Consider the following 572022-nt stretch of genomic DNA (forward strand, 5'->3'; position numbering starts at 1 on the left):
TAAAAAAATGCGATGCAGTAGAATCGACAGTATTAGAATCCATTGTCCTTTAGTGAGGGTCACTATGGTTTCAGAATCCTTTTGTTTCAGTTGTATATACTGGACAACTGTACAGACCATGATGTAAATTTTTTATTTCCTACTGTGGGTCCAGGGTCAAAAGTTTAAAATCTGTACCGTGGGAGCTGTAAAGTAACGATCACTGTAACTTTCTTAAAAACAATCATGATTTTCTCCCTACTTCTTATCCTTCCCAACTTCCATACCCCGTGACGGCACCCCCTCCCCGCAAAAAGTAAGCCCTTTCATACACTTAGCTAGTTTGGGTGGTAGTGCATAGTTCCCCCTTCCTCTCAGGGTGACCTTTGACTCTGCCAGTTTCTTCACCCCTATATCCAGTGCAGCGCTCCCTACTGCTTCTCTTAGCCTAAGGTTATTCACCTTTGCAGAATCCTAGATTACCACTGCTGGAAACACCATCTGGGGCAGCTCTCCCTTTTCGAACGGAAAAAGGGAGGCCCCTAGAAGCCAAGTGCATTGCCCAGTATTGCACACCATTCACTCTTAAGGTAACATCTTTTGGCCCCTTTGGTGCTCTTTGCTTCACACCATTCATTTACCCCTTCCTTTCTATCCTGCCTGCTGTCCTTAATTGGTCTCGGGCCAGTTCACCCTAAGTGCTGCCACTTCCCTAACACACAGTTCTGACCCTGCTGTGCTCCTGCTAACATCCTTCACGGAGTCAACCTCTGCTGACAGGTACCCAGCTCCCTGGCTCTTAATCAAGGCAGGCAGGCCTGACTTAGCATCCCAAGTACACGAGTTCAGCAAGTCACTGCCTCCAGCAGGACTGGTTCCCTTGTGGTCTTCTGCCAGCCTTGCCCACCTGTGCCTTTGCCCAAGCTGCGACTTTCCCACCAAGGGCGCCTTCTCTGTCTTTCTCTTTCACCAGATTTTCTACCTGTGCCCGACTTGGGTCCTTCACAAAACAGCTAGAGGCAGCGTGAGATGAAGATAGATCTGGGTTCAGAGCCCCGTTCCTCCACTTCGTAGCTGTGTGAACTTGGTCAAATTGCTTCACCTCTCTGAGCTGCAGTTTCTGCATCAGCATTACTATGAGATCGTAAGGAGAACAGTGTTCTTCCCTTGTATCTGTAAGAGGCTATCATGACATTTACTATACATGTATTGTCTCTCTTCCCCTTCCCAGCACTACCTAACAGAACTCGTTGCAGGGATGGAAACATAACCATTGGTGGCTGCTGAGCACATGGAATGTGATTAATGTGCCTGAGGAACTGGATTTTTCATTTCCATGGCCACATGTGGCTGGCGGCTACCATATTGGATGGAGATCTCTAAACTGCCCATTCAGCAAGGGCAAAAGCCACATTGATCTTAATTCCCCAGCAAGGAGCATGTTGCCTGGCATAGGCTAGGTCCTGCCCAAATATCTGGGGAGTGATGACAGCCCCCATGTATTGTGTGCAACTTTGCAGCACGCACAGTGCTAAGAGCTGGGTTTAAATTATTTTGTATAGTGCTCCCCATGGCCCCTGAGGTGGGGTTGGAGATAGAGCTAGTACAGAGTGCTGGCAGATAACAGAGGTTCAATAAAAGCTTGTTGTTATTATTATGAAAAAATCCATGTGACCAATGTAACTAATTTTTTTTTTCTTTTTGAGAGAAAGTGGGGAAGGGCAGAGGGACAGGAAGAGAGAGAATCCCAAGCAGGCTCCATGCCCACCATAGAACCTGACGTGGGGCTCAATCTCGCAACCCTGAGGTCATGACCTGAGCCGAAATCAAGAGTCTAACACTTAACTGATTGTGTCACCCGGGTGCCCCAGTCAAACTGATTTTTATCTCTTCTTCTAGGCTCCCATAACAGTTCCTCTCACACATGCTCTGCTGTCACATGGCATACCCAACACCAGATGGCTGACTTTCCTCTTCTGTGGAGGTGGCCTGTCCCCACAACTGGGCTGGCCACATCTTGGGGCAAAGTCCATGGTATACTTGTCTGGATGTCCCTCAGCTTAGGGCTTGCCCTGCTTCATATTTAGTAATTGCCTCTCACCTTGTCCCAGCTGCTGTCAAGCCATGAGTGATTCTAGGCAGTAGTTCTCTCTGGAATATCCCCTCTGTTCTTCCAAAATCCGTACGTTGAAGTCCAAACCCCCTGTGCCTTGGAACGTGACTGTATTTAGAGATAAGGTCTTGAAAGAGGTAATGCAGTTAAAGTGAGGTCATTTGAGTGGGTCCTAATCCAATACGTCTGGTGTCCTTATAGGAAGAGGAGATTAAGACATGGACATGCAGAGGGAAGACCATGTGAGATGCGGGGAGAAGGCAGCCATCAGCAAGCCAGGGTAGGGGCCTTAGAAGAAACCAAACCTACTGACCCTTTCACCTCAGACAGCTATCCTCCAGAATTGCAAGAAAATAAATTTTGGTTCTTAAGGACACATGGTCTGTGGTAGGAAACTAAGAAACCCCCCACAGAAGGTGAATTAAAATGAAGAAAGATCACTTGTGTCACCTGAAAACATCTTCAAGGTGGACTCCTTCCCACAGGCCCACCTTGGGTATGGAAAGTGAGTCCCATGAAAGGAGAACAAGATGGAGACAAGCAGGTAAGATGGCCGCCTTCTCTTTAGACCGCTAAGACTAAACTCTACCTGTGTGATGCTTGACTGAAGCAAAAAAAGAACTTTCCATTGATCCAGCATACATGGCATCATGTAGGTGGGGAAATGTTATTTAAATGAATTTAGATTTTTTTTCTCATGAATGAGCAGATTGATACACCTCTCTGTCTCCCTTCCCTCCTGTGATCACAGTCATGTGGCATCAGGATACAAACCTAACAGCAAACTGCCCCTGAAGGAGAGCTTGAGAGCAGGAAGGGGACAGAACCTGAGACACAGCCCCAAGGAGCACCAGTATTTGAAGTGAGGAAGAGGAAAAAGAACTCCCTGTGGAGGAGAGGACAGGGAAGCAGGAGGACAACCTGCACGTCCTTAGGACAAGACGACCCACCCCAAAGGGAGGTGTGGTCAGCAGTGCTCCATGCTAATGAGAGATCACATGAGACATGCGGGTTGGGGGAGACAGCCATTGGATTTAGCAACAAGGTTACATTTGTGACTTTGGTGAAACTAGTTATGGGGGAAATGGAGTGTTCTTAAATTCAACCGGAAAAGAACGTGCAGTGTTTTGACAGGTGGAGAATAGAGGGTGAGGAGGGTTATCGAGACTCCAGAAGAGGGCGCTAGAGAGCATTCCTGGTAGAAACCGTGGGACCCAAGTCACAGGGTAAGACAAGGATCCGGCTCCAGGGGCTAGCGCGTCTGGCTAGGTTAGTATGCCCCACATTACAGTTATTTAATAAATACATTGGAACTTAGTGTTCTTAGAAGTTTACAAATATTTGCCCATTTAATAAATCCTTTTCTTTTTTTCCTTTGGCACTGCATGGAACTCTACGCTGCGGAAAGGCTACGTAACTTTAGTGCCTTTTGAGAAATGCCACAAACACAAGAGAACTGGAGAGGACTTAGTAGCCATCTCCGTTACCTCTCCTCAATGTGTCTTTTGGCAAATGGTATGAGTCATATCTTTCTCTGGGCTGACCACACATGGGGGGTGGGGGGTAGTTCTGACCTGGTTTCAAGTTCATTTTGCTTATAGGGCAAATGACAAACATCTTTTCTCATTTATGCCTACCATTGTGAAAATGCACAACATCCCAGTACCTTGAAGACCATAAGATGTAGATGTTTGTCTTTGGGGTGTATATCTTCAGGTCTTTGTGTCTTGTTATCACTCTCTGGGTGTTTGTAGTGTGATATCTGTGCAGGTTGTATCGTATCTGGACTTGATAGGCAAGGCTCTCGTTTCCTTGCCTGGTCCTTCTTTCTGTGTCGAAGCCTCTGGATATGCCTGGGAAGAGATGATTTGCTTTCTCAGGATCTTTTAACAACCTGCCTCTCTCTTAGTCTCTGGCTCTGTGTATGTCTGTTTTTCTCTCTCTTGCCAATGTATTTGCCTCGTTTTCTTTTTCTGTCCATTTTCCTATCCCACACACAATTCCTTCTTTCTCTCTTTCCCTTTTATGATTCACGTCTTAGCAAGTCATAATATCAACCTACATTTGTTTTAGGTATTCTAAAGAAATTACATCATATTTTGGCTTTACACCTTTGCTTAAGCTTAAATGGGATATTTTGTAATAGACGGTTGGACAACTGCATGACTCCCCCAAACAAAGTCTTCACTGGCAGGGCAGGATGCTGACAGAAGACGTGAAATAGTAGACATTGCATTTAAATTAGGAACAATCGGAACGACAGCTTTAAGGGCAAAGGGTAGAGCAAGGCTTGGCAGGGTGAAGGGAAGCTGTGGAAATGGCCATCCTGGAGAAGTTGCACTGGCAAACTCAGGGGAATACAGAAACATCATTCATTTTCTGCTTCTGCTCCTAGAAGAAGAAGAGGAAAAAAAAAGATCAGACACCTGATCTGGGGACACAGGAAAGGCAAAGAGAGGCAGGAACAGTATTCGATAGAAAGGAGTTATTGTCAGAAGAATAAATGCCATGAGCCTACGAGTGTGAACAGAGCACAGGAAGATGGGGTGATTTTGTTGGAGGTTTTGGAAATGGCAGATTAGGATGGATTTGCACATGAGAAGCAGTTCAGAGAAGCACTCCAGCTCTGCAGAGAAATTTCCATGATGAGGGGAGATGGGTAATAGCTTGGTTTGCCTGACATCAAGTCCAGGCCGAATGTGGACAAACTAGGCCGAAAGAGCATAGGGAGAAGCCTTCAGCCCGAGTGGATACAGAAAAGAGAGTAGGCATAGGAGAGCTCTTTCAAAAGACTGAGGATCTTGTTAAGCCAAGTTAAGCTTAACTCACTGATTAATCAGTGGATCCATGCATTTCTGGGCTGTGTCAACTTTGTACGGTAGAGTTCCTTCCCATGGGCAGGAAAGAGCTTGCCCCTATGTGGCAACCCCTGGGGGAGGGGGATGGCCCCAATGGCAGAGGGCTTTTTGGATGCCCGTCATCTGAGGCTGCCTGTGACCTCTCCCGTGCCAAATTCAGGGCCCTTTCTCGGCCTCTCCCCTGCCTGATCTCTAAACAAACATTAGTTAGCCACTGTTAATCCCTTCATCCTTCTTGAATCAATCCCCTCCCTTGACTTCTCATAACAGTGCCCTTTTAAAATTTCCTTTCAACCTCCCTGGCCATTCCTTCTCTCTTTCTTTTTTTTTTCCTTCTCTCTTTTTTTTTCCACCAAGAAATTCAATTCATCAAATGGTCAGTGCCTGCCTGCTTACCATGTGTTAGATTCTAGAGCAGGAGCTGGGAGTATAAAAGGGAATAAGCCACCAGCCCTACTTTCAAGGAGCTCAAGTTCAAAACCGCCAGGTAGAGTATAATACATTATAGTGAATGCAGAAGTAAAAGGATGCACATTGTCAAAAGCTAGCACAGAGGGACAAATGGCAGAGAGTGTGTTTACAGGGAGCGAGGAGATGGCCTGTCTGTGCCCAAGAGCGTGAATCCTGGCAGGGAGAAAGCGTGTAGAAAGCCATGGGTGTCTGGGATCTGTCAGAAGTCAGAATATTGCTACACACCAAGAACGAGGCCAGGGCAGTGATCAGGAATGTGGCTGGAAGAAAAGGCAGAGTCTCGTGCTGCCAAGACAAGGAATTTGTCCTTTATTCTATATCCACCAGGTGTGAGGAGAAAACGAGTTCAGTTTTGAACCTGTTGAGTTTAAGGTGCCTGTGAGACACGCAGATAGGGATGCTCATTTGCCAAGTGAGTGTAGGAGGCTGGAGCTCAGCCAAGATTTTCAATGAGAGAGAGAAATGTTTTTGAGCCATCGGTCTGTCAGGGGTGGCTAGTTCATAGGAGCGAGGAGATCACATGGGAAGAGGGAACTTGGCGTCAGATCTCAAAGTGTGGGCCTTGGGTCACCCATATCAAAACCCCAAAGGGACTTTCTAAAGATACTCCCTGGGTAGAACCCCAGGCCAGCTCACTCAGGAATCTCTGATGGGGGTGCCTGGAAATCTGCATTTTAAAACTACTCAAAACAGAGGTACTCAACAGCCACCAATATGGACACCCACTGGTGTGGTAAGCTAAGAAGCAAAAGGCTGACACTCGGAAGGGAGAGACCCAACCATTTAGGGGCGGTGTGGTTTCCTCTAGGGTTAGAGTTGCCAGCCCAGAGTCCTGACATCGCGGAGGTGAGCCACAGACTTCCAGGTTGAGAGAAGCGAGGTCTTTCTTCAGTACCTCTAGCCGGGCCTCCTGCTACTTGCCGCTAACAGCATCTTAATTAATATAAAGAAGAATTTAATTTTGTGATTTCCAGATAGTGTTTCATCATAGTCCACGTGTAGCTCTTTAAAAATATTTCAACAGCCTCGAAGTGTAATTTTTAAGAAACAAAAGCTCTTTGGCATACAATTCTGAGCATTTTCATTGTACGTGTGAGAGGAATTTGAATTTTTAAAGAATTTCTCTACAAATATGGCAGTATCTTCAGCTTGCATTCCATTTGCCCTAGGTGATACACTTAATCAACATTCAGAAACTGCTGATTTGCTTATCTTTTCTGTAAGAGACATATACTGTCTGCCTGATTTGAGCCAGTTTGGCTGGCTGAGCTGGATGTTTAAATAGAAGGCAGAACAACAGAGATTTAAAAATACATGCATATACATATATATATGCACATATATAATTATCATGTATAATAATTATTATAAATATATAAATATATAATATAAATATAACATGTATTTATATATTTAAATTCATACAAATTAAATATTTATATGGTTATATATCCATATATTTAAACTTATATAAATTAAAGATTTTATATAAATTATATATTATATAAAATATATAAATTAAATATAAAATAAATATATACTTATTGGGGCGCCTGGGTGGCTCAGTGGGTTAAAGCCTCTGCCTTTGGCTCAGGTCATGATATCAGGGTCCTGGAATCAAGCCCTGCATCAGGCTCTCTGCTCAGCAGGGAGCCTGCTTCCTCCTCTCTGTCTCTGCCTGCCTCTTTGCCTACTTGTGATCTCTGTCTGTCAAATAAATAAATAAAATATTTTTTAAAATAATAAAATAAATATATACTTCTATAAATATGTATATTATTTATATATATTTTTTGGATTTCCTTGTACTCTTTTGACATTATTTTGTTGATTCCAAACTTCCAAATGTTAAATCCTGTGGCAAGTAACCACTGAGAGGGTAAGGTGGTGAGCAAGGAAGGGCCAGAGTTCTTACATCAGGGAATAGGCTGGCATCGCCCAGAGCCTGAGTCTGAGCTTAGGGCAAAGCCAGGGCCGGCTGAGGATGAACATGGCATTAGCTATGAGATTGACCTCGCTCACCCTATTCATATTGCAGCCTATCGCCCCTCCCCCACTGTCCTCCACTGCACCTTGCTTCCCCTTACCTGGTGGTCTTAACTTTTTTGGTTTGTGAACTCATTTGGCAGTCTAGTGGAGCCTAGGGACCGCTTCTCACAACACTGTTTTTTTTTTTTTTTTTAAGATTTTTATTTATTTATTTGACAGAGAGATCACAAGTAGGCAGAGAGGCAGGCAGAGAGAGAGGAAGCAGGCTCCCTGCTGAGCAGAGAGCCCAATGCAGGGCTCGATCCCAGGACCCCAAGATCATGATCTGAGCCGAAGGCAGAGGCTTTAACCCACTGAGCCACTGAGCCACCCAGGCGCCCTGCAACACTGTTTTTAAATGCATTAAAAAATATACAAAGTTGCCAAAGAAACTACTGACACTGAGATACAGTTACCAAATATTTGTTTCTTTATTGATACATTAAATAACTAGATGGAACTGAAGGTCCAATAGCTACAAAGTAGTGAGGAGTAGAAACAATAGTTCAAGGTAAGGATATAATGTAAAAAAATACCTGTAACTTTCACTGGGAACAAACTCAGAGCCACTGCAATCCCTCAGGTGTCTGTTTGCCTGCAGTCAGATTCGAAGTTTAAGGTTAATGAGAATAAAGAAGTCATTTTTCTCCCACTCAAGTTTTGTGGCTGAACTCTAGCCACAAACTCCTTGTGGATACGGGGCTCTAAGATAGAACCCCTGTCCTTATCCTGTTCTGCTATTTCTGCATAGTATTTACATCTTCCAACATCATATATGATTTATTTATCTTTTAAGTTTGTTTTTTAAAATTGTCTGATTCTCCCAATTAAAATGCAATTTCCACAAAGTCAGGAGTCTTTGTCTATTTTATTCACTGATGTGTCCCGAGTATCTTAACAGTTCCCAGCATATACTGGAAGCTTCAAAAAACACTGGCCAATGAGTAAGACCAGAATGCACCAGCCTCTGAGTTGGGGCTGGGTGGCAAAGAGTTCTTTTGTCTTATTTTTCTTTTTCCTCTCTTCCTTCTGTTTTCCATCCTCTTGATTTCATCTGCATAATCTCTCTCCCCTTTCCTTTATTTCTTATTATCGTCTTTCTGTTTCTCACTCAAGAAATTCTTTTGACAGAGGGGCGCCTGGGTGGCTCAGTTGGTTAAGCATCTGACTCTTGATTTGGGCTCAGATGATAATCTCAGGGTTGTGAGACTGAGCCCCATATTAGGCTCAGTGCTCAGCCCTGAGTCTGCTTGAGATTCTCTCCCTTTATCTTCCTGTGCCCCTCCCCTGGCTCTAAATAAATAAATAAATTGATTAATTAAATAAAATCTTAGAAAAAGAAATAAAGAAATTCATTCAACAGGGATTTACTGAGAATACAACGATGAAAAGAGAGACCCAGACTGGGGCTCCTAGAGCTCATCACCCAACAGGCAATGGCTAAGAACATGGCCTTTGGAATTATGCCAACCCAAGTTCAATGTCTGCCTCTACATAGTACTTGTTCTCTGATCATGGGAAAATCTCTTAACCTCTTGGTGATTTAGTTCTTTTACACCATTTGGTCACTCATCATATTCATTAGAGGGCTTACTATGTGCTTAGCATTGTGCTAGTCACTTGCAATCTAATGGGGAGAGAGACAAGGCAACACACAATGGTATGACCAGTGCTCTGATGGACAAAGGACAAATGCTATAAGAGGGCAACTCCTGATGATATCTTCAATCCTATGAAATCTGGTCATAGTGCACTGCCATAATCAAGGACAGTTCTTTCTTTCTTTTTTTTTTTTTTTTTGCATTTCTGGAACACTAAGTGGAATTCAAGTTCATAGTGCATGACAAGCATTATTAAATCATCCTTTATTGTACCCAGACTTCATTTTCTTCTTCCAGGCACCCCAGGATTTGATTGTGCAGACTGACTTAAATTCTTACCTTGCCTTTGGAGTGGAAGGAAGGAGGTAGGGCAGAAATACCAGGACTGGAGCACCTGGTTGGCTCAGTGGTTGAGTGTCTGCCTTCAGCTCAGGTCATGATCCCTGGGTCCTGGGATGGAGCCCCGCATCGGGCTCCCTGCTCAGTGGGGAGTCTGCTTCTCCCTCTCCCATTCCCCCTGCTTGTATTCCCTCTCTCGCTCTCTCTTTCCATCAAATAAATAAATAATCTTTTTTAAAAAAAAACAAATATGAGGGCTGAAGATTTCAGGGTTCTCTTTGGCAGACAGCAGAGAAGAGAGGGCTGTGTAGTCCCCCTTTGCACTACATTTGCCCAGAAACAGGAGCACACAGTGGGGTGGAAATCCTGAAGGTAGTGGCATGTAAGCCACATACTGATAAATGAGGAGGGAAGGGGAGAGTTCAGGAAAAGGTCTGGAAAACAAGAGCTCTTAACATTTAACTGGGGGAAATTCAGTCTTCCTGGAGCATAGGGAGGAATAAGGAGGTTGACGAGAGGAAGAGTGACCGGGAAGGTGGACGGGAGAGGTCAGGGGGTCGGGGGGCCAAGTCACGCAAGTTCTTATAAACCTCATCAAAGAGTTGGGATATTTCAAGAGATAACGGGAAGTGAGGCAGTGACAGATCCAATCAAGGTTTTAGAAGCCCCTGTTGGCTGCAGAGTGTGAATACGCTGGAGGGCCTCAAGACTGGGAGACAGGGAGGCCTGGGTACGGGGATGGCAACAGTAAGAACGTCTGTCTGCAAGACGCATTCCAGAGTTGGAATCTATAGGACTTAATTACTCTAATTAGAGGGGCGAAGGAGAAGTGTTAGGAGTTTAAGTGTGCCCACCCCCCCCAAAAGAGACATGTTTGAGATCCTAACCCCCATTACCTCAAGACGACTTTATTTGGAAATTGGGCCATTATAAGATTTTTAAATTTATTATTTATTTATTTGACAGAGATCACAAGTAGGCAGAGAGGCAGGCAGAGGGAGAGAGAGAGAGAGGAGGAGGAAACAGGCTCCCCACTGAGCAGAGAGCCCAATGCGGGGCTAGATCCCAGGACCCTGGGATCATGACCTGAGGTGAGGGCAGAGGCTTTAACCCACTGAGCCACCCAGGCGTCCCAGAAATTAGGCCATTGTAGACGGAATTTGTTAAATTAAGATGAAGTTGTACTGGGGGCACCTGGGTGGTTCAGTCAGTTAAGCTGCTGGCTTAGGTCATGATCTCAGCATCCTGGGATCGAGTCTCATGTTGGGTTCCAAGCTCAGTGGGGATCTACTTATCTCCCTCTCCCTCCGCCCTTCCCCCTGCTCTCTCTCTTATAAATAAATAAATCTCTTAACAAAAGAAAAAAGAGAAGAATGTACCGGAGTCGGTGGGCCTTCATCCAACGTAAGTGGCATTTTTGAAAGAGGACAGCGTGTGAAGACAGAGACACAGGGAGAATGCCATGTGAAGACAGAATGGGAGAGTTGTGCCTACAAGCCAAGGAGGGCCAGAGAGGGCCACACAACCTCCGGAAGCTAGGAAGAGGCAAGGAAGCATTCAGGGGAGCGTGGCTCTGCAGACACCTTGATTTCAGACTTCTCACCTTCGGGACAGTGCGACAAGAAAGTTCTGGTGTTTAAGCCCGCTCATTTCATGGTACCTTGTCAGAGCAGCTAAGGAAGCGCACTGGTACAGTGAACATTTAGGCTACTCTGAACTAGAGCAAGAAGGGTTGGGGATGAAAAAACAATATAAAAGAAAAATTGAAAGGAAAACCAGAAAATTGATCTCAGTGAATCCAAAATGCCTAAAAACCCACAATGGATGCAGGCACTTGGCGTCCTCCTCGCCCCCAAGGTAGGCCGGCGGCTTTAGATGAGGCGATGCTTGTAAAATCGCTTCACACACATAAAGGGCTCCAAGTCAAGTTCAACCTTTGTCTTCGTTTTAATTAAATAAAAACACAAGGCCACGTGTCGGAGTAGCCCACACGCATAGTTTCCACCCACAGGCCTGGGATGTAATTTGTGGAGCCCAGGACAAAATGAAGATTTCTTCTTCAGAAATTAAGAGTTTCAAGACATTGACAGCCATGGATCAAGCTAAGCTCTAGTTGTGGTCCCGTGCTCTGGAGTCCGTGAAGCCCTGCCCTCGGCCGGGCGCCAGACCTGCGTGGTCTCAATGCTAACCTCCACCCAGGGCACGACAGGACTGGACGTGTGGAGAGAGGAGGAGCAAAGGCTTAGGGCTGGGAAAGAAGGAATGATCGTGGAGCACTGCGGGGAGCTTGCCCGGTCCCACCAGGGAGTAGGTGTTGGGCAACAGGGGATTAAAAAGTACGTCTCCGGTTAGATGGGCCTGGGTTGGGGAGGGTCTTTGGTACCAAGTCTATTTGCACAAGCAGAGGAGAAGCACGGAATATTTCTGAGCAGGAGTCCAAGAGGGGGGAGAGGGAGAAACAGGAAGGACTGGAAAACAAAAGCTGTAAGGTTTTAAGTCTGGGTAAGGACCCACCTTCTAAACCGTTACCGAAAGAAGATAGAACACTTCCCTCCAGTTCTGTCCGTGCGACCCCCGCCTGTGTGCGGAAGGAGTCCGTGGAGTGAAGGCGTATCCCTCCCACCCAGACTGGCACCCATTGGTCCCACATATTCACTTTTTGGTCTCCTTTGTCATAATTTGAGAAATGACAGAAAATGCCTATACTTTTTAGTATGTTTAATCTCTTTGTTAGTAAAATGTGTGATTCAGTGGCGAGGATTTGATCGTCTTTTTACTATGGTCTCAAATCACTGTAATCCTGTGAGCATTTTTTTTTTTTTTTCTAGATTGTGTCTAGGTCTTTTCATGCACCCCTAGGTCAACTTTTCCATCAGCCCACTACTGCCCTGCAGCCTCAGGAATACGGTTAGTGAGACCCATGGACGACATGCCAAAGTCACCTGTTTACACCTGCCATTATTTCTTCCTGGCCACAAAGCATGCGTAGCCGTCCACACTAATAATTCCCCTTTATCCCACATACCTGTGACCAAGCGGGAACCCGTCTATCCCACGCTGCTGCGTCAAGACCTCAGGCTTGCTAAACGGTTCCTCTTAGCTATAAAGTCAGAGTTGCTTTAGCTTAAAATGCCAGCAGGGACCACGAGGAGCCTCTGGGCTTCATGTCTGAATGAAACATTCAAACTTTTACTACTCCTCACTCTTACCACCATTACTAACAGTATTGGCATGGCTTTGGGAAACCGGAACAATCCAGGTCCTGTTAATTTGCTTTAATCCCCCTTTCTTTCACTCTCCCCAACTGTTTCCTATAACTCTTTTATCCTCCTTTAAAGCGAGAAAAACTGAAAAAATTATTGACAAACTTTCCATTCCCTTCAAGACAATGAAACCTCTGCAGTGCAAGTCATTAGGCAAGCACAAACTGACAAAAAAGACAGGGTTCCAGAAGAAAAATGATTCCTTAAACTCTTGAAGAAAAGAAATCAAACTAACTTAAGTTCTACGGGAAGCAGGAAAATTTGTAACGTCAGATCTTTTTTTCCCCCTTGCACCTATGTATTCGTTCTCATGGATAAGGTAGGTGGGTTAGGACTCTGTATTACATTTGTATCAATTAGTCAATATTAAGAAAGTGTGTAATAATTGTAATATAGTTAATATGTATTTATATATGTGTAATAATAAATATAATAGTATCGATTGATATTGGTTCTGGATTTTATATCTGGTAATTCATTAAACACACACACACACAATGCAGGAACACTATTGTAGTTAATTAAATAGAACACTTAAGTGGCACAAACTCCTGGAACAGAGAAATGCTCACAGTGACCTAACACAATGGAAATTGATTTCTCGCTCTTGAAAGAAGTCCAGAATGGGTGCTTAGCAGGCAGCCTTCCACGCGGTGATTCAGGGATCCATGCTTCCCCCTCCTGCGCATGGGACCTTGGAGTCCTTCCCTCTTGGTGGCAGACAGGTGGAGAGAATGGAAAAGCCCTCATGGGAGATTCTTATGGGCCAGGCAGGGAGTGGTATCCTGTCTTCCGTCCACAGTCCACGGGCCAAACTCAGTCATGTGGCCTCATCTAACTACAAAGGGAGGTTGGGGGAATGGGTCCATCTGAGCGTCCAACAGAAGAGAACGTTCTGGTAAATGCCACACCATCCCCACCCCTGAGGCAGAAAGCTAAGCTGTCAGGGGTCTGAGTTCTGCCCTGGGTCACTTTCAAACAGAGGTTCAGCCTCAAGAAATAATTAAAATGAGAAATTTCAATGGGAACCCTGGCTGCCTCATCCAACAAAGCTTCAGAGAAGAACTATAGTCTTAGTGCACCAATTTTCTAAGTCTTCTCTCGTCTGCCTCTTCTCATGTGTGTATCCCATATACACGGCTGCTCTACCTGCCCAAATCCTCACCTCCCAACTCTGAGCTCCCAGATTGCTTTGCAACTTAGATCACTCAGACTTTTTCCTCCCTTACACCCTAATTGTGCCTCATTTAACCCTCTGGGCTTCAACTTCCCCATCTGTGAAATGAGAAACTTACACCAGATGACCTTTGTGTATTGAACACTCAACAAATATTTATTAAGTGCCCACTGGGCTAGGCCAGCTCAAATATTCTCCCATGCTATGAAAAGGGCAAAATGCTTAAATCAGGGGACTTCTCCCGGTGTACCTGAAGTTTTATAAGAATGCATATCCCATGAGTTTAACAGCCCCTTCATGTGATTAGGAGATGCAGGTTTCTGATAAGAATAAAGTCCTTATTTTTCTGTCATTAGGAAATAGTCAACAAAATTCACTGTAACTTGTGTAAAACAGCTTATAGAACTGGAATTACAATTTCTTTTGGAAAAGGCATTGATGCACCTTGACCACCAAGTATTTTCAAACTTGATTGTATAGTGGCTAAAGACTAGAATTGCCCAGAAGTAAGACACTGGGTACATCCACCCATTCCATGGAACATGATGTAGTTATGCAAAATAATAAGTTTAAGTTCTATCCATTGACCTAGGGAGAGTGACCGTGACACATCAAATGAGAAGAACTAAGTCTGAGATTCAAGTGCATTGCATAACCCCATATTTACAAAAGAAATGTAACAATCCCTAACTATGCTGTGTATCTTTGTTTGGCCCAAGTGAAAGGACCAGGAGGCTGTATTCCCAGTCTCTCTCCACATCTATGACCACTGGGTTGGGAATGGAGACTATGGTAGAAATGTGGGAGGATTCACTTTTTCTTTACACATCTGTGAAGTTTTTTTGTTTGTTTGTTTTTTTAATTTCTTGCAATGATCACATAGTTTGCAACTAAAAGAATTTTAAGTATGATTTTAAAATATTGACAAAGGACATTTTCTAATGGCATCGGTGAATGGATGGTAATCCTCATGAAACACAGAAAGGAGAAGTAAAGAAGAAGAAGAAAGAAGAGAGAAGAGAAGAAGAAGAAGGATGTGTCTGTGTTTCTCCACACTGGAGGATTCTTCTCCCTGGGAAGATCTTTTCCAAAGCAGGGCAGGGCTTGTGTGTATATTAAGTTGCACTATTCCTCGTAGAAGTATACCCCAAGATTCTGATTCCATGCTTAGCAAGCTCTCTCCTCCTCAGAAATATAATTTATCAGTTCCATGTGTTTCAGAAGGTAGGTGTCCTGAGCCCAGATATTTGGGCCCTGGAAGGATATATCTCTCACTCTAAAGTAATACACTGGGGCCGTGGATAGGGAAAACAACAAAGCCAGTCTGTGGTTTGGTTAGAATGAATCAACTCGTTGGCTGCTGATAGCTCTTGGGTAAACTGATAAAACGGAGTTACCAAAACCACAAAGCTGAGACTTGGACCCCTGGCTCCACAAGACTCTACAGAGATACAATCCCTCTGAGATTGAAAGACCCATCTGGCCTCACCCATTATCATTCTGTGGCTTGTTTCTGACCTGTGTTATCACTCACTCCCTTGTCTATTCTTTCTGCAGTTCCCAGAGGTTGATGACCTTGTCTTTTAAGTCAAATTTAGCAGAGAATTTGGCCCAACATCTGCCTACAGTCTAGTGACAATAAAACCAACAAATCAACCGAAGGGTAATAGAGACATGGGTGGTTATTCTTCAGGAATTCCACCAAGTGAAGGTGGGTGATTGGCTGCCAGTCCCCATCAGTCACCAGGGATGAGGCAGCTTATGGGTTTAGATGATTGCAGGCGCCTAGGAAAGGTTTTAGCTATGAAGGCAGCTCTGCTGGGGTGCGTGGGCAGATGAGGGGGAAAGAAGGGGTTGCTTTTATGCTTCTCCATGAGATCACCTTAGAGAATGTATTTTTTGAGTTTTAAAAATCATTGAGTATCATTTGAAGCTTGGATAAGAGAATGTTAATAGAAAACAAGTCCAGATGGTAAAGGAAAAGAAGAGCAAATACAAATACTTGGGGTGACATTATCTGACCATGTGGGTCATTTGTCTGCAACCCACCTAAATCAAGGCCAGCTAGGTAAGATGTTCAAATCGGATCACAGTTTCTAAATACATAACTAGTTATCTACTATGTGAATAGCACAGACTAAAAGTTCACGAGGAAGAAAAACAGCATAAAACATCCCAGCAGGAATTCTATTATTAGTCATTAGTACATTTAGAAAGTATGTATTGAGCACCTACTCTGCGTCAGACACCATTAGAGTGTAGAGCGTCCTTTGGTGAGTAGCTCTGTCTCACAGCCTTGTAGTAAAAGACAAAAGAGAGACCAGGAGAAATGAACAAAGGAAAGCTTGAATTTTGAGCCAGATTCTAGGGATGGATTTGGCTGGGAAAGGCAGATAAGAAAAGGAAACCTATTCCACACCAGATGGGCCAGCATGATCATGGGGACGTTTACAAAGTGCCTTACAGTTTGCATGGCACTCTGTCGTCCATGCTACGGAGGTGAAAACGAGCAAAGCTTGCCCACTGCTGAGATCAGCCTGAAAGAGCAGAGGTAATCATGCCTCCTTGCCCCTCTGCCCTTTCCTCTTTCCTGATCAGGGTTCATGGTTTCATATTGACTTGCTAATCTAAAGCCTTTTAGAGAGGGATTTGTCAATACAGAGCTGGCAAAGGGTGTGTGTGTGTGTGTGTGTGTGTGTGTGTGTGTAGTGTTGCTTCTGTTAGTCATGCATGTGTGTGCACCTGCGCCCTATGTGTCCACTCACACGTGGCATAGGACACTTCCTACTGGCGGTGAGCAAGACATTCCACAGTTTATAATCCCCAACTAAATATCTCCTTGACTTTGAGAGACTTCCCTTTCTTAGCCTGCCTTACTCCTCATCCTTTGCTTCACCAAACCATATCCTACCTCCACCCTTTGGTTTTCAGATCAGCCCCAACCATCTTCATGCGCTCTTTTCCAGCTCTGAAAGCAACTGATGATGATTCACACCCCTCCTCATTTTTGCAGGGGTTCATGACAATGGGAGGAGGTGTACTACATCCCTTTGAAGATCTGATGAATACCTTGGGCCCTGAGCACATACACACAAAACACCTATGCCTAATTTCGAGAGATTTATATTCCCCTGGAAACACTGCTTTTCTAGATCCCATTTGTTGGCTGACAACTATAAACTTCGATGCATTAAAATATACTTCTATACTATTTTGCCTAACATATATCTTATCTTCATAATTAGAGTAACCTTGAAAATAAAGCAGTTTTAGATTTTTTTTTTCTTGGGGGGTATCCCTCACCGAACTAGGTAGAATGTAAATGGGGGTATTTAATTGAAGAAAGAAAAGGAATGGATAAACAAACTGTGGAACGACCATATAATGCAATATTACTCAGTGATAAAAATAAATGAGTTATCAAGCCACAAGGAGACATGAAGGGATATTAAATGCATATTAATAAATTAAAGAGGCTGGTATGAAAAGGCTGTGTGCTGTATAATTACAACTATGTGACATTCTGGAATAGGAACAGGCAAGACTATGGAGACATTAAAAAGATCAGTGGTTTCCAGGGATGCAAGGGGAGGGAGGGATGACCAGGTAGAGCAGAGGGGATTTTTAGGGCAGTGGAACTGTGCTGTCTGAGGCTGTGATCGTGGGTACATGTCATTTTACTGCTGTCGAGACCCGTAAAATGAACAACACAGAGTGTGAACCCTGGTGTGAACTGTGGGTTCTAGTTAATAATAACATATCAATACTGGCTTGTCGATGATAACAGATGTACCACGATAACCTAAGATGTCAATCACAGCGGAAGCTGCCAGGGTGGGCAGGGGTATATGGGAACTCTCTGTGTTTTCTACTCATTTCTCTGTGAACTTAAAACTACACTAAAAAATAAACTCTATTAATTAAAAAAAAAAGAGTTTTAGATTTCTGACTGCAGCCTCTAATGACTATTGGGATAAAGACTGTTCATCTCCCCCAAAGCAATGTACATATTTTAGTTTTCCAAAAGATGTGTCTATTGGTGTGAAACCTGCTGCTTGACATCGTGTCGACACAATACGCAGGATTTTTAAATGAACTAACTGAATGAGTAAGATATGTTCTCATGATACAGCCTCAGTCCAATCCTAATGTCAATGGAAGCCTCAACACTGAGCACACAAATTTCAACCTGAAAAAAAAAAATCCATTAAAGTATAATTAGTGAGTCTTAGACATAAGCGGAAAGGAGGCCTACAAAGACACTGTCGTCATTTAAAATAGTTCTCTCTTCTTGTTCTATCTTTATGTTCTCAACAGACAATTTGAGGAAAAGCCCTAACCACCTGGAACAAAAGGAGTATTTGGAGCCCCAGAAAATCAGTTCAGTGAGTAATGGGACAAAATTCAAATGGAGCCAAACTCAACTTTGAAGGAACATTGTTGGGGGTGGCTGACCCAGGTGACTCCCCCTCCCCCCAAACTGATGATTCCGAGGGCTGGCAAGGGTTTTGGTCACACGATTAGCCATTTGCTCCCAAATTCCCTTATATAACATTTTCTTGCCTGGTTGGTAAAAAGGCAGGAGTTGTTCCAAAGTCCTATTATTCTGTCAAATAGGTTGGGGTAAACATGTAGTGATTCAGCTTGTTGGGCAGGAAAGTGCTTCCTTGTGAAATGGGAAAAGGAAAGGTTTCCCTCTATCTGGAGCCATCTTGTCCTATCTCCAGCAAGCCCTTGAACTCTCCCTAACTCTTTCCCTTCTTGTTTGCTCTTTGGCTTTGAGGGGAAAGGAAAGAAAGAGAGACTATTAAAGGTCAGCAAATGAAGACTCAAAGGTGGTAAGTGGGCTTCCCTCAAGCCCCCCCACCCCGTGTCCATTCCCAGCTGAGAACCACACGGCACCCGAGCCTCCTAAAAAGGGCCCCCCCTGCCCTCACGAAGACTCCTTTGACCTCAATCACCGATCTGGCCGCACAAAGCATTCGTTTAATGCCATTTCTTACCTTTATCCATAATTATAAAAATAATGCTTTCCAGATAAAACAAAGAGGCTGCTGGTTAAATTCTTCTCCTCAGCACGCTCATGATATGCATTCAAAGTGCGTAGCCTGGGGGTCGCCATTGTGTACACACAATAAATCTTAGTTTATCTGGAATCCAGGCAGTCATGAAGCTTGGATGACAAGAATTTTTTTTTTTTTTTTTTTTTTTTAAACAGACAGAAGTCAGGGAGGGCAGTCATTGCTCAGACAATGAGATTCAAGCAAGTGCTGTTCAGAATCTATGAGCTCCGTGGGGGAGAAGATGGATGAAGCAGGCGCACTGAGAAAGAAGGCAAGCCAGAAGGGAAAGAAGGAAGGAGGAAGTGGGGAGAAGTGGGGAGAGAGCAGGACACAAAATGGGAGAAGCAGAGGGGGAGAAGGAGACTGTCAGCAGGGGAGGCGAACCGGGAAGCGCAGGGAGACCGAAGGGGCGGGGCCATGTTCACTGAGCCCCGAGCCAGCAAAACCAGGTATACGTGGTGCAGACCACATTATTAGCTGCCTACCATATGGCTTCCGAGGGACGTGAGAACGGAAAGGCAGAAAACAAAATGTTAGTCAGTTAACACTGAAAACAAAAAGATCTGGGTAAATTTTGAGAAGCGTGAGACTAGAAACCTGGTAGGCAGGAGACCAGTGTCTATACATCATACGTGATGTGTAGGACATATGATATAGAGCACATTTGTCCTCAAACCAAGGTGACGCGATTTCAAATAAGGTCGTTTCCGGCCAACCATAATTCATGCTCCTTATGGTGACCCAGAAACAGGACAGGAACCGAAAGGAAAGTTCTAAATTTTCAGAGAAAGGTGAATGATATTTGTGTTTTGAGGAGTGAATGCAGTTTGCATGTGAAGTGTACGTTGCTGTATTCTAGCTTCTGGAAAACTGTGGATCCACGCATGGAAGACAGATGAGGACAACGATCCAACAGCCTGAACGGGTGTGGGTAGGGGACCCCCGGCGGCGAGGTGTCCTAACCGGGGCAATCATAATTGTTCTCATCAGTAGCGCCAGGTGGAGACCAGGCCTTGCTGTGACTACTTCCTGTGTATTTCCTTACTCAATTTCCACAATATCTCTATGCAGTGTATTTTATCATTAGCCCAATTTTGCAGACTGAGGCTCAGCTGGAAGTAAATTATCTGAGCAAATCATTAGGAGAACCAGGATTCAGACCCAATCTGGCTCAGGAATCCACGTTCCCAGCGCGTATGTTATATTCTCTGTCACGGCTGCGCAAAGTCTTCGTTTATACCTCGCGGTCTTCCTCTTGCGTGTTTGTTTGCAAACTGACCCCCAGACCGAGAGAGCAGGCCGACACAGAAGAGGCAGAGCGCGCAGACTGCCAGGCGGCAGGTGTACTAAGCGGGGAAACTTACCTAGAGGCGGTCCCCGGCGACGCAAGCCAGTGGCTCTCAGCATCCTTAAGGGGCCTCACTCACATATTCAGAGCAGGCCTCAAGAACACCTTGAACACAGCTCCCACTACCGAACCACAGGCAGAAGGCGCATTCCACAGACAGGGGACGGGTGAGGTGCTCCAACTGCACACGGCCAACTCACGGATCCTGTGGAGGTCACGTCTTCTCGATGACCTTCTGCAGCACGATCGGTTGAAATCAGCAGGTGGGGTTGCTCAGGATATTTGAGGGAGGTCAGCTGCCCGAGGGCTTCCTTCCTGGACTGGCCGTGCCTCGTTCCTGACTCTGGTGGAGGAAGGCTGCGTCCTTCTTCGGCAGCCTCACCCGGGCCCTCCTCACTTCTCTACGGAGGCGTGAGGCTCCCTTGGTCCACTCCCATCCCCGGACACACACCACTTTCCGGTAAGTTGAATTTTGGATCTCCTTCTCATTTGGGTTCCCTCCTTGCCCTAAGATCAAGAACAAATCGTGGCTTTGTTCTCAGTGGGGCATCCACTGGCATATTTTAGGATTTCCTTGCCACAGAGCAAGAGTGGCCCCTATTTTTATTAAAGAGATGGTTCCGGTGCTCCCAGTGGTTTCTGGGGCCGGGAGCAGAACGCCTGAGCTCTGTGCTCTCGCATCAGGTCTCTCCTCCCCCTCCTCCCCTTTCTCTCTCTGCTGGTTCTTGACACATTCTTCTCTTTTGTTGTCCAGTATGCTTCTTTCTCATGGAGGCTCTCCAGATGACCTCTTCCCGTACTCCTTTTCCATCCTCTACTCCCCCAGCCTCTCATACTTCTTCCTCTAGACCCTCTCCTGGTGGCCCCGTGCTCTCAAGTTTTTGCCACCATCCTCACGTCCACGGTACCCGGTTCAGGGTCCCCGGCCAGATGAAGCTGGAGACAGTTTTACAAATCCAGCTCTCTGCTGGGTCTCATTGACCAGAAGCCACACAAGTCCTCTGAATCCTCTAGCTCCGGCTCTTCAACGTGGACCGGGTCCTATGGGATTTGGTATCCTCTCTCCCTGTTCCCTGATGCACTGTGTCCCCTGCTTTCTGCCCAGCTCCATCTTGAATGACCTCATCCCCTGCCTGCTGGTAAGTAGCCTTCTGGGTAGGAAATATTACCTGATCTGTAGCACGTGAGGCCTTTCTGGCATAAATACTCCCACCATAGCCAACTGCAAACGTATATGATGTCGTTGAACGTAGCGTTGAGAAGAGGTGGATAGTAGCCACAATTAGAGGATGTTTTCACCAGACATGTACGATAGGAAAAAAACTCAAGGGCACAGATGACCGTAAATTGAGGCAAAATAATCAGGGAGCGGTACATTTTAAAATATTTATTGTCTTCATTTTTAATATGATTTATTCAATCACAAACTTACATAATTTACTTTTTAGTAATTATAATTAAAATAATTTTGATGATTTACTATTTAATAATTCATGACCACATGTAACAGGCTGCTTGCAAGATGCCTGAACATTTAATGATTGGTCCTCATGAGCCCATTCAAACCAGCTCCAGGGCGTCCATGACCCCTTTCCCAGAGACCCCGCCTCTCCACCGACATCTGTTCAATGCTTATATTTCCTTTAAGAGTCAGCTCTGCTCATGTTGGGAATACACCCGTCTTCTGTCTCCATCATTGCTCTTACACGGCTCATGTGGCCATGATCGGTCTCTCCACCTGTCTCTCCCCTCCTTCTGCATGAGCTTCTTGAGGGCAGGGGCAGTGTCCCCTTCATCTTAATCCCAGTACAGTGCCTGGTACCTAGCTGACGCTCTGTGAATTATTGTTGAAAAAACGGATGATGTCTTTCCTGTTCGCCTCCTCCTTCCCTCACCCATCTCCCTTCCGATTCACTACGGGAAAGGCTATGGGCTGCATTACAGAACAGTGAACCAGGTCTCAATGAAACCAATGCCTGTGGGTTGCATTAGCTGACACAACAGACTAGAGCATTTGTAGCTATGCATAGTTTACTCATATATTGGAGGTAGGAAAGGGCATATTCTCCCAACCAGTCCCCAGACATGGAGTCCCCTTGTCCATGACTGCCATATTTGTGCTGTAGGATGCAAATTTACCACTTGTGGGAAAAGGATCATTTAAAACAGTTGTACATTGGATGTCCTTCGGCCCTCTATGCTCGGACCTAGTTTTTTCCGCTGAATGAGATGAACATCTTAAGTCATCATGCTGACTGACAGAAAACCAGAACAGTCCACCGGGAAGCATTCTCTGGTGGGCCTGAACAGAACAGCGAGTAAGCGTCTGTTTTGTAACAGGTGTATTAGCAGTGGGAATGGGTCAGTGGAAAAGGAATCTATAAATGTACTCATGGTGCTGGTGATGTTTTTTCAATTTTTCAAGTGAGCGCTTGTTGTTTTAATGACACAGACTCTAATTCCTCCGCATTTTTCGAGTTGCTTACATCTCGGGTAGCTGATTAACCGCCTAGGCTATTATCTCCGGATACCTAATTCACTGCACATCTGCAGAACTTAGCCCCAGCCTCACAGGGAAGGGGTAGCTGCGCGTTCTCTAGAATTGTTATTTTATGCTTCACTGGGATGACTTGTTTATATAACGGAATCTCTTTGTTTTCTAAGAAGATTCAGCAGTTCCATTAAGCAATAGCAGAAGCAGTAGTCACTTCTTCAGAACAGACTTCAATGTGAGCAAGATTTATATTTCACAAATAAATATTTAAAAGCAAATCATAACAGAGTGAAAACCAACACTATCACACATACCCAAACTACGCCAGCTAGTCTGGGCCCATGTCTCGTAGGAATTAAGTGTTTATAAAACCTATGTCGATTTTACTCTGTCTCTAAAGAGAAGTTCAGTGTCTTTAAGATTCTGCCTGCACACACATATCGGTCTGAAAAGCGACCACAAAAGCCCGAGGTCACACGAATTTCATCTGAGTGACCTTAGCCTTTTGGTTTTAATTTTTTGAATTTAATTTGAATTCGAGTAAGTAGAATTTGAAAGAACTGGACTCGACCTGAAAATATTGAGACTTCTTTAAAAAAATCTCCTTTTATAGGGAAACATTATTTCTTGCCTCTGCTGGGTATCAATGTGTATGTTACAGCGGATAATGGGTCACACCTGAGGTGAGCAGAAGTTTCCCAAGAGTCTGGGGTTCACGAGCAGAGGTGTGGTGTGGGTGATGGGGCTGAAGTTGTTCTCAGTAGACGTTTCAGAAAGAGAGCTGTGCCTCCTAATTAGTCTGAAAGCCAAATTATTCCCACTGGAGAAGGACAGAAAGGCATGCACAGGCTCTTCCCACGTCTTTGCAAGCAACATCTTGGGAGACCTGACTGTTCATTCTTGTCATTCTTGACAATTCTGGACTAGAGATGATCCCATGGCATGACTGGGGCTCTTGAAAAGGGAAACTGTGGAACGTATTTCTGTGAGGAAAATCTAGACACGGTCTATGGAGTCAATAACTAATTGTTAAAGCAAGGAAGGAAGGAAAAGAAGAACAAAAAGGAAAGGACTTTTTCACTCAGACAAGAGCCACAGGAGTAATTAACCCTAAAGATGGAAACAGCAAATGACCTTTGGTGAGGGATATTTTCTGAACGTTTCAAGCAGGATTTGACTGCTTGATGACGCTTCAGACGGCTTGGAAAAACCGCTCTTGTGAATGAGAACTACCCCCCACCCCCACTTAAAATGAGCAAAGCCTTAAATTAGACAGTGTCTCTGGCCAGGTGGAATATTTCAACCACGCACTTCCTGGCCTGCACCCTTTAGAGCAATTGTATTTCATAAATTTCAGGAACGTGCCTGGAGCTGGTGGGTGAGACACGGGAACGTCATAAATCTGGGCGCAGTGGCTTCTCGTTTCCAAATTCAAGGCTCTCAAGCGCTAGTCTTGGCACAACTAGAATTCATGCCACAGAGCAGTCTCCTGCAGGTGGAAGCTCAGTACCTTGGATTTATTTCTTGCCGCCATCCTTGAGAAGCGGTGGCGGAGAGGAATGCTCAAAGTGCTCTCCTTTGTCCGCACCCCGTAAAAAGCTACATGGAGACGCTGTCCAAGGCAAAGATACTTCAGTTGGAATGTTCCACGTTCTGCGGCCAATGCTGGGTTCCTCCTGAGCAGATATGCACGAGCACAGGGAGATGACATTGACCCCCTATCTTCAGGGTGAGGCCCTTGGAGACACGGCGAGGGAGGGAACGAACACCTTCCTTGCACTGTTGGCCTCATCTCAGTTGCTGGCAGACCAAATCGAACGTTTTTCCAGAACTTTCCCTCACCCCCATTTACAAAAGTAATACATGTTCATTCTGGATTTTTGGAAGTTCAGACAAGTATATGGAAGAAAATTTCCTTTGCTTTCGCCATGGGTCCACGCAAAAACATGTCTTTTGCCATGTATTGTCTTTTGTGGATTAGGCGTAAATAGAGTACTCTTTTTAGAGACTGGTTTCAAAATGACTAAAAGGACCTGAAAGGAGTGGAGGGGGGCTGTACCACTTCACCACATTCCCAACTCTCTTTTGGTGGGGGGAAAGATGGAGATCCTCGGTGTCCTGGCATTGATGAACATGGTACACGGTTAGCTTCCCGTGAAATACGACAGTCACTACCCCATTCAAAGCACTTCAGATGTCTGCAAACACTTGACGGGTCACTTGGTGCATCTTCTGAGGAGGAACCCATTCTGTTTAAGGACAATGAGTGGAGAAGAACATCTTGGGCAAGGCATGGACCTTTTATATCCAGTCCTCCAACATGCCATGTTCCAGAGATCTTCCAGGACTGGGTCAATGATGTCCTTGATGTTTGACTACCCTCCTTGGAGGCAGCATATCATGTCCTTCATGTGTCAGTCATTCCACAGTACCAGAGAAGGACCAACTGCATGCTGGCAAAGAAAACATGCTTCTGGTCAAGGGGCTGAGGAAAATCTATTGCCCACTGTATGGCTAATGGCTTCCTGAAAAGTGTCAGAGATGAAAGACAAAGTGTAGGATTCTTTAGGTTAGTCCAAATGTTTTGTTTTTTTATACTCTGCTTCTTAGGAATAAAAACATCCATCATAGACTTATGGACGATGGCCACTGAAACTGTCCTCAGACCTTGGACTGGGCTCCTGAATCCCACATAACTGTTTCTTCTCGTTATGTAACTGAAACTATCTGACCTTGTGTCAGGACCCCTAGAACTCACGGACTGTGGGTTTTCTAGATCTTTTTTAAAAAACTGTGTTAGATGTTAACAGTCACTAGGTTCAATGAGGACAGGTAGAAAGTACATCATTTTCGGCCAACAGCAGGCATGAATCAGAGTTGTGATACTTGGGACCCAGACTCCAACCCAGACAGGATGAATGAGGCGAAGGCAACACAGGAGCTTGCTCGATCCATCTCTTCTCTACTCTGCACAGCGATGTCTTTGCCGCCCGTCTGTTGGTGTGAATCTGGCTGTCATCTCTCTGTCTGGCCTCCTGTAGGTGGGCATTCCTTTTGGACTATTCCCGTGGCTCTGATGCTGCCTTCCTCCAGCGCCACCTTTGCTCCTGTCTTTCCTGGGTGAGGCACAATGACATTGAGAGAGTGTCAGCCCTTCCCTAAGAAGTCATCCCAGCAGGAAGAAAGAGCCTCTGGCTCCGTAGCTCTAGCTAGAGTTGAAGAGCTGGCTTCCCTTTGACCCTCAGCTCGCTTCCCCTTTTCACCCAAGTTTGTTGGGAAGGTCAGTAGTGCGGTACATTGAATTCAGAAATCTGGAGTCTGGATTGCTCTCAATGCAATGTCTGAGCTGTATGATTAAAAAAAAAAAAAGTTAGGCCAGGAGATGAGAAGCCCTAGTGCTAGTCTTGTCTTTGCCAAGAGTCACTGCATCTGACTGAGACGGAGTGTAACTGCTTGGTCAAGTGGGCACTCTGTGCCTGAATCACAGGGGCTGCCACTCTCAGATGGAAGAACAGATGTGGGAGTGACTGTTCAGGTGAGGAAATGGCCTGGGGGAAATCCGGAGCCTCTTCTAAAGTTCTGCAGCAAGGGAATGGCTGCCTCACAAGGAAGTGAGCTCCCCAGAGTGGGAGGAAATCAAGCAGAGACCAGTTGACTAGGTGCCCAGGATGCTATAAAGGTGGAAGACTTGACTAAGAGCCTATACTCTTTCATTGGTTTCCCAAGACAATTTTCCTGGCTTTTGCCAAAGGTAGTGACTCTTGGCACTGACCCGGAGTCCTCACCCGGACTCTGCATCCTGTGGTTTTGCCTCAAGTCTGGAGTGCTGAGCACAGGGCACTTTTCTTATCTACTCTCCACTCCTGGCGTCTATTCCTGAGCTCCTGACCTAGCGAAGGTTCCAGAGTGTTTTCTAAATGGTTAATGGCGTGCTGGCTTCTTTGATCTCAGTCGTGAGCCTAACTCCTGTCTCAAATCCAAAGTGGCTTGACTCAGTTACAAAACCTGTTGGGAGAAGGGAAGGGGTCCCCACGATACCGACAATGAACATCATTTGAATCTCAGTTTTATCATCCAGGTGTTTTGATGTAAGAGAATACAGATTCCAGGCAGACATTTCAGGCCTATGAGGGTAGCTTATGGAGCAGGACAGATGGAAAGACAGGACAGACACGAGAGAGCCCGTCAGCCAGCCAGCCAGATGGGGAGGCATCCAGCAAAGCTGCCAGTGGTCGAGAAGCCCCAAGGAGCTCTCAGCCCTTATCTTGGCAATTTCCCTCGTTTTGAGGTTGCCAGACTAAGCAGACAGAGAAACACGGTCACTCCGTGAGGGGACTGCCTCTTTGGAGATGTATTCATGGTTCATTTGACAAAGCAAAAACAGGGACTAACACACCCCAAACTGATTTTGTTGGTAAACATCACCCAACTGTTTTCTTATTAATTTACCTTGGCAATACCTCTCCATTATGTAATTATGTGGGATTTCAGACCCATATTTACTTCTATCCCCCACACACCTTATGTTACCTCTTCTTTCTACTACCATATTGAGAGAAAGGACACACTTTTTTTTTTTTTTTTTTTAGTTTCTGCAGAACCTCGAATAATCATATTGCCAGGTGAGACAGATGTCTACTCCGAAACCCTGGGTGACTGGAGAGTGCAGGGGTGAGACCAGGGTTGGGGTAAGAGGAGCTCATGACCAAAAAGGGAAGCAGCAGAATGGGGAACTCCTATTCATCAGGTAAGCAGTAAGCAGGCATGTCCTGCCCACAGGAAGTCTGGAAAATCTAGAAGATATCTGGAAGAGCTAGAAAAAGCAAAGTGGCAAGTACTTAGTATGAAAGAACATAGTTTCAAACAGTCGCATTGCTTCTTAGGGAGGACTGGACAGTTCTGGGCCACTATGGTGCTCTGATCAGGGAAAAGAGGGGAAGTTGAATCCTCTCCTGGGGGAAAGAGGAGAGCGTTAGAGACAGAATGGGGGAAATTCATGAACAGAAGCCAAACAGTTTTCTAGTATACTGCAGCTCTCTATAGAGCAGCGTTCTGACCTGAGCTGTAGGTACAGGGAGGACATCCAGGAGATTTTCTTCACCTGGATTCTGATTCATTTGCTTTGGGTAGGACTCTGAGAATGGTCCCAGAACCAGAAGCATCTGCATCACCAGGGAATTTGGAAGAAATGCCTATTCTCAGGCCCTAGTCCAGACCTGCTGAACCGGACACTTACCTCCCAGTGTTTTAGCAAGCTCTACCATGTGTGTGTGATGCCCTCCAAAGTTTGAGAACCACTGTGCTGGAGATGCAGGAAACTCGGGATGCTCCTTCTCTTAAAAGCAGCTCCCCTCCACTGTTCCTCGGAAATGCCATCCCAGTCCTGTCTCCCGCATCTAGGCTTGGAACCCGGGGGTCCCACCCTGCAGTGGAGCAGGGCGGGCACGGACGGACTCACTCAGGGGCCCTAGTCACCTAGGAGCTTTGCAGACAAGACGGTTTGACAGCAGGTAGAAGTCGAGTGTCCTCGAGAAGACAGCCCTTTTTCTCATTTGCACAAAGGCAGGGCTTAGTCCAACAGTGGGGCTACTTGCGAGACTCTCTTCTCCCCCTCTGCTTCCCAACCAGTCGTCCAGTCCTGCAGCTGCCCTACCTGCGGAACCTACCCGAATCCACCCGGATGTCTGCTGTCCCGACCCCCACAGTCAGGTGCCTCGACCCTACATCTTAGGTTGCTACAGTGACTCCCCTACCCCACCCCCGCCCCACACGGCCGCCGTGGGTCTCCCTTGCTTCAGTGTCCCCCAGCCCCATCGTCTGTCCTCCACACCGCCCGGCACCTGTCCCTCCCTCCCCTCTGCAGGCCCCCTCCCTCCCGTGCATGCTCGGCACCTGCCCGCACGCATGTGCTGACGCGCGGGGCACAAGAACCTTCGCCAGCTGGTTCATTGCGCGTGGGGTAAAGTCCACGCTGCCCAGCCTGGTGTCCGCTGGCCTCTCCCTCCCCCCAGCCTTATCTGTCACGAGCCTTCATCAACCCTCCTCCCCAGCCAAACTGGTCCACTGGCAAAACCCCGATAAGATAAGCAAGTAAAATTAGAGCCGGCGAACTCGGAACAGGTACAGGCAGCCACGCGGGGGTCAGGCGGGGACAGTTTCAGAAACTTCACACGCTCAGGGGTCTGGACGCTCTCGGGCCTTCGAGTTCAGTAACTCCATACTGGGGTCACGCGGAGAGGGGTCCGTCCGAAGGGCGCAAGGGCTCCACGGCGCTTTCTCTGTACCGTTTCCTTTCCGTATGGGCTTTGGGGAGACTTTGTGGTTATTTCAGCTAACTGATACGTTTTACAGAAAGACAGTCAAGTGCTTGGATGATGGGGACAAACCTCAATTTATCTCGGGTGCTCCTGCAGAAAGCCCGCCCCTTTACCTTCCTAACCCGAAGAGCGCTATTGCCATCTGGTGGCTGCTACCTGAAACACAGGCATTCATTCCTTCACGCCTGTCACCAACACCTACTGAGTGACAGGCAGGCTTTCTCCTGGCCACTGGGGCTACACTGTAGAAGCTGAGTCACATGCCCTCTGTTCTCAGAAGCTTACATCTAGAGTACAGATAGACAACTAGTCAGGCAACGTCAATGGAGAAAGCCTGGGATGGTATGGCAGCACACAAAAGCACAGCTCATCATCGTGGGTAGTCCTGGAGGGCTTCCTTGAGGAGGTGACATCTGAGTTTTGCAGACAAGATGGGGGTTGGGGACATGAGACTATAGAATGGCACAAGGCCTGTCATAACTCCAGTGGGCAGGGAAAAAACAGGCTGGGACCTCATCACACAAACCAGTGTGGATGAGGAGGGTGGGGGGAAGGTAGTACCAGTAAAGTCAGAGCTTGACAGAATATTCAAGGTACAAAACTGACTTCTTCAGGTGGAGCAAATATGTCTGATTCACATAGTCCATTTGGGGCGTGGGGAGTTGATTCAAGCAGGGCCACGTCTTAAGACAGTCTAGTTAGGCGGACTAGTCTAGTCTAGTTGGTTCTGGATGAGAATCTTACAGACACGGCTCCCACGGCTTCACAGAGCTGTGGGCAAGCTCCTGGCTGAGACTTCAGCACAGAACCGCAGCTGACAGCGAGTGCCATGGGACATGGGCTGGGGAGAGAGCCAGAGCACTGCCAGACAGCAGCATCCTCCCATCTTACAGGCTGCTTGCCCTTTGTCCCTGATCCTGAACTGACTATTGGGTTTGGCCTTTTTTGGGGGGGGGGAAGGGGGCTCAGTCATGCCACCTTCCACCCTGTTCTAGTAGCTGGCTTCCTCTGCAGAAATCGTTGGACTGAGAGCATACCCAAGATGGGACCTACCTGGGACAGGAATGCTATGTGTTCGCCAGACTTCTCTCTCTCCATTTCCAGCCTCCTCTGCAGGTAGGTGTGGCCACGTCTGAATTGTGGCCAAGGACATCAGGATAGCTGATAAACATGCCACTCCCAGGCCTGACCTGTAAAAACCTTCCTCACACCTTTTCTCTTCCCTTTTCCCCTTCACCAGCTGGTTGAGGATGACCCAGCAGAGGCATCTGCTGGGTAGTGGGTGGCGGGGCCCCAAAACGGAAGGAGCCTGAGTCCCCAGTCACTGAGCGGAAGGCTGTGTGAACGCCCACATTTGGACTGTCAGGTGAGTAAGCGATAGATTCCTCTAGGGTTAAGCCCTTGAGAGACGGGGGCTTCTTGTTACTATCCGTATTCTATCCATTCTCTTTCCCTTCCTGCCCCATCGGGATTCTGGTCTTGTCTCTGTACTGCTGTTTTGGGGCCTGGGATCCCACTACTGGCTCATGTATGTATTTCCTTGAAAGCACTGCTGCCAAAACTCCTGATTAACTTCCGCTTTGGGATCCCCATCATCAGGTCCCACGCATGTGTCCCCATGCCCTCTTTCCTCGGCGTGGGGACTTTGCAGTACTGACTTGCTGGGAATACCACGGCGGCCACGCATCAGACTCTGGATTCTGCTTGTTGGGTGGGAGGGCAGTTTGTCTCCACAAGGCCTGCCCCACCTCCAGTGATAGGAGGTGAGAAATGGCTGATCTGGGCACTGGCTTGCCTGAAAGCTCCAAGACTCGCCTTAAGGCAGTCAAGACATCTGCTGACTCCCCACGTTCACAGACGCAACACTGTGAGATCACCGACATGTAGCCACAATCAGCCACGCGGCATGCCCGGAGAGATCCGATGATAATTTTTGAAAGTACTAACATCTGAGGAGCTGAGATCATGGGTGACACAAATTGATAGAGAAGCGGAGATGTGAAGGACATAGAGAGGGTCATGTCTGATTAGCGGTATCAAGAGCAGCCTGTGGTCAAGGGCATCTCCCGCCTTCTGAAGAAAGGCACAGTCAAGGTCTGAACGGTAGCCCAGCTTCAGGGCCCCCACTGTGTGACTGGGGCGCCCGGTGACCTGTGGATGTTAGACTGTCATCTGATGAGCTCCACACTCATTTTAATAGTGAAAGCAGATGGGACAGTTGGCCTGAATAGCAGTCTGTCACTCTCCTGCTTGAAGCCTTTCCTTCAATGGCTCCCTGCTCCTTTTGGAAGGAGGGAGTACATTTTTCACAGGGCCCAGCCGATCTTAGGTGTTCTGACCGCTAGCTAGCCTCCTGCAGCTGCCAAAGACTTCCACTGGCACTTGCTGGGTGGGCCCCAGTCTTGCTGGCCTCTGCGATCTTCGGGCACACCCAGCACGGTGCCAGCACCTGGCACAGACTCAACAGAGAAACACTGATGGCTACGCTGAAAGGCACAGAGCCCTGAGAAACCACTGCAGTCGGGGTCGGGGGAGCAGAGAGCGGCGATTGGAGTGGATCCTGCTCTAGATACGAGCTCTAGGAGATGGAAGACTTGTAGCTTGTTTGCCTCACGAGGGTGTTCCCATCGCCCAATGCCGGCCACGTGCCAGTGTGTTCGTGGAGCCAGTGGAGTGAACGTAAGAACGGACGGGTGAGGCACCTGCATGGCTCCGTCGGATAAGCGGCTCTTGATTGTGGCTCAGGTCATGATCTCAGGGTCCTGGGATCGAGCCCCGCCTGGGACTTGGGGATCAGCGGGGAGGACTGCTTGAGGATTCTCTCTCTCCTTCTCCCTCTGCCCTTCCCATTGCTCGCTCTTTCTCTCAAATGAGTAAATAAATCTTAAAAAAAAAAAAAAGTGGGTAAAGGGAGTGGTGACCAGAATGAGCGAGACCTCACAGGTGGAAACAACAGCGCTGGGTCATGAACTGGCCAGTGGTGGCAGGGGGCAGGGGAGGGCGGGGGCGGGAGAGAAGGAAGAGTCAAGGATGAGCCCCCGTTTCCGACGTGGGAGCAGAGTGGGAGGAGGAGTGATTTACTGACATGGGGAGCACGGGAGGAGGGTGAAGAGTTTAACGGGGACGGAGGCTGGGACGACAAGTCTAGTTTTAGACATTTCGCGTCTGTTAGTGGGATATCTGGGAGCAGGGCACCACAGGCAGGGGATGAATGTCTGAGCCTGGGCCCCGAGAACGGGGCTGGGAGAACAGATTCGGGACTGAGCGGCTCACGGATGCTAATTAAAGCCGCGCGAGGGTCGGCGCTGGCAGTGTGACAGGCGGTGTGGTCGCACAAGGATACGGGAAGTGCGGTCCCTGCCCTCACAAGCCACACAAAGTCAAGATGCGACATAGATCTTACAACTGTCCGCGAACCCGTCCGTGTCTCCATAGCAACCTCGAGGAGAGGAGAGAGTTCTGTCCTCATCGCGGGAGGGGAAACCCGCACAGATGGCCGCTGTCCCCCACCCCCGCCTCCGGGTGCAGGAGGTGGTTTCACTTCACGCGGGTCCCCCCGTAGTGGCACCTGGAAATCCTGCTGCAGCCGGTGCAAACCTGCATCTTTTCCCACCTCACACCTCTCAGGCATGGGGCCGCAGAGATGACGGAGAAGGCTGCGTCAGCCCTGCCCAAGCCTCCTCCTCCCTGGTTCTGCCTCTCCACGCCCGCCGCTGGGCCACAGCCATTCTGGGGGTGGCCGTGATGACCCACGTTGCCAAATCCAAAGATGCTTCAGCAACCACCTCACTTGACCCTTCTGCAACATTCACGCCCTTGGCCATTTCCTGCTCCTTCCAACCGTCCTCCTGTGGCTTTGGTGAAAACATCCCCAGACCGCATATGAAGTGCTTGCCGTGCGTCATGAGCTCGGCTGAGCAGCCCCACAGGCACCCCGGTTTCCTCACGACCACCTTGCAAAGCGCGTACCGCTGTCCCCACTTCACAGACGACAGACTGAGGCACCGAGGGGTTCAGTAACTTTCCAAGCTAGAGAAGCCTTCAAGGAGCCGGGTCACTGGAAAACCAAGAGCTACATCCTCACGCAGGAACACGGGGTCCCTCTGCGGGGTTTCCTGCTCTCTCAGACCATCCCTCCTCAATTGCTTTTCAAGCTCCGTTTGGACACCATCAACCCCCGCTGCCATGCCCCTGCTTCTCCCAAAGTTGCTGTTCCTGGTGTTCCTCCCATGACCTGCTTTTAAACACCCAACCTGTTCTCTGTGGCCACGTCGTCCTTATGGCGGCACCCCCTCCACGTACAGATGGCTCTCGAAACAAAAAGCCTTGCCTGCTTCAGATTTCTCTCCTGACCCGGCTGCCTTCTAAGGACCTTCACTGGTGTGGCCACCAGGAGCTCGGCAGTCTCACCCCTGAAGCCACACTCATTCCCTGGTACTCATTCCTCTTCCCCAGTCCTTCTTGTGGTGCATGGCACGCGTGGTCTCAAGCAACGGAGCTAGAAATTGGGGCGTTATCCTCAACAACCCCTTCTTCTTCACTCCTATACTCCATCAATGACCAGCTAAGGTCGATCCTGCCTTCCCAGTGATCCCAAAGCACAGTCTTCTCTTCCCCATTTCCAGCTCTACGGCTTCATGCAGGCCAGTATCTCTTACCTAGATGGCCAAGCAGCCTCTTCGCTGGTCTCCCCATCTCTCTGACCCATCCGATCTGCCTCCTGAGGGAAGTTTCTAAAAACAAGTCTCATTGTGTTATTGCTCGACTTAGGTCCTCCTCTGGCTCCCCATGGATCCTAGAATAACATGTAAACTTTTTTTTTTTAAAGATTTTATTTATTTATTTGATAGAGAGAGATCACAAGTAGGCAGAGAGGCAGGCAGAGAGAGAGAGAGAGGAGGAAGCAGGCTCCCCGCAGAGCAGAGAGCCCGACGCGGGACTCGATCCGAGGACCCTGGGATCATGACCTGAGCCGAAGGCAGTGGCTTAACCCACTGAGCCACCCAGGCGCCCCACGTGTAAACTTTTTGGCATGGCCCGCAATGGTTTGCGTGACCTGGGCTCTGAGTACCTGCCCCTTCTCCCTACTTGCTGCGGCTTCCTATACCTCAGGGCAAGAGTGAGCTGTGTTCTCTCCGCTAAGCACATCTGTCCCATTCTCATCACTTAGTGACGTCACCTGTCCCGTCTAAAGATAACGTGTTGTCTGTGCAAATTTTTACCAATCTTCTCCCTCCTGTTTTTGCCCACCACCCCCACCCCCCACCCTGTACATACTTGTCACAGTATCTTTCACGCTGAGGACACTTACATATTTACATTTCTGCTTCCCTATCCTGGGAAGAGCGTTTGTTGGTGGTGAGACCTAGGTCTTCTACATTGGGATTCAATTCCTGGAGCCCAGGGCTTAGCAATTGTTCACTAAATGTTTGTTAAAAGAATGGATGAGCCCCCCTCCTCTGACCCCACATTCTCAGAAATTGGATGGAGAAGCTCTAAGATACTGGATGGAGTTGAAGAGCTTGTTTTCCCCTTCCAGAAGGGGCCCTCGTGTCATCTGCAAGGAGATAAAACAGCTCATAGGTGCACACCATCCCTGCATCTTCCTTAACTGTAGCAGCTCTGTGCCCCAGGGGGGAAACATAAAGATAAACTGTATCCCGACCATGGGCTGGCTTGGTGAACTATATGCATTTTTAAGCCAAAATGTGACTTTAGATTTAAGAGCGAAAACACTAGGTTTCAAGCCAGAAGATGGGGGCCTGAGCCTGGCCTCCAAGTTTCAGTCCTGTTACATCTCTGAGCTCCAGCCTGGGAATGAAAGGTCTTGCTTACCTACTCCTCCGGGCTGATCTAGGCTGAAATGAGGTTCTGTGTAAATGTTCTCTGAACTTCTATGGTGCTGGATAAGCCCCATTGTCCTTTCACTCAGGGCCCTACTGGGAAGGGAGAATGTCCCCTGTGCCTCAGACCGCCCTGAGACATCAGGCTTAGGGCAGGCCAGCTGGGAGCCTTCAGCAGAAAAGGAAGGCACCGCTCAGACATCTGCATAGGCAGTTTTTAAACACAGAGAACATGGAGGAAATACCACAGAATTTATGGAGTGAAAGCTTTAAAAAGAAACACAAGACTTAAGTCAAAACAGCTGACTCAACTCTGGGGGAGATGTCTGTCTGGATGTAGGAGAAAAAAGGGATGGACTTGGGGTGGGTTGAGAGAGAAGGAGCAAAGCTCTGTGGGGTGTCCCACCAGGTAGGGTAAGTGGGCACCTCGACACACAGCCTGACAGAAGGAGAACTGAAACTACCTCTGGGTCGGGGGGAAGCATCCACCAGCCTCTTGGGAATGCGTATCTTTGGGTGCCCCCCTCCCACTTCGAAGACTGTCGCTTGGGATGTCCTTCCCCAAGGCCATAGCGATATGTACAAGGATGTTCACGGCTGCCTCATTTGTAGTTGGGAATGATTGGAAACAATTCAAATGTCATTCGGCGAAGGACAGGCTGAATGAGTCAACACGTCTGTTCTGTGGGATCCGAGGAAGCCAGTGACGTACATCTATCTCTAGGTGTGACGCAGAAGGCTACGCATGCCATAGTAAGTGAAAAAGATGAGTGGCCGGAGGGCACGAGTATGATGATCTTGTTTTTATAAAAACTAAGAAGATACCTCCATTTGTATTTGCACAGAAAAGGATGTAAGGGGATATGTGCTAATTTGTTGACAGAGTTCATCTCTAGGAATTACAGAGAGAGTCCTAGATTTTTAAGAGAGGACTAGAAAGTTGATTTTTTAAAAATAGATATACCATTGAAAAGAAAATATTCAGAGAGTAAAGGCCTAATGTTTAATTATAATAAGCATCTTGGCGACAGTCTGTCCTTCACTATGGAAAACCCCCAAAATGTCCCTGCATTGCATCATAGATTTCAAAATTGTGATACATTCCTAATCACGTTACTCTCTGATAAAAATCCTTGCTATCATTCATCTCTGATCCTTCCACTCCATCTTGGCTAATTTACTATCTGGAATCACTGAGTTTTATCTCTGCTTTGATGCTAGTGTGGAAAGGGGGGGGTGCTGATCTCTCCCCAGCCTTCACAGCTCCCCCAAATCACAACTCACATAGGAAGGGCTCCAGAAATACCAGTCAGAGAAAGGAATGAATGAACTCAGTCACTTGGGGAGCTGGCAACCCCGCAAGGAAGTCAGACTGCTCTGAACTGGCCACTGGGATTCAGAGATGCTCTGGGAACAAGGCAGGACCCGTGCCAGGCTCAGGCTGGGGGGTGAGCAGTGTGTTCTAGATGAAGAGCCTGAAGAGGGAGACGAGAGAACCACGTTTTATCCCTACGGGATTTTGTGCCCGTCACTTTCCCCTTCTGGGTTTTTATTCCCTCTGTAAATGAGAGTTGGGTTCCGTCACATTTCTCAAAGCATGTTCCTAAGAACCACATCTGGTTGTGCTCATAAATGCCCCTTCACAAGAATTCTGTGGTCACAGAACGATGCCGTTCCCTGCATGCCACTCTCTGAGCTTCACAAGGCACATTAGCAAGTTCAAGCCTCTGAGAGGTGGTTCAGGAAATACGCTTACTTATTGATGCTTACACCAGCATTTTCTCATGTTTATTTCACCTTGGAATCTTAAAAAAAAATTTTTTTTTTCCTGAGCTTCTCTCTGATAGATACACCGGCCTTAGCAATATCTGAGGTCCTTCCAGCTCTCTGAATCCATGGCCACAGTGATGTGCTGCTTCTACACCTGCTAGCTCTGCCCCCAGGCCCCATACTGTGGCTCCTGTGATTGAAAGCACCATACTTCACAGGACCCTCGATGGAGCCTAGCTCTGTTTTGTTAGGGGAGGAATACAGAGGTCCCTTATATTCTCAGTGCAATCCTGATCAGATGGGACCGAGGAGATGTAGACTATGGAGAGGGGAGTGGACATCAAAAGGGGTGAGCTGGAGTGTGAGGTACATAGGTGCAGCTGTTGGTGGCACCTACATAGGGATGAAAAACAGGTAGGCACGGCACATGCTGGAGAGAAGAGAAGTACTGGGAAGGTACCGCATCCTTGTGTGCTTTGCTATCCTATTTGTGGCTGTGGCTTTCCTCTTCCTCTGGATTTAAATACTATTTGTATATTGTGCCTTCCATATTTGCATATAATCTTTTGATTAGGAAAATGGGCTTTGGAGTCCTACATTCCACGTCTGAGTTTCTTTTATAAGAGGGAGTTACTACAAAGCTTTGCATGACTGAGTGAGTTAACACATGTGAATGCTCTTAGAATAGCAACTGGCCCATAGTTGCTACTCCATAAATGGCATTGTTGTTATTCATTATTATTATTTATGTTTTCAGCCAAGATTCTTCTCCAACTTGATAGCTCCACTCAGATGTCTCCCAGACATTTCAGACTAAACAGGACCCAAACTGAATTCTTGATTCTTCCCACCAATATCCCATCTTCCTGAACTCAGTAACTGTCACCTCTACACATTGACCCACAGCTCGAGTCAGAAGCCTTGGAGTCAGACTTGTTTCCTCCCTCCCCTTCCCTATCATACCCCATCCACTGGGAAATTCTGTGGTCTACTACTAAATATCTTCCCCCCCATCTTTTATTTATTTATTTTTGAGAGAGAGAGATATCACAAGTAGGCAGAGTGGCAGGCAGAGGGAGAGGTAGAAGCAGGCTTCTGGCTGAGCAGGGAGCCTGACTCAGGGCTTGATCCCAGGACCCTGGGATCATGACCTGAGCCAGAGGCAGATGCTTAATCTGGGTGGGGGAGCCACCCAGGTGCCCCCTAAATATCTTTTAAATTCATCTACTTCTTTTTCCTTCCATGCCTGCTCTATCCAAGCTGGCTTATCTCGGGACAAATCAATGGTCTAAGTGTCCTCCTTGCTTTTCCTCTTGCTCTTTTCCAACAAATTCTCCATGTGCGGCCAGAATGCTTTTGCCAAATATAAATATGAGCATGTTAAAACTCTAAGAGGCACATAAAATGAAACCCACGCTTCTCACTGTGGCTTTGTGCTGTCTGGCCTCTATTGACCATCTCCACCTCTTAGGGAAGAGATGCCTCCCTGAGCTGGTCCACTCCACCGCAGCAGGACTGGCCTCATTCCAGTTCCCACCCCGGGAATTCTTTCCCACCTTAAAGCCTCTGTCTGTGTCACCCTGTTTCCCCAGAAGGCTTTGCCCATGGCTCTTCAATGGAGAAACCAAGCTTCAAGCTTTTCCTTTCCACAGAGATTTCCCCTGCAACACTCCCTTGGTGGGTCTCCCTAGTTGTTCTTAGACCTAGCCCCATGTTCATGGCCTTCAAAGCACTGCTCTCAACTTGCAATTACTTATTTATTTGTTGACATGTTTATTGTCCCTCTCTCCCCTGAGACATTTTCCCACAGCCTGGGTCAACTTCCATTTTTCAAATACTGTCAACTTAGCCCAGAGCCTGGTCCCCCATACATATTGAGTGAATGGATGAATATCGTGGTGAGTGAATGACTCACTTTCTGATACACCCTTCCCATTATTAAAAGTGTAATACGCTGACTAATAAGCAAAAAATGATTCAGTATACTTTAGTCAGATAAGCTCAGAGGTAGAACAAAGGACCCATGCCTATGAGCCTATGCACACACTTTTAGACATGGGAGAAATCCTCCAATTCAGGAAGAGAATGCAGACACAAGGCAGGATCTTTGGTCACTTCCAATGGCCAGTCACCAAGGACCCCTTGGGCCCCAGGAACCAATGAACATTGTGGGATGATGTCCTCAGGGTCACCAGCATTTTCTTTCTTTCTTTTTTTTAATAAACATATAATGTATTTTTTTTAATTTTTTAAATTTTTTAATAAACATATATTTTTATCCCCAGGGGTACAGGTCTGTGAATCGCCAGGTTTACACACTTCACAGCACTCACCATAGCACATACCCTCCCCAATGTCCATAACCCCACCCCCCTCTCCCAAACCCCCTCCCCCCAGCAACCCTCAGTTTGTTTTGTGAGATTAAGAGTCACTTATGGTTTGTCTCCCTCCCTATCCCATCTTGCTTCATTTATTCTTTTCCTACCCCCAAACCCCCTATGTTGCATCTCCACTTCCTCATATCAGGGAGATCATATGATAGTTGACTTTCTCCGATTGACTTATTTTGCTAAGCCTAATAGCCTCTAGTTCCATCCACATCATCGCAAATGGCAAGATTTCATTTCTTTTGATGGCTACATAGTATTCCATTGTGTATATACACCACATTTATCCATTCATCTGTTGATGGACATCTAGGTTCTTTCCATAGTTTGGCTATTGTGGACATTGCTGCTATAAACATTCGGGTGCGTGCCCGTGCCCCTTCAGATCCCTATGTTTGTATCTTTAGGGTAAATACCCAGTAGTGCAATTGCTGGGTCATAGGGTAGTTCTATTTTCAACATTTTGAGGAACCTCCCAGGTGTTTTCCAGAGTGGTTGCACCAGCTTGCATTACCACCAACAGTGTAGGAGGGTTCCCCTTTCTCCACATCCTCTCCAGCATCTGTCATTTCTTGACTTGTTAATTTTAGCCATTCTGACTGGTGTGAGGTGATATCTCATTGTGGTTTTGATTTGTATTTCCCTGATGGTGAGTGATGTGGAGCATTTTTTCATGTGTCTGTTGACCATCTGGATGCCTTCTTTGTAGAAATGTCTGTTCATGTCTTCTGCCCATTTCTTAATTGGATTATTTGTTCTTTGGGTGTTGAGTTTGCTAAGTCCGTTATAGATTTTGGACACTAGCCCTTTATCTGATATGTCATTTGTAAATATCTTCTCCCATTCTGTCAGTTGTCTTTTGGTTTTGTTAACTATTTTCTTTGCTGTGCAAAAGCTTTTGATCTTGATGAAGTCCCAATAGTTCACTTTTGCCTTTGCTTCCCTTGCCTTTGGCGATGTTCCCAGGAAGAAGTTGCTGCGGCTGAGGTCGAAGAGGTTGCTGCCTGTGTTCTCCTCAAGGATTTTGATGGATTCCTTCCTCACATTGAGGTCCTTCATCCATTTTGAGTCAATTTTCATGTGTGGTGTAAGGAAATGGTCCAATTTCATGTTTCTGCATGTGGCTGTCCAATTTTCCCAACACCACTTGTTGAAGAGACTGTCTTTTTTCCATTGGACATTCTTTCCTGCTTTGTCAAAGACTAGTTGACCATAGAGTCGAGGGTCCATTTCTGGGCTCTCTATTCTGTTCCATTGATCTATTTGTTTTTGTGCCAGTACCATGCTGTCTTGATGATGACAGCTTTGTAATAGAGCTTGAAGTCCGGAATTGTGATGCCACCAACTTTGGCTTTCTTTTTCAATATTCCTTTAGCTATTTGAGGTCTTTTCTGGTTCCATATAAATTTTAGGGTTATTTGTTCCATTTCTTTGAAAAAAATGGATGGTATTTTGATAGGAATTGCATTAAATATATAGATTGCTTTAGGTAGCATAGTCATTTTCACAATATTTGTTCTTCTAATCCAGGAGCATGGAACATTTTTCCATTTCTTTGTGTCTTCCTCAATTTCTTTCATGAGTACTTTATAGTCTTCTGAGTATAGATTCTTAGCCTCTTTGGTTAGGTTTATTCCTAGGTATCTTACGGTTTTGGGTGCAACTGTAAATGGGATTGACTCCCTAATTTCTCTTTCTTCTGTCTTGTTGTTGGTGTAGAGAAATGCAACTGATTTCTGTGCATTGATTTTATATCCTGACACTTTACTGAATTTCTATATGAGTTCTAGCAGTTTTGAAGTGGAGTCATTTGGGTTTTCCACATAAACTCTCATATCATCTGCGAAGAGTGAGAGTTTGACGACTTCTTTGCCGATTTGGATGCCTTTAATTTCCTTTTGTTGTCTGATTGCTGAGGCTAGGACTTCTAGTACTATGTTGAATAGAAGTGGTGATAATGGACATCCCTGCCAAGTTCCTGACCTTAGCAGAAAAGCTTTCAGTTTTTCTCCATTGAGAATGATATTTGCGGTGGGTTTTTCATAGATGGCTTTGATAATATTGAGGTATGTGCCCTCTATCCCTACACTTTGAAGAGTTTTGATCAGGAAGGGATGCTGTACTTTGTCAAATGCTTTTTCAGCATCTATTGAGAGTATCATATGGTTCTTGTTCTTTCTTTTATTAATGTATTGTATCACATTGATTGATTTGTGGATGTTGAACCAACCTTGCAGCCCTGGAATAAATCCCAGTTGGTCGTGGTGAATAATCCTTTTAATGTACTGTTGAATCCTATTGGCTAGTATTTTGGTGAGAATTTTCGCATCTGTGTTCATCAAGGATATTGGTCTGTAGTTCTCTTTCTTGGTGGGATCCTTGTCTGGTTTTGGGATCAAGGTGATGCTGGCTTCATAAAATGAGTTTGGAAGTTTTCATTCCATTTCTATTTTTTGGAACAGTTTCAGGAGAATAGGAATTAGTTCTTCTTTAAACGTTTGGTAGAATTCCCCGGGGAAGCCATCTGGCCCGGGGCTTTTGTTTGTTTGGAGATTTTTGATGACTGTTTCAATCTCCTTACTGGTTATGGGTCTGTTCAGGTTTTCTATTTCTTCCTGGTTCAGTTGTGGTAGTTTATATGTCTCTAGAAATGCATCCATTTCTTCCAGATTGTCAAATTTGTTTGTGTAGAGTTGCTCATAGTATGTTCTTATAATTGTTTGTATTTCTTTGGTGTTAGTTGTGATCTCTCCTCTTTCACTCATGATTTGATTTATTTGGGTCCTTTCTCTTTTATTTTTGATAAGTCTGGCCAGGGGTTTATCAATCTTATTCTTTCAAAGAACCAGCTCCTAGTTTCATTGATTTGTTCTATTGGTTTTTTTTGTTGTTGTTTGTTTGTTTGTTTCTATTTCATTGATTTCTGCTCTGATCTTTATTATTTCTCTTCTCCTGCTGGGTTTAGGGTTTCTTTCTTGTTCTTTCTCCAGCTCCTTTAGATGTAGGGTTAGGTTGTGTACTTGAGACCTTTCTTGTTTCTTGAAAAAGGCTTGTACCACTATATATTTTCCTCTCAGGACTGCCTTTGTTGTGTCCCACAGATTTTGAACCATTGTGTTTTCATTATCATTTGTTTCCATGAATTTTTTTCAATTATTCTTTAATTTCCTGGTTGACCCATTCATTCTTTAGAAGGATGCTGCTTAGTCTCCATGTATTTGGGTTTTTTCCAAATTTCCTCTTGTGATTGAGTTCTAGCTTCAGAGCATTGTGGTCTGAAAATATGCAGGGAATGATCCCAATCTTTTGATACCGGTTGAGACCTGATTTAGGACCCAGGATGTGATCTATTCTGGTGAATGTTCCATGTGCACCAGAGAAGAATGTGTATTCTGTTGCTTTGGGATGAAATGTTCTGAATATATTTATGATGTCCATCTGGCCCAGTGTGTCATTTAAGGCCTTTATTTCCTTGTTGATCTTTTGCTTGGATGATCTGTCCATTTCAGTGAAGGGAGTGTTAAAGTCCCCTACTATTATTGTATTATTGTTGATGTGTTTCTTTGATTTTGTTATTAATTGGTTTATATAGTTGGCTGCTCCCACGTTAGGGGCATAGATATTTAAAATTGTTAGATCTTCTTGTTGGACAGATCCTTTGAGTATGATATAGTGTCCTTTCTCATCTCTTATTATAGTCTTTGGCTTAAAATCTAATTGATCTGATCTAAGGATTGCCACCCATGCTTTCTTCTGATGTCCATAAGCATGGTAAATTGTTTTCTACCCCCTCACTTTAAATCTGGAGGTGTCTTCGGGTCTGAAATGAGTTTCTTGTAGGCAACATATAGATGGGTTTTGTTTTTTTATCCATTCTGATACCCTGTGTCTTTTGATTGGGGCATTTAGCCCATTAACATTCAGGGTAACCATTGAGAGATATGAATTTAGTGCCATTGTATTGCCTGTAAGGTGACTGTTACTGTATATTGTCTCTGTTCCTTTCTGATCTACTACTTTTAGGCTCTCTCTTTGCTTAGAGGCCCCTTTCAATATTTCCTGTAGAGTTGGTTTGGTGTTTGCAAATTCTTTCAGTTTTTGTTTGTCCAGAAGCTTTGTTTTTTTAAAAGATTTTATTTATTTATTTATTTGACAGAGAGAGAGAGAGAGAGAGATCACAAGTAGGCAGAGAGGCAGGCAGAGAGAGAGAGAGAGGAGGAAGCAGGCTCCCCGCTGAGCAGAGAGCCCGACGCGGGACTCGATCCCAGGACCCTGAGATCATGACCTGAGCCGAAGGCAGCGGCTTAACCCACTGAGCCACTCAGGCGCCCCTGTCCAGAAGCTTTTAATCTCTCCTATTTTCAATGATAGCCTAGCTGGATATAGTATTCTTGGCTGCATGTTTTTCTCATTTAGTGCTCTGAATATATCATGCCAGCTCTTTCTGGCCTGCCAGGTCTCTGTGGATAAGTCTGCCCTCAATCTAATATTTTTACCATTGTATGTTACAGACTTCTTTTCCCAGGCTGCTTTCAGGATTTTTCTTTTTAAAGATTTTATTTATTTATTTGACAGAGAGAGATCACAAGTAGGTAGAGAGGCAAGGCAGAGAGAGAGGAGGAAGCAGGCTTCCTACGGAGCAGAGAGCCCGATGTGGGGCTCGATCCCAGGACCCTGGGATCATGACCCGAGCCGAAGGCAGAGGCTTTAACCCACTGAGCCACCCAGGCGCCCGATGCTTTCAGGATTTTCTCTACAAGTCACTAAGACTTGTAAATTTTCCTATTAGGTGACAGGGTGTGGACCTATTCTTGTTGATTTTGAGGAGGGTTCTATGCACCTCCTGGATTTTGATACTTGTTCCCTTTGCCATATTAGGGAAATTCTCCCCAATAATTCTCTCCAGTATACCTTCTGCTCCCCTCTCTCTTTCTTCTTCTTCTGGAATCCCAATTATTCTAATGTCGTTTCATCTTATGATGTCACTTATCTCTCGAATTCTCCCCTCGTGGTCCAGTAGCTGTTTGTCCCTCTTTTGCTCAGCTTCTTTATTCTCTGTCATTTGGTCTTCTATATCACTAATTCTTTCTTCTGCCTCATTTATCCTAGCAGTGAGAGCCTCCTATTTTGATTGCACCTCATTAATAGTTTTTTTATTTCAACTTGGTTAATTTATTTCTTTTATTTCTCTAGAAAGGGCTTTTATATCTCCTGAGAGGGTTTCTCTAATATCTTCCATGCCTTTTTCAAGCCCAGCTAGAACCTTGAGAATTGTCATTCTGAACTCTATATCTGACATATTACCAATGTCTGTATTGATTAGGTCCTTAGCCTTCGGTACTGCCTCTTGTTCTTTTTTTTGTGGTGAATTTTTCCGCCTTGTCATTTTGACCAGATAAGAGTATATGGAGGAGCAAGTAAAATACTAAAAGGGTAGCAAAGACCCCAGGAAAATATGCTTTAACCAAATCAGAAGAGAGACCAAATCGTGGGGGGGGGGAAGGGGATACAAAGAGGTTCAGGAAAAAAAAGAAATAATTAAAAAAAGAAAACGAATAAAGAAAAAAAAAGGAAAAAAATATATATTAGATAAACTAGTTAAAAAACGTTAAAAAGGGTAAAAGTTAAAAAAATTCAGCAGAAGAAGAAAAAAAATAAAACAACAACAACAACAACAAATTAAATTAACTGCAAGACTGATGAATCATTAGGAGAAAGCCATGAGTTCAGTGCTTTGCTTTCTCCTCCTCTGGAATTCCACTGCTCTCCTTGGTATTGAACCTGCACTCCTTGGTAGGTGAACTTGGTCTTGGCTGGATTTCTTGTTGATCTTCTGGCGGAGGGGCCTGTTGTAGTGATTCTCAAGCATCTTTGCCCCAGGCGGAATTGCACCGCCCTTACCAGAGGCTGGGCTGAGTAATCTGCTTGGGTTTGCCTCCGGGAGCTCTTGTTCCCTGAACGCTTTCCCGTAGAGTTCCGGAGGACGGGAATGAAAATGGCGGCCTCCTGGTCTCCAGCCTGGAGAGCAGAGAGCTTGGGCCCCACTCCTCAGTGCGCCCTCAGAGAACAGCGCCCAATCACTCCCGTCTCCCTGGCCTCCGGATGCGCTCCGAGCTCACCCAGGCTGCGGCCGGTTCAAGGTAACCCCGAGCTGAAAGCTCACTCCTCGGCTCTGTCTCTGTAGCCGGCTTCCCTGTTCTTTTTTTTTTTTTTTAAGATTTTATTTATTTATTTGACAGAGAAATCACAAGTAGACAGATAGGCAGGCAGAGGGGGGGGGGGAAGCAGGTTCCCCGCTGAGCAGAGAGCCCGACGCGGGACTCGATCCCAGGACTCTGAGATCATGACCTGAGCCGAAGGCAGAGGCTTAACCCACTGAGCCACCCAGGCGCCCCACCGGCTTCCCTGTTCTAATACCTGTAAGCTCTGCGACACTCAGACACCCCCGATCCTTCTGTGACCCCGCGTGCGCTTCACCCCGGTTTAGCCTCTGGAGCGATGTCCCTAAGTGGAACAGACTTTTAAAAGTCCCGATTTTGGGGGCGCCTGGGTGGCTCAGTTGGTTGGACGACTGCCTTCGGCTCAGGTCATGATCCTGGAGTCCCAGGATCGAGTCCCATATCGGGCTCCCAGCTCCATGGGGAGTCTGCTTCTCCCTCTGATCTTCTCCTCGCTCATGTTCTCTCTCACTGTCTCTCTCTGAAATAAATAAATAAAATCTTTAAAAAAAAAAAAAAAAAAAGTCCCGATTTTGTGCTCTGTTGCTCCGCCGCTTGCCGGGAGCCGCCCCCCCGCCCCGGGGTCTATCTTCCGGTCACTTTGGATTCACTTCTCCGCCAGTCCTACCTTTCAGAAAGTGGTTGATTTTCTGTTTCTAGAATTGCTGTTCTTCTTCTCTTCGATCTCCCGTTGGATTTTTAGGTGTTTGCAATGTTTAGATAAGCTATCTAGCTGATCTCCTGCTAGCTGATGTGTCCTCAGCCTGCTACTTCTCCGCCATCTTGACTCCTCTCCAGCACTTTCAATCAGGCTGATATTTGATTCCATTTTTTTTCTGGGACATTCAGAGTCTCCAGACCCCATATCTTCACTGAATTATGAATTAATTTTTTGGAAGGGGAGTCTTTCTCCATAGACTGCTGGTCAGAGTAGAAATCTATGGTTGCAACCATTTAGCGTCTCAACAAACATGGGACCAGTCCTGCTGCTACTTGCCTGGGAAGTTAACATAAATGTTTATTGACAGTGCTGTCCTCCAGAAAATAGTTGCTGATTCATTGCCTTACACTGAAACCCTGTGTTTTTTCCTTTCTCTTCCTTCCTCTTTATAAGGAGACACTCTGACCGAGAGCACATTTTGGGGACCCACTTGATGTGATGTGGTCTTGGTTGCCTGATCCTTCTTCCATCTGTGGATCGTGGTCCCTGTGACAGCAGGGGGTCAGCCTCCCTCTTTCCTCCGGAAGATCACTCTTCTAGGGACTCAGCGACAATGGAAGTCTTGGGGTTTCTCAGACTAGAAGTGAATGGCCCCATGGTGGCAGCGGCCCTCTCAGCGGTCCTCTTGGCCCTCCTGAAGTGGTAAGTCAGCCTCCAAGTTCCCACGAACCCACCGTGACATTGTCAGCATCGGCCGCCCTGGAGCCTCGCTAGAGCCAGGGCGGGGGATGTGGGAGTGTTTTTCTTCTCTCCTAATCTAGAGGGAGTTGAGTATTAACACAGCTTCAGAATTAAAAGCAAACAGCCAGGTTAATCTTTTGCTAAACCGCATGAGATCGAGGTGTCAGGAAAGGCTGGTGATTCAGTGACTGAGAAAGCTACACATAATTAAGTTTGAAAGATGGAAAGAGAAACAAATTGGAAAGGTTTGGGGGGAAGCATTTCCTCGTGTGCGTCACATCTTCTCCCCTTGCTTTTCTGAGATCTGCTCCCCATGATGGGGATACTGTGGATTCAGCCTCTTAATTCATGGGACATTAAAAAACGGGAGGGACATAGGAACTGTCTGGCATCGTGGGCCACTTTGCAGGAGGACACGGGCAGGGATTTCTGTGGGTTTAGGGAAAAGTGGTGGAACTAATTTTCTAGTTTTCTGCTATTTGGTAGAAGGGAATGGATTCTGGTGATTGGAGTACACGAGCCCCTAAAAGGATCTCGGATTTGAACTGAGAGTAGCTTCCTGTTACCTGGTTAATTCCACAGGAGGCTTTCAAAGTCCAGCTCTGCCGAAGGCCTATGCCTGTCGAGGGAAAGGCGCACAATATGGGCCCATTTATGCATATGCCCCCAGCTGGTTTAACTCACTACAGTCACCCACTTGATCCAAAGCACCTGGATTTTCGTGGTTCCGGTTTTTGAGGAGAAAGTGGAAAAATTAATGGAGAACTTGAGTTTGAGCAGAATTTCAATTTATGTTTCCGGTGGTAATAAAGCCTCCCCTAGATTAATAACTGGGAAAGCACTTTGAAAAGCATCAAGCATTATGCAAATGCAAGGTATTATTCTTTTGGAATTTGCATAGCTGAAAATGGAATTCACGTTTGATGTTCTGTGATGATGAAATGACTTCTTGGAAATTGGCTCTGAAACTCAGCTTCAGTCCCAGTGCTGTTTTTGCTTTTTAACTGGTTTAATTATCTTTTGAACTTTTCTCAGTGCAGCTTATCTTGCCTTGAAACCAGCCACATGCAAAACCAGGAGCCACGAGTTGCTCCTCCCACCCCCACCTTCCCACTCATCCATCTCAAAGTATTCCTGTGCTCAGGGATGCCTATTCCTCAGTCTGGACACATTGTAGGTGCTTAGTAGATGGCAGCCACCATCATGTACGCTAACGCAGAGGAAGAGAAGTCTTTAGTGCTTCAGGTACATATATATATTTTTAAAAGATTCTATTTATTTATCTGACAGACAGAGATCACATGTAGGCAGAGACACAGGCAGAGAGAAAGGAGGGGAAGCAGGCTCCCCACTGAGCAGGGAGCCCGACACGGGGCTCCATCCCAGGACCCTGAGATCATGACCTAAGTCAAAGGCAGAGGCTTTAACCCACTGAGCCACCCAGGCGCCCCTCAGGTATATTTTAAATTTCTTCTTCATAGGATTATGAATCTATTTTCCCATCAATAGCTATGCTCTGACTGTGGTTCTCAAAGAGTGTCCCGTCTGAATCCTCCAGGCCGTTTCACAGCATTAATGTTGGTATTAGACACTTTTCTACACGTTTCTGTCTCTGTTGTGTGTGTTTTCTTCCCCCCGCCTCAGCTCCCGGCTCAGTGCCTGACTTATGGCATGGCCTCGATTAATGTTTGATGAACGAATGAATGAACTGCATACGTTAGTGTCCTTCTGGTCATGGAAAGGGGCATGTGTCCTGACTGATAAGCTGCTGAAACTGGATGTGTATCATTTGTGTAGATCAGGAAGTCGCGGACAATAGCACCGCACCATTCAGCAAGGCAGCTGTGCATCTGTGATCCACTCCTGGGGCCATATTAATAACCTCGACCAAAGACACAGAGATTAGATAAAAGCATCAAGCAGCCACGGTAAACAGGAAGTGAAAGCTGACTTCCGTTTGATATCTTAAAAATATTTGTTGATCTGTTAATTTATGCCAGGCCTGGAGTAGAGGCTTTCTAGTACAAGGTCATGAAACAGGGGGTCGGGATCGGATGCCCGAGGCAGGGGGAGACATGGAGGCTCTGGGGTAAGCATGGTGTCTGGAGGGAATCATGCTGAAGGAGAGCAGGCAGCAGAAGACAGTGGCTGCAGCCGTGACTCTAGAGTTCCAGGGTCTATCCCTTGATCCAGCTCAAGGTGACCATTCTTGGGCTCTCAAGCCTCCTCTTCTAGGTAAGGCTATAGGGATCCTCTTAGCAACGGACTCCGGCTTGAATGAGGTGGGCTCTCTCCTCCTGCTTCCTCTCCTGAGGGGTACTTGTGGAGAGAAAGCAGTGCTCAGGGAAAGCTGGAGGTAGACAGATCCCCATAGCCATCTTGCTCCCAAGAAGACACTGTGGAGGGTGGCTCGTCTTGATCATTCAAACTCCTTTGTCTTTCCTTTGAGAATCATCTTTGCCACTGGGTCAGATAAGAGTGTCAGGGAGAGCCTAAACTCTGAGAAAGTAGAATTAGGAGGATTGCGTCTTGCCTCGCGCATTGGCCTGTGAGTTCCTGCCAGGGAGGGATGAGGTCTCATGTCTCACTGCAGTTCCAGAAATCTCTGTCTATGGCACATATGTCCTTCTAGCATTTGGTTTAATGGCAGTAAAGGTAAGAAGTACACATTCATGAGCCCAGCACCCAGGACTTAGGGTTTGGCTCTTGCCTCTTCAGTGGCTTCCTCTCCCCCATAACCTGTTCTGAAAGTGGTCGTGTTGCTGCCTGTGTCCTTCCTTTGCCCTTCCATGCTTGGAATTCCCTTCCTCTTCTCTTTCCTTCAGGGCTCAGTTCAGGGGCATCTCCTCAGGGGAGCTTTTCCTCTTTGTCCAGAGCACTTAGGAGTCCCCACTCAGTGCTGTTTTTATCATATCTCCCATCACACTCCCCCCATACCCCAATGCCCAGCCTGTGGCACTGGTGCATTGCAAATGCTAGCTGAAGGCTAATTCCAGCCTCTGATCTCTGTTGGTATTTTTCTTGCTGGTTCTTCTCTTAGCCTTCCCAGATCACTACAGATCTTAACAGTTGTGCCCACACGAGTCACCCCTTTTCCTGAAAGCCTGTTGTGTTTTCAGTTTGTACCAACTCAGTGACCCCTTTTTAAATTGTTGCTGTAGGCCCAGACGCACTGTCAAACAGAGACCATGAGGTCTACTAATAAAGACTTCTTAATCATGAAGTGCATATGTGAATTTGAAAGAAGAAAGCAAAAGAGTCAATTGCATTCAAAAAGAGACCATTATAAAACAGGCACAGTATATTTCTATAGTTTTCCTCAAAGTGCATTTGACACAATTTTCAACAACACGTATTCAAATCAACAGTTGATGGGGTATCAGGGGATCAAGGCTGCCCCACTGGGGCTGGAGCGGACATGTAGAATGTATTAGCCAGAAGTACATGAAACACACACAAAGGTGATTAACTCACATGACAAGACATTTTCAGCTCATTTTTTTTCTGGGTAAAATTGTTTGAAAGTTTTACTTCTGGAAAAGATTTACTGTATAAGAAGTAAGTTGTATGAACTGAATATTGCTAGAGACAACTTTAACTTCTAGTGTATTTAAACTTTCAAGCACACCTAATACTTGGCAGCTGGATTCCTGATGGCAAAGATTGCTTTATTCTTTAAAAGAGCATAAGGAAGTGGCCCAAATATTAACACCGGTTTTTCTTCCTTGGTGGGATTACAACTGATTTCTATTTCTTTTTTTAGTCTTTTGACAGCTTCCATATTTCTTTCATGCATATGAGTTACTGAGCAAAAAATACAAAATAAAAAAAGAGAGAAACTTTACTAAAAAGAAGAGGAAATTGCTCTTCTCCAGTAGTGAAGAGGAAACCAGTTTTATGCTTTGGGCGTGGAAGTTTTCAGGATGATAATCTCATTATTTCTACCAATAGAGTAGAATGTACAGGGGAATTTGGAGTGATGGGAGAGCTTCTTGGCTAATTAGGCAGTGCAAAAAGTAAACTGTAATGGTTCCATTAAGTAGCTAAACAGTCGAAGAAGGTAAATGTATGAATACACTGGAAGGTGAGAAGGGCTGTCTTGGAAAGATGCAAAGGCTTTTAATGCCAGGCTGCATTTAAAGCTCAGGAGCCCAAGACTCAGAGGGTATGAATCAACTGGTTGTTAAAACAGGAATCAGGCTGCTTTAGGGTTCTGATCAAGGCTCATTCTAAGACCAGGTTAAGGTAAAATGTTACTGGTGATTTTTTTTTTTTAAGAATTTATTTATTTATTTGACAGAGGTCACAAGTAGGCAGAGAGGCAGGCAGAGAGAGAGAATGGAGGAAGCAGGCTTCCCGCTAAGCAGAGAACCTGAGCCGAAGGCAGAGGCCTTAACCCACTGAGCCACTCAGGTGCCCTGTTACTGGTGATTGTTAAGACTTACAACTATAATGAAAATTACTGGACCAGAAAGTATCATGGTATCTCTTGGTCCAAGAGAGCTTGCTTTACATACGGGAGGACTAGATTCTAATTCTAAGCCCAGACTCTATCCAGTAGTCTAGATAATCTAATCCTAGACCATATTCAGAAGAAACCATATCTCCCTGGGTGGCAAGGAAGACTTAATATCCACCAATCACTTGACATAATACATTGCACTAGCAGAATGGAGCAAAAAAAAAAAAAAAATCCCATATAATCATCCCAATAGATGCAGAAAAAGCATTTGATAAAATTCAACTTCCTGTTCTGTTAAAGATTTTCAATGGATTAGCTATAAAAGGAATATACCTCAGTATGATAAAGACTGTATATGACATGCCCACAGCTAACTTTATACTTGACAGTGAAAAGATGAAAACCTTTCTCTAGGATCAGAATAAGACAAGGATGCCCACTCTCACCACTCCTATTCATTATAAAGCCAGAAGTGTTAGCCAGAGCAATTAGGCAAGAAAAAGAAATAATAGGCACCCTAAGAGGAAAGAAAAAAGTAAAACTGTTTGTTCATAGATGACATGATCTTATGTATAGAAAATGCTAAAGACTCCGTCAAAAAGCTATGAGTTAATAAATGAATTCTGTACAGTTGCAGGATACAAAATGAAACATACAAAAATCAGCTGCATTGCTTTATACTGGCAACAAACTATATGAAAAGAGATTTAAAGAAAACAATCCCAGTTACAATAGCATCAAAAATAGTAAAATACTTAGGAATAAATTTATCCATGCAGGTAAAAGATCTGTACACTGAAAATTATGACATTGATTAAAGGAACTGAAAAAGATACAAATAAAAGGGAAGAGACCCAGTGATCATGGATTAGAAGAATTAATATTGTTAAAATGTCCCTACAACCCAGAGTAATCTATAGATTGAATGTAATCCTATCAAAATTCCAATAGCATTTTCCATAGAAATAGGAAAAAAAATCCCGACATTTTTATGCCACAAAAGCAATCTTGAGAAAGAAAAACAGAGCTAGAAGCATCATACTTCTGGATTTCAAATTATATGACAAAGCTGTAGGGTCAAAATGGTATGGTTCTGCATAAAAACAGACATATAGACCAACGAAATAGAAGAAAACATGCAGAAATAAACTCATGCTTATATGGTCAATTAATTTTTGACAAAGGAGCCAAAAACACACAATGGAAAAATGGATAGTGTCTTCAATAAACGATGTTGGGGAAACTAGATAAGAACATGCAATAGAATGAAACTGGACCCTTATCTTATACCACAGCAAAAAAATAGCTCAACATGGATTAATGACTTAAATGTAAGACCTGACACTGTAACATTCCTAAAAGAAAACAGAGGGTATAGCCTTTTGATAGTGGTCTTGGCAACGATTTTTTTTTATATGACACTAAAGGCACAAGCAACAAAAGCAAAAATAAACAAGTGAGACCACATCAAGCTAGAAAGCTTCTGCACAACAAGGAGAACACTCAGTAAAGGGAAAAGACAACCTACAGAATGGGTGAAAATATTTGCAAACCATATATTTGAACAGGGGTTAATATCCAACATATATAAGGAACTCACACAACTTAATAACAACAAAACAAAACAACCCAATCAAAAAATGGGCAAAGGAACACAATAGATGTTTTTTTTTCAAAGAAGACGTACTAATGGTTAAGAGGTATAGGAAAAAGTGATTAACATTACTAATTACCACAGAAATGCAAATCCAAGCCAAGAGCAGTCACCTCAACGCTTGTTAGAATGACCATCATGAAGAAGACAAAAGATAACAAGAGTTGGCGAGCACGTGGAGAAAAGGGAACTTTCAGGCACTGTTGGTGGAACACAGATTGGTGCAGCCACTATGGAAATAGGGAAGTCCCTCAAAAAATTAAAAACAGGGCCACCACATGATCCAGCACTCCCACTGCTGAGTACATATCCAAAGGAAATGAAATCAGCATCTTGAAGGGATATCTGCACTCACAAGTTTGTTGCAGCATTATTCACAATAGCCAAAGGATGGAAGCAACTTTAAGTGTTATTGACCCATGGATGGATAAATTGTGAACCAAATGGACAAGCTATATTATTCAGCTTTAAAAAAGAGGGAAACCCACCATTTGTAACAATGTGGATGAGCTTGGAGGGGATTATGTTACATGAAATAAGCCAGACACAGAAAGACAAATATGGCATGATCTCACATAGATGCGGAATCAAAAAGTTGCCTCATGTAAGTCGCGAGTAGAATGGTGTTTGCCTGGGGCTGGAGGGTGGGGGGGATGGGGAGATGTTGGTCAGAGAGTACAAACCTTCAGTTATAGGACAAACAAGCTCTAGAGACCTAATGGACAGCCGGGTAACTGCCGTTAGTAATAATGTTGAATACATGAAATTTCCTAAGAGGTTAATCTTAAGTGTTCTCACCACACACACACATACAAATGGTAACTATGTGAGGTGATGGAAGAGTTAGTTAGCTTTATTGTGGTAATCATTATACAGGTATACCTATCTCAAACACCAAGTTGTATACCTTAAATACATATAATTTTCATTTGTCAATCTTACATCAATACGCTTAAAAAAAACAACAAATACCATTGGGCTGGTTTCAAGGTGAGAAACCTTGAATTTGTCAGAGCAAGGAAGCCACATAGTATAATCAGGAGAGAGAAAGAGGTATAATCAGAGGGAGGGAGAGAGAGGTGTCTAGCTGCAGAATAAGGGTATTTGAAGATCAGTTTGGCTACCATTTTTCAAGTTCTGTTCCTAAAAATGTTTGGGGAATGAAGTAGGCAGTAACCTTCTTGGAGATTCATAGCCTGTCAAAGGTCCCCAAAGTTCTGCAGTCAAGAAATGTTTAACTTCACTTAACCCAGTTTTCCTGAGTTTACTGGATTAAGAAATGCTATGTATGGCTATGGTGAAGGGCGATCTCGACCAGCTAAGATATTCCCTTGCAAAGAGCGATCAGATGTGTTGGTGCTGGTCAGGCAGCTGCGTAGCCCGGTGGAAACAGAGGAGTAAAATATATGTGGAAGATCCCTCTACAAGCTTCGAGGCTACAGGGTTGATGATGTTTACTTCCGGCCACAGAGGGTATGGAGTCTAGTGGGTAAAGGAGGGCCAGTGTGCAGGCTGGCTCCGGTTCAACCTTGAAGTGAACGGAAAAACACAGTCCTCCAACGATGGCAGGAATGCTGTCCCGGGGGGTGGGGAGCATCCCTCCTCATCTGCTGGGAATGCCACTAAAGCACTTCCTGCATGGTGTGGGCGCTTGGCCCCCATGAGCACTGAGTGCCTTCTAGATCTGGACTCTATGCAGGGGCCAGTCTGTACAGGACCAGCCATAGCTGGTGAAAAGCAAGTCAGATAACACAAGTGGTCCACTAGGAACTGCTCGCTCTTCTGCCTGGACACCCTACTCATCCTCAGCAGTGGTTCCGGGGGAGAGGAGAGAAGGTCCCAGGAGCCAGGAAACACTCTGACAAAGCAGCTTTTCAGGGCCTCATTATGGCTTTGTGCACGACTCTCTTTTGCCTTCCAGCCCTCGCTCCTCAGACTTTATGGGTCGCCAGCCTGTCTGGGGTGGCTATGGGATGCGGAAGGGTCTGGGGCTGGGACTGGAAAGAGAAGGACGGATTGATGTGGCAGAGGAGAGAAGGGAGAAATTTCGGGTGAGAAAGTGTCACGGTTTCAGGGTTTGTACCATTTGGTGGAACAGAACATTAACGGTGTGAATAATGGACACATTTTAGAAATACATTTTAAAGGCCATGGATAATTTCCAGTGCCCCAGAACATCTACAGAAGGATGCATACTATTTCCCTTTTTGGTTTTTTGTGCTTTTTGTTTAGGATATGATGGGTCCTTTGGTTTAATAACTCAGTGATGGGCTTGGAGATAAAATTGAACCTGCTTAAGAAAACTAGGTCTGTGCTTCCTTGAGGACCATTTTCACAGAATATGATTTTTTTTATTTTCTCTCTTTTAAATAGTTATACACAATATCCCTAGCCTTCCCCTCACTTTATTGATTTTCCAGAACGAGAGTACGAGGCGTGACTATAAAGTAACGTGACTGATTATTTTAGCATACACACCAGAACTTATACAGCCAAATGAATTTTATGACCTTCAAAGGCATTTTCCTGATAGGCTGAACCTTTACTGCAGATATGCCGCTATCAGAAATCACATTCTAGGCACTTTTCTTTAGGAATGGCCCGTGGTGTCTGGAGGCCGTCTCTCGACAACCTCAAGGCAACTGGCTGTCATCTTTTTGAGAATGGATTGATTTTTTTAAAAAAACAGTCCAAATTTTGGCAAATAGGTGATTAGACTGGGCAGCGTTATTTTTGGCTCAAAATAAAATGTGATTATAAAACAATAAGGCTTCTTGTTCACTCAAGAGGAAGCCTGGGGTTTCTGGGGAGGGGCCCCCTCACGGGTCATATGCATTGTTCTTAGCTTTTTTGGTTTGTTTTGTTGTGAAGAAAACAACACCAATATTCTTAATACTTGAGGTCATACTTCTCTTATCTCACGAGAGTTCAGGCTTCTCATAGCATCTACTCTTTGGGCAGGGATAAAAGCAGAATCTCGTTCATTCTATAGACAAGGCAAATAATCGCATTTATGTTGGCGCCTTACTGTGATTCTTGAGTACATGCTTGGTGCTGCTTTCCCTGGGAGAACAGTGGCTCTTCCAGAAATAAAGTAACTGAACGACCCCTTCCCTCCACCTAGGCTGTCACTTGCCACTGGGGAAAGTGCCCTCTCTTTAGGAACCTGAGCAGCACGGCAGGGATTTCTACGCATAACATATTTCTACGTATAACGTATCTCTGAACGGAACGTTCCGAGTTCAAAGTTCTGGGGACGGAACTTTGGCGAGAGAAGGAGCAGTCAGGGCTGCTCCGCATTGGTGCTTCTGTTAGGAAGAGCCACCTCATTCCTGGTTTGCCAAAATATGTGATGTTGCATAGCTTCTCTGGGAACAGGCAGGGGTGGCGTGTGGGCTGGGTGGGGAGATCCCAGAGCCCTGGGCTGTCAGTTGCCTTCGGACCCCTGACAGAGTCCGGCATGGGGCCACGCTGCTGGGCCACCCTCCACTTCCATATGTCCTTACAAAGGTGTGTCTTGGTTTTCACCACAGCAGAAGCAATTCCTGAACATGGTCCCAGAAGGAGGATGGCCCTTTCTTTGCTCAAAGGTGTCTGGAAAAAAAGGGTCAGAGATGGCCTGAAAGCAAAGCCAACCTTGACGAATAGTGGCTTCAACCAAAACTGTTTTCTGAGCACCACACACAGACACCCTAGGGACAGCCAGTCCTGTGCACCAGAACCAGCCTCAGCCCCCACATGTCAACCGAAAGGTGCTCTCAGATCCTCCTCCGCATCTCCCCTGCCTGCACACAATACGCCCCTTCTTCTCTCCTACTCTTGCTCCCTCATCACAGTCCCTGCTCCTCCTCTCTCTGTGGACACCCCAGTTAGCCTTTCAGACCTTGCCAAATGCCACTCTTTTTGAAGGTGACCTTAACCAGCCAGGCCTCAGGAGCCCGGCCCACCTCGAACTTCCCTAGAGCCCCGCTGTGTCTATGGCCATCTCGGTATTTACTGTATTATCTTACTGTGTGGGCATGTGTCCTGTCTTCTTAGCCTGACTCCAAGCCCCTGAGCACAGGGCTGAACTTGAGCCAGTGAGCGCCTTGTGCATAGTAGCTGCTCAATAAACGTTAATGCTCGTCCCCATCCCTCAGGTCACTGAGATGCACATGTGGGCCTGTGAGCACCGGGCATGGCAGGATCAGTCTCCCTCCCACTCGCTTGCACGCTAGGGGCCCTGTGTTCCCAACACCTAGCAGAATGCCTAGCACGTGGCTCACTGAAAGTAAATAAATGACTTCTAAGTTCACACACTCATTGAATGCTGAAGGTTTTCAAGGCTGTGTGCTGCTTCTCCCTCATTGATGTGCAGTGGATCACATTCTCAGGAATGCAGACAGATAAACTATCACATGAGAAATTAAAAAGCAGGGCTTGGATGCAAAAAGGAAAGGATGGGACAGAAAGCAGGACACAGCCATTTAGAGGTGGCATAGGGGGATCTTACAGCTTTTGGGGCCTGACCAGGGTACCCTGACAATAGTGCAGGGGGACAGGAGGCATCCAGTCCCCCAAAAGAGAGGCATCAAAGGACAAACACCTCCTCTTCCCTGTTCTATTGAACACTAATCCCCACAGTTTAAAGCAATGCAAATATCCACTGTTTATATTATTTCCACATAGGTCCCATTGTCTAAATAACAATGCATATTTATGTAATGATTGATTGATTTTCCCATTTTAATCATTCCAAGACAATGATAGAAGCTCTGCCAGTGAGAACAGCTGATCAATGAGATAACCAGCATTAGCGTACCAAGTTATAATTCCACTCCAAAGCAAAGAAACTTGACATTTTTGTTAACCTGCATGATCTTATTGTCAATAACTGCCCGATTTACATCAGTCTCTTTGAAATGTTGAAAATATCTCTTGTACCCCCTTCCTACCTTCGCAAATCAGTAGGCATCTGGAGATGCCAGGCCATAAGCATTGTAAAGCACAGTCAGTTACACATTTCGGGGCTGGAACTCTATTTGTAAACAGAGAGTGACCAGAATGGGGAGCATCATCTCATGACAAAAAGGATGATAAAGGAAGGTAACTGGGGAATATTTGGAGAAATATGGTACCATGGGAATCAGCTAGGCCTTTACAGTTTAGGACAGATACACTTTTTCCACCAGAAAAAAGTCATTCCATCCTTGCTAGTTTCCTCATTAATAAGAAAGGGCTGACAGTCCCTGCCTCTCGACATATGACACCTTTCCACCTGGCCACCTAGGCCGGCTCTCACTCACCCTAATGTCCAGCCAATCTACATTCTTGCCAGTCTCGTTTCCTAAATGGTCCTTGAATTATTCTTTCCTCTTTCTCTCTTCTACTACTGCCATCCAGAATTTCAAGAGCATCTCTTGGCTGGAAATAGCCTCCCGACTGGCTTCCTTGCCTCCTGCCTGTGTCCCTCAACTTTGTCCTGCAACTCTGCAGCCAGAAGCACACCACAGGAGCTCACCACTGTCCTGCAGAAAACCCTTCCATGGCACCCGCCCCGCCTAGGGAATGAAGGCTCCAGGGCCTGCAGCCACCACCCCCGCTCTCTGACCTGGTCCCTTCCCCCTCTGCCTGTTCATTTCCCAGCGCTTCTCACCAGCCCCTCTCCTCTCTGGTGCTCACAGTTCCTTCCAGACACCATGCTGTTTACCACCCATATCCCTCTACTGGGGTGCCCTCTCCAGCTCGGGTCAGGTGGGAGCCTCTGCATTTCCTATGCTCCTGGCCCCACTGCATCTGGTCCCTTCTCTCGCTTTCCACTCATCTAAGGTGAGGTCCCCAACGGCAGGACTTGGCCTTACACACCTTCCATCTCAAGTGCCCAGCATTGTGCCTGGGCCACTTGATGCATTTCTATTGGGTAAACAAGCACTCAGACTTCTTGTTGAGCTAAGCCGAATTGAGAGAGAACATACATAGAATTCAGTGTGGCCTGGGCTTGGCATATGGGGACTCCCAGTACAAACTAGTTGTTCTTTGCTGCTGTGGATATTATCATAGGGAATTTCCATTCATTTTTGACCATGTACCACGGCAACGAGCTACCACTCTCGTTTATTATATAACAAAATGTCACCAACTTGAACCCTGGATCTTAATAAAAGATTCTGTCTTTACAATTCAGGCGAGCCTGGGCTGTGGGAGAATTTCATCTCTGCACTATTGATAAGGGAAGGGGTCCTAAACAAAATCATTGTGCAGAGGTGACTACGGCACCCATCTGGGGAATCCAAGGAACCTCAGGCACTTGAGCAGCGTGTCGGTTCTCCAACATGGTCTTTAAAAGCTCACCAAAACCCACTTCACTCTTGGCTGCCTTTCTGCGCTTGCGCAGTGGTCCAGAGCGTGAGCTTTGGAACCAGACTGCCTGGATTCAAAAGCCCTGGCTAGCCTTGCAAACTTAAGCAAGTTAGTAAGTTCTCTGCATCTCAGTGTCCCCATTTATAAGACAGGCACAGTAACTGTGCTTGCCTCCTGGCGTGTTTGCAAGGGTCAGTGAGTTAAGACAGAGAATAGACGGGCCGGGCCCAGTAATGTTCAATAAGTGATAGTGAGTTATTAAGGGATCGCTGCAGGCTTATACCCCATAATAATGATGTAGATCCAGGGGAGATGGCTCATGATTTTGTTTTCAATTTCAGTCAATTGATTAAATAATGTTAACACCCTTCCGAATTCTCCCATGCTCTTCAGGAGTGCACTGAAGTGAAAAAGTGAGGACAGCTATATTTCAAACAAGTGGCCTTGTTGTCAGTGACCCTGGACTTCCTTCACCAGGTTGCTTTTTGACCTCGAACAAGTAAGATGAGGTTGCAAAATACCTGTTGGGTTTAGCGACTAAGAAGTGTTAGGTGCTGTTGGAGATGGCCATGGACGGGGTAGTGGGGACAGGAGCCAGAAAATGCAGCAGGTTTAGAAGCAGCCGGGAAGGAAGGTGAGGGAGAAGAGATGGGAATAAGGTCGGAGATGTCAGCTGCCTTCCTGAGCTTTAGTTTCCAATGACAGAGTGGAGACAGAGTCATCCTGCTCTTGTCTCCTTAAAAGGGGAGTATGAGTACCTCATGATCGATAAATCTTATATCCACATATATTATTAGTCTGCCGATGCCAGTTTGTATCTCCTAGTTGTAGGTGTTTAAAAAGAGAAGAAGACCTATTTCTTGAAAAGTGCTTTATAAATCAAGCTTTAAACCCAATGTGCTTTCCAGAAACATGTAAAATTTTCCTATGACAAAATTTACATTTCTCCTTTGGTCTGAACAGTACCCGCACAATTCTCTTGGCTATTTCATCTTTGTCTCACTGGTTGACACCTGCCTCGCCCATGGGTTTGAGAACTGGAATGTAAATGAGGCATATCAAATCCGTACATAAATCCTGGGAAGTTTTCCTCTACTCTCTCCCATAGATCAGACCTTTTGTTTCCTGCACACTCCTGTCTAAGGCTTCACCTTCATTACCCCTTAAATATGACACTGTAATGTTTCCTTGCAGATTTTAATCCCTCTCATCTTAAAACACCCAGGTAAGCCAGCTAGCCAACCAACTAACCAACTCCCCATCTCTTCTTTGTCTGCGAGCTTCACTCAGCTACCACTACACTCATCCTTCTCTTTCCAGACACAAGGCTAGAAAGAGGACCCCACACTTGCTCACATTCTCATCTCCCATCCACCCGTCGGTCCCACTGAAATGACTCCCTCCGAGGCCACTCCTAAATGGAATGAACATTTCCGCATCCTTCTCTTTCTTTAGGGATTTGTAATATGTGACTCTGCCACATCCACTCTCTAGCAGGAAGTGGCCACGAGTAACCAAACAAAATAAGAAAAATAAAAACAAAGAATCAACAAACCAAACCTTAAAGCTACCGGACACCTGGATTTTTACTGTAAATGAACACAGTGACCTCTGAAAAAAAGAGCAGACATGGGTGGGGAAATTGGCAGCTGAGACCCTGAGATGGCGGGTCTCGGCGGGTCTCGGCCGTGGAGTGACAATCTGGCACCAACAGTACTAACGTGGGGTCATGAGCTCAGGGGAGGGGCTCTGGTTGGCCGGAACGGAGCCTGGAGATGTGCCTGGGAATTTCTGGTGAACAGGCATCGGAGGCCAGGGGCGGGCAGAGGACGGTGCTGGAACATACTCTAAGAAGAACAAATAGTGATTCAGGAGGTGAGGCGGGGAAGGGAGTGGCTGACCCATCGGGGACCCAACTCCAGGCTAGAAAAGCAGGACGGAAGGGAGGCACTGCTGAAGTCCAGAAGACCCGAAAGAAGCCTGGGTGGAGAAAACCGAGTGTGCCCACCCTATCCTGAAATATATTACAGCCAGGGGACATCCTTGTAAATTGCGAGCTGCAGGGCTTAGGGTAAATTTATTGTTCTTTGCTGGGCAGTAAATCTATGGGTGCTGTTATACCAAGACATGGCTATGGCTGAAGACAGAAATAGCTCCAGAACTGTTTTAAATACTCTCATGGGTGCTAAGGCCTCCTGTGTTATTAAGAATATATATATGTTTTAGGATTATCTCTTGCCCTTCAAGAAAGTAACCCTTGGTGCTGGCTGGTGGTTATAAGATGAAAGGGTGTAGCCCAGTATCACAAGGCCTGTGACACAGGGTGAGTTTCACTCGGGTTTTCAAAGACAAAGACAGACTTTAAACTCACTTCCGGGCCCCTCCCAGTCAGGCACTTGTATACACTGTTCACTACAAAGTTGCTGGCAGAGCTGAACAGGGACTCCTCTTGCCATCCGAAAGCAGCCACAAGATTTTGTTTCCTTTTTCCTGATAAACCCGGAATGCGGAGTAAAACAGCTAAATACAGATGAGTTCAAGTAATGATAAATACCAAAAGAGCCAGGGCGCCTGGGTGGCTCAGTCGGTTTAGCAGCAGCTGCTGGTTTTGGCTCAGGTCATGGTCTCGGTGTCCTGTGATCAGCCGCATGGGGCTCCCTGCTCAGCGGGGAGTCTGGTTCCTCGTTCCCTCTGCCCTTCCCTCACTTGCACACTCTCTGTCTCCCTCTCAAATAAGTGAATAAATCTTAACAACAACAACAACAAAAATCACAAAAGAGTCCCCATATCCCAGCCGGCAAACAACAAAGCCTAGCTTTCAGAATGAGCTGGGGGAAAAAATGTTTTTGAATTAGTGTCTTCTTTCATTAGGGTCAATTTCTTTCTATCTCCTTTTTTCCTGTGCCCCGAGTGGCCAGGAAGATCTGTCCCCACCCACACACACACATGGGTTACTCGCTTCAGGCTTTTTTCAGGACTGCTGACAGCTCTGATGGTCTTTGCCCTGAGTTGAGTAGTGTCCCCCCAAAATTCACATCCACCGGGGACCTCAGCATGTGGCCTTAGTTGGGAATACGGTCTTTGCAGATGCAAACAAGTTCAGGGGAGGTCACAGTGGATTCGAGTGGGCCCTAATCCATGAGTGAGTGTGCTTATAAGAAGAGGGACCCCGGAGGCAGACACAGCCAAAGTGAAGAAGATCTGAGGTCACAGACACACAGGTGACAATGGAGGCAGGCTTGGAGGGATGTGGCTGCAAGCCAAGGACTCGAGGGATTGCCAGCAACCCCAGAAACTAGGAAGAGCAAGGAAGGGTCCTTTTCTCGAGCCTCAGAGACCACGTCCCTCCTGACACCTGGATGTCAGACTCTAGCTTCCAGAGCAACTAGAGAACACAGTTCCGTGGTTGTAATCCCTCAGTCTGGGCGGCTTTGCTTTTCTCTTGCTCCTAGGAGACTCCTGTAGTCTCCTTTTTCTTACTGGCCTTGCTGAGCCAGAGCAGACCCATCAGTGGCCTGGCTGGAGGCTCAGGCCCCTCCGTCAGTCAGACCAAGGCCTGTGCCCCTGGGGCCAGGCTCTAAGCCTCAGTTTCCCCATCTCTGTGGTGGACATAAGAATGTGGTTGGAGAGGAAAGGGCACGGTGCTTGACACAATGCCTGATCCATAGCAAGAGCTTGGGAAATGTTTCCTGTCATTGACCATGTCTTTCTGACAGCTCTACATCCATTTTCATCCCCCTTAGCTAGAAACTTTCCCTATTTTATTCTTCAGTAAAAGCCAAGAAGGTCCTATGTATACGCTTGGTCAGGAGAGAGGGCATCTGGCCCAGTGCCTAGCACAGAGGAGGCACTAACTACTTAGTGGAATCAAGAACAGAGCAACCAAAGCTTGTTTCAATCTTAGGGAAGAACAGCTTGCAGACTTGACAAGGCTCAGTAACCAGCTTGAAAAACGCAAGGTGAAACTTTGGAAGAAGGATGCACTTCAATTAAATTGTCTCACACTGGGGCAAGGGCAATGTGGCAGCCAGTTCCCAATAGGACTCCTAATGATCTCTGTTCCCCCTGCCCCCGCCATTTTCACAGTCTTGCACAGTCCCGTCCCCTACTGTATCAGGGTCAGCCATGTGACCAATAAAATACAACCAAGGTGACGATCTATCACTTCCAAGATTAGGTTATAAAAGATTGCGGCTGCCATCTTGGGCTCTCCCTGCCTCCCTTAGACCACTTGCTCAGCGGGGAACAAGATGGCCCACAGACCAGCCCTACAGAGAGGCTCATGGGTGTTGCCCACCAATAGCTACATAAGTGAGTGTGGAAGCAGACTCCCCAGGCCCAGGCTAGCCTCAGACCACTGCTGCCTCAGTGGACAGCTTGACTGTAACCTAACGGGAGACCCAGAGCCAATACCACTGGGGGAGCCCTTGACCAGCACACAAACGCTGTGTGAGGTAATAAATGTGTGTTGCTTTAAGCCACTTTGGTTTTGGAGCAATTTGTTACACAGCAATAAATAGCCAGTACAAATGATGAGCTAAGAACGGCCAGGATAAGGCTGGTAGGAGACGGTAATTATACAAGAGACTATAAGGTATAGGAGGCAGGTAAGAGGCCTAACCCAGATGGGCTGGCTGTGGGGAAGGTCCCGCTGATTCTGTAGGTCTGCACCTCTGAACCAGGTCCCAGAGCCATAAGAGCCAGAACCAACCACACGGATAAGCAAAGGGCATCGGGACTCTTGGCGACCTTAGACTGGAGCTGTCATTGCCTTCTGACCTTTTCCATACAATTTCCAATTGGTCCTGTGGTTCTTCACCGTGGCTAGATGAGCAAAGGCCACAGGGTCAACTTGCTAAGAGTTAGGTCAATGCAGAGATTTGGGGACTACAGTAACAAACAAGATGCAATGGGATTGTAAACATTTTGAAACACTCACAATATCCCTTTGTTATCTCGATTGCCTAAGCATTTTAAGCCATCTGCAAAGCTGGGAGACAGAATTGGGTTTCCCTGGCCTGTTCTAGGCTATTGGGCAGGTCGCAGTTCAATAGGAAGATGGCAGTATTGGCTGGGTTCATGAGGACATAACCTCAAATCCAATTGGCAAATATATGTATATTTTTTAAAGATTTTATTTATTCATCTGAAAGACAGAGATCACAAGTAGGCAGAGAGGCAGGCAGAGAAAGAGGAGGAAGCAGGCTCCCCACTGAGCAGAGAGCCTGATACGGGGCTCCATCCCAGGACCCTGGGATCATGACCTAAGCCGGAGGCAGAGGCTTTAACCCACTGAGCCACCCAGGCACCCCTTATTGGCAAATATTTTTTTGAGTGCCTACTAGGCAAGATACGAAAGAACAGAACCATTCTGTGCACCAGTAACCCGTGCTTCTGTGTACCAACCTTGGTTACTTAGAGATACTGAAATTGGGCTGGCCAAAGAAACAGCTGGTCTACCCCGCATAGGCCAGGCTTCTCTTCGAGCTCACCAGTCCTTATTTCAAGTCTTGTGGCCCTGCTGACTCAGTGGCCAGTCTGATCAACTGATTTGATCCCAGGGGATAATGGCATCTGCCTATTCACAGGCGTCTCAGAGTCCTTAAGTCACTCTCTAGTAGACGGATTGGGCTGTAGGTGATCGGCTGCTCCATAAACATAAAAAGGAGAGACAGTAGAGGCTGCTAGCGAAGAGCACAGACTCCAGAACCAGACATCTCAGCTGCTGACTAGCTGTGTGACCTTAGGTGAATCACTTAATCATTCTGAGCCTCAGTTTTCACATCTGCAAGATGAAGAGGATCATCATAGCACCGCACGCACAGAGCACGGAGAGAAATAAGTGAGTTAACATGTGTGAAACACTTAGACCAGCTCCTGGCTTGCAGGAAACACTTTGTAATTATTCGCTACTATTATGCAGGGCACAGAGATGAGAGGAACCCCCTCTGTCCTTTCTGGGCTCTAATTTAATTGTCTGTTAGGGTTCACCCAAGGCAGAGGTCACTCTTTCACAACAACATCTAAAGGGTTCTTTAAGGACTTCATAAAAACAAAAGGATTAACTACAGATGACTAAACCCACATGATGGAAACAGAACTCGGTACAGTAAATAATGAACTTGGGATTGTATTCCTACAAACAATACACTGAGCTTTCCACTCTTCATTTGCAGTCCCTCCTCATTAGGGAGCCCTTGGCCAAGGAGATGGTCTCTATGTGTCAAAGACAGTCTGGGAGGGCTCCTGGAGGAGGCAGCCCTCTGGCAGAGACCTGGAGAATGATCAGGACTTTCCAAGTGGAGAAAGAGGGCAGACACACCAGGCAGGGAAGAGTGCTGGGACCAGGGTGAGGTAAGCAGGCATCTGGGACACAAGATTTAAGAAGGCGCTCACTCTCGGGCTTGCACATCCCTGAGAGTGAGTGCCTCCTTAAATGTCACACCCTAGATCCCTCGCTGTGTCACCTTAGTCTTGGCCCTGACGAAGAGTGTGGGGGAAAAGCCTGGAAGGATAAAACAAGTCGGCATAACCAGAAATGTTCCAAGTCGTGCAAGATTGCTAGAGTCTAAAGGCAGGGGAGAAGAGTCCACTTGGAGTGGCACTGAAGAGTCAGGCCAGGGCCAGATCATCCAAGGTCCTATGTGCCAAATAAAGGAGCTGAGTGTGTCTTGACAGGGAACCAATAGAGAATTCCAAACTGGGCCACAGCATGATCAGATTTGTGCGTTAGCAAGATTCTTCTGGCACTGGTGTGGATTGGTGTGGACTGGATTATTGGATGAAGGGAGAAACCAGAGGCTGGAAGGCCAGGTCAGGACACAAAGGAGGGGCCCATGCTCCAGGGAGACAATGAGAGTTGAAACAGGGCAGTGCCAGTTAGAAGAAAGGAGATCTTTCTTCCAAGATCTTCTGAAAGCAGAACTGACAGTACTTGGCAATTGATTACAGACAAAGATGGATGGAAAGAGTCAAAGACGACACTGAGGATACCAACTGGGGAGTTATTAGGTAAGATAAGAAGTACTTGGAAGGTTGTTAGTTACCAGGGCTTCCCCAAGTCCAAGGGAAATCCCCCCTTCCCCCATTGGTTTTCCATAGGATATACTCTGGGGGGCGGGGGTGCTGGGATGTCTTACTCACCCTCTGTATGGTATCTACACTCTGTAAGGATTGCCGAACTGGACTGGCAGCCTTCCGGACCCCATCCCCTCACCCTGCTCGGTGGCTTACAAGTAGCATTGGGGATGTCAATGTTCTTTTAAAAATGGCAGTGCAGCGGGGATCAGGCCAACAGTGTGTCCAGCCTGACCTTGGCCTGCATGACCTTGAGTCAGGGCTGCAGTATGGCTGCAAGCCAGGGCGGGGCCTGAGCTGGCCTGGGGCTCTGGGAGGTAGGGGAGGAGGGGGAGAGGCAAAAGGCAGTGAAGACCTGTGGGGGAGGCTGGGGAAGCTTGAGCTTCCTGTGAAGAGAGCCATTTTGAGGTCGGAAAGTTGGCCAGAGGGCAGGCTGAAGGGCAGCTGCGTTGAGGTGAACCCAGAGAGGCTGAAGCAGTTGAGCTGGGGGGAAGGGGGAGGTGTTCAGCAGCACCCCAGAAGCCAAGTCTGGGTAGGAGGAAGTGCTGAGGCCACAGGGCAGCGTTCGGAGGCAGATGCGCAGACTGACTTCCTCTGACCCGGGCTCAGCCACACACACTGACCCTGTGGTTAACGAAAGCCCCCAGATCCTTCTCTACAAAGCCCGTGAGGCCAGGCCTCACTCTTCTTGCTCTGAATGCATTTCGTCCCATTCTCATAAACATCAAGTGAGTAAAAAAGCCAGTCTGAGCTCTTTGAAATATTAATTAAAGACCCCACAGTTTCCTTATTTAACTGAGGGTTGCTACCTCATTTGGGATTATTAGCAAAGCAAGACAGCCTTTGTTGTGCTTGACAAAGTGATTAATTCAGACTCTAGGTGAATTTTTGGCTTTCTCAACATCTTTTGATGTGCTAAGATTCCCTAGTGAGGACAAACACCATCAATTACTTAAACAAGCCATTACCTTGAGAGCACAATTATCAGTGAGGCCCAGTCTACTAATTGGCAGATAGAGAGATAAAAATGAGCTCTGGGCTCTGGCCTGGACCCTTACCTGTCCACGAGGAACAAGAGTCCTTTCAGTTGTCTCCTGGTGATGCTTCCACTGACCTGGAGCCACCCAGTTCTTTTCCCACCTCTGCAAAAATACATCTCCGGTGACTTGTGTCTCCAGATCTAGAAGCGGCCTGTGTCACTCTCTGATGAGAACCTCATTCTTGGGGGCAAGAATGCAGAGCTCAGCAGTGGGGCAACTCGGAAGACGGGAGTCCCCAGGAGCAAAACTCTTTCTTGACGGGAGTTTGTAAGAAATTTGGGGAAGACTTGCTTTTTACCTCTCGGGAGCTATCTATCCTCCTGCTTCCGGGTGAAGCAGGATGAGGTCGGGGCTTTTGTAAGGTGCCACGTCTGGGCCTACGGTCCCCTCACACATAAGGAATTCAAGGCCCAAATAGAGGAGGCAGCATTTCCTTTTCAAATGTATAAACATATAAAGTTATATGTGAATTGCTCTGTATTTAAAATTGATACATTTAAATATGCCATAATAAATATAAATGTTTTCTTTAAACATACTTATTATGAATATTTTTTAAATGCATTAAGCCATTAGTCTTTTTTTCCCCTTCTCCATGCTGGAAGAGAGGGGTTTTTTTTTTGTTGTTTTAAAAGATTTTATTTATTTATTTGACAGAGAGAGAGAGAGCACAAGGAGGGGGAAAGGCTGAGGGAGAAGGAGAAGCAGGCTCCCCGCAGAGCAGAGGGAGCCCGGTGCGGGGCTCGATCCCAGGACTCTGGGACCATGACCTGAGCCAAAGGCAGTGGCTTAACCAGCTGCGCCACCCGGCGCCCCTAGAAGAGAGGTTTGATGGGAAGATGTCATGCCTGCACTTATAGAGGTCATTGCTTTTTTCCTCATGTGTGTGGGGGGAGGGAGGCTCAGACTAGTTAAATTCAGTCAAATAATCAACACTTTAAAAAAAATCCAGAAGTGCTTCATAAATAGCACTTAACTGATTTTATGACGTAATTCAATTGCTTTGCTCTATTTTTAAAAACAAAAGCTAGGTTGCCTGTGTTTTCACCTTGTGAAACTTCTCTGTGCTTCTCCTTAATTCTCGCTGGTGCAGAAGGGCAAGGCCCAGTCCCAGAATCTCTTCGTGGCCACCCGTGTGGTCTGGAGGAGAGCAGTGGAGCAGGGGCTGAGGCGGCTTCACTGTGCCGCCTCCCTTCCTGACCACCAATTCTGACTCCCTGCCCTTTGCTGCTTCTGCCCGAGGTGCCAGCTAATCCCTGCTGGTAGGTTTTCTTGGGGGCGGGATGGGCATCAGAAAGCCTGAGAAAGCAGGGCCCCCTCCATGCACCCCGTGCTCACCGGACCTGGTTCCCCAGTCCTTCCAAAGCAGCGCAGTCTTCCTGTGCCTTCCCCTGCCGTAGGCAGCTTTGACTCCTCTGTCCTCAGTTGAATGGTTTTCAGGAGACCCTCTTTGGAGGTCCTGTTGCCTGAAAACTAGCCATGAGGGGAAGTAATAAGCACAAGGACCGCTTGTCATTTGTTCTCAGCTTCGACAAATACCATCCAGTAGTCGGACGGAGGAAGTGCTAAGTTATCAAAATACAAAGTGCACATTTCAGCTGGCACGGATGCTTCTTCGCGGCAAGGATCATAACGTAAATGCGTAATTAACTGCTTGTCACAAGCCACTGAGAGTCTGTCCAGTCCACTGGGCTGTATGTGCCACGTCCCTGTGGCCTCCCTGGCACCGGGAGCCGGGTCTGCTATGAGACATACAGGGACTGCGTGTCGACCCAGTGATACTCTTCATTTGTGACATGTCGGTTCCCATTAGCCCTAACAGTGATAACGCGCTTCACCACGAGGACCTCTCCCCTTCGGGAGGGTAAACTACTATTATAGGGTAGAAGCAGACCAGCAATGGCAGAAGCAGACCAGCTCTCCTCCGTTCTGAGAAAGGGAAGGACAGGATGATGAGATTCATTCCCTCTAATTCTGCACGTGCGCCCTGGGAAAGATGCTTCAGCATCCTCTGGCCGTGCCGTTACGCCATCAGCTGAGCTGGGGCAACTGAGACAGAGCACATTAAAAAAATGTCACCTGCTTGGGCCATCCTCGAGAGCTGGGTCTTTCTACCAGTGGCCTGTGGAACAACACAGTCCTTCTAGGGGGTTCACAGACCTCAAAAGTTTTCCATGGTAAGGTGTTGATTTTTACCATTACTTTTTCTTTTTGGAAGTGGTAATGGTTTTCATTTATGGCCACAACATAGTTTCCTTTTAAATGAATGCATTTAAGTTTGTTTAAAGGAAATGGGGAAGCAAGTAATAGCAGAGGAGATTTGCAGATATGAAAAAATTGTAAAGATGTTCTACAAATGACTGAATTTAGAAGTTTAATGTCTTCATACCGATTGAGATTTATTGACTCAACCGACTCTCCTGCTCTGAAAAGATGGGATAAAAATGGAAAAGTTAGCTCTCTGTGCTGTAATAGTCATCAACTGGATGACTTATTCTTTGTTTAAAGAAAATTGTAGTGTCTTCTTTAAAATATTTATCTGTTGGCTGTTCAGGCAGTAGAGCCAGCAAAGCCTAGTTCAGTGATGGCCCAGACAGAGGCTGTGTGATATGAGCCTTGAGTTTGCCTCTGCCCCACCCCCAAGGAGCTGTACCACCCAGTTCTCTCTAAACAGGAAGCCCTGATGATCTCACTGTCCCCACAGAGACATTTCCCCTTTTCAGGCATACTCCAAAATAAAGTCAGGATATATACACACTATAAAGTGATGTGGCAACTAAATAATGACTCCCAAAGATGTCCAGGTCCAAATCCCTGGAAACTGTGAATGCCATTTAGATGGCAAAAGGGACTTTGAGGGTGTGATTAAGGCTCTCAAAGTGGGGAAGGTGTTCTGAATTCCCCTCATCGGCCCTAAATGTAATCACAAGGGCCCTTATGAGAGGGATACAGGAGGAATCAGAATCAGAGACATTAATGTGGTTACTGAAAGTAGAGATTAGAGAGATGTGGCCATAAGCCAAGGAGGCAAAGAACTGATACTCCTCTGGACAGAAAGAAACAGCCCTAGTGACATCTTAACTTTAGACTACCAAGATTGATTCTGGACTATGGACCTCCAGAACTGTAAGATAATACATTATTTTGTTTTAAACCATCAGCTTTGTGGTTGTTTGTTACAGCAACAATAGGAAACTAATACAGCTAGGAGAGCTTACTTTTAAAATTTCCTTCACTTTCTTTTTTTTAAATTAAATTATATTTTTTTGTGTGTGTTCCAAGATTCATTTTTTTCCCCCAAGATTCATTGTTTATGCACCACACCTAGTGCTTCATGCAATGTGTGCCCTCCTTAATACCTACCACCAGGATCACCCAACCCCCCACCACCCTCCCCTCCAAAACCCTGTTTGTTTCTCAGAGTCCATAGTCTCGCATGGTTCATCTCCCCCTCTGATTTCCCCCAACTCACTTCTCTCCTTCACCCAATGTCCTCCACGTTATTCCTTATGCTCTACAAGTAAGTGAAACCATATGATAATTAACTCTCTCTGCTTGACTTATTTCACTCAGCATGATCTCCTCCAGTCCCATCCATGTTGATACAAAAGTTGGGTATTCATCCTTTCTGGTGGAGGTAGAATACACTTTCTTTTTTAATTTTATTTTTAAAATTTAAATTCAATTAACATATAGTGTATTAGTCTCAGAAGCAGAGTCCGTGATTCCTTAGTCTCATATGATACCCAGTGCTTGTTTTATCACGTGCCCTCCTTAACTCCCATCACCCAGTTACCCCCTCCCCCATCACCTCCCCTCCAGCAACCCTCAGTTCATTTCCTATGATTAAGAGTCTCTAATGGTTTGTCTCACTCTCTGATTTGATCTTGTGTTATTTTTCTCTCCCTTCCCCTATGATCCTCTATTTTGCTTCTTAAATGCCACATAAGAATGAGATCATATGATAACTGTCATTCTCTGATTGACTTCTTCCACTTGGCATAATACCCTCTACTTCCATCTACGTCATTGCAAATGGCAAGATTTCTTTTTTCTTTTCTTTGCTGGCTGAGTAGTATTCCACTGTGTGTGTGTGTGTGTGTGTGTGTGTGTGTGTGTATCACATCTTCTTTATCCATTCATCTGTTCATGGACATCTGGGCTCTTTCCGTAGTTTGGCTATTGTGGACGTTGCTGCTATAAACATTGGGGTGCATGTGTCCCTTTGTACCTTTGGGGTAAATACCAGCAGTGCAATTGCTGGGTCATAGGATAGCTCTATTTTCAACTTGTTGAGGAACCTCCGTACTGTTTTCCAGAGTGGCTGCACCTGCTTGCATTCCCATCAACAGTGTAGGAGATTTCTCTGCAACCTCTCCAACATCTGTCATCCCCTGACCTGCTGATGATTTTAGCCATTCTGATTTGTGTGAGGTGGAAAAATTCCCTCACTTTCTAATAGGATTCACCATACTGATCTTTTTTGTAGATACCACTAGACATTTAAAATAATACTAATTACAGAGGAGTCAATTAAAAAGTTACAGGATCTATTTATGTTTTTGAATAGACATTCATGTGATTGAAGTATCAAAATAATATCATGAAGTATCACCAAGAAGTACAATGAAAAGTCTTTCTCCTCTTAGGATCCCTAGAGATCATTTTCCACTAAACGGAACCAGGACTTCTTGGGAAAATGGATAATCTAGGTCTAGGGCAAGAAATGTACAAGATGAACCTGGAGCATCTTGTCACTTCAGAAAGCAAGAAAGACGTTCTATCAAAAACACCCAGGAGCAAACTTATAAATGCTCCTACTAGCCAAAGATGAGACAATTTGATGAATAAAATGATGATTGCAATGGATCAAAGAGCATCAAATATTTTTTAAATCCATGAATTCATAAGGATACAAAATATCATGAGTTACTAATGAAAGATGTTACAGAATCAACTCATTATTTTGAAAACTAACAATAAAAGGAAAGACTTGAACATTGATCCTACTTTTCTTATATGAACAGTTCCTCAGAGTAATTGTAGCAGTAGAGGGTAAATTCAGAATTATTCCAGCTAATAAGTGCAGAAGGAATATCAGCATTTTGCAGCTTCTAATGAATTAATAGATCTAGGTGATAATCCTCACAGCAGCTAAGATCACAATAAAAGAGAAAAATAGACATTATCAATCTCCTGTAGAGCAGTCCTGCAGAAGAAAGAAGAAGCCTCTGGATCAGTGGTTTCCAAACTTGGAACACCACAATCACCTGAGGATCTTTTTAAAATTCCAGAGCCCCAGCGACACCCTAAATAATTAAGTCACCACGGGGGGTGGGGATGGGACACAAAATGAATATATTCTGAAGGTTCTCGGGGTGCAGACAAATTCAAGAACCAATGGTTTAGATCTAACTACCAGACTGGGACTGAAGAACATGTTGAACTACACCAGAGGAAGCAACCAGTGAAATTCAGACTATGGGAAAACCTTCAAGACACAACCTGTTCTGTTTATAAAAAATGCAAGAGGAAAAAAGGTGGGTGGGAAGAAGTTGAGGGAAATTTAGAGACTTGATAATTAAAAGGCCTCTGCCCCAATTACAACATATAGAATTTATTTAGGTCCTCATTTGATAATCATACTGTAAAATTATGAGACAATTGGGGAAATTTAAATGCCAACTATGGATAATATTGTGTCTTGATGACTTTCCAACTTTGCTGCATAGTATACTATTCAATATGCATAATGATTTATTCAATAATGCATAATGATTTATTTAAACAGCCCCAAACTGACAGATATCTAGGTTGTTTCCAGTCTTTCCATGTTGTAGAAATGCTGAAATGAATACCCCTCAACATACATATATGTTCAAGTATATGGGTAGAACAAATTCCTAGAAGTGAATTTGATGAGTCAAAGGGAAATGCATATGCTAGATACTAGCAAATCATCCTCCTATGGGCTTGTACCAGGATAGAAGCAGTGGAGATGGAGAGAAGTGGGCAGATATGATAAGAGTGTATGTAAAGTAAGAAAAACGAAAGAAAAGGCTAAATCAGGTCTAATATCAGTCAGCTTCAGGTAAGTTTCACATGGATAGCAACTGCCTCCAATCTCAGTGATTTACATCAACAAATACTTATTTCTTGCCCCCACGAAATGTCCACCATGGGCCACTTTCAACTCTGGTCCTCCTCATCTTCATAACAGGACCCAGGCTTCTGGAACAACTCTCACTTGGGAGACTAGTGGTCTCATGGCATAGGGGAAAATATCAAATGGCTCACCACGTGCTGCTCTTTTGAGTTCTGCTTGGATGTGGCACACATCGTGTCTGTTCGTGCTCAGTTGGCAAAAAAAATGTCATATAACCCAGCCTACTGTAAATGGGCTGGAGAGATGTATAACCCTCCACCTAACCCGGGTAGTCATATTTTAAACAATCACACACTCGACCATGTCTCAGATGTTTCTGGCTTGGGCAACTGGTGGATCGTGGTTGCAACAGTAACATAGAGATAACTGGGCAGGACGAAGTTTAGAGAGAAAACTGAATTCAGGTCTAGATATGTTAAGTTTAATGTGCCTAACAGACATTAAAAGGGTGCGCCAATTTGGCAGTTGGATAAAGAAGAGTTCGGTGGAGAGAATGGAACTAGACATGGAAATGTGGAAGTTAGTGTTGTATAGGGGTATATAAGCTGATGTGACTATTAGAAGGAAAGGAGCCAGCGAGGACACCAAGAAGCAGCTGCTGAGGTCGAAGGAGTGCCGACAGGGAGCATGAGGAAGAGAATGATTCAGGAAGAAGAAAGTGTTCATCTGTGCCAGATGCTGCTCAGAGGTCAAGTACAAAGACTGGCAAGGAAATCACTGATTGACCTGGTCAGGATCATGGGTGACCTTGACAAAGGCAGTCGCAGTGAAGTGGTGGGTACACAAAACGTGGTTGGAACAGCTGGAGAAGAGACTAGGGGTGTAGAAGGGAAGAGAACAAGTCTAGATAATGCTTTCCAAGGAAGTTACTAGCAAGGAAGGAAGAAAAACAAGGCAATAACTAGAATCGAAGGAATTTGCCTTTTTCCTCCAAGATGGAAGATACTGCAACACGTCTGTGTATGGATAGGAATGATCCAGTAGAAAAGGAAACAGGAACACAACAGAAAGAAGAAATTGTTGAGCATTCTGAGTAAAAGATAGGTAAGAAACAGAAGTGAGGGGGTTGGCTTTTACAAGGACAAAAGCTCTCTCATCATAATCGTCAGTTAATTAGTATCTGTTATTATTGTACTTTGGGTTTCTAATAAGCCTGCCTTTGTTCTCGGCGTAGTCACTGTGTGTTCTCATGTGGTGGCTTATCCGCAGCATCCCGGACTCGAGGACAAGAAGGAACAGGTTAGTGGAGTGAGTTGCTACCAGCACCTGTTCGAAATGTGGCCAACCTGGTTTCCACTCTCACTCAACTGTGGCAGCATCACCTTGGGTACATTCCCTGGCCTCTTTAAGATTTAATTTCCTAATCAGCAAGATGAAGATAATATTGATTTCTACCTTTACATGATTGTTGGAAGTCTCATGTAAGACAATGTATAAAAAGTTCTTAGCACGGTACCTGGTACATAGGAAACATCCAAAATTATTATAAATTATAATAATAGTAATGACTGTATAACTCTCTTTGCATGTCTGTATAAATGTATTTTTCTTCTGTTGTGACAAAGCTGTCATCAGTTTACGATTACAATGACTAGGCTTTTGTGGTTCTTACATTATTGGGGAAAGAACTGCACATCAGTCAGATACTTCAGTATTTGCTCAGTACTCCTTCATTCTTCTACCTCCAGAGGAGTGAAGATTAGAAGAAGTTCCCTTTTCTAGGTCTTTGGATTCAGATTATAATGAATTTTATTTACTATGTCTTGTGGATAAGGCTGGGCAGAATTGAAAACAATTGGAAGGTCTTATTTAAAGATATATTCCAATATATTCCAAGATATTCTAAAATATCTTCCTGAGTTTTGCTTGTGTGCACCTTACAGAATTTTTTTTTAAGATTTTATTTATTTGAGAGAGAGAAAGAGAGAGAGCATGAAAGGGGTGAGGGGCAGAGGGAGAAGCCAGCCCCGTGATGAGCAGAGGGCCTGATGTGGGACTTGATCCTGGGACTCCAGGATCATGACCTGAGCCTAAGGCAGTTGCTTAACCAACTGAGCCACCCAGGTGCCCCTACAGTACGTTTTATATTATATTATATTCAGAAGTTTCCTATTAGAATGTCATTAGACAACGAAAGCACTACATTTCAAAATGTGTAGGATGCAGGTAAAGAAGTCTTTGGGTATGTGTGTGGGGGAAGTACTTAGAGTAGGATTTACATCCCTAACTACATTTATTTTTTTAAAATACTGAAAAAAAGTGAGTTATATTGTTAACTTAAAAACTCAAACAAAAAAACAAAGAAACAAAGAACAACGAGTAAACCCAAAGAAAGTAGAAGAAATACCACAATAAAAAATGAGTATAAAATAATGAAATACAAAACAAACGAAAAACCTAGAAATGATCAAAAAAAGCAAAATTTGATGCTTTGAAAAGATGAATAAAATAAACAAGCTTATAGCAAGACTAATCTAGAAAAACTCCCTAAGGAAACTAGTAATAGAAGAAATGTCTTTAACCCAGTAAAGGATATCTGCAAAAACTCTGCAGCAAAACCTCACACTTGATTTTTTAGATACACTCCACAGTCAGGAGAATGAAAAGGATACTCTCTTTTATTGCTGCTTTTAAACATTGTACTAGAGGTCCTAACCAATGTAATAAGAGAAGACAATGAAAAATGAGAGAAAAGGATTAATAGAACTGATATTATTTGTATAAAATATGACAGTCAGCATAAGAAATCAGATATTCCACAGGTGAATCAGTAGAACAGAGAAAGTTTAGAAGGATCCTTGATGATAAGATTGGCATAAAAAACAAATGGTGAAATCATATGGTATTTGTCTTTCTCTGACATATGTGGAATTTAAGAAACGAAACAGATAAACATAGGGGATGGGAAGGAAAAAAATAAGACGAAAACAGAGAGGAAGAAAAACTATAAGAGATTCTTAACTATGCGAAACAAACTGAGGGTTGCTGGAGGGGTGGTGGGGGGCACTTGTAGTAATGAGCACCGGGTGTTATATGCAACTCATGAATCACTAAACTCTACCTCTGAAACTAATAATACACTATATGGTAATTTTTTAAAAGTCCAAATGGAGTTTCTACACATGAGCAATACCAATAACAAATACATGTAGATGGCAAAAAGATACTCTTCTGTGCATAAGATTAGAAAATGTTACTGAACAAAAGAGATAATGGAATTAATGGAGAGCTACAACACATTCACAGGATGAGAATACTCAATGTGGTGATAACGTTTGTACTCTAATTTATAAATTTAATGCAATTCCAAATCTCAACAAAATTTTTCATCAAACTAGACTAATTAATTCTAAAATATCAGAAAGTAAGATATTAAAAAGTATTACAGAATTATAATAGCTAAAATAGTGAGGGGTTTCCACAAGCCAGACAAAAGGATCAGAATAGACCCAAGCACCACTAGTACTAAGGTGTATGACAGAGGCGGCCAGTCAGCAGGGAAAGAGGAGCAGGACAGCAAACATACTGTCTCTTGGCCAACTGTTTCTAGTGGTATGCCTGGTTTTAGGGCAGGATTATTTTACCAGGATCCCAGGGACATACTTGTTTGATGAGCCCCCTCTCATTATAGAACCTGACTCAACACGTTACCCTCTGATGACAGATTTGGTGTCTCAAGTACTTGGAAAGGAGGGACTCTGAGTAGGAACATCAGATTCTTGTTCCTGGAAAAGGACACCGACTTTATAGATTAGTGAATGAACATTCTGCTTTGCAAGTTTTATCTTAGTAGATAATCTAACTAGTACTACTAATGGAGACATTGGATGAATGTACACCAGATGATTTCCAGCCCTGAAGTCAAGCTGAGAGCAAGGTCTTGAGGGAATGGGTTCCAGGAAAGGGGACTGAACATGAAGCTAAGGATGCTGAAACAGAGATGAGGTGCTGACAGGGCAACTGGAATGACCTCTTCTAGAAGCTTCGTATTTCCAAGGAACTCCTGGTGGGAGGCATGACTGAGGCAACCGCTATGCTTACGGTTTCTGTGGTATAAATGGGGCAAGGAGGGAGAAGAAAACAGAATTTAAAATCAACTAACAAGGCAATGGTGAGTTATTTTCTAAATAAAAACTATTTAGAATTCATTTGCTTATCTTCCTCTCCCGGTCCAAATGTGTGCTTGGAGTCAGCCTGCAGTCACCTATCAATGACTGCTCAGTTTCCAATTAATTATTTAACCAGTCAGTGGGCACAATTGTGCCTGCCACCTAGATAAGCCAGGGTAGGAACAGGGGGGAGGGGGCGGGGAGAATCATTTTGAAGTTGGGAAATATTTTTGAAATTAGAGGAAAAAGAGATGGTAAAATGTATTCTCTCTCGCTGTCTCTGTCTCTCTCTCTCTCTCTCTAATAATGAAAGAAATGCAGACATCAAGATATACTGACGTGTCTACAAAATTAGAAAAAAATTTCATGAGAGCCTTTGGTGAAATGGATACACACACAGTGAGACTTGTTGGGACAAACTTTCTGGGAAACTTTGTGTACCAGTGTTTGAATTCGGTGACCCATGGATTTCAGGTCTGGGAAAGCTCCATGGAGAAAGTGCTGGAAAGGCTTGATGCACAGAGATATTCATTACAGTAGCATAGTTTAAATTAGATAAAAATTCAAGATCACCCTGAATATTTAATAATAAGAATAGTTTAGTATATTAGGATATGTCCATAAGAGGAATATCATATAGCCATAGAAATAATATTCATAAAGAATTCATGACATGGAGATTTTTCTTTATATTAAATGAAAAAAGTAGAAATACAAAGAAATAGAAATAGAAAAACATGATAGAAAATAGAATTTCAAAAATAGAAAATATCCTCAGAGAAAAAACTGGAAAGAATTAGAGTAAAATGAAAGTAGGCCATATCTCCAATAGTTGGTAGTATTTTTTGCCCAAATTTCTGTCAAAGCTAGCCAACATCGCATTCTGTTCCTTTGTCTTAAGACCTTTTGGAAGCTACAATTTAAAGTCTTAGTTTCTAATAACATTTCCAATGTGGCCACAATTTTTAATGGAATTGATGGTTGTACGTGTTGCAAGTGTAGAGAACCATGACAAAGGGCTTTTCTTCTCCAAAGAACAGGACAGATGGGCTACCTGGCTTCACTGGAGGATCACAGTTTTTACCCCAGGAGATGTGTTCTTTCCAAAGGAATCTTTCAGCATTTCAAAAATATCAACAGCCTCTGAAACTCATCAAGGAGCAATTCTTTGATAGTGTTAGTGAGAACGTCATGGATGAACCAGGAGTTGGCTCTTTCCAGAAGCACACTGCAGAGAAACCACTTCCTTTATGGTTGCTTAAGATATACAATGAGGGAAATCTTGGAGGGCAGGCCATTATTTGATGGTCTTCTCTTGCTCCAAACCTCAATCAACTTGACTGTCTCTTTAATGAATGAGTCATCAAAATACCCCACAATTTATCACAAGTGGCTTCTTGGGCTAACCAGTGTATTGGCTGACCACTTCTGTTGAATCCACCAAGAAAGGGCTTTGTCTTGGGGAAAATGAAATGCTGGGGGAATTTCTGGGCTTTAAAAATGAAATCTTACTTTGAAATTGATCCACATGGTTCAATTTATTTAGAGACTGGCAGTGTAAGGCACACCATTGCCATTGCAGGGGTGTGTGTGCTGTACCAAGAAACAATGGCTTGAGCTTGAAATGAAACCAAACAATGCTATCTGAAGCTACTGCATATACTTTCTGATGTCATTTTCCAACATTAGTATCCTTAATGTAAACAATGATAGATGTCCATAATCATAATTAAGGGATATTTGCATTCATTCCCATCAAAGAGGGGCACCCAGTGGCTCAGTCGTTAAGCGTCTGCTTTCTGCTCAGGTCATGATCCCGGGGTCCTGGGATCGACCCACATCGGGCTCCCTGCTCAGCGGGGAGCCTGCTTCTCCCTCTCCCACTAACCCTGCTTGTGTTTCCTCTCTCGCTGTATGCCTCTCTCTGTCAAACAAATAAATAAAAAATCTTTTTAAAAAATTCCCATCAAAGAGAAGCTGTTCTAAATATCACAATATGGTGGCCACTCGGTCACTTATTACCTTTCACAATAGCCTCCCAGGCCACCTGCACTTTTCTGATGGCACAGGACTTAATGGCACAATTTGACATAAAAAAAGAAATATCCTCTGCAATGACAGTTTTTAACGTAGTAGGAGGACATTTTTAAAATCTTTTTTCAATGACTCTCTAAAACTCATTCAGGGGTATTCCTGGTGTTTTCCTTTCCTAGGGGTTGTCATAACAAAGTACAAAAAACTGGGCTTAAAAACACCAGAAATTTGTTTTCTCACTGTTCTGGAAGCTAGAAGTCTGAAATTATGCTTTTTGCAGGGCTGTGCTCCCTCTGAAACCTGTAGGGGGGACTCCTTCCTGGCTTCTTTCTAGCTTCTGCTGGTTTGTTGACCATCTTTGGTGTTCCCTGGCTTGTAGCTGTGTAACTCTGGTCTCTGCCTTTGCTGTCACATGAAATTTTCCCTGTGTCTCCATGTCTTCATGTGGCTATCCTTTTATGAGGACACCAGTCATGGGTTAGGGATCCACTCTACTTGAGTATGATCTCATCTTTTTTTTTTAAATTTATTTATTTGTCAGGGAGAGAGAGCTCGAGAGTACACAAGCAGGGAGAGCAGCAGGTGGAGGGAGAAGCGGGCTCCCTGTTGAACAAGGAGCAGGACTTGATCCCAGGACCCTCGGATCATGACCTGAGTCGAAGGCAGACGCTTAACCAACTAAGCCACCCAGGCATCCCAACCTTAACTAATCACATTAGCAACCACCCTATCTCTAAATAAGATCATATTCTGTGGGTTAGGGGTTAGGACTTCAACTGATCTTTTTGGGGGGTGACAGATTCAAACCATAACACCTGGGGTCTATGAGTTGTCCAAAGAGCCTTTTTTTTTTTTTTTTTGAGATAGACAGAGGGCAGTATGGGAACATTGGGATCAAAGAGTATGAAACAAGGGTGCAGAGAAGTAAGTGGGAGCAAGACAAATGGAACCCACTTTGCAATTCTGCCTGGAAGTCTCGTGGCAGTGATCTTTCCCCCTGATGATTTTGGTGCAAGGACTTTGGTTACTGATGACGAGTTGTGGCCACTTCCCAGCTGAAGATGCTCAAGTTCTATACTTGAGTATGGGTTGCAAAGTGAAGTTTATGGTTGTGTCCAGAACATTCTCTGCTGATGCCATATGTTTGAAAATGTCTGAATTTTGTGCAGAGACACACAAGCCATGTTTTTGTAAGTGGAGTTACATAATTAGGGCATGGACTTGCATTATAATTAGCACATGTAATTAGGCATAGACTTCTTGTCCTTTAATTAGACAATCAAGACATCTAATTACAAAATTAAGATGTAATTATGTGGCCCAAGATCTACATATTTCCTTCCATCCATTAGAGATCACATTTAGAAAAAAATAATTCACAAAAACTGATGAAGACATGAACCTGGAAACCAGATTCAAGGATGTTGAGGCAAGTCTTAAGTGGGCTGATAAGTTTTCTTTGGTCTTCCCTTTTAGGTGTGAGGGGAGTTATTTAAAATATCATATTCTACTTGAACAAATAATTGTACATACTATGCTATCGACCTTTGGTACACACACTAATGAAGAGGAATGTTGGCACGACTAATCTGTATAATTCACATGTGGCTTCAGAGGGTGATTTGCAATTACACTTCAACATGGACTTCCGTGTGATGTCCTAGGAATTCATTCAAACCCAGTAAAGCAGCCAGATGGTGGAAACCTCCTTCCCATTCTTGGTTCTCCCTTGTGAGTACTTTAGAAGTAGACCCATTGCTCAGAATAATGCAAATCAGCACTTGGGTTGGGTTGTCCTTTCCCTGAATATTTGAATATTTGATAAAAAGTTCTTATTTTAAGTGCTCCTTATTGGACTATATAGGTGGGCAAAGGGGAGGTCAAAGACTATAGCGAACATTCCATCTTTCTAATGATAAGTGAGTGATTTTTAGAGCAGCATTTTGTTCATCTAAATTCTAGTGCTCCTAGGAAGCTTGGCTGTAATGATACGCTCTATATTTTTCCTTGCTCCTAAATTGAGATTTGGCTGATCTCTGCATGATGCTAAACACCCAGTTTGACTCATTAATTTTTCTGAACTAACTGAACTTTTGACCTAATTGGCTGGCTGATTAGGGATTATAGCCATATGTCCAGGTTTTTCTAAGCCAGTTCCGACTTTAACTCTGTTATCCCTCTGTTCCCATAAACTGGTGAAATATCCTAGTAATTCCAATGTTTTGACAGCTACGCTGCACTTCTTAGACTGCTGCTTTCTCCTGGAAAGTGGCATCAGAATCTGTCTGGCCCACGTTTCCTGATTTTTGGTTAAGAAAATATGCTTCCCATATGGTTTTAGGCCATGAAAACAAAGACACGAAGAGGTTATAAGCAGTTGGCGATGAGGTCTTGTCTCCATGGTGTGATCTCTGCCTCCCTATTTCTGTGTTACTCTCTTAAGCCATGGAATGTGATGAGGGACAAATTATGTGCAGAGGTCAGTTTTGACCAGCAAAACACATAAATTTGCACAGGGAACTTATTTTTGTCATTGGGACTTTTTTTTTCCTTTGTCTTCTGATAATTGTTCATGGTTGATGTAGAAGCAAAGGAATTGAACTGGGGAGAGGTACATTTTTAAAAAACAACATATTGATGGTGGGGAAGGGGCATTTAGAAGACAGCCTCGCCAAGTTGTCTCCCACCTCTGAGATTTTAGGATTCCTCCATCTTCAGCCTGCCATGGGATCAGAAGGAATTTCCTTGGGTCCATTCTACTCTCGCCCTCTATGCCTCTATCGCTTTGGTCCTTAGACACTGTCAACCAGAAACCACTCCTTCCACTCTACCTTGAGGAGAACTCACTAATTCTGTTTCCCAATAGAGTCAACATATGAATGAAAACTTCAATTCCTTGGTTTTTAAGATTTGCTTTTCCCCTCAGGTATTCCACATCAGCGTTTTCAAGACTGGAGAAGCTGGGCATCAGACATCCCAAGCCATCTCCTTTTATTGGAAATTTGACATTTTTCCGCCAGGTAAGGGCAGCCTTCCATTGTCTTCCAGCATAAGATATGCTGGGCCCAGGGCAGCTTCTCCCATGGAGCACTGCGTCCATCTAGGTCACCCACACCTGGGTGGTCTATATGTGAAGGCACTGTGTGATGAGCCTTCCCCTCCTTGAATGAAGTCTCACATGATGACAATGTTCCATTGATTATCACTCATCAACATGTGTTGAGTCCTGCCATCTGTCCATTCCTCCATTTACCCCAAATCCAACTGACTGAGTATCTAAATGTGCCAGGCCCTGGGATGTGGAAGAAGTAGAGAGATTACTTATACCCTTAAGCGTGTGCATGAAATCATGGTGTTCAGCACTAGACGGGATGTATCCTAGTGCTAGATTAGGTGAGAGAGATGGTAGCTGTGGTGTCCTTCAGAAGAGAGGAAGATCTGTCAGGGCTAGAATCACCCTGGAGGACTTCCTGGAGATGGAGGTCTGGCAGGAGCAATAAACACAAGGGCAAAAATGCAATACCAGGTGAGGAAAAATAATATGTGTGTTTGGACTTAAATGAGAAATAGGGCACAGCTTGATGAGTAGCCTGGATTGACTAGAAGCCAAAGATGGGGGAGTGACAACCTGGGTGGCTGGCATTCTAGAAAGGCCTGTGTACTATCACTTGTGAGCAGGAGAGGGACCCTAAAGTGGAAAGTCATGCTGCAGGGGAGAAAACTCAGTTTTAAAAGTCTACGTGACGTGGTAAGGGCTTGGCTCAGGCGGTGAGGGTGAAAGAGAAGGATATTGGGGGCAAAGTTAACTCCTAGGATGAATTCGGTGTAGAGAATTCAAGGCAAATGAGCCAAAGCGTCTCTAAGTGTTGAGCCACGTTCACAGGGAGCATGGCCATGAGTTGACAGAAACAGAAGGTCTGGAGGGCAGCTGGTCTGGGGAGATACCTTTGGTTGGCCGGAAAGACAAGCAAGTGGAAAGGTCCTGTAGGCATCTGTAGATGGAGGCCCAAGACACTATCTTCTAAGAATATTTTTGTTTCCCTTCGCTGGGTTTTCTCAGAAGCCAGATGGTTTAATCTGCGAACTCATGGTGGTGCTGCCACCAGACCCTGCATCAGGAGCCGACAGATCCCACGTGTGAAGAACCGCTGAGCTGAACAGAGACAGGAAGGGCTAACTGGGCCAATCCTGGTCATATCTATTCGATGTCGTTCTAGGATTTCCCCACCACCCGCCTCAGAAAGGCTGGCCCTCAGCGCCGCCCAGATAACAGCATTCGCTATTTCTGTCCTTTTCCCTCTTCCTCGGTTTCTTTTCCTTTCTGTCTCTTTTCTCAGTCTGACATTCTCATTCCTCTTTATTGTTGCTGTTGCTCTCTTCCTAGTGTTTTAAATACCTTCTCCCCACCTCTGTCTCAGGGCTGGCGCGCTCACAACGCTAAACCCACAAACAGCGACCTCATTAAGGCTTCCGGTGAGTCCTTGAAGCAAGTGTGAAGAAACTTCTAAGTGTCAAAAGAGAACAACACGCTGGAGAGGAAATTCAAAATAAATAGATTTCACATATTTCTGGGAGGAGGGAATGATCAGTTGTATTCAGTTGAGTAATTTAGTACTAACATTCTGAGGAAAAATAGTAGAACTGTCGATACGAAGAGAACACTGTGCTCCTGCCTCTGGTAATTTCCACATATGCTCCTTTTCAGCTCGTCATCCTTGTATGTACAAACCTTGCCAAGATCCTTCTGGAACATAGTAATTTCAGCGACTATTTTTATATTCATAGAAGCTTTCCTTGATGTATGGCAAGCTTAGACTGTGAAAGTGGATGTAATAAGGATGGGATGTATTTCCATTAAGGACATCCACCTATTCTACCCGCTACCTCCCAACTCTCTCCTCTCCCCCACGCCTCGGTTGTGTCTCCTTTATACTGCATTCCCATGACACAGGGATCTAGCAATCGCCAGACCTTCACCCCTACAGTTCCTCCGTCAATATTTGCACACAAACCCCATCCCCACTACATGACCCCAACCCTGCTGCACAGTGGGTGTGGCATTTTCTGACATCTGTCTCCGGGTATACTTGTTTCCCATGACAAAATGTGTCTAATGTTTTGTCCCATGTGAAGCTACTCTAAGGTTCTTATGTTCTGACTCCATTGATTTTAGTCAAAAATTTCACTTGGATCATGATAATTCAGAATTTGTGATAATTCGGATAGATTCAGCAGGCGTTGACACACATAGTGGCTGTCAAAGGGGGCTTTGCCAAAATTAATAATAATATAAACCACACTGCAGAGGGGAATGTTAACATAGTTGAGAAAGCAAACAGTTTTCAAATATTTTAGCAGCAATTACACGCAAATACTTTAAGTAGAGATGATCTCCTTCCATCCATTAAACCAGAGTTGACCGAGCTTTTTCCTTGGCAATACGTTTTTTAAAGCTATTTGTTTATTCTAATACTTCAAAGTACTTGAAAGCAATAGAACTTGAATTCTTTTTTATTGTTTATGTAATTGTGTTCTCACGGTTCTGGACTTTTTCCTGAATAAATTTGAATACTTGAAATACTGTTTAATCTTATTCTTATGATAGTGATGTGTTTTCTGCAGGGTTTCTGGGAAAGCCAGATGGAGCTCAGAAAGCTATACGGACCTCTGTGTGGGTAAGAGGGACTCCACTTTTCTACCATTTATCTTGATTTCTGCATGTTCTGATAAGGAAGTAATAACCAGAATGGGGATGTTGCGTGCGTTTGGGTCTTTCGAGGACCCACAAAGCCAGGGCATAGCTGTACAGATGAGGCTCCTGGAGGAGGCCCCAGTGTTGCCCAAGGGGGCCCCAAGGGGGCCCCATGCTAGGCTGAAAGAACACCATTTCCCAGCCTTTAAGACCCTGACCAGTTAGGTCAGACCCTGGGTGCCTTGACCATCTCGCACTACTGCTGCAATTGGACACAGTGGCCCTCCATGCCTCAGTTTAGTTTGCCTTGAGAACCCATGACTGGTCTTTTCTCATGAACTTACCAAAACCTAACTTGGATCCATTTTGTTCAATTCTGTGGGTAAAACATGCTGTCAGCTGCATGACCATATAACCTGCCATCCAATACAGTACACTGTGTTGGCCGTGAAAGGGGGCAATATTAATAATTATCCCAGGCCAACAGTGGACATGATGACTGTCCTGGATATACTGGGACATCTGGTCACCCTAGTTCTCTTCCATGTAAAGTACTAGAGCCCTCCTTTTTTCTTGAATTTTCCCTTGTTATGTCTCAGATAATGCTCCTTCTTTAAAAAAAAATAATGAAATTCCAGAATCTGGTGAACAAACATATGTTAAGACCAATTATTTTATTCAAGATTTGACAGACTTGAGTCTCATTCTCAACGTGTGTCTTTCAACACTGGAGTCCTAATCATTTTTAGTCTGTTTCTGTATCGCTCCTCCTCAGCCATGGGGTGATTATTAGCAGCTTTTTTCCAGCCCTCCAGGTCTGTGACCACTGTGTTAGGTGCAGTAAACTTCTGTTGTGGTCCTAATGTACACGCTAATGGGGTCCAGTGGTTTGGGAACCCTTCTATCCATAAGATCCGTGATGCTTCTTCTCCCAGTGATGATTTTCAAAAGACTGACTTGTATTTTATGGAAAGGGCCCTACCTGGGAGTTTTGGCTGGGTAAAGTTTTTGCCAAGTTGTTGGCCAAAGTTTTGGCCAAGTTGTTCAGTTTGCTATATGATCCTGCAAAAGGGACGCCTGGTGGCTCAGTTGGTTGGACGACTGCCTTCGGCTCAGGGCGTGATCCTGGAGTCCCAGGATCGAGTCCCACATCAGGTTCCCAGCTCCATGGGGAGTCTGCTTCGCTCTCTGACCTTCTCCTTGCTCATGCTCTCTCTCACTGTCTCTCTCTCTCAAATAAATAAATAAAATCTTTAAAAAAAAAAATAAATTGTCATACTAGATGCTCTCTGAATTAGTTTGTTACTGCTGCAGAAAAAACTGACCTAAAATGCAGGGACTTAAACAATAAATTATTATTCATCACATGTCTAAGGAGTGGCTGGAATCGATTAATCTAAGCTACCCTTGGCTCAACTCAGCTGGGCTTGCTGGTGCATCTGCTGGTCCTCTGGGGAGCCAGCTCACTTAGGCTCAAGTGGGGCAACTCTGCTCTATGTATCTCTCATCCTTCTTGGAATATCAAGGAAACCAGGAAAGGCTCTTCTCAAGGTGAAGGCACGTATTCAAGAGAGCATACCTAAGAGCACAAGAACATTTTAAGTTTCTGCTGCATCATGTCTGATAACATCCTTTTGGCCAAACCAAGTTCTATGGCCACTCAAAGTCAAGGCAGGAAGCACACTCTGCCCGCAGTGAGGCCAAAGCAAGTCACTTGGCCAAGCCTGACACAGATGGGGCAGGGAGGTGTGTTCCTCTGATGGAAGGGCAGGGAGACGGTGCACATCTTTCAATAATAATTAACTCTATGTAATTCTCTAAGATATCTTTTAGCTTTGTCTTCACTTTTTTCTTACTTGCATAGCTTCTTGCTTTAAGTATGATAGATACTTAATAAAGGCTCAAAGGATTAACCCATTTACCTTTCTCTTACTCTTGTGCTGTTCTATTGCTTTTTCAAAGCTCTCATTCCAACAGCCTCTTCCCAACAGTCTCTTCCCAACAGTCTCAATCTGTGGTTGACTTGACACTGACCTTGGAGACTGTCCCATACATTACTGAGACATAGCAGTGACTCAGAATGACAGCAGCTTCCCTAGAATTAGGAAAAGGCCTCTCTAAGTTTGAATTCTAGGAATCCATCCCCTGGAGTACTCTTCTGGTACAGATTTTTCAGAGTAGAGCACTTGGGCATTTTAAAATAATTTTAAAATGTCAGATGAAGAGTTTAAAGGGCACTGTATTAACTTGTGGCTGGCGTGGTGTGCATGCCGGTGTGAGAGGTGGGGGGCAAAGAGAAAGAGGGGAGGAGGGAGAGAAAATTAGTCTCTTTGACAACAGGATGTCTAATCAACTCCACCAGCCCAACTTTAACTAACTTAACACCATTTATCCTTTCCATTTCAAGAAAAAGGGAATCGAAGAGAGTGATTTCTGATGAGGTTGTAGAGATAGAAACTGCATTATCATCTCCACTCTTTGTTCTCACCTCTGGTGAAAAGGGAAAATAAGAAAGGGGATGAAATAATTTCTTCCTATAGAACTGTCAACATTTTTCTCCTTTAGAAAAAAAGATGAGCCACAAAATGCTGACTTCTTTTTAAACATGTCCACTCCTGGATTTGGAGTCAAGATGGTGATGGGGCCAAGTCCTGCCTGAGCGCTGTAATCTTGATGAGAACTGGTGTGCTCACCTTTAAAAATGAAAGGGATGGGGACACCTGGGTGGCTCAGTTGGTTAAGCTGGTTGGGAATGTCAAGGAGGAACTATGTTCAGTAAAAAGCCTTTCTTTTACACAGTGATTTAGTTGAACTTATATTAATTTTTAGATCATTTTAATTTATTTTTTAAAAGATATTTATTTATTCATCAATTATTATTTTTGGGAGAGAAAGCGTGCATGCACAAACAGGGGAGTGGCAGGGGGAGCGGGAAAAGCAGGCTTGCTGCCAAGCAGGGAGCCCGATGAAATGCTGGGCTCAATCCCAGGACCCTGGGATGACATCCCGAGCCAAAGACAGATGCTTAATGGACGATGGAGCCACCCAGGCACCCCTACTTTTATTTATTTATTTTTAAAGATTTTATCTCTTTATTTGACACAGAGAGAGAGAGCGAGCACAAGCAGGGGGACAGGCAGAGGGGGAGAAGAAGCAGGCTCCCTGCAGAGCAGGGGAAGCACGATATGGGACTCTATCCCGGTACTCTGGGATCATGACCTGAGCTAAAGGCAGTGGCTTAACCAACTGAACCACTCAGGCGCCCCTACTTTTATTTTTTTAGAAAATATTACCAAGCCCAGATTGGTCCTCTTAAAAATTAAAATGATAGATCGACGCAGCATCTGACAAGGGAAGCCCCGCACTGTTGATACCATCTAGAGAGGCACTGCCTTGCTGGGTGTCGGGACAGTACTCCGTGCTGGGAGAAGCGCGCGCAGAGAGGACCTCCTCCCTGCTCTGGACCTGAAAGCCAAATATGGGGATCATGATGCTTTTTATCTGGTTGTTATCATAGCAACTCAGTCAGAGTCTGGGTCCCCAAACTGGAGATCGGCTCCTTATCCGTCCTCCCTCCCACTGCCTGCTATGGGGAAGATACTGCTCGAGAAGCTTTCTGCCAAGAAGGGTTGACAGCATCACTGTTTATTGTCACCGCCACCACCACCGAGAACAAAATGTCTTTACCAAGTATCTAATTATGTAGCCTGCTTTGCCACGCGCTGTGCAGATAAAACTACACATGTTGTCTCTGCCTTCTTTGAACTTGAATGTAAAGCAGATGGACTGGCACGCGTACCTCTCCAGTTTTTATTCACAATACTTGGTTTGAACTCTTTTGAATTGCACGGTAGGACCCCTGACAACATAATAGGACGAAAGTGAGGCTTTACAGCTTTAGACAACCTGCCGTCAGTTCACGATTACTGGTTAGCTCCTTCGGTCCGAGTGTGAGCCCCAGTTGGATTTATATTCCTTCCTAAACCCTAAAAGAACAGCATCACCATAACCATCAGACACTTGTGATTGGATAGAAACAGGATGGAGATGATTTTCCCCTCCACTTTGTAACTGGCTTTATAATCCAGGGGATGACAAGCCTTTATTAAACTCTTCCTATTAATTACTTTTAAGTACTTACGGCACCTAAGTTTAGCTCATTTGTGACCCCTGAAGTCTCCTATCCAAAGCTTCTTTACCCTTCTCTTAGATGTCTTTTTTTTTTTTTTAATTTGACAGAGAGATCACAAGTAGGCAGAGAGGCAAGCAGAGAGAGAGAGAGGAGGAAGCAGGCTCCCTGCTGAGCAGAGAGCCCGATGTGGGACTCGATCCCAGGACCCTGAGATCATGACCTGAGCCGAAGGCAGCGGCTTAACCCACTGAGCCACCCAGGCGCCCCTCTCTTAGATGTCTTTTAAGGGATGGTTCTGTAGCTGTTCTTTTTAGCTCCATCTCTATCTCTTCTTGCCCTTACTTTATTTTGACCCTTGATTTCTAGTATAAACTTTACTCCCTCTTGTTGAATTTGATTCTCGTGCTTCTTGGCCTCCATCCTTCTCCACCCCTCCATTTCATTACTGCCCCCTCATTCCTATATCCCTTTAACAAGCCAGATTTGTATAGTGATCTCATATACCCTCCTTGGAATAGTATGTTGTAAGTAGGTAAGCATGCATATTGTACACAATTCATAAAGTACAAACAAGTATTCAGCAGAAAGTGAAACTGACACCCTTCTTGGACCCTTAGCCACTCTTTCCCAGAAGAAACCTCTGCTATCAATTTCCTAACAGTCAGATGGATAATATATGCTAGATGCTGTTCTTTATCTTGCCTTGTTCATTAATGATATTTGTGAAATTGTCCCATTTCAGTACATTCATTCTTGTTAATAGCTATTCTCTTTTTTAAGATTTTATTTATTTATTTGACAGAGAAAGAGATAGCGAGAATAGGAACACAAGCAGGGGGAGAAGGAGAAGCAGACTTCCTGCTGAGCTGGGAGCCCAATGTGAGGCTCGATCCCAGGACTCTGGGATCATGACCTGAGCCGAAGGCAGACATTTAATGACTGAATCACCCAGGTGCCCCATAACTGCTATTCTGTTTTTTCAGGATTCCACTGTATGGATGTATCTGAATTCTAAAATTAAGTTTTCAATTGATGAACATATTTTGTTCTCATAAATAATATGGCAGTGAATATTCTTGTATATACATCATTGCTATCTTATGTAAGTATATCTGTAGGATAAATTCCTAAAACAAATTATGAGGTCAAAGATTATCTACACTTCTAATTTTATTTTAAATGGCTCTGTCTAGGAGTTATATCAATATACATTCTCATAAATATGTATATGAGAGCACCTCGTTCTCTCACGTGATTGCCATTAACATGCGGTGGTCATCATTTTAAGTCTTTACCACTTGACGGTAGTTTTGATTTGCACTTTTCTAATGATGAACAAGCTTGGATATCTTTCATATGTTTAAAATCCATTTTTTTTTGTTTATGTTTAAAAGCATTTTTTTCCTGAAGACTCCTCTGCCACTTTTCTATTGGACTAGTGATCTTTTCCCAATTTCCCAATTAGTTGTAGAAGCTCTTCACATATTAAAGAAAATAGCCCTTTACATCTAACATACATTGCAAATATTTTCTCCTATATATTGTTTAACTTCATTTATTGTGTATTTTTTCCAAACAGAAAACATTTGGTTTTTTAATGGTTGAATTCAATCAATTTTAATGGTCTCTACATTTTGGATCTTACTCAAAAAATATATGTTTTTAATTTCCAGTTTTCTGGTGTTTTTTATTTCATCTAAAAAATTTCAATATTTAATACCTCGAGAATCTACTTGAGAGTAAGGGTAGGAGGAAGCATTCACTCTTACTTTTTTCAGATGGTAGTGTTCCATCTGAAAAGTCATCCTTTTCCAACTGAAATGAACATCACTGTTATTATTTACTAGTGCCCATATCTACATATTTCTGACTTCTGTGCACTAATCCCTTTCCTAATTCCATGTCAGCGCTCCACCAAATAATCTCATGTGGATATCATGAATGCAGTACCTTCTGGTACCTACCAGCAGTAGAATGTTCTCAGAACATCTTTGCAAGCCTCAAAATCTGAAGCAATCTCTCAGGGATCCTTGAGTCCCCAGATTGAAAAAAAGAAAATCAATTTAGCAAACCAATAAGGCTTTGGTAGAAAAGACCTGGCACTCAGACACAAGGTTCATGCCCATGGGAGGTAGAGGTGTCTCATATGCTTCCAACTTGGAGGTTTTTAGCACCGTTTTTATTTAATTAGCCAGCGCCCATGAACTAACAGCACCTTGTCACCAGCAGTGAGGAACTTGAGAACTTTGGGATGCATATGGGAAAGCAACGAAAACAGGAAGGTCGTTTCAGTGTTTTTTCAGGAGAGCCAGCGCTTCGAACAGAGTAGGGCCTGGAACGTTCGCACGTGAGAGCTCCAAGCCAGTGAGCTCACGTGCTAGACACGTGCGGCTGCAGGATAGCGCTGAGATGGGTTGGCTTAAATGCAGGCGGATGGCTGCTGTCATCAACGTGCAGGACGTTTGCTGGCCGACCTGAAAAGACCTAGAACTCTGGGAATGAAAGGGCTCCGAAGGACTCAGTCTGCTACAGCCCCGCACCCCCTGGTTGTTCTCTAAGACAACACAAGACGCTTGAACACAGGGGACTTGAAAACGTGGCAGAGTATGGTGTGGGCTGGAACCCATGGCTGCTTTGTTCAAGAAAATACAAGCGTTCAGACTCATACCTGGGCAACTGATAGGGGGCGGAGGGGGCAATATTTGGGTCTCCTGACTTGGTAAAAGTTGAGTCTTTCAAGAAAGTGTGGAAAACAAAGCTTAGGATCACCATCTTCTAGTGATGTGAGTCTGAAACCAAAATTAATATGAGACCCGGTGGTCTGCAAGCCATAATTACTGAGAATCAGTCTGTGAGTTAAATATCTGTATTCTCGCAGGTCAAAAGAGATCCGTTGCTAACACTCAACTTGCAAGGGTCCATTTTTAAATGAATAATGACCCTGGTGTTGCATTTTAGGGTGGGGGTGCATTTTTTTTTAATAAAAATGAATATAATTGGCTGATTTTTTTTTCTTAGGAGGGCTTTAAGAGTAGGAAGAAAGTTGTCAGCAGGAAAATACATGATAATTACCACCCACTGAAGCATGTAGCCTAATAGGTAGAATTATCAAAGGAACAGTTGTCCTAAGATAAATAGGCAATCTAGACCCAAAAGGACAGGAAGATTCTATTAGCATCCCCCTTCTCTTGAATGAGGTTGCTTTTCACCTCTCCTATCCCTATCATAGTCTCTTGTTACATCTGAGTTACTATAAGGCTTCTATTCTTCCTTAAAAGATTACTCTTTTTCCCTAGTCTTCATCCAAAGACCCTTCTGATGTTTACTGATTTTTTCTGGACTTCGAGTCTCTTCTTTACTCACCATTTCTCACCACTTCCCTTCCCCCATTCTCATTCTATGACAACCCATCGGTGGGGGTTACTTCGCAGTTCAATGACTCCTACTGTCCAGGTGTTTGGGACCTACACTCCTAAAAATCAGGAGCCCATATGAATTCCCCTTTCTTGGGTAGAAAAACATCAAACAGAGCATGCCAACTTACAGGAGTAAACTGGGGTTCACATTCCAGCTCCAGCTCCCCTATCTGCCCCCCTGTTACCTTGATGGATTTAAGCCAATCTCTTCCCCTCTCAGAGCCCCAGATTTCTCAAAATAAAATGAGGGATGTAGACTCTATCAGTGACTTCGACACTTGAATTATGAGCCTTGGTGAATAATAACATTTTGCACGGTGATCCAGGACATGCACACTTCAAATAAAAGTCTTACAAAAGAACATCTTACTACTGTAAGATCCACATTGACCTATTCTATTCTATTATTTCCTGGAAAACAAAACAAAACAAAAAATACAAGCTCGTCACGACTCACTGAATCGGTTTCATAACCACTAGTAAGTCAAGATGAGCAATTCAAAAACCAAAGGGCCAGATGATACCTGAAACCCTTGGCAGCTCTAAATGAGGGAGCTGCAAACCAATGGCTCAACTCCAACAGTCATCACTGAAAATGTGATAAGCCCCTGTTTTTATGGTGGTTTTGGACTGTGAGACCCCTGGACAAAATCAGTGGCTGAAATAGAATATAAGCTGAAACCGTCCCTCCGCGGGGGGCGGGGGGAGGGCATCCTGCCCCTCACTCAGCACTTGCTGCCCAAGAATACCTTGCTGTTGCTTCTTTAAAATCACAAGTTCAGGCATTATGACAATTACTTCCCAGGCTTAACCCAGAATCTTTCAAGCAAAAAAGTGTTAACAGAATATATGGGCTGGCAATTTAAAACATCTGTCGGCACTATTTTTGCACCGAGGGTCAATATCTAAGTAGTTCATGGGAAAACTCTGTCTTGGTGAGGTATGGCTATCATTGTGTGCTTCCAAGGGATGGGGCAGCAGAGGGAATGACCCAGACATTCACTGGGGTGGCCAGATAAGGAAAACTGACCAGGCTGGGGTTGCTGATGGAGGAGGTTCCAGCCAATGAGCAAAGAACAGTGTTTAAAGGGTTAAGAAATTGGCAGCTCCCCATTCCAGCAAACATGGCCATTGTGAACAGTCCAGGAGAAGGGTGCCCAAAGAGGAGGTCAGTTGGACAAGAATCAGGCATCCAGAAAAGCAGAAATCAAGAAGACCTGTCAGTGGACATGAGGCCCCAACAACAGGGGTGCCGGGTCCTGAGATGGGCCTCTGGGAGGAGGAAAGCAGGGCATCAAGGGGGGAGAGGTCTGAGGACAAATCACACACAGGTGCTCAGTCCTTAAACTGGGAGCAGAATGTGAGGTCCAGGATGCAGAAACCAGACCCAGTCCCTGCTGCCAGCTGGGGACAAGAGATCCATCCTGGGGGCAGCAGATCAAGGTTGAGGACGGGATGTCTGGGGTTGTTCCACATCTGGGGAGGGGCTGGGACTGCAGGTGGGGGACAAGCACTTGGCTGGAAGAGTGCAGGGCTCAGAGGCAGGGAAAAGTCAGCCTCAGATTTTCAGTTTTACACTCCTTCATGTGCGTTCCCCAAATCTACCAGCATAGCGGGTTGAAGACGGAAGGGAGCTCACCCTTCATCAGTGACAACCACATAATGGCATCAGTGACTTCTTTATCCCTCAGGTGACAGCCCTGTACCAGTGTGCCCCTGAACAGTAGAACATCTCAAATTAAAACTGCATGAAAGCTCTATTTCCAACTAATATTTTCAAATAATAAATTCCATATTTAATTGAATTGTACCTGCAACAAATCCAAGTTGTTCAACCCAAAATGCAAAATAGAATTATGTAACCTAGTCATGAATCACTGTGGCATTTGCCAAGGCATTCTCCCATCTGGAAGCAGGTCCAGATAACACATGGCATTAGCAGACATCTTCTGTCGAGAACTCTTCTGCACAGATACTCTCAAAAATTGCACACGCTTACCCAATTCTTATGGCTCTCAACCCTAATTAATTGAGAATGCAAATAGCATCCCTATTCTGTCCAAAAATAAGAATGACACACTATGTTTGATTTCACGATGTAAAAAAAAAGTCATTTCTAAATTCAAAGGAGCAAATAATTCCCAATTCACACAGAGCTTAAAGTTCTTCTTTATCCCGATTTTGGGAGCAGAGAAACTTTTTTCAAGCTCCTGGAGCCCTTGAATGATTTAAAAAAAAAAAAAAAGGCAAACAGTTTTGAATCTTGCTACATAGGGCAGAAGGCAAAGGCATCTAAATGACTACACCAAATTAACTCTGGATATATAGAACTTTCAAACAAACAAATCACGTATCCTCTCACACGTTTGAAATTCTACTAGGTTTTGGGAATGATCAAATTTTATCTTTAAAATGGACCATTTAGGGGTGCCTGGGTGGCTCTGTCGGTTAAGAATCTTCCTTAGGTTCAGGTCATGATTCCAGAGTCCCAGGATCGAGCCCCACCTCAGACTCCCTGCTCAGCAAGGTGTCTGCTCTCTCTCTGCCTCAACCCCTCCCTTCTGCTCTCAAATAAATAAATAAAATCTCTTAAAAAATAATAAAATGGACCACATGGGGCCCCTGGGTGGCACGGTCCATTAAGCGACCAACTCCTGGTTTCGGCTCAGGTCATGATCTCATGTGGTGGGATTGAGCCCCACGTCAGGCTCCACGTTTGGCATGGTTGAGGGGGGCAGGGATTGCTTGAAGATTTTCTCCCCTTCCCCCACTCCCATGCTCTCTTTCTCTCTCTCTAGATAAATAAATAAAGTCTTTATTAAGAAAATAAAATAAAATGGACCATATTCTCCTTTCCTCCTCAAGACCCCTAAATCTTTTAGAGCTTGGGTCATTTACTATGTATTGCAATTATTCCTGGTCTGTCTTAAGTGGGAGACTTCTGCCGCTGGGCACACAAAGTAATTCCTAGCAAGGGGCGGCCAGGTTTTAGGATGCCTGCGTGCCTGGAGCATGATCATACGTAGCAACTTAATTACTAAAATAAGTTCCTTGATTATTGTTCGCATCTCAAGACCATGCTCCTCACAACTTCTCCCCCATCACACCCCCAGACTGTAAGAATTTTGCAACCTACTATATGAAATTTCCTACTCCGAGTGAGGCTCACAGTATACTGGCGTATTGACAAAGGCGTGACTCTCTGACACGCTGCCCAGGCTCCCCACATTAACCACTAAGGAGGCACTGTGAGCAAATGATGCTATCTTTGTCCCTGTTTCAAGAGGAAATTATAACCTCTGCCTGGGCCTTTGGCTGGTAGATGGCCCGTCGCCACGTGGTAGGTGGACGTGGTGAGTGTGGTCTTTTGTTGTGTTCCAACACCCACCAGCACCTCCTGGTACTACTAAGGCTACAGGGGAAGTGGGCATCTGGTTATTGATCAAGGTTACTGCCCTTCCCAACAGGACCCCTTGGGAAGGAAATCCAGGTCCCATCAGGGTCATCTCCTCCATCTTCTCCATCGCTAATGCAGTGCTCACTGTGTATGAACCGCCAGAGAGGCCACTGTTGAGTGGACCTTCCACTTTCCTTTGAGACGTGTCTGTAACTCTCCAAGTTCTCTTCTCAAATTCACCGCCAGACTATGGCTTGTCCCTTGTGACTCACGTGGCTACTCGATCCTTCTGAAGGACTCCAGCCTAAAGATTCTTAACGGCTTCCCTGAAGTTTTAGATGTCTCTGCTAGAGTTTGGGTTCCTCAGACCATTTTAGTTCTTTGTCCTCCTTAGCCCAGGATCCCACTAAGATGTTGTCTCCTGAAAGGACACTTAACAACCTGAGTCCTGCCCACCCCCATATCTATACTTGTTAACGAACAACAGGCTTCAGTGTCCAAGACCCCACAACCGACACCCACAGAATTAAGATTTCATCGTAGTAGATGGAATGGGCTTTCGTGCCTCCACATCGCATGGCTGTGGGATTAGTGGGTCCCCGACTCCTGGTCTGACCCAAGTGTTGAGGGCGGCGTGCATGGAGGACGTTTGGCTGGAGGGCTCTTCTTTTGTGGTAAAATACAATGTCAAATTTACCATCTTCATCCTTTTTAAGTGTGCAGTTCTGGGGCATTAAGTACATTGAGACTGCTGGGTAACCATCTCCAGGACCTTCTCCTCCGGAAAAAAACAAACTTTGTACCCATGAAACAAAGCCTTCCCCGACCTCCTTCCTGTAGCCTCTGGCAACCACCATTCTACTTTCTGGCTTTATGATTTCATCTGCTCCAGGAACCTCAAAGAAGCAGAATGATACCACAGTTGTCCTTTTGTGACGGACTAATTTCACTGAGCATAATGGCCTCAGGGTCCCCCCACGTTGTAGCAGGTGTCAGAATTTCCTTTCTTTTTAGGGCTGAATGATATTTTAAGTATAAACCGTGTTTTGTTTATCCATTCATCTGTCTGTGGACCCTTGGGCTGTTCCCACCTTTGGGCTATTGTGCACTGCGTGGCTATGAACGTGGGTGCGCGAGCAGCTCTTCGAGATCTCACTTCCAATTCTCGCATGGAGAGATCCAAAAGCAGAAACACTGGATCATGTGGTAATTCTCTTTTTCATTTTTGAGGCGATGCCCTACTGTTTTCCGTAGTGACTGCACCATTTTACATGTGGACAACATTCTGTAACAATGCTTTACTATTCCCTTGGACCGTGGCTATATGGCCATTACTTTTTGCCTCCCAACCTTGAGAGTGAACTCCAGGAGAAATGTAAACTTCCCCATGTGCTCTGGAACCCAACTGGTCAGTGTGAGCCACACATTTCTAACTGGAATGCGTGGCCCCAGTCATCCTGCCCCAGCTTCCTGTTGACTGTAAGCCAGCGGGCACATTCTTTACCAGACTAGCCCTGTTATCAACAAATGCCTGAGCTGCACCATAAATTTAGTTCGTTTTAATAAATTCCCAGTAGTCCCCCTCCGGGAGCCCCTTCTCTTCTTATCTCACTCTCTGCCAAACCCTTCACAATTTATGTGTTTACTTTTCGGTTCTGCTTTTAGCCCCTCCAAGCTTCCTCCTTCTCGCCAGGTCACTGTAGCCTTTGCATCTCACATAAATTTAGTCCTCGGTGTCTGGGATTCCTGTCGATGTCCACTCGCTTCTTCACGAGGCCACGTCTCCTCTCCTGGGCACTGGCCCTTCCCTATCTGGACTTCCCACCTCAAGGAACTTTTCAAGATCATGGCGTTGCTTTGTGACGATTTGCTGGAGGAGGCACGTGGAAGTCCCCCTCGGTCCTCGCGACCTCTGCACAGAGTGTGTGCTCACTGAGAGAACCCGAAGGCCTTCACATCGGGTCCCGGGAAGGAGAGATGGTGTGCCTGGGTGCATAAGCTCAGGAGGAAGTTATGGGGTTTTGGCTGGGATAGAGAAAGGGAGTGAGTACAGGCCAAGGGTGTGCTAGGCCAATGTGCTCTTTGGGACAGTGACAGAGAGCATGACCTTGGCAGTGCGGGAGAGGAGACAGACCAAAGCCACGGTGCTAAGGAAGTGGGTTCCTGGAAGGAAGTAGGTGCCCGGGGGTCATGGTGGGGGAGGAAAGGGATGGAATTTATAAACAAACAAACAATCCTTCTAATGGCCCAAGTGAGTGATGGCAGCGATTTGGCTCATCAGAAATACAAGGTCTAAATGCGAGGGAGAACTTTATCCAGGAAACATCCTGTAGCAGCAGAAGTGAACGACGGACTGGTCCATTCTAAGGAATAAGACACGACTTGACATTCATCCCTGAATGTGGGCTTGGAGTTCTGGAGACAAAAAGGTCCTCCCCCCCCATCCTGAGGAGGGGAGCAAGGCAGAGGGAAAGGCAGATCCATCTCTGCTGCGATCAGTGGGAGCTACGGATGAGATACGGGATCCCCGGTGACTTCAGGACAAAGCACCCCAGGCACGGAGCCGCATTAGGAAGGAGATGGGAGGTGTGAGTCCCAGAGTATGCTTGCAATCTCCAGTCTCTGGCCTTCTGGAGTCTCAGCCTTCAACATCCTTCAACAATCTAATGTGCTGTTTCCCACAGAGTGTCCTTTGGACCATTTCCACGGACAATAATAATCGTTACATGGAAAATAAAAAAGGGGGCGTTCCCCCCGGTCAAATGCGAGAAACACTGGGTTAGTCAAAGGAACACAGGTCTCTTGATCGTGGGGCTTCTCCGAACCCTTCCCGTACTGACGTGCTGGAACACCTCCAAGGGAGACGCTTAGCACGCAGGGTTTATTTGACCACAGAACCTTTTTTGTTTGTTTTCCAGAATGTCTCTTGGGACTAGAATATAGAGAGCAGGCTCTGAGAGAAAACACTGATCTAACAAATAGCATTTTACTCCCAACGTATTCCCCAGGAAACACAGCCATCGATGAGAGCTGCTCATTTCCCCACAGAGGATTATCAGTGTTGCGACCAGTAATTACTAATTACCGCCATTTCAAAATGTTCTCCCTCCGTCTGTCTCTATCTCTGTCTCCATCTCTGTCTCTGTCTCTCTGTGCGTGTGTGTTCATTCTGAGATGCCGTGGAAAATGGGGAACACACTGCCACGTGTTCTGCATGTTTATTTATTCCCTTTTATCCGCTTTCTCTCCCAACAGACAACCATTCCATTGTCCTTAACGTGCATTTTTTGGGCACGTGTTCCTGCAAACTGTGTATTCGTGTGTATTATCCTTAGCTTATCCCAATGGCTTTGTCCTCGTTCCCTGCTTTGGTTTTCTCACTGAGCGCTCTGCTTTAGGGACCGTCACGTCACGGGGCTCCCCCAGAGTGTGGGGCTCCACTCTTCCTGCCCATCCCTGTCCCCACTCCTCGGTGTGTGTGTGGGGGGAGGGAGACACGCCATGGCCTCCAGCAAACAGCGCTCCCATGGACCTCCTTTTATGCTTTATGGACTTGTGTGCACAGGCTACGGGCATGTATCTTGCTTTCATGACTGTAAGAGACACGTATCTTTTTGTTCCCTGGGGCTGCTTACGGAGTAAGTACCAGTTGGTAACTGTTTTCTGGTCTTCTGTTTGAGTCTTGTCCCTTCAGGATAGTATCCCCTGTGACCACCCCAACAACCCTGGGGGTTTTGGTTGAGCTGATTTCATTATCCTCCACTTATATGGAAACACAGGACAAAAATAGTACGTGGTTAGCAAGAGCTGAGTGCAGGGCTGTGCAGGTTCTCCTTTTTTTTTTTTTTTTTAAATTTTAAGTAGGCTCCCTGCCCAACATGGGGCTTGAACTCAGAACCCTGAGATTAAGAGCAGCGTGCTCCACGGACTGAGTCAGCCAGACGTCCCTGCTTCTCCTAGTCCCAAGCCTTTTCTGTTCCATGGTCCCCTAGTGTTGTTCCTCGGATGCTCCCAACACTCCCGTCTTAGGACATCGGCCCCAATGACAAGCCGCTTCATTACTTGTTTCCTGTGCAGCTCTCAGAACGCAAGCTCTGTGTGGACACGCAGTCTGTCTCCCGGGCGGGGCTATTCCCAGAGCCCACGATGGTGCCCGACACGTAAACGGGGCTCAGGAAGCATCTGCTGAGTGACCAGCACGTACCTTTTGGGATAAAACCTCAGCGGGAAGGTCTTGTGATTTTGCTGATTGGGATAATTAGTATTATTTCCTTGGGATATAACGAAAGGAATTGGGGGAAAGGTTCTCATATTAAATCAAGGTTTGGGGCCAACAGTCTATAACCTTTCTCCATCAGTGACCATGGCCGTCAGTTCAGTAGCGAGCCCGCAGAAGCACAGAACGATTCGCACGCGCCAGTCCGGCCTGGGATCCGCGGGATAAACAGATGAGGGAGGGACGACGCTCTCATGACACAAGAGCGGGGCTTCCCCTCACTCTGGTCATGCATCAGGTTCTTTGGGGGCTACTAACCCATGTCCCCCTCCCAAGGGGCACCCTCTCCCCTAGCCTAACCCTCGGGGGTCTGCCTACGGTGCCCAAGAGAGCACTGGATTGCCAGCCAGATCTGGGTTCTGGTCTGGGTTCTGGGTTCTGGTCTTAGCTTGGCTGTTTGCAGCCGTGGGACTAGAACAAGCGACTGAACCATTGTCCCCAACCTTCAAAAAAAAAAAAAAGACATGCACGTGCCTGCTACCTCCCAGGTCTACCATGAAAATCGAAGGAACCGTGAGTGCAGCCTGCCCGGGAGCGGTGATGATCCGTCCGCTCCTCAGGTCATTCTCTGAAAGGTCTTACACCAGCAGGTGCCCGCAGGGAGAGCGCCAGCTCCAGGAGCCGTCCCTAGCCGGGGCTGGGGCAAGCTTCCATCCCCCCTGCTGTAGGTCCTCAGGAAAGTCAGGCAGCTGTGTCTCTGGCCTTTTGTGGCTCCCAGGGAATTCCTGACCCTCCCCCCCTCCTGGCCGTGGCAAGTGTCCAGGTGGTGCCCACGGGTCATCTCACCTCTTGGGTCCTTCATTTTCCTCAAGCTATGCAATGGGGGAGGGGAGTTTGGGCTAGAAAGATCATCTTGGAGCTTCCTTGTCTCTCTAAAAACACTGTGATCCGGGCCTGCCCCCATCTCTCCCTCACTGTGCCTGAAAGCCTTCTGCCACTGAACTCTCTGATCTTTGCCTGCCCAGGACTGCGGGTGTGCCATCCCGGCACTGGGGCTCCTCCCCGACCCCATTGTCTTCTTTAGAACCGACTCTCCAGCATTTGCGGAGCCTCACTATTCATATTCTGCACCCACATGGCAGCCGGGGAGAGGAGATTTTGCTAGAGTCTCACACCAATATATGCCTTGCACGTCCTCTTTACACCCACCAGAATGCGCGCGCGCACACACACACACACACACACAGCCCCCTCCCGTGCCCGGGAACCGACATGCCTGGGCATCACTGTGTGGGCGCAAATATTCAGGGACAGCCAAATGACTATTTTAATGTTTCTTTGTCCCTGCAGTGCCATCTAACTATTTATTTAGTAGCTTGATGCTGTTTGCATCAACAACTTTGCCTTATAGGCTGTTCTTCACGTTTATGATTCTTACTGTGAAAAAAATTGCTTGCCTAACATCTGTTCTGAATTTGTTCTTTCTTTATTTTTATTTATCTATTCCCTGTTGAATTAAATTTGCACCAAGGACAGTAACTCCAATTGGACTCTTCGGTGTCCTTCAGGATTTCTGTACACTTCAATACGTCTCTTAATTACTCTTTTTTTTTTATTGTTATGAGCGAGACGTATATACCCATGCTCACACAGGCAGACTGGTTTGTGGCTTACCTCTGCCTGTCCCCCTCTGGGGAATAAGTTTTATTAACTGAATAAATTAAATGGGCGGGTATATTCAATAGAGTAGAGAGGTTTATCGTTGTAGGTTTGTTTCAGATAACTAACTGCCCCCCCCCCAACCCTACTGCCCAGCAGTTCCCTTTTCCCGACATAGCTCTGTTCTGGAGGAAGTGTGATGGTAGCTTGACAGAGTCACAGCTCACCAGGACTGGAAGGGCCACTTCATCTTACAGATGAAAAAGCTGAGGGTCAGGGGAGAGGCTAACTTCCTGCCCCAGAGCCAGAGACTCATGAAAGTAGAGGAAAGCTTGAACCCGCATCTCCTGGCTGCCAGCCTGGGGCTGTTCCTCGGCAGCGTGAGGCCTCCTGGTAGGACGCTGCCATCACCCAGACACCGCACCAGGACTGTGGACCTGGGCCCCTCAGGAGCAGGCATTGGCCTGTTTTCCGTGGGTGTGGCTGACACTGCTTGGGTGAGGGACCAGCAGGAGATGGCCTGCAGGCGGGGAGGGTCACAGGCGGGCCTGGCTCTCATGGACTCCCCTGGGGGGCGCTGTGGTTCTCCCGCCTCTTCCAAGCCGGCTTGTGTGAACTCTGCCAAGCCCTCCTTCACCCCCTACTGTCACTACTAGAAACCCACAGCAGGACCTACAACGCGTATTCCTGGCAGGAGCCAAGAAGGTCCGTAAGGAAGGGTGGGGAGACCTGCTTTTCCACTTGATACCTGGAAAATCTACTGGGTGTAGGGACTGTGACCCTAAGATTCAAGGGACCAGCCTAGAGTCACAACATTCTAACTCCATACGCAACACCATTTCAGCCATCACTTCTCAGCTCACCCTGGGAGCAGCGTGCCCTTCTCTCTGTTCCTTATGACATCTCCACACTCTTTTCGGGGTCTGGGTCCATTTCTTCCAATGGCAAAGAGACAGAGGGGACAGTCTCCCCCATGGCTGGAAGAATTCACTGCTGGCTTCAGCCCTGGCATTGTCCACTCAGCAGATGTTTTAGGCTTGGTTATGTGGGTAGCACTGAGCTGACGGCAGTGGGGAGATCATCCTGCCCTTCCATGAGAAAGAAAAAAAACCAAAAACAAACAAACAAACAAAAAAACCCAAAAAATCCTCACTCATTTCTTGTTTCCTGAAGAAATTTGGCATCTAATTTAGAAGAAAAACACAGACCTAGGCCAAGTTGTACAGAATGACAGGGAGTAAATGGCTGAATACATGATTAAGCAGACAACCTGAAGCCATGAACTGGGTAGACTCATGGGCCTCCTCCTCCAGAAGGAGGAAGTCCTTGAGTTTGGTCTTGAGGGATGAAAACAGGGAGATGTGGAGGAAGAAGGAAAAGAGTTTCCCCTGGTAAGAACAGTTAGAGAAAGACTTTGAGGTGGGAACGGTTGGAGCACGAGAAGTTGACCATCTGGACCGGGGGACAAAGACGGAGCCGCAGCCTGGTCCATGTCGCCCATGACCCTGGAGTTAGAGTGGAGGCTCTCTGCTGACTACGCTGTCAATGGCGGGCTAAGTCCTCCCCTAAAGGGGGATCTGAGTCACTCGTCTCCGTGTTACCATGTCATGGAACCTCTGATTCAAATGAAATCATTGGGCAAAGCCATTGGGCGGCAGTCGGGGGGTGATCTAAGAGTTCTACGTGCTCAGCGCCAACTTCCTCCCACCCCCTGGTGCCCAGGGGACAGTGTACAGCCGTAACTGAGATCACCAGCGCCAGCCACAAAGGGACACACACTGGTGAAGAAGCCAGCAGAGCGGCCCTCCGTGTGGACGCTGCTTCCATCACCAGAAATTCCATCATCAGAAATAGGAAGACCTGTGAGGTTTTGGAGGGAACGGGGACTATGGTGGCTTTTGGAATGTAGGAGAAAGGGAAACAAGGCTCTGAGGTTTCAAGCCTGGCTTCAAATGGGCCAGTCGCAGGAACGGGGAAGTCAGGAGCATACCAAGTGACTCCCCAGAATGAGAAAGGCAGATTCCGAACCATCCCTCCATTTACTCCTATGTAGGGATGTACAGTGGGAGGGGGAGCTCTGCTGGCCTCTCAGGGATGCAAGGGAAAAATAAGAATAAAGCTTTATCCTTAAAGAATCCATAGCAGTAAGGAGCCTATCGATAAATAAAACAGAATGAGATGTAAATAAATGGAAGAGTGGACCAGGCACTCTAGATGTCGCAAGGAGGGGTCTGAGAAGGGTCCAGAGAAGAGCGGACAGGTGACCCAACTTCAGAACGGGGTTTCCCAATAAGATGGAGACCAGAATATCACAGGGAAAATTGTGTGTGAAAAGAATGGGGCATGGGGATAAGCTGCAAATCTGGGGACCCACAAATGATCATTTGTTGAGCAACTGTATGTGGCTGTGGTTCCCAAACTACGTGCCTGAGGCAACCCAGGGTGCCACCCGTGAATTTACAGGGGCTTCCTGGGGTATTTTAAATATTCATGGGGAACACAGTGACATCTTTTGGACACTGTGAGAAGTACTTTCAATTTATGTGTCTTCCTTTTCCCAATGTCCACTGAGTTGTTAGGACATGAATAATTATTGAGTTGTTTGTGCTTAAAAAGGAGACTGTTGGGTACCTCCTTCGGCCTTGGGAGGCTACGTAAACCTCCTGAGTCAGTACCCGTGCCACGAATTGAGAAAGTTTGTGAACCTTGGTAGAAGAGGAATAAGGTAGGGAGAGAGGTTATGGGCTCCTGCAGGGCCCCTCATGACAGGCCAAGAAGCTGGACCTATTACTTCAAACAACAGAGAGCCATTAGAGGCTTATCAGGCATGTGACGACATAGTCAGCTTCTGCTTTCAAGGGTAGATTTGGTCTTGAGGGAGGAGCTGGTTTGGAGGAGTTGGTTTAAGGGCTACTGCAATGGTCCTCCCCAGAGAGACGGGGCCTCTACCCAGCGGCCTTAGAGGGTGGGACTGGGATACACACGCTCCATTAACATTACGGAGCCCCTACCACCTGCCCACAACTGTAGTCAGTGCTAAAGGCCGAAGATAAATAAAAGAAGGTTCCTTTGTTTAAAGCACTCACAATCACGTGGAAGGACAGCCAAGCACACATCTAACTACTGTTAGTGGAGATCCACTAACAGTCAACCAGGCAGGAAAATGAGAAAGAGAGATGCTGTTCCAGAAAAGCGGGGGGAACAGCATGTGCAAAGGTGTGGAGGTGAGGGGTGATGGAGGGTTTCAATGAATCAGGGTGACCATCCATCCGTCCTGGCTCTTGGCGTGATGGGGAATAGGGAGGGATGAGGCTGAAGAACAAGGCAGGGGCTACATTTTGCAGTCCGAGCTGAAGACTGCCCAAGACCTTGATGGTGACCAGCCATTGAAGGGTTTAAGATAAAGGAATGGTACAGTTAGATTTGCATTTTACAAGGACCCAGGTGCATAGCTGAGTCGGGACCCATGTGTAGACAAGCAGCAGGTTGGGAAGACAAGCCAGTGATTGTCTTGTCTGATGGAGACATATATCTCTGAGTGGGAGATCCAAAGTCCAGCCAGGAAGTGAGAGACCAGAGTAGGAAGAGGGCAGGAGGAAGACACGGAGCGGCCCCAGAGGGGGCAGGGGGGCCTTATAAAAGGCTGAGTCAGTCCATCAGGCTCTGTAGGGCTGAGGTCAGTATATGGCCCCCAGCACGCGTGCCGTGAGGCGTCCGCATGCAGGGGGGCCCACGCCTACTCCCAATGACTCCAAACTCCATGGGCCTGTGACTCTGTCACTGCTCCTCTAGGAAAGTGTCCCTGGCAGCTTGAGTCTACTCTGCCTCTCTGCTAACTCAAGCCTCCTGGGCTCTAATGACAGTTTGGATAGCAAGATGCCCCAGTGAGCTGAGCTGGGACAGACTCCCAGGCCTCCTAGGGCCATTCTTTCTCCCAGCACCATGGCCGCTGCCCAGCCCAGAAAGCCAATGACCTAGGACAACTGGCAGTGGACTTCTGCTTAGCCTTTCTCAGAACTTCCTGGAAAGTGAGAATCTAGGACTCATCACAGTGACCTCCTTCAGGCTCTGCACAAGCCCCCGCTGCGTGCCTACCTCTTCTATACCTACGGGAGGCCAGAGGTTAGGCTTAAGACCAGGCCAGCATCCCCCCACGTGTCAGGAAATCACACTGTCACCGAGGCAAGGATTTACCAGATGCTTAATGCTTAGCAGCTGCCAGAGAAGCCAAAGGCCCCCACCCATCCTTCAGACCCTCCATGGAAACCAAGAGTCTCTGGATGAGCGTCCAGGTTCCTTCTGCAGATGCGGGGGGCTGGGGGCCAGCAGATCATCTGTCCCCCCAGGGGCATGCCTCACCCAGCCTCTTCAGCCACTTGTAGGGGGTGCGGCCCACCTGCTGGGGCACGCAGGGAAGGGGGGCTCACATTTCTGATAGAGAGGTGATCATAATCAGTGTTTACCTAAAACTTTACTATGGGCAAAACATTCCCCTGTTTTTCATCCAACCCTCCTAGCACACCTCCTTGATTAAGAAACTGGTTCAGAAAGTTGTGGTTTGCTCAAGGTGACACAGCTGTGAAATCACAAGGCAGGGCCTTGAACCCAAGTCCAGACAGCTCTGTCACTGCCAACACCCACCTTGACTCTTAAAAAAGACACCATGGGGCCAATCCGGTGAGAAATCCTTTTTTTTCCCCCCTTTGGTCTTTTTCTTATTAGAAAAGTCACATGCACTCATTATAAAATACTGGGACATTAAAGAAATAAAAGACAGCATGACAAGTCAGAGTCCCCCAACATTTCCTGCTTCAGATACCAGCACCGTGGGCCAGTACAGCTTCCTCTAGACTTTTTCTAGGGATATTATTAACATGACCCAGCACCGTGCCTTACACAGAGTTTGGCTCAGTAAATGCTTGTTGGGTGAACTGATACAGTTGGATGGCCTAGTATTTATTTGCACAACTACATGTACTAGTTTACAACGTGCTTTTCTTTTTAGCTGCGTAACCTGCCCATCCTCTCATGGCGGGTCCTGTAGGTACCTCTGATGAACAGCCTGGAGAGCTGAGCTGCCCCTGACAGGTGCAGGCCTCCTGGCACAGGGCCAGGCAGTCCACAGGCTAATACCAGCAGGCTACCTCACCTGGGTGACCAGAAGGCAATTATCAGCTATCTTGATTGAACTGACTGGTCAGTTTTAAAAAAAAAATAAACAAAAACAAACACAAAACAGAAAATCTGCCAATTAAACAGTCAAACAAGTGGGTTTTCTTGTTTGTACAATATTTCATGATTGGCCTAAATTTTCTCTTCAACCAGTTGCTCTGGAGTTCAATACACAGATTCTTAAGTGCATAAATAAACATAAATGAACATAATGGCTAAGAACTTTTACCAAAAGGTGAAGAAAGAACTTACCTTTGTAACTGGGCTGGCGGGTGGGGGCTGGGGGTCTGGTCATGAAACAAGAAGTTAGTCTGTGTTTCCTCCTCGGAAAGACCCCGTCGGCGCAGCTGGTGGCTTGCTGGCTTCCTCTAGCACACCTACCTGCTCAGCGTTGAGCAGCTCCACAGATCAGGCAGCCCTGGAGTAGCGCGTCCTCGGCCAACTTCTTTCTCTTAGCCTCAGTGTCCTATTCTGAAAAGTGGGTATAGTAACTACCGCATCCACGTCCCGTAAGGATAAGACAACATCATGTGGGCAATGCACCTAGAACAAGGCCTGGCAGGTGGTAAGCGTGCAGTGAATGCTAACAGCTTTGGTTCGTGCAAAGGTCCTGAGGACGGCCCTCAACCCGGTCCAACACCTCACTGGCTCATTGCACTGATTTAGGGAGTGCCTTCACACCCTATAGAGAGGAGACTTAACATTCAAAGACCATGATGTAATTTCCTTTTTAATTCATAGGAATTAAAGGCTGCAAAGCCACACCAGACTATAGAGATTGTCATGTTTTGCTTCCATATTTCAGAGACAAGGAAGCTGGAGCCCAGAACTGGTGTCTGGGTGGGTGGCAACGCTGGCTGATCCCAGATCCAGCCTCCTGGGCTCGGGTGCATATTACTGGGCAGTAGGTGCCCATCTCAGGGAGCAGTAAGACACCCCCATACCTTCACACTCATGTACCAAACTGAGATCAGCCCCCTTGGGGAAGTACATTTTGGCAGGAGGCAGGAGGGTGTCAGGTATTCACAAAGCTAAGAAGGAAAGGGGGCACCATCTTGGTTAGGACTTCTGGCTAACTTCTTGGTTAGGACAAACGATAGAAACCCAACTCACATGACCTAAAGCACACACGCTATGACTGAAGTGTGGGGAATCCGGGAAGGGCAGCAGCAGGCAGAGTTTCGAACTGGACTTTGTACTTCCTTGACACCCCCTTTGTCTGAAATCTCTGCTCGTTCCTGTTTGCTCCTTCTGCGGACAGTTCCTACCATGTGGTAGAAAGATGGCGGCCAACTGCCCTGTTCCCCTTTATCCCCAATTTAGCAGCACTAGGAGAAAGCTGAAGCTTTCTCCCTGCAGTCTGCATGTATGGATCCAATGTAGGATTCTGACTGGCCCTGACTGGGTCATGTGTCCACCCCAGGACCAGTCAGTGTTGCCAAGGAGATGAGTCATTGTGATTGGCATGCCTGGGTGGCGAGTCCATCCATGACCAGACACTGGGGGTGGACTTGGTGGTGGAATGGCAAAGTGCTATCATCACCAGCTCCTCCAGTACCGCACGGAATAGGGGAGGCCGCCTCCTGAGGCGGCGCTGGGCAGACAGGAAGGCCAGAGCCCTCCCAGGTACCCAACAGGGGACCCCGAAAAACAATCTTCATTACATTTTTCTCTGTTCAAAATCTTTCCGGGAGCTCCTCAAACTAGAGATGAGTGTTTGTGTAAATATAAATTCACGAGATTACGCAATTTACATGTAAAATGGGGCCAGTTTTCTCACGAGGTTCATAAACAGTCTCTGAAGCAATTCTAAAGGAATTGTGACAAAATTGTTTTTAGCATTAGCAATATTACTAGAAAAAAGCACAAGGACTCCCAAGGTGCCCGCTTGGAAGGACAACTTCCATTTGAATATAGAAGCATTATTTTGTTGTTGTTTTTTTTTTTTTTTAAATCCAGATCACATGTAAAATTATTTTGGTAATAACTAAATCAATACAAATATATTGCCAGAATATGGGTGCACCCTAATGTAAATCCTTTTGTTTTAGGTCTAAGAATATAGGGAAATGAGAATGAATGTGAACTTCCGTTATTTAGAGCAGGATTTTTAGCTGTGGGTCCCCAGGCTGGTCACCCTCGGGACCTTGTTAAAAGGAACCGGATTCCACCCCAGAGACTCTGGTCAGGCAGGTCTAGGTGGGGCAGGCATTGTTTTCTGAGCGCTCCACAGACAGTTCTGACCAGCCACTGACGCTGAAAAATCACCCCCTTCAGAGAGAATTTCCCAGAGTGTGGGCCTTCGTTGTCTCCTGGCATCAGAATGTGGAGAGCCTGTTAAACATGCGGATTCTTGGCCCCGCCCAGGCCTACTTGGTCTGACTTGGGGAGGAGCAGAGCAGGGACTGTGTGTATATTAAGCTCCCAGGTGACTTAAAACATTTCAATGTTTTGAGAGAATTCTAGATTGATCGGAAGTTACAAAAAAGGTAGAGAGAGGTCCTGTGTACCCTTTACCCAGTTTCCCCCAGGGATGACCTCCCACATAACTGTAGGACATTATCAAACCAGGAAACTGACTGGTTTGATAAACTGGTACAACCCACAATACTTATTCAGATTTTATCAGGTTTACATGCACTTGTGTGTGTGTGTGTGTGTGTGTGTACATATCTATGTGGTTTTATGTGTGTGACCACTGCCAAAGCCAAGATACAGAACTGTCCCTTTACCCCCAAGGCTCTCTGGCGCCACTCTTTGGAGCCACATGGGTCCCTCCCCACTCCTATCCCTAACCTTGAGGCAACTACTAATTTCTTCTCCTTCTCTACAGTTTGGCAATTTCAGAAAGGTTATACAAGAAGAATCATATGTCACCTCTCTAGATTAGCTTTTCTCACTCCCATAATTCCCTTGTGATCCATCCAAATCATTGTATGTATCAACAGTTTGAGTTTTCGATTGCTGCATAGTATTCCGCTGTAGGGATATACCACTCTTAACCTTCCTTCTGTTGAAGAGCATTTGGGTTGTTTTCAGTTTTTGCCTATTATAAGAAAAGCTGCCATGAACATTCATGAATATGTTTTAGTGTGAACATAAATTTTCATTTATCTGGGATAAATGCCCAAGAGTGCTATTGCCAGGTCATATGGTAAATGCATGTTTAGTTTTACAAGAAACTTCCAAACTACTTTCTAGAGAGGCCGTACCATTTTACATCCACCTCAGCAAGGCATGACTAATCTGGTTTCTCCACATGTTCATCAGTATTTGATGTCCTTATTATTTTTTATTTTAGCCATTCTGATAGATATATATTGATGTCTCACTGTGGCTTTAATTTGCCTTTCCCTAATGACCAATGATATTGAACATGTTTTCATGTGCTTCCTTGGCATCTGTATAATCTCTTTGGTGAAATATTTTTCCTGTCTTTTTGCGCATTTTTGGGTAAGATTTTATTTATTTACTTACTTACTTAGAGCATGCACAAGCAGGGGAGGGGAAGAAGGAGAGAGAGAATCCCAAGCAGATTCCTCGCTGGGTGTGCAGCGCAACATCATCAGGTTCAGTCTCACTGACCCTGAGATCATGACCTGAGCTGTAATCAACAGTCAGATGCTTAACTGACCGAGCCACACAGGTGCCCCTGCCCATTTTCTACTGGATTATTGGTGGGTTGTTTGTTTTTTTTTAACTATTGAGTTTTAAGAGTTCTTCATATATTCTAGATGGAAGTTCTCTGTCAGATAGATGGTTTACACATACTTTCTCCTAGTCTGTCAGTTGTCTTTGCATCTAGAGAGCATTTTCAAAGAGCAAAAAATTTTTATTTTGATGAGGTTCAATTGATCAATTTTTGTCCTTTATGGATTGTACGTTTGTTGTCAAGTCTACAAACTCTTGCCTAGTCCTAGACCCCAAAGATTCTTCCCTTTGTCTTCCCCTAGAAGTTTTATGTTTTAAATTTAACTGTGTGATCCATTTTGAGTTGATTTTTGTAGGTGTGAGGTTTGTTTTTTTGCCAGCATACCTCCAAGTATTCCAGCATCACTTGCTGAAAGGCCATCCTTCCTCCATTGAGTTGCTTTCGTATTTTTGTCAAAAATCAGTTGATATTTGTGTGGGTCTATTTCTAGGTTCTCTATTCTGCTCCATTCATCTATGTGTCTATTTCTCTGCCAAGACCACACATTCTTGGCTACTGTAGCCAAGTCTCAGAATCTGGTAGACTGATTCCTCCCACTTTACTCTTTTTTTTTTTTTTCCAAAATGGATTTAGTTATTCTAAGTCCTTTGCCTTTCCATATAAATTTTATTTTATTTTTAAGATTTTATTTATTTATTTGACAGAGAGAGAGATCACAAGTAGGCAGAGAGGCAGGCGGGGGGGGGGGAAGCAGGTTCCCCGCTGAGCAGAGAGCCCAATGTGGGGCTCGATCCCAGGACCCTGAGATCATGACCTGACCTGAAGGCAGAGGCTTAACCCACTGAGCCACCCAGGCACCCCTCCATAAAAATTTTAGAATAAGCCTGTCTATGCCTACAGAAAATGTTTGCTGTGCTTTTGACAGGAATTGCACTGAACCTATGGATCCATTTTGAAAGACCTGACATCTTCACAGTGGGGTCTTCTAACCCGTGAAATGCTGTATCTATTTATTTAGGTGTCCTTTATTTCCTCTATATTATAAATGGCACTGTATTTTAATTTTGAATTCAACATGTTTATTGTTGGCATACAGAAATATTATTGATTTTATGTGTGTATGTGTTCATCTTGAATACAGAAACCTTGCTGAATTCACTTATTATTCAGTATTTATTTTTTTTTATTTCTTAGGATTTTCTATGTGGACAATGATGTCATCTGAGAGTTGGGACAATTTTGTTTATTCCTTTCCAATCTGTATGCTTTTTATTTATTTTTCTTGCCTTATTGCACTTGCTAAAAGTTCTAGTACTACATTGAATAACAGTAGAGAGGGTGGATGTCCTTGACTTGTTCCCAGTCTTAGGAATAAGCACTTTTTCATCATCGAGTGTGATGTCAGCTGCTTTTCTGTAGATTTTTTTTTAAGATTTTATTTATTTATTTATTTGATAGACAGAGATCACAAGTAGTAAGAGAAGCAGGCAGAGAGAGAGGAGGAAGCAGGCTCTCTGCTCAGCAGAGATCCCAGGACCTCTGAGGACCCTGGTGCGGGGCTCGATCCCAGGACCCTGAGACTATGACCTGAGCCGAAGGCAGAGACTTTAACCCACTGAGCCACCTAGGTGCCCCTTTCTGCAGATTTCTTGTAGATACTTTCTATTTTAAAGTTGAGGAATTTCCCCTCTTCATAAGAATTTTTAATGTGAATGAGTGCTGGATTTTGTCAGATGCTCTTTTCTGCATCAGCTGAATGATCACATAATTCTTTTTTATCCAATTTATATGTGGTTCATGTTGGTTTTTTTAAAAAAATAGTGAACCAGCTTGGGGCACCTGGGCCGCTCAGTTGGTTAAGCATGCAAATCTTGATTTTGGCTCTGGTCCTAATCTCAGGGCCATGAGATGGAGCCTGGTGTCAGGCTCAGTGGGGAGTCTGCTTGAGGTTCTCTTCCTCTCCTTCTGTCCCCCCCAACTCGTGCTTGTTTGCTCTAAATAAATAAATAAATAAGTAAACTCTTTTTTAAAAAAATATTGAACCAGTCATGTATACCTAGAATAAATATCACTTGGTTGTGGTGTCTAAGTCTTTCTATAGATTGCAGGCTTTGATTCATTGTTATTTTGTTGAAGATTTTTGAATCCAAGGTCATGAGAAATACTGATCTAGTATTCTTTTTTTGTACTGGTTTTTTTGCGGGGAGGGGCTTGGTATCAGGGTGATACTGGCTTCATAAATTGAGTTGGGAATTGTTCCTCTTTTATTTTCTAGAAGAGAGCATGTAAAAGTATTAATTATTCTTTAAATGTTTGGTAGAATGCTCCACTAAAACCAACTGAGTTGGGAGGTCTTTTTCAAGAAATTTAAAATTGTAGATTCAATTTCTTTTATGGTTATGGGATTATTCACATTGTTTATTTCATCTTGGGTGAGTTTTAGTAGTTTGTGGTTCTCAAGCAATTGGTTCATTTCTTCTAAGTTGTCAAATTTATTAAAGTTGTTACAGTAGTCCCTTATTTTTTTAATGGCTGTAGCATCTATAGTGATTCCCATTTCATTCCTGACATTGGTAATTTTTGTCTTGACTCTTTTTATCTTTGTCAATCTTGCTAGATGTTTACCAATTTTATTGATTTTTTCTCCAAGAGCCAATTTTTGTTTCATTAATTTTTTGTTTTCCTATTTTCAATTTTATTCATTTCTGCTTTTTAAAAAATTATTTCCTTCCTTCTATTTGATTTAGGTTTTTAGCTCTTCTTTTTCTAGATGCTTGATGCAGGAACTTATTCATTTAAGGTTTTTCTTTTTTTTCTAAGATAGTACTTAATGCTATAAATTTCTATTTCAACACTGTTAGCTACAAACACAAATTCCAATCTAATTATAGTATTTATAATTGAGTAATGTATTTGTTTTTTTTTTTCTATTTCTTGTTTCACTTGTCTTTCCTTCTTGTGGATTATTTGAACATTTTTTACAACTCCTTTATGACATTAAACATTTTTTTGTATATCACTTTGTACAGTGTTCTTAGTGGTTGAATAAATATACATATGTAAATTTTCAGTCTACTGGTATAGATGCTTTACCACTTTGAGTGATGTGAAGAAACTTTACTTCCATTTTGGTCCCTTTACCCTGCTTACTTCTTAACTATAATTATCTTAAGCATTATCTCTAAGTATACTGAACCCCACATCAGACGGTGTTACCATTTTTGCTTCAACTATCAATATGATTTGAGAAACTCATGAGAAGTCCAGTCTATTACTTTTTAGGCATTCTGCATTTATCTTTCCTTTCTGAAGTTCCAAGCTTTCTTCTGTTATTATTTCCCTTCTGTTTGGAGAATTTCCTTTAGCCATTCTTTTTTTTAAACTATTAATTATTTTTATTAACATAATGTATTATCTCCCCAGGGATACAGGTCTGTGAATCGTCAGGCTTACACATTTCACAGCACTCACCATATCACACACCCTCCCCAATGTCCATAACCCAACCACCTATCTCTATCCTCCCTCCCCGCAGCAACCCTCAGTTTGTTTTGTGAGATTAAGAGTCACTTATGGGGATGCCTGGGTGGCTCAGTTGGTTAAGCAGCTGCCTTCGGCTCAGGTCATGATCCCAGCGTCCTGGGATCGAGTCCCACATCGGGCTCGTTGCTCAGCAGGGAGCCTGCTTCTCCCTCTGCCTCTGCCTGCCTCTCTGTCTGCCTGTTATCGCTCTCTCTCCCTCTCTCTCTGACAAATAAATAAATAAAATCTTTAAAAAAAAAAAAAGAGTCACTTATGGTTTGTCACCCTCTCGGTCCTATCTTGTTTCAATTTTTCCTTCCCTACCCCTCAGACTCCCTGCCCTGCCTGTCAGATTCCTCATATCAGAGTGATCATATGAAAACTGTCTTTCTCTGATTGACTTATTATACTCAGCATAATACCCTCTAGTTCCATTCACCTTGTTGCAAATAGCAAGATTTCACTTCTTTTGATATCTTTAGCCGTTCTTTAAGGGTAGATCTGCTAGTGACAAATTCTGTTAGTATTCTGTCATCTGACAAAACTATTATTTCTTCTTCTTTCCTGAAATATACTTTTTCCCAGTATGGGACTTGTGATTGATAGTCTTTTTCTTTCAGCATTTGAGAAATATCCTACTTTCTTCTGGCCTCCATGGTTTCTGATGAGAAATCTGCTGTCCTTTGAATCAGTGTTCCCTATAAATAATCCATCCCTTCTCCTGGATGCTTTCAAGGTTTTTTTCTGTTCTTGGCTTTCAGAAGTTTAATTATGATATGTCTTGGTGTGGATTTCTTTGGGTTCCTCCTATAGGGGAGTCATTCAGCTTCTTTAATCTCTAAGTTTATGTTTTTTGCCAAATGGGAGAAGTTTTCAGCAGGTGGCTTTTAAGTACATTTTATATTAAAGAAGCTTTGCTCTACAGTGGGTTTTAGGGGTCCAAGAGCCCCCTCAAATTGTATACAAAATGCTGTGAATGTCTATGTTTCTTAGGAGAATGTCTGAAGCTTTCACTAGATTTTCAAGAGTTCCATGACACTCCCCTTCAATTTTATGAAAGTATTGGTTTATAGCCATATTGTGGTCTTCTTGATTAAAAACAATAAAAATTACTAAGTATCATTTCTTTCCTTCTACCACACCTGTTGAATTCCTGTTTCCCAAAGATGTCCCCTACAATTTTGGAAAATATTATCACTCAGGTAAATATTTTCTGAGTGCCTAATAAGTGACAGCTATATTTTTTTTTTCATTTTTTCCCTAGTCAGTGAGAAAAGAAAAGAGTTAAAAATATTTAAGGTCATTTTTAGCTTTTGAAAGGTTCTTAGTAACTAAAAATTCAGAGTAAAATTTGCTGTTTTTGTATCTTGTGGCTTTACCCTTTAAACTCTATTCCGTACTGCCCTAAGCTGGATATGATAGTGATCACGTTACATCCTAAAAGTATAATTTCATAGACTAAAGACATGAGATTATGCAGTGGATCCATTCATCATCACCACTTTGGTTTGCTTCATGTGGATGGTAGCCAAGCACTCCTGGTTCCCCCAAGCACACTTGTCCCTGGACAGTTGCACAAACAGATTCTTCTGCCTAGGATAGCTTCACTCCCTTTGCCACCCACTTTTCTGAACTAACTCCTGTTTATCTTTTGGAACTCAGTTTGAGAAGCACCACCTCTGGGAAGTTGGGTGTGCCTCAATGTTACCCCTGCTCGCCAGATGTCATGCTGTGTGCTGATTAGCTAACTTGCACTCACAACAGACTGCGTGACCCTTGAAAACTGTGACTGGGTCTTACTTGCTTTTGTGCCCCCCAGGATTTTGATGAATATAACCAGACCTGTACTCAAGTGCTACCCCCACTGAGAGTTCACTACCACCAGTTGACTGGCTGTTCCTTTCCTCCATTTCTTCATTAATGTCAGGAGCATCTGTTGAACTTTTTCATGCACGGGGGTGGCAACCAGATCTTCACCAGGAGGTTTGATTCTTCCTGAATTTTTGCAGCATTTATTAATTCACGTTAGACTTTCTCCAAAGGATCAATATATAAAAGATTTGGCCTTTCTTTTGCTAGAATGACTGTCTCCGCATTTAGGGACAATATGGACAATGCTGACCGCTGCCATTTTTACTTACTCCTGGACCTTACAAGTTCCTTAATATTGTGTTTACATTTACAGATCTATCTTTTCTAGGGCTATGAGCTCCTTGGGGGCAGGGACTCTGTCTTATTTATCTCAGAGTTTCCAAGACCTGGTGCAAGGTGGAATTCCAGAAATGTCTGTGGAATGAAACCTGATAATAGATCATCACAGCTATACTATTCCTCATGATTAGCACACACATTTCTACACCTTCCCCACATCTTTACCTCCAATTTGTCTTTTATCCTTCATTCTAAGCATGGTGAATTCTTTTTGGAAAGAAGAAATGAGTAGATAAATACAACACATTTTAAAGCCATCTTTTTATTCCCCCAGGTACTATCTTGGTCGCCGGATGTTCATTGTTATCTCTGAGCCAGACATGATTGAGCAGGTGTTGGTTGAGAAGTTTCATAACTTTACCAACAGAATGGTATGTAGTTTTCTCTCTGCGTATGGATGAATGGGGAATAATTTCAAAGATTCAAGGACTGCACATCACATCTAATAGGGATATGATTGGGTCTCTTATCAGGTTTAGATCAGTTTGACTCAAAACAGCTCTGCAATGAATTCAGGTTTTCAAAAGAGACATGCAGGACTGGTAGAAAAGAATGGCATTTGCATTTAAGAAACGCTTCAAGAAAGCTCAAGCTCAAGACAAGTTCTGGCTAATAAAAATGCTAAAACCGGAAGGGTTTTTTTTTAAAGCTTGTGCTCAAAGCTAGAGGAATCCAGAGGGCATAGGTCAAGTGACTGAGGAAAACAGAGGAAGGTTAATAAATATCAGAGGGAAAGCAAAATTCAAGCCTCTTGTGCTTACATCTTTCCCAGAGCGTATAAAAGTCTTAACGCCGGAAAGGGAGGAAAGCAGCATTACAAGGAAAATTTGTCCCCTTGTAGCAGGAGAAGCCTGTAAGAGGGCTCCCCGATGTCAGTTCAATGCAAACCACTAAGGAACGTGCAGATTCCAACTTTTTTAAAAAGTACATATCCTACTTTGTCTTTGACAAGAACTCCCCAAGAATGAGAGAGGTGACGGACAGGGGCAGATGTCAGGGCCATCCCTATTTTTCAAAGATGGGGAGGATCAGAATTCTACAGAGAAGACCAATAACCTTTATGTTGATTCCTGGAAAGGTTCTAAAGTGAATTAATAAGCACTTGCTCATAAGAATTCACAATCCTTTGGGGGGACAGAGGCAAATTAAACTCAACTTCCATTCTGACAGGAATAGGAGGTGATATGTTCACTTTTCTTGGTTATGTGGCAAACTTTCACATACGCAACCATATGCCAGGCACTGTCTAGGAGCTGATTTTATTTTACTTTATTTATTTTAAAGATTTTATTTATTTATTTATTTATTTATTTATTTATTTATTTATTTGACAGAGAGAGAGAAATCACAAGCAGGCAGAGAGGCAGGCAGAGAGAGGGGGGGAAGCAGGCTCCCTGCTGAGCAAAGAGCTCCATGCGGGGCTCCAATCCAGGACCTGAGATCATGACCTGAGCCGAAGACAGAGGCTTTAACCCACTGAGCCACCCAGGCGCCCCTTAGGAGCTGATTTTAAAGAGATAGAAGATGTGGGCTTGCCCTGAAAGAGCTCACAGTCTAGTGACAGCAGCAGATGGGCCAAGAGACCAGTATGATATGGTCTGGATCTGCAGTGTGCTGTACTAGAAATCTCTGTGCCATCCGAGATGGGGCCGGGGAAAGGTTTATTAGGTAGATCTCTGGGGCTGAATCTTAAAGACATCAGCATAGCTCCCCTGTGTTCTGTGCTGGTTGAGCCACCCAGAGTGGCTTTTTTCTCATTAAATTTCCTAAGAACTTAGGAGATTGGTACAATTACCGTCTCTACTTTCCAGACAGGGAAACTAAGACTCAGGGGGGTTAAGCGACACCCCTGGTCATGTAACTAACAGGAGGAAAAGCAGGGATTCACGTGTCACCTCCTGACTCAAGTCCTTACTGCCTCCACTATTAACAGCTGCCTCGGGTGACAGTTCTGATGTCACTGAGTAGTTGGTCGCTCACCCCAAATAAGCTCATCTTCCGGCCCCAGAGTGTCAGACACCACATGGCCACTAGAAGGAGGTGACAGCCTGGCCTGCCAACACTGCCACCTCAGGGTGGCTGAAGGAATTGCGGAAGTTTAACTTCTCTGCTGCCTCTGCATACTCCTCCCCAAACGTGATGTTGCTCCTCTGCTGTTCAGGGACCCCTGAAGTTCTCCTGTCCTGCCGGGAGCTTAGGGACAGAGTCTGATGTAGCACACAGCTCTGGCAGACTCAGTAAGCAATGCCGATTAAAGAAGCAGGGGACCCAGCACCTCACAGGGCCTGGACCCACAAGCTGCGTTCCAGCAGGCAGAGAAGCCACCCCCGATCCCGGGCAGTGACATGGGACATGGCAGCCGTATGACACCTGGGATGTCACCAGGGCACGAGACCCCAAGTGCTGACCTGGGAGAGGACTGTGCTCTACGAGACGTGCTGGGGCCCGGCATACGTTCAACATGCAAGTTCGAGCAGGGGCACAAAATAAAGTTGCCTCAGCTTCAGCCAGGTTCTCCTCCAAACCAGGTGTCTGTCTCATCTCCCAGATTAACTTTTTGCTATTTCCCAGACTATGATCCCCAGAATATGGTTCCATTTTCCTTCTTCCACTCCACACAGTGCCCTTGGGATAAAGTTCAAGCTCCCCAGACGAGACTGGAGGGTCTTTGTCATTTAGATCCCCTGCACATGCTCCGACCTCCCCAAGACAGGCTGTTCTTGCTGCAGCGGGACCGACCCCTCTGTTCTCTCTATAACCTGCTCTAGAGAGTCCTGCCCCTGTGCCTTTCCTCATGCTGCCTCACTCACTAAAACTGGAGGCATCACAACAGTGGGTCCGTTTACCAGCCATGTGAGCCGGAGATCATTTACCTTCTTCAAGCTTCTCATTCCTCCTTCGGAAAAGGAGCATCCGATCCACCTCACTAGGCTGCAGTGAGGCTAAATGAGATCACACAGACAAGCCCCACCTTCCACGAAGGCGAGAAGAGCACCCTGCTTGCATTAGCTGCTGTTGACAGGAAGATCCTCCACTTCTTCTATAGCCACTCAACCCTAGCCGTTCTTCATGGCTCTCCTCAAATGCTGCCTCCTCCAGGAAGCCTTCCCTACTTCAATCCACATTTACCTCTCCCCTTGTCTGAACCCTCACGGCAGGCATTTGTCTCACACACCACATCATCACTGACCTCATGGTGCCTTCTGCCATCTACAGTTCAATGAAGGTGTGCTGACGCGATGATTGGCCCCTTCAGGGTCTACGTCTTTTGAATACCTCATGGTCCAAACCCATGATGACTCTTCAGTACCTGATACATTCTTGTTCAAACCCAATTAAATCCCCATCAACTTTACATCCCCCTCAGAAGAACCATCCTCTGCTACCTGAACCCGGAGATTCGATACACACTTGCTCTTCTAGATCATTCATAAACACGTAAAAAGACCCATCAAAGATGAGATTTCTAGGAAACCCCCATGTTTATGGTTTTCCATCTGGGACTGTATTCACTTATCTTTAGCTTTGTTTATGGTCTTTCAGCCAATTCCATATTCATGACAAAACAATCCTTAGTGACTCAGTTTTTTAAAAACCATCTTTAGAGTGGGATTTTCTCACAGGTTTTTGAAAGTCAAATTAAACCGGGTTCTGTGGTTCCCTCTTATCCATATGCTTATTTATCTGTTCAAAGAACTCAAGGAGATTAGTGAGGCGTGCTCTCTTCATACCGACACCACGCTGCCTTCCCTCTAATAAGCCATGTTTACTTAAGTGTTCAGCAATTCAGCTTTATTATACATTCATTCAGTAAACATTAAACGCTTACTCCGTGCAAGCTTCCACCAAATGGTCCCTTGTGATACAGAAAATACCTCAGCATACTAGTTTGATACATTAAGTGAGAAGGAACTTAAATAACGCATGGCTTCATTTTTCGACTGTGAGAGCTCATCTCTGTTCGCAAATTCAGGCTTGACTTACGCGTGTCCCAGAACAGCCTGGTGTGGAACGGCTGTGATATGGGAAGCTGGGTTTGGCTCTAGAATTTGCTATGAGCTGTGAGCATCCCGTGAGGGGCTGACGGAGCGTAGGGGCCGGAGGTGGAGTGACACCACGGGGTACTCGCTGACACACATCCGTATGGAGCCAAGATTTGAATTCAAACTTGTTGAGTGAAACATTTCTTCCACCTTGAGAGGCCTGGGCTGAAGAGACCGGGGTCAGACCCGGGGTGGTGGTTCTGGTATCTCGCTTTTCCACTCACTGTTCCTTGAGGGCCTCACTTCCATGTGGGGTGCCGGCTGCGTCTTTGCCCCTTCTCCGGATGGGCTCCGTGGGCCGCTACCAGGGCCCTCAGCCCCTCCTGAAGCACCTTTCTGGGGCTGCAGCCACACTTCACCGTTAAACCCAGATCAATCTTCTCAGCATTTCTAGGATCTCAGTTGTCCCAGCACCTCAGGATCTGGGGGTTTAAATTTAGGTATTTTTATTAGCTCCCCTTTGTTACTGGGTACTCAATGAAGCCATGGGGCAGCTCTCTGTCTCTCTCTCTCTCTCTCTCTTTAAATATCTGTGGGGACTGGAGCTGGGCCCACATGACTCCACAGAATAGTCGTCATCAGCAGTGGGACTTCTTATTCCCGGCCTCCCCTCAGGGCCTGGAGTCAGGGAAGCTGCGGGAAGGTCGGTAAGAGGTAGGGTGGTCTGTGGCCTGCGTTAGATCGGCGCTGTTGGATGGGGGCATGAAGACGTGTGGTCAGTCACCAAACTGCTGCCAGGAACTGTGTGTTCTAGTCCCAAACGACAGCATGGAGCTTGGGTCGGGCCACGGGCCTGCCCCTCCCCGGTTCTGCCGCCTGCACGCGGAGTGGGGGCGGGCGGTGTGACAGTTACAGGTGTGGGACGTGCGCTGCAGCCCTCACGGCAACATGGGGGCGGGGGTGTCTGCCGTCCGGGCACGGGTCCAGCCACACCACTCACTCCCAAGAGTCGCGCCGGTAGCCACGTAATGGACTTGGTGAGTGGTTTTACCCAGAACCATGAAGACCCAAGTGCCTGGGTTGCCCCAGCCGCTGCCCCTCCCCACATGCACACGGGAATCATTGGTTTCGCTGTGAAACCACAAGCTTTGGCCGCTGGCAAAGATGACAGAACTTCGGAGGCAAATGAGTCACTAAGAACCTTAGGACCCCCCCGCATCTGCGGCAGCGCCCCGTTCCAAAGGACCCGGGGGCTCGTTGCACGGCTCATCAGCACAGAAAGCTCCGGCCAGGGCTGCAGGTGCAGCGGGCCACCAGGGCTGGGGCCTGGGGACCTGCCTGCTGTGCCCGCAGAGGTGGGGTGGCGGCGGGGGTGGGGGGGGAGTTGGAGGAGACGTGGCGGGTTTAGTCCCCGACACCTGCAGCTGGTACCTCCCCGCTGACAGCTTTTGGAGACTTGCTCCTCTAGAATTTCTGATCCCCTTTCCCTTAACTAGAATGTTGAGTAAATGAAAACGTTCAGGCTTTCAAATGCGAGCAGTAAGACTTACGCTGTGAGAATGTCAAACCTTGAGCGCTGTTTTCAGCTTCATGGGTTTAAGTTTTTATTCAAATTCCTGTTAGCTAACGCACGGTGTAATATTAGCTTCAGGTGGCCAATTTCATGATCCAGCACTTTCAAACGACACCCAGTGCTCGTCGCCAGCTCACTCCTGTTTTGTTTGGGGCTTTTTTTTTTTTTTTTTTAGCTAGTTTGATTGATTTATTTTAAAGATTTTATTTATTTATTTGACAGAGATCACAAGGAGGCGGAGAGGCAGGCAGAGAGAGAGAGGGGGAAGGAGGCTCCCTGCCGAGCAGAGAGCCCGATATGGGGCTTGATCCCAGGACCCTGGGATCATGACCTGAGCCGAACACAGAGGCTTTAACCCACTGAGCCACCCAGGCACCCCTGATTGATTGATTTTAGAGAGAGTGTGTGGGGGTGGGGAGGGGGAGGATGGTCAGAGGGAGAGGGAGAGAAGTAGATGGCCCTCTGAGTGCGGAGCCCAACGTGGGGCTCAATCCCATGCCCCAAGACCATGACCTGAGACCAAATCAAGAATCAGACGCCCAACCGACTGAGCCCCCCAGGCGCCCCGCAACACAACAAATGCACTCCTTAATCCCCATCAACTATTTCCCCCATCCCCCCACCCACTCCCTCTGACGGCCATCAGACTGTTCTCTATAGTTAACAATCTGATTCTTGGTTTGTCTCTTTTTCTCCCCTGTGATCACTTGTTTCTTTCTTTCTTTCTTTCTTTTACATTTAATTTATTTATTTGACAGAGAGAGATCACAAGTAGGCAGAGAGGCAAGCAGAGAGAGAGGAGGAAGCAGGCTCTCCACAGAGCAGAGAGCCCAATGCGGGGCTCAATCCTAGGGCCCTGGGATCATGACCTGAGCCAAAGGCAGAGGCTTTAACCCACTGAGCCACCCAGGCGCCCTATGTGATCGCTTGTTTCTTAAATTGCACATATGACTAAAATCAGATGGTATCTGTCTTTCTTTGACTGACCTATTTCACTTGGTAGCTTTGTCATTCTTAAGAAGGGGTCAATGCACATGATAGGTCCACAGCTCCGAGTAAGGCAGAAGTTCATACTTAACACCCAGACTGCCAAAATCAGAAACAGATGTGTGCAACCTTATTTGCCCGAGCCCTGTTTTGAACCAGGATGCCGTGCCTTTGAGGACACACTGTGCTATGTGCCAGAAACCTTCCAGCCTGAGCTAGGAGCACCTCATCCTGGGATGGGCTGCCTGTGGGAGGTCCCCAAGGGATACCCACGATGAGATGCCCACTCCCTGTAGGCCTCCCCTTTCACCTGCTTTTCTCAGGTCTGGACGTGGCTGGTCCTAAAAAAAGCCAGGCCCAGGGAATTGCATTTGATCTGTAAAAATGCACTTAGCTTCACGTTTCCAACTTGGTTAAGTGTGAACTTTAACATTTTTCAAGGCCCTGAGTACATCACGAAGCCTGAGGAAGGCAGGAATAGTGCTAAGTGGTATTGATTTGAATGCTCAAATTCTCTTCTCTCAGTGCCCTGAAGAACTTTCTAAAACTCCAAAATCTTGCTGAAAATGATTTCATATTTCATGTCTTACTAGACCCTTGCTTCAACAGGAAGCCATCTTTACATTTTTCAAAAAATAGAGAAGTAAAATCTTGTTCTTGTATTTGTACCTCCTTTCCTTAACTGTTGTGTCAGCGGAAGTAGAAATGAGTGTGTAAACCAGGAGATTAATATCCAGAATTTGGGGGAGAGAATAGTAAATAAGCTACAGAAGCAATTTTGGTGTCTCAGGGGTTATATTCCTGAACATCTCATGAAGTCAAGTCCCTGTGCCCAAGTCCTGACCCTCATGCTCCTCCTTTGCCCCAATTTCTCTCTCTCTTTTTTTTTAGATTTTATTTATTTGACAGACAGAGATCACAAGTGGGCAGAGGAGCAGGCAGAGAGAGAGGGGGAAGCAGGCTCCCTGCTGAGCAGAGAGCCTGATGTGGGGCTTGATCCCAGGACTCTGGGATCATGACCTGAGCCAAAGGCAGAGGCTTCAACCCACTGAGCCACCCAGGCGCCCCAACCCCAATCTCTTTTGATCTCGCCCTGTTTCTTCCCATCCTCCCCCACCTTCTTACAAGTCATGCCCCAGCAGTGTAGTGAAAGGCACGTGGCTTAAATTTAAAGAAATGAAATAAGATTCTGGATTTGCTGCCTTTTATTAGCTGAGTGACATGGACCAGTCCTTTCAATTTCTCTGGGCCTCTTTCCTCTTGCATCAAGTATGAGCCACAGACAAGCTAACTACCAGGTGTGTTTGGCTCCCAGTGCAGGGGACAGTCAGTGCCAATGGGTAATACATGGTCTCCTGCCAGCATCCCAGAGAGCCATTTTGAGCTTCGGATGCAAGGGTCCCTCTTCGGGCCCATCAGGAGAATTTCTTCTCCCAGCCAAGCATGACAGGTGCTGTATCCGGGGTACCTGTCTCTCCTTAACACCGCTTCTGGCAAGAAACTGCTGAGAGCTTTTGAAGGTATTCCTCAGAAGACTTAACAACCCCCCTGGACCCTCTTTCCAGTCAGGAAGAGCCCACACTGTGGGGCATGGGGCTCACAGAAGCACAGTTCCAAGCCTGTGGTTTCCTCCTCTTTGGTGGATAAAATTCTAGGAACCCTGTATCAGGCCAGGCCACCAGAGTCCACATTAGGACTCTATCCAAATTAGAAGAGGTCCCCTTCCTTCCACCAGCTGATGTCCGGTTGGCAGAAGGAGTCCTATCTGGGTTACGTCCCCTAAGCCAGCCCCCTAGACCTGTCCCAGTCTAAGGCAGAGTGAAGGAACAGAGAATGTCCCTTAGGATCATTTTCTACTGGCCAAGAGTCAATGGATGAAAACTCTCCAGTGGACAGAACACTTTTGCCACACCAAAGCACCAAATGTAAGCCCTGTTTGGTTGAAATATTTTTATAGCCAGAGAGCAATCATCATAGGTTGAAAGTAACGTTTTCAAGAATATCCAGGTGAGAACATTCTATCCAGGCTTATCCAGGTGAGAAAATTCTAGAACTTTTGTTGATTAATATAATATGGGACCGCACAAGAGGTTTCACAGACACAGGCAAGAGAGAGACCGGTGGTACCATAGAGGTTCCTCATCTGCACCAGGTTGTGCTAGAATTCAAAAGTTTGCAACGGTGGGTTCAGCATCTTGTGATCACGGCACGCTTTGGTGTTCCTATTTTTGTAGCCTACTTGACATCCTTTACACTGAAAGGGTTGGCAACACTGGCCTCGTGACCAGTGATCTACAACCATATTCCAGAGTCTTCAGAAGCGCCCCCCTCTGTTTGCCTGCAGCTCTGCGCGGCTGTTGGGAAATGGTTGACTGCCTGGCCAAGGCACCACAGAGATTATACGCATCTGAAGCCAACGTCCTTGCTGGTGCCAGGACGCAAAAAACGTTTTGTGTGTGTGTGTGTGTGTGTGTGTGGCTCCAACTTCACATTCCATTAGGCCTCCTCCACATTCTTCATCACGACATCGCAAAGAGGCAGCATTTTCCAGAAAGAGTTGTGTGGCTCCCTCAGACCAGTTGAGAACCACGGGTTTGAGCCACACTCAACCCCCAGCGTGGGATGCTCTCTTCATGGGAACACAGAATGACGAGGTGTTGGCTTTCCTTAATAACTTGTGCCTCGGGATTCTGTGATTCTTCAACGTTAAAGATTATGCTTAGCTGGTTTAAGAAGAAGCTGGACTCGATTTTAAGAGATCTTAATTGAAAAGAGAAACACATTCAACTGTCCGTGGGAAACTCAGGGGAGCCATGAGGCCACTACTGAACCACTGCTGCTTGCCAAGACAGTGTTTTCCTCATTTCTGGAGAATCACCCCAAGACGAATGAAAGGATGTGAAAAGCACTTCGTTAGCTTTGAGATCAACAGACACTGGTTGTAAACCACCCCATTCCCAGCCTCCAAATCAACTGTGAGCTCCTTCGAGGGCAAGGATTCCATTCTTTGTCCTGAGAGTTTCAGTGCTAGTTTCAGTGCTGGTCCACCCAGCACATAGTAGGTGCTCAGTAAAGGGCTGCAGCGTGGTAACTCTGTGACTGGCTGGATTGTAGCTGAGGGAGGGGGGATAACTCCCAGTTTTAGGGGGTTTAGGTTAGCGTAGGCTTTTTTGAAATTTTTTTGACTGTGTGAAAACACACTTCTACCTTGAAAACCAAATACTTATTCTTACTTTGTGAAACACTCCTCAGAGTATCTTCTACCCTGTTCTATTCCTTATTTCCCTCGACTTTCATAAAATGCTGTTGCCATCCACTATCTTGATTTCATGGCTGGTTGTGGCCTGGAGTCTGGAAACCCCCTGGCTGAGGGCTGATGGGAGGGACCTGCGCGGAGACTCAGGAGACAGGGCTGGGCGGACAGATGGGAGTCTAGAAAGCCCTGTTTCTCTGGCTCTTCCTTCCTGAGGCTCGTGGTCCCTTCCTGTCTCAATCCTCTCCGTCCCATCCCTCATCCTGTCAGCGGAGAGCCCCCTGGACGGAGCTCTCAAGGCATCAGTCAGTAAAGGGAGTCAGTTATTATGGGGAAACAGGGCTGGGGGAGGCTGGGGAAACAGTTATTATGGGGAAACAGGGCTGGGGGAGTCAGTGCTCCACAGGCACAGAATTTCAGTTGTGCAAGAGGAAAAGCGTTCTGTGGGCAGACAGTGGAGACGGTTGACAGCGTGAATACACTTCACGCCCCGGAGCTGTACGCTTAGAGACGGTTATGATGGTCAGTTTTACATTGCGTGTATTTTGCCACAGTCGGAAAGTATATATATCCTTGTGTGAAAACCAACATTCCTGCAGCGGTCCCCTGGAGATGGAGCCTCAGGATTAGAAGAGTCCTTAAGGGTCATTTAGACCAATCCTCCCCGGACGCTCAAGCCTCTGGCATAGAATTTCCCCCAAAGGGACTATAGTCACCAGGGATGGGGCCTCATCACTCACAACAGGTTATTTTATCTTGGGACAATTCTGACTCGCGACTGTTCAGAAGTTCTCCTTTGGATGAGCTGGAATTTTCCCTGTAGCTTCCATGATAGAAGCCATTTCCACCCCTCAGGGTCACTGAAACAACCTTAATCCCCTTTTCCACAGACTCTTGCACAGTTCAGTATTTTTTCAGTGCATCCTAAGCACCACCCTCTGATCTCCCAAGTCTCCACTTTCCAGCTTCACCTTCCAAAATCTGTCCAAGTCTCCCCTTACCACCCCACACTGCTCCTCTGAAGGGACCCGTTGGCCCCTCTCCCTCTTAGAGAGTCATCTGTTGAAACGAAATCATGACTCTGACCAATGCCCCGAAATTTCCCATCACGAAACGGAGAATTCGGCTGTAGGCCGAGAGGACAGCGCTGGCGTGGCAGGCTGGTGAGGGAGAGAGCTGAGGACAGCGCGGACATATTACGTGGAAGATTAGATTTGTCCTCTGGGTGCCAGACTAAAAAAGTCCCATGGATCCAACCCTTAGTTCTGAAGGACAGATGCGAGATCCAATCAACCACGACTCTTATCTCTAGTATATTCTGTTCCGTCAGAACCCTATAAAACCACCCAGCTCTCCTTGGAGCGAAATGCTTTATTACACGTAGCATGGCCCAGGACTGGGTGCTTGCCAATATGCAAATTCACACAATGTGCCACTTCCTCCTTTGACTCTGGAACCCAAACAAATGGGTCATGTTCCCCAAGTCCCGTAAAAGTACGATTCTGTACAGTGACCACGACACTCCTAAAGAATTTCCTTCTAAGTAGGAAGAGGGATTTCTTTGCAGAAAAATACCTCTGCAGCTTCATTCTACCATATAATTAAATCTCCCCTAGATACTGTGAAGTTACATTTTATAGCTTATTTTGAATGTTCATATTTTATCTGAAAATTATAATTTTCCTCTAAACACGAGTTTTTACCAGGCTTTTGAATTATGACAGCTGGCTTCATATTTCAGCTATACAACAGTGAAAAGACACAGTGAACGTGTCCATCACAAGAGGTACCTAGAGTGCTGGGTCTTCCAGTCCCCCTGCCTTCCTGTACCCCACTGCCCTGGGTCTGGGGGTGTGCCGACCAGCTTGAGGGACCCCAATTTTGATGACCCGGTTGGAGTAGCTGGTTTCAAGATGGAACAGGATGGGGAGAAGGGTGAGGCGTCCTCGTGTTTGGGCGCTTTCAGACTCAGCTCGAATCTCTCTCCTCAGAGCAGCCTTCCTGGCAAGCCGGTCCTGTCATTCTCTCACGGGCTCTATTTCTAACGCACATATTGGTTAGTGCAGAGGTCTCCGTTAGACGGTTAGACCGTCAGCTCCTTGAAGGCCAGGCAGTGCCTTCCCTATTAGACACTGTGTAGCCAACTCTTTGCACACGAGACACAACAAATGTTGGCTGAATGAGAAAAATGAAGGACTAGAAGAACCCAGAAACACAGGGATAGGAGTTCTCTTAGAAGCAGCTCTGTTGGGACATGCTTCTCAAAGATTCTCTTGTTTTTCCCTGACCCTCCCCGCCACACTTCCCACATTCTCTCCCCCTCCACACAGCGTGTCTCCAAAGACCCAGAGATATGAGTCTGTCATCTCCTGGCCCGGCCTAACCAATCCTGCCACACAAAACCCTTTGCCACCATGTTTAGACATGAAACTCAATCCTAGGAAAGACAAGCCCATCTCCATGAAGCCCACTGTTTGGGCCTCAGGGAACCCTCGCTGAAACCCAGGAAACTTCATAGACCTCGCTCCTTGTCCACAGAAGCTGCTGAGTTACTCTGCGGCATTGTAAGAGGGTAGACGTGGGTCCGAAGAGCCTCCCCAGCGGCTGCGCGCGCGCCCTCACCATGAATCTTTGGACCATTATCTTTGAGTCTTCACATGCTTCCCCTGCGTCTTTGCGCGAGAAATCGCCTAGTTTGTGGGTCCCTCGTGGACTTTAACCAGAGTCTTTCTCACTGACCTGTATTGTCACCAATGTGGCTTTCGCTCCCTCGTGTCCTAATCCTCTGCTTGTCTCTCTCAGGTGTCCGGTTTGGAATCCAAACCGGTGATGGACAGTGTCCTGTTTTTACGCAACAAAAGATGGGAAGAGGTCAGAAGTGTCCTGACTTCGGCTTTCAGTCCTGAAAAGCTGGATGAGGTAAGCTGCAGGGAATGCGGACTCGCCCCTTATGGTTTCTTCTCTCCAAACTGTGATGGAGAGCGGGTTCCAGGGCGCCCCTTGTCCACGCAGGAGATTAAAATGCCCTGCCCACAGGGGCCGTCAGACCTCCCTAGGACAAGAAAAGTCCAGGGGAGAGTGCTGGAGTGAGGTCCACTTCCCCAGGCCCCACATCTCCAGTCGCCATGAAGCAACTGAGTCTCCAAGCGTGTCTGGCACTCCTGCGAGGTCCTGGCACGGCCCCAGGCACACTGGGGCCACCCAGGAGAAAATGGGAGACGTGCCTCTCATCCTTCTAGGTCTGATGGATCGCCTGGGAATCTTGTCAAAATGCAGAGTCCGATTCAGCAGGTCTGGGGGTGGGGGATAGGGTGAGATCCTGCATCTCTGCCAAGCTCCCAGGTGAAGCATGTTTTACACGGGGAGGAAACAGAGCAGCTGGAAACAAGGGTGAGCTTCGGCTCCAGCCCGCAGTGGGGAAGAGATGGCTTCAGGTCGCAGGGGAGGGGCCCCGCTCTTTCCTTCCTGCCCTCGGTCCTGCCTCTGGGCCAAGATCTGTCACACCTGATCTTCACACCTGTTAGTCCAGCTTTGGTGTTTGGCCTAAATTCTGCAAGAATTTGGGGGATTGAGCCCGTGAGCCCTTCTGATGTGAAGTGCTCAGGGACTGACTCAGAGTCCCAAGTACCTGGGCAACTCCAGGGCAAGCGTCCTTCCAGAGCCGCTCCCCGTCTAGCTGTTCCAGAAAGCCTGGGCTCAGAGCCAGGGTCTCTCTTCAGCTCAGGAAGTGAAGTGAAGGCTACTCTTAACTCAAGATGTTCACCCATCCGGGCCCGTTTAAGACCTGCAAATCCCAGGAAGCCCCCCAGAAGAGGAGAGGTCCCGTGCTTCATAATTAATCCTGTCCAATAAAACACACTCAGAAACCAGTGATCCTGCCCACGGTCAGTGAGGTTTTGGTATTGGCGGCGGCGGGTGAGCTCAGTTTATAGGACCAGCGGAAACAAGCTCTAATCTGTGCCAGGCAGAACGCTGAGGGCTTCCCCTCTGCCCCACCACACCATCTCTACCACATCCCTGTGACGTCCATAGCATCAGGATCACCCTCATGGCACAGATAAGGAAACTGAGGCACAGAGGGACTAAGTAACGCGCTCCATGTCACACAGCTCGTAAGTGGCACAGCCGACATCCTAACCCATCTCCGCCGGGAGGGGAGGCCTCACTTCAGCTGGAGCCACAGGCCTGGCTCCTCGCTTCACTGGGTCACCTACGGAGACTTCAGGGGACCATCTGTTCCAAGGACGGGCCTGCTTCTTTAAAAATTGCAGAGCGGTAGGGAGACCACCCAAACAAGGTGGAGGGAAGTGTCACCTTTATTACCGCAGTCACTAAAATGTCGAGGTAACCGAAAGGAGGGGAGGGGAAGAGAAGTAGGTAAACCGAGGCTTGACATCGCTAGCTCCAACATGTTGCGTCAAAATTCTTGACTCATGAGTAAACAGTGACTTGTGGGTAGCCCCACAGACACAGAATCTCATCACTTGTCAAAAAGAAATTGAGGAAGGGTAGCTGGTTTTTTAAAGGGAAGCAAGAACGGGAAAAAGTTTTCTTGACAGATTTGAGCTATGTTTCTTTGGCAGGGGAGATAATAAAACTGGATATTTTTTCAAGGTCTAGATTTCTGTAGCACTTTATAGGGTATACTCCAGAAATGGAGAGAATGTCATTTCCCAGAGAAATTCAGTGCTCCTAGGATCCAAAGCATTTTCTCCTTTCTGAACCAGAAAAAGAAAATGCTTTGGATCCATTGCAAAAAAAAAAGAGTTCCTCCAAGTGGTTCATTGCACTAAGGTACTTAGTGGTGGGGGGGAGAGTTGTAGATGATGTGAGAGAGGCAGAAGGAGCAGGGGAGGGGGAAGGGGAAGTGGCAAGAAATGTCATAGACCAGATTCCCTGGGTCTTGCTTTAGGTCTACTTCCTTACTTAACATAGACTACCATAAACTTAACCCTATTGAAACATCTTTCCACTCAATATAGTTGAATTTGAATTCTTGGAGTTTCCATTAGCAAGGATACCATTCCTGTGGCAGCGATGGTCACCTTTCTCCCCACCTCTGGAGCATTTAGACTGGGTGAGTTTGAGGTTTTTGGGCAGCATCTAAGAGATGCATCAGGAAGTAGCTGACTGCAGATCAGGAGCTCAAGAGAGGAGGACAGGAAGATGGTGGCCAAAACCCAGACATGGCGAGATCACGCCCAGCGGGTGGTGGTGAGAGCCATATTCAAGTGAGGGACAGGGGAGAGACCTATAAATAAGACTCAGGAAGACCAGGCTGCAATAGAAGTCCAGGAGAATGGAAGGGAAATGTGTATCAAGGAGGAAGGAGCAGCCAAAGGTGTTAAACGTTGCTTGGGTAGAAAGGCGCGCCAGCCCAAAGAACTGTGTGACAAGAATAATATTTTCAAACCTTAAAGCAATGTCTGTGCATGTTGTGCACTACAGATCATGTCCCCTGGGATCTTCCTTCCTGCCCGGAATCGGTGGTTTGTGTTGCTTCAGAAGGAAGCAGGGGATGCCTTCCAGAACAAGGAGGTCCATGCTCAGCTTTGACCCACACGCATATCAGGCTTTCTCAAGCCCTTTTGAGACAGTGGTCTTGGAAGCCAAACATGCTTGGGAGAGCAAAGAGCTTTCCTCATTCCATAGGCAGCTTCCTGGGAATCTGAAGGGGAAGGCTTGGGACTCTGAGCACAGAGCGTCACTCTGCACCAAAGTGTAGACAGGGTGAAGGCTGTGACGGGGGGTAGTTGCTATCCTGAGGAAGATGGGTAGAGGGGAGGAGGAAGAGAGGGCAGGGTGAGCCAGTCTTAGTGCCCCTGACTACCTCCTCCCCCAGCCCAAGTGACCCTTTAGGTTTCTGGATGCTTCCTTAGTCTTTAACCTCCCACTGGCCTTTGCTCTCTAGGTCACTGGTTTTCAAACCCTGTGCAACCCAGGGCTACACCAGAATCACCTAGAATCCTTGTTAAAATACATAATTCTAAGACCTACAGAATGAGAACTTCTATGGGTGAAAAACCTAGATGTTTTACAAGTTTCCCGCTACAATTCTGGTAAGAGCCAGAGTGGAAAGCACTGGTGTGTCTTCCTCTTGGTCCCTTGCCTGACCATCAAATGCCAGGGGCTTCCCCAGACTTACAGGAGCTGGGCCCCCAGAACCCTGTCCACCCCCCCACTCTATTCTTCTCTGCAGCATGACTGTGGGCTAACAGCCCACCTACCCTACTCCTCTTTTCTCTATCGTTAACTGCATGGCGATAGGCACATAATGCGCACTCAGTGATGACCAGATGGGTGGACGGACGGATGGATGGATGGATGGATGGATGGGGAATCAAAGAACCAAGAAGCTCTCTACTGAAAGATATATGTTAAGGCTAAGATAAAAGAAAAAAAGGGAATGATTTTATCAAGGAAAAGTTAAATAAGGGCATGAGGCACATTGTTGACCTTCTCTTTGGAGAGTCATAGGTATATACATGCGGAATCAGAAAAAGCAGATCCCAGGGACATAGAGGAGACTGGGGCACACAGGGACCTGGAGGGGAGGAGGCAGAGACGACAAGAGAAGCTCGGACAACAGACCCGAGCCTGCTCTCCACTCAGTTATGGACACCGGAGTCCGTTCTCCCTGAAATAGCTTTGAAATGTCAATCTCTCCATTCCTTGCTGAATTTATTCTTGAAATAAACATTTGTTTTCCCTTGGAACATTCCGCAACTTGTTTCCATTAACACCTTGGCAGTCTGTGCCCTCTCCTGTGTCTGGAATATCCTGTGTCATTAATATCCAAACTGTCAAAATGGCACCGACTTTATCCGCCTGTTGGGCAGCCTTGGTCAGCAATGCTAGAAATTTACTTTAAAATCAGCATTAAATCACAAAGCCGTATTTTTATTTAAAATAAAACTGATCTTTTGGCTTCAGTTTAGGGATGACTTAGAAAGATACAGCCCTGGTGAAAATTTGGTTGCTGCACTCCTGATTCCAGAAAAAGAGGCTCCTGAAGTCGTAGTCTCATGACAGCCAAGCTACTGAGGTTTATATTACAGGACTGCTGAGCACCGCTGAGAAAACAATGGATTTTTTTTTTCTTAATTAGGAAATATTTTGCCCAGTTGACCTGCCAGAGAGTTCACCCCACACCCTAAGAGATTAATTTTTTAAAAAGGGGAACCAGTAGATTTATTGAGATTTTTAGAGTCTTATGCTAGATTCTCTACCAAAGACTACTAATGAGTAACCCTGGGGTGTGTAAAACTTTATTATGGATCAGAAAGCAAATAGATTTAATTTTAGGAAAGGAAACTGGAGTTAAATTAATTCTTCTCTGAGGGTAAAATATAAATAATGGGGATTCCCTGGGGACCCAGGTTAGCACTAATTTTATTTTTAAATTTTATCATTCATCTGAAAGAGGGAGCATACCATGCAATCTACACATCTGTAAATTCCTCTAAACTCTTCTGATTTTGTAAGTTTAAGTCAGTTAGAATAAGCTCCCAAGACTCTTCTAAGACTACATAAGTCAACACAGAAGTGGCAGCTAACTTTCAGTGTAACCAAGAATAAAATAATACATCCAAGAGGAATACATCAAAACTATGATAATGAACTTTAAAGAATTACTACCAAGGAAAAGGATTTAAAATCATTGAGGATTGAAAGGACTATAGTCATACAATTCCATAAAATACTGCCAACCATCATTTTTATTTAATTTACTTATTTGAGAGAGAGAGAGAAAGCATGAGCAGGAGGAGGGGCAGCGAGAGAGGGACAAGCAGACCCTGTTGAGTGGGGAACCTGACACGGGACTTAATCCCAGGACCCTGAGATCAGGACCTGAGCTAAAGTCAGACACTTAACCAACTGAGCCATCCAGGTGCCCCTGACAACCATCTTCTGAGAGATTTGCGATGTACCTTAGCATATTAATGGGTTGGGAGAGTTTGCAGTGAAGCAGTCTGTTTAACCTTGTTTGTTCTGGGCTCAAATAGGTTCTTAGTAGATGAAAACACGGGTCATTAACGTCAAAGCCGGCTAGTGGGAGAAATGAGGCCACAAGGCACTGTGACTTTGGTGGTAAAGTCCATGGGGGACACCATTTTTAAGTGCCTTTAGTTGTTGGGGGGGGGCAGGGGTAGGATCTACCCAATATGGTGGCTGGTGTCTTCTCAGTCCTCAAAGCACTGTAGAAGGGATGGGTATGTCCTCATTCACCCATGTCACTAAGCTGATGGTGACCCCCTGAGCAGATACAGGAGAGCTGGAAGCTTCACACAGGACAGCCGGAGCCTGGCTGGGTGCATCACTCAACAGGAAAAGAGCCAATCGTATCTCTGTGCATAGGGACTCCGTTAAAGAGAAACCAGACTGACAGGGAAGGCTGGTATCTCTCACAGTCGCCAAGAATCCAGCGCTCTGCCTAATTTTTCACTTTCATCCAGATGTTTCCTGTCAGGAAGGCACAGTCAATAATGTATGAATCTTAAAGGCGGCGGCAGATGTGGTTATTATTCCCTCTAGGGCTTTCCTGCCTTGGAGAAGACATATTACTCCAGAATGACTACAATTTTAAAAAATTTAAGTTGATATAGCCAGCTTATGAGTAAATGCATAGCTGCGATCATTTCAGGGCAAAAGTCTTCGCAGGATTACAGTCTACATCACAGTTTGGCTTGGCCTTTGCATTTTCACTGTGCGCTCTTCAGACGATCGTACACGAGGGCTTCTAGAACAGAACCCGCTTGTTGCAGCAAGCAGCTCTCTCTCGGCGGCAAGAGCCTCCAGCGGTCTATTTTTAATATTTGCTTTTATTTCTTAATCCTTCCAAACAGTAAAAATGGAAGTCATTACAACCAAGTGCGGCTGTGGTAATAAATACTGTGGCGTCCAAAAATACATTGTCTCTGCCTGACCAGTTGCCCATTTTCCAGGATGTCTGGGTATTTATCTAGCAGCAAGAGACCATTATCCTTCGACACAGTTGTATTCCACTGACACCTAACCTCCTAATTAAAATCGGTATAATGATGGACTGTTTAAATTCTGGTTAAAATGTTCCTTTTCCATTTGCATTTAAAAGAAAACACACTCCTCATCCCGGGTACCCCATCCTGGGTTATAATTTGGCTTTCCTTTGCCAGAATCATAGTGTCACTCTGACTTACCACTGCTTAAATCTAAACGAGCATCTAAATGTGCCTCCCAGCTTGGCTGTTGCCTGGCAACACCGGCAGCCTCCTCCTTGTTGGGGTGAGTTCTAATTGGCCACAACTCTTGACAGGAACCACTGACTTATTAGAAATGACACTTGATTATTCACCTAGATGGTTAGAGCTGATACTTATCAGTAGGAAATTCTGCATAAAAATAAGTCCTGGATGTTTTTAATATGGGGGGGGGTAGAAGGAAATAATAAGTTTTGTTAACCAGTATTAATTTTACATTTGTTAGCCCCCAGTTTAAAGCACTTTAAGGTATTGTTATTTTTTTTATTGTTTCTGAGGTCAACAATATGTTTAAATACCTTCTCCCATCCCCATTAGCTGACCCTTATTTATTCAGAAAACCCCCCTCTGACATCCATTCCAAAACAACCTAGCCTGCAGGTCTAAGAGTGCCAAATAGAATGAAACATTAAATTCATAAAATTCAATGAAGATTTATTAGTTCCTGTCTTTAAGGGGTTTATAATGTAGAAGGGCAACAAAGTGCATAAATCCTACATTATTACTGAGTAGTGGAAAACGGTGACAGAGTTCACGTCCACTTTCAAGGAGCAGAAGTAACTTTGGGGCATAGGGGATAGCGTTGGAAGTGAGTCCTGAAGATTTTACTGAGCTCTGACAGAGGCAGAAGGTGTACTGCAAGTGGCCCGAGTAACGGGAACAAACGCATCTGGACAAAAAGTACAAGATGTGTTCAGGGAATAGAGGAGTTAACAAATTGGCTGGAACACAGGGTACCTATAAAGGATTAGTGAAAGAAAACTGGAAAAGTAGGTTGAGGCACAGAGAGTACTGTGCTGGGGGAGTGTTTGGTGCGAGCTTCACTGGAGGCTGAGGAGCTATTAAGTACTTGAAAGTAAGGGAGTAAGGAAAGGGGTTTCAGGCACTTAGCCTGCAGGATGCGCCATTTCCCCTAGATCCTGCGACAGACACTTCCGGGGCAGATGAGGACAGCTTCAAGTCATAACTCTGGAGTCTCCACTTTCCATGGCCCCGGGGGTTGTGGGGGGACAGCTCCCCAGGCCCATATTTTCATCTCAGGATGGGGTCCTCTGCTCAGGCTCTTTTCTGAATCCCTCTTCATATGTAGACCAATGAGTCACCCTGCCTACACACCATCAAAGTGTGGGGGTCACCTCAGTTTAGAAGTATGAGATAATGCAGAAGGGACACTCTCTTTCCTGCTCCCTGCTCAGGAAATGTGTCTTCTCTAGCCTTCAGGCTGTTCTCCAAATTTCCACGGGGCTCCCAAGGTTTAATGGTGTTTGTTGATTTGTTTGTTTTCCAAGTCCATGACATCAGAGCTGTATTCAGTGAAATTATAACCTAGAAGTCAATTGACTGAGGAACAAAGAGAATGGATTCTGATTTCGGAGACAAAAGCAACAATCTAGGAGTCAGAGGATCTGAATTTCTAATTCTCATTTTTACTAAATTATTGAAACATAAAAATAACCAGATATAGGTCTTTGTGTAATTCTGAAGTCAATGCATCAAAGAGATACAAAAAGACTTTCTTACAAATGGGATGTATTGGAGCAAGCAGAAAGGCTCATGGATCCAACCCTTCACTGTGCCAGACTAGGAAGCTGCCTTCTCTTTCCATGGTCTCTAAGTAACTGTTTCAATCTGATGCTTAGGGACCTCATTCAAATCCTAGAATGTCCATGGAAAGGGAATTCATAGGGCAGTGCAATTAGCCCCTTGTTTGGGGGTAAGGACCCCAGTCCAGAGAGACTCAAATGACCAGAGGTAAAACGGGCACATGTGCCAGGTTTTTCACACAAAGCCCGCTCCCAGTAAACTGCATGACATTCAGGCTCAGACAGAAAGAGCTCTTCAATCAATTAATGTTCCTTCTATGTCAAGACCCTTAAGGAACATTCCGTCAATCTGTCATCACAGAGATATTTCTAGAGACCAACTGAACGTGTTGCACTGAGCTCATTCCTGATAGGACAACTACTGAAAACTTCAATAACACATGACAGCATACAGGAATTGCCACGAGAGGGTGACACTGAAAGTGTATTAGTTACCTATTGCTGTTTAACAAATTACCCCAAAACTTAGCAGCTTAAAACAACAAAACTTTATTAGCTCATGATGTCTGTGGGTTTGGCTGTGCCTCTGTTTCAGGGTCTCTGCATTTAGCCTGGGCTGTGATCTCATCTGAAGGCTTGGCTGGGGGAAGATCTGCTAAGCTTACTCACATGGTTATTGGCAGGATCCAATTCTTTTTTTTTTTTTAATTTAATTTAATTTATTTATTTGACAGACAGAAATCACAAGTAGGCAAAGAGGCAGGCAGATAGAGAGAGAGGAGGAAGCAGGCTCCCTGCTGAGCAGAGAGCCCGATGCAGGGCTTGATCCCAGGACCCTGGGATCACGACCTGAGCCGAAGGCAGAGGCTTTAACCCACTGAACCACCCAGGCACCCCGGCAGGAGCCAATTCTTAGTGGGCTTTGGAAAATAGGATAACAGGTTTGTCCTATGTCCTTCAGTCAGTGGGGATACATAGATAACAAGCATTTTCATTAGACCAGTCTGGTGACTGAGTATAGAATGTATTAAAAAGTGAAAAGAAAGAAGGCTAGGAAGCTCTTTGGAAACTGTTTTTTAGTCTGCCTATGTGTCCGGCACTATACAAGGTACTGAGACTACAAAAGATGTTTACGCTTCTTTGTTCTCAAGAAGCAGGATGACAGCCATATTCCAGATGACAGGTGGCAAAGTCTGAATTAGAGTCGTCGAAGGGGAGATAAAGATGAAGGGAAAGAGACAAGGAACTAATGATAACATGGTGAGTCAAGAACAGGTAGATCCATTGGGGTCTTGTTCATAAGGACTAAGAGGAAAGAAAATGGTGCCAGGCATCCAGAGCTGTCTGGGAGCATGGGGGTCCTCCAGAGGACATCTGGCATGCCTTCTCCCGCCAAGCCTTTTATATATTTCTAATCACTGTCACGACTCTTCAAAGAAGGTCTTATTACCCCATTTTGCAGATGAAGAAATAGATTCACTAAAGTTGAGCAATTCACCCAACGTCACACGACTAAAAAGTACCAAGGAGAGGAAATCTAATAACTGGCAGTGGCTTTGAATATTTGCTCTCGCCAGGGTCAGGTGTACTCAACAAGGTCAGCATCTTAGCCTCAGAGAAGGAAGCCCCACTGGCAAAATGCTGGGAATCACCTAAAAGGAGAGTAGAAAGCCTATAAGCAGGAGATTTCTTAGCTCTTCTTTGTCATTACCACATGAGTTGTCTCTCTTGACCACTCAGAAAGCTCTCTCCACCTTGTTAAATTAATTCTATTGCCCTCTGTCCCTGCTTGACTCAGAAATCCTCAGATACAGTCTGGAAAAAAAGGAAAGAAACAAAGATCCATTTTTTTTTTTTAACTGAGGGATTTAATAATAGTCAGTTCCAGGTAGAGAGCGGTAAAGAGCAAGGACTTCTTCCTTGACGAATTTCTTCCCCAGGCTGAGGGTGGTACTTTACCCTAGATGGTGACTGCTAGTTTCCAAATGGCTGGCCAGCTGTATGGTCAGCATCATCTAGAATAAAGCCAACCCATGTCAGAGGTGAAAGAAGCAAAATGGGGGACGCCTGGGTGGCGCAGTTGGTTGGACGACTGCCTTCGGCTCAGGGCGTGATCCTGGAGTCCCGGGATCGAGTCCCACATCGGGCTCCCAGCTCCATGGGGAGTCTGCTTCGCTCTCTGACCTTCTCCTCGCTCATTCTCTCTCACTGTCTCTCTCTCTCAAATAAATAAAAAAAATAAAATCTTTAAAAAAAAAAGAAGCAAAATGGGAACCCTTTTTCCCCAGGCGTGGCAGCTGGACTGTCCTCCCCAAGAAGAAATCATTCTTTTAAAATCTAATAGCATTAGTATTTTATCTGGTAAGTATCGTGTCCATGCCTTATGAAAAATATGGGGAAAAAAACAAAAATAAAAATTTCTCATTATCCTACAAAGATGAAATGTAATAATCAGATGAGAATCCTTTATTAAGATTTGATGATAGCATTGTGTGCTCATCTGTGCATGTGTGTTTGCACAGCCACCTATGCCTGCTTGTCTGCAGATCTAGGGGAGTAACTGCTGGGCTTGTGGATTGTAGGAAGATGATTGCAAGCCCATCAAAGAGAGCTTTTGTTTGTATGCAACTCGTGTGAGAGTGAATATTCCATAACTACTTGTGTATAATGCAAGGAAGAAAGCCCGAAATGATGCCCATTGGCCAACATACAGATCCGCTCTACGGTCTTACAATATTTTCTCTGCATTGCTTCTTAAAACATTTTTCATATTACATGCCCCATCTCATATCACATTAACCCAAATAAAAATGTCATTAACCATTCAGTGCGACAGAGAGCAGTCAGAGATGGTAGAAAATTACAATCATGCCAGTCAGCCACAAAGCATTCTAGTTACAAACATGTAGAGGAATCGAGGGTGGGTGGTGGTGGGTCCAGCCCCCCTTTGCACTGTCCAGCATACGACTGGACTGAGCACGGGTGGACCCCTCTTTATGCACATGGCATGCTTCTGAAGAGTTGAGCATAAATCCAATTTTATGTTGCATACCATTTCTGTTACATTAAGGGAGCTGTAAGTTTGATATTTAAAAAGACTTCCTTTCAAACAGCATTTTTCTTTTTTTACCATGTTCTGATTCCTCTGAAATAAACCGAAGAGAAATTTGGTATATGGGATTTTATGAAAATGGAGTTCACTTGTACCACTAAGTTTATTAAAATAATGGAAGAATATAGCCAGTGAAGGCAGTCGCAGAAAAGTGGGTGCGATAGCAGAGTTCTCCAAACACGTAGGTAGTCTAAGATTTTTTGAGAGTGATGGCCCAGAGGCCACTGAAAAGGACCCATTTACATGCACTTTTGGTGGATTATTAAATTGCGTGAATATTTAGAAAAGAATACAGCTGTCCTGAAGATTTCTGCCCCGGAGTTACCAAGAATAAATCAGGGTAGCCATTCTTATCCCTGTTCTGAGCGGACTCCAGGATAGGCACATGAGGTCAACTCCATTTCTGTTTCGGCAAATCATTAGACAAACTCTTCCCCAGCCAACTTACCCATCAGTTGGTGCCTGGCTGACTATTTACTTAGGTTCACGCACAAGTGGCGGAAGAACCAGAAACACTGATGATTGACCAATTCCGTAGCCCCCTAAAGTAACGACCTAAAGTAAAGTGAAGGGCCACGGGCTCTGTGTTTGCTCCTGGACACACAATGACAAACCAAATGAAGGCTTAGAAGGCACATTTACCAAATCTCAGAGGGCAAGAAGCAATAGCCAATGTTACGGAAGATGAGACCTGAACGCGTGAGTACGCCCCTTGCCCACCTATACTGAGCAGCACATGCACCCTCGTGCTCTAAGGCCTTGAAGCTAGATGAGCAGAACGTCCTTTTTCTTAGAATTTTCCTCTCCAGATACTTCTCCCAGAAGGCTTGGCCACAAGGGAGAATCTCAGATGTTCTGTCATCTCTCCACGGAGTGGGGCGGAGGGGGCAGTGTTCTGCTCTGAACGTCTGCTCCTTGACCTGCCTGTTGGTGTTGCCCAGGCCACGGTCCCCGCTCCAGGAACTCACACAGCCCTGAGCTTAGCCGACAGCTCACTCTTACTCAGCAGGAGTGTCCTTCTGCTTCTCAGGACCATCTTCTCCAGAGAGAGCTCCCACAGCAAACAGTTGGGCCCCTGGTGTCACAGTTCTGTCCTTACACTCCAGAACACATGGGGTGGCTTTCAGACCTCCAGGAAGGAGGGATCCAACAAAGCCATGTGTCCCTCCAACACCTGGCCAACAGCCACCCAGGCTGTCCCACTGTGCCAGGCTTCTCCAATCACCTGAATGTCTTAGGCGAGTTGAAAGATTGTTCTGCTCAGAACACATGGCAGGACAATTTTTTACACTATAAATGTAACATAAATATAAAGCTTTTCTAATGAACAGAATCTGAAGTGTCAAAAAGTCAACTGCATATGGCGATGATTTGTGGAAATAGACCTTGTAGCTTTTGCTGACCTGAACCTCACATTTGCCCGTCCCACATGTCTTCTCAAAAAGTCCATATACACCTGGGCTTGGGACTGGCATGCAGGGAAGGGACCCATTTATGATTTATGGGATCTTACCTGAAATATTGGTGTTCCATTGATGGAGCTGCCTTTTAGGAGTAATACTGACCAGACAGAGATAAGAATGGAGAAGTGTGCGCAGACCATGTTGTGTGAGGAGTGTCTAGGAGGTAAAGAAGACCAGCACTTGCTCTCTGGGTATCTGAAGCCCTACCGTGTGGAAGAAGTCTACTAAAAGCAGGGAGAGGTCGTCAGAAGGGACAAATTTTGCCTCAGTACAACATACCTTCTAATAAGTAGATTAACATTCTATAACTTTCCCTAAAGCCTCAAGATTTTCAAGGCAAAGACTGGGTCTTAAATAATCATTCAAATTCATATCCTCGTCAACAAATAATTACTGTGTGCTAGGCATTGCTCTGGGTTCTGGGAACATAAAAATGAACAAAAAGACAAAGAGACAAAAAGACAAAAATCTTCTCTGCCCTCAGGAAGTTACGGTCTAGTGTCAAATCGTAAAATCTGAACCTATTTACATTTCAAAAAAATGTTTTCCATAAGAAATGCTCAGAACAATGTGTTACAGCATGTTGCTTTAGCTATGGTGTTACTCTAGAAATGTGCACTCGTTAGAATAACACCATATTCTATGGTGGTGACTTGGCTTTGCGAACATACAGAGCCAAGTAAAATTGGAAAATATAAGATCATGTGAGTGGCCTTTAGGCTCCGCAAAGAATCCTACCTGCTTGAGCCAGACTGCTGGGGTCAGAGTGACGGCAGCCAAAAATGATTTCCAAATGAGATCCAAATTTGGTGAAGCTGGGCAATAACTACATGAATGTTCACGACACCATTCTCTGTGTGTGAGTGCATATGCTAGACATTTCCATTTCCAGAATGAAAATATTTAAATATTTAAAAAAAAAAGAAATTCAGCAATTTTCCCAGGTGGGCATGGAAGGTCCCTTGAAGTCAAGGGTTCCCTTACACATATGTATTCAAAGGTTTAAGCGGCTGAAGCAAAAATGGATAGCCATCCATCAGAAATGTGCTGAAAGTGATTTTTGTATTGGGTAAAAACTTGAAATGGACCACCTTACGTTCCTTTGGAGACTACGATTCTATATTCTAACAGAAAACCTAAAGTAAAATTGGAACCAAGCAAACATGGATTGGGGCTAATTCCAGAGAGAGTACATATGGATTGTGGTCTATTTACTCTCTAATGCTAACCAAATGTCATGAAACCGAGTACTGATTCTCATTTCTAAGCACTTAATGATCATTTTTGTAATTATTTCCCAGTATTTACTCTAAATCCCTTCGTCTTTTCGCTTCCCAAAGAACAGATTGCTTAAGCCAAAATAGACGTTTACAGCTATTGTATTTTACGATATTTGTGAATTTCAGACACTCCTCTTGATTCTTAGCTGCGTAAAAAAAGTTACCTTGAAAACAATGTCTGTTTTCCCAGGAAGCACCACACATGACCTCTTTATCTGCAGCTAATTTAGGTGGGCTCCCTGCATGGTGTCCTAATTACCCCTTTGTTATCTGCTATCAGATGACGCCCTTAATCAGCCAAGCCTGTGATCTGCTCCTGGCTCACTTAAAACGCTATGCGGAATCCGGCGACGCTTTCGACATCCAGAGGTAAGGGCGCTACATGGACACATGACAGATGAGGAATCGTGCATTTGGATTGCTGCTTCTTGTAACTCTACATAATTGCTGGACAATTACCTTGGGACCAGCAAACTATGGAAATGCTAGAAGCTCATAAAAAGCATGGGTGGACTGAATAATAAGAAGAAATGAAACCCGCGTAAGATGTGAAGAGAATGTGAACAAAGCCCTGGGTAGGTGTGTCGTGTTGACGGAGGCCTTGAGTGGGCAGCGGAGTGTGTGTGGACACGCCCTCTGACCTCTGCAGATGCAGGAGGGGTCAGAGCGACAGGGTGCGGGGGGAGGGGGGTGCCGGGAGGGAGGGGTGAGCTGGGAAAGTCCATGCATTTTTACCGCAAGAATTGCACACCTCAGCCTAGAAGCCAGGACTTAGCGGTGGACTCCAAATTGAAATGACTGATTATCTGGCTTCCCCTCCAGTTGTCCTGGGCTAAGTCATGGCTTCCAGCCTGGGAGGAACAGGGCGCGAGAGGCAGGTCAGCCAGAAGCTGACTCGTTCTTATTATCATTACTCATAAAGTAATAACATAAACCATCACCAGCATTCAAATTCTGCCGTGGTGTTTACAAAATCCTCTCACACTCTTTTCTCTCTGGTCATGGGCTGTGTGCCTTGGTTAAAGACCAACTATGAAAGCAAAGTAAATAACTAACTTAAAAACCCTTAACTCTTGGGGGGTTAGGATCAGACGCAATCACACTCAGTAGGCAAACTGTTTTCACTATAGCGGGGACATGTGTAATCAATTGTAGGAATGTTTTCAATCAAGCACTCAAAAGAAAAGAAGTCATCTGGAGATGTCATTTATTCCTTAACGATAAGCTGTTGGTGACAGAGCCTTGAAGAAAGGAACTCTTGTGTGTGCCCCCCACTCGTGTCGAGCCACAAAAATAAGAACTTTTCATTATAAAAGGAAATGCATACCCCGTTGGTAGCCTTTTTTTTTTTTTTTTAGAAATAACTTCACCTGACTGCTCCTGCGAGACAGCACAAAAAGATCATTCTGGCTTAAAATGGTCCTTTGAGGGCAGGTTTCCTAGAGCCGAAGAGGTTAACTTTGCTGGAGCTATTGCCACTTTTCCTCCTGTTTGTTTCTAAAGCGCAACGTGTGTTTTCTGTAATAACATACATATGTTCATGAAGCTGGTCCCAAAGTTTGTCTTCTATTTATTTGAGTGTGAAGCACCCTTGTTTTTGGTCTGTTACTCTTAGAAAAACCGTAAAATCATCAGGAGGGAGAGGGGGACAAAAATAATAAAACTAGATAACCAGGTTGTCGATTTGCTGATCCCAACCTGCTCTATACCAATGGACCCCTGAATCCTGGCTTTGGACAGACTCTGCACAGCTCTGGCTTCATGCCCGCGGGCTTTGGGTCAACTGTTTCCCTCCACAGGGAGGAAGGTTCGGAGCCTGCTTCTTGGACTTTGTAGCTGGCGGATTAGGCTGCCTGGAGCCGGAGAGTCAAGGAAGTGATGTTCTCCTCCTCTTCCCAGTGTTGGTTTGCGTCAGCTGTCCAGTATGTTTTCGCACGTCCTCCTGAATTCTGCTGCCATGCTCAAGGGATCCCACCCCTGAGCTCTGCAGGAAGCTGCTTCCCACTGTAGCAGGCAGACGATGGAGCCGGGCCTCTTGTGGGGGGTGGGGGGGACAGGGCTCGATGGCCAGGCCAATGGCAGAGTCCTTCCCAAACCCAAATGGCTCCCTCTCTCGCAGGTGCTACAGCTGCTACACCACAGATGTGGTTGCGAGTGTCGCCTTTGGGACCCAGGTGGACTCCCGAAGGGCCCCCGAGGACCCTTTTGTGACGCACTGCAGGCGTTTCTTTGCATACTCCATCCCCAGGCCTGTCCTGGTTTTAATCTGTAAGTACAGCTCTTGCCCAGGGGGGTGGGTGTAGGACTGAGGTCCGGCAAGCTGGCCAGACCCCACGGCCGCTCTCGGGGCTCAGCCCCCACCACGAGGAAGGGGCGCAGGAGGGGTCTCTGAGACTCGCCCTACAGGGTCCACCTGCAGAGACTTTAAGCTCCTGGAACCACCCAGGCTTCTGTTGTCACCGGCCGGGGCCACTCATTAGCAAGGCGGTAGTGCTGGCCTTTCTCGCCACCGCCGCCGCGAGAACCACCTCGTCCCCACTTCACAGATGAGAAAACTGAAAGCTTAGAAAGGCAGAGCCAAGATGGGAGCCCAGAGCCTTTCATTTTCTATGACATACCCCTCCCCTCTAGCAAAATCCTCTCCAGAAGTCTTCTCCGCTGGAAGCCCAGCGCCCGGCAAACTAGAAATCATACGTGAAGGGTGACTGGCAGGTTACCTAATGCCATAGGGACGGGTCAATTTATTTTATTTTTATTTCAAGAAGTGAGTTTTTGCCCTCTGGCCAATTCCGGCATCTTCTTGCTTTTATGGAAGTGTTGAAGCGTTGCTATTGCTGTTATTGATTATTGCCCGAACTTCTAACCTTCTGCCAGGCTGCTAAATTGTATCCATTCCTCAGTCAGTCCCTTTCCCATTTGTGAGTCCATTTCGGTGGAAGTCCCGGGCACCTCCATCAGCTCCGCGCTGAAATTGTACCGAGGGGTTGCCAAGGGGGTTCAGAGCAGCCTCCGCTCCACCCTTCACCCCAGCCACCCCCTGGGAGCTGCTTCCCCGGGTCCGCTCCACCTGCGGTGGCCCAGGGACCCGGGCACGTCCTCCCGTGGGCGGCTCCGCTGTCCTGGCACTGCTACGCCTCGTCCGTCGGCCACTCTGAGCCCACCTCCCTGCCGCACCACAGTGGTTCAGGCTCTGGCTCCTGAAAACAGGCAGAGTATTCTGAGAGCTCCGGGGGTCCAGAACTACACCCCCGATCCGGGCTCCCATGCAGTGCCTGTGCCCAGTGGGCCCCCGGTCCTTGCTGGGAAGCAGAGCTGACCCAAGCCACCCTGCAGCAGCTCAGCCCCTCAGCTGAGCGCCCCCCCCCCCACTCCATGAGGGGATGAGTGTCCCTGGACCGCGGAGCCCTGCCAAGGCTATAGCAGCAAGGGCACAGGTGGCACAGGCCTGGCACAGGAAGGGAGGATCCCGAGGGGCCAGCATTCTTGCCATCGACGGCTGTGGCAGCTCTTGGGGACCACTCAGGTGGTCCCTCAGGGGACAGTTACCCCTGGGGAAACAAAGGCAAATGTCCAGGAAGTTAAGAAAGTAGGTCTGCTTCCCGCCTTGCTCAGATGTGAAACATGCCCCAACATCTGCCCTTCCTTGATGGAACACGAAGACCTCAGGCCCTCCTACCTAGGACCCCAAAAACTCATTTCTAAGTGCGAGCTTGACGTCCCAGGGGCCAGATGGCAGCGCCAACTCAACTGAACAGACATGCACCAAGCGCTTGCAACGTGCGAGGGGCGGTCAGGAGTCGGGAGGTACAATCAGGCTCGAGCCCTGCAATAAAGCACATGGACCCCGAGGGGAGCCCTGCCTTCCAAAGGGGGGCTGGGGGGGAGGGGGTTCTGCTTCCCTGGCAACAGGCATCTGATAGCCCCGGGTTACTGCTGCCCTGTTTTCAGTGTTGCTTTTGTTTTTCTCTTTCAAGTATCATTTCCATCCATAATGGTCCCACTGGCCCGGATTTTGCCCAATAAGAACCGAGATGAACTGAATGGCTTTTTTAACAAACTCATTAGGAACGTGATTGCCTTGCGGGACCAGCAAGAAGCAGAAGAGGTAAGGGACCGTAATAGGACACAGCAGCTAAATGGAACGGGGCGTAATCTGGCACCACTCTCCCTTCCCTCTTGCCTCCCCACCCCGCACGCTGGCCTTTAGCCGCCTACCACTCAGGGCTTTCCAGGGCACTAGAAGGAAAGGAGAAGGGGTGGGGTGGTGGGGGGCAAACATGGACGAGAAGGGTGAGGGCAGAGGGGGAAGGATGGCGGAGAGAAGCCCGGAGCAAACTGTCCACATTCTGACATGGGTGCCCCCCCAAATGCACGGCCCCTCTCTCTCTCAAGCACCGGCAATAGCCACCTCAAAGAAGTTTCTAGATAAATGCGCCAACCTGGACTTTCCATCAGCATATTCGTTCTCCTGAACGTCGGCAAGATGGTGTTTTACAACGCGAAGAGCATCAGCAGTAGAGAGGGTCTGGGCAGCTGACAAGCAACTCCCACTTGCTTTCGGCATGGAGGACGTGGCTACACAGTCGGGGGCTGAGGGCTCCTGCGCATCCCCTGAGACCCAGAGACTTCTTTCCTCCCTACAGATTTGCACCGGGCCTGGTGCAGTGTAGAAATCCAAGAAATATTTGTTGTTTGAACTTGGCTGAGAACAGAAATAGGACTTTGCAGTGTTGGGAAAATAATTTCACTGTTGGATACACTCATGCATGTATAATGCTCTTCTTTAAGGGCCTCGTTGCATTCGAGAAAGTTGCTTCAAAAGGAAAAAACAGGCCTGAAATGTCTTCTCCGGAACTGATTCGCATGAGCGTGGCAGAGTTGCCTCAAAGACTGGCTCAGAGGGCTTAACGAGGGACGCGGAGATCCGGTGGCTGCACCACTGGCCCAGGATGAGATGGGGAGTGGGGGCGGGGCAGTTCGTGGGGGGAGGCACCAGCAGCAGCCTCGTCCCGCCTGGCTTCCCCCCAATACTGGGAAGCAAAGGTGTCCCAGTTCAGGAGGCAGAGGAAGGTGCACAGACGCTCACAGCCCCTTGGCCCACACACCATCATGAACTCTACTCGACGCCCTTGGACGTGTGGGACCCATCAGCTCCCTGGGGCTCCCTGGCCCAGCCCTGCCACCTAAAAGGACAGAACATTCTCTTCCCGGGTTCCTGCATCTCCACAATGACGAGGAAGCCTGGGGAAGGAGCGGTGAGGGAGCCGCGTTTTCAAACCTCAGCAGTGCTCTGATGGGCTTCCTGATGACAGTTTTGTCACACGCGCTCCCCTCCCCCTCCCCCAGCCTGAAACCCACAGGCTGTGGAATCAGGCTGCAGATCCTAAAACTGTTGCGCCCAACGGCTTACTGTGAGGTGAGGGGTTTATTAAAGATCCAATTACCAGCATTGCCTCAAGCTCTTCCTTTCATAAACTCAAGAGCTATTTGTTTCAAACAATGAGTTGATCTGAGAAAAACCTCCCAACCACAAATCCAGGACTGCCCGTGTCAAGACAGAGCTATATGGTTACTAAGAAAACTTGCTTTAAACCCATCTAAACTCTGTAGACATTCCATCAAGCAGATGTGTGTTTGCGCAGTGGAAAATGCAGCACAGATGTTAAAAGGTAAATATTTTTCTAAGCTCTAGCCGATGGGTGGATTAGACACCTACATCTATCAGGGTGCGTATTTTTCTTGGATAGAGCCATAAAGCAGCACTGTTTCAGTCCTAAATGGGCAGTGTTCACATAGCCTCCGTGATGCAGTGCAAATTAAAGAAACCCATCTACGCTAATGCTCTTCTCCAGCGTGCGGGCCCCAGAGAGCAGCCCTTTCCACTGACCTCTGGAGCAGGAGGGGAAGACGGATTTCTAACACGCCCAATGGCCCTCTCGCAGCCTGTCTGGGCAGGGAGAGGAAAGGGGGCCAGCCGCAGCTCCACCACTGGAAAAGGCCACCGGGGTCCCCCCCCCCCCGCCCTCCAGCAAAGTCGTGGGTAAGCCTTGGGGACTACTGCTTGGCGCCCTGAGGAGTTTAACCCTCCCTAGCTGTCAGTCCTGCCAATTCTCATCCAGGAGCCAAGGCAGTGGAAGATTCTTAGCTCCCCTATGGGCCATCCCCTGCCCTGTCCCGACTGCCCCACGGAACCAGGGCCTGCAGCGGGGCCTCAAGAGCCACCCAGATGTCGGCCAAGCATCAGGAGGGAGTCTGGGGAGAGCCAGCCCTTGACGATGCCACCCAGAAATCAGAATGACCAGGGCCCGGGGTGGCAAGCGGCAGCCACCGATGGTTCACCTGAGCAGGCCGGCAAGACACACAGTCCTTCGCCCCGGAAACGCAACGTCCTTGAGGCCCCGCGTCTTAGCTGGGAGGCCTGCTGGAATCTTGAGAGGCAGACGCCTTGCAAGGTCACAAAAGCGGGGAAGCAGGCAAGCTGCAAAGGGCCGGTGCTCCAAGGTTCCCGCCCCAGATCCCGTGCACTTGTAAGCAAAGCCAACGCGGTCTTTCTCAAATGCATTTTACTGCATCGCAGTGATTATTTATACAGACCTAACACATGCTCAGTGCCACACCTGTCCCGGGGTAGAGGGGTGGCCACAGGGTCCTGCCCTGGACATGTTTATACTCTTACAGAGGAAAAAAAGCAACAAGACGGGAAGTAACTACAACCTCACGAGAGGGAATTAAGTGCTGACGTGTGGGGCACAGATTATTCATGCGACAGAAAGTCAGAAGCCAATGAATGAGCAAACGCAGCACCAAGTCAAGTACTTTGAAATTATAGTATATTCCTGCTGGTGGTTCAGACGCCCTCCTTTTGCTGCTTTAGCCCCATAAACTTTGGAAAAGAGGAACATACTGGCTGTCACTCATCACATTAACAGGGTTTTCGAAGAAGGGACATGCCAAGGATACACTTCGTCCATACAGAAGGAATATGTAAACACTTGTATAGTTACAGTTAGTGGTAGTGAAAGACAAAGGGTATCTGTGCTGGTAAGGAAGGGAGGGGAAGACAGTAAGAAAGCTCTAAGCACTTAAATGGGAGAGAGGATCCCCCGGAGGAAAAGGGACCCAAGGATGAGACAAGCATCCCCAAGGCTGGTTCCCTCCCGTCCCCAGCTCTGTCACCTTCCTACTGCATGAGGAAAATGTATGGCCACCCCCCCATGAGCCCTGAACGGTGTGTAAGGGAACAAGGGAGCCTGTGCTTTGGTTTAAATCTGCATGATGTTTTCATTGTTTTATTGTTGGAAAACCAACCAGCCAACCAACAGTTCAAACATGTATAAAGTAAAAAAAAAAAAAATCGAAGCTTCCCCCCATCCTCCCCACCCCCCTAGGTTTTCCCTACCTCCTCTGGCTCCCTGTGAGCAACTGGGTATGGATGTTGCTAAACATTTTCTACACATGAACAAATACGTGTAATTGTATATATTGTACACATACCATTTTTACAGAAATGAGATTCCACTGTGCGTACTATTCTGCGACATCCTCTATTTTTTCCTTCCCAAAACGGCTTAACGCGCTTCCCAATCAGCCCAGTTAGAATGGCCTCATGCTTCTTCAGTGGCAGCATCACCGTCTGCGGCTTGCTGCACCGAAGTCTGAGACCCAGAGTGTATGGGAGGGATAGTCGGGGCTTCCAGGTTCTCGCCATTTCCGAGAACCCCACAGTGAGGGTGCTGGTTCCCATCAAGCTCGAGCTCCTTAGAAAAGCTACACCTGTGGGTCCAAGAAATCTCAGTCATGTGACTCGGAGGCCAGAATGTGCATTTTCTCCTTTTGTCCCGTAGAGGCGGAGAGATTTCCTCCAACTGATTCTGGATGCCCGACATTCCGCCCCCTCTGTGGGGGTGGACAGCTTTGATATGGTCAGACAAGTGTTCCCCTCCACCCACTGCGCCGCAGGTGCCCCCCGGCCACACCAGCCCGGCCGCCTGTCCAAGCCACTGACTGTGGACGAGGTCGTGGGCCAGGCCTTCATCTTCCTCATCGCTGGCTACGAGATCGTCACCAACACGCTTTCTTTTGCCACCTACCTCCTGGCCACCAACCCTGACTGCCAAGAGAAGCTTCTGACAGAGGTGGACAGCTTTAATGAGAAATATGTGAGTACAATCAGTCGTGCGAAATCCGCAGGACACGTGATTTTGTGTTGGTAGAAGTGAAACTTAATGCTATCGATAACTTCCTTGCAAAAACCACATTCTGGGTGGGAGGCTGGGGTACCAGGTGGTGGGTATTATAGAGGGCACAGCTTGCATGGAGCACTGGGTGTGGTGAAAAAATAATGAATACTGTTTTTCTGAAAATAAATAAATTGGAAATAAATAAATAAATAGGAAAAAAAAAACACATTCTGCGTTTATAAGATGAAATTGGGCTGTTGACTGTTCTCCACCTCTCTGGGTTAGCAAGTAAAAGGAAGTATTTAGAATAACAGAAAAAAAAAAAGAAAGGAAAAAAAAAAGAATGAAAAGAAGGTGTCTTGGGCATATACCTTCAGTATCTAGGGTGGTCCATGAAACCAGGCCCAGCGTAAAGTCTTTTTTTTTTTTTTTTAAAGATTTTATTTATTTGACCGAGAGAGGGAAATCACAAGTAGGCAGAGAGGCAGGCAGAGAGAGAGAGAGGGGAGGAAGCAGGCTCCCTGCAGAGCAGAGAGCCCGATGCGGGACTCGATCCCAGAACCCTGGGATCATGACCTGAGCCAAAGGCAGAGGCTTTAACCCACTGAGCGACCCAGGCGCTCCAGGAGGCGCAAAGTTTTAGCCATGAGTGAGGGTCAGAGGGCAGGGACTGGAACGAGGTGTGGTTTCTCAGTGCTCAGGCTGTGGGGTCAGCGCTCCCCCTGGGGCACAGGGGTGAGGCAGGAAAGGGACCGGACGGAGTCCTAACTAGCAGGAGCAGACAGAAGGATGGGCCAGGCCAAAGCGGGAATGAGGAGGAAGGCCGTAAATGGAGTGAGGTGAGATGGGGCTGGCCAGTCCCGAGTCCACATTCTGTATACTCCTTCTCAATGAGCCTCCTCTTTGGGGAGTTTGAAGGAAACTCTCAAGGGTGCTGAGCGAGGCAACTTTATGACCTCATATTTTTTTTTTTTAAAGATTTTATTTATTTATTTGACAGAGAGAGATCACAGTAGGCAGAGAGGCAGGCAGAGAGAGGGGAAGGGAAGCAGGCTCCCTGCTGAGCAGAGAGCCCGACGCGGGACTCGATCCCAGGACCCTGAGATCATGACCTGAGCCGAAGGCAGCGGCTTAACCCACTGAGCCACCCAGGCGCCCCATATTTTTCTGGATGCTTTTGTGTGTATTGCTTTGACTTACAAGTTGTTAAAATTGTTAAAATCTGAGCTTTGAAAGGGAAAACCACCCTAAGAGACTTTTCCTATTCCATTCTGATATAATCATCACAGTCACAATTTGGGGGAAGTGGCCTGTTCTTAGAATCCTTAGAAACTTTTTTTACATATTAAGCTGAAAACTGTTTTCCAGAAAATTCCATGTCTTCATCCCACTCGGGAAATAGATGCAAGGTCAGCCTTTCTCCACCAAGGCATTTTTCAAATATTTGAAAACGTCATGAACTGTGTTCCCAGTGGCCTCAACTCTGGGCTCATCACGAGCATAAAGTCCCCTTCACGTGCCACACTGTTGTGACATCTGCCAAACCAGGTCTCCCCCATCCACTGCGTAGACAATTGATTTTTTTTCCAGCCTAGATGCAAGAGTTTATATTTATCCTTATTATTGCTCAAGTCAGTCAAAATAATTTTGAATCTTGATTCTGCCATCTGTCATATTAGCAATTCTTCCAGCCCGGTGTCATCTGAGACTTGCTAAGCATGCCTCCTCTTCCATTCGAGTCATTGATTAAAATGTTGAACAGGACGGGGCTTCCCTCCAGGTTGACATCGATCCATTAATCAATACTCTTTGGGCATGGAGTCTCCGCAAGTCATGCATGCAAATAACCCCACTACCTACTCCCACCACCCGCCTTATCCTGTTTCATGGGTACTTGGGGTATCTGTCTGTCTGAGGGACCTGATGATGGAGGTACCTTACTGCAAGAGGACTAAGGGGAGCTGACGGACATATCTATCAGGATACATTTAATGACACATAACAAAACTCAACCCAAACTGATTTAAGCAAAAAAAATGGCAGGGAGGAGTACTTATTAGTACAGATCACTGAGCAGCCCAGGAACAGATGTGGCTTCAGGTAAATCTTTACCTAGGTCAAATATGTGCTCGTGTCCCAGTGTCTTCTTAGTTGTGCATCTTTAGTCATGGCCCCATTCTTGTGTGCTTTCCTCTCGAAGTCCAGGCAGCCCGCCAAGAATGTCTAGGACTACAGCAGGCTTCCTTGCTCATTACCGAGAGAGGAAAGAAGTGGTGGCCCCACATTCTCAGCCAGAGTCACCAGGTTCACTCTGGTCGGGATGCTTAGGTCGCTGCCCGCTCTGGAACCAACTATTGTGGCCCTGGGAATGGGGACGTAGAAGGGCTTAAGCCGGTCAGTCCCACCCCTGGAGTCGATCAGACCCATGTCATAGGACTGAGAACTCGGGACAGCACATGCCAGAGGGCGTTCTGGCTGTTACCCCACGAAGGCAGTAAAGGCAGTAGAGGGAATCCGCCCCCTGGTCTCAAACAAACTGGAACGCGGGTCGAACTGAAGACTTGTAAGCCTAGAGAGTGGTCGGCCGTGTGGGAGACATGATGGCAGGTGGAAGGGGACGAGAGCTCTAGGATCCTCGCCTTCAGGAAATTTAATCACCAATTGAAAAAAAAAAATAATGTCTATGAAAACAATACCTCCCTCCCAAATGACACCGTCCAGGGCAGCAGAAGGCAGCAAATAATCAAGCCAAGAATGTGTGGTGTCTTCTAGAGAGCTGGGGGCTCCAGGAGTCCGTCTCACCAGCTACATCATAATTGTATCTGGTTATGTTCCTCTACCACGAGGACATGGGGAGTTTCCACTGGCTTCCATTCAGAGGCCCTTACTCACACAGCCCCTTACCTCTGACATAGCCTTAACTGACCATGACCTCAGTGAGGGTGATACTGTGTCACTGAACCCTGGCCTCTTTCCAATCCCCCCCCCCCAAGCCCCGGGAGAACCACTTTCCCTGGGGCTGTGCGGAATGTCACCTGCACAGAGAACCCATGGAAAAATAAACAGATTCTGGCAGGTAAAGTTTCTCCAACTTTCATGTCCAGACAAGCATCCGGGAAGAGGGTTTAAAATGCAGATTCTGGGGGCGCCTGGGTGGCTCAGTGGATTAAGCCACTGCCTTCGGCTCAGGCCATGATCTTAGTGTCCTGGGATCAAGCCCCGCATTGGGCTCTCTGCTCAGCAGGGAGCCTGCTTCCCCTTCTCTCTCTGCCTGCTTGTGATCTCTCTCTCTGTCAAATAAATAAATAAAATCTTTAAAAAAAATAAAAATAATAAAAAATAAAATAAAATGAAGATTCTAGGATACTTTGCTCATAGGTTCTTATTCTGTAAATCTGGACCAGGGCTTAGGAACCTGCATTTTAAATAAACCTACTAGATGATTTTGATACAGGTGGTCCCTGGTTCCACTCTGAGAAGTCAGCCCTAGATTCTCAGGGTCTAGACTCCTCTTCTAAGAAGAAACAGGGTCCAAGCCCTGCCCTAGCCAAGAAATCATCCCCTTCCCACCCACTAAGCCAGGTCATTTTCTTTCTCCGGGTCATAGTTAGGACTGTCTCTGAGAAACGGGACTACATAGACGTCTTTTTAAAAAAACTTGTCTTGGCAGTCACAATTGTTTTAATAGTTAAGTGTTGCACATGGTACCCACTCAATGAGTATTTGTAGGTTCATTCTTTTTTTTCTCTCTTTCTTTACTATAATCAGAGTTCTGTTAATACGGGCCATCTGTCAGGACATGGAAATGCAGATTAGATGTTCACACATTCGATATTTTTCTGAAAATCTGCATGTACAGTATGACTTGTTATAATTTTCCTGTTGTTTTTCATGCAACAAATATTTCTTGAGTGCCAGTTAATGCCAGACTCGGGCTTCGGCCCCTACATGCAAAGACTCTCTGACCTAGCTCTTCCACGATGCCCCTGGAAAGGCCCACACACTCCATTCAATGGTTTCCCTTGTATTTGTCAGTGAGATCACTGGATTTCAGCTCCAGGGTTTCTCTCCTCTGAGCCATATCCTTTATTAGCAATGCCCTACGAGAATCCAATGAAAGCTATGTCCCTCTCCCCAAGAATAAGAGTGTGTATATGCACTGTATCCATCAGGATTCTTTCTGTTGATAGTGATAAAAAATTAAACTCAGATTAGCTAGGGAGTTTATTGACCCACATAACAGAAAACTCCAGAGAAGAGATCTACCTTCAGGTATGGCTTGATGCAGGGGCTCAAACTCTATCACTGGAATCCAGGTTGTTCTCTCTCCCCACCTTTCAGCTTCATTCACTCTGGGCATACTCCGTTCTCAGATAGGACCTGCCCTAATGGTCTCCAGACAGATGTGGAACCAGTATGTTGGACAGCCTGAACTAAGTGAAGTACAAACATGCAGATTTTCGTGTTTTCTCCAAGTATTTCTGCTAAATGTGTGCTGATGAATCTCCTTTTCCCTTCCTTGATGATACCTCCAATAGATCGCAAGGATTTCTGGTCAGTTTTAGGCATTAAAAAGTCCAGAGTAGTCTGGCCCAGTTTAAAACTTCAGTCTCAGCTCCAAATTAATGTCCTTCTTTCTCCTTAGCTTGGGCTGACCTGTGGCCCACGGAAGCTGCCCTGGGGAGGGCCAGTGGTGTTTTTTCACCCTCCTCCCTATCCTTGCCCTGCCCCTCCTGGGCCCCCTTCTCCTCTCAGGATTGGGGTCTCCTCATAGATCCCCCATTTGTACCAAACGGAGGCTTCTCTCAGTACCTCCCCTGCGGTGGCCTCTGGCATGGGGCCCCGCAAGAGTTGTTCAGGGCGCTCCTGGGACCTGCCCACTACACGGTTCCCTGACAGGGTCGGGCTGCCTGCTCCCACCTCATGCCTCTGGGTGCTGGGATCTCCTGGCAGCCAGCATCCCTCTTGAGCGGGATGCTGGCAAGATGGCTCGTTCTGAGCTTCCCTGCCTTCCACGGCATCCCCGTGGCCCACGGGAGACACACACTTTGGCCGCACCAACAGTGGCTGCTCCCTCTGCTCTCTCCCTCTGCCCTGACGTCTCTCTCCCTAGTTACTTTTCCTCTGCTCAGATAGGTTGGGGTGGGGGAGGGGGGACAAATGAGCAGGCCTGCTGTATCAGCAGGTGAATGAACTGGAGAATGGAAGGCCAGGCTCAGCCAGCGGCCCCCAGGCTCGATGGGTGTCCTATCCCAGACCCCATCCCTTGGCTTTGGCCCAGGAAGCACTATTCTCTAAGCGGATGACTCCTGGCTCTGACAAGTGTTCCTTAAAGCCCTCTAAGCTTTCCATAAGCCGGTGGGGGTGGGGGTGAGGGGGTAGCGCAGAGCTGGTTCAGGTGCAGCCGGAAGCAGTGAGCATCCCCTCTTCCAAGTCAGCGGAAGTCTCTTGCATCTCACTGACAGCGACTGGGCCACGTGCCCACCCCTCAACCAATCACTGGGATCAAGGGGATTAGGATGCTCTGATTGGTGTAGACCTGGGTCCCCTGTCCCATCCCTGGAGCTGGGACCTGGCGGTGGCCTCATCCAACCACTCAGACCTCACATGGGGGAGCGGTGGATCCCCGAACCCCTTTTCTTGGACATGGGGAGAATGGCTGCGGGTACAGGAACTTGGCCCAGTCAAGGACACAGACTCGGCGGTCCACAGGTTAGAGGCTCGCACTTTGAAATCTCTTGTTATACAAGCACACGCTCCTTTCCGCTGAACTTCCAGAGTCACGTCTGTAAGTCCAAGAGCACTTGGCGCTGCACGCTCTCTCGAGCTTTGGAATCATGTATCCTGCCTGTTCCTTACTTCTTACGAGTGGTGTGGCCACTTCCTACCGAGGGTCCCGTGGTTCCCACGGAGCTGGTCAATGCTTTCCAATCGGTGAGGAGGAAGTCCTGGCTGGCGGCTGGTCTCACTGCTTCCCTTGCCAGTCACACCGTGAGCTCATCCGTGGTGAACATCCACGAAGCAGGCACTGGGCTCTTAGCAGAACTAAACTTCTGGCAGGCATAAGGATTCTGGAAGGTCTTCCCTCAGCGGTGAAGGTGATCTTGGCCCACCTTTCACAGCTCACACGTTCTGTGTAATAATACTCCATTTCCCGCCACCTGTTCTGACCCAAGTGGCCTTAATGTCTTTCTCCTTTCGGGGTTCGGATTTCTGTTTCCACTTATAATACAGCTATAACCCACTTTATAACTCATGCCTCTAGGTTGCTTCGTTCCAGGGACACATGTGTTTGCTTCCAAATCATCTGGCTTTGGAATTGGGTCTGGCTTCCCTGCCTCTCATTCCACCACCAAAATCCAGCTTCAGCCTTGCTCTCTCAAGTCACACAATCTCTTGGAGAACTCTCTGCCCCCAGGACCCCTTCGTCATATTGAAGGGGAGGTCCCTTCACTAAACTCAGGCACTGAGGAGCAGGGAGAGGCCTGTACCACTCGGAAAACTGAGAAAGCGCACCAATTGTTTAATAAGGCCTTTGTAATGTAGATGCTTTGTTGTGTTCTCCAATATCTAATTTTGAAAAGGATGGGAGGGGAAAAAAAAAAAAACCCAGCTTCTTTCCATATAAATTGTTTTTGCTATAGCTTTAGCACTTTATGTGGAAATTATTGACTTTTGATCTGGCCAAACCATTCTCTTTTCTTCTCTTTGGTGCCGGACTGTGCCAGCCGGAATTTATGACCCATTTTCCTTCTGTTTAATTGTTGTTATAAATCTGCTGTGCAGAACCCAGTTGTAAATTTATCACAAATTGGGCTGGATTGATATACAGTCACTCTTTAGGATAATTTGAACACAGTTATGCCTTAGAAGGAAGGCCAAATTCTTAAAACTTCTCTTGAAGAGCTGCTTTGTAACCATTGTAAATATCTAATTAAAATACAACTTACTCTTTCTTTTTCTCTGAAGGATAAAAGCTTTCCATGCTGGGTATTTCGGCTGATTAGCTCATGCTGCTAATGTGAGCAAGGTTGGGGATTTGTTCCTTGAAACAGCCAGAGGATCTCAAAGGAAAGCATATTTTGTGGCCATACACACACACACACACACAAAAAGCCATTTTGCCCCCAACCAGCTGTTTCATAAATAATATACAACCTTTGTCACAGGAGGAGGGTTGGGTGAAAATATGTGAGTAGCTTAACACAAATTCAACCTCACTATGGAGAAGAAAAAAAATGTCTCCCAGTTTGGATGCTGCCCAGGGTGAAATTCAGGGTCATCTTCACACGGGGAGTAGGGCAGGGTTGACTTTAAGATTCAAGTGACAGACTCGAAATGGGTTTACCCACATCGGGCAGGTTTCTGTCCCCTCTGCCCTGGTCCTGCTGTCCGACACTTTAGGGGGAATAAACTTAGATATCCTCATCACCTCCCTGCCACCCGCCACATGGGGCTTTGTGGAGCATCTGAGCCCTTCCCTACAGATCCCACGGCAGCCCAGCAGAGCACAAAGCTGACAGGTACACGGAAAGAGGCAGGAACTCAGGACAGCCTACAGCCCTGAAGTCGAAGCAGAATCCAAAGACCAGAGCAGGGACCAGCACACTGTGAGCCGCCAGGTTCCAGAGCCTACGTCCCGCACCTGCCCGTGCTGGAGGCGGAAAGTCCTTATTCCTCCGGAGAAAGCACGGATACTCCCCCATAATTTACCTTTTGTTAAGAAGTGAAAATAGTTTCAAAAGCCTTCCAAAAGAGAACGATGCCACTCTCGCTTTACTGAGTGCGAGAGAAAGTGGCGTGGGAATCACCCAGTCTGACCGGGGCATATCTTGAGATGCGTGCTGCCTCTAATCCTAAAATTAGCTTGCTTCCTTCAACAGCTTTCCCCAGGGTGGGAAGCGAGGGGCAGCATCTGAGTCGATGTGAAGTCATTTTCCAGGCAGATGCAGAGAGCAACCCGAGCCTTCTCTCGGGAACCAAGGGCAGACTGGAGAGCTGACTCGCACCCACCAGTTCCCACCAGGCTGGATCTTTTGGGGAGGGAGTCCCCCTAGGCCAAATGGTGAGTTCGTGTATATGGCAGCTCTAGGAGTCCCTGGAGGAGAGTCCACGTGGAGGTACTGTGCTCAGTGAGAACCTCCTCGATGCTCTTCCCCTGGGGCCTGGAGCAAAATCCATCCTATTTTCACTACAGGCGCAGGAGCTGCAGCGGGGGGAACCTTGGAACGTGTCCAACTTGCCCACTTCCTGTCCTTTGTTCTGGAAGCGTCTGACCTATAGAACGGGCTTCTCTCACCCTTCCCTGGCATCCCTATAGCTAATATTAGAGCAGAGAAGTCTCGGCAGCCTACAAGAGGGGGTGCTGTGGGCGTGCACCTAGACCTCCATCCTGGAAGTCATCATTTGTGGCCACTGCCACGAATGGACCAGCTCTGGGGAGGAAAACCGCTCAAGACAACTCAACTCACAGGTCACAGGCGGACCCATTGCCCTGGATCAGGCGGCAGGCCCAGTGTGTAACTGCCCACGGGACAGTTAGGTACACGCGATGACCTCTGTCATCCGGGTCGCCTGCCCGCGTTTGCCCTGGGGACACCTGCAGGAAGGCAGGGACCCTGTGTGTTGCGCCTGAGGGCTGCCCAGTGTCAAGACCTTCCTGGGCCCCCACCCAGGGCTCCAAACACCTCCCCACTGCCTGGAGGTGCCCCCAGCCCATGCCCACGCACCCACCGAGGAACTTCACCCGCCCTGACTTTAAGCCACTCCCCTGGGCCTCAGCAGTGACCGCCGATCCCCAGGCCGCGCGCCAACCAGAACCCCGTGAAGCTCCGTTGCCCCTTCCTGTCTTTTCTCCCCTTGTCATCAGGCCCCTCTTGCGTCTCCTCTCCTCCCGCTCTACAAAGTTTGCAACACTAGTTAGTCTCCCCGCCCTCGTCCTTGTTCTGGCTCCAGTCCCCAGGTCAGGGAGACACGGAGCTTCCCTGCCTCACCTCCTGACCCACTGCCCCCAGGGGAGCCGCTGGCCACCCCCAAAGCCTGTAATTTTGCACAGTGACAGCCCAAATGAGGGCAGTAGGGGTGAGCCAGGGCGAGGCGGGTGGGAAGAGCAGAAAGGACTTGCCAATGTTTTTCTTACGCTGCCCAGCTTAGCACTTCGGCACTTTGAATTTCTAGCTGATAATACTCCGAACCCCCGCCGCCCCCCAGCCCCCACCCGAGTCCCCACAGAGCGAGTCTGTCTCGGCAGAAGGAGAGGCGACCTGCAAAGGAGAGGCTCCTCGGGGAACAGGCCACACCAATCAGCATATATTTGGTGCCTTTCATGTGGCAACTCCGAGTATTTTATATTCAATATCTGGGCCTCTGGAGGGGCCAAGCTTTGCTAAGCAAATAAGCTGGTGGGGCCGGCGCGCATCAATCCAGAAAAGCAAGAATTAAAAATAAACTTGGGAAAGCGGACTCCACAGGTGAGGCTCGGCGTTCTGTGAGGTCCTCTTGGCGCTGAGTGAGAGTCTCAACTGAGTGGCTTGTTTATTTAACTATTGCTCACGTTGTGGGCTCTTAAAACATCAAAGGGATGAGTTGTATTCCCAACAATTAGCTTTTGGAATAAAAGCATGAATACAGGCACTTTTTTTTTCCCCCACTTCCCTGGACTCTCTTGACCAAATCCACTTTGACCCCCAAGAAGCAGGAACCTCAGAATGGTATCCTCGGGTGCAAACTTAAAAGAGTCCGGCTCCTTTCCCCATCCGCCCATCACTAGGCTTAAAACTTCACCATTTGGAGGTCCTTCCTATGTTCCAACACAGTAGCCATTATTAAAATGCCCCTTCCTCTTGGGAAGAGGAATTGTAATCAAGTCCCTATGAGACTAGGCGCCCCAGGAGAGCGAGGACTTGTCTGCTTGGCACAATGGTACCTCCCAGAGCCACCAACAGTGCCTGGAACACAACAGGCTCGCGACAGGTGGGCACAGGAGGAATGAATGAACCAACAAATGTCACACCATTCGCCCCTTCTTTTCTAAGTGCAGATGAACTGAAAGCAAATTTAATTTGGGGAAGTGCAGGGGGTACACGGGAGATAACATGGCTATTTCACCCTAGAAGGGAGGACAGAGATGGGAGTCGAGAGAGACAAGGCCATGGCCAAGGGAGACACAGACAGATGGAGGCAGCACGCGGCCATCTACGATCCTGTCTTTGTGTTCCCGCAGGGCTCCCATAGAGCCTGGAACAGAGGGAGCCTGAGCTTTTAGCCTCCAAGGGGATCTTAAGAGCCATCTAGGGCATCCTGCTGCCCAGGACAGATAGCCAAGACACATTCATGCCACTCTGCTTGAATGCTCCCAGGCACAAGAAACTTACTACTTTATCCTTATATCGAGTTGAAACCTGCCTTGGTTCCTTGCCCACCCACTTGCCTAGTTGTGCTTTCTCAGTTCATGGCCTTTGTCTACTAGAGTCAGCAAATAGGCCACTTCCTCCTGGGGGCTACTTCCACACTTGCCAGAATCCAGTGACTGGGCATCCCACAGACGGAGAGATGGTGGGAAACTGGGGAATCAGTACAGGACAGGGACCTTTCTAAACTCTTTGCTTGTGGCCCAGACATTCAATTTACTCTGTTTTCTGGTAACGTCTGTGTTGCCTCGGGACTGTAAGCAGCATTACATTTTATTTGGCATTTTGCGTGTGTTGCATTTGGTTTTTGGTTTTGGGGTTGTTGTTTTTTTTAGAATTTTTGTTTTACAGTTGAATATGGGATGTGTGAAGATAGCAACCACACGAGCCCGTCAGCCCAAGCATATGAATATTCCAGATCAGAAGGGATGCTTGACTCCCCTATGAATTGCGATGGGTAGGGTTTATAAAGTTAAGCGCTTAGAATTCTGTCTTTAAAATTTAAATATTTAGATTGGGTCTCTGGGACGCAAAAGGCAATGCCTGTTTCTCACTCACTTAATTTGATTTTTTTTTTTCTTTTTCATGGCACAAGTTGTTTTTCAAAGCCTCGTTGCTTGAACGTTCCCTGTAGGAGGAATGTAATTAAAGTGCACTGGCCTCCCCCTGCTGGGACCGAACTGGGGCCAGAGCTGTAGGAAGCACAAAACAGACACCCCGCGAAAAGAATCCTTATTATAAAGATGAGAAGGGAACCAACTTCCCTCTGGTTATGAACAAGCAGCTTCAGAAAGCCACCCAGACTCTTTCTGCAATGGGCCTAGTCTCCAAGACATTTGAATTAGTAATTTCAGACCGGAAGGCGAGGATAAACTCCTCACCTCCTTAGCTGTAGGCAAGAACTCAACTTACTGAGAAGCTTGTCCAAGCGGCTGAGGAGGAGGGAGCTCCGGAGGGAGGATATTTCGTGGAAAAGCACAAACTTTTTCATGAAAATGGCATAACTAGTATCCTGGCCTCCTCAATCACTATTTTGGGGGTCCCGCTCCTCGAAAGCACTTCTCACCCCTCACAGGTGACAGGTGCCCCCTCTTGCTGGTTCACCTGCTTGGTTGCAGAATCCAGAAGTTCCCACGGTGGGAGGTTGGGGGGGCTCCCATCACATTCAGACTTTTCTCTGACCAAGGAGCACTGCCACCCAAAAGAGGAGACCCCAAGACCTGGGCACCTGCGGCGCACACGGAGGCACCGAGCTGCCACTCCCTGTCAATGTGACATGGGGGACGGGCACAATAATGTCTTTTCCTCAGTCTTCCTATCTGTGAAGTGGGGATAGTAACAGTACATAGCTTGGAAGGTTGTCCCGAGGATTAAGTGAATGAACCCAGGTACGATTCTGGGCACAGGGCCTTTGTACAGACACATTCTACTATCATCTCCCTTTCTGTGCCTCAGTTTCCTTATCTGTGAAAGGAAGGGACCGAATCAGACTTCTTTGCTGGCAGTAGTAATACTGTTGATGACTGAATGTTTATACGCTGTACAGAACTTGACTGCCACGGCTTAATGGAGCAGAACTCCACCATCTCCATTTAATGGGTGGGGAGACAGGGGCTGAGTCAGGGAGGGCTCTCCAGGGGAGCAGAACCAACTGGGGAAGAGGAGAGACAGAGAACAGAGAGAGAGAGGTCTTAAGGAAAGGACTCATTTGACTGTGGGGGTTGGCAAGTCCAAAATGTACAGGGCAGGCCAGCAGTCTGAAAACTCAGTCTGGATTCGATGCTGCAATCTCGAGATAGAATTGGTGCGTCTCCAGGAGACCTCAGTTCGTGCTCTCAAAGCCTTTAACTGATCGGCTGAGGCTCATTCACATCATCAAAGGTAATCTTGACTCAAGTCAACTGATTGATTGTACATGTCAGCCGCGTCTACAAAAAATCTTCAGAGCCACGCTGAGATTCGTGTCTGGTTAAATGTGGGTACTGTGGCCTGACCAACTTGGCTTCACCAACACAGAAGCATCAAGAAGGTGACTTTGCAAGGGTTACACACGAGGAAGGGGTCTGGTTTGGATTGGAACTCACATCTCCCGACAACTCAGTCTCCATGCTCAGCATTGTCTCCCGTGTTCAGTGACAATGAAGCAGTTGCTCAATCCTGGGGTGTCCTGCCTAAGGGCATGTATCCCCTATGGCTCTAGCACTTCTAGAAAGGGGGACTTCTGGGCCGCCTCTTGGGATGGAGGCTTGTAGCTGGGTCTGTACCACATTTCCATGGTGCGGAGAAGATGTCAGCTGTCCGAGCAGATGGGTGCACACACCGTCGTCCGGCACGTTGGGATGCACCGTCCTTGCCTGTCATCCTGGCTCTCTGCCCTAAGGATAAGCTTTCCTGGAAGGTCTTGGGTTTGCGGTGGCTCTCCCCCCTCCTTCTGGGACTTTTTCAAGGCCCATTCTCTGAGTCTATAAACGCTCTTTCTCCATGGCTCACACAGTGCAAGACAGAGAGTGTACGGGCAACTTCTTCGCTGCCCTTCCTCCCTGGACACCTGCACCCACAGCAGGAATATTCCAGAAACAAACATCATATCCTAGGGCTTCTTTCTCCCTCCACAGACAACATTCTTACAGCTTTTCTCCCATTATTGGTGAGGCTGACCCTGTCTCCTTTATTATAGAAAGTTCTCCAGCCATCCCTGGCTCTCTCTTCGGGTTCCGTGGCCCTGGAATTTTCCATTAGTTGCATTTCCCCGAGGTTCACATTCATTGTGTTCTTTGGTGAAAAGCCTGAAATGTGCATCTGAGACATTTGTCTTGCAGCCTAATTACCGACCTGGCCCTCTTCTGCTCTTGACTGTGCCACAGTAGCGAGCTCTGTCCTCCCTCCCCCTGGGTCTCCTTGGACACCAGACATGATGCTCTCCTGGTTGGGGCCAGCTGGTAACAGCTGCCGAATGCCATTTTCCTCATCCTGAGGGTGAAGCTGCTGCCTGCCCTCTATCTCAGAAGGATGCTCTTCTGCCCGACTCCTCCCTGATCGGCAGCTGCTCCCCCCTGAGGCTTACAAAGTGCTCCCTAAATTCCCTGAGTCTCTGAATGAAGTAGACTGAGGCCTGGATTATAGAGCAGATCCTAGGCCTTCTCTAGGAGGATCAGACTTCAGGCAACTAGAGACCTCCTAGCAGTTCCTTCTATGTTCCACACGGCCACTGGACTAGAGGGCTACATGCAAATCAAAGCCTAAGAGCCACCAGGGAAATTCCCTGTCCTTGAGAACTTACTAGAAACCACAGATGTCTGGGCCCCACCCCCAGCGATTCTAGGGGTGGGGCCCATGTGCTTCATGTTGGCATGCAGCAAGGCTGGGCCTTGTGCTTCTTTAAAAGAATGCGGGGCACCTGGGGGGTTCAGTGGGTTAAGCATCTGCCTTCAGCTCAGGTCATGATCTCCAGATCCTGGGATCGAGCCCCATGTCAGGCTCCCTGCTCAGCGGGAAGCCTGCTTCTCCCTCTCCCTCTGACCCTTCCCACCATTCATTCTCTCTGCCCCCACCAATAAATAAATAAATATATATATTTTATATTTTAAAAATAATAAAATAAAAGTCCCCAAGTGACCCTAACATGCCATCGGGCTGAAGAGCTAGGGCCATATTCCCATGAGGTGCTTCTGCGAACTTGGCTTTGACAATGCCTTGGGTTGCATCATTAAGGACAGGACTAACTTTATAAATACGCTGCATGATTACTGGATGTGATTTTACTTTTTCAAAAGTCAGTCCTTTGGTCCCAGGAAGGGGTGGGTTTTCTGTGACTGTGCGGCGGTTCAGCTCCAGCCCAGCCAGAGAGCCAAGAAACAAAGGCACCGCTGGCAGGGGCCATGAGGAACCTCAGCAGACTTGCCTCTTCGGAAGCAGCTCTTAGAAGTAAAATCCTTCCACCCAGAAGATCCCAAGCCTAAAGGTCCTCTTGGTGTGTCCCACCTACAAGGGCTGGGAGGGGCTGTTTTTCCTGCCTTCGGGACAAGACAAGGCTGTTTTTCCTGCCTTCGGGACAAGACAAGGCCTAACGAAGTTCCTAGGCCACAGGTTATCTCAGAATACAGGGAATGTGCTTCTGGCTGCCCAGGGCCTGCCTCTCTCATTCTGTCTCTCTTATCCTCTTGCCTTTCTCTTAAAAGCTCATTTAATGATTCCCCAGTCTGGGTGCCAATCAGTGACTTGTAGGCCAGAAAGCTGCTAATGATGTGGTCACCACCATCGTCATTGTAACAGTAAACATTTATGGAGCACCATAATTATTCATAATCATCTTATGTGTTAAATAAAGCTGACCTAACTCTGTAAAGAAATGGGCCCTACGAACCAAGATTATTACGTAAATTAGAAACCACTTAGAAACAGCAAAGGCAAGTGTCTTGGGCTCCATGACATGCATCCCATCTGGTAGTTTTGTTCCTGGACTTGAGTCCCTGTGAGTCACTCACACTATTTCTGGGGCTTCTGTCTTCCTGAACTCAGTCTTGAACCTGCAGCCAGGTGTAACTCTCCACTTTATATGTGAGCTACATTAAAGGTCTGCTTCAGAAACACCCTCCTTCGGATTTGTTTTTACCAAGGAGTGATTCTTTGGGATCAAGTATTCAATATCAAATCATATTGATAATAATCATGATGGCTAAGAAGTCAACAAATTACTATTTGTTGAGCACATGTTCTGGGCCTGGTCCCGGGCCAAGCCAGTCTAACAACCAATTCAGTATGTCTACATGGAGAAAATATTTCCTTCAAGATTAGGAAATTGAAACTGAGAGATTAAGGGAGTGGCTCAAGGTAGAAACAGAGCCTAGATGTGAACTCAGACCCTCTAGCTCTCTGTTCCTTGGTGCCGTCTTGGGAACGACCAGTAGGGTCTGTAGTAGATTCTTCTATGAGAGAAGATGCTTGTCCAAAGTGGGCAAGCACACATTCGGACACATTTATGACCACCACGTTTGCCCTGTGATAGCCAGCTCTCTCTCAGGATGTCGGGAATTTCCCAAAGTATTTCTCCTCCTCTCTTGGGGGGAGAGAGGACCCTCTCTTTGTCTTCTGCCACCAGGTACCTAAGGTCATTATCAGAATAAATGGCATTTTCTACTTAGATCTTTGGCTTTGAGGAATTAATAAATCGTAATAAGTCAAGATGTGTCAGACTTCCCCATAAAAATTAATTAATTTACTTGAACAACCAATAAACAGCTCAAACAACATAAAAATCTAGACCTAAAGAAAGAAAAAAAACCCTAAGCCAAGAAGTACATGGTTTCTTTTTGCTTAACATCTGATAAATTTACATTTTCCTCCTCTGCCCTTGGGCATCTTAAACTAAAATTCTATCGATATTTCCATGTAAAACAATTTTTTTCTATGGAAAATCCACCATATCAGAATCCCTCCATCCATTCTGTTTCTTGGGTTTCAGACAGACAGTTTCTCCCCTCGGGAATAATTCATATGTCAAACTTGTCATTTATCCTCGTATCTGGTAGCATTTTTCTCCCCGTTCCTCAAAATTTAGCTTAAAGCCCACTTAATAAGGTCTGTGGGTATCCTGATAGACACCTTTCTCTGGCTTCATGAGATTTCTGGTGAGACAGGCCGTAATCCAGCGAAACAAATCCTGTCCCATTGCTGGCATCTAACGGTGTCCGGTCACATGTCCAGACCTGCTCTTCTTTTCTAGGATGGGAAGAAAGGATGAAAACACCACCCATGCCTCCAAATCCTATTTCCTATATCAAACTTGACAGCCTTTGGAGCTGCAATGCTCTTTCCTTCTGATTCGTGCAGTCACTTCCATGTCAGTCAGGTGAAGTGTCCATCGGCTTAATCCCTCCCTGCTGGGGCTCCATCTTGAGAGAGTAATTTCCAGAAAGGAGCACCTCCTCCTAGTTGTCCGTGGCTGGCCAGTAGAGACCTACCTCTGCCTTCTCAGCTGGGAAAGCCAGTGACCAAGAAGCAACAAATTCCCCTGCCCCCACCTAGGGATCTGTCTTTCTCAGATATTTTCAGAAAATCAGGAGTCAGCAACCTTAGAAAGAATTCCACATCCTCTCCCCTCCCTCCCACTCCTCCCCCACCTCCCCCTTCTCTGTCTCTTTCTCCTCCTTGTGCTTCTCTTAGGCGAATAACACACTGTCCCTGCTGACCCTAGACAAGCCGGGCGGTTGGCACCCCGAGAGCAGCGACTTCCATCACACCCAAGCACACAGAAGGGGCTCAGTGCTGGATGAAGGAAGGAATGAAGGCTGAAGTCACAAGAAACTTAGAGATCATGCAATCTAATCCCTTTGTTTGACAGATGAAGAAACTGAGGCAAAGGGCTTTAGGAGACCGCCAGAGACCACGCTGTCGGGGTGCGGTTTCCTGACGCCGGCCCTAGGCCTACCGGCCTCTCTCCTACGACCAAGTGCAGCCTGGGGGCCTGGGCCCCTACGTTCCATCTTTGGAGCAGCAAGAGTCACCCTGGTGGTGCGAGAGCAAGCACGGTGTAGCGAATCCCACGCCCCCACCCCCGGCAGGACAGTGTCTGTATTTTCTCTTCTGGATGAACAAACTGTACAGACCTCACCTGCCTTCCTCCCGGTCATTCCTGCTGCAAACAGCCTGTCTTCCAAGCCCGGCCTGGCGTTCCTCAAAGATTGCTCAGGGCCGGCTGCTCCCTGTCCTCCTCTAAGCTTCAGCTCTGGGCGGTAATGTGCCCTTAGCGAGACTTGACGTCAAGTCCTCCCACCTTTCCAGAACAGACCCCCACATTTCTTCCCGACAATATTCCACAATTCAAAAAATTTTTTATAAAAACTAAAATAATAATAATAATAATAGTAACAGAAATAATAATAATAATGCTGGTGGTATACCAGAAGTCTCCAAGAGGGTGCTGATCATCAGAGAAAAAATTAAGCAAATCAGCCCGGAGATAAAGCATATCCATTATACTCTTGACATTGAATTAGTCGAGCGGTGGACATTTCTCTACGATGCTATGGAAAGGAAACCGCGGAAATTGCTTTCTTCCCTTTGTGTATAATCACCCAGAAATGTGAAGGCAAACAGAGATTAAAAACCAAATCATCTCCCTTCTCACTTGTGCAGTGAGGCTAACCTTCATACTGCACAGTGTTTACTGGTGGGAAGTGGCCACCTCCTAGATGAAGGGGGGGGGAATTTCTTTCCTGCTTTTTCACCGCTGACCTGCATTTCCTCTGAAAGGCATGAAAATGGAGGGAAAGCAGCCCCTGGCCACTCCCTGAGATTTTCTCGAGGATCTAGACAGACCATGAGTAATTCAGGGAGTCCCTCACAAAGACCCCGGCCCTGTGTGCCCGTGGCTACGGCATTCAGGCGAACCAAAGGTAATCAGCGCCACCAAAATGCAACACAAAACTCTTATCAGAAGATGCCATTTTTTTCTAAATGTCATATATACAATTTTTATTGGAGCGTGATGACAGATAGTGAATAACTTAACATAAATTTGCATAATACAATACAGCTGTTAATTTATGATCATATTAAAGCACAAAGTTTTGTAGTTTGGGCACTTAAAGTTGTAATCTTTGGAAACTTTCCCTCCCGTTTGTTCTTTATTTATTACTTACCTAGCTTTGCCAGATAAAATTCAGGTGGCTGGCTAAATTTAAATTTCTGATCAACCCTGAATCATTTCATAGTGTAAGTATGTCTCGTGCAATATTTGGTACATACTTATACTAAAACATGATTCCTTGTATAGTAGAAATTCACGGTTAACCAGAGGCTTCTATTTTTATTTGATTAATCTGGCAGCTCTATTCTTACTTCATAAATACCTTATCCCCTACTGGCTCCGTGCTCACGGAGGGAAGAGGGAATGTTGTGTAGAGAAGGGTGCTGGCCTCTGGGCCCTTGGTATCTTTATGCAAAGTCAAAGGGATCGGATTATAGAAGTACCAGTGCAAAGAGGGAAACTGAGGTAGACAGCATACCTGAGTTTTCCTGGCACCACTGGGAGTGTTACAAAGCTGGTTTTCAAATTTTTGACCACAGTGCATCATAAGAAATATATTTTATAAATCAATCCAGTCCAGACACACCTATGTAATTGAAACAAATGTTTTATGAAATAATATGTCTTATGTGTGCGATATACTCCATGTTCTATTCCATTCTATTTCCCTTTTTAAAATGCTGGTCTTAATCCCCTAAATTGAATTCACAGCTCCCTAAGACATCATAGCCCATATTTTGAAAGACAATGGGTTAGAAGGTTATAGCTCAGGAAAGTGAATGAAGAGATTTTTTTTTTTTAAGATTTTTATTTATTTATTATTTGACCAAGAGAGAGACAGCGAGAGAGAACACAAGCGGGGGGAGTGGGAGAGGGAGAAGCAGATTTCCCACCAAGCAGGGAGCCACAGGCAGGGCTTGATCCCAGGACCCTGGGATCATGACCTGAGCCCAAGGCAGACACTTAACAACTGAGCCACCCAGGTGCCCCAAGAGATTTTTTTAAAACCCACTACACAAATGAGGAACTGTGTCGGATCAGTTAAGAGACTCTCCAAGTCCATTTCACTAATTTGTAGCTAAACTAGGAATAAAATAAGTCCCCGAGCTCTCAAGCCTGTGTTTCTGGTTTCATTCTACTGCACTTTCTAGTGTCTACTTTCTTGATCTCCAAGTTACAACGCACATGCTGGGAGCCACGCTGTTTTTGTGTTATTTCACCTAAACATCTTACTTCTAAACCATTTTGTTATCACTTTGTATTCTTCTAAAATGCCCAAGATTTATATCATTGCTCATCTAATCTGATTATATCATTGCTTTGACATGGCAACATTTAAGCGCCTTCATCTTGGCACTTACCCTTTGATCTTCGGCATCTTCTTTTCCCTCTGCCCCCAGCCTTGGCTCGCGATGTCGGTGCCTCGGAAGGTCTTTACAGCGCACGCTCCACATGCTCCCCGTGGGACAGGCACTGCCAGAGATGTGAGGAAAACATAAGAATAATAACTTATTTGTTACTGTTTGTTCTCCCTGATCTACGAGTTGACAGGGTATCATCTCTTGTAAATATTCCCTTATTGGAGTTGAGACAACATTGGTTCAGAGAGGCTAAGTGTCTTTCTCAGGGTCACACAACAAACTCAGACTTGAAGAGACCAAGTGTTTCTGCTTTAGCTCCTATGCTCTGCCTTTGAGACAGGGAGGTCTGCTGAGCTGAGGAGGCTCGCAGACAACACAGGGCTCAGAACAGGGAGCCACAGCCCAGCTCTCCAGGGAGCGCACAAAGCAAGATGCTCAGAGCAGGACTCCCAGATAGCATTTTGCAGCTCCCATGGCCCTTTCCCCAATTTATCTTCTTCTGCCTTGAATAGAGCTGGGCTGATGGTGAAGGCTCCGGGTTGGATTTCCTGCCTCAAAGCCAGGCTGAACCCCTGAACCAGCTGCATGAGCCTAAACCTCAGTTTCCCCAACAGTTAAAAGGGGCTAATGAGCGTATCTGCTCCCGATTCTGCTGGGGCCGATTAAATGCAGCGACAAACAAGAAGCACCAACAAGGGCCCGGCGCTTGTGCTCTCCACAAGCTGGTTTTTATTCTGCTGCTGTTTCGATTCTTCCATTATCCCATTGTACAGCTATCATCCCAGAAGCCTCTGGGAGACGGGTGTCCCTTCACAGAACTCTGGTTCTCGGGATCCGTGCCCCTCCGCCAGCGGGCCCTCCCCGGCCACTCCAGGGTCTCCTTTCAGCCTGGAACCTTCCCTACCTCCTGCCCTTCCCACAAAACTCGCTCTTTTCCCATCCCAGTTCCCCAGGACACTCTTTCCCACTAGCGACCAACAAAATAATGGTCGAATTACCAAGACCTGAGGACCTGGAAGGATTTCGGTGATCGCTGGTCGATCCCGAAGGCCCTTTCCAGCTCGAGACCCATCATCCAGCAGTCTCACCAGGGACGAGGGGCTCAGCTCTTCCACATTTCACACACTGGACCAGACCATGAATCCACAAATCCATTTCCCTACAGCTTCCCCATCGCTTCCAACTCTGGGCCCCGCAGAGAACGACCCTTCAAAGCTGGAGACTACACCCTCTGGCTTCTGCAGATTTTCTCCGTGTGGCAGAGGTTCGAGTCCCCCAGCCCTCCGAGTGCTCCTCCGGTCTAACTGTGTCCTTCTAGGGGGTGACACAGCCAGAGTAGCGGCTGGGCCGGGGTGTGGGCAGACGGGAACGCCGTGGCGGCTTCTGTGATCGTGGTTTCCAGTGGCCAGGTGGGCCCGTTAATGACCTACCTGTTCTCTGGTAATCGTCCCTGAATGTGTCAAAATAGAGCTCAATTATAGTAACCCTGTAGAATAATAAGTCCTACAAGTTTCAAATACACTAGATAAGGTTCTTCTTTTCTCTGTGCTCCAAAAAAAATGAACTCCTTCAAGCATTCCGAAGCGTGGTGAACAATGTCCTAGTTTCCCTCTTTGAATCTTTCCTTCCGAGCACTTGGCTCCGCGGTGGCTTTGTATGTCTTCCCCTTGGACCAGAAGCTCCACAGAGAGGGACTCACCAGAGCAGCCCCAGGGCCCTCCCAGGGGCCCTAAGGAATGGGCAGACGGACCCCTGTTGTAGGCTCTGACCCCACCTCATGTCCTCCAGCCCCATCTCCTTTCCTGTCATGTGCCAGACAGGCGGGTGCCCGGGAACTGTGGTCCTGGGTTGGGGCTGCACCCACGAGCCTGTTCCCAACATGGTATCACGGCGGGGGCCCGTCCTCAGGTGTGACTGAGATGCCAAGTGGGCATTCCGGGAGCATCTTCGGGGAGAAACCAAGTCAGAGAGTGGGTCGGGCCTACAGAGGTGCAGTCGGTCTACACAGGCTGGCCAGCGGGGAGGAAGCCCAGGCTGATGACGGTGGGATGGGGGGCGGGGGGTACACAACTACGGCCGTGACAGCAGCACCACTCACCAAAGACTTACTGCCCGCCAGGCGTGGGCAAGTGCTGCCTTTTTTGCCGACTACAGCTTTTTGGTATAGTCTTAGAATCATCCCCATTCTACGGTGAGAAACTGAGGCTGACCGTGAAGCCGAGCACCGTCCACAGCTGGTGAGCGTGCTGCGGACCACTGTGCGACTCCCGCTCCCAAGGCAGAGGTGTGATGTGGAAACGGGGCAGACCCTGAACGAATGCCCCAGGTCCTCTGTACAGAGCTAGACTTTATAGAACCTTCTGGAAGCCCGGGGCGTGACACTGAGCCCCTGAGCGTGGCAGGGCTTCTCGAAGGGATAGCACAGGGTCCCCGGGGACACCAGGGTGCGGCTCAGCGCGAGAACCAGCATGAATCCAAACACTAGCGGCAGCTGCTCTACCGCGCCCTTTCCTCCCAGACCTGGAGTCTCGCTCCCGTCCCCCATGGGGACTGGAGTTTCATATCCGCACACCCTGTGCAAGAGGCCAGAACGGGTCGGGGCAGAGGGAACATGCTCTGGCCAGAGACCGGCCGACAGTCCGACACGTGGGGACAGAGACTGCACGTGGCTCTTTGACCGTGTTGTGCTGTTTCCAGCTCGCCTAGCCAGTATTCTTCCAGAAATGTTCAGGACCGAAGCCCCTTTCCTTGGCTGCATCCATGGTAAGCCTCACCCTGTGTTTCCCAGGATCATTTCCCATAAATCCATTTTCAGGGCCTCTGAGCCCAGAACAGTCAGCTGTGTAAACGATTGTAAGTGACCATTTCACTAGGAACATCATCAGAAAGAAAGGTAATGGGCAGGTACCTGCAGAGCTTGCTGAAGTGAATTCCAGACATTTCTGCTCTAACCCCCTATGACTGTTGCCCTCAGTTACCTTAAACACACACAAACACACACACACACACACACACATACACACACATACACACACACACACATCAGGAAGCTAAGTAATCTGGGGTCCTAAAGACCAGATTAGGCTGCCCAGGCCAGCCTGGCCTTGGCCTAGAAGATGGCTCGGGTCAGAGGTCAGTGACACCTTTGTAACAATCGTGTTTTCTCACCAGGCAGGTTTGACCGTTTTACAAAATTTAGTTCCCAAACTAGAAACCCAGCCCTACCTACCATTAGTCTCAGTTTGTGGAAATGACTCTCTTTCCTTAGATCACTGGGGAAAGATCACAGCATAGCCCAGGCTGAGCCAAAGGGAGCAGACATCAGAAGGATTTCTATGGAAGGTGATGGCTTGTTGTGGGGTTAACGAACCTTGAGAGGATCCCACAGGCCCTCCTCCTGCTGCCATTTAAGTCCACTTCCTCCTGCCCTTCCCTTAGAAAAAAAATGGAGAACAGCTGGGCGCTGTGCTATTTTCAGTAAACTTGCAAATATACTTACTGGTCTGGCCAGGACCCCCAGGGGCGGTCCCCACGGCCCAGGGACAGCCTTGGAGCAATTGCTCTTCGTAAAGAAGCCAGAGCCGGCTGGGGCCAGAGAGGGAAGAGTGGTAAGCCGCCTGGGACACGGAGCCCTGAGCCCCCTGCAGGTCTGCGGCAAAGACTATAGGGTAGAGCCGTGGTCTCCTCATGGGCCTGGTGCCCGATAATGCCCCAAAAGTTCAGGGGGACTAAAGGTCCAAGGCTCAGAAACATGACGAGGCAGAAAACTCTGTATCTAGCACCCTAAGAGCAAGGGCCGTAGAATTCTCTGAGGCTCCGTCTTCTTTCCCAGGGAGCCCCCCCACGCACACCCTCGTCCGTTGGGATGAGACGGGCCCTCACCAGCCCGAGCACTTGGCCAGGCACCCAGGAGGACTCGCGAGGTCCCTGCAGGGCTCCTCCCGGTTTTGCAGGGAGGGGCCCCCACTGCACACACCCCATCTCCCTGACTGGGGGTCCAGAACACTCGGGACTCTCAAGAGTCCTGTCCGCCCACACCCACCCTGAGTCCGCCCTCTTCCAGAATGCTCCAGGCCCAAGCCAGCCCATTTATGTGCTCCTGCCTCAGTTTCCATGCCCGCTTAGGAAGCATCTGCCTCCAACCGTCCCTCAGCTGCTGCTCAGCCGTGGGCACGGAGCAGTCACAGCGCACAGTGCACCCCTGTAGTCCTGCGCGGCTGAGGAGGAGAGAAAAGGCTTCCTTCCTCACTTTCCTTGGCTTGGCCTTGTCAGCCTTTAGAATCGGGCAGACTTGGCTTTTCCTCACACGCCACTGTTTCTGCCGGGCTCCATCCTCTCTCTGCCTCCTGACCTTGCCCACAAACTCCTCTGAGCCTCAGTTTTGTCATCTGTAAAATGGAAACTCAGTGAAATGATACATGTGACACTCGCCCTGTGCCTGACCCCCAGGATGGGTCAACAAATTCCCAACATAGCTGCGAACTTTCCCTTCTTACAAAGACATGGTTGATTCCACTCTCAGACCCTCCCGCCCCCACCCCAGGCCAGGCTTCCTTTCTCTTGTGCCCACCCCATCCCCCCATGACCTGGCACTGGCCCCTTCCCCTCAGTCGGGCGGGGCCTTGGCCCTGAGGAGAGACAGGGAGATCAGCCCCCCGGCCGCTGCTGGCAGCTGGGGGCTCCGGGGCTGTGCTTGGGCCCAGCACTCCTGTCCTCTTTCTGAACCGTCGGGGTGGGTCCAACACTCGTGGGCAGTACCTGGCAGCACCTCCACGGCAGACGCCGGCAGCCTGTGCTCCCAGTGAAGGCAGCAGCTCCAGAGCCTGGCGCTCAAGGCGGCGGCTGGTTTCCCAGATCTGTCTCTTGTGTGGCCGGATGCGACCCTCAGGTCCTTTAGGGGGTCTGGCCTCCTCGTGTCTGCTGGGAGGTCATCCCACCATCTCTGCTCCTGACCCCTGGGGGCCTCCTGCGCAGCCAGGCCCTTGCCCCTGGAGCCATCTGCTGTCACCCCCGGATGAACAGGAAACACAACGTGCAAACGTGCCCAGCGCCACTCAGCCGTGCCCACCTCCTTAGGGCTGCATCTCTGTCTCCAGGGGACCCCCGCTTCCCTCCCTGCCCACACCTCCTCCCCTGCCTGGTCCATGGCAGGACTTGTGGTCAAGTCCATATGGACTTGACCCCTGGCTGCCTGGACCTATGATCCTGCAAAAATCCGTCACCCTGCTGGGCTCAGGGCCTCCTGCCATGACACAGTCACCTCCTGCCCCTCTGAGGGTGCCAGTCTGCACCCCTCCCCCACCTTCAGGTCAGGCCCCCGTGAGAAGCCTTGCGGGGTTCAGGGAAACCGCGTCCCACCGCGGGCACCTGCGGGGAGCCGCAGACAAAAGAAACAAACGATGCCTTAGGATCCACGGCCACAGCGAACGGCCGTAATTAACACGTGCCACTGCCACGCTCCACGGGCCGCGACGAGGCGGGCGCGGCAGACGCCGTAAACCGCAGAGAGCACGCGCTCCTGTAAAACGGCAATAAACGGCGTCCCTGCGAAGGAGCTCGCTCAGTGCTGCTCCAAAACCTGGTTTAAGGCTTTTATTGTTTCTGTGTGAAGGAACATAAATGCTTTTTAAAAAAATTGCTTCGGCATAAGCCTCCCCTTCTCCAGGAAGCGTTTCTGATCCCATCTCCAAGCCCCCAGCCGGGGCAGGTTGGACGGCGCCCAGAGTGCCCCCTCCATGTCCCCACTCTGGGACCCCTGCCCTCCGAGGCTCAGAAGGGTCGGCAGGGCTCCTTCCCCTGGGGCCCTCACTGGCCCGGTGCCACCCCATCCCCCCACCGATGCCGGCACATAGCGGGCACAGGGGCCATGTTCCCAGACATCCCGGGAGTCCCAGACATGGCTGAGGGAACCCCTGTAGGACAGGTGAAGTTCTTCTTAGGAAAGATACTAGAAAGATCTTTAAAATAAATACATACATAAAAGCATAAAGACAGGAGCGCACCAGCGGAATCATTTTTCATAGAGAGGAGGGGAAGGAGGGGTGACGTCCCCTCATGCGGCCACAGTCACGGTCACCCTTTTGGGGTTTTGTCCGACATGAGCGGAATAGTCCAGTATCAGATAAAAGCAAACCAAACAAAAACAGTTAATAAAAGTTATGCGCAGAGCGGCGACTGGGCTGAAGCCCCCAGGGGCTCGTGCTCTGCAACTCTGGCCTCAGGAGCAGCGGGCGAAGCCCCTAACTAAAGCCTTTGTTGAATGCCCAGTGAAGGGGGCACAGGTCCAGCTTGCCCAGCAGCTGGGGGGATGGGAAGGGAGCCTTGGCCGGGAGCACTCAGCCTCCTATTCTATGAGAGATGGGGGGTGGGGGTCTCATTAGCAGGACAGTCTCCCGATGGCCCTCTCTCCCACCTGCAGCCCTAGGAGGCACCCGTGGGCAGGACAAGGATGCACAGAGTGACCATCCTCTCCCCCCACGTCCACTCCAGGGAGGTGAGCCCTCCACATCTCATAACGTGGGATGAGGGGAGCACCTACCGGGCCATTCCCGTTCCCAAAGGCCTGATAGGGACCACCTGCAGGCCGGCTGGCCCAGCACCCCTTCCCCTGAGGCCCGGCCCCCACCCAGCAGACCAGAGGCAGAGGCTTGGAAACAGAAATCGCTGTCGAGGCTCCAAGGCGTATGCTGTCTGTGATGTAGTGAGTTCCTTCCACTCTCAAATTTAATTGCAAAAAAAGGGGAGGGGTTTTCCCCAAGAACCTCATTCCTAAACATCCAAAGCGGGTCCTCCAGCTCCAGGGGCCCACACCACTATGGGCGGGAAGCTCACGTCAGCCAAGTAAAGCCGTGTTTACTTAGCTTTGCCACCAGAGAGGCCACTCTTGGCAAGGAATCCTCTTTACGAAAAGCTGCCACCTGCAGAGAAAGGGCAAGGGCTAAAACTGCACGGGGGTGAGGGTGGCGAGGCAGCCACCATCGAGGGTAAGGGGCTGCCCGGGGGACAGGCCCTGACTGAAGACCAGCCCTCCCCGTGGCCAGTCCTCCCCGTGCCCGGCCCCTTGGTCCTGGGCACCTCCATCTTCTCCGGGGCAAAGTGGGATCTTACAAGAGGACAGGAGGCGCTCTGCAAGGCTCTTGGCACAGGGAAGAGTTGAGGCAGGTCACCAAGAGCGTCTGCCCCATCTTCCACAATATACCTTCTAGCACCTTCCTCCCTCCTCCGGTCAAGGAGTCGGGAGGCCTCTCGCTGGCATCTCCCCCAAGGTGGCTCCACTGAATTCTTCTCACCGGCACAGCTATTTCCATCCCTGCTGGGACGACCCCACACCCATAGCTTACTATGGACTCACAAGGTCCCTGACCAGCATTTTTAGAAACAAGCAAATCCGATTCGAGCGCCCCACACCTCACAGCCCAAAGCAAGAGAATTACAACAGCTTCCTCAGAAAACCCTGGCCTTTGATGAGGAATCCTCACTACCACCTTTGAGCTGTGATTTGTCCCCATTTCACAGACGGGCAGACTGAATCTTGGTGAGCCTTGAGAACCTGGCCACTGTCTTCTAGTCAGATCTGCTGAATTCCACATCTCCGTTCTCCACTTTGCCATTCTGTCAACCGCGAAATTCAAAGTCTCAAGACTTGATTATAAAAAAGACATTATGTGACTCCCTGTGGTTTTTCTTTTCCAATTTTAACTTCAAAAATTTATTCATAATGAGGGCTGGATATATTTTAAAGTGTAGTTGGGTCAGGGGGATCATTTTTTGTAAGAGCAGCGAATGAGCATTTCTGTACGGGCACGGGCAGGGACACGGCCCCCCACCTCTCCGAGCTGTGTGTCCTCGTCCGTACCGTGGGGGCCGGGGGATTGAACTCATGGACCTTCTGAAGCTCCGAGTCTTTTTATGCTCCTGGACTAACCTCCCACTCACGTGCCTGCAGCCAGGGCCAGCCACTCTTGTTCCCCAAAGCCACCAGCAGACGTACTGCTCTTCCCTGTTAAAATCTGGTTATCAGACTCCACTCAGGCCTCTGGACAGCATCCGTGGGCAAACGAGACTTCTTTTCTTTTTTTTTTTTTTTTTTTTAGCTTGGGCCTAGCCCTCCCCACTTATATCCTGAGATGGGAAAAATGGACTGAGCAGGCAACAGGGAATTTAAAATGAGCTGGGGGAAAAAAAAAAAAAAATCCTGCCACAATAAATTGCATCACAGTGGAGATCTCTATCTAACCAGAAAATTCTCAGCCCAGACAATGGCTCATTTATTTCCAACAATATTCAATACAACAGAATTCCAGGCCGACAAAAGGATTTCTACAGGTTCTTGGAGTTGGTTGCAAAGGGATTTAACCTACATAGAAAAGAGAGCTGTTCAATTATAGATTCCCAGGCGTGAGGGAGACCTTTGTAAATAAATTGTAAGGGGGCCTGCAGTAAATGCGGCTGCTTCCCTGGGGGAGCAGCTCACCTACCGACAGCGAGAGGCCGAAGCACCGGCCCTGCCTGGAGGACGTTTGGGTAAATATTTGGGCAGAGATGGCTGCTGCTGGGACGGTGAGCAGAGCCGGCGAGCGGAGGAAATGGCCCTCTCTCCCAGAACCGCAGCTGATAGATTTCTATAAACATCCAGGCAGGCAGCCTCGAAAGACGCCCGAGCTTTCCAAACGCATTTCCCATTCCACGGTCAGTGAGAGGCGGCCAAGAGGACACAGGACACAGGAGGGCGGGGAGGGGTCTGGAAGCCGGCCTTCTAAATTTAACACGCAGCGCCTTTTAGGCCGAGCGGATAAAAAATAAATTCCAGTGCTTGGAGCTCTTATCTTTGTTTACCGTTTCCCCAAACAGTACGTGACCGGGGCTCGGACTCGGAGCCGGGGCGATGGAGAGGCCCCTGTGGCTCGGGGCTGCTGGGGGGCGGAGGTCTGGGGAAAGACGGCAAGCTGATCACTTTCCACCGTCCCGTGACATTTCCGCGGCCGGCAGGTGACCCAGGATCTGCTGGTGTCACGGGCTGTCCCCGGCTAGATGGGGTGGGGCTGGCTGGGGGTTGCTTGTGAGGCTTCCGACCGTCCTCGCTGTGGAAGGCACCACGGGGTCGCCCACGTCCGCCTCCTTTTGATGAGGGACCCATGAATAGCCTCCGGCGACCTTTTCAGATGCTCAGTGACAGCTTTTGACCATCTCCAGTGGCCATGGGGCCTTGCCGATTTCATTAAGTTCTAGTCACTGGAAAACCCTTCCCTATGTCGCGTCAGAACGGTCCTCCCTGGGCCTGGGTCCACCCCGCCAACTAGGGAGCAGCACGTGCTTTTCCTCTGTCACGAGTCTGCAGCTGGGTCTGGGGCGATGCGCTCATTTCTGCCCTTGGCTTTCTCGGGCCGGGGAGCGGGGGCCCGAATTCTTCCCGTGTGCCTCTGGAGGTGGCGTGCCAGCACCAGCGTACTCCCGCTCGCTCCGTCCCCTGTCCCTGTGCTCGGCAGTTAACCACCCCCCCCATGCTGGCTTTGGTCTCCCCTCCCCCACCCAGCTGAGCGAGGCGGTGTCCTTTCCTTGTCCCTAATCTCCATGGCTGTGTCCGTCACTCTGTCCGGAGTCCCTTCCTTTCTAGTCCCTCAGCCTCCTTTCCCTGGGCGGCCCTGTGTTTCCGTCCCCAGCACCTTGCTCTTCTTTCTGCCCCCATTCCAGGGGACTCGACCTGTCTGTGCCGCTGAGCGGGACCCCGTCTCCCTCTAGCCACACACCTCCCCACCCCCACCACCAAGCCTGCCAGAGTGGAGCTCTGCTAGACCAGCTGCCTCAGCAGCCTCCGCCTCGCCCAGACCGGTCCTCTTTCCAGCTCTGTTGACATAACTTCCCTTTCAACCCTTAGCCCACTCTGACCACTGTCCTGTCATCAGAGCTCCTCACCCCTGCCCGGACTATTGCAACAGTCTCCCCTCTTATCGTCCTACTGATCAGTTCTTACAACTGCCCTCGTCTATGTCATTGTCAGGGCACAAAATACCATTTTCAGTATGCCGTCAAACACACTGCTCTGCTCATCAAACCTTCAGTGGCTCCCTATTACCATAATAATAAATCTCGATAAACAAGTAAATCGTTTCCCCAACACATAGTGAGTCAAATGGATGGGATCAGGTCTTGTCTCCTCTCTTCCCCTGCCTCCCCACCCCCACACTCTGCTAAGGACACGTCACACTCGTGTCATAGACATACTCACTGTCTACATGGGGAGAGAGTGAGCAAAGAGAATTTCTCTGCAAATTAAATGCAACCCCCTCTCTCCCCAGTGCAGAGAAAGTGAGCTGGGTGATTTAACTCTCATTTCCTTAAGGGCTTTTCTTTTTTTTTTTTTTTTATTTATTTATTTATTTGAGAGAGAGAGACAGTGAGAGAGAGCATGAGCGAGGAGAAGGTCAGAGAGCGAAGCAGACTCCCCATGGAGCTGGGAGCCTGATGTGGGACTCGATCCCGGGACTCGATCCCGGGACTCCAGGATCACGCCCTGAGCCGAAGGCAGTCGTCCAACCAACTGAGCCACCCAGGCGCCCTCCTTAGGGGCTTTTCTTAAACATCATATACACTCGGCTGTTAATGGAGAGAATGGAATCCTAAATATTACATAACAGCAGATAATCCAACGGCTCGAATCTAGTTGATCTGGGAATTTTACACTTATGAGTGCTTATGTCTGATCATTGGGACAATTTTTAAAAACCAGGGGATTAGACGTGTCTTATTTGTCCCCTTTCCCCTCCGTGCCCACTGCAGGGATAAATAACTCCGCTGCCCCAACAGTAGTAAAGTGGTTGGGTTCAGCGCGTCTGAGGAGCAGGTGGACGGAAGTGGGGGGAGCCCCAGTGAGATGTAATAGAGGGAACGGGCGTGTGTTTAATGGGATTGCTGTTAAAATTTCAGGCAAGACGGACTGCCAATATGGAAAACTGTCCAAAATACCTACTAAACACTCCTTGTGACCCAGCAAATCCACTCCTAGATTTATATCCCATTGGTATATAGGTATATACATAGGTATATAGGTATATATATCCCATAGGTATATACCCCGCAGAAGTGTGGACACATGTCCGCCAAAAACATGCAAGAATGCCCAGCTTTATTTATAACAGCCCCAAACTGGGGCAACTCAAATGTCCACCCACCATCGAAAGGATGGACACAGAGCACAAGCCCCATCCAGAGTGGACACACGGCGGCACCCGCCTCACCGCGGGGGGGGGGGTAGCTCCCACACACAGCCCAGCGCAGGAGCAAGTGCAGGTGACACCCACATTGTGCATATTCTTTTCAGATGCAGAATTTTTAAAAAGGCACAGGAAATCTGTCCTGTTAGAAGACAGGACAGGTCACCCTTGGGGGTCACAGTGACTGGACGGGGTCACGGTGGGGCTTCAGAGTGCCGGCGATGTGCGGGTTCACAAGTGTGCCCGCTTTGTGAAAGGTCACTGAACTCTGAGCTTTGGTTCCCGTGATGTTTTGTTTGTGTGGTTATTCTTCCATAAAATGTACATAAGGGAGAGAGGAAGGGACCAAGGAAGGGAAGAGGGAGAGAGTAGAGAGAGAGGGAGGTCAAGGTTGTACGGCCTGATGGACGAGTCTTGGAATTTGAAAATCTGGGTTTAGTTCCAACTCTGCCACTTACCAGCTGTGCGACCTTGGATAAGCCACTAACCTCTCTGAATCTTTGCTTTTCTCGTCTGTCAAGTAGGCAACAAAAACTGCCCTACCTACCACACGGTGCAGGTGCGAAGACCCAAAGATAGAAGAGACGTAAAAACCCTCTGTGAGCAGTAAAACACTGCAGGGAACAAAGCTACTGCTGTCTTAGATCTCCGAGGACAGGAATTCCTGGGGAAAGTCAGTGACATCAAGATAGCTCCACCCAGGGCCATCGGTGGTAAGGGTTAGTGGTAGGGATGTGTGTGCATGTGTGTGCACGCATGAGTGTGTATGTGCGTGTGCACGTGTGTGTGCACACACAGGTGGGGTTATGTTCTTTCATTACAATCTCCTCCCCTAATCCCTTCGTGGCCCGGCCCTCAGAGATGCCTGCCCAACCCGTGGCCTGTCCCATCCCTCCGTGCCTCGTTGCTTTGGGCCCCCAAACCTGGACCAGCTCACGTGGGCCCATCGCCGGACCCTCAAAGCCAGCGAGTCGGAGCCTCTGGTTACAGAACTGGTCAGCGAGGAGCCCGGGTCCCCACTCAGGTCTCATCCGCAGGACTCAGTGCTCCCGTCTGGAGACCGGTCGCAAGGGGAGGGGCTTTTCCTCTGGGTTGGTGCTCAAAAGGGCAGAGCGAAGGTTGCTCCCCTTTCCACGGTTTGGTTTCATATTATGGTCTTATGTTCCCCAGAGAATGAGAGCGCGGGAAAATCTTTATTCTTGACATGGGCTGAGTCGCCCCTGGCTGCCCCAGGCCAGAGTGCCGGGTCTTCAGGGATTTCAAGCTCCCACCCTGCCTGGAGGGCAAGGACTGGCAGAACGGAGCCCACTTTCTGTACCACGGCATCAGGCGCCAAAGCCGGATTATCACTGTATTAGCAGCCCTCTTTGCTGCTGCTGTTGTGGCTGCGGGGGGAGGACAAACCTGAAGCCGCCCCCGCTTCTGTTTCCTTCAGCAGAATAAGAAAACGTTAATTTTTCTATTAGGTTCCCTCAATCTCCAGGAAAAATCTTTTAGAAAGCAATGACATTTCTGTTTTCTTTTTCTCCTTTATTCTCCACATCCTATCTGTACACACCCAGCGTGTGGTGTATGTGTAGGTGTGAGTGCCTCTGGGGAGGGGCGTGTGTGTGTGCATGTGCGTGTGTGTGTCTAGCTCTCAGAGAAAACGGCACACAAAAATCTAAATGTGGCAAGATGACAGTAATGGGTCAGGGAATAGTATTATTTCCTATTTAAAAGGATTTACCCATAGATTTTTCCAGGGAGTTCCCTTAACCATCAGGTTTATCCATCACATTTAAATATCATTTCACAGATCTAAGCTACATGATAAAAAGACTAAGAAACCAAGGACCTTTGAAATAAAATTAGAAGTTACTGCCCACTGAAAACCAAATATAGATGGAAAAAAATCTTCCAGAAAATTAAGGAACTTTGGCTTGAGACTGTAAACCATGTGGCAGTTTATGTTTTAATCTCTATTTTCAACAATATTTAGCAATCAAATATTTACTATTTAATCAGTATTTCCCACTATTGGATAATAATAAATATTTAACATCTATTTTCAAACTTCTAAGAGCACAGTTACTTCTTTTCTGAAACAAACCCCAGCTGAAATAAATTCTATCGGATTTTAAAATCGCTTTCTTCCTTAACATGTCCTTATAGAGTCATTTAATACATGCCACAGAAGGCCTGGTGATGAAATAAGTCCCCTGCCACTAAATACATTCAAACAGAAGGACTCTCTGCTCATTTGGGGCATTACGGTTTCCGGAGACCTGTCACCTTACAGTCACCTTCGCCCCGCCCTGTGAGCTGGGCACGACCTCAACTTACAGACCAGGTGTCCTGTTGATGTTGCCTTGGCAACTGGCTCCAGGCCCCGGCTGCTGGGCCACGGACCGAGGACAGAGACCCTGGCTGGCCCCGGTGACCACCCCGAGCTATGGCCAAGGTCGGGGAGAGAGGCTGCAGCAGCAACCCCGCTGGGTGGGACGCAAGACAGGTTGATTCTAATTCTGAGTAGTACGGGCTGTGCAACAGGAGTCAGGGAGAACCTTCGGGGATCCCTTTCTAACATTATCTTTGGGAAACAGATGCTTAAAGTGCTTCCTGGCTTGAAATGAAAGGATACTCTGCTCAGACGACCCCCCCCCACACACACACCACACTGAGTTCTCCTGACATTGCAGCCCTCCTCCAGCACAGAGGGTCTGAGCCCCCCGGGGCGACAGCACGGGAGGGGCTGGGCCAGAAGCTCAGCTCCCAGTCCCCTGCCCGCGAGGAGGCTGCTGCTATTTTAAACACGTTTAGCTCTTTGGTGCAGCTCCAAGTCTTTGCATGGGGTAACGCCACACACTACTGTTATTTACATCGCTATTTAGTGTTTCAGCTTTTTCTTTTTTTGAAGGAAAACTTTAACTAGACAAATTAGAAGACCACCTGGAAGAACTATGTCTCCCTCACCGAGCGTCCAGCAGAGAGTCCTCTGGGGCCTTTCATCCATTTCACCACCTTCCCCCACTTCGAGGCTTTAAAGAAAGAAAGAACCCAGATGTCCTATCATGTCATCTGTAAATATTTCCTTCTGTATTTCTAAAATACAAGAGCTCTTTTCTACAACAGGACCACCATACCATCATCACACTAAAAACAAATGAATTGTAATTTCCGAAGTGTACTGAATACCCAGTCAGGGTTCAATGTCCTGGGGTGGACTCATGGATTTTTTTTTTAGATTGGTTTATTTGAACCAGCATCCAAACAAGCCGTCCCACTTTTCACTGGCTTCTTCATATTCTTCCCAAAGACCTCAGTTTAGGCACTGCTTCCTTCTGGCAGCTTCCCTGATCCCGAATGCCTGGGAGGTCTGTCCTCTGTTGTCTCACACAGACAGTTCACCACTCCCTAACCCTCGCTGTTGCTTCACAGTCGGAGACAGACCACGAGGTCTAGGAGGGTGGAAAGGGTCCGCATGTGTGCCCTGTGCCAAGCAGAGTGCCTGGCCAGCTCTATGCACCAGCTCGGCACAGGGCCAACAACTACATAAGTAGAGGGATTGCTGAATGAATACGGACATGGTTTTTCCACTTCAAGTCTTATCTGTGTGTTTTTGGCTCCGAAGCCTTTCCTCTCTGGGTCTCATTTATCTCATCTCTATAATGAAGAATTTGGATTCACGATTCCTAAGTCTTTGGAGGGTATAATTTGTGATTCTGAGTAGGGGCCCAGCATGGCTGGGGAGTCCCCATTCGCCATACACTTGCTGCCCTCTGCTGGTGGGATGGAGGCAGGACCCCTTTATCCCTGCTTTTCCTGAAAGAACTACAAGGAGGCAGAGGTCCAGACAGGTGGACGGTCTGTCTGTGAGGTTGGGACTTGAATTTCATTGCCTCACCTGGGGTTGGTTAAAATGTGCAGGCATGAGCCTCCCTCCAACCCACCGGCCCACTCCTCCTGTGGGAGGGATCCCTGGGCTACAACGCAGAAGGACTAAGGCAGTGAGAGGTCTCACCCCAAGGCTCCTGTTATAACTGCTGGGGTGGGGCTTGAGGAGGGGGCTTCAAAAGAAGATCTGGTGGCCAGGCCCCACTTCAAACCAACAGACAACTCCTGCAGGGCAAGGCTCAACTATCCTTCTGTACTGAAAGCCGTCCCACTGCTTCTAATGTTCAGCCACATTGAGAACCACTGGACCAAGCTGAGAGCTACATGTGTATCCTGAGCCAAAAGTTTAGAGGCACAGCAGAAAGCTCATCCACGGGAAGAATAGGTGAAGACTCTGCCTTTGTAAGAGCAAACTCGTTTAGGCTGCTTCTAGAGTTTTCTTTCTCTGACAAAAGCTGATTGCTTCTAAATCACAAATTTTGTTTGGGGAACCAATAGCATTTACCGCTAGGGACGCTGCTTGCAGATGGTTTTCTTTTTCTTTTTGAGATTTAGTTCTACATTTTGGTGCGTGGTACTACCATTTCTTTTTCATTTATTTATTTATTTTTTAAACATTTTCTGCACTAGTTAAGTCTCCTTTGGTTGCAGGTAACAGAATTCAGCTGTTGTTAACTGAGGCCATGAACAAGAAAGTATTTTAAGAGCCCGGATCCACCGCCCACGGGGGCTACTGGCACACAGGCACCAGGAAACAGTCTCTCTCTGTCATTTGCCTCTGCTTCTCTCTGCACATTTAATTCATTCCTTCTTTCTCACAGCCAACTGGAATTTTCTTCTGCTCATTCATCCACAAGGAAGAACATGGTCCCCAACAGGTCACGACTCCCTTATGTTCAGTTCCCACCTGCTGGAGGCAAAACTCCTTTTTCTCTGCACTAGATTTAAATTTCCAGACAGGTGCCCTGCCATCAGAGGCTCACTCTGGGGCCAATCAACCATGGCCTGTACGGCCAACTCCGCAGTTGGAAACCATGGGGCCCCTCACTCAAAAGGCAGGGTAAAGTGCCATTAACGGTAGATACGAAGGTTCTCCCTTTTTCTCTTCTTCTTTAGCACGAATCCTACCATTCACCTTTATATCACGCAATGCCAGTTTTAAATGTAAATATCAGAGCATTTAATGTACATGCAGAATCAATGAAATTATGCAATCTGTATCTTGTGACTCACGGGCCAGAAAAAATAAGCACAAATCAAACTAAGCATTAGAAAGAAGAGAAGGGTGCCAGGCTCCCCCAAGGAGACACTCCCCCGTGCATGGGGTACTGCGTGGGCTGGGGAGCCAGACCTGCACGTGTGTTTGGGGTCCCTGCCCTGTCCTGCTAGCCACTAGTCCCAGGGAGGGCAGCCATGTGGCCAGCTGCAGGCCTGTGAAGGGCTCCCTGAGGGGGAGCAAGACCACTCGGGTCCCATCCACAGACAGCTGGGGGCCGCAGCCTGGACTTGCCCCGCAGTGCTGCCCTCTGTTGCTCTGGGAGGGGAGGTCAAAGGAAGCCAACCTCCAAGCTGGGGAGGGCTCTTGCATCAGCACTATCTGCTTGAAAGAAAGGAGGCAGTCTCCTACCAAGCAGGTGACCCCCTCTGGCTCCCTAGGGAATGGGGTGAGAGAGATTTGGGGAAACCCAGCAGAGCCACGAAAAAGCCTCCCTGACCCCATTCTAACCAATCCTCCCACGATATCCTGCTCCCTAGCTCCCATCCCAGGTGTCCCTCCTCCCCAGGGGGAGGGGAGGGTGACAGTGTCACCCCAGTGGGCATTGTCCAAGGGACTCTGGGGTCCCCCCAACACAGCATGCTGGGTCATGCTTCTCCACACCTTCGCCCTTGATCTAATCTGTATTTCCTGACCTTTCCTGATCTGACTGAAGAACAAAATCTCCTTGTCTTCATTTGTATTTTTCATCCTGGGCAAATTTATTTCTCCTTCTAGGCTCTACTTGTTCATATCCTTTGGCCATTTTCCTAACGAGTTTCTTTCCTTCCTGACTTAGAATAGCTCTTTGGGTTTTGTCACTACACATCTTTTACGTCACTGGAACTTTTTTTGCTTTTTCTGCGATTTCCCCGCTGCATCTTTTAACTCTGTGATGTGCCAGTTACCGCCCCCGTGGCCGCCCCTCACCCAAGGCTCAATCTTCTCATCTGAGAGATGGCAGAACGGCTGCCTCGAGGGTCTGCAGGGAGGATTAATCCAGCTGGTGTCTATGTGACGTGTAGCCTCCAAGCCCCCCTCCCTCCATAAATGCTCACAGCCGCACCTACTGCCGTGACGTTAGAGCCAGACTTCTCTGTAGGACATTCTGAGGTCCCCAAGGCCCAGGCTGGCCCGGCTGGTCCACGAGAACACACAGCACCACAGCCCAAGTCCAAGGCAGCACACGGGGCGCTGACCTAACACTGTGTGGCCCGCACTGACTGCATTTTGCCGAGTCTCCACTTACCACTCTCCATTCAGCGGGACCCTAAAGCTAATGGAGAAGCCAGAAAGCTGCAGGGCTCCGTGTAACTCACCTTTCTTCCTTTGTCACGACCCCCCACCAGCCGGCCCCTGACTACAGCAGCTTCCAAGAAGGCCTGCCCTACCTGGACATGGTGATCGCAGAGACTTTGCGGATTTACCCACCGGCTTTCAGGTATGCCTGCGCTGCCGCCCTTCCTCCTCCTACTCAGCACCCCCACACCCCAAAGCCCTTTCGAGGCATCACCGTCTAAGCCCGTCACTAGTCCTCAGTCTGTCACAAACTGCGTTATCGAGAATGCTGGACTTAGGCTCCTGGAGGGCAAGTCTGAGCCCTGGGCTTCTCTGGTTTCAGTGCCTTCCACAGAGTGACCGCGGCAGTAAATGTCTGGTTCATTTTCCTCTATGTGAACTACCTTCTCGAACTGTCACCGGTCTGTTCTTCACATGACCTTCCTCCCCAACCCAAGGTGGTCTCCTGGGCCCCCTTGGCTTGAATGGCGTCTGGAGGTCCCCCTGCTTGTGGGTCCGTTCATCCATTCTTCCATTCGGTAACTATTTATTGAGCTGAATGCTGTGCCAAGCACGGCGCAATCAGCCGCATACAAAACAGATAAAACCCCTGCCCTTGGAGTTGACGTTCCAGGGGGAACCTTCCAAGGCCTGAGAGGCCTCTCTTCACTCTCCAGCTACCCACCCCTGCCCCATCCTTGGAGTTCCAGCCGGACACTCGCTACCCCATGCAGTCTGCCCCTCCTCCCCCAGCATTTTCCAGAACACCGTACTTCCTATTATGTTCCTGGACACTTGTCACCTGCTCTACAACATCTCACCCATGGACATACGCTCACACCAACCTGTAAGTGCCTCGAGAGCAGGAATCTGGTCTTCTGCTTCTTCCCAACCCCCCCCCCAAATGAGGCACTCCATGGACCACAGGGTCTTAACCGGGGTCTTCATGCCCACAGGGTGGGAAACAGTGGCCAGATTTCAGGTTCTAGAAACAGAAGCGACACAAAGTATTTAACCTATTCTAAGTTCCACTCTGCATGTCTGTAAATTAATACACTCCATCATCCATACAGAAGTAGATTTGCCATTCTAAAAGAGAAAATGTGGATGCTTTGAAGGTATCTCATTATATTCCAAACCAAAAACATCACAGAGGGTGTGATCATAGATATTGTCCAAAGTGTTCGGACCCGGAGCAAACAGAATTCCAGAGACATGAGTGGAACCACATGGTCCTCAAGCACACCGGGTATCAGTCCCCTGCTCTCGGAGCAGCCAGGACCCCAGGCCCCGCCTTGCCACGCTCTCCTGGTGCGGACATGAAGACAAATTCTATGGGCCTTCCCTGATTTCCTTGGGAGCCGCAGAGCACACTGTCATCCAATCTTTGTTTTTTAGTGATTTACATCCAGCTTCCTTCCAAGGGAGAGTGGGCAGCTGGTGTCCACATTAAAGCGAAGCTCAAAGTAAGACATTCAGTGATGGAACAAAGGCCGTCCAGGGGGAAGAAGCCTTTACGGGACCCCAAAGATGGCTGATAACTGGGGTCACGTCCCCACCGCGGCTCCTCCCGGAGAGAAAAACCAGCAGAGACAAACCGCTGCATTCTCCAGCAGGAGAAAACTCTATATAGAGGTCAAAGCCAGATCCCTTCCTAGACCTAAACCCAATGAAGAACTCATCACGTAAGACCTTGTAGAGGGGAAGCATTGAGTGACGAAGTGAACAGGCTCTTCAACATGCAAGTGCCCTGATCGATTCTCCGAGGGACCCCTAGAAACTTCAGAAACCGTACCGCAAAAAGGCAGCCAGCAGAGGCACGGCTCCCGGGAAGCAGTCTCAGTTGAAGGCAGGACACAAACGAGGGAACTGGGATGAATTGATTGACTCCCTCCTCAACCCACATCGAGTGCCAGTGGTCCAAAACTGCAGAACAGACTGAGACAGAAAGTCGAAACAGTCTCACACCCCGACCTCTTGCTGGCTGTGTGACCTCAGGTAAGCACTGTGCTGCTCTGTGCTTCAGCTTCCAGGGCGTTCGGCGGGCACATAACGCCTGCTCGTCCCCCTACACGAGGGGAGAGAAACAGTGGGACAGAACGGCTGAAACGCCGTACACTCGAAGTCTCGCATCACGTAGGAGGGGAAGCAGAAAGGACTGTCCTTCCAGTCGAATGGCCAGCCTCCGGCCAACTCTGGTCCTGGCAAGACACGATTTCCTGGGCCTCACCCTCCTCCATACCCACTACACTGGAACTGTTAATCTTACCAGCTCTGCAGACTTCGGCTGTCAAACAACAGAAAGGAGAGAGAGAAGCCCTCACTCTTCTCAGCCAAACGAGAGGCCAATTCGCTTCAGCCCAGACAACAGATACGGGGACGAATACAGATAGAATGAGAATTTAATTTATTTATTTTATTCTACTTTATTATTTTCATCTCAGAAAAGTGTGTTGGCTTTTCCCAAGCCCTCACGCACCTGGACTGAGTACCATTATCCACCAAAAAAAAAAAAAAAAAAACCCTCAGAATGGCCCCTGGGTAAAACACACCAACTCTTGCTGAAGTGTTATCAGTGTGAATCCAGGATTCCAGGCGGTATAACTCAGCAGATTTTTCTGGCCTTGGATATGGCCTGGCCTAACCGGATGGGAGGCCCAACCGCATACAGAAGGAAAGGCCCTATTTTCTGGTTTCCAGGGGCCTTGGATCCAGGTCCAAGAAATTTCCAGTAAAGATGAAAAAGAAGATGACTTTGGAAAAGGACCCCTTTAGAACCAAGGCCGATTCGAGCACTGGTATTTCGCTACCAGATCCAAGCACGTATTAACTGCGTTGGTAACTCAGGATCTGAAAGGGGGCAGGGGGGTTTCCCCAGTCCTGGCCTCTCCTGTTACATTAAAGGCCCCTGACGGAGTGAGGAAGGCTGCTGGGAGCCTCGGGTTGCTCTTCATTTCTTTTATAAGCGAGAACAGAATATAATGGTAATTAGTATAATAATTTATCTCCTCTAAGATATTTAGGAAAGTCCAGTCTTTACAATCTGAAGTAAAAGCCAGCATAGATAATTTTTAATTTTTAAAGTGATTACCTGCATTACAAAAATAATAGTCTTATGCTATAAGAAAAAAACAACAACCAAAAACAAAACCCCTGAAACAATACAGAAAGATCTAAAGAAAAAGTTGGCATCTCTGATTCCCTGCTGCCCTCGACCCCAGTCCCATCCCTTAGAAGAAATCATGGTGGAAGTTCAAGTATTCTTCCAGAAATTGTGTATTTGTGTGCAAACATCTATAGTCTGGCTCTTAAAAACACAACATAAAAAGGATTGTGTCGTGGCATTTGGGAACCAGTCTGACCAGCAGTTTTGCCCTCAAGTAGAAGTTATCCATAGTGACGCAGACAAGGAAGGGAGCCAGAGGTTCAAACTCAAGTTTCCTTTAGGTAAGGCGAGGGGGCGGGTGAGGGCCATTTAAAGAGGCTTGCCCATAGACGGAAGATGAGGGAAAGTGTGGCCAGCGTGATAACCCTACAACCCCCGCCCCTGCAGGGAGAAGCCCTTCGGAGGTACCCCTGCTCCCCTAATCAGGCCTAAGAAAAGCTCTTCAGGCTTGATGATGACTGCATTTTCACTGAGGGCCAAAGGAGTCTACGAGCTTGGAGGCTGCAGGACCGTGGGCAGTGGAAGGTTGGGGGAGGGGGTTGTGTGGGAGAAGCCATCCTGGTCACCCTTGCAAGAGGGCTGGGCTTCCTTTCTCCCACCCCCTTTCCACACTTCAGGCTCAAACCCCATTTGCCCCAGTACGCTGCTGGCAAGCTTTCCTCGTTGCTGCTGTGCCTCAAGGCAGGGGTGACCGACCTGTCCCCACAGGTTCACGCGGGAGGCGGCGCGGGATTGTGAGGTGCAGGGGCAGCGCATCCCGGCGGGCGCCGTGGTGGAGGTGGCCGTGGGCGCCCTGCATCATGACCCCGAGTACTGGCCACACCCCGAGACCTTCAACCCCGAAAGGTGAGCTCAGTCCCTTCAAATGGGCGATGCGAGGGTAAAGCACTTAGAGGTGGCCAAGGGGAGACAAGGATTTAGTAAAGCTGTCCCCAGACAGTTGAAAAGCATGACCATTAAACACATGAGATACATAATTTCTAAAGGAAAGTAACTGTACCATTTTTAAAAGCCCTGTACAGAATATAGAGATTTCACATTTCAGCAGCCCTGCATGCAAGTAACAGGGCAATTTCTAACAGGCGGGGGTGGGGGGGGGCTCCGTCCCAGCCAAGAAACAGGACACACGACCAGATTTCAGTTGTGCACTGGAACGTAACAAAACATCATTTCCTTTTTTAAAAATTGGAGCTTGTTCCAAAACAAGAGCCATCAACAAATCTCTCCCCGATTTCATGAGACCCAGCTGTGCTCGCAAGGTAGCCCTAGATCCCTGCTCCTGTCCCCTGTGTGGATCTGGTCCTTTGTCTACATTTCATTTCTAGGCTCCCGGATTGAAAATGTCTGAGCAGGCATCCACACCCTTCTCGTCGGAATCAATGGATATCCCTTCCTTGGCCTGATCTGACAAAGGGGAGAGCCAGGCAGACAGACACTGTTTCCACCTTCAGGAATTTCAAATTCCCATGAAAAAGAGGCCCCAACCCTCCCACCCCACCTCAGGTTCAGGGCGGGGTGGGTGGGGGGTGGGCAGCAGGACCTAGATCAATTCATACCCCGCAGTACACAGGGGACCCCAGGCACCAGGGCTGCAGCCGAAGGGAGCGGGCTGTTATGAGACGGTGGTGGACACCCAGCTGTACTGTCCTGGAGCACAGGTGACAGATGCTATGTGACAGCAGGGAGGACAATTCCTGTAGTGGTTCACAGACAAAAAACCCCCAGTTGTTCCAGTTTCAACGCTTGAGGCAAGTGTGGGCAGAGGAGATGATGGCCCAGTGTGGCCTCCAAGGCTAAATCGGCAGGAGGTGGCCTGGAGGGCTGGTGCCCAGGGATTCTGCTTAGTGGGCTGGTGGCCGCTGGTGTCCTGCTGGGGCTTCTGGGGAATTTGGAGCCACAGGCTCAGGGGAGGGCTGTGGATTCCTGAGACTTTGATCCCAGTGGATCCCATGTGAGCCTTCAGATCCATTAACACAATCAGTTCTTGAGAGGGAGAGGGCCAAGAGGGCCTCCAGGGCTTTGAGGACGGAGGAGAGGGCAGGACGGAAGCTCAGGGAGCAGCAGCCACCAGCTCCAGGGCCCGAGGGAGGCGGCCACGGGAAAACAGGATTCTGTGGACCGTGGAGGGCCTCAGGCCCACGTGGGCTCAGATGAAGGGATCCCTCGGCCACTGCGAGAGGCTGACGAAGCCCGGGGAAGGGAAGCGGGTGTCCCGGGGCCTACCCTGACCGCCCGGCCCCCGCAGGTTCACGGCCGAGGCGCGGCGACGACAGCGTCCCTTCACATACCTGCCTTTCGGGGCGGGCCCGCGGAGCTGCCTCGGGGTGCGGCTGGGGCTGCTGGAGGTCAAGCTGACGCTGCTGCACGTCCTGCGCCAGTTCCGGTTCGAGGCCTGCGCGGAGACGCAGGTGAGCCGGCCGCCGCGGCGCTGGGGGAGGGGCTCTTGATCAGCGACAGGGGGGCTAATAATCACGCCCTCTCCCTGCTCCGGTTGAGGATTAAATGGGTCCGCCCGAATGCTCACGTACGCACCCTGGCCGAGTCTGCATTCCCATTACTACCACGGACCTTCTCTGTTACCCAGGCTGCGCCTCCGAGTCTGTAGCTCTTCCCTGTTCAACGAAGAGAACCCAGGGATCCCCCAGAATAGGTTGTATTATTTCCATTCTTCAGATGAGAAGCTAAAATAAAGCTCAGGTTAAGTCCCTTGCCTGAGGCCACGCACTTGGACTGCAGGCTCTGTGAGGGCAGGAACCAAGTCTGCCTTACTCACTGTGGCAGTCTCCAGCACCGGGCACCGCGCAGGTGCACACACGTGCACTGAATGGGTGTTGATGAGCAAATGAGTGATTAGCTGGGGAATGAAGAAACTGGCTCCAGCCAGATCTGGCTCGCCCCTACCTGCTCCCCCGCAAGCCACCCTCCTTCCTCTACCTCCAGCCGCCTCGTTGCAGTGTGGGCTGTTCCCTACACAGCGTGAAACTTGTGTCCCTCCACGGCTATTCAGAATCCCTCTGCACAGTCAGGAGCCTGTTTGGGGACAGATTCTAAGTACACAGTGATGAAGGGACAGCTGCCGGAGTCAGAGCGTGGCATTGCCTCTGACAAACAGAGAGTCTGGCTTCCAGGCTGGAGAGTGGGAGGGGCAAATTGGGAACACAGAGCCAAACCAACAGAAAGAAAAGCAGGCCCCCCAAATGCCTGAGGTGTTTGTGTGTGCAAGACTTCCTTTTGGGGTTTGTCTCATTAACCCTTGATCTTGACAGTACAGTAGTCATTGTCCCCAAGCACTGCTTGTGCTTGGCATTCCCCACCTCAAGAACCAGCCGTGAGTCCCCGAGCCTGCTGGATCTATGGAGAGCTCTTCTGAGGCCACTTTGTGTTCCCTGCCCCAACTTCCCACTGTGAGAGGGCTCTCCCCACTCATCCCTAGCTGGAATGCCACCACCCGCCCCCAGCCTAATCCCATCTTCCAAATCCTTTGGTGTTCCCTCAAATCTGGAAGTGGTCCCTGAGAAGTCCTGCTCTTATGGCTTCTCCCATTCCTAGGCCCACCTCAGGTGTCCATTCCTCCAGGAAGCCCTCTCTGACTTTGGTAGCCCCAACTGGTCTCCTTTTTGGAAGTCCAATGGAGTTCCCAGTTTGTCTAGACCAGTGTTAATACAGTAGCTCCCAGCCACCCTAACCTTTAATAATCATATTTAAAATTCAGCCCATTTGCTCAGTTGCCATCCGTGCTACTGGCTACCGGGCAGGATAGCACGGGTTTAGTTCATCTTGTTTCCTGGTCATGTAACTTGTCTCCCCTCTGAACCTTAACCCCCAAAGACATCTGAAAAGCCCGCCAAGGCCCCGACACTGAGGCCCGGTGATTCTTCTTTCCCTGAAAGCGTTCATTCACATTAGCCACTGAACCATCATTTTACACAGGGCTCCAGGAGACACCCTGCTTCTTGAGCAATTCTTTCGCTTTTTTTCCAAGTCCCCAGTCCACAATCAATCTGCCTTATAAGTTGGACATGAAAGCTCTCTGAATGGCAGCAAGGCAGACCACACAGCACACATGAGAAGGGGGTGAGGCTAGACCACAGCACACATGAGAAGGGGCACTACGAAGCCACTCTCCCAAAACCTCTTGTACAGAGAGGGGGCTGCTCAGTTACCGCTGGGGCACCGGGGAGTGAGAGGAGGGGAGGTGAGAGAGTTTGAGGTTTTGGTCCTCACTTTCTAGTCATGTGACCTTGGATGAGTCACCTGGTGTCTTTGAACCTCCATTTCTTCATTTGCAGAGTGAGCTGCTACCACGGCCTATGCAGGCTTCCTGGGAGGATAAACGCGGGACGGAGTACCTTACTCACCTGCGGTATTTCATCCACATGGGAAAGCGGGTCAGGTGCCAAGGTGCTGCTGGGGTGCCAGCGTCCATTGCCCCCGAGTTTTGCCGCCTTCTCAAGGCCGTGCTAGGAGGCTGCTTTGCCAGCTCAGCCCTGCTGTCCCTCATCGCCACAATCATTCTCCAGGCCCTGTTCCAAAGAAGCTTCCTTGCAGATACGGTTAGCTGTAACCGGTCTCTTCATCTCTTTCAGGTACCACTGCAGCTAGAATCCAGATCTGCCCTAGGGCCAAAGAATGGCGTCTACATCAAGGTTGTCTCCCGCTGACAGTGTTGTGATGGCACTCCCCGATTCAAAGTAGACCTTCCTGTGGAAATTCAGATTCTGGGGAAAACATCACTGAAGCAATTGAAAGGGTGCCTGATGTGCAAGTAGAAAAGAGGTATTTAGATAACATTTCCTAATGCTTAATAAATGATTATTGCACTTAGTTTTGACTTTGCTGATGATGTATGAACCACTGACCCACCTCTCTCCATCCGGGATTGCTGACAACAAAGCAAAAATGTAATTTTGGCAGAATGACTGAGAACTTGGGGTTTTGAAGGAAGTCCTGGCCGCAGGATGGGAGGGATCTGCAGGACAGAGGACTTGGGGCCACTAGGTAAGCTGCCTTTACAGCACCAGCTCCTGGGCCTCCAGCTTCTGGTGCACTTGGGGCATTTGACTTAAAAAAAAAACGAGAATTATCAGAAGCCCAGCTTTAACAGTGGCTCAAAAGCTTTCTTATGTTTTGATTTTTCCTAGGTAGGATAATACTAACTTTATAAGGTTTTAATGCACAGAAGAGTGAGAGAGACGGAAACATAGGCATTGGACCTTCTCTTCCTTTTGATCCAAGAAACAAAACACAGAAGTGAATTTATTAAAACTATCGTGTTGCTAAGAATTTGAAATTCAACAAGGAGCTCTCAAGTTGAACCCCACATCTGCCGTCAGCCACATGTGGTCGTGGCTGCTGGTCTTCCCACATCTCTGTGCCTCCATGTACTCATCTGTAAAACAGGGCTGCTGACCTAGATCAAAGCCCCCTCCCCTGTGCACCATCTGAGCAGCGAGAAGGGGCTGAGTATCCTGTAGGTAGCATTCCGAGCAGGAGTCCGTGAGCGTGGCTACCCAGACGCTGGCCCATGTGTAGGCTGTTTCAGAACTGGCACAAGAGGTTTCCATGTATCCGTGGATGTGGATCCTGCCTCTGTCATTGGGTCCTCTCCTACTCCAGCCCAGGAGACCCCATGCTTCCCCCAAAGTCCTTCCTTGGAGAGCCCTCTTCTCACTTTCAGGCTTCCCCAGAGGCAGGAAGGCAACCTCTTCCCCCGGCGTGGTCCCAGCCCTATATGCTGCCCGGCCAGCCCCTCACGCCGCGCTCTCTGCACCCTTGCCCTCTCCACTCCTCCTCTCTGGGCCCCAGCTCCTTCAAGATGTCTGGCCATGTATGGCCACACGTTCCACTTCCTGGTGACCCATCTGTCCTTCCTGACCGGCCTGCCCGTCTCCCAGCCCCTAACCCTCTATGGCCACCACACAGCGTCATCCTGCAGAAGAGCCCAGCTGAGCACCTGACTCCCTCCTCAGAGCACAGTCTGTGTGTGGCGCCCCCAGCGCGTCAGCTCCACTGGCTTCCCTCACCTTCTCTGTCCAGGTGCTTCTCATCTTCAGACACAGCAGTGGGGCCTCCTCATCTTCTAGAATTGCTGGACTCAGCCCTTCGACTGTTTCAACCCACAATCCCGAGCTCCCCTGAAATCCCACCACCCGTGTGCGACACCAGCTACCTCGGAGCAGGAGCTGGCACAGACTGGGCCCTCCATAGGACCCTTTAGCTGAATCCCAACCAGGTCCTCATGACAAGTCAGTCACACCCCCTTGCCCTGGGTCCCACCGTAAACAGGTCACATGGACCCTGTCCCTCCCTCAAATTTCAGGTCCAAGGTTGCTTTCTGAGAGGAGAGCAAATCCAGGGCCCCTGCAGTCTTCATAGCTCAACTGCCTTTTCTGGAGCATGTGACCACCACGCACACCAGGCTTCTCCAGCCATCCGTCCCACCCACACTTCCCGGTGACCATCCCTGCTGCCCACCACTCAGCTCCCAGCAGCGAGATGGTTAATGAGCATGGGGTCACTCACATTTAAGACTTGGCTGGCAAGTATCTGACTTCATGTTTCTCCCTGACCCCCTCTGGCCCTCCACCTACACTGGAGTAGGACCAGGACTCAGTCGAAAAGCAATGAGTAAGATTTCAGGATCAGGCAGGGTATGGAGGAAATATTTTGGGGGCTCTGAAAAAATCATACCATGTAAACCCGTTGACTAGCCTGGCAGGTGGGGAACATAGTACTGCTGTTGCTACATTTTTCTGGCCAAAGAATTCAGTTCTTCTGTGCCTTGACCTGTGTAATGTTCCAAGGTACTGTCTATCCCTGTTCCAAAGATGGAAAAATTCAACAGCCTTGGATCTGAGCACTCGAGGACAGAGTGACAGAAGTGGAGGCAGCAGGCGGAGTGGACACACTATATTAGGATGGTGGGGGATGGGCAGAAAAGGTGTAGGGGAAGAGGAGGAGCCCATTACCGAGGACTGAACTCAGAGACCAACAGGGATGGCCACATCATGACACGGAGCTGCCCTGCCCATCCCTCCTCTGAGAGCCAGCCAGCGCCCAGCAGGGACTCCCATCAACTGCTGTGTGTGCGAGGCAAAACGCACCCAGCCCTCTACATCCACGACACACTCTGCTCAGGAGTCAGTCTGGGTTTTGCAGAACTTGAAGTTCACAGCGGTTGGGGGAAAGAAAAAAAAATACAAGTATATAACTTCTGTAAATTGAATGGAGATGTAGGACCATGGGGCCATGTAGTTAGGGCTCCTCTTAGGATTGTGGAAGGAGCCCCATCGAGTGAGAGGTCCTGAACCTTCAGGTTCATCAGCTTTAGCGTTAAGTCCACACACAGCCCCCAAGACCAGTACTGGGGGCTGTTCTATCCCGATACCCAGAAAAGTGTCTGTATCCAGCAGGTGCTAGATAAATAGACGCTGAAGAATGAGCTTTGGTCGCTGCCCACTTCAGATAAATATTCTTTTATTTCCATGCTCCACTGTGACATTTGTAGCTCAGGTATTCAAATCTCACAGGAACAGAAAACCCACATTCGGAGGGTGTCCAGTGTGCTCAGATGTGGGAATGGGCCTTCGTGGGCAGAGCCCCGGGAGTCCTTGGGGGCGGCCACCCATCCCTGTCACCTTCCACTGAGTGATGCAGATCCCACAGGACAAAGGGAAGCTGACGGGGCCCCAGTGATGCCACACAGTAGCCACTTGCTCTAACACTGTGACGGATGGGCCAACTCCAAGGCCAGAAGCCCGGAAGGAGAGGTGCCTGGATTAGAACCAGAGCAACAGACAGTGACGGCCTCCTGCACTGATGGCTACTGCATCATTTTGACAAAAAATTAAACAAGATGCCACTGAGACCCTGAAAAACCCCATGACTCACTGCAGAAACTTAAATTTAAAATCAATCCATAAAATAGTATCTAGAAACTCTGTGCCTGGTGCCCATCGGCCACAGAGTCAACAGAGAGTGTAAATAATAAAACTTTAACAGACTAGTAAAAGGCAGTAACGGGCCCACCTATAGTCACTTCTGGTTAGTCTACTAATGATCTACTAATGACCCCAAAAGTGGCTTAAAACTGAAAACCGTTATCAGTGAGAGATTAAGAATATAACTTCATCAGGAAGTCAACATTAAATGAACAGTTCATTAAAAGTTTTTGTTTAAAAAAAAAAAAACACCTTCCCAAATAGCTACTCCAAGGAAGCCACACCTGAAAGGCATTAAAAACATCCTCGCAGGCTCATTGCCAGCCACCAAAGAAAGACGCCAAGGAGAAGAGGGCGGAGGCACCAGTCGTGGGCTTGGTGGAGCCGGTATACTGAATCACGTACTCCGGGTAGACCTGGTGCTTCTCGAAGACCACGAAGATGGACGGATCGGACATGCTGTTCACGCAGCTGTCGTAGAATACATTGCCAAGGCCCTCCTTGGCTGGGGGACGGACGAAGGAGGCATTGCCTCGGATGAACTCCCCCACCAGCACCCGGGCCAGGAACATCGTGTGGGACTTGGTGTCAGATTTGCTGTAGTGGTGGGAGTATGCGGCATCCCGGGCAAAGTAGCTCCCTGCAAGGACACACACGGGTTCAGCTGGGGGGGGCAGGGGCGGGAGGCAGCCCGCAGCCTGGAAGAGGGTGCTTGGGGGTCCTGTCAGCCAGGCGACACCCCTGCCTCCCTCTTCTCACATTTCTCTAGCCTCTTCCCTCGTGAAGGGCATCGGGAGTCTCACTAAACTCAGACAGAAAACTCAAGTTCTGACTCGGTCCCTCAAATCCTGAAGGTTCCCCTGGGCACATCACTACTTAGCCCCCAAACCTCAGCTCCCTCACCTCTAAAATGCAGCCATCACGCCAGCCTCATAGGGTAGATGTGGAAAGGGAGCAAGATCCCATACAGGGACAACTGTAGCCATTGACAGCCCCGCAAAGAGAATTCTGAAGCTCGTCGAATGGGACCTGCACTGAAGGCTGCCACATACACATTTGGAAATAGGACCCACCACCGGCTTCCATCCATCCTGTGCCCACAACTAAACCTGATTAAGGCTGATTGATGGAGTGACAGAGTCCAAAGAGGGCTGCGGACTACAGCATCACATCATATGAGATTTTCGACTTAGCAACCGTGTCATGGTTACAGCAAAGAACATCCTTGTTCTTAGGAGGCACTCAAGGGGGAAAGGGCATGACATATGCCACTTGCAAGTGGGTCTAAAGAAATAAAGCCAATGTGGCAAAAGGTTAAAGCTGATGAATCTAGGTAAAATTTATGTAGGGGGTTTTAAAATACTATTCTTGAGGCTTCCCTGTGAGTTTAAAATTATTTCCAAATAAAGCTTGAAAATAACACAGAAAAACAGCTAACTCTCATTCTAGCTGGGATGACGCATACACCGCCCTATTTGAAGTGTTCAGATTCCCATTCCAGGGATCACGCAGGCACAGTCAGGGCCGGACTCGGGGCTGGGAAGGTACCTGCTCCCCTCCCCCCACTCCTGCTCACCATGCCCACAGCTTCCACTCCACAGGGACACAAAGCCCAGCCTGAGCAGGGCTGCTCCTGCTAGAACCTTGGGTGAGGCTCCTGGCTGCACACAGAGGACAGTAAGGGTGCCAACAGCTGGGCACCCTCCCCTAGAGGGCCAGGGGTCCATAACTCACGGAGTTTGATCCCGCTCATCAACTCACACTGGTCCCCCCATGCCCTCTATCAATTTGCTTTAAAAGGGTTTCCCAAGAACAAATACTGTGAAAATGTCTAGCTACCTAAAGCAATCTACATATTTAATGCAATCTCTATCAAAATCCCATCTTTTTTTATTTTTCAAAGAAATGGAACAAATAATCCTAAAATTTACATGGAAGCAGAAAAGACCTCGAATAGCCAAAGGAATATTGAAAAAGAAAGCCAAAGTTGGTGGCATCACAATTCCAGACTTCAAGCTCTATTACAAAACTGTCATCATCAAGACAGCACGGTACTGGCAAAAAACAGACACATAGATCGATGGAACAGAATAGAGAGCCCAGAAATAAACCTTCAACTCTATGGTCAACTAATCTTTGACAAAGCAGGAAAGACTATCCAATGGAAAAAAGACAGTCTCTTCAACAAATGGTGTTGGGAAACTTGGACAGCCACATGCAGAAAAATGAAACTGGACCATTTCCTTACACCACACACAAAAATAGACTCCAAATGGATGAAAGACCTCAGTGTAAGAAAGGAATCCATCAAAATCCTTGAGGAGAACACAGGCAGCAACCTCTTCGACCTCAGCCGCAGCAACTTCTTCCTGGGAACATCGCCAAAGGCAAGGGAAGCAAGGGCAAAAGTGAACTATTGGGACTTCATCAAGATCAAAAGCTTTTGCACAGCAAAGAAAACAGTTAACAAAACCAAAAGACAACTGACAGAATGGGAGAAGATATTTGCAAACGACATATCAGATAAAGGACTAGTGTCCAAAATCTATAAAGAGCTTAGCAAACTCAACACCCAAAAAACAAATAATTCAATCAAGAAATGGCAGAGGACATGAATAGAGATTTCTACAAAGAAGACATCCAGATGGCCAACAGACACATGAAAAAATGCTCCACATCACTCAGCATTAGGGAAATACAAATCAAAACCACAATGAAATACCACCTCACACCAGTCAGAATGGCTTAAATGAACAAGTCAGGAAATGACAGATGCTGGCAAGGATGTGGAGAAAGGGGAACCCTCCTACACTGTTGGTGGGAATGCAAGCTGGTGCAACCACTCTGGAAAACAGCATGGAGGTTCCTCAAAAAGTTGAAAATAGAGCTACCCTAGGACCCAGCAATTGCACTACTGGGTATTTACCCTAAACATACAAACGTAGTGATCCTAAGGGGCACGTGCACCCGAATGTTTATAGGAGCAATGTCCACGATAGTCGAACTACGGAAAGAACCTAGATGTCCATCAACAAATGAATGGATAAAGAAGATGTCGTACTCACACACACACACACACACACACACACACACACACACACAGTGGAATACTATGCAGCCATTAAAAGAAATGAAATCTTGCCATTTGCAACAACATGGATGGAATTAGAGGGTATTAGGCTTAGCAAAATAAGTCAGTCGGAGAAAGACAACTATCATATGATCTCCCTGATATGAGGAAGTGGAGATGCAATGTAGGGGGTTTGAGGGGTAGGAAAAGAATAAATGAAACAAGATGGGATCGGGAGGGAGACAAACCAGAAGAGATTCTTAATCTTACAAACCAAACTGAGGGTTGCTGGGGTGGGGGGTCGGGAGAGGATGGTGGGGTTATGGACATTGGGGAGGGTGAGTGCTGTGAAGTGTGTAAACCTGGTGATTCACAGACCTGTACCCCTGGGACTAATAATACATTATATGTTTATAAAAAAATTTTTCTAAAAAATACAAAAAATAAATAAATAAATAAAAGGGTTTCCCAGGCCCTGGGAAGAAAGCCAGGTTCTGCCGGTGGGGCCACTTTTGCCCTTACCCTTGCCATAGGAAGTACCATGAAGACCACAGACCCGCCAGTCGAAGTTCTGCTGGCAGATGGCATCAACGAAATTCGCACTGGTGCCGTGGAAGAGCTGCCGCTCATCGACCACCTTCCCTCCATTTCTCTTCTGCATCTGGCCTTTTTGCCTAGAATCATGAGACAGGAGGCAGAGGGTGCTTGCTGCCAAATGTAGACCACTTGACCCAAGAAAACACATTTTATTAGAAGCGTCATGAGTCCAGGCCCGTGAGACCAGGGTGAACAGCACAACCTGGGTGCAAAGCCCACAGGAAGCCTTTGGCTCCACAGCTCAAGGCCTCTTCAGCTTCTTTAACTCCTGAAGCAGACCAGACCCACTTCTTCCCCACTACCTTGCTTCCTCCGGAGCTTAGCTAGGGAAGCTGGGAAGCTGGAGGATGCTGGTCAGTGGGGGGCCGTCCCTCTCCCCCGTTATCCCGATTTCATCACTGGTCCCAGAGTACAGATGACACTGCTCCAACTCCCTCTTCTGGGGACAGGTCAGCAGGACCCCAGGCCCGCCATGGTAACCTGCTGCAGATCTCCTCCCTACAAGGACAAGTCACTGAACACCCAAGAACATGCTAGTCCTCAAGCATAAAAATGAGGCGCAGATCCCCGGCTGTCAGGACACAGCTCTATCTCCCTCTGCGTGTGGGTGGCTTACACGGACCGGTCCCGCTGATCTTCCAGCGGGGAGGCAGAAGGCACCAGCACAAGTGCTGGTTGTCACTAGGGCAGCTTGAATTCCCTCAGCTCGAGGGATGTGCCAGCACTAAGCTATAAAGATGGAGAGATGAGGAGAAAAGCAGGGACACAGTCCCTGATGCCCCCAGTACTGGGCAAGCAGTGGCCGCCATCTCAGATTGTCCCTGAAACCCAGGACACGTCTGACAAGCAGCTAGCCTCCCGTGTATGTACTAGAGGGGATGGTCAGCAGCCCAGCAAGAGTGGGCCCTTCACGTACCACTGGTAGACTTCCCAGAGGGCCAGATTCTGGACTCGCTCAATCTTCTGGACAAAGTAAAAAGGCAGCGTACGGTTGAACAGGTTCCAGACCTTTTGATACTCGTCTGATGAAGAACTGAGGGTAATCTTCTGCAGGGAGCAAACATTTTTTTTTCTCTGTTATCCTCGAAGTGTATATAGATCAGTGCCTTCCCAAGGCTGCTTATAAAATGCTAGAACTGCAAGCAAGCCCAGACAGGGATCACTACTCTCCCTTGGCCAGAGGTGTAGTCTCTCCAGCTGTGGGCTGTTTGCGGTTTGTGGTCACTTCCCTTCTGTTCACTGTGGAACCCTCCTGAAGGACAGGCACGTGATACGTCGGCACCACTTTCGGTGTCCCCAGGACATCCCCGCTCCTCCTCTGTACCCACACAGACTACATAGTCTATAGGACCAGAGCTGGTGTTAATACGCATGGAATGCGCACGTTTGGCCGAGCGGGGCAGACCCCATTAAAGCAGGTGTGTATGGCAGGAGCCCTCCTCACCACAAGTGCCAGGGAAGATGTCAGGCCGGCAGACAATACACATCAACGCAGGAGCACAAGGAGATTTGCAGGGATGGTGCCTGGCTACTGCCTCCTCCCAGCAGAGCCCACCTCTCCCTTAGCACCCTGCTCTGGGAAATAGCACCCCCTAGGGGCCAGGAGGGGCCCTGACCGAGGGCAGCTGAAGTCTGCAGTGACGATCCATCAATTCCTGCACTTTCAGCCTGCAACTAACCCGCCGCCCTGTTCCTGCTCCTGGAGGCTTGGCCGGATGATAGCCTGTTAAGGGATCCCTGGGCGATCGCTCTGTACCACGGCCTTCCCCTACGGTGAGTGCAGTCTGAATGTCCATGCATCTCCTGCAACTGAAGTTGTGACTGGTTTCCTTGCTTCCATCCCATGGGAGGACACAAACTCCTCTGCCCCAAGTAGGGAACCAGCCTGCCCCTCCCCCCAGACCAGACTGTCAAGGGCTCCCATACCTGTCATGGTCTACAGCTCAACACCACAACCAAACGCTCCACAGCACTGCCTGACCTCCCTCCTGCTCCCCAGGGGCTATGCATGCCCTCCACCCTGCCCTGGGCTCCTTCCCTATGCAGCTACATCGACCTGTATGTTCTTCCCCTACTTCTGTCTGTACAAGCATCAGCCATCACTTAGGTGCTGACCCAGTGAAACCTTCCCTATTCCCCTTCATCTGGTCGCCTGGCCCTGTGACGCTGAGTACTATCGCTCAAGCTCGCCCAGCCCTTCGCACATGTGTCTGGGCTGCTGGGGTCTGTGTGCATACTGGGGTCTGTGTGCAACTCGATAAGAGGAAGACAGACACAGAGCTGTCAGCACAGTGCTCAGCAGGACGCCAGCGTCAGAGGGCAGTCTGAGGGCCTCACGTACACAAGGCGGTAATGGACAATGGCCTGAGTACTCCATAGAACTCAGTGTAGCTCTCATCAGCTGGAAGGCCCGACATGAGCCATGTGAACTGGTGTCCCTGTCTTCTGGTATCTGGCGCCTTCCTACAGCAACTCCCCTCAACATGTCCCTCATCACACTCAAATCCTCCCCTGGTTTTTTCTTTTCTTGCTTGGTAAAACTAATACTTATTGGCTAAACAGCTGTTAAGCTCTTATTTCTGCCCTTTGAGACATTTCCAGGTCATCATCCTTCATCCACAATACAGCCTTTCCCCTTGGGGCCCCAACCATCTTCCTGGTGGTCATCCAGCCTTAAAACCCTTAAGACCTGAACCTAAAACCATACACAGCTCCTGCCTCCTGCCCCAGCCTCGCCGGACGGCTCCCTTAGTGGTGGAGTCTGCTCACTCACTGTGTCTAAGAACACCCTCCTCCGTGGCCCGAGGCAGTGTGAGTCCCATACCTTAAAGCCAGGGTCTGGCAGGGCCGAGGGGTCCCAATGGTCTGGGATGCTCTTTGGGCCTTGAAACTTGACACTGCTACAAAATGTAAACAAAAACACTGAGATTTTGTTTAGTCTTACGCAGATCTACTACTGGTGGCTGCCACTCACAGGTACCAGCGGTCTGGGGTCTCAGCATACCATTTGGTAAGAGCAGGTAGAGGTGGGGAAGCCCCTAAGCACACTATCCATGACATGGGAGCACATCTATCTTTGCCCACGCGGCCAAACCCCAAAATGTCAGGCACGAGGGATCCATTTCTCACCTGTATCTCAACGCTTGCATGGAAGGCAGAGAGTAACTGATCAAAGGAGCACATACAAACTTTCATCCACAATTTAAAAATTCAAAGAGCTCTTTTTTCAAGCGGCCTCAATGAGGTGTAACTGGCATACAAAAACATTTTTTAAAAAACAGAAAATGTATGTCACAACTCATTTGGCAGGACTGCCTGGCTGGCTGTCGGTTGAGCATCCCCCTTGATTTCAGCTCAGGTCGGGAGACGGAGCCCTGTGTCAGGCTCCACACTCAGTAGGGAGTCTGCTTTCCCCCTGCTGCCCAACACTTGGGCTCACACTCTCTCTCAAATTAAAAAAAAAAAAAAAAATCCTCCTCTGACAGTAGAAAGTTGACTAAAACTGCTAGGAGGCTATTTGTGGTCTGTAAATATCCTATTTAAAGGGACTAAGCTTATTTCATACAGCTGCAATATTAGCATGTTTAATTACAGGTTTCACATAACATAAGCACCTTATCATCTTTCCAAAAAATAAAAATAAACAAAGACTGAGTTCTAAAAGACATGTGACCCAACAGGTCTAGGAACAGGAACTATGTCACTGTAATAGCAAATCCTTCTGATTCCGTTTCAGAATGATCTGTTCTTTCTACAATAGATCTACCTTCTGTTTCCACTGGCATGAAATGTGTACCTTCATCCTAAGCCTCAAAGAACTCCCACAAATAACTCTCCTAGGAAAACAGCACAGTTTAAAATAACTAACCAAGGTCCCATAAGCAAAAATTAGCCAGAAACAGACCGTGGAGACTGAAGATGCTGAAATTATGAGGCAAGATTATAAGATTATAACAGAACAATTATTTTTTTCTGTGTTTAAAGAAATAAAAGAAAAACTTTAAAAATATATGCAAGGAACTGAACTATAAAAAGATGTGGAGGGTTTTAAAAAGAACGAAAAGAACTTCTGGAAGGGAAAGACACTCCTTGCTAGGCGAAGTTCCAAGGACAGCCTTGTGAGCAAGGGAGACCGCCTGAGGAGAGGGAGTAAGCTGAACAAAAAAGGAAGGGCGGTTAGCCAGCAGGAGGAGATGAGAGATACGGAGGAGAAGCGGGGATAAGGAGAAGAGAGAGAGAAGGCCTGGATCTGGTCAGAACCCAACCAAAGCTCTGAAAAGAGAGGAGAGGAAAGGCTGACGGCTATTTTAAGGAGAACAAAGGAGAGGTCTAAAAAGCCCCAAGAATCTCCAAAAGGATAAATAAGAGCACATGCCCTGCCACACCAGCGTGAGAGCACGGAACAGCAAGACCAACACAATCTGAAAAGCAGTCAGAGGAAGAGAAGAGGGAGTCTGGAAAAGGAGCTCTGCTTAGACCAACAACCAATTTTGCAACAGCAGCAATGGAAACCAGGTGACAGTGGAATGAACTCTTCCGTGTTCCAGGAGAAAATCACCACACCCCAAAACGCTAGAGCCAGTGAAAATATCTTTCAAGACTGGTGGCAAAATGAAGATGTAGTTAGGCAAACAAAAATACAATTTTCCAACAGATCTTCATCTAAGAAAATTTGAAAAGACAAAGCAGTAAAACATAAGTAAATCTAATGAAACATTCATTGTATAAAGTAACAATACTCATGAAGTTAAAAAACAAGAGAGGAAATTAATGGAATAAGGTATTTGAAAGTTCTTACATTAGTCGATAGGAAGACAAAGATACTGACCAACTCATACCTAAGAACACGTTATAATTTCTAGTGTGGCCATTAAAAAAGTAAAGTAGGGGCGCCTGGGTGGCTCAGTGGGTTAAAGCCTCTGCCTTTGGCTCAGGTCATGATCCCAGAGTCCTGGGATTGAGCCCCATGTCCAGCTCCCAGCTCGGCTCGGCAAGGAGCCTGCTTCCTCCTCTCTCTCTCTCTCTCTCCTGCCTGCCTCTCTCTCTCTCTCTCTCTCTGCCTGCCACTCTACCTACTTGTGATCTTTGTCTGTCAAATAAATAAAATCTTTTAAAAAATAAAAATAAAGTAATATAGTACATAACTTCCAAACTAATAAGAGGGGAAAAAATGAAATGACCAAAAATATCCATAAGGCAGCAAGAAAAGAAAAAATAGGACTCAATCACATGAATAAAACATTTTTATGCAGGATATAAGGACAGTAAGGAACTAAACCAGAGAGCCGATGTGTAAATGCCATTTCAAACTTCACATCAAACTGTGGTATTAAAACTCTGGAATGTGGAGATCATATTCTGTGACCCTGTCATTCGTGTAAACAGAGAAGTTGTTTCTGAAAGCAACCCACTCTAGGAGTCCCAGCTGGCCAAAGAGGCGGGAGCAGACTTGCTTACTAGAGTTCCAACAGCTGGCAGCCGTCACTTGGGTTCTCAGGAAGAGCCACAGGCTTCACTGCGTGACTCTCAGGTTATGCACTAGGAAGATCCTGCCTGAATTGGGCATATCTTAGTCTGAATCTGACCAAAATGATCGCTTTTATTTCTGATGTGTGGTGTCTGTGGCCCTCTAAAGACCACGTAGTGATAACAAAAAACATCCAGTCTCAGAAAGGTGAAAGATTTTTCCAAACTGTATCTAAGGTAGGCTTTGATTAGGGGAAAAATAAAAAATAACTTCCAGAAGTAGAAGCGGCCACAGTTAACTAAACTCTAAATCCAGAAGCAATACACAGGAGAGATGGATCCATTTTACTAAAAAATAAACATTTCTGCCTGGGTACAATACTTTATAAACAAAGCTGGCAACTAAGAAATCAAGAGAAAAGGTTTGTGATTTGTATAAGAAACTGAGTGCTAATCTCCCCAGTAGCTAAAAGGCTCTTACCGTATCAAAAACAAACAAACAAACACCAAAAGGCTGACAAAAAATTGAACAAAAACACAAACTCCCCACAGAAAAAGAAAGGCAAATGGCTGTTAGAGTTAGCAAAAAAACTTTAAACTTCACTCATAAGAGAACGCAAATTAAAATACACTGAAACACCCTTTGCCACACAAGAAAACAGCAAAAGTCCAAGAGCTTGATGACTCACTGGTTGCCAAGGCCAAGGCAGTACCTCAAGCACCTCGAGGCCAAGTGTATAATGGTTCAACCCCATTAAGAGGAATTTGCATTTACCTTCCAGAACATTAACCTTCCTGAACATGAAACCTCACGTACACCAGATCATCCACCATAGTGTTACCCTTGTAACAACAAAAGATCTGAAACAATGCAAAAACATCCCTCCAAAGGGGACAGATTAAATAAATTAGGGTATGCACAAGTGATGGAGAGCCACGAAGACAGATTTCAGAAGACTTCAGTGTCCTGAAAGGGAAAAGAAAAGGTACAGAACAGTACATACAGAATGCTGCCTCTAGTTTGGTGCAAGAAAAGTGAAATCAGAAAATACTTTTCTCTATACACATTTGCTCATTTTTGCAGAAAGAAAGATAATAAAGATAAATCAGAAATGTATGCAAATGGCGACTCACTGTGGAAACGCTGGAGACAACAGGAAGACACTGACTACTGAGTATACCCTTTTCTTGGACTGATAATACCTTTTCTCTCTAGTTTGTATCAAACTCTTCTTTAAATGACCATGGTCCACAAATACAACTACTGAGGTCCATCTGCAAGACCCCAGAAGAGCCAGCAGAGAAAAACTATTTGGTTCACCATGAAACAGAAATAAGCCCGGTTTCTCTGGTTAAAGGAAGGTGCAGCTGGCTGAGGACAACACTGGCTGAAGTCCCAGCTTGGGCTGTGCCACAGCCCATGTACCAGGTGCTGTGGTACCTGCTGCCATCCAGCCACTCTCCTGCAGGTGGCCATGTGGATTGGAGAGAAAGAACCCTTCTCCCAGCTCTAATCCCAGGACATCTGCACCCAGCCTAAAACTACTGGTTCAGTGGGGGTCTGGGTAGAGCCAAGCTCTTAAATATGCCCCATCAGCTGCAGGAGGGCCCTCTCCTGCTCCTAAATGCTTAGAAGGCCCTAGTGGCTTCTGGAACTCAAAAGGGAACCCGCCCCGAGGAAGAAGAGACTAAGCGGCCGCTGAGAGACCAGCGGCTGCAGCCATTTTCAGGTTTTTGGTATCCCATGATATGCAAGTACATAAAACCATGAAACACATGGTTTTCTTATTGGTATATAATTCCATTATTTTTCTATCACTTCAACATCTTCAAACACTCAGATCTATGATTCAACTATTCAACTGAAAAATACAAACTGATGAGCCAGCTAACCGGCTTGCAGAGCACAATAAGCAGCCTGTAATTCTGAATCACAAATCTTCTACCCAAAAGATGACACTGTGGCCCCAAGCCTTTCCCAGCCTCTGGCACACGGACACCAGCAGTCACACTGCCACAGGTGATGGCACCGAAGCTGGCATTCACATGTGATGCGACTGGAGAACAAAAAGCCACGTGCTTTGTCAGAAGCCAATACCCCACCTCACTACCAATAACAAAATCAGACTCCAAAAACAAACAGAAAAACCCTAAGAGCTACTAAAAAGATCCCTTCCAAGTTAAAAAACAAAATATACAATCACTTGAAGATGGAGACAGACAGAAATTATGAGAAGTGAGATTATTACTCTTCCCTAACCATTCTCTAAATTAGTCTAAAGTCAGGAGTAAGTTTTTTGGTTTCTGGAAAAATCTGCACAAGAATACCCTACGAATCAGGAACACCACTCGCACACTTAGAGTTAAAATATCTAATTATATGGCATGCGCCTAGGTGGCTCAGTCGGTTAAGTGTCCTACTCTTGATTTCAGCTTAGGTCACGGTCTCAGGGTTGTGGGATCAAGCCCCACATTGGGCTCTGTGCTCAGCGCGGAGTCGACCTGAGATTCTCTCCCTCTGCCCTTCCCCACCTCTGCGTGCACCCATGCATGCGCGTGCATACACACTCTCTCTCTCTCTCAAATAAATCAATCTTTCTTTTAAAAAAATCTAATTATACAATTTTTTCCAGTGTCTTAGGTCTTTTTTTCCCTTTATTTCATGTTGTACTTCGTTTGGCACCTTAATGCTTTATTAACTAAAAGTTAATTAGTCTACCACACAATTAGAAAAATACTCTGACATATTTCTATACACCTGAATTTTATTTATCATCATATAATCCATGCTAATACTTCTCTCTCTGAAATGTGCTAAGTGTATCCTGGTTTTCCAGTTTCATGAATTCTCAGACCTTTTCTGGAACATGGATATTAATACCAGCACTATAGTATTAAGTGAAGGAAAGTACGAAGGTCCTGCCTGGGGGGCGGGCCTGGGCACTCAGAGACAGAGCACTGGCACATTCAGTGACACAAGCCAACACACCCTCTTACTGCATTATGCCAGCCCGGGGAGGCTTCCTGGACGTGCAGCAGAGCACGGCCCCCCAGTTCTCATGCCACCTACCAGGCTTGCTTCACCTTCACCTCCTGCGGGGACACGTATCTGGGTCGCCGGCAAACCTTTCTGACTGTGCCATAGACCAGGTTTTTCTGAACAAACACTGAAGAAGAAGAAAAAAAACACCAAATGCATATATATACACACACATAGAATGGCAATGTTTTATAAATACAAACTAAATGGTTTGGAAAACTAATCCTAATGTGTAAAGCCTAGAGTCAGTCTGTTAAAAAACAAGGCAATTTTCACATTTCAAATATTCATAAAAGAAAATAGGTATCCTTAGGAGACTGGGTTTAATGAACACATGAATGATGAGTAATTGACATATCAATTATACATGAGCACTTTTATATTGTTCCTTCCAATCTTGTTTAAACCATTATTTTGCTTAGCAATTTTTCCCAACTTGGATATTAAAAAAGCTTCAGCCCAGCCTGAGACCAAATTACCACATTTTGAGCCAGGGGGATTTAGAGTTAATACACTAATTTTACTCTTATAACTTTTTTTAATTTGACTAAACTGACTCCACAGCAGTATTTCTCAACCTTTTTAAACCTGTACCATCTTTAATAAACAAAATCCTTGCCCACCACCCACCCCCATGATCCTCAGGTTCATCCTGAGGGGATGAAGGAGACACTGATCTTCAAGTTGAAAAATCACAAACACCTATGAGCTAGATTACATGTCGCTTGCCACCAGGAAAACCCTGTCACATCTTACTTTCTGCACTTAAGAGTACAAAACCAGTTTTTTCTTTTTCATTTAAAAAACCATTTTAACATTAATTTGTAGGTGTCTGTAACTTATGTTACTGCATTTGAGCACACACTGTCTGGTCACTGAGGTGGAAGTCCCTCATGCTGTCGCCCAGGTGGTCATCAAGATCAGAACTCGCAGGGGTCCCCCACCTTCTAATCAGGAGCCCAGGCACCAGACATGGCTACCACAAGCCCTACTGTTGTCCACCCCTCACCTCCCATCAATACTTAGCACACTTACTTGGGTTTTTATTGGCCTCTTGACTGACATCATCGTAAGTCTCAAATGGTCTTTCACTGGTAAAACTACTCAAGACATGCAGAATAACTATATTTGAGACCCACTCCCTACCCTTCTGTGGATGGGAAAAAGTGAGTTTTTTCCTTTGTTACCCCTACAAGGAATACACTAGGCTAAGTCCCTAAACAAGCGTGACCTTGGGGATTCTGCCCATCTGATCGTAGCTAATAGATATCACAGTTCTCCCTCTGGAATCTGGGCACTGGCAGTGGCCTTGAGCAAAGCTTGTGACAAGAGTCCCTAAAATGACAGCACTAGTCTTCCTCAATCCTACAGAACCAATCATTGGACCTGTTGTGTGTGTTTCTTAACTGTACTTGTTTCCTAGTAATATTTCGTTCATAAACATGTCTGGCTGACTTGGGTCTGAGACTTGATTTCACAACACCTTGCTGTGAGACGGGAACCTAACTCCCCTCAAACTACTTCTGTTGCTGCTGTGATCCACCACCAACAAAACAAATTGTGCCTATCCACGTGAGACTGGGTCAGTGTGGCATGAACACACTTTTTCCTGCAGTTTACAGAAAACCGCATGTGTGTGCTCTTTTCCACCCTTACCCTGATTCTCGGTTCTGTCCCCTGGGGATTCCGCAGCCCAGGCTGAGAATGGTAAAGGTCGCATCTGACATTTCTGGCTCTGACATTTTCCAGATACTTAAAAGGAGAGTTTCAAACAGTTGCCAGCGGCCTTCAGATGGGTGCTAGTTGCAAGGACTTGATCCTCATGTAACTCACTGCCCCTTTCGTGCATTTGTATCAGACTGTGGACCAGAAACCAGACTTGACCTACGGCTGCTGGTCCCCAGCAGATGCTGAGGCCAGGTGAGCCGCTCTCCCTGCAGAGAACACACTTCTGTGTTCTCTGCAAGGGCACACACTGAGGGGCAGCGGTTCCACCCTCACCAAGAAAACAAGCACTACAAAACCACAGCGAGCAGGTTGCGTGGTTTTAGGATAATTCAGTGCACGCACTGATAATTCAGGATAATTCAGTGCACGCACTCTGCTGCCCTCCATATAGTAGAAGGTCCACAAAACAGAAAAAACAGCAAATTGTATTTAAAGGAAGTCCCAGTAAATTCCCTCAAAAGGTGCTGAACATTCAGAAGGACTCAGAATTTAAAAGGTAAGGCAACACTGAGTTAAATAGAGCTGGGCTGATAAAACCATGAGGAAATGTCTTAAGAGAAGCCACAGAAAAAACTAAAATGAAAAAAAAAATCCTCCAAAATCAGTCACTACATGAACTGGCCAAAGGGTATTTGGCCTGTTTCTGTCTGTCTGCAAAGGCAGCCAGGACGAGTCACTTAAAGTTCAGTGTCAGGACACTATGGGCGCAGGACAATCCGCTTCCAGTAACTTTTAAGGAAAGTGCACGTCTAGCATTGCTCAGTCTGCAGCCCACCTGAGCCGCAGGTGCTGAGAGGATGATGGGGAGCCACCAGGCCGGGGAGGACAGGGCCCAGCGCAGAGCAGAATGGCTGACACCAGCCAGGGACCAAGGTTAACCCTGGGACCACAGAGCCTCGTCCATGGCCTACAGGACCACCAGCACTGCACAAAAGCGGCCCCTGCCTGTTCTCCGCACTTCGGGCTCACGTCCTTCCTCAGGCTCCTCTCCCTTCACCTCCCTCTCCCCGGCAGCTGTTCCTCCACCTGCCCCGGGGCTGCCACCATCTGTCACAGGCCTGACTCCCCTTCCACATGGACAGCACTTCAGGAGCAGGGACCCCCTCTCCTTTTCTTTCCTGGCCCTCAGTGTATACATGGAACTTCTCCAGGGTAAAGGAGGGAAAGGCTGGGCCAACAGGTGGCCAAACCCTGCTGGGTGAAGGCAACAGGTCAAGACGTACCTTTGAAGTCTAACTCGTATTTGTGCTTTCCGGCCTGGAACTTCAGGACGGCTGCCTGGGCGTCAGAGCCCGGGGCACAGTACGCCAGGTAGGCCTTCTCCAAATCGCTGCTGCTGACAGTGGTCACGGGGTGCTCCAAGCCCTACAGGGAAAGCCAGACAGATACTCCATGAAGGCAAAAAGCTACGATGATGAAGAAAGCTGCTGGGCGCGATCCACACCACACTGCAGACATGCCTGCGGTGGGTATCTGTGTCATGGGGGAGGCAGGGAAGTGGGGATAGAGAAGCCAGCAAGCAGGGGTGTGGCAGGAGAGGGAGACACAGCATAGAAGCCAACACGAATGCCTCCTAAAAGCTGCCTGGGAAAATAGTAAATGCAGGTCCTGCTAAGCAGGTAAGTGGACGGCTGCGACAGAAGACAGCAGCTGTCAATTTACTCCTAATGGATGACACAACCATTTGAATGAGGGTGAACGTCAACACTGAATTCTTCGATCCACTTGGAGGGATGGGCTGAGCATGGCTGCCTCTTCTCTGCCCGTTCTTGCACCCTTCAGAGCTTAGTCCCTCTCTGTGTTCTTTCCTGAGCCCACGGAACCTCTCTATCAAAATGCATTACCCATTTTGATCCCACACCTTCTCTCCAATTACCTATAGGACATCTAAGATTTGGGGATGGACTGAGTTTGAATTTTGGCCCCTCTGAACTTCAGTGATCTCAACAGGACAGAAACAGGAACAAACTTAAGTCACGTCCCTAACACGAGACAAGAGTGCTGTCCCATCCTCAACAGGCTGGAAGAATCATTAAAAGAAGGCCTGCAGAGCACACAGCACAGTGCCTGGAACCAAATGCAAAGGTGCCACAGAAATATTGGGCCGGTTTCTAGATATGCCCGTCTGAAGTTTGAAGAGGAATCTGGTCTGGAGACAGAGGTGCAGAGATCACTTAAGGTGGCCACTAATGTCAGAAGAACATCAGGCATGGGCTGAACCCTGGGGACCCTCCCCACAAAATTCATGAAGGGGAGCAGAAAGAAACAGCCCATGAAGGAGACAGAGGAGGAACAAGGCATCCAGGAGACTGAGGAGGGAGTGGGCCAAGGCTGGAAATGCCACCAGATTTGGCACCTGGGCCCTTGACCATTTGCAGTGTCCACAGCACTGTGAGGGCTGTGCCTGGCAGTGTTCCACCTCCTGCCTTTGGCTCAGGTCATGATCCTGGAGTTGAATCCCGCTTTAGGCAGGGAGTCTTCTTCTCCCTCTGACCTTCCCCTTCTTGTGCTCCGCACGCTCTCTCTCTCCCTCTCTCATTCTCTCTCAAATAAATAAATAAAATCTTTTTTTAAAAAAGTGACTAGATGAACAAGTAACAGGAACAGAAGTCAGATCCTGGCAAGTAGGGGAATAAACGAGGGTCTTGCCTTTCAAGTAGAGATGGATGCATTGTTCAGGTACAAAAGGGTGAGGACAACAGTAGAGGTTTTATAGCAAGGTAAAGAGGATCACAGGAAAGGGGGAAAAAATGCAAAATGTCAATCGACATGAGAAGCCTACTGAGAATGATCCAAAGAGGATACAGGTCAGGTTAAGGCATCCTGGAGCCCAACACCTCAGGGACGTCAAGGTCAACATAGGAAAATTCAGTGGGCTAAGAACAGTAATACCTTTAAACCCAAGATTACGTTATGAATTGAATTGTGACACACTGTTTGCCAAAAAAGATAAGCTGAAGTCTTAAACCTAGTACCTCGAAACTTGACCTTATTTGGAAACACGGTTATTACCCTGTAATTAGTTAAGATGAGATCATGCTAGAATAGGATGGGCTCCTAAACCACACAACCTATGCCCTTATAAGAGAACGGTCACGTGCAGACTCAGGGAGAAGGCCACAGGACAACGAGGCAGAGCCTGGACTGAGGCACCGACAAGCCAGGGAAGCCACCAAAAGCTAGGAAGAGCAGGTATGATTCCTAACAAGTTTCAAAGGAACATGACCCTGCTGACACCTTGGTTTTGATTTCCAGCATCCAGCTGTGAGACAATACATCACTGTTGTTCTAAGCCACCCAGTCTGTGGTAGCCTCCAGAAATTAATATAGTGGAGGCAATGTGGACCTGAAATTGGGCTGTACATCCTGAAATCAGGCAGAAGAGAACCTAGTTTCCCTGAATCAAAAGGAAATGGTCCTAAACTGTCAATTCGCAGAAAAATAAGAAAGAAATCCACATACGCAGAGACTCCAGGAGTGTGTGGGTAAAAGAAGAGCTAGAATGGACAGGCCACCCTAGGAGAGGATCCAGCTGATAGTACCAAATGAGAGCACACAACCAAAAGCCACTGAACTCACACACGTGCATCTGTACCCCAGCACCGTGCAATATATCAATGATACCCAAATACAGGTCATTGCCAGAGATTTTCATGTCCTGAATGAGGTCATACACTCCGCCTATACTGCAAGAAAGTAGCTGCATAGAAAAGAATAAGGGAAAAGCCTAAGTAGGGGGTGTTTGGAGGAGAAAGGCCCCTACTCCCTGAAGTCATGACAATCCAGTTTGCAAAGTCACCTAAGGAAAAATACTTTCGCATAGGGTGTCACCAGGGTCTAATGTCATCCCACTCAGCTCCCCAAGAAAGCGGACAAATCACAAAACAAAAGGTGAGAGGTTGTTGCATTAGCTAAGTTTCTCACCTGCCACAGGGTCCCCCCTGATGCTACCAGGTAAGCTCCATTCAGGGAGCATGACCAGCCCCTCATTCTCTCCTGCTCCTCCACGCCAGGCACGGCCTCCCCGCTCCTGCTCCTGACCAAACCAAGAGCAATGGCGGGGAGCCTCCTTGAGCAAATCTGCATGGCAAGGAAGGTGGAAAAAGCCCCAGGATGCTCAAGAGGGGCAGGTAGGTGGGAAAGAGGGCAGACAGAACAGCCACCAAGGAAAGGCTGGCACTTGAGGACACAGAGGGGAAGCAGATGAAGGCTGAAGTGAGGCCCCTGATGATCGTGACCATGTCCAATAGGCCAGAGGACAGCAATTCCTCTGTCCTTCAGCCAGGCAATGTCTCTGCCCTGAGGACCTGCTAGGTATAGGTACTATTCTCCACACAGGGGCACACTGGAGGCACAAGACAGACCAACCTCCCTGTGCTCACGCAGCCCTCATTACAGTGTTCCCAGAGAAGACGACATTCCAGGTGCAGGTAAGAACAAGAAACTCAAGCTTTAATATAGCCTTTTATAACCTGGAAGAACATAAGTGTCTATCAGACCACAATCCCAAAATTCATTTTGGAAAGCTATCCATATAGATGTAATGACCTTCCTATCCTTGTACCTCTACAAGTGACCAGGGGACTCAATCTGATTCAGCCATGAACATCTTCAAATAACTGGCAGCAGCAGTTATTAGATCCAGATTCCAAATCAATACCTGAAATGAATCCATTTTCTTACACTTGCCCACATTCTGTGAAGTTGCTGCTACAGAGAAGGCAGAAGGCCACCTCTGAAAAGCCTTCCAGTATACTGTGCAGCTACCCACACTCTCCTATACACACAAGCACTTGCTCTGGAGTTACCTGTTCGACAGTTGGAGAGGCATCTCTCTACCCCATTTAACAAAACCAATGAAGAAATGTCAACTCATTAAAATCTATAGTCATTCAGTTCTCATGAAGTCAACAGATACCTAAACATTCAAAGACAGAACCTCCTACAAAGAACAACTAACTAGTTTTGCCCTAATTCCCCCAAAGCAAGAGTCATAGGGGGATATGGGCATCTTTGCCTCTGTTGAGGACTCTCCAGGACAACCCTCATGTTCATGTCTGGGAACGGCTCCTCCATCACTGACGCTTGGGGGAAAATACTTGCCCTCTTTCTGTGACACTTACTTGTTGTCCATATTCCTGCCAAGAACCAAACTCATCAGTCCAGTACCAAACCCAGTCAGTGGTGAGGATGAAGTGTGGAGGTTTAGTAACCGAGGAGGCCGTGGAGAGGCGGCGGGCGGGGGCCGCGCCAAACATCATGGACTCAAAGTCTAGACAATCAAAGTGAAAGTTGCTGGCTGACTCAGCACACAGGATCCTGCAAAAGAACATGAGAGGTAAATGGAATTCTCCACCAGCCAAATGAACACTCGGGTTCTACCTGTGGTCTTCTAGATGCTCAGCTGATAGATGTGAACTTAAAATATAACAGTGTCACACTGTAGGGCGGGGGGAAGGTTCCAAGTGGGAAGAGGGGAGGACAGTCAATTCTTATAAAAAAAAAAATGATAATGAAATTAATATTCTCTGAAAATAAAATTAGTCTCTGCAAGAATGATCAAGAAAAAAGGAGAATATTAGAAATACAGACGGTAAAAAATGAAAGATGCCATAGATATGAAAAGGGATATTATAAGCAACTTTACAACAATTAGTTTGACAACAAATAAAATGAACAAACTCCTGAAAAATATAATAAATTTACCAAAACTGACTCAAGAAAAATAGAAAACCTGACTGATCCTCTAACAATTATAAGAAACTGGGCAGTAGAAACTGACCCTTCAAATAAATAAAATCTTTAAAAAAATCTTCCCAGCTTTGCGCAGTGGCAGTATCGTAGCCAATGAGGTTTATCCGAGGCGCGATTATTGCTATTTAAAAAAATCTTCCCATAAATTAAACATTACACCTCGATATTCTTTAGACACACGGTTAATTATTCAGGAAAAAGCAATTCTAACAGTACATGAGTGTTTTCAGAGAACAGAAAAAGAAACCATCCCAATCTCATCTTTATGAGGTTAGATATTTCCTAAGATAAAAACCAGATCAAGATAATATCAAAAAATTATAGACCAATCTCACTCAAACATGGATGCAAAAATCTTAAATTAAGTACTGGCCATCCAAATTCAGCAGTGTGTGTGTGTGTGTGTGTGTGTGTGTCAGAGAGCGAGCGAGAGAGAACTGCATGCACAACTATGACTTAAGCCTAGAAATATGGAGGACTTACCAGAAAATCAATGTCATTAACTGCATTAGCAAATAAAGGAGAACAAAGCATGGACTCTTGATACAGAAAAAGCACTCAATAAAATTACATTTTTATACACAATTTTTTAAAAACCTCCTAGAGGTGTCTGGGTGGCTCAGTTAATTAAGTGTATGCTTCGGCTCACGTCATGATCTCAGGGTCCTGGGATCAAGACCTGAGCCAGGGAGTCTGCCCCTCCCTTTCCCTGTACTCTCTCTTTCTCTCTCTCAAATAAATAAGATCTTTTTTTAAAAGATTTTATTTATTTACTTGAGAGTGAGAGAATGGGCATGAGAGGGGAGACGGTCAGAGGGAGAAGCAGACTGCCTGCTGAGCAGGGAGCCCGATGTGGGACTCAATCCCAGGACTCCAGGATCATGACCTGAGTCGAAAGCAGTCACTTAACCAACTGAGTCACCCAGGCGCCCCTCAAATAAATAAAATCTTGAAAAAAAACAAAAAACCCTCTTAGCATACTAGGAATAAAATTAGGATTTGTTAGCAAGTCAAAGATTCCAAGTCAAAGATTCCAAATATTCAATCACGCTTAAGGTGAAACATTTAATAATTACTCCGCTTAAAATCAAGGGAAAGAAGAAGAAAAAAACAATATTCCAGCTAATCACCACTTACATTCAGCATGCACTGGAGGTCCTAGCCATTACAATCAGGCAATAAGGCAATAAAAAGAAGTAACATGCGTAAGTATAAAAAAGGAGGAAATTAAAACGCTATTCACAGGGGTTCCTGGGTGGCTCGGTCAGTTAAGCTTCTGCCTTTGGCTCAAGTCATGATCCCAGGGTGTAGGATGGAACCCCACACTGGACTTCTTGCTCATTAGGGAGTCAGCTTCTCCCTCTCCCTCGTAAAATCTTTTAAAAAAAATACTATTCACAGATACTAACTTCTAGATAGAATACAAAGACAACTTTGAATTACAGATAATTCAAATTATCAGTAGAGTCTTCTGAGTTCAGATATTTTAGTAAAGTTGCAAGATGTAATAGCTGACAAAAAAGTCAACTGCATTTCTGTGCATCAGCAGAGAGAGACAATTTTTTTTTTTTTACTGGGGATGCAATGTACAATGTACAAAAGTTAACAATGTTTTATGGTGTATATATATTTTTAAAGATTTATTTATTTATTTGACAGACAGAAATCACAAGTAGGCAGAGAGGCAGGCAGAGGTGGGGGTGGGGAAGCAGGCTGCCTGCCGAGCAGGGCTCCATCCCAGGATCCTGGAATCATGACCTGAGCTGAAGGCAGAGGCTTTAACCCACTGAGCCACCCAGGCACCCCGTTTTATGGTATATTTAAAAGTTGCTAAAAGAATAAATTCTACAAGTTCTCATTATATCATAAGGGAAAAAATTGTTTTTGTAACTGTATAAAGGGAGGGCGGTTAACTGAACTTATTGTGGGGGTCGTCATACAATGTATACATCTGTCAAGTCCTTGTGCTGCCCACCTTACACTTCTACACTGTTGTATGTCAATTCTATCTCAATACAACTGGAAAAAAAAAAGTAATTCTCTAACAAAAGATACCTAAGACCTTAATGGAGAAATTACAGAACTACTGAAAGACATTTTAAAATATTTAAATAAATCAGCTGCTATCATGTATATGAACAGAAAAATCTCAGCACCATTAGGTTGTCAGTTCTCCTAGGACTGACAACAGTCAATGTAATTTCAATTTCAAAAATTGCAACAGAGATAAACCAGTAAGATTTAGAAATTTCTAAGGAGGAGCAAAAGACCAAGAGCCCAGGGAGCTCAAAGACAGACAAGATGGGAGACTGGCTTATCAGATGCCAACACACACTCTAAAGCTCCACTAGGTAAGACAGTGTGACACACAGACAGACAGACCAATGGAAGAGAAGAGACCAGAAACAGACCTGGGTGTATTTGCTAATTCCGCACCTGTCACAGGTGGCCCTGGAAATACATGGAGAAGAGATGGCCTACTTAAACAAGTGATATTTGGTACATGGGTCTGAAAATAAGCTATAAAAGGTGTTAAGAGTTTGCCAAATTTGGCTCAATTTTGACAGGTTTAAAATAACTGCTGGCAATGGATGTTGGGGATGGCCGCACAACGATGTGAATGTAAAGCCACCACAGTGTACCTACCCTTAAAGATAGTTAGGATGGCAAATTCTGTTATGTGTATATTATCACAATTTTAATTTTTTTAAATAAGTATGTTTTTAAAAAAGCAATTTTGGCAAAACTGGTTAATTCATCTGTGTAAGAATGAAAGTGGACCCATACTTCACCATCTGCAGCAAAAGAGTAAACACAGTCCTTAAAACATTGAGACTTTTGGGGCACTTGGGTGGCTCAGTGGGTTAAAGCCTCTGCCTTTGGCTCAGGTCATGATCCCAGGGTCCTGCTCAGCAAGGAGCCTGCTTCCTCCTCTCTCTCTGCCTGCCTCTCTGCCTACTTGTGATCTCTGTCTGTCAAATAAATAAATAAATAAATATTTTTTTTTTAAAAAAATCGAGACTTTTTACAGAAAATTTAGAAACATTTCCTCATGGTCTTGGGATAAGGATTTCTTATGACTCAAAAAGTACAAAACCATAAAGATAAAGATGGTTAAATACTTCTCTATATTAAAAAATATCATAAGTTGACAGGAAGAGTTTATTTTCAAAGCATATTTAATATCCAGAACTAAATAAAAAACTAAACACACAAACTTCCCCTTCAACAAAACAAGCAAACTACAAGGAATGGCCCCCAAACAGGCAGAGACACTTTCTCTCATTAGGACCTGGAGAGAGGCAAGCCGAGATACCACTTTACATCCCCAGGCTGGGCAAAGTTCAGATGGCAAACAATACCAGACATTAGGGAGAGAGTCACCACAGACCGTGGATGGGGGTGGAAAGCAGCAGAATCACTTCGGCAAACAGTTTAGCATCACCTGGCAGAGCTGAAGACAGACCCAGCCTACCTGCCCCCACCCGTCCCCCGCAGTTTCATCTGCCCCCCAACCCGCGCGCATGTGCACCAGGAGACAGCGCACTGTGGCTGAGTCTTGAGAACAGAGCGCTGAAAGGCGCCAAACATGGCGGTAGAGCGGTTAAGTCTCCATTTAGATGGGGCTCAAGACCAGGCGAGACTAATCTGTGGTGACAGATGTCGGAACAATGGTGGCCCATGGGTGGACACTGACGCAAAGGGGACAGGAGAAGACTTTCTGGGGTGATGCAAACGATCTCTGTTTGGATTAGAGTCTCTGCTACATGAACGCGTGCATTTGTCAAGACTCAGCGGACTATGCAATTACTATCTGTGTACTTCCCTATGTGTAAATTCTGCCTCAGAAAAAGAGAGAGGGGGGCACATGTGAGTCAATTCATCTTCCAAAGGGGAACAATTTGTTTCACATACTTTACCAGCAGCAATTTGTGCGTAATTGCACTCTGAGCACAAATTTATTTTTCCCATTTAAAAAGCAGGCTTAAATTCTTTTCTTGGCAACATATTTTAGCAAGTTCAAGCCACAATATGAGAAGTATTTGAAAATAAGCCTCTCTGGGACTTGCCAATTGACTCTGAACTGACTAAGTGAAAATAGTGGGACACACTTAGAAAAATTTAAAAGTTAAAAGCCTAACAATCAACAGCAGTTCAGCTACAGGACTTTACACACAATGGCTAAAATTTCACAAATGAATGCCTCTTGCTCTTCCGTGGTAATCAGTGTGGATATATGTACGTGATCAATCCCAGCAGCAAATGATTCAAAACTTACTTGGTACCAACATCTCCTTTCCCCACGGCTCCTTCCTAAAGGAGAGAAAGGTGGGAAAGCAGAGGACCAAAACACAGAATGAACATTAACTTCTAACTTCCAGCCCAAAGCCTTTACCTCCGGTCCAGGTTGTTTACTTGGGGTGGGAGGGGAAGAGGGTGTGCGTGTGCATGTGCACGCACATGTGTGTGTGATACACGTACGCGGTATCAAATCTCAACTCTGCTGAGTCTCAACTCCCCACCCTGCACTCAACCAGGCACACAGTGGACACAAGTGACATATTTCATACCTGTCTTTCCTGGGATTGCTATATGCCTCTTCAATAAGCTCCATTTTGTCCAAATCCTTCCACTTGCCTCTGTCCAAGAACTGCCATCGATATGGCAAATGGAAGTGAACTTTATTGCACTTATCTAAAATAAGAATATAAGGAAGTAAGTCATCTTGGCAATATATACAAAGCATGACCTAGTCCTGTGGTTCTCAATGGGTGTGGTGCTGCCCACTGACCTGGGAACACTTTGGAGAACTGCAGGGGAGTCATTTTTAGAGCAGTCATACCTGAGCACCTAAATACTGAAATGCTGTGTGTTCTATTATACACACTTCCCTTTTATGCTTCCCCTTTTAACAGGACATTAGGTCAATTTTTAAAAACACGTATGTTAGTAGGTTACATCATGTGTGAATTTCATCTCGCCAGTAAAGAGCTGATAGTGAGAACGCCAATCAGACTGCAGGGGGCAGTATGACGACCCATTATCGCTATGCATGTAGCATGGGACAAGGAGCGGCCATAGCAAAAACAGAGCCAGGTTCATCGCCACTAGAAACCCATCCAACCCCTGACACATCTGACCACAGCTGAGTCAGCAGTGTGGCTCCAGCCCACTCTGATCTTCTGGCTGCTAACATACTCACCCCCTCAACACACCCCCACATCTCTGAAGATGTTTATACACACCACCCTGCCCCTGCCCAAATACACAGAATGGCCCAGCTCTACAGTTCCCAGCCAGTCACTTCCCCACATCTTCCCTGCTCTCTGAGACCTCTGTCACTCCAGCACATCCCGCCTGCCTCGTCTGGAATGCACCCAACACTTTCTCTACCTTCCAATATTCTATATGAGGTTCTGGTATATCCTCACAGAGGAAAGGCAGACTTGAAAGAAAAGCTGCAGGACGCTCTTTGCACTCTGACACGGACCTACCTCCAACATATACGCAACTGGGTAGAAAGATACATGACAAGGTACACATACCTCTATTTGGGTGAAACACAGAAAAGAAAAATTAGAGATACTCTGATTGAATACATACATACACGCATATTTTTCCTTGCTGAGGGGAAGTGGGTCACCAGGGACAAAGCTATGAGGAAAGATTCCTGTTGTTTCCTATGCCTTCAGAATTCTGAACCATAAGAATATATTCCAAAAAACTAAATGTCTAGTTAAGTGAAAAAAGATACAAAACAGTGTGCATAGAGCACCTATGTGAGAAGGAAACCGACCAGACATATATGCTTGTACAAGAATAAAATCTTTGGGAAGGACAGCCAAGAACTGGTAACAATAATTGTTTCTGGGGGCACCTGGGTGGCTCAGTGGGTTAAGCCGCTGCCTTCGGCTCGGGTCATGATCTCGGGGTCCTGGGATCGAGTCCCGCGTCGGGCTCTCTGCTCAGCAGGGAGCCTGCTTCCTCCTCTCTCTCTGTCTGCCTCTCTGCCTACTTGTAATCTCTCTCTGTCAAATAAATAAATAAAATCTTTTAAAAAAAAATAATTGTTTCTGGAGGGGATCTGGGTGCCAGAAAAAAAAGGTATGAGAGAAACATTTCCTACTGGCTGTCCTTCATGCATCTTTATCTTTCAAAACAATGACAATGAAACATGGCTAATTTGACACTGGAAAAAAAAATAAAATTTTCTAAAAGTCTATGTAGTGGCACCTGGTGGCTCAGTCAGTTAAGCATCTGACTCTTGATTTCAGCTCCGGTCATGATCTCAGGGTCATGAGATCAAGCCCAGTAGGGCTCCATGCTCAGCGGGGCATATGCTTGAAAGATTCTCTCCCTCTGTCCCTACCCCCGACTTTTGCACATGTACTTTGCTCTCTAAAATAGATAAATAAATCTTTAAAACAAACAAATAAATAATAATAATAATAATATTGTACACAGCCTTTCAGGCACATTTCAATGCCACTTCTCGCCCACAGACTCTACAAAAGTTACCTTGTGGGGGGAGGACCATAGAGGCAGGCGAGCAGGCTGTCTGGGATTGTCAAAAGCCAGGCCTGAGGCCAGGCAGACAGGACAGACAAGAACACCCAGCCAAGGAGACTCAAACGAGGAAATTCCCCAGTTCACCAAGTCTGGGTTAAGCCACTCTGGGGACTCAGGACATCATGACTTGTCCAGAGTTACAGCATGGACAGCTCACAACAAGCTAAGAGACCTCTTGGACTCTCTACCAGAGTATGTACGATAGAACGATAATGAAGGGCCCAATCTGAATAGATAAGGTCACAGGCATGGTCCAGAGATCATAACCAAATAAGATTTCTTGTTCCCTCCCTGAGGGCACTATGGAAATGATCAGGGTTAATGATCAGTGTTCAGTCACTGCACCTACAGACCCCAGCTCAAGTGAGTGCTGGACAGCCTGAACAAAGACACTCCCCTTAAGAAGGCGCCCTTCAGGGAAAGCACAGCACCCACTACCCTTCAGGCTGACGCCTCCTTGTGAAGGACACAGGGGCCAAAGCAAGGTGCTGTGGTCGAACAGCAGTCCTGGGGCCTCCAGTTCTTAATGTGAGCTCAACGTGGAGCCCACATCACTCACAAACCAGAAGGAGCCCAAGAAGAAAGGGTGCCATGCAGGCCACTACAGCCATGGTGGCAGGTGAGGGCAGAGTCTCAGGTAAAGAGGTCCCTTGTCTGCCATATCTTCCCTGGTCCTCTTAACCCCTTTCTCCATTTCCTTTCCCTCCTTCTAATGTTCCCTGCTTTGTTGAGTCTAAAGTCTAGAGTCTAGGCTTTCCAGAAGGTGGGTTGCAAAAACCACATCGATTTGGGAGACAAAATAACACATCCATATCTCCTTTCTCCCTACATCACTTTAAATGACAGTCTGGATGGGGCACCTGGGTGGCTCAGTGGGTTAAAGCCTCTGCCTTCAGCTCAGGTCATGATCCCAGGGTCCTGGGATAGAGCCCTGTATCGGGCTCTCTGCTCAGCAGGGAACCTGCTTCCCTTCCTCTCTCTCTCTGCCTGCCTCTGCCTACTTATGATCTCTGTCAAATAAATAAATAATCTTTTTAAAATAAATAAATAAATAAATAAATGACAGGCTGGAGAGAAGAACAAATCCAAAAATGCTGGAAAACAATAAGGAGTGCCATCAAAAAAACCACAGAAGCACACAGAATCAAACTGACAAGAGTTAAAGAGAGAAAAACACAGGTAAATATGCAGAAGAGAGCTGCTATGGAAATGGGGTCTGGAGTGGGGGTCCTTAACAAACTCAGAGTTACATGTAACAAAAAAGCAAGGACACCTGGTCAGTCACAATGAGAGTAACTGGGACCCACCCACTGGAGCAGGCACTTCCTCCATACCCTGCTTGAGCCTTGCAACCTTGTTCTTTGCCCCAAGGAACATGCGAGTGTGGCCAGAGGGCTGGAGAGAGAGAGAAGCCATCAAAGCCCCCACCCCACTCCGAGGATACATCCCAGCAGCCCGCACCACCAAGCAGCTCTTCCCCTCTAAGCCCGAATCAGAATCGGAATCACCAGCAGACCCCAGGATTCTCAAGGAGACAACCAAGAGTCACCCAACATGTGAGGAAAAATAACATAGACGGGAAGCTAATTCACACACAAAAATCAATACCTAAGGAATAATTATTAGAGTAAACAGATCAAGAGTAACAGCTAGACCTAAACATAAAAGTGAAACCCAAAACTTCTAGGAAAAAAAAAAAACCATAGAGCCATTTTGGGGGGCTTGGAACAGGCAAAGATTTTTAGGACACAAACAAACTATAAAAGAAAAAGATACTAATATGGTCACTGATATTGTAACTTTTATTCCTCAAGGCACCATAAAGAAAAGGAATATGAATGATACAGATAAGGAAAATATATTTTCAATACCTCTATCTGACAACGACTTCTATAAACAATACTCAAAACCCTCACAACTCAATAATGAGAGATCAACAATCCAATTTAGAAATTGGACAAAATAGTCACAAAACACCACATATTGTATAATTCCATTTACATGAAACATCCAAGCAAATCCATACAGAGAGGATATAAACCTGTGGTTGCCAGGAGCTGGAGGCAGGGAGAATGGGCAGAGCACCTCTTTGGGACTGAAGAAATGTTCTAATATTGACTTGATAATACCTGCATAATTCTGTAACTACACTAAAAAGCATTAAATGGGTGAATTGTATGGAATGTGAATTATACTTAATATCCCAATCAAGCAGTCATATAAAAAAATTAGCAAAAAATTTAACTAGATACTTCACAGAAGATATTCAAATGGCCAGTAAGTACATGAAAATAAACATTAAACATCATTATCATCAGGGAAAGGTAAATTAAAACCACAATAAGATATCATTACTCATTAATTACAATGGCTGAAGTTTAAAAGACTGACAATACCAAATGTTAACAAGAACACAGAGCAACGAACTTTCCTACGTTGCTTATGGGAAGGTATACCAACTTTGGAAGACAGTGGCAGTTTCTTATAAAAAGTTAAACACATACTTACATATTCCAGTAATTCCACATCAAGGCCTTCACTCAAGAGAAGTGAAAACAGATAACCACATGAAAACTTGTACATATTTGTAAAAGATTTATAAAAGCCAAAAACTTGAAACCCCTCAAATGTTCATCAAACATATGAATGGATAAACAAATTGTAGTCAGTCCATGCAACAGAATACTCCTTAGCAATAAAAAAGACCAAACTACTGATTTCCCAGCATGGACAAATCACAATAACATGCTAAGTGAGCAAAGACAGGGACAGAAAAATACATGCTGTATGATTCCATTTATATGAAATTCTAGAAAGGGAAATCCTACAATGACAAAAAGTACATAGGGGCTGCATGAGGTCAGAAAACTAGAGGGTGAGGATTAACTGTAATGGGACAAAGACACTTTCAGAATTAAGAAATTCTTCCATATATAAATTGTTATTACCAGAACTCAGTGTACACTGAAAATTTTTAAATATTTAAAATGTTACAGTGGGTAAATTATAGCTCAATAATATTGATTTTAAAAACATACATGTATATATGACACACATTATCTGTTTGAGCTAGCATTCTGTTTCCAGGAACCGAGCTATGGAAATACGCATGCGTACTCAGATGCTCAATGGACTATCATTCTCACTGGATACTACAGTTGCTTTTTAAAAATAAGATGCACTGGGGCACCTAGGTGGCTCAGTGGGTTCAAGCCTCTGCCTTCAGCTCAGGTCATGATTTCAGGGTCCTGGGATCGAGCCCCGCATCGGGCTCTCTGCTCAGCAGGGAGCCTGCTTCCCCCTCTCTCTGCCTGCCTCTCTGCCTGCTTGTGAACTCTGTGTCAATAAATAAAGTCTTTTAAAAAAAATAAAAACAAAAATAAGATGGACTTACATATACTAAGGTGGAAAAAATCTCCAAGACACAATGTTAAGTAAAGAAAGCATGTTAAGGAATACCTATCACATGTACCCATCCGTTAAAAAATATGCAAAGCAAGCATCATGACCACACAGCACATGTTTACCTTTGGGGAAGGCTGAAGGAGAGCTTCAGAATTTACTCTGTATTATTGGACTCTTTTACAAAGTGAAAGTAGTCCTGAATTGCTTGGGTACCTTTTAAAGACTGAAAATGAAACAAGAAGTTTGGTGTTTTGTTTTGTTTTTTTTAAGAGTCACCAAATTTTAAAAGTAAGCTTTCTTCAGTCAAAGCCCAGGCCAACAGTAAGAAGAAAACAAAGGTTTAGTAAAAATACAGACACACATGTACCCACAAGAAGTGCTACTTTTGATAAAAGAGGGACCACGGAGAGAAACGCCCAGCTTAAGTTCTTGTTCCCCAAGAGCACACAGGGACATATACTGAGGGAGGGCCTTCTGGGTTCCTGAAGGATTTCTAAGTCTACAGCAACCCTTTATGAGGGACACTCATATTTGTTCCCACTATATTGGGTATCTGCACTGGTCTGTGACCTCAAGCTAAGCTGATCAAGGGTCAACACTTGGCACTTCCTGCATGGACCAGTTATATTCCCAAAAACCCACCTATAGTCTTATTTCCAGAAATTCAATTGTTACCATCCTCAACTCCCCCAGAAATGCCCCCCAGCTCAGTTAAGAAGGCCCTAATCTTCTTCTCTTCTTCAGAGATTGGGGGAGAAGACCTTGAAGGGTGGCCTTAGAGCAGAACTCTTGAAACGAGAAGCCACTGTCCCGCCTGCAATGGATGAAAGGGATTCCTCTGACCTACCTTGAAAGCTACAACTTTTCCGGATATGGTACAAGCAGATCTGATCGCTCTCCTCTTGGTTAGAGGTGTTTGGAGACACAGAACCTGAGCTATCTCTTCTTTCTACAAAGAAATACCACAAAGACGTATCAGCATCCATCAGAGCTTCTGATATGATGGAGTCAGAGTAGTTCAAGATACAAAAGAGAGAAAAGAAAATTCATTCATTTCTCTGCAGAAGACAAAAGTGGGTGAGGCAATCTCACAAAATCCTATGACGATCAGGATGAACTTACCCTTAGACATGTAAATGGACCCTCCAGCTTTTTAGAGAGGAGCCAGGGAGCCTGAGGCCACACGGCTGCTAGCGAAATCAAGACACCACGGACGGGTCCTTTTTTCTCATCTCTGGCTGTGCTCCTAATCTTGAAACCTCCTTAAGTAACTTCACGTCAGTTGTAGGAATTTTAATATAAAACAGGCACGGAGGGGATTTCAAAGTTTACCTTTACTAGTAGTGCTCTAATGAGGCTTTACCACTGGTCCCCCACCACCATGTAAGTACGTAAAATTCATTCACAAACCTTCAGTATTCAGTATCACCTGTTATTTTGTTATTCATTTTCCTTTCCCTTTTTATAGACCCCTCAAGACACCCACAGGCTGGGCCTGAAAACCTATACCTTTGAGGCCTTTAAGGACACCAACTTTGCTCTCCAAGGGCAGACAGCCTTCCCTCCCTTCCTAAGGCCAAAATGGAACTGACGCTCATAAAGATCTATTTAAAACAAAACCTATCTACATCTAGCTTCCCACTACTGAAAGAAATTAACCCAAAATAACTGAAGAAAATGTAAAGAAAAAAAAAAACACATATAGCAAGGACAATTTTTAAATATAAAAAATCAGGTAAGATCATAGTGTTAAGTTTGTTTGCTGGTAGTCCTAGCACTCACCTGATATTTTAGCAGTGGTCTATTAAAAATCTTAGATAACAGGGTGCCTGGATGGGCTCAACCCTCAGTGGGTTGAGCCGCTGTCTTCAGCTCGGGTCATGGTCCCAGGGTCCTAGGATCAAGTCCCACATGGGGCTCTCTGCTCAGCAGGGAGCCTGCTTCTCCCACACCCCACCCTCTCTGCCTACCTGTGATCTCTGTCAAATAAATAAATAAAATCTTTTTTAAAAAATCCTAGATAGGGGCGCCTGGGTGGCTCAGTGGGTTAAGCCGCTGCCTTCGGCTCAGGTCATGATCCCAGGGTCCTGGGATCGAGCCCCACATCGGGCTCTCTGCTCAGCGGGGAGCCTGCTTCCTCCTCTCTCTCTGCCTGCCTCTCTGCCTGCTTGTGATCTCTCTCTGTCAAATAAATAAATAAAATAAAATCTTTAAAAAAAAAAAAATCCTAGATAACCCCTACTAAAGGTCTATTAAAATCCCACAGACAACACATGGTTTGGTTATGTATTCTGGTGGGGGGTAAGGGGAGTACTGTGTCCTAGTGTCCAAAGGATAACCAGGGCCCAGGCCAGTGCCTAGCACCTGGCAAGCACACAAATTCGTTAACTTAGAGAATGGATAACAGAACGGCCAGCCAACAGCTGATACTGTGAAATCCAAAGGACCCCAATGTGTCATAACCTCTCTAATGGACTACATTATTTATTTCCCACATAATAAGTGAAGAAATGCTTATTTAATAAGCAATCTCTGCTCAAAATTTCCCCATTTGCCTGTCACTAAACCTGATGTTAAGAAAAAAAAAAGTTCTTTATGTTTCTTGATGTTCTTTAAGAAAAAAAAAAAGTATTCTAGCACACTTGGTCATTCAACAAATGCTTAAGTGCCCACTGTGGGCCAGGCACTGTCTAGGTACTGGAGAGGAACAATGAACAAAGCAAATTTATGGGGACTAAATAATTCCCTTTATTCATGTCAAAAAGAGAGCTGAAATTAAAATAGGCTTTGTTCCTCTGCCTTTGGCTCAGGTCATGATCCCAGCATCATGGGATCAAGCCCCACATCAGGCTCTCTGCTCAGCAGGGAGCCTGCTTCCCTTCCTCTCTCTCTGCCTGCCTCTCTGCCTACTTGTGATCTGTCAAATAAATAAATAAAATCTTTTTAAAAAAATAAGATAAAATAAAATGGGCTTTGTTCACTGCAGATTAGACCTGTTAGGAATTCATTCACCTTCTAAATGAATTGGCATTTATCTAGAATATCTTGCTTGTTTGTGGCTATGATTTCAAGTCATCTTCAAAACACCCACTAGCTGGGAAGGAATCACCAACAGCACTTTACTAAAAGCAGCAGAGACTTGCCTGAGGTCACACATTCCATTAATGTGGAATCCAAGGGCCCCAGTCCAAAGTCCCCTTACCAGAAGTCCCCTGTGGGCCCAGGGTAGGAGGATGCCCTCTGCTGGTGGTGGAGCTCCGATTCTTGATGTCGTGAGCATTTCTGTAAATGGAAGGCAGCCTGCTCACCAGATCTGAGCTCATGCCCAACCTCTCCAGTTTTTCCAGATTCTCAGCATTAGAGATATCATGTGATCTCTTACAGCCACTGCCAAACTTGCATTCACCCTGTAAGAAATACTGGCAGATATGGAGTTTGATACACTGCTTTTGAAAGGAACAAGAGCCGTAGGGTCCATCTCCTTTGTTATAATGAAGGCAGATCTGTTGACAGAAAAGGAAAAAAACACCAGCTTAGGAAGGCCACACAGGACACTACCCCCACTCCCGACCAGTGCATGGTCACAAGAGGTTCCTCTAGAGACCTAGCCAAAGTTGTGATTCCATCATCCTCACAAGCCGCAGAGCTATGAGAACATCCCCCACTCTAGACGGATGACTGCTAATGGATGCCCTTGAATAAAATGAGAACTGGGTGGACAGCAGATTGTGCAGAATAAGCTCTTCCACTGGGAAAACCCAAAGAACTTCCAACTGATCAGAGCTGCTTCCTTCTCAGGAGACATTTCAGTGTAACTGATAGGGCAGCAAGCTAACAACTTATACTCCACTTACAACCTCCCCCCATTGACTCACCAACACTCCCTAAGCCAGGCCTCAGCACACCATCTTCTTTTTCTGAAATTCAGGGTCAAAGAGGCTGAGTGTTTAAAGCATCTTGGAGAAGGCCAAATATAACCCTTTCCTTTCTCAAGAGCTAACAGAAACAGAGAAGTTCACTGGCTTGCCCTAGGTCACACAGCTATCTACATTTGGTATGTACAATGTATATTGAATTGGTTATTGGTAAAGCTGGGACTTGAACTTGAATCAACTGCACCTTCTCTACATTCCAAATTTCCGAAGATAAGAACCAGGCCAAAGACTACCAAGGGTCTACCCAGGCAATTCACAGGCATTACACTGAACAAGAGATAGAAATGCAGCAGAGGGCTGCAGAACCCAGACTTAGATCAGTAGGGACTCCACTCTGGGGATGGAAGCCCCAAGGGAAAAGGCCAGAAAAAGCTATGCCCTAACCTTGATTTTGCCACGTACAAGATGCCTAACCTTAGGCAGGCCACTCACCAGCTCTGAGTTTCAGCTTTTTAATCCCTAAAATGGGAATACTGCCACCAAAAACACTGGGCTATCACAAGGATTAAATGGGAAACACACAAAGTGGCTAATACAAATGTCTTTGAACATAGCAGGTGCTGGATTCATGGCGGCAGTCCCCGACTGCTCATCTGATAAGGGGACCAGACTGCGAGCAGAAGGCCTGGCAGGAAAGCTGTACTGGGTCCAAATTTACGGTCACAGCTCCCAGTTGCTGGCACTGCGTTCTGAAGCAACCTGCACACCCAAGTACAAAGGAGGCTACACACTCCGACTGGTCACCTTCCGATTCATTTTTCATACTATTGACAAAACAATCTCTCCAAAAGATTAATGCCCATTCTCCAAACAGAGGCCCCCTCACTGCAACTCCTTCCCATGATACTGAAGGCTGCATGGATGAGTCTCTACTCACCCATTTCTCCTTCTCCCCTCTCCCACCCTAAATCCACGTTGTGCTGACCTACATATAGTCCCCAACCATGCCAGTTCCATCCTTTCTGTGGCCCCCTTCTTCCCAGACCTTCATCCTTCATGCAACCTTCAGCATTCAGAGCACACACCATCTACCCCAGGATGCCTCCCCAGGTGCCTAAACTGGGCCCCAGAGACCAGAGTGCTGACTTCCACTGCAGCATCTAGAACAGCACCTTGCAATCCATGCTGACTTATCTGTCTCACCCAGGAAATGGGCCTCCTGGAAGGGCAGAACAGGGTTTTTTCTCTCCTTATCACCAGTGCCTAACTCATAGTTGAAAGTCAATAAAGGTTAGATGAATTAAATCAATACTAATTTTCAAAAGGCAAAAGAAAAAAGTTAATACCTATTATGTGCTAATCATCACCAAGCCATGTAAAACCTTTCTCAAATGGGTGGTTTTAATTAAATAATATGGAAGCATTTTCATTGAAACAGGTCAACCTAATCTGCATAGCCTTACCCCACAAACATGTGCTGGCCACAGGACACCACTTGGACGTGCTGCACAGCTCAGCTGCTGCCCTCAGGAGCCGCCACCTTACTCACACAGAGCCCGTGCTCCCATGGGCTGCTCTCAGGCAACAGCGAGCTACTATAGTTCCGAACCTCCCTTTGGCTAGACAGAAGCTCCCTTGGAACTGTGCTACAGTGAGGGTCTCTTCCTACCCCAGCCTCTTCCTTTCCCCAATCCTGCCACATCACTGCCCAAAGGCTCCCCACCTTCTGTTCCGTCTCCACTAAATCTCTTGCACTTCGAATCCGATCTTGGTGTCTCTTCTCAGAGGACCCAAACTAGTACATAGTCATTGCACCAAGGTTTGCAAGATGCATAATGCATCTGAAGTGCATTATGAGACTTTACCTCAACTAAAGTTCAAAATTCCCTGGGAGTGACTGACTTAGTACAGACAGTATCATTTCCTCGCAGACCTCCTGGATCTGGCAATAACACATGGTTCCAAGTCCTGCTAGATGGGGAGGAGCTTGCTGAGTCTCTCATCCCCTCATCCCCATGTAAGAAACATCATGCGGCAGCCACTGGCCAAACAGACTTTCCCAACCTCAAAGAAGCCCTGCAAAGATGGTGCCAGCACAAATGTAACAGAAGGAAAGGAGTCTTCTAGACAGGGCAAGGTTGGCCCAAGGTCAGAGGTATAAAAATCAGCAGAGTCAGGAATGTAATTCAGGTCTCCTCCAAGCAGATCCCTGTGGTCACTATGAGGTCTCTTCTGCTATAATATTTCCTATCTTCAAACCTTCTGGCTTCTCCCCCATCACTTACACACATAGACATCCCCTCCCGGGAACTCACCTCTGGCAAAAGCCAGGGGTCATTCTGAAACAAAAGCTGGCAGAGCTCATTGTAGCTGAGATGGTCAACACCGTGAGTTCTCAGCACACTCAGGTTGTGATCTGTCGTCAAGCTGTGATTGTTTCTACAGTTCTTCCTGCAAAGAAGCAGAGCTGGTGTCACAGTTCAACTGAGCCTCCCCAAAATTCTTATGTTGAAGTTCTAACCCCCCAGTGACCGTATTTGGAGATAGTTTATAAAGAGGTAATCAATGAGGTGCCTGGGTGGCTCATTTCCTTAAGTGTCTGCCTTCAGCTCAGGTCATGATCTCGGTGTCCTGGGGTCCAGCCCCAAGTCAGGTTCCCTGCTCAGTGGGGAGTCTGCTTCTCCCTTTTCCTCTGCCCTTCCCACTGCTTGTACTCTCTCAAATAAATAAAATCACTTTAACAATTTAAAAAATAAAGAGGTAATTAAGTTAAAAAGAGGATGTGGGGGAAGAGGGCCTAATCCAATCTGACCAAAGTCTTTCTAAGAAGACAAAATGAAGACACAGACGCACACATGTGAGGACAGGAAGAAGACACCATCTGCAAGCCAAGGAGTGAGGCCTCAGAAAGAAATCAATCTGCCTTGATCTTAGATCTCCAGACTTGAGAATTGTGATAAGTTTCTGTCTAAGCCCCCAGTCTGTGGTACCTTGCTCAAGGTACAAGGTACAAGGTATGAGTTTGTGCTGCCCAAACTCATATAACTCATAAAATCAGTCTTTAAGATAATTTTTCAGGAATAGTTCTTGATATTGTTTAGCAGCGCCAGAGAAAAACCAGCATGTTTATACGATGAAAAACCACAGTGCTTGTTTACAAAGGAAGAGGTAGCACCTTTGAATTCTAGGACCAGGACAGCACCTCCTATCAGTGTCTGATAAGAAAGACAGGGCCATTCCCCAAAGAAGAGTCACAGCATGCCAGTCGGTGGGCACTTAGCAGACACTTAAACAATGGCTGAATAAATGAGTGTGGACACCTACGGCTAAAGGTATGTGTACACCCACTCATGCCTTGAGGCCCAGCCCTTTCCTCTGCTCCCCTCCTCCATTCTTAACATTCACAAGCAACATTCATTGCAAGCCAGGCACTGGCACCACACCCCAATGATCCAAAGTCTTCAAATGATCACCCAGGTCACCAGGACCTAGAATAGTCAGGCAAATATCATTAGCTTTACTCAAACATTGCCCAAGCTCTAATGTCATGTTAATAAACACACATTAATTAATAAGTTAATTAGCATTAATAAGTTAATACGTTTTTCAAAAGAAAGCCAAACTCCTGATAGACTTCCCCATCTCAGTGAAAGACAACTTCCCTCCTCCACTGCACACACTAACAACCGTGGAGTTGTGTGGACTCTTCCCCTTTCCTACTCTAGTGAAAGTGACAGAAAACAGAAAGGATTCTAAAATGGCAGGGCAAGTGCAAGATCAGCCATGCTCAGAAGATATCAGTGCAGACAGGACGGGCACCTCCTGAGTCTGAGAGAAGTGGAGAAGCAATCAAGGGACACTGCCTGGAAGGTGTCAAGCCTGGGCCAAATATCTGGGTTGCAGAACCAACCAAGGGGAGAAAATTAAAACATTCTAGGCAAACTTGATGCCATCAAAATGGTGAAGATGATGATGGTGACAACAGCTGCTAAAACTTGCTGAGCATCTATCACAAGCCAGGGATTACCTGAAGGTTTTATATGTCATTCAGTCCCCAACAAGCCCATGAGATGAGTGGTATTATCCTAACTTTGCTGATGAGGGAACTGAGGCTCGGGTATAAAGTCACTTGCCCAAGATCACGGAACTAGTAAGGAGCAGAGCAAGGGCTGAAACAAGGTAGTCTTGTCTTGGGGCTGTGCTCTTAAGCAACATGCTCACTGCCCCTAAGCACAGGATGGAAGTCAGGGACCTGGGACCCTCCCCAGCTGTCATCAATGATCAAAAACAAAAGCCATGATCTGTTTCTGAAACAGCTGATCCTGTGGTTCAGGAAGACAAAGCACAGTCATAGGGAAAGCATCAAAAGGGCAACCAACCACCCCCACTTTCCCGTATGTGACCCTAAAGCGGTCAGTGAAGGAAAGTCTAAGAAACCGTCCTGTGTGAACCACAAGGAAAATGGAACCAAGAAGACTGAGAAAGAAAGCTCAGAATCATCTACGCCAGTAGATATCAGACTTCCAGATTTCCAGAACAAATACAATCCGACCCCAAATTTTGGGAACTAGCTGGAGAACAGGGCTGCTGTCTTTATTTTACCAAATACAGACATTAACAAGAGCCACCAGTTAGAAATCACTCATTCCATCTAGCCACCATTTATCATGTCCACCTTCTTCTCCAGCTGCTGCTCCTCATTCTCCCCTGAGGTGACACTTCTCTGCCCGTTCTTGAGGGCCCAGTTTCCCTGAGGTCCCACCCTCAGCCTCCACCTCAGCTCTGACTTGCTCCTGGGGCTGCAGCGTCGGCGAACACCAACCAATAACTCCCAAACCTGCGCTTGGGACCCTGGCCGGGCTCCCAGGCTTCAGACTTGGCTGTCCCTGGGCACACTTCTCCTGCTCTCTCAGCCAATAAGAAAAGGAAAAATCAGCCTTCAGTCGATAACAATAATAATTTAAAAAAAAAAAAAAAAAAACCAGGGGGTGCCTGGGTGGCTCAGCAGGTTAAAGCCTCTGTCTTCGGCTCGGGTCGTGGTCCCAGGGTCCTGGGATCGAGCCCCGCATCGGGATCTCTGCTCAGCGGGGAGCCTGCTTCCCCCTCTCTCTCTCTCTCTGCCTGCCTGACTACTTGTGATTTCTGTCTGTCAAATGAATAAATAAAATCTTTAAAAAACAAAAACAAAACAACAACAACAACAAAACGAGTCATCTCTCTGTCAACAGTAAGAAAACAGCCACCACCTCTCACCCATCCTGTCACCACAGTCACACCAACTTCCCGTCTCTCAAATCTCTCACATACACATCCCTCCCGCTTAAGGCCTTAGCTAGCTAGGCCCTGGAATATTCTAATCTAGCAATTTCCCAGCAGCTGCTTGGGGGGGGGGCGCGTATTCCACCGGTGGACGGTCAGGAGACATCTTGTGGTCCAGGGGATGTGTGGGAAGGTAACTACCACGTCCAGACCCACCAACCCTCCACTGTCTGTCTTGTCCACCTGCTCCCACAACCAGATACCAGAGTGGCCAGAACGAGACTCCCAGAGACCGAGTCAGGTCCGCCGTTCGGGGTCCCTGAATGACCGCACGGACCATGCCCCGACCTCATGCTGACCAGCGGACCTGATGTGAGCAAGAAATAACTTAACCTACTGTGTTAAGGAGGGAAGAGAGGGAAGGAAGAATGGAAGAAAAGAGAGAGAAAGGAAGGAAGGGAGGGAGGAGAGGAGGGAAAAAAAAGGAAAGAAAAAAGGAGCCAATTCTCTACACAAGCGGACTGGCTTCGGGACAGGAGCACGCATTTTCTTCCAAGTGCGACAGAAGCCACCGCCACCCTGTAAGCAGGTGAACAAGAGCGGAGACGGGTTTGCGACTCCTTCGGCGGAGAGCCCCGGGCTGCGTGGCCCTCAGAGCTCGCTCTGGAGAGCGGGGCCTCGTGGAGCTCCAGGAGCCAGACGCGGCCGCTTTCCTCCGGGAGAGCCCCCAGCCCCGTCGCCCCCCGGGGTGTGCCACCGGGTACCGCGCTCCAAGTCACTCTCGGAGGCTGCAGGAGCCTCGGCGCCACCGTCCAGCCCGAGTCCCTCACAGGGCGCCCGGTATTCAGGAGGTGCTCAATAAACGTTCGCTGACGAGAATTAAGGCGGGGAGGCCGGGGAACGGCCACCTACGGCGTCCCCACACTTCAACGGGGCCCCAAGCGGGCTGGGAGGGCAGGACCCCCCCGGTCCCGGCCCCGCCGTCGGACTCCCGGAGCGGCGCTTACCCGGCCCTCGTGAACTTGCAGGCCCCGTAGACCAAGAACTTGCAGAGGTGCAGCTGCGCGCACAGCCCCACGCAGCCCGGCTTGGGGCTCGGGTGCGCGCGGCACAGGCGCAGCGCCGAGACGGCCAGCACGACGCGCTTGGTGGCCGGCGCGCCGCCCGCGCCCGCCCGCGTCGCCACCGCGAAGCGGCCGCGCTCCCGCAGCAGGCGCTCCAGCGCGTCGGCGCCGACGCCCTCCCGCAAGCGGCGCCGCAGCTCCTCCAGCTCCAAGGCGCCCCCGGCCGCGCACAGCACCTGGGTCACCTCGCCGAGGGCGGCGGCCTGGGTCATGGCCGCGGCGGCGGGGGCGTGCTGCCCGTCGGAGAGCGCCTGGCAGGACCCCGGCGGCGGCGGCGGCGGCCGACGCGGGCTGGGCGGGCGGCTCCCGCGGGGTGCAGACGCCAGCTGGAAGCGAAAGCGAAAGCTGCCCGGGGCCCGGGAAAATGAAACCCGCGCCGCCTCACCACGCCCCCCGGCCCGCAGCTGAGGGGGCTCGGCGGCGCCTTCCGGCCTCAGGGCCCCCAGCTGTGCGCGGCCGCCGGGCCCCGTGGCCGGCTCCTCCGCTCCGTCGGCAGCCGGGGACCCGAAGAGTGGGTCTCCGGGGCTTGACAGAGACGAGCAGGCACGTCCTTCGGGGCAGCGCCTCGCGGCTCGCGAAGCGTCTTCACCTAGTGGCCGGGGGCGGAGACACCCGGGCCGTGCGCAGCTCCCGCCGAAGCCCCAGGCGGTCGGAAATCGCGCGTCCGCCAGACCCCGGGACCTCTCCCCGCCGCGCGCTGGCGGAGCCGGCCGGGGCTTCCCCCACATCTGGGACGGAGCCGGGGTGCCCCGACGGCTTCCGTCGACGCGGGGAGGGGGTGCGGGGGCCACGGGCCGGGTCACCTCCCCACACACTCGCGCCCGTGACGGCAGTCGCTCCGAATTGCCCGCGGACTTCAGGCTACTTTTTCTCTTCAGGGCTTTAGAGCTTGAAAGGGTCTGTCTCTCCTAGAAAGCATATCCGTTTCTCCTCAGAGAATGGAATAACCAAGTGTTTAAGGAGCATACGGAGCCTAGGCGCACACTCGGGTTGTTGACAGAAATGTGAACTGTTTAGAGAGCCCTTTGGGAAAGGAGTCTGGGAATCGCTATGAAAATTTGTAAATGCGCATGACCTTTGACCCAGCGGTTTGTCTTCTGGGAATCTTCTAGAAGTAAAAGCAACATAGATGGGTTACGGAAGAAAATGTTTATGTGGGGCGAGGCATGGTGCAGGGAGCAACGTGGTTGGTCCTTTCTCGGACTGTCACACAGCTTTAACAAGCACGACCTAGAAGGACGTCCCTGACGTGTTAAGGAAAAAAAGAAAACGGTATAGAAACGTCTAAATCAGTAGCAAAAAGAGCATCCATTTGTGTGGGAAAGTGGCTATGTTTGAATGAGCAAGAAGGCTGAGGAGGGACACACACTGTGCCAAAATTTCCATTAACACTGGCAGTAAGAGGTACTAAGAAGTGGAAAAAGGATGAGGGGCAGAAAGAAAATTTAGGTTATGATGTTAAAATTCTATATGTTACTATAAAAACGTAAAAATCTCTTAAGTATAGTAACCTACAAATGAATTAGGGAATGGGATGAGGGGCAATTTTCTCTTGGCTTTTGATTGTGGATTTTTTAAAAATTGTGTAAAAAATTTTTCTTAAGATTTTATTTATTTCAGACATTGATGGAGAGCAGGATGGGGGGGAGGGGCAGGGGGAGAGGGAGAAGCAGGTTCCCCTGCTGAGCAGGGAGGCTGACAACAAAACAACAGGGGTTTCAATTCTAGGATCCCAGAATCACGACCTGAGGTGAAGGCAGCTACTTAGCTGACAGAGCAACCCAGGTGCCCCATAAAATTGTATAAAAGGTTTTTCTCAAAAATTTAACTCTTAATTTAAATTTTTAATTGTGGTTTTGATATTGTTTTGCAGTATAGTATTTCTTAAGAAAGGAAGGTTGACATCAGTGGAAAATGGAGTAAGGGCCTCAGAAAGTTTGCCCATCAGTGGCAGTGTGGCAGCAGTGAAAAAGTGGCAAAAATGGTTGGAATCTGTGTTTTCAGATATCTGGAAATTAACTAAAGTCTTGCAGCAACTCATTTACCATTGAGTCAAGAAAAACAGCTGAATCTAAGTGAAAACATCAAGCTTTGTAGCATTTTTTAAATATATTTTTTAAATTTTTTAAAATTTATTTTCAGCATAACAGTATTCATTCTTTTTGTACCACACCCAATGCTCCATGCAATCCGTGCCCTCTATAATACCCACCACCTTGTACCCCGACCTCCCACCCCCGCCCCTTCAAAACCCTCAGATTGTTTTTCAGAGTCCATAGTCTCTCATGGTTCACCTCCCCTTCCAATTTCCCTCAACTCCCTTCTCCTCTCTAACTCCCCGTGTCCTCCATGCTATTTGTTATGCTCCACAAATAAGTGAAACCATATGATAATTGACTCTCTCTGCTTGACTTATTTCACTCAGCATAATCTCTTCCAGTCCCGTCCATGTTGCTACAAAAGTTGGGTATTCGTCCTTTCTGATGGAGGCATAATACTCCATAGTGTATATGGACCACATCTTCCTTATCCATTCGTCCGTTGAAGGGCATCTTGGTTCTTTCCACAGTTTGGCGACCGTGGCCGTTGCTGCTATAAACATTGGGGTACAGATGGCCCTTCTTTTCACTACATCTGTATCTTTGGGGTAAATACCCAGTAGTGCAATTGCGGGGTCATAGGGAAGTTCTATCCCATTCAGCCATCTCTGACCAAAATGACTAGGAGGAGGAATGCCCAACAGAAGAAAAATACAGAGGATGGACCTTCTGCAACAGAGCTAACGGCTATCAACATAGACAATATCTCAGAAAGAGAATTCAGGCTAACAATTATCCAAGCAATAGCTAGGTTGGAGAAAGCCGTGGGTGACCAAACGGAATTGATTAGGGCCGAACTGAAAACGACCAGAGATCATGTTTTCAATATTAGGGAAGAGCTGAAAGCTACCGGGGTGAGCTTCACAATGCTCTCAATGAGTTCCAATCTAATCTAAATTCTCTCAAAGCTAGAGTAACTGAGAAGATAGAATTAGTGATCTGGAGGACAAACAGAGAGAAAGGATCAGGAGAAAGCCTGGAACAAACAACTTAGAAGCCAGGAAAACAGAATCAGGGAAATAAATGATGCCAAGAAACGTTCCAACATCAGAATTATTGGAATCCCTGAAGGGGAGGAGAAAGAAAGAAGTCTAGAAGATATAGTGGAACAAGTTCTTCATGAAAATTTTCCAAATCTCGTGAATGGAACCAGCGTTCATGTACTAGAGGCTTTGTAGCATTTTAACTTACCCTGGTCCTATCTCCTCCAGCTCCCTGGCAACCTTGAAAACTAACCACCGATGCTCCTGGTACCAGTACCAGAGAGGGCAGAACAGGGCCGTAGCTTTTTCAAAAATGTGTCTTGTGACTTGTCTACTTGGTTCCCTGGAAGGCCCTCCTGAAAAGACTCGTATTTGTTTGTTCTCCTGGGAACTAGCCCAGTCCCTATGACTTCTCCCCAGGGGTGTTTCAGTGTTTTAACACCACAGAATGGGGGACTGACACAATGGATAACAGTTGAGGCAAACAATAGGCTAACCAAAAGCTTAAAGGAATAGCTGAAGGATGAGATGTATGCTGGGGCTTTGAAATGCTCCAACATATTTCTAGGAATCTAGAAGTTTGCATGCACACCTCACTAAGTGCTTCTCCCAGCAGTCACAATAAATGTTCTTGCCCACATTTTCCCCACTCTCTCTGCCTCCTGGCCTTTGTTGGTGCCTCCCTGTGCGGCCGTGCAAGGTGTGCTGGCCTCCTGTTACTAGGGAAAACATCTTCCTTCATAATGGACATTTCCATGAGTACACATCTTACCACACCTGATTAAAACAAATCCCTCTTAAAACCCAGGTCATGGGGCGCCTGGGTGGCTCAGTGGTTTAAGCCTCTGCCTTCGGCTCAGGTCATGATCTCAGAGTCCTGGGATCAAGCCCCACATCAGGCTCTCTGCTCAGCAGGGAGCCTGCTTCCCCCTCTCTCTCTGCCTGCCTCTCTGCCTACTTGTGATCTCTCTCTGTCTATCAAGTAAATAAAAAAAAAAAAAAATTTAAAACCCAGGTCATGCAGGGTTTCAAGACAGAAGAAGAATTACAGGATTCTTATTAGACAACCAAGAGGAAATGCCCAGCCTGCGCTTGAACTGGTGAGTCTGGCACTCATAGAAGAGGTCAGAAGTAGGGCTGTGAACACAGGGATGGTTAAACCCACAGGACTAATAAGATCACCCATGAAGAGTATAAACCGAGAAGAGAATTGCAAGGATCTGCCCCTCTGATGAAGAAGACTCATAGGGCTGAGAAGGCTGAAAGGGAGCGGCCACTGAGGTAGGAGGAAAACTAGAATTAGGGAATCATGAAAGTCAAATATTTAAATATTTCACGAAAGAATGATCAACTACATTGAGGGCCATCAAGACTGAGTGAAAGAGGGTAGAGAAATGTGTTATTTATTGCTGTGCAACAAACCGCCCCAAAACTTAGTGGCTGAAAACGAGCGTTCATTTTTCATGGTTCTGTGAGTTGACTGAGCTCAGTTGGGTAGTTCTGCCTTACACAGCCTAACTAGTCATTCCTGGGGCTGCATCCAGCTGGGAGCTCAGCTGGGGCTAGAACATCCGAGAGAGCCCTCATCCCCCAGGGTCTCTGTGGCTGCTCGTCACTTGGTAGTCTGTCCTGAGCTTCACAGTGTGGTGGGTGGCAGAATGGTGAGAACAAAGACTGGCGGGGGTTGAAGCATGAATGGGCAGTGAGAACATGGAAACAGCCAAAGGAGATAGTATCTGCAGGAAGTTTTACTGTAAAAGGAAACAGAGGAGGTAGTGGTTAACAACTGACCTTCCCAGAGGGAGGAGGGGGACGTGGGGTCCAAAAAGCTTTTTGTCCATATTCTGTTCTACGAGGCAATCATAGCTAATGCATAGCTTCCTTCTGTATAACTTACCCAGTACGGAGATCGTTGCTGTTACGTGAATCATTGGTTGGGGCTGGGAGAGGGCCAGGTTGAGGACAATATCCTAGAAGAACCTGGCTCGGGCAACTGAAGATTGGTGAGGCCGTTCACCGAGAAGCCTGCTTGCTACTGAACGTGGGATTTGGGATCTGATACAGAAGTGTAAGGTGTCCACCAGGTGGAGTTGATCTGGAGTTTGGGAACCAAGCCTGGAGCTTGTGTTCTGTTGGTCCTGTTCGAGACCAGGCTCCTCTCTCTGTCGAGGAATCTTTATTTTTTTATTTTTAAGATTTTATTTATTTATTTGACACTGAGAGAGAGGGAGAGAGAGAGCGCGTGCACAAGCAGGGGAGAGGCAGAGGAAAGGGAGAAGCAGGCTCCCTGCAGAGCAAGGGAAGCCAGATGTGGGACTCGATCCCAGGACCCTAGGATCATGACCTGAGCCGAAGGCAGTGGCTTAATCCACTGAGCCACCCAGGCGCCCATCTGTCGAGGAATCTTTAGAGAGCAAAGTCTCTACTGGGTTCAGTGTACTTACACGTTAGTCTGTGGCCAAGCCAGTGGCGTTGCAATTGGTCTTCCAAGATGAGTCCGGCTGAGACCTGGAGCAACTCCCTTTCTGACCATCACACCGCCCAGAATAAAGCGGAGCCACAGCACCCGTGAAGCGTCCTGTTCAAAGCTCTGAAAATACCACTCTGTGGAATCAAGTAACTTTGGGCAAGCTCGTTTTCCTCTCCTTTTGATAGAAAAAAATCCTTTCATAATTTGGTACCACCCAATTAGTTTTGTAGTTTTACATATTAACCATTACTTAAAACCAATGCTGTATTTTCAGAGCAAGGTACACCTATATAAAAGCAATTACAATAAAATTTAAGTTTTAGGTTCTATGTGAGCTATATAATCTGTTTATCTCACTAAAGAAAAATCTATTGTCTTCTTTTTCTTACTGTAAAGAAACTTTAAACGTCATTTTTATAATACCACATTGGTCAGTTTCCATGGTTCTTTTTTATTTTATTTTATTTATTGAGAGAGTGAGCATGCCAATGCCAGTGTACGAGCAGGGCGAGGGGCACAAGGAATGGGAGAGAGAATCTCGGGCAGACTCCGTGCTGTGTACAGAGCCCGATTTGGGCTCAGTCTCACAACCCTAAGATCATGAACTGAGCCAAAATCAAGAGTCAGATGCTTAACCAACTGAGCCACCCAGGTGCCCCTCCAGAGTTTTTTTTTTTTTTTTTTTGAAGATTTTATTTATTTATTAGACAGAAAGAGAGAGATCACAAGTAGGCAGAGAGGCAGGCAGAGAGAGAGGAGGAAGCAGGCTCCCCACTGAGCAGAGAGCCCGATGCAGGGCTCCATCCCAGGACCCTGAGATCATGACCTGAGCCAAAGGCAGCAGCTTAACCCACTGAGCCACCCAGGCGCGCCCGCCTCCAGAGCTCTTACTAGTTGAAGCAGAATTCTACAGTTGTATGAAGTTCTTTTCTCATTGTTCCACATTTTTCTTTTATCCTACTACCTCCTCCACCTGCTCCCATCTAATCCCACTGCTAGAGAGAGAGGGAGAGAATCATGGTAATAAGGACTGTGTTTGTCTATGTGTTTATTCAGTGTAATTTTGGTGAGATTGGTGCTAAACTCTGGAAGGTGTCAAGGATAAAAGAACACACTGAGGCTGGGAGTTCAGACAGACGAAACGAGGAACAAGTACACACTGCAGAGTGAGAAGTACAGCAATGGAAGCAGAGACAAGGCAGAGAGCAGGAGAGGAGACACAAAGAACTCCCTGGTGACCTGTTCTGTGTCTGTCCCCAGACCTGCTTGGTGGCCATTACAGCACCCCAGGAACACAAGGGCCTGATTTCTGATGGGTGTGAATAGGTATGAGGTTGTAAGTAGTATGTTCTTGGGCAGCTAAGCCACACCCTGTGGCAGAACAAATTTGTCTCTTTTAATCACAAATTTAACAGGTTATTTGAATTAGGAAAAACAAAACAAAACATGAAACCTAAGTGTACAGACGTTCCCAGGCTCAATGATGTCCCCATTCTCATTCCCCAGGCCACCAGCCACCACTAACTTGATGGGCGTTATTCCAGACACAGATACTCTCAAGATCTTTAGGTAGGGCAGCTTGTAGAGTGAAGGAATAGAAGTACTATTTCTACAATTGAGAATCTTTTGTTCCAAGTTTTATTTGACTTAAAAAATGTATGGAATTTACACGTTACATTCTATTTTGGGGGCCTTCGTTTTTCCTTGTCAACTCTGGCATAGAAGGGATAGTGACTTTACAACATTCCAGAATTAGCACTTTAAAAGTTATAAAGGGTATTTCTGGGACCAAGGGAAGGAAGAGCCCAGGAAGGGGGAATGGAGAACCTGGAAATGAATGAAGGTGAGGACACGGATGGGAAGGGGTTTTGGGAGGTGGGGGTAGGAGAGAAGCCAGGCTCTGGAAGGCAAGCAGCAGGCCTTTTCTTCCCCCTTCCTTACCAGGGCCTGCTTACAGAGCTGAGGGGCTGAAAACGGCAGGCGAGGCCTCTGCATGGAAAGGGCAATGGTGGCAGCAGGAAGGGAGGCAGCTGTGCTCCCTGACAGGTGCCATGTTCCTGCCTGTGCAAGCCACACCCCAGGCACAGCTGGTCCTCGTACCCTTGGTATGTGGCTTTGGGAATTGCTGTTAGGTTCATGTATTTTCACAGTATGCCATGCCCCTTGTTTACAGCCTATCGTCCATTAGAAGGTGCAATCCTAGGAGATAATCTTTCATGTGTGCCTGTCCTTGAGATAACTAGACTCGAAGTTGAATGACAGAAAACTTCTGAAGATAGTATGTTCCAATCCAAAATAAGTACCTACAAAGAAATGTTTAGAACCCAAACCATTCCTAAGAACCTTCTATTCCTTTTTAATAGTTGAAAGTAAATAAAGTAATTAGAGAAAGACAAATTAAAAAAAATACCATAGCTTTTAGCTAGGCTTTTGATTAAAATCTCAATTTTACTTATTAGAGTGAACACAGACATATTTACGCTCTTTGGCCTCATGTTCATCCATAGGATGAATGGACAATACAGCACCCACATCATTGGGTTGACCTGAGGAAGGAATGAAAATCTGCCTTGTACGCAGGGAAGTACTCACACAGACTAAAGATAATCAGGGCTTCTGTTCAAACCTCTGTAGAGCACCCAATTCTTGTCAATCTAAAATGAGGGGTGGGTAACGCCACGTCAGACAGTGATGGGGTCTGTCTCAGTCCCACTGCTTGGTGCCAACTCAAAAATCAGGCTAGAAGTCTGAGGAGAGCAGGTCCTGAGAACTATGGCGGAGCATCCCACAGGTATCCAGTCAGTCTGTGGATTTTTACTATTTTTTAGTTCAGATTTAGGTCTCAATCAGCTGGGCCAAAAGGCAAGCCAGTTAAGGCGAAAGAGGAGGTGTAAACGTGCTTGGCGTGGCCCTCTGGTACGGTGACTGAGGGACGCCAGGGGTGTGCGCCCAGGACACCTGCGGCCTTGCCAGAATTAGGTACAGAAGAGCACAGGCCTCTGCTCCCTCAGGAGCCTTGGTTTCCAGGACCTTGTTTCCAGTCGGGGTCCTCGTCCAGAGGGGACGCTCAGCCTCTTGCTGCCCCCTTCCCAGGCCCTTCTTCTGCCCTCAAGTGCTGCCCCCAACCCCATACACTTCTTCCTTGGTCTGTGGCTTCTCTCTCACTTTACCACGTATCGTCCCAGACCCAGCTTTGGGGCCCCTCAAAAGCACATCTGAAACAGAGTCGGTCCTTCTCACTGAACCAGCACTTCTGCTCGCACCCACACTGAGGCAGCGGGTCACCAAGGCACAGCCCTCCCCCCATATTCACATCTGCCATAAGCTCCGTGAGGACTGGGGCTGGGTTTTGCTCATGCCTGCAGCCCTGGCACTAGAACAGCGCTTGGTATACTGCAGGTGCTCAATAAACACGTGCGGGGTGCCCGGGCTGGGGGCAATGAGTGCTCTTAAATGTCCGTCAGTAAACACCCACCCCCCCTGGCACGGCAGCATCCTATGTCAGTTCCTCTCTTTCAGCAACTGCTTCCCCAGCAATACTTCTCGTAGGACAGGGCACATTACTTTTCACATTTAAACCTTCAGAAATAGTAAGAAGCAGGGCGCCTGGGTGGCTCGGTGGGTTGAGCCGCTGCCTTCGGCTCGGGTCATGATCTCAGGGTCCTGGGATCGAGTCCCGCATCAGGCTCTCTGCTCAGCGGAAGGCCTGCTTCCTCCTCTCTCTCTCTGTCTGCCTCTCTGCCTGTTTGTGATCTCTGTCAAATAAATAAATAAAATCTTTAAAAAAAAAAAAAAAGAAATAGTAAGAAGCATAAGTTTGACACAGTTTTTCACATTCTCAAATCTCCTCTGAGTCAATAAGCAGAAAAAGGGAACGAAAAGTCAGAATTGGATATAGAATTCAGATTTTTTTTCTTTCAAAGACACATTTTATACAACTTTCAACATTTATACTTTCAAACAAAATGAGCAAAAAATACACCGAGTGCTAAAATAATCAAAACAGAAGTAATACAATTTTAATTTCAATATTTTAAAATACAGAAATTGGAAAGTAAGAGTACTAAATACAACTTTAAACAAGTCACTTGTCGTCTCCTATAATAACCAATGTAAGCTACTTAAAGACTTACAAATTTGAAACAGAAACAAAATAAATACTGTACACTTTCCCTGCCTGCAGGCAAAAGATGGGAAATACTGTTATGAATCAAAAAAAAAAAAATGCTCTTAAAGCTTCAGCATCCCATTTCCCAGCCACACCCCACTCTGTTGTCACACCGTGTGCTTCTGTATTCAAAGGACACACATGTGCACACATACGGACTGCCTATACAAACAGACAAGACACTACTCTGCAGACACCCCAAACAAGAAAGGGCAACAGTCACCTTGGACCATGGGCATAAAAATCAGTTAAGGAAAGTCAGTCAGGCTAGCAAAACATTACTACAAAACTAGTAAATACCATAGCCAACAACTGTCCCCTTTTCAAATTTCACAGATTTAAAACCCCTAAAACCAACACTACCCCTGCATCGCCACCCTCTACGCCCCCACCCCCACCCCCAAAAAAACCTGCTGAAGCACTGGCAAAGTTAGACATTTCACAGTAAATGTGAAAATTCATATTATATAATCTCTTAAAATGAACCTTTTCACCCTCTTTCCACAGCATGAAACTGTTATGGCTTAATTTATATTAAAAGTAGAAAAGTCTTTTCAGAAGGAAATACAGTCTGCAAAGATGCATATGTGTTTCCTGATCAGTGCTATTTCATACCTAACAACTGCATGACTTGCTTTTGCAGTCAGAAGCTGTTTTTGAAAAAACTGAGGTTATAGCTTTTGATTCAGTCTAACCATAAATGTAAGGCCCTTAGTTTGGTTTAGGTTTCTTTTGCAAGATAAAATAACCTTGGGGTTCACTTAGCAAGTTACACCTCAGGTCCCTGACTATAATGTAGAAGTTTGTATGTATGCTTTGTAAAAATAAAAGGTTACTTATGAATCTTAGAGGGAAGAAATGATTCTAGGCAAGGAATCAACTCCTCACTATATATCACACGTAATGCTGGTAACTGTTACCAACCAAAATCCACCAAAGAAATGTAAGAGTATGTCTGGGTTACTTTATTCCTGCAAAATATTCTATATTCCAGCACTTATGATCATTGTTTTGGTGAAAAGTCTTGGGGGAAAGAGCTGACATTTTGAAAAGGAAATGGCCAAAATAAAACTGGGTGGAGGCAAGGTTTATCTTTATGATCAAGTTCCCTTTAGGACTGTTTTCTGAAAAAAAGAAAAGTGAATTCAGAATGTCACAGGTCTTGCATAGGTAAACTACTTGGAGGTCAAGGGCTACGTGGTAGCCAGGGTTTAGTAGTGAAATAGTGCAGAGCAGATCAACTTGGAAGAAATCACTGAATACAGTTTCAAAAAGGTTGTAACAAAAAATTTAACTTTGCACTTACTAAGACAAAGCTTTAGGACACTAGAAAGGGCACCAAGGGTGAGTGGGAGAGTCTAAGGGGTAATGCAGGCAAGTGAGTATTATTTTCCCTACCCATTATAAAGGGAAAAAATACGATAAAAGAATAAAACCACAGTCATGATAAGCTAATTGCTTTGGAAATAGGCATTTGCTTCTTAATGCCCTTACTTTAAAATTTTTGTTTACATAAGGGTATCAAATATTTGACTTAGGGATGACGTTCAGTGAAAAACAAAAGGGTTTTTAGTAAGGCTACAGTATTATTAAAATTACATTACGTTCATCAGCAATGGAGTAAGTATATTATTTGTCCCCCTTTCTTTCCACCTGACTAGTAGACAGCGTGTGACCATCATCCACCCCCGGATGAGGACAGGATGCACAGTGTCACAACAGGAGCTAAGCAAGCAAGCGACCTGAGGTCTAGGGTACTCTGTGACCCCCGGTGAGTCACTGCCCTCCTGGCTCTCACTGGTCTCCTTTCCTTACTGGCAACACTCCTTTCCTAAGCTCACGATCTGAAGTTCAACCTTTTCAAGACTGCTTTAGATAAAAGCTTGGACATCTGAAAATGACTGATGATTTTTAGCTTCTCTTTTCGGAGGGAGCAATTAGCTTAATATTTAATGGGGGAAAATGAGCTTTTGAAAAATTTTCAGATTTATTCATCTCTTCATATAAAATTGCAAAATGCTTACATGCTGCAACAGTTACTCCTGCCAGCAGTCAAGTGGGCCGTACAATCACTCCTCACTCTTTGGGGAGTTGCCCTAGCACTACAGAGAGCATCTCCTGAAAAGGACAGAAAGAATCTTCTCCTTTGAAGATGCCAAGTCTCCTTTCCATTACTAGAGTGGCTGTGGTTTCTCCCTCTACCCAGCAAGCTGCTGTTAGCCAGCCCTGAGCTGTCTTTGTTGGTTCCCATCTTCTGACCACCTTCTATTTGTTCCCCTAGCTCCTTGGGTAGTTGCTACATTTTAACTGCATGACTTACTTGACCTCTATCTAGTGCCTGAAGAGTAGGCAGAGTCTGTGGAGCAGTACTGTCCTAATTCCTCTTTGAGCAAAACCTAAAACCATCTTTGAATTCCTGAAAATCATCTTACTGATTACGTGGGGATTACATTCTCACTCTTATCTATCAACTATCTCACTTCTTTTTCTTTCACTTCAAGCATGGATTCTGATTTTAATCCAACACCTTCTTAGAGATTCTTCAGATGTTTTAGGTAGCATGCTCTGGGCATATACTCTATATGAAACCGATTTTAGGAGTAACAGTTTTCACTTAAAAAGGATATAAATGTGCGTTGTCAGTTGTAATTTAAATAATGATAAATTCTCTGCAAGTATGAAGTGTCAATAATTAAGGAATGCTTTTCTGTGTTTTTCTTAACCACATTTTTATCCAAACTGCCAAATGAGAAAACCAAGACTCAGAAAGCATAAATGACTTATTTACAGTCACACAGCTGATCCGTGAATGACAGAACTTGAACAAGAACCCAGGTTCGTCCTCCCTTCCATGCTATACACCACACCCCTCTATTACCAACACTAAACTACTAACTTTTGAAAACATGTTTCTTAAATTTTAAAAATAAAAAAAATTGACTTCCACTTCTACAGTTGACTTTTTCAGTTGAAACTAATAAAGTTATGCTCTTTTTCTTACTACACAGGGCCTCTTCTGCTTAAAGTTTGCTTAGAAATGAAAGTAATACTGCTTATTTCTTGGAGAACATCTTCCAGAACAGAGCCTCCCACCCCAGCTTTACGGTCCCCCCAGTACTAAGTCTGGCCGGGCACACGGATGTTGGATAAGTACCTGTGGCCATCAGGCGAGTCAACATGGTAGGGCTCATTGACAAGGCAAGAATTAGGATTATTAAAAAACAGACCAGTATTGAAGCTAAGTATTTACAACGTGGGCACGATGGTCTTGTTTTTTCTGGGTTTCTAGGCTTTCAGTTGGAATTTTAAAATCTGTATGCTTATGAAATGCAGTGTATTTCTAGGGTGCTGAACTACTATCTTGTTGACATCATTCATCAATCCTGGAGAGCACAGTATGTGACACTATCACAGCACAGGGGATCCCAGGTTAATAGAAGTCACTTGCTTCAATCAATACAGAAAAAATCATTATCTACTACTACCATTAAAATTGCATCTGTTAAGTCACAACTGTTTTACCTATTTATCTGCACTTAACTAGCTGAATGCTACCACTGATGTCTCTTTGTCTAAGCTGCAGCTTCCGTGTGGTAGAGGGTTTATAAATGAGACTGAGGAAAACACGGAATCCAGCCACTTCCACAAGATAAAGGGAGGCATCACAGCCAGTAAGTATAGAACAAGCTTGACTAGGCAACTCACGGGCCAATAGGCTGAATTTTCACTAATTTGGAAAAAGATACATGAATTGTTTCAGTGGTTAGATTATCTTACTGAAAGCTTTTTTCACGTAGCCAGTTCATGGGCTAAACCTGCCCAAAATGAATCCACAGTACCTTAATACTTACACATTCTGGCTACTTAAAATTAGATGTACTGGCCTAAGTACACAGGGTGGAGACCGGTCACCATTTTAACTCATAAAAATAAACTGATTTTAATTTTTTATAGCTAAAGAAAAGAAGTCAGGTAATTAAAAATACTTAGAGCTATGAAAATGTAAAGAAAACAAAAGAACCTAAGAAGGAATTATAATTCTGATTTCTTAAACCAAAACAAAATCATGTGAACTCTAACACTAAAACAGTGTCTACAGAAAACCAAAACATTACATACTGGGAGATAGGAAAATCAGTCAAACCCCAAATTTTGACATCTTGAGATCCAGTGACCCAACAAATGACTGATTATACCCATCTCTTAACCAGTTTTGGCATAGTGTAGACAGAGTGACGCAGGCCCTTTACAGACATTTAGTGTTTCCATAAAAATTCTTTTTCCTGACACCTAGATAAGACCCAGAATCTGGTCCAGTCATCTGGACCAGAAACGTTAATCCATAAGCTATTTTGTATTTATTCCATGAGATACTGGAATGGAGACAGAATAAGAAATATTTCTCTTTGAAAATACACATTTAAATGCAACCATGAAAGATGATGGTAGAGATGTTTTTTCTTAGCGCTTCAAGTGATACTTAATACAGAAGGGCAAGTCCTGCTACCTTGCTGAGTAAAAGAGACAAATCCATAATATGGCCATATTACTTCTCCATAAAAATAAAATTTATCTTATTTGCCTCTATTTTCTTTGTAGAAAAAAATTTTTTTCTGTCAGAATTGGGAATATCTTCACCCCAGCCCCAGAAATCACTTATTTTTATGCCATGGGGAGGAAAAGGGAAAATATAAGCTATTACGAGCAACTGAAAACTGGCATTTAGTAAGAGCTATGCATAAAGGAGAGAAGTGATTCCTTAAAGCTCAACCAGATACTCGATATACACTGGTTAAGTTAGGACAGATGGAAGAAACTGCAAGAAGCACCCATTTTACTCCAAATCCATACCTTAGATATTTCTTTAGAAGGTTAAGAGAGAAGAAACTAAACACACACACACCCAAAAGATCTACTCCAACATGCTTGCTTCTATACAACTTAATATAGTATAGTCCTATTATATTACGGCTTATTATGCAGATTTGAATATACGAAGTCAAACCATATCTCATTATTTTCCAACAAGTTAGGTACACAGAATAAAAGCGTCATAAAATATAACCTCTGTGGCAGGTGCTCGTCCTGCCCTCCAACACCAGCAGTATGAAGAAGGCCCTTTGTAGTTACAAATGTATTTGAAAAACTATAAACATGACAATTTAACCAAACTTATAATCCTTTTCCCACAAGTAGGAAAAAGATATTAAAGCTGTTCTCTTTGGGACCCAGATATCATCAGCAAAAATGAAAATGCAAGAAGCCTATTTTTACAGAATTAGAAGAAAACTGCAATGTCAAACGAAATGAGAAACGTGGGATCTTTTATGTAATTCTTACACATTGGCTATGAAAGTGTTTCCCTGCAAAGAGAAGAGTCTTGTTGCGTCGTCACAAAATGATGGGGAGTGCAGAGGGAAGGTGGGATATAAGGTAATCAACCTGGATAACAGTATGCACCTTGGATGTTAGCAAAAGCGAAGCTAATAGCTTATAAAAAACACATGAAATATATAAAATAAAATGATTTTCATATACATCTTAATTTAAAATAATTAATGCATCAAATCCCTGTTTAAGACTTTAACCTGAATATCAAATTTAAGAGTCCAGACTAGTTACTGTTACTGTGGCTCTTCCCCACATGTAACATACACACTATCAAAAATAATTTAAAAACTTTCACATTCTTAAATCTAAATTAGTGAGATATTTCTCCAGAAATCTTCCAAATAAATAACTTTAAAAAAGAAAGAATTTAAAAGCTGTTAACTTTAAAAAAAAAATCTGTTAAATAAATTATTGATAATTCTTTACCCTACCACTGAAAATAAATCAAGACACTACCAACAACAAAATGAAATTCAAGCCCTGACAAGAGACCTTTTCCAGTTCAAGGTCTCTTTTTAAGGTTCTACCCTCCTTCTTCCTCTCCCCCACCAGGTCCAAACGGTTATTGCTGAGTGGGTGTGGCACAGTGAAAATGCAGCATCAGGTTCATTTTGTTCCTCCGGCAGTGTTCTCTACTGTACATGCAAACTGCTCCGGGCAGGGGCGCGGCGGGGAGCGCCAGGCTCCCGCGCCTCCGCCACTAGTCTGTCTCCAAAGGGAAGAGCGGCCGCCGCGGCGGCTCGTCACACGAAGAAACGGGCATGGCCATTTCTGTTCAACTTCAGGATCTTCCCAAGACGTTGTTTGGCGGTGGCCATTCCTTTTTTTGGACGTTTACCTGTGAGACAGCAACGACAGAGTGAGTACCAGCGAAGACCGTTCCTGACCGCACCGGGAAAGCTTCAGGGAGGGCTGTGCGGCGAGGCTTCGGGGTGGGCCCGAGGGCCAACGCCGCACTCCCAGAATTCTACTGTCCAAACCTCCCATCGCATTACTCCAGAGAGAAAAGCCAGTCTCCTGCACGTGACCAACCAGGCCGACCCACGGTCTGATCCCGCCTCTCTCGAACAGGGGCCCCGACCCCGTCTTGCATCAAACCGTTCTTGGGCCACAAAACTGACAGCAGCTGCAGAAACAGCCCACGAGCGGTTTCTCACCCTGTTACCGGGGCCACACGATCTCCTTGACCTTCACCGCGGTCTGCCCTGCCACCTTCCCCACCCAGCAGGGCTAACCCCTTACTATCCTCAATGGATCACCACCCGCTTCAGAAAGCTACGCCCAAGCCCCCGGGCTGACCTTCGGAGCCTGCGACCTGCGCACACCGCCCCGCCCCCGCCGCGCCCCCCAGAGCGCATCAGGCGGCAGGTGACCGGCAGCCCGATGGCGGGGCCACTACACCTCTCTGAACTGCCACCGCCACTGCCACCCAGGGCCAAAAGCACTCCGCCGACAGATGTGTCCACGTTACCTTTTGTTGCCTGGTTGCTGATAGGTGGTGGATTTGACGCGGGTCTCTTGGTGGGGTGAAGGGGCACGGAAAAGGAAGTTTCACCAACTGGCCTTTCTGGGCTTCCGCTGCCATTATTTATCCGGCACGCCCCTGAAATCAAGCTGGAATTCTGCGTATACTTCCCATTTTGAGGGCTTGCGCCACTGCTGTCCACAGAATTCCTACTTTGTACCTTCTGACTGATCTCTGATGAGCCTTCCTTTTTTATGCATTTCTGGCCTCTACTTAGATCCTAAAAAAAGGAAGGAAATAAGGCTGGATTTTTAGAGTTCCTTTACGGTAAGTGAGGTATTTAACCTCTCTATGCAATAGCAAGTCAAGGGAGAGAAGAAACAGACCACTGAGCTTTGGTTTTCTTAACATGTAGCAGCCACAGATGACCACCCCATCAGGAAGGTCGTGTTACCCCAAAACCTGAGAGCATGAAAGGACTCAAGTATGGAACTTCTGCATCATAACCTAAGTCCAGAAGGAAAAAAAAAAAAAATATATATATATATATATATATATATATATGTATATAAACTTTATATATACATATGTAAATGTGTGTATCTATATATTATATGTAATGTATATTATTTATTATAATACGGCATTCTGCACGTGCTTTGACATGCCATGGAAGGAACACATGGCTGGGACATGTGAACCTACCAGTTCCTCAGCACGTCACACTCCCGTGTATCTCTCACAGTGTGATGCACTATCTTTTTTAGAATCTAACTTCTGTTACGGTTCATCTCCACTGTATTTAAATTGTTTGCTAAGAAAAGCACCTAGGTGCTGAGCCCCAAGCCTGGTTTTCCTCTAACAATTCTTCCTTCAATCTCTTTAAGAGATCACTGAGAGAACCATCAGGAAAAAAACCAACAATGCTACTGATGGGTAGGTCTTGAAACCAATGGAAAGGGTCATGACTGGAAAGGAAAGGGAAATACAAACTTGAAAAGAGCAGACTGAAGATGTGATGTTTCATGAAACTAGCTGTGTGTGTGTGTGTGTATGTGTGTGTGTGATTAATTCCTGATTCTGCAATGGTCAAATAAACTTTAAAAACAGAATTATAGGCAAAAGAAATCTGACTTTCTCTAAGGTGATCTTGCTAATCATCTGTCCTCTACTTCTTTATTTTCAAAGACAATTATAAAAACAGCTATATTTAAATAATAGCTTACTTTTTTAAAAAAGACTTTATTTTTAAGTAATCTCTACACCCAATGTGGGGCTCAAACTTACACTCCTGTGATCAAGAATTGCATGCTCTACTGACTAAGCCAGCCAGGCAATAATAGCTTACTTCTAACACTGAATCCTATAATGCTAATAAGTTATAAACATTATGGGGGAGCCTGGGTGGCTCAGTGGGTTAAGCCTCTGCCTTCAGCTCAGGTAATGATCTCAGGGTCCTGCGATCGAGCCCTGCATCGGGCTCTCTGCTCATCAGGGAGCCTGTTTCCCCCCCTCTTTGCCTGACTCTCTGCCTACTTGTGATCTCTCCCTCTGTTGAACAAATAAATAAAATCTTTTTTTTTTTTAAGATTTTTATTTATTTATTTATTTGAGAGAGATCACAAGCAGGCAGAGAGGCAGGCAGAGAGAGAGGAGGAAGCAGGCTCCCTGCTGAGCAGAGAGCCCGATGCGGGGCTCCATCCCAGGACTCCGAGTTCATGACCTGAGCCTTAGCCTCCGAGTTCATGACCTTAGGCAGCGGCTTAACCCGCTGAGCCACCCAGGCACCCCAATAAATAAAATCTTTTAAAAAAAAGTTATAAACATTATGACTGCTAAGGCACTATAAAATTATACACTGAATAAGTGAATTACTAATAGTTAAAGGATTCCTTCCTTGACCTTTGATTCTGGAGCTAACTCTTCTATTAAAAGAACCTGTACTTACAAAACATTACCTTAAAAAATTAACTTGGCTCTTTTTGTCATTGTTAAATGTCTAAGTATTTAGAAAGTTTAGAAAGGCAGATGAAGAAAATAAAAACCATCCATCGGGGCACCTGAGAGGCTCAGGTGGTTAAGCGTCCATCTCTTGATCGTGGCGCTATCTCTGGGTCATGAGTTCAAGCCTGGGATCGGAGCCTACATCCCAGCATGGAGCCTACATAAACAAACACCTATGATTCCATTACTCAGTGTATGCTTGGGATTGGAGAAGTTAGGGGACTCTACTCTGCAGCATGAGAATTTTGATTCTTTGGCTGTCATTTTCCAAAGTCTGTAACCAAAGGTCCTATCACTTTTCTTGTTTGGTGCTACTGACAAAGCTGTGGCTTTTCAAAAAGCTATCTGAGGTTCATTTTGTTTGGTATAAGCATTTATATGCTGGGATCCCAAGACATCAAGTGTCTTGGAGCAAGGGCTCTTAATCTGGAGTCAATGGATGGTCTGAGTAACGGTGAGGCACAAACCTAAGAAAATGCTATGCAAAAATCAGTATTTATGGGGCCACCTGGGTGGCTCAGTGGGTTAAAGCCTCTGCCTTCGGCTCAGGTCATGATCCCAGGGTCCTGGGATCGAGCCCCGAGTTGGGCTCTCTGCTCTGGAGCCTGCTTCTTCCTCTCTCTCTCTCTCTACCTGCCTCTCTGCCCACTTGTGATCTCTGTCTGTCAAATAAATAAATAAAATCTTAAAAAACATTTTTCAAAAAAAAATCAGTATTTATGATGAACACTTTTCTGGAAAGAGAGTCAATATCTGTCATCAAATTCTCAAAGAAATTTGCTGTCTAAAAATGTTCAAGAAACAACATCAGAGATTAAAGAGAGATCCTCATGGTACTTTCTTCCCCCTTTCCTTCCAGCCGGACATAACCTAGAAGTGGTGGCTGCCAGTTTTCAACTTTCCTTAAATCAACTAAACTATGCTTTTCCAGATCACAGTCTACCCGTGAGCCCTGCATTAGTTGTTACATCAGAATTCCTAAAAACAGACAGCTGTTCAAATGTGCATTTACTCCTAAGTTATTTTTTAGCTTTCCAGATCTAATCGTTAATTACTGGTTGCAGTAAAAAAATAGAAAGCAGAAAAAGAGTTAATGATGATCCTAAATCTGCTTTTGATGTTTCAAGCCTTGCATATTACCTGAAGATGAAATCTGGAAGTTGTATCAAATTGTTTAATCCAGGAAGAACCTCTCAAGTCTTGATCTTCGGTCTTGACATGGTACCCTAAACAGGAGTTTTAATTAAATTTTCTCCACACAAACTTGATCATAACAAGCAAAATTCACGTAGTGTTTAAAACTAAGTCTATTCAGGTTGACTCTTTATTAAAAAAACGACTATGTTAACGCTCTATTTACTCATACACTTTCCACCACACTGCTTTCCCTCTCAAAAACAAAAGAGTCATCAGCTCACAATCTAACATGTTAATTCTTTCAACTCTCTCAAAGACTGTCTATATGACAGCTTTTGTGCCAGATGCTGGAAGATCCAGAGTCAAGTTCTATGGCCATCTGTTGTAGATGGAAAAGCCAAATGCAATATACTCTCTCTAAAACTGGTATATTTTTCCATATAGAATAAAGGCATATGTTTGCCTGAATTCTGCAGTATTTTCTCAGAAGCCTTCTTTTCAAGTGAGGACCAAAGAAATTACAGGGAGAAAGAATGGTGTGTACAGACAGACAGACCTTGACCTGAATTTGAGTTTATCCATAATGCCTGGATTTTTAGTCAAGTTATTTAATCTCTCTAAACCTCTGTTTCCTCTTACTCAATAAGTCAAGGTTTTGAGATCAGACAGTCCTCCATTCCAATTCCAACACCAGTGGATAATAGCTATCTACGTAAGTACAGGCAAGTTCAATTAACTTGACTAAGTCTTGTTTCTACCTGTAAAAGTCTTATTCCATACACCAAAATGTGGTTTTAAGAATTAAGTGAAATGGATGTCAGGTGGCTCGTATACAATCCACACAAGCAGGTGGGAATGAACACGATTTCTGCAGCAAGCATCTCTGCATCTTCCTCCCCATCCTCCTCAGACTTTCCGGCAACAAAATTTCCCCCAAAGGCACAGAGAAGAAAACACTACATGGCCATCACTGGTGTTATCACTGAGTCTTCTCTTTCCCAATAATTCTTTTTCAAGTAGGAGAGAGAATGTCCTCAACCAGAAACAGATCAAAACTTGTTTTCCCTCCCACAAAAGGAAAGAGGATTGATGGTTCAAGCCTAGCGGACCACGTAACATGTCTCCACACTCCTTCCACTCAGAACGGCTTACGAAAGGGAACAAGTACTAAGTGTCTTGCAACAGCAGTGGTAGGATTATGCCAGTGAACACGATTCTCCAGACATTAATTTACATTTTGAGTTCTTATAACTTGCATCTTTTATCTGTCAACTTTATGTATTTTTTTGGCCAATATGCTTAATGCCATTTCCAACTACTGATGTGCAATTAACAGTTCTTACTCATACTGTCTAACCTCAACTAGGATGGGGAGCTATGACGTTGGGGGTCCTATGTTACTTTTTAGAGACGGATCATTTATGTTTCTTACCACATTCCACTGGCTTATCACAGCGATACACCTGTCGAGCCTCCTGGTTACTGCTGTGGCAGCTGCCGGGATCCTGGAGACAGTCTCCTTCGCCATTGCAGTCTGTGCTTTGTATCTGCCTCTGTAAACACGCGGAGTAGTGCAACCCTGCCATCGACAACATCCCCTGAATAGCTTCTTCCTCTGTGCTCGTCGAGGTAGGACATTCCCTAAAGAAAAGGTAAACAGAAGGACAAGAGCTTTTTTCTTCTTCTGGCATCTTTGGTAAGAGTTAAAATGAAAAAAAAAAATGTTTTCATACTGCTTACATTACAATGTAGTAAGGCCACTAACCGTTGGTAAGCCTACCTTTTAATTGGAATTTCACTTCTAGAGGGCTTCTGGCCCTTCTGAAGGAAGTTCCTCATCACAGTAGAGTCCTCCTTGAAGTTTGATGTTATTTCTTGTTTTTTTTCATCACCTGAACTTTCAGACTCTTCAGTGGTAAAATTATTTTTCTGAGATAATAATTAAATGGAAGCAAATCTATATAAGAAATCTGATTAAGTCTCTACTAACTAAAAACACTGTATCAGTCCAGACAAAGTTAGAAATTTAATTATTATGTAATTATTTCTGTATTTCTATGACAGTTAAAACCTCTAGTAATTGGGGTATATAATTCCTTAGTAAAAAACATATAGTAGCAGTTGTCTTTAAAGTCAAATGAAATATATTCTAGGAGAAATGTGAGAAACGTAAAAACATCCACCCTTTCTAAAGCCAGACAAAAGCTATGTTTATCAGATGTCAACAGTCACATGACGGGTGTTTGTGTGTGTGTGTGTGTGTGTGTGTGTGTGCGCGCGCGCACTTTTGTGTGTGTGTAATTACCATTACAGGGAAGACCTTGTGCCCCAAAGGTCATGGAGACAGGCTTTGGGAAAAGCTGTCACTTATTCCCCTCCCTGCCCCCCGCAGGTGAAGGAAAGGTGGGGTCATCTTCCCATCAAGCAATGCGCAGGTCTCGGGGGTGTGGGCATACCAGTGCAGTGCAGTCAGGTCCAGAGTCTTCTGAATCAGAAATATCAGAATATTCTGATGATCGATTCCTGAGTTCCGGTTTCACACTTGTAAAAAACCCTGCGAAGACAAAGGAAGAGAGAAAAAGAGAAAGTCAGTGGAAGCTCATGAACAGGGTAGGACCTAAAGTCCGACCGGCTTCGGCGCGGGTCTCGACTGCCCCGGCTCTGTCCATTTCCACTGCTTTCCTCTTCTTCATTCCTTTCTTCCCCCGAAGACTTTTCTCCCAAATTGACCAAGATACAGACTGAACTGTACTCTTAAAACGTTTGTGGCATTTACTGAACAAGATGATACATTCCTCATTTGCGTGGAAATTTTCTATTTCTTTCCAGAAAAAAACCTCCAACACTGAAATTGGCTACAAGATGCTTTTCACTTTCCCTCTTGCATTTTTTCCTCCTAACAGAAAACAAAAAGATAACTCTCCTAAACCTCAAAAGCACTCAAGCAGACAGTGAATTCAACAAGCTTACAAACCAGGCTTGATCACTGCCCTTCTCTCCCACGTGGCACTGCCAAGTAACAACTGTTTGGTAAGTCCAGTGATGAGCAGCCTTTCCCCCGGCACGTGACACATGCAGGGTCACCAACTACAGCAATACCAGATTTACTTAGAATTAGCTCGAACCGTGGTATTCAACACAGATGAAACGTTCATTTTTCTTGTCAAGTTATCAAGGTATTTAACCACTTTTTAACATAGAAGGGTATATAAGGAGGCCCTGAAAAATGCTAAGAAATTAAGACTTCACTCGAAGAACAATCTCAAGGAGGAGGTATTACTGTTTGTCACACTAACAATAACCAATTAGTAACCAAGCAGAGGTCTTCCTGTCAACAGGCAGTCAAACAGAACAGTACCTGATTACTAACAGCTTCAGGGAGCTAATTCCATGTGTCTCCTAATGCTGAAAACCATATACATGTTCACTAACATTATGTATGCAACTATTAAACTTCTGACTATTTTATTATTTCGAGTAGAGGCCCATAAAATGCACAAGCTTTCATGTGACTCTTGAAACAATTGTCACCTGACAAGGGTGTCACTGACCAGCACAAACCCTCGTCACTAAAAACACCTTCCCTGGGCATGACACGTCACGTGGCATTCACATTCGCATCTCCCCGATGGACAAACTACTCAGAAATACTTCTGATTTCTCAGGAGAGTATTAGGGACACAACAATTTTCAGTCCTACTACAAACTTCAGAACTTTAAAATTAGCGCATGACTTTACGTATTCTTACACGGGTAGTAAGCCGATCTTTCAAACGACCATTAACACAAACATACTGTTAAGTGGTTTCTCGGACTCTTCATTCTCCACCCCTTCTATTCCTGAACTCTCTTCCATCTTCATTTTTGCCTTTTTCGTCCTTCTCTTGTCCTCCTCATTTTCGCTGTCCACTGTATAAAGACTTGGATCGGCGAAGGGTTGTCTCTCATCCCTGCACAGCGAGGGGACAACAATCACGTCACAAAACAGCGCGACCCTGCAGCCGAACAGCCTACCCTCCCCCGTCACGTCCAGTCGCAGACGAGCACTGAGACCCTCGACTCGTAAGCGGGATGTGCACTGGTGGGGACTAGGGGTCAAATGAGCAGAGGGAATCCACAAAAGCTCATCTGTGTGACACTGTGATTGACTTTACGTACTTAATTATCCTTCCGTTGGTCAGCAGTAACCGTAGATCATTATCCTTTGCCCTCCATTCAGGTACCGTGGAAGATGGCTGGAGATGTTTGTTAAATTTTCCATTCAGTTTAGAGCTCAAGACATCCTTAAAGTATAAAAACAGAACTGAACTTACCATGTGCCCTCAGATACACCTGCCCCACTAGAGGAAGGAACCCAGGACAGTGCCGCCTCCCACCTCAACCTCACACCCCAAACCGTGCAGTGTCTGCGGCACCAACACTAAGTGGTTCCTAAAACCACAGCCTGAATGTGGCTCCTCTTTCTGCCTGGGCACCACCAGTAAAACACATTCTGTAAAGCAGAATGTAAAATTCACAACAAGTAAATTCAAAGACATTTCACTCTTGCGGAGAGCTGAAAAGCTGGAGCAGCAGCGCCCGGATGTGTTTCAGTTCTCTCCTTGCTCCTGCCTGCTGAAGCACTAGGGGCTCGGTCCTTCCTGGTCCTCCTATCCTTGACCTAATCCCCCGTCCTTCCCAGGAGGCCCGGTCAGCAGCTCACAGATCACCACCTGCTGTCACCAGGAACAAAGGCCACCGTGTGGCATAAAAGCACAGCCATAGCTGGTTTTGAAAAAGGAGGGTTTCTTTTTTGTGGAAATGTTTTTCTTTAATAACAAAGAGAACCTTCTCCCAGATACTAAGGATTAAAGAGGTTCAGAACAACAAAAGCTTAAAACAATATCAATACAATTATTTAAACGTAAAGTCTTTTAAGTTATAATTTCTATAGAATTTCTTCAAATATTTTAATTCGGAAACACTTCTATCTTCTTCGTTTTAAGTTAGGCCTGTTCTTTACTCAGGATGTGAAATGAGGCTGTTATGTCTCATCACAAACTCACTACCATGTTTTACAAAGGCCCTGCCCCTTACCCCTTTGTCCACTAAGCCAGCATTTCCCAAATTTGAATGGGTTTCTTCTAACAGTCTCCCAGCCCAGTAGCTGCTCGTGCAGGTACTGCTGGGGAAGGAACAGGTTCTCCTCACTTGCTCGTCCCTCAGTTTCCTCCAAGTTCTGTATCCACCTGACTTCTTCCAGTATTTGTCAGCTCAAATGCCGCCACCCAAGAGGCTCCCTGGCGGCCCCAGCTAAGGGAGCCAGCCACAGCCCAGCCCCTTTACTCTCCCTCCCTCTACTGTCTTGGCTTCCTCTGTAGTACGTATTATCTGAAATTATGTTATTTTAGTATATGTCTGGTCTCCCATTCTTCCAACAGGAGCTGGAATGGAAGCTACACAATGGTAAAGACTTAAGTTTTGCTCACTCTGGTAATTTCCCCAGAGCCTAGAAGAGCGTAGGGTAGCTGGTAAACTCTCAATAAAACATGTCTGCAAAGAAAATGAGATCTACTCAGCCTACTACATGGATGCTCGGAAACCTGAAGCCTGTTCCCTGTTCCTGGACATCTGTACTGCTGGACCCCACAATGCGAAGCAAAGATTAGAAAACAAACAATGCCAGACTATTTTTTTTAACTATCCCTTTAAAAACTTTCAGGAACAACCAAGTCTCTTTCTATAACCATGTGTCATAATACTTGCCTCTTCCCATGGACACATCTCTAACCTTCTGAGGACCTCCCTTGTATGGAGCTCTAGGATGTCTAGGTTAGAAGGAGTTCGGACATTATGATCTCGAAGTTTCCTCATCTTTCGTCGGGAATGATATGGGGAAGTTGCTTCGTTTGAGGATCGTGAAACTGGACACACAGTAGAAATTCCCTGAGATTTAACTGGTTTGCCATTTTCCTCCTTTAAGAATTAAATTCAGAGTGTTTTTATGACAAGGCCAGATATATACCTGACTCAATAATCATCCATAAAAATACTTTAAAAAACAAAAACCATTCAAATAAATAACGAAGACCAAATCATAACACTCGTAAGATTCAACATAAGCTTTGCTGAGACCTTTATCCCCTTCTCTCCCCCCACATAATACACTGTGAACATATTTCTTTGATTTTAAATAGCATTTTTAAAAGCTGAGTAAGTATTCTACCATATAGATACAGCCAAATGTATTGACCTGATACTTACTGGTAGTTATTATAGGCTGCTTCCAGTTCTTTCCTATGATGGACACTCTTTCACATATGTATTTGCATAAATCAGTAATTGCTTTTTAAACCAAAGTCACCAATCTATGTAGTTTTAAAAATTAACTCTATAAATATATCATGAAAACCAGTGGTATACTCTTCCCCATTCCTGATTCCCATTCTCCAGAGCCAACTACTTGCAAGTTTTCTTTTATTATATGGACATATACCTAATTTCATGGCACATATCAGGTATTATATACATAACCTACCATTTAACATTGTGAGGTGTACAGGTCAGTGGCACTGAGGACATTTCACACTGCTATGCAACCACACACCACGATCCATCTCCAGAACTTTCTAATCCTTCCAAACCTAAACTCTGTGCCCATTATACAGTAACTCCCATTCCTCCTCACCACCAGCCCCTGGTAACCTTCTACTTTCTCTCTCTATGAATTTGACTCTTCTAGGAACTTCATATAAGTGGAATCCACAATAGTTATACCTTTGTGGCTGGCTTATTGCACTTAATGTAGTATCTTAAAGGTTCATCCAACTTAAGCTACACACCAAAATTCAAGGTTAACTATTTACCCAAATGTAAAGGCTTCCAGGAAGGAAAAAAAAAAAAAAAAGTATCTTTTGAGACATCCCTCCTGGACAGGAATGCCAGCTAAAGTACCAAATGCACAGCTAAATCTGAATTTCAGACAAAGAACAAATATGGAGTCATCCTCCTGATCCAGCCCGGACTGGCTGTACTCCTGGCCTGCACAGGTCATCGAAAACCCCTCCTGCCCCGCCTACACTCCACCACTTAAAACCGCAACCCCCACCGCCATCTCTGGCTCTCACACCCTATCTCATCCCCCTTCTAAATTTTTCTTTGCAGCATGTGTCAATTTCCGATACACTGAAGTATTCAGGGCTAGCCTCTTCCTACTCAGCTCCATGAGGGCAGGGCCTGTTTTCTTCACTGCTCTCTCCCCATCTGGGTATTTCATATTTGTTGGAAGAATTCCAGAGCTCCTCTTTTGGCCTATGTCCTCTCTTTGAGAACAGCACGCCCTCTAAGAGCTTCCTGAAAAGGGGTCCATGGGAGGTAATTTTGTTGAGATCTTGCCTCTTTGACATCTTTAAGATTTCATTTATTTGAGAGAGAGAGAGCAAGAGACAGTGAGCCCACAGGGAGAAGTAGGCTCCCTACTGAACAGGAACCCCTACATGAGGCTTGACCCCAGGGTATACTCTGTTACATGTATTCTAAAATGTAACCACTATGTGCCCCCCAATAGGACTTTTCTCACACACTGTACTGGGCATTCTGTAGGGAAGATGTGTCCTTGAATTCTAAAACATTTTCTTTGATTATTCCTGATTATCTTCTCCTTGTTTTCTATGTTCTCTCTTTCTGGGGTGCCTGGGTGGCTCAGTGGGTTAAAGGCCCTGCCTTCGGCTCAGGTCATGATCCCAGGGTCCTGGGATTGAGCTGCCCAGCAGAGAGCCTGCTCCCCTTTCTTTCTGCCTGCCTCTCTGACTACTTGTGATCTCAGTCTGTCAAATTAAAAAAAAAAAAAAAAAATCCATGTTCTCTCTTTCTGTTCTTCCTAATATTTGATGGTGATTATGTAAAATGACCTTCAAATTTTTCTGTCCTATTTTAGTCTTTTTTTTTTTTACCTTTATGAGAGATTTTCCCAACTTTATCTTCCAATGATTTTACTAAAAAATGAAAAAGAGAGAAAGGAGTTTTTTGGGGTTTTTTGTTTTTTAAGATTTTATTTATTTATCTGTCAGAGAGAGAGCGCACAAGCTGGGAGGAGAGGGGCAGAGGCAGGGAGAAGCAGGCTCCCCGCGGAGCAGGGATCCCGATGCAGGGCTTGATCCCTGGACCCCGGGATCATGACTTGAGCCAAAGGCAGTCGATTAACCAACTGAGCCACCCAGGCTTCCCTAGATTTTGTTTCTATTATATTTTTAATTTCCAAGAACCCCTTTTCTTTCTTCTATGAATGTTCCTTTGTTACAGCCGCCTGTTCTTTTTTCATGGAGGCAATATTTATATATTCTTTTCTCTCAAGGATATCAATTATATTTGGGTTTTGGGCTAAAGAACTTATTTATTTCCTTCAAATCCTTCCCCCCCCCTTCTTTATTTTTGGTCTCTGTCTTCAAAACTCTTCTTGGCTCTCTATGCATTTTAAAATATAAAGCATTAAAAAGCTAACTATTTCAAGAAATGGTGGGGTAAGAGAACTAGATAAACATATCGGAGGAAAATAATGCCTTAAATTTACTTTATGCTACACATAAAAATTCAAGATTAGCTATTTACCCAAATGTAAAGGCTTCCGGGAAGGAAAAAAAAAAAAGTATCTTTAATCCTTGGGGTGGGCAAAGATTTCTTAGAGAGGACACTAAAAAATACTAATTATAAGTAAGAAAACAAATTTCTAAATTGGACTTCCTCAAAATTAAAATTTTCTGCTCAGAAAAAGGTACCACTAAGATAATGAAAAGATAAGCCACAGGCTATGGGTAAATATTTACAATGTTCATCATATATGAATGCATACATGCCAAATGACAAAGAACTTGTGTCTAAGATACGTAATGAACTCCTACAAATCAATAAAAACAACATAATTTCTTAAATGGGCAAAAACTTTAAACAGGTGCCTCATAGGAAAAGATAGAAATAGCCAAGGCACAAGAAGGGTGCTCAACATCTTTCGTCTTCAGGAAAACGCACATTAACAGCGTATGAAATAGCATTTCATACTTTCTAGAAAAGCAAAGATTAAAGAGAAAGAAAACACCAAACACTAGCAAGAATACAGAACAACGACAACTCCTACACCTTAATGGGGACAGTGGTGCAACCATTTTGGCAAACTGTTTGGCAGATTCTTATAAAGTGGAAATTCACTTACAACTTGATAACTCTATTCCCAGGTACTTAATCCCCGCAAAATGAAAACATGTATTTGCTACCAAAAAAATACAAGGTTGTTTATAACAGGTTTTTTTTTTTTTTAATGATTTTATTTATTTGACAGAGAGAGAAACAGCGAGAGCAGGAACACAAGCAAGGAGAGTGGGAGAGGCAGAAGCAGGCTTCCCGCCAAGCAAGGAGCCTGACACGGGGCTCCATCCCAGGACCCTGGGACCATGACCTGAGCCAAAAGCAGATATTTAACAACAGAACCACCCAGGCGCCCTGTTTGTAACAGTTTTATTCATAGCGGCCACATCTGTGTATGACCCAAATATCCATCAACAGGAGAAGGGAAAACAAATTATGGTATAGTCATTCAATGGAATACCACCAGCAGCAAAAAAAAGAACTACTGGCAGATGCAACAACACAGACAAATCTCAAAAGCATGATGTCGAAAGAAGCCAGACACAAAGCTAGGATATGCTGCATGACTGCCTTTATTTGAAATTCAAAAACAGGCGAACTAATCTGCAATGAGAACCACAGAGGTTTGAACCGCGGCAGCTTACGGTAGTCAGACTGCCTAGAAGGGGGAGAAAAGATGTTCTGGGGTGACAAAAATGATTTATAGGTCTCAGTGGCAGTATTCGTTACACAAGCGTCTACTGAGTTTTTTCATCAAAACTCAAACTGTACTTTTATGATCTGTGCATTTCACTGCATGGAAAAAGAGAAAAGCTAACTGGGAGCTCTGTGTGAGTAGGGCTTTGTCAACTGGTGGGTTTCACTGTAGGAAGCCGCTTGGGTTGCTCCATCAGAAGGTTTCAAATGGTCACGATCACTGGATCTTCTTGGCCTTACAGGTATAGGCCAGGGTGCCAGTGTTCGGAGAGTCAAGTGGAAAAAGAATCACTCACTATGCAGACTGCCACTTAATCCTCTTGTTTTCAGCATGGTACCTATGTCCCTCAGCAGGGTTCAGTGTCCTGAAATCCAGTGTCAAGTTCAACCTCTCAAACAACTAAACCTCTAGAGTTTTCAGCATGTGTTAAGACAGGGATCTGGAGATCAACTCGTTCCTTAAACAGACCTATAATCAAACCTGTTCTCAATCCCACCTCCACTCTTATATTCAGAGGGTCGTAGCATCCCTAATTCCTGGCTTTTTGTAGGTTCTCCTGTACAAGTAAGACCTGTCTCTGGGCTTCTCCCTCTACCCACATAGATTTTGGCTCTCTCTAGCGTGCTAAATCAGTGATCACTTGTATATTTGCTTTCCAGCCTCCAAAACTGTGCGGAGTTCATCTCTATTATTTTCTGTCTTCAGGAATATCATTTTTATTCTTTTCTTTTAAAGATTTTATTTATTTGATACAGAGAGAAGGGCGCCTGAGTGGCTCAGCTGGTTAAGCAACTCCCTTCGGCTCAGGTCATGATCCTGGAATCCTGGGGGTCAAGTCCCGCATCGGGCTCCCTGCTCAGCGGAAATGTGCTTCTCCCTCTGACCTCTCCCCTCTCATGCTCCCTCTCTCTCATTCTCTCTCTCTCTCAAATAAAGAAATAAAATCTCTAAAATAACACAAAACAAAAACATACTTGATACAGAGAGAGAGAGAGCAAGCACAAGCAGGGGGAGTAGCAGGCAGAGAGAAAGAGAGAAGCAGACTCCCCGCTGAGCAGGGAGCCTAATGTGGGGCTCCATCCCAGGACCCCGGGACCATGGTCTGAGCCAAAGGCAGATGCTTTACTGACTGAGCCACCCAGGTGCCCTAAGGAATATCTTTTTTATTCTTTTACTATCATTTTAGTACCAAGAGGTGAGAGCAGTAAGTAGGTATGGTTAATCTACCAAGTTTAATTAGGATGCTGTTATTTTATTAAAGGGAAAATGCTCAATTTCGGGATATGCCATGTAAAAAGCACAAACTACTTTATACTTCCTGAACAGCAGGACAAGAATATAGAATTTTATCTCTGCCCGTTAGATAAATGATCATATGAAATCATAAATTATTTGGCAAAATGTGGCTGAATACTTTTTCACCTACTGAATACTTTTTCACATAGTTTGATGAAGGGGTCTTGGGAGAAGTGAAGCAAAGAAATTTATCTGCATGAGGAGAAAAGGTGGGAGAAAAAGAAAATAAAGTGGCACAATGGTAAAAGGAGAACCAAACTAAGAGAGGCAAGCAGCCTTGACACTAGGCCAGACATACATTTTTCATATTTTTATCGGATTGGCATTTCTGTTTCTTCTTTAGTTTCTTTGCATATTTTTTTACAGCCATTTTGCTGCCTTCTCAACACTCCCATTTAGAAAAAAAAAATAAACACTTTGTTGGAGGGGCACCTGGGTGGCTCAGTGGGTTAAGCCTCTGCCTTCGGCTCAGGTCATGGTCTCAGGGTCCTGGGATCGAGCCCCGCTTCGGGTGGCTCTCTGCTCAGCAGCGAGCCTGTTTCCCCCTCTCTCTCTGCCTGCCTCTCCGCCTACTTGTGATCTCTCTCTGTCAAATAAATAAATAAAATCTTAAAAAGAAAAAAAAAACCAAAACCAAAAACAACACCCCACTTTGTTGGCTACTTTTGCCCAATTATTCTTGCAGGTATAACTCAACAATTTAAATTTGTAAAGTTAATTTAGAATTGAGGTATTTTTAAAATGACATTTATTCAACTATTATTTCACTTCCCTTAGTAAAGATTTATAGTTTTTTTCATACAGACCCACATCTTTCTTATTGAGTTTATTCTTGGTTTTGGTTATCATATGAGATTTATATTTATTTATACATCTATATATATACTTAAGATTACATATGTGACTTTTGATTTAAAAATCTATTTATATGCAATTACTACCACTCTTTTTTTTTTTTTTTAAAGATTTTATTTAGGGACGCCTGGGTGGCGCAGTTGGTTGGACGACTGACTTCAGCTCAGGGCGTGATCCTGGAGTCCCGGGATCGAGTCCCACATCGGGCTCCCAGCTCCATGGGGAGTCTGCTTCGCTCTCTGACCTTCTCCTCGCTCATGCTCTCTCTCACACTCTCTCTCTCTCAAATAAATAAATAAAATCTTTAAAAAAAATAAAAAAATAAAAAAAAATAAAAAAAAAATAAAAAAAATTAAAGATTTTATTTATTTGACAGAGAGAGAGAAATCACAAGTAGGCAGAGAGGGAGGCAGAGAGAGAGGGGGGAGGAAGCAGGCTCCCCGCAGAGCAGAGAGCCCAATGCGGGGCTCGATCCCAGGACCGGGATCATGACCTGAGCCGAAGGCAGAGGTTCCAACCTCTGAGCCACCCAGGCGCCCCAACTACCACTCTTAAAAATAAAAAATATTGGGACGCCTGGGTGGCTCAGTTGGTTAAGCAGCTGCCTTCGGCTCAGGTCATGATCCCAGTATCCTGGAATCGAGTCCCACATCGGGCTCCTTGCTCGGCAGGGAGCCTGCTTCTCCCTCTGCCTCTGCCTGCCACTCTGTCTGCCTGTGCTCGCGCTCTCTCTCTCCCTCTCTCTCTAACAAATAAATAAATAAAATCTTTTTAAAAAAAAAAAGAAAATATTTTTCTGCCATGTCTGAACACACTGAAAATTAGATGAAATATTTTATCAAAGGATACTAAATGCAGCAGTTCATTATTTCTTACATGTATACCTCTTTCCATTCCCCAAATACAGCCCTAATCTAAGCTGTTAAATTACCAGTTAGCCTCCATTCCTGCACTTAATTTCCTTTCAGTTCAAGCTAGATACTAACAGAACCACCTTCCTGAAGAATTCCTTTAATTGAAATCTCCTTTAATACCCAGAATAGTTCCTAATTAATAAATTAAAACACCTAACCTCAGATTTTATGGGCTTTTATCAAGGGGCATGTACATAATCAAGTTGTTCTAATACTTCAGTCAAGGGGGTCTCCTTGCCGCACACCACTAACAGAATCCCACTTTCCAAACCAGTTCCAGCTGGCTCTACTCACCCCACCTTACATTTCTTTCTTCCTCTATTTACTTAACACATATTCATCTCTGCCAAACAGAAATGAATGGGATCTGAAATTTTGTGTATGCTCTATTTCTTATTCTTGGAGGAAGCTAAAGAAGCTGAAGTGACTGGTAACTGCTTTCTTATTACCTCATTAGGATACAGTCCTCTAAATTTCTCTGTAGGACTTTGGAAGCCTGAAAATCTCAGATTCCTTCCAAAAATGCAGCTCATTCTATTTCACCTAAGAGTATAAGGGCTTTTGAATGTTTGTAATGTAATGGTAGAGCCATTTGCTTCTCAAAGCAGACAGTAACCAGGCATTTAGATGACCGTTTCTACTCTTACCTCTATTGCTCGAATTACTTTTGAAAGTTCTTTAATAAGATGTCCAGGTCTGACATTGTCTGGGATCTCAAAAGCATGTTCAGATACAAGCTGTATTTGGATTAACAAAGATAAGACAACCAAAGTTATTTACACTATAATAGATAAAAATTATTTACTAAACAAATTTTGAATTCTCTAGATTTTATAGACAAAGAAAAACACTAGTAAGCCAGGTATCAGAGTTTATGTAGTTGGTACAATACTCTTTAAGGAGATTCTTATTAACTTACCAAATCCTCTCAGCTTGCATTAGAGATGGACTGTCTCCCAGTGAATTCTGCATTATACTGAGATGTAACACTGTACTCTATCCCTCAAAGCCTATTGGGACTCTTAACTACTATTATAATTAGTAAGGTAACTAATTAAGCCCAACATTTAATTCATAATACATAAGGATTTACAAGTGGGAACACAGGCACTAAAAAATGATCCTATTTCCTATGGCAGGTCTAATTTTTAATAAATTTTTGTAAACTTTTTTTCTTTCACTAGGAAGAAGATCCCATCCATAGGACAGAGGAATCGGTGAGTTACCATACCTATCCAAATGCAAACTACTGTCATTATTTCTTATGTCTAGTTCTAAATATTAACCTCTGTATCTAAGAACATTTTAATTTTTTAGATGCATTCAATACGCTAGTTTTTACTTTTGCTTTATATCTTCTCCTTGGTTTTAGCAGAATCTGTTAAAACAAACTAGTAACAACGTAAGTGCTAACTTATGTGCCGGGCAAGTAAGTGCCAGTCAAGATTCTCTACTGTTCTATACTGCTAAGCACTAAGCACTTTCTGAGCATTAACTCAATAAGCCTTTCAACAACAATGTGACAGAGATACTACTATTAGTCTCATTTTACAATTATGAACTTGTAAATTTCACAGGACTGAAAGCACAGAGGTTCGCTAGTTTACTGGCAGCACAGCTGAGATTTGAATCCAAACATCTGACTCCAGAGCCCATGTCCTTGAGCTCTACGCTGAGCGGCATGCCTCTCACCAGGCCACAAGGTGAACAGAGAGTTAAATGCAAATATCATGCTTTTAAAAGAGCACTTCAAATGTCATGAATTAACAGTATTTATCACGGATGAATTTACTGTGCATCAAAATCACCTACAAAGTTTGTTAAAGACAGAGGCTCAGACCCTACCACCAAACTAGTCAGTGTCTCCCAGGGAAGATCCAGGGAGTTTATTTTTTAAAAGACTCTGACAAACACAAGTTTGAAAACAACTTATCTAAAGCCTTCAGCAGATAACAAATTTTACAGTTTTTGCAACATGTATTTCGTTATTATCTTGTTAAACAGTTCTGTAATCTACTTATGCCTTTACTCCTCATCTACATGATGACCTCTCTGACACTCAAAGACTTGATATTTATTTTCCTGATTGCTTCCACAGTGCCCCGCTCTAATGGCTACATACTAGCAATGATAATACAGTGAAAGAAGTAAAAAGTTACTGGGAAGGTAACCTATTAATAACTGTCTCCAGTATCTCTTAAGAGCAGGATTTTTATTTCAAGTGGATGTTCAACAAATTAGTATGGAAATATATTCTCATCAGTTTGCGTATCTATCACTTATTAAAGAGTTGCATGTAAAGTTCCCTGGTCTTCAAGAGCTCATAAACCTAGTGAAGGGGACAGGAATATATTACTTTACAGATACTTTTAAGTCCACTGGCATAAGAAACGTGCTAAATAAGCAGAAGGGAAGGACACACGGATTCCAAATGGGGACCTGGGATGACCTCTTGGAGGTAGTAGGATTCAAATGCTAACTTCACATTTAGTGAAAATGAAAGCTCCTGCTTGCACTTTGACCTTCCTTTTCCTTCATTTTTATGAAAAGTCTAGTGCATGGAAAGGCATATGGGTTTTGCAGTCACAGAGACTGAGCGTTAGTCTGAGGTCCTCCACAAGATTCTGGGCAAGTTCCACAGAATTATTTGAGCCTCAGCTTCTCCATAGTAAAATGGGGATAACAAGAGCAGATGCAAGCTTAAAGTTATTTATTATCCTATATTTACATGTTCATTTCCCAGTCAATATCCTAAATATATTTGAATTACTTTCTTTTCCAGATTAAAGAAATACTTTATTCTAATAATATGAACATAAGCCAGCACATTTGTATATACCATACAATAAAATGGAGGCTGTACCAAAAGCATGATTTCCATTCCCTCGACTGCTACCACTCACGTGCTGCCAAAGCAGCATAAGGACGCTTGTTTTCAATCTTGCCACAGAAATAATTAACAATTATTTCTCCAAAGAAAACGACTTACTTCTTTCTTCATCCATAACTTTAAAGCAGCATGCAGTGCTTTCACTCCCTGTACTAGGTAAGTTTGAGGCTGGAAACCATCTTCTCTCAGTTCTGTGGGAATGGAAGTGGGTGGGGGAAAGGAGTTAGAGGGCTCCCAAGGTAACACGGTTAGCGTCAGCTGCCGAGTCACCAACTGCCAAACTGTGTAACTGCCGAATGCCCAGAGGGGAAAACAGTGAAATAAAAAGCAAGAAAGAAAAAGAAAAGAAACGACATTAAATGTAGTTGTACTGAAGGCTCCAAGTAAAAGGGAGCTCACCGACAGTCTGAGCAACAGACAAGTCGTGGAACAATGTCAGTATGGACCTACTCACATGAACTCTAACAATGGAAACGATTAAACTCCTTCATCATCTGTGACACAGGCGATAAAACTGAAGAAAAGGATTACCACGAAACTCTTCAGAAGGGAAGGAGGAGGAGGGTGCAATGGGAAAAAATGGATGTTTCTAAGGCACTGGCAAGACTGAGCCAGTGGTACAGGCGACCCAGGTGAGCCTGTAATTAATATTCAAACTGTTAGAACCGTGTATGTGCGTATACCGTGTGCGGTCCATACAGTCAGCTACAAGGCGGGACATAGCTCACAAATGTAAAGGTAAACACACCACACACACATACATCTTTTCTGGGTCTTTAAAATTATCTGAAACTCACACAAAATGTATCAGATGTGGTCTAACATTCAGGGAAGCCGAAGCAAAAACAAAAGGTTTCACTTCTGTCCAATGGCTGATTTACTTACATATGTCCAAAACTAGTTCACTGTTTTGTTATTACTGACCCTAAATGCAGTTAAGTTTCATACTATCTCCTTCCATTTACTCAATCATGGAAGTCTTACAACAGTCTGAGAGCTGGCAAATACTGGGCCACAATGGAAGGCTAAAAGATCAGGGATGAGAGAACATAATGTGGCATGGTAAGACCACCATCCCTGCTTCCAGGCTGAATGCCTAGGACGATGGCAGTTGGTACAACGGTGATTTTTCCCCAGCCTTAGCGGGACTGGAATGACTCACTAGTATTGCCAGGTCTCCTATCCTGTATTGATCCAGCTGATGAACAAAAATATGTTAAAACCTGGCCTTCCAATATCCTTTTACAGTAATCTTCTTTAGCTGTTGATGTATAGGGTCACGTTTTCAATTAGACCTCAATATTTCTAAACTCTCAATAGCCTAGAACAAAGGCTAAATCATTGTTCTAAGATTAAGCACTTTGCTATTTGTGGCTGCAAGAGGAACAGCCAGATTTCACCTTTCAGATAAATTCTTAATTTGTCCTAAAGAGGTGATTGATGAACCCCTCCTGGACATTAGGAAAAACCATCACTTGAGGGGTGGGTATATGTTAGTGAGAAAGAAAAGATGGAAAAAGGCTCTGCACTTCCTTTTTTTTTTTTTTTTCTTTAAAGATTTTATTTATTTGACAAAGAGGACACAACGAGAGAGGGAACACTAGCAGGGGAGTAGGAGACAGAGAAGCAGGCTCCCTGCTGAGTCTGAGCCCACCCAGGAGCCCCAGCCCTGAAATGAGTACTAACTGCCATTCTCCTATCTGGAGGGTTCAGTAACTGGGTTTTATTTCCAAAACACAAGGACATTTATACATGTTTTTGGAAGTATTTGTAAGTGTTCCTATTTTTCTAGGCTTCTACTTGTAGAGGAGACTGAAAACTTTACTGCCCAGTACCCCAATGGAAACTACACACGGCAACACTATGTGTGGTCCCCTGGAGATTCCTGCAACCAAGACACCAAGACACGCTCACTGAGCACAGGTGCCTCAGCCTTGCCAATACCCGAAAACACTGAGTGAGTCAGGGGCTGAGGGTAAGAGCGCATTTCTGGAGAGAGACTGGTCTTGTGCAGGAAGCAGCCAATCCCCTTCATCCACAGGCTCCTTCCTCTGCCCTCTCTCCCTCTCTCTCTCTGCACCATTTAAGACACTGATCTCTATCTGTACTGCTCCAAGGTATGGGATGGGGCCCTACGGCTTTTCCCAAGGAGAGTGAGGTTGTTTTCTGTTTTTGCTGTTTGAGGAAAAAATCATAAGTGCCTTTTATCATTAATTCTGTACATGTTACCCTGGGAAGTAAGTTACTGATTGTTCTCATTTTACCTTTTCTTCCTGTGTAACTTTTAAATGGGGGGAAAAAACCCCTATGTTTAGAACAGACTTTACTATAATCTGTTTCTATCTGTTCTTCTGAGAATTCATTACAATAATAGCACTATCTGCAAACTGACAAGAAAAGTCAGACAACACAAAAACACCATGAACTCTATTCTCACAGGCACAAGGGAAAAAATGGTCAGAAGTAGATGTGACAATCCAGCCTCCAGCTTGACTGCTCAAAGATTATTAAACCAAAGATAAAACACCAAAATCTGAAATTCTGCAGGAAAAAAGGTAGCTAAATTTAAATAAAAGAATGTCCTGGGCGCCTGGGTGGCTCAGTCAGTTAAGCGTCTACCCTTGGCTCAGGTCATGATCTCAGGGTCCTGGGATTGAGTCCCACACTGGGCTCCCTGCTCAGCGGAGAGCTTGCTTCTCCCTCTCCTTCTACCCCTCCTACCTGCTTGTGTTCTCTCTCCTTCTCAAATAAATAAAATCTTTCAAACATTAAAAATTAAAAAAAAAGGAATGTCCCCTGCCCCAACCATCTTCTTCAACAGACTCATAGTCTGACCTTCAGCTGGGTTGCGCTAACAGGTGCCTCGGACCAGCCAGCATCACAGTCCTAACAGTAATGGCTCAGGCACTCCCTGGTTCTCTCAGGACATGAAAAATACCCTCGATTTTTAAAAACAAATGTTTAGGAACACACATGACATATGGGACATAACAGTCCCATAGCTTGAACTGTACTTTTGTGAGGGAAGCACGTTTACATGCCTGACACTGTGTGCAGGGTACTAGAGTCCAAGGGGAAATGAACATTTTCCAGCACTTCTGTGTTGCTCTGATGCAGCTCTTCATAGATCTGATTTTTAAGGCTATGGGCTAGACACTAATGTGCTAGAAAGTTTCTTGGCAGGGGGAAATCATGCATTTTAAAAAACAAAACAGGGGCAATAGCTACACCATAATAATAAAAAAAAAGGGCTTTTTTCATGAAAGCCAGTGGCTTTTCATGAATTTACAAACATCATGCATCATAATGTACAGATTATGAATTACCTTTCAAGGTTTCCAGCAAATTTTTGGCTACAAACCAACATATGGCTTCAAAGAAAGGGAATTTGAAAAGATCTGGTGTTTTTAGCCTTTTTTCCATCTCGTAACACCTAAAGAAAATTTGAAGAAACTTATTAATATTAGCATTTCCAAGTTAAACGGAGGCAACCAACTTAAGGATAATAAAACAAGCAGGCCACAATACGTAAGGCCAATCAAGTAGTGTGTATCACCTAACACCACCACACTTGAACAAGAATGAACCAGCTCGGACCTTAACAAATCGGACAGTATACTGAAGATTTATACTGGGGTCTTCCCAAAGATCAGAACCCTGGGATCTGCGTCGTAGTTTTAGCAAAAGGAACGTTATAAGGGTTCCACCGTAACAAATAAAACAGCATGTGTAGAAAACAGCTCCCTATGTTAGCACCACAACACCCACTCGGAGTTTTCTTTAGGCTCTGCTACACCCGGCGTTGGTCACAGAGAGAAGACAGGATCCACAGCCTGCCAGTGTTCTGCGCCTGTGGGAGTCCTGGCAGCAGTCCCCATAGCCAGCAGTCATCTTTCCCCCAGGGACACTCCAGGTAGAGAAACAAGATTCACATCTGATGCGTGTGGGAGGTGCCCCCACTTCGAGCTTCATGGCGCTATTTCTCACAGTATCTCCACAGACACAGAGCTCCCAGCATTCCCCCTGGGCACGCCAGGTTACAAGAGTCACCACATTCAGGAAAGCCCAACGACATGGCTTCTGCCTGGGCATCTCTAGTTCTCCCGATCCTGATGCAGTTAATTAATCAGAAATCATTTTACCTTAAGCCATGTAGCTTGGTAACATTCTACTCTCTTCAGACCACCAGAGGAGCAGAGTTACCCAAAAGTCAGTCTCAGACAGAAGGGGAAACAGCTGTTAATCCTTTACCCACAGCAAACTAAAGCAGGTGTTCCGACAGCAGTCCTGACTTAGGATGACTTACCCCCGCACCATGTCACACCTGAGTCCGGCTGGATTTGGTTCATTCCCCTAACTATAAAAACAGGCAAACGATAGAGCCCACATTTTGTAAAATTTTGAAATTCAGGGTTACATTTCGTATCAAACTGAATAAATGACTCTTTCTGTTTTTAGGGTTGAAATGCATCAAGGAGTCGTCCTGACAAAATTTTATAATACATTTGGTTTAAAGGTCCTTCATAATTCCTCAGGGCCTACCTCCATAAGAATGCAACTAAAATACATTGCTGAATTAGTTTTTCTAGAACTTTAGAAATAATATCTTATTTAAGAAAAGACAAAAGATCCGTTAAATACTGATGACACAAACCTGAGCTGCATGCCAATGTTAAGGTTGTGCAGAAAGTTCCCCCCAAAAGCCATACAGTCCTGAGATGTGAGCACAGCATGAATCCACCCTGGAACAGTTAAAATGCGCATCAGTGAGTTTTCAATATTTAAACCAAACAAATGTGATATCTACCTGTGAAATAAGAAACTCAAAATATCAACATCAGTCTCCTTCCTACTCCGCCAGAGCTCAAGAAGCTGATGCTGATTATTATCTGTAGACACATTCATTCAAGTATTTATGAAGAACCAAACACATGCCAGACTCTGCTGACTTTGAGGAAACAAATACATTGATCCAATCAGACAAAATCATGGTACAGGATAGGTGATGGGTTTTGTGGTTTGTTGCTGTTTTAGTTTTTTAGCTTACAAACGTAATCCAACTTCTCGTTGAAGATGTTACTCTGATAGGAGTCAAATGTGGTAAGAATGAGGTGAGCACATTGCCATTACAGGGACACAGGCCAGGTCAAGCCCCTCCCCTCTTCATCAGCGCCGTCCTGAGGCAAGCAGTGCCCTGAGGGCCTAAGCAAGGAGCAAGAGCGGGACTCGAGGGGAGACCTGGCACTAAGAAGAAAAAGGTAGATCACCCACAGTTCATTGTGAGGGGTTACGGGTCCTAAAGTACAAACGGTGGCAATTAAAATGATGTCTTATTTCCCCATAAATATGTCTTCAAAGTAAGAATTATTTCTAAGAGGTGATGCCTAACTTTTGGGGAAAAAAAAAAAAATCCACAGGCTGAACATAAAGCTTTCGTGCAAATGTATAAATACACACATATGTTTGCGTGTAAAAATTAATTATTAAAACAGACCCCATATTCTTTATATTTTTCATTTTTTGATCCCTCTTGGGCTGTGGCACACATGAAAAAAATTCCTTTAAAGACCGACTTTCAAGGGGTGCCATTTGTATGCTTAAAAGCACAAAGCCTTCAGCTTCACCCTGAAATCACAAATGAAAAATTTTTGTCAGCTACAAATCCTGTAGATCAGTGGTTCTCTATAGCACAGAAGCAGCGCTGCCTGTATAGGATGTTTTGGAAAGTCTGAAGGACTTGCTTTGATTGTCCATGATGAAGAGGCATTAGTGTCACTGCCTGAGCGAGAGCCAGGGAAGCAACACGCAGGCCACTCCACATAGTAAGAAAGTTGTGCACTACTCAGGGCTCTCTGCTGGGCATTCACACAGGCACAAAATCTTTCATTAACGGTCTAAGTCAAGAAGCTGTAAGTCCATCATATATGTAAGCAAAGTATTTTTTGCACAGTTTTGGCCCAATTTTCTGAAAAAACAACAGTTCCTATGGCAGTGGTTTTCTAGATGGGGTCTCCAGCCCAGCAGCATCAGCCAGTAACTGGGAACCTTTAGAAATGCAATTCCCAGCACCACCCCCAAAGCCTCTCAGATCTACTGAATCAGAACTGCTGGGGATAAAGCCCAGCAATCCATGTTTTAATAAGTCCTCCAGGTGATTCTAATGCTCAATGACATTTGAGAACCAATAATCTACATGAATGCTCTAGAACTTGAGTTGCCAATCATACACCTGTATGAGCAGGCACATTTTAAAATAGTATTTTATTATGAATTGTTTTTGAGTTTCTTCTTTCTGTTCTAGTTAGATCATTACATCAATTTGGGGAGAAACAACTGGTATAGGAGTTTATATCATGAATGAATTTGAATCCAAGATTTTGAAGGGAGCATTAACAAAAGATTTGTTACAAAAGGGAGCCCTGGGAAAAGGATTTAAGAGAGAAGCTGAGCCCATGCACAATAAAAATATTGATACTTATCTAGATTTATAAATTCTGGTGGTTCTAGACATTCATTCATTCATTTATTCAGTACATATTTATTATTACATACACCAGAGGCAGACAAGAGAGCAAGACCTGTGGCAACAAATCCCCGTGAACTCTGCAGCCATTAAGGTCACCCAAATCAGAAAAACATTAATTCTCAAAACCAGTGGCTGGATGAGTCCACACCCTGCATTCAGTCAATCTCAAAGTGACATGCCTGATAACCTATACTTGAGGCGATAGCTAAGGCTGGTGTTCAGTTCCTTCCCAGGGTCCCTCAAAATATACCAACTGCCTCCAGTGTCCCAGGGCAGCAGCCCAGATTCTTAGAGCAGGATCGGCCTCTGATAGCAATGTAGAGCCGAACAGTTAAAACTGAAAGCATGTCAACAAAATTTTAAAATTTTGTGCAAAGGACATTACAAAGAACATATAAACAAAGTGCAAAGATAAGCCCCAGAACAGGAGAGTTACTTGTAGGTCATATATCTGAATATATCTAGATCATGTATCTGGTATACGGAATATATCAAGAACACTTACAACTCAACAATAAAAAGACAAATAACCCAACTTAAAAACGGACGAAGAATTTGAATAGACATTTCTCCAAAGACAGATACACAAATAGCCAAGAAGCACAAGAAAAAAAGTTCAGCATCATTATTCATTAAGGAAATGCAAATCAAAACCACAGCAGGATACCTTCACTTCACATCTACTAGAACGGTCAAAGTGAAAAAGATAATTACAGTGTTGGTAAAGATGTGGAGAAACTGGAACATGTGTACATTGCTGGTGGGAATGTAAAGTGGTGAAACCATATGGAAGAGTTTAGCAGGTCCTCAAAAAGCTAAACATCATAAATGCTACGGCCCCACCATTTCATTACTAGGTGTATATATATAAAACCACAAAAACTTCTACAAAAATTTTCAATGCATCACTATTCATAATAGCCAATGTCTATCAACTGATGAATGGATAAACAAAATGAGGTCTATCCATAATAGTGGAGTATCATTTGGCCATAAAAAATAACGAAGCACTGACACGTGATACAACATGGAGGAGCCCAGTGCACATTAAGCCAGCTAAAAGAAGCTAGATACAAAAGGCCACGTATTCCATATGTTATACACGAAATATCCAGAATAGGCAAATCCACAGAGACAGAAAGTACATGAAGTGGTTGCCAGGGACTCAGGGGAGAAGAACGCCTATTAACTGGTATGGGTTTGTTTTTGAGGTGACAAAATGTTCTGGAAGTGGTATGGGTGCACAACTTTGGTAATCTACCAAAACCCACTGCCATGTACACTGTGAAAGGATAAATATTACGGTATATGAATTTTTAAAAAGATTATTTATTTATTTATATTTATGTATTTATTTGTATGTATCAGAGAGAGAGAGAGAGAGAGCACAAGCAGGTAAAGTGACAGGCAGAGGCAGAGAGAGAAGCAGGGTCCCCGCTGAGCAAGGAGCCTGATGCGGGACTAGATCCCAGGACTGAGGGATCATGACCTGAGGCGAAGGCAGCGGCTTAACCGACTGAGCCACCCAGGTATCCCGGTATCTGCATTTTATCTGAATAAAAATTAAAATGAAGGCAAATGACAGAAAACACAATTCCAAAACAGGTTCTAATTGCAAGAAAAGCCCTCTAAGGGACAAAGCAGTGAAAAGTCCAAGGTCAGAATTATCTCTCAGGCCACACAAAGCTATTTTCTAACCGTGTTAAAGCCAGAGCTTCCAATAAAATGCCGACTCTGTTCAACTGAGCATCAACTATGGGGGGAGGGGATGGGATGAAAGCCTTACCTGTAGGAACAAATAAAGTATGTCCCTGCTTTACCACACATTTGTAGCATTTATCCACCTTATCTCCAAAGAACACCTCACTCTGGGTCACAGATGAACTCCAAGACTCATAGAGTGCCAAGTTTTCATCTGTTGGCTTTATCAAATAGAAAATCTTCTCACCCTAGAAGGAAGTAATCACACTATTTTTGAAAAAAAAAAAAGCCACTCTTAGGATGGCCCACATGGATGCGATTTCCCAATATAATGATCTGAATCAAATTAGATAATTATTGAATTTTTTTAGGCTCAAGAGGGCATCTTTCACAAATCTGATCAATAATCACTGCCCTTAATAAGCATCTTCACAAAAGCTAAAGCTCCCCCTCCAAAACACGACCAGGGGTCAATAAAGCTGGGTTGGAGAAACAGTTACAAGAGAGGAGAGTAAACAATCATAAATACCTCACTGATCTCATTTTCAAGGTATGGAAGTAAACGCATGTTAATGGGCCCAGGTCACAGAGTCATCTCTGCAACTTTGCCCTTGCCCCTAAGATCTAGGACTATTTTTTTCAAAGACTGGTAAATAAACTTCCTTTGATCAACTAGCCCCTGCCTTCTCACGGAGAAGAGAAGAGGTTCAGGAGCTCAAGGACACAGAGTCGAGTACAGTCTAGAGCGCTGCTGAAGCATGGGCACTGTACACAGATCTGGTTCTAGATCAGCCCTGTCCAACACAGCTTTGTGTGATGATGGAAATGTCTTCTATCTGCACTATACATTAATCATAAGCCACATGTGATTACTCAGCACTTGAAATGTCACTAGTGTAAAGAAGGAACTGAATTTTAAATTATATTTAATTAAAATTGTTTAAATTTAGCTACATGTGGCCAGTGGCTACCGTATAGTCCAATTCTAGATAAAGCAAGGTGAATATAAGCTGCCAAGAAGAATTAGGTGTTTTTTTTCATGGGCATTTCTGACTCATTCAACTAGCTGTCCTGGCCTACCCTTAAAATCAGAAGCAAGTATTACTGTAATTATGCTGTAATCAGATATTTGATTCAGGGATTAACTGATAGTTGACTAGGGTGAAAAGAAAACAGGGACAAAAGGCTGCAAGTGACCAATTTTTGAGACAGGGACAAAAAAAAGGAATGTAAATATAAAATAAAATCATGGTGGCCCCTCCATTACTTGAGATTTTAGAAAAAGAAAAACCATAATGCTTAAAGGTAAAACGCTGGAGCCTACTTAAAAAGGACAAAAACTTCCCTCGTAATAAATGTCACTTACAGCAAATGAATGCATTCCTGGAAAAACAGGACTAAATGTTTCTGTCAGTAAGAGGAGAAAGAAATGCCCCAGTCTTACCCAGAGGACATGGTACCAGACTGAAGTTCCACCAAAGTCAATGTGGAAATCCGTGTAGCTGTCTTGAACTCCCATTAAGCAGTACTTCTGAACAAACGGCTTGGGAAAAACTGAATCATCTGGCCAGTAATTTTCCACCCAGGAAAGTTTTCTGGCTATATCAGGGACCTCCACCAATTCAGACATCCTTTAAAAAAACAAACACACAATATACACATATCCCCACATCATGCAAATTGAAAGTTCTTAAAGTTTCATTTCCCATCTCAACCCAAACCAAGAAATTAAATGGAACTCTAGGTTAACAACATGTAGAAGATTAAAATTCATTATTTCTAAATATTCTCTGTATGTGTCAAAGCAAAATGTACATTGCTATGACTGGACCGCTTCAGAAGTCATAATTAGATTTCGTACTGAAATAAATGTATCATTAACTACATTTAGCTAACACTGAGAAGACTAAACCAAAATGTCCAGAACTACTCACTTTGTATCTGAAAATTCAAGGCTGATCACATTTAACACTTTTGGTCTGTTAGGATTCATGAAGTATTTAACATAATTGTGAAGGGTCATTTTGCTGTCTGCCTGCCTCGCCACATCGATGACGTCTATCACTTTGTCACCACCTGCAGAGAAAAATTATAGTCTTGTTATTGGGCTTAAGAGTTACAGCAATAGATGCCCTAAACAAAAATATTTTAAAGACTATATTTACTTAAAGCCAACCATAAAACTACATAGCCTAGACAAAGATTCTGCCAGTATCCTTACTTTTTAAGTACAACTGGTACTTCTGAAAAAGGGGGCTGCTTTTGAGGGAAAGAATAAAGCAATAAAGACAGAGTTACTCATTTAACAATGAGGGTGAAAACTTAAATGCTTACAAAGTTTTCTACATACTACTGAAGTGTGCAGCTCACATGGACAAAAATGCATTATACTGATATGTGGGAACTGGGCCCCGTGCTCTGCATTTTCAATGTCCCCATGCATAAGACGAAGACTGTCTTCGTCCTTCCACTCCTCTAACACCTAAGATTCCATCATTTAGAAAAACCAGCCAGTCGCTGTGGAATTAGTGAACAATGTAACTATGACAATTTCTGCTTGCCAGGTAGTGTCTTCTCTTCCAACATTCTGCTTCAAGAAAAAAATCGGTGGGTAGGAAGCAAAAATCAGTTCATATTAATGCATGTGAAATGAGTTCTCAATTGGGATTAATTCAGATTTTTCCTATAAAACCATGAGGTGTCTCTCGCCCATCACTGTACAGTCACCCTAGAAAGCAAATCCAGCTTTGTAATGTCCTACAGGACAGATGGTGAATTCAAAATATGACAATACTTAATCAATCTGAAAGAGAAATCAAATAAATGCCATTTTCTCACTTTAGTGTAACTTTATATTAACGCGCTGCCTAGTAAACTTTATTTTGTACCTAAGAGGCAAAACAGTTCTGTTAACCAAAGCATTTTACAATGCTAAAAAGTAAACTATCTAGGCGTTTGAATATTTTTCCTATACTTACATTACACTAGCCACTTATTTTACAGTGCTATTTATGCAAACAGGCCAGGTTAAACCACAGCCTCATCTCCTAGTCTGTCAAATAATTCAGAATTAGTGAATGCGAAGTCATGACATTAAACTGCGTTTCCTCAGTGAAGCATTTATCAATGAAAACTGTCACTCAGTGGCTCAATAAAGGGACAAGTTCTCCAGCATTTTCTACTCGGGAGATAATGCATCACAGTAAATGTACTGTTCAGAGTCAAGGTCGATTTGAGATCTAATCCTCAAAAACATCTCTATCCACAACTGATAAGGAATGAGATCTACATACAGTCAGATTTATCTACAGATACTAAGATGAGAATAAACAAAATGACTGACAATGTTGAGAAGAATGCAATGGAGAAACGGTTTCCTCCTTGTTTCTTAGGCCTCTCTGGGCCTCAAAATCACACACCGAGTCCAGACACGAGGCAGTGGCAATACCATCATGTCACGAATATAGAAACGGGCTTGAATGTGGTCTCCTCTTTCCCCAGCCCTTCTCTAGGCCCTGGAGGTCAATGACACAGGATCCAGGGATTCTGCTCTTGCATGCTACAGAGTTCTAGAACCAGTCCAATTTCCCAGTGCCTTCCTCCTGTTAGCTGTAGTTACACCTCACAACTGTTTCTCCTAAGCAGGTACCAGACAATCTGATGGCAACAGAAAGAGCGGCAGAATGAGGCTGAGTACATAAGAATAGAGCAACTGTCTCATTCTCTTTCTCTGACAACTGGAGGTTTGCTCAGAAGAAAAGTTTTCGACCTAGGTGATACTGAATTTCACTTTTCCTACTAAATTACCATCTCTTCACTCAACTTCTAATGTACTCAGAACACTACTACTACTACTTTTACCACATTTCCCCCAAGTACTTCAAGGAACCAAGTGCGTACCTACATAGCGTTCCACATCCATGACAGAAAAAGTAGGTGGAGGGAGCCTGAGTCCTAGGTCATCTAATTTGGGGACCATAATAGGAACTTCAAATCCGTGTTTCTCCAGGTATCTTTGTGTCAGCTGGCTGCCATGCATCTTTACAATGATTTCATCGGCACTAAGGAAAACACAAGGGTAAAGTCATCTTTGTTGGTAAATTCATTTTAAAAAAATAGTCTGGGAATGAGTTAACTCATATACTGCATCACTGTCTATATCAGCAGTTCTCAACCGATCGAACCCAATTCTCCTTTTTAGAACAAATGTTTTATCAAGTCCTTTTTACTATTCTAAAGTAAAAGTCATAGATAATTACCTCAATATGTATCATTGGAAAAATATGAATACCTAAAATTAGTTTATAGCAAAATACATATTCGATACGTAAATGTTTCAGTAAACTACACAGGGAGAGATAATATAATAATAGGATGATTACAACTTGTTGTAATGAGTAACTGAATTTAAGAGAAGTAACTAGATCAGAAGCCACTAAAAACAAGCTGTGTAGGAAATCAGCAGAGCGAAAAGTAAGGGGGCACCTTAGGAAAAAAGCTGGTGTCAAGTAAAACAGATAAGATTCTATCCAGCTGTAAAATTCTACACAAGTATTTGTTAGACATTTCAAAGCCTCATGGACATAGAACAATTCACTGTTGTCCCACACCATGGGGAATGACTAGCTCCCACGGTTCCCGTCCACCAAGATAAAGGTCGAAAAGGAACTCCTGATCTATCTGTTACACCAGTATGTCATAAGTTACAGTAAGTGGTCACCCAAGCCACTAAAAAGCATGCTGAACCCCAGCTGCCTGCTCTCATGAGTAACACATCATGACCATCACATTTAAGAGTGGTTTGTCCCTTTCCAATGTTCTCTAACTATAAATCAAAGATCTCTTTAAATGAGGATGTCCTAGACTTAATCTTCCAATTGCCCCCAGAATGCAGCTGTTAATACATTCAAATAAGTACAACAGCTGCTTTACAGGCTAAAACAGTCGTTTCCATTTACCTTAACTGTATTCACGTCACCTGCAGCCTGGGAATCAAGGAAAAGACAAGAAGTACGGGTTCTCTGAATTACTAGGTTCTAATCTGTCCACCCTCTCAGTAAGAAAAGGGCAGTCGGAAGCTCCCTAAAATGAGAAAGACTTGTTCTGGATAGTCTTATATTTGAAAGACTTAGATCTCCTTCATCTGACTCACTGTGTTCTGTGCTGCCTTTTAGTTCCCCGACAAGCATCTAACATTTCCTCTTTCCCCAACCTCTGAGAATCAAACAATTCCTTCAACTCCAATCTGAGGGATAATTTCCAGTCACTTGTACTTTCTGATCTTCAGTGTTTGGTGTTTTACTTCCCCTGTCGATCAAAAATCTGTAAGTACAAGTGCTTAAAAATACATGCACACCGTTATTTTCAAGGGAAAAAAACTGGAGACAACCTAAACATACATCAGGGAGGGATGAATAAGTGGATTACGGTGAGTATACCTGACTGCGTACTACACCGCAGTCAAGGAGGGAGGTAAAGCTTTGTAAATGGGGGAAAAATACCGATGAAATAGGTATTTCATATGCATAATAGAACCCCATTTTATTTTTTAAAAACTAGATGCATGTATATATACACACATACATAGACATAAATATTTTACATGTAATTATTTATGTAGGAAAATGTCTCAAAAGGCCCACACTAAGTTTTAAAATGGGGGAGAGGGAGGTAAGATAACCCATGCACTTTATTTTATATACTTCTGTGTTAATCACATCAAGTATGTGTAATTTAATTAATTACCATCTCTACATATGGTTTTGAATGATGTGAAGGTTGATGGAGTTAAAATAAAACCAAAAACCTTTAATTAATGGTAATAATCATTTAGACATTTGTGACCATCTCTGTAACTGGCTCTTACTTGTTACCACTTTGGCACAGAAGCCACAGGCATCACTAGGTCAGGATTTTTAACACTGTTCTTTTGGGTCACAAGCCTATTTGAAAAGAGTAAAAGCTTTGGCTCCGCTTCCTGAAAAATGCACATTCATATATTGACACTAAACTATTTACACAACTTCAAGAAACTCACAAGCCTCTCCGAAGCCTGTTCCTAGACCCAGGCTGAAAACTCTGGCCCTAGCTCCAAACCAATCAAGGAAAACAAACATTCGTCCAACCACTTTGAAACTGGTAAGAGAGAGTATTTGAGACAAACACCTTCACTATCACAAAAGGCATGTGGAAACCACTGTGGAGAGCTCAGCAGACCTGAGGGAGCCAACACTGGGTGCGTATCAATTACACATTTCTGTTTAAGGATTAAAAGAGGGAGAGGGATAGACAAGAATGTTAAAGACTGTGAAGAAATAGCACGGGTTTTACAGTTACAGGACCTGAAATAATTCTGTAATAGGCTGCACGTGATGTTGAGATTTAAATTTAAATTGTGCTTTCCCTCCTTAACAAGCCTGGATATGATCTCATGTAAAAGGCTATTAAGCATTATCACTTTAAATAGATGTCAGGCAGCAAGCGGGAAATGATTTAAATTAGCATGATTAAATGCTGTGCAATACTTTTGACGCTCCCTGAGCCACAGATAAGTCAAACACTTTCCATTATCTTTTAAAAATCAAAAAGCCCAGTCCTGCTGCCACCAGAGAGGCTGAGCAATGGTTGCGGGTACCCCTGCCAGACCCAGGGTAGAGAGATAAGAAAACAACACAAGAAAAACACAGAGTTTGACAATCAGAACAGGGGAGGAAAAGCAGCAACTTCCCATCATGAGGAATCCGGTACCGGGAACAACTGCCTTAAGTCAGTGTATTTCGAATTTTCTGGACAGAGATCAGCAGTTCATGTATTTGTACAAGGTGCCCCAGTACACATAGGTAACACGATAGAGTTCCATGAAACCTTGCTTATTTACTCATTACTTATATAAATGCGCCAATATTTTCTATTTCATTAATAAAAAAAAGAAAAAGGTAAAACGCTGAGAATGGGTTGCAACCTGAAGTCTGAAAACATTGCTTTAGATAATGCCACTGCGTGAGATAACAGTCTCAAGTTTTCTTTGGCAAGAACAAGTTTGCATACCTTGGGAAGACTCGAGAACGTAACTCCTCCACGAAAGTCCTAGTCCCAGCTTGCACTGGTTTGGTGCCATCATCAATTTCTGTGTAGTCGTGCCTGTGCCAATTCCTCCGCTTTTTCACTGGGTTTTTAGAAGTTTTAAAAAAGAGAACAGTTGTGATAACCAGTGATACCATGTACTTTCTGAAAGGTATATTCTATATGATAAGAAATAGCAATTTTAAGTATAATAAAAAACACTCCCTTTTGAATGCATTTCCAAGCTGAAGAGTATAAATTTTACTTTGTGTAATGCCACAATTATAGGTATCTGACTGTGGATTTTAAAAAGTCTATGCTAAATCTATGTTAACGAACTAAAATTTAAATAAAATTTTGAAGAGAGCACAAAATTTGTTTTTAAAAGTCTACTCTTTATTTCAAAAAAAATTTAAATCGACAAATGCAAATTAGCAGATGGAGCCCATTTTAATATACACACTGACACATACAATAAAATAACACAATTACTTTAAATCATGACTTTCACAAGACCATGAAGTGACAGTATGATTTTTATTGATCATCCAAGTCATGGATCCCACATCAGAAATCTCTTTTAACAGCAACTGTTCCCTTCTCTTTTAAGTCAAGATCTGGTCCCAAAATAAGCACGCTTACACTGCCACACAAGAAGAGCAGGTGGCTGCAGCATAGTTAAAGAAGAGAAATGACAGAACAAGTAACTTTACGATGAGTCCTAATGCTCAGACCCTGTAATTCCACAGCTCTGGGCAACTACGGTCTTGAAGAGTCCCGGCAATCAAAATCAGGAGACTTGGACTGGACTCCCAGTTCAGCCATAACTTATTCTGCAACTGTGGGCAAGTCATGTGACAAGACTGGGTCCACTTTCCTCAAATGGAATGAAGGGAGGAGTGCTGTGTTTCTCTTCTTCTTCTTTTTTTTTTTCTTGGAGTGCTGTATTTCAAACCATGTTGATGAATCCCTTAGTAAAGGGGAAGATGGGGAAGAGACCAAGACACAAACTGTGGACCTCATTCTGCTTTCGACCAGGGCAACACCACCTACAGCCCTTTTGTGTGCTAGCAATGTAAGATGTCTAAATTTTATATCCTTTTTTAAGTTTGAAAATCACTCTTACAGGGCACCTGGGTGGCTCAATTGGTTAAGTCACTGTCTTCAGCTCAGGTCATGATCCCAGGGTCCTGGGATCGAGTTCTGGTCGGTCTCCTTGCTCGGCAGGAAGCCCGCCTCTCCCTCTGCCACTCCCCCTGCTTGTGCTCTCTCCTCTCTCCCTCTTTCCCTCTCTGACAAATAAATAAAATCCTTAAAAAGAAAAAAGAAAATCACTCTTAAGACTAAAATCTTCATGACTCTAGGAAATGTACTAAAGTCTACAACTAGCTTAGAATGTATCAAAAAATAAATAAATAAAATGGATAGATACGAGACTTTGTAGTGAAGCAAGTAGTATAAAATATTAATAGTGGAGCCTACATGGTGAGTTTGGAAGTACTCCCGACAAAATTCTTTCAACCTCTCCCATATGTTTCAATGTTTTCCTAATAAAACATGGAGCCAGGGGAACTCTATGAGTCTAAGTTATTCCAAACCTTCACCCTAAAAGATCATAATAAATTAATACTGGATCCTCATCTGGATAAGGAGAAGTCACACTAAATAACCAATAAGGGAGGAAATTGGACTTATTCATTTCTGAGGGTTTAAAACAAGATTCTCAAGTAATTCATGGCAGTCAAACCCTCAATATAGAAAACAGTAAATCCCATTTTTAAAAGTCTCATGAGAAAAATAGTATAATAAAGCAACCTTCCTAGAAAATGCCATTAAGGCATCCTTCGTGTGTTATTTTTTCTCATTTAAAATCACTTACAAAATTCAAGGGTGTTTCGTTCCAGGCTTCTGTTCTACATATATATAGATACATTACCCCATTTTATTTTCAACTGGGATCATGATGTTCATTCTGCTTACCTTTCTTATTCTATCATGAGCATTTTTCTCCTTATTAAATATTCAAAAGCAATTTAAAAGCAGCCTAGAATTTTAAGACACAGATATAGATGCATCACTTTATAATCCTTTTTTGACTCTTAAGCACTTAGCTCATTCTGAGTCTTCCTTCAAACAAAATTGAGATTAATATTCATATACATAAATCTGTTTCCCTCATTAATTCCTCAGGAGAAATTCCTAGAAATGCCAGAAGACTCAATATTTTTAAGATATTTGCTATATATTGCAAAACTGCCTCCAAAAAAGTGATAGTAATTCACATTCTTACCAGTATATACAAGCAGCCTATTTTGAAGCCCTGGGTCAACAGTGAGCATCGCCATTAAAAAAAAAAAAAAAAAAAAAAAAAGAGGGGTGTCTGGGTGGCTTAGTTGGTTGAGCATCTGATTCTTTATTTCAGCTCAGGTCATGATCCAGGGGTCTTGGGATCAAGCTCTGCATCAGGTTCCCCGCTCAGCAGGGAGGTGTGCTTGCCTCCCTCTCCCTCAGCCCCTTCCCTCACTTGCACATGCTTGCTCTCTCTCTCAAATACATACATACATCATTAAAAAATAAAATTTAAATTAAATTTGAATTTAAATTAAAAAAAGACAAAGTTACCCATTTGATAGGTAAACTACAGTATTATAGTGTTTTAATTTTCATTTTGCAGAACAAATTAGAGTTAGAATAGATCTGGGATTGGACAGCTATCGGCTCAAACTCCAATTCCACCAAATAACTACACAAAAGAGCTAGTTCAATCATTTTTCTCCCCTCAACATGTCACAAATATCGAAGGAAATAACATAAGTCAAGTACTTCTTAGCATAGTTCCTAGGGCATCCAATAAGCTGCCAATTACTTGTCTTTCCTTTTAAATGAGCATATCTACATAATGTTGACAGAGATGTTACAACTGTCCTGTTAGACCAACATGCTTAACACATAAAATCAGCCACTGCAAGAAGCTGACTGAATTTCCTTTTTTTTTTTTTTAAACTTTTTTTTTTTTCTTTAAAGATTTTTTTTATTTATTTGAGAGAGAGAGAGTGTGAGAGAGAGCATGAGCGAGGAGAAGGTCAGAGAGCGAAGCAGACTCCCCATGGAGCTGGGAGCCTGATGTGGGACTCGATCCCGGGACTCCAGGATCACGCCCTGAGCCGAAGGCAGTCGTCCAACCAACTGCGCCACCCAGGCGTCCCGCTGACTGAATTTCTTAAAGGAAGGAATATTCTGGTAGCCATCACAGGGAGAGAAAATTTTGAGTTTAGACTCCATGTGCCTGAGAAACACTGAGATATGTAAATCTGGGGCTTTTTTGATATTTGATCTTAAATCAAATTCTTAACTCCCATTAAAAGGGTCAAATCTAAATTCACCATACCAAGTGACTATTACACTGTCTGAACAGTATCTACAATAAGGATTCCTGGGGAACTCCGAGAGAGCAGGAAGCCCTAGGTGGCAAACGAGAGAGGCTTAACAGCAGAGGGAAAGGGGCCAAAAGGAATGACCCAAGTTAAGAGTGTAGGGTGAAAGGGAGGGAAGGTGAGTCTTAAATTAAGATAGAACAAATTACTGGATCTTGGACATTTTCCCTGTGGGTATTTAGTGCTGGACTTTTGCCCAGAAGATAACCAATTCCTGATCTTTTGTGATTCAAGCATGAGAAGTATACGAAGGGCCACGCAACAGTCCAGCTTCTCTCTGAAGCATCATTATGCAAAGTGCAGGTCATGATCCATTATGGATTATGAAATCAATTTAGTGAGCATGACAAGCTTTTTAAAAAAATTAAATCATATAGAAAAAACAGAAAGCAGAATGCATCACGTATCATAGTGTTTTAAACACAACACTGTTCCATCTCATTGTAACCCACTTAATATTTCATTGAAATTAAATTCAAATTATTTCATTTGGAAATTATATAAATTCTAAACTAAAAGTGTTATAAATTTTAGTTCTGTTTCCTTTCTTGAGGTAACAACCCAGCACTATTTATTTCCTCCAAGAATTATACTTGGTCAATAATCATTCCAAGTTATATACCACATACTTCACTGCTGCACAAAATAAGAAGCTTTAAAAACGTTTATGACAATAAACTGGCCAATTACACAAAAAATTCTACCAATTTGCTAACCTCAAATTTTATACTGTGTAATAAAATGGATAATGTATATTTTAATATTTTATGAAATTTAATGTAATATTTTGATATATTCTTACAGCCTGAATTTCTAAATCTCTTACAAAGATATTAAATTATTAATTCTAACAGATAAAATGGAAAAAAAAATACTGTCATCATTTTTTTCCCTTTAAAGATTTATTTATTTTAGAGAGAGAGTGCGAGAAAAAGCAAGTGTGTGTGAGTGGGGGCAGGGACAGGAGGAGAGGGAGAGGGAGAGAATCTCAAGCAGACCCCCCACACAAGGAGCCTGGCATGGGACTTGGTCCCAGGACCCCAAGATTACCTCTGAGCTGAAATCAAGAGTACAGGCCAGGAAGTTCATGTGCTCTCTGGGGTGTACCAATATCACACATAAAACGATATTTAACTCAGGCAGGAAAGTGTAGGCAGACACTTGCTCAGGCCTCTGCCTTCCTCAGAATGGGACTGGGTCAGGGGTGTTGTCTCAAGTTGGGCAGGACTCTAGGCCACACTCAAACTGAAGACCAAAATCAGAAAACAGAATAACATTTCAGCATTTTGATACCCAAATCTCCCAAAAATATAATGCATGTGTGTGCATTAAAGTCTTATCCTGTACACTGTCCCAATTACTACTGAAAGTTTTTTTTTTTCAATTTATAAAGAGACAAAAACATTTGAAATCAGTTTCCAGAATCAGAAAACTTTACTTTTCCACACTTCTCAAACTGAAAGCACTGAATACATGCCCTTAAGTTTGGGGGTTTTGCCCTTGCAATTAAGAACGACGGTATTTTGGGGGCACCTGGGTGGCTTTGCCGGTTAAGCAGTTAAACGTCTAACTACTGATTTTGGCTCAGGGTAATCTTGGGGTCGTGGGATCAAGCCCCATGTCAGGCTCCATGCTCAGCGGGGAGTGTGCTTGAGATTCTTTCCCTCTCCCTCTCCCTCTCCTTCTGTCCTGCCCCCCATTCACACACACTCATTTTTCTCTCTCTCTAAAATAAATAAATCTTTAAAGGGAAAAAAAGAATGACAGTATTTTTTTCGATTTATCTTCTTGATTTATCAAATGATATTCAGCAATTCAGACAGAAATTGTATTCTCATGGGGCGCCTGGGTGGCTCAGTGTGTTAAAGCCTCTGCCTTCAGCTCAGGTCATGATCTCAGGGTTCTGGGATCAAGCCCCACATCGGGCTCTCTGCTCAGCTGGGAGCCTGCTTCCCCCTCTCTCTCTGCCTGCCTCTCTGCCTACTTGTGATCTCTCTCTCTGTTAAATAAATAAATAAAAATATTTTTTAAAAAATTTATTTAAAAAAAAGAAATTGTATTCTCAGTATCTTCAGAAAAATATTCCCTATAGTTCTTGGTGGGTGTAACATAACTAGTCAAAGTATTATTAAAATATTGTCATGTACACATTAAATTCTAAACTTCAGTTTGTATTTAAGTTTCTATTACTTACTCAAGGAGGAGCCATGTAGAACGGCACAGTTGGGACAGTGATAAAGGTCAATGTCAACAGCATGATGTTCTTCTACACCAACACAGCTAGATAAAGAAAAATAGAGTCAATATGTAAATAAGCTGAAAATCTTTACTTAACTACAGCAGATGGTTAGAATTTAGCTGGGAAGTGTACAACAACCTCACCAACAAATTCTGTAGATTACAGAAACATATGCAAAGATAAATTTTATTCTCCTCCCTATATACTTGCTAAATAATTATGGGGCAGAATATGCCCAAATACATGGCAAGTGATTCACATTTATCAACAGCAGAGACATCAGAAGTAATTAGAAGCCATAAGACCCTCAACCATTATGTAAATGCCACCTAGTGTGGACTCATTGTTTGTATTCCCCCAAATTCACCTGTTGAAGCTGTAACCCCATCAGGGTATTTGAAGATAGGGCCCTATGGGATTAATTAAGACTGAATGAGGTCATAAAGGTAGGGCCTTGATAAAACAGGATTAGTGTTCTTAGAAGAGACCCCAGGGGCACCTGGGTGGTACGGTCAGGTAAGCTTCCAACTCTTGGTTTTGGCTCAGGTCATGATCTCAGGGTGGTGATCTTGGGGTCACAAGATCAAGCCCTGAGAAGAGTCCCACATCAAGCCTCTAGGGGAGCCCCACATTAGGCTCCATGCTCATGATCTCTCTCCTTTCTCTCCCTTCCTTCCCACCCCATACCCCATACCCCATCCTAGCATTCTATTAACACAGCATTCAGTATTCAGTTAAAATATGTTTCAAGAAGGAGAGGGGAGAAGTATTCGTAGTCAACCAAAAACTGAGAGTTCACCTCCAGCTAACCCACAGTCAAGGAAATGCAAAGGATATATTGCTGGCCAAAGGAAGATGATCACAGAGAGGTCTGAGGCAAGAAAAAAAAAAAAAAGCTTAAAAAAGTAGTAATAAATATATGGGTAAATTTACATGGATATTCCCTACATAAAACAATGTCATGTGAGATTTAAAAATACACAAAGAACTAAAACACATGACAACAGCAGCACGTGAGTTAGAAGAGAACAAATGGAGTTACGGGTTTCTACCGGAGAGATGAAGATTAACACTGGACTTCAGTAGTGAGAATGCCTCCTAGACTCTCTCAGGAGACAACTGAAAGGGAAATGGAAAGTGTAATTTCCATACTATTAACAGTGTGGGGACAAAGAATTTATTTTAAAAATCAATTCAAAAAAAGGAGGGGAGAAAAAAAGAAAAAAATGGAGAGACTAAAATAAAATGGAAGTATAAATTCAAATATATAAGTACCGCAATTATACCATATGCAAACTGATTAACCTGTTCCAGTTAAAAGACAAAGATCACCCGGCTGGACTTAAACACTACAATTCACTGGTTATAGGAGACACACATAAAACAAGGAACCAGAAAGACTGTAAATAATAGGATGGGTAATTTTTTTTAAATAGTATTAAAAAGTCATAATTATATAGTATTTTTTTTTAAAAAGTACAGGTATGTTAAGATTAAGCAACAGAAAATCAAAGTAAAAAATATGAGATAGACACACACAATTTAAAGATTTCATTTCCCAGGAAGATGTAACAGGAAGGACCGTAATGGGACATTTTGACAACTCTCTCAGTATCTGACAGAATAAAGCAGGCAAAACAAAAATCTATGAAATATATAAAATGTGAACTTCAGGATTAAAAAGCATGGCCTAGGAACACATGGGTGGCTGTTTGTTGAGCGTCCGAATGCTGGTTTCAGTTCAGGTCACGATCTCATGGGTCATGGCACTGGGCCCCTGTGTTGGGCTCCAGACCTCAGCACAAGAGCCCCACACTCAGGAAGAGCCTGCTTGAAGATGTTCACCCTTTGCCTCTCCCGTAACTCACATGCGCTCTGTCTCCCACTCTCTCTCACATAAATAAACCTTAATAATAATAATAATAATAATAATAATAAATATGGGATGCCTGGGTGGCTCAGTGGGTTAAAAAGCCTCTGCCTTCAGCTCAGGTCATGATCCTAGGGTCCTGGGATTGAACCCCGCATTGGGCTCTCTGCTCAGTGGGGAGCCTGCTTCCTCCTCTCTCTCTGCCTACCTCTCTGCCTACTTGTGATCTACGTGTGTCAAATAAATAAATAAAAATCTTAAATAAATAAATAATAAAAATAAAAAACATGATCTCATAGATATTTATGGGATCATACACCCGACATCTATAGAACACACATTCTTTCCAGCATACATCAACCATTCATAACAAGCGACAGCACACTGAGCCACAGTCAAAAGTCTGAAAATCTGAAAATTTAAAAAAGTCTGAAATCTGGAACACTCTAGCCACAGTTCAATGAGACAGAAATTAATGACAAAAAAGTTAAATGGAATCTTCATGTATTTAAAATTAAGAAACAAACTGCTAAATAACCCATGGGTCAACAGATAAATCATAATGAAACACGGAAAATTATCTAGAAATGAACACTAATAAAAACGCTGCATAACAAAACTTGTGGATGCAGAACTTAAAAACAGAAATGCACAGCTTTAAACACACGTATTGGGGGAAAAAGCTGAAATCAATAAGCTAATAAGCAGCTACTTGAAGAAGTGAAAAAGAATAGCAAAATAAACCTTAAAAACACAGAAGGAATAAAAAAGCAGAACTGATGACACAGAAAATGAATCACGCAACAGAGCATCAAAGCCAAAAATTGTTTGAAAACATAAAGTTGGCAAACCTCTCTGGCGAACTGAAAAGATAAGACAGGAATAACCAATACTGGGAACGAAAAGAGGTACAGAACTATAGATTCTAAGACATTAAAGGTAAAAGAGTATTATGAACAATCTTACACTAAGTGACTAGAAAATATAGATAAAATAGGCAAACCTGAATCACAAAGAACGAGAGTATCTGAACACTCCTGGGATTGTTACTTTGTAATTTTTAAAAATTGTCCTCCCAACACACACAAATATCCCAGTTCCAAATATACCCAAGAAGTAATTCCAATACTATATAAAACTTGCACCAGAGAATAGAAAAAAAAAGACTTACTCCCCAACTCATTTTAGGGGAGCACAGCCTGATACTAAAACTTACAAAGAATTATATAAGAAAGGAAAATTAAAAACAACTCTCATTTATGAGCAAAAATGCAAATACCAAGTTTGGTCTATCTCAGGAATCCAAGGTGGTTTTAACTCTAAAAATTTTAATCAGTGAAATTTGCTACATTGACAGATTAAAAGAAAAAGTCTTGTAACCACTTAAAAAGATACAGGACAGGCACTTGACAAAATTCAACATTTACTTATGATTAAAAGGCGAATAAAACCTCTTAGAAAAATAAGACTAGGAAGCCTGCTGATTCACAGACTTGTGCTCCTGAGGCAAATAATACATTAGATGTTAATTAAAAAATAAAAAATAAATAAATAATAAATAAATACTAGGGCAGCTCCATAATCCATCAAAGGGTGCTTCCAAAAAATCCTGCAAATGACACGAAATTGGTCTCTCTGAGATTAAGAACAAAAGAAGAATGTCTGATGTTACCAGTTTTATTAAATATTAGCTGGTGTAGTAAAATAAGAAAAAGAATTAAAAGGTATAGGAACTAGAAAAGAAAAAAAAAGCAGTCATTTGCAACTATTACACCTACATCTGCAGAAAACTCAAAAGGATCTATAGATAAATGATAATCAAAAAAAAAGATTGCTACATAGAGTATCAGCACATAAAAATCACATTTCCCTATATAAACAATATAAAGCTAAACAACGAAATAAAACACCATGTATACCTGCATAAAAATTGTCAAGGGGTCCCTCGGTAGCTCAGTCAGTCTTGATTTCGGCTCATGTCATGGTCTCAGGGTCGTGAGAACAAGCCCCACATCAGGATCTGTGCTCAGCACGGAGTCTGCTTGAGACTCTCCCTCTCCACCCCTACCCTGCTCTTCCCTGGACTAGTGCTCAATAAATAAACAAATAAATAAAATCTTTTTAAAATGTCAAGTACACTGGAAGTGAACAAAAACTAGGAAAGACCTCTTTAAGGAAAATTTAAAACATTACTAAGTGATTTAAAAGAAGATATAAATGAAGATATACATCATAATCATGGATTTGAAGTTCAATAATGTAAAAATACTAATTCTCTGCAAAGTGATTCACAGTTTCAATTTAACCCCAATCAAAATCTATGGAACCTGATAGCTGATTCTAAAACTGATATGGAAATATAAAGAGCCAATAATACATAAGGCAATCCTACATATACTCTACCAGGTGTCAGGATTTATCTGAAAGTTATAGGAAGTGGGGCACCTGGGTGGCTCAGTGGGTTAAAGCCTCTGCCTTTAACTCAGGTCATGATCTCAGGGTCCTCGGATCGAGCCCCGCTTCGGGCTCTCTGCTCAGCGGGGAGACTGCTTCCTCCTCTCTCTCTCTGCCTGCCTCTCTTGCCTACTTGTGATCTCTGTCTGTCAAATAAATAAATAAGATCTTTAAAAAAAAAAAAAAAAGAAAAGAAAATAAGTTACAGGAATTAAGGTACTGTGGAAAAGAGGCATGAGCTCAAAAACAGTCTCACGCCCATACGGACACTTATGTGTTACACAGAAGCCACGGCAGAGCAGGCAGCAAGGATAGATTTGTCAATGTAAGGGTCTGAGACTTTTATCCATCTGTATGAAGAAAAAAATGAAATTAGGCACCAAATTCCCAACATTAAAATTTATTGCAAAGTAGATCAGAAACCTAAACAACACAAGAAAGAAAAACTAAAAAGGCTGTGATAAGAGAGTAAGAAACTAGCAGTGTTTGGTTGGCTCAGTCAGTTGAACATCTGACTCTGTCTCGGCTCACATCTGGATCACAGTTACAAGTTCGAACCCAGAGGTGGACTATGAGCTGTGTGTGGAGCCTACTTAAAAAAAGAAAAAAGAAAAAAAAAAAAGATAATACGAAAATACCCTTATGACTTTTGTGCTGGGAAGGGCTATCTTACTCAGAATATAAAATGCCCTGTCCATAAGGTGGGAAAAACCCCCAGTAATTTCAATCATACCAAAATAAAACTGTTCACTAAAATAAAGAATAAAAGGATAAAGCAGAATGAAAGAAGACATTATAGTACAGATCACCACTAAAGGAACTATATCTAGAATATAATAAATTCATACAAATAAGAAGAAAAAAAAACAATAGAAATAATGGCCAAAGATTTGAAGAGGCACATCATAAAAGGAAATCCAACTGGCTAACATACACATGGTGAAATGTGCAACCTCATTAACAACTGAGGGAAATACAAATTAAAATTGTAATGTAATACCACAATACACCCACCAGACTGGCTAATACTAGAAAGTCTGATGGCACCAAATGTTGAAGACGATGTGGAGCAGTGGAAACTTTTCATACACTGCAGGCTGGAGTGAATCTAGCACAGCCATTCGGGAAAACACAGCTGCAACAAAACTAAAGAACTGTATTCTCTGACCAAGCAATTTCTCTCTAGGTAAATATATCTTAGAGAATCTCACACACATGTGCACCAGGATACCTACTGAAACAGAAATGGTTACAGAATCATTATTTGTAATAGTCAATGGTAAAACGAATGAACTGTAGTATATTCTCAAAGTTATAGTGTATACAGATAAAAAAATGAAAGAACTATAGCCCCATGCAATATCTGAACAAATTCTGTGAGTGATCCGTGTGTTAAAAAGAGTGAGAGAGAGAATACATACAGTGTATTCTACTCATGAAGATCAAAATCAGGCAAAGCTATACTAGAGAGCTTAGAGATTAAACAAAAAGGAGAGCAAGAAAGAGAGAAATCGTAATAATAGGATCACCGTTTCCTCTAGGGAGCTGCACTCTGGAAAGGTGTGTCTTGGGGTCCTGGGTGGTTGTTATGTTTTGTAATTATTCATTAAACTGACGATTTAGGTTTAGACTTGTTTTTGTGTCATTTTAAGCAACCAAAACTTTAATTAAAATGTAGCAATCGAACAACTATAACAAAATACGCCCCCCAAAAAAAGATCTTAGAGGTATCTGGATATCCCAAAACAAAACTACTTTCTTGTGTGAACTCCATCCCAAACATCTGCTACCATACAGTCTTTAAGAATCTTGAGTAGAACTCACTGTAATCAAGACTAAAAAGTCAAAACCGGCCATCAAAAATAACATGACATTGCCATTCAAACATTCAATCTGTGTAACTGAATCCTATAAACACAATTCACTTTTGAGTAGAACTGAAACTTGCTTTATTTGTCCAATTTAAATTTATTTCATTTATTTCCACAGAAAGCAAAAGGTGGATATACTGCTTAAAAAGATTTTTTAGGCGCGCCTGGGTGGCTCAGTGGGTTAATGCCTCTGCCTTCGGCTCAGGTCATGATCCCAGAGTCCTTGGATCAAGCCCCAATTCAGGGTCTCTGCTCAGCAGGGAGCCTGCTTCCCCCTCTCTCTCTGCCTGCCTCTCTGCCTATTTGTGATCTCTGTCTCTCAAATAAATAAATAAAATTTTTTTAAAAAAAGATTTTTTAACAAAATTTTTAAAAGATTTTATTTATCTGAGACAGACTAAATGAGAGAGAGAGGCAGAAGAAGAGGAAGAGGCAGACTCCCCACCACAGGGAATCTGAACCAGGCACCATCCCGAGATTCCAAGATCATGACCTAAGCCCAAAGCAGGCACTTAACCGAATGAGCCACCCAAGTGCCCTAAAAAGCTTATTTATTTATTTATTTTTTAACTGAAAGGCTATCAATTTCCAATCCAATAAAATAAACCCAAGGCAAAATTCTCTACACATTTATGTACCATGTCCTGGGCCCACAGTTTCTTACACCCAAAAGGGTTTCTACAACCCAAAGAAAAGGTTAATAATCATTAGATAGGGGATCCAAGCTTCCAAATTTCTAAACTTAAAGTACAAAACTACAGTAATCAAGATTGTGCGGTACTAGCATCAGAAGAGATATACAGGGGCACCTGGGTGGCTCAGTGGGTTAAAGCCTCTGCCTTCGGCTCAGGTCATGATCCCGGGGTCCTGGGATCGAGCCCCGCATCAGGGCTCTCTGCTCAGCGGGGAGCCTGCTTCCTCCTCTCTCTCTGCCTGCCTCTCTGCCTAGTTGTGATTTCTCTCTGTCAAATAAATAAAATATTTAAAAAAAAAAAAAAGAAGAAGAAGAAGAGATACAGAATGCAACGGAATTGAGAACCCAGAAATAAACCCTCACATTTAGGATCAACTGATTTTCCACGACAATGCCAAGACCATTCAATGCGGAAAGAAGTCTTTCCGACAAAAAGCCCTGAGACAAACACATGCAAAAGACAGCACTGGAACTCCTACCATACACATATACAAAAAGTAACTCAAATAGATCATATACCTAAGAACTAAGTACGAACCAAAACTATAAAACTCTTAAATTAAGTGGAGGAGTAAATCTCTGTGGCCTTGAATTAGCATCCAACCTCAAACACACAGGAACAAAGAAAAAAATTAATGAACTGGACATCACACTACTGCCTCTGGTTTCTGTTTTCTCAGCTACCCTGGTGCGAGAACATGAGCTGAATGTGGTAAGTGTGAGAAAAGAAAGGTGTGAGGAGTGAGGAGTTAGGAAAGAAAGTATAAAATCATTGATCTGAAGAATGAAAGACCCAGAAACACAGTAACATTGCCAGGCTCAGAGTCCTCCTGAGGTCTGTGACCATAAATTCCAACTGAAACCACTTCTGCACATAAAAATGTGACATTTTTTTCAGCCATGTTCAACACAGGCCCAAGGGAGCAGGATGGGTCTGTCCAGAGTTGGGGTTTTATGGACAAAGACCAGAAAGAGAGTTGAGGATACTTACAGAGAAGTTAATATAATGATGGACCCTGTGATCTGAGCTGCTGGATGGAAGGGGCATAAAGACAGAAGAAGGTAGTGAGAAAACGGTGAAATGGTCTGCGGGATCTCAGTGCATCCCTATCCCTGACTTAGTGGAGGCCTTGATCAAGTTGATCTGTAAGGGACAGAGATTATGCTCAAATAGTGGGATGCTCAGAATCTGAAATATCTGAGGTAGTGTATTAACACTGATAAGGTTTAAGTGCAGTAAAACAGCAGGCTAAGATGGAAAAGTTCATGAGGAGAAAGTGAGATGTGTGAGGACTACCCTTTATCCAGTGAGAGTTCCAAACCAACCCTCTCTATAAAGTGAGGTTCATTAGATGTCAGTAGTAGGGGCTTCACTTCAACCAGAACAGAAACTCAAAGCTACAGAAGCCAACTTGACACTTCCAGAAACTCAGATTTGTCTCATCGTACCTTGACTATGGCCACACGTCTCATTCCTAAAAAGTGACGGCTACACCAAATTAAGTAAGAAAACGATGTTAGATGTGTCCTGGAAAATCTAAACCAGCACAGAACATAAACTCAGCTATTCATAACTAAGATTCATAAATAAGGGCAATTTCCACAAGGCTTAGAGAAAAAAAAGGGAGGATAGGAACAATCAAATTAATTCAGGACACTTTGGGCAAAATTCAGCTAATAATAATTCTCAAAGGTCCCTGGTTCCTCTCTCCAGCTTCTGCTCTTCATCCGCCATTCCCACAACAATATAATCTCTTATACTATAATGTTAGTGATGTCTTCAGGTTTTGACAATTATAAATACTGAAATGTTTAAAGTTTCAGAATTTAATAGTAAATTTGATACATTTACTAATTTTTATAATAGTAAATTAATAAATTAGTAAATATTAAAAACATCTTAATATAATATGCAATTTTTAAAAATCAAATTAAACATAAAAATTAAATGTTCCTAAACCAAGAAGTTTATTTCAGATCTTTGAAGAGCACCAAAGGGAATCACTACATACATTTCAGTTTCTCTCCCAGAGGGAGGGATAACTCGTCCCACGTCTTACCCTCACCCTACATTAAAAGAATTCTAGAATCACTTTGGCTTTAATAGGTATGTTAAAAGCAAACAGAGTAGAACTCACAAAATGTAGAATTCTGAAAGCAAAATTTGTAAGAATCACTTTCAACCCTTTAGTCTCTCTCACTCCACTTATTTCTCTTATAAAACTTGCCTTCATATACAAATCGCCCTACTTTTTCCTAACAGCAAAATGTTCAATGTTTATTAGACCAGTGTGTGTGTAAACGCGTGTGTGTTGGGGGTGGTTTTCTATAGGGGTGACAATCTGACCTTTGCTGAATAGCTTCCATCTATAGAAGAACAACCCCACTGCCAAATGGTGAGTAGGACAGTGACAACTTTAGCACTTGCTATTGTCTTAATCTTCTGAAATTGTTGCTTAGCTGGCCTTTTTCTTTCTTTCTTTCTTTTTTCTTTTTGGACACCTGACAAGAACAGAATTGAATTAATGACTAACCAGAATTCCGTAGGATCTGCCAAACATTCTCTTTCTTCCTCTTGGATAATGCTCCCATTTATTTATTTTCTCTCCTCTTGTTGTTGAAAGGGTGGGTGGCCAAATTCTTTAAGATCTCATTGTCCTGTGGACTTTATTAGATATTCCCCTGGCTTCAAAATCTCTCCCCATTCTTCACCTAGCAATCCACACTACCTAGTCTTCAAACCCAACTCAAATTCCAAATTCCTCGCTGGATCACCCTCAGAAAGTCCTTTGACATTTTACTGATACACATTTCTACATATTGATACCGAGCTATTTTATATACTCTATTTCCTGAACTGAGCTCAAGACTTCTCTCAGTACCAAATACAGCCTGCCCACGACACCATGATCCCAGTAAATTTCTACTGATAACTGTGCAGAAAACCTATCTGAAAACCAATACATTGTGGTAAAGCTACAGCAATTTTTATTTTTAAAGTCCATTCAGCTTAAAATTTTTTAAAGAATTTTGTATAGGAACTAAAGGCAAAAAGTAAGTAGTAAAAAGGGAAAGATCCTTCAACCCAAATATTAGTAGATTTCTCATCCATCCTTGGATGATAGAAGGATGTAGTAATAAAATTCATTCATTTAAAATTTTCCTTCCTTACAAAGCTTTTACCTAGGTATCCAAAGTCCACCTTCTTACCCAAACCACCGAACTACCGACTGCAACCTCCAAAGCCCCCACATGAACCCCATCAAGGAGGCTGGAATGTGGCCTTTGAGGTGAATTACCTCCAGGAACATAGAGGATAGGTTTATAACCTGCTCTGTATTTCCTTTTATATTCTAATGCTGGAGTCAGTCTGGCTCTTGGGACAGCTACAAGCCAGGCAAGACCCACCCAGCCTAGTTCCTAGCCACACTTAATAAACAAGTGCAAACTAGCTCCAGTGAGATGCACAGATTTTGGAATTAGAAAGACTCGGTTTGATTTTTAGCTCTGGTAGTTTTGACTCTGAGCAAGTTTCTTCAACTCTCTGAGCACGAGCTCCCCTAGAATTAAACAGAACAATGTGTGTTAAGATGTAAGGCACAGGGCTTAGCAAATAGTAAGCAATGCCATAGTCCGTATTTTAAGTACTAACTGGGAGCCACTACTATTAGAATGTTTCTATCAGATAGCAGTCATAGCTCACAGAGCTCTGGGCTTATTCATGAAGTTTGAGCCTAAGCAGGAAACTTGGCTGAATAGTTGCCTTCAAGATGGCTCTTCAGAGCACACTTCAGATCAAATGGCCATTCTTAAAGAGAAGAAGAGAAAGATAATTTTTTTTCAGATTTTATTTATTTATTTTACAGAGAGAGATCACAAGTAGACAGAGAGGCAGGCAGAGAGAGCGAGGGAAGCAGGCTCCCTGCTGAGCAGAGAGCCCGATGTGGGACTCGATCCCAGGACCCTGAGATCATGACCCGAGCCGAAGGCAGCGGCCCAACCCACTGAGCCACCCAGGCGCCCCGAGAAAGATAATTTGTTTTCAATTTTTGATTAGTTCTGATGGCTGAGTTGTCTGGAGTCAAGCTTATTGGCCTATGCTGGAATCCTGGCTTCTCCACCCCTTAGCTATGTGACTTTGGGCAACTTACTCTGCCTGTTGCTGTCTTATTTATAAAGATGGAGATAATGGTATTTGTCTCCCTTAAAGAGATAATAATAAAATTAAGTTAATATACATAAGATGCTTCAATAAAACCGTCGAACAATAGTTTCGCTGGTCCAGAAACCTTGTTTTGCTAACCAGCATTGACTTAATGGACTGAAGTTCCCACTAAGAGTACAAGGATGTCAACAGGCATTTCCACTTTTAAATTACATTTCACGCAGCGTGTCATCCCTGTGATACTTTATTACCAGATATCAGCTAAAGTGAATTTTTCCTTTACTATGAATTTTTATAATGTGTACATATGAAAATCAGCTGGTAATCTGTGATTAACTCTGAGGTTCTGAAAAAGCCCAACTTCTGTTATTTTCTTGCTGACATATAAAACTATTTTCATAAAATTAAGGGCTTTTCTTTTAAGTTGAGCACGGCATATTTCAGCTTTTGTGAACATATTATTTTTGACACATTAAAGCCATTTATTGGTATATTATGTGCTTAACCATGCTTAATGCGGGTTTGGAATGAAACACATACTCTGAACCAGATTCTTTCAGTTCATAATAATCTCGAAAAATCAGACACTTTTTCTGCCTCAAACAGGGGGCTGACACTTCCAACTGCTCCGGGGCTTCTAAACTTCTCTCCGACCAGCTGACTAGGATCATGTATGTTACTAAGGAACTGAACAAAGAACAGGAGAGAAAGATAAGAGGGTTGAAGAACTAATAGGTGAGCTCACTGGTACAAAACGTACCCCACCCCTTAAAATCCAAACTTTCTGTAACAAGCTTCTAGCAAAACTTGTTCCAAGATAAATTTGTGAAATAAACACACAAATACGTAAGTGAGGATACATTATACTGTTTGCTTCTTGAGTGCAGAAAACACTTTCTTTCTGCTCCTCACTGTGTGACATCTAAGTACAGAGCAGACAATGTAAATGATTTAAATGGATCTTTACCAATAAGCACAAACAAACCGTTCTCTCATGAGGATAATAACTTTTTTTTAAAGATTTTATTTATTTGTCAGAGAAAGTGAGCACAAGCAGGGGAGGGGAAGCAGAGGAAGAAGCAGGCTCCCCACTTAGCATGGAGCCCAATACAGGATTCAATCCCAGGACCCTGGGATGATGACCTGAGCCAAAGGCAGATGCTTAAAAGACTGAGCCACCCAGGCGTCCCGAAGGTAATAATTTCTATTGGATTGTTCTAAAGAAAGGAAAGGCACTTTAAATTTCTGAATAACCGAAGACCCAAACATATTTACCTTTCACCATCCTGTGGTTATTCCATCAGCCATTCAACCTCTTAAGCTAATACTTGTACTTCTCTTTGGCAACCTACTTTCTGCCTGTCTAGCCATGTACAAGGCGCATCTGCAGAGACTAAGGGAAGGCAAATAATGCCCAGTGGCCATGCTATTTCATGGAGATAGACTGTACTTCTATCCTTACCAGTGAAATGGAAAACAAATGCCATCCCAAAATGAATATGTGACACTTTAAGAACCCTGTAAATTACCTTGGGGGAGAAAAAACTTGCCATGTCGATAAAGGATAAACAGTAGCAATTTCATAATGGTTTGCTTGGCAATGATCTTAAGTTAATGAAAGAAGGAATTTAAAAGTATGTTATCAGGGGGCGCCTGGGTGGCTCAGTGGGTTAAGCCGCTGCCTTCAGCTCGGGTCATGATCTCAGGGTCCTGGGATCAAGTCCCGCATCAGGCTCTCTGCTCATCAGGGAGCCTGCTTCCCTCGCTCTCTCTGCCTGCCTCTCCATCTACTTGTGATTTCTCTCTGTCAAATAAATACATAAAATCTTTAAAAAAAAAAGTATGTTATCAGTACGTGTATCAGTACATACACTACTGCCTTCATGTGTTTTTTTTCCCAATTTATTTATTTTCAGAAAAACAGTATTCATTATTTTTTCACCACACCCAGTGCTCCATGCAAGCTGTGCCCTCTATAATACCCACCACCTTCATGTGTTTTTGACATAAATTTTACCTCATAACCATAACAAGTAAGAAACATTGTGCAAAAATGTATTCTAAAGCAAGCTAAATCGAGAAGTACATGAAATGTTTGCTGAGTCTAGCTCCTTACAATGGAATGTAAGACTTTCAAGTATTAACATTTCAAGAAAACTTTTTCTAAACTCTTTTAACACTCAGACTCTCCGTGGCTCCCAAACCCAGCTATGCCCCAGAATCTCCTGTAGAGCTTTTACGTGATGCTGGGAAGCTGCCTTTCAAAGCTCTGGAGGAAGAGCTAGAGAAAGATCTTGAAGATACAAGGGAAAGCAACAAAAGCCAGTTGCAGAACAGTCCATGTAACATGCCCCCAACTCCACCAACCACACCGGTGGCGTGTCTGTATGTCAGTGCATGCTGACTCTCAGTCCACAACAACATGCAGGAAAGTGGTGACAGCAGCTGCCTCTGGGCAGAAACTGGTAATGGATGCACGATGGAGAAGGAGAACTGCTTTCTGCCATATAACCGTCTATATCTTTTGTGCTGTGCATTGCTTATTTTTAAAAAGAAAAACACATTCTTGAGCCCCACCTGAGATCTACAGAGAAAAGTTAATGGGTGGGGCCCAAGAATCTTTATTTTTAACAAGCTCCCCAGGTAATTCTTTTGCAGCTGGCTCAGTAAAGAAATGGTATTTGGGCATGGAGGCTGGCATAACACTTTATTCACAGCTGCTTCCGATGGGAGCTTTGTTACTCCAACTAGACTTTAAGGTCCTTAAAGACATGAATAATACTTAATAATCCAGAATTTCCTATTCCCCACAGATCGACCTGAAGTTGGTTATATAGGGGATGCTCACAAAATATTTACTGATTGACACAAAGCAGGAATTCCAAGCACATCCGGGAGGTATTAGTTTGGGCTACTATTCTGAAGCCTGTTTAAATATGAATTTTGCAAATATGGAGGGTAGAAAATGGATGAGGGGGAAACATAAATAAATAATGAATTTTTCTTTTGAGATCTCATTTTTAAATGTCCACAGTTTATGTCAATGAAAAAGGATGCAGTATTCGTGCCTATTTAGGTTCAGTCACAGGTATAATCATGTTGTACAGAAAGGGTACCTATTTGTTACAGATACATATATCTTATGACCACTTATTTTGTTTTCCTTTCATGTTGCTCCTAAGTGTCCCTATCTTGATTTTCCAAACAGGGTATCTCTTTAAAGAATAGAGCGGGATTAAATAGATTATAAACAGATAAAGATTTTTAAAAGATGAACCAACAGCCACCAATAACATTTCAACCAGCTGCCAGTCCTATTTCCCATCATGAGTATGGGAAGGAAGGCTATATTCCTTGGATCTAATGACACCTGCAGAAGATTTAATATATTCAGGGCTAAGAGATCACACCCTGGAATAAAAGGTAACACCAAGTCATAAACTTTTACACTAAAGACACTTACTGATGAGTCAGCTACAAAAGACAGAAGTCAATTCAGAGATCTAGTTCCTTCCTGACCTTTCTCCTCCTGTAAAATCTTCACTGCCCGCATCTATGGGCAGAGATCCAACATTCCATGCTAAGCCATAAGACAGTATTCCTATCAGAGGACTTCTTGCTGGGACAGAATCTAAAGTTAACATTCTGAGGGGGACCACTAACATCCTTAGCAGGCTTCTTCATTTTCAATGATGAATGAGCTGGAATAAGGCTTTGGAGCATGGAAAGTTGACATCATCCAGAACAAATGTCTCTATGTGGAATTTCATGTATTACCCAGAAGAGCTGCAAGAACATCAACACAATTAAAAATCAGAAGTATCCATCAAAAGTGAAATGGGGACACCTCGGGGGCTCAGCCAGCTGAGCGTCAGTTGAGTGTCTGACTCTTGCTTTCAGCTCAGGTCATGATCTCAGGTCCCGGGATCAAGCCCCATGTGGGGCTCCATGCTCAGTGGGGAGTCTGCTTGAGGATTCTCACTCTTCCTCTAGCACTTCCCCAACCATGCCTTCTCTCAAATAAATAAAATAAATCTTTAAAAAAAAAAAAGTGAAATGGGTAGCTCTGAGTTATCCAACAGCAAAGACTAGACCATCCTATTTCAAATCACACAAGTAAGAGTAATTTAAAACATTATGCCATAAAATGTGCCTTGACTGAGTTTCTCTGGCTGTGCCTCTAGAGTCTCTCAAATGTTAGTGTTAACATTCCTTCTATCACTTATTTATTATTCCATTTATGCACAACTTGAAATTGCACTTCCAGAATCATCACTTTTTGTTTCTGCTCCACTTTCATCTTTATTAGCACGTCCTCTTTTGATAACCCAGTTTTGCCATGTGTCACGTGGGTTTATCACGGGGAGACAAGGAAACAGCACAACAACACGCTTTCCTGTCTGTGTATAAACTGAAGAACAGATGTGAACCTGCTATTTACACACAGATTTGCTGACCATATATGGAAGAGCTAGCAACAAAGACTGTACTTTATGCACGGTTAATATATCATGGTGGTTAAAATATGAATTACGTTACTGGGGAAGTAGTGGTATTTAACCAAACCACAGTGCTAACGTGATAGAAGAAGAAATATGTATTTGGTCTCTGTCCCTGATTCCTGGCACCGGAGTACAGAAAATCCTTGTTAATTTCCTGATAAGGGTGAAAGTAATGCCTTTTGTTATTCCCAATAAGCTCACTTCAATTGTGCCAGAGTTTATGCTAATGACTTTTGGTGGGCTCCTTGATAGCTTCAAGATGGTGGCCAGAGGAACCAACCACGTGATCGGAGGATTATAACTTTTAGCCCCATTCCCAACCTCTGAGGCCAGGATAAGGACTGGGGATTATATTAATCAGCAATAGCCCAATGGTTTAATCAGTTATGCCTATGCAATGGAACCTCCATAAAAACCCCAAGTGGAGGGGTCTAAGGCCTTTAGGGTTGTTGAATGCATCCACATGCCAGAAGAGCGGCACATCCCAAACCCCAGTGGGACAGAATTTCCCACGTGTGGGCCTCTTCTGGACCTCGCCATAAGTACCTCTTCATCTGGCTATTCATTTCCAACCTTTATAATATCCTTTATAATAAACTAAATGTGTGCTTGGTTCTAAATGTGTCCTTGGGTTCTGTAAGCCATTATATCAAATTACCAAACCCGAAAAGGAGGGAACCCCATTTGTAGCCAATTAAACAGAAGTGTAGGTTACCTAGGAACCCACTATTTGTGACTGATGTCTGAAGTAGGGGGGCAGTCTTGTAGGACCAAGTCCTTAAGGACCAACCCTTAAGTGGGTTCTGCACTCACTCCAGGTAGTTAGTGTCAGAAGTGAATTAAATTATAAGACACCCACTTGGCATCCGCAGAGAACTGGGGAATTGCTTGGTGTGGAAAATCCACACATTTGGTGTCAGAAGTGTTGTAAGCAGAAAAACAATTTTTCTTTACATGGTAACTGAAATCTGTACATAACAGAACCGTGCTAAGTGAGGACTGCCTATACAGTATTCTCCAAAAGAGCATTTCTTAAACTGTCCCACAGGAATTAAGGTTACTCACAAAACGATTCCAGAGTCAAATAAGGCTCCTTAAGAAGCAAGACACACCATATCACGAGCCTAGCCATCCGAGGACCTTCTCTGCAAAATACCCCTGAGCCAGGACTCTTCTTATTCACCAGGTAGAGCTCCTGTCCCAGGGCAATTAGAATTCAAAGCTACTCTCCAGCTTCACAAGCACTCTGGCTTTAAAAATTCTAACCTTGCCTGCCAGGCCTACTTAAATGATATCTGCCAAGTCCCTTTTACATAGCTTGACTCCATTCCTGGCTGGGCTCATCCTATCACAAATGTATCAGAATGACAAAATGGGCAATTTAACAAGACCTGCTGTCTGATTCCCCACTGAAATCTTAAGTTTCTCTCCAATTACAAAAACACAGAAAATTAGAAGCAGTATGTAAGGGAGAGCAGGAAAGTATATTAAGGAAGGAGATGAAACGCTACCAATAAATAGCTCTGGTCTGGGGCAATTTAGTACACACACGGTCCAACACATGCCAGCAGCCCATAGAGCAAAGCAAAGTAAGGTCCATGACACTGAGTCATCAAAATTAAATAGTGCAATATTCGCTATGTGAGCGTAACACATCCACCCAACTCCTTCTACAGATAATTGACATGTGAGGAACTCTACCTCCTGAGCAACTTTTCTGAGGACATTCAACCACATTTCACAATGAGACTCTTCAGTTAGAGGAAAATTGTATTCAAGCAGACCACAGCATTCCTCAAAGATGGCAGAGCGGTTGCTAGTTTTTACAGGCTGGTTAATCTGTGAGAGGTTAACACTTCATCGCAATTGTACCCATGCTAAAGGTTACTTATCACTACACAGAATGCTGCTAGCATATTCAGAAAAAAGGCATTTGGAAAGAATAAAGAAATGGAGAAATAAAATAGTAGCAAACGGTTTCAAAGTAAAAACATATCACACATAAACCAGGGAAAGACATTTTTTCCATGCAGCAGGACCAGAAAACTATTTAATGAGGTAAGTAAGTGGCTTCCAGGTCTAATTCATAGGCCATGTTCCCAGTGCGTCTGCACATAGACACAAGTAAATGAACCCACACTTATTACACAGTCATTAATACACAAATATGATCATAACGTAAAAAATCTGTTATCTGCTATTTAATAAAGGGAATCCAAACTCTACTTTCAAACCCAATATCTCTCATTTATACCATTCTTCTCATTAATAACTTTCTGCTGCTTTTGGTTGGAGTCTCCAAAAAGCAGATCTTGATACCCAAATCTGGTACAGATGCTCACACGGCAGGTGATCCCCAGAAGCACTAGAAAAGGAGCGTAAAAGTGAGACAGGAACAAGCCAGGATGACCCCTTTGCGGACATCTGGGAAACTACGTAGAAGGGAACTGGTCCCACCCCGGGCAAGATAAAGCTAGGTTCTTGACTTAGTTTCCTGAAAGACAAGGTTGATGGCCATCCTAGGGGCAGTAAGGTCCCAGCATTTTCAGCCTGCTTCAAATGCAAGGTGCTGAGCTCCTACAGCTGGGGAAAGTCCTCAGGTCACGTCTAAGTGCTTTCCACAAGAAGTCTTGTTCAAGAGACAAAGACAGACAGAAACAGAGAGGGCAACACAGAGAGCAGAGAGCCAAGGGAAGCAGGGTGCTGTTCCTACAGAGCCTGCTACACGCGTAAAATTCCAGTCTAGCCAAACTACTATGCATCCCCGCTTAACCTGTTCATTCTTTATATACACACAGATGCTCATCTTTTTTTTAATTTAAAGATTTTATTTATTTATTTGACAGACAGAGATCACACAGGCTTCCCACTGGTCAGAGAGCCCGATGCAGGGCTCGATCCCAGGACCCTGGGATCATGACCTGAGCCGAAGGCAGAGGCTTTAACCCATTGAGTCACCCAGGAGCCCCAACATATGCCCATGTTCATACTCATTGTGGAAAAAAAAAAATACTCACTGCTCATTGCGTTCTTCACCCTTCTCCATATTATTCCTCCACTGTCTCTGGGATAAACACTCAACATGTATATATATAAAACACATGTAATAAGGTTATCAGAGGTAAATAGGTATAGATTAAATAATACTAACAAGTAATATTAATTAATAAGTAGTATTTAACACTTATTTCCCAAACAAAAATGAAAGAAAACTTATGCAACTTGATGAAGAAATCCGCAACTGATTTGTGTAGGAGGGGAAGAACCATCACTGGACCTCAGGCATTCTCCAGAGGGAAAAATAATCATTCCTAGCAATATATTGTATGTCAGTTCCAGAGACATACATAAAATTGATGAATCTTCAAGACAAATTCTGTTCCACCACTGAGGGCAGTCTCAGCACTGCGCTGAGCTACCATGAATCTCTTATGAGTCTGGGCCATCATGCAGAAGACTGGAACGTGGAGCAGATGGGAAAGAGGGCAATCTTTTAGACAAAGGGATTAAAATATCTTCGCTATCTTAAGCAAAGTTCCACAGAGAAAAGTAGCACTTCAGGAACTATTTTTAAATGAAGTTAGAAATCATGGTGATGACTAGGGAATTTCCAGAGACTTATGCTTAAGAGGAAAGTGGTACACTAAATTACATTTGTGTGTGTGTGCGTGTGTGTGTGTGCACGTGCATACGTGTGTGTGCGAGTGTGTGAGTGTGTGTGTGTTTGTGTGTAGCAAGGGGGAAAAAGAGGGAGCATATAGACAGGGCTGTGGAGAGGGGTGGCTCTGAGAAGGAGAAAAGAAAAGAAGTGAAGCCAGAATTGGGCAGAAGAGATTAGGTCGCCTAGAGGGCAATGTTCAACCCAGGAGGTGAGAGCAGGAAAAGAACTAGGAGCAGGTGGAGAGGCAGGCCACAGTCACACTGGCTTATCAGTTCAGCAGCCATAACACTGTACGCAGCTAAAAGACACACTTAACATCATCTTCTTTCCTTCATCATAATGTAAAACAAATCCAAAATGTCTTCTCTGACTCAGCCATCCACTCATTCAAAGCACGATCAGGACACCGGAAATATAATCATGACAAAACCAAAAAATCAAATGTCTAAACTCCCAAGCTTTCATTTTATTGGGGAGAGACAGAAAAATGAACAGGGAGCCACACAATATATGACTGGTAATAACAAGTGCCATGGAAGAAGACATGTGCCAGACGTAAGAGATTTTCTATTTTCCACTCGAGTAGCCGGGGAAGGCCTCGCTGAGAAGATGACAAGGAGGAGAAAACCTAGGGCAAGTGTGGGATCAGGCCCTGGGGTAGCTGAGGAAAGATGCTCTAAGTGGAAGTAAAAGCAAATGCAAGCGCGAGGCCCCCGCAGGAGCTGGGGAGCAGGCGGGCGGCAGAGCAGCGGGCGAGGACAGCAAGGGAGCAGGGCGGGGACAGAGTCCGCAGCCTCCCACACGCCACAGGGAGGCTTTCACTGGGCGAGATGGGATTCTCGGGAGGGTTTCCAACAGAAGAGGCACCAGACCTAACTTACATTTTTAAAGTGTCGCTCTGGTTCCTGTGCTAGCAGAAGAAGAGGGACCAGTTAGAAAGCTACGGCAATAACCTCACTTTACGTTAAGGGGAGTGATGTGAAGGGATGAGATTTCGACGGTAAGCCAAAGATTCTGCTGAAGAATTTAATGCAGATTATAAGAAAAGAAATCACCAAACATCCTGGCCTGAACATCTTGAAAGAGCTGCCATTAAGACAGGCAGGGAAGGGGCACCTGGGTGGCTCAGTGGGTTAAAGCCCCTGCCTTCAGCTCAGGTCATGGTCCCAGGGTCCTGGGATCAAGTCCCGCATGGGGCTCTCTGCTCAGCAGGGAGCCTGCTTCCTCCCCTCTCTCTCTGCCTGCCTCTCTGCCTACTTGTGATCAATCGATCGATCTCTCTCTGTCAAACTAATTAATTAATTAATTTAAAAAAAGACAGGCAGGGAAGACGACAGGAGGAGGAGGACAGCTGACAGGGAAGGAACCCTGGCTTCCACTGCGGTCACACCAGGGGACGTGATGACTACTGCTTGTCTGAGGCAAGACGTGAAAGTTGGCAACTACATATTCAAGACTAGAGCCCAGGGGAGAGGGCCCTGAAGGGGATAACAATTAGGAATCATCTACATAGAGATGAAAGTTCAAGTCAGGGGATCAGATAAACACTTGAAAAAGAGAACTACTGAGGACTAACCCCTGGGGTCCTCCAGTGTTCAAAGAGCAGGGAGATAAGAAGGGACCTCAGTGAGGACTGAGGAGTAGTGAACCCGGAGAAACCCCAGCACAGGGCTTCCCCAGAAGCCACATTAGGGGAAGCTCACTGGTCACTCTGACAAGACTGCCACCGCCGAGTAGTAAAGATCAAAGTCCAACAGGGTTTGGAGAGAATGGGACCTTAACTAGAGAAAAGAGGGACCGAGAGGGAGAGAGAGAGAGAGAGAGAGACGTGCGCCTGGGTGGCCCCATCATTAAGTGCCTGCCTTCAGCTCAGGTCATGATCCCAGGGTCCTAGGATCCAATCCCGCATCAGGCTCCCTGCTCAGCGTGGGGGCGGGGGGGGGCTGCTTCTCCCTCTCCCACTCCCCCTGCTTGTGTTCCCTCTCTCACTTTCTCTATCAAATAACTAAATAAAGTCTTTACAAAGAGAGAGAGAGAGAAAGAGAAGAACAAAAACAAAACTGGTGACAGTAAACATGGACACTTCTTTTTTTATTTTTTTTTAAGATTTTATTTATTTATTTGACAGAGGGAGATCACAGAGAAGCAGGCAGAGAGAGAGGAGGAAGCAGGCTCCCTGCTGAGCAGAGAGCCGGATGCGGGGCTCGATCACAGGACCCTGGGATCATGACCTGAACTGAAGGCAGAGGCTTTAACCCACTGAGCCACCCAGGCGCCCCTGGACACTTCTTTTGATGAACTTTGCTATAAAGGCAGTAAAGAAATGGGGCTGCAGATGAAGGGGAGATGTCAGGACAAGGATGTTTCCTTCTCTCTCTCTCTTTTTTTAATGAAGGTTATATACTATTTGTAATGAGAAAAAAAATGATACGGGGACAGGGATGTAATTACTGAAGCCATGTCCTTGAACCAACGATTCAAGGGTTAGAACATACCTAAAGATAATTCCCAATGATTTGGCGGTTTCCTTCTCTTCCTGAAGCTACATTTCCAGAAATTTCCTACATCTGAAAATAGACTGCTCCATACTACAGCAAACTTTGGCAACTGTGTCTCGCATATGAACGGCTGAAAGCAAGACGTGTTAGCACTGACTCTTCAAAAACAATGATCATGGAAAGTACTAAAAAGAAAATAATGTCATTTATTTCAAGAACACACACATTCTGACAAAACAGATGTGCTATGTCTCCTCATTTAAGGGTCCCCTCTTTCCACTGGGTGTGTTACACCTTGTCGTTACTTTTTATGGCTCCAGCTCCAGGTCTACCAAGGTGTAGAGTTACGCGTACCTGAGGAAGAAGAGTCAAGCAGACTTAAAGCCTGCTTTAAGGTACATCTGAGAAGGTACATCTTAAAGGCACATCTGAGAAGCTGATCTTCAAGTCACCCCATCTTGCTAGAAGTACTGAGGAACATGCTACGGTTGAGAGCAGTTCCTCAGACTTGCGGGGCAGACAAGGTCACCCTGAAACAAGGAGGCACCCCGAGAACCCCAGCTCCATCACCACCAGAAGGACAGCTGGACCTGATGGACTCCAGCTCCCAGATGGCATCAGACTGGGAACAGACACGCTTATGAGAACTGAAGGCCAGGACAATCTGTCCTGCCGCTGGGCCTCTTGCTGCCTAAAGCTATTTTCATTTGGTTAAGTTCTATCCCTTACTTCCCTTAAGGAAATGTGTATTCTTTCCTGTGCCTGTTAACTATCCTTCCATCAATCACCACCACCCTTCTGACAATCTCACATGTACACATTTTATATGATAAAGCCTTTATCACAATAAAGGCTTTATCTCACAAATATTAAAATATATAGTGAGCATCACAAATGTGATTTAACAGATAACCTCTCACAAATATTAAAATATATAGTGAGCATCACAAATGTGATTTAACAGATAACCTCTGTTTAGGACAAAGTTAAACTGAAAAAGCCAAATCCATTTAAAGCTGATTTAAAGAAAAATGTTAAATAAATACTACATAATAGAGATAGCTTAGAAACCGTGATGGTGGTCAGGAAACCAAAAAGTCATTGATGTGGTGAAGAGCTAGAGAGGGTCATCCATATCCTAACACCACATGATCTAAAAGTTCTCAAATCTGTGTCACAGTCGTCTTCTGCTCTGTCCAAAGAAAGAGATGAATTTCCCTGAGCACTGGAGCTGGTGATCGATCCGTGCAGCAGGCCTGGGGCCAACAGTAAGGCTGAAAACCAGCACTCTGCAACTGGCAGGAAGTGAATGAGTAAGTTCCCTGGGTAGGTACCACTCCCAAGGAGAGGGGCAGCCCAAACAAGGTTGATTCCAAGAGAAAGAGGTATACAAAAAACCCTGGGTAATCAATTCTCTTATTTTATTTTATTTTATTTATTTATTTGAGAGAGATAGAAAGAGAGAGAGAGCAGAACAGGAGGGAGGGGCAGAGAGAGAAGCAGGCTCCCCAGTGAGCCGGGAGCCCTGACTCGGGGCTTGATCCCAGGACTCTGGGATCATGACCTGAGCCAAAGGCAGATGTATAAGAACTGAGCCACCTAAATGCCCCAATTCTAACAAGGGGTTCAAGGAATGAGGACACTGAGGAAAAAACTTCACATCAGAGGATCTGATCTCTCCTACCACAGGCTGGATGCCCACAGAGAAGCAAGAAGAAGAAAATTACGGAACAGAGTCCAGCACTGACTACTTGGCATTTGGACGGTTGGAGAAGCAGGTTTGAGGAAAGAATTACCAGAATCAAACAAAAAGGACTCTGCTCTCCAGTAACCATGGGATCTGCTCCTTTGATTTACAGAAAATAAGGACAGGCTAGCAAAAAAAAAAAAAAAAAAAAAAGGAAAAAAGAAAAAAGAGAAAGAAGGTGATTCAAGGAAACAAGGCTCACTGAAAATGAGCTTTAAAAAAGTACTGAAATAGGAAGAATGTTAAGAGAGAAATATGACTCAGACCCGTGACAAGTTAAATTAAGTAAAAAGACTCAAATTCCTCTAATCTGCAGATAAAACTATTTATACCCCAAGATTACTTCAAAAAGCAATAAAGTAAAAAGGACTGACCACATGCCTACAGTATCGTGTGTGTGATAGGTGAGGCGCTGCAGGAGGTCACAGAGAAGAAGAAAAAGCCATGACCCCGCAACGCAGTCTCCGGGGGAGAAGGCTCCAATGTGGTCACCAGAGAAAGTCTCTGACGTCACTGATGGGAACTGGCCAGAAAGCCTCTGCTTCCAGGGTGCCTTGTGTCCCACTTTTTGTCACTCAGTAAATCAGTTAGGATGCTAGCCAAACTGATACGTTCTTCTGACTTTAGTTCGTATGTGTGTGTGTGTGTGTGTGTGTCCACGTGTGTAACAGTCTATGGAGTTGCTGAGCAGTAGGAATATCTCCAGGACCTCCATGCAGATCCCCAGGACCATTTACTTTTCCTTTTCATATATATTAATACTACAGTATCCATAAGACACTATATAAATCAAAAGGACCACAGTGGACATAATTCCAATTTCTTTGTCAAACAGTGACCGCTTATCTAAAAACAGCTTTTGCACATTAAAAAAACAAAAACAAAAACACCAAATTATCTACGATGGTATCTCCCAGCTTGAACAATGTCGTAATTTACTGCACATGATGCCAGACTGCTATGATTACTAACTGATGTTTGAAATTCCTGTGTTTTGTGCTCAAGGAAAACTCTACTTCTAAATTACGGAAGAAAAGTCTTGCACTTCTTCACAAAATATTCTGGAAGTGTTTTATTCCCCCTCCCTATAATAAAATACAAATCAGATATGTCATTGTACCTTCTCTAACACTGAATTTTGATGTATTAGAACTAGCTGATGAATGCAATTTACTGCCCTGATAAATCAGCATCTTAAATTTGCATAGTTAGTATGGTTAAACTCACCAAACCTATACTTCAGTATCACTGTTCCTTGTGTCCCTTTAGAACATAAACTTTACAATATGACTACAGGGTGCCTGGGTGGCTCAGTGGGTTAAGCGTCTGCCAGTCAGTTAAGCGTTTTGATCCCAGAGTCCCAGGATCCAGTCCTGCATCGTGCTCCCTGCTCAGTGGGGAGTCTGCTTCTCCCTCTGCCCTTCACCCCACTTGTGCTCTCTCTCACTCTCTCTAATAAATAAATAAAATCTTTTTAAAAAGTAAAACAAAATAAGAGTACAGACAAAAACAATTTTTCAAAATGTATAACACTAGAAACCGACCTTAAGGATACACAAAAGCCTGTCAAGAATTAAAAAGACACAAAAATATGTTACACCGCAGCACTGTTTAATACCACGAGAAAAAGAAAGAGGGAGAAACCAGATAAGGAATCCATCAACAGATAACCAGGTTAATTATGGTAAATCCACAGAATGGAATTCTGCACAGCCACTAAAAAGAAATGAGCTATCTGTATATGCTGATACAAAAATTCTCCTCGGCCTCCAGGATAGTTTAATGAATGAAAAAGAGCAGAACAGAATCATGTGTACATGATGTGAGCCCTCCTTCTGGGATAGAAACTCAACACTGCTAATGGAGTTTACCACTGGAAAAAGGATGGTAGAGTAGACAAGAGATGTTCACTTCTTTTTTTAATCTTTCTATATTGCTTGAATTTCTCACTAGATTTTTTTGTTTTATTGTTTTAAATTACTGGGTATGTGGTCAAAGGAGACATGAACCCTTTTTTTATTCATCCGTTTACCTGTCTATATTGCTTACAAATAAATATTATTCATTAAGGGTTTTCTTTAATGAATAATGAACAAAGAATGCTAATGAGTCAATTAATTCCAAAACTAGTGATAAAGGGAAATATTTATTCTTCCTCTCTTATACAAACTGTACCGCTAGATAACCAAAGAAGTAAAGAAAAGTCTTCTCTTCAGAGAAGTATTCTAGCTAGTAAATAAAAAAGAATTATGTAATTAAATTATCATCATTTTTGGAACCACTCATGAATAAATGAATGCATACTGGCATCGGTCAATGGGAAAAAACATGACAAAAAGAGAAAACAAGCAAACATTTTATATCTCCTGATGGAAAACTATACCACCCACTTATAAAATGTTCTTGAGGAAAAAGACCTGAATCTGATCAAGTTTCTCTAGCTCCAACTACCAATTTACAGGAAAGAGAGGAATATGTTAAAAGATGCAGCAGGGATATAATAAGCAAAATCCAGAAAGTGGAAAACTTTGTAGAATAAGCAACACTTTCTACCAAAAATAAGTTGCAAAGAAAAAGTGAGAAACATGAGGAAAGCCTTTAGCTCAGGGTCTTCCAACACTACTGGCACTCAGGGACACACAGTCCTTCCTCATAGGGGCTGTGCTGTGCAGGATGTTTATGAGACCCCCACCCTCTAACTACTAACTAGTAGCAACAACCCCCGGACCCCAAAAATGTTTCTAGACATTGCCAAGCATCTTCTGGGGGGTGGGGGGAGATGAAACCCATCCAGTTAAGAACTACTGCTACAGTTTATGAGATTTACAAGACATATGAACCAATCACAACATGTGGACTGTTTTTGGATCTTGATTCAAACAGACAGAAAAAAACTTACGACATTCCTGAGACAACTGGAAATTTGAACAATGACTATTTCATGGTATTAAGGAGCTGGCAATTACTTTTAGTTGTGATAATGGTATTTCTTCTAAAAGAGGCCTTACAGATATATTTGCTGAAACATGCACAAATATAAGGATACTGTCACAAATTTGCTTCAAATAACTAAATGTGGGGGCGCCTGGCTGGCTCGGTCAACAGAGCACGCAACACTTGACCTCAGGTTTTAAGTTCAACGCCCACACGGACTATAGAGATTTCTTTAAAAATTAAAAATCTTAAAAAAAAAAAAAAAAACTAAATCCAAGGGAAGGAGGAGGGTTAGCTGAAACAAGACTGTTCATGAACTGATATTCACTGAACCGGAGGGAAGGTTAACATGGGAGTACATTATACTATTCTGTCTACTTCGGTATGTTTGAAATTTTCTCTAAAAAAGAAAATTAAAATTAAAGTCAAAACCATCATAGTAGCTAGCAGCATTCAGCTGAAAGACAAACCAACCCAATCTAACCCATTCTTAGTAACATTCAACTGATTTCCACTAACTTTCCCATGAACGCCTGTTCATATATACACTCAGAGGCAGTCAAGCTTATCCATTAAAAAAAGAATCCTTGTCTTTTTATAAGACAAATTAAAAGAAATGAACTCCCAGGATACTTAAACCTCAGGGGTTCATAAAACACAGATTAGAAAATCCTGCTTTAGAGAAATTCCTGGATCATTAATGCTTTAAAGATTCCTATCATATATCATATATATATATGATTCATATACCATATATATATTACTTGCTTAATGTTTATTTGTTCCTCTATGTCAGTTCTATTTGTCAATTTTTTATACTAAAAATAACCAAGCAATGGTATTTTATTCATTTAAAATTTTATTCAAGAGAGAGAGCACAAGTTGGGGGGGGCACAGGGAGGGAAGGGGTGGCAGACGGAGAGAGAGCCCAACTTGGGGCTTGATCCTGTGAACTGAAGCCGCTTAAATGCTGAGCCACCCAGGCTTCCCAGGCAGGAGCATTTTAAAATCTAGAATCTAGACTCTAAATCTACACAGAATAACATTTTTAAACTTAGGTACAAAGCATCACTAGAATACAACTTAAGTATCCAATGGTGAAGTATGTAGTGAAAAATATTTTTACATGAGGCTGTCTTCACAGCAGCTAATAATAAAACACTTAAAAATATGTTATATGCATATTAACAGATGTAAGGGGGAAAAGCATATGGTTCTCTTCATAGGTGCTGAAGAAGTCTTTTGACAAAGTCAACATCCATTCATGATAAAAACACTAAAAGATTTAAAAGAGACTTTTTAAAAAAACATTTTATTTATTTATTTGTCAGAGAGAGAGAAAGAACACAAGCGGGGGGCTGGGAGTCGTGGCAGGCAGCAGAGGGAGAAGCAGGCTCCCTGCTGAGTGGGGAGAGTCTGATGTGGGACTAGATCCCAGGACCCTAGGATCATGACCTAGGCCGAAGGCCAACACTTAACAGACAGAGCCACCCAGACATCCCCAAAGCGACTTTCTTAACATGATAAATTATGCCTAAAGTTAGTACCCAATTTAACAAGAAAATAGACGCATTTCTACTAAAATCAAGAACAAAGAAAGGATATCCACAATCTCCACCACTATTTAACCCTATAAGAGATAAAAGTCTGTGCAATTAGGTAAGAAAATTCATTTTTAGGTGAACAGGTAAAGAAGCAGAAAAACTCTATTTGCATTTGATAGGAACCTCTAGTGAACTGATGATACAATGAACTCTAAAAATTCTTCTGGTAAGGGGTGCCTGGGTGGCTCATTAGGTTAAGCCTCTGCCTTCGGCTCAGGTCATGATCTCAGGGTCCTGGGATGGAGCCCTGTGTCGGGATCTCTGCTCAGCTCCCTGCATCTCCCTGCATCTCCCCCCTCTCTGCCTACTTGTGATCTCTCTCTCTGTCAAATAAATAAATAAAATCTTTAAAAAAATTTTTTTAAATTCTTTTGGTAAAATAGCAGGAAATAAAAGTAACATCCAAAAGTCAAATCTTGGTGCATCTGGGTGGCTTAATTGGTTCAATATCTGCCTTTGGCTCAGGTCATGATCCCAGGGTCCTGGGATCAAGCCCACATCAGGCTCCCTGCTCAGCAAGGGAGTCTGCTTCTCCCTCTCTGCTATTCCTCCCCCTGCTCATGTTCTCTCTCGCTCTTGCTCTTTCTCAAATAAAATCTTAAAAATAAAAGTCAAATATGCATATATATATATATATAACCAATAACCAATGAGCAAGCAAATGGTAGAGAAAATCTTATTTATAATATCAACAAAGAAAACAATATATAGGAATAAACTATAGAAATAATCTATATAAAAAATGTAAACGTATCTGAAAGTCACATAAGTAGACTTAAATAAAGAAACAGCCCTGTTCTTGGATAGAAGACTCAACATCACAAAAAAGTCAATTCTCCCTAAGTTAATTTAGAAATTGAATGTAAAACGAATAAAATACCAACAAGCTTTTAAAAAAGTTTTTATTTTAATTCCAGTTAGTCAACATACAATGTTATACTTGTCTCGGGGATACAATATAGTAATTCAACACTTCCACACATCACCTGGTGCTCACAGGGACAAGTGCCCTCCCTAATCCCCATCATCTCTTTCAACCATATCCCATATCAACCATCTCTTTCAACCTCTCCCCTCTGGAAACCATCAGATTGTTCTGTATAATTAAGAATCTGTTTCTTGCTCTGAAAAATCAAAAAGCTTTAAAAAAAAATTATTTACTTACTTCAGAGAAAGTGGGGGGGAGGGTCAGAGGGTAAGGGAGAAGGAGAGACTCTCAAGCCCACTCCGACTCCGTGCTGAGCTCAGGGACACACCCAGGGCTCAATCAACCCTGAGGTCAAGACGTAAGCCAGACTCCATCCAGGACGCTGAGATCCTGACCTGAGCCAAACCAAGAGTCCGGAAGCTCAAGTGAACCACCCAGGTGTCCCTAAGTATAAGCTTTTTTAATAAATAGTGCTGGCACAGTTGGGAAATTTCATTTAGAAAAACTTACTTATTTAGAAAAAAAAATTATATCTCTATTTTTTACCATATACACAAATTATTTCCAAATGGATTAGGGATCTAAATGTAAAATAAACAAATGAACAAACAAAAAACAGAACCAAACAAGGTCTAAAAGAAAACACAGATAAAAATCCTCTAAAGAGGATTTCTCTACCTTGCAGCAGAGAAAAGCTTGCTAATCATGTCTTAAAACCCAGAGCCAATAAAAGACTGATAAATAGGACTACATAAATATTTTTTAATTTGCATGGCAAAAAAAAAAAATCACCACAGACAAAACGAAAAAGAAAACCAACAAACGTGGAGAGACTACTTGTATGTCACAAAAGCCTAATAACCCTACTCTTTAAAAAAGACACGGGGGGGGGGTGCCTGGGTGGCTCAGTGGATTGAGCCGCTGCCTTCGGCTCGGGTCATGATCCCAGTGTCCTGGGATCGAGCCTCGCATCGGGCTCTCTGCTCAGCAGGGAGCCTGCTTCCCCTTCTGTCTCTGCCTGACTCTCTGCCTACTTGTGATCTCTCTCTCTCTCTCTCTCTGTCAAATAAATAAATAAATAAATAAATCTTTAAAAAAGACACAGGGGGTGCCTGGGTGGCTCAGTGAGTTAAAGCCTCTGCCTTCGGCTCAGGTCATGATCAGGTCATGATCCCAGAGTCCTGGGATGGAGCCCCGCATCGGGCTCTCTGCTCCACAGGGAGCCTGCTTCCCCCTCTCTCTCTGCCTGCCTCTCTGCCTACTTGTGATCTCTGTCAAATAAATAAATAAAATATTTAAAAAAATAAAAATAAAAAAGACATGGTCAGAAAAAGCTATAAACAGATCATTTTCCCAAAAAAAAAGAAAAGAAAGAAAATGGCTTTCAATAAATGAAATGTTGTTCAAACTAATTTGTAATTAGAGAAATGCAGATTAAAGATACAATGTTTCACCAATTGGATTGGCAAAGACTAAAAAATATGAAAATACAGTCTAATAACAAAAATATGGGGAACAATGCACGTTGATACCCTGTTGGTGGAAATGTAAACTGGTCCAACCATTCCGAAGGAAAATCTGGTGATCTTAACAAAACATCTGCACTTACCTTTTGACCAAGTAATCCCACTTCTAGTAATCCAACCTGAATATACCTCCAACAATATGAAAATACATATACACAAAGTTCTACTTTGTTTGTAACTATCTGTAATTGCAAAATATTATAAACAACCTAAAATGCCCATGCGCAAGAGAATAAAACAGGGCACATCCCCGTGATGGAGTGCTATGCAGCTATTCAAAAGAATAAGGAAGAGCCCCGGAAGCTGACACAGAACGAATTCCAGTGTATATTATTTTTTTTTAAAGAATTTATTTATTTGACAGAGAGAGATCACAAGTAGGCAGAGAGGCAGGCAGAGAGAGAGAAGAGGAAGCAGGCTCCCCGCTGAGCAGAGAGCCTGATGGGGGGACTCGATCCCGTGACCTGAGACGAAGGCAGTGGCTTTAACCCACTGAGCCACCCAGGCGCCCCTCCAGTGTATATTATTAAGTGGGAAAAAAGCAGAGCATTTATCATAAGCTACCCTTTGTGTTAAGGAAATACACTTAAGAAAATATACATTCATCTGCCCATTTGTGGGAAAAGAAACAAAAATTCCACATGACATAAACCAGAAAATAAAGAAAGGTGGGTGGAAAAGGGATGGAAAGGCACAGGAGAGATGGAGAGGGCGTGATACTTCTGAGTATATCTGTTCATATACCTCTAACTTCTTAGAACCCTGGTATTATTTTACATACTCAAAATATAAACCAATAATTAAAACCACCCAGGACATGGGAGAAGTAAAAAATGCAACATGAACAGTAACAAACCCAACTATATTACAAATAAATGACATGACATGATAAACTGGGGGAGAAAAGAACAGAACCTAAGTTAAGTGTGGAAAACAGAGGCTGACAAAATGTGATAGGTACCTGGAAATTATAGGCTAGATATTGTAGACAGACAGTAGCTATTGTAAGGCTAAAGATATTATAGATATAAAGCTAAGAACAAAAAAACGACACTGTAATTTAGTCAGTAAATTTATTACAAGGGTATGGGTTAGGAATTCTAGAACTACTTTACATATAAACGAAGACGGGAAAAAACATAACTATACTGTGGATAACAGGAGTTGGATTTCTCAGTGCTGGACAAAAAAGTCACAGGGAAAGGGGGAAAGCTAAAATGAACCCAGTGATATCGGATTAGAATCAAAGTTACCATTATAAAAACTCAGAGGTTTTAAAACCTACAGGTAGACAGCACAAATAGAGATGTGTGTGCCTATCAGTTTCCCGGCTGTGTCCCCTGTGAAGGCCTACAGCAGTGAACCCCCTCCAGCGAGCCCTCGGTTTCTAAAAACGATTCTTCAATACAAACACCTGCGAAAATCATCCAGGTTACCAGTAAATCACACTATAATTAATGGGAAAAATTAGTGATAGTATTAGTGGAAAAGCAAGCAAACGAGCACTATGTTAATAAAATGTCACTTCCAAAAAGAATCAGAAACTTGGTAGCAACTGCAGGATCAACACTGTCCAACTGTTGTTCCAAAGCTGTACACTTTATGGTGGCGTCTGAAGCCCCAAACCAACACAAGTTTCCGCCTAACAATCAAATTCCTCTACACCTGTTCCATTTTTCTTGAGACCCCACTTCAGATCATCAAATATAAAGGCATTTCTTCCCCTTGGATATTCAGTAAACTCAATTTCACACCTAAGAATACAGGCTATGAGAGCATACCACGCAGAAATCTGCCCCAAACTTAGAGTTTAAGGGGGAAATAAAAAAAAAAAGCTTGATGAGAGAACTGTCACTGCCTCCACGCAGCCCAAGATGAGACTCCCACATCAAAACAGATTTTGTTCAAATAGCAAGATCGAGTATATATATTCACTTTTATAAGTAACACACAGGAAAAGAATGCTCATATGTTTTCTTATGATAAACTGTCAGTAAAAAAGAAACTGAGAAGTTCTCTGTTCTCTTACCAGAAGATACATGTTCACCTAGTAAGTTTATGTTATAACACTAAAAGCAATTTCATCATTACAGGGAAATGTATACAGAATCAATTTAAAAAATAATTTTTATCCCTAATTTAAAAAATAAAAATACACTCCAGTAAGAAACCATTATAACAAAGATAAAAACAGAGTTAAATTATGGAACTTCTCAAATATTTTATAAACTGTTCCCAAAGCAATTATGATCATTTTTAACATATTCACACTAAAGACAATTTAATAAAGTACAAAAACAAAGGTACAATGGCTCTAGGTGTAACTCTTCAGAACCCTGTGGCATCTCTTCCGCCTATGCCCCCTCACACCCCAGGATAAAGACAGACAAGGAGGAAAGAAACCCAATACCATCTACTTACTGGTCAAGAGAGTGAGCTCTGGAGTCAAACCCACTTGATTTCAGATCAGCTAGCTCTATGACCTTCTAGCTTTGTGACCCTGGACAAGCTACAGACCTCTCTAACCCTCAGATCCCATCTGTAAAATAAGAATAATAACAGCACTTAACCAACAAGGTTAAGAAACAAAAGTTGAGAAACAGATGAGCTAGATGAGTTAGTTAATACATCTAACACAATCAGAACAGCGTCACATGTGGTAGAAAACATTCAGTAAGTGCGTGAATTCCAGGACTCAGAGGGTATACCTGAGAAATTGCTACCCAAAAGCACTACTCTGGATAAAATTTTTCTACTCTCATAAACGAAGCTCTTCACTCATTCAAACTTCAGGAATTAAAGTTAATATGACATTTTTTTTTAATATGACATTTGAAAATTACCAAAACTGACTCCAACTTTTAAAATTCTCTCTCACCTGATGACTGCAGCAGCCTTCTTCCTGGTCAGCCTGTCATCTTTGCCTCCCTCCAGTCTAATCTCCAAGTAGCAGCTAGAGTGAACCTTGTAAAAGGTTAAGTCAAATTCTTTACTCCTCTACTCAAAATACACCATTTTCCCTGAGTAAAATCCAAAATATCTTGTGTTCAAATGTGTCCTTGTCAAGGCCTTCCATAATCTCGCCATATGAAAGTGGCCTTATACTAACCCCATGCCTTTCTTTCCTCCTAACTCAATTTTCCTTTTCTTTTGTCATCTACATTTATCTATCTTCCCCCACTAGAATGTAAGTTGCAAGAGAGCAAGGACTGTTTGGTTCGGGGCTATGTTCCTAGCACCAAGAACAGCGCCATGCACACTGCAAACTCTGGGCGGGAGCCAAGATCCTACCTAACAATAAACACAAGAGGCAATCCCATTAAAGACAGACAAGAAACAAAATCACAAAATATCACATGTCAGCTACCAAACTGGTAAATTTTTTTAAATTATTTATTTGGCAGAGAGAGAGATCACAAGTAGGCAGAGAGGCAGGCAGAAAGAGAGGGGAAAGCAGGCTCCCCACTGAGCAGAGAGCCCGATGTAGGGCTCGATTCCAGGACCCCGAGATCATGACCCCAGCGGAAGGCACAGGCTTAACCCACTGAGCCACCAAGGTGCCCCCAAACTGGTAAATTATTAATTTTTTAAACTTTGAAGTACACTTCAGCCACTACAATAGTTTTTAAAAATCCCCAATGCACATCTACCTCGTGAGTTTTTATATCTGCATACATTATGTAACCACCACCCAAGATCAAGATATAGAACATTTCCTGAACTTGAGAAGCTCCCTTACCTGGGCCTCCTCTTGGCAAATACCCTGCAGAGGTAAGGACCAGTCTAACTTCTCTCACTCAATTAGATCTGTACTTGAACTTGGTATAAGCAGACTCACACAGTATTCGCCGTTGTGCCTAGCTTTTTATCCAACCTTGTATCTGTGATACCTGCCCATGCTGCTCCATGTATCGGTCACGCATTCTTTTCTTAATGAATATCAACTGATCCAAAATTTATCCAGTCTACTGCTGATGGCATTTAGGTTGCTCTAGTTTGGGGAGGATATGAACAGCACTGCTGTGAACAGTTTTGGGTATGTCTTTTGGTGGAAATATTCATAATCTGCAGACTGGCAAAGTGTCTGATTGGTTTTTGGGGGGAGAGTTTAATAATATCTTAGACTGGGGATGATGCAGGGAACTAGAAGCGGGCACTACTGGTGAGAGTATAAAGGAGGATAACCTTTCCGGAGGACAATGTGGCAATAGGCACCAGAAGGCTGGAAATATCTGAGCCCTGAGACCAATAATTCTACTTCAAGGAAATTTCTTCTTGAGTACCTACAAGTGCCAGATCTTCTAAACGTTTTACATGTATTAATTCATGTGATTTATTCTAAGGAAATATTAGAAATGCTCACAATTGTTTAGAAGTTAGGTTAACAGTGAAATGCAGGAAATGCATAAAATGTATGCATTTACCTTAAGTGTTAAAGTAGTGGTAAGTCCTAGAAGACATGGGTACTTTCATATTCTTAATACTTTTCTGTACTTCCCATTTTTTTTCTATATTAATTTTGTCAATCAAAGAGAATATATGACTAAAAACACTAGCAAACAAATGTTAACATTCAAATGTGGAGACAAAAGGCATTATAACACAATTTAATTAAGGCAGTGATACAGTTTTGTAGAGGATGATAGTAAGAGTACTAAGGAAATCGGGGTGCCCAGGTGGCTCAATCATTAAGCACTTGCCTGAGGCTCAGGTCACGATGCCAGGATCCTGGAATCAAGCCCCACATTGGGCTCCCTGGTCGGCGGAAGCCTGCTTCTCCCTCTCCCCCTCCCCCTGCTTATGTTCCCTCTCTGTCTGTGTCTCTGTCAAATAAATAAATAAAATCTTTAAAAAAAAAAAAAAAGAAAGAAAGAAAAGGAGTACAAAGGAAAGACCTCAAGCCTAGAGATTAGGGGGTGGGATATTATCAGGAAAGAGCTCCATTGTCTTACTTCCACCTAGGGCCCAGAGAGGAAGAACTCCCTGTCTAGGTTGGAAGGAACCTTCCCAGGAAAATCCTGTTAATTCCTCGGCTCGCTGTCCTTAACGTATCAATTACACACTGTACCTTGGCAAGTGTTCTTCTCCCCTCCCACTTAGAAAAGAGCCTTTAGGGAGACTGACGGGTAGGAATTCCTGAACACCGAAAATTCAATAGCCAACAGCCTCAAACCTGGAGGCAGGGGGTCCCCTTCACTCTGCTGCCTGACTGAAAAGCATCAAGGAAGAGCCCCTCCTTCCCTGTCAGGTTAAATGAGGGCAAGAGCTTTTCGGACTTCCAGACGTCAAAAACTCCAGAAAGAGAGTAAACTCAAATTTATACCAGAATTCACTGACTCGAGTTTAAAAAAATTCTTGTACTTGAAGTAATAAAACCATCAAGAAATTATGCCGTAATGGTAATTCTCTCTCGCAGAGCTCCTATTCCCCCCTCCCTCCTCTGCAGAAGGACCACCCCTGGAAACCCCAACGGAAAGCGAGTGTGGAGATTAAAAACTGTACCTTGATGGTACCATAAGTATTACTTTCTCTGAAGTTATCGAAATTACTCATACTTCATTAAGAAATTTGATAAAAAGAAACTGCTTTTGCATGACAGGGCATTATTACTAAATTTTCTAACTTTTGACATCTGAACAACATTAAATTCTCAAGAACTGCTGGTCAAAAAACCACATACCTCAGGCCCTTGCACCAGTATGAAGTCACACAAATCTACATGATAAAGTAAAGCAGACTTGCTTTGGCCTCACTCTCCCTCCTTCATATATGCCCTCTTTATTTTCCCTTCAAACTTCTTGTTTTCTAATCTATACTTCAGTGTATTACCAAACTTTCCATAAACTACCTGCAGTTTTTCACGGTTACAGTGTTAAATTACCTAAATTAAGGTAAATAAAATCTAGTCTAAAATTTATGAACATATCTACATTGCACCATAGAACAAGCCTCTTATGCAGCTAAAACTGTTCTTTGAAAAAAAGAGTATTTACATAATCACCAGAGATTCTGGTTTTATTCTATATGTAACCTAGATTTTTGGATAATCTACTCCGGTTTCGTAGGATATATTATGGGAACAGAGGATATAGAAATAGAACTGGCAAGATTTGGTACGTTCAAATTTCAGTCTTACATGTAATCAAAATACAGGGGGGTAAAATCTATTTGGGGTAATAAAAAAGAACTTTAGATAATTTATTCTTAATTACGTGTAGCAAAGTTCTAATAATATTCCCCAAGCATAGACTGTGAAAAATTACCTGATACACAAGATTAAGATGCCGTCTCTCTTTCGCAGTGGCAATTTTTGGGTTTTTTTTTTCGCTGCAGTTGCTGTCAGAATTGTGCAAGCTGATTAAATAAAACTACTTGAAGATTAAGTAAAACTAAATGTACCGAGCACTGAACACTGAAAAGAACGCTGTAACCTAAGTGGTTTTCTCTCCCAGGGCCAGTAGAGGGAGACTAAGACATCTGGCCTGGTCGTGTAGTGTTTCTGTAAAATTGGGGAGGGGGAAGCGGAGGCTGTATTTAAATGTCCTGCTGTCAATCAAAGGACACTTCCTACAATCACAGTCACCATATCTGCTATTAGCCGTGAGCGTACTCTCGCCGAGATACAACACCAAACGGTGCTCGCGTAACCTGCTTCACCTAAAGGTGACCGCAAGCTTTGCCACAACACCCAAATAAGGACTTTGGGAGCCCAACCCCAACTAGTTTCTTTGTTTAAATGCCTGCGAATCCCTCCCACGCCGGAGTCAAGAGGCTGTGGCGCCGCCCTTTATTAGCCTCACACTTTGATTACAAAACACACGAGTCGACGGCTCGGCGGCGGAGGCGGCCCGAGCTCTCACAAACGTCAAACCCGAAACGCAGGCGCCTGCCGAGGCACAGGGCGACGCTCGCCGCCCCCGCCACCCGCCCCCAAGTGCCCACCGGCCGGCGAAAGTTCGCCCGCACCGGGGCCCCCGGCTGCGAGCCCCCCCCCGGCCGTGCGGTGTCGCCGGCCCCTCGGGCGACGGGAAATTTCACTCTTTGTAAAGTTTGAGCGGCGGCGCGGGGGCGACGCGGGGGGTTGGGGACCGGAGGCTGTCCCCCCGGGCCCCGCTGCCCACGCCACCCGCTCCACCCCCCGCCAGGACAGGGTGTGCTGGGGTGGTGGGTGGGGGGCACGGTCCGAGCCGACCTGCCGGCCTGCCCGGGACCCCCGGCCCCAAACTTCCGACTGGCATCTTTTAAGTCCCCGAGAGTGCCTCATCTGTTGCTCTGTTTACTCCTCGGAGCCCCGCCGGGCTGGCGCTGCCGACGCCCCCGTCCCAGTGCCCCGCGGCCGAGGAAGTTTGATAAAGACCGGGGAAGGGGGCGCGACGGGGACCGCGGGGGGGAGGGGTGATGGCAATTTCTGGAGACCCGGAGCCGGGGCGAGCCGGTCGCCGCCCGGAAGGAAGGCGCTGCGGCCGGCCGCGTAGGGCGGCCGGCCGGGCGGCGACTCCGGCCGGAGCCCCGGGCGGGCGGGGCGGCGGCCGGGCTGCGGGCGCGGCGAGGGGCGGCGGGCCGGGCCGGCGCTCCGCCGGCCGCCTCCGCCGGCGCCTGCCCCGGCCGCGTCCCCTCACCCAGGTCTCCCCTTGCCAACTTCTCAGCCGACCCCCTTTGTTCCCGTTTGTTGTGGCGACTCTTCTCCCGGCCGGGCGATCCTACCAGCCCCCCTCTGTCCGCCCGGCGCCCGGGGAGCTCGGGGCCCCGCGCGCCCCGCTGCCCGGGCCGGGGGTTTGGCGCCGGGGCCCCTCGGCGCCTGGCGCGGCGCGGCGGCCGGGCGGAGGGGGGCGCGGGCGGCCGGCGCGGCCGCGGCGGTTGGCCCGTGGCCGGCGGCGGCGGCGGCGGGGCTGGAGGGGGTTTATTTACCTGCCGTGGAACCAGTCCTTGCAGATATCGCACTCGATCATGAAGCGGTTCACGTCGTACGGCTGCCGGCACACACAGTACACCGGCGGGGGCGGCGGAGGCGCTGAGGCCCGGCCCGGAGCCGCCACCGACACGGCTGCCGCGGCGGCTCCAGCTGCTGCTCCCGCGGCCACCGCCGCCGCCGCTCCGGCCATCTTTAAAAAACACACACACGCTCTCTCGCTGCTCCGCTCGCCGACTGGAGCGAGCGCAGCCGCCAGCCAGCGCCGCCTCCTGCAGCAGCCGGAGCAGCAGCCGCGGCGGCGGCGGCGGCGGCGGCGGCGCCTCAGTGCGCGCGCGCGAGGTCGCGGCCGGGGCCGGGGGGCGGGCGGCGGCGCGCGCACGACGCGCGAGGCCCCGGCCCGGCTCCTTCCGGCGCTCCGCGCGGGGCCGTGTGTCTCGCGCACGTCGTCCCGCCGCCGGCGCGCGCGCCCCGCTCCCCTCGCGTCGCTCGGGCGGAGGGACCGGCTGAAGGGCACGCGGGGCGGGGGAGGCGGAGGGAGGCAGAGGCTCCCTGAGGACACGCGCGGCGGCGCCGGGAACGCGGCCCCCGGAGAAGGACGGCGGGAGCGTGCGAAGAGCCGGCTTCGGCGTCGCTGAGTGAAAGCTGAAGCCGGGAAGTTCCTGTGCGGTGAAGAGCGCCGCTCGCTGCGTCTGTGCCCGGACAGGGGAAACCGAGGTTAGAGCCCAGCCGGGGCCGCCTCCCGACGACGGGAGAAGCCGGAGGCAGGCAGCAGCCGCCCCGCGACCTCCGTGGGCCCGAGCCGGGGGTTCACAGCCCGCCGAGCCCGCTGCGCCCTGCCGAGGTGCAGGTCTGAGACTTCCGAAAACGTCCCACCTCAATTCCCCCCGACTGGCTAGGGAGTTCGTGCGGACGGAGCCGCTGATAGGCGAAGGAGCTGGTTCCCGAGGGGAATTGCTTAACGTCTGCGAGCTGAGAGGGCCCAGAATGAAGTGTGGCTGGTGCAGAAAGGACTGGAGAGGACCCTGGCGTGTCATAAGTAACACGACTTGGATGCGAATGCTTTCGAGTCCCAAGTTTGGAAGATGGGGACAGAATTCTAAATGGCAGTGACACCTCGGGGGAAAAAAAATGCTCCAAAAGCCGGATAATACGGTGGTTGGCGCATGATCCAGGCCATTAATAAATATTTCTGAATGAGGGGTGAGATTGCTGGGAATAAAAACAGCTAACAAAATTGAGTAGAGAAAGAATGCCTTGGAATCATAATGTGAGTTGGAAGGCATGTTAAGGATTATTGAGTGAGATGTTTGTAGCTGAATTTGTACATTTCTAACATCGGGGAAAGCCCTACAGTTCCCATCTCACCCAGCCCCAGGCAGAGAATCGCTGATCTAACCTCTTTCTAATAATTGAGGAAAGCGAGGAACTTGCCTGAAGACTCACAGATCTAAGCTGGAGCTAAACTTACAAGTCTCCTGATGATGCACCCGATCTTTTTTCTACCTGGCACATATTTTGCAGGAAGAAACACCTGTAAATCAGAGTCGACCACGAAGTGAATACATTTGAAACATTTCTGCTGGAGAAAAGGGAAGAGTTACTGTCATTTTGGCGTATGTTTAGAGGCACCATAGATGGTTGGAGTGCCAAGAGCCCTCCGTTCAGATCCTGCTTCGCATAAGCTGTGCAACCCCAGGCAAGTCACTCCATTTCTTTTGAACTAGATCCTTGGAGATCTGTTCAAGGAAAAAATATGGATAATAGTGCCTTCCTTGGGGCGCCTGGGTGGCTCAGTGGGTTAAGCCTCTGCCTTTGGCTCAGGTCATGATCTCAGGGTCCTGGGATCCAGCCCTGCAGAGGGCTCTCTGGTCAGCGGGGAGCCTGCTTCCCTCCCCCCCCCACCTCCCCCTGCCACTCCACCCCACCCCTCCTTGCCTATTTGTGATCTCTGTCAAATAAATAAAATCTTTAAAGAGTAAGAATGCCTTCCTTAACTACCTCACAGAGGTCTTACAACAAGCAAAGGGATAATGTATTTTTAAAATTCATTGTAGAGGATATGTATAGGGAATATAGCACAGCAGTGTGTGAGGGAAGGGGAGGCAGCCAAAGCTGTCATGTTGGACTTGGGGTGAGAAGGGCATCCACACAGGGAAGTGGCCTGATATAGAGGGCTCTCCTTACCTTGCTGGATTAGCCATCTGGCCTTGGGAAGTCCGGATGGGTAGGTGAAGAGGGCTTTGGGGGCCGGGGGGGGGGTGGCACACAGTATCAGTGGCAAGAGATTGGTTATGTACAAGAGTACCATCCAGTAAGTAAGGAAAATGGGAATCAAATTTCTTACTGTTGAGAAAGAGAGTTACAACAGAAAGAAAGTAGAATGAAACTTTTGGTAGTGGACTGATAATGGAGGTATCAATATTTCCATCGGTGTGTAAGTACATATATACTCTGTACACTGAGAGATTCTGGGAGTAGTGACAAAACAAAACAATGAATTCATCTAGCCCAGATCTTGGCTTCTCAATACCATTCTTCTCATTTTTCTTTTTGGCAAAATGGCTGATTTCCAGGCTGGAGAAGAGAAGTACAGGTTGAGCCTGGAGCCTCTAGTTGTGCCAGAAAATAAGGACATGCTCAAAGAATGATGGGGCATGTCAAAAGGACACAGGCCAACTTGTGTCCCACTGGCCAAATCTTTGACAAACTGACCTTCAGAATAAAAAATGGTAATATATTGTAACCCACTGAATAGCACAGGAAACCAAACAGATGTAAATAAACATAAACTGAAAATTTGAAAAAGACTGGAATAATTACATACTTTCAAATTAATTTTATGGGCATAAAGTTCTTACTCATGATAAAGGGAATTAGGGTAATTTTATAGCGGGGAGAGTCTGGCGAACACCATCTTAATCAAGTGTTCAAGTGCCATCAGTAATGGGACAAATCAAATGAAAAGCATTGGATCCAATGAAAAGCATACTACCATCACTTCTGTGTTTCTTCCTGTTCTACTTAGATGAGTCTCCAGTTTGGAAATGAACGTTTTAAAGGTACATCAAGAAATCAGCAAGAATAAAAACGATAAGGCATATAAATCTGTAGGGAAAAGGTTAAAAAAATGTAAATACAAAGACTGAAACTTGAGAAGAAAAGGATGAAGGCTAGAGGTCTGAATAATCCCAAAATTTTAGATACTAGCTTCATGCATAGTAATTAAGAACACATGCTTGGATTCCACAATCTAATATCTCGTGACAACTTACTATTGGGTTTTAGTTTCTCATTTTAATGGGGATGATAAGAATAACTACCTCACAGGGTTGGGTTCATTAAGGGAGATAACAAAATGCTGGCCACAATTCTTAGTACATAATAACCACATAGCTGTTAGCTATAATTATGAATAATTATTTTACTTGTTTATTAACAATAATAGGACTGAAGAGCATCTAGAGAATTAGAAGAAAAGCCTAGGAGAGCATTATCCCAAAAACAAGGGGGAGAGAATTTTGGAAAGAAAATATCTCAAAGACAGCCAGCTCCTGCCAGCATTGGTTGGCAATGGCTGTACGGCTCCCTCTGCCTTTCTCCTCTGCAAGTGCTCTAGTACCTGCAGTAGATCTTTAATTCTCATATCTAATCTAAGCTGCTCTGTTGGCTGTTTTTAACATTGCACTTGTCCTTAAGCCCTCATATCTCTGAAAAGAAATATATTCTCCAACTTAACCACTCTGCTTCCTACTGTTACCAATACTTGTCTATCTCCACGACCATGTCTGCTGTTCTCTCCCTTTTTCTTCACAACCTGTTCAAAACCCACCCCAGGCCTCTAATGTGTGTGTGTGTGTGTGTGTGTGTGTGTGTACACACACACATGTATATATACACATATATGTATATATGTATATATAATTTAATTTGCATATTGCTTGGTGTTACTCAGATTTTCAGTCAGTGCCTATACTTCTTTTTTTCTCCTAGGGAATAATTAGTTTCCTTCTACCAAATTCAGGAACTTAAAGAGCCTGTTTCCAACAAGCTTTACATACTTACAGGAAAAACATGAATAATTAGAAAAAAATTTAACAAAAGAAGGGATATTAGTAGAACATTTAACAGTAACTCTGGATGCTTCTGTGGTGATGAAGTTAAGAAACCATTTATCCTATGCAGTTTATCTGGGGAGCCTGAAAGAAATAACCTAGCTCAAGTGGTTTTCTTCATCAGCATGCCAAGGTGCATAAAGTCTCATGTACAGAGTCATCCCTTAAAGGTAGGTGTACAGAGGGTCTTCTATCTTCAAGGCTCCTGAGCAAATGCAGGTATAAGATGTGAGATGTAGTCCACTGGTGGTAACTCCTGGGAAACAGTAACACTAAAAGATTCTAGAGACTGCCAGCTCCCACAGTCAAATAAGTTTGGACAAAGCTACATTAAACAAACAAACCTAAAACCTGTGTAACTTTGGCTCAGCTTCTCCCAAATCCATTTGACCTCTTAAGTTGTTGGGGTTCTGTTGTTTTATTTTGTTTTGCATAATAGACATTAATGTCCCATGGAAGAAACCTATTTTGGGAACACACATTGAGCCACGAACGTGTTAAATGATAGGGATTTGCTCTTTTTTTTTTTTTAAGATTTTATTTATTTGACACAGAGAGAGAGAGAGAGATCACAAGTAGGCAGAGAGCCAGGCAGAGAGAGAGGGGGAAATGGGCTCTCCACCGACAGAGAGCCCGATGCTGGGCTTGATCCCAGGACCCTGAGACCATGACCTGAGCCAAAGGCAGAGGCTTAACTCACTGAGCCACCCAGGCGCCCTGTGATTTGCTCTTTTTTTTTTTTTAAAGATTTTATTTATTTATTTGACAGACAGAGATCACAAGTAGGCAGAGAGGCAGGCAGAGAGAGAGGGGAGAAAGCAGACTACCTGCCGAGCAGAGAGCCCGATATGGGGCTTGATCCCAGGACCCTGGGATCATGACTCGAGCAGAAAGCAGAGGCTTTAACCCACTGAGCCACCCAGGCGCCCCGCGATTTGCTCTTATAGAGAGCACTTTGTACTACTTGATTTTCACAATTGTCTGTTCATCAGATTAATGAGAGTAAGAAAGGAACAACCTGCCTAAAGTTATAGTGATAAGACAGAAATTTTGAGAGAGTAAAAGAGGGAAGAAGATGTCTAGACAGAAAACATCACTCGGAGAGCAGATCTTGAAGACGTAGTGCATTGCTGGTGCTGGGAAGGAGAACGTAGTCCCAGAAGAGAAGACAAGAACCCCCAACACGTGAAACTCAGCAGCTTTATCATAGTCAGCCTATTCTTTGCTTCTGCTCCAGGAGCTAGGGAAAATTCTAAACTGACAGCCAAAGATTAGGATATTATTAAAGGAGAACTCATTGTGTTAAACATATTTGATCAAAATGCATATCTGAGTATAAAACAGGGATGAGAAAGTAGTATAAATGAAGACAAACCAGGTAAGTGACATTAGTAAAGAAAGTGAAGAAAAAATGTAGCCTGAGGAATATCGTATAAAGTACAACAGCATCACTTATGAAGTATTCTTGCGAAAAGTATTTAACTGGAATGCAATTAAGCCTTTTGACTGAACTTCCAGCTTACAGGACATTCGGGAAATAGAGCAACAAGTTGCATAATGCCATAGGTAATTCAGACCCATCCAAAATATGAAACACTCTACAAGACAAATGGCTCAGTTCTTTTAAAAGTTGTCATTTTAAAAAAAAGAAAGAAAAGGAAAAAGACAGGAGTAAAGGAGCACTGTTATAGATAAAAGTCTTAAGAAAATAACCAAGAGGCGCCTGAGTGGCTCAGTTGGTTGAGTGTCTAACTCTTGGTTTCGGCTCAGGTCATGATCTCAGGGTCCTGAGATCAAGCCCGTGTTGGGCTCTGCCCTCAATAGAGAGTCTGCTTGAGATTTTCTCTCCCTCTCCTTCTGCCCTTCCTTTCTCTCTCTCAAACAAACAAATAAATAAAATATTAAAAAGAAAAAAGAAATAAAAGAACCAAATACAATTCAATTTGATTCCAATAAAAAAAAATTAGCTATAAAAGATAGTTTGGGGGAAAACTGGGGAAATTTTAACATAATCCAGATATTAGATGATGATAAGGAAACATTCATTTTCTTTGGTGTGATACAATAGTGTGGTTTTATAGATGAATGTCCTCATTTTTAGGAGATGTATGTTGAGGTTTTAAAAGTGAAGCTTTTTTTTTTAAAAGACTTTATTTATTTATTTGAGAGAGAGAGATAGCAAGAAAGAGCACAAACAGGGGTGGGTGAAAATGCGGGCTCCTTTCTCCCGGCTCTCCCTTCTCCCTGCAAGCAGGGAGCCCGACATGGGTCTCCATCCCAGGACCTTGAGATCATGACCTGAGCCGAAGGTGGACGCCTAACCAAGTGCGCCACCTAGACATCCCAAAATGAAGCATTATTTTTCAAATATTTTATTTATTTATTTGACAGAGAGAGATCACAAGTAGGCAGAGGCAGGCAGAGAGAGGGAGGAGGAAGCAGGCTCCCCAGCAAGCAGAGAGCCTGATACGGGGCCTGATCCCAGGACCCTGGGATCATGACCTGAGCCGAAGGCAGAGGCTTTAACCCACTGAGCCACCCAGGCACCCCCAAAGCATTATTTTAAAAAATAAACAAATAGGGGCACCTGGGTGACTCCTTTGGTTGAGTGTACAACTCTTGGTTTCAACTCAGGTCGTAATCTGGCATTTGTGAGATGGAGCCCCGGGTCAGGCTCTTCATTCAACCAGGAGTCTATTTCTCTCTCTCCCTCTGCTCCTCCCCACTGTTTGCATACTTGCTAGTTCTCTCTAAATAAATAAATAGATTTATTCTTAAAAAGTGAAGCGTTATAATGTCAGCACTTGTTTCAAAAGATTTAGGAAAGGGCACCTAGTGGCTCAGTCAGTTAAGGTTTGACTCTTGATTTCAGCTCAGGTCATAATCAAGCCCCACTTCAGGCTCAACACTAGGCATGGAGCCTCCCTGAGATTCTTTCTCCCTCTCTCTCTATCCCTCCTCCACCACCCAAGCTCACACTCTCTCTTTCTTAAAAAAAAAGAGAGAGAGAGGAGAAGGATGGAGGTGAATGAAGACAGTACAATAACATGAACAATTGATCAAATCCAGGGGATGGTGTGTGCACAAATATTCATTGCATTCATCTTTCAACTTTTCTATATTTTTATAATTTTTCATAAGTTTAAAAATACAGCCACTTTCTTTAGTCTGTTCAGAAGTTAAATGCTATTTATGTAATCAATGATTTCCTATTCTGAATCTCTCTACAGTTTATTATAATGCCTTCTAGAGTTACACCTGTCTTTCAGAGATCAAAGTACTATGAGATCGTTATTTTGTTAAGATCTAAAAGCCAAATATGGCCCTTCTAAATAGTAACAGGGAGGGACACATTTTTAGACTATCTATATACACATCCAGCAATTTTCCTAAGTGTTTTAACAGTGGGCCTCCAGCCCTCCATCGGTCATCTAATGGGAGACGTTACTCATGGGCGTGTGCCACACATGTGCCCAACGCAGAAGCAGAATAAAGTTGATAACCACCATGTTAGATTGTGTCTCCTTAGAAAAAACTCCCCAGTCTAACCATGAGAAAACCATCAAATTCTTAGGGAGGAACGTTCTACAAAGTTCCTGACTGGTATACCCAAAATGGTATACCGTTCACTTATTTGTCATTTGTCGTGAATACAAGGAAAGCTGAGAAACTGTCACAGCCAAGAGGAACCCAAGGAGACATGACAACCAAATATAATGTGGTACCATAGACTGGATCCTGGGTGGGGGGGACAAACATATTGGGTTAAAACTAAAGAAATCTGGGGGCACCTGGGTGGCTCAGTCAGTTGGGCTTTTGACTCTTGATTTTGGCTCAGGTCATGATCTCAGGATCCTGGGATGGAGCCCCGCACTGGGCTCTGTACTCAGTGAGGAGTTCTGCTTGGGATCCTCTCTCTCTCCCTCTCCCCCTGCTCCTCCCCCCACCCTCCCCGATAGTGCTCTCACTCTCTCTCTTCCTAATACATACATAAAATCTTAAAGAAAAAAAAACTAAAGAAATTTCTATAAACCATGGACTTTAGTTAAAGATAATGTATCAATATCAGCTCATTAATTGTGACAAATGTACCAGACAAATGTAGGATGCTAATAATAGGTAAGACTTGGTACTGCCATATGGGAACTCTGTACTATTCAATTTTTCTGTAAACTTAAAACTGTTCTAAAAGATAAAGTTTATTCAAAAATTAAACTAAAAATCTTTATCTTTCAGGGGCCTAGAGCTTAGGGCTAACCCATAATTATGAATGCTTGGAATTTGTATATTACTTCGGCCTACCAAAACACTGTTGTGTACATTATCTACAAAATCTCCATGTTTCTAATACCAACCCAGCTGCTTAAAAATAGTTGTGCAGGGCACTAGGTCATGGTTTCCCATTCTGAATTCTGGGGTACTTGGATCCAGTTTGAGAAGGTATGCCTGGTGAGATAGCAACATATTATTAATGACTAAATCTGGAAAAGTATGGAGGCCTGTGTCTATACGTGTAGCATACAAGCCCGAGGGATTGGCTAAATTTGAGAGTAAAGTAACTTATTTATCCGTCCACTTATTTGTCATTGCCGAGTGGCTACTACAAACATCTGGTAGTTGCTAAGAATACAGGAATAAAAGACACATCCTCTATCCTCAGTGGGATCTCACCGCCAAAGAGATAGACAAGTAAATATAAAACCATAACCCAATATGGTAAGTGTTGTGGTGGAGAAAAACACAAAGAGTTATGGCAGCATGTAGGAGGGACAGCTAATCCAGACTGGAGTAGATCAGGGTTTGTGTAGTTCTACAGGGCAAACACTGAAAATTCTATGTCCTTCCCCATCCCTATTTCTGAAATATTAAAAATTTTACTTTCCAAGAAGTATAAGGAAGTTTTACTCTCCCCTCAAGTAGACATATATATCCAGTAGCTACATATACATGTATATACATATATACATATATATACACACATATATGAATATATAAGTATACTTTACATATCAACACATATATACCTACATAGATACTATACATATATATCAAGTATATATACTTATGTATATACTAGTATGTATATACATGTATGATGTGTGTATGACTATATATTTTATACATACATATACACATATATATATATTTAAGTTTACAGGTTATAAAAGGCAAACTAAATAATCAAGGTAGTGCTTACTAGTAAATGAGTTGGGGTGTGTACCTTTTTTTTTTTTTATTTTTAAGATTTTATTTATTTATTTATTTGACAGAGAGAGAGTGAGATCACAAGTAGGCAGAGAGGCAGGCAGAGAGAAAGAGAGAAGCAGGCTCCCCGATGAGCAGAGAGCCTGATGCAGGGCTCCATCCTAGGACCCTGAGTTCGTGACCTGAGCTGAAAGCAGAGACTTAACCTGCTGAGCCACCCAGGTGCCATGGGGTGTGTATCTTTCAAGGAATCTGAATGAAGGGTGCCTAGGGGGCTCAGTGGGTTAAGCATCCACCTTCAGCTCAGATCATGATCTCTTGGTCCTGGGACGGAGTCCCGCATCCGCCTGCTTCTTCCTCTCCCTCTGCCTGCCACTCACCCCTCAGCCACTAGTGCTCTCTCTCACTCTCTGTCTCAAATAAATAAATAAAATCTTTTTAAAAATTAAAATAAAAAATAAATAAATGAAGAGGACTGAATGAGAGACAGTGGCAAAAATCACTAGTGTATCCACAGCCACAAACACTTATGAAGCACTCCAGGCAGTATGTTTAGCAAAACTGCAAATATGAGGAAAAATTGAATAAACATTGTAATACAAAATTATTGACAAAGTCTTAATAAATTTTGTTTCCATTTTTAGTTTAGGGGCGATTCATCCTCATTTCTGAATAATAACAATCAGTAGTCACTCCTCATAACCTATAAATATTTCCAAAATGTGAAGAATGTCTTTCAAATTGAACCCAAATGACAAGTAATTCTTTTGTGACCTGAAAACTACAGCATTAAATATGTATGTAAAAAGTTCCGATATCGTTCATTGTCTTTAAATTCCTCACATTTGACCTATGGCCTATGCATAACTAAGTTACAACCTATTAAATCTGTAAATGTAGTTAAATTGTGACTCCTGCCTCTTGAGTTTATTACCCCCACAGATTTATTCCTCTCTAGGTCCTTGGTGAGAAATTATCATTAAAACCAAAACTGAAGTTTTACTTTTGTTTTTTAATTGCTCCAAGGCTGTAAAATACCACTGAGTATCTTTCTTCATAATAGGAGACAGAATTCAGAATTCCCAGCTCTCTTTTGCCTAAGTACATAAAAATAGTAATTAATGGGGGATCCTGGGTGGCTCAGGGGGTTGGGGCCTCTACCTTCGGCTCGGGTCATGATCTCAGGGTCCTGGTATCGAGCCCCGTGTTGGGCTCTCTGCTCAGCGGGGAGCCTGCTTCTCTCTCTGCCTACTTGTGATCTCTGTCTGTCAGATAAATAAAAAAAATAAAAATCTTAAAAATAGTAATTAATGTATAGTCAGCCTTAATATTTAAGGCCAGTTATGGGAAATAAGTTTGCATTTCCATACATTTGAGAAAGAATGGCTTTAAAAATGCTTTTAAGGGGCGCCTGGGTGGCTCAGTGGGTTAAAGCCTCTGTCTTCGGCTCAGGTCATGATCTCAGGGTGGTGGGATCAAGCCTCGCATGGGGATCTCTGCTGGGCAGGGATCCTGCTTCCTCCTCTCTCTGTGTCTGCTTCTCTGCCTACTTGTGATCTCTGTCTGTCAAATAAATAAATAAAATATTTTTTAAAAAATAAATAAATAAAGATGCTTTTAACAGAAGCACTAAGAATTACCTTAACATATAAAAACAAAAACAAATTGAGTTAGTAAGATTATACTGAGGTCTGCTTCATGGAAGGGTACTATGCTGGATGTCAAGGAGAAAAATGAAATATACAAATGGCTCCTGCTTTTAAGTACTTATAATTTTTAGGAGTAAGAATAGTGAGCAAAGGGCTAATCGTGTGTATGTACACAAGGAGCCCTGCAAAGCCAAGATTTCAGAGAACTTAGACAAAGGGACATTCAGTCAAGAACAAACACAAAAAAGCAGCACAGATGTGTATAAAAGGTGTGAGGAAGAGTAAAGCACAGGATGAGTTGGGCCTTGCCAAAATAAGCTAAGGACAGGGGTGCCTCGGTGGCTCCGTGGGGTTGAGCCTCTGCCTTCAGCTCAGGTCATGATCTCAGGGTCCTGGGATCGAGCCCTCTGTTGGGCTCTCTGCTTGGCAGGGAGCCTGCTTCCCCCTCTCTCTCTCTGCCTGCCTCTCTGCTTACTTGTGATCTCTGTCTGTCAAATAAATAAATAAAATCTTTAAAAAAATAATAAGTTAAAGACAACGAAAAGGACCTTTAATCTATATTTAGAGTGAGAAAAAGAACAAGGCAGGTGTAGGCATGATGCTTGGGGCTGAGGGTGTAATATTGACAGATGATAAAGCAAAATTGCTCAATATCTATTTCGTTTTCATCCTTCTTATCAGAAGACGTCTTTGAACTAGAAAAAACTCTCTGCTAAAGAAGATGGCCAATGGGATTAAGTACTGATTTGACCCACTTATTTGAAGCAGGACTGGGAAGACTACACAGGTTCTCCATTTAAAACTCGACTTAGCTTCTTGAGTGGCCCAAAGGGAACCATCAGAGTATGAGAGAAGCAGAGGCAGGTGGTGCCAGAGACAGACCCGGGGACAGGTGCACAGAGGGTCAGTTTGTCCTAAGGAAACAGTAAGGCCAGGCAACAATGCAGAGACAGCTGTTCGTGGTGGGATCAGAGGCAAGGTCATAAGGCATGGAGAACAGACCTGGTATTTCTGTGTGGCAGCTACCCCAGATGCTTTGTAAATACGCTCTCGTTAAATCTCTTCGACACTCTCCATGAGAGTAGTGTGACCCCTGGCCTTCACTAATGTGGGAAATAAGACTTGACTGGCAGGTGAAGGCAGGCAGCAAGCGAAAGGAGCAGGTGAGGTTCTACCCCAGGTCCGGACACCTGCACCGTCTCTTCTTCCACAGGTTCAAGATGGCTGAAGAATGTACCACCTAAGGGATAGCAAAGTCCAGAATAAGAGGTGCCCGATGTGTCAAGGAAGTCTGTGAGCAGCTCGGAGAGCCCCTTCTTGGGCCTGGAGTTTGGGGGGAGGGTAGCCTTCCCTGGACAAAGTGAGGTACAAGGCCTTTGTTGTGGTCTTCGATTTATCAAGTGTGACTTAATGACAGGGACAAGGCCAGAAGGCCCGGAATTTCACACACAATTCAAGGAAGGATGACTTGATGCTGACCTGCTTAAGTACTTCCTGCTAAGATTCCAACGTGGGAGAGCAGCTGAGGGAAACCCCAGGACTGCAGCTGAGCAGAAGGCCCGGGAGCAACCTGTCAGACAGGGAGTCCTACAGGGAGCTTCAAGACGAAGGTCTTCAGGGAGGGCGCCTGGGTGGCTCAGTGGGTTAAAGCCTCTGCCTTCGGCTCAGGTCATGATCTCAGGGTCCTGGGATTGAGCCCGCATCGGGTTCTCTGCTTGGCAGGGAGCCTGCTTCCTCCTCTCTCTCTCTCTCTGCCTGCCTCTCTGCCTACTTATGATCTCTGTCTGTCAAATAAATAAATAAAATCTTAAAAAAAAAAAAAAAAGATGAAGGTCTCCAGGGATTATAAAACAGTAACATTGATAGATTGTTGGAAGTAGCATTTTAAACAAACAAACAAAATACAGCTGATGAGAATGTGACAAACATATTGGAGCATTGGGGGGGGATTAATAAATAAGCCCTTAGAAAAATAAGCAGATTCAAAAATAAGCTGGTTTTAACTTTAGGATAAACTCAAATTGTGGGAAAAGAACAGAGTACACTATGGGGTTCTGTAATGAATCCTACTTAAACTATGGCTATTGCATTATTTTTCTTTTTTTGGCTATTGATTTTTTTAAAAATAGTAATATAAGTGTGCTTAGAAGACAGGCCGAGGAGAAGAAAGGGTGGAAAGGATAAGAGTTAAAATGCTCAATAACAGTAACAGGAAATCAATGCGTAACACCCAAAGTCAATAACTTGAGAAGTAGCCACATAATTATGTTATTTAGAAATGTGGAGTGAAGGGCGCCTGGGTGGCTCAGTGGGTTAAAGCCTCTGCCTTCAGCTCAGGTCATGATCTCAGGGTCCTAGGATCAAGCCCCGAATCGGGCTTTCTGCTCAGCAGGAAGCCTGCTTCCCCCCCCCACCCCGCCTGCCTCTCTACCTACTTGTGATTTCTCTGTTAAATAAATAAATAAAGTTTTTTAAAAAAAGAAATATGGAGTGAAATAACATAAAGTGGCTGAAAGAGTTGGAAGCGGTTGCCAGTTACAGAATGGGTTTGGGTGGCGTGGGTTGGGGGGTGTAGTGATGTGGGCAGAAGATTGCTTTTTTCATCGCAAGTCATTTTGTACTATTTGATTTATTACTTACATCATTATGACGAAATGGCTAATTTTTTTAAAAGCAGATGGCATCTGACTGAAAAAGAGAAAGGAAACCATACCAAAAGTAACTGTGAGTCACGAGTCAATGCATTGAGAGAGAAGGAGTGAGCCAGGGCACAATCAACAGAGTAGCTCATTGAAGAAACTGGGAACCAGCCGGAGCAGGTGTACAATCCTCTCCTCTCCTCCCCTGAAACAGAGCTGCTCGCAGCAGTGGCGTTGCCCTAAGCCAAGAGGTGACAAATTATGGTGCTTGTTTTGGGGCTTGTTAAAACCTAGATACCTAAGCCCCACCCCACCCACACCCACACCCCCACGTTTCAGTAGGTCTGGCGGAGGAGTGGGGGTCAGCAAAGAATTTGCCTTTTGCACAAGTTTCCAGGTGCTGCTGCTGCTGGTGGTCTGGGACCCCACTGAGCACCAGGATCCAGGCCGCAGCTACAAGGGCTCTCTAAAGAAAACAGGCAGTGTGCCCAAGGACGGCTCTTAATAAGGGGACCAAGGGGTAGGATGGAAATGCAGCAGAATTTAGGCTAACTCCAGGCCTCCACAATAGCTGCTAGGAAAAAGAAGGAAGAGAAGAAGGAGGAGTAAAGGACAAGGACAGATACACACTAAAGTGTTATTTTCACAGAATAGGGCCTTTCTTACTTTGATCATTGGAGAGGTCCCCAGCCTGCTGGCCTGAGCCCCACATCCCTGACCAGGAGAAAGCCTGTAAATGCTCCTCACCCACTGACCTAAAAGCCACAGTCAAGGCTCCCATCTGGGAAAGAACGATGTCAATAAACCGCAGAAAAAGTCCAAAGTAGCCACACACCAAGAAACAGGAACATGTATTACAAATGTGAAGGGATAAAAAGGCACGTGAGGAAAATCAACAGCTGCAAGAGAAGGATTAACATGAAAAACACACGCAAAAACAGCTTATCCTAAAAGAATTCAGGAAAATAAGGGAAGTATTCAGGAAAATAAGGGAAGTATTTCTTTTTCTTAATTCTAGCCTCAGAGATAAACTTGAGAGAACATTCCAAGGAACAGGAGCAGACTGCTATGAAAAAGGAGCCTACGTCCTCGTAGAGTTTGAGGAACCTAAAAAATACAACTACCCAAGCTTTAAAAAAAAAAAAAAAGTGAATGAGCAGAATAATGAACGAACAAAGTTAAAGGCCGAATTAGTGATCTGGAAGATAAACCCAAGGACATCACTCAGAACATGATACAAAAGTCAGAGAAATACAAGACATGTGAGGAAAAATGAGACAGAAGATGAAGGAAGTCCTATCGTCATCCAATGGAAGCTCCTCAAGGAAAGAAAACAGAGAAGGGGGTAAAAATCAGAGAAACAACAAGGAAAGAATTCCCTAAGTTGAAGAATGAACAATTTCAGAGTGAAGGGGCCCAGAGAATGCCAAACCAGAGCCGTGTAATAAGATCCAGAACTAGGTGTGTGTGGGTAAAAACCCTGAGTAAAAGTCAGATTAAATGATCTACGTGTGTATGTGGGAAGTTTCCAGAAAGAGAAAGGGTGTCACCTACCAAGGAGTAAGAATCAGTTGACTTCAGACTTAGCAACATTGCTAGATGCTTGAACGTCTTCTAAACAAGGCCAGCTTCATAACTTGCAGGGCTCAGTGACAATGAAAACGTGGGACTTCACGATGAAAAATTATTAAGAATTTCAAGATGGCAACCATAGAGTCTTAAACCAAAGCAGGGCTGGAGTGAGGTTAGGGGTAGAGGGTATTTTTAGGCTCAGGGCTCTTCTATGCACTTCCTTTACTTCCTGATCCTTCCCAGTGACCAAGGCCTATAGTACTTCATGCTATTTTCTTTCTTGGAGAGCACAGGTCCCATGCCAATGGAGGCAACCCTGTTTCCAAGTTTGGAGAAGCAAAGATTTTGAACCTAACATTCTCTATTTAGCCAAACTGTCGCCTAAGTAGAAGGGCAAACAGAGATGTTTTTGGACTTGTGAGAATTTAGAAAATTTACTTGACGCCTACCCTACATGAAAAAGGTATTTGAGTCGCTTTCAAAATAACTTAGAGCTTCCAGAAAAATAAAATCAGACTCCAAGAAATAAAGTGGCTTAAAATATCAGACACAGTGGTAGCTGGGGATGACCTAGAAGTAAAGGGAGATGAAAAGAAAGCAAGGGAATACATTAGGTACTGAGGCTTAAGTGATTTTTCTTTAAGCTTCAAAGGTTTAGTGACATTGGATTATGTTCCTTCTCTATAGAGCCAATCTTTGTTGGTTCAATGGTAAATAATATTTAAATAATTATAATATTGTCATGGCTTTTTCAATGATTTTTATTCTTAGAATCAATCTATAGTCAAAATGCATAAAAAAACCCATCACTAAAATTACACAACAGAACGTAAGTATTATAAACCTTGGCAAAGTAACATAGGTCATATAAAGAAATAAGAGGCAGATAAGAAAAGCAGAGTCAAGAGGATCTGCTTGAATTTGACAGATTCAGAAATAAAGGTTTCCGTATTTTATTTGAAGTTGTAAAATACCCCATACAAAAACTAAAGAACTAAAATAATAAATCTAATAAAAACTGGTCAGGGAAAGTAGGTGGCATTATAAGATGTTTTAGATTCTGCATTTTCGTTTTCATAGCAAGCAATCAGTAGACCCTTTCTACACTGATAAATCAAGAAACAAAGGTATAAGCAAATTATTTCAGATTCTATAACAACCACCATAAAAATTTTAAACAGGAAATCTTGACGATGGAGACTCCTGAGGAGTGAGACTCAGGGAGCCATCTGGGGAAGAAATATAATGTTTATTTTCCATTTTATACTTTCATTCTATACTCTTCTGTATCATTCTAATTTTGCCATGTGCATGCATTATTTCTTTAATTAAAAAATTGGTTCAGCAAGAAAGGAAATGGGAGCAATAGGAATCAGTAGGAGCCAGTACGGCTCAAAGAGCTTGACTTTCTTCCCAGTTACTAGCCTGCTAGATCAAGAGAACTCAGTATTACCATGCTTCAGTCCCTCTCCTAGGAGCTGGAGATGCAGTAAAGGAAACTTAAGAAGAAAAAGTGAAACAAAAAGTTGTCTTCATGGAACTTACATACAAGCGTAGGAGGTTGACATCCCAGGTGGTCAGGTCTAAAGAAATTTCAATGAGGGAAAGATCAAGGGATGCCTGGGTGTGAGGCAGTTTTGGTTTGGGTGACCAGAGAAGGCCTTACTGCAAAAGTGATTAAATGACTAAAGACCGAAAAGTGATAAGGGAGTGGTCAAGTGGATAACTGAGGGGAAGCATTCCAGATAGAATAGCCAGTGCAAAGGCCCCGGGGCAGGAATATACCCAGTAAGCTCCAGGAACCCAAGTGTCTGAGGTGGAGAAAGCAAAAGGGAGTGTTGTAGGAGGTGATGAGAGAGAGAGAGAGAGAGAGAGATAAGGGAGTAGGGGCAGGTCACACAGGCCTTAGCTGCTCTTTGAAGGACTTCAGTTTTTCCTGTGAAGGAAATGGCAAGAGTCCTGTGATATAGCAGAACACAGAACTTCTGAAACTTTAACATGCACTTGCATCACCTGAAGGGCACATAAGAACGCAGATTCTGATTCAGTAGGATTGAGGTGGGCTCTGAGATTCTCCAGTTCTTACAAGCTCCCTGGTTATACAGCCCCATTGGTCCAAGAACTAGCCGTTGAGGAACTGAGGTCCTCAGTCCAAGAACCTATGATGAACTGTATCCTGCCAACTACCCCAGGAGTGAGCTTGAGTTGAGCCCCCATCGCCAACTCCAGCCCTGTCGAATACCCTGATCGCCACGGTGATGGATGCTGAGCCAGCAGACCTGGCTAAGCCACATCGAGATTCTGGACCCACAGACCCCGTGAAATAATAAATGTGTGTGTTTTATTTATTTCTTTTTAAAAAGATATTTATTTATTTATTTATTTATTTGATAGACAGAGATCACAAGAGGCAGAGAGGCAGATGGAGAAAGAGAGGGAAGCAGGTTCCCCACTGAGCAGAGAGTCCGATGTGGGGCTCGATCCCAGGACCCCGGGATCATGACCCAACCGAAGGCAGAGTCTCAACCCACTGAGCCACCCAAGTGTCCCTTATTTTTTTTTAATATTTTATTTATTTCTTTGACAGAGAGAGAGAGAGAGAGAGCGTGCGCACAAGTGGGGGGAGTAGCAGGCAGAGGGAGAGGGAAAAGCAGGCTCCCTGCAGAGCAGGGGAAGCCCCATATGGGACTCGATCCCAGGACTCCAGGATCATAACCTGGGCAGAAGGCAGTGGCTTAACCAACTGAGCCACCCAGGTGCCCCAATGTGTGTGTTTTAAACCACAGATTTTCAGAGTAATTTGTTACACAGCCACAGAGAACTAACACATCATCAAAATTTTCTTTTAAAATATATGGGGCATTTAGAAAGCTCTGGCCTGCATTATCAAGCATGTTCCGATAGATTTTAACGAGGCTTTGATAGAACCCAATTATTTGTGTAAAACGTACATACCTGAAGATGGAAAGAATTCTCCACCCACTGGCCTCTGGCTCCATACATTTGAAAAAACGAGTTTCTTCTGCCTTCTTCACATATCTCATATCAAATGCCTAACTCTAGCCGTGAGCCTTCATGTCATCAAACAGGGTGAATCAACACCGTAGGGGACAGGAGAGCTCGTGGCTCTCAGCCGTGTCAGGGAGCTCCCTCCTTCCGGCTCCCAAGAACTGCCAGCTTTTCGGGAACTTGGAGGCAGCTGTTAATCACGACCATGATTCAAAATTAAATAATAAAAACTTCCAATTAAATCAGGAATCATAAAAACAAAGATCACACACTCTCAAAACTCATCATTTCCTACTCTCACATGTTACTCTATGTTCTTGACGCTACTTTCATCTATTGTATTCTAGTCCTGTCAGTATAATGGTGTCTGCTCTTTCCAGCCCTGCACACAGGGACAACACACCACCAGCTCGAAATAGGTGGGAGGATTTATACCACAGAAACCAGCAAATATTACCAATCTGGTTCTCAACATTTACTGGTATACCCCTGCCTGCGAACCATCCCTACCCCAGCACCGCTAGCCACAGCATAACCAGACACAGAGCTGACTATGACCCATACAAGCACGTCCCACAAACCCATGGGACAGAATGGGTTTAATGTGGGTGGGCCTGGCCCAATCAGTTGAAGCTGGAAACCCCAGCTCAAATTCCCTCCAGCTGGGCAGCTCTCCTACCCAACGCAACAGGAGGATACGTGTGATGGAGAGGAAACTGGAGTGGAACAAGATGCCAGTTTTCACCAATTGCAATTAAAAACATCTTTTTGCAAATTTTTTCAAAACAAGACAAGTGAATACCTTGCTAGGATCCCAGCTAAGGCATGGAGGAAGCTCCGGCAAGTTGGATGCCCTGAAGTTCAAGTTCATGGTAAACCCACCTGGGCCCCAGAACATTATGGATGCTTCCATCGTGCCTCAGGGGCTCCCATCGCGGCCAACTCTGGGCTGGGGAGCACAGGGTGGGGGGTAGCCCCTGACACGTTTCTGCCTGCTCTAGTGCTCGCTGTGGTGGGCTCTCAACAGATACACTCACTGGCTGGCGCGCGCGCGCGCGCGCGCACACACACACACACACACACACACACACACAGACTCTCTCTCTCTCTCTCTCTCTCTCTCTCACTTCAATCTTCCCTGCTGAAAGCAGCTGCCCTGGGGGCATGTCTTTCTCTTTCTTCATTGCCCGAAGAGCCATTAGCTGGAACAGGGGAGGGGGAGGGTGATTGCCCCAACAAAATACCATAGACTAGAACCCTCAAATAATAGAAATGAATTTTTTTACACTTCTGGAGGTTCAAGTCTAGGATCAAAATGTCGGTAGGTTTGTCTTCCAAGGCCTCTTTTGTTGGCTTGAAGACAGCCATCTCTCGCTGCGCCTTCGCATGGTCGTCCCTCTGGGCTCTCTTGTCCCTGGTGTATCTCTGTGTCCAAATTCCCTCTTCTTTGAAGGACATGAGCTGGATTGGATTAAACCTACTTTAAAGACCTCATTTCAACTTAATCATCTCTTTAAAGACCTCATCTCCAAATACAGTCACATTGTGAGGCACTGCGGCTGGGACTTCAACATAGGAATTGGGGAGAGGAGGGACACAATTCAGTCCCTAACACTATCCTTCCCAGAGATGCTAAGCTCAGCCTCTCGGCCTAGCATTAATACGAACAAGACTGCTGGAAAAAGACCTCATTTATCAAAAAGGAAAATATAGCAGGGGTGCCTGGGTGGCTCAGTCGGTGAAATGTTCCATCTTTGGCTCAGGTCATGTGTCAGAGTCCTGGGATCGAGCCCGGTGTCGGGCTCCTGCTCAGGGGGAGTCGGCTTCTCTGTCTCTGTCTGACCCTCCCCCCCGCCATTCATGCTCTCTCACTCACTCTCAAAATAAATAAATAAATAAAATCTTTAAAAGGAAAATGTAGCAGTATTTCAAAAACTACCATTCTGTTACAGAATTATTCAAGAGATTCATAGAGAATAAGGGTGAGAAGGAGGACCCTGTGCTTGGAAGCAAGCTATAGGAAGACAGGGTACAAAGGTGTGAAAGTCCCATGTAGAAGTCGTAGTGTCTGGTACCCAAATGGCCCTCTGTCACCTGATGCATCAGAGCGAAAGGAGTCCAAGCAGACCCTGGAAAACCAGTCAGAAGATATTCATGCACTAGATAAGGTTTTAAATTAGATGACCTTCAAAACTCGACTACTCCCACGTTCTCCAATTTTCTCACGACCAACATGGCAACCATACCACTTGATTTAGCAAATCTTTTATTTTTAAAAATGTGGAATATTATCTTCCAAAGTATACTTCATAACCTAGAGCGATTGCTAGGGAGCTTTCCTTTAAAGTTCTATCTGGAAAAGATCTGAAATGACTGAAAGACAAAATAAAAACAAAAAATTCCCCAAGCTCCAAGGTTTGAAATTCAAGAAAAAATGTTCCAGATCTCAGCATGAAATGATCCAAAATAGGCAATATAATTTTCACATCTCTTGGAAAAATACTGAGTCATATTGCCCACCCACATCTTACAAAAATAACAGAAATCCAGTGATTCAAGCAAGATACACTCGGCCATTGTCTGAAGCAAACATTCGAGTCATTCAGGAAAATGAGGTGCAAAGTCCCCTCAGTGAAAAACATTTAAATTCCATGTCCCAAGGGAAGTTTTGTAATGAGGAGTTCTTTCTAGCACCAAACATTCCTTTTTTCTCACCTCCTGGGATACCTTCGCGCCAGAAATGGGGCTCTTAGTGGAACCACAAAGAGCCCCTGAACAGGCAGAGTACAGTCCCGTGCCCAGTGAGCAGTGACTGGGGCTGGACCCACAGCTGCCTAGGAAAAGGTGGGGAAGGCTCCCCGGAGACCTTCAGGACCCATGGGACAGAAGGAGGCCACACCTCACCTACCCTCTGGGCTCGCGTCACCTCCGGCCCGCGTGTCTTTCCCTAGACTCAGCAGCAAGCAGCAGGCTAGCCCTCCACCCGTCACTCATCCCCCCGCTCCCCCTCTTCCTACCAACCCTGCTCTGTCTGGGCCTTCCTTGTGCATCCCGCCTTCCCTGCTCCCCATCAGCACCACCACCGCCCCCCACCCCCCACCCCCCACTTCCCGCCAGGCAGCGTTCCCTGTTTCCGCCTAGCAGAGTGTCAATGGCAGTAACTGCTCAAGAGAGGTCTGACCGGGGACAATGACAACACAAAGAGAAGAATTCCAAATAAGCAGCTCCTGAGCTTGTCACGCCTAAAGAAACGGGCCCAGCCGTCCTCCTCCTTACCCACCCCCCTCCAATCCCCTGTACCGTGGTTGGCACCGCTAGGAAATTACTGCAAGCGTTCCCGGAAGGGCACCAAGGGCCCACTGATGCCAACCGAGGGCCCTTGGCCCGTCCTCAATCTGCTCCGTCTCTGCAACCCTGGGCAGCGAGGATGACTCACTCTCTACAAGAGGTGTCCTTCCTGTCTGCGGCAGCAGCCCTGGTTTTCCTCCCAGTTCCCCCAAGCAACGTGTGCTCGGCCCTGCGGCTGCATCACCTTCTCTTGGGCCTGGCCTTCTTTGCCGACCCCTCTTTCCTTCCACTCCCTGCACACCTCAACCTCCTCTCCCTTCCGAGAGCTCCCCCTCCAACCCCGAGTCCGCGCAAACATGGCCGCCTCACTTCCTCGTTCCTGCGCCTGCGCATCCCGTCTTCCGGTCGTGCCCCTTCCACCCCAACCTGTCGAGATTTTCGCCAAACCCCCCACCCCCGCCTTCGACACCCTCATCCCAGTCACACAAATAAGAAATAGTCATCACCAAGCCCTCTGGGTTCTCTCTTTAAATTGTCTTTCTTACTGACCCCTGCCTCCCTGCCATCCTGTTTCTGCCTTCCTACCCCATACCTGGACTCTCCTGAGTTTCAGCCCCTCGTTCCTCCAGTTCAGCGTGAGACATCTTCCTGAGGTACCTCACTGATCCACATGGCCCTTCTGTAACATTTCAGCGGGTCCCCATCATCCCTTCAATATGCACATATATTTTTAAAATACGTATGCATATATAGAGAAAGAGAGAGATGGGGAGGGAGATTTATTCTAAGAAATTGGCTCCTGTGATGGTAGATCATGGAGGCTGACAAAAAAATCTGGGTAGGCTGGCAGGCTGGGGACTCAGGGAAGAGTTAATGTGGCAACTCGAGTTTGAAGCCAGTCTGTTGGCAGAACTCTCTCTTCCTCTGGAGAGATTAGTCTTTCTCTTAAGGCCTTCAACTGATTGGGCCAGGCCCACCCACATTATGGAGGTGATCTGCTTTCTCAAAGACTGATTTAAATGATTAAATGTTAATCCCATCCAGAAATACTGAGTTAACCAACTTGGGCTGCTGTGACAAACACCATGGCTGGGGGGCTTCAACGACAAACCCTTATTACTGTGTCCTCACATGGCAGAGAAAAGAGAAATTCTCTCTCTCGTTCTCTTCTTACAAGGGCACTAACCCCATCACAAGAACTCCACAAAAATGACTTAATTATCTTCCAAAGGCCCCACTTCCAAATACCATCGCACTGGGATTAGTGCTTCTATGTACGATTTTTAGGAGAACACAAAATTTTAGTCCATACCAAATGCTTTCACAGAAATATCTAGAATGGTGTTTGATCAACTATCTGGGTACTGTGGCCTACCCAAGTTGACATATAAAATTAACTATCAGTCTCTCCAAACTCTGACATTGGCTTCCTCAACTCAAGACACTACTAGGCTTCATTTGGATTCCTCTTCCTTACACAGCAGGTGGGAACTCTCTCCAGGTCATCATCTGGAAGAATTTAATGATGTCCCTCATTGGTTTCAATTCTTTCAGGTATCACTATTTTGCACTGCCTATTGTACAGTGTCTGAAAACTTCTCTCACATATTTTCTCTGCTTTTTAAATCATTTTAGGTGGGAGGGTAAATCCAGCCCCTGTGGCTCCATCATCCTAAAGGCAGAAGTTTATTCCTACATCGTGCAATGAAGAGTGTTTGTTCGGGGGCACCTGAGTGGCTCAGTGGGCTGAACATCTGACTCCTGGTTTGGGCTCAGGTCAAGATCTCACAGTCCTGAGATCAGCATAGAGTCTGCTTCAGAGTCTCTCTCCCTCCCTCTCTGCTTCTCTCCCTGCTGGAGCTCTCTCTCTCTCTCTCTCTCAAATAAATAAATAAAACCCTGAGGGGCAGGGGGGAAGAGTGCTTTGTTCATCTAGGCTCATGTTCATAGAATAGCATTTTTAGTTTAAAAAGTTATTTGTTTGGGTACCTGGGTAGTCAGTTGGTTAAGCCTCTGCCTTCAGCTCTGGTCATGATCTCAGGGTCCTGGGATCAAGCTCCGCACCAGGCTCTCTGCTCAGCAGGGAGCCTGGCCTCTTTCTGTCCCCCTCCTGCTCTGTTCTCTCCTGCTATCTCTCTCTCTCTCTCTCTCAAATAAAGAAAAAAAATCTTAAAAAAAAAAAAAAGAGCCAGTCTGTTGGCAAAACTCCTCTGCTTCACCACCTTGTATGCGCTCTCTCTCTCTCCTTAAGAAAAAAAAAAAAATTAATCTGTTTATCATAGAAAACATTTTAACTACAGAAAAGCACAAAAGAAAAAATAATTTACACATAACTTCCCACCTTTGGTTGCATAATCTTCCACTCTTTATGGATACATTATTCTCTTCATGAATACATTTATAACTTTTATTACTATAGGACTATTATTATCTCAATAAACACTTTTGAATGAGTGTGTGTGAACTGATGTTAAGATAGTCAGGGGTCACACAGGCACAAGTTCTGAGAGAACCCCCTTCCTCCCAAGTGGAAAGCCAATCCCTGCTAAGCAGGTAGACGAACCTGCTTGACAAGGAAGCGCCTTTTGTGGGAGGTTACTTAAGGAGTTTGGACAACCAGCTTCAGAACAGAGATCCCAGACCCGATCAGCTTCTGAGGTGTGAGTTGCTCTCAGGTGGCAAGCCCCAGAACCTTTCTTTCCAGAACAGAAACTGCTCCCCATCCAGAAAAGGAAAACAGGGCATCTCGCTGTGGGCTATGGGAGTCTAGCCTGGTGTAGCTCATTGGAAGGAGGGAAGAGTAGATCTGAGAGGTCAGTGGTGCTCAGTCCTGCCGATTCAATGCTCCACCACACCCCAGGGAGAAAGGGACATCCCGAGTTTCATGGCTATGATGCCCTTCACTCCCTCCTCTTTTTGTTTTGCTCATTGAAGGCCATCCACGATTATTGGTTAGAATAGTGAACAGAATATATAAATAAAGTAACAGGATGTCTCTGAGAAGCCAGATCTTTTTCTGGAAAGCTTTGTCCCTCCCTGATGGTTTCACCCTAGCAAAGCGGTTCGGTAGCTCTGCCAACACAGATCTGAGCTATCTTATACTCATGGCACAGAGACAGTGTCTAATAATTAATAGGCTCACAGAGGCCCAAGTTTTTATAACACTTACAGTTTTCAATTGTCTGACCCTCAGCCATTGTTTAGGGGACCAGCCCAGCGTCCTTTGACTCCTGCCATTGACCTATGACCTCTCAGTTGCTTTTGGCAACTCGGGCAGTAGCAGGGAAAGGTAAGGGGTGGAAGTTAGTTCAAGTGTCTACCAAGCAGACATAGATGAAATTCTCCTTTGATAAGAATCCAATAAAAAGCCTTAAAATATATAGCAGGAGAATACAGTTGGGGGTGAAAAAGAGAGAGAGAGAAAGAAAGAGAACAAACCAGACCTTTCTTTCTGCCTTGAACACCGATGACCCTGAGGCTGGAGAGAGCCGAGTAGCCTCAGATCAAAGAAGCTCAGCGGGACAGGGGAGAACACAGTATGACCTTTCACGGTAATAATAGCTCAGTTCTCAGGGCGTCTGGGCGGCTCAGTCGGTTAAGCGTCTGCCTTTGGCTCAGGTCATGGTATCAGGGTTCTGGGATTGAGCCCTGCATCGGGCTCCCTGCTTGACGGGGAGCCTGCTTTTCCCTCTCCCTCTGCCTCCCACCCCTGCTTGTGCATGTGCACGCTCTCTTTCTCTCTCTCAAATAAATAAACAAAATCTTAAAAAAAAAATTCAGTTCTCATTGACAGAGCTTGAGAAAGAGTCCCCATTTTCCCTCTTTCTCATCTCAGTCACAGAAGGTAGGCAGGATATCAGGGTAGCAGAGGGCACAGGCTCATAAAGTTACATTAAAGAGTTTGCAGGCTGAGCCCCCCACATAATGCCATTGTGACCTTGGGTAAGACCCTCACGAGCAAGGGGGAGCTGAAGTTAGTAGCACCTACCTTAAGAGACTGCCATGAATCCAGTGGGGTAAGGCGTTTACAATGGCCCTGTCACTCGATAAAGCTCATGAAATCCGAGCTACTATTCTTTTCTTTTCCAGATCTTTCTCCTTATATGTTCCTTTAATTACCTGGTTTCATTTAAAGAAATTATGAGGGCAGCATTGTAGATTGTTATGAAAGATTGAAGATGGTGGTGACACAAACATTTCTGGGGGGAAAGGGAATAGGGAAACTGGGGGGAGGGGTAGAGAAATAAACATGAAATAAACATGAAATGGGAAAGATACAAAAATGCCCTTTAAAAAATTAAAATCACTTTGATGTTTGGGAAAGAAAACATACTCATAGCTTGCTCTTAGAATGCTTTTTTTTTTTTCCCAAGATTATTTATTTATTTATTTATTTGACAGACAGAGATCACAAGCAGGCAGAGAGGCAGGCAGGGAGAGAGAGGAGGAAGCAGGCTCCCCGCCGAGCAGAGAGCCCGATGCGGGGCTTGATCCCAGGACCCTGGGATCATGACCCAAGCCGAAGACAGAGGCTTTAACCCACTGAGCCACCCAGGTACCCCTCTTAGAATGCTTTCTACAACAACTGTAAAAGGATAGTTTAGCTCAGCAATAACTATAAATCTATCGGTTGACTTAATTATTATATGTCTTGAATTCTTGTTGTGAATGGGGCTATAAGACGTTGAAGGAATCTGAGTTGTCAGTTTGTGCCTTTTTGTTGAGAATCAGACAGAACCTAAGAACCGGGGGAGAAAGTCAGCCTTACAGTAAAACAAAGAAAACCATTATGTTCTCTGCACTCAGTGTCCTCCACGGTTTCAAAAAAGATACAGAAAGCCCTGGTTTCCAGAAAAGGAGCTGAGAATAAAATGAACCCAGATTCACAGAGAACATCCTTTTTTTCCCCCCACAGCTCTAATTAGTCTTGTTATGTGCCCTGTCACCAACATAAATGTCTACCTTTCCGTTTCTTTTTTATCACCTTCAAGGATTTGGGAAGAAAGAAGTTTTGTCCCAACTAAAATTAATTGTCCAATCTTTCTCGTGGTTTCTAGAACTCTTTATCTAGAATTATTTCTAAAACAAATATATGTAATTTGTTCATTTGTTCAAAAAATACTGAGTTCCTCCGGCATGGCAAGTGGGGTGGGGTGGGAGGGGGGGGACACACACAAGAACACACATAGCCCCTGCCCGTGAGTTGCTCATAGGCTGTGGAGAAGTCACTGTACTGGAGAGTTATGGGAGCAGCGCCTGGTGCTTCAAGAGGGGAACACTCGGGGACAGTGTCCACCCAGCGGGACAAGAGGCTAAATCTGCCCATCAGTGTGAGGGTAAGGAACGTTCCCAGGGGACACATTTGAGGACACCTTTTCAGATATGCTTTCCAAATGGACCTCCTTCTTTCCTATTCTGTAGGACTTGGGGGAACTCTGAAGTCATCAGGGACCACAACTTTGCAAAGGCCTCATAGAAATATGGGGATATTGGGTGCCTGCGACAGTCATTTTGGCATCTGTCTTTGTCCCAGGTCATGATCCTGGGGTCCCAGGACTGAGTCCCACATAGGGCTCCTGGCTCAGCAGGGAGTCTGCTTCTCCCTATACTCCTCCCCCCTGCTCATGATCTCTCTCTCTCCCTTTCACTCAAATAAATAAAATTCTTTTTTTAATGTAGGAATATTTTTACAGTCTCAAAATTAGCTGATACCATCAGCGCTACTGGTTAGGAAATGGCGGACAGAGACGCTCAGCCCAGCCCCTCCTTCCTCACCCAGTCAGTATCTGATTCCCTGCTGAGCACCCCTGCTACTAGTTACCCTCATTTCCTCCAGGCAGCTCCCCAGGGTGAACCCAGAAGTCGCTCTTCTCAAGGACAATGATCTTCCTTATATCTAGAAGTCCTTTGGGTACCTCACACTTAACGTTAAAGCACACCTTGCTTTTCACAAACACACGCAGCACCTTACAGGGGACCCTGACAGAGATTCCCCACAGAGTTCCAGTGTTGGGTTTTCTCACGGACATTGTTTTCTTCATATTTCTTCTTGAAGATGGCGGCCACCTGAATGGCTTTTATGGGGATGACCAAAGGTCATGGCTGAGGAAGGGGGTGAAGGGAACAGGAGTCCAGGCGGAAGGGGGGTGAGAAGACAGGCGAGGTTAAAGTCCTAGAGAGAGCCAGCTGTGGCCCCTCCACGGCCTCCAAGCTTCCAGAAGCGAGGAGCCAACACAGAGTGGGTGGGGAAAGGCAGTCACACTCGGGCACAGCTGTCTACTTCCTCCTCCAGGTGCTGAGCACAGTGCCCTCCTCTAACTTCTAGAAGCATTTACCACGTGTACTAGCTCCCTGGAATTAGGGACAAAAGGTTTAGGAACCAGGTTCCCAGGCAAGCACACTTGGAGATGGAGAGGAAGGTGACTGGGAACGCCTTCAGGTTCCATCACTGAAGGGGAGTGAGGGAAACAGGACCAGGCTAGGGAGGCGTGGAGCTGTGATATGGTCACAACAAAGGCCTCTGCTCTCCCATGGGGAGCTCTGGAGCTGGGACGGCCCCAAGTGACCGGAACTGGGGCAAGGGAGCCATACCCCAGCACTGACCAGTCTGCGGATGTGGGCTGCCCGGGGAGAAGGAGGTGACCTTGAGCAAGGGCGGCAATTTCTGGACGGGGACTCAATTCAGAGCCCCCAGCCAACCACTGCCAGCTGCGGGGGGGACGGAGCCCACCAGACCCCGCTGTGGAGGGGGATGATTACACAATAAACAATCCATCGTTACCTGAACTTCTCATTTCGTTCCGATGTTGGAGGATGAACATGTTGCTCTGAGTGTCCCCCACAATGCCCTGCCTCTGGAAGTCTCTCTGGACAGAATTACCAACTGGGCCTACGAACACCAAAGTCCCTTATGCTCCTGGGATGCCAGCCACCATAATCGGGCGGGTGGAGGACTGTCCTCCTGGCTCGCCATGCCTCTTCTTCCTAGAATCCAGAAAATCCGAACCTCAAACCCTGTGGATCTAGAAAATCCTACGGCAGGTCTCAGGATGGGCTTGGGGTCTGGCGACCTCCACATCACCTAGGAACTTGATAGAAATGCAAATTCTTGGGCCTGCCCCGCCCTTCTGCATCAGAAGCTCCCGGGGTGGGGTCCAGCACCTGTGTTCTAACAAGCCCTCCCGGTGACTCAGGCTCACTAGTCGGAGAAGTGTGGCCGGCGTGGGAGGCAGGAGATCCTGTGAATCAAGGGGGCCTGTGAATCACTTCTCTGCAAGGGCTCACACCTGGCTGGGGAAGGAGAGAGAGACGGGAGCGGGAACGGCAGAGAGTGTCAAGGGTCACCGTGTCCATCCAAGGACACAGCGTGTCTTCTCGGGCCCAAGGGAAGGGGAAGGAGCCAGGCAGGCCCCCGCCACGCAGCCCACACCTGACGCCCCCCAAGCCGAGGCGTGACAAGGGTGGAGGGGTGTCCTTGTGGGCATCCTGACTCTTGCTGCATTCTAGGGGTCTCAGGGCCGGTTGTGGTTTCCTTACTGTAGTTGAAGGGAGGTACACTGGGTGTTACTTCCTTGGCAGAGAAAAAACAACCTTCGGCCCAAGCCTCTCCCCTCTGTGGGAAGGAGAAGTGAAAAGGGCTGTGGGCTGGGGAGGGAGGGGGGCTGACTGGGGTTTCTGGAGACGGCGAGACTTTCTGGTTTAATCTGACAGCGCCACCTCAGCCGTGCTAGGAAAACAGAAGTGGTTCCTTCCATCATCCGTTCAGTTTCTGCAACTGCTCACGTCGCTGGGATTCTCGGAAACCTGCACGGGCTCGGGTCACGGAAGACAGAGCCCTCCGGATGGATGCATGGAGCTGCGCGAGAGCCCGCAGGGCCCCTCACCTGCCAGAGGGACCCAGGGACCCAGCCTGCATAACTCGGAGCTAACGGAAGCGAGGGGGATCTAAGCGGGACCTGTTGGGAAGGCAAACCTCCAAGGAGGAAGCCTGAAGGAAGGACAGGCCCAGGAGGCCAGGAGAAAAGGAGAGGAGAAGGCACAGGGCCCTCACCCCTGTAAGTGCAGGAGCAGAAGCAGAGAGGCAGGGAAGTCAGTGGGGAAGCAAGTCCCTCTGGACCAGAGGGTCCGGCCAGACAAGCCAGCTGATGGGTCAAGGCCCGCCTTAGGGGATGTCCTCAGCAGAGTTGCCAGATAAAATACAGGACACCTTGTTCAATTTGGACTTCAGAGAAATAAAGAGTCATTTTTAGTATAAGTACATCCCCAATATTGCAAGACTGTCTGTTCTAAAATATCATCCGCTGTTTATCCGAAATTCAAACTGAATTGAGCAGCCTGTATTTTCCTGTGCTGCCTCGGGTGGCCTGACTCTTTGAGTATTCAGATTTGACAGTCCCTCCTCTGCAGTAGTACCTTATCAAGCGGTTCTGTTGTCGCCGTATTCCGCTCCTACAGATGCGACAACGAAGTTGCTCCTGTCCATTTCCCCAGCTTGTGCTCCTAACCTCTAGGCGACCACAGAGAGTCTCGAATCCATCAGACCTTGATTCAAAATCCAGCTCTGCCCCTCACTCCTCATGACCCAGGGTCAGTGACCTCTGGCAAGTCATTTAGCCTCTTCAAGCCTCCGTTTCCTGATGAACAGTTGGTGCCCCACAGTGTTTCGTGAGAAGCAAGCACTCTTTAAACCGGTACCTGGATACCGATGATCACAGCGGTGGCGATGGCGGTCCTTGTCACACACATGGTGCTGGGGAGCCTGGAAACCTATCAGAGAAGTCACTGATGATGCTGAGAAAATAAGGAGCCACGGGCAGGCTCTGGGATGGTAGCAGAAGGGGATGTGTCTTCTCCCTCCTCATGCCGGCCTCCTCCTCAGTACCCGGTTTGCTAGGTTCTCTAACTTGTCTCCCCACCCCCCACCCTTAAGCCCCGAACCAGCCCCTCCCATGTATGTCAGAGGCATCCTGCCCCCGAGCTCCCCTTCAAGGCCCGAGTCCCTTGCTACTGGTGGTAGGGGTTCACAGCCTGTACTTCCGGCCCACGTTCCTGACTGTGAGCAATCCAGGCCTTTCCAGGCCTGTCAGCTCTGCAGATCACTGCCCAGATGCGCCTACATCCCAGATCTTGCTGCCATCAGGGGAAAAAAATCCAACAGATGGAGCACTTTGCACCCGTCTCCAACCACATATAACAAATGGGTTCTCCTCCCTCTTACAGAGCTCAGCCCAGTTCAGACCGCCGGCATGCATGCTCTAATGTCTGCAATTGACACATCTACTGAGTAAAATCAAGACAGAAAATTTCTGGTGATTAGGTTCAGTGTTAGTCATTTCCTGCCTTCTCGGGTCAAGTCAGGTAGAAGTTCGTTCCTGGCCCCTCAGCTCCCCACTGAAGCCCCTCGCTGCTCTGGTTCTGTTTTCCGTGGGCCATCCCAGACAAGCTACCTCCCCTTCTCCACTTGGGTCAGGTGTCTGAGGTGCTGAGAAGCCAGCTCGCAGCAAAGATGCCTAGTACCATCACTATTTACCTGTTCATTCCTTGTGATTTTTTACCACTAGTACTCCATGGAGGCATTAATCCTAGTAAGTAAACTAAAAAAACGTATGGCCAGTTCTCTCCTTAGAATTTTTCTCCTCCAGGGCTGAAAGAATTACCGTCACCTTGACCTCCAAGTTGCCCTTCCAATTCTGGCTCTCAGTCTGACCTGTATGACTCTCCTGTTCCAGGTCATAACCAGATTACTGCTCTTATGAGGCAAATAATATTTTTCAAGACTTTTTATTTTTATTTATCTGACAGGGAGAGAGCATAGCAGGAGAGGTGGCAGGCAGAGGGCGAGGGAGAAGCAGGCGCCCCAATGAGCAGTGACCCCGATGTGGGGCTCCATCCCAGGACCCTGGGATCATGACCTGAGCTGAAGGCAGTTGCCCAACCAACTGAGCCACCCAGGTGCCATGAGGCAAATAACATTTTTTACTCCAATTCTAATCATGTGGTCACTCCTGGTTTCTATCTAGCTCCCTCTCTTGACTTTTAGAACCAATGGCCACTGGCTCCAAATTTCTCGCAGGGCTTTGGGCCCATGCTTTCTTAACTGCCAACGCAACATACATCTCTGGCCTCATCGGCTCCCCTACCCCCTCACCCATGTACCTGATGTGAGTTTCCAGCCTTCTTCAGACTCTCCTAGCCCTCGTGCCGAGCCCTACGCCCAGGACCCTCAGCCACCCACCCCGCAACACTGAGGAAGCCCGGAGTCCAGCCATCTGTCCCTCACTGAGTGTTCCTGGCTCCATGCCGAGGGGCATCTAAGATTGGCCCTTGGTTCCCTGGGAAACTGCAGGCTAAACTGGCTGCCAAGTCAATGGCGGGTTTCAGCCACGTGGCTGGCCACCTGGGCAGAACCCTCGCTGATTGCTTTCTCACCTACCACTTCCCTTTCGTGAGCTCTGAAGCCCAACCCTATCTGAGTCACCCGGGCCTCAGAAACCTGTTCCTCTAGAGTCATTTGCGACTTGGAAACCCAGTCCGTCTGGGTCATGGGCACCTTGGACATCTGATGAATGTCCTGCATTAATTAAGTCTTTTTGTCCTCTGAAATATTTCATCTTGTTCCTGGTGTTCCTTGGAGACGTCCTCGGCCCGTGAGAGCTGGACTCCAAGAACTGGCCACCCCGTCCCTAGAACCCAAGTCTCTGAGTCACCAGAATCTTGGTGACTTTCCCTAGATCAACAAAAACCCTGCAGCTGTGTCAGAGTCCTACCTTCCTTCACCCTGCCCACCGCCTCCACCGGCCCATTAACCTGCTTATCCACTCACAAGTGTTTATAAGTTTATAAAGCGTGTGTTTGGAGCCAGATAATGTGTTAGTTCAGGTTCCCAATAAGGAACGGGCAAGACCTGATTTCTGGACATAATTCTCCTTTACCCCTAGATATTTCTATTGTTTTTTCTTTAAAAGGGCATTTGACCATAACAATGGTCAAACTCAGAAAAACACGGATATACTGCTATTGTCTAACCTATACACTTTATTTTATATGATTTCTGGAGCTCATAGCACAGCTGGAAGCATCAAAGTAGATCTAATTCATTTCAACCATGTAAACAATGTCACAGTAGGGTTGAGGCAAGTTCAAGGGTGACAGGGAGCACCTGGGAAGGGCATAACTCCTGCCCCAGGTACAGGGAATGTCTCCCACAGTGAGTCTAAGCTGAACCCTGAATGGCAGTGAGAGCTGGTGAATGAGTCCCAGTGGGAGGTGGCACTCCAGATCTCATGTGTGAAAACTCAAGGAGAGAGAGCAACTCAAAATGGGAAATGAAAATCGTCAACATGACTGGGGCAGTTGGAGACGTAGGCAGGGCCTGACCATCCAGAAGGAGTTGGCTGGTACCCTGAGGGCGATGAGAAAGCACTGAGGGATTCTGAGTAGCACCTACCTCACCCACTCTATTCCTCACGCTCAAATCCACACTTTAGGAAGCTCACTCTGCCGTCATGACGGAGAATAAATTAGAGGGATGGCAAGGTTCTGGGCAGGAAGAGGTGACTGTGGCTGAATTCCAAGCCTGTGATGGTAACGGTCTGAACCAAGGAAGTGGTAAAATGTACTGGGAGCCTGAGATGAACGGGACTTGTGACTGTGTACGAAGTGTGAGGGAAAGAGAGGAGTCTAGAATGATGTCCAGGAGTCCAGAATGAGAGCAGGGTGACATCACGGACTGTCATCAGGGGACAGAGGAGGAAGGGATCAGGGGAATGGGAAGCAGGAAGAGTAGCACCAAGGGACATCCTGTGAGCCGTCTTGGCCAGAGACAGACATCTGAGATATAGCGCCAAGAGAGTAGGAACGGAAGCCATGAACACAGTTGAATGGGAAGAGGGAGGCTGATGATGGAGCGGAGGAAAGATCAGCCTTTAGAAACAGACAGAAATTGACATAGTCTGAAGTATCCCCCATGATGATACTTAGTAACCGTGATGGGAAAAAAGTAACTTTACAGTGAAGAAACCAGCAGACACCTCTTTTACCAAATGATCAACGATACCATTGCCAATAATGGGACCAGTAGCCATCACATGCCTCCAAACAGTGAGAAGGACACAACTTCACCTCTGTAATACTCATGCCCAAAATGCAGAACCTGAGTCTATTCACCTGGGAACATCAGACAAACCCTTACTGAAGGACAGTCTACAGGATAACCACCCCGTGCTCCTCAAAGATGCCAAGATTATGAAAGACAAAGAGGGGCACCTGGAAGAGTGTGTGACTCTTGATCTTGGGGTTGTGAGTTCAAGCCCCATGTTGGGTGTAGAAATTACTTTAAATCTTTTTTAAAAAAGAAAAGAAAGGCTGAGAAATTGTCTGGGTTAAAGGATACTAAAGAGCAAAAAAAACCTAAAGAATTCATTGTATAGGGGCGCCTGGGTGGCTCAGTGGGTTAAAGCCTCTGCCTTCAGCTCAGGTCATGATCCCAGAGTCCTGGGATCAAGCCCCACATTGGGCTCTCTGCTCAGCAGGGAGCCCGCTTCCCTCTCTCTCTCTCTGCCTGCCTCTCTGCCTACTTGTAATCTCTCTCGCTGTGTCAAATAAATAAATAAAATCTTAAAAAAAAAAAGAATTCATTGTATAATCCTGGATTAAATCCCAGACCAGAAGAAAAAGTCTTTTTTTTTTTTTTTTTTTTTTTTTTTAAGAAAAAAGTCTTTTAAAAAGTTTACTACTGGGGTGCCTGGGTGGCTCGGTGGATTGAGCCTCTGCCTTTGGCTTGGGTCATGATCTCAGGATCCTGGGATGGAGCCCTGAGTTGGGCTCTCTGCTCAGTGGGGAGCCTGCTTCCCCTTCCCTCTCTATCTACTTATAATCTCTCTCTCTGTGTCAAATAAATAAATAAAATCTTTAAAAAAAAAAGTTTACTACTAATGTTACTTTGTGATAATTAGCAAAACTGGAAATAAAGTGTATAGATTAGACAATAGTAGTATATCAGAGATTTTCTGAGTTTGACCATCGCTATGGTGTAAGAAAATACCCTTTTAAAGAAAAACCAATTGAAGTATCTAGGGGTTAAGGAGAATTATGTCTCCAATGCACTCTTTATGGTTCAGGAAAAAAGGTAAAACAGATGGACAGATGAATAATGATAAAGCAAATGTGATAAAATGTTAAAATTTGGGGAAGCCAGGTATTAACGGGCTGGAATTCGTTGTGGCATTCTTTTCAACTTTTCTGTAAATCTGAAACTATTTTGAGGTTGTTTTAAGTGCTAAATATATTTTAAACAGATTCGAAAACTAACTTGTTTCTCTAAGAACTTCAACTTCTATCTCTATCCCTATTTACCCTTTGCAATGTAATTATCCCTTCAAATAGCATTCTTTCTTAACATCGTGATTATATATATATATCTATAGATAGATAACATTAAACTTGCCATCTTAACCACTTTTAAGGGTACAGTTCAGTAGTGTTAATTGTATTTACACTGTTGTGCAACAGATCTCTGTAAATCTGAAATTATATTTTTTTAAGATTTTATTTGTAAGTAATCTCTATACCCAATGTGGGGGCTCGAACTCACAACCTTGAGATCAAGAATCACATGCTCTACCAACTCGAGCCAGTCAGGCACCCCAGTCTGAAATTATTTTAAAAGAAAAGTTAAGAAAAGAAAAAGGCAGAAAAGGTGCCCAAGGAGGAGACAGAAAGAACAGGCAGGGATGGAGACAAAAGAGAAACAGCAGAGCGTGAGGTGGTAACAGCCCAGGGAGGAGAGAGTCAAGGGGTCATTGCGATCCGAGGGGTCAACACTGCAGAAAGGCCACATAAATATAAGGGGGAGACAAACAAACTTCAACCCCACAATTTTTGCTCTAGAAAAGCTCTCCATTCTCCATCCACAGGTGCTATTGGTAGGAGGAAAGCCTAGAAGATTCTTTGAAACCACTGACTCCATGAAAGAAAAGATGGCTTCAGAGTTTCTGCCTTTCTTCCGTGCAGCTAAAGGTGGAGACCAAGCCATAGCCTGCATTTTGGTCTGGAAGGTGTCTCAGGGAGCCACGGCTTACCTCCCAGTAGCCCCCGCTCACCACCCTCTCCTGAGAAGGAGAGCTGAATCCAAAGGGAACTGAAGTTACCCTGTGTAGAGCTGGGTAGGGGTTATTTCAGGGGCCCCCGGTGCCCTGGTGACCCCAGAGATGTGATGTTGGGATGGACCTCAACACTACGGGAACTGAATGCATATGGAAGGAAATTCTATATAGGAAGCAAGAAGGCTCCAGCAACACAGCAGGAGACTGGCCAAGATGAGAGGCTGCGGGAAAAAAGTTCCAGTGAGGCTTGAGACAGCCACAGGAATAGGACGGAAATACTTCAGAGAGAAGACCATTAGAGTTTAACAATATACGTAAACCATATCCCCTCAGAAATATTGGGGATCACGCCCCAATTACACAGGTTACTTACACCCCCATGCTGAACCTTCCTTTGTTGGAGCAAAGAATGACCTCTGGAAGGAACTAGGGACATTCAGGCCACAGAGCTGAAACCGGTTTTGGGGCTTGTCTGTGACCTTGGCGAGAGCAGATTCAGCGTAGAGCTCTGGCACAAACCCACTCACAGAGCGCCAGCGGAGCACAGGTCGGGGGAAGGAGAGGCAGCCCTCGTACAACTCATCCCAGGTTAGACAGCTGCGAAAAGGAGGAAGGACATGGGTAGCGAGAGTCATCTGCCTAGAAACGGAATTTTGTTTCAAGATGAGAAAGACTTCAAGCGAGGATGAAAGCCAGTAAGGAGGCAAAGACTGAAGATTTAGGGGAGAAAGTAAACAGCAACGGGATTTGGTTCATTCAAAGGCATTGCTCATCGGAAAAGAACGCCAATTCCCTACGGGAGAGGGGCTCAGTCCAGAAACCGTCAGGAGGATGCTCCAGGGGCCAGCGTCTTCATCTTTATCCTGAGCCTTGGGAACTGACGGGCAGAATCACTAAGACCAGGCCGTTCTGCTCTGTCTTTTCCTTTCCGTGGTGTGCGACCCTCTGCTTAGCAGGTGACAAACACTAAAGTAGACGAACGCTTCCTCATGGTCAAGCTTCACAGACCTGATCACATTTAAATCTCACAGAAGCCCCCAAGTAGGCATTATTGCCCCCATTTTATAGATGAGCATGTTGAGGTTCAGAGAGACTGAAGAACAGGCAGCAAATAGCAGAGGAAGAAGATGAGCCTGGCCCTTATCCCAGCGTTCATTGTTTCGTCACTCCGTCACTCCGGCCCTTAGGAAATACATTCTAATGCCCCTGACTTAAGAAAATAATCTCCGATTATCTACAAAATCAATAGTATTACCAAGCTTTTTTAGCTGAAAGCCTCCAGGGGTTTTCCGAATTACCAAAAAGGGTGCTTCTCTCTCTGGAACCACAGAAACCTGAGCCCACACAATCTGTTCAATTTGCTTCTTTAGAAACCCAGAAACTTTTCACCATTGCTCCTGAAGTTTCTGCCCCAGGCTGTGGAGCTTCAGAATGTTGAGCGAGGGGATGAAAGGAGCAGGTCCTGGCGTGGGCCTCCAGGGGTTCTGGCAACAGAGCAGGAGACTAGCGGAAATGTCATAGCTCTACGTGCTCCTGTTGGTCTCCGAGGCACCACCCACAAGGGACACAGCTTAAAAACCACGTCTACTGGCCAGGAAGTCTAGCTTTTTTTTCCTTTTTTAGTGAAGATACTAAGGCTCAAAGAAGTAAAGTGATCTGCATAGGGCAGGTCACCAGAGAGTTAAGTGAATTACAAACCCTAATAACCTGTGTATTTCACAGCTACGAAATCCAGCTTTCTCTGATAGAGACTGCTAGATGCCTGCCCAACCCCACAGCAATGTTTTTATTCCCCCTTGGTCACAGAACCCCAAGTTTATTCAGAGTAGCATTACGCCCTGCTAATGGACTAATTTTTCCCACCCCCCATCAGCTGGGCCCGGCTATTAAGTTCTAGCCAATGAGTTGTAAGCAAAAAGGATAGTGTGGTTCTTTCAGGAAAGTCTCTAGAAAAGGTATAGGCCCTTCTCCCTTTCCTTTCTCTTGCTGCTTAGGAGTCAGGTGTGATGGCCGGAGCCCCAACAATGATTTTGGAGGATGAGGCAGACAGTCTAGGGAGGGCAGACAGAGTGCTGGAAAGAACCTGGGTCCCTGATGATGGTGAGGCTGACATAATACAGCTGGACTATAGACATGAGAAGCGATTTAACATATCTGGTTTCAGCTGCTATAGTGGCAGCTGAATCCAAAGTAATTGATATCAATCAGGAACAGGTTCCATTGTTTTCTCTAAGCCATGAGGACAATTCCCACTGGTATGGCCTGGAATGGAAATCTGGGGGCTTGCGAAGTATGACCAACAGCCTTCCATTCACTCTTGAAGCCTCTGCGTGCTGTGTTTCCAGAGGCACGAGGCCCGCCCAGCAACATTACACAGTCCTAGGAGGATCAGATCGTCCCAGCTGCCAGTTCAGGTTCATCGAGGACTTGTGAATCTATGTCTGGGCTCTATCTTCAGAACTTCCAAAGTCTGAGCTCTTCCTGAGCCTCCAAGCTGCTGTTTTCTTTTAACCTCAGAAAACCCCTGAGGTGGTATGATCATGAACTCCACACAGGGGTCCCTGAAAAGCGCAAGAAGTCGTGGGGGGGGGGGCGGGGAACTACTTAACCTTGTTCACAGAAACTGAGTAAAAACACATTTAGTAGTATGAATGAGGAGAAACAAATCTGTAAATATGAAGCGGTTAGAATCCAATAGTGACAAGAAAAGCTAGAATGGGATCCTCAAGACTTCACCAAAGAGTTTCCCATTAAAGCAACAAACTCAGTCTTGCCTGAAAAGACTAGAATGTAGGACACTTCCATCCACTCCCACCAGGGAGGAGTCCTGAGGACGCACAGGCCCTGTCCGAGGTCAGTAGCCCCTCAGTGGTCGATCCAGTCACCTCATTCCTGGTCTAGTCCCCACGCTGGGGGTGAAGGGGTGTGGGGGGGGGGATTGTACCTATCAGCAAGAAGACATTCAGCAGCCTCTGATCCTAGCTGCCAGGGAGACCAAGAGGTTGGAGGGAGAGCTCTTCTGGTTCCCAAATTTATGCACCTGAACCCAAAGGAAGTCTACTTCTGGTGCACACAGCGATCCTCATGTGGGAAATCTCAAGAGAAGTCTGCTCCTTGATACTGTCTGTCCCACTCTCCCATCCCAGGACCCTGAGATCATGACCTGAGCCAAAGCAGACGCTTAACTGACCGAGCCAACCAAGCTTCCCTAGAGACATTCTTAATGTCTTCACTCCTTTCCCCACAGACTGGCCCTGGGCTCTGACACTTTCCCCGCCCTGCAATTCCTGACAAAGCGGGCCCTGCCACTTAGGCCACTTCCAACACCTTCCTCCGTGAACCCACCCCACGCCCCGGGTGGGACAACCCCTACCCCGTGTTCAGGGCTCATGGGCTCACAGGGCTCTGAGATCCTCTGATCCTCCTGGGGGCAGACAGAAGGGTCCACAAAGACCACAGCAGCCTGGTGTCACAGGAGCCATTGGGGACACCAGTTGGGGGCACCGCTTTCCCCACAGACTCTGTGGCAAGCGGCCAAAGTCCTCCTTCCCATCGTACTGAGGGCCGATCCTAATGTTCCATTTTCATGCTTGACAGTTTTAATGCTGCAAAGCTTTTGGTTATTTTGAGCCAACATGGCGTTCACTCTAACTTCTGCCCGCTGGTTCTTGTCCTCCCCTGTGGGCGGTCTCCGCTTTGCTCTGAACTTATAGAAATCAAACTCGAAGACTTTTTGGTGCTTTCCTCCTACCTGAATGCTTTCAGCTCCTCCTCTACTTCCTAGATGACTTGGTTTCTAGCTCTTCCGTCATCCTCAGGATTCATTCGTTTATCTGGTAAATCATGACCGCGCACCCATTCTGCGAGACCCTGTTGGGCAACAGGATGTAACACTGAAAAGGACAGGCTTGATCTGTGTTTGTGAAGCTTATTTAAGGTAAGGGAGTTCTCGAGTTTACTCTTGCTCCTTTTAAAATGTGATACCCATCCTGAATGTAATAAATCCTTCATACCGAGGACTAGTAAACTGTAGAATGAGGCTGTTACGCCTCCTGGGACCCTTCTGCAAGTTGAATTTTGTGTTCAGTGGAAATAGAAAAACATTGGACCTGGGGTCTAGTTCTGTCTCTGTTGCTTAAAGACATGTGCTTCTTTGAGACTTTGGTTCCCCATCCATAAAATAGGGGTAAAAATGCCCTCCCCATCTCCCCAACTTCCCCTGAAGAAACCATGCATGTGTACTCAGTTTGGAGCAGCCTGGGGGGACATCAGATCCCTTTTAGAGCGCTACTCCAAATCACAGGGGTTCTGACGTCCCTGCAAGAATACACTGACCATCTCATCAAACGTTGGAATAGAGGCATGGGGTAGCGAGCTCTCTCCCCTTGGCTACAACACTCGCAAGTCAGCCTGCCCAGACTGAAGAACCCAAAACTGAAGAATCAAGAAATAGCCATCTCAACATATTATTTAGGAAAATAGAGGTAAAAACCAGGAAAAGGCTATCCAGTGGAGAGTCATTTTCTCTGGGGCAAAAGATAAAGGCGGGGGTTCCTTCTCATTACAATAAATACGTATTTATTCCATTTCACTTTTAAACTATGTGTATGTATCATTCTGTTAGAGAGAGAGGAGATACTTTTATACAAAACAGGTCTTCTCGACTTCTAGAAAGCAAGGTGACCAAAATCGAAGGGCTCTGTGGCCCCCAAGGCAGCCGACTGAAGTGCGGCCGTGGGCATTACTTTGCGAGCGCCGGGCCCCTGCGCCCCGCGCACAGAGCCGCTCAGCCGGCAGAAACGTCCGGTGCCACAGCAGCCACCGTGTCGCTTTTTCTGAGGGTGACAATGACGGAGGATCTCTTCTCGCTTCTGCAGGCCTGTCAGCCACCTCTAGCCTTCCGAGGGTGGTAGACACACCACCCTGCTCTGTGCTGTTGTGTCCACATGGTGTGTTGTGTGTGTGTGTGTGTCCAAACCTCCCCTTTTTAGAAGGACACCAGTCATAGGGGATTAGGGACCCACCCAACGCTGGCAGGACCTCATTCTAACTCAGCTAACTACACCTGCCAGGAACTTATTTCCAAATGAGGTCACAGTCTTAGGGGCTAAGACCTCAACCCTTGAACTGGGAGGGAGGATACAATTCAACCCAGAACGCTGTGATCCGCTGAAACAAACTGGCCGGGCTGCAGGTTCCACCATCGCTCCCTGTGGACACCTTCCTACGACACCCCCAGTCCCCCATGCTTGCCTTCCTCTGGTCCCGTCCGACTCAGCAAGGGCCCAGCTCCCTTTGTCCGTCCCCAAACACACAACGCTAAGAGGCACTCTTGCTCCCCCAACAGCGATCCAGTCCCGGCGTTGTCCCACTACATCATGTCCTGATTCCTCTCACTGATCACTATTTGGCCCCTGGACCCTGAGCCATTCTTTCCTTCTCTCTGATTCAGCCAACTCCTTTCAAAAGTTTCTCCTCAGGCGGATTCAGACCAGGAAGTCCTGAACATCCCCCAGGACAAGAACTTATAAACCAAATCTCCGCAAAAGAGAGCAGAACACTTCCATCTCCACGAGTCTAAGTGACACCACCATGAGCACCAACCCTGCCTGTTTGGGCCAATTACCAACTGGGTGATGCTGGGCCACTTACCTTCCTTTGGCTGCTTTCTTAGCTGGAAACTGGTAATAATAACACTAACCTACTTCACAGGGCAAAATGATAAGGAGCAGGTGAAGCCCCTAGTACAGCGCCTCCTGCATGATAGCTACCCAAGAAGTACCATTTGTTACTATTTTGCTTACTATCATGTGTTCCTCTTTTATGCCTTCCTCCATCTTTTCATGTTAGGAACAAAAGCCTGGTTGGGCTCCCCCTCCCACCGGCCTCTGATTAAAGGCATCTGGGCTTCACAGTGCCTCAGTTATCGGTGTTTCTGTGGCTCCTGCCTCCTCCCTGTCCTGTCCTGTCCTGTCCCAAGTGATGGGGCAGCTAGCCTGTCCTCCTGGGTCTCCCAGGACACATCCATCCCCAGGTCAGACTCCATTGCACTGCCTCACTCAGACCATTCCTAGTCGTTCTCCCAACTTAGGCCTTCAGGAGGACCTCTCCACTCCCAAAACAGCACTTTTAGAACTTTTTTTTTTTTTTGTAAAAAAAAAAAACCCAAACAGACAACAACAACAACAAAAACAAAAACCAAAACCAAAAAAACCTACTATTTAAAAAGTTAACAATTCGGTGAATAATGTTGATTTGCTTTGTGAAAGTTTTGAAACATACACACACACACACACACACACACACACACTCCATCCCATTCTAAATTCACAGGCATCAAAGCACCCAGCTGAGGTCTGAAGAGATGTTTTTGCTAACGGTCTCCAACCGGGAAGGAAGGACAGATCAGGTCTGGGAGCAAATCTCGGTGGGAAAACTACAGCACAGTTTGTCTTGGAGCAACTTGTTCTGGAGTCCAACTCCCAGTACCATGTAGAGATAGCTCTGAGCAAGGAAAAACAAAACCCTGAACATTTCTGAAAGAATGCATCAAGGTCTACTGCCGAACTTTCTATAGTGATAGACTGACCTTTTATGCTTATTATTTGTCATGATGACAGTGATCCCCCAAAAAATCAGTAACTTTTCACTGTGTGGTTATGGTGCGGCAGGCACTATTGTGCTTTGTGGGATCTGATTCATTTGATCCAGGCAATTAACTTTTAGTGGAACTGGTGCTCAAGAATAAAGGCTCTCCGGTCACCTGGGTGGCTCAGTTGGTTGAGCGTCTGAATCCTGGTTTTGGCTCAGGTCCTGATCTGGCGGGACAGGGGCTCAAGCCCCATGTCGGTCTCCATGCTCAGTGGAGAGTCTGCTTGTCCCTCTCCCTCTGCTTCTTCCTGGGCTCACGCTTCTCTCCATCTCTCAGATAAAGCTATCAATCAGTCAATCAATCAATCAAATCTTAAAAAAAAAAATAGAAGAAAGGAAGGCTTTCAGTGGGATAGCTGTGGGACTCTAGGCCTTCAATTCCTCATCTACGGAGTTGGGGGATAATACCAGCCAGGGGCAGTGGTTGTGAGGATTAGATGAAATCATGTGGATAGAGCAGGTGAGTCCAAGGTTTTCCACTGTCATTTCAGAGGCATCGAGAATTGAATAACACATTTGAAAAACAGGTACTATATTACTTTTTTTTTTTTTAAACACAGCAGGAAATGGAAAAATTTAAGATTCTAGAGTATTTCAGTCTGCCCTTCAATATGTCCGCCCTGCTGGAGGTGAACTTGGGAGTGGTGTTTGATCTCTTGGTCCCGGGGGGGGGGGGGGGGGGGGGGGGGGGGGCAGTCTCTGCTACGCCTGGCGTCATTCCACATCAAAGGAGACAAGGAGTAGTCAGAGGAACCGAAATGCTGCCCACACTTCAAAGGGAGTTCCTCTTCCGGAAGTTGTTAGGGCCTCGCAAGGAGGGTAAACAAGAGTACAGCTCCGGGGACTCGCAGCGAGGTACAGCGACATCCGACCGGCTTCCATGCTGGGACCTGGAACTTTCCGGGGTCCAAACAGCAGAGCAGAGAACGAAGAGACCGTTCTGTATAGAGAACGCTGGCTCGGATGCCTTCCTTCTAAGGCAGGACATTAACGCAAGCTCCATCTCAGAGTGGTCCGTCCGTGACGCCTCGTCCCCTGCAGGCGGCGGCCCCTCTCTTGCTTCCTGCGCACCCGCGGGCCCACTGGGACGGCTCTGATGCCTGGGCTTCCGCCGGGTGGCTGACACATGGGATGGCTGGGTTTCAAAATCACAGCCAGAAATAAAACACTCCCTGTTTCTGAGCGGAGATGGCCGGGATGGGGGAAGTGTGGGGGGAGGAGAAGAGAGGTGAAGAGGTGCCTAAAATGATCAGCTTCCTCCAGCACAGGTGAGCCCAGCCTGTGAAGTCCCCCTCCCGGGCTTCCCGGGCCCCCGTCCTCCTGCCGTGGGCCCTCGGCTAAGCTGGATGTGGACGACAGACCCGTCCCCACCCGTGTGTGGCCCACTTTTTAGTGACAGGGGGGTCGGAAATCGGATGGGAAGTCGTGGGGAATTTCCCGGCGCTCCTCTAATTGGTTAGGGAGGAGGCCAAGCGTCTCTGACCCTCTCACCCGCCCCGGAGTACTCCCCCTGCGCGCTCTGACTCACCCGCCTCACTGCGCGCCCGCGCCCCCCGCCCATCCAGCCAAGACCCTTAAGCATCCCCCTTGCCCCCACCCACCCCCACGCGCTCACAGCCTCTCAACACCCTACTGACACCACCCCCCCCCCGGCCCCCTCGCCCCTCCCAGACCCCTGAGCGCATTCCCGAACCCCGCACTGTCCCACCTCTAACCTCCCGGTCGACGCACCCCCGGTTGTCCCCGACCCACCCCCCCCCACCCCCCCTGCACCTCCCCCCGCATCCCCCGCGGAGCCGGATCCGGGCGGGGGCCCGGATGCCGAGACGTGCCGCACGTGCGCCGCGCGGGGATTGGCAGCGCCAGCCCCGCCCGCGCCCCCGCGCCCCCGCGCCCCCGCGCCCCCGCGCGCACGTCGAGCTCCCGCGCCCGGCTCGCCCAGGGAGGTCCCGAGCTGCGGCTGCTGCGGCTGGTCAGGAGGGCGGGGGCTGCGGGGGCGCGCCGGCCGGGCTGCGGGGTTCGCCTCCCCGAGCGGCGGGGGAACAATGACAGCCGGATGGGAAGTAGGAGGGGGGCTGGAGCAGCCTCCGGAAAGCGCCCCTGCGCGCACCGGTGTTCTCGTGCTCGGCGGTGCTAAAACAAGCTTGCTCCGAAGAGCTGTAGATGCTGTTTCTGCCGAGTGAAAATACTTTCTGTAAGTGATGGCAAAAATTTTCCACTTTATTCTAATGTTTGGCTGGGGCCCAGCGCATTTAAGTCCCAGCGTTCTTCGGGAAGGAGCTGGGAGGTTTACTGCATCCTCCGACCTGTATGTCGCGGGGAGAACAGTTCAGAAGGAGCCTAAGCATTTTGCCGCAGCTGGCGGGGCTTGGGAAAGTCACAAAGACACAGCCCGTGTGCGTGGCTCGGGAACTGATTCCCCCCTCCCAGTGGTGGTGGCTGGGCTTAGCCCGGGAAGATTCCCCCAAGGAGGCGATTTGAGCGGAGGTTGTGGGTTCCCGGCGCAGGACTGGGCAGGACTGGAAGAGTAGCCTGGAATGGACTCGTGGAGGGTAGGGAGGGGGAGGAGGAGGAGGAGGAGAAGGAGGAAGCTTCCACGGGCTACTTGGGGACATGAAGCAGCAAAGGTGCAAGCAGCGCTCAGCGTAGGCTGTGAACCGCACAGGGCCTGACGCTCCTGGTCCCAGCTGCAGCCAGCCAATCAAAGATAGACGCAGGGGACACCCCCCCCCCCAAAAAAAAAAAGCCGATGGAAGCCTACCGGCCTGCGAAGGAATTGCCGCTGGCAACATTTATGGACGCCTGGCCAAGAGCTTTCTCTTGGGGGTTGCCTTTCCAGAAGCCCAGGACAGGTGTGTATCAAAGGCCCAAATAACCAGGAGCCTGTTACTCATTTTTTAGGATAAGAGCCCCTGCTGCTTGTAAAGACATACAAAAGCCATTATGAAGGGAGAGGGGGCAGAAAAGAAAGGGAGGAGGGCAGAGAGGAAGAAACGTGCTCGCTGACCTGACCATCTTAGAAGCTGGTGAAGGGTCCCCACTGTCCTATACCCTACTTCATTTCCTCTGCTATAAAGGTTAGCGTCTTGCATTGTGTAATGCTTTACCTTTTCCAAACTGCTTTCACCTGTGAGATTTATCTGGCAATCACTCGAACCTATAAGGCAGGTACTCCTACTCATAGGTAACCAGGGGAAGAAGTGACACTCAGATTTGTTCAACCATATCCCCAAAGAGATGCAGCTCTTTGTGATAACGGTGAGTCCAGAGCTCGGGGGACCTGACTGCAAACCCAGGACTCTTTAAATACATCCAAGGAAGGAACCCAGACCTGCTTTATGATTTCTGGTGCCCAGGACACACCCAGCAATTAAAATGAAATCCAGAAGGATGACTGTAATTTTTTTTTCTTAGCATTGCTCTTTCAAATTGTCCCCTTGAAACACAGGTTGGCTCTGCTGTTACACACCTGTGTGTGAAGAAGGGATTTGATGGACTGACTCGCTGCCCGGAAAGCGAGTGCTGGAGGTAAGAACAGAATGCCGGGGCCAGAGGGTGAAGATGGGTCACCAACTGTGGCTTTCTTCCTTAGCCATACTTAACTGTTAGGCCAACTCGGGGCCTGGGGCCCTCTGTCTTCTCCCATATTGGTTGCCCACTGGAGAGGTTTTTTTCCTGTCCTGGGCTCTGCCTGCACACAATGGTCTACACCCAAGGGGACCTCTGAAGCCTCCAGTTGGCCACTGGCAGCAGTCCCACCGCTGAGAATCAAAGATACCCCCACTCCTGTGGCCATGACAACATTGTTAAAATGTTGTTCTCTCTGCCACAGTTGAAGACCCTGACGTGTTCAGTAAAGCGAGTAATCCTCAGTGCTTCCCAAGCCCGAATGGCCATCGCCGTCAGGTTTTTTTAAAAAACCTGCCCGGCGGCTCAGTGGTTAAGTGTCTGCCTTTGGCTCAGGTCATGATCCTGGGGTCCTGGGATCGAGCCCCACATCAGGCTCCCCACTCAGCAGGAATCCTGCTTCTCCCTCTCCCACTCCCCCTGCTTATATTCCCTCTCTTACTGTCTCTGTGTTAAATAAATAAAAATCTTTCTAAAAAATAAATAAAACATTTTAAAAAATAATTTTAAAATGCCCATAGCTGAGCATGTCTCTGGGTTGGGATTCAGGAGGTCTTAGATGTGTACCATTTTTTGTTTTAAGCACTTTGAAGTGATTTAGGTGATCGGGCAGGTTGGAAAGCTCAAGAGTAGAACGACTTTTATCTGATTGGTGACTACTGGTCAAGCGAGGAACTTGTCCCTGATATATTCAGTATTGCCTCAGAATGGGGAGAATGACAACTTAATTCATAGGAGAGCCCAAAAGGGAACCAAAACTGCTCATGGTAGGAAAATTCTTTGAGTTGAGTATATGACCTTAGAGGAAAATAGGGCTAGGGAACTGAGAATAGGTGGGGATTTATTTTCACTAAAAGGAAATTAAAGAGTCAATACTGTAAATAGAGATAAGGTCAGTGGCTTATACTTAACCAGATTTCTCTTGTGATCAGTGGGCTGGGTTTGCTTAATTTCCTTACTCTCTAGACATGCCCTGTTCCTATAGTAGCCACGAGTCCCATGTAAGTGCTGAGCACTGGAAATGGGGCTAGTCCAAACTGAAATGTGCTGTCCATGTAACCTGCACACTGGATTTCAAAGACTGAAAAAGTAACAGCTCATCAAAACCTTTAACAGTGATAATATGCTAAAAGACTATTTGGGATCCCCTGAGTTAAATCAAATACATAATTAAAATTTACCTGTTTCTTATGTGTTTTTAATGTGGCTCCTAGAAAATGTTAAATTACATATACAGTCTGTGGGGGCTGAAAACATTCTTGATCTGGGTGATGGAGATACATATGTGTATGTATGTACATGCTAGAGTTCGCCAAACTGTGACCTTAAGCCTTGGGTACTGGTACTCCTGTATATAAATAAAAATCAGTTAAAATTAAAAAAAAAAAAAAAACAAAAAAAAGAACAAAAAAAAAAACAAGAACGCCTGGGTGGCTCAGTCAGTTAAGTGTCTGCCTTTGGCTCAGGTCATGATCCCAGGGTCCTGGGATGGAGCCCCACATCTGGCTCCCTGCTCAGTGGGAAGCCTGCTGCTCTTTCTGCCCCCGACTCCTGCTCTGTTCTCTCTTGCTATCCCACTCTCTCAAATAAAGAAATGAAATCTTAAGAAAAAAAAAAAGAACTTCCTCTAATTCTGGGGCAGGTGGGAACAAACACCAACAACAAAACCAAACCTTTACGGCAGAGTAGCAGGACCCAGTGCCTCACTCTGGCCTGGCTTTTTCTGCCTTCCCATCTAGAGGACACAGCTGTCCCCGACGGGGCAGGACTGCTGCTGGTCCCTGAGCCGTCTTTATGCAAACCAGGAAAAGGTGACCCCTTTGGCAGACGCAGCCCAGCCCCCCAGGACCATGGGGGGAGGGGGGCAAGCACCAGCATGTGTACAGCAACTCTGGGGTGGAGCTCTGAGTCTGAGGTCTAAGATGTCAGCTTCTGCTACTATTCCCACAGCTCTGTTGCAAAATCCCATGCGTGTGCTCTGCTTGCTGCTTCGACACTCTGTTCTCTCACCAGCTCCCAATACCCTCTTGTTCCAGTTTCCAACAAAATGACTGCCATCGGTGTGTATTGAAGTGAAATTCTCCCTCGGTACTTGGAACTGCATCCAAGTGTGACAGAATGGGGCACAGGGTCAGTGTGTGTTTGGGGAGGGGACTGCTGTCCTGAGTGCTTCCTGCACCTCAGGAGAGACCGTGGGAAACTAGAAGGGCCAGCCAAAGCGGTCAAGGAAATCGGGGAGCTACCATAAAAACCCCAAGCGCTGTGTTGAGGGTTCTTCCATCTGGGAAGACAAAGGCTACGAGGGAGTGACATCTGTTTGATCATGAATTTTATGGTTACAGCGGTCATGAACTCATTCACCAACCAAATCCTGAACTAGACCAGGGTGCTCTGCCTAAAGCCTGAGAGAATGACGAGTAGGAAGGATAGAAGAAAATCTGACTTCACTCGGTGGGTGGTAAGCTCAGGGAACTCATTACCCTAAGCAGGAGTCAGGGGGGACATAAAAACTGGCCGGGAACGTCGTGGGAGGCTGCTGCTGACAGCCTTGAATGACTTACAAGAGGCAGGACGAATGCCCGGGGATATCAGGATGGGCTCTCCGAGGCAGTGGCCAGGGGTGTGACTTGCTGTTCTCATGGCTTCCCCTCATATCCCGGGCAGGGCCAGAGTTCTAAGCAGGACAAGACCAGGAGGCACGGCTGCCCCCGACCCCACGGCCTGGGCAGTCTGGACAATTGATCGCCTTGCGGTGTACAGCGGGCCTTACTGATCAAAGAGTGACTTTCCCAAGTTGTGTTTTTGCATCCATTGCTGGGAGGTCACTGTGATGATGGAATGATGTTTGTGGAAACTTCACGTAAATATCTACTCAGGGGAAACTCACCTGTTGTCATTCCAACTTATTCATTTAATCCTCCTAGCAACCATGTAATATGAGTGCTGTTATTTCCTCATCCCATTTGACAGATGGGAAAATTGAGGCACAAAGAAATGACCTTTTCAAGGTCCCACAGCTAATAAGTGATCCAGGATTCGAACTCAGGCTAACTGATTCTGGAGTATATCCTTTCCCTATGAAACTGGGGTCAAGGCCACTCCTACAATTCCACTGAGGAAGACACCGCTCAGGTCTAGTCAAGTGTTGCCATGAAGGAAGGCAGGCCCATTGGGACCACGTACATTTTTTTCAAGAAAAGTCATGAGAGTCAACACTCAGTTCTGGATCAAACAAACTAGGCTAAATCCAGCCTGAAGTCACCTGGCTCCTGACTTTTGCTCTGTCCATACCACCTCTCCAGGGACATGTCAGGATGCTGTTGTCCATGCCCGGGGACAAGCAAGTTATTAGGCATGGGCTCTGAGCAAAACAGGGGAGACTTGTAAGACAGACTCGTGGGGCTGGGATGCTTCTGTGACTGGGGGATCTGTCCCCAAAGGAAGAGATTTGGTGCCCCTGTCACGAAGCAATGGCTGATCATCTCTCTGCTCCTTTGCAGTTCCAGGACCCAGTGAATCCATGAATGCCATCACAGAAAGCAGCATCTAAGGCTTGAATGCAGAGACAGAGGTTTAATGTATGGGAAGATCGGCTCTGTGGCATACAACTTGAATGTCCATAATATACACATAAAACACACAAAATATGCAAAACCCTGAGCTACACCCTTAGATCTGGCAGGTCCTGAGAAAATGGCAAGGAGCTCATGGCATCAGGTGGAATTTTCATTCAGGGTCACCCTGTAAAGTTGGGCAGGTTGTACACTGCACCTCAAGTACATGGGGGAGGATTGGGGGCCTCTTTCTAGTTTGCACAAAGGCAATATTTGCTCACTGAGCACTCCTGAGGCTGTGTGTGCCCAGAGGAAGGACCTTTCCTATTCATATCAAGTCTCCGTAGGTACCAGAGGAACCCTGAAGAAATTTGGGGTGCCATTCCACAGCACAGAGCCTGATCCAACACCTCAGAGCAGTGCTCTGAGGTCAACGCCAGGACCGAGCTCAGGGACCAGGATCTGGAGCCCTCACTCCCCTGTGCCCTGCCCAGTCCCAACCAGCCAGTGCTTCTGGGAGGCAGAAGAGGGAGGGCAAGGAGGCCAGTGGGCAGGAGGATCTGGTTTAGCTTCCTCATCCCACCCCAGTGAGGAGAGCAAGGTCCACCCAGCCCCTGCAAATAGGAAGTGGGAGTAAAGGTGGCACCTGGGCACCCAACCCTTTATTGCACAAGAGCCCCACCGCTCATAAACGTGGCTGAAACTGTGTCCTGGATCCTGACCGCACAGATTACAGCAGCGACGTGGAGGGAAGCCAGCAGAGGAGGGCGGAGACTTTCTCTCCCCCACAGAACATGCAACACGGTCTCATTCAATTCTCACAGTTTCCGTTTTCACGGGTCAGTTCACTGAAACGCATGCTCAAGGGTAAGGACTTAGGTCAAGGTCACATAACTAGGAAGTTGCAAAGTGGGCTTTGAACCTGAAGCAGATGCTATGACCACTGCCCAGGCTCCCCTTCAGGCCTGATGACGGCTCATAGCCAGTCCCTCCCCAGGAACTGCCCTGCCTGCAGGGAGCCAACCCGTCCCACACCTGCCCCTTCCTGGGGGGCAACGCCAGCCCAACTCAGCCACCCTGGGGTGGGGGAGGGGTGCAAAACTCCAGTCCCTTGCTCCAGTTTGAGACAATTCTGAAGGGCCATCCTGGCGTCAGAGCTTTTGTTGCAACCTTTGCATGTCCACATCTTCTGCCCAGTCCTCCCCTCACTCTTAGAGCTGCTACTGGGGGACACGCTCCCCCCTAAACTCTCTGCGTGCAAATCTCCCTCTTAGAATTAGCTTTTGGGGCATCCCACCTAAGACCCCTGCACTTCCCACCTTTACGAAATGCTGCCTCCCAAGCTTGCCAGGATAGAAGAATCCAGAATCCAGGTAGAGGGGAAAGGCAAACCAGAGATGAGCAACAGCAGGGAACCGCTGCCACCACAGGCTGGACAAACAGAAGGGCGGGGGCAGTGTAACCTGAGCCCAGGGATCCCCAGCAGAAGCAAGATCCACAGGGGGTCCCAGCAGGTCTGACTGGGAGGGAAAAAAACCCTCCCGGAGACACTCCGCCCTGAAGCCCTGGACCAGTGGGTAGGTGAGACCCTGGGCTCCTCCCTTCCTTCCTTCTTCAATTTTAGGGATATAGACTACTTAGAAGCACACAGAGTGTACCCCCAGAATTAAACTTGCACATAGTTAGATAATATTAAAACCCACAAATTTCAAGTCAGTCCAGGTCCCCTTTGAAAGGGAAGTGCCGCTGTAGACACTATGCTAGACACTATATGCGAGACAAGGGCCCCAGAGCACCACCAGCCATCACCACCACCCCCGCCCCGCCCCACTGCACACCCCTACCGTCCCCACCCTCTGTTGCTCTGGTCCCTTCCGGATTGGGGTGGGGAGTCCCAAACTGTCCAGGGAGCCAGAGGAGTTTTAGAGCCGGAGGGGTCATCCTGGGGAGGCGGCCCCATAACTTTAGAGGACATCACTCCAGGGGATTAAAGTCACTTCCTGCTTTTTAATCTCAGCCTGGAAGGAGGTGTATGTGTGCACGCAGTCTCCACCTCTACGGTTCACAGGAGAATGACTGTCCCTGCACATCTTTGAAAATGGAGAGGAGTTGGGGCGCCCGGGTGGCTCAGTTGGTTGAGCATCTGCCTTCAGCTCAGGTCATGAACCCAGGGTCCTGGGATCAAGTCCTGCATCAGGCTCCCTGCTCAGTGGGGAGTCTGCTTCTCCCTCTGCCTGCTGCTCCCCCTGCTTGTGCTCCCTCCCTTGCGCTCTCTCTCCAACAGATAAATGAAAAAAATCTTAAAAAAAAAAGACTTTCTTTCCTTTTGCCCATCCACCCCATGCTTGCGCACACACACTCTCTCTAAAATAATAAATAATAAAAAATAAATAAGTAATGAAATAAAATGGAGAGGAGTCATTGATAGTGATAATAGATAGAATGTGAATATATTTGGTTTGGATCCTCTGGCCTGTCTCCAGGGAAGGAGAACAAGGTCCAGTGGAGAGATGAGGACTGAGCAGCCCCACCCCGCTCCTGGCTCCAAGGAGGCCGGGTCCTGCCCTGCAGACCAGCTGCCATCTGTTTGCTTTTCAGTGCGCTGGGGACCTGGGCTGAAGGCACATCTGCTTCTGTTTATTCTTCCTCCTTATCTTAACGGGCCGCCACCTATCACTCCCTGTCACCCCTCGCCACCCCTGGGGCACTCGCGTGCCTCTTGCTGTCCCGCACAAAAACTCGGGGCCGGGGGTGGGAGGACAAGCTGGGGAGTTAGTGTCCTGGGGGAAGGCTCCCCACTAAACACCAGCCCAGGCTCCAATGGACACTGAGGTCACAGTGGCAAAGGGCAAGAGGAGTGAAAGGCCGAAGACTCCTCCTGAGCAGGAAAGCAGGAAAGTGGCAGGTTGTTAGGGACAACCTTAGCTCTTAGCTCTAAGAGAAATGTAATTGCATTTAAATTTCAGGTTATAACCACAACTGTAAATTCCTCTGGGGAGAAGGAAGTGTTCTCTTGTGAAGAGATAACAGAGAGTCACTCGCCCTTGAACCCAGAACAGTCAGGTTCGTAGAGGAAGAACCTCGCTCAGATGAGGCCCCTGCTGGCCAATAAGGCACCTTTGGGCAGATTAGAAAAAAGGGCCCCTTCCTCCAGGCAGTTACCCCTCTCCCTTCCCAGCACTCTGGGACAGGAGAAGCAGGACAGAATCCTAGCCCTCTCCCCCTCTCCCCTCCTCTCCTTCCATTAACCTGGACAGCGTAAGCTCTGGATAGACCACCCCAGATGGAGAGAAAACTGCTGATAGGTGTGAGAAAACCTTGAAAGGCTTTTAACACTAACTTGGTCCAAAGTCCCTGCTCCATTTCATTCCATGATAAGGCTTCCAGTGGAGTTACAAGAAAGCTTTCTCATGACATTCCAGGCCTGACCTGGGTTATCCTAAATTGTGATTACTAGCAATTTAGAATACAGGGGAAAGGTACCAGATTTCTCCAGGATTTCTTTCTTTAAATTTTGCCTCATGCCTGTCATCTTCAAGCATGGTTTTTGGGTTTGTTTTTAACTGTAGATATTATGAAGTTGTTCTTTTTATGTAGGGTTTTGTTTTGGTTTTGGTAACAAAATTGGCATGCTGCCAATATGGCATAGCGCCTCCAAGCTTTATTTTGGGGTCAGAGTGATCTAAGTTCCAATTTTTTTTTTTAAGATTTAATTTATTTATTCATGAAAGATGGAGAGAGAGGCAGAGGGAGAAGCAGGCTCCCCACTGAGCAGGGAACCCAACGCAGGACTCAATCCCGGGACCCCAGGACCCACGGCCTGAGTCGAAGGCAGACGCCCAACCATCTGAGCCAGCCAGGTGCCCTGAGTTCCAATTTTAACTTCCCTACTTGCTCGCCGAGTGGCCCTGTGCAGTTTACATCTCCACACCCCAGTATGCTCATCTGTAAACTGGGGATAAGTAAAAGTATTTACCATAAAGAATTGGTCTATGGAGTAAATGAGGCCATGCATGGAAAACCCTGAGTGCCAGGCACACAGCACCTAAGAACCATTAGCTACCGCGAAGCTTATGTAAACGGGTAAGGAACTGGACACCTTACTTCGGGGTAATTGAGAAAGATGACCATGTTTTCTGTCCCTTGGAGAAATGTCTCATTCTCTGTCTGGAGCCAAGAAAGTGAGACTGGGGCATCAGATTGTACCAAAAGACTAGGAAATGTTCAAAAACATGGAAAAGGGGCGCCTGGATGGCTCAGTGGGTTAAAGCCTCTGCCTTCGGCTCAGGTCATGATCCCAGGGTCCTGGGATGGAGCCCCACATTGGGCTCTCTGCTCAGCAGGGAGCCCTCTTCCCTCCCTCTCTGCCTGCCTTTCTGCCTACTTGTGATCTCTGTCTGTCAAATCAATAAATAAAATCTTTAAAAAAAAATGGAAGATATAGAAAGGATTCTTACTGGCCAAATTTGGGACAGTTTGAGCATCAGAATGAATACTACCACTATTGGTAACCCAACATCTTAACTGAGCAATCAAACCGGGCATCACCAGTGTACAACAATTATGCACCTTCTCATGTAACAGAATGTGAGAAATACGATGCCACCTGTGAATTAGTCCTGCCAGTGTAACTAACACGAATCTAACCAAGCCTCATGACTACACTGCAGTGTACAGGAAAGACGGACATAGAGGAACAAGTCGAGTTACACCAAGAGGAATCAAGAATACAAACTCACAGTGCGGAACACATTCTAAGACAATTGACCTGTGATAAAGGCTCTCTCCTTCGCCAGACTTTAGTCTGAACATCTTTTGATTAGGCCTTGACCTTGGTCCCCACTCTGTCTTGGGCCTGCCCAGCCAGTCTCAGCAAAGAATCTTGCTAAATCATGACCCACCCTTGATATCTGGTCCTCCTTGACTTCTGATCAAGGTCCTCATCCCCAGCTTTGATGCCTAAGCTCTTGACCTGCCTTTCACAAGAGTCATGTCAGGTTAGTGTAGCAAGAATCCCCCTCCCTATGACGTCTGTCCTTAGTACTTGCCCATCCGCAGACCCCCTCGTCCTGCCTTTTACCTATGACCCTGATCTCTCTCCCTTGTTATAATAATCTTGAATAAAGTCTTCCTTACAGTTTGGGAATAATTTTGTCTTTAACACCTTTTGAAGTAAAAGTAAATGTCATTTTTTTTTTAAAGGTGGGTTACTTTAGAATAAAAGAAGTTAAAGAGATATAACAATCAAATAAATATAAGAAACTGTGATTGGATTCTGACCAAAAAAGAAAAAAAAATCTATAAAAGATCTTTGGAGGATAATTGGATCCTTTTGATTATGGATTGGATATTACATAATTATAAAATTGTTAGTTTTTGTATATGTGATCATGGCAAGGCTGTGCTTTGTCTGAAGGTTCTTGGGGAAGATCCCACCTTACTTCTTCTAGCTCTTGGTGGTTGCTGGCAATCCTTTCTGCTCCTTGGCATAGCACAGCATTAACCCCTATCTCTGCCTCCATAGTCCCATGACCTCTTCTGTGTGTCTCTCTGTGATGTCACATCTCTTTCTCTTTATAAGGACACGAGTTATAGGATTTAGGGCCCACCCTACTCCAGGATGCTCTCATCTTAACTTGATTATACCAACAAAGGCCTAGTTTTAAATAGGTCACCTTCACAGGCACCAGGATTTAGGACTTGAGCCTGTCTTTTGGGGGAACATAACAACCCACAACGAGGGTGAAAGGTCAGGATGTCTGAAATTGACTTTCAGCTCTTTCAGGGGAAAAAAAATTATGGCTAGAGAAAGGGGAAAAAAATTAATGTAGTGAATGTGATCATTGTGAAATCTGAGTGGAAGATATAGGGGTGAGCACTGTATTCTTCCAACTTTTCTATGTGTTTGAAAATTTTCCCAAAAGAAAAAGTTGAAAGAAAAACAGATCGCTGACAGGTCTGCCATCCATAAGCCTACTGTTTCATATATCTGGGGCAGAGCCCAGCAATATGTATTTTTAATAAGTATTCCCCCCTTTTTTGACAGAGGGAGAGAGAGAAGGGGCAAAGGGAGAGAGAGAATCTCCAGCAGACTCCCTATTGAGCACACAGCCCAACTTGGGGCTCAAACCCAGAGATCATAATCTGAGCTGAAGTCAAGAATTGGATGCTTTACTGACAGAGCCACCCAGGCTCCCCAAGCATTCCTATTTTTAATAAGCACTTGAAGATGATCCTAAAGCAACAGTAGGGTTGAAAATACTATAAATGTTAATACTATACTATACTATTAAAAACACTACTAATATGAAATACTAATATTATAAATATATATAAGTGCTAAAACACTAAATATATTTCAGGAGATATAAGTACTAACTACCATAAATACTAAACACTAATTTTATATTTATAATACTAGAGACTATAAATATCATAAATACTAAAAATATTACAAATTCACATGGATGGATTTAAATCCCCTGCCCCTTCGTTGTACCAACATATTCTAAGACGTATTCCTTTTAGAGCATAAATTTATGTAAAAGTGTATCAACCAAAACAACACGCACATACACATACTTAGAAGATGGGGAGTATTTCAGTGAACCAATGTAACGACTTCTAACAATTTATTATTAGATACATACTTCATAGTAGGGAGATATATCCAGAGTAAGTTTATTTCTCTGGAACATCAGTAGGCTTCAGCTAGGACTTTTTTCCTCCCTCTCTCTGCTCTTATCTCTCTTATGGGTATATGCTTTTTTTTTTTTTTTTAAATCTCTTTATTGACATTTTAGTGGGGTTTGGGGAGAAGGCTGAGTGTTATGCACATGTTTAATGGGAAGTCCTCCAAACCCAAAGTTTTCAGCTCTAATTTTATTGAAATAGGCTTCCTCATTTAAACCGAGTCCCAATTTCAAAATGGAAGCCAAGGACTTGATTCACATAGTTTGAAGATCACTTTCCAAAAATGTGTGGGCCCGCGTGGTCAAGTCTGAATGATCAGTCTAAGTATAATTGTCTGACCATCATGTGTGGACTGTGTATACACAGCTCAAACCCAACGCCCCAGGCTTGTCCCTTCTGATGAAACACCAGTGCCCACAAACAGAAGGTTCCCGTTCTCTCACCCTGGAATAAACAGGAAGGTCTCTTGGGGCTGTGGTCTTGGGGCTTTAGCTCTGCCCCTAATTTCTTCAGACCCTTTACTAAGAACTGAGTCATTGCAACATCACACCCAGCCAGCTGTCTCAGCACAAGAAAAGCTTTGCTGTGGTGTGAGGTTTTGTGGGCTGCAAACTACATCTAGGTCAGCAAATTAAACTCCACCGTGTGGTTACAGAGCCCAGCAACATCTAGCTAAGGGGCCGTCTGACTTCAGCCTCTGAGCACCGGCTCTTTTCAGGGATTGGGAGACCAGGCCCCTCGGTGGGTGTTTAAGGTACAACACTTCAAGCCTAAACCGTTAGAGGTCATATGCCTAAACCCAGAATCTTCTATCTCCACCAGGGCTCTAGGGATGTGAGAGTAATAATACTTCTCCCTTGCAGATACTGAGATTTGTGTGTGTGTATTGGGACAAAGGGGGAAGATGGAGATGTCTTTCTTGGTTCCTTAGTTTTGCTTACTACTTGTTTCTTTGCTGCCATGTTGACCCAAACATGAGCCTTCCTTCTTGGTTCCTTTCATGGAATTTTTGAGGATAATGTCACAACAGAAGGCCAACTGGTATACCTAGATAGGGTTTTACAAAGAGCAGTATCTCACCGGAATGGAGTCACCCTGGTTCAGGAACGGAGTCTCAGATTTATAGTGGATAAAGTAGATAAGCCCTCAGAAACTAAATTATGTTAAACATTTAAAACAACTCAACAAATACTTTTTTGAGCATCTGCTGCTATCTGGGGCTCAGGAATATAGACATGAAAACCAGAGTTGCCTCTCAGGAGCTCTTTGATGTCGGAGGAAGACCAACATTCTAGCGGACAGCTACACTTTTTACTACCTATCACCCCCTCACGCTTCTGGAAACAGTACTCCAAGTTCACTCTGGGGAAAACACCCCCCTCATCCTCTGTGTGCTTTCAGTGGGACTGAATCTGCCCCTGACTCTAGAGCTGAGGTATAGACTCGGGCCTGGCCACAGCGATTGGCTTAAAGATGGGCATGAAACCTTCAAAACCAAAGATTTCCATGAAATGTTTGCTGATAGTATTCAGGCAGAGATACTAGATACTTTTCACTAGGATTGCAACCTGTAAGGATGATATGAGAAGAACATCCTTAAGCCTCAAGATCATCCAGAAGCCACAAGATGGAAACCTAAGAAAGAAGCCAATATGGCAGAAGATAGATCTGAATGAAAGAAACTGATCTCCTTGGTCAAGGCATTCTTTTTTTTTTTTTTTCTTAAAGACCTTATTTATTTATTTGACAGACAGAGATCACAAGTAGGCATAGAGGGAGGAAGAGAGAGAGGGTGAAGCAGGCTCCCCGCTGAGCAGAGAGCCCGACATGGGGCTCGATCCCAGGACCTGGGATCATGACCCGAGCCGAAGGCAGAGGCTTAACCCACTGAGCCACCCAGGTGCCCCGGTCAAGGCATTCTTAAAGTCCCACGTATTCTTAGACTTTTCTGTTAATCATCCAATAATCATTTTCAGGGATGCCTGGGTGGCTCGGCCAGTTAAGTGTGTTCCTTCAGCTCAGGTCATGATTCCAGGGTCCCGGGATCGGCCCCCATCAGCCTCCCTGCTCAGCGGGGTCTGCTTCTCCCTTTCCTCCCTGCCTGTGCTCCCTCTAGCTATCTCTGCCTCTTGCTCTCAAATAAATAAATAATATCTTTTTTTTTAATAGGAATAATAACCTGAAAAAAATTTGTTTAAGCTACTTCAATGCGGTTTTCTGTAATTTGCTACTGAAATGGTTCTTTGAATAGTATCCACCAAAAATTCACAGAACCCAGAACTCTGGAATGTGATCTTATTTGAAAATTAGGTCTTTGGGGTGCCCGGGTGGCCCAGTGGGTTAAAGCCTCTGCCTTCAGCTCAGGTCATGATCTCAGGGTCCTGGGATCGAGCCCCACATCGGGCTCACTGCTCGCAGGGAGCCTGCTTCCTCCTCTCTCTCTCTCTCTGCCTGCCTCTTTGCCTACTTGTGATCTCAGTCAAATAAACAAATAATCTTTAAATCTTTAAAAAAAAAGAGAGAGAAAAGAAAATTGGTATTGAAGATGTAATCAGTTAAAAATGTTGAGAAGACATCGTCCGTGAACATGGTGTGCCCCGAATCTAACGACTGTTATCCCGAAAGATGAGGAGAGGCAGGGGCCGGAAGAGTGCTCTGCCAAAGGCCAAGGGGCGCCCGGGGCCAGCACAAGTGAGGAAGAGGCTTGGAAGGATCCCCCTGAGAGCACATAAAGGGAGTGTGGCCTTGCTGACACCCTGATTTCAAAGGTCTGGCCTCCCGAACCTGGAACGCCCCCTGTTTGAAGCCACCCAGTTGGGGGTACTTTCCTGCAACAGCCCTAGCCAACCAAAATACCCTCTCATATATGAAATCTTTCAGTAAACATTTTTTGGCTCTTAGTATGCATCAGAACAGATCTCAGCATAAAAATCCAGAGACTGCAGAGAGCTATTCGAGCTGGGACGTTCTGAGACCCGAGGAGCTGTTTGTCCCACCGACCTGCCTGGCCCTGGGGGCCCTGGGAAGGCACCAGGGAGTCTGCAGAAGGCATATTCCATGGGGCTCCTCTCTTCTAGACTTCTAGCAGAGCAGGAGGTAGGGGCAGAGGGAGAGGGAGAAGCAGGCTCCCTGAGGAGCAGAGAGCCCGATGTGGGATCTACACCCCAGGACCCTGAGATCATGACCTGAGCCAAAGACAGACACTTAACCCACTGAGCCACCCAGCTGCCCCACATCTACCCATTTTTTTAACAGCTTATCATTGTTGGCTGTTTACATATTCCTCTGCTTTTATCTAGCAGGCTATACTACGTAACAAGGTAGCTTTTTCTTCCTTTTCGTTTTTTTTCCGTGTTGTAGAAAAATATACATAACAAAATTGATCATTGGAACCATTTTAGTGCTCAGTGGCGCTAAGCACATTCACGTTGCAAAGCAACTGTCCCCGATGTTCATCTCCAGAACTCTATCCATCTTGCAAAACCGAAACTCTACACCCGTTGAACAAGAACGCCCCATCGCTCCCTCCCCCGCCTCTGGGAGCCCTTCTGCATTCATTTTAACTACCCTCAGCATAGGGCCACTTTCTTTTATATTTGCTTCTGCTTGCCTTACATTGCATTTCCGCCGCCTTCTATCAGGTGTTCCTAATGAACAGCAGCAGTGGAAACAGCGACGTCTCCGGTGTCCAGGCTGCGTTCCCAGGCTCTATAGCCAACAGCTCTGATCCGCCGGTGTCCCTGCCAGTAAGGTGGCATTCAGCACATTTTACAGACGACAAAAATGTGGCCCCAGTGGGCTATACAAATTGCACTGATTAAGAGTCTCACACTACTACTTGGAAGAGGGGGATCTGTGCTCGTGTCTGCGAAAGCCAGATCCGGGTCTCCCTCCACAGTGCCGTTTTAGAAGCCTTGCATGGATGCCCTCAGAGCGAACGGCTTCTACCGACCGCCGATCCTGTCTCCCAAATGCTGACCATTCCTGGCTTTACTCCCACAGGAGAAACTTACTTTCAAATATTGCCTACACCTCTTTCACCTTGAAGCTGGGTTATAAGATACAACTCCATTTTGGACACCTGGCCGGCTGCATTGGTAGAGCATGTGACTCTTGATCTCAGGGCTGTGAGTTCGAGCCCCACACTGGGTGTGGAGATGACTTAAAAATAAAATCTTTTAAAAACAAAACCACCACCACCACCTAGGGGCGCCTGGGTGGCTCAGTGGGTTAAGCCTCTGCCTTTGGCTCAGGTCATGATCTCAGGGTCCTGGGATCGAGCCCTGCATCGGGCTCTCTGCTCTGCGGGGAGCCTGCTTTCCCCTCTCTCTCTGCCTGCCTCTCTGCCTACTTCTGATCTCTGTCTGTCAAATGAATAAATAAAATCTTAAAAAAAAAAAAAAACCACCCAAAATATAGCTCTATTAATAGCATGGGAAAAGCAGAAGTAATAATTATTAAGATTCAAATTCTAAGGGCACCTGAGTGGCTGGCTTAGTGGGTTAAAGCTTCTGCCTTCGGCTCAGGTCATGATCCCAGAGTCCTGGGATCGAGCCCAGCATTGGGCTCTCTGCTCAGCGGGGAACCTGCTTCCTCTCTGCCTCTCTGCCTGCCTCTCTGACTACTTGTGATCTCTGTCTGTCAAATAAATAAATACCAAAAAATTTTTAAGGACCAAATTCTATGCCCACAGTCAGGATTCCAAAGTAGAAGACAGTAGCCCCAAGTGGCTTCCATGGGTATGTCTCCATTCCACATTCTGTTCTCCCTCAGGTGGCTGGCCTCTAGCTGCCAACCTGTCCTAACCACAGGAAAACACAGAAAAGTGTGGACTTTGCCTCATTTGAACTCTTTTTCCTGTGTGAGAGTTGTGTCTCATTTAATGGGCGCCTGGGTGGCTCAGTGGGTTAAAGCCTCTGCATTAGGCTCGGGTCATGATCCCGGAGTCCTGGGATCGAGCCCCGCGTCGGGCTCTCTTCTCCACGGGGAGCCTGCTTCCTCCTCTCTCTCTGCCTGCCTCTCTGCCTTCTTGTGATCTCTGTCTGTCGGATAAATAAATAAAATCTTTAAAAAAAAAAAAAAGGAAGTGTAAACAATGGTGTGTGATACTCCTATTGGCTTGCTGGGGCTGCCCTAATGAGGTGGATTAAATGACAGAAATGTCTCACAGTTACGGAGGCGACATGTTTCTTCTGCGGTCTCCCTCCTTGGCTTGTACATAGCTTTCTTCTTCTTGTGTCTTCCTTTCATGCCTAGTCTGCTTGGGCCGCCAGAACCAAATACCACAGGCTGGGGGCTTAGACAGCAGACATTTGTTTTCTCACCGCTCCGGAGGTCGAAGTCCAAGCTCAGGGTGCCAGCCAGGTCCGTTTCTGGTGTCAGCCCTCTTTCTGGCTCAGAAGTGGCGTCTCACTATGTCCTCAAATAGTAGCGAGAGTTCTGTCGTTTCCTCCTCTTCTTAGAAGAGGAGGAATCCCATCATGAAGGTCTGTCTTAGCTCAGGCTGCAGACATAAACCACCACACACGCGCGCACACACACACAGACACACACACGCATGCCCAAGCACCAACAACAGCTTTGGGAGTCCAAATGCCAAGCCCTGGTCACATTCCGACCAGGGCCTGCTTCCAGATGGCAGAGCGCCGACTAACTGTGGCATCCTCCGCGCGTAGAGTGCAGAGCCGAGAAAGCAAGCTATCTCAAGACTTACAAGGACACTATTCCCCAAGGCTCCTGGGTGGCTCAACCCTTAAGTGTCTGCCTTGGGCTCAGGTCCCCATTATCCCAGGGTCCTGGGATCAAGCCCCACATCAGGCTCCCTTCTCCCTCTCACACTCCCCTTGCTTGTGTTCCCTGTCTCACTCTCTCTCTGTCAAATAAATTTTAAAAATTAAAAAAAAAAACCACACTTCCCATTCATGAAGGCTCTCCCCTCACGCCTCATGTAACGCTAATTACCTCACAAGAGCCCCGCCTCCTAATACTGAGGGGCATGTAGTTTCAGCATATGATTGTGGGGGACACAAACAGCCTGTCCGTAACAGGACCCCACCCTCATGACCTCATGTAAGCCTAATTATTGAAGCTTAATTATCTCCCAAAGGCTCCATCTCCAAATAGCATCACATTGGGGTGGTGCGGGCAGCGGGGGGACGTTAAGGCTTCAACATATGAATCTGTGGGGGGACACAAACATTTAGTTCACAGCACATTGTCTTATTTCTTTTCCAGCCTGTGTGCAAATTTACTCTCCTTATAAGGACACTGCCCCCATGACCTCACATGACCTTAATTCCCTCTATAAAGGCCCTATCTCTAACAATAGTCACGAGCTGAGGTACTGGGAGTTAGGGTTCGACATATGAATTTGGGGTGGCAGTGGCGGGGACGCAATTCAGCCCAAAATACTACTCTGAGCCTCACAGAAAGAAGAGATTTTTCCCAGCCCAGCGTCACCGACCCCTCCCATGCCAGTGATCTAATCAGATCACCAGGTTCCAGGGCTCTCAGGCTCACTCCCAGCAGCTTAACAAAAATGGTCAAACGTCCAGAAAAAGTTGAAAGAACACCATAATGCTCACCGGTAGGCCCAGGTTTGTTGTAGGCTTAAGCATTGCTGACATTTTGCCCCTTTTGCTTTATCTATATACATGTGGGTTTGTTTTTTTTTTTCCTTTGCTAAAATGCTTGAAAACACGTTTTAGAACAATTTCACCCCTAAATGCTTCAATATGCACCTCCTAAAAATAACCACAATGCCATTTTCACACTTAAGAAAGTTTATAGTAATTTTTTTCTTTTTTTTTTTTTTTCTTAAGTAGACTCCATGCCCAGCGTGAAGCCCAACGCAGGACTTGAACTCACAACCCTGAGATCAAGACCTGAGCTGAGATCAAGAGTCAGACACTTAGGGGCGCCTGGGTGGCTCAGTGTGTGCAGCATCCTGCTCTTGATTCTGGCTCAGGTCGTCTCAGGGTTGTAGGATAGAGCCCTGCGTTGGCCTCCATGCTAAGTCTATTTGGGATTCTCTCTCCCCTTCTTCCTCTGCTCCTTCCCCTGCCCCCACTCATGTTCTCTCTCTCTCTCTCTCTCTCTGAAATAAGTAAATAAAATCTTAAAACAAACAAACAAAAAAAGCAGGGTACTTAACCAACTGAACCACCCAGATGCCCCTACAGTAATTTCTTAATATCATCTAATATCCAGTCCACATTGAGATTTTCCCTCAAAATACATTATATAGCTCTTTTTTATAGAACAAGAATCCAAACAAGATTCACCAATTGTATGCTATGTCTCTTTTATTCCAGAAAATTCTCTCCCACCGTTTATTTTTTTGACATTGACTTTTGAAAGAAACCAGTTAGTTGTTTTATAGGATAACCCACATTCTGGATTTTTCTGATTGTTTCCTTGTATGCCATTTAACTTGTTCCTCTGTACCTTTATTTCCTCTAAACTGGGCTTTTTCAACTAGGATTTATCTGTACTAAAACAATTCTAGATTCATAGGGAGAAATTAATTCATTATATACAAAGGAAACTGTGATGGTTAATTGTTTATGTCAACTTGGTTGGACCACAGGGTGCCCAGAATTTTGGTCAAACATTTTAGGTGCAGCCATGAGAGTGATTCTGGGTAAGATTAACATTTGAATTGGTAACTCAGACTGTGTAAAGCAGATTGCCTTCCCTAATATGGGTGAGCCTTGTCTAATCAGTTGATGGCCTGACTCACTCATTCCTGTGAGTCAGAAGGAACTCTACCTGACTGCCTTGGAGCTCAGACATTATTGTTTTCCTACCTTCAGAATTGAAAGGAAACATTGGCTCTTCTTGGGTCTTGAACCTACTGACTTCCAGACTAGAACTTATACCATTGGCTCTCCTGGGTCTTCGAAGTGCCAACTGTAATTCTTAACTGCAGGAGTCAGTTCTTTGTAACAAATCTGATACACACACATGTTCCCTTCTTGGTTCTGGTTTTCTGGAGAACTCTAATACAGATGCCTTAGGTCACTAGGCTCATTTTTTTCCCAGAACCCTCATTGAAGAATTAAGGTGAATGGAGGATTAACCATTTGGGGCAAGAACATTTCACTCATGTGACATCAGGAACCCCATAATGATGCTAAGTTTGGTCAGTTAATGACACTAAATTTGGTCAGTTGATCACAGATTTTTATTTTATAAAGTTTTTTCCCCCTCATGATTAGCAAGTGATTCTGTGGGATTAGGCACCACGCAATTATCCTGTTTCTCAACTAGTTCTTACTGAATGATTTTGGTACTCACTGAGGACCCCTGCCTAAACCAATTATTTCATTGGTTGCCTTCTCAACAATTGAAACTTAAGAAAGTTTGCTGCTCCAAAGGCTACAGCTTAATCTATGATAAAATATGGAACCAAATCTCTTAACCCTTTGAGGGGCTTCTCTGTCCTAGGAATCCTCTGGTCACAGCTTAGTCCATACAGACCGGGCCTGGCAGGTTGATCTGGTGCCTGGAAGTAAACACTACAGCATTTTGTATCTTTGGTTGTGGGGCCTGGAAGCAAGAATCAGACCCATTTGCGGGAGTGGGGAGAGGGGAGCAGAAGTGCTGCGGGGAGGGAAAACAAAGCCGGCTTATCTGAATTAAGAGCAGGCTAAACTGTGGAGAGCACCTGACTTTGAAACATTGAGACATTGAGACATTGAGGGGAAGATTCCAGCAGAAATTAGGGACTCGGGGAAGGGGAGATGCAGAAGCGCGGGGCAGAGAACAGGCGGGAGGCTGAGTCTGCAGTGGTTCGAGGGAAATGTATTAAGTGCTGGTCGGAATAGAGCGAGATGGAGGAGAAGGGGCTGTACAGGGTCAGCCAGGTGGATTTAAAAGAATGGGAAGACTGATGGCAGGGGACGCCGCCCCCAGGCTGGGGACAGGCTGAGCGCACACCACCCCTCATCTGAGCAGAAGAGGCGTAAGGTCAGAAGCTAGGGAAGATCAACAAGTCACACACCAGCTAGGAGGGATGGGGCAGGAACAGCGGAGAGCAGCGGAGGTGACCACAGAGCTTTGCACTGCAGGAGAAGGAAAAAGAGGGCAGTGCTTGCAGGAATTCTAGGAAGGCAGGTGGCCAGAAAAGCATGGCCTCTGTGCACAGGCCAGGAGGGAATCGGCGGTTCCAGGGGCCTCCATGTGGGCCGGGGATGTGGGCACCCCGTCACACCTCTCCCCCACTGCCTGCACCCACGCCGGTTGCTGCCCGTACCCCACGAACTGCATCCGGGGGGCTTGAGAGAACCCAGAGAGATAGAGCCTGGCTCTGCTCTGCCGGAACGCCACTCTACCCCTGCCCGCCCCTGTGGCCATTCTCCTGCCCCTCCCATGAATGCCCCGGGAGCCGCCTGCGGCAGCCCCCCACTACCTTAGCGGTTCAGCACCTGGAAGAGATTAGTGTCACCGACAAACCTGAAGAGCTCATTGTGCACTTCCTCTTCAATGCATTTAAAAAAATAAGAAAAAAGCCCACCAAAAAAACTGTTGAATGAGATCAGTTCCAGCATTTTCCCTAGGGATCTATGCAAAGTCCACAGAGAAGTGTCCATTTATCACTACCCTGGGGTTTCCTGTTTTGAACCTGACCTGTTCTTGGCAGACCCTCCACCCTGGTTTCACCACACTGAAAAACCTGGACTGACTTTAACCCTTTCTTTCCCCGTCGTCCTTCCCTGGTCCCTGCCCTGCTCCTTCTGAGCTGCAGGCCCCCCTCGGCAGGACTCAGGCCTCTGGGGACCCACAGAGTGGGAAAGGCAGCTAAGTAAGCCTTATGCTGGCCACACGCCACTGTGGTCCCTGCACTATGCTCCCTCCTTTCTTTCCTAGGTAGTATTTCATGACAGTTGGGGTGCGGAGGAAATGCAGGCTCATCTAGACAAAACTTCCCCGGTGATCTCAGGGGCAGAGCAGTCCTCGGTGTGGGGTCTGGCTTACAAAGAGCGGACAGATCCTGCCCGAAAGCAAACACCTGCTTGGCCTGGACTGCGGAGAGAGGAAGTGATCATGAAACGGGGAAGGTAAAGAACAGAGCTCTACCTGTGACTGCCCCGAGAAATCGGGCGAGGGGGTCAGGAGTTCACCCGTCTCTTCCCTAAGGCAGGACTGTACCCTGACCCCCTACTGACACTGGTTGGTCCCAAAGCCCACCCGTGACCAGCTGCTTCGAGCAACGGGAAGTAATGCCATGGCCGTCTGGGGCCAACGCAGGTACGCCTCCCTTCACGGAAGCTTCCTAGCTAAGGAAGAACAGGACACTGTGTGTCCACCCAGCTCCTCCTAGCCCCAGACACCCCGGCTTTAGAGTGTGCACGTGACCCGGGCTGTCCCTCATGCGCCCCACTGCCCCACCCTGGTGCTAGAAGCCAAGAGAGACCGAATGCAACTCCATGGTAGCAATTAAAAAGCAGGTATGGGAAGCCCAGTGGTTGCCTCTCCCTAGTATTTGTCTTCTTTTTACTCCTTAGTACTAGAAGTCTACTTTTTAACAATTGTGATAAAATTCACAGAACAAAATCCACACCTTTAACCTGTACGTACCATTCGGTATTTAGCACGCTCGCAAGGCTGCCCAACCAGCACCACTATGACCAGCTCCAGAACATTTTCATCACCCACAGGATTTATTTCCTTCACGGCGGCAAAGCTGCGAGCTGCAAGACCTGTTCTCAACCCCCGCAGCAGTGACGGGCGCTTTGTGACAAGCGTCACGAAACGTGAGCGCAAGTGTAAGGGCCCCCTGGGGAAGGGCCTTACGAGGAGGTGGCACCTTGGTCCTCTCTTCTTCCTTTCTTCTGCTGCCTTAAACATCAGCTGTGCTGCCAAGGACTTAATGAAGGAGCTGGCCTCGCCGGGGTTTTCACCCTTGGTGTGGGCAGGACAGGGCCTGAGGGCTCCGGAGTGGCAGCTGCCACTTGGACCAGTTCAATCCAATCCACACGAGGGTGTGAAGAAAAGCACGTGTGGCTCTTTGGAAAGCCACCGATATACCAGGCTGCCGGCCCTGCTCACTATCCTGGGTCACCTCCCCGAGAGGACACTCTCGGATGAATTCCTGTTGGACTTGACTTTTCCCACATTATCTCATGTCTGTCTCCAGGCAGCTGGAAATTTGACCACCAGACCTCCCCGTCCCGTGGCAGAGAAGCTCATCCCCCAGAGGCCTATGTGGCAACCAGAGTAAGAAGCTTCCACGGGGCTCAGTCTGGGCCGGGCTTTGATAGAAGTATTTGACAAGGATCAGCTCCCGTAATCCTCATAGTAACCCGTGGGGGTTAGAATCATTTCCTTTTTAGAGACTAGGAAACTGAGGCACAGAGTTCATTTACTTTGCAGTGTGGCATTTTGTCCTAAAACAGAACAGAGGACAAAAGGCCAAACCCTGACATCCGTGCCAATCCTCCTTCCGCTCGGGTCCTCCCCCACCACCGCTGTTACCATAGCTCCACGCACAGACTGGGGGGCTTAACGACAGAAACTTATTCAACTGGTCCCCTACTGGCTGTTTCCAAACTCCTGCTCTTATAAACAACACTGCACCAAACATCACTGCATATCTATGAGATGAATTACTAGAAGGGGGATTTCTGAGTCAAAGGGCATGTCCATTTGTAACTTTTTAGAAATCTAGTTTAAAATCTATTGATATATTTTAGAGAGAATGCACATGAGTGGGAGATGCACAAAGGTTCTCAAGCAGGCTCCACGCTGAGTGAGGAGCACAAGGCAGGGCTTGAACTCACGACCCTGAGTTCACGAGCTGGGCCAAAACCAAGAGTCGGAGGCTTACCCGACTGTGCCACCCAGGCGCCTCTGCATTTGTAATTCTGATGGCGGCTGCTCTCCACAGAGGTCGGACGGATCTGCCCTCCCACCAACACTGTTTGAGGCCACCTGTTGTGCCATAGCTTCACCAACACATCAACAAAATCGTATCAAACCCTGCCAAACTGATGGGCCAAAAACATGAAATAAATGATAGAACTCCACTGTACTCTAACTTGTCACCTGTGTGTTTCCAGTTAGACTGAGCATCTTTTTACCTGTTCAGGAGCCAGGAGCCATGACCCCAGATGGGGGACAGCCGTGCCCTCGGGCCGGGCCTTGGACACAAGTCCTCCATCCCGACCTCTAGGGTCAACAGAGCTGCCTCTCAAGGCACCAAGTCAAATGCTGCTTTCCAAATGGCAGGGCTGCCGGCATGATGGACCAAAACCAGAATAGCATACTTTCTTACTTTCTAGTTTTAGAATTTTTTTCTGGTGCTAAAATAACATACAATCCAGACAAAAAAGAGTATGAAAGAAAATGTAGGGGCACCTGGGTGGCTTAGCCAGGTAAGCCTCTGCTTTTGGCCGGTCATGATCTCAGGGTCCTGGGATCATCAGGCTCCCTGCTCAGTGGGGAGTCTGCTTGCCCCTCTCCCACCGCCCTTCTTCCCCACTCGTGCACTCTCTCTCTCTTTCTCTCAAATAAAGTCTTTTTTTAAAAAAAGAAAATGTCAGTTACCATAATTACTTGACCCAGAAATACAGGAGCAACATTTTTGTGTATTTCCCACCAGTTCATTTTTCTACTTGTATATTTGTTTTTCCTTTTGAAAACTGTGTTTCGTTTTCATTTCACTTAAATACGGGTATATGTTCTCACAAAAAAAGTTAGCACAAACCAGCCTTACAAAGGGAAGAAATCTGACACAAGCTACCACGTGGATGAACCTAGAGGACACTGTGCAAAATGAAATAAGCCCGTCACAGAAAAGACATCTACGGGACAATTTACCTGTAGGAGGTACACAGTGGCCAAATTCACAGAGGCAAAGAACGGTGGTTGCCAGGGGCTTCAGGGAGGGGGGAACAGGGAGTTGCTGTTTAAAGGATGTGAGAGTTTCAGATTTGCAAGATGGAAAAAGTTCTAGAGATGGTTGTACATCTCTAGAGTGATGTGAATGTGCTTAATACTACTCAACTGTACACTGAAAAACAGTTAAGACAGTGAATTTATGCTACGTGTATTTTGTCATGATTCACCAAAAAAATTTTTTTAAAGATTTCATTTATTTAATAGAGAGAGAGTGTGAGAGAGAGCATGAGGGGGAGAAGGTCAGAGGGAAAAGCAGACTCCCCATGGAGCTGGGAGCCCAATGGGGGACCTGATCCTGGGACTCCGGGATCATGACCTGAGCTGAAGGCAGTCACCTAACCAACTGAGCCACCCAGGCGCTCACACAAAAAATTGTTTTATTTAAAAACAGACTTCCATTTTGCCCCTCCCCTGCAAAAGACAGAGAAGTCCTCACCTGATTCCGTTATTAGTTGGGTATGTGTGGCTGCGGATCGTTTCCTGTGCGTAGACATGCTTAAGTGAACGTATAAAAAATACACTGCTTCGTGGCTGACATAGGATGGGGACCACTTGTCGCGATGAGCACGTGGTGATGTATGGAGTGTGAATCACCTGTGTACACCTGACCCTCATAGAGCTCTGTATGTTAACTAACTCGAATTAAAACATAAAGTCATGGGTGCCTGGGTGGCTCAGTGGGTTAAGCCTCTGCCTTCGGCTACAGGTCATAATCTCAGGGTCCTAGGATCGAGGCCCGTATCAGGCTCTCTGCTCAGCGGGGAGCCTGCTTTCTCCTCTTTTTCTCTGTGCCTGCCTCTCTGCATACTTGTGATCTCTCTCTGTCTGTTTCAAATAAATAAAAATAAAATCTTTAAAAAAAACACACATAAAGTCATACAGCCCTGCAAAGTATATATATGTATACACACACATATCCATGTATATCTACATCTGTATATATATATTGCTTCATTCTGCATGGGTGTGGCCACAATGTTAACATTAACATTGCTCTGGAACTTATGTTTGTCACTAACTGAGGCGTCAGAGAGCTAACTGGTCCATGGGACACCTAGCACACCCCAGCAGCACAGTATGAAGCCAGATTTGGGTTTGTTCTGTTGTGTGACCATGTCCCTCCTATCGGACATCCGTCGCAGCCTCGTCTTTCTACCTTATAAACAATGCTTCGGAAAAAATAATAATAATAAAATAAACAATGCTTCGGGAACATCCTTGGCCGTGCTTCCTGGAGCTTGCGTGCTAGCGTTCCTCTGAGGATAAAGGCCAGGACGTGTGACTGCTTGGTGGACGAGTTTGGACACGTAAAATTTCACTAGATTCTGCCGGCTCAGCTTTCCAAAAAGGCTGTGCCAATTTCTACTTCACGAGGAGTGTTTGAGATTACCCACACCTCACCAGCACTTCATAATAAATGCCCTTTTTTAGGTATAATCATTTTTTCCCAATTTATTTTTAATAAATATATGTAGAGTTTTATATACACATACACATGTATGTGTATATGCATGTATAGAGGTTTTTAATGAAAAACAGCAGTTCCCTGCCCCAAGCTTTCCTACCACCAGAGTCTACTTCCCAGAGGCAGCCACTGGCAAGCTTCTAACTATTTTCTCTGGCATTTAACCTCCATATTGAGGAATACCATGCTTCTACTGCTATTTCTTAATTTATCATTTTTAAACATTATTCACAGATGTTGGTGTGTGAGTCCCGAACTTTCCCACAGGTACACCCATCACCTCCCCTCCCCCACCGCCCCAACACAGCTCTATGACTTTTTTGGGTGAAGAGTCGTATTTACGTTATAACGACTATGATGAGTTGGGGAAGCATTATTTAGCCCCAGTCCTGTGCAACCCTCCAGTATCCCCAAAGTCAATGAGGGCTGCTTTTTTATTCACTTTGCCTTCTATTACCTATCTTTAGTGCTCTCTAAAAGCTTTCACATCTCTGCCAAGGGCCTTTCCGTGATATTTTCCATATGTTCAAGTACATCAGTTCCATTTCTTCTTCCTGGAGCCCCTCAGGAGTCCCCCTTCCTCCTGCATTTGAAGCTGGCTTGGCTCTGACCTAATGCTCCCCTATGGCCGGGACCTCTCTTCACACCTTCCTGTGTTGGGTACCTAGCCCCTGTTTTAGGGATCCCATTTCCTGCTCTCTTTCTGCCCCCCCTTGTTAATTTAATTTATTTTCTTTGAGATTTTATTCATTTATTTGACAGAGATCACAAGTAGGCAGAGAGGCAGGCAGAGAGAGAGGAGGAAGCAGGCTCCCCGCTGAGCAGAGAGCCCGATGCGGGGCTTGATCCCAGGACCCTGAGATCATGACCTGAGCCAAAGACAGAGGCTTTAACCCACTGAGCCACCCAGCTGCCCCTAATTTAAATTTTTTTAAGTCATCTTTACACCCAATGTGGTGCTCGAACTTATGACCTTGAGATCAAGGGTCACACACTCTAGCAACCACACCAGCCAGACACCCCTCCACCTCCCTTTTTAATTTCACTCCCTCCTTTTACTGGCGTGTATTCTCTAGTAGTATCCCAATAAAAATCACCTGGGAGTGTACGTGGGAAATCTGCCTCAGTGACAGACTCTATTGTTTAGAGCACATCCTTTGGAGTTACATGATTTTGACAGTATGGGGGCTCTGTGCCTTTCACTGCCTTTGAGCTATTTTACAACTCTGGAAATTGTAGATAACTGATGGCGCCCCCCAAATAATTCTTATCTATACATATGCAAAGAAATAATCCATGTCCCTCTCCCTAACCCATTCAAAAGGGCAGTTTCATACCTGTTTGTAAATTCATTTGAAAATGCCTTTATTCAGAAAGAAAGAAAGAAGAAAAGAAAAGAAAGGAGGGAGGAAGACAGGGAGAGAGGGAAGGAGGAAAGGAAAGGGAAGGGAAGGAAGGAGGAAAAGAAAGAAAGAAGGAGGGAGAGGGAGGAAGGGAAGGAAGGAAGGGAGAAAGAGGGAAAGAAATTCCTTTATTCCCTATAAATTTGTGCTTCTTTGGCGTCTTTCAACTGGTTATAACATCTTACTGGTTCCCTCATTAATAAGGAGTTAGGTACAATATTTAATACATGTTCACTTTATATTTGTGAGAGTCATGATTTTACCTTTTAAAAAAAATCATCCTGGGGTGCCTGGGTGGCTCGGTGGGTTAAGCCTGTGCCTTTGGCTCAGGTCATGATCTCAGGGTCCTGGGATCGAGCCTCACATTGGGCTCGCTGCTCAGGAGGAAGCCTGCTTCCCCCTCTCCCACTCCCCCTGCTTGTATTCCCTCTCTCACTGCGTCTCTCTCTGTCAAATAAATTAGTTAAATCTATAAATGAATAAATAAATATCTAGTGCCATTTTGACTCCTGTTTCTTTCATTTAACTAGTTTCCAACATTTCTCCAACCTTGTTTGTTTGTTTTTTCTTTATCTCTGAGATTCAGAAATGTCATGATAATATAGTTTGGTGAGGCTCTTCTGCATTCATTTTGCACTTCAGCAGACCTTTATATCTAGAGACAGCTGCCCTTCAGGCCTGGACATATTTTTACATTATTTCTTTGGTGATTTGCTCCTCTTCTCTGCCTCTCCTCTCTCTTGCTGGAATTCATTTTATTGGGATGCTGAATGCCTACATTTGATCTACTTCTCTCCTCCTCCCCACCCCCATTCTCACTGTTGTATTAATTTTTCCCTCTTTATTAATGAGGTTAAGTAGCTTTCCATATTTAATTGGCCACTTAGCTTCTCAATTATTCCTTTTCTGTTAAATAGAATTTTGTTCAAACCCCTCAGACTGTTGGCGGGGGGGGGGTGGGAGGTTGGGGTACCAGGTGGTGGGTATTATAGAGGGCACAGCTTGCATGGAGCACTGGGTGTGGTGAAAAAATAATGAATACTGTTTTTCTGAAAATAAATAAATTGGGAAAAAAAATAGAATTTTGTTGTAAAACAACTGAATATAAACCAATGACTTAACCACTATATCATTGCATTTAAAAGGATGCCAACTTAGAGCTATATTTATGTCACCTGGGTAAAAATGCTGCCTCACTTGTCTTGCTAGCCACAGAACTCCCAACATTTTACACATGCTCGGGCACATAATAGTTGCTAAATATACCTCTGTTGAATAAATCTTTAATTTCTAAATTACACCTAAATCTTAATCTAGTTCTTCCTCCAGCGTTACATAGTAAATGTTCTTCTTTAACTTTTTATCCTGGAAAAAAAAATAATTTTTACTGACTATTTCCACTTACTCTTTGTTCTGGTCTAAGCTCTTCAGGTGTGGCACTTAATTTCAACAACAACCCAGTGAGATAGGTAATATTCTTATCTGCATTTTGCAGGTCAGAAAACTTAATCTGAAAGTTTAAGTGACTGAACTGAGATTTGTCTCCAAAGACAACAGTTTTAACCACTGGACTAGGTGCCTCTGTAGTTGGCTCAGCTCACAGGCCAATTCTGATCTATTTATAGTAGCTGTCAGGCACACACTGTTGAGAAGAATTCTGGGGCAGCATCTCTGTTCCATGGGTGTGGGGCGTGGGGGTGGGATTCTGCCGTGATTGATTAATGATGCCTGCTATGGGCCCAGGAACGGAAAGGAGGGGTTACTTTTTTTTTAATACTCTGCTTAATAATTCCCTGGAGAAAAAGATTATCTTTGGGGTTATACATAGCTCTAGTGCCTTTGAAATTAGGGCATGTTGACATCCAAAATGTTTAAAGGCTGCTTTGTGTCTTTGCTGTAGCAAGAGAATTCTTTAACTGCCTGTTTATAATTTATCTGAGAAAAGCGCTGGTAATTAAGCCTCTGAGCACTCCTCCGATTCCCTCCCTTCTTCCTTTTCCTGTGGCAAAAACAGAAAGTCAGAAAAAATAATCACATTGCATCATGACACCAGTGGGCCTTATAAAGAGCCCCGTGATGTTATTTTTCCGATCACTGGTTTCCTCACAGCCAGCATTTAAGCCATTCCAAATACCCTTCCCATCAGATCGTTAGAAATGACCGTACAATTGGTCTCTTTCCTAACCTTTCTACGTCCCAAACAGTTTTACAACTTGGCTGCAGCCGCAGGGCAGCCCAGCTCTTCCCAGAATATCCATTAAACAGAACTTAGCAGAGCTTTAAGAGGGGTATAAAGTGATTTTCTCCCCTCTCTTCCCACTTTCCGAAGTGCACTTCTGTCGTACACTCCGAGCCAGCGTCCATCTGTTCAGGATGGTTCCAAAAGGTGCTCGATATTCGCTTTTGAATCCTTTAAAAACATTCTTTTCAGCTAAAATGATACACATTTATTGAGAATTCCTGGGATGGCTATTATCTCCTCTAACTACAAGGTGGGGGACGAAGCAGAGAGAAAAATCACACAGTCCCGATACCACTGGTGGAAGGAAATGGAGGAGGAAAGTTCCCCGGAAGCTTCACAAAGTCAACGGGGTTTTGAAGGAAGCACGCGGAGAGGAAGTCCCATGACCCTAGGGGCGGGGGGGGGGGCAGGGGGGCTATGGGGGGGCCGGGAGGGCTGTGCTCGCCTACCACTGGCCGCTGTGTCAGGCTCAGGGGGAGTTCCTTGCGGCCTTGCTGAGGGCCTCGTCCTAGAAGGCTCACAGGGGCAGCAACAGAGAGCCAGGTGTGCCCGGGGTTGCAAAGAACATCTTGGAGATGGTGGGGCTACTCAGACCTTCGCTACTCCAAGGGACACAGGGCTCTCGCTTCCCTATTCCCCGAACATCGCCCATCAGAGCATAGCGAGAAGCCCTCCGGCTGCACACCGCATAGGTGCTGCGGGTTAGCCGCATCCCCACGGAGCTCTCCGAGGGACGCGTGCACAGGCAGCCCCACAATTGGCCCTTCCACTTCAGCTTCTGGGTCTAGGGCCCTCCCTGTGAGGGGGCATGGCTTGCTGCATCCGAGAAGGAGGGCATCGCCTCCTCCTGTTGCCATTGCCCCTGCTGGGATGGGGTCTGGTCCATGATCACAAGAAGCTCTTGCCTGTAATACACAAACCTCCACAGCCCCTTGGCCATTATCTACGACATTCAAGTTCAACTACAGAATGTCCCCTCCCACACGTGCCCCACAGACCTGCCTCTATCTTGGCATACGCAGCAAACCCACAGCCGAATGTGCCCAACCTGAATGCATCTTCAAAGTCCAGAAACTCCTTAGATGTTCCTTTTGCTGGTTTTTTATTTTTTATTTTGTTACTGAAATCATATATGTGTATATAACTTATATGTACAGTTTCAAAACAATAATAAAGAAACTCCCTTGTACCTTTAACCCAGGTCAAGAAATATAACATTAGTAAAGCTCTGGGGTTTGTATTGGTTTCCTGAGGCTGCTGTAATAAATTATCACAAACTGGGTGATTTAAAGCAACAGAGAGTTATTCTCTCTCCCAGTTCCAGGGGCTAGAAGTCTGAAGTCATGGTGTCTGCAGGAGTGAACCAGGGGAAGGGGCTTCAGGACAGAGGCCCGGGGAGGATAAAGCCTTAAAGGGAGGTTAGGAGCATTAGCTCTTAGGGGGTGAGTAGAGCCCTGGCTGGGGGAGCCCACCCGGGAACAGTGTACAGGCAGATACGGGCCAGAGGCTGGGTGGGGAGGAAGGCAGTACGTGTGAGCTGAGCCCAGGCAGGAGCAGCCCCCCCAGAGGAAGACAGAGAAGCAGCAGCCACAGAAGTGACAGGGTGGTGTCTGCATTGGGGACCGTCATAAAGGTTTCCAGAGGTCTGGGCTTTCAAAAGCCGGAAACCAGCCCCCTGTGACTTCACTTAGAAAAGGTATTTAGATTGGTCAAACTCATAGAAACAGACAGAATGATGTCTACCAGGGGCTGGAAGGGGGAAAGCAGGAGCTGTTTATGACTCTAGGGTTCAGTGTTGCAAGATGAAGACGGAGATGGAGATTGGTCATGCCATGATGTGGATATACTTACCACTGCTGGACATTTAGAGTTAAGATGGCAAATTTTATGTTATGCATTTTTCCCACAGTAAAAAAAGAATTTTATTAACACAGAAACCAGAGCCTATTTCTAGGCTTCAAATGTTCCTTGTTACCCTTTTGTGATTAGCTGGACTCAGGGGACCAGCATTCCCAAATAGGGACAAAGCTACAACGTCTGCGCATCACGACTGCAACATCAGACACTTTGCCTCCCACCTCGCCCCCTCCTTATCCCTAAGCACCCCCAAACACCGCATGCTGGAGATAAGAAAAACTCAAGCCAGCTCTCTTGGCGACCTCCAACCACACTGCCCACTTCGTGCCTAGCACGTCTTATAGAGAAAGCCTGTCACCCTCCCCAGCTAGTCAGCCAGGGCTGCCATTGTGTGGCTGCTGCTGAAGCCTGCCGATGGCCAAGCCTTCTGTTTTATCTCCAAAGGTACCCATCCCTATTTTAAGTCCCCTGGTCCAGGCTCTGGAAATTCAAATGGGCTCTCGCTAAATTCTATCACAAAATGAATTTTGTACTCTTCTCGGCTCTCTGAGTAACTGTTCCAAGCAGGGGGCGTGATGGGTGATCAGGACAGCAAGGACAGCTGGGAGGGGAAAATAACCTGAGAGGCCCAGTGGATGCAGGACCTCGAGACTGGGCCCAGCTACAGGGCATGGCTCTGGAGAGCAGCACGGAAAGGTCCGGAGCGTCACACAAGGAGTCCCAGAGTCTGAAAGAGTTAAGTAACTAGAGTCGATGCTTAGCGGCTGCCGTGTGCCAGGCATCTTTCTAAACCCTTTACCTGCGGGATCTCAAGAAATACTCACGGCAAGCCTGTGGCATCAGTAGTGTAGACACCCCACTTTATAGATGCAGAGACAAAAGCATGGCAAGGGGGTCTCTGCCGCGTCTACTGTGGGCATAAAGACCTCAGCACCCTGACTGGTGACATTCTAGAAAATGTAGACTTCACTGAGAAGGGAGGCACTCGGGTTATGAAGGGCCCCAGAGGGACTTCAGTCACATCAATGCAGAACTGTCTCCTTGGAAAGAAAAAGAAGAGGTCCTGGGTGGACAAATGGTGCAGAAATAGTAAGGAACTGCCTACAGGATACAATGGCTGGTGGTATGTATAGAACATGATGGAAGGTGTTATTCTGGCTTCTGTGACCAGATGAGGTCTGTGTGCTCACTTCTCGTCACCACTGTCCTTCTGAAGGATGGGGCTCTTGTTGAAATCTGAGATTTCTCGGGTGAGAAATACATCAGCAGTGTTTGAATGAAGTCAGGCATTGCTCGTTCACAATTTCAAGCCCAGGAAGAGGAGTTAACGCTTAAAGGGAAAGACCCTGGACTTGCATAAAATCAGGTTGCTACATCGATTCTGCAAGCCACAGAAGTTAAAAACAAATATACCAGGATATTTTGGGATGGTGTCCAAGTCTCTGAAAAAGGAACGGTTTAGCAGGCTGATGAAGATCTAAGAGCTGTCCAGCTATGGAAATAACAAAATGACAGCTCATTCTTAAGACCTATTTATAATCTCTTAAAGAGGCAGTGAAAGCCCTCTATTGAAGAAAAAAAGCACGTGGAGATGAAACCACTTGTCCAAGGTAACACCGTGAGTGTGTGGCAGAGCCAGAGCGAAACCCAGGCGGGCAGGCTTCCGAATCGGTACCCTCACCACGCAACTAGTCGCCCTGCGGCCCGTCTTTAGGGGCAAAACCCAACCAACCAACCAACCAGCTGGCCCCCCGTGGGGAGGTTAGGAGAGTTTAGATTCAGGCTGGGGCTGTCATGGTTCCAGATAGTCAAGGGTGTGAGGCAGGGCTCGGCCAGCTAGTGGGTTGGGTGGTGGGCTCAGAGTGCAGACCCCCAGAAGGGGCCTGGCTGGCAGTGGGCAAGGGATAGGACAGGGCAGGCTGAAGTCCCCCCCAAGGGGCACCTAAGCCCCCTTGGCTCCGAGCCATCATCTTATGTCTGGGCTGGGGTCCTGATGTGCTGACCTGAAAGGAGAAGTGCTGTGCCACCAGAGCTTTGACACAAGTACCCAGGGCTTGCTCGGGGACGGCCAACCCTAAGTCACACCGCAGCAAACACAGCAACATGGGTGGCCTGACCGGCAGGCACCAGGCTTCCAGACAGAGGACAGTGACTTCCTGACAAGGCCTCACGGGCTGGTGGAGACCAAGAAGCAAAGGGCACCAGGGGCCTCAGGGGAAGGGTATGGCAGGAGAAGGCGGGCAGCACGGGGCAGGCGCGCACAGAGTCATCAACAAGGCCTCCCTGCCCATTGAAGATCCTTTAGGCATCTGTGCACTGTTCCATCCTGGGGGTAAGACACTGCACGTATCTCCCCCACCGAGTCTTCCAAGTGCGGATTCCACGGCTGCCTTCCCACTCCGTCTCAGCCGTTCCTCACTACGCCACACATGTTCCTGCCTCAGGGCCTCTGTACCTGCCATGCTTGGCCTGGAACACTCGTCCCCAGATACCCACATGGCTCATTTCCTCACTCCCCCCAGGCCCGCGCTCAAAGGCCACCTTAGCAGAGAGGACTTCGCCACAAAGGACACCTCTCTCTCCTGCTTGCCTGCCACGTAACAAGACCCAGATGGCACCGACTGTGTTTTCCAAAAGTGTGCAGGCCCACCCCACGGGTTCTCTCACTAGTCCCTTGAAAACAGGGGGCCCTGCGGCAGCTGACTTAACCAACAGAATACGGTAGAAGTGACTGTGGTTTTCACAGCCCAGAAGCCTCTGCTTCCTGCTGCTTGGAACACTTGCTCTTGGAGAGCTTCTTCCAGAACTGAGCCGCTCAACTGAGATGGCCAGGCCACTTGGAGAGGCTACAAGTGGGCACTCTGGTCATCAGCGCAGGTAAGCCCCCAGCCAGCAGGCAACGTCAGTGAGCGCCAAGTGAGTGAGCCCTCAGCGTGCCACCCAACCGGTCCTTCGGATGACCCATGACCTGCCAAGAGGTGACTGCACTCAACGTGAGATCCCAGCAAGAACCTCCCTGATGGGCTCAGCCCGCCAAAGGACAGTGAGCAATAACGTGCAATTGTCGTTGGCCACTCGGTTTCCAGGTGGTCTGGAATTTATGGCAATTGTTACCCGGAACGCTCACCCTGCTTAATTAACGCTCTGGAACATTCACCCTGCTTAGGTAATGTTCATAGCACCTATCACTACCTGACATTATGTCATCACTGGTTTGTTTATTGTCTCTTTCTCCCTCTTGGGTTCTGTTTACTTCACACTCTCACCACTGAGAGCAGCACCTGGTGTGTAGTAGGCTCTCCGTAAATACTCTCCGAATGAATGAATGCCTCCAGGAACATTTTCCCAAAAAAATCATAGAGCAGTCATCACTATGATTTCATTAGTTCTCAGCAGGCCTGACGCTAGGTCATCCCTGAGCGCGTGCGAGGCGTCAGGTTTAGATGCATTCATTCAACAACTGTTTATTGAGCTTCTACTATGTGCGAGGCCCTAGGGATAAATCAGCGAACCAAAGCAAGGATCCCTGCCCTCATTCCATGTGGGGAGAGACAGGCAATACACAAAATGAATTTAACAATGATAGGATACATCAGGAGGGGATAGGTCGCAAAGAAGAAAATAAAGCAAGGGCAAGGGACAGAATGCTAGAGGCTGGCTGGGATGTTAAGTAAGGTGGCCGGGTGTATTGGTTTGCTCAGGCGGCCATCAAAGAGTACCACAAAGTGGGTGGCTTGGGCAACAGAACTGTTTTGTTTCACATTTCTGGAGGCTAGAACCCAAATAAGAGAGACAGACTCTATACATGTGTTTTACATTTTAGAACAATGTAATATGGATTTAATTTAATAAAACAAAAACTTTGGATGCCTTGAAGGCTTAGCTAAGCATCCAACTCTTGATCTCAGCTCAGGGCTTGGCCTCAGGGTCATGGGCTCAAGCCCTGTGTTGGACTTCACACTGAGAGTGGAACCTACTTAAATAATAATAATAATAGTAATAATAAAACAAAAACTCAAAAGTGAGATAATAAAAGAATGAATGAAAAAGGAGGCTGCAGAGCTAAGGAAATAAACTGAAAACCAAAATTCCATGATTACAGATATAATAAATAAATCAGAAAATAATAAAATAATCAGGGCTAAAAAAAATAATAATCATGGCTAAAAATCAAATCAACACCATTATGAAGGAGAGACAAGATGAGGGTGGAGGTTGAGGGAAAAGACAGAGACAGAAGCAGTTAGAATGTGACAGGTTAAAAAAAAAAAAAAAGAATGTGACAGGTATAGAAGTCAGAGCTGTTCTATCAAGTAAGGCTAACCAGTGTCCCTTCTGTACAGAGCTCAACAAAAGGAACTCAAAATTACGCAAAGATATAATATAGGAAATTTCCCAAAGATATAATATAGGAAATTTCCCTGACCTGAATGAAGTTTAATCCAGAGACTGAAGAGATAGTGCCTAGGCCAGGAAAATGGTTTTAGTAAAACCAACATAGACATACCGGTTTAAGATTCTGAGCTTCAGAGGTTTAAAGTAAAAAAAAAAAAGAATCATTCAGATATAGTGGTGGAAGGAAAATAAGAAGAGATCACTTTTTTTTTTAAGATTTATTTACTTATTTGAAAGAGAGAGAGCATGAGCAGGGGGAGAGGCCGAGGGAGAGGGAGAATCCCAAGGTGACTCCACACCCAGTGCAGAGCCCAACGCGGGCTCGATCCCAAGACCCTGAGATCAGGACCTGAGCCAAAACCACGAGTCTGATGCTCAACTGACTGAGCCGCCCAGACACCCCAAAAACAGATCACTTTTATTTTTATTTTTTTTAAAGATTTTATTTATTTATTTGACAGAGAGAGATCACAAGTAGGCAGAGAGGCAGGCAGAGAGGAGGAAGCAGGCTCCCCACTGAGCAGAGAGCCCGATGCAGGGCTCGATCCTAGGACCCTGAGATCATGACCTGAGCTGACTGCAGCAGCTTAACCCACTGAGCCACCCAGGCGCCCCAAAAAAACAGATCACTTTTAAATGACGGCGGGGAATCAAGCTGGTCTCAGACTCCCCTTACACCAACGTTCAATGCCAGAGGACACAGAGCTCATCAAAAAAGGTCTGAGAAAAATAAATAAATAAATAAATAGAAATTTAAAAAAAAAAAAGGGGGGGGGTCTGAGAGGGGGAAATTGTGACCTAAGAATGTCACACCGGGTCAAGCCAACACTGAAGCAATAGACAGACAGACACTCTCACACGTGAAATAATTCAGAAACTATAGTCACCATGAGCCCTTCCTTTAAAAAACAAAAAAAATAGGTGATGAAATCTGGCTGCGCAACAAGTCAAAATCAAGAACTCTAGGGTGGACGGGCTGCAAAGGGGAATAGATGGGAGGCTTTGCATCCGGGTAGACTGAGAGTTAGGACAACAGGACACAGCACCAGCAAAACTGACAGTGGGGAGAGGGGAGAAGGAAGGCAACAGAGCAGTAGCAGCCGCGCTCTGTGTCTTACAGTTTGGAGCAAATCAGCTCCGTCTACAACCGAAGTGTGATTTCAAAAACTGTAATGATGCTTTTCATAATTCATAATCCTTTTATTTTAGACTTGGAGTATTTTAGGAACTAACATTTCTTGTGGTGAAGAAACATTTTTCTTAAGTTCAGTAATTTCTTCAGTTTTACTTTCTTCTGTTAGGTTCGGATAAAATTAAATAGGCTTTAGATTTAAATTAGTGCCTGTGGTAGAGGGCATTTGTTTTCCTAATTCTTCAACCTTCTGTAGTGACAAGATACAGGGCATGGGTACCCTGTATCTTGTCACTACAGAATTCTTCTCATAAGAGGCAGAATATTTTCTTTTCCCCTATCCCCTATCCCCTTGATGTTGGGTTGGCCATTGCTATGTTCTGTCTTTCACATCTCATATAAATTCCACTTTGGGCAAGCTCTAGAGAGAAGAGGATTCTGGGAAGTGTAGTTCTGACTCAGCCTATTTGACACAATACAACCCACCACGGTCCATTCCTTATCATCCATACGTAATTCTCTGAATCACATTTAACTCCCACAAAAAAAAAAAAAAAAAACACAAACACAAACAAACAAAAACACAGCAAAATTATGCATTCACCTAACACGATACAATTACTCTTTATTCTTTTTTTGTTTATTTGACAGACAGACAGAGATATCACAAGTAGGCAGAGAGGCAGGCAGAGAGAGAGAGGGGGAAGCAGGCTCCCTGCTGAGCAGAGAGCCCCATTCGGGGCTTGATCCCAGGACCCTGAGATCATGACCCAAGCTGAAGGCAGAGGCTCAACCCACTGAGCCACCCAGGCACCCCACAATTACTCTTTATACAGCCAAAACACACTAACACTCTTTCCAAAAGAGAATATGAAGCCACACAGTCTCTTTCCCCATCTTTGGATAATGTTCATTCCTCTTCTAGCTCATTCCCTTTCATGTCCTGTAACTTGAATAATGAAATATCAAGCTAACTTATTAGCACATCTAATTTAGATGATATTTAGATGACAGAGGTTGAATCATTGACGCAGATCCATTAGGGTGTGTGTGTGTGTGTGTGTGTGTGTGTGTGTGTGTGTGTGTGTTCGTTTGTAGAGATTTGACCTCAGTCGTCATGGGAGCTGGTTAACAATCATGTGTGCGTTTTGTCTTCACAAAACACAAGACCTTCACCTGAGGTCACATGCCACAGCCTGAAGTCTGAAGGGCAGGCAGTTAGGAGGGAAATAAACGTAAAACAGAAGGGAGCGAGGACAGGCTCTAACCCACAAGCAAAAGCTGGAACCCACAAGAATGGACTGAAACCTGCATCAGTTCTCACTGCCCCAGCCTTGAGGGTCTGGGTGTCCTACAGAAGAAGCCACTGCCCTTTGCCAGGGAGCTACCTGTGCGTCTGGCCCAGGAGCCAGAGGAGCTAAAGGCGTACGAGGAAGGTGAGAAGTTGCAGGCCCGGCTGCTGCCCTGGGCTCATGGGGGTGACCCAGCAGGTAAATGAAAACAGGTAAGCTACGAAATGGCCCTAGCTGGAAACATTCAGGGAAGGGATTCTGGGAAATAGAGCCCAGCCCACCAGACTGACACAGCGCCCTCTTCTCCAGCTGGTGCCTCTTTAAACCCTACTTCACCACCAGATAAAGACAATAATAAAATAATGACACCCCCACCCCGGCTCCCGGACCTGAGTCAGCTGTCCCACACGGCGTCAAAAACACACTAGCCCTTTCCTAGAAGAAAAACTGAGCCCCTTTTTGTCTTTAGGTGGTATTCCCTCTGGTTCACACTCCTGCTTTGTGATCCTGCAACTAAAATACTGAACCATAACATTAATTACTATTAATATGTCTTATGTTAGAAGTTAAGAGCATAGGAGAGGGGAAGAAAACAGAACGATCTGGTTAATTTACATGTAACTATAATGGTTCCAGTCTTCTTTCCACCACTGGTCATGTGGTCATAGCTGGCATATTTTTTTAAGATTTATTTACTTATTTGAGAGAGAGTGAGTGAGCACACGGGCAAGGGGAGGGGCAGAGGGAGAGGAAGAGAATCTCAACAGACTCCCCGCTGAGCGTGAAGCCTGACGCAGGCTCCATCCCAGGACCCTGACATCACGACGTAAGCCAAAACCAAGAGTCAAAGCCAAGGCTTGACCAACACAGCCGTGTAGGAGCCCTGTGCATAGCTAGGATTTTTCATTACCTTCCACTATGTTTTTTTAAAGATTTTATTTATTTATTTGACAGAGAGAGATCACAAGCAGGCAGAGAGGCAGGCAGAGAGAGAGAGGAGGAAGCAGGCTCCCCGCTGAGCAGAGAGCCTGACGCGGGACTCGATCCCAGGACCCTGAGATCATGACCTGAGCCGAAGGCAGCGGCTTAACCCACTGAGCCACCCAGGCGCCCACCTTCCACTATTTTTATTATTTATTTTTATTCCATATACCCCTTAGCAGGTAGTAGTTTCCTGCCCGGCAGGGTGACCCAAACCTTTATTCTGAAAGGGTCTGGACCAATGGCAGTCTTGCCCGAATTGGGTTGTCATAGTTTTCCATCCACTTCCTTCACAGGACACAGGGCACTGAGACATCCACAAGGGACCGTCTGTATTCCAGGCACACACACTTCTTACCCACATGGTGTAGTAGCAGCCCAGTTTCCTCTGAGGGTCAGGATTGGTTACCTTAGGCGGGACTCTAACTCCCTCCCTGGGCCTGCTGATACACTGGCCTGAGGTAGTCCCTGCAACCAGGTTATTTGCCGGTTCTCAGTTCAGTGGAATCACTGGTGTGTCCCTGGGGGAAGCATTTCTTTCTTAGGAACTGAGACCTCTAAACTAGCATAGCCTTGTCGATCACTAAAGGGGAGAGTGGACGGGACTAGTTCCTCCCCACCCCCTCAGTCCTGGAGCAGTGAATCCTGGCTATGGGGGAAAGAGCAGCCTATATTAGATGCTGATTTAGAGCGCGGAGCACATCCTGGAGGACACCGCCTCAAACCAAAAATGTGTTGCCACCTAGCTTTTGGAAGTCATGGAAAGGCCATTCCACACCTCCATCAAACGAGCGCCTCTGGATAACAGGGAATATGCTAAGCCCAACGAATTCCATGAGCACAGACCAACTGTCTCCCTTTGTTTGCAGTGAAGCGAGTTTCTCATCAGAAGTGATGCTTTGTGCAGTATCTTGATGGTGGATAAGGGGCTCAGGGAGTTCCCAGATGGCAGTCTGAGCAGAAGCATTGGGGGCAGAGAAGGCAAATCCACACCTAGAGTAAGTACGTGTTCTAGTAAGAACAAAACACTAGCCCTTGGTGGTGGAAGTGCTTAGGGTAATCAGCCTGTCACCAGGTAGCTGGCTGAGCAGCCTGGGAAATAATGCTCTCTCAGGGGCTCGGGGTGGACCTCTGATGCCGGCAGAGTGGGCACTCAACAACGGCCATAGCCAGACTGGCCTCGGTGAGTGGAAGTCCATGGTTCTGAGACCATGCATAACCTTTACCCCTGACATTGGCAATGGCTAGAGTGGCCGGGGAAGGAGGCTGACTGACGTCTGTGCAATGGTTCTATCTCCCTGACTAGTAAAACCCTCCGCCAAGACCACGTCTTCATTTCCATTCATAGAAATCCACCCATCCACCTGTTCCCCGGACCATCAATTCTGCAGTCATGGTCCTTCCGAGTCCCTGACCATGCAGCGAAACCATGAACCACAATCCACAAGTGAACCCATACCTCGAGCTGTCTCTCCTAGGCAAAACAAGCAACGAGGTGATCTGCCGAAGTTCTGCCCACTGGGAACATTTTCCTCCAAATACTGTCCTTGATGTTCTTCCTGAAGAGGGAGACTAATACTGCGGCCGTCCGCTATATGTGGATGGGATTGTCAGTCAGGGTGTTTCTGCCTGCAAGGAACAAAATACCCAGTTACAAGCGGCTTATACAATAAGGGGCACATTCCAGAAATGACATCTGGAGGGCGCCTGGGTGGCTCAGTTGGTTGAGTGACTGCCTTTGACTCAGGTCATGATCTTGGAGTCCTGGGATTGAGTCCTGCATCAGGCTCCTAGGGGAGTCTACTTCTCCTTCTGACCTTCTTCCCTCTCCTGCTTTCTCTCACTCTCAAATAAATAAATAAAATCTTTTAAAAAAATGATATCCAGAGGCAAAAAATGCACTATTGCAAAATTGTTTTTTAGAGCAGAAAGAATTTTTACTCTGTTTTCCCAAAGCAGAGCCCCTTCCCCTGAGCACATACCGATGTCAGTGAAGCACTCACACAGGGCACAGCTAAAAGATCAATAGATGTCGGTTATCCTAATAGTTGTTCTATTACCTCTAAGTCCTCTCAGATTCTGTGAACACTGCTACTTGGTGACAGAATACTTACAGCTTCAGTGTTGGGGAAATAAAGTTCCAACACAGTGGCACTTGCTGGTATCCTACTAAATGCGACACACAGTGACTGTGTGTCTCCCACTCCATTTTTTTCAAGACCACAAGAAAGATTACCAAACGAATGCCCAGCGTATCTAAGAATGGGAAAAGCTCTTGGAAAAAAAAAAGCTTTAGAAGATTCTACCTATCCTTTACATCATCTCCAGGCATTACTCTGCCACATAATACCCCTTTTCCCTTTTTTTCCCTACAAATCCTTAGAGCTCAATACTAAGGCAATGTCTTCATTTCCCATAGAAATGTCATCTACACCTGGAAGATCCCAGTCTTTTGAATGTCACAGACTGGTTAACTTGGGCGGGGGGGCAGGGGGGAAGAAAAGGTAGGGGTGGGGGTTTGTTACTTAACCTGAAAAGGAGCTTTTTGTTTTTAAATCCCAGATATAATCTTACTATGACCAACACTTCATGAAAACGCCATCAAAGGAAAGGGCAGTTTAACACCAAAAAAGTAAGGGGGCGGGCAGAATCTCAAAATAACATGTCCTTTCAAAAAATCAGAGTTGCCAGCTTACTCCGATATATTCTTTAAAATATTAAATCATAGAATATACTTTTAAAAATCAAGCACAAAGGGGCATCCAGGTGGCTCAGTCAGTTAAGCTTCTAACTCTTGGTTTCTGCTCAGGTTGTGATCTTAGGGTCATGAGATCACGCCCCACAGGGAGCTCCGCATCGGGCCCCATGCCTAGTGAGGAATCTGCTCCTTTCCCTCTCCCTCACCACTTCCCCTGCTTGTGTGTGCTCTCTTTATATAATAAATAAATAAACCTTTAAAAAAATAAAGCATGAAGAAATCCCAACATAAAATGTTGCCTTAAGATATTATATTGTAGGGCGCCTGGGTGGCTCAGTGGATTAAGCTGCTGCCTTCGGCTCAGGTCATGATCTCAGGGTCCTGGGATCAAGTCCCGCATCAGGCTCTCTGCTCAGCGGGGAGCCTGCTTCCCTCTCTCTCTCTGCCTGCCTCTCTGCCTACTTGTGATCTCTATCTGTCAAATAAATTAAAAAAAAAAAGATATTATATTGTATTTTTGTTTTTAGATTATGAGCCCTGCATAGAAATATAGGAGTACATACAATGTGTTTATATATAGTTTAAGGAATAATGACAAAATACACAGCTGTGTACCTACCACCTAGCATAAAATACAGAGCATTCCTGATACTTCCCTGTGCCCCTTCCCGCCCCGCTCTCCTGCTCCCAGAGACCACCTCCTACAGTACGTAGTATCTGTTTCCTGTCTTGTCTCTGTCCCTGAACAAGGCATTGACTAATTTTTCTGGTTTTACTACTTCCATGAAAGGAACCATATTGTATGTAACTTCCCTTTTTTCACTCAAAAAATAATGGTGTTTCTTGATACGGGTTTGGTGTGTGGAAATCTACATCCTACTGAGGTTTATTACAAAGAGGAACGGGGAGGTCTACTTCCTTTATGCAGCAGTCGTGGCTGAAAATCCAGGTTCGACCCATGCACGTGGAGAAAGGGAGCAAGGCTCAGGATGCCCGCTTCAGGCTTTTTGGAGTAATGCCCTCTCGGCCTCCTGTGGCTTCTATGGGGCAGACAGGCCAGATGCCCTAATACGGGCTATAAGGGCTGGCCACAGGCTGGTCACTTCACTGGGGCAGCACAGCTCTTGGCCCTGATTGCCACCCACCTGTGTGCGAAGGTGGCGTGAGCAGGTGGATTTCCCAAGTAACCCCACTGTTGGTCCACATGTGTCTCCTTCACCACATATAGGAATGAGCCCAGATAATTCTCATCGGACACTGGATCTCTCCTGAAAAAGATCCTGGTTGGGGCACCTGGGTGGCTCAGTGGGTTAAGTGTCTGCCTTGGGCTTGAGTATGTATCCTTCTGTATCTGGCTTCTTTTAGAAGCATGTTTGCAAGACTACATCCCTCACTAGGAACCCCATCTTTCCACTGTTTACTTGCACACTGCGTCCTGGTCTCCCTCTGGTTTCCTGCATCTCCCTTCCCCAGAAAACTACAATGATGTTAAATAAAGCCCCTTTCTTCAAATAAGTAAGTATTCATGGAACACGGGGACTGTGCCAGGGACGGCCAGACCCCAAAGTGTGCTGCCAAATTGCGACTTCCCTTTCAGCGGGGCATCTTGCCTAAGTAAGGTTTCAGGGATGTGGAAGATTCACGTGGGTACGTGAATTCAAACCCTGGAAGGAATTTATTACCTTCCCTCTAACACCCCCAAACCGCAGCTTAGCGCACGGCTACCAAGAAGCAGCAGGGTGCCCCACTTACGTCTCTTTTTTTTTTTTTTTAAAGATTTATTTTATTCATTTATTTGACAGACAGAGATCAGAAGTCGGCAAGACGCAGGCAGAGAGAGAGGAGGAAGCAGGCTTCCCACAGAGCAGAGAGCCCGATGCGGGGCTCGATCCCAGGACCCTGGGATCATGACCCGAGCCGAAGGCAGCGGCCCAATCCACTGAGCCACCCAGGCGCCCCCACTTACGTCTCTTGAACACATCATAACATCCAGGGCCAGTAAGTTTCTGGCTTGATTATTTCTACTTCTCTTCAAATGTTCTTTGGTTAGATACTGAGTTGCTCCCAGCTACAGGTTCTAATTCTCTCCAAAAGCTCTTTGCTTTTGGTGAGAATTAGAACTGGTGCTTCTCGGGGCCAGCTGGAATCCTACAGGCAGGGAGCCGCACCCCTGGCTTCCCCGTGCACCCCCATGGTACTCACATCCTCTGGTCTAACTTAGTCATCATGAGCATTGCTGAGCGACCAACGGTCAGTCAGCTTCTCTCTGGGCCTCAATTTTCTCATCTATAAAAAGAAATAAGTGTACTACATCAGAGGTCCTTAACCTGGAATCTGTGGGTTCGTTAGGAAACCCATTAATCCCTGGAAATTACATGCAACACAGTGAATGGGTGTGTTTTGGTGGAAGAGAATTTGGAGTACAACGAGCCCCCCGAAAATGAAACGGGGTTTGTTAGGTGATGCCCAGGAGCCCTTTCAGCACTTAGTATTCTACAATCAGATGCTCCTTGTGTCACCGGGAAGGCTTGGTTTTTGCTTAGGGTCTCCCTGCTGTTGAATCTTTAAAAGAAAAGAAGACAGCCTTGCCTTGTTCCTTCTGTAGATGTCTCTGCCGGAACAGAAAGGATGCTGGAACACCTCAGCATGGCGCAAGAACATTCCTCTCATCTCTGCAGGTAAAATAACATCAGGGGTCATTTCATTCCAAATAGCACGGCCCTGGAGAAAGTCCCCGAGTTTTAACGTGACCTCCATCTGGGTCCTGTTCTATTTCGTTGGCTTGTTTTGTGATCCTGTATCTATTGTAACCTTCAGAACAAACTGGCAGTTCTGGTTCTCATAACCAAACAGACGTGAACATACCGATATACTCTGAACAAGTCAACAATCCAGGTTTCTGTCCCCAGACAAAGGGGCTTGGAAGCAGCCCCAGGTTGGGGAGAAACGCCTGACCACAGCAGGGCGCTGGCTTGCTCCCTGAGCGAGGGAGAGAAACCAAAGCCCCAGGTCGGAGCTCATTATTTCACACACAATAATATTAGGTTACACACTCCCTGTGTGGGGCTGGTTCCCCTGGCAGTGCCCTGGCAACAATTGGAGCCAAAAGTTTTCATTACAAACCGCCTTGGTCGGTATAAGGAACTATCTCGTATTCCTTCCATAGAACAAGACATGCCGGACTTGTAAGCAGTGTTCTTAATAATTATATTGGTTTCACTGCAGATGAAAGAGGTAGTTTCAGAACTCCTCCTCTTCCTATAAATATCCTTCTCTGTTCCTAGTTATCTGAAGCAGAGCCCCACCTTCAACCCGGGCTACTCCCGAGGGCGTGGGCCACGGACTGGCTTGTTAGAAATGTAAAAATCTCAGACCTACCCCAGACCTACAGTCCAGGATCTGCATTTTAACCAGATCTCGAGGTGATTTCCTCCAATCGAGGTGATTCCTCCGATCGAGGTTATTCCTCAAATGAAAATTTGAGAAGCACTCCTGAGAAATCACCCTAAACCTCACTAGCAGCCAATGCCTCACTTAAGTCTGTCACCTTCCAGCAAATAATTAACGGTCAATAAATGTGAACTTCCTTCCTTCTTCCTCTTAAAACCCAGAGGACCACCAGAGATGCCTTGAGGAAGGGAGGGGAGGAGGAAGAAGCCCAGTAGAAGGGCATCTTGGAGACGGGAGTGAGGCAGTGCTGAAAACAAGGATTGCAGAGCATGGGGGAGGCAGGGAGGGCTGGCAGAGTGAGGGCCCAGGGTCTCCACACCCTCTCCAGCAAAGGCTCCCACCTTCACAGGTCTCGCCATGGCTACCCCCTGTCTCCTCTATTTACCTATTGCGTAGTTTTCAAAAGTTGACTCTTGGGTGGATGATTTTATCTTTTTTCTAATTCTAATACATGTGAAAACAGAATCATGTTATGGTTAACACTTGGTTAAATGTTGTTTGCAAGCCATCCCTGGTGGTGCAGGCCACACCCGGGACACTTGCCCAGGAGGAACGATGGTCCAAGTGGTGCCTCAGGTCCCTTACAGCTGGCCCAGAACGTGTGAGGCTGTTTCTATTTTCTTGAGTCTTTAAACCGCATCTCAGGGCACAAGGCAGGCTCTGATGGTTGTTATTCAGGCTAATGCAGTGGTTAATGGCAGATCAAACTCTTGGCAGGGCCTCTCATCTAGAATCTGCTTAATTTTTAAGGGTACTGGCAAAGACTTGGGATAAAGACCATAAAGTAACAAGCCGAGGTTCACTCAGAATGCCAGGTTACTTGGGGATATTATGTTCCCTGAACTTGCACGCCGTGGGCTCAGAACGTGGACCTGAAATCAGCAAGAAGCCCCCATCTGGAAGTCCCTCCGCCTGAAGAAGGCTGGGGATTTCCGATCGCCTGCAGGTTAACACTATGACTTCCCTTGCCTCTGGCTCCACAGTCTTCAGCAATCTGCGGAACCATCACTCACTTCCCTGTGTCTTTTAAGAAAAAGGAGATGCAAAACAAGCTCAAGGCCTTAGAATGTGAACACACGGAGATGCAACTTTTTAAAAGAAACTGGGAGAAACCAAATACTGTAATAGAAAACAAAATAAATGGGAGGTCAGAAACACACGCTGGGAGAGAAGGTGGCAATTATTTAAATGTGCCAGTTAGTGGCAGCTCTCGGGAATTAAACAGGTACAGATACACTGGAAGGTGACTGTGTCTTTTCTATCTCTGCTGAGAACACGACATAAAAGGAACAGGCTCGAATCATAGCAAGAGCGCGAAGGAACTTTGACTCGTCAGGGTTTTAGACTCTGATCCAAACTCACAAAGGAAATAATGGGCTCGCCTCAGAAGATCTTTTTTAATGGATAGCTTTAAAAAAAAATCACCCTGGCTCTATTGTGAGTGAGGTACGGTTCTGACTGGATGTCAGGGGTGAGTCTATGGATCTTTTCAGTGCAGTTATAAAAAGCTCCTAGGACCTCAGTCCCAGTCCTTTCTCGTAGTACAATTAATTCTACTGCATTAAATATTGCTTGAGATAAGTGAGCTATCAACGCACTCCAAGTCTTTCTGTTATTTGTGTTTCTGTGCTTTCAAGAAAAGGAATCTTCTAACAGAGCCCTTTGTAAACAGACTTTCTACAAATTGTATACAGTACGTTAATTGCGCCATAGGAAGAGGGAGAAATGAGCTTTACTGTAAAACTGAGAGCCTTTTGTAAATCTGGATTTTGAAAAGCAACATGGAAGAGCCCACCCAAGGTAAAGAATGAATTACTCTCATATACAGGACAGAAATTGAGGGCAGTTGGCAGGTACCCAATGCATGCAAAGCTGTTAGCACAGTGCCTAGCCCGTAGGATGCAGGCAGTACAGGGAAGCTGTTAAAATATCACCAGCAGCCTTGTTTGGATATGGCGCTGCACTGAACCTCCACCTGCACACCGGGATGGGGGAACCAAGGGCCAATACCGCATCTTGTGCTCGTCGGTCTTTATCTCTGCCCAGGAACCACAGTGGTCCATATCCAAGCTCCCCAGACAAGCACCCAAGTTCATTCTGGCCCTCAACTCCCTGCACTGGGATCAGACCGGTCTCTCCTCCTCCTCCACAAAGCATCAGCTTCTTCCGGCTCAGGCCCTCCCCACTCTCCTGGAAGAGGGGAGAGGAAAACACGTGGGTTGATAATCCCTCCCCCTGACTGGAACTAAAATACAGGTTAAGGATAGCTGCGGAGGAGTGCCTGGGCGGCTCATTCAGTTAAGCATCCGACTCTTGATTTCAGCTCAGGTCATGATCTCAGGTTTGTGGGATCAAGCCCCACATGGGACTCTGCACTGTCCCTCTCCTGCCTGTCCTTCTTCTGCCCCTCGTCCTGCTGGTGCTTTCTCTCTCTCAAATAAATAAATAGTAAAATCTTTTTTTAAAAAATAATGAAAGTTAAAAAAAAAACAATAAAGGTGGTTTTGGAGGAAGGGCGTGAGTCCCTTCTCCAGCATCTTCCAGAAAGTAACCAACAGTCTGCAGCCCACACGGGTCACCAAATGTGGAGGAGTTCGCACTTCCTCCATGAAACTCTTGAGATGACTATTTGAGAGACATGGCAATGATCAGATAGTGCATTTACTATAATAAAATTATATATATTTTAAGTACCAGTTAACATAGAGGTCTGATTCTATTGCTTTTGGTCAAAGGCCAGAGTAAGATTACAGAGCAAGAAACAGCACAATGTAATCCTTGGTTTAAGAGTCAGAGTGAGTAACATTTCAGAGGAAGTTTCAAAAGAGGACTGATTTCTGGGTCAATTTAACTGTAGTCTAAAATAACTTCAGCAGCCAGCTCAAAAGATAAACTCTAAAAGTGATGTACATGTCTCTGTCAAAGAGTAAGGAACTGACCTTTCCTGAAACAGATCTGAAGTGAATCCTGGTTAGAATCATCCCCACGAACATTCTGGTGAAAGGAGGTGACAGAATGCAAGAGTCTAGGGCATCACTCATCAGTCAAGGCTGCCAAATGGGAAGTGGGTCCCAGAAAAGGCTTGTCTCGGTTTGGGAAAGATAAAGTTGGCCAGGGACTGAAGCGCTTTGGGTCACTGCAGCCATCGCGGGCACCGTGTCCGCCACGCCCGCCTGCTGGAGAGCGGAGTCACGGCAGAAGCGAGCCCTGCTGAGCACCTGGCTGCCCTGCTGTCCACTCTGCCCTGTCCGTGCACGAGTTCAGGGATGTGCCTCCCCCCACAAACGATATGTTGAAGTTCTAACCTCCCCCTAACACCCCGACCTGGGACCGTGACCCTATTGGGAAACAGGGTCTTTGCAGACGTCATCAAGTTACGATGAGGTTGTCACACTCAATCAGGGTGGGCCCTCACACAGGATGGGTGCTGTCCTGTTTGGCAGAGGAAACAGAGTCCAAGATAAGGCTCTCACAGAGGGGAGACGATGCGAAGAGACACAAGGGAAACCCCATGTGACAACGGGGGCGGACTGGAGAGCTGCCTCTGTAAGCCAGGCATTCCCAGGACTGCCGCCACCTCCAAAAGCTACAAGAGGCACGGGAAGGATCCTCCCCAAAAGCCTAAGAGAGAGCCGGGACCCACCGACCCCTAAGCCACCCGAACTGCGGGAAGAGAGATTTCTGTGGTTTTAAACCCCCTCTGCCCACCCAGTTTGTAGTACTTCGAACAACAGCCATAGAAAATGGGTTCATCCGCCAGAGGACTCTGGCCTGTCCTTCAGGAGTCCTTGGTCATGGCAAATGCTTTGGCTGTCCTTTTTTTTTTTTTTTTTTTAACCTTTATTATGAATAAATTTTTAACAATCACAAAAATGGAACAGTCAAAGAAACTCCTATGTGCCTGCTCCGCAGCCCCAACAATTACCAGCATTTTGCCCATTTTATCTGTCTTCCCCACCTAAGTTTATTCTGCGTGGAGGGGTGCCTGGGGCAAGCCTTGAGTTTTAAAGCAAACTCAACACACCATTCCAAGTCATCTATAAGTGCTTTAGTCCCAACCAATTCAGACATGCTTTCTTTTGTCATCCTTGGGTTCTGTGTATGTTAGCAGTTATGTAAAAGAAATGAAGAGCATTTGATGTCTGAGTCCTCTGTTTCTTTTCCTTTTTTTCTTTCTTTTTTACAGTTCAGTGTTTGGGGTTTTTTTGAAGATTTTATTTATTTGACAGAGAGACAGATCACAAGCAGACAGAGAGGCAGGCAGAGAGACAGGGGGAAGCAGGCTCCGCACTAAGCAGAGAGCCTGATTCAGGGCTCGATCCCAGGACCCTGAGATCATGATCTGAACTGAAGGCAGAGGCTTAACCCACTAAGCCACCTAGGCGTCCCCAGTTTGGTGTTTGGTTTTTTTTTTTTTTAAGATTTTATTTATTTATTTGACAGAGATCACAAGTAGGCAGAGAGGCAGGCAGAGAGAGAGAGAGAGAGAAGCAGGCTCCTTGCCGAGCAGAGAGCCCGATGCAGGACTCGATCCAGGACCCTGAGATCATGACCTGAGCCGAAGGCAGCGGCTTAATGCACTGAGCCACCCAGGCGCCCCTGGTGGTTTTTAGTATATTCAGAATTGTGTAACTATCTCTCAGTCTAATTTTAGAACATTTTCATTATCCCCTAAAGAAACCCTGTACCCATCAGCAGTTATGCCCCATTCCCTGCCCCTCTTTCCCGCCCTAAATGCTCATCTACTTTCTATATAGACAGGCCCACTGTGAACATTTCATGTGGAATCCTACAGTCTGCGGTCTCTTGTGTCTGACTTCTTTCACTTAGCACAATGTTTGTAAGATGCACCGATATTAGGGCATGTAGCAAAATGTCATTTCTTTTCATGGTTGATTAATAATCCGCGACATGCATGTACCAGTTTCATCTATCCATTCATTAGTTGATGGAAATTCATGTGGTTTCCAATCTTGTGGCTATTCTGAATAATGCTGCAATGAATCCTTATGTGGACATACATTTTCATCCTCTTGTGTCTACACCTAAGAGTGGAATTGCTGGGTCATATGGTAGCTCCATGTTTAACATTTTTTTCTCCATGTTTTTTTTTTTTAAAGATTTTATTTATTTATTTGACAGAGATCACAAGTAGGCAGAGAGGCAGGCAGAGAGAGAGAGAGGAAGGGAAGCAGGCTCCCTGCTGAGCAGAGAGCCCCATGCGGGGCTTGATCCCAGGACCCTGGGATCATGACCTGAGCCAAAGGCAGAGGCTTAACCCACTGAGCCACCCAGGCGCCCCATGTTTAACATTTTGAGGAAACACCAGGCTACTTTTCAAAGTAGCCTTTACAATCCTACCAGCAATGTATGAGGTTTCCAACGTTTCTCTACCATTGTTATTGTGGTTTTTTTATTACAAACATCCTAATGGTTATGAAGCGATATCTCATTGTGATTTTGATTTGTGTTTTCCTCATGACTAAGGATGTTGAGCTTTTTTTTCAGGTGCTTATTGGCTCCTGGTATAACATCTTTGGAGAAATAGCTCTACAGATCCTTTGTCTAATTTTAAATTGGGTTATTTTTCTTTTTATTGTTGACTTGTAAGAGCTCCTTATATATTCTGGATAGAAGTTCCTTATCAGAAATATGATTTGCAAATACTTTTCCCATTCTGTGAGCTTTTACACTTTCTGGATTATATCCTTTGAAACACAAACATTTTCAATTTGATGAAGTCCAATTTATTTTTTTGTTGTTGCTTATACTTTTGGTGCGTATCTAAGAAACCACTGCCTGAATCAGCATCACAAAGATTTACTCCTCTGTTTCTTTTTAAGAGTTTTATAGTTTGGGGGCACCTGGTTGGCTCACTCAGTTAAGCATCTGCCTTCGGCTCAGGTCATCATCCCGGGGTCCTGGGATCAAGCCCCGCTCAGCAGGGAGTCTGCTTCTCCCTCTGCCTCTCCCCCCAACCCAGCTTGTGCTCTGTCCCTTATCCCTCACACAAATCAATAAATAAAATCTTTTTTAAAAAAATAAAGTTTTATAGTTTTAGCGCCTACATTTAGGTGGTGACCCATTCTGAGTTATGTTTTTTATAGGACGTGAGGTAGTGATTCGGTTTTTCCTGCATGTCGATATAGACATGACATCTCAATTTTTTTTCATATTAACTTGTTCTATGACAATGTACGTCAGTTTTCCATAAATTGTCTTTTAGATGATTTTCATCAGATACAGCCTACAGTGATTAAAAAAAAAAGAAAACCTTGTGAAGAAATATTTTAAATGAGGAAGTGGTTAGCTCTTCCCTCATTGCCTGTCATCTGTAATTCATTTCCCCAATTTTAGACTTTTTCCCCTTTTCTTATAACATTCCACAGTGCAATACAGCAGTTGGTTGACTTGTTAGTCATAACTATATAACTTAGATCTTCCCTAAAACTCAGATATTCCATTTTAAAATGTAGTATAACTAAGACTTTGGGTACCAACAGTGTGTGCATTGGTCCTGACAAATCTGAGACAAAAAAAAAAAAAAAAAAGACAGGTACTCTGCCTTAAAGATAAATACAGCCTAGAAGAGGAAAGGAACAGTATGTACTCAAAGGATATGGAGTGAATATGAACACAGAAAGGAAAAAGTGGTTGTATGGAAGGCCTGGGAAGACATAATGAAGGGATGGAACCAGAACAAAGGCTAAGACTGGGCCCAGGCAGAGAATGACCATGTCTGATGCCCCCCAGGGAGGGCCTTGCTGAGCTGAAGACCAAATACCACATCTACAGGGAGTGGTCCCACTTATCCCCAGCAGATTATTTCCCTACAAAGGTGGGCCTGATAGACCCAGAAGGGCTAGACTTCTTTTTTTCCTTTTCCCCAAGAGAAGTTGGAAAAAAAAAAAAATCTAATGTAATCCTTCATTCTTTAAACTTGCTAAGTACTTTAAATTTTAAATACTCTGGAGTGGATTCCTCAAAAAAATTTAACATAGAATTACCATCTGACCTAGCAATTTCACCCCCAGGTATATACCCAAAAGAATTTTAAAATGGGACGCGAACAGTAATTTGTTATGCCAGTGCTTGTTGTAGCATTATTCACAAGAGCCAAAAGGTGGGAACAACCCAAATGTCCACCAAGAGATGAATGGATAGGGCGCCTGGGTGGCTCAGTGGGTTGGGCCTCTGCCTTCGGCTCAGGTCATGATCTCAGGGTCCTGGGATCGAGTCCCGAGTCGGGCTCTCTGCTTAGCAGGGAGCCTGCTTCCCTTCCTCTCTCTCTGCCTGCCTCTCTGCCTACTTGTGATCTCTGTCTGTCAAATAAATAAATAAAATCTTTTAAAAAAAAAAGAGATGAATGGATAAACAAAATGTGGTCTATCTACACCACAGAAGGGATATTATTCAGCCATAAAAAAAGAATGAAGTATTGCTACTTGCTACATAATGGGTGAGCCCTGAAAACATTATGCTAGGGGTGCCTGGGTGCCTCAGTGGGTTAAAGCCTCTGCCTTTGGCTCAGGTCGTGATCCCAAGGTCCTGGGATCAAGCCCTGCATCGGGTTCTCTGCTCAGCAGGGAGCCTGCTTCCTCCTCTGTCTCTCTGCCTACTTGTGATCTCTGTCAAATAAATAAATAAATCTTTAAAAAAAAAAAAGTTACGCTAAGTAGAATAAACCCAACACAGAAGCATAGATATTGTATGATTCCACCATATGCAATATCTAGAAGAGGCAAACTCATAGAAAGTAGATAGGAGGTTAACAGGGGCTCGGGAATTATTGCTTAAAGTTATAGAGTTTCTGTTTGGGGTTATGAAAATCTTGTAGAAACAGAGGGTGGTGATGGTTGCACAACACCGAGCGTAATTAATGCCACTGCACTGTGCACCTAAAAATGGCTAAAATGGCAAATTTTATATTTCACATAATTTACCACCAGTAAACAAAACAAAACGAAACTCTACAGTGACTGAACAAAACACGTCAGGGATTACTGTGTGAGTTGTGGGCCACCAGTTTGAGACCTTGGGCTCAGAGTGATTAACACTGGACATCTGGTGTGCGCTGAGCTAGGACTCAGCAATAATGCAAAGCTCTACACTAGACACTGGGCTGAGACGGTAGATAAAATTAAAAATATATAATCTTTATCCTCAAGGAGATCAATGGCCAGAAACAGACCAAATAGTAGTACTATGAGTGCTTTCAGGAATTTCCAAGAGATTCAGAAAAGAGATCATAACTGGTTGTGGGGAATCACTAAAAAATTGTGGAGGTGAGGGAACTTGAGCCGAACGGTGAAGGACAGATAAGAAAGCGAGGCTGCTCCAGAAAAGAAAGCATGAGTCAAGGTCAAGAGGAAGAACAGAGGGTACATTTCTGTACAGAGTCCATTTTGGCTGAAGAATCCAAGTAGAGATGGAGCTGCAAAGGTAAGGGAAGACCAGGACCAGGGTGCTATGACTGCCAAAGTGGGGATTTTCCACTTAATTTTGAGCAGCATGAAGTTCTCAAAGCTGTCCCTGAGACTGATTGGCTAGGCATCGATGCGTAAGACAGATTGGAAGAAGTGGCAGAGGCTTCTGGACAGCTAGGTGAGATGTAAGGAAGGTCTGGCCCCAAACAGTAGCCATGGGACGGGAATGAAGAGGAAGGGGGTGCCAGGGAGGGGCTCTTTGGAGGAGCAGGAGAAGCTGACGGCTGCAAGGGGGGAGGGGGTGTCAGAATGGGCAGAGGGTGATGGTTATACTATTTAGGGTGTGGATGATTTTCAATTCATTTAACAATGAAGGTGAAGAGAGGGGTAGTGGTTGGTTTTTTGTTTGTTTGTTTGTTTGTTTGTTTGTTTTTTGCATCATTTTAATTCATTTTACCGATTTTTAGGTTAGGAGAGACTGGAGTAGAAAAACCACTAGCAGAGAGGAGACGAGACTAGAAAGAGAAAGAAGAGTGAACAGATGCAGCAGAAGAAGATGCCAGGGGTAGAGTGGAGAGCCCTGGCGAAGGGTCCAGATAATGCAGTCAGAAGTGAAGGGGGAAAGGTAGGAGGAAGTCAACAGAGCATTCTTTAGTGGAGAGGACGGAAGATGGCTTCCTGCTCGTCAATAAGATCAGAAGGGAGACTCTCTGATGGCTCAGTGATGGCCTATCTGCTGCCGAATGTGACACAGAGAGCCAACCCATGACTGCTGAGTGTCAGCCACGCCATGGCCATGAACGCTTGGCACTTGAAGTAGAGAGAAGAAAAAGCTTAGGGCAGGAGCTGGCTTCTAAGTATGCTTAGGATGCGTGTAACAAAAGTCCAAGAGCGACGCATTCTTGGACCACCAAAGGCACATCTTTGAAGTGGTCAGCCATGGGATTTTCTGAGTTCTGTGAAGCAGTAAGAGGAGGCAGTCTGGGGTGTCTGGCAGAATGAGAGGTCTCGGGCCTGGAGGTCAGGATAAGTGTAGGTAGGAAGGACAGAAAGAGGTATTGGTCTGAAAAGGTTTTGAAAATAGTTTTAACTCCTTAGGCCAAATACGGTAAGATGTAGTGGCACTAGTATTTCACTTCAAGGACCCTCAAATCTGTGTCCAGACTCTGTTTGACTAAGTGTCCTGGTCACTGATTAGTGATGTCTGGCAAGGGCAAGGGCAAGGAGCGAAAAGCCATGATCATAGCCTGTCAATCCCATGAAACGTGGTTAGAGAGATTTTGAACCAAAAAGTGTTCCCACTTGATTAGGAAGTCCAATGAGCCTAACTGCCTTCATGGTGGCTGCACAGTCCTATAAATGCAGGTACTAAACTCTAGAAAACTCTAAGGGTGGGATGTGTGGACAGTTACAGATATTCAATTCCTTGGCAGCGATGGTAAGAAAGAGGGTGGGATGCTCAGTCCAGCACTGACCTCATTACAGGAAGAGGGAGGGCTTACCTGAGGTCACTAGATGGACATGATGATGATAAGCAGGTGTAACTAGAGAACCCGACACACAGCAGACGTTCAAGACGTACTTACAGAATGAAGGGAAGCCCAGAGAGCAAGTAGTGTCCCGTCCCCTTCTCCTGCCCCCACAGGCCAGGGAGCTGGTAAGATAAGGAGCCAATTAGATGGGAAGTAGCGCGGTCAGGAGAAAGTCAAGTGGATGCTAGCGGGAGTGGGTCTGGGAAGGCGCGGACACAGCCAGAGGAGTTGAGTCTTGAGCGCCTGTGGAAGGGCGCCTATTCTCAGGACTCAGTATAAACTCCAGATGCCATACGCACCACTGTTGGGAAAAGCGTGTGGAAAATACCGAGAAACACACTATGGCTTTACTAAAACCACTCAGAGCACAGGTCCTTCTGGGGATGGACTGGTCTCATCTGTGGAAGAAGTTTCCCGAAAAAAGAACAGTGTGATAGAAGAAATCAAACACAGATGAAAGGGTCTAATCTCAATTGTGCTACCCAAATCTGTGTGCTTTAGAATAAATGCTGAATGGCTTCATTCATTCATTCATTCATTCATTCATTTCCCTTTGCCTCAGGGTCCTCACTTCACCGTGGGCCTAAATCTCCGTCCTGTTTCTCCATACCTATTCCTCTGCATTTCTCTGTAAATCCCTGTACCTATTTCATGGCAATGCTCTAATGATAAAAATGAAAGCTACTTCAAAACACTTCACCCTGAAGCACCCCCAAATTATCCCATCACAGCGAATTTGAGATAACTATCCCTTGTGCTTTAAAATATTGTGTAACGTATCTGGAGTATGTGGGTCATTTAGCAGTGCTTGGAATTAGCTTTGGTCCAGAGACCGGGTCACATTTGTGACAGGTGTTGATCCTGTACAGAAGTGCAGTGTTACACCCAACCTCCTCCTGTTTCCCGTCCTCACTCGTGGTGGAATTGACGCAGCCCCCCATGCTTCATCTCGTGTAGCTCTTTTTGGAAATAAACACACTTGGCTGTTTTGCTTGTAAAGCTGCCTTCTCCTCAGAGCATGGGTGCCACGCAGCCACCAGGAAGGGAAAACGGAAAACCTCTAAAGCAGTCAATCATCACTCTTGTTGAGACGGCGTGCTGTCACTGAAGACAAGTCACCCAACCTAGCTATGCCTGGATTTCTCTAAAGATCCTGAAACGATTCGGGTGACAGACACACACAGGGCTAGAAGGCAAGGAGCTCCCGCTATGGAGGAGGAACACAGACACGTCATAGTTTGAACCTGAGCATTTCCTGATTCAAGAAAATCAGTGCTGGGAAAGTGGCGAGAGAGGAAAACAACCCCTTGCTACAAGCAGAAAGTGGGATACACAGCAAGAGCTATGCAGTGATGAGAAAATGGGAAGCTTAGCTAAAGGAGACCTGGGGCCTGTCTCGGGTTGACCAGATCAAGAAGGACCCATTTTTAAGCCAACTATGGCATCAGAATGATTTTTGAACCAGGGATTCTGCTGCAGATCAAAGGGGACAAATGCGGTGAACTCCAGGTCTGGACCCACAGTAGGGGGGTTTAGTGCTGAGAACACCAGGATTGGTGTTGAGATAATTTGGGTTTAGTAATATCCTCTGAGTTAGGGCTAGTGACAGGGGAGGACCAGCAAAGAGATGCGACATACCTGGTTGAAAAGCTATCCTGAAAAGGAAAAATCCAACAGCTGTGATTTCATACATAAATCCAATTCTTGCTGAGCAAGAGGAGAAAGAAAAGAATTAAGAGAGAAGAATGGGACAGAAGAGAATGCAGATTAGATTTAAGAGATGCAAAACATAACACTGAGGGATATCACAGAGATCAATGTAAAAGCATGTCCAGAGAATGGGGCTAAGCAGGCCCTTAATTGGGGTGCCTGGGTGGCTGGATCGGTTGGGCAATGGTCTTTGGGTGAGGTCGTGGTCCCGGGGTCCTGGGATGGAGCCCCACATCAGGCTCCCTGCTCTGTGGAGAGTCTGCATCTCTCTCTCTCCCTCAAATAAATAAATAAATAAAATCTTAACAACAACAAAAAATTAGGCCCCAAATTTATATAGGCCTCTAAAATGACCACTACCTTCCAAATACCAAGATTCCTCTTCTTCTCCTTATTTCCCTGGGGCTTAGTGCAGACAGGAGCAGGAAGCCCTTCAAACAGGAATGGATGGGAGCTGTACCTCTCCTGGCCGGCAGCGCCGCCTGCCTCATCGGCCTCCCCTCTGTTCCGCAGCCGAGCAAGCCTGGGAAGGGCACAGAATCTAAGGCAGGAAAGGAAGCTGCTGGAGGCCTGACTCACGCTGTCCTCAGCGGCTCAGATCATGGGTGGGCAGGCCTGCGCACGATGAATCACTGAGAGCTGTGAATGCTATTCTGAGCGCTGCCAAGGACTCGGATGCTCTACTGGCACCCTGGCACCCTTCACAGTTTCTCTCCCTCCTTGTCTGGCTGCCAGGAGACAGTGCTGGAGGAACCGAGGACTGAGGTTTTTGAGCCCAAGACAGAAACTACCTAACTCTTTCTATTCCTGCTTCCCTTCTCGGTTCCTGGAAATCACTCATCGGAAACCGGGACTGAGAGCTCCCTCCTTCCAAATCCAGGAGAGGCAGTCTTGGGGAGAAGCCTCCAGGGAAGGACAGGGGAAGGCGGGGCATACCTCGAGTAATTCCCCAAATGAATCACTTGGCTATTTACTTTGACTGAAAGCACCTAAGACGTACATAAGCGTAAGTTCTAGATTCTACAAGGAAAAGCCAGACTGGTACGTACAGCTCCGCAGAACGGCACAGCACTTGGGTCCGTTTCCCAGTCTCTCAAACTCCCATATCGTCAATGATGACATGACCAAAGCAAGCCACATAAAGAGTTAAACATTACATGGACTATATCAAAGCCACCAAATGCTGCTAGACTTCATTACCAAGAATTTAATAAGAATGTCTTTGTAATATCCTCATACTCTTCAGTGTTAAATTCCAAAAAGATCCACAGGGAAAGTCTGCTCGCCTTCATCCTCTTACTGCCTGTGTCACAGACCCTTGGGGACAGGCATTTGGAAAAGTAAAGCTCATGCTTCAGGAAGAAGAGAATGTAGTACATGCTATAACAAATATCTACTGAATATGAGAAAGGCATCCTGGGGGTTATAGAGATGAAGGTGGCACCATGGAAGAAATGGAATCCAGTAGGAGAGATAAGATATGTACACAAATCATTTTAAAGGAGCACAAAGTCCTACGGGATATGAGGAAGGAGAATTATCTGTTTTGATGAGAGTCAGGCAGGATCCATGAGCTGTGACTTGGAGAACAAGTACACTTTCCACAAGGGAAGAGAGAGAGATGATTCTTAAGGTACAAAAGACTCTCTCGTTTTTCTGCAAGGATGTGGGGAGATAAAACTGGAGAAGCACACGGGGTCTGGACATGCAGTGCCTTAAGCAACAACCCAGTGGGTGTGGAGAACTCAATGAAGACATTCAACTGAACGTCATGATCGAGACAGTTCCTAGAAGCTCAGCCTGGCAGCTGCCTGCGGGGTGGACCAAAAGGGGGAGAAGCCAGGGGTAGTGAATGACTGTTTTAGTTCAGATGAGACTAATAATGGAAGCCTGAAGGCAGGCTATGAGGGTAGAAAAGGAAACGGGTGTGTACAGTGTTATGGAGGGGATTAAACAGAGCCCGAATCTCAGTGAATGTGAGGAGATGAGGGAAGAGAAGGACATCAAAATGACTCTGGAAAACTAGAAACCATAAGAGATAAATGTGTTTTTCAACCAGAAAAAAAAAAACCGACTTGAAGTTAGAATGACAGAAAATGACAGCAGCATTCATAGGCTTATGGACATAAGGAGGAAGAAGAGATCTGGGGGATGGTTCTCTTTGTGAAAATTAAGAGGCCATTCAGATGCCCAGAACATAGTCGAAAATACTTAGGAAAGAGTTGAAGGTGGAGAGAGAGATGTGGGAGGAACCCATATATGGGTACCAGTGGGGACTATGGGACACAGCAAAGAAAAGCACTCTGAAGGCAGGAACTAACCTAACAAAGGCCTACATTTAAAGAACAGAAGAGGAACGCCTGGGTGGCTCAGTTGGTTGGGCAGCTGCCTTCGGCTCAGGTCATGATCCCAGCGTCCTGGGATCGAGTCCCACATCCGGCTCCTTGCTCAGCAGGGAGCCTGCTTCTCCCTCTGCCTCTGCCTGCCATTCTGTATGCCTGTGCTTGCTCTCTCTCCTTATCTCTCTCTCTGACAAATAAATAAAATCTTAAAAAAAAAATAATAAAGAACAGAAGAAACAGAAACAATGGGGGAAGCAAAAAGAATGAGTATTTCTTGAGTTTCAACCATGTGCCTGTGTTGAGATTCCCATATACTATTATCAGGGAAGTACTTTTCCCATTTTATAGATGAGGAAACTCAATTTCATCTTAGTTCACGAAACAACCCATAATCCCACATTAGAAACCTGAGAATCATTCTCTTCAAGTCCATTTTCTTCACCTCTCACAGTCAAGTGCAACATACCTTGCTACCTCCACCTCTGAATCTTCCTTGACTCTCTTCCCTTCTTCCATCTTTACTTTGGGCCCTTGATTCTTCCCTGCTTAGAAACAACGTCCTATCTCCAGATCTTCCCATTCATGGCCTCTCTCACCACCCATCCACCTCCTCCCCTACCACCGTCCATTTCTTACAAAGCCTTCAGAAGCTTGCAAGGCCCCAATTAACTCTCTAGCATCACCCTAAGTCCCTCACTTGCAAGCACCCCACACTCAAGTCTCACAGACCAACCTGTGGCTCAAAGATTCCAGCTACCATCCCACCTCTGCACATGTTCCCTCTCTTCCAAGAATATCTCTAATTGTTCAAGAGCAATTAGGCATCATATCCTCAAGTCAATCTTCCCCAGGGCCTGTTTTCTATACTCCTCACAGCCTTGGCCATATTCCCATCACAGCACTTATCACACTAAATAAAATGTTTTACCCATATGACAGTCTTTCACCGCATTAACAGTGGTTTGGGAGCAGGGATTTTCTTCTATATCCTGGTGTCTAACACTCAACATCTCCTAGTAGAATTAATAAGACAATCAATTCAAATCCAAATCTGATTTTGAGGTCCACATTCCTTCCACCATACCATAAATTCAGAGAGCAGACAGAAACAAGATAGTGTAGGATGACAAAAAGGTCAGAGGCCATCTATGAAAGACCCACAGCTAACATCAAACTTCATGGTGAAAGACTGGATGTTTTCCTCCTAAGATTAGGAGCAGGAAAAGGATGGCCACTGTTGCCACTTCTATTCAACATTATACTGGAAGTTGTAACCTGGGAAATTAGGTAAGAAAAAGAAATAACAGTCATCTAAATTGGAAAGGAAAAAGTGAAACCATTTCTATTCCCAGATGATATGATCTTGCATACAAAAAAAATCCGAAAAGGGATGCCTGGTGGCTCAGTGGGTTAAGGGTCTACCTTCAGCTCAGGTCATGATCCCACGGTCCTTCTGCCTGCCACTCCCCTGTTCGTTCTCTCTCTCTCTTTAGAACATAAAACAAGTTCAGCTAGGGGATAGGACACAGGATCGATATACAAAAGTCAGCTGTGTCTCTACATACTAGCAGTGAACAATATGAAATGAAATTAAGCAAACAGGGCACCTGGGTGGCTCAGACAGTTAAGCCTCTGCCTTCGACTCTGCTCATGAGCCCAAGGTCCTGGGATCCAGTCCCACATTGGGATCCAGTCCAGCATCAGGCTCCCTGTTCAGGCAGGGGTTGGCTTCTCCCTCTGCCCCTCCCCACTGCTCATGCTCTCTCTCAAATAAATAAATAAAATCTAAAAAATAGAAAAAAAGAAATTAAGCAAAGGATCCCATTTACAAAATCATCAAAAAGAAAAATTACTTAGGAATAAATGTAACAAAAGGAGTACAAGACCTGTACACTGAAAACTACAAAACATCATTGAATGAAATTAAAGAAGATCTAAATAAATGGAAAGATATCCCATATTCAAGGACTGGAAGATTTAATACTGTTAAGATGGCAATACTCTCCCAAATTGATCTATAAGGTCAACACAATCCCTTTCCAAATTCCAGCTGCTCTTTTTTGGGGTTTTTTTTTGCATAAATTGACAAACTATAAATTTCACATGGAAATATAAGGGACCCAGAATTACCAAACCAATTCTGACAAAGAAGAACAAAGTAGGAAGACCCACTCTTCCTGCTCTTAAAACTTACTACAAAGCTTCAGTAATCAAGACTGGTGGTACCGACATATGGACAAAGAGATCATTTAGATGTGTAGGTCAATGGCACAGAATTGAGAATCCAGAAATAAACCCTTACATTAATTATCAATGGATCTTTGACAAGTGTGCCAGGACAAGTCAATGAGGAAAGAATAGTCTTTTCAACAAATGGTGCTGGAACAACTGGATATCTACATGCAAAAGAATGAACTTGGCCTCCTGTCTTATGCCATATACAAAAATTAACTCAAAACAGATCATACACCTAAAGGTAAGAGCTAAAACAATAAAAGTCTTAAGAGAAAACTTAGGACTAAATCTCCATGACCTTGAATTAGGCAAAGATATCTTATATATGACACCAAAATCAAAAGCAGGGAAGGAAAAAATATGTTAGCTGATTTTATAAAAAAAAAATTGTAATTGCATTTCAAAAGACACCAGCAAGAAAATGAAAAGACAAAAAAAAAAAAAAAGAAAGAAAGAAAATGAAAAGACAATCCACACATTAAGAGAAATACTTTCAAATCATATATGTACTAAGGGACTTATATCCAGAATACATAAAGAACTTCTACAACTCAACAATAAGAAGACAAAATAACCTAATTTTAAAATGGGCAAAAGAAACATTTTTCCAGGAAGACATACAAACAGCCAATAAACACATGAAAAGTTGCTCAACATCATTAGTTAATAGAGAACTGCAAATTAAAACCACAGTAAGACCACACTTCAAACTATGAAGATGACCAAATTTAAAAAGTCACACAATAATAAGTATAGATGAAGATGTGCAGAAATTGGAACTTTCACCAGTTGCTGGTGGGACTATAAAATGATGTAGCCCCCTTAGAAGACAGTTTGGCTGTTCTGTATGTTACGTATATTTACCATATGACTCAGCAATTCCACACCTAGGAATACACCCAAAAGACCAAAAAACATATCCACACGAAACTGGTACACAAATCTCACAGCAGCATTTTTCACAACAACCAGAAGAGGGTGTAACCCAAATGTCCATCAGCTGAAGAATGAAGAATGTGGTGTATGCATACAATCCAGTTTAAAAAATGAAAAACTGACACATGGAACATAAATGAGCCTTTGCCTCAATTTTACCTGCTGAATTATACCTCATGGAGGTTATTGAGTGATGACACAGAGAGGTCAATGCCATTGGAAGCAGATCTTTATTACTCACAATTCCCAAGAGGAGGGCACACCATGCCACACAGGGCCACAAGGGGAAGCTCCGGTTTGGGTCTGGAGGCAGGAGGAGTAGGAGAAAACCGGAACCAGAGCCTTTATTAGGTTTTCTGCAGGAAAGGCAAGGCAAGACAGGGTAAACAGTTTAGGACTGTCTTGTCTGAACAATTCTGACAGGCTTTAGGAAATAGGGGCTGTCCCTAGTTGTCTGGTACCTGGCCCTGGGGTGATTTCATGCAAAAAATATTGGTGTGGTGTGTGAGCAGTAGATAAAGTCGGTGGCTGGTTCCGGGTGTAGTCTTCCTCATTGGTTCATTTGCATATGAAAAGTGTGCTCCAGGGGAGTCCTTTGCTATCTCTAAGAATTGGCTAACCCTGGGAGGGGCGGGCAGTCTTTGCCCAGGCAGAGAGGCCACAAATATCAGAGCATCAAGAATATGGAACATAAGGGTGCCTGGGTGGCTCAGTGGGTTAAGCCGCTGCCTTTGGCTCAGGTCATGATCTCAGGGTTCTGGGATCGAGTCTCACATCAGGCTCTCTGCTCAGCAGGGGGCCTGCTTCTCCCTCTCTCTCTGCCTGCCTCTCTGCCTGTTATCTCTCTGTCAAATAAGTAATGATGAATGATGATGAATCTGATGAATGATGCCAAGCAAATACAGAATCTAAAAAAACCCAGTTTGAACGGCCTTGGAAACATTATGCTAAGAAGCCAATCACAAAAGATTGCAGATTATATGATCCCATTTATATGAAATGTCCAGAATAGACAAATAGATAGAGAATGTAAATTAGAGGGCACCTGGGTGGCTCAGTCGGTTGAGGGTAGACTCTTGGTTTCATCTCAGGGTTGTGACATACAGCCCCACGTAGGCTGTGAGCTCAGCACGGAGTCTGCTGGAGATTATCTCCCTCTCCCTTTGTTCCTCCCCCTACTTGCCCTGGTGCTCTTTCTCTAAAATAAAATAAATAAAATCTTCCCCCAAAAAACCATAAAATGTGAATCGGTAGTTGCCAGGAGCTGGGGAAAAAGAAGGAGAGAGACTGCCAATGAATCGGAGGTTTCTGCCTGGGGTGATGACAAGGTTCTAAAATTAACAGTAGCGATGGACGTACAACTCTGTGAATGTGCCTAAAACCACTGTCCACTTTAAGTGGGTGACTTGTATGGTATGTGTAAATTATATCTGAGTAAAGTCGTTATTTAAAAAAAAAAAGAAGCAGCAGCAGCAGCTAAGGGAAGAGAGGTGTTCAACACTGTGATAAACAAGAGGCCAGTAGAAGAGAAGTGTCCCTGTGCTTGCTCGCAGAGCTCCGGCCCCCCAGATTTTCGCTCTGGAGGTGAGGAGTCATACAAGATCTCAAACTAATCCAGTGAAGAAGGTAGACACTTTTGATACCTGACCAGGAGAGTAACACCACAAAAACACTGTTTAAGACTATTCAGAGGTTGAGTGTGGGGCAGACTGGAGAAGGATAAGACAAAAATAAATCAGGGAACACCAAAAAGAAGGCTGCTGTGAATAATTCAGGCGAAGGAAGGTGGCTTAGAAATCAACATGAACAATGAATGAAAAAAGCAAGGAAGGGTCAGCAAAACTGGATACTCACTGCATGGAGAGAGGAAAAGCTGTGCCAAAAATGATCCTTAAAGCTGTGAACCTGGGGGCCTGCAGGGTGGTATAGCCACTGACAGTTAAAGAGAAACCAGAAAGTGTGAGGATTATGGCACAGTTGAGGACTCATGGTCTAGGAAAAGAGACTGCTACTTAATGACAAAGAATCAAGATCATTCAAAAATCTCTAAGCAGCTTTTTTTTTAAGATTTTTTTTTTATTTATTTGACAAAGAGGTCACAAGTAGGCAGAGAGAGAGGGGGAAGCAGGCTCCCTGCTGAGCAGAGAGCCCAATGGGGGGCTCGATCCCAGGACCCAGAGATCATGACCTGAGCCGAAGGCAGAGGCTTAAACAACTGAGCCACCCAGGCACCCTGCAAGCAGCTTATTATACAAAGACCAATAGGAAGGTTATATGAGTAGTGGATTTGCAGAAACCGGGTGGAGAAAATGAGCTATCTTAAATCAGGCTGCCAACAGGACATCCTAGTGAGCTCAGGCAGTTTAAGATTAAAAAATGAGTAACGAATTGGGGCTGGAGATAAATACTCTGTAGTCATCTGAAGGTTTCAGAAAAATATGAAAAAGGAAGCTTTCTAAAGGAAAGAACTAGAAGAGAGAAAATTAAACATTCACTAAGTTTTACCTTCCACTCAGCAGGAGATTTTTCTAAATGATTAAAAGTGATCTTGTCTTTCCCGAGTTCCGCAGACTGATAAAGACAAGGCAGGAAACAAGGTGTGTGAACAAGAGCCTCTGGAGCACAGAAGACGAAACAATTGTGTCCAGAGAATGTTCTCGAGACTGAAGGTTGGGAGAAGGGAAATCAAATCTGAGAGAGAAGGGGAGCTCAAAGAGGAAAGTTGAGGACTTCGCAAGTCAAGGGCTGCACTGGTAGATTTGCTCAGAAATCAACAGCTGGGGAATAGTTTCTATACAAAATTTTTTAAAAGATTTTTATTTATTTATTTGACAGACAGAGATCACACATAGGCAGAGAGGCAGACAGAGGGCAGGGGAAGCTGGCTCCCTGCCAAGCAGAGAGCCCTATGCAGCCGATCCCAGGACCCTGGGAACAGGACCCGAGCTGAGGGCAGAGGCTTAACCCACTGAGCCACCCAGGCGCCGGGTTTCTATATAAATTTAAGATTGGAAGCCCAAAAAGTTGAAAGAGAGAGGGAAGCTATCCTCAAACATTCCAAGAGAAAAAATTCATCTGTGTTGCTTTGGAAGAAGAAATAACAAGGAAAGGCGAACGAATTTTCTAATAATTCAAGCTACAGAACAATGGAATGGCCCCACTAGGGAGAGGGCACTCGGTTACCCCAAGAGAATGTTCCCAGGTTGGGTACCAGACAGCTGTCAGTGGACGATGCAAAGGAGTTCACTCCTGGGAGAGGGGTAGACTGACCTTCAGCTCTCACCTCAATAATTCAGAGCTGGCGTCCAGGTTAGAGAAGGAATAGTTGGGTTGGGGGGAGAAGAGAGAAGGAGAGAGAGCAAGTGAGGTTTGCAAGGGTAGGCCATCCGTTGGGATTTGAACTTGGACCCCCTCCTCATGGTAGAAGGGATGGCAGCAGCAAGGTGTGGAGGGGATGGTTGAGGATCTCAACCGAGAGGCTCGCCGAGATTAATGACTGGAAACGAATGGTGAAGGGAAGCTACTCGAAAGCTATGGGATTTACAGGGAAGCTAAGGCATCACCTCCTCTGGGAGACAGAACTGTCCAAGGAGAGAAACTCCAGAGAATCTCCACCTCTCTGTAGAACAGGCTGGGCGGCCATCAGCGGTGGTAGGAGGCTGAGGGAAGGCGTGGAACGGGAACTCCACACATACAGTAATCACGAAATAAAGAGGATTTCAAAACACGTATGCATCAATAATGAAATAAAGAACACGTGGCACCTTCTGGTGTTGGAAAGGACAGCAGGCAGGGTCTCTGGGTCTCTGTCTCCCCCTGCTGAGTCAAGAAATTGGTGGCCTGAGCTGGGGAAGGAACTGGACTGTGAAAAGACCCAGCTCCTTTGGGGGAGGGTAGAGAAAGGAAAATGTAACTGTGGGTAGGAAAGCTCCTTCCAGATGAGAACCACCACAATCCCGCAGCACGACATACGCTCTGGCCGAAAGCAGCCGTGCTGAGCCCCAGCCCAACAGGAGGGGGGTGCGGGAAGGGGGACTGCTCTGGGCCATTTCTATATGCCACCCCTGAGAGGCTCTTCTCCCGAAGAGTCTTGTCTTAACTAACCCATCCCTTTATCCAGAGGCTGTTTCCATAGCCTAAGTGATTGCAGAGACCAGGGGTGGGGCGTGGGGGATAGGGAGGCTTTGGTGTTATTTTAATTAGGAACCTTTCCTCTAATGGTGACACAGGCTCTTTTCTCGAAAGTGCTGCTAAAAGGGGGCGCCTGGGTGGCTCACTGGCTTAAAGTTTCTGCCTTCAGCTCAGGTCATGGTCTTGGGGTCCTGGAATCGAGCCCCGCATCGGGCTCTCTGCTCTGTGGGGAGCCTGCTTCCCTCTCTCTCTCTCTCTCTCTCTGCCTACTTGGGATCTCTGTCTGTCAAATAAATAAATAAAATCTTTTTTTTTTTAAAAAGTGCTGCTAAAAGGACCAGTGTGGGTGATCATGCAGCACCTACATTCCCCACTAGAGCTCATTCATAGGATCATCTTTTCCATGAACCCAACGATGGTGAAACCTGTTCCACGGCTCTGGGGACATAAGGGCACAGTCTCGGTGGGCGGACTAGACTCTACCCACAGCTGCTTCCCTCCCAGCCATACCCGACTGCCTCCAGTCCTTCATAAGCCTCCTAACATTTTCATCCCACAAAACAAAGGCAACTCATGTATGCTACTCCTTAGGTTGTCATTTTCATGGAAACCAGCTGTGTTACTGTTAGATTTCTGAAACTCGTCTATGGTGAGGCTAAGAAAACAAACAAAATGCTAAATAAAGAAGCAACTGCATGCACGCGCACACACACACACACATACATACATATACACAGAATCAGAGAGAATCTAGGACTGTGGCATCTTGATGTCCCTCTTTAGGGTGTGATAGTAACTATTAAGCAAAGTGGAGGCCTTTGAAGTCCTCAGATGAAGGGTTTCACCTAAGTACAATCATCCCATTAAAATCCACAACATTCTGGTCAAACAGGGCAGCACTTTTACCAACATTCCACTGTGATAAAGGGGATTCAAAACAGTTCCAAATGATTTTGCTACTTCTTGAATTTCTGGAAGGCAAAAAGAAAAAAAACAGTTATTCCTTCAACAGGAGGGCAATAGCAGGCCTGAAAAAGCAGGCTCCCGGCATCTCCAGAGCAAGCCCCTCATTCACAGGTAATGAAGCATTCATTAGAAACAAGGGTATGAGGCGGGGACCGCGGTCAAGAGCAAAGAGGCAGACCTGGCAGAAGTGAGCATGTGACATCATCACACCTGCGGCGACTACCCAGGGCCCCGGAAGGAGGGAAGAAACGACAATGTGAGAGTCTGTCAGGTGGCAGAATCCCCAAGCCCCAGGGAGAAGGACCGAGAAAAAGAGGCAAGAGGTGTTTGCCTTTACAAAGGCAGACTTGGGGTGGGAGGCAGCTGCAGAGGGAAGCAGTGGGCTGGCCCAAGGGGAGAAGCTCTGAGGGGCCTGATAGGGCGGGGGGGGTACCCCACCGAGCAGCGGGTGCAGGACTGGAGGCAGTTTAACTCGAGGTCTGCTCAGGCCCCGGGGTTATGGGCCTCGGAAAAGATGAGAGCAGTTGCACATAAGGCTAGGGCAAGATTAAATGAGACGACGCCACAGCAGGTAATGGCAAGGATGCCTGCGCAGGCGACAGGCCTGCGGTTTTCTTCAGTTCTGCTTCTGTCCTTTACTAGCTCTGTGACCACCGAATGTCTCTGAGCCTCAGCTCTCCCATCTGCGGAACAGAGCCACGCGACCTGCCTACCGTAGTCACAACGATGTGCTGCGTGTGAGAGGGAGTAGTGAGGGGTGGGCACATTTGAAAGGCACATATGCACGCGAACTATTACGTGAGGGTGATGGAAAGACCATACCACTGGGTACTCAGGTGTATAATTTCTTTTCAAGTATTAGACTTTACACATATGTATATATGTATGCTATGTAGGTGTGTGTATGCAACATATGTATTTACATAAAACATACATACTGTTGCCTATGCTGTAGCACATGCATATAACATTTCAGTGATCCATATTGTCTTATCTATGTTCACACATATAAATATCATTATCTCCTCTTTAATCTTATTCTGATAGATGCTGAGACAAACTTGGCCACCAGAAACAATCAGGGCATGGAAGGAAAAAGCAAAAGAAGAGGACCCTGAATCTCAAAGTACAAGAGGCCACGTGGGAAGGTAAACCAGCTATCTTGACTCAGTGGCAGGTACATCCTTGGACATGGAGCTGACTCTGTGAGACTCACAATTTAATTGAGGAAATGACAACCACAAACAACCAGAGCAAAACAGAGCAGTAAAATCCATCAGACTGTGTGATCTAGGAATAACAGCTATAAAAGTTTAAAGACAAGAGAGAGCATAAGGAACAGCATCCTCAGGAAAGCTCCTCCGAGGCAGGACGCCAAGGGCTGAGACGGGTGAACGGCATCGCGACAGCAGCGGGAGGAGGACAGTTCAGGTAAAATCACGCAGCAGGAAGAGACAGCGGCTTGAACAGCATGGGATCTGCACTTGGAACAAAAGAGCTCACTGTTGGGGGGCCTGGGTGGCTCAGTGGGTTGGACGGCTGCCTTCGGCTCAGGTTGTGATCTCAGGGTCTGGGGATGGAGTCCCGCATCAGGCTCCCCACTCAGCAGGGAATCTGCTTCTCCTCCCTCTGCCCGCTGCTCCCCTTGCTTGTACTGTCAAATAAATAAAATCTTAAAAAAAAAAAAAAAAAAAGGTGGGGGGGTGCCTGGGTGGCTCAGTGGGTTAAGCCTCTGCCTTTAGCTCAGGTCATGATCTCAGGGTCCTGGGATCCTGCATCAGGCTCTCTGCTCAGCAGGGGGTCTGTTTCCCCCACTCTCTCTGCCTGCTTGTGATCTCTCTCTCTGTCAAATAAATAAAATCTTGAAGCGGGGGGGGAAAGCTCACTGTTCACCATTGCTTAGCTCTGGGAGAGCTAATGGGTTTCCCAAAGAGCCTGAGGAGAGGGTACTGCACCCTAGGCCAGCCAGCCTCCTAAGCCGGCCGCCACTGCACGAGGTGGTACTGCATATAAAGCAAGGGGAAGGGCCACTGGCAGAATCAGGGCCCCGCACCCTGCTTTGCCTACCCTCCACTCTCTCATTTTCCTTCTACCTTTTCCAAATGATCAACATTTACTCAGCACCAACCAGGCAGGAAATTGGAGAAAAAGAGCAAACAATCTCCTTGGGAGGTTCGCTGTGAAAAATAGCTAAGACAGAAAGAGCACCAAGCAAGTCATATTGCTATTTGTAGCCAAGGAAGGAGAGACAGTGAGTGCTAGTCAGGCTGCTTGGGAAAGGTTTCTTGGACTCACCGGTGCTGGCCAAGCCTTGGAGGAAAGTTGAGATTCACAAGGCTGAGAGCTGAAAAGGGGTATTACAGACGAGAAGGTATACATGACAATGGGAATACTCCTAACACTACTGAACTATATGGTTTCAATGGTTAAAGTGGTAAATGTTACCTGCATTTTAATTAGTTTCAAAAAAACTTTAAAAAAATTTAAATACAGGTGCTTACTTAAAAAAGATAAGAAGATAGGAAAACACAACTGCCATTTGTAGCACGTGAGAAGCCAACCCAACTGATTTTGTAGACGGTTCATGTAGCGTGGCGATCAGTAAAGAACCCAGTCAGCTCGAAACCAGACTGTGGAAAACCTCACGTCAGGTGGCACTTGGTTCTCTGCACCAGGATTTCTAACTTTGTGGTCCAAGGACAGGCTTTAAGTTTTGGCCCATGAACACCATGTAACACATTTGAATGTTCACTCCTATGTGTGTTTTGATCTAGGAAGAGGGTAACTATCTTTCAGATTCTCAAGAGGGCCTATGACTCAGAAACCTTGGAAACTGTTCATGTGGGCAGCTGGCAGACTGATCTGTGTAGGGATGGGGCAAAGAGGTTGAGGTTACAGGACTTGAGTCCATTTCCCTTGAGACTTTCTCTTCATTATACACCAGAGACAGTATTTAATGAACGGATGCCAGAACTCTCTTCGGTGGTTTCTTACTCACTAGTATTTACCAGAGCCACTGGTAGATGAGAAGAACTGCTCACCAGAGAAAGGTGCTGGCACTTACTGTAGAAAAGAAACTACCAGGGACACCTGGATGCTTCAGTTGGTTGGGTGTCTGTCTTCCAATTGGGTCATGATCTCGGGGTCCTGGGACCACGTCCCACATCGGGCTCCTTGCTCGGCAGGGAGCCTGCTTCCCCCCTTGCCTGCTGCTCCCCCTGCTTGTGCGCTCATTCTCTCTCAGATAAATAAAATCTTTAAAAAAAAGAAAAGAAAACTACCAGAGGGTGAACAGAGGAGAGAACCCAGTATAGGGAATAGAATGTCAAGAGAAAGAAGCCAGGAGGGGAAAGTCCTGGGGAGGACGGAGAGGTTACCAGTGTCCAATACAAGGGAATAAGAAAGGTAAGAAATGAAAGAAAAAGATTTCCAAATTCAGTGGTCTTCAGATGCGTGGTTTCTGTAGGGTGAGGGAAAAAGAGATCAGAGGATGAGGATATGGTATCCAGAGCCGGGCGAGTATAGAGAAGGGAGGTGTTACTGATAACTATGTCAGAACGACAGGAATCAAAACCAGGGTGGTCCCGGGCAAGCAGATACACAGTTCATGACCTCACTGAGGAGGAAGTTAGTAGGCCACCCGGAGAGGCAGCAGAGGCCATCCATGAACCGAAGGATTTGGCTGTGCGAAGAAAAATAGGATAGGAGTCAGCAGAACTAGTAGGGCTAAGAAAAGGCCTTACCATTTACATATGGGGCAGGCAGGGAAGGTTCTGGAGGTTTTAAAGAGGGCAGGAAGGAAACACACGAGAGCACCAGGCATTCTCCAATGACTTCACGATGCATTCTTGCATGAACATTGACTACGGAACTTCGGTCTTCTACAAAGCAAGAAGGAACAGAATACGTAGGAACGGGGAGAGGACTTTCTTCCTTTGAAACTACACAGAAGGAGAGAAGAAAACACAGCATGACCAGAAAGGGCAGGCCAGAGTGATTGTCTTCAAGCTAGTGAATATCCGAGATGTAGCTGCCAGAGAAGCCATCATCTCCAAATTAGCTTCCCCTTTGGCCTTTTCTTCAAGGGCCAAGAAACTAATACAAAATTGAAGTTAGGAGTTCTTTAAAGCTGATTCCTACGTAGCCTGCCAGAACGAGAACAATAAGGAAATATACCCATCATGCAAAATATCCTTTCATTAGGGGCAGAGCACTTATCTACTTAAAATTTCATTTTAGATACTGCTTGGGGGCTACAGAGAGGTCAGGAGAACACTCACCCAGCTAAGTGTAAACAGGGTGAAAAAGAAAAAGAAAAAGAAAAAATAAACAGGATAAGAAAACAATGTTGGTGTCAGAATACAAAGATGCTACCATACTGATAATGTGGGCAGAAAGGAAACTGTCAGCCAAATGTCAAAGGGAGGTTAAATAATAAAAAATAGCATTCAAGCATTCATCTATAGGCAATTCTTAAATTACAACCAGGAAGGCATCCAAACTTAGTACACTCTCACACAAAGAGGAAGGGATGGTGTTCACAGACAGAACAGAGATGGGGCCATCAGGAAGAAACTAGCTGTACTATGTGGCAGTACCAGAGGGTCAGTAAATGGCCAACCGCAGGAAATTAGAAGGCATGAATCACACCCTACAATGAGAAAGTCAGAGTATGTATTTAAATAATCAGATGGACAGGTTATTTACTATAAAAGTCAGTTTATTTTCCCTTCCTGTGTTCTGTATTTTCCCTTTTTTGTCAGTAATGAGGCATTAACTGATTGGAAATCTCCTTGATTAAATAACATTACCAAGTTCATAAATTCACACACCACATTTTAGAGTATAAAGCAAGAAGTTGAAAAATATTCCCTAACCCAACACCAATTGGGCAGCCCTCAAAATTGCACATTTTCCCCCTAGTTCGTGTCCATAATTTAAAATACATATACAGAATGACCTAAAAGTATTGAAAATTAGTATAGAATTCACAGCCTTGAAGACATACACGCTATAAACTTCTAAGGAATAGATACCTAGTCCCCAGGCCCTAGTAACCCGTTGATGTGATTCAAGGTCACATACTTAACGCTTACTAGGACATACGGGTCTTTCCTTTGTCTCTAATTCTAGTCTTCTGCTGAGGTAACTCAAGGAACCCGGTAGTGAGAAAGCTCAATTCTCTGAAAACAGGCCAAAGCCGATTAGCGTCCTAGTGGATCCTAACATTCCCAGAGAGCACATCTGGGGTTGAGGACTTCGGCTGTGAGCTACACCTTGGAATGTTCGTGACAACAGATGATGTACCTTATGGTCCTTGAAAGGAAGACTGAGTACTTCCAGGAGTCAAAGTGACTTGTGAATGAAGACAGAAGAAAACAAGATGACAATAATTTGAAGGTATTTCTGCTTCTGGGGCTGACTAACTTCAGATCAGATACCGAGTGACTGAGCTCGTCACCACGTAGTGTGATTTTCCCACCACTGTTAACAAAGGGGTTCTTTGTCCAAGGCAGGCTTGTGCTTGATGCAGCTTGCGTACTCTACCAGGACTGGAGGCTTCAAAGCTGAACCGCTCTCTGCGGACTCATTATCAAAGCAGAATCCAGCGATCCTCCCCTACTCGTGGAGCCCATCATTGATGCAAACCATGTGCAACTGTCTCGTGGCCACTGAACTTTCCAGGCTGGAGAATTAGGGTCCAAGTCCAAGACAGTAATTCAGGTTACAAGGATAATCTCAACAGGCCAAATAAAAAGGCTGGCAGCTTCACAGGCCACTTAGTACGTTTGCAAAGCAACAATGAAAATCACCCATAGTAACTCACGTAGTGCAGAGAAACAGCCCAGCCTTCCCCACTGGTCAGCAGCTCAAGTGGCCGACACTGCTGAAAAAGGCTTGACAATCTGAGGTCTTGCTGGAGCTCCTAAGACAAGCCCCAATAGGGTGAATTAAAAGAAATAATAGTCCTGATGTGTCTCCCATTGTTCTTCTCTTCTGTGGGCAACACTCACTCACTCAGTACATGAGCTTGTCGTCTTTGCATGAGATAGCAGATTTCCCTCACTATTAATGGCGAGATAAATAAAATTGTACAACTTGTCTGTGAAGAGAAAAAAGCATTAAATATGCAGTGGCAATTTAATTAACCCTGTTAGAGCACCATGAATGTAATAATAAATGTGGACAACTGCATTAATTTCGACTCCATACAAAGATATCTTAATCTTTTCCAATGAATTAGAAAAAAATTTTGAAAATCGAGGTTAATACATTTTTTAAAAACTTTATGTTACATACTCTCCAGGAGAAGAACTAAGGCACAGAAAATCAAATAATGTGCCACAGGCAGAACAAAAAATTGGTACTGGAGCTCACTTTATTTATTTTCTATTTTTTATTATTTGTTTAAGTAACCTCTGCACCCAGTATGGGGCTCAAACTCCTGACCCCAGGATCAAGAGTTGCACGCTGTGCAGACTGAGCCAGCCAGGCGCCCCTGGAGCTCACTTTAAGAACAGTGCTTCTCGTAAGAGATCCAGTTTTCTTTCTAGTACGATTTCTTGTATGATCACAAAGCAGGTTCATCAGGAGACATTTCCCTCTCTAGCACAGATGTCAGAAGTAGAACACAGAGACATGTGGCCCAGTCTTTAGAAGGCGGAAGGCAGTTAGGCAGAAGAAGCATCCTCAGTGACAGCAGAGTACATAGCCTTAAGGCAGCTCCAGGGAACTAGGGAGCTGAACTACCCCTGGGCTCCTTGGACAAGGCTAGACGACCGTGGCTGGACATGGGGCCCCTTGAGGCTGTCTCCAATTAGGATGCACTAGATTTAGGGCTGGGATACAAACACATTCGCTCGTGGGTGAGGCGATCGCCGAACCCTCTCCGGGAGACCTGTCTACTCACTTAACAGAGAGCAACATTTTCAAAGTATAAGGCATTGTTCTGAATTGGCTATTTCCCAGAAAGTACACAATCCCAGCCAAGAATGTTTAAGGTACGACAAATATTTTCTCAAGAGACTCTCTTCATTTTAGAACCTACATACCACAGTGTTAATTATAGTAATGCTTTTTTTTTTTTTTTTTTTTGAGCCCCGTGTTGCTTGGTGTATCCTGTAATTTCCTTCAGAATTCCCAAACTAAATCTAGCAGATAGAGAGGACCCCAGGAGAGTACACCAATTAATACTTTCAGTAAATCTCTCAGCACTTTCTCTAGAAGTATAAACGACAATATTCATTAGGCTCAGGTCAAGGGCAAATGAGAAGACCTGTTCCCACCCTGAAAAAAGAATTTGTCGTTCAGACCCATGCAATGTTACTCTTCACAAAAGGCTCACCAACAGCAATTGGCAATTGTGCTCATTTAAGAAGCGATCAGAGTAAATGCTTTGAACTAAATTTGTGAAAAAAAAAAAAAAACCCATGAGTTAAAAAAGGCACACACTCACTTACCATGAGAATGAAAAAGTAGAACACCCACATCCATCCCAGGTTGTCTTGGATCAAAGACACTAAATACTACAAGGGAGAAAAAGAAATTACAATATAATCCTTTGTAAATTAATCAAACGAAGTAGCTGAAAGGGTAGGTTAAACACAGCTCTTCCAGAAAATGCGAAGGGAGTTAGGATGTGTAGAATGGTTTCCGGTTCGCAAAGCTTTCCTGTGCATGTTCATACTTAAAGACACCTGGCCTTCCCCTGTAAGCCGGCAGAGTCCAGCACAAACACAGCAGAAGAGACGACAGGACTACAAGGTTTATTTTTGTTCACTTTGCCAATAAGAGGAAGATGAACATCCTCAAGCCACTTCTGTTTAATTGTTCTTTCTCCCAATGAGAGGTACTTTAATTGATGTTTTTGAAAACAGTCTGTCTTTTAAGCATGTTGCCCATTTTTCAATGGTGTTATTTAGACTCAGGATTTCTATATGGCTTTAACATTCTACAGCAAATTCTTTTACTTTATTCCAATCACTGAAAAGAATCTAATAGCATTTGGCCCATTTTCTTTTTCTATTACGATAAAATGTAATTACGATAAAAGTGGCCATTTTAACCATTTTTAAGTGTACAATTCAGAGGCGTTACATATGTTCACGGCATTATACCACCATCCCCCCTAACTATTCCCCAAATTTTTCATCACCCTAAACACCAAGTCTGCACCTATTAAGCAATAGCTCCCCACGAGCCCCTCTTCCCTGGTAACCTCTGAGAATTTGCCTGTTCTAGAGATTTCATGTTCAGCGGAGTCCCATAGTGTTTGTCCTTCTGGGTCTGGCTTATCTCAGCGTACTGTCTCCAAGGCTGCGGCACATGTTGGAAGAGCATCCCTTTTTATGGCTGGATAATAGTCCATGCTGTGGACATGCCCCCTTTCGTCTGTCCTGTCATCAGCTGATGAACGTTCGGTTTGTTTCCACCTTGTGGTTATTATGAATAACGCTGCCATGAACACTGGTACACACAGGTCTGAGTCCTGTTTTCAGTTCTTTAATTCCTAGGAGTGGAACTGCTGGGTCACACGGTAATTCCAGGGTTAACTCTGCGAGGCAGCCACCGAGGCGTTTTGCACAGCAGCTGCACCATTTTACATTCCCGCCAGCAACGTAAGAGATCCAGTTCCTCCACACCCTCGGAACTACTTGTTCTCTTCTGTCGTTGTTCTTAAAATGACAGCCATCCTAACAGGTGTGCAGTGGTATCTCACTGAGGTGTTATTTTGTTTTGTTTTGTTTTCCTCACTGAGGTTTTGATTCGCATTTCCCTAAAAACTAAGGATGCTGAGAATCTTTACAGGTGCTTAACTGCCCATTTGTACATATGTGTCATGAAGATTTGTCCCTACAATTTCTTCTAAGAGGTTTTATAGTTTTCGTTCTTAAGGTCAGGTACTGATCTTTTGTGTCAGTTTTTGTCTCCGCTATAAGGCAAGGGCTCCCCATCTTCAACCTGCGGGTGTGTATCCAGCTTCCCCAGCACCATTTGGTGAAGAAACCATTCTTTCCCCACTGAATGGTCTTGGCACCCTTGTCAAAAATCAACTGACCAGGGTGCCTGGGTGGCTCAGTTGGTTAACCGTCTGCCTTCGGCTGAGGTCATGATCCCAGGGTCCTGGGACTGAGCCCTGTGTCGGGCTCTCTGCTCAGAGGGAAGCCTGCCTCTCCCGCTCTCTCTCTGCCTGCCACGCCCCCTGCTGTGCTCTCTCTCTCGTCAAGCAACTAAATAAAATCTTAAGAAAAAAAAAAACCGACTGACCACAGATGTTGAGTTTTACCCATTGTTCTTCCATCGCACACTACCAGTGAAATTTATAAGCGGGAAAAACCAAAAGCAAAACGAGTGAGTGATGTAGCATAGATTACACAACGGAAAGCAAAAAAGCAGAGGTCTAGCTGCCTGCTGAAGGGCTCATAGCAGCACTCCCAAGTCTTTCTGCCACTTTATCTTTCTTTTAAACATCTTCATTGACATATCACCCATTTAAAGTATACAACTCAATGGTTTTTAGTGTATTTACAGAACTGTGCAACTATTACCATAATCTAATTTTAGGCCATGTCTATCACCAGCCCCCCCCAAACACGCTGTGCCCATCAACAGTCACTCTGCAGAACCACCTGACCCCCGGCAACCACTAATCTAATTTCTCTCCCTAAAAATGGGCCCATTTCAGATAGCTCATATGAATGAAATCATTCAAGTACATGGTCTTTGGTAACTGGCTTCTGAGCCTACTATTTTTCAGATGCATCTCCGTAACATCTCTCCATTTCCACTCTTAAGGGCCAGATACCGTCTTCAACTGCCAAATACTAGTCCACCGTATGAATATGCACATGCCGCTTCTCCATTCCTCAGTCGATGGACATTAGGTTTCCTACTTCTTAGATGTGAGGAGTAACCCAGCTACCAACACACATGTGTTCAGGTGTTTATGTGGACATTTTTTGTCATGTTTTCTTGGACAGATGCCACGATTTAATCTTACTGAGCCCCTATGTGTTAAAAACACATGAAGCCACTGGGATCACAAAAACGAAGGAAACAGTTCCTGTTCTCAAGGACATGCAGAGGCTGGCACGGATAAACCAGTAAAGGTGATCCACCGTGACAAGCCCTCTGGTAGAAGTAGGCACCAACCTCTATGGAAACCAAGAGACCAACCCATTCTTGTGAAGTTAAGGGAAGGTAGGGGAAAAGCTGTTCGGCATAAATTAGGAGAGCTGGGACAAAGCTCATCAAGTTTCTAATATTAAGTCATAGAGTCTGGAATCTCATGCCCCACGCAATGGGAAATTATTCAAAAATCAATATGGAGGAGGAATGAATAAAGCCTAACTAACAATGATTTACTCCAGATCTTATATTCCCAACCACCAAAGTGAGCCTAATGCTGACCCAAGTTCATAGTTAGGGATCCAAATAGTGGCAGGTGAGACATTTTTAATATAAATAAACTCCGAGGGGCACCTGGGTGGCTCAGTGGGTTAAAGCCTCTGCCTTCAGTTCAGGTCATGATCTCAGGGTCCTGGGATCGAGCCCCGCATCAGGCTCTCTGTGAGGCAGGGAGCCTGCTTCCTCCTCTCTCTCTGCCTGCCTCTCTGCCTACTTGTGATCTCTCTGTCTCTGTCAAGTAAATAAATAAAATTTAAAAAAGAAAAAAATATATATAAATAAACTCCGAGAGGAGCGCCTGGGTGGCTCAGTTGGTTAAGCAACTGCCTTCAGCTCAGGTCAGGATCCCCTAGTCCCAGGATTGAGTCCCGCATCACGCTCGCTGCTCAGCGAGGAGTCTGCTTCTCCCTCGGACCCTCCCCTCTTCTCATGCTCTCTCTCTCTCTTAAAGAAATAAAAATATTAAAAAAAAAAAAGACAACTCCTTGAATTTCTCATTATAAAATCCACCTGTTTGATTAATGAAGAAAACATCAGGGAGAAAGGATAACTGAAAATACAAAAATATCAGAAAAGGATATCCAGTACAATCACCCCTTACCTTTATATAAAGACCTCTGAACTGGAAGCCAATATCATTTTTGGTTCCTACTCCAGCACACAATAAAGTAAGCACATTTCTCCTACTTTTGCTAGTTTTTTTTTTCTCCCTTTAGTCTCATAATCAAGTACACTAAGCACACATTCATCATTGATCCTATCAATCATTCATTCTATAGTCATTCAACAGATGTGGACACTTCTACTGTGTGCCATACACCCCCCTCCCTCCCCACGTACTGGGGCTACCATGGAACATAGTAACAAAGAACCATGTAACATATGGCTGGGTAGTGATGAGCATTAAGATGGCTTATTTTTCTCAATACTGGCTCTCTTATTAACCACCAGCAATCAGATGTTGCTGCTCTATCCCCACAGAGCAAGCAAAACAGCAATATTAAAGGCCGGTAATGACCTGAGTGTCAAAACTAAGAGACTTTTTCCTCCCATTCTCCTTCTCTGGCCCCTTTACACCTCTGACTAACACCTCCCCTTGCCTAATGGCACTGCTGACTTCCTATGTCTTTGACCACTGGGCAACCCCTGAAGTCTTGTCTGTATTTTCTTTGCCCATTAAACATCTCATAACTTTCTTTTTTTTTTTTTTTAAGATTTTATTTATTTATTTGGCAGAGAGAGATTACAAGTAGGCAGAGAGGCAGGTAGAGAGAGAGAGGAGGAAGCAGGCTCCCTGCTGAGCAGAGAGCCCGATGCGGGACTCAATCCCAGGACCCTGAGATCATGACCTGAGCCGAAGGCAGTGGCTTAACCCACTGAGCCACCCAGGCGCCCACATCTCATAACTTTCAAAGTTTCATTTATTTTATCTAATGCAGATGATTCTCTGATGCTTATTTTTGCAAAATCAGCCCTCAATGTCCTGGAAAGGTATACCCTAGGAGAGGCATGAGTCACGACTGTCCTGAGGAAGACAAGGCTGAATTTAAGCCTTCGAGTACTTCTGACTACTTACTGTAGGCCAGTCTTAGCCTAGACAATCAATTCAAGTCTAGTGTGCATGAGAATCACCGGGAAGTCTTGCTGAAACAGATCTCCAGGTTCTAATTCAGCAAGCCTGTAGTAAGCTTAGTGTTCCCTACTTTAAATAACCCAGATGATTCTGACACAAGACATTTATGAACCTGCATTTAAGGCACAGTCACTGGAAGCAGAGAAAGTGACTGAGAGCAGCTGCCGAGTCCATGGTAATTTCTAGTGGGATCCATGGGAGTACACATGTGTCTGGTACGGGAGAGGAGGTAGGTGTGCATGCCACGTGGGGGATAACGAGACACTTGTCTCGTGGCCCCTCGGAGGGCCAAGTTCAGGCTGGAAAGAAGGGAACAGCAAACTGGGACTGAGGCTCTGTCTTATGAGGTGTCAGCTTATTTCCAGACAGGAACAATCTGGAAATAAAAGTGGAAAGAAGAAACTGAAAAATGAAAAGGGACCTTCCACATTACGTCCCGTCAGCTGACTCCAGAGATCAGGAACCGAAGGTGGACAGAAAAGCATACTATGCGGCACAAGGGTGCCACCTGCTGTGGCCCGGCGCACAGGTGTAAATTCTTCCACCGAACGAGAGACTACTCACCACTCCATTTCAAGCCCTCTCTTGTTCCCTCACCTGGCCCACGGCAGCTCCAATGCTTCCAGTTCCGTCGACAATTCCTGTGACGGTTGCCAAAGCCTCACTGCTCCCTTGGATCAGCTCCTGGCGACCCAGGTCCGCAGAAATAGCAGAGCTAATCATGTTAGAAGGTCCGCCAATAAAAAATCCTGAGGTCATAAACAAAACAGGTTCTCATTAAAACACTATTCATGGCACGGCTAGAAATCCACTGGACAAGGCAACTCTTATCCCAACAGTTTAATCAGTACATTGGATGGAAACAGCAAAAGGGGGAAGAGGAAAAAAGTACAAATGAAAACTCTTCCAGATCATGTTATCTTCAAACTAGTTAGCATCCACTTTCCTGAAAGCCCTACTTGAATTATATGATACTCTGGTATCTTTTATAAAAACTAAAAACGCAGGAAATACAGTGAATATACAGCCTTTCTAATCCTGTCAAGGCTGTTATTATTATTATTATTATTATTATCCAGACATTATTCAGTAATAACTAATTACACTCGCTTGCCAGCTTCTACTACGCTAGAGTTGTTATCAACTGAGTATCTGACTACCCAAATTCAACCACACATACTGGAAAAAAAAGAAAAGAAAAGAGAAAAGGCTCTGTAAGCAGTGCAGACGGTTCCAGCAGCCACTGTTCTCCAAGAGGCTGTCCAAGGACTGGGCGCGAGTCAGCCCATGTGATTCGGTCCACAAGGTAGGAATGAGTCCCGTGCGCCTCACGTACCATGAGCCACCCTCACTATCCTGAGTAGGAACTAAAGTTTAAAAATCCTCTTTATATACCATGGTCCCTAATTACACTCAACTGTTTCATCTGGTGTTCACATAGAGAAATACTGACCAATTCTAACACAGGAGGAAAAACTTTGAAAGCTGGGGAATTGGTTTCCAATGTGGCGTCTTCCTAAACTACCTGTGGAAGAACTACGGGAAGCTGCAGCGGCAATCAAACATTTCAGAACATCTCTGCCAAAGGGGACTGCTTCTGTAGCAACAGGACTGAGGAGGTCACATAACAGCAGAGAAACAATCTGAATCTGAAGTAGGAAGCTTTCCTTTATAACGAAGGTTTCAGTATTACTCAAACTGAGGGAGCACAGTTTCCCTTTCTTCCTTTTTATTTACAGAGGAGCAGGAACAGTGTAGTGAAACAGAGCCACACCACATACCTGTAACTGCCATCAGAAGTGCATTAATGGACTTATCATTTGGAGAACCTACGAGAAAAGACGCAGAAACAGCATGCTGACTTTAAAAGCAGATTACACAGGCCCCCACTGAACAGCACAGAAAGATCTGGATCTCCGTGACCTCACAGATCACTCCCAGAGACAACAAAGGGACACAACTCTTTTACCGCCTACTCCAACTTTTATTTGTAATGTCTGCCTCTTGCTGGTGCTCGAGCTAATGAGACTTCTAAAAGCTAAAGAAAAACTCTACTCCCATCTCAGCAGCATCTTCAGGGACATATACCAAACCTACTAATTACTATCTTTCCTCTTTTGAAACCCTTTCCCTTTTATTGTTTTATTGGCTCTAATGCTGGCCCTCTGGAGCCTACCCTCAAACAAAGCATATACACTCCCAAGCAAGCTTTTAAACAAACCAACAAAGCAAAAGAGATGCCAGTTTCCTCCCCAACACAAATAAAACGTGATGATACTTTTACCAGGCATTTACAGGACAATACAAAGGTCTCCTATCAGCCTTTGTAGCTGGTCCCAAGCATCTCCCCAGGGTTGACAGCTGACTCATGGCAAATGCCTTAGTCCTGAGAGATCAGAAAAATAATTTAATTGCAAGGGAATACTCACGGCTATATCCAACGAGGGACCCAACGGCCAGAAGCAAGCTGAGAGCTAAAACCGGTGCTCTCTTCTGTAATATGTCAGAGATGAAACCTTGCAAAGTCCCACCTGCAAGTTCCAAGAGCACATCACAACCAAAATCGTTTATGATTTAGCTCCATTATCTGAAGCTTGTTCCCCACGCAACCTCTCCCTGCTATCAGGATCCTGACACTGGTCTAACCCAGAAGACGGCTGACTCTCCAAAAACAGCTTCCTCCACAGTTTCCTCTAAGGAAGATTACTTAACTGCCTTGATGGCTGACGGGGACAGGACACCATGAATCAGACAGGAAAATAAGGAAAAAAGAAAAAGCCATCAAAACCCCCCACCGTTCCTTGCTGTTCTCCCTTCTCAAACCAGCTATGAAAGCTTTTCCTGATTTTTCTGCTTTTTTATTTTAATTTTCTTTTTTCTTTTCTTTTCTAAGAGAGAAACCGCCCATACGTGTGTGGGAGCAGACAGAGAGAATTTTTAAGATTTTATTTATTTATTTGACAGACAGAACACAAGTAGGCAGAGAGGCAGGCAGAGAGAGAAAGAGGAGGAAGCAGGCTCCCTGCTGAGCAGAGAGCCCGATGCAGGACTCGATCCCAGGACCCTGAGATCATGACCCGAGCCGAAGGCAGAGGCTTTAACCCACTGAGCCACCCAGGTGCCCTGCTTTTCATTTTAAAAGATGACTCATTAGGGGCTCAGTGGGTTAAGCCTCTCAGGGTCCTCTGATCTCAGGATCCAGGGAGCCTGCTTCCCCCTCTCTCTCTGCCTACTTGTGATCTCTGTCCGTCAAATAAATAAAATCTTAAAAAAAAAAAAAATTCTTTAAAAAAAAAAAAAGATGACTCATTAAAGACCATGCCTCATGGGCTATTAGTAGCAGTCAATGAATATCTACTAAAACTAAATGCAGTGACTATGACTTGGTGATCATGAACAAGTCAGGATCCTTAGAAAGAGGTAATGTGAATCCTCTAAGTAACAAGGTCACATTTAGCTGTACCCCCTTTTAGAGCCACAGGGGCTATGGGACATCCGGTACATCCTCAATGGACAGCAAGACCCAGAACTAAGTTCAGGTCTAAAGGTAGCAGCCTCATCTTTAGCTCTGTAACTAAGAAGAAGTGCAAACAAGTTCAAGTACAGTAACAGTGTATCACCTGAGGACTCCCTGCTGTCATGTGCTTAGGGTAGCTTAGCCTTACCACAATTCTAAATCCAAACATTACAGAAAGAATGTTACGATTCTGCCATAGCCATACAAGCAACACCCACTAAAATTCACTCTGTACAACTGTCTTAAAGTTTCTTAAGTACTTGTTCATGCTTCCAGCCACAGCAAAAAGTTACTATTAAAATCTGCTGTGTGCAACAGAGCAGTTGCAAAATACTCACAGAAATCAATCACCACTATTATCCCCACCTCTGTGATCTGACAAAATCTACACACTAAGCTAATATTTTCCCTTCTTTGGTTATGGGTGGTGGGATAGGTGGGAAATAGATAAAATGAGCACATTCACATTTTAACTTGGACCTCTAGTATACAATTAGCTTTAGACCTAAGATATCACTGAAAGTGTGTGAAAGGGTTACATTTAAAGAGAGCACAGAGGGAAACATCCCTGTGCTTCCCAACACAAAAGAACTGATCCATAAACACAAAGAACTGAGAAAAAAAGAGCCCTATAAATCACAGGGCTGCCGTGGACTGGCTCTTCTTTTCCACGGGTTCTTTTTTTTAAGAGTTTAGCTGTTTACTGGTAGGACGGTTTAGGAAAAAATGGTTGTGGACTAAGTAATAAAACTTAAGATGATGTCAGATTTCATAATCCAGTAAAATATTACTAGCGACTAACTCTCATTATAGAAAAAGATGCATCGGGCATTACCTATAATTCCTCCAACATCGTACCAAATGGACAACTTGTCAGCTTCAGCCTCCTTCCATCCAAAGTTGTTACTCAGATAAAAGGGCAACCAGAAGAAGAAGGAGTAATTTACTAACTTCAGGCAGGCATAGGCCAGTGAGTACTACAAGAAAAACATTCGACTTTCGATAAGGAACAAACAAGAGCACAGCATGACACAATTCTTAATGTAATTAAAAAGCAAAACCATACACAGAAGTTTGGGAAGAAGAGTACGTGATTTTAAAATTACACACATCTATAAATTCCCATTTGCCTGACTTTACCTAGTCTCCCTCTTCTCTTTATCCACATTAGCTTCCAGAAAGGCATGTGCGGCAGGCCTCTGGAATAAAAATACATATGACTATTTCTTAATTGTCTCCAGTTTCTTCTCCTTTCAGGCCCCCGGTAGAAGCAAACCAGTGTTTTGAACCTCAAAGGCAGAGCACACACTCATATTTCTTTACTTAGACAAAGATAAAAGGTATTCATACCTATAACTATGATTAACCATAAGCAAAGAAAGCCAGTAAATGTCACAGCTTTTATTCCAAGCAGCCCCACTTTTTTGGTTCTTCTACTTCCTGCGATGTTAACATTATGATCAGTGGAGAGCAATGTGACAAAGCTGTAGCTTCAAGGTCTAAGAAAAGAACCGACATTATAACTACTTTCACATTATGATTTCCAAAAGCCTGGTATTCCAACAACCAGTGAAAAAGCAAGAAGCGTCTTTGGTGAGTCAGAAATGAAAGAACATGACCGTCCCGGGCCTTGCGGCTCTACTTTAAGGAATAAAAGTTGCAGCTGTCTTAGGAAGGCAGCAGCGCTAAGACTCCTATATTCAACACATTATTAGCAGGAAATCCTGACATTCAGCATCAAAGGAAAAAGGGGGAGGAACAGAGAGGCTGACTTCAAAGGGTGTCTGGCTAGTATATTCTTTTCCCTGGAGCGGCCTATACTCCCTAGGTATCACTTGCTTTAAAACAGCTTCCCCTAGAGAGCCAAATCCCAATCATGAGGGCGTTTTGTCCAGACAGCCTCCTACAAAGACAAAGGAATTAAGTGAACTCGATTTCCTCTGCATCCCTGCCCGTGTCAGGGAACAATTGCTTGTGAAATACAAAGGAGTAGCAGGAGTTTCATATTTAGTCACAACAGATGTAAGCTCTGTCCCAGAAAGTAAACTATTACCAGCAGAATATTTTAACAACTACTTAAAAACTACTAATCTTCAGCATAAGAACAGGCCTCGAGAAACTTGCATTTCGCTTGTATAATAATACATTGTCCTTCGGTTACAGAACTGCGGAAACTTACATTCTATCTCATACTTCACTACTATTTGCAAATGTCAGTCCTGGCAGCCTGGGGGGAAAGGCAGAGGGAACTAATAAGTGCGAAGGACAACCACCTGCAGACTCTGAATCTAGCTGAGGGGTGATATTTGTAAAGCACCACTAGACAATAACATAAACAAAACCAGGTGCTTATTCACAATACAGTGACCCAATGTTATAGACCCGGGGGTAGCCAGGTTTACATTCTGCTCCATGGGAAGGGGAACTGAAGACACAAGGATGGGCTGAGTGACTTACCCCAGGCCTCACAGAGAGTTAGTGGGTAAGCTGGAAATATAACCTAGGCCTCTTAACTTCCACTCTCGTGCCTGCGTGCCCGAAACATCAAGACAGAAAAACTGCAGCAGAAGGGATTTAGTTCAGATGTTAGAAAGTTTTCCTGACTGTAAAGGTTTTGGAAACACTGGAATGCATTACCAAAAATACTGTGGAGTACTGTATTCTGCACCTTTGAATAAAAGGGTAATTTTTTTTCTAGAATGATAAGAATACAGGCAAATAAGGCAGACTTACATGAACCATTCAAAACCCCTCTTGGTCACATGTAATTTATAATATTTCAACAGGTCAGAAAGAGCATATTTTAAAACATTAATTCTGCCTTCTTACTTGAATGCAGGGTCAGGGTCAGTCAACTAGAGCTCACAGGCCAAACCTGTCCACACCCATTTATTCCATACCATCCAGGGTTTCCTGTGTTCTACAGATGCGAGCAGCTGTGGCAAAGACTGTGCGAACCACACCCCTCCCTCCCACCCCCCGCCCCCGCCCAGAAAGCTGAACACATTTACTATCTGGCTCTTCACAGAAAAGGAACACCCAACCCTGCATTTAGAATGCACATAAAATTTCAAGTTGCGCCATCCTAGATACAAGCTAAGGGGCACTATACAGTATTCCTCTGAACGTATATTCCTAAATAAAGTATCAAAGAGAAGCTAAATACTTCAAGATGCTTTATGGCAGGTAGAGGTAATATCCAGGATTTAGTATCTCAGGAGCTGTGGTAAGGAGATCTGAACAGTCCTTACCGGGATAACTCCAGGAAGACAACAGGCCTGGTAAAAGCTTATTGCCTTGACCTGGGTAACAGCACTGCCTTCTTGGATGGAATAATTGGGCTCATATTCATCTTCATTTTCCGCACCATTAATTAATGGCCTGTGTGAATCTTCTTCAAAGTTTTCTTCTGCCTCGATACCTGGGAGACCTAAAACAATAACAGCCTCGATTTATAGCGTGCCTTCTACACGCCTGGCCCTTTTTCAATGACATTACACTATCTCTATTGCATTTAAGAAAATGTAAATTACACACTATTAAACTGACATGTCTCTTCAATTACACGCAAAGACAGAATTGTTCATCTGTTTGCTTCTGTGGTTTTGCTTGTATGTAACCACAGGTAAGTATCAAACTAAATTACTTTCATGTAAGTACCAAACTAAATTACTTTTATGAAGGGAAACAAATCTGTCTGAAGAAGAGAAATGAGAAACAGATCATGCTAATTTCCAGTCAGTGTCTCAATCACAAAACTCATCTGCAAATGGAGAGTTTTCCCTGAATCTAGGAAGGTGAGCCTCACTCCCCTCAAACATCTGCAGCTGTGCTCGGTCAGTCAACCGGTGTCTATGGGACACAAACAGCAAATACCACTCCTTCAACCCCCTGAGAGGACCTCACAGTTCTCCTAGGGAAAGAGAGACTGGCTGTGCCGGCCTCAGATTTCTCTTCGCCCATTAACAGCAAGACGTGCTGAACGGGAAGGACAGCTTCTCCTCACCAATTTCTTCTGGTGACACCAGGAGTCCAAAGAAGATGACAATCCCACCAGCAAACTGCACAGCTGCTGTCACCAGAAAGGCATACTGGAAAAGAGAGGAGAGAGGTATTGCTTACTCATCTGGGATACTGGTTAGACCACGTTCACTAGAAGCACACATAGGAAGGTCAGGGACGGGGGCAGGGGGACGGGGGATCGGGAAAGAAATGAACACTGAGTGCTCAGGCCATGCCAGGCATGGAGCTGTTTCACTTGTGTCTTCCACGCATTGTCCCCTGGAGGCTCAGAGAGGCCAGTTAAGGTCCCAGCCACACTGAGGGGTACCACCACAACTGTGAAATCGGGACTGGCTCCAAAACCTCATTCTCTGTCCCACAGAGCCTCCCACCAGAGACAGTATCTGCCCTCGAAAATATTCTCTCCAGTTGAAGGGATTAAACAATACACCAAACAATAGTACAAGGCTTCAAGTAGGCGAATAAAGGAGAAGGCCCAGTCCTAATAAGAAACACAGACCGAAGGAAACAGCTAATGATGCTGGCGCAGCAACACAGTGGCCATAGGAAGAGCTGAGAAGGCAACTGACGGCCTGTCCCAGCACGCCTGAAGCAACGTGACAGGGTGCGAATGACAGAGAAAGCCTCCTGCGTGGTCAAAGCAGGGGCTTCTACTGAGGGACAGCTGAGAAAACCACTAGGAAAGCGTGCAATCAAGATTAAAGAACCTCAGGGGCGCCTGAGTGGCTCAGTGGGTTAAAGCCTCTGCCTTTGACTTAGGTCATGATCCTAGGGTCCTGGGATCAAGCCCCAATATCGGGCTCTCTACTCAGCGGGGAGCCTGCCCTCCCCCACCCTCTCTGCCTGCCTCTCTGCCTACTTGTGATCTCTCTCTGACAAATAAATAAGCAAAAATCTTAAAAAAAAAAAAAAAAAAATTAAAGAACCTCAAAAACCAGGCTGCATAGAGGAATTTTATTTACTAGGGAATGGAGCCTGATGTGAACAGACAGTCTAAATTTCTGGAAAAGACAGTGACAACATTAGTGTTTCCAGAAATCAAAGTTGGGAGCTGCACCTGGGGTGAACCAAAATTCCCATCTGAGCCAGTGAGTACAATCCAGATGCAAAGCCAAGAAGCCTGGAATAAAGGTGAGTGGGAATACAGGAAGGCCTTACCGAGTCATTCTTCTGAGACCAAACACTTGATCAACTAGTTCAAGATTTAGCTACTTTTTTTTTTAAAGATTTATTTACTTATTTATTTGAAAGAGAGAGTGAGCACAGGCAGACAGAGAGGCAGGCAGAGGCAGAGGGAGAAGCAGGCTCCCCGCTGAGCAAGGAGCCCAATGTGGGACTCGATCCCAGGATGCTGGGATCATGACCTGAGCCGAAGGCAGCTGCTTAACCAACTGAGCCACCCAGGCGTCCCTTTCCCTACTTTTTAAATGAGCAACCTACTTACTTTTAGTTATTTAGGTTTTTGAATACATCACACTTTCACGTGATCTAAGCAACAAAAAGTAGATGGAGAGTAAACAACCTCCCCTTCCACCTCTTCTCCCATCCACTTAATTCCCATTTTCCTAACATATAATCATTGTTGCTATTTGATTTCTACTTTCCAGAGACTGTTTTAGAAACATACAGGCCAATACCAATACATACTCTGATTCTTTCTCTATTTTATAAAAATGGCATCCTTCAGCCCACATAGTTCTGCACCCTGGCTTTCCTCACTTAACAAACCACAGAGAACTTTCCCTACCAAGACCCAAAGCTCAGGGAGCTGGGTGGCTCAGTGGGTTAAAGCCTCTGCCTTCGGCTCAGGTCATGATCTCAGGGTCCTGGGATCCAGCCCTGAATTGGGCTCTCTGCTCAGCGGGGAGCCTCTTTCCCTTCCTCTCTCTCTGCCTGCCTCTCTGCCTACTTGTGATCTCTGTCAAATAAATAATAAAATCTTTAAAAAAAAAAAACAAACAACTACACATTCAAATCTTTTACCTCTTTTTCTGTGTATTGTTGGTCTTCTTATCAATTTGTAGGCATGCTTTACTTATTAGGGAGATTAGCTCTTGATCTGTAACATGAGTTGCAAATACTTTTTCCCAACTGATTATACTGTCTTCAGACTTGGGTATTTTTCCCGTAAATAATTTCTGTGTTTGAAATTCTCAAAAGTTTGTCCATTTTCAATGTAAGCCTTGTCCACCCAAACACAGATCTACACAGTTCTAAATGGCCACAGTACTATTTCTTAAAAAACAAAACATATTATATGTACTCAAGAAAAAGCTAGAAGGAAATACCTACCTCATAACCGTACTGCAGAACAGAAGAAGCTAGGCACGCTCCCAAAATATTGCCCACTGATGCACAGGCGCTCCAGAGACCGAACACGACTCCTCGTCTAAGAGAAGAGGGACACAAAGAAGACAATAGAATCAGAAGGAATTCTGGTGCAGTTCAAATACAAAATGGCCAAAACACTGAAAGTTCACATACCAAAAATCAACATTCTATCTTAAGATTTTTTTTAAAGTACACCCGAATGACAAAACATTCAGGTCACTTAAAGATAGTATTAAACTAGGGGCACATGGGCGGCTCAGCTGGTTAAGCATCTGCCTTCAGCTCAGGTCATGATCCCAGGGTCCCAGGGAGTCTGCTTCTCCCTCTCCTCCTGCCCTGGCTCACTCGTGCGCTCTCTCTCTCTCTCTCTCTCTCTCATGTGCATACTCTCTCCCTAATAAATAAAAACTTAAAAAAAAAAAGATAGCTATTGCACTAAAGTTCAATTTGGGGCACAACACAAGCCACTGCTAAGAGAAATTTGAAAGTAAGCCACAGATTAGGAGGAAATATTTGCTTATTGCTTATGTAATAAAAGACCCCTTCCAGAATATAAAGAACTCTCAAAAATCAATAATACAAAAACAAACAATCCGGGACACTGGCTGGCTCAGTAGGTGAAGCATGCAACTCTGGATCTTGGGGTTATAAGTTCAAGACCCACACTGGGTGCAGAGATTACTTTTTTTTTTTTTTTAAAGATTTTATTTATTTATTTGACAGAGAGAAATCACAAGTAGATGGAGAGGCAGGCAGAGAGAGAGAAGCAGGCTTCCTGCTGAGCAGAGAGCCCGATGCGGGCCTCGATCCCAGGACCCTGAGATCATGACCTGAGCCGAAGGCAGCGGCTTAACCCACTGAGCCACCCAGGCACCCCAGAGATTACTTTTTAAAAAAAAATTAAATTGGGGCACCTGGGTGGCTCAGTCATTAAGCCTCTACCTTCAGCTCAGGTCATGATCCCAGGATCCTGGGATCGAGCCCCACGTCAGGCTCCCTGTTCTGCGGGAAGCCTGCTTCTCCCTCTTTTACTCTCCCTGCTTGTGTTCCCTCTCTGGCTGTCTCTCTCTCTCTCTCAAATACATAAAATCTTTTAAAAAATTAGAAATTTTTTTAAAAAATTTAAAAATTTAAAAAATTAAATCTTAAAAAAATCCAATAAAATGTTAAAGAGTATGAGTCTACAATCATCTCAAGATAAAAATGTTTTTGAAAAGAGGCTTCAGGGCGCCTGGGTGGCTCAGTGGGTTAAGCCACTGCCTTCGGCTCAGGTCATGATCTCAGGGTCCTGGGATCGAGCCCCGTATCGGGCTCTGTGCTCGGCGGGGAGCCTGCTTCCTCCTCTCTCTCTCTCTCCCTGCCTCTCTGCCTACTTGTGATCTCTCTCTGTCAAATAAATAAATAAAATCTAAAAAAAAAAAAAAGAAAAGAGGCTTCATGCAGACAAAAACATGACGCCAATAAGCACCTAAAAAGGTGTTCAACATCATCAGACATTAGGAAAATAAAAATTAAAACCACGATGATATACTACATACCTACTAGGATAGCTAAAAGTGAAAAGACCACACATGTGTTGGCAAGAATACACAGCAGTTAGAGCCCTTACACTCTACTAATGGGAATTTAAAATGGTAAAACCACTTGCCGCCAGTTTTTGGGTTTTTTTTTTTTCAAAGACCTTATGTATTTATGTGTCAGAGAGACAGCACACAAGCAGGGGAGTGACAGGCAAAGGGAGAAGCAGGCTCGGCACCAAGCAGGAGCCCTATGATGTGTGACTTGATCCCACGACCCTGGGATCATGACATGAGCCTAAAGCAGACACATTTAATGGTCTGAGCCACACAGGCGTCCCGACCACCAGTTTCTTAGAAAGATAAACATTCACCTACCACATGACCCGGCCATTCTACTCTGACATATTCATCCAAGGAAAATGAAGGCATATGTTCATTCAAGGATTTGTACACAGACGTTCACAGGGGCTTTATTTGTAATAGCCCAAAAGTGACAACAACCCAAATGTTCATCAACAGATGGAAAGATAAACTGTGATCCAACAGATCACTGCTCAGCTATAAAAAGGAATGAACTATCTGGGGCGCCTGGGTGGCTCAGCGGGTTAGGCAGCTGCCTTCGGCTCGGGTCATGATCTCAGGGTCCTGGGATCGAGTCCCGCATCAGGCTCTCTGCTCGGCAGGGAGCCTGCTTCCTCCTCTCTCTCTCTGCCTGCCTCTCTGCCTACTTGTAATCTTTCTCTGTCAAATAAATAAATAAAATCTTTAAAAAAAAAAAAAAAGGAATGAACTATCGAGGGACATGACACGACTGGATCTGAGAATAATCACACTTAACTAAGCAGATAAGAAATAGTATATACTGTATGGCTCTACTTAGATGAAATGTGAGAAAATTCAAATTAATCTAAAGTGACAGGGGCGCCTGAATGGCTCAGTCAGTTAAGCATCTGCCTATAGCTCAGGTCATGATCTCAGGGTCCTGGGATAGAGCCCTGCGTCGGGGGGGACGGTGCAGGAGGGAGATCTGCCTAAAGGGAGTCTGCCTCTCCTTCTCCCTCTGCCTGTCCCCTTGTTTCTGCTCACTCTCTCTCTCAAATACATAAATAAAATCTTTAAAAAATAAATAAATAAATAATGATCTACAGTGACAGAAAACAGATCAATAGCTTCCTGGAGATGGCAATGGGAGGGAGGGAGAAGATAGCAAGAGGTGGGGGAGAGGAACTACCAAAGGGCACGAGGAAACTATTGGGGGTGATGGGTATGTCCATTGCCCCATGGTGGTTTTAGGAAGGTATGCAGGCTGAAACTCATCAAATGGTACATCTTAAATATGTGCAGCTTATCACATACTTTAATAAAACCATTAAAAACAAAATGAAAAGAAAGGATGGGTAGACAGAGAATCTAGTGGAAGGAAAACTAGCTATTACAACAGTCCTGGAGAAAAATTATTAGCTCTGAACATAGGTAATGGCAATAGAGCTAGTAAAAGAAAGAGGAGTTAATTTTTTTTAAAAGATTTTATTTTAGTAATCTCTATAACCAATGTGGAGCTCAAACTCACGACCCTGAGATCAACACTCACATGGTTTTCTGACTGAGCAAGCCAGGTGCCCCATATTAATTTTTTTAACATCAAAACTTATATTTTATTCCATTTGATACATATATTTAAATGTGTTTATTGATTATAAGGAATTTCTACATCCCACATGGAGCTCAAACTCACAACACCGAGATCAAGAGTGGCTTGCTTTTCTGACGGAGCCAGGCTGGCGCCCCTCTATTAATAACATACTATGTTATGTCTAGATTTTTTAGCTCCTTAAACATTTTTATAACCTACTAAAACAGAAGGGGTCCCAGAAACAAACAGGAAGATAACACAGCAGAGTGAAAAATTCAGCCTTGGTTCAGAAGTCCTGGCTCTGTGGCTTCCAGCTGCATGATCTCATCTAGCTTGGTGCTACCCCAAGTATACGTGTTAGTGTGACCTAGCCCAAATGCACTCAAACACTTTGACCTTGGGGGCGCCTGGCTGACTCCAGTAGAGAGCATGAACTCTCAGGGGTGGGAGTCTGAGCCCCACAATGGGTGTAGAGATTGTATATGAATAAAACCTTTTTAATAAATAAAAACTATGCTGGGGCGCCTGGGCGGCTCAGTGGGTTAAAGCCTCTGCCTTCAGCTCATGTCATGGTCTCAGGATCCTGGGATCAAGCCCCGCATCGGGCTCTCTGCTCGGCGGCGAGCCTGCTTCCTCCTCTCTCCCTCTCTGCCTGCCTCTCTGCCCACTTGTGATCTCTGTTTGTCAAATAAATAAATTAAATATTTATAAATAAATAAACAAATAAAAATTAAAACTGTGACCCTGATAAAGGAGCATGATTCATCCGAAGTTAACAGCTTTAATTTAAGGCAATGTCAACAGATCACTTAGATCCCTAAGGCCCCAAATTTTTCTACCTGGAAAACAAATAATTTGAACTGGATAATCTCTATGTTCTCCCCAGTACTCAAACACCCTGCCTGTTCCTCTAAAGTATATAAAGCCTAACAAGAGCGTACTGGAGAAGAGTCAGAAGGTCAGGCTCTAAATAACACTGACTGACCAAATATGATTTTAGAAGAAACTAGTTCAGGGGCACCTGGGTGGCTCAGTCGGTTGAGCAGCTGACTCTTGATTTTAGCTCAGGTCATGATCATGGGGTCCAGGGATCAACCCCCATGTTGGGCTCCATGCTCAGCAGGGAATCTGCTTCTCTCTCTCCTTTTGCCTCTCCCCTGGCTCATGCTCTCTCTCATACAAATAAAATTTAAAAAAAAAAAAAAAAAAAGTAAGGGGCCCCTGGGTGGCTCAATCAGTTAAATGTCTGTCTTCGGCTCAGGTCATGATCCCAGGATCCTGGGTTTGAGCCCTGCATCAGGCTCCCTGCTCAGTTGATAGCCTGCTTCTCCCTTCTCCCTCTGCCTTTGCCCCCTTGCCAGCTCATGCCCTCTCTCTCAATCTCAAATAAATAAAATCTGTATTTTTAAAAATAAATAAACAAATTTAAAAATTAAATTTAATTTTAATTTGTTTAATAAATTTATTTAAATAAATAAATTTATAAATTAAATTATTTTAAATTAAGTTTAAAATAAAATTTTAAAATTTTTAAATTTATTTTAAATTAAATTTAAAATAAAATTTTAAATTTTTAAATTTTTTAAATTAAACAAAATATGCATCCAAGCAATTATCTTTGAGTGACAGGATTTCAAGTGGTTTGACCTTCATTTCTCTTGGTTCATTTATATTACCTGGTTTATCCACAATAAACAAGAAGCCTTTGTCTAATTTTTTAAAAACATGAATGGGAAAAAAATTACTATGAAAATCTTGATAAAAAATAAACAGCACGAAAAAAAAAAAATAAGCAGCACGTGAGCATATAGCATCACCTACTCCAAAAGGAAACTAAAGTAGCAATAGGAACAAGAACCTCTTAAAATTAATTCTGTTAAACCAGTAATGCCAGAGTTAGAATTCAACAGAAATCACGAGCACACTGAAGTAGAATCAGCATTTGCTCATTAATTGGTTCTAATTCTACCCACAAGACATTTCATAGGCGAACTTCCATGACATTAAAGAACATTGGGCATTCATGACTCCCACCGTGAAACTGGGGAGGCTAGAAACCCGAGGGCAGCCAGGCAGAGCAACCACGGATCACGTGGTGGGTGGATAATGTCTGTTGTATACACTGGCCTACAGTAAAGGAGTAAACAAATAAAAAAGATTGAGCCATGGGTGAAATAAATGTATACAATATTTATCCAGGAAAAATGAAAGAAATCCAAATTAATAATATTCCTGAGATCAGACTGTCACCAAAAAGGCAAACAGCAAAGCCAAGTCTCTGGGTATCTCAACTCCTTTTCCACCCTATAAATGACATATGGCTCTTCCTCCTGGTGGCCTGGATACGGTAGCAGAGGCCCAACCTCAGGCTGTGGCCTGCATCACACATAAACTCACATACTGTCCGACAAGTTTTAGGGAAAAAATGTCCAATTTGGGCTCTTAAGTCCCAAAGTTTGGCATTCTTCATCCACATCTTTTTTTTTTTTTTTTAAGATTTTTATTTATTTATTTGGCAAACGGAGATCACAAGTAGGCAGAGAAGCAGGCAGAGAGAGAGGAGGAAACAGGCTCCCCGCTGAGCGGAGAGCCTGATGTGGGGCTCGATCCCAGGACCCTGGGATCATGACCTGAGCTGAAGGCAGAGGCTTAACCCACTGAGCCACCCAGGTGCCCCTTCATCCACATCTTTAATTAGAGTCTTCGTTATGTAATCTTGATTAAGACCTATAGATGATTTTGGCCTCAGTTTCTTCACCTCTACTGTAAGAAGGCAAAACTGGACCTTCAAAAGTATCAATAAAGGCATAGGAAGGCAAAACCCACAGAACACACATGATGGGATGGCATGTGAGATTTATTTTATCATGTTACATTACTTATGTTCTGTAAAGGGAAGATTTTTATTAAAAACGGAGATGTAATGCCTTAGCCACACTCAAAATCTGACCATGGCCAGTGAAGTACTAAGAAGGTGCCTCACTGGGACATGAGGGAGGCTCAGCCGGTTAAGCCGCTGTCTTCCGCTCAGGTCATGACACCAGGGTCTTGGGATCAAGCCCCACATTGGGCTCCCTGTTTGGAGGGAAGCCTGTTTCTCCCTCTCCCGCTCTCCCTGCTTGTGTTCCTGCTCTTGCTGTCTCTCTACCAAATAAATAAGTAAATAGGGGCGCCTGGGTGGCTCAGTGGGTTAGAGCCTCTACCTTCAGCTCAGGTCATGATCTCAGGGTCCTGGGATTGAGCCCCGCCATCGGGCTCTCTGCTCAGCGGGGAGCCTGCTTCTTCCTCTCTCTCTGCCTGCCTCTATGCCTACTTGTGATCTCTGTCTGTCAAATAAATAAATTAAATCTTAAGAAAAAAAAAAGTAGGGGCGCCTGGGTGGCTCAGTGGGTTGAGCCGCTGCCTTCGGCTCAGGTCATGATCTCAGGGTCCTGGGATCGAGTCCCACATCGGGCTCTCTGCTCGGCAGGGAGCCTGCTTCCTCCTCTCTCTCTCTGCCTGCCTTTCTGCCTACTTGTGATCTCTCTCTGTCAAATAAATAAATAAAATCTTTAAAAAAAAAAAAAAAGTAAATACATAAATAAATAAAATCTTTTAAAAAATAAAGAATAAGAAAAAGAATGTGCCTCACTGGGCTGGCCATTCCCCAAGTCCACACCATTCCTGTAATACATTCAGACATGAAAGCTTTTCTCCCTCAACTAATCTAACTTTCTAAAATAGAGAAAAGATGTGGGTAGTGTCAAAAAGATCGATTTGATGACAAGTCTAAGTAATCTGATATTAAAACCACTTAAAAGGAGAAACCAAGCAGGACGGCGAAGGCATACCCAGCTTTCCCAAACCAGTTGCCCATGACAGCCACAACGCAGGGCCAACCAGTAGACTGCAGCAGGCCGTTCACAATCCACAGGCAGCAGTAGAGCGCCTTGTTGTAGAAATGCAGCCATTCTGTGACTGTGCCAAAGACGAACACCTGAAAGACGAAGGGAAGGAAAGGGGACATGTGACATCCACACAGATGCTTTCAGGGACACCAAACTGCCTACCACACACACGTTTGTGTGTGAAGAGACACATTCCAAGGTCTAGGGCCCAAGAGATCTGGGCTGACTCCTCAGGTGCTTCCGCTCAGAGCAGCAGCAAGTAGGACACCCACCAAACCACCAGCACTGACCAGCGATATCGAACACAACGCTCATTAATGATTACCCCCGCCTGACTCGTCTTTTAGCCTCTAAGAAGTTAAGTCCTGTTGGACTTCATCAACTCTTTCCGTTTTCTTGTCCCCGGGTCCAGGTGCAGCGAGGACCACTGCAGGGCCTGACTGAGGTCATGTTTGTGTGTTCAGGGCAGTGCCACGTACGCCCCGGGGACCAGGGCGCACCAGCTGTGGTCATTATCGCAGCCATTCAGAGAACCATTGTAAGCTCTGATCCGCTCGGAATTTAGGAGCATTACGCCAAGTCACTGCTTTTTTTTGGCATTTTGCTCAAGTGGATGTTTTATCAGTAGTTGAAGTTTCTTTTGGAATATTATGCTAAAAACTAGTATGTACAATACTGTAGGATTCCATTCTGGAAAAAGCACAACTATAAGGAAAGAAAAATGGTCAGTGGTTGCCAGAGGTTGGGGCCAGGGGGAGGGGAGTGGTGCTGACAGAACTAGACTCATTTGGCAAAACTCAGACCTCTACACCAAGAAGGGCGAGTTTATGCACATAATTCAGTTTTTCAAAAAATGTGAAAAAAACAAAACAAAAATGTACACAGGCTTTAAAATAATATGTATATATGTGTGGGTGAGCAGGCCGTGAATAGGTTTAGTGCATCCACCTCTCAAAGAGCAGATACTGGAAAACAATAATAAAATTGGGTCTAACTGAACTCCATGCTTTTATTCAACCAACAAAAACTGCTCATTAGGAGCTAGGAAACAAAAACAGATGCATCAGATGTGGATCTTGGGCTCTCCCACACTTCACTAGCCCAGTGTTGTCCACATGCCTCACACAGAGAAGCCCATATAAACGTCCCTATCAGCCCCGGGGGGAGGCTTTCAAACAAGGAGGCTGGAGCACACAGCAACCACACCTAGGAAATGGCAGATAAGGGACAGACACCCCAGGAGTCCAGGTCTTGGTAAATCTTTGACCTCAACCACTGTGCCACAGACTCCTAGGGAAAGCAAGAGTGACACAGAAATGAGTGGCCTAAGTCGTCCACAACCTCAGTGCCTTCAAAGAAATACAGGTGGGGAAGCACAGAAGAGGAACCGATTCCCTTCAAGAATGAAGGAGGTTTGGTGTGCCTAGGTGGCTCAGTGGGTTAAGCCTCTGCCTTCGGCTCAGGCCATGATCTCAGGGTCCTGGGATCAAGCCCCGAGTCAGGCTCTCTGCTCAGCAGGGAGCCTGCTTCCTCCTCTCTCTCTCTGCCTGCCTCTCTGCCTACTTGTGCTCTCTGTCAAATAAATAAATAAAAATCTTAAAAAAAAAAAAAAAAAAAGACTTGCCCAACTGAAAACGCACACACAATATTAAAAAACGGAAGATTAATTTTACTTTTCTATTCTACATACAGCAATGGGGATTGGTGCTTGGATTCTAATATACCCAACCAAGATGATGATACTGACGATGATCAATACCTTTTCAACTTACCACTAGTGCAGAAGAGCACATTCCAAAAGATAGAACCCATCGTAAATTAAGCCGATCTCCAACAATTCCACTGATGAAAAGGCCCTAAAAATAAAACATTTTTTTTTTTACACCTCTGAATAACACAGTCCGAAAAAAAGAATATGGGTTGCAAAGCAAGAAAGAATTAAAACACCAACATGGTTCAAAACTACACTTCATTCTTACATCAGACTAGCTGCCTCCATCAGTTTTACACACGGTTCACGAAATGACAGTGCGCTTTGGTAAGCTATACTGTAAACAAACTCATGCACCAGAATTCTGTAATCCAGTGTAAACTTGGATTCTACCAAAAGTAGATTCCCTTCACTGCCTAAGAGGAGACTGGAAAAACAAAAATAAAAACAAAATGAAAAAAAAAAAAGAAAGAAAGAAAAACCAGGCATACTAATAAAACAAGCACACAAATATATTTCATTTTCTAGAACAGATCCACAGATCAGTTATCTGCATTCCCAGAGGGGCTGCTCTTAGCCATCTGCATCCTGAATCAAGATGTATTACAACGCGTCCTGCACAAAAGAAGCTTCTGGGGCACGGGCACTGCCTGCTTAATCTGGCCCCTGGGTTTCATGACTTCACGAGGCAGGGAGAGTAGGGACGCAAAGACAGTAATCAGTTGAAGATAAGTACAAATGTTCTGCCTTCTGCTCTCCTCCCACTGAGTGGCAGGAAATGAAAACCTGGGTCACAGTAGCAAGGCAGACTAAAGAGCCCAGGGCAATACACTAGGTTTCCTCCCTAAATACATAAAATGAATAAACACCCTGACTGAAAACCTAAATCCAGATACAACTGCTTCTGATCAACTGACATCTGCATTAGAGAAAATTTAGATGATATGGTGAACCTGTCACTACCTCAAAAGAGGTACCTGTAAGCTTTCGATGGTGTGTTCTCCAGCTGCCACTCCCAAGCCTTGTGCTAGATATAGCAAAGGGGGTGAAGAAACTCTCCCAGTGTTTCAGATTAGGCCATCAATCCATTCCCTGTTGTTCCAAATGCCTGCATGACGCCTGGAAGCTACAGAAGGCCGTGCAGCTCAATATAAAGAAGCAGTATGATCACTGACGTTTCATAGCGCCTTTTATCTCCTAAACCTATTTAATCCCAGGGACAGGCATTATCACAACTCTACAGAAGAGAAAACTAAAGATCAAAAAAAGGTCAAATTCCATTTCAAAGCCAAGTTTCACACAGCTAGTTGATGGTGGTAGAGCTGGTCTTTGCACTAGACTACCCCGCTTCTTAAAATACTCAATAAAAGGCTCAAAGAGAAACATCCCCGGGAGTGCTCCAGCCAAAGCCGAATGACCATACGGGCATTTCATACAGAAAACGCCCAGGGTGAAGAGCATGGCTACAGAAGCCACGGTCTGCTCCAGTGGTTTCTACAAGTTTCCTCTTTGAAGAAGGTAATCCAATAACTGCCCAAACAAACATGCAGAGAGTACTCTGGAACTTTCTCCAGGTATTTTACATCACCTGGACATTCGTAATCAAAAGGCTTTTTTAGGGTGCCTGGGTGGCTCAGAGGATTAAGCCTCTGCCTTCGGCTCGGGTCATGATCTCAGGGTCCTGGGATCGAGTCCCACATCGGGCTCTCTGCTCAGCAGGGAGCCTGCTTCCCCCTCTCTCTCTCTCTGCCTGCCTCTCTACCTGCTTGTGATCTCTCTCTGTCAAATAAATAAATAAAATATTTAAAAAAAAAAAAAAGGCTTTTTTATGGGGTGCCTGGGTGGCTCAGTCTGTTAAGTGTCTGACTTTTGATTTTGGCTCAGATCGTGGTTTCGGGGTTGTGGGACCGAGCCCCTGTAGCTAGGCAGGGAGTCTGCCTGCCAGTCTCTCTCTCCCTCCGCCCCTCTCCCTGCCTGTGTGTGCGCATGTGCACTTTCACTCTCTCAGAGAAATGAAACTGTAAAAGACAAAGGCATCTATGTAACTGTACACATTTTCAAGAGAGGCGGTCAGACACTGGAGACACTGGGAGGAAAGGGAGGCCCACACCACTGACGGTGCGTGTGTCCAGTGGCTACCACCACTTCCCACGGCCTCAATCCAGCAGCTACCCTTGCTGCCTACAACCTCACGGAGATCCTAGCTGTCCCCTCCAAGACTACATCAGACAGAGAACTAGCCCCTGCCCTGGGGTATGGCTCTTCGACGCCACCATCCCACAGTTCTCCTCCTTCACTGTTCTACCTTGGCCTTGCTCGCCCATTCCTCACGGCTCCTGCCTCCAAGGGAAGCCCTATGGCTCGGCTGTCACTCCTCTTCTCTATCTTCACCCAGTCCCTCGACGATTTCATCCAGTCTTGTAACTCTGAAAATTATCTATATGCCAAGGATTCTAGAATTCGTACCACCAGCCTGAACCTCTACTTGAACTCCAGACTCCCCTAACCAAGGGTCTGCTCTTCATCCTTTGGACAATAATAGGTAACTCACAGGTAACGTGTCCAAAAGACACTTCCCCCACAGCCTCCCCTCCCCGTCGTCTTCCACTCTGTTGTGACACTTCCTCCCTAGAGTTGTTCTCAACACCTCTCTTACGTTCCACATTCAACAGGAAAAAGAATTATTGGTTCTACCTTCAAAGCACAGTTCAACCCTCCGCTTCCCACCTCTGTTACTCCCACCTTGGATCTAAACCACCATCACCTTCACCTCAAAACTGGAAAAGCCTAACCTGCCTCCCTGTGCTGTCTCTGCCCTTCCATCTGCTCTCCTGGGGCAGCAAGTGCGCCTGTCCAAACACAGGGCAGATCTTGGTACTCCCTGTGCAAAACCTTCCAGGACTCCCATCGCACTGAAGGCCCCAAACAAAGCCAAAAGCCAAAGCCCCAAACAAAGGGACCAAATTCTTATAGGTCTGAGCCCCATACCTTCTCTGGCCTCACCTCCTGTCACTCTGTTCTAGTCACCCTGACCTCACTTACCCACTTCAGGTCTTTGCTCAAACAGCCCCTCCTCCCTGAGGTCTTCCCCAGCTATCCTACTTAAATTACAACTCCCACCCAGGGCTCCTTATTCTCCTTTTCCTGCTTTTGTCTCCACAGCACCTACCCCCTTCAACCATACTCTCTATTTGCTTGTGTGCAGCACTGTATTACTGTATTACTGTATTACTCAGATCCCATTTCAAGAATGTAAGTTTTGTAAACTGGGGATTTTTCCTGTGTTGCTCACCGATGAGCTCCCACAGATCTGGCATGTGCTAGGTGCTCAGCAAGTATCTGTCAAACGGATGGCTGGCTGGCTGGCTGGATGGATGGGAGGGACACAGAACATAAACTTCAGCAAATTCTAGAATCCCTTACGAACTTCATAAGGTTGGAGTCATTTCCATTTACATCTTTCTTCCACCTAAAACCCCCAAATTCGAAACTTACCACAGCATAAGAGAAGAGGAAAATAGTGTCGAGGGTCCCAAGGAAAAGAGTGGCCTCCTCTGCGCTGGGAAACAAATGGTTGCGGCTCCAGATCTACGGCAACACAACAAGAACCCCGTCAGGCCCCGCTGGTACCAGGCCGTCCTTCATCCCCCTCAGAGCGCCCGCATCTACAGCCTCTGCCCACCCTCACAGAATCCTGCCGAGGCAGAAGAGAGGAAACCCGCACTTCGTAGGTAAGGAAACACACATGCTAAAAGGTCTGCAAGGTCAAAGCTATTTGCACAATACTAAAATGTTATCTACTTTTGCCCTTTAACTTCTCCATTGATGGTGCAAATGCAGGGGAGGGGGGGTAAAACTCCTGTGGCTCAGCAGGAGTCAAGGCAGTTACACCCCATCGTACCATTCACTGCTATAAAAATAATAATACTAATCGCTATATTTATTGCCATGGTCACAGTTTACTTTTTGTTTTAAAGATTTTATTTATTTATTTGACAGAGAGAGATCACAAGTAGGCAGAGAGGCAAGAGAGAGAGAGAGAGGAGGAAGCAGGCTCCCTGCCGAGCAGAAAGCCCCATGCGGGACTCAATCCCAAGGTCCAGAGATCATGACCTGAGCGGAAGGCAGAGGCCTAACCCACCAAGCTACCCAGGCACCCCGCCATGGTCACAGTCATAAAAAAAAAAAAAAGCCAGGGACGCCTGGGTGGCTCAGTCATTAGGCGTTTGCCTTCAGCCATGCAATTGAGTCCCCCTACAGGTTCCCTGCTCAGCGAGAAGCCTGCTTCTCCCTCTCCCTCTTCCCCTGCTTGTGTTCCCTCTCTCACTCAGCCTCTGTCCATCAAATAAATAAATAAAATCTTTAAAAAAAAAAAAAAGCCAATTTCACTTGAGAACATCCTTGCTACATGCTAGATGCTCAATAAAGATTTGCTGAGTAGGGGGCGCTGGGTGGCTGGACCCGTTGAGCGCTGGACTCTTGATGTCAGCTCAGGTCATGATCTCAGGGTCATGAGATTGAGCCCCGTGGGCTCCACACTCAGCACAGACTCTGCTTGTCCTTCTCCCCGTAGTCCACCCTGCCTCACACACATGCTAATATATAAAAATCTTTTTTAAAAATTTCTTGAGCAGTGAGAAGTATTAATTAAATGTGGCCCGAGTGTACTTCTTTTTGGTAATGAACTCTGTGTGCTGGAGTGGAGAATGGGCATCAGCACTCCGCACACGGAACTCCCAGGGCCGTCCTGAGGGAAAGCACCTGGGCAGCTGTGCAGGGGCGAGCAAGGAGGCTGTTTCCTACTTGAAAGAAGGACTGACAGACGAGCTCTAGTTATTCACATTTGGGTATCTGGCAGATACTTCCTCAGAAGAGAAGGAAACAAGCTCATCACTTCAGAATCCAATGGAAGTAAAGACAGACCAATGCATCTTAATGTAAGGGTATAAAAAGTTAATTGATACAATTTCAGATTCCACATGGCAACTAACCTTTAAGAAATTGCCACTTGTCAAATTCTGGTGTACTATCAAAGATGAATGCCCACAATTAACTGAAAAAGCTATTAAAATACTTCTCCCCTTCCCACTATGTTATCTGTCAAAGGCCAAATTCTCTTCCTATAGTTCAAATGATCAAGTTGCAAGACACCGAATTCAGAGGCAGACATGAAAATCTACCTTCTATTAAGCCAGACATGAGATCTGCAAAAATGTAAATTAATGCCACTCTCCTCACGAAGTGCTTTTGTTTCAAAAAATCATTTTTCATAAAATGTTATTTATGTTAACACATTATGGGTTTATTTCACTCACTTATAAATAACTAAAAAACCAAGGTATTTTTTAAGATTTTATTTATTTTAGAGGTGGGGGAGAGGAAGAGGAAGAAGGAGAGAATCTCAAGCAGATTCTGTGCTGAGTGTGGAACCCCATGCAGGGCTCGACCCCAAGCCCCTGAGGTCATGACCTGAGCTTAAATCAAGAGGTGAACGCTTCACCAACAGAGCCCCCAGCCATCCCTCCCTTTTATTGTAGAAAATGGATGTGGGTTTTTTTTTTTTTTTTCCAATTTCTCAGGGCACCTGGGTGGCTCAGTGGGTTAAAGCCTCTGCCTTTGGCTCAGGTCGTGATCCCAGGGTCCTGGGATCGAGCCCCACATCGGGCTCTCTGTTCCGCAGGGAGACTGCTTCCCCGCCCCTTCCCTACCTCTCTGCCTACTTGTGATCTCTGTCAAATAAATAAATAAAATCTTTAAAATTTAAAAAAAAATTTCTCAGTTTTAATTTCTAAAACAGTGAGTATCTAAAAATATGAACCCACATAACCAAAAGCTCTTTGGGATCTTCACAGCAAAAATTCAGAGAACTACTGGAACAAATGATTTCTGAGATAGGTTGTTACAGGAAGGAAATTCTGACTTTATTAAGAAGAAAAATCACAATCAGCAATAAGAAAAAATCTTTAAAAGAAAGTAAAATGATAAAAGAATATATAAAGTGCGATTCTAAAGGACCGGGACTCATTTCTGTGTGGCTTATGGCACCCGTCTTGCTCCTTTAACACCACCTCACATACTGCTGTCGTCAGGGAGAAGAGCCTACAAAGCTAAGATCCATCAGTATTTCAGTGCACTAAGTAGGGCCCTAAAGTTCTCCAGTTAGAGTTACTTTGCCACATTTTCCCTCAGACCACAATCTTTGACCCTGATACTCATCAGGACCCAGGGCCAAGCCCTGTTGGGCACACACCAGTGTGAGCTAGCGACAGCAGACTCAAGCAGCTGCTCGAAGCTTCTGGAGTTTTCTTTATTCTCTCAAGATGTCACCAAAAGTCCCTGCACATGTGGCTTTCACAAGAACTCAGATTTTAAACAGCTTTCTTCTGCTTCACTGCCAGAATTCAGCTGAAATATACTTTGGCTGGCTTACTTAACAAGTAGAACACAAAAACCAGGGGTGCCTGGGTGGCTGAGTCAGTTAAGTGTCTGCCTTTGGCTCTGCTCATGATCCGGGGTCCTGGGATCAAGCCCCTCATCTGGCTCCCTGCTCATCGAGGAGTCTGCTTCCCCCTCTCCCCCTGCCCCCACCCCCAGCTTGTGTGAGGATGCTCTCTCTCGGGCAAATGAATAAACAAAATCTTTAAAAAACAAAACAAAACAAAACCGAAAACTAAAAAAACAACCTAGGACTAACACAAAGATACAGAAAATAGGATAAAAGAAAAATCTAGAAAAGAAAATTTACTACAATCATAGAAGTCAGATCAAGATGAGTATATATACTAAGTGAGAAACGGTGCATGTTAAACACAGTGAATCATCCAATGTCTCGTGAAAGTCACTGACAAAATGACTTTACCGTGCTGAAACCCCCCACACTTCAGTGGTTTAAGCTGGCCTGCGTATATGTACAACTATTTGAACCCACGAGCCTGTATAAATGTGGGGTTTTCCTGTGTCTGGTGGGGAGGGTTTGCACGAACCTACGAGAACAGCTGCGTGCTGAGGCACTTCCTGGAAACACAAAATTGCCTGCTTATACCAACAGTGACAGCGTGGGTTTCCTAAGCGAGAAGGTTCGTCACCGAGTGAGGGCGAGGCATGGGGACGTCGAGCTGCCAGCAGTGGTGAGCAGAGGATGAGCTAAGGCTGATCTGCATTCAGGGGTCTGTCCTCTGCCTACCCCAAGTGGTATCAGTTGACAAGAGGTTCTTCAGGGGAAGAGGGGCTGGGGATGAGCTTGAGACAGAAGGCTGAGGACACCCTGAATTCCGCTTCCCTCTCCTGCACAGTGGAGGTCCCCACACTACTCTCATGGAAGGACTGTACTGGCTGGAGAGGCAAGGCTTTTTGATTTAGTGAACAAAATTCTGTTCACAATTTTCAGTCAAGTTGTCCGACTTGTCAAATTTAACCATTACCTCCTTATTATCTTTAAACATAGATTTTATGTTGTGTTCACTGGCTGTTTGCAATGTTCGTCCGAATCAGCAGGATCCATTATAAGTTCTCAAGGTAAAGAGATTATAGGTGCTCAATTCTTTTTGTAAAGCACCATGAGTAATTTCTGACGATGCTGTTCAGGACACTTAAATATTTTTTCAGAATAATTCCACATAAACTGCTGGTTCTAAGAATGCTTCTCACTTTGGACAAGAAAGCAAAGTTTCAAAGTGAGGCCAAGGCTGACAGTTACAGACCCAGAAGCACAGGAGGAATGAAAGGCACAGACAGCAGCCCGACTCCCAGCAGTGGGCTTCAGGAAGGAAAAAACCCAGACCTTAAGGTCTAAAGGAATGGAAGGTCAGCACTGCTGTCCATGAAGACAGAGATGGAAGTACAAAGATCTCCAGGATCAGCCTGAACTTGACTTCTATATAACCAATCCATCCAAACTATTTAATTCATAGTTCCGAATAAACCAGAATGGTGAAACCTGTTTTAGCAGCAATTAGAGTAACAAGCAAACATCGAAGCAGAAAAGTTAATCGAGTCTCATTAAGAGCGAATAATGTGACATAGGTTATTGGCAGGAAAGAGTTAACACAGCAGGCCTGAGACTGCTCTCCTCCAAAGGGCCTACTTGTGAGGCGAGGCCCTGGCTGGCATCTGGGAACTGGGATTTTGGGAGGGTTCCCATCTTTTCCTGCTAAGAGTGGTTCACTGTACCTAAACTGTTTTTTCAAACAATGTGGTCTATGCCGAACCTGCTTTCCTTCTAAGAGCCTGCAATTTTCTATGTGCCAGGCACAAGGTGCCTACATGACCAGTCCGAATAAAAACCCTCGGCGCTGAGTCTAATAACCTTCCCTAGCAGACATGATTCCACCAATGTTGTCACAACGTGTTGCTGGAAGAATTACACCCATCCCGTGTGACTCCACCGAGAAAGCACTCTTGGAAACTTGCACTTGACTTCCTCCAGACCTCAACCCCTGCGCTCTTTTTCCCCTTTGCGGACTCTGCTCTCTATCCTTTTACTGGAATAAACCGTAGCTATAAGTGGGACTATAAGCTGAGTCCTGCGAGTCCTCTTAGTGAATCAAACCTGGGGGTGGTCCTGGGAAGCCCCAACTCAGTTACCTAAAAAACAAACGCAGCCTTGTGCAGCATAACCAGAAACCCAGTGCCTCAACCAAATCCGGTCATTCTTTATATGAGTCAGACTGTATCTCTCCTCCAGCCTCAACTAGAGAAACCTAGGGAGACAGGTTTTCTTTGAATACTCAGCAAGCCATCATGCAGAGGAATCGACTACTGTGCCCAGCTCAGAAAACCAAATATCGAAATTAAACAGCAGAACACTTTTCCCTCCATTTAAGAACTTCCTTGAAGTTTTTTTTTTAAAGATTTTATTTATTTATTTGACAGACAGAGATCACAAGTAGACAGAGAGAGAGAGGGAAGCAGGCTCCCCGCTGAGCAGAGACCCCAAGATCATGACCCGAGCCGAAGACAGAGGCTTAACCCACTGAGCCACCCAGGCGCCCCTTCCTTGAAGTATTAAAGCAGAAGGCCAGTGAGCATCTTTCAATAATGACAAAGAAAGATTCCACTGTGGCTGAGAGATTGGAGCACACGACCCCTCTAAGGCCACTCTGTCTTAAAGGTTTTTAACAAGTCACTTGATCGTTATGACACACACACTGTGCACACAGCACTAGTCAACAGTCAGTGTGAAATCTAGCCCTCTATTCCTAACATCTTTTTTTTTTTTTTAAGATTTTTATTTATTTATTTGACAGAGAGAGAGATCACAAGTAGGCAGAGAGGCAGGCAGAGAGAGGCAGCGGGAAGCCCCGCTGAGCAGAGAGCCTGATGCGGGGCTCGATCCCAGGACCCTGAGATCATGACCTGAGCCGAAGGCAGCGGTTTAACCCACTGAGCCACCCAGGCACCCCTCCTAACATCTTTCTTTTTAATAGTTTCTGATAACTTAAATTCAAGAAAAATCACTCAAAAGGGCTGCCTGGCTGGCTCAGTCAGAAAAGCATGCAACTCTCAATGTCCGGGGTTGTAAGTTCAAGCCCCACACTGGGTGTAGAGATCACGAAAAAAAAATAAACTTTGTTTTTTTTAAGATTACTTATTTACTTATTTTTGCAAAGGAGAGAGAGAGAGCATGCGAGAGACAGCATGAGCAGGGGGAGGGGCAGAGGGAGAAGCAGTCTCCCCGCTGAGCAGAGCAGAGAGCCCCCTGCAGGGCTCAATCCCAGCACCCCAAGATCATCACCCTGGCTGAGGGCAGCCACTTAACCCACTGAGCAACCAAGGTGCCCAAAAATAAACTTTAAATAAAGGGAGGGTGGGGAGGAAAAACTGTACAAGAGCATCTTTAACACATGAGCTCTGTGAGGACAGGCTCTTTTTTTTTTTCTTTTAATCCTCTCCCTAGGCTTTTTTTTGCTCACTGCCTAGAACAATGTTTATGCAAGACAGACCCTCAAGAAGCAACTGTCTGAGTAACCTAATCACATTTTGAGGGGATAGTCCTATAACGTTCAGATATCCATCAACTTTTAATTGATCTAAATAGGGGGAAATATTCTAAGAAATAAGACACGTTGGGGCAACTGGGTGGCTCGGTTGGTTAGGTGACTGCCTTTGGCTCTGGCTCTGGCCAGGGTCCTAGGATCGAGCCCTGCCTCAGGCTCCCTGCTTGGTGGGGGTCTGCTTCTCCCTCTCCCTCTGCCATTCCCACTGCTTATACTCTCCTGCTCTCTCTCTCTGTCAAATAAATAAATTAAATCTTTAAAAACAAAAAAAGAAAAGAAATAAGACATCTTGGGGCACCTGGGCGGCTCAGTCGGTTAAGCATCCGACTTTGTCTCAGGTCATGATCTCAGGGGTCCTGGGGTCCAGCCCCATGTTGGGCTCCCCACCTCCCTCCGCCCCATCCCACCCCTAGCTTATCCTCTCTCTCTCTCTCAAAAGAATAAATAAAATCTTAAAAAAAGACATAACAAGAATATTAATATGTATGTATAATCCCACATAAGCAGAACTCAAGCAATGTGGTAAAGAATGAGTGGAGTGGACTTTTGTATTGACCAAAGACATAAACAACAGCATCTCCATTCTAAACTGTCATCCAAGGATTCACCTGATCCATAATGAATTCAAGGAAGTGGATACACATTCCCTGACTTCTAGACTCTTAAACAAGATACAAACAAATGAAACAATTAAAAAGTATGCAAATACTGAAACATTAAACTATGTAACACATGGTGTACACCTTTCAGAGGGGGAAGAAAATCAGTTGAAGGTGGGGAAAAACTTGATAGGAAAAGTAACATTTTAGGGATGCCCTGGCTGGCTCAGTCAGTACAGCATGCGCCTCTTGGTCTCAGGATTGTGAGTTCAAGCCCCACACTGGCTGTAGGGATTACTTTAAAAAAAGTGGGGGGGGGGACCTGGGTGGCTCAGTGGGTTAAGCCTCTGCCTTCAGCTCAGGTCATGATCTCAGGGTCCTGGGATCGAATCCCACATCGGGCTCTCTGCTCAGCAGGGAGCCTGCTTCCCCTCACCCCCTCTGCCTGCCTCTCTGCCTACTTGTAATCTCTCTCTGTCAAAAAGAAAAAAAAAAAGTGGGAGTACCTGGGTGGCTCAGCCCCATTAAGCATCTACCTTCAGCTTGGGTCATGATGCCAGGGTCCTGGGATCGAGCCCCACACTGGGCTCCCCGTTCTGCGGAGAGCCTGCTTCTTCCTCTCCCACTCCCCCTGCTTGTGTTCCCTCTCTCGCTATGTCTCTCTCTGTCAAACAAATAAATAAAATCTTTAAAAAAATTTTAAGAAGCGGCATTTCATCTTGCCACAGAGGGAAAAGCAAGACTTAAATGGGTGGGAAGAAAGTGCAAGAGCATACAAAAGAACATAAGCAAATTCTCAGAGGCAGAAGTGAGTACAGGTACTTGTGAAACTTGATTTAAAAAAACACCTCTGGGGCGACTGGGTGGCTCAGTGGGTTAAGCCGCTGCCTTCAGCTCAGGTCATGATCTCAGGGTCCTGCGATCGAGTCCCGCATCGGGCTCTCTGCTCAGCAGGGAGCCTGCTTCCCTCTCTCTCTCTCTCTCTCTCTGCCTGCCTCTCCATCTACTTGTGATTTCTCTCTGTCAAATAAATAAATAAAATCTTAAAAAAATAAAATAAAATAAAATAAACCTCACTAGAAATGTATCACTTCAAAACAGTGAGAGGGAAACTGCACAGAAGGGGAGAACAGGCTTGAGTCACAGCAAGCTAAGAAACTGGGCAGAAGAGTTTGGGTTTTATGCCATAGGAAACATCCATTTCAGAGTCCTAAGCAGATGAATGAAACAAAGTAGAACTTGAGAAGAACTTAGGAGGTGGGCACAGCTCCCTTCCTGAACCCACCCCTGCATTTGCTCTGCTTACCTCTACAGGCAGTCCAACTGACTTGTTAAAAGCAGTTGGGGTCCACTGCTTAGAGATACTGACTTTGACGTTGCTAAAAGTTTTTCTTGATGCGTGGAGCAACGAATAACTGCAAAAGAGAACAGACACACAGCTGAACGAACAGCAAAGAAAACGGCATTCAATAAAATCCTGAATATAATCCCATTTGTTTTATTCAATTTTAGAATTCTTCTCTTAAAAAAAAAAAGGAAAAGTACTGCTTTATGGGAACTATCAACTGAACAGTCTCTCCCAAGCAAAAGAAAAAATTAACTAGTCGTCTTCCGCATGAACCTGTGGTCACTTCTAACTTATCCCTCCACCTAGAAGACAGATGCGTGACTGGCCCCAAACCACGCTAAATCATGGCGGCAGTTCTGTAAAGAATTTTAAGTCTTTAACAACTGCTGGCCCCTTGATGCCTTAGCCAGTAAGTAGCCTTCTCCTGAGTCCCGTCTTTTCCTCCTTCCGATGTCCCCTCTCAGCCCTCACAAATGGCTATCCCTCAAGCAAGCATCCAAGATCACCTATCAACTCTTACACAGAGAACCATCTCTTAGTTTCTGCCTTAAAACAAGTAAATCACATCATGTGTGGTGACTTCAGTAAAGATTAATAATAAAATCGACCCAGAAGAAATCATCAGAATAACGGAGTCACAGTGTTATAAGTAACACGGCTCCTAAAACCACACAACCTGGTTTGTGGCGTCTATGAACCACTGAAGAGAGCCACTGAGGGCCACAGAATCATAAACACAGATGATCCTTTAGTCGTGCTAACGCTCGGAAACTCACAGGAGTTCCTAGAGCTCCTCCCAATTGTCTCAGTCCATCTTTACTGCTCAAAGACGCAAAAGGCACTCCCTGAATATGTGTACCCTTTGTTCTGAAGCTCCTGGTTTCAACAAATTAAAAACTGTATATTAAAGCAGGGATTCTCAACCATGGCACTGGTGGTATTTTGGGCCCCCCAAATTCTCTATCGTGCAAAGAGAGCCTGTGCACTGCAGGACCTACGGCAGCATCCTGGTCTCTGCCCACTGCAAGTGGCACCCCTGCCCCCAAGGGTGACAACCAAAAATGCCTCCAGGCATGGAGGAAGCATGGGCAAAATGGTCCTTGGAAACTACTTAGAGGTACCAGAAAGCACAACAGGAGGAATAACTAGGCTATTTCATGAGCCCATACCAATCAATCACTGCACTTGCCATGCCAACAACCAGCTCCCTCAAACAAATAAGCCCAAAAAACACGAGTGCACAGTCTGAGCAACGAACCTACCTGAAGAAGGTGAGCAGGAACACAACAACATGATGATGGCTGAACCGGGAGAACGCAGTCCCTCTTCGAAAAATACTCGGCCAGGCCATAGTCTTCCTGACCTTCCTTCCCACCTCTGACCTTGAAGTTCGGATAGTGAATTATCTACATCATTTCTTCTTTCTGAAAAGACAAAATGCATTATCATCATTACTTAAAATAGGCAGTCTCTCCAAAAACTGAATTATTTAGACTTACAGCCAGCCAGTCAGTATATTATCAGACCTTGAGAAAAATCACCTGGGCTAGGGACTCCAGAAAACTAGATCGATAATTATGTTTATAACAAGCCCTTGAAAAGAAAAATCCTGGGGCGCCTGGGTGGCTCAGTGGGTTAAGCCGCTGCCTTCGGCTCAGGTCATGATCTCAGGGTCCTGGGATAGAGTCCCGCATCGGGCTCTCTGCTCAGCAGGGAGCCTGCTTCCCTCTCTCTCTCTCTCTGCTTGCCTCTCCATCTACTTGTGATTTCTCTCTGTCAAATAAATAAATAAAATCTTTAAAAAAAAAAAAAGAAAAGAAAAGAAAAATCCTTGACAAAAGATTAGATCCTAATGAAAGAACTCTCATACAAACTGATAAAGTCACTAATTCAGGGGCGCCTGGCTGGCTCAGTCAGAAGAACATAGGACTCTTGATCTGGGGGTTGTCAGCTCAAGCCCCAAGCTGGGTGTAGAGACTACTTAAAAATAAAATCTTTTAGGGCGCCTGGGTGGCTCAGCCGTTAAGCATCTGCCTTCGGCTTAGGTCATGATCTCAGGGTCCTAGGATTGAGCCCTGCATCAGGCTCTCTGCTCAGTGGAGAGTCTGCTTCTCCCTGTCCCACTCGCCCTGCTTGTGTTCCCCCTCTCACTGTTAAATAAATATTTTTTTAAGATCTTTATCTACTTATCTGAAGTAGAATGAGCAAGAAAGAGAGCATGAGCGGGGTGCGGGACAGAGGGAGAAAGATAAGCAGATTCCCCACTGGGCAGGGAGACTAACACAGGGCTTGACCCCAGGACCCTGGGATCACAACCTGAGCTGAAGGCAGACACTTAACCAAGTCAGCCACCAAGGTGCATCATAAAAATAAAATCTTAAAAGAATAAAAAAAGGAGGGCACCTGGGTGGCTCAGTCAGTTAAGGATCTCCCTTTGCCTCGGGTCACAATCCCAGAGTCCTGGGATGGAGTTCCGTCCTGGGCTCCCTTCTCCCTCAGCCTGCCGCTCCCCCTGCTTTCTCTCTCTCTGTGTCAAATAAATAAATAAAATCTTAAAAAAGAGAGAGAGAGAGAGAGAATCACTAATTCTGACAGAAAAATGAGGAAAGGAAATGAATAGGCAATTCAGAAGAAATGAAATGGCTGAAACTCCAATCTTAGCAGTAACACAAGAAAGGCATACTTGCTTGGTTAAGGCAAGAAAATTTTTGCAAAGTTAAAAAAGATTGTGCCCAATGTAGTTCAAGGTCTAATGACTCCTGAACTCTCGTATGCTGCTAAGGGATGTGAAACGTATTACAGGAAGATAATCGAGCATGTTCATCAACAGCCTTTGACACAAAAATCCAATTTCCAGGGATCTAAAGAAATACAAGGTACATTCAGGTCTATAAACAAAGGTAGTTTTCACAGCTTGTCAAAGGAGCTTTCTTCTATTAAAGAAATAAACTTTGTGTCAGTCATAAGGAAATGGGGAAAGAGGCAGGGCCACTCCCAGCCCGTCTGTCTCCACGACTTCCTGTCAGTGCTCCTTGGTCCTCTCTGAAAGGACCACTGCCCTGACAAACTAAGCATCTAAACTTCATGCCTCCAGTTATCAGTCTGCACAACCTAAAGATGCAATGAAAAGCGGAATGTGTAAATAAATTATGGTATAGCCACATGGCTGAATAGTTGATAATCATTTGACATGACAAATTAAGGCTTTTTAATGACATGAGAAAATGTCACATAAGAAAATGGGGCGCCTGGCGGCTCAGTCAGTAGAGCATGGGACTCATGATCCCAGGGTCATGAGTTCAAGACCCACATTGGGTGTCGCTTACAAAAAAAAGATACAACTCATAGTCAATTCAACTCTATGTTTACATAATATTTACAAATAAATAGGGGATATACTGGTTCTCTTTGGGTAGCAACATTATGGGTAATTTTAATTTTCTATACCCTTCCCTAAAAAGTCTACAATAAAGGTGGGTATTTTACGATCAGAAGGGAAAACATCAACATCATTGGAAAAGTCCTATAATTCACTTGCATATTAGGAAAAAAAATAATTAATGAAATGACCTGTATGCTATGTGTACTACTATAGACAAGGCAGGAGAAAAAATCAAGAACTCCCAGCACTGAAGGGCATCTGGGTGGCTCAGTGGGTTAAGCCTCTGCCTTCAGCTCAGGTCATGATCTCAGGACCCTGGGATAGAGCCCCGTATCGGGCTCTTTGCTTGGCGGGGAGACTGCTTCCCCCTCTCTCTCTGCCTGCCTCTCTGCCTACTTGTGATCTCTCTCTCTCTCTCTCTCTCTGTCAAATAAAGAAATAAAACCTTTAAAAAAAAAAAAAAAAAAGAACTTCCAGTACTAAAACTGGCAAATCACAGGGCTTTGCTTTCAAGGCCGGGTTCCTTGTAACTGCCATTATACTCATGTTTTCACTAGCCATAGTAGCTTGGTAGATATAGGCAAACCTTACATGCCCAAAGACCCAGCCAAAAGGCCATTCCTGAAACTTTTGGGTAAAAGGTACAAAGTTGAGGTGGTTAAAATTATATCAACATTACAGCTGTTTCACTCACTGGCCATAAGCCCTTGGACAAGCCAATCTTTATGAATCACAGATGGTCATCTATAAAATGGTGTATCTCTTCTGAGAGTTAAGAGATTAAAATAAACAATGTAGGTAAGGTAATTATATACGTAAGATAATTATTTTAGCCACTGACCTTCCCAGGATTAACAAGTCCCACACCAGTAGAATGTAGCTAATTTCACTTACTCTTTCTGCCTGAAAATGTTCACAATATAATGAGCCAAGTAGGATATTAAAATTCCACCTCCAAGACATAACAAATAAACTCTGTCTGTAATTCCAGAAAGTTACAAACCTGAGAGCTATTAGTGTCACTGCTAAATTTACCTCCAGCCCCTAAATTAAACATGAAACCCCAGTGGAACAACTCAAAGCTTTATGGAAATTGTAGCTCTATGAATTGAACACATTCACACCTCAAAACAGTGTACTGAGTACTTCAGGAAAGGATATGATTTATGAAGTTCAGTAATTTATCAGGTAAAATAATAATTCCAAAAATGTACACTCTACTGGATTGGGATTGCACTGCTCTGGCAATAATGGTTGTGTATTTCAAGGTTGTGTAGTTACATTAATAACTTTACACGACTACCAAGCTGTTTGAGACCATCTGGATTTCATTTCTAAATAAACAACTTTTTCCTTAACTAACGTGACAGGAGAGAAAGGACTTAATAAGTACACCAGGAAAATAGTTTTAAATATTCACCTGCTATTGGCAGAAAGCCACTTAAAATTAATACTATTATAGCATCTGGTCCTAAGTAATTACAGTAATTAATAACAATAATAATACCTTGCACTTATATTCCCTGCATCACAGAAGTAATTTCTTTTTTTTTTCCAATTTATTTATTTTCAGAAAAACAGTATTATTTTTTCACCACACCCAGTGCTCCATGCAAGCTGTGCCCTCTATAATACCCACCACCTGGTACCCCAACCTCCCACCCCCCTGCCACTTCAAACCCCTCAGATTGTTTTTCAGAGTCCATAGTCTCTCATGGTTCATCTCCCCTTCCAATTTACCCAAAAGCACATACCCTCCCCAATGTCCATAACCCTACCCCCCTTCTCCCAAACCCCCTCCCCCACACAGAAGTAATTTCTACTCATCCATGAACTCTGCAACCCTGGGGAAGTGTCGAGAGTTTCTGCCAAGTCTGAATCCACCAAACACATCCTACTTTCTTTTTTTTTTTTTTTTTTTTTTTTTCACATCCTACTTTCTGAAGACCATTTTCATTCCTGCTCTAAATACAGACAGAACAAATGTCTAACATTTTTCAAGTGTAAGTAAATGCTGATATAATTTTTAAAAAATCCATTTAAGTTTTTCTAAATTCATAGCAGCTTACCATTTCGTATTTTCTCAGTTAATGGATACTGAATATACAACTCTCATATGGGAATAAGAACTAGCTTTTAAAAACAAAACTTATTAGGGGTGCCTGGGTGGCTCAGTGGGTTAAAAACAAAACTTATTAAAAATAAGATCCTGGGGGCGCCTGGGTGGCTCAGTGGGTTAAGCCGCTGCCTTCGGCTCAGGTCATGATCTCAGGGTCCTGGGATCGAGTCCCACATGGGGCTCTCTGCTCAGCAGGGAGCCTGCTTCCTCCTCTCTCTCTCTGTCTGCCTCTCTGCCTACTTGTGATCTCTGTCTGTCAAATAAATAAATAAAATTAAAAAAAAAAAAAAATAAGATCCTGGGGCGCCTGGGTGGCTCAGTGGGTTAAGCCGCTGCCTTCGGCTCAGGTCATGATCTCAGGGTCCTGGGATCGAGTCCCGCATCAGGCTCTCTGCTCGGCAGGGAGCCTGCTTCCCTCTCTCTCTCTGCCTGCCTCTCTGTCTACTTGTGATTTCTCTCTGTCAAATAAATAAATAAATAATCTTTTAAAAAAATAAAATAAAAAATAAAAATAAATAAAAATAAAAATAAGATCCTTACCATCAAGAAGGATCTGGAACCACTGAGCCATGTTCCACTTTTCAAAACAAGCTGATAATCATGAACTCATCTGATTCATATTGAAGCTTTTTTGAGTCCTAGAAGATCACTCACACAAGATATTTTCCAGGATGAACACTCCACACTGTGTAATCAATGTTACATAAAAGATGGCTTCACATGGAACACGTCCAGACAGAAGGCAATCTCCCCTCACCAAACAACGTCTTGGGATATGAAGCACTCCAAAACTGTCACTTTCTATAGCTATTCAGAGACCATTCCAACCCCACATCAATAAGACTTCAGGTTGTCATGTATTAGGAACACTGTGGGAGACACGGCTAGAAAGATGGGGGGAAGGCTGGCAGGAAAGGAGATGGCATGTGCAAAGCAACTCATCCCCCATGCCCATGTGACCTGACCCAATCTTCACCCCACCCCAACTTCTTATCTTGCTCTCTAGAAATCTAGGTATGAGGCAAATGAACTTCTCCACATGGTCACCCTCCTCTGAGCGATATTTGCCTCGGACTCCTGACCACCCCCAGATGACCCTGCCTCCTCCAAGGTCTGTCAAGGAGAAGTCGTCTTTCTTCTCACAAGACTCCAGCCTCTCTGAACTCAGGCTGGCAGGGAAGGGCGATTCGGGGGGAGAGGGCCCCCTACTGGCTGCTGCCTTGTCACCTCCTGACCTTCCGCCACAGACCCTTGCCTCTCTTTCCTTCCACCACCGGGTCGGTCCTCTACCTCCCCTGTCTTCTCCACCACCAATCTTTGCCTCTGCCCCACACTGAAAACCCCTCCATGGTCAAAACGCAGCCAGTACCTACATCACCTCCCCAAACTAGACTGCAAACACCCTTCATTCCCTCCCTCTCCCACTTTCCACTCAAGAGTCATTTTACCTCAACAAGGCTCCCAATTCGGTCACCTCACCGTTTTCCCGGTATCCATAATCCTCCTCTTGTCCTCATTTCAGTCTTCACTAACTTAGAATCTAACCAACTCTCGCAGGCTGTGCGTGCGTGTGTGTGCGTGTGTGTGCAGGAGTGTGCGCACGCACCTACTTGCTCGCCTCTGTCCTCCTTCCCTGCATCCAAGTAGCTGAGTTTTGCCAGAGAAAAATCACACAAGCAGGCCGATTTCACTTTTTAGATTCAAAACCACAAACCTCAAAGAACATGCAAGACTGCCCAGCATGTCTACACTTCCCCAATTATTTTGCTTACTCAACCTCTAAGACGACAATTTCCCACTTCGCTCTTTAAAGTTCCAGCATCCCTCTCTCTCCTTCACCTCGTACGATGGCTTTCGGCCAATGACCCCCCCCTCCCCCGAACCAGGGCTCTAACGTGGACCCCACAGTACGGCCACCGTCCCCCTGGTATGCCTCCATGGATCTGAAGCAAGATTCTTCGTCTCCTCCCTCCAGACCTATGTTCCTCCCCCAGTATTTCCCCACTTAAATGATACCACCATTCCTCCACGTTGCCCAAGGTAACCAGGATTTTTCCTTCACTTTTCCTTCTCTCTCTCAGCTTCCACATCCACCCCATTTCTAGTTACCTCCTACAATACATTCCAGATCTGTCCTCCTCTCTCTATCCCCACTGCCACCAAGATGAACCACCCGTACGGCCCACCAAGCGTACTGCAACAGCCTCCAGCAGGCCTTCACGATTTCTACATCTACCCTGCCCCCAACTCATTCTCCACACATCAACCAGAAACAGTTTTTTTTTTTTAAGATTTTATTTATTTGAGAGAGAGAGCAGGAGCGGGGCGGGGGATGGGGGAGAGGGAGAGGGAGAGGGAGAAGCAGCCTCCCCACTGAGCAGGGAGCCTAATGCGGGGCTCTATCCCAGGACCCTGGGATCATGACCTGAGCCCAAACCAGACGCTTAACTGACTGAGCCACCCAGGCGCCTCCAGAAATAGATCTTAATAATATAAATCAGCTCTCATTCCTCTGCTCAAAACACACTGATGGCTTCCCAAGACTCTCTGATAAAAATACAAAACTCTTTACCATGGCCTTCAAAGCCTGAATACCCCCACCCCCAGTCCTCTATTGTAAAATAAGAAGGTTAAGGTTGGGGGAGAGCAGTGGAGCTGACAGTTGTGGCTGGCAAAAGGAGGCTAAAGATGAAGGAGGAGACTGCCTGAGGCAATGCTTTTTGAAAGATTTTTTTATTGTTTTATTGATTTTCAATAGGTTATATGTACATAAGGCAGAAAAATCAAAAGACATCAAAGGTTATATACAGTGATGTCTCCCTCTCTGGTCTCATCACCCTGTGCTCCTGCATCCTCACAGAATCTACCCCTGTGCATACATCCCAGGCAGAGCCCCTCATACCCACACATCCACAAAAGAGCATATTACGTGCACTATTCTGCACTTTTTTCTTTTCTTCACTTACCAGAGGTTAGAGATCTCTCCTTATCCACACCTACAGAGTTAGCACATTCCAATCTCCTACCAGGTATCTGGGTGGTTCCCAATCCTTTGCTAGGATGGAGCCACCATTTTTGGACACGGTGAGGCTCTAACCCATTTCCTTCCACCTCTTTGCCCACCTTCCTCCCCACCCTTGCCAGTACCACTCTTCCTCACTCATGGCAACCTCCCCACACCTAATTCTTTTCCTGTCCCTGAGCCGTTTCTTGCTTTGAGCCTTTGCATTTGCTGTTCCACTGCCTGAAATGCTTTTCCCCCGGTTCCTTGCAAATGGCTTGTTCTTTCCTTTTCTTGGCTCATCCTCAGGTCATCTCCCTCATTGTGTGCCCTAACGGTCCTCTCTCTACAGCGCTTGGGGCAGTCACTCAGTGACCTCTCTCATCTCTGTCTCTGTTTCTTCCCTTCACAGCATTGCTCCCAATCGAATTATTCCCATTTAACTGTTTACATGTGTACTGTTCGTCTGTAAGCTCCCCAAAAGCAGTGAGCTCATCTGTCTTAAGTCCACAGCCATATCTCCAGCATCAAATGATGCCTTTAGAAGCATCAATAAAGATTTTGTGAATGAATGAATGTGACCATAACCAACAATGAACAGTTTCAAAGTGCCAGGCACTGTGCTAGGTACTTGCCCTGAACTAGTATATATAGTTCTCACATCTTGGAGATGAGAAAACAGATTTTATAAAGTAGTATCTCTTAATAGACGAAACTAGCATTCAAATCCAGACCTGACCCTAGTCTCTATTCTATATTGTATTTTTTTAAAAAGGTTAAAATATCCCAAGTTGGGTAAAACATAGTAATCAGAAATAGCTCACCTTAAGCTTAGAGGTATAAATTCAGAATGGAAACAAAAAAACCAAAACCCACACACTTTATCAGTAACAGTGTAACCCCTATTACTCAAGAAGTAGCAAATTAGATGGGCAACGACTTACTTCTCAGACTTCAGTGTTTATATTTGCAAAGGAAAAAGATTATGTGTACTGAAATACAGAAAGGCAGCTGGAAGAGTATCAAACATCTAGTTGAGTTTCGCTATTTTGACAGTACTGTGTATGTTGTAATTCAGCACCTCAGTGCTTGACACTTATGCAAATATCCTTTTCATCCCACATTATCTGATTTGATGCCATTTACTTGTACTACCTGAACCCTTTTACTCAAAACTGAAGTCTTCTGTAATTTTTCTCTCTTCTTAAATTGTTGCATTACCACATATGTAAAGTACTTAACCTTTACCAGTAAAATTTTCTTGTCTTATTCTAGGGTTCCTAAAACTACATTCTTCCTACATTTTAAACATATTCCAAAGACAAGAAGTTTCTAAGATACAAATCTTTCCCTCTTGGAGTACCTGGCTGGTTCAATAGGTTCAACATGCAACCCTTGATCTTGGGGTATGAGTCTGAGACCCACACAGGGGGATAGGTTGTATTTAAAAAAAAATCTGGGTGCCTGGGTGGCTCAGTTGGGTAAGCATCTGCCTTTAGCTCAGGTCATAATCCCAGGATCCTGGGATCGAATCCCACCTCAGGCTCCCTGCTCAGTATGGACTTTGCTTCTCCCTCTCCCTCTCCCCCTGCCCTGACTGTGCGCACGCTCTCTCTCTCTCTCTCTCTCTCTAATAAAGAAATAAAATCTTAAAAAAAAAACAAAAACCCTGCCCTCTCCTAGCCAAAGACTTATACTCCAGTTAATGGTCAGTGCTGTGACATTTCATTTTGTCTGTGATGAAGAGGAACAAAACACAACCTGTGATGATACACTTGACCCTGAAAGCTAGAGAGAAAACAAGACATTGCACTGACTTTATTTACTTATTTATTTATTTATTTGAGAGAAAGAGAGAGAGCATGCACACCAGCAGGTTGAGTGGCAGAAGGGGAAGCAGACTCTCCGCTGAGCACAGAGCCTGACAGTGGAACTTGGGCTTGATCCTCGGACTCTAGATCATGACCTGAGCTGAAGGGAGACGCTTAACCGACTGAGCCACCCAGGCATCCCTCACTTTAATTTTATAAAAGTACTGTTTCAGGTCATTTTCTGATGGAAATCAAAGATTAACAAGAGAGGGGGCGCCTGGGTGGCTCAGTCAGTCAACCATCTACCTTCGGCTCAGGTCATGATCCCAGGGTCCTGGGATGGAGGTCTGCATCTGGCCCCTGCTCAACTTTGAGTCTGCTTCTCCCCAACCCTCTGCCCCTCCTCCTGCTCATGCTCTCACACTCATTTTCAAACATATACTGGCTAACTGAACATACTGAAAAAAAAAAAAAGAAGAAGAAGATTAACAGAAGAATGATGCTAGGTGAAGCCATGTGTAGCCCACAAAAAGGCATTAAAATTCAAGTTGGAACCACAGACCTTTCAATGGGCCTCAACTCCCTCATTTAAGAACTACACGAGAGAAGTTTAGACAGATCCTAGTACAGAGCCTGGCACACAGCAAACATCCCCCAAATGGCAAAGACATATCCAGCAACCAAGACACTGAAGAAAGGGAGCAATTAAGATTCAGATTTCCGTCACCCCAGGAACATACTCTTCTCCCTATAAACATTCAGTAATGTTACTATGAGATCATCTACCATCTTATATTTCAGGAAACACCAAAAACCCTGTGGACGCGTTCCCATTATCCCCTGCCAAAAGTGAGACTAAACAGACCACATTCTGCAAATAAGAATACTGGGCGAATGACGAATAAGTAATGTGACCAAATTCCTTGACTGAGGCCACAGCAGTTGCCAGAACACGAAACTCGGTTATTCCATTAAGATCCCTCTAAGCCCTCTGGCCTCCGCGCGTTTTATCCCAAAAGCCTCCCTTCCCACCCTACCTGAAAAGCGCCCCTTCCCCGGGTCTGACCGACAGCGCTGCTCCTGCACTGGCGCCCTCGTGGCGCGGCCCGTTCCCGACTCTTCCCGAGGGCCCTCCGCGTTCCTCCCGCTCTGCTCCCGCTCCCCTTCCGCTGCGGTCCTCGCCCGGCCGGCCCGGCCCCGCACACCCCGCACGGAGGAACGACCCCGGGCGGCGGGGAGCGGCCGTCGGCCCGCCCAGCCCACGGCGCCACACCCACCGGCCGCTCCCCGCCGCATCTCCGCGCCATCGCCCTCCCGTCCACGGAAGCCCCCCGGACCGCCCTCGCGGGCGGCGCCCCCACACCTCACCCCAAGCCCGGCTCCGGCCCCTCCTCGGTCGGCCCCCGCGCGCCCGGGCTAGCGCACCCGAGAGCCGCGGCAGTCGTCGTGCTGCGGCCCACCGGCCCCCTCGCTCCGCTGCCCGTAGCCCCTCGCCCGCGTCGCCACCTCACCCGCCGCTTGGCGGCCAGGGTTTCCGGACGCTCACGTGACCCGCCCGTCCCCTAGGCATGCTGGGAGCTGTAGTCCGACCGCGGCCTCACCTGCGGGCCGCCCGGGTAGCTGGGGGAGGCGGAGGAGAGGGAGCACTGAGGCCTCGGTGAACCTGGCTGCTGGGCTGGGGCAGGGGGACGGTGGCCAAGAGCCCAAACTGGAAAATGGCAGTGAGAGAGAGATAAGATATAATCTGGAGAGAACTGCTATCTAGGTCATCTTTTTTCAGGAAAGCTTTACTCTGCTCTTTCTTTTTATAATAAGGAACATGTTGCCGGGGCGCCTGCGTGGCTCGGTGGGTTGAGCCTCTGCCTTCGGCTTGGGCCCTGGTCTCAGGGTTCTGGGATCCAGGTTGGCATCAGGTTCTCTGCTCCACAGGGAGCCTGTTCCTCCTCCTCCTCCTCCTCCTTCTCTCTCTCTCTCTCTCTCTGCCTGCCTTCCTGCCTACTTGCGACCTCTCTCTCTCTGTCAAATAAATAAATAAAATCTTAAAAAAAATAAAAATAAAAATAAAATAAAATAAAAAAGGAACATTCTGCTAAGTTTGCTACTGACCAGCCAGCCATAAGGGTATAAGCTTTAGATCTTTGTTTAAATTAATTAAATGCAGTGGCCCCTGTAATCTGCCACTATCGTTCACCATTCTGCACTCCACCCCAACAACCCAGACAAATAGATGAATGTGAAGATCCTGATAGCCTCTCAAAAAATTCAAAGGCCTTAGGGACGCCTGGGTGGCTCAGCTGGTTAAGCAGCTGCCTTTGGCTCAGGTCATGATCCCAGCATCCTGGGATCGAGTCCCACATCGGGCTCCTTGCTCAGCAGGGAGCCTGCTTCTCCCTCTGCCTCTGCCTGCCGTTCTGTCTGCCTGTGCTTGCTCTCTCTCCCTCTCTCTCTCTGATAAATGAATAAAATCTTTAAAAAAAAAAAATTCAAAGGCCTTAGAACACAGGACTTAAAAGTGGAGTCTATGGGCGCCTGGGTGGCTCAGTGGGTTAAGCCGCTGCCTTCGGCTCAGGTCATGATCTCAGGGTCCTGGGATCGAGTCCCGCATCAGGCTCCCTGCTCAGCAGGGAGCCTGCTTCCTCCTCTCTCTCTCTCTGCCTGCCTCTCTGCCTATTTGTGATCTCTCTCTCTCTCTGTCAAATAAATAAATAAATAAATATTAAAAAAAAAAAAAAAAAACAAAGTGGAGTCTACCGCCCTCCTGGGCTCTCTTTCAACCGTTGGGGAAGTACAACTTTTTTTAAAAAAATCTCCCAACCCAGAAAACCTCTCCATAAAGAGAGCAGAGAAAGAAAATGGATTTACTACTGGGTAAGCATTAAACCAGAAATGTAACGCTCATGGCAAACAATGAACGAACAGATTGCAAAAAGACAAAAGAATCTCCCGCATATACAGCCAAGCAGATATTCCCTTACATGTGTGTTCTCAGGATAAACAATCACCAGGCCCCAAACAAGAAGACTTGACAGGACATTTTGTTAGATATAGTTGGTCCTAACTTTATCGTGGTAACTGGGGAGACTGCTTATGTGGGCTTATCCAAAGGAGAAACAAAGTTCTCATATCTTTAGGATAAGAGATAGTGTTACAAATAGGAGGAAGGCGCCCAGGGAAGTTAGGCTTTTAGCCACCCTGGGAACTGGCAGACTGGAGCACTCCTGGGATGTTTATTTCAAAATATGGCTCCCGGGTCCTGGAAAGGCTCTTGATTGGAGACTGGCAAAAGATTATTTAGCCATTATGAAGTATTCGTCTATTTGAAAGGGATCAATAAAGAACTTGTTAAAGAAAAAAAGAAAAAAAAAGGCAGGATGAAGGTGGGAGTTCTTCCTTAGTTTTTCTCTTCCCTTCATTCTAAGGGAAAATCAAACCTCTTATTTTCACTTTGTTTGCCTTTACACAATGCAATTGTAGTTCTGTTTCCAGCCGTTGGAGAGTGTGACTGGGAAAATGTGACGTCAGGTTGAACAAAACTAAACCAGCCAAAAAAAAATAAATAAAATTTAAAAATAAATAAATAAATAAATAAATAATAAAATTTAAAAAAAAAACCTAAACCAGCCAGTTCACTTTTTTAAAAAATATTTTATTTATTTATTTGACAGACAGAGATCACAAGTAGGCAGAGAGGCAGGCAGAGAGAGAGGAAGGGAAGCAGGCTCCATGCTGAGCAGAGAGCCCGATGTGGGGCTCGATCCCAGGACCCTGGTTTCATAACCTGAGCCAAAGGCAGAGGCTTTCACCCACTGAGCCACCCAGGCACCCCAGCCAGTTCACTTTTATTTTAAAAAATACAATGTGAAGGAGTCCCTGGATGGCTCAGTTGGTGCGGTGTACAACTCTTGATCTTGGGGCGGTGAGTTCGAGCCCCATATTGGGTGTAGAGATTACTTAACAAAATCCACATATATGTGTTGGAATATTATTCAGCCTTTAAAAGGAATGAAATTCTGACACACGCTACACCATAGATGAACTTGAAAACATTATGCTAAATGAAATAAACCAGTCACAAAAGGACAAATATTGTATGATTCCATTTACATGAAGTACCTAGAGTAATCAAATTCATAGGGAGAGAAAGTCGGATCATGGTTACAAGAGGCTGAGGGGGAAGAGAAATGGGAGTTATTGTCTAATGAGTCGAGTTTCATGATGATGTAAGAGTCCTGGAGCTGGGTAGCAATGATGGTTGCACAACGCTGTGAATATATTTAATGTCGTTGAACAGAACACTTATAAATGGCTAAAATGGGGGCACCTGGATGGGTTCAGTCAGTTAAGCATCTGACTCTTGATTCCGGCTCAGCTGGTGATCTCAGGGTTGTGAGACTGAGCCCAGTGTCCATCACTCAGCACAGAGTCTGCTTATGATTCTCTCCCTCTAGTATTAGGCTTAGCGAAGTAAGTCAATCGGAGAAAGACAACTATCATATGATCTCCCTGTTATGAGGAAGTAGAGATGCAACATGGGGGGTTTGGGGGGTAGGAAAAGAATAAATGAAACAAGATGTGATCGGGAGGGAGACAAACCATAAGAGACTCTTAATCTAACAAAACAAAGGGTTGCCTGGGGTAGAGGGGTAGGGAGAGGGTGACGGGGTTATGGACATTGAGGAAGGTATGAGCTATGGTGAGTGCTGTGAAGTGTGTAAACCTGGCGATTCACAGACCTGTACACCTGGGGCTAATAATACATTATATGTTAATTTAAAAAATTTAAAAATTTGTTAAAAAAAAATTCTCTCCCTCTCTCTCTGCCCCTCCCCACACCAGCTCGAACTCTCTCTCAAAAAAAAAAAAAAAAAAATGGCTAAAATGGTGTAAATAGGTGTACCTATTGTGAAACATCTGTTTGCATGTACAGATGTATATGTATATGTGTGTGTGTGTGTGTGCAGAGAGGGTGTGAATAAAATAAGTATAGGGCGCCGGGGTAGCTCAGTTGGTTAAGTGTTTGCCTTCAGCTCAGATCATGATCCCAGGGTCCCGGGGGACACATTACTCAGTGGGGAATCTGCTCCTCCCTCTCCCTCTGTCTCTTCCCCGGCTCATGCTCTGCGTCTCTCTCTCTCTCTCTCTCTCTCACTCTCTCTCAAGTAAATAAATAATATCTTTTTTAAAAATAAAATAAAATAAGTATACAACTTATGTCACTACCAGGCAGGTCAGGAAGCCCACACCATGCTCTCTGCACTCAACGTCATGTTGGTGGAGAGGGTCTGGTGGAGGAGGTCAGAATCTCTCTCTCAATCTCCATAACCAGACAGACATTTTACTGTTTTATTTTTTTAAGATTAATTCTTTATTTATTTATTCGTGAGAAAGAGAGAGGGAGAACATGGCAGTGGGTAGAGGGAGAGCAGGGAGCCTGCAGAGCTTGATCCTAGGCCCCTGAGATCGTGACCTGAGCCAAAGGCAGAGGCTTCACGGACTCAACGACCCAGGTGCCCTAGACATTTTACGATCTGATTTCTACTTCTAGATGATCTCCAAGTACTGGGGCCGAGTCAGCTGACTTTTATTTTTTTTTCTTCAGTAACCATTACCAGAAGAAGAAACCATTTTGACACCCAGCCTCGCTGACATGAGCATCCGATGGGTTTTATTTCCTGCCTCCCGCCCATACAGGGCGGTGGATCTTGACCTGTCCATCTTTTTTTTTTTTTTTTAAAGATTTTATTTATTTATTTGAGAGAGAGAGACAGTGAGAGAGAGCACGAGCGAGGAGAAGGTCAGAGAGCCAAGCAGACTCCCCATGGAGCTGGGAGCCTGATGCGGGACTCGATCCCGGGACTCCAGGATCACGCCCCGAGCCGAAGGCAGTCGTCCAACCAACGGAGCCACCCAGGCGTCCCGACCTGTCCATCTTTTGCCACTGGCGGACCTCTGCCTGTGGCTCTCCTAGTAATGACAGGCAGTGACGACCTTGGCAGTGACTTTGTTTTCGTGCTGTACCTGCCAGCACTGGGTTTATGACTCCAGAGAGAGGTTCCTGAAAAGTGATGTGTAAACGGAATATGAGGTAAGATAAATTATAACTTACAGGTTTTCGGAAGGAATCATTGGAAGAAATGCTCTTGGAAAACTCTCAGGGCTTCTCGATGTTTTTAGACTCATCCCACAGTAAGAGATACATTTTACATCACGTGGGACATCCATGCGTGGACACGCCTGACCCAAACAGTGTACAAAACAGCCCTTAGCCCCACTGCTGGAGATACCTTCTGAAATTTTGTCCTATTTTACTCTGTAAAAATGCTGGTTGCGGGCCACCTGGCTGGCTCAGTAGGCAGAGAATACTGACTTTCAGGCTCAGGGTCATGAGTTAAGGACCCACGCTGGGCATGGAGCCTTTAAATATATTTTTTTATTTTAAATAGATGTCATTTATTTATTTGAGAGAGAGAGTAAGAGAGCATGAGAGGGGAGAAGGTCAGAGGGAGAAGCAGACTCCCCATGGAGCTGGGAGCCCAATTCGGGACTTGATCCCGGGACTCTGGGATCATGACCTGAGCCAAAGGCAGTCGCTCAACCAACCGAGCCACCCAGGCGCCCCAGCATGGAGCCTTTAAAAAAAAAATGCTGGTTGCCACCCACAAAAATGGATTTTATGACTCATTAACAGGTCTCAGCCCACAGTTTGAAAACACAATACCAGTTTAAATATTTTATCAACCCGATGTTTCCGTTTTGCACAGGATAGCTGAACTGCCCACACCTCACATTCCACATCACAGAGAAAATGCAGTCCGTAAGATATGACAAGCAGTCACTCTTCCAGATTCTGTGGAGGAAAAACTTAAGGAAAACTCTACGGCCAGTAGGAGACTAATAAACTCCAGGTTTTCTCAGACCTGGAAATTAGCTTTCCATCTGCCGTAGATTTTTTGAGAAAGGAAAACAAATGTTTTTCAGCTCTTTCTTCCCATGTAAGTTCAGAGTTTTGTTTTGTTCCCTTTTTTTAATCTCCTCTTTGGGTCGCCTCCTTTCTCTCCATGGCTCTCCAGAAAGAGTCAAGTCCACAAAGAGTCAAGTCCACCCGCCTGGGTGGCTCAGTGGGTTAAGCATCTGCCTCCTGCTGGGGCCATGATCCTGGGGTCCTGGGATCCAATTCCATGCTCAGCAGGGAGCCTGCTTCTTCCTCTCCCTCTGCCCGCCACTCCCCCTGCTCCTGCTCTCTCTCTGTCAAATGAATAAATAAAATATTTTTATTTCTTATTTTTATTATTATTTTTGACACAGAGATCACAAGCAGGCAGAGAGGCAGGCAGAGGGAGGGGAGAAGCAGGCTCCCCCCTGAGCAGAGAGCCGGATATGGGACTCGATCCGAAGACCCTGAGACCATGACCTGAGCTGAAGGCAGAGGCTTAACCCACTTAGCCACCCAGGCGCCCTAAATAAAATATTTTTTTTAAAAAAGACCTAGAGCTGTATTCTCCTTGGCTTTTGCCCCCCTCAACCTGCCGCCCCACCCCCATCCCAGCCAAACAAGGGACCCCAGGAAAAACCGGGGGCAAGGGTTGCAAAAGAGGTGGTGAGTAGAAGGAAGGAACGGGGCGGCTGAATAGTTAAGGGGCCAGTCCTTTTCGTCCGGCTTTGCGAGGAGACGCAGGCTGGGAGGGCAAGCTGCGTGCGCGGGGCGCGCTGGCCACAGCCCCTTACCTTGCACTTGTACCCGAGGGCAGCTCGGCGCCCGGCTCAGGGGCGGTGGGAGGACTCGCGCTTTCCTTTCACTTTCTCAGGTCGCCAAACCCGACACCTGGGGACTGAACCAGACCTCCCACCACGCCGGCCCGGCAGGAGGAAGGCAGGGCGCAGGGCCGGGAAAGAAAACGAGCATAAAGTCAACATTACCTGCCGGCAGAGGTGAGCGAGCGAGCCAGGTAAGGGACAGGTGAGCCAGGAAGGCGGAGGCTGCAGGATGCGGGACGGAGGGCATCGGGTGGGTGCGCACTGCTCGTTTGTGCTTGCAGGGGGCACCGGCTAAGGTAAAGAGGGCTTTTGCCAAAGCCCCCCGAAACCCTGGAGGACTTGCTAGGGGAAGGGGGAAGTAAGGTCCCCGCTCAAGTTACAGTGATATGACACCGGAAGTGGAATGGCCTTCTTTATTTGAAAAGCCAGAAGGAAAAAAGTCGTTTCATTGTGTCTTTATCTGCCGGGTCATTTTCCATAGGTGGTTTCAGAGGCGCCCAAGACAGGTGCTGGGAGCCCTCCTGGTCCGTTTAAAGCGCACTACAGATTTCACTACAGATTGTGGGTCTGTGTGCTTTTTAATTTGTGTGATGATGCAGACTTGTCCTCTTCAGAGAAAACCGAAAAATAAAACTGGAAGAAATGGAGAAAGGGGTCGTAAGGCAGGAGCAACGGGAAGCATGCCAAATTTAATCAGCGAACGGGAGAAGCTTTCATGTATTTTTCTGAAACATTGGCTGAGGAGACCCAACATGACAGCATGAAGGGCAGTTGAAAGGCCTTGGGGTATTTGCCTTGAGGGAACTGTGTGTGCCACCTCGGATTTCTGCTGGGCTGTCATGTGAAACAGGAATCTGCCAAGTCCTGGCACAGCCTGAGGGGATACAGATGGAAACCCCAGGGAGATGGAGTTCAACCCCATGTAAGCTAGAGCTGGACATGCCAAACAGATTTTTGCAGGAGGTAGGGAGTTCCCTGTCATCAAACATCCCAAAGTGTAGGTAGATATGGAAGCAGAAATGCTGAGGGGGGAATGAAGTTTCGGGTGAGTGAGTGTGCTGGTCAGTGCTCCCCAAACTGGGATGGTCATCGGAATCCCCTGGGGAGTGTGTTTGTATCAGGGGCAGTGGGGGTGTCTTTAAATATATTCGGCAGATCTCAGATGGGCTCGAGCCATAGATCTAATTATCTCCTCCCAATAGTTGTGACATAACCAATTAGTTTGGACAACACGGTCATCAGAAACTTTGAAGTTCTTTCCCAGTCTATAGTAAAATACGCCATAAACACTTGAAAACCATAGTTTTCATTTTGAGGGTTTTTTAAAAAGTTTATTTATTTACTTTTAAAGATTTTATTTATTTGACAGAGAGAGATCACAAGTAGGCAGAGAGGAGGCAGAGAGAGAGGAGGCTCTCTGCAGGCTCTCCCTGCAGAGAGCCCGATTCGGGGCTGGATCCCAGGACCCTGAGATCAGGACCTGAGCCGAAGGCAGAGGCTTAACCCACTGAGCCACCCAGGCGCCCCTAAAGTTTATTTATTTTTAAGTTATTTCTCTATCCAATGTGGGGTTTGAACTCATGACCCTGAGATCAAGAGTCACGCGCTTTACCGACTGAGCCAGCCAGATCCTTTCCTGGTCAAGAAAACCAAAAGAAAAAGGCCACATTCCACAAACTGACTTCTGTCACGTCTTGCTGGTTCTTGCTACTGGTTGCCTAAACGGTCTGTCTTCCCTAGCTGGGAGTTTTCCTCCCCGCCGTAAGGATGCTAGGATGACAGCAAGACGTGTCCACCAGCTGATGAACGGCAGCTAGAACCCTCCTGTAGGCATCTCCTCTGCCTTCCGCTGCCCTCAGGGCGCTTATAGAGCCTGGGGCACTTCCTTGCCTCAGTGAGGAAGATTTCAGTCAGTGCTGTCCTCTGATAGTGTCGCTTGTGTGCTGGGCCCGAAAGAGAATGGCAGTTAAACCTCTTCATTTTTTTTTTTTTATTTTTAATAAAAGATTTCATTTCTTTGAGGGGGAGAGAGAGAGAGAGAGAGGTGAGGGGCAGAGCAAGAAGCAGATTCCCAGCTGAGCAGGGAGCCCAGTCACAAGACTCTGCAATCTTGATCTGAGCTAAAGGCAGTCACTTAATCGATTGAGCCACAAAGGCACCCCAAACCTCTTCATTTTAAAGTAATGCCAACCCACGTAAACCAGGTGTGGGCGTGTGGGGACAGCTCCTCTGTACCTGACCAGGAATTAATATCCTTCTCCCACAAGACTGTGAGTGCTGAGGCGCCTGGATGGTTCGGTGGGTTGGGCCTCTGCCTTCGGCTCAGGTCATGATCTCAGGCTCCTAGGATTGAGTCCCACATCAGTGTCTCAGCTCAGCCGGAAGCCTGCTTCCCTCTGTCAAATAAATAAATAAATCTTTTTTTAAAAAATGTGAGTGCAATGAATGAATAACCTCCCTTTCTCTTGTCCTGTCTTATATCCCGAGTGTCTGGAACAGTGTCTAGCTCACTAGAGAGATGCTGGATTCCTTCTTTTCTTCTAGGTGCATTCTAGAGGCAGGAGCCATGCAGTTCTCTAGTTCCTCCAGGGGAGCAGATGAGAATTTTGACTATTTGTTCAAGATCATCCTCATTGGGGATTCCAATGTGGGCAAGACGTGTGTGGTGCAGCATTTCAAATCTGGGGTCTACACAGAGACACAGCAGAACACGATTGGGGTGGACTTCACCGTGCGCTCCCTTGAGATCGATGGCAAGAAAGTGAAGGTGAGAAAGGAATGGGGTTGGCTCCTCCTCTCTTAGCTAGAGTTCTTTTTTCTTTCTTTCTTTTTTTTTTTTTTTTTAGGATTTTATTTGTTTATTTGAGAGACAGCAAGCGAGCGAGCGTGAGTGGGGGGAGGGGCAAGGGAGAAGCAGTCTCCTTACTGAGCAAGGAGACGATGTGGGGCTCAGTCCCAGGACACGGGATCTTGACCTGAGCCGAAGGGAAATGCCCAAACAACTGAGCCACCAAGGAATCCCTTAGCCAGAATTCTTAACACCAAAACATGTGCCTGAGGAATAAAAGATTTAAATATAAAACATGAAATCATAAGAACACCAGAACAAAGATTGTTGAAATATTTATCATTGTAGAGTGGCGGAATCAGCCTTTTTTTCTTAAGATTTTATTTATTTATATGAGGGAGAGAGACTGATTGAGAGAACGAGTGGGAAGAGGGGCAGTGGGAGAAGCAGACTTCCCATGAAGCAGGGAACCCAGAACAGACTCGATCCCAGGACCCTGAGATCATGACCTGAGCCGAAGGCAGATGCTTAACCTACTGAGCCACCTAGGAACTCAGCAGCCTTTTTTTTTTTTAAGATTTTTATTTTTAAAGGCTTTTAAGTATTTATTTGAAAGAGAAAGGAAACACAAGCAGGGGCAGTGGGAAAGGGACAAGCAGACTCCCTGCTAAGCACAGAGCCCATCGCAGGGCTGATCCCAAGACCCTGAGATCAGGACCCAAGCCAAAATCAGAAGCTTAACTGACTGGACCATGCAGGTGCCCTAGGAAATCAGGCTTTTAAGAACAGAACCCAGGGGCACCTGAGTGGCTCAGTGGGTTAAGCCTCTGCCTTCGGCTCAGGTCATGATCCCAGGGTCCTGGGATCGAGCCCCACATTGGGCTCTCTGCTCAGCGGGGAGCCTGCTTCCCTCTCTCTCTCTCTCTCTCTCTCTCTGTGTCTGCCTCTCTGACAACTTGTGATCTCTGTCAAATAAATTAAATAAAAATCTTAAAGGGACGCCTGGGTGGCTCAGTTGGTTAAGCAGCTGCCTTCAGCTCAGGTCATGATCCCAGCGTCCTGGGATCGAGTCCCACATCGGGCTCCTTGCTCGGCAGGGAGCCTGCTTCTCCCTCTGCCTCTGCCTGCCTCTGTGTCTGCCTGTGCTCGCTCTCTCTCCCTCTCTCTCTGACAAATAAATAAATAAAATCTTATAAAAAAAAAAATTCATTTTACGGAGGCGCCTGACTGGCTCAGTCAGTAGAGCGTGCGAGTCTTGATCTCAGGGTCACGAGTACATGCCCCACATTGGGTGCCAAGCTGACTTAATGAAATAATTCATTAATTAATGAGTCCAATAGTGTGAGAGAGTGAACAAACAGGTACCTTTGGACATGGTGGGAGGCTGTGCTGTGCTGGTGGGTGTCCCCGCGTGGGATGGTTGTTGAGAAGGTATTCTGAGGACACTCCTAAGCAGACACAACTGAGCGGTCCTTTAAAATCAGAACGGGTCAGCCAGTGCTCTCATCTTGGGTGGGATCAACGAGCAGGTTCAAAAGGTAAACAAAATCTTGGGGCGCCTGGGTGACTCAGTGGGTTAAGCCTCTGCCTTTGGCTCAGGTCCTGATCTCAGGGTCCTGGGATGGAGCCCCACATCGGGATCTCTGCTCGGCAGGGAGCCTGCTTTCCCCTCTCTCTCTCTCCGCCTGCTTCTCCGCCTACTTGTGATCTCTGTCTGTCAAATAAATAAATAAAATCTTAAAAAATAAAAAAAGGTAAGCAAAAGGTCAACACCAGACCCGAGACATTGACTCCACCTCTCCGACTGAACTGTCCCTTGGGTGGTGGGTCCCAAACCTGAAAGCACATCCCAGATCACCCTGAGAAGCAAAGGGAAACACGGATCCCTGCGCCCCACTCCTGACCTACTGAGTATCTGTCTCCAAGTGAGACTCAGGAGGCTGCCTTTCGTAGACAACTCAGGTGAGCAAGCTGCCGTCAGACCCAGGAACTCCTGATGTGGACCCCCTCCTCCTGCCCCTTCCAGATGCAGGTGTGGGACACAGCAGGCCAGGAGCGTTTCCGGACCATCACTCGGAGCTACTACCGTAGCGCCCACGCCGCCATCATCGCCTACGACCTCACCCGCCAGTCCACCTTCGAGTCTGTGCCTCACTGGATCCACGAGATAGAAAAATACGGAGCGGCGAACTTGGTCATTATGCTGATTGGTATGGCATTTTCCAAGCATTTCGATTTCCTTTCCTGGCCCCCTCTGCAGATGCTCAGCTTTCTGGGTGGTTTCTAATGACAAGGGAACGTGGAATCCTACGAAAGTGCTAGTGGTGGACAGGCCTCGGAAAGTGGTTGGTCCCCAAACTCCCATCAGATTCACTTGAGAATGTGGAGGGTGGGGTGTAAACTTGTTAATACAGATTCCCACCTAAGGGCCTGCCCTAGAATGTCTGGTCCCGGAGGCCCGGGATGGGGCCCAGGCTTCTCGATGAAGGCATCACACCCCAACTGATTTGATGCAAATGCCTGTAGACCACACAGGAAATACCCTGTAGGCAGAGGTTCACGGTAACAGATGACTCCAAATCCCCAAGGGGGCTGTCCGGAGGCATGGGACTGTACCCATGAATGACTCCTCACACCTGCTAGGATCCTAAGCAAATTTTGATGACCAACCCCCCTCAAAATGGACAGCAACTTGAACTGTGCAAAGGAAACGGTCGGCTTCACGAAAGCAGTCCGTATATTCAGAAGGCGGTAACCTTTCCATCCCTTCTCTGTAGTTTCCGTTTTGCGAACGGAGCTGCCTTTTCCTTCCTCCTATGAACCCAACTGCTAACCAGTGGCTGCTTCATTTTAGCAAGACGGTTTGGGCCCCTGCTACCTACTCAAAGTGTGGTCTGTGGACCAGCAGTGATCAGCGGCAGTTTGTAAAAAATGCGGTGATCTCAGGCCATACCCCAGACCTCCTGAATCAGAATCTTCATTTTAAGAGGATCCTAAGGAGATTTGTAGGCAAATGGAAGTTTGCACAGCACCGAGTCTAGACAGCTGTGAGATGGAGGAGGAGCTAAACACACCATGGTTTAATGGCTGATTCATCCTCTGACCAGCAGGTCCTAGCTCTGTGGCCAGTCTCTGAGCCTCAGTTCCTGGTCTGTAAAATGTGACTAATACTCAGCGGGTTGTGGTAAAAATTTAATGAGATACTGTATATACATTGCTCAGCAATGCCTGGCACCAAGTAAGTGTTTAATATAAACTGTAGGTGGTGTTCTAGGAAGTTTGTTTGAGGAACTGTCTCATCTATGTTCCAAATAATTCAGGGCTTATGGTGAGGGCGCAACTTCCTGGGCCCTAGGAAAAGCCAGCATCGAGCCCCGGCCAGAGCAGGAGACCCAGTCGAGCCCGCCGCCTTCTCCCACCTCCAGCCCACCCTGCCGTCCCCTCCCCCGCCCCGACACGCAGGATCTGTGCATCCCCCTCTCGGGGCTGGGCTCTGGGAACCAGCCTCCTTGTTCTGTATTGTGCACCTGTTTCCTCCCCCTCAGAGATGCTTTTCATACCTTCCTCGTGGAGTCTCTCAAAGCATCACCCCCCACCTGCTCCTGCCACAAGCCCCCTCATTCTCTACTCACTCACGAGGAAATCCCACTGTCCCGTTCCTTCCTTCTTCTCATGGCAAAGGATGACCCAGGCTGCTGGCCACCCCGAGGATGGGCGAGTCTGGGCGAGGTGCCTACCTGAGACTAAGAGCCGGGCGCCGGCGGTCACAGGATGCCAAGTCTGGGCACGGGTGGGAGGTCACTGGCACGTGTTCTGAGCACATCGGGCCCAGTCCTGATTACTGCCAGGATTGCAGAAAGGGTGTTTTGATTCGTAGCTTGGCCTGTCATATGCAGACTTGAAGGGAATGCTGCTTTGAAGCTCACACCACTCCTCCTAACTTGAGAAACAGAGTCATTCCAGAGCCTAGAGCACGCTCCCTCCTTCCTGCTACCTCAGATCAAAAGCCCCAGATTCCACAGTCTGCTGCCAAAGTGGGTGCCCCTCCCTTCCTGTACCCTCCTATTCACACCGCAGAAACCAAGCAGGAGAGACCAGTGAGGCCTCCCGGCAGAAGGCACCTTGTCTCTTTGGGAGGATCGAGATCCCTCTCTCTCCTGTAGCTTCTCACCCGAAGGCCCCCTTTAGGACCAGAAACTTTTTAAATTTTTGACTTTTGATATAAATGCTTCTATAAGCAGAGTCCAGAGTTTGAGGAGTAAGCACTGACCCCAAAATAGCCATATATTTCTTCCCCAACCACTTCTGGAGAGCGCGGAGGAGGATGCTCGCGCAGGTGTCCCGCATCCTTCAGGACTGCAGCTCCCGGTGGGGCCCCACCTGGGGACCAGGGCTGGTGCTAGGGAGCTGCTGGTGACAGGGGACTCCTTTAACTGCTTACCCGACTCCGGCTACAATTCTGAGCCCTCTGAGTCGCTGCATTTATCTGGATTTCAGAATCAGACCGACTGGGGTTCAATCCCCCCCTTTGCCCTTCCCCTCTGAACTTGGGCTCATTACTCTAATTTCTATTTCCTCATCTATGAAACTGATGCCTGCTTCAGGTGCACTGTTGGGTTGGATATACGGGGAGCATTTGCACAGTGCTGACACCTCAGTAAGGGTGTGCATTTCCAGAGCAAAGAGGCGGGTCTGCTGTGCCAGACAGAGAGGCTACGAGGCCCCGTGGCTGGAGAGCAGAGCCAATGGGGAAGGCCACCCATGACCTCAGGGGCTGAAAGAAACCCCACCAGAGGTGGTAGCTCCCCGAGAAGGGACACTCAAGGGTGGAAAATATGCATCTCACTAAAGGGAATGAAGATGTTCCTTTTTTTTTTTTTTAAAAGATTTTATTTATTTGAGATCACAAGTAGACAGAGAGGCAGGCAGAAGAGAGAGGAGGAAGCAGGCTCCCTGCCAAACAGAGAGCCCAATGCAGGGCTCAATCCCAAGACCTTGGGATCATGACCTGAGCTGAAGGCAGAGGCTTTAACCTACTGAGCCACCCAGGCGCCCCCAATGAAGCCATTCTAATCACACTTGAAGTTGCCCCAGGAAGATGGACTGAATCTCTTTTCCACTAAAAGCTTGTACTTCCCACAATGAAGCAGTTCTTCCTCGGGGCCTGGAAGTTAGGCAAGGCAAAGCTGCATGCCCCAGGGCCCCTTCCCTTCTGAGCGGTCTTTGGAAGACAGCTCCCTTTCTCCACCATGCTGGGCCTCCTTTGCAGGCTCTCCCCAGAGCACCCTCAACTAATTTCTCTGCTGCAGACACAGATGGGGCAGAGGAGATGCTAAGATGGGGGGCCTGGGTTGCTCAGTGGGTTAAGCCTCTGCCTTCAGCTCACGTCTTGATCTCAGGGTCCTGGGATCGAGCCCCACACCCAGCTCCCCGCTCAGCGGAGAGTTGCTCCTCCCTCTCCCTCTGCCCCCACCTCCCTCTCGTGCTTGCTCACTCTTTCTCTTACTGTCTCAAAATCTTTTTAAAAATGCTCAGACGTTGCAGGATTTCCAGGAATCCCACAGCTGTCGTGGTACTTACTCCCCAGTCTGTCATTCCTCACAATCATCTCTGCCTCCATTTACAGTCAGCTCTAGGAACGTCCCCAAAGATGGCCCGGATGTGTCAGCTTATGACGTGTCCAGTTCCCAGGGCTGACACAACGGCTCTTCCTGTTTTGGTCTCTGTGGCCTCTGTGCCTTGATCTAGAAAAGTCAACTTGCTGTTCCCTCACAGAAGTGTCCTCGCCCCCACAGTCTTCCTTCCTGTTTCCACATTTCTCTTCGCACAGGTGTCTCCCTTTCACAAGTTTACTGCAGCCTCTCGGAGACGTTCTTACAAAGGTCAGAGACGGTTGTGCACCGATTTGTACTCCTCCTCCTCTCCAGCCATTTACTGGAAGACCTGCCCCTCGGTAGTGTCCCTGTGTTTAAAATCCTTGGGACCCCCCGCTTTCCCCCTGGAGAAGGCTGGCTCTTACCTTCTCCTCATCCCGTCTGCTGTTTGTGACCTCCCGGCTCTTGGTACCCCCCATCAGAGGGAAGACTCAGAAGCCAACTTCCTTTACAGGTTATACAGGATGCTCTCGGACTTCCCTCAGCACCTGCTTTGTCCCCTTAGGATTTCAGGCAAACGTCCCACTTCCACTGCTCTTCTATTTCCAGGTCCACAGTCTCTCAGAAAAGAACTCTTCATGCCTAAGATTTCAGCCTTCAGATCTGTCAGATCTCAGAAGACTGCATTCTGTGTTATGTGATACCCTCAGTAGGTCTGGCCCAACACCCCGAAGTCAAATGCATCCTTATTTATTCAGAGCAGTGGAATGTGCAACCTAGTCATACAAAGCAGGTTGAATAAAAACTTAAAATGCCAATCTGGGGCAGATTTTACCATCGGAGGGATGACCAAACACACTTAGGGGTTTCCCAGGTTTTGGGATCTGGGAAATGTGGACAAGGGATTATACACCTGTGCTATGAACAACGGTTACCGTTCACCAGGTCCTCCGCCTGGATTTCTTCGTGGCTTGTGTCGGATCAGAAAGTTCTTGTAGTTGATTGACTCAACTGTCTCTGGCCTCCCTGACAAGAAGAGAACTCCTTCCTTCAGGGCAGGAATCTCTCTGGGTGCCCCCCACACAGCCCTTAGCAAGCAAGGGCTCAGACGAACACACGGTTTCTTTCCATGTCCAGGTGTCCCAGCTCCTCTTGATGTGGGCCGCCCCCAGCGGCGGAGAGGCCGGGCACTGGACAGACGGGGCTGCTGACCTGCCGTGGCGAAGGGGCAGGTTGGCGGGGAGCAGGTCCTAAAAAGCAGAACCAATGCACCTGAGCCCAGCACCCACAGCTCCGAGGCAGGGATGCAAGGAGCAGACCCACTTCCAGCTCGGGGACGCCCACTCCTCTGGCATCCCTTCCCCCACCTGCCTTCCAGAGGCAGCGCTGTGGGCGGAGCTTCAGCCTCGTGGGCTGGAGATGCGCGCGCAGCTGTGCTGAAGATTCGTACCCGAGTCAGTTTCCAGTGGCTGCTGGGACCCAGAACCATAAACCGAGCAGCTTAAAATCGTGGGAAGGTGTTCTCTCTCAAGTCCGGAGGCCAGAAATCTAAACCCAGTGTCACTGGGCCAAAACCAAGGCATCCGCAGGGCCACACTGCTCCGGGGGCTCCCGGGAATAATCTGTTCTTTGCCTCCTTCAGCTTCTGGCGGCTGCCACGGATCTCTGCTGCGGCCACCAACACCCAGTGTGTACGTCCCTCTCCACCTCTCCTCCTGCGCGTGTGAAGTCCTCCCCCAGCCCACGCAGCAGGTTACGTGGGGCTGTATTGGGGCCCAGACAGCTAATCCAGGACCCTCTCCCCATCTTCACATGTTTTGTGTTTTTTTTTAAAGATTTTATTTATTTATTTATTTGACAGAGATCAAATAGTAGGCAGAGAGGCAGGCAGAGAAAGGAGGGAAGTAGGCTCCCTGCTGAGCCGAGAGCCCGATGTGGGGCTTGATCCCAGCATCCCGAGATCATGACCCGAGCTGAAGGCAGAGGCTTAACCCACTGAGCCACCCAGGTGACCCCAATCTCCAGATTCTTAATAACATCTGCAAAGACCTTTCTTCCACATAAAGTAGTATTTTCAAGTGTTCAGTCCAGCCCCGTAGGTAGGTGGGGTCTCAGACTAAACACTTGTAGGAGAGGTTCCCTCAGCCCTGAGCCGACGCTGCCTGACAGAGGGATGGAGTCCTGCAGCCCACAGCCCAGGTCTGCATTAGTGGGTCCTACTTCAGCCTACTTCAAAAAACAAAACAAAACAAAACAATTAAGTAATCTCTACACCCACCAGGCAGCTCAGATTTATGATCCTGAGATCTGAGTTCCACGCTCTACCAACTGAGCCAGCCATGCGCCCCTGAATAGGTATTCTTTTAAATTATTTTATTTAGGGGGCGCCTGGGTGGCTCAGTGAGTTAAAGCCTCTGCCTTCAACTCAGGTCAGGGTCCTGGGATTGAGCCCCCCATCAGGCTCTCTGCTCCACAGGGAGCCTGTTTCCCCCTCTCTCTCTGCCTACTTGTGATTTCTGTCAAATAAATACATAAAATCTTAAAAAAAAAAAAAAAAGATTTATTTATTTGAGAGAACACGTGAGTGGAGGAGCAGCAGAGGGACAAGCAGACTCCACGCGGACCATGGAGCCCAACATAGGGCTTGACCCACACCCTGAGCTGAGATCAAGAGTTGGCGCCTGGGTGGCTCAGTGGGTTAAAGTCTCTGCCTTCGGCTCAGGTCATGATCCTGGGATCCTGGGATGGAGCCCCATGGCTTCCTCCTCTCTCTGCCTGCCTCTCTGCCTACTTATAATCCCTGTCAAATAAATAAATAAAATCTTAAAAAAAAAAAAAAAAAAAGAGTTGGCCGCTTAACCAACTCAGCCACCCAGGCATCCCCTCAACAGACATTTTTAATTTCAGTATCTATCAGTCCATCAATCTTTCCCCAGTGATCCAGTGCACACCTCTGCTTACTGTTCACGGTATGTTAGACACCTCCCTGACCTGAAGGTCCTCCTTCAACAGCCTGTGAGTCTTTAACTGTTCTTTTTTTTTGAAGATTTTTATTTATTCAGAGAGAGATAGTGAGAAAGGGAACACAAGCACGGGGAGCTGGAGAGGGAGAAGCAGGCTCCTCGCTGAGCAGGGAACCTGATGCAGGGCTTGACGCCAGGACCCTGGATCATGACCTGAGCTCAAGGCAGACACTTAATGGCTGAGCCACCCAGGTGCCCCCTGTTAATTGTTTCAAAATGAAAAAACTTAAAGGTTTTCTTGGTGGGGACAGTTAATTATGGGAAAAAGGGTCTAAGAAAGCTCCTTTAAAGGAAAAAACACCAATTGAGGAACACCAGTCTGGCCCATCTCGGTTACCATAGATTTGTAATAAATCCTGAGGTCTGGTAGAACAAATCCTGGGGAAAACAATTTTACCTCTGGCTTCCTGCCTCAGAGAAATCCAAGTCCAATGACTGGAGGTATGTGGGGTAAGTGGAGAAGTAAAGAGATGGGTCACTCTTCCTTCTAGGACTATGTTCACAAAATCCGTCACTGAACGTTCTGGGGTGATAGGGAATGTTCTGTACCCTGAGAGGAATGATGGTTACAGAGCACGTCCGTTTGTCAGCATTCACGAACTGCACACTAGAAGTCTGCATCCGACTGTATTTAAGTCACAGCTAAATCCTGTGTTCATCCCACACCTTCAATCCAGCAAATCCTAATCACAATCCCCTCTGCTAGCCCAGGCCCTATCCCACATATGCAACCATTTGTGGTTTGGGAAAGAGAGCAGAAAGAGAAACAAGATTTGAAGGAAGCAGCAAGAAGCCCGAGACACCCACTCTGGCACTGTTTTTACCTTGTTAGACTTAGAAGAAATGACTGTCGCTCCCTAGAACAGAGGGGCTCCACGGGTCCCTCCCGATAAAACACACCCCTCCGGCCCATTTCTCCAAGCTCCTCAAGATCTCATTTGACAGTGAATTAAGACAATGGCTCTGTTTTCATCATCAGGGGTTTCATCTTCAGTAAATCTGCCCACAATGGCTGTTCAGGGATGAATCATGCATGCCTATCACTGAACTAAAATGTTTCTATTAAAGGTTCATTAAAAAAAAGAACAACTCAGATTCAGTTCACCCATGGCACATCTGCTTCTCTCTTGCTCCCAGGGAACAAATGTGACCTGTGGGAGAACCGGCATGTCCTGTTTGAGGATGCCTGCACCCTGGCTGAGAAGTACGGCCTTCTTGCTGTTTTAGAAACATCTGCCAAGGAGTCTAAGAACATAGACGAGGTCTTCATGCTGATGGCCAGGGAGCTGATCGCCCGCAACAGCCTGCACTTATTTGGGGAGAGCCCTGTGAACAGCCTGGCCCTGGATTCTAGGCCAATCCTTGTGGCCCAGGATCCGAGGGAAAAGACCCACTGCTCGTGCTGAAATGTGCACGAGGCCAGCCGCAGCCAGGAGACGCCGCGTTGGACGGGGAAAGGAGCCGGATACCGTCGTCGGCCATGCAGCATCTCAAACCAAAGCAGACTTGCCGCTGGTCCTTAACCCTTCCCACCCAGATGGGGACCACTGTGCCTGGGTTCACACCCCAGGCCAGACCTGCTGCCTCTGAGCAAAGCCACACCACTGTTTCTCTTGGCTCTGCTTTGGACTTGAAGGCAAGGGTGGGTAGGAAGACAAGGTCTGCTCTTCCTTATACTTCCATTTTGTCTCCCCAACCCTTCCAACCATTTCCTACTGAATTCTGCTTCTTGCTTGAAGGTAGTGAAGAAAGAATAAAGGAGGGATATCAAGAGGGGAGATATCCTCAAACAGAGAGATGTTTAGAACATTCCAGAGCAGTTTTAAATAGCTGGGGTGCAAGGGAGGGTGTGTGTAGGGGGAGCCTGAAGTGAAAAATCAGAATGCTGTTCAACTTTTGCTTCCTGAAGTTCACACCTCAGGTCTTTAGTTTGAGGAGCAAAGCCTTGACATCAAGACCATCAATACTGTCTAGCCAAAGGGTCAGGAGCCATGAGATGGAGACCGAACTGATCTCACTCTACCCTAGTGGGGCTGATGTGCCCACCCTCCTAGAATGTGGGAGATGCAGACAATTTCCTTCTACAGTACCTGTTAGATGAAAACTCACTTCTGAATTGAAATTCAGTTGAGTCCTAGATGAATGTCAAGCCAATACTGGCCTCGCTGAGTGCCCCCCTCCTTGCGGGCTATGTATAGAACCTGTGAATAAACAACATTGTTTTTCAAAGTTCCCTGGTGGTTGCTGCTGGGGCCCATCTTATAATCGTAGTTAAGAACCACAGGGCTGGAGCAGCGGCAACCGTGGCCATGAACCAGGAAATATCCATGGGGTGGGGACGCACCCCGGAGCACCACCCAGACTCTGGGACCAGCACAAACCATGGGCAGCTCCTGAGTACTTGAAATGTGGTTTGTTCGAATTTGAGCTGAGCTAATTGTAAAATACACACCAGAATTTGAACACTTAGTGCACATACACAAGAAGAGTAAAGTATCTGACAATCATTTTATATTGATTGTATGTTGAGATGGTATTTTACGTATCCTAGGTTACATGAACATAGTAACCTTTCACTTTTTTCCCACTTTTTAAAAGGTGGCTACTAGAAAAACTTAAATCACGTATGTGGTTCACACTATGTATGTTATCAGGCAATACAACGAAGCAATGCTCCTCCAAGTGTAGCTCACCAACCGGACGTGTGAGACTGGCCAGGCCATGCTCAGTGCCAATTCTTAAGCTCCGTGATTGGACAGAATCAGGATCTTTTCAGAAATCCACATTCACCCAAGCTTGCCGGCCAAGTCTTCCCCACACTGAAATGTTCAAATTGTTCCTGTGTAGAGATGGGGAGGGGAGCACGGTTAGGAGGAAGATCATATAGTATTGATCACACTTTGTTTTTTCCTTAAGATTTTACTTAATTGTTGGAGAGACAGACAGAGAGAGAACATGAGCGAGGTGGTGGTCAGAGGGAGAAGCAGACTCCCCATGGAGCTGGGAGCCCAATGTGGGACCCGATCCCAGGACTCCGGGATCACGACCTGAGCCAAAGGCAGTCGCCCAACCAACAGAGCCACCCAGGTGCCCCAGTTAATCACGTTTTAATTCGTTTCACTCTATTTCACTCCATATTTGTTGGAACTCACCTTTAGGAAGCATGAGGGAAATGTAGCTCCAGGCCAGAGAGAGCACATGCATCGGAGATCGACCGCTTTCATCTTCCTGTTATTGTTCTAGAGGAAGGGTGAGGCACAGCAGCCTCTCACGGGCAGGTCAGGAATGTATCCGTACGGAGCCTCTGCAGGATATTCCGAGGAGGCAAGCAGCAGATAGTTGTTACGGAAGTAAGGAAAACGGAGTCGGTCGAGGGAGAGACGGAGCGGAGAAGGGGAGGAGAACGATCGCAGAGTAACGGTTTCCATGCACATCAATCCCAATGCTCTCAAGACCTCATCACCGGCTTCCCGGGTTACGCCCTCTGGGGATCAGCTGGAATTAAACACGATTCCTCCCAGCAGGGTACACGTGTGAGGACACAGCCCCCTGAACACCAGCACACTGTAACTCCCCAACCCGGGTTTCTGCCGAAATTACAGGACTTCCACAGAAACCCTCAAGTACCCTGGAAAGGGACATGAAAGGGTATCCAGCGTGGAATGGTGGGGTCACTGAGTGCAGGGGCACAACTCCTGGGGTTCAGGGCAGCCTCGTAACCCTGTGAAGCCAGCTCGGCAGGTTCCCCTTTAGAGGGCCTGGCACCCAGGAAGGCTGTGTGTTGCTGAATTCTGGCTATTTTTTTCACATCCCCCAAATTGTGTACTTGGTAACGAGTTATGTGAAACTAAATTCTAGAAGGGACACTTTGGAAGGATAGGAAGATGGCAAAGGCCTCAATATTTTGTCTGCCAATGTCAAGTACGTTTCCATGTGTGAGGCAATCTTTCAGTTAATATTTCATTATTCAGAGACAAGTCCTGAATCTCTTTCCCTTTCTGTTACTGGAAAGGACCATTCGTAGTCATGGGAATAGGACTACAACGGTATTAATAATGGCAAACACATAGAGCAATTACTGTGTGCCCAGTGCCATACCAAACACTTCATGCTAACTCAGTAAATTCTGGCTACCATCTGTTGAAGTGGGTACTATTCGTAATTCCTATTTTTAAATGATGATAGAAAATACTGAGGGATTAAGGTCACACAGCTCTAAGTGGCAGAACCAGGATTCTAAACCATCTGGTTCCAGGGCCCACTCTCGGCAGCAAGGCCCTACTTCCCCAGCAGATAATGACCAGTATCAGACTAGGGTTCCGTCCTATTAACCCCTCATCGTTAATACACAAATACAGAGAAATAATCCTAAACTACACTCTCATACATACTTTTCAAAATCCTTCGAAGTCATGCAGCTCTCTCTAGAAGCAGCTGGAGGGAGGGAGGAGGCAGTGTGGGAGAGGCCAGGGGCCAAGTGGCCGATGGGGTGGGTTACACAGGGCGATTACGGAGGAGCCGGGCCTGAGTGACGCCTGGCCCAGCCAGAGTCCACTTCCTCTTGCATAGGGAGGATGTGGAAAGTCCACTTAGCTCATATGCAAGGCTATCTGGGGGACCCAACGCCAAGTAGACCCAAGGGCAGAGTTCTACCCTAGCACAAGGGTTAGATGGGGAGGATGGAGAGGGAAGCACCTTATCAGTGGTCCCTGCAGGTCGCTTACAAACCTCCAGGGAATGAAGAGGTTCTTTCTGGGGATTCACATCGAAGGCAGTAGTAGTGCCTGCTTCACCTTTCCATTTTCAAAAATACCAGTGTTGGGGCACCTGAGTGGCTCAGTGTGGTTAAGCCTCTACCTTTAGCTCAGGTCATGATCTCAGGGTCCTGGGATCGAGCCCTGCATCGGGCTCTCTCTGCTCAGCAGGAAGCCTGCTTCCCCTTCTCTCTCTGCCTGACTCTCTGCCTACTTGTGATGTTAGATAAAAAAAAAAAAACCACCACCAGTGTCTGTCTTCTCAAGAGCCTGTGATCAATTTTTGAGCAAACATGCAGACGTTCCCAAAATTCACTTAGTTGGCCTACGGGGCCATCAGAATCCTGATAGATGTTAAGGTGGTTTTGACAACATAGTTTCTTCTGTGTTCATTCTTAAACACATTGCTTCATCTATACCCAAAAACAATTGCCCAAGACTGGAGGCACTAGGAATTGGAGGTCAAGTATTAGTAAGGAGGACAAGTAGTGGGTGATAATCCTGCTGCACATAAGTTGCATTTACTTAGCATTATTACTTAATTCTACATTTTATTTATTTATTTGACAGACAGAGATCACAAGTAGGCAGAGAGGCAGGCAGAGAGAGCGAGAAGAAGCAGGATCCCCGCTGAGCAGAGAGCCCGATGCGGGACTCGATTCCAGGACCCCGAGATCATGACCTGAGCCAAAGGCAGCGGCTTAACCCACTGAGCCACCCAGGCGTCCCTTATTTTATTTTTTTTTTAAAGGTATTGATTGTAGGTTCTGTACCCAGTGAGGAGCCCAATTCAGGGCTCAAACAGGACCCCGAGACCAAGAGTCACACACTCCACCAACTGAGCCAGCCAGATGCCCCTGAAATTAACGTACTCTTACATGGTGTAAAAGGACATCCCTAGAATTAACAGACCCTAAAACAACAAAAAAGTGATGACTATATCCAACTAGTGTTTTCATTTACTGGGAATAAAATTACCCACACACTCTGTCAATTCTCAGAAATGCTTGCAAACAGCTATCTGAAACCTTCTCATCTAATTTAGAAGCAAAATTCCAATTACCAAAGTAAAATTTGTTAAGATCAGTAAAAACACAAAACCATTGTTTATTTCATTACTTGGGAGAGGGAGGGAGGGACGCAGAGTACCAGCAGGTGAGAGGAAGGGAAGATAGGCAAAGGCAGAGAGCGCAACAGACTCCAGCAGACTCCCATTGAGTAGGGAGCCCTATACAAGGCTTGATCTCTGGACCCTGGGACCATGACCTGAGAAGGCAGACTCGTTATCAGCTCAGGAACCCAGCATGTGCCACTTGAACCCAGCATGATACTTGAAGGGCCACCAGACGCCAAGAACTGACATAAGAACTGCTGCCTGCTCTGCCACACAGCTCTTCCTTCTGAAGGATGCCCTTTGTCCCCACCCACACCGCCCCCCATCTCTGCTGTCAGCGCTTTCTCTGGCTAGAGGTGAGTCAGGCCTCTTATCAAAACCTCTCATTTTAGGGGCACCTGGGTAATTTGGTCTGTTAAGTTTTTTTGTTTTTTTTAAGATTTTATTTATTTATTTGACAGAGAGATCACAAGTAGGCAGAGGCAGGCAGAGAGAGAGGAGGAAGCAGGCTCCCCGCTGAGCAGAGAGCCCGATGCAGGACTCAATCCCAGGACCCTGAGATCATGACCTGAGCCGAAGGCAGCGGCTTAACCCACTGAGCCACCCAAGCACCCCGGTCTGTTAAGTTTAATTTCAGCTCAGGTCATGATCTCAAGGCCTTCAGCAGGCTCTGCTCAGTGGTAGGCCTGTTTGACATTCTCCCCCTTCTGCTCATACATGATCTTTCAAAAGCTCATTTTCATCCACACCTTTATAATCCTCAAAATTATCATAAACCACTAAAACATAATATTTACTAAAAAAATTGAGATCAGCAGTAAAAAAAAATCACATGAATATGCTAAGTTGTTTTACAAGTGTTTACAGGATAGTTCACGCCAGGATACATTGGGAAAATGAGAACCAAACCCCAACCTCAAAAATCTCCCACATCTCAATGTATCATTTGGGGTGGAGAGACTCTCCCCTCTCCTGAGACTTAGGGATCCAGGTAACATCTCCATGACAGCAAGAGGGACTGGACTGGAGGCCTGAACAGGTGCCCGGGGGGACTTACATGGCACCAGATGAACTGCAAAGGAGTCTGGGATCTGCAGGGACCACAAGGACCACTTTGCAGAGCATGATTTCTGCTGTGTGCTCACACCCCCCCCCAACCCGGGCAGGCCCAGTAGCTGGCAAGTGCTTGTCTGTAGAATGTTATTCAGTAACGGAGTCGAACAGCAAAGGCAAGGGCCATGGGAGAGTGAAGAGGCGGTGTCTACCCTAAGTAAAAGCCAGCCCTCTGTAAGCATGCCATCTGGAAGGAGTCTTTAGTTCTTTTTTTCAAATCCAGTTTTACGTTCTAGATTATGTTCACTGTTGGCTAAGACAGGACTGCCTAAGCATTCTGGATGGAAGTCTCTACATTTGAAGGGGAAGCAGCTTTTGATTAAAAGGAAATTAGCACATCAACTGGACCCCAAAATTAACCAGCTTATTAGGTACTCTATGGTGAATTCGTGTCTATGAGCAGCTGAGGTGGTCTAATGGAGACCTGGTTAGTTTTGGGAAGGATCTTCAGTATTTTATATTTAGTATCAGCAATGGGCGTTTTTTTTTTTTTTTCCTTTTAATTTTGGAGAAGTGAGAGAAGGAAAGGGGAGGTTCAGAGTAGCCTATAGTGGGACTCTGGGATCATGACCTAAGGCAGACACCCAACAGAGCCACCCAAGCGCCCCTCCTCCCGTCATTTAATACAAAGCAGCAAGCACTGCCTTGCTCAAGTTACTTCAGAGCCCCACTTTTGTACCAAGGAAGCCTGCTTGCGGTGGCAAGGATCGAGGCCCATGTTCAGCAGGGAGTTGGTGGCTTCTCTGCCTCCACTCACGTGCACACTCAAAATCCGGAATTCCCTTGCTGCTCATGCCAACACTGGGAGAAACGGCTCCCAGTGTTTGAAGGATATTTAGGACTTACACCTTCCATCTCTACCCTACTTACAACAATTTTCTCTTAAACTGATCTCTAAGCACCATGTGGGGCTTGAACCCAGGACCCTGGACCTACAGATGCATGCTCTACTGATTGAGCCAGCACTAATTTAAATAAATCCTTGACATTTTTTTTTAAAGATTTGTCAGAGAAGCAGGCAGAGACACGGAGAAACCAGTTTCTCGCAGACACCCCGATGGGGGTTCGACCCCAGAACCCTAGGATCATGACCTGAGCAGAAAGCAGAGGCTTAACACACTGAGCCACCCAGGTGCTCCAATGCTTGCCCTTTTGGAAACTACTGATCTCCTGGGGCACCTGGGTGGCCTGCTTCAGCTAAGCTGCTGCCTTCAGCTCAGGTCATGCCAGGGTCCTCCTGCATCTAGCTCCTTGCTCAGGTGGAAGCCTGCTTCTCTGGTCCCTCTGAGGTTTTTTTTTTTTTAACTTTGTCAGAAAAACCGAGCACCAAGCAGGCAGAGGTAGAAGCACGCAGGCCCTCAGCGGAGCAGGAACCCTGACACAGGTCCCAATCCCAGAACTCATGACCTGAGCAGCTGATTAACCAACTGAGCCACCAGGTGCCCTGACAGAATCCTTAAAAATCCTACCAGACAACCTTCTAAAAAATGCATCATCATCATCATCAGTAACACTATCAATGGGTAAGGCCAAGAAACCAAGTATAGTTCCTGCATTTTCCCTATTAGTGTCTACCTAACAATTTTTTTTCATACTTTTTTTTTTTTAAGGTTTATTTGCCAGAGTATGTGAGTAAGCCCAAGTAGGCAGAGCAACAGGCAGAGGGAGGGAGAAGGAGCCTCCCCACGGAGCCGGAAGCCCGATGCGGGACTCAATCCCAGAACTCTGGGACCACGACCTGAGCCGAAGGCAGATGCTCAATCACTGAGCCACCCAGGCGCCCCTTTCATACAATTTTAAAACACCAAGTTTATGTTGGTTCAGCAAGACAGTTTAGTCGATCAACAGTTTTTACTTGATTACCTGAAGTACGATGCCTAAAATTCCTAACCTAACCGAGTATTTTGAAGAGAAGTACCCCACTTGGTTTCCTTGTATGATGGGTTTCCACCTGTGTGCCCTGACCGCAAAGACCTTCACTCACACCCTGCACCTCCTCCATCTCAAGTCTTAGCTAGTATTTGCTTCTCATTTCCCCCAGATTCTTTTTAAGGACCGAAACCTGTGCATGTTCCTATGAGCTAGGGACAGAAACGGACAGCACTTGCGTGTGGTGGCAGGAAAGAGGATGGGCAAAGGAGCCCAGGGTTTTGGGGCCAATAAGCAGTGAGAATGCACCTGCTACAGCCAGGAACAGGCACAGGGCAGCCACACACATTACGACTAGCAGATACAGAAACTTCCACTCCCTTTTCCAAGAGGCAAAGGGAGCACCTCCCAACACAAACCTCCGTTAACTGCAGAAGCTAGCACCTCCCCAGACCATTCTTCCCAGCCAGACACAGGGACACAACAGCACAGCTATCCACGGGAGCCAGCCTGCTTTCCGGACACCAACATGTAGCGCCTTTCATCAAGTCTCTCTTCCCCACTCGGAACTCCAACATCCACACTTTCCCCTGCCTCGGAGGGTCTCCATCGACTCTGGGAGTTCATGTGATCCCCACCACAGCCTGGCCACTAGCAGCTGGAGACAGACTGAACGCTTCTCAGAGAAAGCAGTGGATATGTGCACTCACCAAACAGACTCCTCCAGGACCTACAGCTGTTACCATGACTACACCAAGTCACAATACACAGTTTCTAGAAATGGAACTATGAACATCGTTTTATCATAGTATCAGTATCATGAGCAGTACCTTGGAAAGATTCCACTTGTCTGAGAGTGAGAACAAAGAGGAGGGGTAGAGGATCACTCCCCACGGAGCAGGGAGCACAAGGGATCGTGCCGCCCTCTGAGCCAAGGGCCGATGCTTCAGACTTGAGTGAGTCTCCCAAGGCCATCAGCACTTTTTACCAAGAGGCACAGAATGGTTTTTACTCAAAGATGGGATAGTTAGGGAGTAAAGTAGCCTTCCAAAGCACTCCATTGTGACCTACCTGTTATCTGTGGGTAGGAGGCAAGTTCCTACACGCCAAGTGTTCGGGCAGCAGATGAGAACTGGCAAGGCAGCCTGAGAATCATTCTAATACAAATAGTTTAGGGATCCCAGCTGGTCAGGAAGTTTCGCTCTTTATCACTCAAGTAGTGCTTCTCAGCAGGACAGGTCTTATTAGGGAACTACATCCAGAGTTATTGATGAATTGATCAGAGTCCATGAGAGAGAGAAATGTTATGTTTTGACACCTCCACATTTCAGAACAGCTCATTACATATATTACACAAAGCCGATTTGGATTTTTTAAATTGTTTTATTTGGGAAAAGTGCTTCTTACAAAAGGGCAGCTGCAAAATACAGAGACCTCTGCAACAATTACTTATTTTTTCTTTGAGTGAAAAGAAATGGGTAGAATCCAAGGACTCGAAAGCAGTAGATGGGACAAATGAGGAGCATCTCCAAGTTGTTTTAGGAACAAGACAAAACTCAAAAGCTAACATTTCCAATCAAGAAATTCTTCTAACAACTTAGCATTTAGCTCACCTTGTGGATTACCACTCCCTCCCCCCTTTAGTGGAAAAGGCAGGACTTAACTCCTGCCAACCCCGGACCCGCCACAAGAAAACCCCTTAGAATTTAAGCTCTGAATCACATCTGTCTACCTGCAAAGCTCAGGGATGTAATGAGGCCAATACCCACAAAAACGAACATTAAAAACCTGACAACAAAACCTCAAACGAGGACAAACGTTTGTCCAAAAAGTGCCTGGGCTAGAAAGGCTGGGAAACCCTAACACATTAAATACAACCGTGTGTCCGAGCCCTGGTTTGTGTTAACATATAGGACCCCCAGACAGCAGAAACCTCTGCGGCTGCGCCCACTGCTCTATGTGAAGACGGAGCTCTAGCACTGCTCTACTGACAGCTATCAACATCCCGCTCTGTCCCTTACCATCTACGTGCCATATGAGGCTGAAACCACAAAACCCACTGATTACCCACTAAGGCTAAGAACACAACATCTACAGGGACCAGCAGCTTTCGCACGCTCTCACCCACCCACACCAAGTCTATCCGCCCTCGGGAATCTGCTTCCGGCTTGGCTTTTCGTTGATGCCACCGCATCTGCTGTGTGCTCCTGCACAATTCTATCACACGCGACAGTCAACATCTCAACACATTCGCACCTGGTTCTGGTTATCCAGTAGTAGAGTAGGACGTGTGTGCAATTCAACAAGAGACCAAAACCACAGAACAAGTGCACAGGTGGGGGGTCACGGGGGAGGGCACGGAGATAAACTCGGATGTGCAGACTTCACCAGAAACCTGGCGGATCCACCTGTCGGTCTGCGGCCAGCTACGGGCCACAGCGCGGATCTGTCACCCATCACCTGTGTTCTCGGAGCCCAGAGCAGGGCCACTGCTACTCCTTCTGAACCTGGGGTCCTCGGAGCGAGTGTGGTGAGTCCATCAACTCTACCCTAGAACACTGTGACTCTGGTGGGAAACTGATGACCCCATAGACCTACGCTAACTGTCTGACAGTTAACTTCATGTTACAAAAAAAAAACTAGCTTTAAGATTTATTTTTGTAACTTTTTTTTTTTTTTTTTAAACAGAGAAAACCACACACTCCTTGGGGAAAGGTGAGGGATTGAAAAGACAGGCCCTGGGTAAGGAGGATCACGACAGCACCTGGAGTTGAGAGGCCTGCCTAGGAGAGAAACTTGGGCGCTGCCACACCACCGGGGACAGCCACTGCCGGAGGCCCGGCAGACCAGTTCACCCGCCACGCCAAGCTGCTATAGATCCAAGTCATAAAAATCTTCCAGCTCATCCTGAAACAAGTCCCACTCATCTTCAGAGTCTGTCAGGTCGTCGTCCTCACCTGCAGCCAAAAGCATAAGCAACATCTCGCCCAGCTCAAAGGTGACAACCTCCTCCTCTTCGTTGTCGAAGGGGTTGCTGCTCTCTCTTTCCTCAATGAGCTCCCAGAAGTGGTTCCTTCGTTGGGCCTGTAAAAAACAAGGCCATGATAGGGATGGCACTGTCGAGCAGTATCTTCTAGGCTGTGGTTTCTAAGGCAAAACGTCCAGCACACCAGAGGGCATGACGAGCCAGACTTCTCGCTTAGGGTTTCGACCTTACCAATTCCTCCCCTCTGCTGGAGGGAAACCGAGAGCTCTAGCTTTCCCTCGCCTAGCCCTCCCGGCTTCCTGGGGTGGCCGGTCTCCTGTCATCCGCCAGTCTCACTCCCAGACCTGAGTGTTCATCTCCTTCCCCTACCCCAATCTGTGCGGGGCTCAAGGGATCACGTGCTATTTCCCCTCCTTTAAAAAAACAGCGAGAGTTACCCGGTATCTGCTTGATGTTCCCACTTTCTGTCTCTGTGGCTCCTCTCTACGGCCATCAGGGTACGCATGCTTGTAAAAACAGTTCCCTCCAAATGGGCAGCTCCCACGTCCTTCATCAAAATACCTGCATGCCTTGTTGCTGGAAAGGAAAATATCGCAACCCTTATTCACAGTGGACTTCAGGTCTGTATTTGACTATCATCCGGTCTTTCTTTAACAGGGAAGGACAGAACCAGCACCTCTGCTTCCAGCCCTCCCCAAGGTGTGTTCTCAAATACGTGTGCACTAATGCATGAAGCACCCACTACAGAAACAGATAACTCTGGTAAGGTCCTTGCTGTTTGTAACAGCTCCAGTAATGTAGATCCAGCAGAGACAGAGAAATCTCCTAGGAGGCCCAGACACATCGGACAACTGTAGCACGGACGGAGGAAGAGGTAGCAGCCCACTCATGGGGCCATCAGCTAGCAGTACAGACTTCATTATAACGCAGCCCCTTGGCATGCACCCCAAGGACTGTGTTATAATCAGGTACGTCCCCAGCGAGGTGTTATCAGGGATGACAAAAGGAAACCACACTGAAGTCAAAGAAAGGGTAGGAAGGAGGTAGGAGTTGTATAATGCAGCACTGTTCTTTTCAAAGTGAACCCAAGCTATGTTGGGATCTTAGCTTGAGAAAAGGCTGCAGTGCTCATACCTCATTGCTTCCTTGTATTTCTGAATGAGTTTCTGCTTCTCTTCTTTCTCCTCCACCCAGTACTCACTTGGAATGACAAAGTTAGATGTGATCCGGCATTCTGGGCAGGACCTGGGAAACAATGAACAGGCTGCAATGCACATCCCCCCTTCATAGGCCCACTCCTCTGCAAGGACACACCCTGGTGTGTCCCCTCCATTCCTTAAAAGACTTAACTGAAAGCCAAGAGGGGATTTCCTGAAAGGGCTCCACATACTGTCACACAACTGCCATCTCTTGTGAGGGAAGACAAGTCCTTGATAAATTCAACTCAATGGCTAGCCAGTTCACTCAAAAAAGTAACTTTGTTAAAAAAACAAAAACAAAAACAAAAAACCAACAAAAAAAACCCAAAAACAAAAACAGAAGAAGACATTTCACACGGACTCCTTTTTCTTTCGTTTAAATAAATTTATTTCTTGCAACTTTGCTCTGTTTAGATTATGTAGTTTTTGTTCAGTTATGAGAACAATCTTTAAAGGATGGTGGATTATTGGCTAGCTTAATGGATGGAATAGGAAAGTGGAAAATGTAAAATGTCAGGAAACATACATTCAGAGCTAGTTAAGTTTGTTCACGGAGCCTAAACTGGCTAATCCATTAAACACAATCTCCTCAGAAAAAGCACGAAGATTCTACTAACTGATACATAGGGTTTCCTCATTCAAATAAAAAGTAGATATACCAACTAACCTAGAAGCTAGCTGAAATACAAAGAAATTCCCATTAGAATACCCCAGTTTCAAGAGAAAATGCATGCATTTAAATGCGGTCCATCTGGTTGAAAGTTGGCACAAGATACTAAATTCTTCCCCAAAATAGAAAGCACAAACGGAGATTGGGGAGGAGTCTCACTTTATGATCTTGCTCTCAAATTGCTTAGCACTCCTCCACTTGCGGATACACTTGAGACAGTAAGTGTGGTTGCAGTTGGAGAGAATCCCAAAGCGGCGCTCGCTGGGGTTGGCTTTCTCATAGACCACCTCCATGCAGATGCCACACACCATGTCCTTACTGCGCTGGACAGCAAATGAGAGCTCCATGTCCTTCTCATGGGCCTCAATGCAAGACTAGAAAAAGTGGAGAGATAAGGGTAATCAAGTAACTGAATCATTAATGAAAAGACTTCAAGTTGACCGTTCACAAGCCAACTGAAAAGATGTTCCCAAAAGCAGCTTTGTTCGTACTTGAATCCAGGTGCACAGCCATTCTAGACCTTTAACATCACTGGAGTCAAACTAGAAGAACTTCAGAAGGGGTGGGGGGGGATCACCCAATCTCCGCTACCCTCCATGTTAGTTTTTCATACTTAGTTTTTCCATCTTCTGGGTTCTAGATGGAAAATGTAATTAAAATTAAGACCAAGGTCTTAATTTGCAATGTGTTATAAAGAAAGGGTGAAGGAAACTAACATTATTAGGTGACAACTGGGGCTGGACACTTAATTTTCACATTAAAGAAGAGCTTTAACATAACTTAATACTGAGTGATTCATTCATTTTAAAGGAAACAATTACACAGTCTTGGCAGGTGCCCAGTCCTGCAACCATCACACCACTGTCAGTATTACAATGTGTGCACCACCCTAAGAAAAACCCCATATCCCTAAAGCCAGTCCCTCACTTCTCTAAGATCAACCCCTTCCACCACACTCACGCACTCATCTATGGCTATGCTTACTCAGGGCACTTCACCACATGTCCTTCTATGGCTGGCTCTGTTCACATAGCACCGTTTCAAAGTTACCTGTAGTGTAGAAGGCATCAGCATCGTTTCTTTTTACTGCTGAGTAAGATCCCATCACATGGACACACCACAATTTATTTATCCAATCATCAGTTGATGGACATTTTGGTTGTTTCCATTATGGGGCTTAAGAGTTATGTGGGCACTTTGTTCACCCAGAAGAACGCGCGACCCTTCAAGCTCAGGGCTGTGGGTCCCAGCCCCATGTTGGCTACAGAGAAATTTCTTAAATAAACTTAAGAGTCAGAGATGCTTGGGTGGCTCAAGTCAGTTGAACGCCCAACTCCTGATTGAGGCTCAGGTTATGGTCTAAGGGTTTTTGAGAGGGAGGCACCACGTGGACTCTGCACTTACTAGGGAGTCTGCTTAAGATCCTTTCTCCCTCCCCCTCCTCCCCCAAATAAACCTTTAAGAGGGGTGACTAACTGGCTCAAGACCATGAAGCATGTAGCTCTTGACCTTATTATGGTCATCGGTTTTAGCCTCATATTGACCATGAAGTCTAAAAAAAAAAGTAACGTATGCTACTGGAATGCCGGGGGGGCTCAATGGGTTAAGACCTCTGCCTCTGGTGCAGGTCATGCTCCCAAGAGCCCCCCCATTAGGCTCTCTGCTCAGCTGGGAGTCTGCTTCTCCCTCTCTATGCCCCCTGCTCCTCTTTTCTCACTCAAGCTCTCTCAAATGCATACATTAAAACACACACACACACACAAAAACCCTTAAAACTTTAGTCTGAAATCCTCATCCATTGAGATTAGAACATAAAATGGTATATAGTCAGTTTCCAGAAAGTCTGGCACTGCTCAAAATGTTAGGCAGTGTGCTGCCAGATGACCCAACAACTTAAAGAGAACTTGAAACATGCCCACGTATGCATGCTTTGGCCTTACAATAGCCAATGAGTGAAACAACCCCAAAGTCCTTGAACTGAAGGTTGGAAAAACGAAATATGGCATAGCTATACAGTGAATTCTTCTTCAGGCAGAAAAAGGAACGCAGTAGTAGTCCAAACTACCACGCTAAGTCTTGAAAACGTTATGCTCATGTTTGAGCCAGTCATAAAAGGCCACACAGGATTCCACTCATAGGCGATGTCCAGAACAGGCCAGGCCAGGGACAAAAGACGGTTAGCTGAGTAGCTATTACCAGGAGTGGGAGGGAAAGGCAGAAGGGAGAGTGACGGAGCCAAGGAGACTGAGGTTTCTTTCGGGGAAAGGGGTTCTAGCAGCACTCGAGAACCCTGGGAAAGGCTGCCCCAGTCTGTTACTGTGCTCAACACCAGTGGGATGTGCACCTTGGAGAAGTCTCACAAGGACTAACAGGGCACTGCCCCGAGGACTTACTTTGATATGCTGCGACCTCTGGGCAGCATCCATCGGGTGCAGGACCTGCAGCCCACACATGTCACAGGAGTCTCCGTGGAGGTACACACAGTTCTCCCCATAGCGGCACTCGCCCACCGCAGCATAGGGGCAAAGCTGCTTCTTGGTTTCTGCTGCTGTCTGCTCCTTCCCCGATTCCTCCTTGCTCACGGAGCCCTGCAGGGGAGCTTCGGTGCAGGAAGGGGCAGCTGCAAACGGTTAAGAGGGCAGTAAAGGTCCAAAATAGGTAAGGCAGATAGATATGTGAACTGAAGTAACTGAACCTAACTGAACAGGAAGTGAGTAGTACTTCAATTAATCTCCTAGTCTACTGAATTCCCGCACTCTTTAACCGGTTTTCTAATGCTGAAATTGCAAAGATTAGGCTTGTTTTTTTAAAAAAAAAAAAAAAGACCAAACAATACCGTTTCTTATACGACTGCACGGATTGAAGAGGCTTCAGTTTCAACACACTCTAAATTCACTATCACTGGGGTTCCAAAAGTTCCCTCCACTCCACTGGTAAGTTTTGGGTAATCCAATTTAGTGCCCTAAGTTGTTTCTAGTCTTCAAAATACTCACTCCGGCCGCAGTAGGGCTGCCCAGGAACAAACTCAATGGCATTCACCCAGTCTTCTGAACCTGCTCCTACAGTTGCAAAGTTTGAACTTCTTGACTCGGCTTCGCCCATATTCATTTCAACAATTGGTCCAACTCCTGATGAGAGACTTGAAGCAGCAACGGATGATTTTGAAGTCAGATCTGCAGCCGTCACTTCTTCCTGTTTCAATGGCTTGCTATGTTCATACCTTAAAAAAAAATTAAAAACCTCAGCAGTCACTGCCTGGGCCAGCAGCCCCATAGGAATTCTGTATTCCCTGACCCTCTCCTTGAGTTTTCAAAATACTGTCCCTATAATCACCTGGGAAAGATTGTTAAAAGACAAGACTCAATTTCTAAGTCTGGGGCAGAGCCCGTGATTCTGCATTTTTACGAAGACCCCACAGGATGGTACTACTGCTGGCCCAAGGACAACTCTTGAGTAGCAAGGTCACAAACCACGGGTCAAAATTTAGAGCCTGTGGCAAGGTTTGCACACCCCAGCAGACCATCTATCACCCCTGGAATCCGAGTCCCACAGTTCCCATGGCAACTCTGCTAGAGACTGTGCACCCAAGCATTAACTGAAGAAAGGTAGACTCTCCATCTCATAGAAAATGTAAAACGTTTTACCACACATTACAATGTTCACATTAAGCAGGATGCAGGATTTACAATATACTGTTATCTTTTCCTATATATGTTCATTGACCTAATTACTTTACTCCAATTTTTACCCTACACGTTCTCTCATTCTTTTTCACCTGTCCAATTTTTAAACCACATCTCAAAACTTGGGAAAAAATGATTCCCTTCAAGTACCAACTTCCTGGGGAGCCTAGATGGCTCAGCCACTGAAGTGTCTGCCTTCAGCTTAGGTCATGATCCCAGGGTTGTGGGATGGAGCCCCCATATCCCTTCTCCCTCTGGTGCTCCCCCCTGCTTGTGTTTCTTCTCACGTGCTGTTTGTCATATAAAATCTTTGAGGAGAAAAAAAGAAGAAAAAAAAAAACTTTCTGCCCAATGAAGTCCCCACAATTCAGACATTCATTCAGACATAATGAGAGAACAGTTACATCTGAGCTCACACTGACTTGCAGTACACGAATCTAGCAGGTCTTGCAATTAATTACTGGGCCACCCTAACCATGGGCCAACCGTATTACCAAAACAAAGGCTAACCACACACTGTCCTAGTGTAAACATTTGCTGACATTTTCCTTAGTATCCGATCATCTCAAACCCTCTTACTGCTAGTGTTCCCTCTAAGTCAAATAAGTAAGATCTTTAAAAAAAAAAAAAAAAAAAAAAATTCAAGAAGTGGTGCTGTTTGACTCCACTGCTCTGTATGATGGCAGCCAATGGCCACATCTAAATATTGATAATTCAGGGCACCTGAGTGCCTCCGTGGGTTAGGCCTCTGCCTTTGGCTCAGGTCAAGATCTCAGAGTCCTGGGATCGAGGCCCACATCGGGCTCTCCGCTTGTATGGGAGCCTGCCTCCCCCACCTCGCCCAACCTTGCCTCTCTGCTTGTGATCTCTCCTTGTCAAGTAAATAAATAAAATCTTAAATAAATATAAATACTGATCCTTAAATAGAAAATCCAGTTGGTCCTAGCACTAGCCGTATTTTTTTCAATGTTCCACACACACAGGGAGCTCCTAGTTACCGTAGTAGACAGAGGAATAGACAGCCGTTTCTGTGAGCAGAGGAGAGGCAGGAGGGAAAAGCAGTTTTCCAGGAGCCTGAAATCCTGACCCCAGACTGAGCCACACAAGCACCCGAACAGTTCGGGGCTTTTTGGGTTTTTTTTGAGCAACACCTGATAATGAACACCGACCATACCCTGTAAGTTTATCACATAGGGTAGGCACCCTGTTGGCTCAGTCGGAGCACATGATCTTGGGTGTCCTGATAAAGTCCTGGGTGTCCTGATAAAGTCCTGCCTCTGGCCCAGCCTGGGTACGGAAGACTGCTTAGTAAGTAGTCTTGCTCGCATCCGCTCTCAATCCACGCCTGGCCCACTTGCTCTCAAAATAAATCTTTTAAAAGAATAAAATAAGGTCCTTGTACACAAATGATTATCTCTTGAAAATTAACTTTTAAAATCAAATTAGTCTATTTAGGCAAAGTTAGTCCCTTAACGCAGAACTTTTTTTTTTTTTTACGATTTTAATTATTTGACAGGGAGAGGGCATGCCAAGTACACAGAGCAGCAGGCAGAGGGAGGGGAAAGTAGGCTCCCCAACAAGCAAAGAGACTAATGTGGGGCTTGATCCCAGCATCCTGGGGTGATGACCTGAGCCGAAGGCACACACATAACTGTCTGAGCCACTCAGGTACCCCAGGAACGGAACCCTATCAATGTTCTGAAGATCTGTGCTTAAGTACTAGGAAAAATACTTGTAAGAAAAACACTAATGAAGTCCAAGATGCATTTTGAAAAGTGCTTACTAGGGGCACACCTGGGTGGCTCACTCAGTATCTGCCTTATCTTAGGTCATGTTCCCAGGGTCCTGGGACCAACTCACACATCATGCTCTCCACTCACCAAACGGTCTGTTTCTCCTTCTCCCCTCAAGTTCTGCCTACTTGTGCACTCGCGTGCCTTCTCCCTGAGCCAAATAATAAATAAAAACCAAAAAAAGTACTTTCTAAAAGAATCTGGTTCAGTGATGCATGGACCTGAATTAAGAAAAGGATCAATCCAGTCTATGACCCTCATGCCAAACCCAGAGCAATACTGGTTTTTGATACTGAGCTAGCCAGTGAGGCATCCCAATCTTTACTTTTTTAAAAAATAGGCATTTACACATAGGCCAACTAGAACTGTATTTCAGGAGACAATTCAGGAAACAATCAGACTTATACTCTTGGTTTTGCTAATTTTAAAATGGTTGGAAAGGACTGTTGTATGCCACGTTGAGACGCCAATTCCAGGGTCCCCATAGAGCTTCCTGGAAACACACCACATCCATTAACTAGGGATCACCCATGGCTGCTATCAAAATACAGGGGACCACCTGGCCTCCACAGCCAAATACATTTATTACCTGGCCCTGCACAAACGAAACCTGCCAGCTCCTACTTCAGACTCTCTCAACTGCTGGATTTCAAGTCCAGGATAATGTACTTATAATGTTTATTAATACCTTAAGATTATCACAGATCAGTGATCCTTTTAATCGAAGTGTTAAGTAATGAGACAGCACTGAAACTAACATTGGGCTTTTCTTCCACATCTTTGCAAACACTCTATCGATAAAAGTACTGACTTCTATGTAAGGAAGTTTAATCAATTTTTCCTCCAGTGTTAAGCAAGAGAAGACACAAGCTTCCTCTCTGGCTGGCTACTTCCCAGCCCCAATCATTCCAAGGTCTGGGATCAGTCTTTATTTTAACTTATAGCTTGGTTTTTCCCCTCAGGTCATCGTGTTGGGGTATCTGGGATCTCCTGGGAATCATCACTCAATGGGGAGTCTGTTTCTCTGCTCTGCCCCTACCCTTGCTTGTATGCTCTTTCAAAGAAATCCATCTTAAACTTCCACTAATGCGAGTCATTGGGTCCAAAGGGAAAGGGCCCTCCAAAGAACACAAGATCTTCCACAGCAACGGTTGTCAACTAAGGCAATACTAATATTCAGTAACGAGTGTTTTTCCAGCTTTGAGTAGGTGGGGGCAATGTCACAGGTCACAGGACCAGCAGTGTGCACAGCAGTTCTGAGTAATGGAGATGTGTCACCATCATGAAGCACGGATGCAGTAGTGTGTGTGAACTGCTGACCTTAGTGTATCTTTCATTATGAGCTATTCCCTCTATGAGAAGTTCATCTCTGGACACTGGCCCATTCATATACAAAGAGCCCTGCACAGGTCAGAGAGCAGGGTAGGTGTTCGGACTTCCGGCCTGTCGGTCCCACACTATTACCAAGCTTCCTTTCTGGCAGCTTAATGCATACAAAGGCTTTCCTAATTCCTTTCACTTTGCCCTGGGAGCTCTAAACCCAGCTCAAAAGGGGAACACTCGCCCAAGACGGGGCTGGGTCTTTCTTAGAAAACCAGAAAGCGGTTCATTAGGTGACTTGAAACTGCCGGTCAGAGCATCACCACAGCAGGGCACCCACCTCATCCCTGGCCTTCAACTTCATCTCCCACAAGAAGTCCACTGAGTACAGGGTTACGGTGAGGACAGGCTTCCATACTTAACTCAAGGAGTGTATGAAATGCCACGTATGGCTGGCAAAGTTACCTGAAAAAAAAGCTGATTAACACACCCAGCCTTGGACTCAGCTTGGCTTCCTTCAATTTCGTTCTTTCTGCATGGTCCAATCAGACTGAGTCCCTCCTCTGAAGCAAGCAGCTGATGTTAACCAGCCATACGCCATACCTTCCCTACGCCAACCATAGAACACTCTCTCCACTTCTCTCTGCCACACATCCTGGAGTCTCACTTCCACTCCTGACATTGATTTCCTCTCTCCCTGGACGGAGTTTACAGATTCTCAGCAAACTGTCTAGGCAAATAACCCTGTTACCCTACCATTACGATGGCCCAGAAAACCAACGAACACTGCCCTACTACAAAAAAATCACTTCCTTAAATGTATTATTTATATATATATATATATATATATATATATATATATATATATATATATATATATAAATGAACAATGGGACTTCTACCAACTCAGGCCCTTTCATATGGTGACTGATAAGGTAAGACCTGGGTTTGTGGTGGGTTTTGGGGGCAGGGGGCATTTTCACCCCTTTCTGGTAATACTACCATGAAAAATTAGCAGAGAACCAAAGTTAACTTATAAACTCAGACAGGGGTTCCATTTCAGAGTTCTCACAGTCACATTAAGAAAGTGTTTATATTTCTCTAACCTTACGAGATTTCCTAGTAAAATGAATGTGGGGTGACCGAACATTTGTACCACCCATTGATAATTTCTTAGCCTTTTCAATTCCAAGCATCTGAACACAGAGTTGACATATTCTTTTCTGACCACAGAATGCTAAAACTGGCAGTGTCTTACCCAATGTCTTACCTAGTATGATGGTTTTAAGTGTGTCCACAAGTCTTTAGTAATCCTCCCTTCAAAAAAGCTGGGGCCCAATCTCTCCCCCCTTGAAAATGGGCTGGACTTGTTGACTTGCTTGTACGAATACTGAGCAGACAGACTGGAAGTGTGGGACTTCTGAGACGAAGTCGTAAAAGGCACTGTGGATGTGTCCTCGCTCTCACTCTCCAATCACCTGCTCTGGGGAAGGATAGCAACCAAGCAGAACACTGACACATCCCTAGGGAGAGGACCAACTGGTAAAAACTTCATTGTCTCCTCAACAGTATGTGAGCCACCTTAGAAGTGATCCTCGGAGCTCCTGGGAGAGGACAGACAATGAGAGCCCTGCCTGAAATCCTCATGCAACCTCTGGAATCTCAGAGCTAGAGAACCCAGCTAAGTCACACCGATTTCAGACCCCCCCAAATCGGGAGATGATGTTTATCTCTAAGCTACTAAATCTCGGGGTAAATTTGTTCAACATCAATAGGTAACTACTTTTTGAGAAGATTTCAGAGGTGCCTATGTGGCTCAGTCAGTTGAGCCTTGGGCTCAAGGTCATGATCCCCGAGTTCCGGGATCAAACCCCAGGCCAGGCTTCCTGCTCAGCAGGGAGTCCGCTTCTCCATCTGCGGCTCTCCCATTCTCTCTGATAAAATATTGAGAGAGAGAGAGAGAGAGAGAGAGAGACACACACACACACACACACACACACACACACACACGGGCGGGGTGGGGGCTGACAGAACAAGTAGGAGCAGCAGCAGACAGAGCCAAGGAACAGAAAGCAGGTTCCCCAACTAGCGGGCAGACCCACGCAGGGCTCCACCCCAGGACCCTGGAATCATGACCTGAGCCCAAGGCAGATACCCACGCCCAACCGACTGAGCCATCCAGGCACCCTATTAGGAAACTAAAACACATCTTTGACTTGGAAATAAACAAAAGCTCCACCTGATTTCTAACCAAGAGCCACAACTGCCACATTGCTGATTTTAACAGGATTATGGTACCAATTCACTGAATAATGATAGAGATTACAGAATGAATCCCTCTTGTTTAACATTCTGATGGTTACTAGGCACATCCTTTAAGTGTTTTCCCTAAACCCAAGCTTACACTTCGTCTTGCAAGCTCAAAAGGTTCAGCAAAGTTGACATGCAATGACAACTCTTGTAACTAGCAACCTAATACTATCCCCCAAAAGCCTACGATCCCATTTTCTCTCCATTTAATTCACTATTAATAGAGATATGAAACTATGGTCAAATATGCACATTATTCATAGTCTTGCGGGGGGGGGGGGGTCCTATACAAACATTCTTTCTCCACACCTATCCCTAGGCTGGCAGAAGAGGATCCTCAGGAATTAAACTTCAGACTGCACGACAAAAAAAAATTTTTAGTGTATTAATACATGCCCTCCAAGTTGAGATTTACCTAACACTGCTAAGGAGTAATTTTCAAAGCCTTTACCTTAAAATTTATAAAGCTATAGGAATTATGTATTTTTACCGCCCCCCCCCCTTAAAAGATTGTCTTTATTTGACAGAGATCACAAGTAGGCAGAGAGGCAGGCGGGGGCGGGGTGGGGGGAGAGGCAGGCTCCCCACCAATCAGAGGGCCCGACGTGGGGCTCGATCCCAGGACCCTGGAATCATGACCTGAGCTGAAGGCAGAGGCTTTAACCCACTGAGCCACCCAGGCGCCCCCTTTACTCTCCCCCTGAACAAAACTGATCTGTGAACAATTCTTACCTGCAGCGGTCTCCATAAATACAGTATCCTCGCTGAAAATACTTGCACACTACACCGTAAGGACTGTCGGAGAGGTCATGTGAGTAGCGACAGTTATCTCCTTCCTTACAAACCCCATGCATGAAATACCTGTTGAGAGAAAGAACCACAAAGTTTGATTTAAATGGGACTCTACAGCCAGTCCTGAAAGAACTGTGACTGGGGCATGTGGGTGACTCAGTGGGTTAAGCATCTGCCTCAGGCTCGGGTCATGATATGTGCATCTCTAATAAATTAAAAAGGGGGGGGCATTTACACAAGTTCAACTTTGGGTGCTTCACAAGCCACTGCTTAGAGAATTTTGTAAGCCAGCCACAGTCTAGGAGGAAATATTTGCGTACCACTTATCTAGTACAAGACTCCCCCATCTTGCCTATAGAGAACTCTCACCAATCAGTAATACAAAAACAAACAGTCTGCAACACTGGCCAGCTGATTCCAGGGGAGTTCAAGACGCATGCTGGGGGCAGAGATTACTTTGAATTGGGGCGCATGGGTGGCTCAGTCATTAACCATGTACTTTTTCGCTCAGGTCATGATCCCAGAGTCCTGGGATCAAGCCCGTTGGGCTCCCTGCTCCGCACAAGCCTGCTTCTCCCTCTCCCACTACCCCTGCTTGTGTTCCCTCTTGCGGTCTCTGTAAAAAACCAACTTTTTTTTTTTTTTTAAAGATTTTATTTATTTATTTGAGAGAGAGAGAGACAGTGAGAGAGAGCATGAGCAAGGAGAAGGTCAGAGAGCGAAGCAGACTCCCCATGGAGCTGGGAGCCTGATGTGGGACTCGATCCTGGGACTCCAGGATCACGCCCTGAGCCGAAGGCAGTCGTCCAACCAACTGAGCCACCCAGGCGTCCCTCAACCAACTTTTTAAAAAAGATTTTATAAAAATAAAAGGGGGGGGCGCCTGGGTGGCTCAGTGGGTTCAAGCCTCTGCCTTCAGCTCAGGTCATGATCCCAGGGTCATGGGATCGAGCCCCATTGGGCTTTCTGCTCAGCAGGGAGCCTGCTTCCTCCTCCTCTCTCTCTTCCTGCCTCTCTGCCTGCTTGGGATCTCTGTCAAATAAATAAAATCTTTTAAAAATTATAGAAACAAGAAGTAAATAAATGATTTTATTTACTTGACAGAGAGAGATCCCAAGTAGGCAGAGAAGAGAGAGGTGGAAGCAAGTTCCCTGCTGAGCAGAGCGCCCCACGTGCAGCTCAATCTGAGGACCCTGGGATCATGACCTGAGCCGAAGGCTTTTACCCACTGAGCCACCCAGGTGCCCCTGTAAAATAAAATAGAGAGAGAGAGAGAGAGAATCATGACCAATGTACTCCCCACCAGTTAACACACTAGTACAATATAGTATGCTATGTATCCTAGTGCTGTATACACCCAATATATCCTGTTCTACACCAATATGTGGAAAGAACACAAAACCAAGACCGCACGGTAAGATTATCCATTAATGGTACCAAAGGAAGGTCTCCCGTATGCCTGTGCACCAATTTACATTTCAATTGATGTCATCATTAATCTGGTCTCCACAGGCTTTTAATTTTTAAATAATTTTTTTAAATTTTAAGTTTTTTTTTTTTTAAATACTTTTAAGCACAGCCTCGGTCTCCCTGCTCAGCCGGTGGAGTACTTCTCCTCCCTCTCCCTCTGCTGCTCCCCTGCTTTGTGTGCGCTTTCTGTCAAATTTTGTTAAGATCTTTTTAAAACACCATTTTTTTTTTTTTTTTAAAGAAGAGTTGACAGCCACAGCAAGAGAGGGAACACAAGCACAGGGAGAGGGAGAAGCAAGCTTCCCGCTGAGCAGGGAGCCTGATACGGGGCTTAATCCCAGTCACTTAATCCCAGTCACGAGGCAAGTGAGCCACCCAGGCACCCCTTTCTTTAGAAGCCACCATGAGGGGCACCCGAGTGGCTCAGCTGGTTAAGCAACTCCTGATCTCAACTTAGGTCTCTTCATCTCAGTGTTTCTAGTTCAAACCCCGCACATAGGACTCCAAACTGGGCCCGGAGCCTACTTAAGAAAAATTCATGTAAATTCTGCATGTGAAAACACAGAGGCAAAGAGAAATCATTATGTTCTTTGGCTAACAGACTACTGCTCCTCAGCCTTGGAGGAGGACATGCATACCTAATGAGTAGTTTCCTAAACACCAATTATCAGAGTATGCCCTAGCAGAAATTAGGGAACCTTGACTAGCAGCATCAGCACCATCTGGGAATTTGCTAGAAATACAAAGTAGAGAGGCACCGGTGGCTCAGTGGGTTAAGCCTCTGCCTTTGGCTAAGGTCATGATCTCAGGGCCCTGGGATCAACCTACCCCCACCTCCCCCAATGGGGCTCTCGGCAGGGACCCTTGCTTCCTCCACTCCTTGCAGGCTGCTTTACCTACTTGTGAGTCAAATTAATAAAATCTTTAAAAAAAAAAAAAAATAGTAGTAGTAGTGAGGGACCATCTCGTATCTACTAAATCAGAAAGTGGGGATTGGGGGAGAAATGAGTAGAGCAAGCAGCAATCTCCATTTCTCTAGGTGAAAGTGATATGGGCCATTATTTTTTATAGATCACCCCATCATCAAGAACTACTACCATCACCACTATTCTCGATCTATCCATCACCAACTTGTCAGGTTTCCTACCCCCCCACTGCAATGCTTTTTTTTCAAGTAAGCTCTACACCCACTGTGGGACTTGAACCTACAGAGACCAAGAATCACATGCTCTACTGAGCCAGCCAAGGTTCCCCAAGGAGGCTTTTTTCCCATTCTTTTTTTATTAGTAATTCTTTGGTCCTCTATCCATCTTTTTCTCTTGAATAAGAGAAAATTATCTTTGGCACGCCACAACTCCCCCAACTGGCATCTATGTACAGCTGGTCGAGTAAGGAAGTACCTGTTTCCTAGGTGTCAATGTGGCTTGGCCTTGTAGGACGCATCACTGTGTCCCAGACTGTCGGTCATCCAAGAGCTGGTGGACAGAGTAACAGGATGTACACTCCACTTGTCCACTGATTAGAGTATGCAGAAAAACAGCCGTATTTACCCAAGAAACCTTGAAGGCGGCTGCCCAAATCTGAATGTAAAGATTCTACTGGAAGAATTTCTGCAAGGGAAACTTCATGTTTCCCCACATACGTCACATGCAAAGTTGTAACATTGGTGGAAACAGTTAAAAATAATCAAGATCCTCAAGTGCCCTAGGGTTGTAGTCAGTTAACAAAATGGCCTACGTCCCCCTCTCTCTGCCTACTTGTGATCTGTCAAATAAAATCTTTTAAAAAGTTGTTTGTCAATAGAAAATTGGCGGGGGGGGGGGGGGATTGGGCAGCTCAGGTTCTGATCTCTCGCAGTCCTGGGATCACACCCAGCATCAGGTTCTGCACTCCAGGGGAGTCTGCTTGTCTCTCTCCCTCTAATCATCCTAACGCTTATGCTATAAGCATTTAAAAAAGGAGGGGGGGGCATCTAATTTCTGACCACATAAATGAAGACATCAACACAGACACCCCAACAACTAAATAAGCCAATGATAATTACACTGTCGTCACCGCAACAGTATTATCTTGCTTCCAAGTACACAGAAAGTATCCAAGGCCAACTGGGTGGCACAGAGAGTCCTTCAGCTCAGGTCATGATCCCTGAGACCCAGGATATAGCCCCCTTTCCAGCCTCTTGCACGATGGGGAATTTGCTTCACCCTCTGCCCCTTACTCTCTTCTGTGCTCTCTCACACTCATGTAAATTATGAAAAATTTGGAAGAAAAAAAAAAGTGTTCAGTTGGTAATAGGTTATCCTTTTGGAAACAGGACCAGGGCTTGAATATAGTTTATACGGTCTCATTCCCAGTGGGAACTTTTGCTTTTTAAAAACACAACAAGGGGCGCCTGGGTGGCTCAGTGGGTTAATGCCACTGCCTTTGGCTCAGGTCATGATCTCAGGGTCCTGGGATCAAGCCCCTGCTCAGCGGGGAGCCTGCCTCCTCCTCTCTCTGCCTACTTGTTATCTCTGCCTGTCAAATAAATAAATAAAATCTTAAAAAAAAAAAAAACACACAACAAAAGTGTCAATACCATGTTTCTTTGTGACCAATTTGAAGTCAGATACATATCCCTCATTCAGTTTTAAGGCTTCATAATATTATCTAGAGATTCCAAGCTGGGAAGGTAGCACTTCAACTTCAAACAGAACAGTTTCACGTTTGTTCTGAAATCTCATTCTTGGCGGTTCCATGGTGTAATGGTGAGCACTCTGGACTCTGAAATCTCACTCTTTCCAACTTTCATTCAGTTGCTGCACTTGGGTTTGATGCTCTTTGCTACGCTTAACCTCAGTTCCTTAACCAGTTGCTTCAAGGAGCTCCATTCCCTAATATAGCTGCGCCTTAATTCACTTCCTTAGTCAACACCTCCGCTAACACCTACACCAGCATTTACTTGTTGAAAACCCACTATGGTTAAAATCTTCTGGAGAATCCAAAATGATAGTGAAAACTGGAGCCAAAAGATTGTGCAGTTTGCATGGACAGTGGCGCATGGACCATTAGCACTTCCCAGTCAAGAGCACAAGAGAACAGATGTAGGACTAAGAGTGACGAGGAGGAGGACAAGCGGGGAGGGGAGAAGAGACGTGGCGGGACAGCAAAGAACAGATGCTGCGCAGGCTTAGAAGTCAAGTTGTCTTTAAGCAGTAAGGAGTCACTGAAGATTCTGAAACAAGGAAGCCATCAGAATTAGGTTAGTACATTGAATTGTGGTCCACATGACCAGTCCCAGCCAACGGCTAGATTTCCATCTACGAACTTCAGCTGACCCCAAGTTCCAAGAGCCAGAAGGGAACGTAGCTACCAGAAAGTCAATACAATCAGGCTGCACTAGCAGTAGTCTGTTTGGAACTAATGGAGTGAGTACAAAAGCTCAGAATTGGGGATGTTTATTACTTAAGTAATCTCTAGACCCAACATGGTGCTTGAACTCTCACTTAAGATCAAGAGGAGTTTGTGCATGCGCTAAGCCAGCCAAGGGCCTCTTCAGAACTTCAGACTAAATTCTAGCTTTGTCACTTCCTAGCTACGAGACCTTCAGGTGATTTCTGCATTCTTTTAGATTTAAGAATTTAAGTCAGTAACTGCACAGTCTTTGTGCTATGCACATTCAGATCTGTCCATCTGTCCTTCCACATCTTTCCTCTGCCCTGCCAGACTGCATTTGTTTAGTACAAGAAGTAGTACACATGGGGGCACCCCGGTGGCTCAGTGGGTTAAGCCTCTGCCTTCAGCTCAGGTCATGATCTCAGGATTCCTGGGATCGAGCCCAGTACCAGGCTTCTTTGCTCAGTGGGGAGCCTGCTTCCCCCTCCTCTCTGCTGCCCCACCTACTAGTGATCTGTCAAGTAAGTAAAAATCCTAAGAGAGTAAGGAAGAGATTCACATGAACAAATCAGCTAAGAAAAATGGAAGGCAAGACACCTAGATCTCATGCCACAAGATTTTGTAAATAACTGGAGTTAACAGAGCCAGAATATGACGACATTTTTGGGCACTATCCCTGACAAAGTACATATATGTTGAGAGCAACATCATGTAACTGGTTCTATGTGAAAACTGAGAAAAAGAACTACCCAGCAGTGAAATGCATTCCTGAGGTCCAAGACTAGCAACACTGAGTGAGTTCAAGCAGACAGAGAATCACAGAAACCCTAGAATCAACAGAAACACTAAAATACAAGCCCTCATTAGTTACTGCCAAATACTAAGCATTGTTTCACATGTTGTTTGGTATATATGCTCTTGTGTTTTCCATTTATTTTTCTTGCCTTTTATGCCTCAGTGATATGAACACTATTGGTATATCCAGAACTGAGTACAATCCGTGCAGCAAAATCCCTCCTTGCCAATCCATCTTTTTTTTTTTTTAAGATTTTATTTTATTTATTTGAGAGTGAGAGAGAGCATGAGCGAGGAGAAGGTCAGAGGGAGAAGCAGACTCCCCATGGAGCTGGGAGCCTGATGTGGGACTCGATCCCGGGACTCCAGGATCACGCCCTGAGCCAGAGGCAGTCGTTTAACCAACTGCGCCACCCAGGCGTCCCGCCAATCCATCTTTTAAGAGATTGCGACATGGGTGCCTGGGGGGCTCAACTGGCTGGGCAACTGCTCAGGTCATGATCGGGGGTATCAGATCAAGCAAGTCCCACATCGGGCTCCCAGCTCCATGGGGAGTCTGCTTCTCCCTCTGAAGACCTCCTCTCATGCTCTCACTGTCTCTCTTAAGTAAGTAAGTAAAATTTAAAAAATAATAATAATAATTAACATTTTTCCCCCTGAAGATTTTACTTGGGAACACAAGCAGGGGGAGGAAAGGGAGAAGCGGGTTCCCCACCAAGCAGGGAGCAGGACCCTTGAGAGATCATGACCCAAGCCAAAGCCAAGGCACCTAACAACCGAGCCCCAACCCAGGTACCCTATAACACTAAGTTTTAACAGAAAATGGATAAAAAAGGGCAAGCCTCTCCCAAGAATTTCACAGCCAAAGGAAACAAATCAAAACAGTGTTTTTGTTTTTCAATGGCAAGAGCAAACCACCATCCAAATCTTGATGCCACTGCCTAGACTGAAGCATCCTTTGGTGAAAGGGCCGTGACTTTTTTTTTTTTTTAAAGATTTTGTTTACTTGATAGAGATCACAAGCAGGCGAAGAAGCGGGCAGAGAGAGGAAGGGAAGCAGGCTCCCAGCAGGGCAGAGAGCCCAATTTGGGGCTCGATCCCAGGACCCTGGGATCACGACCTAAGCCGAAGGCAGAGGCTTTAATCCACTGATCCATCCAGGCAACCCCCCATGTGACTTTTTAATAAAAATTTATTTTATAGAGAGGGACAGGGGCAGGAGGGAGAGACCATCTCAAGGCAACTCCCCACTGAGCTTGGGGCTAGCTACTGGAGCTAGGTATGGGAGGGACTCCAGACCTGAGCCAAACCCAGAGTTGGTAACCCTGGTGCCCTTGTCTGGGGGCCCTGTGATTTCTAAGATTCCTTCCACCTTGAATCTGACTTCCAGGGAGCCTGGGTGTTCAGTGGGTTAAGCATCCTCCTTGGCTCAGGTCATGATCTCAGCAGAGGGGGGCATCCTGCTTCTCCCTGACCCTCCCTCCTGCTCCTGCTCTCACTTGATGCCCTCTTTCAAGTGAGTAAAAAAAATCTTTTGACTCCAGACATTGTCCAGTAACGAAGACCAATATAATCAACTAGAATCTCCTACTGCTGTACCTCCTGGAAAACTAAGCATGTTTGCCAAACTATATTACAAAGCACCCCAAGAGTAGCTTTTAAGGGTACAACAGAAGCAAGAAATACCCCTGAAGTACCTCTAGGCATCATGACAACCTGCCTGGGCATTTACTGGAAATTACAGAACGCTAACGAATGTGGCATTTACCACTTCACTGGCTATGGCATTTCTTACTTTGCTTCGGAATTTTCTCCTGAGTTCACCTACCATTCTTTATACTAGACTGCTAATTCCTGGTGGCTGAGGACCAAGGTTTACCCCCCTTTTTATCTCCTGTTAATACCTATACAAATAATAGTTCACATATTTGTTTTACTGTATAAGACACATAGGTGTCGTGGCAAATCAGAATACCAGCAGCAAATTAAGTTTCATAATGGGCTTTTTCAGTGCCACCCCTTCAAAAAAAATCACCTATGTAGTTTCCAAGTAATAAACTTCACTATGGGTATATCACAGCAATTGGGAGTAATTTCCTTTATTTTTTCAACTATACCAAATACACCTGAAAAAACTGAGGGGCGCCTGGGTGGCTCAGTCCCTAAGTCTGGTCATAATCCCAGCAGCCAGCCAGGAAGCCTGCTTCTCCCTCCCCCACTCCCACTGCTTCTGTTCCCTCTCCGTGCCTCTGTCAAATAAATAAAATCTAAGAACAGAAAAACTGAAATGAAAAATGCTCGTTCTTGGGTGTTATTTCACCTGTTCATCCACCACTGTAGAACTCTCATAAAGCAGTGCCTTAAATCCAAAATTACAGTGTTATTTTAACCCCACACTCGCAGTAATAGCGTAGTTCGGAATATCCCTCCAATTAAAAAACATGAAAAATAGCCTGGTGGGGGCAGCATAATACAGCTCCTTGGGAAAGGTATATGTAGTTGCTCTGTTTTTAAGTAGCTGACAAGACACAGTGAGAATTCTGAGAAATATAAAGAAAATAAAAACCAATGAGAAAGTATGGATTGAGCAATTAAAAAAAGTCTGTCATCCAAACAACTTCTGGGAGCATTATGTCCTATGTCCTAAGTCTAAGAAAAAAGCCTTAAACCACTAAACAGAAAGCACAAACACAAAATATATCCCTACCTTTGAATTCTCCTGAGGGATATTTTGCTATCAAATACACTGAAAATACTTATAATGGGTTTTTGCATTCCTTCCAACATCCAAGACCTTCATCCCTCGTTGAAGGCACTAATGCTTATTTAGTAACTGAATGAGGTAGTCCCCAAGACAGATCACTAAGTCCTTTGCCAGGACAAAGCGCCTATTAGAGTGGGTAATTTCAGGTGTGGGCTTACCACCAACTTAAGCATTTATTAAGTAGAGATAAAAAACAAAACAGGGCCCCTGCTCTCAGAATGCTCAAGTTCTACAATACAAGATACCGTACTTGGTATTCCAAGCCTCAAAGGAAATTTTTAAATAGATCATGTTGGGTGGTGCCTGGGTGGTTCAGTTGTTAAGCGTCTTCCTTCTACTCAGGTCATGATCCCAGAATCCTTGGGTCCAGCCCTGCCATCAAGCTCCCTTCTCAGCGGGAAGCCTGCTTCTTCTCCCACTCCCACTCCCCCTGCTTGTGCTCCCTCTCAGTCTGTCAAATAAATAGTCTTAAAAAACACACACACACACAGATCATGTTGGTACCTAAATCTGAAAACGTCTAGTATTAAAATCTAAGACATACAAAATACTTCTAGAAAATTAACTTTTTCACAAAAGCTAGACAGATTAAAAAAAAAAAAAGCTAGTACATCTAAGCCTGTATTAGATTACTGCGCTATGTGAATTTTTTAAATACATAAACCTATTGGTTTATAGGCAAAGAACTCCCACCATTCCAGGAAAAATCTACAATCCTGCATTTACTCGAAGATGCTAAAGGCAACCAAAGAGGAATGCTTAGTCTGGTAAGCTCTTCTGAATTCTGATTATACTGCTTTAAAAAAACAAAAACAAAAACAAACATTAACATGGCATGTCTACCGAGAAGTGACAATGAATTCTGTGCACTGATGTGAAGTTAAGTTCAAGTTACAGCTACAAGATACAAACGGGTAAAAGATACAAATGGGTAAGAATGGTTAATACCAGGTTAGGATGGGTGTTCAAGGCTAGACTATATCGAAAGTGGAAAGGTAGGTTAAAAATCAAGGCTTTGTGTGGCGTTCTTGAAGGCACTCAGATGATGTTCAAGGAACCTTATTTTCAGCACACAAAGGCAGATATATAGGGACTCATCTAACTGGTTTCATGGACAGCAATTTTGAAAATCCTTAAGATACTGCACACTCCATTCATTCTTAGTATCTACAAACCACTGATGAGACGCTACCTAAAATAAACTTTTATCCTTCATCCCGCTACTGGAAGTAAGCTTAATTAAGCTTCTTCAAGCCTTAGAAGTATTTCCTGAACAAAATACTGTATCATCACTGTTAATACTACAGAATTCTGTATACTACGAATTCTTAGGTGTTGCATGGAAAATTCATCCCATGAAAACCGGGGTTCCAGTTGCATTTTCTTCAACTGGTAGAAAAAGAAAAGCTTCCATTCGCTAATGATCACTTCGAAAAGAAAGTATAACATCCAATTCAATGCACTCATCCTGTATGTACAGCTTGATCATTTTTTACACGCGTACACACGTACCTATAACCCGCCATCCACTGAATTTTTCAAATACTTGCATCTGACATACCAAACCCAAACAAAACCGCTCTCCCCGGATAGACAAGCTCTTTGATTCCCTCTTTAGAAAAAGGAAAGATGCATGTATTTCGGAGAGAGTATTTTCTCCGCGGGGGGAACGGCAGCTCCTAATTTAGGGCGGAGAAGACCCCCAACTAGACACTCGTTTCTAAGACAAAGCTCAGAACCGCCAACCTCGATAAACATACAAAGAAAAAATAACAAAAGCTACGGGCTGGGGGGCGGGGGCGGAGAGACGCGCGCAGTCGTTACTAACGGATGACACGGCGCCGAGGCCCAAGGCCACCTCGCCCGCGCCGGCAGCCCCGGTCCCCGGCCCCGCAGGGCTGCGGGAGACTGGCTGCACGCTACTACACGCAGCCCCCTCCCCGCACCCGCGGGGCCGCAGCAGGGACTGCGGGATCGGGCGACAATGAAAAGGAGGGAGGAGTCAGCCCACCTTTCCCTCTGCGCGGCGCTCCGCTCTGCGGGCGCGGGGAGGCCGGCGGGCCGTGCGGCGGCGGAGCAGCGCGCGCTCGAGCCCGCGGCGGCCGGCGGGGGTTGACGCAGGGCGGGTAGGGCGGGCCCGGCAGGCGCGGCGGCCGGGGCGGCCAAACGCCGCTCTCCTCCTCCCCGCTCCGCCCGCCCGCCCCTTCCTCTGCGCCCTCTCCGCCCTCTCCGCCGCCTCGGCCCCCTCCCCGCGCCGGCGCCGGGCCGCGCAGCGTCTCACCTGCAGGTGACCTGTTTAGTCCAGCCGCCGCCGCTGCCGTCGCTGCCGCCTCCCCCTCCCCCCGCCCCCGAGGACGGGGAGGTGACTGTGGGGATAGGGGTGGGGGAGGCCGCTGCCACCGCCGCCGCTGCCGCTCCTGCTCCTGATGTTGTGGCTGTTGTTCCGGGAGCTGCAGCCTCCGCCATTACTGTTTATCCCACACAGCAATGGCCCCGGAACTTCCGGGATCACATAGTTCCGGTCCGGCTGCGGGAGAGGGCGGCGAGGCGAGGGGAGGGGAAGGAGACTGGGGCGCCCGCTCGCTCCCCTCGGCTCCGCGTAGCGTCTCCGAGCGCTCTCGCCGCTCGAACTGCGGGGGAGAGCCGCAGCGTCCGCGGCCCGCCCCCCGGCCCCCTGATTGGCGGACGGGACATCCCCGCCCCCAGGGGCGGAGCAGGGGGGCCGGGCTCCGCCGACTGGGTCCGCCCTCGCTGCACCCCCTACTCCGCGTCCCCCAACACACCGGGATGCTCATATGTCCAATGAAGTCAGTCTTTCAAGCGTGCCAACCCAGAAGATCTACCAGCAGAGGCTGCGGCAGTGGAGAACGGGACTGGAGGACCGGGGTTGGAATCCAGACTGTCCCTTTCATTTACTGACTCTACCAACTGTTAGCTGAACGACCTGGGGATACATACCCATTCCTGAGCCTGTTTCTTCACCTCCAATGGGATGCTAGCAGGCCCTCTCCCCCGCACCGCATTGCTGTGACGATTATGGGACGTGCATAGACAGCAGTCACTGAGCCTAGTGCCTGGTACATAGTCGACTAACATTTAACATTTTAAGGGTGTTCTCACTTTTTTTTTTTTTTTTTGAAGAATTTATTTGACGGAGATCGCAAGTAGGCAGAGAGGCAGGCAGAGGGAGGGAGGGGAGGAAGCAGGCTCCCCGCTGAGCAGAGAGCCTGATGCAGGACTGGATCCCAGGACTCTGGGATCATGACCAGAGCCACCCAGGTGCCCCCAGGGTGTTCTCAATCTTAAGCCCAGGCGACTAGCAGGGTAGCCAAGCACAGATCTGGGATCAATCTGTCTCCCCAATCTCCCTGTTTTTCCCATTCCTGGCTATGTGCCTTTGAGCAAGTTAATTTACCTCTTAGTGTTGTTACTCCTTTCTCTATCTGTAGGTTAAGTAACAGTAACATTGTTATTTGAATCCACAGAAAACACTGTCCTTTCACACTTCAGTTGATATGGAACACACAGTAACAAGAGGTGTCGGGAACATCCCAAGCTTAGAGCCACTTGTAAAACTGAAAATTCGAATGTATATAATATCCTATTTCCCCAACAATGTCCACTGTCCTCTGAAATACTGCCTCTTAAAATCCTGTTTTTCCTAATAAGCCCGTGATGTTCTTTCTTTCATCTTCCTTCAAGAGTGAAAATCCTCCCCACTGGCTATCAGACCATGATGTACCTAACAGACACAAACAAAGACAGTGACAAAAATCAACAGAAAACAATGTTTCTCCCCAAGGCCACACCAGGGCTGCAAGACTTAATCCCTTTTTTCACTAAGTTTTTTTTTTTAATATTTATTCATTTGATAGAGACAGAAATCACAAGTAGGCAGAGAGGCAGGCAGAGAGAGAGAGGGGGAAGCAGGCTCCCCGCCGAGCAGAGAGCCCGACTCGGGGCTCAATCCCAGGACCCTGAGATCACGACCGGAGCGGAAGGCAGAGGCTTCACCCACTGAGCCACCCAGGTGCCCCTCAGTCACAGTTTTCAAAATAAGTCTTCCCAGTCCACTTCATAGGTCCCTCCAACCTCCTGAAAAACTAAGTATCACAGTATCACAGTTCCAGAACTGCCTCAGGACAGTAAAATCCACAGCTGGTTCCTCTTCTGCTGGTACAGGCCAGCTTCAACCCTACAAGACGGCCCCTCCCTACTGTCCTTCCACGTCACCCCCACCATTTCTTAGCCGCAGTGTGTTCTGCTGCATCAAGTTCATAAAGCTTAACCTTGTGGGACTACAAGTACATTGCCAATAGTCTCTGTTGAGTTTTACCAAGTCAAGTTAATGATGTGATTTTTCTTTTTAAGAAGTTGACATCGTGAGGGGCACCCGGGTGGCTCAGTAAAGCCTCTGCCATCAGCTCAGGTCTCGATCCCAGGGTCCTTGGATTGAGCCCCAAATTGGGTTCTCTGCTCGGTGGGAAGCCTACTTTTTTCTCCTCTCTGCCTACTTGTGATCTGTTAAATAAATGAATGAAATCTTTAAAGAAAAACAAAGTTGACAGTGCAAGAAAACACAAGCAGGGTTGGTAAACAGCAGAGGGAGGAGGAGAAGCAGTTTCCCACCCACTTAGCAGGAAGGACCCTGGGATCATGATCTGAGCCAAAGGCAGATAGATGCTTTACCATCTGAGCCACCCAGGGGCCCCAACGACGGTATTTTTAAAAAGGAAGGTGGGGGAGGGGCACCTAGCTGGCTCACTAGGGAAGGCAGCACTTGATCTATAGGTCCTCAGTTCCACACTGGGCATAAAGCTTGCATTTTTTAAAGAAAGGTGGGGAAGTAGGGAAAGCATGCAATTTAAGAGGGTTGCCTGGGCACCTACTCCCAAGCTCACTGCTGAGTATGCTTGTCCCTCTCCAAAATAAAATCTTAAAGAAAAAAAAGAAGTCACTTGTCATTCCTCTATTTTAGGGAAATCCTCTTGTAAATCACGGGATATGTTTTGTCTCCATATTGCTGTCCTCACCTGGGAAGCGTCACTCTGCCTAGCTCAGAGTCCTCAGTGGAATCATACAGGATCATGTTAAGATCTGAGCCTCAAGGGCACCTGGGTGACTCAGTGGGTTAAGCCCCTGACTTCAGCTCAGGTCAGGATCTCAGGGTCCTGGATCGAGCCCCACATAGCATTTGGCTGTCTGTTCAGCAGGGAGCCTGCTTCCCCCCTGCCCCCCCCATCTCTGCCTGCCTCTCCACTTGTGATTTGTGACAAATAAATAAAATCTTAAAAAAAAAAAAAAGATCTGAGCCTCAGTAAACACACCTGGAAAGGCCCTGGGGCAGACAGAACTTCAGAATAATCCAGACTTGGTCCGAAGGTCCTAAGACAATGGAACCCAGGACTATCCCCAAGGTCACATGTGCCCATACAAGCTCAGTCCTCAATTTCTCATCTCCCTGCTCAACACAGCAACAACCAGAGTGAAAGTGTCATTCTCTGCTCAAAGTCCTCCATATCCATAAAGTAGGGTTTCAATCAGGGTCAGTCAGTCCTTGGCAAAGAATAATGGAAGAAATTCTCTCCAGTAAACTATGCCTTGGCTCACCATCCATACCAACGGAATAACGAGGTTTTATTTCAGGAAAGCGAAAATTTCAGCCCAAGTGCAATTAATGCATTTCTTCACTCAAGAAGTTACTGATCAGTTAACTTTGCTATACCAAATAGCCAGGTTCTTTAATTGTAGGAGCCAAGACCATCCTGTGTGGTCTGACGTGATGGCACCAAGAACCATCTCAGATTACAAATGCATTGTTAAATGCCAAGGTCCAGATGGGGATGACCACAGGCTGGGGAGGACTCCCTTGAGAGCCCTCACTCTATCCACCTCCACGGACTGGGCATCAAGGCCAGTTTAAGAACCCTTGGCAGACACAAGGGAAGGAGAGAAAGGATTTCTTCCCAAGGAAAGGCATGGTGGGTATTTTCCTCCTTTTGCAAGAAGCTGTCGTCCTCCTGAGTGAGGTGATCCTATCCATTAAAACAAAAATGTTGCATGGCTTGACAGGGAGGGTACAGTCAACTGGTCAGAGAAACAGAAGCTTCAAAGTCAGACATGAGCAGAAAAGCCCTGTGACATAGGAATCATATTAACTTCAGTGCGTGAACCTAGTAGTTGTGACACAGGGCAAGTTACTGCCTGTTTCCTCGTGGGTGGAAATACTTCCATGGATATATTAATACATATACTGCTCCAAGGACAGTCACTGGCCTTAATAAGGGCTAGTATTTGCTATTGTTTCCATTCATGGGGGCATACGACTTTTTTGGCATGGGATATACTTACACTTAAAATGATTCACAGAAGCGGGGTGGGGAGGGGGTTGGGGGGGTGGGGGCCTCAGTGGGTTGAGCCTGCCTTCAGCTCAGGTAACAATCCCAGGACTCAAGAGATCACGCACCCCCCCCCTCAGCTCAGCAGAGAGCCTGCTTCCCTCCACTTCTCTCAGCCTGCCTCTCTGCCTACTTGTGATCTTTGTCCAATAAATAAAATCTTAAAAAAAAAAAAGATTTACTGTATGTATGGGGCACCTGGGTGGCTCAGTTGGTTAAGCAACTGTGTTCGGCTCAGGTCCTGATCGGAGTCCAGAAACGGGCTCCCAGCTCCATGGGAGTCTGCTTCTCCCCCTGACCCTCCCCTCTCACACACTCATTCTTTTTCAAATAAAAAAATCAAATCTTTTAAAAATTTTTGAGAATAAAATAAAAAATGATTGACTGAACTTCAGATATAACAAGGACGCCGGCAGGCCAGGGGACTAAGTAAAAGGGTCCTGACCTTCATGTAGGATGCACACCAAAATAGGAGCCAGGAGTGAAAGTGAAGTTTAGTGTATGAAAGACCCAAGACAGCGCATCCAGGAGACTTGTAACAGGAATCTCGTCTCTGCTGGAGGTCTAGGCTTCTTACTGGCGATTTTGGTCTGATGAACTTGTCCTCCTAGGCATCTGGGCAGGGCCAGGCAACCAAGGGTCTTAGCAGCACGTGGTCTTGGGGAGTACTTAGGACACTATCACACACACAGAAGTTACTGGATGTACAGAAAACATCCAAGGATTTCAGTACCTTTGTCCCTTTAAGTATGCCATTTGCATTACAAGGCATGTGTAGAGAGGGGTGAAGGTGCACCCCCAAACAAAGAAATTGGAAAAGTTGGGGAACCTGGGGGCTCAGTTAACTCAGTCATGGGACTCTGCTCAATGGGGAGGAGTCTGCGTCTCCTGTTCCACCTGCTGATCGCTCTCAAGTAAGTGTATCTTAAGAACAAACAAAAAAACGTGGCACCTGGGTGAGTCAGTCCTAAAATGTCTGCCTTTGGCTCTGGTTGTGATCCCAGAGTCCTGGGCTCCGTCCGCATTGGGCTCCCTGCTCATTGGGAAGCCTGATTCCCCTCTCCCACTCCCCCTGCTTGTGTTCCCCCTCTCGCTGTGTCGCTCTCTAGTCAAATAGAATCTTTAAAACAAAACGAAAAGCTGGGAAAGGAGCGCAAAGAAAAAAAAAAAAAAAAAAACATTTTCCCCCATGGTCTCAAAACTTTTTCCTACCTTCTCTATCGTGAGCCTCCCAACAGGCTTTTTGCAGTAGGACAAGGACAATGACTTGGCCCCTTTACATGTAACAAGATTAAGGCGCAGACACAGTGTTACTCTGCAATATCACACAGCCACACACCCACCCCCCTTAGAGAGCTCAAAGCAGTTGAGCCTGTGGTCTGGTGCGCCCCCCCCCGCGCCCCGGGGCGCGGGGGGGGGGGTGGTTTGCTGGCAATCTGGGCCCTGCCTAAACGGTGCTTTTCATTTGAAAGGGGGACCTGCAGACCAGACACAATCATGCTCGTCCCTCTGTACGGGAGGAATCAAGTATGAGACAGGTCTGACACAAACTTTGAAAACTTGAGCCTGGCAGTAAGCAGGGCTACTACTCTTGTGGTATTTTTCTTCCCCACAGGATTTAAGTTAAAAAGATTTGAGAGCACCCATGCAGGCATAAATCGTGGGTGGAGTGCAGGAAGAGAATTTCTAGCAGACTCCCTACTGAGCAGGAGCCTGTGCAGGGGGATCCATCTTCTGACCCTGACATCAGGACCTGAGCAGAAACCCAGAAACCAACAGTCCCAACAGTTCAATCACGATGCCACCCCGGGTCCCTCCAAAGCGGATTTAAAGAATGATTTGGACCCTGTAAAAAATAGCTGAGAAAGTTCATATTCTCAGGCCTGTGACTTCCCCTGACTTAAGTATTCCCTTCCACCAATTTTTAATTGACTTGTCCCTTTAAAGATTTATTTACAAGGGATCACAAGCAGGCAGGCAGAGGGGCAGGCAATTGGGGGGGTGGGGGTGGGAAGCAGGCTCCCCACTGAGCCGAGACACCGATGTGGGGCTCGATCCCAGGACCAGGAGATCACGACCTGAGCCGAAGGCAGGCAGAGGCTTTAACCCACTGAGCCACCCAGGCACCCCACCTCCCACAATTTATAAGATTGTAGCAAATACTGTTGTTAATGTGTGCTCTGCATAAATTTCTCCAACAATGCACTCACCTGACAAGTATTTGTGAAGTAGAAAGGGAGAACCAAGTTCTCTGACCACATCCAAAAGCTCTCCTGAACTTTTCCGCTAGGCCTCCATTTCTAGATCTCCATTTTCATCTCCTCCTTGTCTGATTTCACCAAGAATCCTGGCCAATTGCTTTAGCCAGAACCCTCCACACCCTCCATATCTGATCTGGTTCATCTAATACCATCCCCTCAAGCTGGAAGAGGACTTCAACCACCTCCATTTTGACCTCCGTTTACTTTCTGATTCAAGTTTTCCTTTCCAGCTCAGCTCTCAACTCAGTCCACAAACCTTGCTGTTGGTGATGCGTCCCCCACGGGAATGGAAACTGCCCTGAGCCAGTGAAATCTGCAGGACTGAGCCCAACGTAATGATCAACCTGACCTTTACCGACTGACCACCTGCAGCTCCCCACCCATCTCTGCCCCGCATTCTTTAAATAAATCTGGAATTGGGTAGACTAAAACTCGACATCTCAGGGTAGGATCATACTGGACATAGAGCCTATTTAAAAAACAAAACACCAGGAAGTATTTCCAGCACTCTAAGCCTGCCATCTTTGTGGGGTCAGTCTGCCATTCCCCTGCCCCCGGGGATTAATCCCTTTGAGATTAATCCCTTTGTTTCACCATCACGGTCTGCCTTTGGGTTTTTGGCAGCAATTGGGAGGCTAACCCAGTCTGTTTGGAACCCCCGGAGCCAAGTGCTTCGTCACCCCCAGTCCTGCCTCCAGTGAGGTCTCATCACCCCGTCTTGCCTTCAGAAGAATTCTGTTAGAGGTCAGTTTAGCCGAAGTGCCTTCACAACCCCGTTTTCCCTTAATTTCCCATCCGCTGAATCCCCCAACCCACCCCTACTTCGCTCCTTGGCTTTCAATCCCCGTATGCCCAAGCCGTATTTGAAGCAGAAGCCGATCCACCTCCCCCACCCCCGCCGCACACTCCCCCTGCCACTTATATTTAAGTAAATTTTCATACTCATCTCTAAGTTGGTCTCCCCATGCTTTCAATTGCCACTACAGGTTTTTTTACTACAAAATGTTATTTTAACAGGTATCAGGTGAAAACATCACCAGCTAGGCCCCAAGACCTGGCCTTTACCACCGCCGGCTTGAACGGATCTTTGTCTTGCATTTTCCCGGAGCTCTTCTTCCCGGCTTTCCCCTTAATGCAGGCTAACGAAACCCAAAACCATCCCCCAGGTGACGGGGACGGCCGGCACACATCTCCCACTGGTCCAGACCACCCAGCCCGAACTAGAGCTCACTGGCGCCTGGCACAAAAGGACCCTAGTGTGACCTCCTGAATGACCCACAATCTTCCCTCCTAACGCTAGTAAGATCTCCGCCCCGACGGGAGCCTCAGCCTCACAGAACACACTGCAGACGTAGGCAACCTCCCTTAGGGTGCGTGCGCGACCCTCCTGCCAGCCTCTCCTCTACGCACGATGACCGGGGGACAGCCTCCCCTTTCTAAATATATTCCTCTTAGCCCTAAACAAAAGGACTATTCACCCTTTTTCGGGGAGTCACATCTCTGGAAGCCATTCTCCATCACCTCCTCATTTGCTGAAAATGAGTTTTCTTTGTGCGGCGGCTCAACCTGGTCGTTTCTGACTCACCAAGGAATGCGCTTAACTCTTCCTCCCGTTCCTTTCCCCCGACCTCCTAGCCCATCCCCCCACAGCCCTACAGCTTTTTCATTTGTCTGTGTAACCTTCCAGATGTATCTAATGCACCTTCAAATACCTGTGTGCTTCCTCCTCCTCTTGGAAAGAAAAACTAGGGGCGGGCTATACACCTGGACCCCACAGCCTTTAACAAGCAGCGTATTTGAAACTCTTTCTATGATCAGAACCTAAGGGGCATCTCCATTACTTTGCATACTTTGTTTTCTGCTGGGGGGATATACCCCATCGTTTGTGGCTGGTCTCATCAAGACCTGGTTTTGAATTCTTTGTAACGAACAGTACTTCAATCGCATTTTATGTACGGCATCTCGCACATGAGGGATTGTCTGTAGGGTAAACTAGAACTGGTATTACTAGGTCCACGAGTATGGGTATTTGCCATGCTAATGGATGTTATGAAATCGTCCCATACAGACTGTTCCCATATCTAGTCTCACCAACAAAGCCTATGTGACACATTTGCGAACGCCGCAATGTTCCCACGTGCTACCAAATTTTTGACTATTTGCCAATCCGATGAGGAAAAGAACAGTTCAGTACAAGAATGTTCTTTTCCTGAAGATTTTGTTAGGTCACCTCTACACCCCTCAGGAGGCTCGAACTTGCAACCCTGAAATCAATGGTCACATGCTCCACTGACTGAACCAGCCAGATATCCTTTTCCTTTTTCAGGAATGATCTCCCACGTAGTAACTTTAGAATCTGATTCTGTAGTTATTATCAAATCCTATTCGTCCTATTTTTAACGTCCAACGTTAGGGAAGCACCTTCCTACCCCCCTCTAAACACAATTTTTGCAAACTTTCTCTTCAGCATTTCAGGTCAATACCTGAGTCAGATTAGGGGACCCAGCAAAGTACTTGAATTAGAGTAAACAAGTGACTAGACAAAAATCAACGAAGGACACAACACGGCTATGGAGGAGGCAAATTTAGATCAGTGGGGCCTTACCTTACCTCCCTGCTTTCCTTCCTGCTTCTGATGCAGTTTAGTGTGGTGGAGCTCGCAACTGATAGCCAAGAAAATTCCTCAGATGTACTCGGGGCCAAAATCGTTGTCTCACCACAGCAAACCCAAAGGACACGTGGGCAGAAAAGTCACTGCTCTCCGAGGCCTAGGAGCAACTGATTATATACTGTGGAGTTAGGTGGCGGTAAAGACAAAGAGAAGTTTCCAGAAGGACTTTCATATGCTAAAGAAGACTCTGTAGCAGCCGGAGGCCTGCCTATTGTGAGGCTAAGGTTGTTTTTTCCTTCTAACAAAGCATTAACATTAAGACAATTGGGAGTTTCCTGGAGGGAAGTGACACTCCGCCTGCCTCAGGGCTGCAGGTTATAAGGAGATTTAATTTTATCTACGTTTCATTCGGCCTTTGTTCCCCACATCTCTTTGACAGAACAAAACTAAGGTTTTAGGAAAAGAATAAGGAAAATTTAGGGTAACTTAGCACCTCCTCTTTAAACGGCTGGCTAGCTCAGCTCTTCCTCTTCTAAAAGGCTTTGTGGGAGCCCAAGGGTGTTTGGCGCCAGAGAGCAGACTCTTAGGGAGGGGCAGAATGTGCTAGTAGGTTTGCAACTTCCATTCTTCCCTTGGCTCCTTGTGGGAGCTGAAAACAATTGATAATCTCCAAAAAGAACAGTACCGGCCTGGTGCCGTGGACTAGGAAAAAGATAAGATGTAGAAAAGGGCTCAGAGCCACCTTTTAAAATACAGAGACTTTAGAGTTAGAAAAATCCTGTCTGCTTTAACTTTTACTTTCTCGCTTCCGTGGGGGTGGGGGAGGGGGTAGAAGTTGCAAACGAAACCCTGTTTAAAGCCCTAGGACCCGGAGGGCAGCCCAATCGCCTTGGAAGGGATCCATTTCTGAGGCTGCTGGAGTCCCCACTGAGAAGAAGGACTTTGAGAATTTCCCAGTCGGATTTGGTGAAAATACCAGATTTTGTCTTTTTAAGAAAAAGCCTCTTCCAGCTTCAGTCGAAAGGTACCGCAGTGAGGGGATACGGCATCAGTGAGCGCGTCCTCTCATACATTCTAACCTATTTGCGCAGAGACCAACTAAAGGATTAGAAAGAAAAGGCTTGGAAAAACCCAGCAGGGTCATGGCCAGGACAGAGGGATCGGTGGGTGTAGAAGCTGTGCTCGGGGGGCCTTGGCTGATGGGATCCAGGACCGGCTAATGCCCGCGTGCCTGGAGCCCAGGGACAGAGGACGTGCGCGCAGACAGGGGAGCTGGAGAGCACTGGCGAGCAGGTTCCCCCCAACACCTTAGCTCCCAGCTGCTTCCGGGGCGCAGGGGTACAAGAGCACCTGGCTTGGGCGGGGGGCCAACCAGACCAGATCAGGACAAAATCCAAAGGCAGAGCGACGGGGTTGGTGAAACAAGAAGTTCGTCTCAGCGAGGTCCACACCAGGAAGGCAGTAGACGAGGGTCTCCAAGTACTAAAGCTACTTCCAAGGTTTGTGGAAGGAAAATGTGGGGCAAAGGTGAGTGGGTCCCCGTGGGTTGGGTTTGATCCCTGTCTCGCAGTCAGACAGGGGTGGGGTCTTGCTGGCTCCCGGCAGGCCTCACCCCTCCAGGGGACAGTTTCAGTGCTCTGCCACGGATTGCCTGTGGTAAGAGATAAATTGGGAAGAAGAACTTAATCAGTAAGCAAGTACTAACTGAGGTCAAAAGGGAGGTGTTTGGGTGCCTGGGTGGCTCAGTCATTAAGCATCTGCCTTCAGCTCAGTTCGCGATCCCAGGGTCCTGGGATCGAGCCCCACATAGGGCTCCCTGCTCAGCGGGGAGCCTGCTTCTCCCTCTCCCATGCCCTCCCCCCACCCCTGTGCGCTCTCTCTCAAATAAAATCTTTTTTTTTTTTTTAATGGCGGTGCGTTTGGGGTGTGGGGGTCTACTTGAAGGGACAAGGCAAGGGGGGTGGCGGGTGACGAGTCGGGGCGTGGGGCCAGCACGCGATGAAGGCTCGGACAGTTGTCCTTCCGCCAAGTCAGCTTTATTCAGTCAGAAAGCAAGGTTAGCCTGATTGTGAAGCAGGTTCAGGATTTCCAATCTCAGCGATGTTTCACTGCACAACCTGGCTTCCCGCACACCTCCCCCAGACTACAGTACAAAGACACTGAGGGGTAAGAAGTCAACAAACCGAACTTGAAGTCGGTCCGTGAGTGGCAGCGGAGGTGAGGACCCTGTCCGGCCCAGGTGAGCTTACTGTGGTCACACAGTGTGAGATCACTGTGGTGGTCAGAGATCGGTGACCCAGAGCCTCTGGTGGCAGCCGCCTCTTTAATGTGGCCAGACGGAACGGCTCAGCATCTGCAGAGTGTGAAAGTTTGTGGGAAAAATCCTCCCTTTTTAAAAGACATTTGTTCAGTCCGTAGGACGAGGGAGCTGAAGGCTGGCTGAGGACCGGCAGAAGCTTACACCCCACAACCCGCCCCCCAGGGCATTGGTGTGACATTCCTCGGGCCCTCCTGGCTGCCCTAAAGGAAAAACAAATCGTTAACTTCCAAAGAGCACAGTCCTGCAGGGCAGGAGTCTCCTCCCATTTACAAAAGCCTCCATAATTTACAGGAACAAAGCATTTCTATCAATGGCCTAGTTTCCAGAAGGGAGGGTAGATACAATTCAATGTCCTCAAGATCTGCAGCCCTCTGGCAGGTCCTGGAAGCAGGCAGCCAGGCTCCTCCAGGAAACTCCCAACTGTCTCACTGTTCACCCCTTACTGGAAGAAAAAAACCACCTTAACTTGACAACGGCAAGGCCTCAGGTATCCCTGGAGTCTTCTTTAACATATAAAAATCCTTTTGAAACCTCCCTTTCCCTTGCCCCAACGCCCAAGCTACAGTCAGCCACACCTCACAACCCCCTGGGCTGCAGCTCTTTCCTGTCCCCTGTCCGGTCCCAGGGCTTTAATAAACCACCCCTTTGCACCAGAGACGTTCAAGAATTCTTTCTAGGTCATTCCCTCCAGATCTCACCCCACCAGACCCCACCTATATTCTAAAGCCACGTGATTTAGCCTTGTGGGCTGCTTCTGGCGGTGGTGGTTATCAGTTCTCAGCGCTTCCAGGCTCTCTCGGGTCTGCTGGTTATCAGTTCTGGATGCCACCAGTACGTTCTGGTTCTAACGATAACTACTCTCAGCCCCTGGCTGCCTTCCTGAGTCATTGGGTCATTACTTGGCAGGAGGCACTGCCTGACATGAGTGACTCCATCTTGCTCTCCACAAGGCAGCAGAGACCTCCTTTTCACCCTTGGATAGTCACAGGTGCAGAGCATCTATTCAGTTTTCTGTCTGCTGCTGCTCCTGGCTTCATGCTCATTGGGGAGCTTTGATCTGAAGGACTACGGTAATGCATTCTGCATTTGTTCATTATTATAGAGGAAGAAAAAACTTGACCTCTACCCTGTTAGGTTCAATCACTGGGGCTTATGAATTAAATTGATAAAAGCCAGGAATAGGAAAAAAGAGCATAAGGGGAGCCAATTAAAAAAGTAGCTGGCTCCTTGGGCACCTGGCTGGTTCAGTAGGAAGAGCATGTGACCCTTGATCGTGGGGTTCTAAGTTCGAGCCCCACTTTGAGTGTAGTGATTATTAAACATAAGTAAATAAATAAACTTTTTAAAAAAGTAGCTGGCTCTTAAATGGTTAAACTCAAAGGCTTATATATCTAACTTAGTAGGGTAAAGGCAAGGGGGAGAAAATGCCATTATGGGAAAAACCAGTAGGCTTCTTTAGGAAAGACAAATGGGTTTTTTGAACAAATGAGAGATTTTTAAAAGTTTGTGATAATGTCTGTGTACCCAGTCCCAGCTCTGACTCCATCCATCACCCCTGCGGCCCATCCTCTGACCACAACCCACACAGCCTCTCTGAAACGCTGTATCATCTAGTAGGGCTTTCAGAGACAATCATCTTGGGAGCCCAGGACCCCCAGGAAATGCAATTCGTTGTGAAGTCTTCTTTCTTGCTTGCCAGGTCCTCCCCTAAATCAATGAGAAGCTCCAGGCTTTAAGTAAAAGAAAGCTGGCTGACTTCATCTGGTGGGGGGATTCTGTTCCATCACTGCACCTGAAAGATACAAATGCATGGGGTGACCCCAATGTCCTGTTGACAGGTGAATGGACAAACAAAACGTGGCATAACATATACTGGAATGAATATTATTTAGGCTTAAATTGGAATGGAATTCTAGGCTCCAATGAACCTTAAGGATATTATGCTAAGGGCAGATACTGCACCGTTCAACTCCTGAGAGGTACCTAGACTAGCGGGATGCATAGAGGCAAAAAGTAGAATAGAGTCTGGGCAGGGCGGGGTTGGGGGGGAGTGAGGAAGAATGAGGAATCATATTTAATGGCTGCAAAGTTTGAGCTGGGGGTGGGGAAAAGGTTCTCGAGATGGACGGTGGCGATGGTACACAATAAAGTGAATATACTTAACACTGCTAACGGCACACTTAGAAATGGTTGAGATGGTAAATTTTATGTTTACATATATTTTAATACAGTTAAAACAAAATTTTTAAGTTTTTCTTTTTTTTTTAAGATTTTATTTTTTTATTTATTTGACAGAGAGAGAGAGAGATCACAAGTAGGCAGAGAGGCAGGCAGAGAGAGGGGGGAAGCAGGCTCTCTGCTGAGAGAGCCACCCAGGTGCCCCTAAAAGATTTTCTTTTTTAAGTGATCTCTACACCCAACCCGGATTTCAAACTTCCACTCCTGCAATCAAGAGTCACGTGGGATGCCTGGGTGGCTCAGTCATTAAGCACCTGCCTTCGGCTCAGGTCAAGATCCCAGGGTCCTGGGACACCTGGGTGGGTCAGAGAGTTAAAGCCTCTGCCTTTGGCTTGGGTCATGATCTCGGGGTCCTGGGATCCAGCCCCACATTGGGCTCTCTGCTCCGAGGGAAGCCTGGTTCCTCCTCTCTCTGCCTGCCTCTCTGCCTACTTGTGTTCTCTGTCTGCCAAAAAAAATAAATAAATAAATCTTTAAAAAAAAGATCCCAGGGTTCTGGGTTCGAGCCCCACATCAGGGTCCCCGCTCAGTGGAAAGTAGCTTCTCTCCCTGCCTCCACCCCTCCACCTAGTCACGTTCGCTCTCTTGCAAATAAATTTTTACAAATTTTTACAAATTTTTAAAAAGACTTTATTTCCTTGTTTACTTATTTGTTTGTTTATTGTTTATTTATGTATTTATTAGAGAGAGAGAGGAAGCGGAGACAGAGCACTAGCGGTGGGGGAGAGGCAGAAGGAATGGGAGAAGCAGGCTTCTTCCCGTCCAGCGGGGAGCGGGATGCGGGGCTCCATCCCAGGACCCTGGGATCATGACCTGAACCAACGGCAGGTGCTTAAGGGACTGAGCCACCTGGATGCCCCATTAAAAAATAAATAAATAGGGGCGCCTGGGTGGCTCAGTGGGTTAAAGCCTCTGCCTTCGGCTCAGGTCATGATCCCAGGGTCCTGGGATCAAGCCCCGCATCGGGCTTTCTGCTCAGCAGGGAGCCTGCTTCCTCCTCCCTCTCTCTCTGCCTGCCTCTCTGCCTACTTGTGATCTCTGTCAAATAAAATAAAATAAAATCTTTAAATAAATAAATAAATAAATAATAAAACCTTAAAAAAAAACCAAACCAAACAAAAAAACAGAGTAGCATGCTACACCAACTGAGACAGCCAGGCGCCCCCACACATGTTTGAAGATGAATGGATTTAGGAGCATTTGGAATACTAAGGCACAGGTGGCTATGTGCCGGTTCTCTGTAAAGCCCTGCATGAGCCAGAGCCGCCCGAGGGGCCTGGTGTGCTTCTCAGGAAGGCAGACACCCCGGGAGAGAGACCGGTGCAGCAGTCGGCTTCCAAATTAGGAGGGGCACGAGCTATAAATAGCAGCTAGGACGAGCCGGGGCATGTCCTGACTTCCAGATCAGCTCTGCTGTTAGCCGCCTGGGAGACTCAGGGCTATAGCTCCCTCTTTCTCTCCTCTCTCTTCCCCCACCACCTGTCCAGCCAAGGGTACCAGCTCCTCCTAACTTCTCCCATCTGCCCAGTGGCACCATCAGCTGAAGGTTCTGGGATTCCGCCCTGAGCCGGCTTGGAGGCCACATTTCCTCGCTCGGGGGAGGCCCCCAGGTGCTCCAGGAGTCAGTCAAGTCTGGGGTCAGGGGGGACCTCTTCTATGTTACAGGTGGGAAACAGAAGGGCAGGAGGTGAGGATGTGTGTCCCAAGTTCACAGTAACTTGGAAGCACAGCTGGGCAAGGAGGCTGCAGGCCCCCATTCACCCCCATATTCACTCCCGTTTGATGCTGGAGTCCCCCCCCCCCGCCCCCTATGAAAGCAAGCGGGAATCTGGAGCAGTGGCTGGAATAAATTGTCCCTCCCCTCCGTGAGGTGAGACCAGGACATGGTCAGTTTGCCGTGAGATACCGATTTGCTGGGCTTGGCACACAACACACAGGGAAGAGGGTGACGTTTTCTTTCCTCTTTGTGATTGTGTGTGTGAGCAAACGAAGTGTGTAGAACCACCGTGCCTGGTCTAAACTGAAGGAGGTCAGCATCGGCTGCCCTAAAATATGCCACTTTGGTATAAAGGTATTTTGAGCTGAAGGCAATTGAGAGTCAACAGATTAAAAAAAAAAAAGTCTTGGGGCGCCTGGGTGTTTCAGTGGGTTGGGCCTCTGCCTTCTGCTCAGGTCATGATCTCAGGGTTTTGGGATCAAGCCCCGCATCCCTCTCTGCTCACCAGGGAACCTGCTTCCCCCTCTCTCTTCGCCTGCCTCTCTGCCTACTTGTGATGTCTCTCTCTGTCAAATAAATAAATAAAATCTTAAAAAAGAAAAGTGTTTTTTTTTAAAGTAAGTTCTAGACCCAAGTGGGGCTTGAACTCACAACCCCAAGATCAAGAGTCACATGGTCTACCAACTGAGAGGTGGAGCCCCTCCTGAATTTTATTAGCATATATTCATTTTCTTTTGCGTTGTTTTGTTGGATTTGTATAGAAAGAGAACCAAGACCCCTCTGTTCCCTTCTACCTGCACAAAGTCCTTATTTTTACCATATTCAGATTTATCAGTGTTTTGCTTTTTTTTTTTTTTTTTTTAATATTTATTTATTTGACAGAGAGAGATCACAAATAGGCAGAAAGGCAGGCAGAGAGAGAGAGAGGAGGAAGCAGGCTCCCCGCCAAGCAGAGAGCCTGATGCGGGGCTCGATCCCAGGACCCTGAGATCATGACCCGAGCCGAAGGCAGCGGCCTAACCCACTGAGCCACCCAGGCGCTTTGTTTTTATTTATTTAAGTTTTTCTTTATTTATTTGACAGAGAGAGAGCACAAGCTGGGGTGGGGGGCGACAGAGGGAGAAGGAGCCCGATGTGGGGCTCAATCCCAGCACCCTGGAATCATGATCCTCGCCAAAGACAGACGCTTAACAGCTGAGCCACCCAGGCCCCCCAGTGTTTTGCTTTATAGTGGGACCGCTCTGTGTCTTGTCAGAGAGCTCATCCCCCTTGAGGTCAGAGAGACTTTCTCCCATTGGCTTCTGAAATGTTAGATCTAGGTTTTTACATTCTGGTTTGTTTTAACAAGCTGTTAGATGGGACATACCAAGTCCTAAACCTTAAAATATTAACTAATTTAAACCTCATAAAAGCCCTATTTACTTCATATTACATAAAAGCCCTATTCAAACCTTTGGATGAGGAAACTGAGACATTCAGTAAGTCTCTCCGAGGCCCACAGCTAGTGAGGGGAAGCCAGAATTCAAACCCACACAGTTTCCAGAATCCATGACTCAGACTTGGCACACTTTATTAGATACCTGGAATTGATTTGTACGCGTGGGCTGAAGTGGGGGGCCAATTTTCTTCTTTCTCCATATGGAAAACCACCAGCACCAGGTAACAGGGTGATTCAGGGATAGTTTTTTTTTTTTTTTTTTTTTTTAAGAGTTTATCTCAGAGCAAGAGAGCAGGGGGAAGGGCAGAGGGAGAGGGACAAGCAGCCCCCACACGGAACTCCATCCCAGGACCCTGAGATCATGATGTGAGCTGAAACCAAGAGTCGGATCCTCAACCAACTGAGCCACCCAGGTGCGCCATCATTTGGGGATACTTTGCAGAGCAAATCCCTGCTATTTCAGCTTTCAAAAAACTAAAAAAGGAAGAAAGGCCGAGTCTGTGCTCCTTCCTTAAGTACCTTGTCCGTCCTACCCTCGAGTCTGCAGATCTTCAAACATGGTAGGGAGCCTCTCTCCTGCCTTGGGTCCTGGCCTTGCCTTTTCAAAATGGTGCAAACACCCAAGATGTCCTTCTCATGCCTCTTTCAGAAGAATGCGGCTGATGGGCCAGCCCGGTCTCCTCTGTGGAGGGCACTGTCCATGGCCCACTGGTGTGACACTGGCAGCCACGGCCCAGTGTGGGGACGGGGAGGGGCTGGGGACGTGGGGAGCCTGCAAAGGAATGGAGGTACAGCCCAGGACAGAACGTTCGAGCAGTTTCCAGGGTTCAGGGGCGGTAAGCAATGCCAAGATTCTGGGAGATGTCTGCTGCAGCCCCTGGATGTGTCCCTGGGAAGAGGATGAATGAGGGAGACGCCTGTGTGTCCAGAGCACGCAGTAGCCTCACGGGTGGGGAGTGGCGGGCCGCTTGGGAGGGTGCTTTCGGCCGCCGGGACGCAGGCCGCTGTAACAAGCCTGGTGTTGAACAACTTTGAGGGCAGTGCGGTGCTCATGCGTGGCGGTGGTTAGTCCCTGGGGTTGCTGTGACAGTCCACGCTCCACGGACAGGCCCCAAGTCCACGGTCACCGAGATCTCTTCTCTTTTGACCTCGCTGGGGGTGGCCAAGTGGGCTGACCCCCCCCCCGGGGGAGGGGCAGCAGTTTGGGGACACTCTGTTCTTTATCCACACGCTGTTCAAAGTGGAGAGGTTTCGATGTTCCCCTGAAGGTCTCCTGTGCGTGTGCACGTGTGTGTGTGCGTGCACACATGCGTGTAGGAGTGGGGGGGCCCAGGGCACGCTGTGTTGCCTCAGAGGGTTTGGGTGGTAGGGAACCTGGGTGGGGAGAAGGCAGGTCCAACCAGGGAAGGGATGGCAAGTCAGGGAGAACATTCAGGACGGCTGCACCGTGCCCCCCAACACTATCTGGGGGGCAAGGGTGTAGGTGTGTCTTTTTTATGATAATCACCTGTGACCAACGAAGATTAACCAGACCCTAAAAAGGAAGTAAGCCATTGAAGGTGTTATCACTAGTCCCGGCTCAGTGGGGATCTCAATAGAAATGTTAAAAGGATTTAAGTTCCCTGGTTAGCTTTCTGTAAAAGACCAGCCCTAAAGGTCCTTGTTGGCAACCCCGTCGGGACCCCTCTCGCCGTGGGGAGTTGTTTCTGTATCTTCACTCAGTAAACTTTTGTCCCTTGACTCACTCTTCTTTGTCCAGATTCCTTCTTCGACTCGATGCTAGGAGAACCGCGCTCTCTGGCTTCATTTGGAAGCCGTTGCATAGAGGAAGTTGATGTTAAGGTGGCGGGTGTGTGGCCAGAGTTCAAGTAACCGAAGCCGAATGGAAACGCACTGTAACATTCTTGCAGCGTGTGTGTCCTGCAGGGTTTAACAGGTACACAGCGTAAAATGCAGCATTTTAATCATTACACAGCTTAGCGGCATGAAGTGTATACACGCTGTACAGCCGTCACCTGGTTTTTGTTTTTGTTACCTAGATATATTTTTTAAAGATTTTATTTAGGGGCGCCTGGGTGGCTCAGTTGTTAAGCGTCTGCCTTCCGCTCAGGTCAGGAAGCCTGCTTCTCCCGCTCTCCCCCTGGTGTGTTTCCTCTCTCGCTGTGTCTGTCAAATAAAATCTTCTTTAAAAATTAAAGTATTTATTTGAAAGAGGAGAAGGAGCACAAGCAAAGGCGGGAGGGGGTGAGGGAGGGGAGGGGAGGGGGTGAGGGAGGGGAGGGGCAATGGGAGAGGGAGCAGCAGGAGCCCAAGGTGAGGCTCCATCCCAGGACCCCAGGATCATGACTTCAGGCAGAGGCTTAACTGCCTGAGCCACCCAGGTGCCCCTGGATTTTGGTTTTTTAAGCACCATATTTCGTCGCGTCGATAAGTGCAGGATGCTGACAGTCCCGCTCGGTGTAGCCCGAACCCCTCTTGCTCCCCCAGAAGGCAGATGCCCCATCTCCAGAGGCTCTCAGCTTCACTCGGCCTCCTTAGCACCTGACTCAGCAGGGGCTTGGCTAGGCTGGAGGCAGGGGACCCCTGGCTGTCCAGAGCCAAGAACCTGGGGCCAGTGGACCCCACACTGCTGGGAAGGGCCCTGCACCACTCACCACTCACCAGGAGTCGCCCCAGCGGGTGGGCCCCGCTCGGCTGAGGCCTGTCCTGCTCAGGGCTTTCCCCAAGCTCAGGCCGGATAAACCCAGGCAGTGAGGGCAGAAGAGCAACCTTACCCCGAGTCCCGGGCTAAACTCCAG

The 572022-nt window shown here is 45.9% G+C and overlaps 6 protein-coding genes, 1 long non-coding RNA gene and 1 pseudogene across 15 annotated transcripts; 4 read left to right on the forward strand and 4 right to left on the reverse strand.

The window, feature by feature from the left end:
* Window positions 1-30284: 30284 nt before the first annotated feature.
* Window positions 30285-196142, forward strand: TBXAS1 (thromboxane A synthase 1). Its single transcript, XM_044246702.1, has 14 exons — window positions 30285-30417; window positions 46384-46632; window positions 82479-82572; window positions 85175-85227; window positions 116896-116992; window positions 129220-129336; window positions 143336-143424; window positions 145175-145323; window positions 147030-147160; window positions 150900-151214; window positions 188224-188315; window positions 192027-192164; window positions 193564-193726; window positions 195905-196142. The coding sequence occupies exons 2-14, from the start codon at window positions 46544-46546 to the stop codon at window positions 195977-195979; spliced, it is 1602 nt and encodes a 533-aa protein (XP_044102637.1). The 5' UTR covers window positions 30285-30417; window positions 46384-46543; the 3' UTR covers window positions 195980-196142.
* Window positions 196143-198777: 2635 nt separating this feature from the next.
* On the reverse strand, window positions 198778-239626 carry PARP12 (poly(ADP-ribose) polymerase family member 12). Its single transcript, XM_044246703.1, has 12 exons — window positions 239030-239626; window positions 235079-235214; window positions 232091-232391; window positions 229736-229837; window positions 223485-223608; window positions 218283-218478; window positions 214383-214524; window positions 211462-211558; window positions 205750-205825; window positions 203842-203972; window positions 202851-203002; window positions 198778-199898 (listed from the first exon to the last, which is right to left on the reverse strand). Exons 1-12 carry the CDS (start codon window positions 239356-239358, stop codon window positions 199573-199575), a joined length of 2112 nt encoding a protein of 703 aa, XP_044102638.1. The 5' UTR covers window positions 239359-239626; the 3' UTR covers window positions 198778-199572.
* LOC122905633 lies at window positions 218978-219138 on the forward strand (annotated as a pseudogene).
* Window positions 239627-248586: 8960 nt separating the features above from the next.
* On the reverse strand, window positions 248587-334150 carry KDM7A (lysine demethylase 7A). Its single transcript, XM_044246704.1, has 20 exons — window positions 333957-334150; window positions 295550-295635; window positions 289907-290024; window positions 286760-286920; window positions 284794-284935; window positions 284304-284490; window positions 282945-283107; window positions 279287-279374; window positions 277959-278065; window positions 274732-274823; window positions 272390-272479; window positions 264609-264818; window positions 263022-263146; window positions 262659-262813; window positions 261320-261417; window positions 260644-260792; window positions 260296-260504; window positions 258867-258952; window positions 255729-256002; window positions 248587-255095 (listed from the first exon to the last, which is right to left on the reverse strand). The coding sequence occupies exons 1-20, from the start codon at window positions 334148-334150 to the stop codon at window positions 255001-255003; spliced, it is 2829 nt and encodes a 942-aa protein (XP_044102639.1). The 3' UTR covers window positions 248587-255000.
* A 43196-nt stretch (window positions 334151-377346) lies between these two features.
* On the forward strand, window positions 377347-385552 carry LOC122905130. Of its 3 annotated transcripts, XR_006384323.1 has the most exons (5): window positions 378231-378381; window positions 379636-379715; window positions 381765-381874; window positions 383315-383392; window positions 385386-385552. It is a non-coding gene; the product is annotated as an uncharacterized LOC122905130 (long non-coding RNA). The 3 variants fall into 3 exon arrangements; XR_006384322.1 differs by lacking the exons at window positions 378231-378381; window positions 385386-385552 and adding an exon at window positions 377347-377455 and having other exon boundaries at window positions 383315-383459; XR_006384321.1 differs by lacking the exon at window positions 385386-385552 and having other exon boundaries at window positions 383315-383459.
* A 65307-nt stretch (window positions 385553-450859) lies between these two features.
* On the reverse strand, window positions 450860-507009 carry SLC37A3 (solute carrier family 37 member 3). Of its 4 annotated transcripts, none has more exons than XM_044246709.1 (15): window positions 506992-507009; window positions 490024-490185; window positions 488720-488828; window positions 480315-480407; window positions 476881-476964; window positions 475052-475197; window positions 468030-468126; window positions 465721-465805; window positions 464966-465144; window positions 462550-462691; window positions 460627-460728; window positions 459979-460026; window positions 458795-458946; window positions 453618-453683; window positions 450860-452260 (listed from the first exon to the last, which is right to left on the reverse strand). In XM_044246709.1, the coding sequence occupies exons 2-15, from the start codon at window positions 490110-490112 to the stop codon at window positions 452168-452170; spliced, it is 1485 nt and encodes a 494-aa protein (XP_044102644.1). In that variant the 5' UTR covers window positions 490113-490185; window positions 506992-507009; the 3' UTR covers window positions 450860-452167. The 4 variants fall into 4 exon arrangements, with proteins under 4 accessions (XP_044102644.1, XP_044102642.1, XP_044102641.1 ...); XM_044246707.1 differs by lacking the exon at window positions 506992-507009 and adding an exon at window positions 500500-500574; XM_044246706.1 differs by lacking the exon at window positions 506992-507009 and adding an exon at window positions 500443-500574.
* On the forward strand, window positions 506809-519836 carry RAB19 (RAB19, member RAS oncogene family). 2 transcript variants are annotated; one of them, XM_044246711.1, is made up of 4 exons: window positions 506809-507003; window positions 509374-509596; window positions 511644-511827; window positions 519372-519836. In XM_044246711.1, the coding sequence occupies exons 2-4, from the start codon at window positions 509396-509398 to the stop codon at window positions 519638-519640; spliced, it is 654 nt and encodes a 217-aa protein (XP_044102646.1). In that variant the 5' UTR covers window positions 506809-507003; window positions 509374-509395; the 3' UTR covers window positions 519641-519836. The 2 variants fall into 2 exon arrangements, with proteins under 2 accessions (XP_044102646.1, XP_044102645.1); XM_044246710.1 differs by lacking the exon at window positions 506809-507003 and having other exon boundaries at window positions 509214-509596.
* Window positions 519837-528447: 8611 nt separating this feature from the next.
* MKRN1 (makorin ring finger protein 1) lies at window positions 528448-561734 on the reverse strand. 3 transcript variants are annotated; one of them, XM_044246715.1, is made up of 8 exons: window positions 561511-561734; window positions 541778-541906; window positions 534933-535159; window positions 534333-534559; window positions 532099-532313; window positions 531205-531315; window positions 530508-530646; window positions 528448-530168 (listed from the first exon to the last, which is right to left on the reverse strand). In XM_044246715.1, the coding sequence occupies exons 2-8, from the start codon at window positions 541897-541899 to the stop codon at window positions 529956-529958; spliced, it is 1254 nt and encodes a 417-aa protein (XP_044102650.1). In that variant the 5' UTR covers window positions 541900-541906; window positions 561511-561734; the 3' UTR covers window positions 528448-529955. The 3 variants fall into 3 exon arrangements, with proteins under 3 accessions (XP_044102650.1, XP_044102648.1, XP_044102647.1); XM_044246713.1 differs by having other exon boundaries at window positions 561506-561733; XM_044246712.1 differs by lacking the exon at window positions 561511-561734 and adding an exon at window positions 552523-552848.
* Between the last annotated feature and the right edge of the window lie 10288 nt (window positions 561735-572022).

Source organism: Neovison vison, chromosome 4, assembly GCF_020171115.1.
Source record: "Neovison vison isolate M4711 chromosome 4, ASM_NN_V1, whole genome shotgun sequence".
Taxonomy (NCBI): domain Eukaryota; kingdom Metazoa; phylum Chordata; class Mammalia; order Carnivora; family Mustelidae; genus Neogale; species Neogale vison.

What these genes read in the sequence shown, in the direction of transcription:
- PARP12 (XM_044246703.1), bottom strand. Translation starts at nt 239,358, where the DNA reads ATGACCCAGGCCGCCGCCCTCGGCGAGGTGACCCAGGTGCTGTGCGCG. An exon ending in GGGCCCACAGGGGACTTCTG is followed by an intron (nt 229,838 to 232,090) that starts GTAAGGGGACTT and finishes ATTTCTTTGTAG; the next exon opens with AAAGAAGAGATAGCTCAGGT. An exon ending in AGCAATCCCAGGAAAGACAG is followed by an intron (nt 218,479 to 223,484) that starts GTATGAAATATG and finishes GTTCTTTTGCAG; the next exon opens with GATCCTGTGTGCTGAGTCAG.
- KDM7A (XM_044246704.1), bottom strand. Translation starts at nt 334,150, where the DNA reads ATGGCCGGAGCGGCGGCGGCGGTGGCCGCGGGAGCAGCAGCTGGAGCC. An exon ending in AAGGACTGGTTCCACGGCAG is followed by an intron (nt 295,636 to 333,956) that starts GTAAATAAACCC and finishes TTCTTTATCTAG; the next exon opens with CTGTGTTGGTGTAGAAGAAC. An exon ending in GACCTGACTGCACTGCACTG is followed by an intron (nt 260,793 to 261,319) that starts GTATGCCCACAC and finishes TTATTATCTCAG; the next exon opens with AAAAATAATTTTACCACTGA.
- SLC37A3 (XM_044246709.1), bottom strand. Translation starts at nt 490,112, where the DNA reads ATGGCCTGGCCGAGTATTTTTCGAAGAGGGACTGCGTTCTCCCGGTTC. An exon ending in GTCTTCCTGGAGTTATCCCG is followed by an intron (nt 462,692 to 464,965) that starts GTAAGGACTGTT and finishes TTTTTCTTGTAG; the next exon opens with TACTCACTGGCCTATGCCTG. An exon ending in GTCCCTCGTTGGATATAGCC is followed by an intron (nt 460,027 to 460,626) that starts GTGAGTATTCCC and finishes CTTTTCTCGTAG; the next exon opens with GTTCTCCAAATGATAAGTCC.
- MKRN1 (XM_044246712.1), bottom strand. Translation starts at nt 552,707, where the DNA reads ATGGCGGAGGCTGCAGCTCCCGGAACAACAGCCACAACATCAGGAGCA. An exon ending in AGAGGTCGCAGCATATCAAA is followed by an intron (nt 532,314 to 534,332) that starts GTAAGTCCTCGG and finishes CACTTTTTCTAG; the next exon opens with TCTTGCATTGAGGCCCATGA. An exon ending in GAACATCAAGCAGATACCGG is followed by an intron (nt 530,169 to 530,507) that starts GTAACTCTCGCT and finishes TGTTTTTTACAG; the next exon opens with GCCCAACGAAGGAACCACTT.
- TBXAS1 (XM_044246702.1), top strand. Translation starts at nt 46,544, where the DNA reads ATGGAAGTCTTGGGGTTTCTCAGACTAGAAGTGAATGGCCCCATGGTG. An exon ending in GCCTGTCCTGGTTTTAATCT is followed by an intron (nt 145,324 to 147,029) that starts GTAAGTACAGCT and finishes TTCTCTTTCAAG; the next exon opens with TATCATTTCCATCCATAATG. An exon ending in ACCAGCAAGAAGCAGAAGAG is followed by an intron (nt 147,161 to 150,899) that starts GTAAGGGACCGT and finishes TTTGTCCCGTAG; the next exon opens with AGGCGGAGAGATTTCCTCCA.
- RAB19 (XM_044246710.1), top strand. Translation starts at nt 509,348, where the DNA reads ATGCTGGATTCCTTCTTTTCTTCTAGGTGCATTCTAGAGGCAGGAGCC. An exon ending in TCGATGGCAAGAAAGTGAAG is followed by an intron (nt 509,597 to 511,643) that starts GTGAGAAAGGAA and finishes TGCCCCTTCCAG; the next exon opens with ATGCAGGTGTGGGACACAGC. An exon ending in CTTGGTCATTATGCTGATTG is followed by an intron (nt 511,828 to 519,371) that starts GTATGGCATTTT and finishes TCTTGCTCCCAG; the next exon opens with GGAACAAATGTGACCTGTGG.